This window comes from Ornithodoros turicata, chromosome 5 (assembly GCF_037126465.1).
Source record: "Ornithodoros turicata isolate Travis chromosome 5, ASM3712646v1, whole genome shotgun sequence".
Taxonomy (NCBI): Eukaryota; Metazoa; Arthropoda; class Arachnida; order Ixodida; family Argasidae; genus Ornithodoros; species Ornithodoros turicata.
Window position 1 is genome coordinate 6,839,244 of NC_088205.1, and position 552,600 is coordinate 7,391,843.

Genomic DNA, 552,600 nt, shown 5'->3' on the forward strand with positions numbered 1-552,600 from the left:
CCTGGAGACGTGCACACACGTTTTCGTACGCGTCGACGCTGTCCGAAAGCCACTACAGCCCCCTTATACTGGTCCCTATCAAGTCATCAGCCGCACTTCCAAGTTCTTCTCCCTCATCATCAACGGCAAGCAAGAGCAAGTCTCCATCGACCGATTAAAGCCTGCATACATTGAGGCTCCTGCTGCTGACCTCACGGCTGCTCTGGTCTCCACCCCTCACTCCGTTTACCAGCCTGCCGTTCCCCGTTCAGCAAAATCCGTCCACTGGGCCTCTGTCCTGGTGACGCACCGCTCTTGCGTTTCACCAACGCGCTAAGGGGGGGAGCAACTGTAGCGACCCAGCTAGGCACAGCGCTCTGTCATCAGCGCACGCCGATCTTCGTCGGCCTTTGCGCACGCTCCCCGCTCGCTGCGCTCTTGCAATTAAACAGTTCTCGTTCCACCCTTCAGCTAGAAGGTTCTCTCTCTTCCTTCACCTTCATCTTTTGCACGGCATCTCTCATGCCTCGTGCTGGCTGCGCCAGCACCTCGACTCGTGGGTCTGCTCTTACTTTCCCTATCACCACCTGTCGAACCCTACCTACGTTAGAGTCCCCGATTACCACCACTCGCGGCTGCTTGTCCCTGCTACTGTCGTCCCCATCCGACTGGTCCTTTTCTTGTTCTAAAAATGGGGCAAATGGGACAAACCGCTCCAGCTGCTCGTCACTTTTCCCACTCGATGCCTTCAAAGGTGATTCTGCCAACCCCAGATCGTATTTTTTCAGACTGAGCTCCCGAGACCGCGTCCGCCCAGCTACATGTCATCTCACGGGGATTCTGTTGTTTCCTGCCTCCACCGACCGCCTCCTTCTCCAGGTCCCTAACCCTCAGTTCGGCCACTTCCGTCCTCGTTACTGCCGCTTCCAGTCTTTCCTTCCATTTCGCCTCCATCACCACCAACTCCTCTCTGCATTTCGTCAACCCTTCAACCATCATGCTCATCAATTCCTCTCTACACGCCACAATTTGGGCCCTCGTCTGTTGTTCTCCTTCCGTTCTCCCTTTCCTTTCTTTTTTCATCTCCTCCTTGAGAGTATCCTTCAAAAAGCCCACCTGTACCCATCATAGGTGGGCATTTTGGTGAAACCTCACTCGCCCTCACCCTCACGGCCCTCACGGGCACATGCCCTCACTAGCCCTCACCCTCACCGCCCTCACGAGCACATGCCCCCACTCGCCCTCGCGGCCCTCACAGACACATGCCTTCAATCGCCCTCACCCTCACCGCCCTTACAAACACATGCCCTCAATCGCCCTCACCCTCACCGCCCTCACGAGCACAGGCCCTCACTCGCCCTCACCCTCACGGCACTCACAAACGCAAGCCCTGATGGTCTTACCCTCATAACGTCTCCTGTGAGTACACTCATGATGTTGTGCCCCTCATAAGACCTCCTGTGAGTGCACTCATGAGGTCTGAGGGGCGCCAGGTCTCTGTGAGTGAAGTCACTGGTGAGGCCTGAGGTATGTGAGGTCAGTATGAGGGCATTCAGAAATGAGGTCAAATGACACATGATGTGGTTCCAGCGACACAACCACTGGCTGTGTAGACGTTAAAGGGCTGGTGTGCCCGTTTTTAGCAATTTCGTCTATGTCGCGCTGGGAACACAGCGAAGCGTCCTGAGCTGACTGATTACTTGGCGATATGGTTCCAGCGACCCAACTACAGCGAGGGTGCACTTTGAAGGGCTGGTGTACACGTTTTTACAAATTTAGTCTATGTCGCGCTGGGAACACAGGAAAGCGTCCTGAGCTGACTGATTACTTGGCGATATGGTTCCAGCGACCCAACTACAGGCAGGGTGCACTTTGAAGGGCTGGTGTGCACGTTTTTACAAATTTAGTCTATGTCGCGCTGGCTTCATAATTTGTCCACGTCTCGTAAGCGTCATTTAACCTAATTTCTGAATGCACTCATACTGACCTCACACCCCTCAGGCCTCACCAGTGACTTCACTCACACAGACCTGGCGCCCCTCAGACCTCATGAGTGCACTCACAGGAGGTCTCATGAGGGGCAAAACCTCATGAGTGCACTCACAGGAGACTTCGTGAGGGTAAGACCTCATGAGTGCACTCACAGGAGACCTTATGATGGTAAGAACCTCATGAGTGCACTCACGGATGGCCTGATCGCGGGCTTGCCCTCACTCAAAGGCGTGAGGTGAGGGGCACTCATGAGGGCCCTCATGAGTGAGTTCGCCCAGCTATGGTACCCATAGGTTGCACAGAAAAGCCTTCCCTTTCGCCTCGGATTGCTCATTAAATGGTGTTTCACATAGGTAGCACCACCTCTTACATCCCTCGCATTCCACCACGTCCTCGAAATCCTCTTTGTACACCTGTAGCCCCTTCTGTCGCGGCATCATTAGGCCTAACTCCCACGTGGTTTTCCATGTCAGCCCCAAACCACTTAGCTCTGAGCACCGCGTTGTGCACCTGTCCCGCACGCTATATTTACCTATCCACCCTCCACACTAACACCAAGTACCCCAGAAAAACTGCATGCAATACTTATCTTTTCCCACACTTCAAAACTTCCCGCGAAGAGCGTCCGGCTAGCCTCAACATAATCAACTATTCCGGTGCGGGCGCCATCTGTCGGCATTCCTCTGAAGCTTGAATATCACACAGGCTACCAGCTCGATTGGCCACACTGAGAGCTTACCGGTTTGTGATTGGCCAAGCCCCACGATCTCAGATGAATCGGAGAGCGCTGAAGGCGAGTCGCAAAGCCGGGGATCGAAGAACGATTGAGAACTCAACGACTCAACTGAATCGAAGGAGTAGGAGAACGAGGAGAACCGTTCACTCGCGAGCTGAATCGAAGAGCAACGGAATCGTTTGCTCTCAAACGGTGCACTGGTTCTTGGGGAGCACAAGGAAACGGGCTCCGTGATTGGCATGTATGTAGTTTTACCCTGTTTTGCTAGACGTAACGTATTATTTGCGTGTATTTGTACGTTCACGTTTTTGTCCATCCAGGGAGTCGGAAAAACGAACTTGAAAAGTATAGCGGTTCGTTACCATGAAAGATGCAGATAAGCTAGGGTAAGCTACCATTGTACTTTCCCGCGCATTTCTGTTCTGAATTTCATCGGGAGGGCCCGCTGTGACGATTGCTATTTTTCTCCTGTTGTTCAGGTGAATCGCTAACTGAAACTGAGGTAAGTAACGCTGCACGAAACTGTTTTCACTGTTTTGCTCGCAATTATTATAATTTGAATAGTTGCAGTTGACGCTCGGCGGAGGATAAGTTGGCTGTATACTTTCTGAAACAAATTCCCCATGATCATTGGGAACTGTTATATTTGTCTTTCGGTGCTCTGGTCGGTATTTCCAGTATCCGCCGGCAGTATATGGTGAGTTCGCATAAATAACGCTTTCTTGCAGCGGTAAGCAAGATCTGGGTAATGTTGACATTTTGCTCGTAATCATTGAAAATTTGTAGTTCGAATCTTTGCAGCACCTGCTCAGGAGAACGGTGAGTTTGCATGAGTGGGACTGATACCTTTTTGCAGTGATGATTTGATTCAGACATTGATGTGTCATGTAACTGAACGAGACTTTAATTTCAGAAGCCTTCCAACAAAGGGCTCGCAAGCGTGACATCGGAGAGCCCGTTACCAATTACGGAAACTGTTTTAAGCTTCACGACTGCCGAGTGACACCGGATGTGTTGCAGACATTGCGATGAGACCTTCAACGTGTTTGTGTTGTGTGCTCTCAGGAAACAATCTCGGACGTGCGCACGTGTGTTGTATATGTATCTGTGCATAATATTGGATACCACATCCAAGGTATGTGTTGTTCGTGTTTCCTGAATAAAACAGCATAACATTCACCATTGTTTCGTTGGGAAGAAGGTCCTCAAAAAGAGCGCAGAAGCGCATCGTGTATATTGCAACTTCCGGTTTTAGCGCACGACGTCGTGCATATGGCATTTCTCATTTTGGAGCGACAGCTGGTGCTACGACAGTCGTTCTGACGTGAAATATGCTAATTGTCTGCAAAAGCGTGGGCGAGCAACACCTGGCAAGCACGAATGCTTATCAGAATCTTGCCTGTCTGTTTTTTTTTGTTTTTTTTTAAGGCTTTCAGCATTCCGTGAGAATAGTAACGTACCAAATATGGACCACATGCCAGAAACGGTGCATTGTACCGGTTGCTGAACCAGGTTCACTATACCGGCTAAAAAAATGCGGTACTTAAAAAAAAATGTACCGCTTTCTTATTCGGTACAGAAGCGTTACCGGGTTTAAGAGAGCTAGTCCTCGTTTCAATTGGTCATCCACCTTCTTGGTCATAGCCTGTCATTTACGGGCACCCCTGACCGTACAGCACACAGGGTTCAGATCCACTCATACATCTGCGATCGGATGCTCTTACACGTACACTACTAGCGATATACTTCTTCGTAATCTGAGAATCCGCTGATTCACGTGTTCGACTAAGATTATACTTTTGTATTGTTCGAACGAACAGTAGCCATGCGACAATGAACATTCGTTGGATATATCGGTCATCAACTTGTTATTGGCAAAATTCAAAATCAAGATTTGATCTTGATCGAGATGAAGACGTTGTATATCTGAAAAGAATGATTGCAACTAGTGCATCAACATGAATTTCTAATTTACCATAACTGTAATCAGGGTCGATCCAGGACAGACACCTACAGCCTTCACCACGGTTACTTGGAAACGTACACGATGTCACGAAGAGTGGATTTAAGAAACCGAACCACACACCCTGGATGGAAGTACTTAGATCTTCAGTGAAGAAAGAACACAGCAACAGCCATGAGCCACGTGTTGACGTCACCTGCTAATGGCACTCGGGCTGTGTGTGACGTGACACCTAGTGACATCTAGTCTCTCTCACAAGCCACACAAAGGACCTAAACAGAATTTGCCGTACCTTTCCACACGAGCTGTCCTGCAGATGCTCGACAACCGACCCTTATTAAGCTTATTACGTCTTATTAAACTTATTTCAGTGACGAGTAAGCAGTTGTCCTGCCTAATAATTTTCTTCTCCGTCTCGTGTGCCACTTTTAGAGATGTTGTCGTGTTATAAATCAACTTCGCTTAAAGACTACAACATGGAAAATATAAATGCCGTCTGTGAACATTATGCGAAATTTATTAAGAAGCCGCTAAATTCGGATTTCGGAAATAGTTTCGGATTCTCCACAAGTACGTGACGTCATCGAGATTTGGTGTCTCACGCCGAGAAACAGCGTCAGCGTCTTCGGCTCTTCACGCAACGTTGGAAGTCTGCCAGCAGCTGTGGTGGGAGGTAAGGAGACAGAAATCGAGCTCCTAGGAGCAATGTTGGAAGGGTTGCCAGACGCATCGCAAATTGTGTGCCCTATGGCGTCATACTTCTCAAAAGCTAGAAATTAATTTTATGATACTTCAGCTTCGCATAGACAAAGAATATTTTGGGAGACAATACCTAATCTAAATTTCAGCAACGAACTCTCGCATGAAACCATTGCGAGAGAAACTTCTTGTCTTGATGATTCAAAAAACAAAGTATTAGAGTTGCAACATCTACGGTGGCTTACTCACCATTGAGTACGCAGAATCTTTCCTGCAAATAGGGAACGAGATCTGACAAAGCATTCTCCCTTGAAGCTTGTTTTCACTGCATTACAGCAATGCTTAACGGGGAAGCGAACGAGCAATATGTAAGCCTGGTCTTTCGGGTTTGCTTGGGTTCGCACGTCGGGAAGTCACAAGCGGCGCGTACCCAGAAAAATATTTCGGAGGGGTTCTATGGGGATCTTACATGGAGGAAGATGATTGCCCTCGTTTCCCTCTCCCAGATGCACGAGCACAGGGACGATTTCAGGGGGTTTGAATCCCCGTGGCTGCGCCAGAGAAAGTCACACACCACCGAATCATTTCATCACACGCACAGCTGACGTTCAATTTCGGGTTACACGAGTCATTTCAGCAACAAACTCTCGCGTGAAACTATCGGGAGAGAAAAAGTCTCTTGATGGTTAAAAAACAAAGTATGACAGTTGTTGCAAAATCTACAGTTGCTCGCTCAGCATTGAGTATGCAAAATGTTTCCCGTAAATTGTCAAAGATTAGACAAAGCGTTCTCCCTTCAAGCTGTTTTCACTGCATTGCCGCATTACATACGGCAGAAGCAAACGAGCAATTTGTACGCCTGGCTTGCTTAGGGCTTAGGGCCTGTAGGGCTTGCTTGGTTCACACTTCGGAAAGACTAATTAATTGCAATTCGACATGAACATAAAAGAAGTCCATTCTATGCGTCACCAGTTCAAACATCCCATAGCGCAAGTCACACACATAGAGATGCGAAGCCCTGGAAAAAAACTCATACATTAAAAAAAAAAAGTTTTTTCTCGTCTCCGGAAAAATTGCTCAAAATTTCCAGGCGACAAAATTCATATCTGTAAATTTTCGTGCCTTTGATGCGGTCCAACACGCCAACAGTGCCTGTGCCTCTAGTCCGCCAACAACCACCAACGTCGAGCTCAGTCCGGCTGCTCCAAGCGATCGCCGTCGCGTTCACATATTGTCGGAATTCTGGTCGGAGTGGACAGGTTGTTCCAATTACCTATCGCTGAGTAGGCAGCAGTCTCATAGGATGCTCTGCTCTGCGTTTATGCCTAGAGGGTGAACACTACTAAAGTTTCTAGCTCATTGTGTGCTGTGGCTTGGCCGGCAATGCTTCGACTCAGCAGTAAGCTTCGACTCAGTTTGTTTCCATTTTTTCCAATCTTTCGGAAAAAAATAGAAAAAACGTTTTTTTTTTCGACAGATTCAAAATTTCCGGAAATTTTGAATCTCTACACACACCACCAAACCAGTTCGCTAAACCACGCGTGGAAAAGTTCCCACGAGCGGACAGCAAATAATATCAATTTACGTGGATATCTATGATGTTGGATTTAGACCGTTAAGTCTTTGTACAGTTTGTCCATTTGGCCACGGTACGAAACAAAAGCCATAAGCCATAGATTGAGAAGAGTTTTACTAATGAAAACGAAACAACGACCCATAAACAGTTGGTTTCTGGTTCTGGACCATGGTTTCTAATATGTGCATTGATCACACTGGTGCGACCACCCACAATCTTTTCTGTCGGTTTCCGATGCATGCGTCTTTGCGCCACCATGAAAGAACGTCCTCATACACGTGATGGCCATGAGGTGGACGGGGAGGAGCATGAAGCATAGCACACAGGCGACACCAGAAGTAAGTGTTGATGAACTCGCCGGTGCCTTTCCAAGCAAAATATTCGTTGTACAGGTCGGTGTTTCGGTCCAGATGTTTGAGGTACTCGGCCAAGTCCTTGGGTGTCGCGAAGTCGTCCACGTGGATGTAAGAGTGAAAAGGCGCCACCTTCTGGTAGTCCGTCTTACTGGCGCCCATTACTATAGGCACCACGTTATGACTGGAGAGTGGAAGAAAAATTACCGTCCTATACCACAGCCTGAACCTGAGAATATCCCACTACCACGCCTTTTTGTCGCAATAAAAAGGAGCAGACAAAAGATCCTTTCGTTCTAACTAAAGGACTCTCTATTCCTGGACGACTGGTACAAAGCCAGGTTCTGGAGCATAATGCTATATTTTTAACGTTCATGGAGTCTCAGACGTCATCACGACCAGGGTCACCAGTATTGTCCATAGCTTGGGCTACATGGGCGTACGAGGGGGAGGTCGCTTGTGGAAATTTCCTTCTCTACATATAGGTCGCCATGATCAATACTCAGATGTCGTCATAATAATTTGAACCTTGCCAGTCAGATTCGCTGCATATCAGGTTCCGAGTGTTGTCATTCTATTATCTGTCCGTACCCCCTCCCGCCCCCAAATTGGAAAAAGTCCTGGGACCACCCATGACCTGGGAACGTGCTGAATACCATAAAGACAGCGTTACTGTCGAGTTCGATACGGCGCATTGCGCTGAAAGCAATAGGCGTGCAATGCTACGGACCCCGTAACTTATTTTCGATACCTTTCGTGAAAGCATTACGGACGCAGCCGTAGAACCTACCGCAATGCATTGTAAAACTTCTCCGTGATATAATCTCTGCAGTTGGTGTTCTCAAAAGCCAAGTAGAACTTGTAATGTTCACTCAGCATTTTCAAACACTGCTCCGACTGATTCCGTGGGCACTTGAGAGGGCCGCACGTTCCATAGATATCCACCTGAAAAAGCAGAAAGATGAGTGCACGAACTTGCTTGGCTCATGAAATGCGTGCCTGGATGTATTTTCGCAGTTCCTGAGCGTATTCCATTCTAGAGTTGGACGCGCCGCAGTTGGACACAAACCAAGCCACTGCTTTGCTCTTGTTCTGGGCGAAGTTCTTGCCATTGAGGGGCAATTTCTTCACAAATGGATCGAATAACACGAATTTTTCGTACGGTGTTACGATGTCAGAGTCTCGCCTGCAAGAAAAAAAATCAAATAAAAAGCCGATGGCGTCGAGGCTCACACAAGCACACCAACCGTTCGATTCAAGTATCACCTGTATGTGGCCGTCCAGTTGATACATGCTTTCCCGCTACCAAGTGGCGTATGATATGGATTTTCCAGCATGTACAAGATCCAGATCTGCCCGGGATCTCTCCCGTCTGACGACGTGCAGATGTAATTTTTAAAAACAATGGCGTCAGCGGTCTCGTTCAGAACATCGCTCCTGTACAATGTGCACGTGTCCACCGGGCATTTGTCGCGAACAAAAAGGCGACGACCCTCTGCAAAGTCGTCCCAAGATCCGTCCAGGACTATGGTTTTCAGCCTCGTACCTGGAAAAGCGAGGACACAAGACACTCTCAGAAGTGTTATTGCCAGATAAACAAAGAACAACTTGGAGGGTATATGTGCGGTGCATTTCTGCCTAAGAAACGAGCAGAGTATACTAGGCAACCGAGCCACTGAAGCACTGCGTGGATACTCGGTGTTATTGCTGAGAGTGTCTTTGCTCAATATCCGAGTAATTTGTTCAGCTCCTTGGCTGGGACCTGCCTCGGTGGCTCAGTTGGTAACGTGTTCATCTACTGATCCTAAAGGCCGCGGGTTCGAGTACGGCTGAGGACACCAGCGATTTGTTGGCAGGGTACAGGTTGCTTTGACAGTTTCACACTTTTGCCTCCGCGAGGGACATTAAATTGTGCTGTGTGTTAAGGCTTATTCAGCGAACGTAAAAGAACCGCCAGGTTGGCAAAATGAATCCACAGACAGACCACCAGTGGCGTCTCTCATGATCACATGGCTAGGGGCGTGCATTTACTCAGCCACTCACTTCGCCGCTATAAGCACGTCAATCCTCCCGGACACTTTCCGAAGCACTGCACAAAGGTCATCTAAGAATGCCCCCCCCCCCCCTTCTTGCCGGCGCAAACGCTTCAGGCTATGAAGCACTTTGCACCCGTTTCATGCGCGAACGTCGAGACGCCGTCATTCCGTGCCTCGAGGCACATTATTACAAGATTGTCGTGTTCAACATACATCTTGAGTGTCAGCTGGCCTACCAGCACCCCTTAGGAGAGTTGCGATGGGGGGGGGGGGGGGAGCTAAGCCCCAACGTGGTCGGCGCATAGTTGTCGACATACCTACCCGCCAGAACACAAAAAGTGCCATACCATTGCCTCTTTGACGAGTGGTGTAATAAGGTGGAAGATACATGAGTTGGTTCACGATACGGTCGTCACTGGAGTTGGAAGGCCAGATCCTCTGAGAACGGGAGACCTTGCTTGAGGGAGACGGCCTAATCACTCCGGATCGCATGAACCAGGGTAGCTTCAGAGCATGGGTATACCACGCACTATCATGTTCGTGGTCTAGGGCGGAATTGTTCCTACATAGTATAGACAGCATGTATCACGTAAGGCCGTTCAACATATCGAGGTCCCACAGTGTCCCACGAAAAGCATTACAAACGCTAAAGCACATTACTCGAAGTTACGTATTGATTACGGTCCCGCCCCACTGCCTTTCTACCAAGGGCCACACTCTAAGAAAAAAAGGAGTACTTTTACTCCTTTTGGGGACTAAATGCATTGCCACAAAAAATAGTCCCTTTCGGGAGTAAATGCATGGGAGTAAATGAATGTCACAGAGTGAAGACTGCATTTCACGCGCTTTTGTAAGAGTCTCAGGTACATAATTGGTGTGCATGCATGAAAATATTTTGAAGCAAACCGTCAACCGTGATATATCGAGTGATATAAAATCTTGCGCCATACTAGGGCACAATTTGCGAAGAAACATGCGCTAACTGTTTCTTACTCTGTGTGGCTGGAAAATTGCTACGTTGTCTGAGTTATACAGCGTTATGTCGTTCAAATTGACCACGGGCACGTATTTACGTAGACTGTTACATTCAGGAGACCATTCGCGAACTTTACTGACAATTTGCAGTCCTGGGGAGTAAATGTCTGGACTAAATGTCGGGTTAGGGGACTAAAATGGGGAGTAATTGCAGACTATGGAGAGTAGAATCTGCAATTACTCCCCGTTTTACTCCTTTTTTTCTTAGAGTGCAGGACTGCAGAAGCGCATGGGTGAAGGAGCATGCGATGTATTCTTGGGACCTCGCAGTGGACCTGTTTTCATGCGCCCTCGGGGGCATTTACACACAACTGCTACAATTGTTTCCAGTCACTTTCCTCATCATAACTGGAAGGACGTCAAATCAGACAGTCATCTCAGAAGACGCGGTACACATTTAGCCATGAGCATTGGGGTCTCACCCCTTCTTAGCTATAGAGGCAGATGTCCAGTGCAGAACTGCAGGTGTAGCGAAATGCGAGAGGACGCTGGGCTTTCGAACGAGTTTTCATTACATAAATGGTGTTTCACCTAAGAGTGACCCCTAATTATTAAAAAAAAAAAGTACTCGAGATAAAAATTAGAAACCTTCTGCGTCATACTTGTGAAGGTTTTTTCCGCAAAAAAACAGGTGGTTTCCATTACTGCACCTCATTAATTTGTCTAATTAGCTTAATTGAACTAAAAAATTCCCGAGGAAAGGTAACTTTTTTTGCGCTAATTAGAAAGCCCATTGCCACAACACCCCATTTCAGTCACAATTACAGGACCTTTCACGATCTTTCCACCAAAAATTCGACACCCGAAAACTTGCAATCTCTGCAAGCCCATTGAACTTCATTCAACTCGAACTTTATTCGGTCCTATAAATGAACCCAGAGCACTGGGAAAAAAGCTACTGACGTAGCTTGCGTAGCCAGTTTTCGGATTTCATCAGTGGCATCAAGGCCCGAAGCACGTGGTCCGAAGACACTCCCACTGCGCATGAAAACAGCATGAGAGAAAAAAAAAGAGGGCGGGTCCTGTCCAATCACGCATTTTCCCTTCGTAAGCTTATCTGTTCACAGCCACACTCTTAGAAATGAACTTCACCACATAGCACGCTCCTAGCCAACCATCATCTCGAATGACAACGTTCTCGCCCCTGATTTGCTGAAAACGGGAGGAGGAGCCTATTTTGTGCCCATTATGCACGGCACAAAATAGGCTCCTCCTCCCGTTTTCAACAAATCAGGGGCGAGAACGTTGTCATTCGGGATGATGGTTGGCTAGGAGAGTGCTATGTGGTGAAGTTCGTTTTTAAGAGTGCATCAGTTACCGATGATCACCGACATCGGATGTTCTGTGCTGTTTCCCGTGTTTATGTCTTTCCTCCTCCCCATACTTTCAGCGGGGAAACTTGAACGAGCGCACATTTATTAGCGACGGTTTTTCGGGCAGTTTTTACGTGTTTTCCGGGGTGTCAAATTTTTGTGGAATGATCGTGAAGATCCTGTAATGGTGACTGAAATGGGCTGTTGTGGCCATGGGCTTTCTATAACTAGCGGGAAAAAAACGTTACCTTTCCTTAGGGATTTTCTGAGTTCAATTCAGCTAATTAGACAAATGAATGAGGCACACTGATGGGAACCACCTGTTTGGGCGGCAAAAACCTTCACAAGTATGACGCAGAAGGTTTCTAATTGTTATCTCAAGTACACCTTTTTAAATAATTAGGGGTCACTCTTAAGTAAAACACCCTGTAAAGTTCGTTTGTGCAACGCATCAGAATTTCACCTGAAGATCTGTCTTTCCATGATGCGTCTCACTCTGTCCTGGTAGCTTAGCTCCTGGTCGTCCCATTCCGCTCTGACAATTGGTTCCGTCTGGTTCCAGCTTTCTACATTGTAGAGGTAGATTGTCTGGTCGTTCAGATTGAAGTGGATAGAAATCAGCACGACGAAGGTGAGCGATAGAACGCCGAAAATCAAGTTGCGGCACAAGTCCCTTCTGTCGCAGAAATGACAACATCTTCGCCGTAAGCGTCTGGATATCATCTGCAATAATGAAAGGCGATATATCACGGGGGAACAGGTGGTGAACAGGTATCTCGACAGGACGACGGCGTCCGTTATTATCCAATGGGTGAAGGTGGCCACCCCTCAATGGCGTTCAATAGAATAGAAAGGCACGCGCCAGATCGAACAATGCAAATGCGATATAATGTCACGCTACCAACGCTTGTGGGAGGCATAGAGCTAGTCCTCGTTTCAATTGGTCATCCAGCTTCTTGGCTGTGGCCTGTCGTGTACGGGCATCCCTGACCGTACGGCAGTACACAGGGTTCAGATCCACTCATACATCTGCACATCTGCGATCGGATGCTCTTACACGTACGCTACTTGCAATACACTTCTTCGTAATCTGAGAATCCGCTGATTCACGTGTTCGACTAAGATATTTTTGTATTGTTCGAACAGTAGCCAAGCGACAGTGAACATTCGTTGGATATCGGTCATCAACTTGATATTCGCAAAATTCAAAATCAAGATTTGATCTTGATCGAGATGAAGACGTTGTATATCCGAAAAGTATGATTGCGGTCATCAATGAGTGCATCAACATGAATTTCTAATTTACCATCACTGTAATCAGGGTCGATGCAGGACAGAGACCTAGAGGCTACACCACGGTTACTTGGAAAAGTACACGATGTCACCGAACCACACACCCTGGATGGTCTTGCGTTTGTGGCACCAAGAAGTACTTAGATCTTCAGTGAAGAAAGAACACAGCAACAGCCATGAGCCACGTGTTGACGTCACGTGCTAATGACACTCGGGCTGTGCGTGACGTGCAATTGTTGTCAGTGTAGTTTTATAAGACATAAAGTCTCTCTCACAAGCCACACAAAGGACCTAAACAGAATTTGCCGTACCTCTCCACACGAGCTGTCCTGCAGAGGCTCGACAACCGACCCTTATTAAACTTATTACGTCTTATTAAAGTTGTTTCAGTGACGAGTAAGCAGTTGTCCTGTCTAATAATTTTCTTCTTCGTCTCGTGTGGCGCTTTTAGAGATGTAGTCGTGTTATAAATCAGCATCGCTTAAAGACTACAACACGCAAAATATAAATGCCGTCTGTGAACATTATGCGAATTTTCTTAAGAAGCCGCTGAACTCCTAGTTTCGAATTCTCCACAAGTATGTGACGTCATCGAGATTTGGTGTCTCACGCCGAGAAACAGCGTCAGCGTGTTCTGATGTTCACCCAACGTTGGAAGTCTGCCAGCAGCTGTGGTGAGGAGGTGAGGAGACAGAAATCGACCTTCCAGAAGCAATGTTGCCAGGGTTGCCAGACACATCGCAGATTGTGTGCCTTATGGTGTCATACTTCTCAAAACCAGAAATTAATTTTATGATACTTCAGCTTCGCATAGACAAAGAATATTTTGGGAGAAAAGACCAAATCTAAATGTCAGCAACGAACTCTCGCATGAAACCATTGTGAGAGGAACTTACTGTCTTGATGATTCAAAAACAAAGGATTACACTTGCAAAATCTACGGTCGTTCACTCAGCATTGAGTATAGGCAGAGATCTGACGAAGCATTCTCCCTTGAAGCCTGTTTTCACTGCATCGCCGCGATGCTTAACGGGGAAGCGAACGAGCAATATGCAAGCCTGGTCCTTCGGGCTTGCTTGGATTCACACATTGGGAAGACTAATGCATTGCAATTCGTAATGAAGGCCACAAATATGCTTGTGTCCCGTACATCACAAGTCTCATTCTCTGCGTCACCAGTTCAAACATCCCCTAGCCCAAATCACCAGCGGCGCGTAGCCAGAAAAATATTTCGGAGGGGTTCTATGGGGATCTTACATGGAGGAAGATGATTGCCCTCGTTTCCCTCTCCCAGATGCACGACCAAAGGGACGATTTCAGAGGGTTTGAATCCCCGTGGCTGCGCCAGAGCAAGTCACACACCACCGAACCACGCCCACCTCCGAACACAAAACTAGTTCGCTGAACCACGCATGGAAAAGTTCCCACGAGCGGACAGCAAATACTCTTAATTCAGTTCCACGTAAATTAATATTATCTATGATATTGGATTTGCGCCATTACGTACAGTTTGTCCATTTCACAACAACGGTACGAAACAAAAGCCATAAGCCATCTTGCTGACCGAAACAAAGCCTAGCTAGGCTAGCCTTTGCCGCAAGTTGCTTCAGCGCGCCTCCAATCCAGTCACATGGTCCTTTTCCATGCGAGATCCCGAAGAAGTTCCATGTCGCTGGAGCCCGAAATTCATATTCGTGAAAGCTCAAATTTATGAAGCTTTTTTTTTTGTGTGTGTGTGAGTGTTGTGATAATGCAGCTTCCTGATACGAGGGATAGTCCAGATGCAGACCTAACTGCATTAAACCGCTGGTATCTACACTGAGTCTATTTGTTGCCACAATAGGTAATAACCTCCAGGAAGTCCGTGGGACACCTTAAACACGGTGTATGAGATATTGATTTGTAAAGCGCAGGAATCAGCAAGTGGAATAGAACATCCAATCCAGAACCTGTGTCATTGGCTATTTTCGGCTATACAGTCGGACCTCGTTTTATGAACCCTCGATATACGAATTCCCTCAACTTACGAACGGCTCCACAGGGAACCAAAACTTTTTCCGTGTATTTTGACCTCGTTTTCCGAACCCTCGATATCCGAACTATGAACGGACTATTAGGGAACGGACCCAAAGTAGCCAAGCCATTCCGACCTCGATATACGAACGGGCGTTATGAACGTTCCGAGGACAGGCCAATGGACCGGAGGATAATGAAAGTTCCTCAGTACATGCTGTCAAGGTCAAACATACAATGTCCCAACGTCGCTACGTTCCACAAACATGATTCACCATTTCCTGAAAGAATAATTCGGGCGTTTACAGCCGAACGGTTGTGAGTTTGGACCAAGTCTCCGAGATGGAAACATCTTGCAGTTCCAAGAGAAGGCGTTCAGTCATAAAAGCCGGTGACAAGCGTGATATTTACCGTTGGAAACAGTCTCATCCGCGCGCGAAATGGTACTTTGAGGACCGGGTGGATGAGTCAAGTGTCAGACTTCCTGTCATCTCTTCTAAACAGGATAGACCCTGCAAAACGTATCGTGCAAAGCACAATTACGCAGTATTTTCAAAAATAAAACTTATTCAAATCAATTTCCCGTGTTTTTGTGAGGTATTTGTGCACTGCACTCCCCGGACCTCGATTTACGAATACCTCGATTTACGAACGATTTTCTGAGAAACGAAGGGTGTTCGTAAAGCGAGGTTTGACTGTAGTTAATTAGTTGATCTAAGGAACTATGGGGTGTTAAATGTGTTTCTTCTTCCCCCCTTCGTAAAGTCAGGCACCTGTGAACTTGCCTTCGACAAATTTGTACATTGAACCTTAATATATACCGGATCATAGCGTTCCTTAAAGCAAATGGACAACTTTGTGTATAGTATAATGTGAAGGAAGTTCGTTTGGTGCAGTGCACTATCAGCATACCTGTGCATTTTATGCACATTGAGGCTTCTTGATGAATATTGTGGAGAAACCTTGCGGCTCAAATTCAATGCATTGTAGTGTCAGGGAATGCTGGCCTCTTGTGTATTGCTTTCTAAAGACATCCTTATGTTCCGTGTATGGGATGAAGGTGCAACAAATGAAGCGTTTATATTTTAATACAGTGAGCAAGAATAAATTATAGACATCAGATAAACGAGTAGTGATAGCAACAGCTGAAGATGTTCTCAGTCTCTTGACGTAGTCACCAGCCACTTTTTGCTGTGCTTTGGTGTGCGGCATGTACCATGGTGCCACCACGTTCCAACATCCTCGTAGTAGTTAGAGCTCTGTGATGGTGGCCGTGGGGCGTGGAGTAATGCGCACAGACGACACCAAAAGAAGGTGTTGATGAACTCTCCAGTACCTTTCCAGACAAAGTATTCGCTGTAGAGGGTGCTGTTGCTGTCCAGTACTTTGAGATATCGCGCTAGGTCTTTAGGAGACTCAAAGTCATCCACGTGGATGTAAGAATGGAAGGGTGCTGCCTTTCGATATTCATCGGGGCTGGCACCCATCACTATGGGCACGACATTATGCCTGGAACAGTGGTCAAGAGGGGACAATGACACGATTGTTGTAATAAAAGTAGAATGTAATAGAAAGTAATGACATTCCGTGACAAGGAAAACTACACACAATGTTACGTTATTCTGAATTTTTGCGATGTCCGTAGTGGGATAGTAAATTTGAACAAGGAGTCCATTTGCACAGTGCGTGCTGCTGGTACACCCCTCAAATTCCCCCCCATTTTCAGACAACCGACTTTGTTTAGAACGAAAGGCCCACGAACCCTCTTCGTGGGCCCCATCCACTTCTATGCCCTACTCAGTAGACTAACATAGCCAGACATTTGAGGAGATGTACTATTACGACTTTACATGGAGGCTACCCCTCGTTGCCCTCTCCCAAATGCACTACAATACAGTACACAAAAGGTAAGATTTCAGGGGGGGGGGGCGGTTTGAACACCGAAACAACTACATGCACTGTCGGCGACAGAAATTAAGGGCACGTGTCACGACGTCCGCCCACCCCTCCCCTGAATCGCCCCTGAATGCGCACAATGGGTTTCCTCTTTCGAGGTACAGAGAACTATCGTGCAGATCTCATAGCCTGACTGGACTTGCAACGTACCATAGTGCATTATAAAACTTCTCCGTGATGTAATCCTTACAGTTGGCGTTCTCGAAGGATAGATAGAACTTATAGTCCCTGTCGAGCATTTGAAGGCATCGTTCTTGATCGTGTCTGTCGCATTTCAGGGGCCCACACTGTCCATAGATATCGACCTGGAAAACAGGCCACAGCTGAGGTATATACTGTCCTAGGCCACTCACACACAAGCTGTTCACACATTTTAGTGGCCCAAATGGCTGCTAAGTGACGTACAGTTGATGACTTACTATGGCATAACGCAGCCCCAATAGAGACGGGTAACTGCTATCATCCATTTCCGTGCGACTGTCAGTCACATTGCCCGGCAACAGAAAGGTCGGTGATGAAAGCACCGATATCACCAATACCAATGCACCAGTTTTCATATACAGTCAACCCTCGATTTATGAACCTTCGATTTATGAATTCCCTCGTTTTATGAACCTCGATATCCGAATAATGAACGGAATTTCTGGGAACCAACTAGGAGTTGCCCAGCGTTTTTGCCCTCAATTTATGAACGGATTGTTCCGAGGTTAACAGAAACCTTCAAAGGGATAATTCCGTGGTCTTACGAATGACGCCTGAACGGACAAACGTTTTGCAAGTATTGCCACCCTCGGTTCTTAACCCCTCGAAATCCAAACAACAAACGGGTTTTGGAACACTTGGTCGCACCTTGTGCGACCAAGTGTTCCTGACCTCAGTTGATGAATAAGGTGGTCGCTGTCACCCGGAGATTAATAAACGGAGATTAATAAACGGAGGTTAAAAATCCCGGAGGAAATCCGAGACCGGTCCAGTGCGAATGTGGTGACATCTCTTATTTCCAAGATTGACACAGCGGAAGGCATGGTCCAAAGCAAAATTAAACAATTTAGTATTGCATAATAAACTATGTGAATGCGCTAAAGTCTGTTCTTTGTGAGATTGATACAGCAAAAGGCATGGTCAAAAGCAAAATTACACAATATATGGCATTATAAACACAATCCCAACTCGGAAATACTGTTGCATTTGCTCGATAGTACTCAGTTAACTGAATTTTCGATTTATGAATCCCTCGATTTATGAACGATTTTTCGGGGAACCGAGGGTGTTCATAAATCGAGGGTTGACTGTATTAGCCGACCCTTCACTTGGCCAAAGCCGGTGCAAACAGCCCCCCCCCCCTTACCCCTCTTCCTGAGTCTGCCTAAAGGGACGCAAAAACAACTTTCGGGGAGCAAGAATACAGAGGAGGGGGGGGGATTTTCCACTTTACCCCCGGAAGCGAAAAGTATAGACGCCGGTACTGCACTTAGCGCTCGAATATGCAACGCGATCCTACCCATGATTCTTTGTTTGGCCACCAGCCTGTCTCTAAACTACTTGCCTGTACGTATTTTCCCAATTCCTTGGCATATTCGAGCCTCCAGTTCGACGCGAAACAGTTGGAGACGAACCAGGCCACCATCTTTTTCTTGCCTTTTGCGAAGTTCCTCCCCATAAGGGGTAACTGCTTCACCAGAGGATCGAAAAGGACGAACTTCGCGAAGGGTGTCACAATGACAGAGTCACTCCTGTAAAAGTGAAGCTCGCATGGGTACCGTAAAACAAAACTAAGTAATGCTTTTTGCGTTGACATTCGAACAAATAAATAAAACAAAAAATTATATTACCGATTTGGCGGCCGTTAGGAAGAAAAGTGCTTGTGCATGCAGTGAGGAGCTAACTAACAAAGGTATTTTCATTCACTTTTAAGTAGATGCTTTCAGGGAAATGCGAGGAGCAGAATTTGAGGCAGTCATTGTACAGGGTGTCTCAGTTAAATCCCCGGGCTAAATAATTCGCGAACGGGTGCACCAATCGACGAACTTTCTTTTTTACAAGTATCTGTCCGATACCATCTACAAGATCCGCACCGTGTGAAATAAAATTGAAATAAAAATTCAAACGAGTTTCGTAAAAAAATATAACTTCTAAAGCATGGCGCTGTCGGCATTAAAATGGGTACTACCCCTTTGTTCAGTGGACCTACAGAAAAATCTGTCACCGAAGCGGGTCATTTGTTGCACTAATTATTGGTTTCGGTTTTACGTATTTTTGTCGCGGGTGGTCGCCGTGAAGCGCAAAAGGACACTCTTCCACTCCCTTATCCACCAATGGATCACGTCCTTACACCTGCTTCACCTCGACTAGCCGATAGAGACGGTAGACGTGGTAGATTATAGAGATGGTCGTGGGCGTGGTATGAACACCGCTTTCCTCAGGGCTGAGACGCGCTTTGCTTCATTTTTGCAATGGGTACCTCAACGTGCGTGCGCGTTTCAGGATTTTAAAGAAACAGCGTCGAGTTAAGTAACGAAAACACCTAATTAAAATATATACGTTAATTAGCCACCTCACTGGACGAGCAACCTTATTCCTAATGGCTGCCAAGTCGGGTGGGTAAGCTAATGACAAAATTGAAAGTGTCCTAACGCATTTTTTGTGCAGTTAAAAAAGGTATCCCGATACAAAATACATCCGTAATCAGGATTCTATTGTCTTGGGGGTGCTGGGAAAATTCCAGCGTGGCATAGTATGTAGTTGAGTCAACATGAATGGCGGATGCTTGGCATTTGGGCTCACCTGTATGTTGCGGCCCAGTTGATGACACCTGGTGGGCCAGTGATAGCAGTATGCATAGGGTTTTCTAGCAGGTGGAGAATCCAAATCTGCTTCGGATCTGTTCTGGGGATGTCCGGCATGTAGTCCTTGAATACCATGGCGTCCACGTCCTTGCCCTGCATATTTTTCAAAGTCTCCTTTCTGAATACCTGGCATCTGTCCACTGGACATTTGCTCCTGGTGAACAGCTGCCGTCCTTGCTTGAAATCGTCCCAATCTCCGTGCAGCACAATGGTCTTCAGCTTGGATTCTGCAGTGAAATCACTGCTGTCAAGTTCTTGACGCGCCTATACTTGTGGACTTGCACAGCACGGGCGGTACCTTAACCACCCCTCAAAGCTCATAAAATGCAGGTCATGGACACAAGTTCTCTGGTCTACATATGACGACACTTGATTTTGTCTGAGGATCAACAACATAAAGTCCTAGCTGCGCTAACTGTGCCTAAAAGTGAACCCTCCTGCCATCATGCGCCATCTCTCCGAAACCCCCGTCTCTTCTGTAAAAACCAGATGCTCCTGGAACCATCTGAAATCGCTCTGCCCCAGAGCACACAAAGCGACGTGCATTAACCTAACCACCTTACCATTGGTATTCGGATGGGAATAAAGTGGCGGAAGGTACATCAGCTGATCCACGATGCGGTCGTCGCTGGACTCCCTAGGCCAGATGCTACGATTCCGAGATCTCACATTCGACGGCCTCACTTCGCCTCCCATCATAAACCAAGGCAGCATCAAGCCTTTCGAAAACCACAGGCTACCGTGTTTGTGGCCCACCAACGGATGCCTAGAAAACGTTTGTCTCTGAAGGTTGTCGAAAAATGTTTATTATATGCGGATCGTTATACCTGAACGCCTGCTGCTCCATGACCCGCTTGACGCGCTCCTGGTAGCTGAGCACTTCGTCACGCGTCACCTCGCTATCATTGGGCGGTGTTACATAGAGGAAGTCCAAATCGAGGTGATGGACCGGCCGCTGGCTCAGTTTCGCCTGAAGACAGACGAGCATGACGAAGGAGAACGATAGCGCGGTTAGAAATAAGTTACGGGGTAGCATTCCTCTGTTGCAGAAAAGGAGGATCAGCTTCACAAAGAACTCGAGGCACATTATTTCACGGAGTATCACTTTGTGCTTGAGGAAGAATGTCTAGCGAATGCCTCGAAAGGGACTATCTTCTTCTTCTGCTCTAATGAGTCACGTCACGTGCGACGTGGGACGATCACGTGCGTTTTGATCCACCACCTTCTTCTTCTTCCTTACACTCAGCTTCCTTCACTGCAAGCGGCGTGCCACTGCGGACTAAAAAACTCTTTTTTATATACAGTAAACCCTCGTTATTATGACCATGGTCGTTCCCGAAAATTTTGGTCATAATGCGGAATTGTCATATTAACCGGTGGGATTTGCAGAGGTTTCACTGCATTGTTCCCCAGGAGTATGGTCGTAAAGCGCGTGTGTCAGATTATCGGGGGTCATATTAACGAGGGTTCACTGTATTCTATTTTACTTTCGTATTATAAATGGCTGGAAACGGGTATGCGAGATCCCCATCGATGGATTTACTATCTCAAGAGAGATAGAATACACCCGAAAGCCCGATGAACGTTCACGTGTTCAAGAAGTTGCGTGGACTATACACCAGCTTGGATGCTGATGATGATGATTGATGATTGGGAGTTTAAGGGCGCATTGACAACAAAGATCATAATAGCTTGGATGCCCTTTTGTGAGCTTACTTTCTGCTTTAACAGCGCCAGCTGTATGGTGGTCGTCGGCATTCGCGCATGTCCGCACAACGACGACGACAAGGGGAAGAATCACAGGAGCGGCGTGAACGAAAACGACGACGACGACGAAGAAGAAGAAGAAGACACACGAGTGTTGTTAGTTGTACAATTTTACAGCGTGTACAATTTTAGTGTCGACTTTCTCGAGATCGCGTCGGATGTCCGCACAAAACTGTGACCGCATGTGCGCTCAGCGCTGGGAGTAAGGAGGAGAATCCCGCCCGTTGACAACCGCTATCGATGGAAAGTGAGATAGCTGAGTGAGCTATGGCAATGACTTTCAACTTCTATCACGAAAAGGCGAATACCGACAGGACTTCTGCGGACGAATTTTATCGACTGCATAAGCACTGCCAACGCACCATCACTACGCAGTGCGTGGAACAACTACACAAGCCCCAACTACACTGACACTCGCAGCCCTAAATGTACGCTCCGTACAGCTGCACGCAGAAGACGTTGCATACGACTATGTCCTCCGTGTAAGACATCACTTCCGTGTCTTTCCGAGACGTGGATGGAGACGGAGCGACCGATAAGAGTCGACGGCTTCAAGTGCTGCTGCGGGGCGCGTCGCAGTGTCAAGCGCAACCGGAGTTGCCATCTACCTGCGTGCCGGAGTAGTGGCTACACCACTTGACGTCACCCTTCCTTGAGACGCCGTCGGAGAAATTTGTGCCCTGCAGCGTCCCAGAGGGCTCGTGGTCGCTGTGTGTGGTCGCGCCGGAATGTACTCGCGTGTGTGTACTTGCGGCTTACCGCACGCACAAGCTTCTCGTCGTCGGAGACATCATGGACGTTTCACTGGCCAAGAACACCACTTTCCCCAAGCGATTTTCCGAACAACTGGACCTTCCGCTCTGTACCGACATCCGTCAACCCACAACTAGACATGGTGTTCCAGAACAGCCCCCTTGTACAGGACACCACTCACCTCGGGAACCATTTCACCGACCACAAGTCAATACTCACGTTTAAAGAAATTTGTCTACACATTTTCATCCGGCTTCATTTCGGCACACTCACAGCTGACGCTGAATTTCGCGTTACACGAGTCATAACCATCCTGCAATTTTTTAAACGTTGCATCTTATTTAAGCTCTGAGTAAGCAGTTTTTTCCAAATTTCAGCAACAAACTCTTGTGCGAAACCATCGGGAGAGAAAATTCGAAAACAAATGGTTCAAACACAAATGGTTCAGAAACAAAAAGGATGACAGTTGTTGCAAAATCTACAGTTGCTTGCTCAGCATTGAGTATGCAAAATGTTTCCTGGTAGGGAACAAGATTAGACAAAGCGTTCTCCCTTCAAGCTGTTTTCACTGCATTGCCGCAATGCATAACGCAGAAGCAAACGAGCAATTTGTAAGCCTGGTCTTTCGGGCTTGCTTGGTTCACACGTCGGAAAGACTAACGAATTGCAATTAAAATGAAGTCCATTTTATGATTCACCAGTTCAAACAACCCGTAGCGCAAGTCACACCACCACCAAACCAGTTCGCTGAACCACGCATGGAAAAGCTCCCACGAGCGGACAGCAAATGTACTTCCTCGTTCAAATTCCACATTCCAAATTCAGTTCCACGTAAATTGACGATATTGGATTTACGCCGTTCGTTTTTCTACAGTTTGTCCATTGGGCTACGGCACGAAACAAAAGCCATAAGCCATAGACTGAGAACAGTTGTACTAAGCAACGACCTATAGACAGTTCACCATGGTTTCCAATATGTGCATTGATCACACTGGTTCCGTGGTTCCCTGTGGTTCCGATGCATGCGTCTTTGTTCCACCATGAAAGAACGTCCTCGTACACGTGATGGCCATGAGGTGGACGGGGAGGAGAATGAAGCATAGCACACAGGCGACACCAGAAGTAAGTGTTGATGAACTCGCCGGTGCCTTTCCAAGCAAAATATTCGTTGTACAGGTTCGTGTTTCGCTCCAGATGTTTGAGGTACTCGGCCAAGTCCTTGGGTGTCGCGAAGTCGTCCACGTGGATGTAAGAGTGAAAAGGCGCCACCTTCTGGTAGTCCGTCCGACTGGCGCCCATCACTATGGGAATCACGTTATGACTGGAGAGTGGAAGGAAAATTAGCGTCCCATACCACAGCGGGGTATCCGTGTACCACGTCTAGTGCACCAGTAGCGTAGTGTACTCAGCCTGGACCTGAGAATGTCCCACTGCACGCTTTTTTGTCGCAATAAAATGCAGGACTCTGTACTCCCGCCCGACTGGTACAAAGCCAGGTTCTGGAGCATAATGCTATATTTTTAGCGTCCATGGGGTCTCAGACGTCAACACGACCAGGGTCACCAGTATTGTCCATAGGTTGGGCCACATGGGCGTACGAGGGGGAGGTCGCTTGTGGAAATTCCCTTCTCTACGCGTAGGTCGTCATGACCAATACTCAGGTGTCGTCATAATAATTTCAACCTTGCCCGTCAGATTCGCTGCATATCAGAGGTTTCGAGTGTCGTCATCATTCCATTATCTAGCGTCGATTTGGTTGAACGCTTTGCACACTTCCCCAAGGAACACTTCGTGCCCCCCCCCCCCCAAATTGGAAGGAGTCCTGCGAACGCCCACGAGCTGGGAACGTGCTGAATACCACGAAGACAGCGCTACTGACGAGTTCGGTACGACGCTATGCGGTGAAAACATAAGGCGTGCAATGCTACGACGGACCCCGTAACTTATTTCTGATACCTTTCTTGAAAGCATTAGGGACGCAACCGTAGGACCTACCGCAATGCATTGTAAAACTTCTCCGTGATATAATCTCTGCAGTTGGCGTTCTCAAAAGCCAAGTAGAACTTGTAATGTTCACTAAGCATTTGTAAACACTGCTCCGATTCAGTCCGTGGGCACTTGAGAGGACCACACGCTCCATAAATATCCACCTGAAAAAGCAGAAGGATGAGTGCATGAACTTGCTTGGCTAATGAAATGCGTGCCTGGATGTATTTTCGCAGTTCCAGAGCGTATTCCATTCTAGAATTGAGCGCTACGCAGTTGGACACAAACCAAGCCACTGCTTTGCTCTTGTTCTGGGCGAAGTTCCTGCCATTGAGGGGCAGTTTCTTCACCAATGGGTCGAATAACACGAATTTTTCGTACGGTGTTACGATGTCGGAGTCACGTCTGAAAGAAAGAAAGAAAAAAAAAAGTCGATGCTGTCGACGGTCACACAAGCACACCAACCGTTCGGTTCAAGTATCACCTGTATGTGGCGGTCCAGTTGATACATCCTTTCCCGCTAAGAATTGTGTTATGAAAGGGACTTTCAAGCATGTACAAGATCCAGATCTGCCCGGGATCTCTCCTGTAGGACGTGTAGACGTAATCTTTAAAAACAATGGCGTCGGCGGTCTCGTTGAGAACACCGCTCCTGTACACTCTGCACGTGTCCACCGGACATTTGTCGCGAACAAACAGGTCACGACCCTCTGCAAAATCGTCCCAAGAACCGTCCAGGACTATGGTCTTCAGACTCGTACCTGGAAAAGCGAGGACAGAAGACACCCTCAGAAGTGTTATTGCCAGACAGACAGAGAAACATTTGGAGGGTATATGTGCGGTGCATTTCTGCCTAAGAAACGAGCAGACAACCAAGCCATTGAAGCACTGCGTGGATACTCTGTGTTATTGATGAGAGTGCCTGAGCTCAATATCCGAGTAACTTGTTCAGCTATTTCGATGGGACCGGCCTCGATGGCTCAATTGGGAGCGTTTTCATCTACACTGTTAGAAAAATTTATACCTTTTGGGGTATAAACGGCTTGTCCCAGGGCGCATACCTTTTGAGGTATAAACGCTATACCTTCCTCAAGGTATACTATCTTTATACCTCCCTGAAGGTATATTATTTGCACCTCAGGGTATAAAGATATACCTCCTTGAGGGTATATGCTGAAGACCTTGGGGGTATAATTGAAGAAAACGGTAATATTCGATGTGTTTCAGCGTCATATCCGAGTAGCGGCTTCCCAGCGCAGCTTTCCACAAATATTGAAAAAAAAGGACCAAAGGAACGATAACAAAAAAAAGAAAAGAAAAAGAATACCTGGAGACTCTCGCGCACAAACTCACAAAGCATGGATGTGAATCGGAGAGGAAAGAAATTAAGTAACAATTAGCATTAAATTGGAAACCAAGAAGCAACAACAACAAATATTAGGAAAATATTTCCAGGAGCAGTTAGCATTTGCTGGAGAACAGATACATATATACAACACACCGCGGCTACACATGGTGGAGACCATCCTTCGCCCGGGAAGCAACTTAAGAAGTGAGGGCGTGTAAATTTATTTATTTTGGGATCAAACAATTGGATTCCAGATGTCACTACCCAATATAATTAGAATGCTACCGTATTACTTACTATGTTTTTAAATCAACTTATTGTTTAACTGAGATGATATAGTCGCCGTCACAAATTAATGTGATCCCAGATGTTGCGGAAGAAAAGGTATACAAAACACTGAAGGTATAATCGTAACATAGAAGTACTTTTTTATACCCTTAGCTGCCGCGGAAGGTATAGAATCAGAGATCTATACCTTACACATGGTTTAAACAGGGTATAGACAGTGGTGATGAGGTATAAATGTCGTACTCTAGACCTTATTTATACATTTTTTATACCTTTTATATACCTTTTCTTCTAACAGTGTACTGATCCTATGGCTGCGGGTTCGAGAACGGCCGAGGACGCCAGCAATTTGGTGGCAGGGTACGGGTTGCTTTGACACATTCATACTTTTGCCTCCGCGAGGGACGTTAAATACGATGTGCTGTGTGAACGTTAAGGAACCCCCAGGTGGGCAGAGTTAATGCACAGCCACTGTGGCGTCTCTCAAGATAACATGGTTAGGGGCGTGCATTTACTCAACCACTCACTTTGCCACAATCACCCGGACACTTTCCGAAGCACTGTGCAAAGCTCATCTATGAATACCCCTCCCCTTCTTAGCGGAGCAAACGCTTCAGGCTATGAAGCACTTTGTCCCCGCTTCATGCACGGACGTCGAGACGCCGTCATTCCGTGCCTCGAAGCACATTATTACAAGACTGTCATGTCCGTTCGCATGTCCCGGAATCCCTGAGCGCCAGCTGGCCTGCCAGTGGAGCTTGAACTGCAACTACCCCTTAGGAGGGTTGCGGTGAGAGGATGGGGGCCGTCCTTTTTGGCGGAGCGCATAGTTGGAGAAAGGGAAAACCAGTGTATAAACTGACGTCTTGGGGCCTATCGCTCAGCCCCCCCCCCTCCTGGTTCCGCTACTGGGGGAGATCACGCTAGGAAGCCCCCATGTGATGTCAGTTGTCACTATATCATCCCGCCATAACACAAAAAGCGCCATACCATTGCCTCTTTGACGAGTGATGTAATACGGTGGAAGATACATTAGTTGGTTCACGATACGGTCGCCACTGGAGTTGGAAGGCCAGATTGTCTGAGAACGGGAGCCCTTGCTTGAGGGAGACGGCCTAATCACTCCCGATCGCATGAACCAGGGTAGCTTCAGAGCATGGGACTTCCACGCACTATCATGTTCGTGGTCTAGGGCGGAATTGTTCCTACATAGTAAAGACAGCATGTATCACGTAAGGCCGTTCAAAATATCGAGGGACTACGCTGTGTCCCACGAAAAGCATTAGAAATGTAAAAGCACATTACTCGAAGTTACGTATTGATTACGGTCCCGCCCCACTGCCTTTCTACCAATGAGCAGAACTGCAGAAGCGCATGGGTGAAGGAGCATGCGATGTATTCTTGGGGCCGCGCAGTGGATCTGTTTTCATGCGCCCTCGGGGGCATTTACACACAACCGCTAAAACTGTTTCCAGACAGTTTCCTCACAATAACTGCAAGGACGTCAGACACGTTTAGCTATGGGCATGGAAGTCTCACCCCCTCTTAGCTATAAGGCAGATGTCCATAGAGCAGAACTGCAGGTGTAGCGAAATGCGAGAGGACGCTGGATTTTCCAACGAGTCTTCATTACACATAGGTTCGTTTGTGCAACATATCAGAATTTCACCTGAAGATCTGTCTTTCCATGATGCGTCTCACTCTGTCCTGGTAGCTTAGCTTCTGGTCGTCCCATTCCGCTCTGACACTTGGTTCCGTCTGGTTCCAGCTTTCTACATTGTAGAGGTAGATTGGCTGCTCGTTGAGATTGAAGTGAATAGAAATCAGCACGACGAAGGTGAGCGATAGAAAGCCGAAAATCAAGTTGCGACACGAGACCCTCCTGTCGCAGAAATGACAACATCTTCGCCGTAAGCGCCTGGATATCATCTGCAATAATGAAAGGCGATATATCACGGGTGAACAAGTGGTGAACAGGTATCTCGATAGGATGAAGACATCCGTTATTATCCAATGGGTGAAGGTGGCCACCTCTCCTTGGTGTTCAACAGAATAGAAAGGCACGCTTCAGATCGAACAATGCAAATGGCATTTCTGACCGTACGGCAGTACACAGAGTTCAGCTGCACTCATACATCTGCGATCGGATGCTCTTACACGTACACTACTCGCAATACACTTCTTCGTAATCTGAGAATCCGCTGATTCACGTGTTCGACTAAGATGATATTTTTGGCAATGTTCGAACAGTAGCCAAGCGGCAGTGAACAGAAGTCAGATATATCGGTCATCAACTGGCTATTGGCCAAATTCCAAATCAAGATTTGATCTTGGTCGAGATGAAGACGCCGTATATCCGAAAAGTATGGTTGCAACTAGTGTATCAACATGAGTTTCTAATTTACCATCACTGTAATCAGGGTCGATCTAGGAGGCTTCACCACGGTTACTTGGAAAAGTACACGATGTCACGAACACAGGATTAAGAAACCGATCCACACACCCTGGATGGTCTTGCGTTTGTGATGCCAAGAAGTATTTAGATCTTCAGTGAAGAAAGAACACAGCAACAGCCGTAAGCCACGTGTTGACTTCACGTGCAATTCTATCCTAATGGCACTTGGGCTGTGTGTGACCTGCAATTGTTGCCAGTGCACAAAGGACCTAAACAGATTTTGCGGTATCTGTCCACAGGAGCTGCCCTGCAGAGACTCGACAACCGACCCTTATTGAACTTATTACGTCTTATTAAACTAGTTTCAGTGGCGAGTAAGCAGTTGTCCTGTCTAATACTTCTCGTTTCCGTCTAGTGGGCCGCTTTTAGATATGTTGCCGTGTTATAAATCAACTTCCCTTAAAGACTGCAACACGCAAAATATAAATGGCGTCTGTGAACATCATGCGAAACTTCTCAAGAAGCCGCAAAGCTCCTATAGTTTCGGATTCTCCAAAAGTGCGTGACGTCTTCGAGAATTGGTGTCTCACCCCAATCAACAGCGTCAACGTCTTCCCCTCTTCACCCAACAGTAGAAATCTGCCAGCAGCCGTGGTGAGGTGGTGAGGAGATTGAAACCGACAATCGACGAGCAATGTTGCCAGACTGTGTGCTCCATGACGTCATACTTCTCAAAACTAGAACTTTTAGAACTTTAGAATTTTATGATACTTCGGCTTCTTTTGGAAAAAAAGACCTAATCTAAATTTCAGGAACCAACTCTTGCGTGAAACCATCGCCAGAGAAACTTACTGCCTTGATGATTCAAAAACTAAGGATGACAGTTGGAAAATCTACGGTCGCTTGCTCAGCATGGAGTACGCAGAATGTTTCCTGCAAATAGGGAGAGAGATCTGACAAAGCATTCCCCCTTGAAGCTTGTTTTCACTGCATCGCCGCAATGCATAACGCAGAAGCGAACGAGCAGTATTTAAGCCTGGTCTTTTGGGCTTACTTGGATTCACACGTGGGGAAAACTAATGCATTGCACTTCAAAATGAAGGCCACAAATATGCCCGTATCCCGTACCTGTCCATCATCTGCGTCACCAGTTTAAACATCAGACAGGGCAAGTCACAGAACACCAGACCATGCCCGCTAGAGAACACAAAACTAGTTCGCTGAACCACGCATGGAGAAGTTCCCAAAAGCGGACCGCAAATACTCGAATCTATGATATTGGGTTTTCGCAGTTACGTACCGTCCGTACGTCCGTCCGTTTGAGTATACGGTACGAAAGAAAAGCATAAGCCATCGTGCTAACCGAAACAAACTTATTTAGTATCCAACAAACACAATAGATTGAGAACAGTTGTACTAATGAAAACGTAGCAGCGACCCATAAACGGTTGACCATGCGCTCCCTTTACAGTAATAATCTCTAATATGTGCATTGGTCACAGTGGTGCGAACATCCACAGTCCCTTCTGCCGATTTCCGACGCATGCGTCTTTGTGCCACCATGAAAGAACGTCCTCGTACACGTGATGGCCATGAGGTGGACGGGGAGGAGAATGAAGCATAGCACACAGGCGACACCAGAAGTAAGTGTTGATGAACTCGCCGGTGCCTTTCCAAGCAAAATATTCGTTGTACAGGTCGATGTTTCGGTCCAGATGCTTGAGGTACTCGGCCAAGTCCTTGGGTGTCGCGAAGTCGTCCACGTGGATATAAGAGTGAAAAGGCGCCACCTTCTGGTAGTCCGTCCGACTGGCGCCCATCACTATGGGCACCACGTTGTGACTGGAGAGTGGAAGGAAAATTAGCGTCCCATACCACAGCGGGCTATCGGTGTACCACGTGTAGTGCACCAGAAGTGTAGTGCACTTAACCTGAACCTGAGAATGACCCACCGCACGCCTTTTTGTCGCAATAAAAAGCAGAAGACGAGAGATCCTTTCGTTACAACTAGGGTTCCGCGATTTCGGTTTTAATCGAAAAACACCGAAAGACATACGCCGGGTAAATTTCCTCTCATTCTGTTTTAATTGAAAAACACCGAATACACAGGGACATGACAGACACAAATTGCTGCATATGCCCCAGCAACTTGCTGAAGCCGATCTGAAAACCATACAGAAATGTGATGGTTGTGAAAAATTTTGAGTTTACTTTTTCGTTAGTCGTAAAACGCCACCGCAGCGAACAACGCCATGTTGGACGACCGTCGTCCGGAAATTACACTGCGATTTCTATTCGCCGATAACTGTCAGGTGAACCATGTACACGCCAGGAAAAACATCGAAAAACGCCGATTTCGTGAAAATCAATAAACATCGAAAAACATATACGCCGAATCCGTCCAAAAATAAAAACCAATAACGCGGAATCCTAGTTATAACTCAAGGACTCTGTACTCATGGCCCGACTGGTACAAAGCCAGGTTCTGGAGCATAAAGCACCAAGCAGACGTCACCCCGACCAGGGTCACCAGTATCGTCCACAGGTTGGGTCACGTGGACGTACGAGAGGGAGGTAACTTGGTGAGGTTGCCTTCTTTACACACAGGTCGTCATGACCTATACTCAAGTGTCGTGATACTAATAAATTGAACAGTACCCGTCAGGTTTAAAGTGTCGTCATTCTAGTGTCTATTTGGTGTTTTATTTTACAATAATGTTAGTCCTCGTCAGGACTGTCACTGGGGGAATGGGTATGCTGCGGGTTCAAGCAAAAAATAGCTTAAAGCAAACAAATACACAACGAAAGAAATATCACAGCGCCACACAAGATCATACTCGAGATAATGTGTCAAGGGCACTAGATAACAAACTGGAAAAAGCAACTTGTTAAAAGGTCATTAAGTGTCATAGCTATTTCTGTGGGTTCAGTCAGTAGCGTATCATTGGAACGTAGCTTCTCAATGGGTCTACGTACTTCTTGGAAGTGACTCCAGAACTTTCTGGGGTTTGACTTCAAAAACCCTTGCGACGTTAAGTATAATATACGTGTTTCGCCTCAGATAATTTGAACTTTCCCTTGTGGTGTTCAACTTACCTGAATTACGAGCACGCCGATAGCGATGTAACCGTACTTTCAAGTGAATGATCTCCCGGGTTACCCAGGGGTTCCGGTTATTCACGGCTTTAACTTTGTCGGGAATAAACCCATTCATGCAATAACGGACACAAGATTTAAATTTCCTCCATATGTCATTTACAGTTAAAGCATCGACACAACACAATAACTCCTTAAGAATATCATCCATGTACAAGGGGACACTTATCGTTAGCAGCATTGAAGTTTTTAACTTGAAGTTATGTTCGCGCGTTGTCGTTCTCTCAAAAGCGTTGAGATAATATTTCAGAAAAACTGCTCTGTGATCGGACAAGCGCTCTATGACAGTGACATCGCTGTCTTGCGTAGAATTCGAAATGGACACAAGGTCAAGTACCGATTTCGAGCTTCTGGTAAGTTCGTGTATACCTTCTGGAAAGCCATTTGTAACAAATATTCTGAGACCTGATGGTCGGAGCCAAACACTTGAGCTTAACCCAGTCAATATTAGGTAAATTGGAAATCCAGCACCATAACCTTGTGGTGCGGTTTCACATGCTTAGCCATGTACTCATGCACATCGAATAAGAATGAAGTGTCTGAATCTTAGGACGGTAAATTACTATAAGGGACCTTTCTTGAAAGCATTAGGGACGCAACCGTAGGACCTACCGCAATGCATTGTAAAACTTCTCCGTGATATAATCTCTGCAGTTGGCGTTCTCAAAAGCCAAGTAGAACTTGTAATGTTCACTCAGCATTTTTAAACACTGCTCCGACTGATTCCGTGGACACTTGAGAGGACCGCACGCTCCGTAAATATCCACCTGAAAAAGCAGAAGGATGAGTGCATGAACTTGCTTGGCTAATGAAATGCGTGCCTGGATGTATTTTCGCAGTTCCTGAGCGTATTCCATTCTAGAGTTGAGCGCTACGCAGTTGGACACAAACCAAGCCACTGCTTTGCTCTTGTTCTGGGCGAAGTTCCTGCCATTGAGGGGCAGTTTCTTCACGAATGGATCGAATAACACGAATTTTTCGTACGGTGTTACGATCTCCGAGTCTCGTCTGCAAGAAAAGAAGAAAAAAAAAGATGTCGTCGACGATCACACAGACACCGTTCGATTCAAGTATCACCTGTAAGTAGCGGTCCAGTTGATACAAGCTTTCCCTCTAACAGCTGGGGTATGATAGGGATTTTCCAGCATGTACAAGATCCAGATCTGTCGCGGATCTGTCCTATCTGAGGAAGCGTTGATGTAATCTTTAAAAACGATGGCGTCGACTGTCTCGTTGGGAATACCGCTCCTGTACACTCTGCACGTGTCCACCGGGCATTTGTCGCGAATAAAAAGGCGACGACCCTCTGCAAAGTCGTCCCAAGAACCGTCCAGGACTATGGTCTTCAGTCTTGTACCTGGAAAAGAGAGGATACAAGACACCCTCAGAAGTGTTATTGCTAGATAGACAAAGAACAACTTTGAGGGTATAGGTGCGGTGCATTTCTACCTAAGAAACGAGCAGAGTGTGCTAGACAACCAAGCCACTGAAGCACTGTGTGGATACTCTGTGTTATTGCTGAGTGTGCTTGACCTCAATATCGGAGTAACTTGTCCAGCTCCTTCGATGGGACCTGCCTCGGTGGCTCAGTTGGTAGCGTGTTCATCTACTGATCCTAAGGATGCGGGCCAAGACTGCGGGAAAAGACTCCCAAAGGACGCCAGCAACTTGATGCAGGGTACAAGTTGTTTTGACAGTTTCACACTTTTGCCTTCGCGAGGGACGTTAAATACGTGTGCCGTCTGTGACTTCAGCGAACGTTAAAGAACCCCCGGAGGCCAGAATTAATCCACAGACCAACCACTGTGGCGTCTCTCCATGATTACATGGTTAGGGACGTGCATTTACTCAGCCACTCTCTTTGCCGCAGTAAGCACCACAATCCTCCCGGACACTTTTCGAAGCACTGTACAAAGTTCATCTCAGAATGCCCCCCCTCCCTCTTCCTTCTTCCCGGCGAAGCACTTTATCCCCGCTTCGTGCACGGACGTCGAGACGTCGTCATTCCGTGCTTCGAATCGAAACACATTATTACAAGATTGTCATGTCCATTCGCATGAAGCATGCGATTTTTCAGAGAGTCCTTGATCCCTGAGTGCCAGCTGGCCTGCCACTGCCCCCCAGGAGAGTTACGGTAGGGGGGAGGGGGCAAGTACAGGCCCTCAGTTTGGGGGGCGTTCTTTTTTTCGGAGTGCGTAGCTGGAGAGAGGGATAACCAATGTATAAAATGACGTCTTGGGGGGATCGCTCAACCCCCCCCCCCCGGGATCCGCTATTGGGGAGGGGGGAAGGTCAGGCTACCAAGCCCCCACTTGATCGGCGTGTCAGTTGCCAATATATCGGCCCGCGAGAACACAAAAAGCGCCATACCATTGCCTCTTTGACGAGTGGTGTAATATGGTGGGAGATACATGAGTTGGTTCACGATACGGTCGTCAATGTAGCTGGAAGGCCAGATCCTCCGAGAACGGGAGCCCTTGCTTGAGGGAGACGGCCTAATCACTCCCGATCGCATGAACCAGGGCAGCTTCAGAGCATGCGACTTCCACGCACTATCATGTTCGTGGTCTAGGGCGGAATTGTTCCTACATAGTATAGACAGCATGTGTCACGTAAGGCCGTTTAGAAATATCGAGGGACGTACTCCACCGTGTCCCACGAAAAGAGTTACAAATCTTAAAGCATATTACTCGAAGTTGCGTATTTATTACGGTCCCGTCCCACTGCCTTTCTATCAGGAGCATGGGTGAAGGAGCATGCGGTGTATTCTTGGGGCCGCGCAGTGGACCTGCTTTCATGCGCCCTAGGGACATTTACACACAACCGCTAAAACTGTACCCAGCCAGTTTCCTCATAACTGGAAGGGCGTCAGATCAGAAAGTCATCTCAGAAGACGCGGTGCATATTCAGTTATGGTCTCACCCCCTCTTAGCTATAGAGCCAGCTGTCCATAGCAGAACTGCAGGTGTAGCGAAATGCGAGAGGACGCTGAGCTTTCGAACGAGTTTTCATTACATATAGGTTCGTTTGTGCAATGCATCAGAATTTCACCTGAAGATCTGTCTTTCCATGATGCGTCTCACTCTGTCCTGGTAGCTTAGCTCCTGGTCGTCCCATTCCGCTCTGACATTTGGTTCCGTCTGGTTCCAGCTTTCTACATTGTAGAGGTAGATTGGCTGGTCGTTGAGATTGAAGTGAATAGAAATCAGCACGACGAAGGTGAGCGATAGAAAGCCGAAAATCAAGTTGCGACACGAGACCCTCCTGTCGCAGAAATGACAACATCTTCGCCGTAAGCGTCTGGATATCATCTGCAATAATGAAAGGCGACACGGGTGATCAAGTATCTCGACAGGACGACGACATCCGTTATTATCTAGTGGGTGAAGGTGGCCACCTCTCCTTGCCGTTCAATAGAATAAAAAGGCACGCGCCAGATCGAACAATGCAAATGCGACATAATATCACGCTACCAACGCTTGTGGGAAGCATAGAGCTAGTCCTCGTTTCAATTGGTCATCCAGCTTCATGGCTGTGGCCTGTCGTGTACGGGCACCCCCTGACCGTACTGCAGTACACAGGGTTCAGCCCCGCTCATACATATCCGATCGGATGCTCTTACACGTACACTACTCGCAATACACTTCTTCGTAATCTGAGAATCCGCTGATTCACGTGTTCGACTAAGATGATATTTTTGCAATGTTCGAACAGTAGCCAAGCGGCAGTGAACAGAAGTCGGATATATCGGTCATCAATTGGCTATTGGCAAAATTCCAAATCAAGATTTGGTCGAGATGAAGATGCCGTATACCCGAAAGGTATGGTTGCAACTAGTGCATCAACGTGAATTTCTAATTTACCATCATTGTAATCAGGGTCGATCCAGGACAGAGACCTAGAGGATTCACCACGGTTACTTGAAAAAGTACACGATGTCACGAACAGAGGATTAAGAAACTGATCCACACACCCTGGATGGTCTTGCGTTTGTGATACCAAGAAGCGTGTGAAGTGATCTTCAGTGAAGAAAGAACACAGCAGCAGCCGTAAGCCACGTGTTGACTTCACGTGCAATTCTATCCTAATGGCACTTGGGCTGTGTGTGACGTGCAATTGTTGCCAGTGTAGTCTCTCTCACAAACCGCACAAAGAACCTAAACAGATTTTGCCGTACCTCTCCACACGAGCTGTCCTGCAGAGGCTCGACAACCGACCCTTATTAAACTTATTACGTCTTATTAAAGTTGTTTCAGTGGCGAGTAAGCAGTTGTCTTGTCAAATACTTTTCTTCTCCGTCTAGTGTGCCGGTGTTAGAGATGTTGTCGTGTTGTAAATCAACCTGGCTTAAAGACTACAACAAGCAAAATATAAATGCCATCTGTGTGTTCACAAACGGCGAATTTTCTTAAGAAGCCGGAGAGGTCTTATAGTTTTGGATTCTCCACAAGTACGTGACGTCATCTACAATTGCTGTCCCACGCCGAGAAACAGCATTCAGCGTCTTCGGCTCTTCACGCAACCTTGGAAATCTGCCAGCAGCTGTGGTGGGAGGTGAGGATACCTTCCAGGAGCAATGTTGCAAGGGTTGCCAGACGCATCGCAGATTGTGTGCCTTATGGTGGTGGTACTTCTCAAAACTAGAAATTAATTCTATGATACTTCAGCTTCGCATAGACAAAGAATATTTAGGGAGAAAAGACCTAATCTAAATTTCAGCAACGAACTCTCGCATGAAACCATTGCGAGAGAAAATTACTGTCTTGATGATTCAAAAACAAAGGATTACAATTGCAAAATCTACGGTCGCTTACTTAGCATTGAGTACGCAGAATGTTTCCTGCAAATAGGGAGAGCGATCTGACAAAGCATTCTCCCTTGAAGCTTGTTTTCACTGCATTGCCGCAATGCATAACGCAGAAGCGAACGAGCAATCTGTAAATCTGGTCTTTCGGGCTTGCTTGGATTCACTCGGATGCAAGTTTAATGCATTGCCACACATATGCTTGTGCCACGTATATCACAAGTCTCATTTCCTGCGTCACCAGTTCAAACATCCCCTAGCGCAAGTCACCAGTGGCGTAGGCAGAAAAATATTTCGGAGCGGCGTTCAAGGGGGTGGGAAGAGGATTCCCCTCGTTTCCCCCTCAGATGCACCAACAAAGGTATATATGATTTCAGGGGGGGCTGAATCCGGGGGGGGGGGGTAACTCACACACCACCAACCACGCCCACTAGAGAAGAGAAAACTGGGTCGTTGAACCACGCCTGGACCCGCGAGTGGACAGCAAATACTGGAATTCAGTTCAGTTATATCTATGATATTGGATTTTTGCAGTTACATACCGTTCGTCCGTTTGAACGAGTGACTATACGAAACAAAAGCCATAAGCCATCGTGCTGACCGAAACAAACTCATAGTATTCAATAAACACAATAGACTGAGGACAGTTGTACTAATGAAAACGAAGCAACAACCCACAAGCAGTTGACCATGCGGTCCCTGTGCGATCACAGTGGTGCGAACATCCACAGTCTTTTGTGCCGGTTTCCGACGCATGCGTCTTTGTGCCACCATGAAGAAACGTCCTCGTACACGTGATGCCCATGAGGTGGACGGGGAGGAGAATGAAGCATAGCACACAGGCGACACCAGAAGTAAGTGTTGATGAACTCGCCGGTGCCTTTCCAAGCAAAATATTCGTTGTACAGGTTTGTGTTTCGGTCCAGATGTTTGAGGTACTCGGCCAAGTCCTTGGGTGTCGCGAAGTCGTCCACGTGGATGTAAGAGTGAAAAGGCGCCACCTTCTGGTAGTCCGTCCTACTGGCGCCCATCACTATGGGCAGCACGTTATGACTGGAGAGTGGAAGAAAAATTAGCGTCCCATACCACAGCGGGGTATCGGTGTACCCCGTGTATTGCACCAGTAGTGTAGTGTACTTAGCCTGAACCTGAAGATTTCCCACTGCACGCTTTTTTGTCGCAATAAAAAGCAGGGCTCTGTACTCCTGCAGACTAGTACAATGCCAGGTTCTGGAGCATAATGCTATATTTTTAAGAGTTGAGAGAGTCTCAGAAGTCAGCACGACCAGGGTCAGCATCGTCCACAGGTTAGGTCACGTGGGCGTACGACAGCGAGGCCACTTGTGGAGAACACCTTTACACACAGGTCGTCATGATCTATGCTGAAGTGTCGTCATTCTAGCCCCCCCCCCCCCAATTCATGCCCCCTTCCGCAAGGAACTCTTCGTACCCCCGTACCCCCAATTCGAAAAAGTACCAGCAACACCCATGAGCTGACAACGTGCTGAATACCATAAAGGCAGCGTTACTGACGAGTTCGTTACGGCGCATTGCGGTGAAATCAATAGCCGGGCAATGCTACGACGGACCCCGTAACTTATTTCGGATACCTTTCTTGAAAGCATTAGGGCCGCAACCGCAGGACCTACCGCAATGCATTGTAAAACTTCTCCGTGATATAATCTCTGCAGTTGGTGTTCTCAAAAGCCAAGTAGAACTTGTAATGTTCACTGAGCATTTGTAAACACTGCTCCGACTGATTCCGTGGGCACTTGAGAGGGCCGCACCTTCCATAGATATCCACCTGAAAAAGCAGAGATATGAGTGCACGAACTTGCTTAGCTACTGAAATGCGTGCCTGGATGTATTTTCGCAGTTCCTGAGCGTATTCCAACCTCGAGTTGTCCGCTCGGCAGTTGGACACAAACCAAGCCACTGATTTGCTCTTGTTCTGGGCGAAGTTCCTGCCATTGAGGGGCAGTTTCTTCACGAATGGATCGAATAACACGAATTTTTCGTATGGTGTTACGATCTCCGAGTCTCGCCTGCAAGAAAAAAAAAAAAAAAAAAGTCGTCGACAATCAGACACACACAACAACCGTTTGATTCAATTATCACCTATAAGTAGCGGTCCAGTTGATACATCCTTCCCCTCCAACAACTGGGCTATGGTAGGGATTTTCCAGCATGTACAAGATCCAGATCTGCCGCGGATCTGTCCTGTCTGAGGAAGCGTGGATGTAATCTTTAAAAACGATGGCGTCGACGGTCTCGTTGAGAAGACCGCTCCTGTACACTCTGCACGTGTCCACTGGACATTTGTCGCGAACAAACAGGTGACGACCCTCTGCAAAGTCGTCCCAAGATCCGTGCAGGACTATGGTTTTCAGCCTTGTACCTGGAAAAGCGAGGATACAAGACACCCTCAGAAGTGTTATTGCTAGATAGACAAAGAACAACTTGGAGGGTATATAGGTGCGGTGCATTTCTGCCTAAGAAACGAGCAGAGTATGCTGGACAACCAAGCCACTGAAGCACTGTGTGGATACTGTGTGTTATTGCTGAGAGTGCTTGACCTCAATATCGGAGTAACTTGTTCAGCTCCTTCGATGGGACCGGCCTCGATGGCTCCGTTGGTAGCATGTTCACCTACTGATCCTAAGGATGAGGATTCGAGTACGGCTGAGGACGCCAGCAATTTAGTGGCAGCTGGTACAGGTTGCTTTGACACTGACACTTTCACACTTTTGCGTCCGCGAGAGACGTTAAATATAATGTGCCGTGTGTTAAGACTTCAGCGAACGTTAAAGAACCCCAAGTTGGTAAACATGAGTCTGCAGACAGACCACTGTTGACGTCGTTCATGATTACATGGTTAGGGGCGCGCATTTACTCAGCCACTCACTTTGCCGCAGTAAGCACCACAATCCTTCCGGACACTTTCCGGAGCACTGCACAAATGTCATCTAAGAATGCCACCCTCCCCCCCTTCCCGGTAGAAACGCTTCAGGCTATGAAGCACTTTGCCCCCGCTTCATGCACAGACATGAAGCCGAATTCCGTGCCCCGAGGCACATTATTACAAGATTGCGATTTTTCGGAGAGTCCCTGATGGCAACATTCACCTTGAGTGTCAGCCCCCCCTCCCCCGCCATCCCCTAGGAGAGTTGCCGTGTGTGTGGGGTGGATCCAGATATAGGTTGTCAATATATCTGCCCGCCAGAACACAAAAAGCGCCATACCGTTGCCTGTTTGATGAGTGGTGTAATACGGTGGAAGATACATGAGCTGGTTCACGATACGGTCGCCACTGGAGTTGGAAGGCCAGATTCTCTGAGAACGGGAGACCGTGCTTGAGGGAGACGGTCTAATCACTCCCGATCGCATGAACCAGGGCAGCTTCAGAGCTTGTGACTTCCACGCGCTATCATGTTCGTGGTCTAGGGCGGAATTGTTCCTACATAGTATAGACAGTATGTGTCACGTGATGCCGTTCAAACTATCGAGGGACCCACAAAAAGAGTTACAAACGTTAAAACACACTACACGAAGTTACGTATTTATTACGGTACCGCCCCACTGCCTTTCTGCCAAGGAGCAGAACTGCAGAAGCGCATGGGTGAAGGAGCATGCGATGTATTCTAGGGGCCGCGCAGTGGACCTGTTGCCATGCGCCCTCGGGACATTTACACACAACCGCTAAAATTGCTTCCAGTCACTTTCCTCATATTGACTGGAAGAACTTCAGATCAGGAAGTCATTTCAGGTATGAGGAGGTCTCTACGGAGGTTTCACCGCCTCTAAGCTATAGGCAGCAGCAGATAGCACAACTGCAGCTGTAGCGAAACGCGAGAGGACGCTGGACTTTCTAACCAGTTTACATTACACAAGTTCGTTTGTGCTATGAATCAGAATTTCACCTGAAGATCTGTCTTTCCATGATGCGTCTCACCCTGTCTTCGTAGCTTAGCTCCTGGTTCCAGCTTTCTACATTGTGGAGGTGGATTGGCTGGTCGTTGAGATTGAAGTGAATACAAATCAGCACGACGAAGGTGAGCGATAGAAAGCCGAAAATGAAGGTGCGACACAAGACCCTCCTGTCGCAGAAATGGCAACAACTTCGCTGTAAACGTCTGTATATCATCTGCAATAATGTAAGGCGATATCTCAGGGCACAACATGGTGATCAGCTCCACCCGTACATCTGCGATTGGATGTTCTTATACATACACTACTTGCAAGGTCGATCCCAGGCAGAGACCTAGACGACACACCACGCTTACTTGGAAACGTACACGATGTCACGAAGCAGCCGGGGCACACACCCTGGATGGTCTGCCTATGTGGTATCAAGTTATAGTTACGTCTTTAGTGAAATGAGAACACGGCAATAGCCACGTTCTTCTTCTTCTTCTTCTACCAATGAGATAATGGCCGTGAGCCACGTTCTGACGTTCACGTCTAGTACACGTGCTACTCTTCTTCTGCTTCCTCCTCGTCCATTGGCCCTGATCCGCAAACGGAGATCGTGACGTACACATTCCTCCAGGGCGTCAGTCTTGACGTTGCTCACCTCTGTGAGCCCTTTCACCATCACAAGCACCACCACACTACCAGCTCACCAGCTCCTGTGGCTCAGTGGTTAGCATGCTGGCCATGAGAGAACTGGTGTTCTGAGGCTGGAACAACATAGAAAGGACAAATACATACAAAGCCTCAAATTGCCGAAGAAATTAACGATGAAAGATGAAAGCCACTGAAAAGGTTAGTCAGCTGTGGGACTCGAACCCACATGAGTATGAGTATGAGCGAGCAAAAATGTAAGAGTGAAAGGAGGATGAGTGAGAGACAGTGGGTGGTTTGTCCCTTCAGATGACGCGCCCTTGGAAGTCGGTGGGGAGGTGTGTTAGCTTAGCTCAGTTGGTAGAGCCCTGGACAAGAAGACACGCGTCCAGAAGATGTCGGTTCGAGTCCTACAGCTGGCTAACCTTTTCAGTGTCTTTCATCTCTCATCGTTAATGCTGGCCGTGTCACGTCATCACTGGGAGGTACCCGGGTTCGAATTCCGGTACCGGCTGTGCTGTCTGGGGTTCTTCCTGGGTTTCCTCAGACGCTTTCAGACATATGCAGGCACAGTTCCCTTAGAAGTCGGCCCAGGACGCATATTTCCCCAGGGCGTCAGTGGTGACGTTGCCTACCTCTGTGAGGCCGACAGCGGCGAGCCCTTTCATCAGCACTACCACCAGTAGTTAGCCACCAGTTAGCGCGCTGGCCATATGCCACGTCGCACTGGGACGTACCAGGGTTCCAATCCCGGTGCCGGCTGTGCTGTCTGGGGTTTTTCCTAGGTTTCCCTCAGACGGGCTGTCAGACATATGTCGGCACACGGTGCCCTTAGAACTCTCTTAGAGCTCTTTCAGAAGCACCACCATGCACCACCACAAAAACAAAAACAAAAAGTATATAAGAAAACGCACACTTGTTCTCTATGGACAAAGCTTTGGACGAGCTATTCTACTATGCATGGCATGCGATTGTCGTGTAATGCGTAGTTCTGCATGTAAGTCATACAATAAGTCTCTCTCACAAACCACACGAAGGACCTGAACATCCCTGCAGAGGCCCGTCAACCGACGCTCCGAGGGTTGGTAGACGGTTGAGTCGGCGCAAATCCTGCTCAACCACAAAACGTCTTCTGGAGAAGGATGCGCACATGATGATTCGTCTCTGTCAAAGCAACCCGAACTAGCTGGTGTCTCGAATAATGGGATAGGAAGTGTATCTCCCCAACTAATTCGAATGGGCCATGCAGCAACCATTACCCGCGAAAAAATGTCGACACGAACAGCGCTCGCGTCGACGCTCATTTTTAACGATATGAATCCTTGCACACAGTGGCGTAGGCTAAGGGGAGGGGGGGGGGGGCGCAACCCACGAAACCCTATACCTTGGGTAGAGCAATTGGGAGAGGGAAACCAGGATGAAGACCGCCACCCCCATGTAAGGTCCCCTCACGAAATATTTTTCTGGCCACGCCTATACTACTTGGACATACAGGAATACACGCGTGCAGCACATGTGCTGACGTATGTGTCTATACGACGGGCTTCCTCCGGAACGTCAGTCGTACCTTCCAACTACCTATGCAAACACCCACACGTTCTACGTGCAGAAAGTTGTTTTTAAACTGCTTTGCGGTGCACCATAGTGCAGTTGGATGGGGGGGGGGGGTCTACTTTGCTATGAAATTATCGATATATTTGCGAATGGAAAGACCCGTAGTTTTGATTGAATTTCACTGCACGACCTGACCTATATGTATGAGCTCTTTGACCCTGTGCACGGCCCATGGGTGAAACTCCGGTAAGGAGCAAGCTCGCAGCCCACCGGTCGGAGGAAATCTGTAAGCACTATTTACGCCCCTGGGCAGGGTGGGTAGCGCAGTCTCCCCTTTTGATTTTCCTAGTCGACACCCTACAGATGAGGTTATGCCGCTACTCCGTAGCTTCTACTCATCTATCGCTAAATCAGCTGACCACTTGACAACTAAATGAGGTAATAATCTCCATATTTATATCGCCTCTTATCAAAGTTCATTTTACAGCGGACTACACTTTGAAACGGGATTCATCCGGGACCCGTCACGACAATTATAAGCTACAGCGAACTCTGGCATGTTCTGCAAAGGTATGACGCACCGCTGCAGAGGAGACAGAACGTCGCTCGTCTCGCCGGAAACACAGCCAAGAAGGCAGTACCGCTCGAAGAATAGCTGCTGTATCCGTGGCCAGAACACCTCAAACTCTCGGGGAGACATGTTACTCTGACTATACTTTCTCAGCGTTTCGTACGCCGTTCGAACGGCTGCTGTCCAGAGAAACACACTGTTCCCCAGATATCTTGGAAGCTTCCACCGCACAAAGGTGCCTTGAAACTGGTTCCTGTAGCATTCAGACGCTGAAGCTAGAGCGTAGAGGCCCTCAGAAGGCCCCGCAGATGAGGCCGCTGCGCTTAGAAGAGTAACAGCGATCGTAATGCCCACCGTCGCGAAGTTATGAAATTGCTCTCCGCCGATTGCGTAGAAAAGTGGCTTGGACGCGTAGGCAGTAGGTAGTAGGAGTTTGGAACCGGAATCGTCGAAATAAACGGTTCCCAAGAGCTGCAAGCGACTTAACATCCTTGCAGTGCTCGTGCTCGTTACCGAAAGCTTTAGAACCTGCGCTTCGTACGCCAGAGCGGATAAATATGCCGACACGAAGTCACTTCCTTCGAGGTTCAAGCCGGTGTAGTCCACGGCATCTGGAAATCTGTCCGCTTCGGAGAATGTGTAGAAGACCGACTTAATTATCTTTTGACGCAGCTTCGCGCGCATTTCACCGTCCATCCAGTTGGACAAATTGATCCTGTCTACGACAGAAACGTGTATTTGATGGAACAGATCTCGAAGGTAGAGTGCGTGGTAGCCATATCCCGAGATCATGGAAACAATCTTGGGCCACGTTTGAGTCAGAGTCCTTTGTGCTGCTCGGAGGCAAACGTAGGACGGATGAGTGGGCTTCGCTGATATACTTCCGAGAAAATCGTATTGAAGAACCTCCGCCGCGACCAGCAAGTTAAAATATGGATTCGAGACGGACGACGGTGCCGACTCAAGCTCCATCAACACCAATCTTATAATATCTAGTCCTGACGCAAGAATTGTTACCGTCGGCCCGAGCGCCTTGGCTGGTGGTAAATATTTGTTGACCGCGGTTATCCAGAAGTGAGCGGATAGGTTTCTGGACAGCCGCTCGAAGGCTTCGGAAGAACGATAGCTTTTCCGCTCGGTCGACCCGGACGCTACGATTTCAACGATTCTTTCCTCCAACGTCATCACAGCACCCAAAACCGCTTCAGTTTTGTTTTCGGCAAGCACGTGGAAGAGTTGAGCGATGTATTTCTTGTAGCGGTCAACGTGCGCAGTCGCCTGCAGCTTCTCCAGAAGCGAATTTTCAGAAGACAGGTGGAGTCTGTGTCCAATTTCCTCCCATCCGATATCTATCACTGTGGCAATTCCGTGTTCAAGGACAAGCTGCACAGCGAACGCCACAAGGTCTCCCCACGATGTGTGTGGCTCCGGTAGAGTCAGGTGTTTCCTGATTACGGTCACAACACGCGTGATATTTTGCTCGGTGCTGACGAATTCTGAACAGCTCTTGAGGAGTGCCACAAAGATGTGGCTTCCATCCCGATCAGCTTTCACCCTATTCAGACTGGAGACATGGTGGACAGTGGACTCGTAAAAGGACGCGACCGCGTCGTCAACGAAGCCAACGCCTTCTTTGAGGTTGGACCAGCGGTAGCATACGCGGTGGTAGAAGTCATCGCAGGCGTCGATAGACTTGTTGATGACGCTGGTGAGATAAGAGGTCGCTCTGTGGCATTCGTCTTCGGTGCAGAATTCGCGGAGAGGCTTTGGTTTCTTATTCGTAGCCTTGTAGTAGATGGAGAGAAAGAGCAACAAGAGAGTGAGACATAAGAATACCGCCAGGGCCAAGCAGCACCCGACGCGACTGCAAAGTGGTTTCTTCAGCGTCATCTCACCGTCGTCTGCAAGAAAAACGTATACTGTCAGACTCTTGTACAGGATTCTGTTCTGTCAACAAGTAAAACAAGCACGGGTTCATGCCCCCATGGGGCACAATGATGTACGTATTATGTAGGGGTGCATAGTCCTCGGGGATACAGACAGCACTATGGGACAGGAAAATAAATGACGAAATAAAAATCTCAATAAAATGAGCGGGCCTTTAGCTATTTATGAATTCGCCATGGATTACCTTTTATTACCATCACTTACAGCTCACTTTATCAACAAACCTCCTTTTAGCCTCAAACGAACAAACATATCCTACGCGGAACAATATATATTTTTAAAACAGTCATCAAGTTTTTAGATGTTGCGGCCAAGTACCTAGGTGTCAAGAACTCCACTACAACCAGACTTGGCATAACATGCAACGTTCGTGTGCACCGCTATCAGTTTGGGGAAGTGGCTGGCGCCGATGCACTAGCATTACAAGTGGCACGTAACTTCTTTACGTAAACGGAAGTTATACATAAGCTATAAATTAACGAAGCACAACAAACTTCTATTTCGTACCCATTCCTTTTGGAAACGTTGGGCGGTCCTCGCTATTCTCGATCGAAGATGACAGGTCATGTACTTGCGAAGCGGACGCACCGGAATGCAGTCTTAAAGCGTCTTCAGGAAGAACAACCAAAGTACTGGTCCCGAACGCGTTGGGCGTACTCGTAGGAATTGATAAATCCCAGGTGATACTCGCAGCTGGAGTGGTGGACGTCAACCGTTGCGAAGGCAGCTTGCAATGTCTGGAATACCGTTTCGAGTCCTCTTCAGTCCTTTCAGCCTGAAGACAACTGTGGTTCAAATGCCTTGTGTCTGACCGGCTGCTGGCCAGTTTGCTTTCCAGGAATGGTCCCTCCCTCGTACTGCCAATTACTGCGCGGTCCAACGAAGGCTCCTCCGGAATGTACGTGGAAAAATCAGGGTACCTTCCACAACTCTTTTCAGCAAGAACAGTCGATGGACTCGTCGGGGTACCGTGGTTGTTCGTCTCGTGTCTTCTGCGCGACGTTTCCTGCAACCCGTTGCTTTCGGCGTCCGTCAAGTCCGTAGCCTCGTCCAGAGTTATATTTTCCCTTCTAGGTCGTTCTGTGACTTTCGATGAGTTGTCGCAGGTCTCCTGGAAAGAGCCTATCAGGACCGCATCAGAGTTGGTGGTGCATTTCAGGCGGCCTTCGTTGTCAGTCCTGGTCTGTCTTCCTTTAGTAACGTCAATCCTAGCACGAGAAGACATGCCTGAACTACGTGGACGCAGTTTGTTATACGTCGTCAAAATCCTTCCTTCCAAATGACTTGCTGCTAGTTCTTTTCGCCACCTCGGACGACGTGTCAAGTGGTCGCAATGCAGGACGAAATATCCTGTCGATCTGCGTAACGAACCAGGGTAATGTCACGCGGCGAAGTCCGCGTGACGATTATGCACGCGATATTGTCACTATATGACAACACGCATTAAAGCAGGGCAAAGTAAATAAATTTATCCTAATTGATCCGCACCCATTTGATGACTGACGGATCCGTTTGTAGTTAACACAATTCGACAATACTCCTATATCACTGTACAGTTTTTTAATTAGACTTTTTATATAAATAAATTTCGTTTCCATAGGTGGGTTATACGGCCAGGCAGACATCCTGTAGTACAGCGTATGCAACAACTGGACAACTAATTAGCCAAAAATTCATTAATTAACTTATGAGATATTTTCTGGGAAATGCCGGCATAGCGGAATTCGAGCCAGTCATTATTTACATCCACCGTCTTTTTTTTTTAAAGGAAACCATTTTTTAAAACAGAATACGTGGGTTAATTTGTAGCATGTACTGGTTTTAACCTCATCGTTCCATTTTTAACTATGTGACACTTTTAACAACGTTTTGGCCTTCGTCGCTGTTGCGCCATAAAAATACTAATCATCATCATCATCCGCCGTTTTTATTAAACGAACGTACACCGAGGAGTTCCCGAATTCTGCTATGCAAATGAGCCAAAACCTGAACTAGGCACGGCTCGGGCGCAGAAAGAGCGACAGGCAATCCACATGAGAGGGCACGTGCCTTAGAGCTGATTGGAGTCGGCTATAATCAACAGCCATAATAATGAACAGATATGATCGATATAGATTATGTAAGATGACAGACCGATATAGACGGAACAGGTAAGGCCAACGTGGTGTCGTTTCGACGCTAGAGATGTGCATAGTTCTCGTTTCGCCTCATTTGCATATCAAAATTCGGGAATTTCTCGATGTAAGTTCGCTTCTCAGGGTGTTTAATAAGGACGATAGATGTGAATAATGGAGGGCGCCAATTCTGCCATCATAAACATTATAGTTGATAAATTTTAGCTAATCAGTCGTTAGTTGCATACGCGCTGTCCTGCAGGATGTCCGTATGGTCGTATAACCCACGGCGAAAATACTAATACAATACTAAATACATGCAGTTATGTTTTTCTTTTATTTTAAAAAATGTCGAATAAAAATAAGCATTATTACAGACGGCCAAACACAGTTCCGTCATCACCACACGGTCTACTAAAGCAGGTCTTCTGTATTCTAGCAGTGGCGTAGCCAGACCTCCAAGGTACGGGGGGCTCGATACGGAAACTCCCCCCCCCCCCCCCCCGCTGATCCTGTGTGCGACAACACACACATACTTGTGCACACTGTAAACTGAGGATGAAAAAAAAAAAAGGAATGAAAATAGTTGATTTTTATTTATTTGTTTATTTATTTATGAGAATACCTCACGTGCCCTCGGGGAGCGTTGAGTGAGGGGGGGGGGGGGTTACATCAGCAAGTCAGAACAGAACAGATCATCAGAACAGAAGCAATTGAACACTTTGCAAAAAAATAAAAATAAAAAAAACACTTATGTGAAAACGTTAAGAAAACATATGCGATGATAATGAAATTAGACACCAAAACTGGCAGCTAGCTGGCTGCGAAAAACTGAAAAGTCGGAGTTAGCTACGATAGACTGGGGAAGGCCGTTCCAAGCACTGATGGTTTTGGGGAAGAAAGAAAATTGGAAATAAGATGTACGACATGGAATGTGGTCGATTTTATGGGCATGATCGATCCTAGAGGAGATGTAGTGGGCCATAGTGATGTACCCTGGACGGATGGTTGTGGTGTAGTAGAATTTGTGGAATAAACACAGACAAAAGTATTTCCTACGGTGTGCAAGAGGAGGAAGATTGATAGAGGCCTTTAAAGATGTAATACTGGACGGAAAAGAATAGTCTGATAAAATAAAGCGAGCTGCCCGATTCTGTAAGGATTCAAGAAGGTCCACAAGTGTTGACTGGTAAGGATCCCAGATGCTACATGCATATTCCAACTTCGGCCTGACTAGTGTTTTGTATGCAAGACGTTTCACTTCAGGTGGAGCAAGTTTAAGGTGGCGACGGATGAAACCAAGTTTGCGATTTGCATCGCGAACAATGGTATGAATATGATCTGACCAAGAGAGGTTTGAGGAGAAATGAAGCCCCAAGTACTTGTAAGTATGAGACTCACGGATGACATCCTGGCCTATGTGATACTGATGTGTTAGCGGTGACCTAGACCGTGAAAAGGGAATATAACAACACTTGGAAGCATTAAGAGGAAGACCCCAAGTAACACACCAGTTAAAGAGAGCCACAAGGTCCTGCTGGAGTGCTACTTGGTCAGAGGATGACAGTATGGGGCGGTACAATAGACAGTCGTCAGCGAAGAGCCTGATAGAGGATGAGATGGAATGCGGGAGATCATTAATGAAAATAAGAAATAGCAGGGGCCCGAGGACAGATCCCTGTGGGACGCCTGAAGTAACAGGAAGGAAGTCAGAAAGGGAATCATTCACAATGGTAGCCTGTGTTCGATTAGAGAGGTAACACACAATCCAGTTGTACACGTGGGGGTCAAGGTTTAGTAACGAAAGCTTGTAGATGAGGCCAGGATGAGAAACAGAACGAAAGCCTTTTTAAAGTCAAGAAAAATGGCATCGGTTTGGACACCTCTGTCCATGTTAGAGCTAATATCAAAAGTGAATAGCGACAGTTGGGTTTCACAAGAGAAACCCTTGCGAAAACCGTGCTGTTCAGCAAAAAAGAAATTGTTCAGTTCGAGATGAGATGAGATAGCCGAGTAGATAATGTGTTCGAGGATTTTGCAGGGAATACTAGTCAGAGAGATCGGGCGATAATTAAGAGGCGATGACTTATCACCGCTCTTAAAAATTGGAACGACCTTGCCCTGTCGCCAGTCCTGAGGCACGTAGCCATATTCGAGACATTGCGTAAAAATGAACGACAAAAAAAGTGACGAAGGTTGTTTGGTGTTTTTGAGTACCTTGGAGTTAATGAAGTCTGGTCCACAGGAGTGAGATAATTTCAAGCAATCAATAAGATTAAGTACCCCGGCGCGAGATACCTCGATTTTGGGCATGGGATTTAAATATCCAGTGGATGTGGGAGTCCGGGGGAAACTTTGACGCGTATCGTGTAAGAAAACACTGACAAAAGCTTCATTTTTTGGACGTTTTTGGACTTCAGATTTGGACGTTCACAATACGATTACATGTATAGGCTGTCATGACCAATGAGGTGGTGTCACGAGGTTGGAAATATTTTGAAAAGCTCATACTTTGAAAACCATTCAACAGTGCTTCTTAGATAGACAACATGGACTGCAAGAACTTTAGCGATCGTCACACTGGTCCCCCCCCCCCCCCATATATTATGTTCTCCTCGGATTTGCACGATTGCGTGCTTCGTTTACGCCACTGGTATCTAGGTAGCGTTGACAGTGCGCGGAACCTAAGGTCAAGGCTCGCGGAACTCCTGGGTTCCTCAGAAACCCGGTACTAAAGAACTGAGCACAATAAGCATCTGGCAACATGGCGCAATTTGGCGCAAAAAGGCCCAGGAGTGGATGCAGTGGGCAAAGGGAGAAAAACAGCTTCGGAAAACGGTCGATCCGTCGCATATCAGTCCGATCCTCTTTCTCACAAATGCGGTTCAAAGCCCTATGCGATTTAGCATGCATGAAATACGTAGGGGCCAAAATAGGACCGGTTAGTAGTATGTGGTATACCGTATCTATCCCAATACAGCGAAATCCCGTTAATTCGAAATCTCTTTATTCGAACAGACGCCCAGCCAGGTTCCGACAAAGACATGTGTTTCAAATCAGGGTGTCGAACCACAAAAAAATACGGGTTCGGTTCGGGTTCGCGTTGCTTTGATTTCTTTCCGGTTCAGTTCCGGTTCGGCCACGACAAAAATCGAACCGGTTCAACGCTTCCATTTATTTGTTTCATAAAACTCCTTGCAAAAATACCCGTTAAATACGCGTAATAAAACTCATTTTATCAGGAAATGCGTGGCTAATAGCTTACTGCTATTGTCTGCATTGACGTTTTAGCGGTTAAGTACTCCCTTTAGCGAGAGAAAGGAGAATGATGGAACACTTATTGTAAATAGAATCCACGCTGATAAAGCGGTGTAGACCTGCTACTTTTTGTTCCCAAAATCTTTTTTTCACGCGCACAGTGCCAGCAAAGTTAAAGGAAGCCTAGTAAGATGGACAGCACTTTACTTCGACGACGGTGCTTGAAGGCACACTGCATTCGCAGCGTGAACCGATCTGAAACCGTACTAAAGCATGTCGAAAGTAAGTCTGTCAGCCTTCCTCTGTCCGAGCTCACAGCAGTGTACTAGTAGTTAATTCACAATTCAAAGGCAATGTGTCACGACACAACTGCACTACCAATAAGCAGAACTGCATTTACTTTTCAAACCACGACCAATCAAACAGGCACCGTTCTGCGTACGCTCCTTCTCAATGTTTCTGACTTGTTTAATTTTTACTGCTCACGTGCGAAATGTTGCGCGCTTACTTAATCACACATTCGTCCTATAGAGCTATGTAACTGGCCTACTCCATTCCTGTTTCATTCGTCCGCGTGACGCCTCGTCTCTGAAAAGTAGACTCCGCAGCGCGTGCGTGGGGCGCTAGCCGCGGCGCTCACAAGGACAACTGCGCTTCAACGTGTTAAAAAGACGCTGAAAGTATACTTACAGTACGTCCTCGTTTGACTGTTAAGTGAAAATTTCCGAAATCCATGATGATGATGATGATCGTGTTGGCCGTTCCCTTTATATCGGGCGGACAGCGTTCTGCGAGGGGCATGACATGGACGCGTGATGATGATACCAATGTGTCTTCGTTCGCGGATTGAGATGCTCTTATGCTGACTTCTTTTAAGTCCGAACCGTTTTGTTGCGAACCGGTTACCGCTATTATTTTTCACGGTTCTGCCCCGGTTCGGGTTCAACAGTGTCATGAAAATTTCGGTTCGGGTTCGGTTCCAACAAAAATAACTGTTCAGGTACCGTTTTCGGTTAGACACACTGGTTTCAGTAGCGGAAAGCGCTCGGTATTTCCAATGCGTGAATGTGCTCACCGGTTTATTCAAACAATCTGCAGGGACTACGCATCGGCTCGTAAGCGCAGGAACCGTGCCGGTGAGGGCACAGCTGGCGTGTCAGGGACACCTTTACTTATGAAACGCTTAGTTTACTTATCAGTCCATTTCTCACAAAAGCGACACTTCTGCCAGAGAAGAAAGTCTCTCCGTTGCGGTCACGGTACGGATCCAGTGCGGAGGCGGTTGTCGTAAGACACTCTGTTGAAGCACATGGTTTCTGATACGGGAAGCGCTTGTTTGAACAACCACGCCTCCGCTCCACTCCACAGACAGCCATCGACGGGCAACAGTGATGTGGGTCCGAGAATCTGAGTTGTATTGAAGCGTATCTACGGCATAAAGGCCTGTTCCGACATATAGCGATTTGATATATAGCGCTACAAAATAGGGCGATATTTTCCTCCTCGTAGTGCTCGATAACGCTAAAAATTAGTGCTTGCCAGAGTTGAGCTTCAGTCAACTTTTTCAGCGCTAATATTAGCACTACATTCGTGTTGGCCAATGAGGAGGCCCTTCAGTGGTGACGTCGCGAAAGTCGTGGAGCTGTTTTGCTTCCGCATTTCACGGCATGGCGACCGCATTGGAACCGGCGAGTGCGTCATCCCAAATGTCTGATAATTTTTCTGATTGTCCTTCTTGATAAGGTGTTCAGTCAGTTGATCGAATTTTTCCGTCGATGTCGAACTCTGGTGGCGTCATGCTGGGAGAGACCGGAAACGATAACTTCCACTAAATTATAGCGCTTGCGCCGCTTTGCAAGTGTGAACCGTCCGATAACAGTGAGCGCTGTTTTGTAGTGCTATAATAGCGCGCAGCTATATATCGGAACAGGCCTTAACAGCAATCAGAGCTCGTTTCGCCAATGTGCTTTCAACGGAGGCAGCCATGTTGGCAGAGCAACGGCTACAGCACAGCAGCGGCGCGCCTTCGCTCATTGGTCAGTTGCATAGCCGGAGGTAACCCGTACCGGCCGAGCTAAACTCTTGCGGTGCGAATGCTTTTCGGTTCACCGTGCTTCGTTGCCACGACAGCTGCGTCGCATCCGTAACGCATCAAAATGCAACAATGTGAACCAGACATAATGAACGAATCAAACTGCGTGCGCAAACAAGACCGTTTCGGAACAGTGCCGCTTACTCGCTGTTTTATGGGCATCAAGACATCCTGTTGACTACATAGCCATAGGAAAGGGTGGCAATTCCTCACGGCAAGCGGGGGTGGAGCCCTAACCCAACTGAGCCATTAATGTGCTTATTAGAAACGACTCGTCCATGCAATCGGAGGATTGTGGAGGTCGTAACGCATATGGGAAGGCCTTGATTACTTTGAGGCAAAAAAGAAATTTGCATCTGAACAGCACAATATTGTTTGCTTTTTCATCAAGCGCGATAAGACAAACGGAAGTAAGAGCGGTGGTTTCGTCCACAAACGGTGTCCTTGTTGCACTAAAAAGGCCCTGCAAGGCCCTAGTGTTTTGGCGCAGCAAATCTACACATACAGTGACACATAGGGTAATACGGTGGATAATACCTATTCCGGTGAATTTAGTCTGCTTTTTGAAAGTCTGCGGTAACTGAGCTTAAGGAGTGTCTCAGATGACGCATACAGATGAAAAATGGGGTGGCAGAGCAGAAATTCGCACAACATCGCAAATGGCTTTTATGGAGCCTCGGCTGAAGATTCTCCCAATTCGCAATGATTGCCCCCTCTGTGTGGCAAAAAGCATATACTTTTGCACATATATGCAATATACATAAATGGCTTTGCTGTATGTAGAATACAAGCAGTTAAACTTTGCACAACAGTAACACTGTACAAACAGTTTCGGTAAGCTTAACGAAGTGGACTGGACCGCAAGTTTGTAAAAAGCACATTTTGTCTCAGATTTTATTCATGTAAATGCAACAAAAAGCAACAGAAACCAAATAATGGCCGGTAACAGTTCATTCGTAAAGAGCAACATTTGCTGGCACAGGCTGAGGAATATTGACGACACTTCACTTAAAAATGCTTTCTAGAGTTACTGTTGTTTGCACTCTGCTGGAGGTTCACCTTTCTTGCCCTGAAAAAGGACAAACGCTGAAGAAACATTTCCAGACACGTCGGAACTTCGCATGCAGACATGAGGCAGTGCAAAGGACCTCTCTGATAGCTGAACTGAGAGAGTGGATTATGGCCTTTATATATGAGCGACACCTTCACCACAGTGGAGTAAGTCCTTTTCAATACATCCTTTTTGTCTAGACGTTAGAAGTGGCAAGCAACCCTGTGCAAGGTAATCCATGGTATTCTAAAAACGGCACACATAGCATGCAGCTGATTGGAAGTGGTTCAACTTATATGTGTGGACTAAACACTTTGTGGGGCAGATATATCAGACACCTACAAAAAGAAAGAAAAAGTAAAAGACCAAAGGAGTGCTTTATCCAAACACTTCACAGGAGCCTGTGAAAAGAACCTATATTCACTGCACCATCAGAGCAGGTTATCAAAAAAAAAAAAAAAAAACAGGTAATGAAAGTGGTGAATGCTGCAGGGCACTGATGCAATGCAACAGAGAGCAATTGTGAAAATATTGGGCTTGCATTCTGATGGCTGTGATACACAGGAAGACCTTGCACTAGTTGCTGCACGATGACTTTTACGACATACCGTGAAGTTCCGAGCATATGCCTGGTAAACTGCCCCTATAAATACAAAGGCTACCCCGCTCCTTAAACGGACAGTCCCATCTGGAAACGCATCTACGAAAGATACTGCTATATTCAGCACTACCCGAGAGATTGCTATTTTCGCAGCTACAGAAGCTCTACCTAAGCAGAGGAGTGAGAGGGCACAGGGAACTTACAAAAGAATTAAACCACAAAGTTCTGTACAGTAAATGTGGTGGCATTGATATAGTACCCTGCACTACAACTGTAACAACCATCTTGTCCTTGGTAGGTTTCTACCGACAAATGCAATTAGCCGCAGCTGCCATTCATCTTGTGATACAGACGCCTATGTGCAGTTAGTCTCCTAAAAGGTTCCACACTGTTCAGATTCGAAGATCAGCCTTTGTAACTACGTCACTGCTGATGTGCAGATACATTTGAGAATACATGCAGTGGGCAGTTCGTAAGAAGACCGGCATTGATGGCATCAAGACATCCTGTTGACTACATAGCCAAGGAAAGGGTGGAAATTCCTCACGGCAAGGAGGGGAAGCCCTAACCTAACTGAGCCATTAATGTGCTTATTAGAAGCGACTCGTCCATGCAAGCTAATGGTTGCATGGACAGAATATGCTGCACCCTTTTTCAATCACACTGTACAGTAACACCCCAGTAATTCTGATCTCATGAGACCCACTAAAATGTCCAAATTATTCTAGTGCCCAATCATTGAATGGGCCACATTTCCAGCTGTGTATTCATTACGAAGACACCTTACGACAAAAATGGTCAGACTAGTTTGCTTTTCAAAGCTCATTTAGACCGTCGAAGTTTTTGGAGTGCAGTTAGGTGCTCCACCGAACTTGCACCACTAGAAGCGTTGAGGATGTTGAATTTACGATCTTGGCAGTGCCAATGTTTTTCTGCCAATGTCAATGGCAGTGCCAATGTTTGCCAATGAGTTTTCTTTCCTTTGTTTACACAGCCAGAGATGGCTGTCAAAGGGAAAGGGGCTTCACGTTTACACTGCCCCATTCGTAAACTGCTCCTGACTGAATGGCTATGACCCCACTCGGAACATGACGGTATGTCGATGGCTAGAACACACCAGGCGTTATTGCAGTCACACTTGGTGAAAGGGACACACAACAAAAGGCAGATCAACCTACGTGTCAATGGGGGTGGGGTGGGGAGTCTCCCTAAATTACCTTGGGCACAAAATCGGGATCGTTCTCTTCGTCCTCATCATCATCCTCATTGTGCTCATCATCATCGTCTTCCTCCTCCTCGTCCTCATCTTCATCAAACTGGAAAAACAAAGTGTGCCTCGACATTGTATGAAGAGATGAAATAAACACCAGTAGGTTGGTCGACATTTTACTTATGCAGAAACCATTGCCATGGCAATTCACTTAAGTTTTAATTAACATTTATGGCATTAAGTGGGCAAACTGGGCTCCTTATGATTTGAGGCCTGTACTGTTTGCTGTGACTGGGACAATATAAATTGTATTGCCTTTTTTCACCCTGTAATTAACGGGTAATTAAACCTGTAATTTAAGTGACACGTGATTCCTGGCTTTCCTAGTCATAACAAGCACCAATAGTGGAAGTTGCACTATGTGTACGGTCTCGCCGTATGATTAATCAGTGTGCATCCTCACCTCATCATCCTGCACTGCCTCACCGGTGAAGTAGAGGACTGCACGGGGGATGACACGATCTTTGAGAAAATGGCCAATCTCAAAGTCCGCCGCCAACAGTGCTTCGGTGTCCCCATCGAGCTCAGTGCCATCTCCGCCCGCATTTGGGGGGTTGAAGAACAGGAAAAACGACTCGTTCTGCACAGTCTTTGTCACGGTGCGCACCGATCCTCTTGATTTGTGTTTCTGCTTCTTGCGGATTGTCTTTACAGTTACATTCTTCCCCTTTTTCCAGTCAATTGTACATCTGCGATAATGCAAAAAAGACCAGTTGAATTTATGGCCATAATGCACAGAACACTGTTAAGCAATACACACACTTGCTAGGGACTACAAAATACTTCAAAATAGAGAATGCAAGACCAAGCTAGTAATACTGGATCAAATCAGTGGCCTCTTAACATACCACGTTCCTCATACCCTACTCTGCAACTGACCACACAAGGTGTAAATGCAAGATTTCAGCACATGTTGTAAGTGCAATTACAACACAGCCAGAGCCGTAGCAACAGGGGTGTGAGAAGGAGCAGCCGCCCTCGCCTGAGAGGGGGCCGAACGGCAGGCCGTAGCAGGTTGGTTGGACAAGATAAAACGGGAACGAAGAAAATTTGAATTTACGATCTCGACAGCGCAAACAAGCGTTTCATTTCTTTGTTTATAGGGCTTCTGACGGCTGTGGGAGAGGGGGGGGGGGGGGGGCGCTTTAGATTTACCCTGCCCTGGGCGCAAACTTGCCTCTCTACGGCTCTGAACACAGCATCATTAATTTGTTTTTGTAAGCATTTGTTTTTCAAAACAGCTGTTCTGCAACAGAAGCTTTTTAGGTATAATGCTCCAAAGAACAAATGCCATTTTTTAACCGTAGTGTGCAAAAATATCTCGCACAGCAACTTGGTCACATCTATGGCTAATTTGATGTCCTGTTTGCAAACGAACTGTAATGCAGCTACTGCCAAAGACTGCTAAAAATACCAATACCAGCAGGCAGGTGAAGTGTATGCATGCTGTAATTGGTGCAGTGGTATGATCCAACAACACCAAAATGAGTGGCAGCACAAGTTCACTATAGCACTCAGAAAAATGGTGGAAAGATCAGCCGAGGATCAGCCCACGTGACGTAGTGCAGATGAAAACCGCAAAGAGCTGCCAAGGTCGCCACACTGTAAAGTACAGGTCGGGACAAAAGTTTACGGAACACTCGAGCGGTGTACTTTTTCTTCTGTGCGACACCCAAGCAGCTGGCGGGTGAGGTCACTGTTTCAGAGGGATGGAAGGGTGTGCCAGTGTCGCTTTGGAAGCTACCACTGTGTCGCTAACAGCACACCCTTCCACCCCTTGAAAATGGTGAACTCACCCACTTCTGCCAACCGCTAGTGTGTTCCACAAACTTCTCCCAACCTGTACCAGCTTTAAGGGGAGGTGACTACTGTATGATGTCTGCCCGTGAAATGCACTTAAAAGGGTTGCGACAGGTCACCCCAGGTTATCTCAGGTTAGTAAAAAACTGCTTTGCATCGATCTGAACCTCCATTGAAACTTTCGCAGCAAGGAGGGTAAGAAATGGAGAAAATGGGCACTGCAGACACCAATTATCCAATTTCCCCGCGTTCCTCAGCTTAAGACTGAGAATTATCCAAGCAGCACGAGAAAAATTTGGGAGGACCTACCCCTTGCAACCAACGATGTCTGGCCCCTCGTACGAAAATGGGTCTGCTTCGTCAACATCACACTTTATTTCGTAGGACTTTGTGAGCACCGTGTTGGTGAAGTACTCGTTGGGCTCAAAGTGGAACTCTAGCACAAACCCCTGCAAGGATAGAGAGATAAACTATAGTACTACCCAACAATAGAAAGAGTCAGTACAGTAATATATGCACATTTTTAAGGTTAAACCTGGTTAAAACGCCCTAATTCAACGGGTAATTTAAGCAGTTTAGCTGCATGTGCCATGTGAGGCCTTCACGGGACTGGATTGGTTATAAAAAGCCAACCCAGTTCGGATTGAGGCCTGCGCTTGTTTTTCCCTGGACCTTCTGTGAAAACCGGACATTGGAGTATCCGACCATCAAGTGATAACCAGGGTTAAAAATGCCGAACACCACTCGTTTTCTTCTAAATTCGTCATGCAAACTAAAATACAATGCAGCACTCTGTGAGCAAGACCGAGATAGGGAAGTAATGAGTTGCATTTTCTATGCATCAGACAGCCTCACTTTCACAGCCTGCTCTCACTTGTGCACGAGGGCCAAAATTGTGAGGTACACTAACTCCCACTAGAGCAGTGTTTCCCAAACTTTTGGCGGTGACGGACCCCCAGAAGCGATGAGAACCAATTCACGGACCCCCCCCCCCCCCACACACACACACACACACACCGTCACAGCCAGTGCATCACCAGCAAGCTCGTCAGCTGCTGCGTGCTTTCGATACAGCTTCAGAAACGATTCCGGACTAGTTTCTTCTTGTTTGTATGACGTGGACAAACGTGCATTACAGGACTTTTCTATCAGAAATTAGAAGCTAGCCGTTGAAGCATGCTTGTAGTAATTTTGGAAGTTCTGGGTGTTTGGAAATCGGGCATCATGTACGAGCACGTGTTTGTGGGGACGAAAATCCTCACTGAAATGTAAGAGACTGTCGCGGACCCCCACGGATACTCTCGCGGACCCCCAGGGGTCCGCGGACCACACTTTGGGAAACACTGCACTAGAGGCCACTGCATCTATCGTGGCATACATGGATGCCCAGCCTTCACAGTGCACCGTGCAGTGGAGTCTTTGAATTAGAGGATGCCAACAACTTAAGAAAACAGTTTCGCAGGTGCTGTCTGTGAGCATAGCAGTTCTGCAAGACGTTCTGGCCCAGAGAACACGCTCTGAATGTAGCTCCAATAAAATGTCTATCATTTTGGCTAACGTTCATGCCCTGGGTGCAGTACGCATAATCTAAACAAGCAATCCAAGATACGATTAACTGCAATGCAGATGTGTGACGTGGTCTGTGTTTCTTAGCCTTTTCCCATGAAGAATTTTGTAACTACTGGCTTTAGGCAGAGCGTGAATTCACTACAGAGTATAAGACGGCAAAGAGTAATGTAATGCATTACACGATAAGCAATTTCCCCACCTCAGAGTTAGCAACACTCACAGCAGGAACAAAATCTCAATGAATTAGGCAATGTTGGTGGTACTCACCGCTGGGTTTTTATCCAAATATTTTACTTTGATGTCTACAAGGTGCTTGAGAATGTCTTCGTCGTGCTCCTGTTTCAAAAGACAAGAGGCAATGTGACAATGTCATGCTGAAGGGGCAGAGCAAGTACCAACCTGAATCATATCTGCAAGCAAGTCTACACTCTTAAGGGTTGTTAACCAAAACTCTGGAATACCGGGAACATTTTCGTCTGGAAGCGTCGGGAATGAATTGTTAGAAAACCGGCTACATATATCATGCAGAAGAAGTTACCATTCTTTTTCTCATCCCCCTTTTCATTTATTGCTGCCTTCTTGATGCCTTCCTGCAAAAAAGTATTTACCAAAGTCAGTAACAGTTTCACCGCCTAGAACAATATAAAATACAGTTGAATACAGACGCTCAAACAAAAGCTGCAATGTTTTGAAGTAATTTGTCCAGAATTGTCTGAAAATGGACTTGCTATTTTTTTTTTTTTTGCGTTTATTTGCACACACGCTTTACCCCAAGTTACGACCCCAGCAGACTCATAAGGCACAAGTGTTGCAGCAACAGACATTGCCCTCTCCCAAGAAATTATCTGGGTGTCTGGCTGTGACAAGGTCACGAGACTTTCTCAAAAGAACATGAACACACGAAACTGCCTTCACATTCAGCACCGCCTCAGTAACGTGGCCAAACTTCAAAAGGCCATCTGGACTTTCCAGGAGAGCTTAAACATAGTTGTTGAATAAGTTAATTAACAAGCCATTAAAAAAAGTAGTTTGCATAATACATCAGAACCATCAGTTATATTTGTACATTGCTGTCGTCAGTGATGTCGACAGCAACCGCAAAAACTTGCCGTTCAGTGTGTATATCATGAGCTCTTGTGCACAGTTTCCCATTTCACCAACAATTTGACTCAGTCAACTTAGTTCGAGCACCGAGGAGGAGGAGGAGCGCGGACAACATCGTAGTCCTTGTCTTGCTTTCGGAAAAATTGACCTAGCTAGTACCGTTTGACTCTGCATTTAAGGTGGTCCTTGTGCTCCCGTAACGTGTGTAAGAATCCCGACGTAACTTGGGTAAGAATGTTGCTCCACCCTACAAGCGGAATGCTGACGTCGCAGCGATAAACTGTGCAGAACACATGGTGCCCTTTCGTGGACGCGATCACACATACAAATTCAGTTGTGAATTGCTTCAGAAACACGTGTAGATACTTGTTTCGCTTACACGGAGCCGTGATCTGCACAGCGCAAACACTGCCAAGGCACCCTCGTCACACGGAAACATGGAGGAAATGCCCGGAAACTTGAAGTGCTAGACTAGAAACTAGACAAACTAGAACTCTCCAGGAAGCACGTAGGGAAGCGGCAGCGATACCAATGGCAATAGGGCTGGTATTGGATTGACGTTTACGTCGGTGAGGACTGAGGACAGACGAAAACCAGGCGTTTGAGATAGAGGGAGATTTGCTTGTTGGTCATACAATCGTACAAAACGGTGTAAATCCGGGAGTCTCCCGGATGAATCGGGAGAGTTGGCAGGTATGCAAACATATCCTATTAAACAATCTCCAAACAAGTTTTATGAAAGATATGGGGAAATAGTGTGTCAAAGAGTCAAAGCTTTCAGACAATGTTGGCAATCGAGACGAAAATACAATCAAAATTGAAGCAAGCGTGTCCTACAGATAGAGCGGATGAATAAAAAGGAGCCAATTAACTGGTACAAACTTCTAGATTTTACAGCAAAAGAAAAATGAGGCCTCTCGCACTAACATTACATCAAGAACATTGACACCAGACGTTACAACTACCAAACAACTTCAACCATCACTGATAACACGCCCACAGGGAAGGGTATTCAAGCCGTCTAAAAACTGCTTGCGTTTCATGAAATGGCACATGAAAAGCATGCACGGAAAATATTTCCACTACGAAGCAAATTCTAAAAAGCACCACCGTCGTGGGAGGTTTCTGGACTCCATATACAGGCCACTCCCTCCAGTCCTGTCGTACAGGCAAGGCCCTCCCTTGCTGCGAAAGATGTCTGCTCTCGACAGAGCAACATGCTATACTTGTTCACCGATGGCACGCTATGGTGGTTGTTTTATGGTCCTTTTATCACTGTTGTGTGAGCCTACGAGCAGTGAGTACGTAACGTATGTACATCACCATCTCATATGTGGTTGTGTTCAATGTGGCCCTTTGCGGTTTGATGCGTTTCGTTTTAGTTCCATTTCATCGAGATAAGAGTCCGTATAATTGCCCGTACACGCGCGTTGCACAAGTGTGGGCATCATCGAGAAGGCCTACAGTGACAGTGCAGAGTTCAAGGTTGCACAATCAAATCAACAATCAAACTAACAAAGGAGCGCACGGTTTTCGCATGCATCAGGTTTTGGCAAATGAACCAGCAAGAAGTAGGCGGCTCACATTGATTCAACGTTAGGATGTTCAACCTGGTACTGAACTCTGAATGTGCAGTGTACATTTCACAGAGACTGATTATGGGTCACCAGCGAGCGTTGTGAAATCAGACTTTCGTATCTGTCTGAAGCGATGTGTTGCTCAGCCGCTAAATTTACCTGACGCAATTGAGCAATGCAAACTGCAAAGAATGAGGACCTGCACAAAAACCCGAGCTGCTGCACAAGACAGATCGACCGGTTCGGACTCCACCTGGAGAAGGGTCTTCCAGAAGAAATTGTGAGAAACTACGCAGTGTCTAACCAATCCCGGCTGATGCCACACCGCCATGCTGGTGCTTCGCTACATCATGACTCCCGTTCTCTTGGCTTGTGTGGCCTCCGCAGAAAACCGGAGAGCTTCACGCGCAAGCGGTGGAATCCAATGTCTGTCGTAGACGCAATATGTTTGCTACGAGAGTATTGTGTGAAAACAATACAGTGGCGGCACATTTGAATGCAGTCAGAACTTTTTCTCACCACTTTCCATGGTCCTGTAAACAAACCCCTATGATCGTGAACCCCCCAAGCACAGCCACTGCCACCATTTTTACTTCAGCAGGTCGCTGCCCTCTCTGTGCAGTAATAGTTTATAGCAAAAAAAAACTGTCTGGTGTCCTCCCCAGAGGAAGGGGACCGGAGCAATAGCTCTCATCCCACCCTCGCAATGGCTCTGATATCTACTAAATAGTCACAAACTGGTGCCTCACCGAAATGTCGTCCTCCTCTTTGTCTGAATCTAGAGCAAAGTCACACTCTTCATCCGTAGGTTCCACTTTCCCACCGACTATCTGCTGCCTCTGTGCAACACGGGGAAGATGAGCGTTAGTTACTGCGGCACAATCACACTGAACTTCCGAACGGCGCTGAACTACAAACAAACAAAGCAATGTAGACTTTCTTGGGACCGAACCACCGTGTCAAAGTGGAAGTCCGGTACGGAATCCAGTCCATTAATTTTCCTGCGTCTTCTTTGAGAACCGGACAGTGTTACGTCCGACCACCAAGTGTTCACAGGGTGCTGGTCAAGAGAGTTAGTACTAAGATACGAACATACCTTTTCAAACAGGGGCTGGTAGAGGTTAGCGTACATGCACTCGAGAGCATGAACCTCTTCGTGGAACTTGGCTTCAATCTTGGAGCATTCTACTTGCAATTTTTTCAAGGCCTTGATGCGCCGTTTCACGCAAGCGGGCAGACTGGAAACAAAACGTCTACGTTGCTTCCACCGACATCTGGAACAGCCACTCTGCACACAGAGAGGAAAGCTCACCTATCGATATAGCCGGATGGATTGCCCACCATGGAACCTAACTTTGACTGTAATGCTGCCAACACCTTCGGATCTTTCATCATCTCGGAGGCGAGCGTGGCTGTGGTTAGAGACAAATTTAAATTGTTGGCCAAAGCAGGGTGACATACTTTCACGAGCTAGCATCCCTACATAGCATCAGAGACAAAAGCAGGAACAAAACTACTTCACCATATTTCCACGTTAGATTTGAATAAGCTAAATAGAAGCACAGTTCACATAGCGAGCTACACCCAAGAGAAGGTAGTAATTATTGCAAAAAGAGGTCAAATCACGCAACAGTGGATAACGTACAGGGTATCTCAGCAAAGATTTCAACAACTTCATATAGAAAGAACATAGCAGGAGCAGGCAGGCTAGCTGGTGTTGAACTGATATTAATATTGCCTTGAGTTTTAATATCAGAGAAAGTCCTACGGAAAGATATGCAATCATTTATCATAGAGAATCTTTGGCACCTAGTGCAAGTAATTCAACCAAACCTTGATCAGAATAAATTCAGATTCCTGAATCCGAACTCTGGAATCTGCCCAGTCATAGTTTTTTTGGCCAGAGAGCACATGACGGATTTGCCCCCACTACTACTACTACAAAATACATTTCTACTACAATGGTAGTAGCCAATGAAGTTGAGGAAACAGTCATTTCCAGACACGCAAATTGTCAGCAGCCCCCAGTTCACGGACAAGCACATGGACCTCCCATTTCTGATTCCTTCTCAACACCACTACTGACAAAGCCAGCTATGTTAGAACACCAGTTATCTGGAAGACGGAGGGGAAACAAACAGGCTGGGCCCCTTCTTGCGTTAACTTGATGAAGAACTGAATGTGGCCAACAATTTGCATATCTCAGAAAAAAAAGGAACTTTTCCAATATATTTTCCAATGGAATGGGGTAAATCATGCAGTAAAAGAAAAACACGACCTGGCTAATTTTAGAGTTGAAATTTGATAAAATTACTTCCACCACATGACAAAAGTTCTCATAGATACATGTCAATCACATTTTCCCCTGCAGTGTGCTTCACAAGAATTTATTGAATGGTTACCGAAATATCCCGCATAAACATATTAAAGGGGTTGTGGTACTTTATCCAAGCTACACCACATTAATACAAAATAGTTTTTGTCCATGCTAACGTGCATGCCAAGTTTTGCAGCAAAAAATGTGCCACACGTAGAAAAACGGCACAGTGGATACTGAAACTCATCCTGCCCCGACACCACGGCACACATCCCCCCCCCACCCCCAAGTGAGGCACACACGGGAGATACGACACAAGTGGTTAAATTCGCGGAACGTTAAATTAGCGGTACCGCGATTTTCGACCCTGCACAAGTCGTCTTAGCTCTCCACCTCGAACTTTCAGGGAAGAAGTTAACAAAAGTTATCACAAACGGGCAGTAACTGTTCCATTTGTTTTCCCTTAGAGTCCAGACTCAGAACTGCGATTAAGGGGTCCTTCCTCGGCTGGTATCTGGTACAGGTACGGTGGTATCTGGTAGCAGGTACGATTGGCACACGACAGTCATTCTGTAACTTTTACAAAGGCCAATCTGCGTGGGCGCACATCCGCATGGGATTGATGAAAAGGCTGGACTACTGTCTCCGTGTGCAACTGAGCACTTTATGAGGCAATGCAGTGAAACGGTGCAATAAAACGCGTTATTACTTACATATTTCGTTCTCATTTTTCAGTCATTGGTTCGAATATTTCGCGGAACTTTATGTTCATGAAGAAAAGAACACTCACGAATGTCGCAAAAATTAGTACTTGTACAGTACCCCTTACTTATGAGGGCCAGCTGTATAGACTATCACTGGTGGATATTAAAGAGACACAAAGAACACATGTGGGCGGAATTTGCAACAAGTGATGGAATAACCTTCCTACTTGGAGTGGCTTATATGGCAACTGGTAACGGCACAGACTCATGGAATGCAGATATATATGACTGCATACACCGAGATATAGCAGAGAATGAACTCTGACATCCAGGAAGACTAATCATCTTAATGGGTGACTAACTGCCATTGTTTCCAACTGGAAGGACACGATACAGCCCATCGCCTAAAAACTCTCGTGGAAATAAATCACCCTACTATACTGAACCTACAACCAGGATGCTACGATAAAAAGACGCTGATCAATCCAGCTTGCCAGCCGCCAACAACCAAGATACAACTAGTAATTGACGAAGATGGAAAGTTCAACTGTGGCAGAGACCACAACCAGCTCCAGCTGCAAATGAGTGTGACACCACAACACATCAACTCCCAAACACACAAACACAGGCACCTCACAACTGCAAAGAAAGCAAGATGGAAGACTCAGGATGAGGATGCACTAAAGAAATTTGCAGAAGAAATGGAATTCAGGCTACCTGATGCTCCTGACGTAGGCTATGAGAACTTTATCAAACTGTTGGAAAGTGCAGCTATGCAAGCTGTGGGGAAAACTTCTCAAAGAAGACCGAACAGGAAAAAGAGGACGCAGCCGTGGTTTGATGATGAAACCAAAGCAGCTATCCAGAAACAGAACTCAACAGAAACTCAACAGAACCTACAGGACGGCAAGAAAGAGAAACTAAAATTACATGGAAGCCAAACAAGCTGTAATACATGACGATGAACATATCATATCGTCCCCAGCGAAACTTGAGATACATCACGCAATACTTCATAAACCAGCAACAGAACCTACTACATAGAAGAAAGACAAGTGAACCGCCAACAACACCGACATCCGAAGAAAGGTGCTCCATCCCGGAAATCGGCACGAAAGAATTAGAAGACTGCGTGAAACGACTAAGAGCGGGGAAAGCAGCAGGACGCGACCAAATACCAAACGAATTTCTGAAAACACTAGAAGCACTACGACATTGTTTCAACAGAATTGCTTCCACAGGCTGTATACCACAAGCATGGAAGGAAGCCACAGTCAGACTACTACAAAGGCAAAAAACAAACCCAAGGAGGACCTGAACTGAGGAACTGAACTGAGGACAGACCCATTGCCCTACAAAGCAACATCTATAAGCTATTCGCATCAATACTAAACCACAGATTACAAAATGAATGCGACGAACAACTTAGCCAAGCACAAAATGGTTTCCGCCCATCTAGACGAGCAAGAGACAGTAAAGGTATCTGAAGCGCTCACAATTCAGGAAATCTATAGCAAACTATATAGTGAATACTCAATCGGGCCCTTTACCTCCCATAAAATCAAACAAGAAATCTGACTACGACAAGGCTGCCCCCTCTCCCCGACCATCTTTAACATCTCCATTAACGACCTCCTAAAGGACCTAGAAAACTCTAAGAAAGGAATCCAGCTAAGTACGAAAGGGGCCGACGGCACAACTGAAGATACAACGCTGAGCTCGCTTGCCTTCGCCGACGACATAATACTAATTGCGGACGATCCAACCCACCTCCAGGACCTGCTCGACATATGCACCAGCGAGGCAAGGGAAGACCGAATGAAGTTCAGCCTCGAGAAGAGCAGCGTAATGAAGTTTGGATATCAGAGCGCGATGCCTACATTCCACCTACGGGACTATTTTTCACTACTATTTTTCACTACTTCGTACACCTATCTAGGTGCGCTAATCAAAAACACCAACGAGAAAAAAGGACATTCCCGGCACATAGCGCATCACTCCTATCAGCCTTACAGCGTCAGCAGATTGCACCGGAAAACCACAGCTGTCCCAGCAGCAACTTACGCCAATGAGGCAATCTGTTTGAGCAGACAAACAACGGAGCAACTAGATCGCCAGCAGCGCGAAATAGGAATGTGGCTCCTGGGGGGCTCTTTCGCTACACCGAACCCCGCTATTGAGGGCGAACTCGGCTGGTCAACGTTGGAACGTCGCGAGGCCAGGTCCGAGACACGATATCTCGGTAGACTGATTCACGGACCGCACCAATCCTATATGAGCCGCGTCTTTAGATATGCGTGTTATCTGGGGACACGCACAAACTGGATCGAACGAATCGTCCAATTCGACAAAATCTATAGCCGCAACACAAAGCGAAACACCGCTAAGTCGGAGCAACGCTGGAACCGCATTATAAAGAAAGAAATGGACATTATTGAAAGGGAAAAATGGAGCACATCCGTAACAAAAAAACAAAAAACAAAGTTTAACGACATATGCTGAAAACAGACGCCCCAGCACCGGAAGACGTCTACAGTGGAGACAGAGGAAGCGGGCTTCTGTTCCAGGCACGCGCTGGATCCCTCTTAACTAAGAAGCGATTACATCAAATATTCGTACAGGAAAACGCAACACTGCGAACTTTGTGATGGGGGCCAAGAGGAAGACATACGCCACATCCTCCTAACCTGTGCAGCCTTGAAAGACATAAGGGAACCACAACCCAGGACAGTGGAAACCTTGCTAGGATGCAACAGAAAATCTGAAGACTACGATATCACAAAAACAAAACTACTTCTACTGGCATGGGACAGAACGAAAACGAAACCAAAAGCACAAGAACTACAAGAGCCCACCAGGTGCCCACGAAATGTCCGCAGCCACCCTCTTCAACGAAGCCGGCACTGAATCGCGCCACCCAGCCAATGCAAGCCGACCAGAGAAAACAAAGAACTATGCCACCTAGCGAGAGTACTACACCTTACAGAGACTAACATTCCATAATCTCCCATCGGTTCCCCGCGGGACCTATTGTATATATTTTTTCCTATTATTGTTTCTCTCGCCCGAGGCACCACTTGTGGAGCCCACCCTGATGCTAAAGGGTCTAGGCGCACCTGAACCTGCACCGGAATGGCAGAGGCATTTAGTTTATGTCAGAGCTTGATGCACAAGTTTCTTGAATCAATTGCATCTCATAACACATAATATGTAGAAAACTTCTTTTCTCGACGTTCTAGCACATCGAAGCGTCACAACCCCTTTCAGTGACAACACACTTTCGCACACCCGTATCACGCCTACGGATAAACGCATTTTAAAATACGGTACATTGTGCACTGGCACTAGATAACTGCATGTACTGCAGGCCGTACAGAGCATACTGCATACAGCTGTCATGCCGCGAGGGCTAGGCACCAGCCACGACAGATTTCGCAAGATGCTTTTGCATAAGAGAGGCTTACACTTTTTGGTAAATTCTGTTTCTTCAACATCCTCCACGTCGGCGTCGCTGCCTTCTCCAGCTAACAAGTTTCTAGAAGAGGACACGGCGGGTCAGACACAAAAGCAGAGACGTCCAAGTTGTTACTAAAATTTATAATTCAGCATGTACTCACTTAGCTGATTCTGCCATTATATATTATCTGAAACGAAAGAAAGACCTCGTCACCTCACGCCAAACATGAATGGGCGCCCAATGGGGAACACGTGAATCGTAAATGGGTATGCAATGATCACGCTCGAAAGGTCTTCACTCAGATTCCAGCTATGCGAACCTCACTACGTTTTTTTTTTTTTAGATTACAGCGTATTCCGAATCGTGATCCTTTTTTATGTCTACTGTTCGTAGATGCGCACTTCCCTGTACGAAGTTTTAGAACGTTGTCTACGAAAAGTGATTTCGTGTTTCAAAGCACAACAGCAGCTAATTCTATATGAAAACCTTACGTTATGAAATTCTTTGGAATCACAAGCTTTACTGAATACTAAAGAACACGCGAGAGCAAATACGGCACATGCTTCCAACGCGCGAGTTACCGCTGTTTCGCAAAGACATGCCGGCATGCATCGTCACAATGAAAGCGTGCGACTAATAAAAGATATCAACGTCATTTTCGCGACCAACACGTATAAAGTTTTTAAAACGACACAGTATGGTGCGCATAAATTCGTATATCTACTGCGGAATAAAATCGTGGGCTTTGTTACTAAGTGGTGTACTACAACGAGTTAGGCTTCGCTGTTGGGAAATGCGTCGAACAGTGAATGAAGCGAAGTCATACTTGCCAAACCAGTTTGACGTAAGTAGAAGGAAGATTTCTAGCAAGCGAATTTAACGCTTTTCAAGTAACACTTCCCGGTCATTTAAGAAGAAAGTGTTCTTACAATTTCTCAGCAGCACCTGCCGAAGACGACGTCCCGGTCCGAGATGTAGCACACCACGAGGTGCAATGGCGGTATTTATGCACTCTGCGATTGGCTACAACACCGACTGAAGGTGATGTCACTTCCGAATAAAAATTAAGTTTATTCAAACAACAATTTTAGTAACTCAAATTGTAAAAACGACGTTCGAAAATTTCCTTTGTAGGTAGAATGATCGCTTGTCGCTAGTGTTGCGCTGCGTGTCGTCTGCTAATTACTCCCGTGCGCATGGGCGCATATCGTATTGCGTTTGACGCTCACAAGCAAAATTTACATAGGAACATGCCGGCAGGCGCGCGGAACGGGGAGGGAGGAAATCCGAATGTGGCAGCACGCTGTCCAAGGCCGGACACCCCTCCCCCCGCTCCCACAAAAAAAGCCTGCATGCAGGTAGCCCTTTGTTTCAAGGCAACTTTGGATGCCATGGTGCTTTTTAGCCTGTCGGTTCTGCTGAGCATAAATGCAATGTATCTATGCAATGTGCATAAATCAATTCGCTGTGCAATTTGTATATATATAGACCCGAGCTTTTAAATCCATACCTCCGTCTAGACTAGCTGCTTTTGTGATATTCGGTGTTCTACAGTGGTTATGTTGGGTTGTTGGTTTTTCTTCATTTGATTGTGTATTTTATTGACGATGTCTCTTATCATTAATTATTACGAAATTAAGTATGTTTTGGTTTGAGCTATGTACATTTAGCTGGTTGCTGCAACAGGAGGCTTTGGGACCGTGTCAATTGCACTGGACTTTTTGCATAAGACCCCGCAAATGTATGTAAAATAATAATGACCTTTGAAGTAGCAGCAGCAGGGGAAAGTAGCATAAGGATAGATAGTCTAGTATGTGATCTATTATAACATTATAACAGCTTTTTGTATCACTACTCACATGCGTCAGAAGCTGAAATAGCGAAGGCCTTCCTGTAGAGGGTCCATAGGGAAGAAAGGCGGGGACATGGGTGGGGGATCGAATCAAGCACTGCCCATACACATTATTCTGTAGGACAGAGCCCACAAAGCATTCACACTCCTCCTTGTTTTTCATCATACATACATACATACATGAGACATCGTCGATTCACTTTCTGTAGGAATTCCAGAATGTGAGAGTAGCCTAGAGAACTGCTCCTGATATAAGAATTAATAAATTTCCTGTTTCATCTTTACAAAACCGAGAGAAGAATACTGAACAATGCACACAGTTGTGTTGGCAGGAATTTATTTTGTAGAAAAAGGATGCAACAAGTACCAAACAAAACAAAAAAAAAACCAACACACAAAACAAGAAACTTATTTTAAGCCCTCAAAGTTTCTGACTTCTTTTACAACCCCAATGAAGCACAATGTGACATGAAGACTGTGATGCAGATGCAATTTCGGTGACTTGACTATTTTCAGCATGGCTGGCGAAAGTGCTCCTGGGAATGTTGCTTCCTCTATGATCATCACCCCACATTACCCAAGAGCCTGCAAAACAGCAAAAAGAAAACAAAGGAGTTATAATTATGCCTTCATCGTACCTTACTCACAATTGAAGTGCGCGGTCGACCCCCCGTTTATCTGGACTTCACCTGTCCAGATCTTGCACTATATGCACAAGGCACATGATAGCAGATTTCAGGCTATGCAATTTACCTTTACTGTACCCATCTGCTGCAGACTGACCAGTCTGGTGCACTACAGATGATCCACTGAGTGGTGAAAACGGGTTTAATTTCACTTCACCTGCTGGTTTATGAATCTCCCGTGTCCCTCAAACTCGAGGATGCTGCATTCGTCGATTTCACATCAGCTCACCTGGCTCCTCGTACTTTGTTAATCTATGAAAACTGTTTGTTTGCACAGCTGGGTTCTCTAATGTGGAACTAAATTTGACACCTGTGGACGACACCGCAGTTCTGGGGAACGTCAATATTGATTGGACATTGATAAGGCACGTGCACCGCGATTAAGGTTGAAGATGTCATTAACGATGTTGCTTCAACTGATGTCCAGCTCGAATCCACTGCCATTGGCGAACCCGATGTACACAAAGAGTACTGAAAATAGCTTTAGCATTTTTTTCAAGCAAAAGGATCATGTTTCTCAAGTTAACGTCACAGGTAAGAGTTTATATGAGCGAGCTGTTTGCTTGTTTATTCTAGAGTTTCATTTATCCGGATACCCCACTATCCGGACATTTTTGCTGGAAACAGCCGGTGCAGGACAAAAGGGAGTAGACTACGCTATTTTCTGAATTCCCCAGACAGCAAACTGAAAGTTCACCTTCACTTCTTTTGCGTGATGCCCGATAACAAGCGGTGGCCGGAAATGAAGGTTATGGCCCCTACTCCGGACAAGCACTTGAGCGTAGTAAACATGTTCAGGTTTACCCAGAAGCAGAAGAAAAGGCCAAAGATAGCTGAAAAGAAATATGCAGAGAAGTTTTGACACCCTTCAAGATCAAGGACTACGACCGTCATTCTGACGTGTAGTCACGTACCTGCTAGTCCGAGGTGAAACAGAACTGCGCTCAGGCTGAGCGGGAAGCCAGAAATGTTTGCTCCGAGCTTGAACCACTAATACGCAGAAAAGAGCAGGCAGATGATTAACAAGTTTGTAGGCATACACTGGCGTACACTGCCACTAACAACACCAAGAGAATCACATTGGAAGCAGTCACACTAGAAAATTATGAAGTGGACTATATAACTACAAATTACTAATTAAAAGAACGCAACCACCATAACTCATGTAAGCCGCCCAGATTCCAGTAGTCCACGAAATGCATGCACTATGATCAGGCACGGATTCAGAGCGCGGTGGGGTTGGGTGGGTCTGGATATCCACGCTTTTGTTCCGACATTTCGGTGACTTAAGCTTTAGAGCCTGACGTTTTCGGGAAATACTTTTTTCTGAACTCGGGGAGCAGAAATTGGGTAAATAAACGTGTGACCTAAATTCATGCAAATTCGTGTGGAAAAACTTCCAGTACGCTAAATTCGGGGAGAAATCAGGCTCAGTTACTCGAACTAACTGAACTGGTTCGGTACAAAATGTGATGTAACTGCGTTTGCTGCCAAACAAGTTAGTGTGCATCCCTACAGACGTCTCAGTGAGGGCAATTTGCCGGGTAAAAATTGGATTTCACCCTAAAGGGGCAACCCTTCAATTCGGGGAAGAATTGGGTTGAACCCTAAAACTTCAAGCTCTATATGGGCATTACCAATCATTGAAACCCACACTGCTTGACCACCGATTGAAACTTGCTCACAAAAATACAGTCAAACTCCTTTACAACGAAACTCAGGGGACAGCAAAAAAAATTCGCAGTAAAGGTATTTTCGTTAAAAAGGATGTCTATTATTGGACCTACAGGCTCCAGCAGACCAGCGGCTCCAGCAAAAAAATTTGCTGTAGTGGTATTTTCGTTAAAAAGGTGTTCGCTATAAAGGAGTTTGACTGTACATATGCATGACATCAGGATGGGCAATTGTGGATGCGACCTTTGCACATGACTCTCCTTGCTGCAGAATTCTTTGCGCCCTGCTGCAGAGAATATGTGAAGAGGAGGTGTGGGAAAGGATGCCGACACACCACAGCGAGGCCCCGCGAGCCGATGAGAATATTCTCCGGTTGTTCCACTTCGTAGTTGCGGCCTTTGTAATAAAAAGGTCACTGCTGTCCTGCTGTGACCTTTTTAATAAAAAGGTCACCGTTTTAATAAAAAGTTTTTATCCTTCTCAGTGAAGCATCTTTATGTTTTGTTTCGTCTTTCAGTCTAGCCTTCGGTCTCTAAAATTCTGTCAGTGAATGCTAATGAATGCCACAACCCTCAATGTTTGAGCACCAGAATATTCGGTAAATGTTGACACGTACATAATGACAGAACACAGTGATCGATTGAGAGCACACACTTATGGCTGTGGCAGCTACCTACCAATATGAGGAGGAGCAGCAATGGAGCCAACACGAGACCACAGAACAAATTGGAGAGGACTGCAGGCGGCCTCTTATCTTGCTCTCGGAAGACGTGCTGTGAAAAAGCCAGCATCAGTCACTTTCCCTTTTTTACGTAATATCGAGTTACGACTGGAAACGTCACGTACCTTGATCTCTTGCTTCGGTACATGTACGTTGACAGCATCTTCCTTTGGTGGGTTTGGGTTCTGTGGAAGGCTCAGCTCAAGTGTAGCCTGAAACATTGCGCATCTATAATTTAATCACTACGATATATTTGTGTCTGCATAATTAGTGGGATCTAAGCTGTTTGCCCTGCATCGAAAATTTAATACCTTCACCGAATATAGAGGCAAAAGTGTCAAGATTTGTAAATTGATAATGAAACACCTCTTAGCGCTATATGAACCATGCTGTACATCATGAGAACCACGGATACAGTCAACACAAATAGACATTTCAAACGGAATACTTACCAATGTCCATTGGAATGGGTTGTCAACAACGGCATCACCAACAATGAGGGACAGAGAGTATTTTCCTGACAGGTAGCCCAGGTCTTTGGCTTTCAGGTGCAGATCCTGGCCATGAGAAAAGCTGCGTGTGAATGACTGCATACTACAGTAGGCCATTTAGAGTGATCCCACATACAATAAATTTTTCCAGAGCCAACCTTCTGCAACTTTCTTTTAATATGCATTCCATCTATTTTCTACCATACCTCCTTATATATTCCATTCGGCCATTTCAGAGGTGGTAAGATGACCACTCATGCGTCATGCACACAAATGCAATGTAATTTGGAGCAATTTTTAGAGCATCAAAATATGCACTTTGGATCATCTCTGTACATTTTGGAGCACTTTGGAGCACGCAAACGCTTTGGCGGAAGTACCAGCAAGCTTTGGCCTTGCCTAACATGAAAATGCCGCCATTTCCCTTCCAGCTGGCACGTGCGCAATTGGGTAAGTGAATTTCCCGATTTTCTGGTGGAACGAAGCCATGCACACCAAACAATGGGCACCACCACTGCAAAAGGAACGCTCTATTTTGCAACGTTTTTTTTCTACTGCTCCGCAATCTGCAATTTCTACCACCTAATTTAGGAGAAGTTTGGTACATTTGTCACAAAATGGCGTAGGAGTCAAATCACTGCAAATGTCACAGATCTACGCTTCATATGGTAACCATAAGTATGATGAAAGAACTGTTTTTACCACACTTATTTGGTAAGAGCATGAAGACTTACTTTGGTGTTGTCTTACTGGTGTCCCCCCGCTTAGAGTGAATTAGTCTTAGAGAACGACAGAGAATAAAGAAAGAGTAACAACAGAGAGCTTTTTACCTCGGAGAATTATTTCCAACTGCTGCTCAACATAGAAGGATGTATGCCTGTCCTATATACATATACAAATAAGCATAACCGATCAGGGTCTCACAAGGTCAAACCGGTAGATGAGGGTGTTGTCAGGCTCAGCCAGAAAGACAATCTCCCGTTTCGTCTCCACATGGTGCAGGTGCACGAATGCTTGATGGGCCAACATGAGATCACTGTTAGCACGATCCTTGATGGAGAATTTCATCACCAATTTCTGATGGTTGTCAGCTTCGATAACATTGGCCAGCTTGCCTTGGAATTGCACCCTGCGTCGGTGCGCGTTAGAAAATCAACCATTTTTCGCTTCGACTTCACCAGGTAGACTCACTTATCCATCTTTGGCGCAGATGTCTGTTCCCGATCGCTCGTGCCAATTTCCAGGTTTACAACTTCTACCTGCGTCATTACCTTTACCTCAACCTGAAGAACAGAAAGTGTTACGTTGTATTAAACCGAGCACGGAGAGTTCAAGAAAAGGAGTTCGTGGGTGTATGTAAGTACTGACACGAACACCGTTTTACGACTGTTTAAGACTCTCGTTATCAGAGAATTTTGAGATAGCCTCAAATGTTGTCTAGAAAATGGATTCTTACGGCTAACGACAAACATACAATAATGTATTTAATACCGCCGACTAGAAGAATAAACCCTATGGCTTAAAAGAAACAACAACAGAATTCAGAAAAAGCTCAGACAAGGTTTGTCTTTATGCACGACTCAAAACGTTTCTCTTTGTACTGTATGTTGGTGCTGGTTGCTGATCGAACGAATCTTGCATGCATGAGCTAACTTTAGAAAATTTTCAGGGGTATATCACAAAAACACTACCACACTTTCAGGTTCAGAAACAGTTCACAATGCCTTAACACGACGCAATTTTCCTGAAAACTCACTTCGGCATCAGAGTTTCCAAGCAGCCTAGCATCAGTCTGGATTGGCACAGCATTCAGGTTGAGTTTGTAGAAGCCCCTCCGCGGCTTGCTCGACATGAAGTTGAACACGTACAGCGACCTTGAAAAACAGGAAGCAATAATTTACCCTCGACCCAGACGAATTCCACGCACGCAATCCTGGCCACTTACGCGTCCTCCTTGGAAGGGGCAAAAGGTTTGCGCTCCAGGACAGCCGTATCATCAACGAGTCGCACGGCTTTGCTCAATATGACGGAAAGAGGTCCAAAGGGTTGACCGAGAACGTTGGTCACCTTCACCACTACCGTCGGGGAAGCAGCCGTCAAAGCAGAAGGGCCCGAAACGGTGACAGCGACGGGGACATGGAACTGCAAAGGAAAGCTCCCGTTAGCAAAGGTTTGTGGGGTTTGTATCGTGTTTTCCTTGTACCTTGTTCTCGGTCAGGAGCTTCAGCACGTCGTACAAGAGGGCAGCTCCCTTGACGGTCTGAACGTTCTTTCGTGACAGGAAATAGTTGGTAAACTTGAGCGCTTGTTCCTGGTGAGGAATACAGAGTGGGGCATAATGAACTCTGGGAAAGAAATTCTTTATTAATGTCGTCCGTGACGAAACTTATGTTTACTCAAGGCCTGCTGTAGGCGCAGAGTAACGAATGCTCGCAGCTCATGTGGGAAAAGCAGTTGATTTTAGATAACTGTCGCTTTGGCTTTGACAGGCGGAACACTGAAGGTACTCCGACCGAACAAGGAACAAAAATACAGGACCCCTAGAAAATGTAATCACTTGTTGCACATGGGATAAAAATCGTTGTATTTGTGCATGATTAGGCATTAACCATTGTTGAATTCTCAACCTTGTACTTGATAGTAGTTTGCTTGGGACTGTATGGATATGGGGGGGGCATGGGCTCTTGAGACGAACAGTTGAACTTGCCTTTGTGACCGTAGGGGCCTGTTTGCCCACCTCGGCCAACCTGTAGACGCCGCTTATGATTGTTGCTGTGATGCTGAGGCCACCTTCAAACTGTGAATGCGCCAACAGTCACTCCCATATTCTTTACTGTCATCTTACATATGAATCGACAATGACTAACGGTAAAAACAGGCGTGTCTCACCTGGAGAATTTCTCCACCAACCTCATCCGCCTGCACAATAGCATCCTCAACACGCTCCAAGAATGGACTAACGTTGCCGCCAAGCGCTGACGCAATGTGGAAAGCGTACCCTAGACTAAGAGGTGATAATCCTTACATTAGTTTGTAAAACGAAAGAAAAGAGAAATCTTACTTCAGAACACTGTCGTCCTTCTTGAGCGCAGCCTGGAGGAGCTGAGTTACCTTAGCGGAGTCAACTGCGAGATAATCATTGCTTTTAAAACGTCCATCAGAAAAGGGATGGCTATATTATGACATAGCGGAACCATTAAAATTATTTTAGCGGCACACTACGGAACCCCAGAACGCTGGACTAACCGGGACTTCCAAGTGCTTTCAATGTTAACACGGCGTGATACAGCTGTGCAACACTTGAGTCTTCCTTAAGGGCATTTTGAAGTGTAGCCTCTGTCACGGGAACCTGTCAAAGTCACAATCAATCTTGATGTGCTATATATATTGACAACTATGACTCGTACTTTAGTTTCATACCTGGCAGTTCTCTACAAGCTTGCTTCCAGATACGGCATGAAATAACGATTCCAAGTTCTGCTGGTCAACTTTTTTGAACACATTACAGTAATCCTGTTTCAAAATATGTTGGGTTAACCCACATTTGAAGCAAGTAAGAGTCAAGAGCATAAAACTTCAAGGGAGGCAAACATACCTGAGGTTTGGGAAGCTTCTCTCCCAACAGTTTACTGCCAAATGCCGCATAATGTGCTGATGGCAAGTCAGCTAGTGCTTTTGTCGATAGGAATAGGGATTTTAAACGTGCTTTGTCTTCCGCACCAAAGAATGTCGATATTGTAAGAGCATCACAGCCCAGGTGACTGCTTAGGATGGTTGCCACGATGGCGAAAAGTAGAACTGCAAGTTGAAAGCGACGAAAACTGTTACGGAACAGAGCAAACCTCTTCACACCTACATGACTATGCAGGGAATAGGGAGATAAGAAGGGGGAAAAAAGTAGTCGGTACATGTCATTTGTCTAAGCGCCGCTCTCATACTTTGCATTTACACGTTGCTTGCGGAGAGACAGCACTACTATCGTATTCAGCGTTCGCTGATTTCGGTACCGCTCGCCGGTGCAGCAAGAGTTGGAGTTGTGACGTTCCTTTAATTAGGAAATTGTGCCAGCGGCGTAGGCTGCTTGGATGCATTGCCACAGGCGTGGAAGCAAAACTTTTAGTGGTAAGATAGGTATTAAGGTTGTTGAGGCAAGTGATAACGTCGAGCGTGAGCTACGAGCTCTAACGCCACGTGTCAATCGGCATTAATATTGTTTGAACACGTGTGGTCTTGCAGTTTTCCGATATCCCTCGTATATAACCGCACGATATTTATGCTGCTGCGTGCGAACGCGACAAAATATACCGGAACTTAAAATGCAAAGTTCGAAAAACTTGCCTTGCCGGCAAATGCTACCCATCTTCCACGGCGTCTCCATAACAGTGAGAGACATCTAACGACAAACGTACACGTCAGCTGTGTCTATTTATGAATATTTTGATATCGCAAACGTAAATTATACGCCTCCCATTTGAAATAAAGGAAAAAATAAACAAATAACACTGCACATTACAACTTGTGATAACACCGTCCCGTTCCGAAATACGTCGGTGTTGTGTTGTCGGCTTGTCGGTGTTGTGTTTTCTGGGTGGAACAACGAACAACGAAGCGAATGAAGTTTGTAGCGCGTGGTCGTGGGTAGTGGTTTTGGCGCATATTTTGGCTCGCTAAATCCACGACTGTATGTGTTACCAGTGTTACTGTGCAGTTGTTGCGCAAGCATGTCTGACGAAACATTTACTCGCGATATTTATTTGGATTCTACTGAGAACTCATTGACAATACATCAGTGGAGTGTAGGTGATGTTGGCTGTGTCGTATGGGATGGGGCGCTCGCTCTTGGTAAATACATCGACCGAAGTAACTCTGTTGGACAGTGGAAGACCAACAGCAAGATTCTAGAGCTAGGAGCAGGAACTGGCGCTGTGGGGTTGATTGCAAGTTGCTTTGGGTAAATGTGAAGTTTTGTAATCGACATACCCTCGTGCCATTCAAAGCGCCTTCCCTTATCTGACCTTTTTGTCCTTTTCTTTTTTATATGCTTTTTCAGGAATGACGTTCTTCTTACAGACTTACCAGAACTCTTGCCGCTCATTAAAATGAACGTGAACGAGAACGAACGGATATTAAAAGGAGAAGTGGACGTTCGATCATTGCAGTGGGGTTCTTGTGCCGAGAACTGTAAGGACAAGCCCGACGTCCTTTTGATGAGCGAGTGTGTTTATTACGAAGAGGTAACCCGGTTATCATCCCAGTTCCCAGCTAATGTAAAAATTGATTGCAGTCTATAGAGCCGCTGGTGCAGACCATGACTGACCTGAGCGGGCCACGCACACAAACTTTGTTGTCCTACGAAGAACGGGACAACGAAGCTAACGCCAGAACGTTAGCCAAGTTCCTAGAGGTTTGTAAAATCAATAAAGCTGGCCAACGGCTCGAGGATGACGCAGTGGCGGATCCAAAACGGATCCAAATTGGATTTCACTCCCCCCCCCCCCCCCGCAAAAAAAAAAAAATAAAGCGAAAAAAAAAGAGGGTTTGGGTCCGCCCCTGGGGTGACTGCTTTGCCTGCGCGCCATTCCCCTTGGTCTACTTCTGTGTGTTCATCCGGGTCCCCTCCACCACGAGTAATTTTTTAACTTCTTTTCACCAGCTGACGCGGAAGAACTTCCTGATTGAAGAGGTCCCGCTAGAAGACCAGCACCCGGAGTTTCGAAGCGAAGATATACATATTCTAAAGCTGTCTCGAAAACAGTCTTAGCATATATGGTAACCTGGAGCACGTGCCTGAGGTCACAACCAAGGCAGCAAACTAAGCAAATTTTTAAACAGTTGCATTGACCCTGCCTATATACCCTGCTGATAAGCGCTTGATTATCGGATATACCATAGCGGGGAACACCCGATTACGGTATTGTTCCTTGAGTACTATACTGGCACGAGCAGCGCGGCGTCGAACGATGTAGCCAACACCTGAAAATAAATACCAACATCGCCATGCATATAAAATTTATTCCTTACAAATCTCATGGAACAGAAACAATGGACGACTTGCACTTAAAAGACAGACTGTCAACAACGTCGTTATTACTACATGTTACTATATTGTCACGTCGTTACAAAAAGCAAAGCAAGAAGTAAACAAGAATAAAGAAACAGACTCCCAAGTGGAAGTTAACCTTCGTTATAGGAGTGAGCTCTAGCACTAACACAGAGCTTCATTTATATTAACATGTCACCAGGCGAGAGTATCTGAACCTCAAGTGAACTGGACGGACTGGGCGGCTGTGTTCCAATAAGGCGTGTAATAGTACGTGCCACAGTGATACGAAAATGCAGTCTTGGCATTGTCTGTCTGTTCGGGAGCCTCCGGACTCCCCGAGGGTGACGGAAGCGACGGTTCACTCTCAGTCTTGGCCTGTTGCTCGGCTTCCAGCTGCCTGAGGCTTAAGTTGCTTCGTGTCATGGCAACCCACTGCAAGTAGCCATTGAGGAATATGTCGTAAGCAGATCTCGGAATAAGGTTGGCGCCTCTCTGTTGCCATTCTTGAGCAAGGTTCTGCTGTTGATGGCGACTAAATGGTGGCAACGTGGGTCTGGATTCCTTTGGAAGGACCACTTTGGGTTTCTGGTCGGTCACGAATCTGGGTGGCGCGCAGTTTTGAAGGCTCCTGTAAAATATGACACACTACATTTCCGCAGGCAGGGTTTAAAAAGCGCAATACGGTGCCTAGGCAACCGCGCCGTGTACTGAACTTTATCAAAATTCGTTGCCCGCAATTGTTTGCCTGCTAAATCAGCTCGGAACACTCATAGCATGTTCCGCACTTCTTTCGATTGCACTCTCTCAGTAAGTTTTATCAGCAGTTACACGGGACAAACCTAGCCCCTACGCTATGGATAACTGACCGTGTCCTTTCGTGCCAGACGATGTCCATGCTGCAGCATTCTACAGTAGGATTTGTTAGCAACCACGGGCGCACCGAAAAGAGTACCAAGGTCACTTGTGGGAAATTGCCCTCTTTATACACAGTTCACGATTTTTACTCCGATGCCATATAATCCGAACCTTACACACCAGATCTGCGGCATGTTACAGGTATCAAGTGCCTATTAGTTGAAGGCCCCCTTCCCCCAGAAACGCTTTCCCTGCTCCCCTGGGAAAAGATCCTATGACCGCCCATGGTACCAACTGCCCCGTCTCGTTCCCTTACATGCGGCCTGAACGAACCTACCTAAAAAACGCAGTGAGCGCGGGCGCTTCTGTCTGTCCGTTACTGGACACAGTGCTGTGGCCGTTGGTTCCATTGGACCAGGGAGTGTGTTGCCAGATACCGGACTTGAGAGGATGGTGATTCTGAGGTGCCTTGACAATATTTGCCTGGTTCTCCTTGCAGGGTACCCTAGCTGTAGGAAAGCGCAAGGCAGTCGAATTTGGCGGCATGGCGTCGGCTTGGCGCGCCGGCTGTCGCAATTGGGGCAGGTCCGCTGGCGTAAACACGCGGCGCCGGTCGTTGCTGCAGGTAGAGTTTTGTAGGAATGGTTGCATAAATTTGGGTGAGAAGGGCGGTTCTGAACTACTGCTCGGAGGGCTGCGGCAGCATTCGGACGGACCCCTGTCAGGAGAAAACAAACGAGAGCTTTCTGACGTAACCACAGACGTACAAGACACATTTCTATTGTACATATTATATATTTCTATTGATACTGTTCACTGACTCAACATCTGCGCTGCAAGCAATTGGAATTTCTGGCATCCGAGGCTCATCCGCAATGTTGGTGACGGATGTGTTAATGGCTTACAACCTTGTCTACGAAGCAGGGCACAGGGTGGATCTTCAATGGGTTCCAGCCTATTGCGGTGTCGAAGGGAATGAACAGGGCGACAGCGCCGCAGAAGCAGCGCTCTCGTCTTGGAGACGGACGCGTATTGCGCTACTGAGAGGAGATAGTCGTTCCGTACTTCGATGCCTCGTGACTCCCCTGACTACACGCCAATGGACCACTGACATTCTCCCCCCAGCCATGCTCAGCATAGTTGATCCAGCGCTCGCTTTCCGCCTGCCTCGCCATACCTCTCGCCAAGATGCTGCATTAGTTCATCGAATGCGCCTCGATATGGCTTTTACAGCGCAATGGCGTTACCGCTTCAAGTTGACTCTCCTCAATGCAGTCACTGCGGTGCTGTAAAAGTTCTAGAGCACATTCTTCTCCATTGCCCACCCCATCAAATTCCCGAACCGTACCCTCCGGATCCCTTAACGAGCTAGATTCTCGCCCCCCCCCCCCCACCTCCCTCTCTCACAAAATTGCTTGGTCCCTGGCCACATCCAAACCACCAACGCTCTGCCCTCAAAACTCTCTTCACCTTTCTGGATACCATAGGACTTGGATCCTTATTGTGAAGGGGCTCATTATTTCATTTCCCACATCACCACCAGCAATGGGATAGAGTATCGCCATCGGGTAGAGCATCTATCATCTTGCAATAAAATTGTTGTTGTTGTATTGATACACACAAGTATCCGCTAGCCATGAGATTACCTGGTCATCTCCGATGTCCTCACCAGAAGGAACTCTCGAACAAGGTTGTTTTTGTTTTCGCGAGCCTGGAAACAAGCAGACGACGGCAAATGTGACGGACATAGGATTATCTCATTACACTTGGACCTACCTCGCAGTGCAGTGAAACGACCAGGAATGCCGTATGCTTTAGGCGGAAGCGCATTAGGGGAAGTGGGTCTATGCAGACGTCGCTACTCCATGGAATGACTCGTAACGTTGGCTCGTACTCGCAGGCCATCTTCAACGTCGCCTGTGGCAGGAGGCACGTGTCACCACGTGCAACTTTCTAATAGGTGTACAGTATTTAAATAGACACAAAAACACATTATTCTTGCAGCATCTTACGTGTAAATTGATCTACTCGAATTACCCTATTTTAAGATCTTACAGGGTGTCCAACCGTAGGCGACCACGGTACCATGCATCGGTACATGCAAAAGGCGCTTAGTATTCAGTGAACTGGAACTAAACGAGACTCCCACAGCCAGGGATTTCCCCAGCACCCCCCTAAGACACCCCCAAAAATCTTGCAGCACCCCTCCCTGTTGTCTTCCACAAAGGCCAAAAGAGCCAGAAAGCCTGTGAATATGGGTGCCACCCCACACCTTCACCCCCCGAGACGCAAATCCTGGGAATATCCCTGCCCGCAGCGATATTGTTCCCTGCTTCTCTTGTCTTCATACGAAACACGACGTTTAGTAATGTCGCCGATTTCTTGCAGTAATGAGATTTTGAAACTTTCCCGTTCACGCGATGAGGTTTTGACATTCCCGTCCACCTTATGCACATACGGGGCGTTTATTTTTATCCTTTAGAGATCTCTTACAAAAAAAAAAAAAAAAAAGCTCTAAGAACAGCATAAATGTCGTCAAGTTATACGGTAAGGTGGACATCCTCTCGAACACAGTCTGCAACTACAAGATGACTAATAACCTAAAGTTCATTAACTATAACTATTTCGGGCAAAAGCGTGATAGCAGAATGATAGACAATCCTCGTTGAAAGCCATTCCGCGTTTTAAAAAGCCTGAAACACGTACTTGCGTTAAAATATCCATCCCACAATTTTTACATGCAAATGAGCCGAAACTGAAAAAGCGCGCCCCAGGAGCACATCATCCCTCGCCAAGGGTGGTGATGGTCTGTTTTTTTTTTTTTTTTTTTTTTTTTATGGCACAAGGGCAACTGTTGGTCAAAGTGGTGGTGAGGGCTTGCCGTTGTCGGCCTCACAGAGGTGGGCAACTTCACGACTAACGCCCTGGGGGAATGTGCGTACCGTACCGACATATATCCGAAAGCGTCTGAGGAAAACCCTGAAAGAAACCCCGGACGGCACCCGGATTCCAACCCGGGTGTCTCTCAGTCTCGACGTGACATGGCGAACCACACGCTAACCACTCAGCCACGCGAGCTGGTGGCTTACTTGCCTACCCGTACTCCAATCATCTCCATCGCTCGCAATCACGTGGCCCTCTGACGTGAAAATGAGCGCCGATGAGCGCTGTGCTCCCTGCGTTCCCGGTCGCTGCGGTTCCGGTTCCGGTTCGCGCACCAAAAATTCGGAGGAGGATATTTTAATGCATGTGCGTGTTTCAGGGTTTTTAAAATGTAGAATGCCTTTCAACGAGGATAGTCTCAATCTGCTATATCTCGCTTTTGCTCGATATCTCATAATTAGAGAGTTAACGAATTTTTGGTAATTAGTCATATTGTAGATGCACGCTTTCTTCGAGAAGATGTCCGCATAACTCAACTACAAAAACGACATTTATTCTGTTCTGCGTCCTCACAGCTTAAAAAAGAATCTGTAAAGGGTAAGAATAAACACCTTACAGACTGTATGTACCTGGCACACCTCTGGACGGGCACCCTGTATGCAGTGGCGGATCCAAGGGGGGGGGCGGTCGGGCGATCGCCCCCCCCAAACGTCAGTTTATACATTGGATTTCCCTCTCCCCCCTCCCCCACTACGCGCTCTAAGAAACCGCCGAAACTAAGAAACCGCCCCCCCCCCAACCGAGGGTCTGGATCCGCCCCTGCCTGTATGTGCCTTTCGTTGCCAAAGAAAACGTTGACGCCGCTTACATAGCTTTCTTGGAGACCTCCATTCGCAATGGAGTTGAGGTTGAAGTACAAGGCATTCCCATTCCAGTGCCACCCCGCCAGGTGATTAGGACGTGGGACGAAGTACGGTTCTGCAAGGCCATGCGTTCTAGAACGGCAGAGTCTTAGTCACCAAAAATACTGACCAGTATAGTCCAACAACGCCTGTTCCCCGGGGCTGGTGTTACCGAGGAGAGTAAAGTCTAGCGCGACGAAGTAAGTCCGGTGGCTTTCCAAGTTGGTCAACCGGATGTGCAGGCACGGAAACCTGCCACGGTGCGGAAAACCAGGTATGTGGAGGGCTTTTCACAACTCTAGAAACAACTGTCTCTCTTTTTTAAAGTCTGTTATAGCGCCGCGAGGCAACTGTGGCTATGAGCGACGTACACTTTGGCGCCTCACTTCCATGGGAATTTTGGGCACCCTTCATAAATTCAGGGGGTCTATAGTAACCCATGTAACCCCCCTTCCGCCGCCCCTGCATGTATATGAAAGCACCGCGGGGTAACGCTGGCCACGAGCGATGTCTAGAGAGGGGGAAGGATTGGGGAGATAATCTTCCATCCTATAGGAACCACGGTGTCGAGCCGAAACGTTTTTCGTTCCGGTTTTCGTTTCGGTTCAAAGGAAACGGTTCAGTTCTGAAGTAAAAGAATAACGGTTCGAACCGGTTCAGTTTCATGGTGTAAGGAGAATTTACTGCGTCGAAAATAGTCACTTTTATTCCCGCCAAGATGTCAAACGGAGGGGAAAACAAAAAATAAAAATAGAAACAGTGGCGTTATAAGGTCCCACCAAGCGGCTTAGAGAAAAACGAGCCCTTCTTGCGGTCTGTGATGCGAGGTTCGCGCACAAATAACGACAATGTCGTTGACCTAAGTGACAGCAAGTCGTCGAGTTATTTCCGGGGACAGGCGAGACATTTGATCCGAGAATTAATTTCAGATTTTCCTACCTGAACACCGATGGATGTAACGTATTGCGCACTTGAGATATTGCGGCATGTGCTCTTGAGGTCCCAATAAAAACCGAATACGAATTCTTTCCGCTTCCTTCCGGAGCATACAAATAAATAAAACTACGGTTTTCATTCCGTTCCGGTTTACCCAAAATAACGTGTGTGCGTTTTTTTTGTTTGTTTGTTTTTGGTTCCTTCTCTTTTCACTCGGAGGGAACGCTTTCGAACACTTCGGACAACACTTTCGAACTCTCCAGAGGGAAATGCGCCTGCATGGAAAGGGTATCGGAAGATCACTGGAAAACCTGAGCATAACCGCGGCGTGGGCCTCGGTACCCCCCCCCCCCCCCCCCCCTTCCTATAGGCTTTAGCATTGCTTTGAAGTTGTCATCACTTCCCCGCATATTAACATTGCCAGCGTAGTAGAATTGCGAAAAGTGACAGGTTTCTCCGGGCCTTCCGACTAAGATACGAGTATTCAGGTGAGATCTTCCTAGATTGCCTTATCTTGCTGTCGCGAAATAAAAAGAGAAAGAGTAAAGTGTGCCCCGCTATACGAATTGCTCTAGTAAGCAAATAATGAGGGTCCGATGACAAGCAACGCTTCTAGACATCCGGCGTGCGCAGGACGAGGACGTTGTTGGGTTAAAAAATTTCGCCTATTTCGCAGGAACTCTGGGAGGTGTGCAATAACTTCTGAACATTCCACGAGCTTGCAAATGTCACGCAAGCCCGATTTTGAATATCCACTTACAGGGGCGCCGAAAGGTGTGTGGGGGGGGGGGGGGGGGCGCCAGGTGAGCAACCGCCCCAGTCCATCTAGTATAGTACTTTTACGAGCAAACTTTTACAGGACGCTGGCATGTTCACGTACGTGAAGTTTGCTTATCGCAGGTAACGCTTTTTTTTTTTTCAAGTACAATGTAGTGAAAATTTCGTTACTTGGCCATAAACATACCTTCTGTCAAAAAACGCACATGGAGAAAGCTTACCCATTCCCTGATTAACCGCAAGTGAAAGTTTTTTTTTTTTTACATATAGGTGCAGGCGTTCTGCACTGTTCAGCACGCTAGCTTTCTCCACACAAAGTTCTTATATAGTGCATACTAATTCTTCAAAACGCAGCTCCTATATACTCCCCCTTCCACTTACCTTCCTCCAGTATATACGCAAACGCCAGTCAAATCATCGCGGACGCAGTCACCATTCTCAAAATCTACACGGTCTTTAACGCCGCAGCAACATTGTTGGTTCATGCTGGGCGTATCACTGGTTTGATCGCAAGACGGTTCAACTTCTTTGTCCTGGAGCGCCTGGACGCCTTCTGCGAGTTCCCTCTTCTGGGTGGATTCCTTGAGGACTACCTGGTCGTCGTCATCGTCATCTTGCAGAATCTCTTTCAGAATGGAGTGACAGTGAGTGAAGTGGGAATCCTCATCGGACATGGCAAAAAGACAGATTCGATGACGGCCCGCAAGTAACAATGCCAAAATGACAGTCGGGACGTTGCGAGACGATGGACCCGGTGGTGGTTCTGCTGCGAGCTGTGGCTGAATGAAGTGTGGTGTCGATGTGCTTCGACCGCCGAGTGAAAGGTTTCGAGGAGGAGGGCTCGGGATGGTGTACAGCGTACGCGGAGCCACCAGCCGAGCAGCACAATGTGTTTCAACGCGTGTTGGGGTGGACTGATAGTTCAAGGTTGCTTTCCTGCGCGCAACATCGCGAAAGGGAGTGCTGATAAGAATCCCACACCGTTCACCTTTACTTTCGGTGCATTGCGCTGCTCTTCCGGTGTGCGATATGCTGCTCACACGACGACACAGATAAAATTCCGGGTTATGAACGGGGTGTTTCTGATCTTCCGCATTTACGCCGTATTTTTACGGAAAAGTCGGGGGCGTTTCTCGGCATCTATTTCACGTGGAAAAAAAAACGAAATTCTTTCGGCAGTAATATGAGCGCAAAAGAAAGAAGAAAAAAAAAAGCTCGGCGTGCGTATTTCGACATTTTTTCGGCAGGTGCCGAAACCGCAAGACCTACATAGAGCACGAATTTTGTTCCCATTCTTCCGACTGATGATCGGTGTTCGGCTTCTGTGTGTGGACTTCGTTGTTTTGCTAAACATTGGAAGGCCTCTCCTCTGACGCCTGAACTGGTGATTTATGGAGGAAGGGGTCAAATGTGGAAAGGGAAAAGCAGCTAGCGTTGTGACGCGGCGTTGCTTTGCGAACGACGATGTGAAACTCGATGTGATTTCCTTTCTGATCCAGCAGACAGACGCCTAGTAAGACACTGCAAAGGTCGAAACCGTTTTGGCAATAAGAAAAGGTGATGCGTGAAAATGACGAAACCAATACAAACACTCCGGCAGGTGCTACGAAGTTCATGTATTAGTCATCACACGTCATATATGTCATAAGTTACTTGGATCTGGCCTGGCCTTAGTCCCTACCATTACTGCACAGACATAGATATAGACAAACATCTTTCGCCCCTTTTGTCCTGGCTAATCTCCCTTTGTGGCTCACGGCCATCATCTCATTGGTAGAAGAAGAAGAAGAGGAGGAGGAGGAAAATAAAGGCCCATATTGCAAGCGTGGAGTGAGCAATAACAGGCCTGCACAGCATAGAGACGTCTACCTTGAGACTGGACTATATGACCTGGAGGTTATGAAGTTGTTAACGTTAATTCTATGGGTCCTCGCAATGCAGTGGACGCAGGCCCTGGGCGAGTACTCGCAAAGTGACGGTACGGAGTTGAAGAAGGCCGAGAAAGGTGATCTTTGAATACCTTGCGTGACAAAGCAGAGGATCTAGCAGGCAGTAAGAGATGTTACGCTGGCATCGGAATCTAAGAACGACAGTGTACTGAACATGCTGCGTGAGGGTGCACGGATACATGCAGGTTGTTACCTTGATGACCTATGTGTTATCGGTAACATAATGCAGGTAACAAAGTACATTCCAGGCAGACCGACGCCCTTGCACTTGCAAAAGATGGGTACATTTAGCTTCATGAGAAGTCAAAGTCTGACGCGGCTTTCAGGGAAGAGTGCGTTTCCTACGACGGTGACCTGTAGCGTCTAGAGCCGCCCCATAGCAAGGGTAAGCCACACAGTGATTTATCCAGACCCCCCTACACCCCCCAAATGTTCAGTGGCACCCCCCTAACTTTTTCACCTGTGTACCTCCTACAGGGGGTACCCTTGCGATTTCAGCTTTATACACATGTCGGTAATGATATGTTAAGCTGTAACGATGTAACTATAATAATGATCCCCCTTCCCCAACTTTTTCCGACACCCCCTCCGTGTTTGGGATTGTGGATAAACCATTGAAGCCATATCTGACTCATGACTATAATCATGATAATGCATGACTATGGAATAGCATGACGACCTTGGTCTGGCAAACCTTTCCTTTTAATAAATGTATACCCCCCCCCCATGACTATAAACACAGGCGCCGACTGCCTGAGACCCCCGGGGGGAGGGAGGGGCAGACACGGTAGCATTTGTGCCGGGAGAGGGATGTTGTGTCCCCACCCCCTCCGGCAGATTGGAAACTCACCGCCTATGACTACAAAGGTCTTTGCTGTCCCGATCATGACTGGCACTTGTGGAAGGACGCGCTCGTGTGCGTCTTGCAAATAGAGGTACGACACGGAGCTGCTCCTACGTATGTCTGTGTACTCGCCGCTCTAAGCTAGACTTTAACCTGCTGACATAGCTCTGCGCCAGGACGTTTCTATGTCTGGGAAAAATCCTTGTCAGGAGGCCTTGCACTCAGTACGAGAAAATGGTAGTGACTGGATCTGGTAGCACGCAGTTCGGTGTTCATTGAAGCAGACCAATTTTACGCGAGAGGTGGTAGTTGTATCATGTCTCTCAAGACTTGCATTTGCCTTTGCAAAAATTAACCGGAAAGCGTGGGCCATCGTTGCCTAAACCAATGAGTGCTTGGGCAACACGACGACAACTCTGACCTCTCCAAAAGAGTATAACGCATGTAACCCACATAGTATGCGTACTCTTGTTTTACGTATAGTCTAGGGTAGCTCAGAAGACGGCGTTTCTCCTTGCAGTGCCTACCATTTCAGCTGATACGAAAGAGCATGAACAGGAGTCCTCTGCACCAGCTGTCTCAACACCAGATGACCCTGAAGACCCGGATCCATCTGTTTCTGCTGCTTTTGAATCGAGCCAGCAGTCTGATGAAGCGTCCTTCTTGAACGCCATTGCGCGGTTATTGGGAGAACTGCTGAGCTGGATATACGACGTGGTCACTCACGACTTCTGCAGTGATTCAACGGCGGAAAGCCAGCAGGCCAGGCGCCTGTCTGCACATGGTAACAGGGAGAGGGTGATAGTGGTAACATGCGTAAGCTCTCTGACGTCACTAAAAAGCAAATAAACCGCTGCGGGACAGTCGTTAAGGCCTAAGGTACGTCGTTGCAAACCAAGGGCAAGGTCCAGGGGCGCGTTCTGGCAGCGCGTGAGCACCGTAGCATCATAGTGCCGCTCATTGCAAAAGCACGGGCTGCGCTACGGTGCTCACGCGCTGCCAGGAACTCGCCCCCAGGTGGAAGGGGGGTTCGACCTTGGACAACGTACTACATACAGCGGTGTTACACATGCTGATCTAGCTTGCATATTCACGTTGATGATGATGATGATGCACGTTCACGTGCACATTCACGTGCAGCCCCTTATAGAGGGAGGGGCAGTATGTTGGACACCGTCCGACACTATAGCATTCGGTCTAATTTTTTTCTGCTGAAGAGCGTTCGCTCGAAACGTCAACTGTTCTTTTTCCACACATTCTTCATGTTCCCCTTCGAGTAGACTAGCCCCGTTTTTTTTTTTTACTCCAGCATGCACTACATACACCACCTAAAGGACAATTGAAGCACTGTGTGACGACAGAAATCCAGGGGGGTCAGAACACACAGGTCCCCCTACCCTTAGGTTCGCGCCTGGTTGCTACAGGAGGAACAATCATCAGGGTACACGTCCGCTTCCAGTGATGCCAGCGATGTTCTTTGGACATCACATAGGACATAGACATTTTATCATAAATTTTTTCTACACTTCCAGTCACGACATTGAAAGAAGTATATTGCTAGAATGCGGCATATTGAAGTAAGACCTCTACCCGAGAAAGGTCATCATGACGTTGGTTGACAGACTGAAACCGAAACAAATCGGAAGGGGACGGCTGGGTTCCACGAATGAGCACTTGTTTGCTCTCTCCTACTTAAACAAAAATAGGAACGAAGGTCGCGTCCCATTCAGGGACCATCGGAATCCCCTAAAGACCGTGGCTTTCGGGCGCAAACTTTGTTCGCCCCTATAGCTTCGAGCGTAGTTCAACTCTACCAAATTGGTGGCGCTGTCGAACACTATGGCGTCATTTGTTTACAAACAGGGAGAGGTCTATTTAAGTACAACATTGTCATCATTACAGGCGACGCATTATTATGCTATCATTCTTCGCAGGCGACGAAATGGATCGTGAAACGCATGCCAGTGCCCTGGCCATGTCAGACAACGATGCGCTGAAACGGACCTCTAGGTGGAAAGTATGGAGGAAGCATAAACCGCCATGTACCGAGAAGACTGTCGTCAATCGTATCTCGTGCTTCATGGTACGTATCTATGGAACGAGGATGGAGACCACTGGATGCTTATAACGATGACTATAAAGCTTTTCGTGTTACAGCGTCGGGCGAACATGGGATCTTACTTACGGAGGGAGCACGCACCGATTCGAAGCGGCATCTGCGAGACGCTATGCGAGTCTTGCGTCTGCGATTTTGATCCAAAGTCTTCTTGTTCCATGCAACTAGAAGCTTGGAAGCAGAAAACAGCACCCATCGTCTACCAGGTCTACGCTGTACTCCATTACTCTCGTTTGCTTTGCTTCTGCGCTGCTGTGAAGACCCTGGTGTGCGATTTCCTGCGTAAACAATACATCTACAAGGTGGTCGTCTGCATGCCACTCCTGGTGCTCTTCGTTATGATGGTACGTATAGGCCATCAACTTTTCAGCAGCTCCTTCTCTGATGGAAACATGTAGTGTAGAAAGTATCTGTCCCTGTATCTGTCCCTTCTATGTTGTTCCAGCCTCAGAACATCAGTTCCCCTTGTTCTCATATAGTGTAGGGTTATACAGTCGACCCCCGTTTATCCGGACTTCATTTATCCGGATCCCGCGGTATCCGGACAAAAGGCACGGGAATGGATTTTCCTCCATGTATTTTGTTCTCGTTTATCCGGACTTCAGCTTCCGGACTCGGACAAGAATTCCAGGGAACGAAAGTCGAAAATTCTTGTAATCCAGCTTCAGTTATCCGGACTACCGTGAGTAAGAGGAGACACTGACCCCGCTTCGTCACCCTTTTCGCTGTGTCGGGGTTATTCCCGTCACACGTTAGGGACCTACGTTCCTCCGTAGGGGAGACAACCGTGCACGATGACCCCCTTTCCAATTTGTATGCGTTGGGTCACGCTGACCAGTCGAGTCATTTGGAAATATCTCGAGCAACTGTCCGGTTCTAGAGGGGAAAACTCCAACCCGAGGGCCTGCTGCTTACGGCCCGTTGGCCGATGAAGACATTCCCCTAGGTGAGCTGCGATCCCTGATGCAGAGGCTCACTGTGACTGCCATAGGTGATGCTGCGGTTTCTGACTACCTTGACGTTGATAAGGATGATGACGCGTGCGCAGCTATGACTGATGACGGTGTGATTGCTGCTGTTGCTTCCAATGATGTGCAGCAAGACGGTGCCGATGACGCCAGTGAGAAACAAGGCTCCGACATTGACACTTTGCGTCCGCACTGACATTCTTCGAGCAGCGCAACGGCGTGGCTCAACTCTATGCAATTAGCAAAAGTTTGCAGGAATCGAGTGCCTACATTACTATGTAACAGCTGTCATTGAGAAGATTTCTGTGTTTTAATTAAACCTTGCTCTGTAGGACGTTTCTATTCGGTCGTTTCATTTATCCGGATGCCCCGGTATCCGGACGATTTCGCCGGGAACGGCACCGTCCGGATAAACGGGGGTCGACTGTAGTATGCATGGTGTAGATGCGTATACGAAGAGGGGAGTCAAGTCCTGTAGATCACATAAACAAAATACAGAAGCCGACACTGAAGATTTTTGTTTAAGTTTAATTTGTACAAGCTTTCGCGTGGAGGTCCACGCTTCCTCAGGTACAAAGTGAAGTGGTGACACACATAAGTATATATAGTATAGACATATACACTGCTGTGCTCCTTTCCTCTTCCCTTTCTTTGTACAGCAGTGTATATGTCTATACTATATATACTTATGTGTGTCACCACTTCACTTTGTACCTGAGGAAGCGTGGACCTCCACGCGAAAGCTTGTACAAATTAAACTTAAACAAAAATCTTCAGTGTCGGCTTCTGTATTTTGTTTATATGCATGGTATAGAAAGAAAAGCCCTTTGGCTTGATGTCCGCTTGAGTCTCCGCACTCATCGTGTCTCTCTAATAACAGTGCAGGGTCATACTGACCATCGTGCAGTTGAGGAAGTATTTGGAGAACTCACGGACACCTGCAGCTTACGTAAGCGCGCTAATTCACGATGCGTTAACGTGCCATCTTGAAGCCCGTGACGTATACCCGTAGACCGCAGAGTGCTCGTACCACCACAGCGAAGAAGAGGACACTATGGGCCATCGTCCGTTAGAAGGTCTTCGCAGGCCTGCTGCTGCAGCAACCACAGTGCATAAGGCAGGGATTGATTACAGTATACGCACACCATTTCCTCTTTCTTTAGCCCTGTACGATTGTCAGATGGACGCTTGTGCCATTTTGTGTTTTCAGCACCATAACAATCACGCAGACATTTACATCAACAGCTTGAACCAGACGCTAGCAGCGTTAAAGACATTCAGTAGCTTCGTGGAGACGACGCGTGCCTACTACAAGACCAGGGTAAAAGACCTTCCTATCTTTATTTTTTTTTTTCAAAAAGTCATGCTGCTTATATCATGAAGTACGGCTTCCCCTGCTGTTTCAAATGCGCAGATTGACGGGGAGCTACGCTCCCTGCTAGAGGCGACGTTCAAGCTCGCTGGGACAAAGCCCTAGTGAGTATGTTGAGGCCTACAAAAGAAAGTTTCAATGACAGTCGTAGCTAACTGTGAAGTCGACGTCTTGAATTTAAGTTAAGGTGGTCTCTGTTCGCAGCATCGACAGCAGCGGCGCCTACGAGCTGTGGCACTAACGGTAAGCATATGCAAAAGCAGATGTCGTCTGCTCGATTAATGACCATCCACCGAGCGAACGACCCCTGTTTTATTTTTGTTTTTTAATTCGCATTTTGTCTTTCATGTGGTTCTCGTCCCTCGCTGACAGGTGGACAACGTTTCCAGTACATGCAAAGGGATAAGCGTAACGCGAATAAACAGGTCCGAAACCGTATAAATCACCTGCTTCCACGTCATTGTTGCACTGCATGTTAACCCACACGTAAAACAAACACGTGCCCGTTATATTTTTGTTCGTGAATTTCGCTCGCGGGCTGACAAGCCAGACTGAATAATGTAACTAACTACAAATCATGTCAGTGATCCATTATGCGACCAGCACATGCCAACAGTTTGAACTCGGTTCTTTTCTTTATTTTTCGTCAAAGTACGGTCACAAAACTCACAAGTCGAGTTTGTGCTCTTAACGTATCTGGTTGGGTTACCGGATCAGCGATGTGGCCTTGGATTTGTATGGTGCTCCTAGTCCAGTCTGTCACAGCCGAGGAAGGTAAGTTTCCATCAAAACAAGTATTTTTATAGATAATCATCAATTAAATATTTACAAGAGTAGCGAAAAGGATAAATTTTTCTGCTCTCTTGTCAAACTCTTTGAAGAAAATGGTAGTCCTTTCGGAGACTCGCATAGATGCATTGCCACAACAATTAGTGTGTATAGGCAACTAAATGACTATTAGGACTATAAGGAATATGGAGACTGATTGCAATGGTTTGTTTGCTGTGCTGCGGGGGAGTAAATCTAAGGGCGGGGGACTAAAATGGGGAGTAATTGCAATCAAAGTGTAAAAAAAACACGTGGTAAAACATTTGATTTCTTTGTTTTCGAATGTATCAGGATATTGCGTTATATAAAAAGAAATAAAAAAGGGAGATTTCATAAACTACTCTCTCTGTTCTCCGCGCAAGCGAGGCGATCTTTGTTAAATAACGGGCGAATTTTGAATTTTGCAGGGTGTCTCATCCGAGGAAAAATAGTTCTATTGGTACAATATGCGTCGCTTTATTGGCATTCTATCGCTTGTGGTGTAGTCTCCATTGCGAAAGTTGGCTTCACCTCGTCACACCAAATAGCGAACGCAGGATCTTCGTAAAGCACGCTTCACCAAACGCTCTCAAGCGTGAGGTGAAGCCAACTTGTTTAATGTTAGTTCTGTAAAGCGTACTTCTCCTAAAGATTCCATGCGCGTGGCGAAGCACACTTGCTATTTTATATTAGTCCCGTAAAGTGTACTTCGCCTAAGGACAGCGGGCGTGAGGCGAGGCCAACTTGTTGTTTGTGTATCGATCCTGTAAAGCGTACTTCTCCTTGTGATTAGAAGCACCAGGCGAAGCCAACTTGGTGTTTGAATGTCTGTCCTGAAAAGTGCGCTTCACCAAGAGCTTGCAAGTGTGAGGCGAAACCGACATACGGAGAACTGAAAAATAAAAAAAATAAAATAAAATAAAAGGAAGAAGAAGAAAAGAAAAAGACGATGAGAAAACAAAAAAGCTAATGCGTTCTCTGTTTAAACTCCGCACTTTCTATCCTCCTGAATCGAGCTGCAATCGTCCATAATTCCTGAGGAGACTGGTCCGTATTTATAAGATGCGTTCAAACGCCATGTTCCCTTGATGACACTCCTGTGACCAACAATACTCGTCGCTACTTACTATAGTCAATGCAGTACCGTTTACTATACGGCACAAACGAGCCACCTACCTATACGTTTAACGTCCTCATAGGCTGCGGAAAACTGGGTGGAGATTCCACGGAAGCCCACCCTAAGATCGTGGGCGGAAAAGACGCCAAACCCCTGGAGTTTCCATGGCAAGTTTCCTTACGAATGATGCGCAAAGGAGGTCTCAGCGGCCATTTCTGCGGTGGATCCCTGATCACGGATAAACACGTGCTCACTGCGGCCCATTGCGTACAGTAAGTGACATAGGTGCACCTAACGAGAAGCCCTTTTTTGAGTTGCCTCTTTAATTCATCTCAGGGAAGGCGATGACAACAAGTATGCGGTGATCGTAGGAGATCACCAGCGTAACGCCAACGATCCCACAGAAGAACTCATCGAAGTGCAGAAAGTAAGCATCGCTCCAATGAAAAGGAAAGACACGGAGGACAATGCAGAGATGTGCTGCCTGTTTGATCTATAATTATCGCGCGGGAAAATACTCTATCTCCTGTGGTTACCGGGGCAATATTTCTCCTCCAATGCTTGCTTTGTAGAAGCTAGAAGCTCCGGTGGCGCAGCGGTAACGCGTGCGCTTGGAGACTGGGAGGTCCGCGGTTCGAATCCGCGGGCCGTCTGTGCCGTCTGGGGTTTTTCCTGGGTTTCCCTCAGATGTGTAATAGGCGTATGCCGGCACAGTTCCCCTGAAGTCGGCCCATGGACGCAGCTATCCTCCCCCCAAGCGGATTCCGCTCGGTCTTCCACTTCACCCTTTCCTCTCCTCCTCTCCACCACCTTTCCCTTCCCGAGAAACATGCCGCCTAATCAGGCAGGCAGACTTCTCGGGTTCCTCCCAACGACACTCCTCCTCCTCCTCCAGAAGCAAGCTACAAGCTTTCATGCAGTGGACTGCTGTTACTTCTTCAAAGTGGACCTTGACCCAACCCTCTACATTCTTCAATAGAAGCTAGAAGCCAGTATACACGCCTGTACAGCGTGCTTCACCGCGTCATACGTATTAATGCGGCGAAGCAAACATCCGCAATAATAGCATTGTACAACTGAAACGATGCTCGTTGATTGTTACGCATTCTAACCTGCTTAATCCCGGCCAAAGCGTAGAGGATGCGATTTTCGCTCGAATATTTCTTTTTCTTTTTTTTTCCTTCTTTTTTCTGACTTCATCCACAAGAAGGGGTTGCGGTGCAACTGAGCAATCCCGCTCCTGATTTCTGGAAGCAGAAAATTATCGTGGCTTACCAAACCCTACACTCTCAAAATGGCCTCGGAATGACCTCTAAATGATAATCTCTAACCCCCGTGTTCTTTTCACTTAGGTGAAGGTGCATCCCAGGTGGGACTCTCGAAGAATCCGGAATGACGTCGCCGTGCTGACCCTGGCTCGTCGACTCAACTACACGGGCGCCGACAAACACCTCTCTCCCATATGCCTACCCAAGGAGAACACGACTGTCCCAGACGATGAAATCTGCACCGCCACTGGTTGGGGACGCACTGAGTACGGTGGGTACACTGTATCCGACAGGTCACCTACGTCTACGTGTCTACGTACCTGTAACCATTTGTAATCTTTGGCAGGAGGTGATCTTCCCAAAGTTCTACAAAAGGTGAACCTGCCCATTGTTTCCACCGCACGCTGCCAGTCCTATTATGACGACATTTACCCTATCACTGTGCAAGGTGATAAAATGATCTGCGCTGGATACGACGAAGGAGGGAGGTCTACGTGTCACGTGAGTAAAAGGGCCTTCACGTTTTTTCCGCGATGTCATGAAATGCTGCCCATGGTGGCTTTCTATGGTCCACTTGCTTGCCTCGTTGGAGCCCGTACGAAATACTTGGAAGGAAGAAAACATTTTTGGTTCGCCTCATGCAAGACAAAACGGCGTATGTGGCACCGTTGCAGACGACAGTCGTGTGCATAGGAATTTGTTTGCAGACGACAAGGCAAGTGAGCTACAATGGCAGGGGCAAGCGCAGCGGACGTTTAGCGGACTAATATTTGTGAGGGGAAGGGCAGAGGACTAATATTAAGAGGATATTTACGTGACACGTGATATTTGGAAGGTAAGCCTTGGAAACACGGCCTAAGAATCACGTGACAGCAATTAAAGCGGGTAAAAAGAGCAAACTCGGCAATCGGACAAGGATACTCGGGTGCCGTAAATTTTCGATACAGTTTTCTTGTCTTTTGATTCTTTCTGGACAGGGCGACTCCGGAGGGCCTCTACAGTGTCCTGGAGTAGGAGACCGCCAAGTTATCGTCGGAGTCACATCGTGGGGCGTCAGATGCGCAGGGCCCCGGAGGCCGGGTGTCTTCGCCAGGGTTACCAACTTCTTAGACTTCATTCACGAGCAGGTGCAAGAAAAGGACGAGGCGCCCTCGACAGCAACTTGTCCTCCGTGCCCTCCCTGTTTCTATCAATAAAATATTGCTTTGCAAGCAAAACCCGAATCGTCAAATGTATTCTCGGACTGTAAAAGACTCGCTGTAAAATGGCCAATGGCAGATGGGGGATTCTGGAACCCGCGAGAAGGAGTTTATGTGGCCGTTCTCCAACTCACGCACAAAGTAAGATTTCGTGTATGTAGGTGTAAGGGTTGCGGGACCATACTAGGTGATGGAGAGAGGAGAGTAGCTCTAAATAAAGAGAAGCAACAACAGGTAAAAGGAAAAATCAATAAAGGAAAGTAAAAAAAAATGTAAGAAACATGGCGGCTTGGGGCATATAGGCATGACACAAGGTACAGACCGAGAACAATGGCGAAAATGTTACGCAATGAAATTTGGCAGGGTAAGCCCAAGCCAAAATTAAAACTCGCTTCACTGGCGCTTACAAAGGAAAGAAAGACCGACCCGGCTTTGACACATTTTCACAAAGTAATTTACTTCCAAGCAGAAGCTTTTTTTTTTTAAATCGAGTGGGCCATGTAACATATTTGAGCCTCGGAGCCTACAAAGCATGGGAAATACGTTTTTAGACCCCAATACTGAACTGTGGGACAGTTGGTTATTACTATACAGAGTATTTCAGTGTGTTTCTTTTCTTTTCTTTCTTCTTTTTTGCTGGGTTTTATCATTACGAAGAATTACTCGGAAAGCCACTAGACGAATATCCCTTCTCTGGGGAAAAATTCCTTGGATGCAGTCGCACACTGATAATTGTCAGCTTGAACGTGTGCGTCGAATGTGACCACGTGCAGAAGTGCGTGCACAAACATCTCGGCAGCTTCACATCACAGCTTCGCCGCACCAATGTCTGCACCTTAAAACATTCTATAGACGATGTAGAAATTACGGTCTGCATACATCATGCTAGATCTCTTAGACGAGCATTCTCATCTGTTCCACGAATAAAAAAATTCATATGTGCTACGAAAATGTACGCCACTGTCGCTATCGTTAAATACAAATTTCTGTACGAAATATCGTTATTCTGCCTGTACTTATCTACTGTCTGTTAGCGGCGCTGCCGCTTGTTAACGTGGTATTTGCATGTACTGGACAACTGTGTGCATTATTAAAGAGGTTGAGGCTGTGACGCTTTCACATGTGTGGTTCATTGCATGCATGCCCAGAGTACTGAGGGGAAAAAGTATTATTTCTCTACGTGTCGTACTTAGAGAGATACAAACTCTTCAACAAGCTTCGGCGTCGAGCTCTGACGTCACCTGAGCGAGAAGTCCTTCCTATTGATTCTCGTAAACACGTGACCTCTCCAGTGGCCGTGACGTCGAAGCCGGATGCGTTTCAGTATTCGCCGTGGCGATATTCTACGCATTGCTATAATGTACGCATGTATTCGTCTGTTACATTTATCAGGCACAACTTGTGTCGCAACTCCTTTGACGTGCTTGGTGCCTGGTTTATAGGCTGTAGTGGTTTTCCAGTGCACCGCCACGACACCTTACGAAATTGCGAAGTAGATGTTACGAGACATACCTGTCTCACACCGGATTTTCACAACATATTGTTTCACAACCTGAGGCGGAAGTGTCACAAAATTTATTTCTGGTTTTGAGAGATATGACGTCATAAAGTGAGCAATCTGTCGTGCGTCTGGCAACACTGCTGCTCTCAGGTCGATTTCACGTCCCCCGTTCAAGGTCCTCGCCACAGTCACTGGCAGTCCTCCAACAGTTTTTTCTTCTTCTTGATTCTGTGTTAGCGCCGCGAAGCAACTGTGGCTATGAGCGACGTACAGATGTGGACAGATGGAGAGAGGACAGCAGGAAGGAGTAGGGAACAGAGGGGTTAGTATGCGTCCTGGGTCGACTTTCGGGGGAACTGTGCCGACATTCGTCTGGAAAGTCTTCGGAAAACCCAGGAAAAACGTGAGACAGCGAAGCCGGTGGTAGGATTCGAACCCACCACCTCCCAGTCTTCAGCACGACCTTGACTACCACCAACGAGCGCCTTAACCCGCTCGGCCAAGCCGCTGGTAGTCTTCCAACGTGGGGCGGAGAGCGGAGACGCGCGCTCTTACCGCGAGACGAGACACCATAACTCCCGATGACGTCACCTACTCCCGGAGAATCCGAAACTATTAAGTTTTTTGCGGGTTTGCAAGAAGACTTTCTGTTGGCCAGAACGACGGCAGGCTGATAATACCAGCTTATGATATGCCGGCGTCCCGAGTTACACATAGCGCATACAACACGCGGAAGTGAAGACAAACGGCCATACGCCAGAGGTCAACACAACATCTGAACGCTCGTGTGGATTGATATATCTCAGCAGACGGACTCGTCGCTGGGTGAACGACACAACGCGTGATGGCCCGCATCCATTAAGAAGTGAAACAATGACAAGCGAATGCGAACAGCACGCCTGTCTATAGTGCATACGTGGAAGGGACGCAGTCGCACCCCAAACATGTTGGCCTGGGCTCTGTCAGCGTTCTTTCTCATCAGCACTGCACGCGGCGAAACAGGTAAGGCTATTACAAGGACCACGAGTCAGTTGAGTGGATAGTGGTTGGTCAGTAGGTGGCATACTATTTATGCAAATATCGGCAAGCCAACTGCAAGGATTCCTTCAAGAGACTATAACATAGGTATGGCTGGATGATGACCAGAAACTAATCAGACCAATATCCGTGATGACGAAGCCCGAGTGCGGGCTACAAGAACAAGGACGAACACGAGACGTATTTGTTCTTGTATCCAACGCTCAGGCTTCTTCGTCGTGGATTTAGTCCACTAGCTTGCCTGCGTTTATGCAATTTTATCAAGTTAGTCCATCATGACTGCCTTATCCCCCCCCCCCACCCCATGGTTTTTCAGGCTAACTATTTCCACTCTTTATAGTCAATAATGTTAGGTTCCAAATTCACAGCATGCAGAAGCTTTACACCGCATCCTTGCACCACCTGAAGAGCATCAGCTCTATTAGATGTGCTCCGCATTCGCATAGTTAATATGTTAATATATATATATATATATATAGCTGAAATGAAAATTGAAACACAGACTACGAAGGTACGGGAAGTAAGAAAAAAGGGATAATTTATTTACATTTAAGATACTTGGAATGCTAAAAGGGTTGTCGACGTTTCGACAGTGGCACTGTCTTCGTCAGGACTAAAAAGGACTTTTTTTTAGTCCTGACGAAGACAGTGCCACTGTCGAAACGTCGACAACCCTTTTAGCATTCCAAGTATCTTAAATGTAAATAAATTATCCCTTTTTTCTTACTTCCCGTACCTTCGTAGTCTGTGTTTCAATTTTCATTTCAGCTACATATATTCGCGGTCGTCCGAACCCCATTCACCAAGTATATATATATATATATATATATATATATAATATATATAATTCCCGGTTAATATGACAATTCCGCATTATGACCCAATTTTTCGGGAACGACCATGGTCACAATAACGAGGGTTCACTATATACCGTCAACATGATTCGAACTGTTATAGGACACGAAAGTGCTTTGTTGTGCAGAAAGGTGTGGCATTCGTGGCCCCAGCAACACCGAAGCTGTAAGCAAGAGAAATGGCATGCACCGGATCGTTGGTGGTGACGATGCGCAACCGCTCGAGTTCCCATGGCAGGTATCGCTCAGGAGGAAGATCCCCATCGTCAACATGGACATGGGACACACATGCGGAGGCTCCATCATCAGCGACAGGCATATCTTGACCGCTGCGCATTGCGTTGATGGGTAAAAATTGCTCAAATTCTGTCGGCCGTTAATGGGTAACACATGAATTGAGTAACACAGGCCCTGCGGTGGCTCAGTTGTAAAGACTTCGGTTCAGTGATCGCTAAATCCCCGACTGACACGACGAAGAGCATCATGTGAGGGCAAAGTCACTCCTGCTGGCCGGGAAATGTGACGGAATTCAATTAAACCTCGTCTATAGGGTGGCCATGATTAAATGGATAGCGTTTAGATGTTTTCTTTTTTTTTGTATGTTGTTGTTGTAAAAACAATTCCTGGAACTGCTCTATGGAAGCAGCTGATACAACACTGCTTCCAGGCTATTCTCCTTTCCATCAAATTTCATCGTGACGGTGGGAGACCAAAATATCTACACCAAGGACGACAGCACGGAAGACGCAAGGGCGGTTCGCAAAGTGAGTAGGTCTGGCAGGGACAGCAGACACAGTCTGAACAACCGTTGCTGCGCAGTTCAAGCAACACCCTCTGTGGGACAGCGAAAACATAAACTACGACTACGCCATCCTGACCCTGCAAAGACCATTGGACTTCGATGGGAAGCATCGCAATCTGATGCCTATCTGTCTGCCCAAGAGGAACGAAAGTTTCGACGGCAAGACCTGCACTGCGAGCGGATGGGGACTCAAGGGAGTCCGTGAGTTTTACGCCTTTGAACAGGGCGGGGAGCATATGGCTTTCCCTCGACAGCAGAACACGGAAAAGTCGTGAGAAAACATATACACCTTGTGTGCTATGTAACGCAAATGAAGGGTCCCCGATGTATCTCGGGTGATGCAGGGCCACCTTAATATTTCTTCATAGTGTCTACATAAGAAGTATATATGCATGTAAAGAGGGGGCTCAACACGAAGATACGCTAAATGCCTCAGTGCAGTCTAGTATTTAGTCTTCTATGTCGCGTGGAGTTCGAGACGAGGTAACTCGCGCTTTCCTTTCTAGCAATTCGAGATTTATAACCGAGCCAGAGGTCCCAAAAGAGAAGCCACATGGACTATGCGAAGTTACGGCCCATGTTACTTCTACGGTTTTTGTCATTTTGTAGCGCCACTCTCAGCTATTGAAAAGTGTCCTTTACTACTATTAGACATAAAAAAATAAAAAAAATCGGTTGGTACGTGCTTGATCTAGCCCGTGTAATTCGTAAGAAAGTTTGGTGTCGAAGAACTCCGCAGAATTTTATATTCAGCATGGCAGTCTAGGTCAGCATACTGTCGAAGTTCGAAAGTCCACAGGAGCCTCAGTGTTCACGTGAAGCGCCATACCTGGTTTCAGGAGAACGACGACCCCCGGCTAAACTTCAGAAGGTCGACTTGCCTATTTTACCTCACGCCGTATGCCGTGACAACTACAAGGACGTCAATGACGTTCGCGAGAACACCATGATCTGTGCTGGCTACAAAGAAGGTGGAAAGTCTGTCTGCATGGTAAGCACACGTCAACTTTGCGTGAATGCTATAGGCACACGTGTTTTGTGCGTTCATTCGTGGAATCGTTCCAGGGCGACTCTGGTGGACCACTGCAATGCCAGAGGGAAGATGGCCGTTACGAACTTGCTGGCGTGACATCGTGGGGCGTGGGCTGCGCGGGACCGGAACACCCCGGAGTTTTCTCGCGCGTTTCTACTCAGCTGGACTTCATCGAAAAGGAAACAGGCCTAGCATCGAAATAAAAGAAAATATAGCAGGCCGTCGCGTACAAAGGCGATTTTCTAAGATGTAGTGCATTCGTTGCTAATGTATAACAGAGTTGCAACTCAATAGAGGTTGTGCCGGAGGGAATAATGCATTCGTATGAACAGTGACCAGGAATCACACGGAACCCTCCTTTGGTTGAAGATGATTCCAGGAAAATGTTTCATTCCATGTACCAAAACTGCGGTAAGAGTATCCTTACGTATAATTAAGTCAAATCCGTGAATTCCCGTTGTACTGTTCAATGAATACTCAATATTCAGTTAAGAGAAACGTCGTAAATGATGTCAACCAAAAGACTCGAAATCTTCGGCTGCGTTGATCGCTTGCAGCATAGTTAACAATAACGCATCTTCATGCGGCGGAACTCAAAGGAAGGCCACCCTAGCGGCGCCTGGGAAAATGAAAGGGGAGTGTGTTTCGCCGCCACGCTCAGCGCCCGTTCGCCTAGTTTCCCCAAGCATCGCAATCAGGGCCAGCGAGAGATGTGGGACGGGGAGGGGACCCCCACGAATCAATGCCCCTAGTAACCATATAAAGATGATGATGTTATCGGGACGTGAGGAGGGGACCCGGGCATGACCCATCCCCTGAGCCAGTAATTTCTCTCGCCGGCCCTGGTCGCAAAGGTGCTTCATTGTCTGCGTTAATGGATACCCGCGCGAGATACGCCACAAATGTTAACCGACATAATAAAGAAAAAAAAAAATAAAATTCACTCACGAAGGCGATGAGATAATACATGAAGACGACGACGACGACGGCGGCACCTAAGCACGGGCAACCAGCTCGAACAACTTTCAAAGAAGAGCTGTCAAACGGCATTCAGTTCGCTCGGAACAGGATCTCGTTGTGTCCAAGTGGGGTCTCCCTCACAATGGAATCGCATCCTGTAGGTTCTAAGTTGCCCTGCACTGTAGGACATGGGATTGCCTCGGAGCCATCTGCAGAGACGGGCAAGTTCACCAAGGTCCACCCCCGTGGTAGCACAGATTGCTTTCTGTGGCTGTACAAGGACCAACGAGGTTGTGCTCATGGACCTTATCCCGAGGAACGAATGGCCACTTGGTTCATTGCAGGTAACCTGAAGATGTCACTTCCCGTGAAGCGAGTTTGCGACGTGCAGTTCCAGCTCCTGGGAGACATCATCAAAACCACGGGCCGCGTCCCCTTTCAAACGCATGAACAACGTCAGGGAACGGCGCCGTCCGATCCAGGGTGTAGCCTTCCCTTGACGTCGCATGTGATCCCTGTGCGTGACGCAGATCTCATGTCCAAGTCATTTCCCTTCCCGGAAATGCAATCCCTCTACCCGCTGCCACGTCCATCCGCAGTTACCCGATTCCTTATCGGTCACGGCAGGACGTACGACAATATTATACCTTCTACAAGCTACATCCCTCTACTTGCTAAAGTGGAACCACTCTCTGACCTTCCCACACTCTCCAAAGTGCAATCCCTACCTTCGCCAGGTTCCACCAAAGGCGATGCTAAGGAACGGCGTCCAGAACCATCAGGAGCGCGAGCAGACTGCAAAGTGGGCCACCAACGCACAGCGATGGTAACTCTGGTGCAGCCTTCACCGCACAAGACTCGGTCGCAGCACAAGACCACAACGGGAAAGGCGTTAAATAAGGGCAAACCTGCCACGTCATCTGCCCCAGCTGGAACAGCGACGACTAACGCAAAAGACACCGATGAAGAGCGACGCCTAGCAGCCGACCGGTACTTTACCCGGTGGTCCTGCACGTCCCTCTCAAAATTTCCGTCCTACATCCACGTCCCGACTTTCTTCGAGCTGCTGAGAGACGTGGAGTCGAACGCTGAAATTCGAGAATACGTCCAGATGCATCTCGGGGATAGCGAAGACGTCAGGGGCTTTGCGCAAGAGTTTATCCGGAAGAGGGCTTATTGGAAGTGGGTGACTGGTAGGAAAGGACCTCTAGATGTGTCTGAAGATTCAAGTGGTCTCAAGAAAAGGGTCAGATAATTCAATCTATGTATAGGCGATAAATTATTTTCCGCAATCACAAAACTCAAATTTTGCTACTTCATTGCTGGGAGATGGACTCATGTGCAGTAAAGACACGTGCTGACAAAAAATAGCAGTGAGTCTTGACTGTCGAAGGAAGGAATTTTCTATACAAGCATGTAATACCATTGTACCTATATTTACAAAGCCTTCACAATATTTGTATTTTTGTTCAGAATGTCACCGATACAGATGTCCGCTATGAATTGTGCTTGAAGAGGACCGTATCTAGATGTGTATTTTATTGTTGATCTCTTCCAACAGACACACCCATGACTTGAAATTGTATGCTAGTTTATTCCTCCCTGGGAGCACTGGCATCAAGTTTTTTTATGGATGCCAGCACAGACTTAAACATCACCCGTTGTAAGTGTTGCAACAGAATGACAATTTCTCTGCAGGACCGCAACACAGAATCACAAAAAGTACACACTTTAAATTAGGTTCCACAGAGAATTAGAAAATTGTAATATTAGTTGGACTAAATCAGTTATGATGATGTCTTGCGAGCAAACGGAACTGCACCAGGACTATGAACATCTCAGAAGCGTACTATAAAGTAAATAATTCTGCATCCTTGTACACAAGCTTTAGAATACCCCTTTATCCAAACGATAGTGATGTATATGTCATTTGAACATAAGCTAAAAATAATCATCTGTGAGGCAGTATTTCAAGAACAGTCTCTTTGGCCACACTTTCAGCAGCAGTCTCAAAAGCAAAGTTCAAAAGCTTTGACACAAACATGTGGACGGAACTTATGGTAAAACATAACCAGCTACAAACTGAAATTGGGGAGCTTTTTTTTAATATGTAATGCACCCAGCGTGATGCAGTTAACTCAGTTAATTGAGCAGAAAATGCATCAATAGCAAAAGTGCTACGATGCAGAGACTCACGAACTGAAAAAACTTACGTACCACCTTGAAAAAGAAAACAAGATGTGCCAGAATGCGACAAATCACACGTCATGGAAGAATGAAACTCGTGATGTGTGCTGCTGTATTGCTGCTACCCCAAAAATGGCTATTCCAGCACCCCTTGATACGCACAGTGCAATTACAGAGCATCTCTACTCAATCCACACATTCAAGGCAGGCTCTTTCACTGTAAAGCTGAAGAACACTCAACCACAATACTAAGATATCAAATGCTAAACTGCTGTTGAAACTGCGTGTGACACAGAACCAAACTACTGTCTTCAGACACCTTAAGGACCATGAAATCTTGTGAGCTTCAAGTCAGAGAAAGGATGGTCGGCATGATGGCATTTCATGCCAGTCCACTATGTGAGGGCAACAGTTGTACAACACCTAGACTGAAGGGCAAGTTGACAGATGATCAATGCGACATGCATACGCTGTTTCTGTAGCTGGCATGCTCTCAACATGAAAATGAAACTAGGTCAAATTGGGAGAAACTGAGATAATAGTGCCATATTCTATCAAATGCAATGCTATATTTCTCTAAAAATTATATTACAACGTTTATTATAGGAAGAGTAGATATAAAGTGAAGGGGTTGCTAAGCTGTCAGGCTCAATGCGCAAGTTTTTCTTTGTATGTATGCATACACTTCAGCTCCTGCTGACTGGTTTTAAAAAGTACAGTCCAAAAAACTGGCCCTTGTGTCTGGCACAGAACAGAGCTCCGAGATATTTCTAAACTGAATCTGATTACTGGCTTTTTTTCAGAATAAAATCGCAACATCAGAGCGCAAGGTGTTTTCTAGGTATGCCTGTTTTCACAATCAATGCAGGCATATAAAATTTACGGTTCTCCACTCACGTGTAGTGGTGTTAGAGCTCCGACTTCGTGTAACGAAATGAGAATTTACTTTCCAAAGTCAACAAACGATCGTGAGGCAGGGTACAGTTTTGGCAGTCCAAGACGGGTGCAACCTGCTATAAGAGCCACGCGAGCAAAAAAAATTGGTACGCCCCACACGAAAAATAATGACAGTTTCGCGCTGCCCAGCCCAACGTTCCGAGCCCATGCTGTCTTCTGCTGACTGTGACGTGTTGTTCTACTGCCCTTAATGGAACACAGTTGGTGGTTTCTGTGTCCGTTAGGAAACTGAAGAGGAAAATACAGTAAATACACATAAAATAGACAGACAGCTTTAGGTCAGTCACACGATGTCACCAGGGAGATGATGCTGCCAGCACACACGCACAATCACTGTTCATGTCCACATGCACCACGCGGGAAGTGAATGGATGGGAGGAGAAAGTAGTCCGCTCTCCAAAACCTCAGGACATCATGTCATCCGGACTACTGTGGTCTGGTGCCGATGAACATCTTAACGCCGTCTCATCTGTGCTCTAAAGTCAAAGCATAACGCATTGGTATAGCGTCAACGTGTCGACAGAAGACTACCTAAGTGCATGCCACATCTACAGCCTGAAATTTTTAGGGTTTAACCCGATTCTTCCCCGAATTGAATGTTGCCTCCTCAGGGTTAAACCCGACATTTACCCGGCAAATTGCCCTCACCGAGATGTCTGCAGGAACGCACACTAACTTGCTTGGCAGAAAAATGCATTTACATCACCGTTTGTACCAAACCAGTCCAGCTAGTTTGAGTAACAGAGCCCACTTTCTCACCAAATTTAGCACACTACAAGATTTTCCACCCAAATTTGCATGAATTGAGAGCACATGTTTATACGGTCAAACTCCTTTATAGCGAACCAATTTTTAATGAAAATACCACTACAGCAAATTTTTTTGCGGTCCCGCTGGAGCCCTATAGGTCCAATAATGGACATCCTTTTTAACGAAAATACCTTCACTTCAAATTTTTTTTGCTGTCCGCTGAGTTTCGTTGTAAAGGAGTTTGACTGTATACCAGATTTTTACCCCCGAATTTAGAAAAAATATTTCCAGAAAACTTCAGGCTATAGTCACACCACAGGTGGTGTAAAGTGTGAGATATCACCAAGGATTTCACGCAACTTCATTGTCACGGCCACTCTCTTTGGGAAATTTCTTGGGAAATTTTTCAAGGAAATTCTCTTTGCGAAAACTTGAACGTGGGAAGGAAGATTTCAACCCCCATTTCCCTTTCCCAAATGCACTATCAAAGGCACGCGTTTTGGAGGGGTTACACCTTGGCTGCAGTATGCAATGCTCTCAGTTTATTTTAGGCAAGAAACTCTGTCAGACTCACAGGAAGATGCAAGCTGATAGGTGACGCAGGCTCACTATTGTGTTGTTGTAGAGGAGGTGTAGCAGGAAAACTCATAAACGGAGAACCTGCCCCATCTCCTCCTCCATTGATGTCACTCGTACCTGTCAAAAAGCATGACCACGTGCATGAGGGCAACCTCACAACTGGAAGCATCCACGCGCAAACATATATGCTCACGAGTTTGAATCTTTGTCAGTAGTATCTATGCATATGCTGAGGATCAGAAGGTTTCATTATTTTCAAAAATCTTGCAACACGATTACGGAAAAAGAGAGAGGAATCCCAACTCAATTTGTTGCAGCGGCAGCGTATTTTCCAGTGATGGCCAGTAGTTAAACTACCTGACTGAAAGTAGTTATCAACTACTTGCAGAAATGTAATGGCAACTACTAGTTAAACTACTATTTCGAGTAGTTAACTACAGTAGTTAGGTTACTGCAGGCGCCAACTACTTCCGATTTTGCCGCAAGCTTTACGGCACGACTGCGCTTCCGACTTTTACCTCGAGCTACTCGTTTGATGAGAACGGAGGTGCAGAGCAATTGTGCCGTGCATGTGTACTAAACCTTCACTTTTATCGCAGCTTGTGATTCATATTTAGGTGTCCAAGAACACTATAGAATGGGATTGGTGTTGACGGACAATGCTAAGTAGTTATAAATGTAGTTAAAATACATTGCAGTAGTTAAAGAAGTAGTTTTAACTACCTCCCCCAAAAAGTAGTTGAACTACTAGTTAAAGTACTCCATCGCGAAGTAGGTAGTTGTTATAGTTAAACTACTGTAGAAGTAGTTAGTGGCCATCACTGGTGTTTTCTCACTCGTATGAACTTTTATTTACTTTGAAAAGTTTGCACACGAGTGCTAGGACCCCCCCTCGTTTCCCTCATTTTCTCCTACACACAGATCTGTTCTGCTGCGTCAGACGTGCACTATGAAAGACTCTTCCAGATACTCTCGAAACAGGACTACATGTTGCTCACCGTGAATGAACTTGGACAGGGGACTGCCAAAAGGGTTATTTGGTAACGGAGAGGATCGAGGCGGGGAACCCAGTTGGTGAAAAGCCTCCATCTGCTGGGTGACCCCGAGGAGGCCTCCTTCTGCTACAGTTACTATAACCCAAATTACTTCTGAAAAACAGTGGTACACTCGATTCAGTTCATACAGCTTCTACTGTCCCTCCATCTACCCCCAAGAAGCAGGCCATGTGCAATGTGTGTGTGTGTTATAGTTAGGGCCTGACTTTTTAGGGTTAAACCCGTATCCGCCCGATATTTACCCCCCGAACAAAATCTGTAAAATTCGGGTTTAACCCGAATCTACCCGAAAACACATGGGTCGCGTGGCACACTCATAAGCGTGCATTAAAATAAACTTTGATGACATTGCTAAACATTAGTTCCATGTTAAGACAAATTTTTATTGAACAAAAAAAAAAAAAAACCCGAATTCCTGACGACAGAATATGCCGTAACGGGATTTAACCCGAATACACCCGAATTTTCAAATGAAAAATGTCACCAGATATTTACCCCCCGAATTTGCCCAAAAATAAAACCCGAAAAAGTCAGGCCCTAGTTATAGTGTTAGGAGGCTGCACACATACGGCTGGTACATGTGTATAGATTCAGTGGAACGTGGTATGATATCTTGATTTTACGCGTGTATCACTGAGGTTACTGCTTATCAATAGCCTAATGCACACCTTATGAATGTCTGATTTTTCTCTGTATCTCAAGAGGTCAACGCTCCAGTGCAGTTAAACCTGAGAAACTCTGCAGGGAGATGCACCGCATGAACCAGGGCAATAGCCAAGGAATTACACTGTCTGTAACATTAAGATAATGTAGGGCCCAAGTTCCGACAACTGTATTAACATATACTAATATACTGTACTAAAGATATAAAAAACTACAATACACAATAGAATACAATACAATATGCTAAAGAGCAGGGGGAAGAGTCAGGATGTCCTGACCCCCTCCTCAATTTCTATCTTCACATAAGTGTTTACTTGACCTAGATCGCGTATCTCCCATGCTGGCCAAGGCTGGACCCCCCTCTCAGAAATGTCCTGGATCTGCCCCTGCTAAAGAGCTATATCACTGAGTACTGCTTTCGCATCAAGGAGAAGCATGCCTGTCAGATTTGCATTCATGAACAACTCAGATTTGCATACGTGGATGCGGATAAATTGAAAGGAGCTGGCATCCTTAACGTATCGCAGCACTGCCATTCACTGCGGATGTCAATATTTTACACAACCGATTTTATTACAACTTTTGAGGATATTACAGGCTGTGTAACGCTACCCTATTTGTGATTCTGTGCAGCAAAGCGTATAATCTGCTGGACCAGAAATGTAGAAGCCATGTGCAGGTTTGTGTTACACAATTCCTCGTAATTCTACACACAGGGTACTCACTGCACTGCGGATAAACCAATAAATTGACAAGGACTCACCTCCAAACGCCTGACAGCCAAGAGCCGCCATTTGCCATTGCCCCTGATAGATACCAGCCTTTCCAGGACTGCCCATTTCAACAGAGACGTCCGTCGTCTCCCCAGGCCTCAACGATTCTACGGGCACACTGTCTTCGTGGGCCAGATGGTCACCTCCAACGAACTTTAGTAAACATCCAGGAGGCCATTCCGTCTCACCTATGCAGTAGTTTTCCAATGAGAAATAACCCATCCACTTACAAAGACAAAAACAAGTCTGTTACCATACAAGCCACAATGTACACAATAATACCACAAAAGTTGTCATTTGTTGTCAAGTTGTCATCTTTTTATGGAATTCTGCAAGGGCCAGTGTGTGGTAGCCAGAAAAAAAGAAAGAAAACACATACAGTATATACATTTTTTTTTTTTGGGGGGGGGGGGGGGTCCTATGGGGACTTTACATGGGGGAGGAGGATGTCCTCCTTGTTTTCTTCTCCCAAATGCACTACCAAAAGTACGATTTAGGGGGGGGGGGGGGAGGTTGAACCCCCTAAACCCTACCCTGGCTATGCCCCTGGCAAGGGCCATTAAAAGCATTTATAAGTACAGGGTGGGTGCCTTAAAAGGTCTGTCACATTTTCGTGTGTGACGCTATATCTACTTGAGAGACAGGCTTCTGCTACCACACAGTAAATAATTTGTGCAAGAGAAATGTACGAAAAAATCGTGGTTGCCGCACACAACATAATAAAACACGACCACGCAAACTTTCGCCTTCGTGCATTTCCTACGCGCTATACCGATGGATTGAGACGAAAGTTTGCGCGGTCATATTTATTTTGTTACACAGTGCTTGGTAACTACAATTTTTTCATGGGTTTCTCTGGCTTAAATTCTTTACTCCGAAGCAGCGAAAGTCTGTGGAAGTATCACGTCATGTACGAAAATGTGACTGACCTTTTAGAGCACCCACCCTGTATATCAGACTGACACTATGGCAAGGGAAGTTGAAAGACTGATTATATGTATAAAAGTTGTATACCTAACGCACTGCTTTTCACATGATCACTTATTACACTGTGGCACCAGCTTTCTAAACAACTCACCAAATGTCACTGCCACTGGGATATCACAGTTTCAGGGCGATGCAGGATTTATTGACACATTATATAATGACACATTAATGCCACAATGTTGGCGAGCAATCTCTGCTGTTTGTTTGGCATGGAACCGCAGTGGCCCAGTTTCTTTATGAGGACTTAGAACAAATTAACCAGAGAACTTTCAGAACAAAAATTACTCACAATCCTGAAACCACGATATGATCTGGAGTCAGTGACTAGCTAAGTATCCTGGTTTTCTGGTTCTTTGAAAAGAGATTACAAAGGCTCTTGTAATGATACAACAAGCATGTCCCTTTTGGGCAGCTACTGTGAGCTGAAGTGATGCTGCTGTCCATGTAATTAATGTTCGTTTTTGACTTTCTTTATCAGATAGCTGGAGGCTAGCTTTGGAGTAGCCTATTAAGTTCGCAAGATGGGTTACATCATGTCCATATCATACTTTACTCCAAAGCATACGTGTTTGAATCACTTTTCAAAGAACTGTGTGTGTTCTGAAGACGTGAAAAGTGTTCATAGCACAGAAGTGCACGATGCTGCTGCATCTTGCAGTTTCCTCACATCTACCTCGGTGATTTATATATGCATGTTTCCATTATGTTTCATATATGTTTCATTATATGTTTCATATATATGTTTCATTCATTTCATATATGTTTCCAAAGCAAGGAAGATTACAACACTGCATCACTGCCATCACGTGTAACCTCCCACCTCTATCGACACAATTCGTGCACCAGGAAACAAAGATAAGGCGCAACAAAGGTTGCTTGGAATGCATTGCTAACGGATGGTGTGTGAACCAGCTCAGGTCGATTTTCATGCCTACCTGTGTTTTGTATCCTCCACGTTTTAATAAACCTAGTGCTTGGAGGTACAGCTTCACCTTCCCCTATTGTAACATCCTTCACGAGAGTCATGCATGCACCACAATCTTTTGGAGGTTCAAAATCAAAGTATGAGCAAACAGCGGCTTGGAGGTTCCTGAAATACGAAAGACACGGATTAAATGCTTTCACAAGGGCACATTTTGGTCCATACTGCACTGTTCCGTGACAGCGTAAAAATCGTACTTTGTACGTTTTTTCGCAGTTCGCTGCAATGCTCTTTGGTATTTCCCCCCAAAGTTTTCACGTGAATGCTCTCTGAAGTGACTTGAGATTTAAAAACAAACGTGAGCTGCACTGCAGCAAGACAGTACAGCCAGAGTAGAGCCTTGAGAATAATGTAACAACGGGGCAAACAAGGCTATAACACAGAATTGCTCAATCGCTGGGACAGGCACGGGTAGATGCCTTCTGTTTTTCTCAAGAAAGTGCTCGCAAATTCTGTCTCTTCGCAACTCTTTCTGCGCAATTTTGTCGTTTATTGCTCCCGATTTGTATCACGCAAAATTGTGCAATCGACAATCTGCATACACACAGTGCATTGCTTTGCAATAGGAAACGCATCGAGCTCCTGATAAAGACACGTCATTCAGAATGTGTTAAAGAATGTAATTATACAATAACATCTACATAAACAGCAAAAGCATGGTGCAAAACAAACTTCGGTTGAGTGATCCAGTAACGGTGCAGAAATAACTAACCCTAACAGTTTTTTAGCTTTCACGTACTGTTCGTGACATAATTATAACCACGGAGAATTATGATCACGTACCAGTTGTTCATGTCCAAGAAAAACGCACATCCTGCAGGATTTAGTTGGTTCCCCAAGAGTTTCTGGAGTTGAGAAATCAAAACATCTCGATCGGTGGTTCCCAGACAGCTGAACTGCTGCAGTAAATTCAAGTCCAAATCACTGTCAACATCCATCCTCTGATGCACGGCTCCGACTATCAATGAAACTATGTCCTTCCCCGATCACATGCTGGCTACATCAGCCTTAAGAACTTTTTTAACCTCATGTTTTCCTCACATAAACAAAACCAGACGCCATTACCGCTGACTACTGCTGGTGACGTTTCCGCGCGAAGCATCAAGGGTAATATTACAATTAGCCACGTGTGATAAACAGTGACTAGCAGATTTCTATATTAAAACGAAAAGAAAAAAAAAAGCAAATGTCAACACACAATAAAAGCCAGAGCACCAGGATGAGGAGTTTATTACAGAGTTGCAAATTGATCAAGTACAAAACTCAAGTGATCATGATTCATACGTGTGAGAACACAAATTTTATGAATGGCAACAGGAAGAAAGAAATGTACAGCACATTTATAAAGAAAAGCAGGAACACCAACTGTTCCATGCCATCTCGGTAACACACGCCCCTTTATGAACGTCTTCTAACAGATAGTAACGCCATGTTTTCCCAGCCCTGGAACCAGAAAGTGGGATGCTTGCGGTGCGCATCAACTATTCTCCTTTTTCCTCTTCCTGTTCTTCCTGCGGAGGTTCGGGTTCAGCCTCAACCTCCTCCGTTACCGTCCGTTCCTTCTTTGACCTTTTGTGTTTGTGCTTGGACCTTCTCTCTTCATCATCGTCGTCGTCCCTGTGGTGCCTCCTTCGTGAGGACCGATGACGTTCCTCTTTATCTCGATAGTCCCTATGCCTGCGCTCCCTTTCGTACTTTTCTTCTTCGTACTCCTCCCGTTCTACGCCCCGCTCTGAACCCCGCTCTGCTGCTCGTTCCGCCGCACGTTCGCCTCCTCGCTCGCTCCCACGTTCGGACCCTCTCTCCGATCCCCTCTCACCACGTTCCCTGCGATCTCTGTCTCTCTCCCGATCCCTATCCCTGTCCCTGTCTCTGTCCCGATCCCGATCTCTCTCTCTGTAGTAGTCGCGGTACCTTCTCCCGCGCTCTTCGTCGTCGTATTCCCTCCTCGACGACCGGTCTCGTTCCCGATCGCGTTCCCGATCCCTGTCCCTATCCCTGTCCCGATCTCGTTCCCGTTCCCGGGGCCAGGAAGAACTGCTATCGTCGCCGTAAGTGGCACCGTAACTGGCTCCGTTGTAGAAGGAGCGTTCGTCGTAGGATGAGGACTGTCGGTCCGAGCCGCCTGGGATCGGTGGGGGCGGGTGGGTGAACCTGGGCGGGAAGTTTGTGTCGTAACTGGAAGGGATCCCCGGAGGTGGGACACCAGCTATCATGGGAGGAGGCATGCCCAAGGTGCTGGGGTCAGGTGGCAGTCCCATGTAGCCCGGAGGAGGAACGTGGGTGGGGGGAAGCGTCATGGGCATCGTTCCTGGCTCAATACCTCCGATCACCTGCGTGGCAGCACAGAAAATTTAAGGTGTAAATGTTGTAACACTGTAAAGTTGAAAAAGTTTAGTGACACAATGTCATTCTGGTCCTTCTTAAGAAATCAAAATGTAGGGATCTACGAAAAAGCTTATGTCATGCTCACTTCTTGATATTGAAATGTTTGAAGGGGAAAGGACCAGCAACATGATTTGACTATAAGTCCGGGACACATACGGAAAGAACGGTCAAAAAGAAAGAGAGCGGGTCACATAAACCCATAATGGGAAAATTTAGAAAGGCTCTCTCCGCTGGAGAGATCCACGAGGATTTAGCGTAGAATCTACTTTGGTGACTTTCGTGATATTAACTGGGTAAATGGGTTCAAGGCTTTGACTGGTAAGTTGAACCAAATTAACTAAATTAAGAACAGTCACAACACAAACTTAAAACGCTCAAATATATTAGCACGTGAAGCTACGGAAGCATCTGCAATCGTGGCATATTAAAATAAACAATGATTGCATTAACAAACACCCTGGCCCACTCCCAAATTGTTACACCCCCCTCTTCAATGAATAAGCAACGGGTGACTGTCAAGAACATCCTTCTATTGATAAGGCCCGCACGGGCTTGGAAACATTAATGATTTTACTTTTTTTGTGTCGTGTTCAGTTGTGACCTTACCAGGTAAGGTTCCCTGTCGGCCACTCGGTATGCGAATCGTTTCGTTCTATTGATTTTGTACTATGCACTGATATTTTTTGTATTTTCTTGACTTTTAGAAACAACAATCGTGTTTGTTTCACACTGTTTCAATGTACACAGAAATAAACTACGTGTTAGAAAAGCTGCCTCTCCGATATTAACCTGTATGACCCCTTCTTTTGCGCCGCCAGGACGTCTGCTGGGCAGGGACGGTGCTCCTCCTCCGATGACATCGATACTTCCTGACATCTTGCGTCCAGGTGGGGGCCCCGCCTTCTTTAGTGCTGGACTGCCTCCGAGCACCACGGCTGACGTCACCGTGTATTTGCTGTTTTCATTGATTGGTGGGATGGGCAGCTGCATTTCCTTACCAGCACCCAGTGTGTGAAGAGTTGCCTAGCGGAGGAAAATCGTGGGTAAAATAAGAGATGGAAATATATTGCCCAAACAAAGCTGCTTTCACATTTACAGGATAACGCAGCAACATGAACATCGACACTGACAAGTTCGAGCTCGAGATGCAACGCAAGGCAGCCACCTTTTACTATGAAGTGTAAGGGAAATCAGTGTTTCTATAGTTGATTTTAACCACACTTATAAGAAAGTGAAGTTGTGATCAAGCCCTTTACTGTTTTCTACCCGTTCAGACACCCTAAAAAACGCTACGGGCAAAACTTTTCTTGTTTACACTGCTAGGTAAAGATTACTATCAGTGGAACTGAATATTCTATCCTGAATTTTCATCCACCTTCAAGTTAAACTCGTGCAGCTACACAAAACTAGAGCTTTCCAATAGCCTAATACAAGGTTTCAGGGGGCTCTATCACCCTGATCCCTCTGCTTGTGTCATCAATGGTTGCTCAAGTATTGCTTCCCTGACCTGGCAAGATGTGTTTACCTTCATGGGGACATTATTTTCGGCTCTCAGCTTCCGCTGTCGTTCGCAGTATATCTTCCAGGTGTCTTCGTTGAATCCATAGTTGAAGTAGTCCGTGATATCAGCTCCAGGCTTCCGCCATGGTTTGTCTTCCAGGGACTCGATGTTAAATTCGTACACGGGAGTTCCGTTGACGGTGCCCACGGCATCGATGTCGAGGCCCTTGCTGGGCTTGCCGCCCACACCTGGCAATCCCCCCACAGTACCCACATAGCCTGCTCCTCCGCGCTTGATGTTGAGGTTCACCACCGTGTTGGCCCCTCCAGGTCCAACATATGCGGAATAGGGGGACGGCTTGATATCCCGGATGGTAACCTATCAAAGTTTGGGAAATGTCAAATGTAAAGCGTAAATATGAGCATGCTGAGCTTCCAGGTTCAGAAGAATGTGGCAGAATGTCGTAGAATTTCTAGCAATGCACAAGTGTGAGTATTGCACATTAGGTATTGCCACAGGTGCCAACTGATTCCGGCAGATCTAGAACTCTTCGCCTATGGGTATTGCACTTCACAGCGGTCGTGATGGAATCTAATATTACTCAGCCGTTCACACAGCAAGCATAGTAACAGCAATGACCCTAGTGCTGGTGCATAGAAATTGCAGACGACGTTTCCTTCAGCTTGAGAAAGCGTATGAATAAAGAGCACAGAGAGTCGAGGCTAGCTTTTCCTACGGTGTGGCCCCTAGGTCTTGACAAAAGTAATGAACTGTCTCTCATTGCTAAGCATGTTGTACCTCATATCTGTACCTCCAACACACAAGCCAATACCAATCTGCAGGGGAAGACCCAATACTAGGAACGACAAGAAAAACACGCATGAAACAAGATCCCAACTTTTGTGCTGCTTTTACATGTTTGCATTGTATTTCATGATCTGTCTTTCGTGATACACAGTTACATTACGTAGCTCCCGTTATAGCCTATTCGTATCCACTCTGAAGTATGTTACAATAAGAACGTTGCCTTGAGACTTTGTCAAGTAGTTTACTAGTAGTTTACTTAGTAGTAGACTGTGTCAAGTCGAGCCACAGTGTTAAGTTTTAGCAATTGTGGGAGGAAAAAAAAGAGTGTCTTACTTGAACGTCATCATCGTCGTCGTCATCGTCATCATCATCATCTTCCTCCCCTGCTTCTGCATTGTTGTTGTTCTCCTCGACGCCACCTTCTGCTTCCCCAGCCTTAGCTTCCGACTCACCCTCCTTGGGTTCATCTCTGACAGAGGTGTCGTGGGGTTCTTTTTCTTGGTCAATCTCCCCCGTTTCTGAACCTTTCTGCAGGTTTGAAATAGGAATAAAAAGGACAGGTTAGCTATCTAGTACTACTTGCTTAGTTCAACTTTTACAGTATGCATTTCTGCTGGATGTTGATGAACAAAGTGTTCAAGAGTGTTTCTCGTTTAAGTTCGAAGTATGCGAGTACACAACTTTCCCTGGGCGTGCAACGTGGCACAAACTGATTAATTTATATTTGAGAAACTGAAGGTGCCTGTGGAACACAGAAAATTGCGTCTGCAAAGTGTGGTACACGCAAATAGATTTGAAGCGCTAAACTTGACGACTATGAACACAATTTATCTGTTCCCTTCCCTGGTAACATATAATGACATGTGGCACACGAAAATTATTGTACCGGTACTCGTAATTATGCTGGTATTGGTCTGATGACCCAGTGCAGTATAGAACCTCATTTACGTAGATCAGGCTGACGTTAAAGGAACTGAAACCGTAGCCTTGGCTTACTGCACAACTTTTCACTCAGTTCCGCGTCCTGCAGTCCGTAATATTCGGTAATAAATTACATTTGCGGATCTGTGTTTTAAGCTGTTGTCGGGCCACGTTGCCTCGTATAATTCTCGTATTTCAATGTACCTGCTCATCTTCTTTATTGTTAGACAGTACGGGGTCATCTGCAGTTGCTGGTGCATCTTCGCTGGTTTCTACTGTACCATCTCCATCAGCTTTCTCGTTTTCTCCATACAACCAGGCATCATCATCTTCTGCAGCCGCCGCCATTTCTGTTGATTTCTGTTGTTTGCCAGCCAGCAGCCAATGGCAGGTAAGCCAAAAAAGTAGCCGGCAGCCAGGAATAGCCAAAACGAACCAATCGCGGGATTCGTGGGATGTCCTCGTGGTGCGCGGAGTTTCTATGGCAAAGTGCGTGAGTTTGAGAAACAGCAAGAAATACTTAATATGGTTTGCTCACGAACATGTGCCCTTCCGAATGCCGGTGAGAACGTTGTAATGAGATCTCAGACAAACAGTTTTTGTACATGGGTTTCCGTATTGGCAGGAGATTCATTCAATAGCTTCGATGTTTGGGCTGTCACTACAGTTCCTTGAAGCTCCCGAAGAAGAGGTAAATAATAATAATAAAAAAAAGAAATGAAAATGCTATTATTATGTCCACACTCGGGCTTGACTATCAACATGCAAATGTCTATGCAGCCCTACGCGATCGTGGAGCTGTCAGGCGATTCTGATGCAAGGAAACTTGCTTCAAGGAGTGTGCTTGTAAGGTGAGGTGTAAGCATGTTCTTTGGGTTGAACAACGTAGAATACTGTACTCTAATACAACTTTATACAAGAAACTTGCACATCTTCAAATTATACATGAATCCTAGCTTATATTTCAAGCAACAAAACAGGAGAAAAGGAATATGGAATAGGTGTCAGATTTATGCCTACATTTCTCCCCACAGATCCATAATCGAACTATGGGCGCATGGATCTAAAACACAAGATGTCCAGAACCAATTACGGCAATATCCAGCGGGATTCTGGGTTGGTAACAATATATCTGAACTTGCACGAATCAAACACTCTGTGTGTTTGCTTGTCATGGCCACTGTCTACTCAGCTGGCAGTGGCTGTAGACAAGTGGCGCCTGTATATGCCTCTACAGTCCATGTCAGAAGCTTGGACAGCACAGAAACAGAGCACGCTTGTGCTATCGTGCAGACCTGTACAAATCCCAATGCCACAAAGTACATGCAACCACTTCATTACTATAAGGATGTAGCTTCTAATATGTCTGTTCACACTCAGTTCTTCATAGTACTTATTACCACAAACTGTACCACATCAATAGCCATTAGCTCTATGAACCAACAATGTCAGCCTGCTGTATTAAATATCTGCTGATGATGCACAATGCCCTAGGTATATCATTGTGAGCTTCCTGTTACAGGATTTCTATGGTAGAGAGGACCAGTCATTCAAAATAAATGTCGATCTGTTTGGAAAACGAAAGGTACCTCGAGATGTTAAGGTTGAAAAGATTGAGGTACGTTTCTTTTTTGTTGTTGTTGTTGTTCTTGTGTTGTCCAACGTAGAAATGTACTTTCTTCTGTCAGAAAAAATAGTTCTTGTGTATATTCATGCTATTTTCAGGAGTTTGACTTCCTGCCTTTGAAAGGCCCCATAAAGATGGATAACCCTGACCATGTGTTCCACCTAATAGAATACTATGGCCTCGTTCCAAACTATATTCCGCCAAAACCACACATGGTCTTCTTCGGACGTTGGGTAAATTTGTGGACTGGTCACACATTTTTACACCTGTTCTGTATTACTTTCATCATCCCACGCAGGTTTGTGATGGGCAGAGATTCCTGAAATCTCAACTTTCCCTGAAGACGCGCAAGTTTATAGCAAACACATCTATGGATCCAACTCTCTCTATCATCATGGCCAATATGGCTAAAGTGGAACAAAATCACCTTGTCCTCGATCCTTTTGTGGGATCTGGTAAGCTTGATTCACTGCAACTTGCGCCTGTTGCTCCGCAGATGCCATTCTACAGTAATTCAGGGCTCTTCTACACATTTTCTAAATGTCGCAGTCAGGGGAGTAGCGAGAAATTTTTTCGTGGTGTGCGGAAGTGGCACTAGGAAAAAAATCTATTATCTTTGCTCCCACATGTACAAGGCAAAATGGTGACCGCCAGTTGCGACCACATTTCTTGAGCGCTTCAGCGAATCAACCTGAACAACCGTGAAGTAATGGCGCAATACATACAAAGTGGCCTACATAGCCCCCCCTTCCCCCTCAACCTTGCTATGCCTCCGATCGCAGTTGATGCTAGTCTGCAATATTGATCAATTTTTACCACCATCTATGAGGTGAAGTCAAGGATAACTCTTTCATCTTTCAAGGCATCTTTCTAGTGTAAGAGTTCATGATACAGCTGGTGCATTCCATGCCAAGTGATCCAGCAATGTTGCTCGACCATCCCCGATTGTCACGAAAAAAAATCAGTTCATTGTAGTGGTAGACATAGACCAAATCCCAAGTACTGGCCTCAAGCTGGAAATGCTGGAAATACACAAAACAAATGCTGGAGACTGTTCTCTAAGCGAATTAAGTCAACATTAAAAAGGCAATATGCGTATTGACCTTTTTCGAGTGTCTCAATGTTGAGACCAATGTAGGACCTTACGTCTAATACCACGGCACCATTATTACCATTATTATTCAATGTTGGGGCTGCAAGAGGCCCCGAGTTCGCCTGACGGCTATTTTCCCTTTTTTTTTTTTCCCTTGCCACCATACGACTATGAAGTTTTATTGTATATAGGTCTTGACCCTGCATTCCGTCATGGGTTCTGCTTCCTTCAGGTCTGATTTTTTTTCACCTTTCTTGACAATAATGGCGCATGACCAAAGAAAATGAGCTAATTCTTCAGCATAGAAAGATTCTATATTTACGGCAGTTTTAAGAGACCATGGTTTGATATCTGCTGACTCGAACTCAACTCCAAAATTTTCATGCCGCGAAAATAAACCAGTGGGTTTCTAAGATGTGGGAATAAACTTCGTGTGGCAGTTCAATGTTAGTTAGTAGACAAGAAAGAGAGATAGACATTGTACAAAAGTCCTGAGTGAACCTCCTTTGCTTTCCTGTACCACACACAACTTCATAAGAACATTTATGTAACCCATAGTGATTTGACCAGAATTGCTCTAATGACGTAGAGCCACAGTACTGCTTCTATGCTGTTCTGTGTAAGTGTGTTGGGGGTGCTTTTTTCCGAAACGCGTTGTAAAATTGTCTTTGTAACTTGGGACCGGAAAAAAACCTGTCTAGTGCTGAGATATTAGGGATTAGGGATAAATAAGGTACTCCTATTGCTGCACATATTTTGGGGTGTAAGAATTTCTCTAATTTAAGAATGTGCTTTCTTCCGTAAGGGAGCCTTCTAGTGCCTGCTGCTTACTACGGTGCATACGTTATGGGAACAGACATAGACTACATGTTACTGCACGGTAGAGGTTAGTATTAGCAGGTATAAGCCTTGTGGCAGCATTCATTCTATCTGCACTAACACTTTCCAGCAAAACCGAGTCGCTGCAACGAGAAACGGAGAGCAGCAGACGAAAGCGTCCGTGCCAACCTGCACCAGTACGGCATCGAGTCCCGATTTGGCGACGTAATCATCGCAGATTCGTCTCTTCCCCTCTGGCGGGATGGCATTCGGTTTGACGCGATCGTTACGGACCGTGAGTATCCTCATTAACATTTCTGGAGAAATACTGGTAAAAGAAAAATGTTTTTCAAAGTTTAATAAGTAGACCCTGAAGTTTTCGGGTTTTATTTTTTTTTCAAATTCGGGGGGTAAAATTCAGGTCAATGACTTGATGTCGAAAATTCATGCAAATTCGGGCGGAAAAATTACCATCAGACTGAATTTGGGGATAAATCGAGCTCTATTGTCGAACAAACGTTCGTTGTACAGCCTATCCAGAGTATCAGACGTTGAGATCAACCGTGTATTTTGTGAAAAATTAGTATGTCATTGCCGTGAGGTGCCTAGCTTAGGTGCAGTCTTGCGGGTAGAAATCGGGTTTAACCCTAAACCGGTGAACCTCGATTCGGGGTGCAAATTCGGGGAAAAATCGGGTTTAACCCTAAAACTTCAGGGTCTATTAATAAGGTGCAGATGAAACATGATGCATTCAGACGTCCACTCTTTTGTCACAGCTCCCTACGGAATTCGAGAAGCTACCGAGAGAATTGGCACCCATAAGAAGTACACAATCCCTGGTCATCTGTGAGTGGCACAACCAGCATGTGACATGTGCAGAGAGAAAGGTTCCACTTTTTTTTTCTCAACAGTGCAGAACAACACATTCCGTCCAAGGTTGCCTACAGCCTGAAGAATGTCATATGCGACCTCCTCAATTTCGCTGCACAGTACTTGTCTCTGGGCGGAAGGATAGTCTTCTGGATGCCGTTTTATAATGCAGAGTAAGCTCAATACTTTGCACATTCGAGAGGGTACTTTGTACCTTCATTTTATTCCGCGCAGCTTTTCCGAGGCCCTCCTCCCGAGCCATCCTTGTCTGGAACGAATTGCGTGCAGTGAACAGCCTCTGACAAAACATTCATCACGTTTGCTTATCACGCTGGAGAAGACACGAGAGCCAGCTGTGAGTTCCATTGTCTCTCACTGTGTATATCATCTCTAATACTACTTCACAATTGTGCGCAGGAAACCTCCCTTGCCACAATGTCGGAGACAGCTGACAGCTTTCGCGAAAAATACTTTGCACAAATGAAAACGATCAAGAACAATCACGATGACGACAGCAGATGACACGCCATATTTGTATAAGGTTGTTATAGCATCTCATATTTGTTAAAATTTGTTACATGGAATACACTCTGAACTTCTTTTGCGCAAGAAAATAATCCGCGCAATATGTACCATAATATCCACAACAGACAAACACACAGGCAATCAAGATGAAACTCCAAAATGAACTTGAGGCTGTCAGAGATACAAATTTGATGCAGGGATGTGGTCGGATCACCAACAATCTAAGATGGAGGCACTTACTCTGGGTCCTCACCATATTAACCGTCGCAAAGTTGCTTACAATTACCATGAGACTGTAATATGTTCTCAGATTTACTGAACACTTGCTTCAGCAATGTGATGGAAAAGCTGCCCACAATCCATCTGTACGAGCCACAATGTCAATGCCATTCAGTTGACCTGTAGAGAGCCTATCATTCCTTCAAGTAACTTCACTTGATCTTCACACTGATGTTCCTGGAATGAGAAAGCAAATACTGTTAAGGTAACACAAATACCTAGAACTTTGTTGTTCATATGAAGTTTTATGTTTGTATGTATATCCAGTAATCTGCAGCTTATTGGAGCATCTGGTGCACACATCCTTGCAGAAAAGAGTAAAAGGCAAGTGAACTTGTGTGACGGTGCTGAGGGTGAAATTTCCTTTAGTTCGAGGAGGTGTATAGACATGAGAGAGTGTGAGAAGTGGACAACATGAAACTTGTGACCAGCAATAATAATAACTAAAAAGAAACGAGGAGAAAAAGAAGGTCAATCGATGCGCACGCCCCTCAGAACATGTGTCCACACAACACCTTCCTCTCATAAACTTGTGACACCTAAGTATTCATACGAATCACGGTTTCTCATCAGTTTACGGGGAGAGGGAACAAGAAGCACATTCAGTTTTAGAACTGATACGTGTGAATAAACAAAATTTCATTTTTATAATGTGATTGAACTACATGTGTCACATGGTAGAAGCATGATACAGGATAAGGTTTCACGAAAACATGTGCTTATGTAAACCGGGTTGAAATCCTGGCCGGTTGGTGGTACATTGTTAAAAGCAACGAAGCCCCAGTGCCGGGATGAAAAAAAATGTGTGTGTGTCCCTTTTCTCGTCTTTCATCATTTTTTTTGGTCCCGAGGTTTTATCGCTTTTAACAAATTTATACTGTGGAAAATTAAAAACCTAGTAACTAACGATATCTATTTATTTTCTAGTGCCTACCAATATTGTAAACATATTTAGCTAGAGAACACTAACCTGGTACTTCTTCGCTATCTGTTGCGATGCCCACGTTGCGTACCGTTGGTTGTCCTTTTTCTTCTGCACCGAACACTTTGAGGATGAAGCAATGTGATTGGATGCCTGAGGTGTAAGCGAAAACTTTATCTTAACGAGGTACGCGCAAATTTTTACGCAGTTTGTGCGGTAAAAAAAAAAAAAAAAGGGTCTTCTATGCCTACCATGAAAAGGCCGTAGAGGGCCCGAATGTTGTTGGGGTTGAGTTTGACGGCCTGCGCAAAGTACGACCTAGCAAGTTCCATGGCGTCGAAGCTCCCAATTGTGTACTGGATCTGGGAAAAAGCAAGCAGGTCTGTGGTGACCCCCGCACGCTGATAGCGGAATCGTACCTCAGCGTAACGCTGATAGTAGAGGTGGTTGTGAGGGTTGCAGAGGATCAGCTCCTCCAAGCAGAAGGCAGCTTTTGGGAGATCGTACTCCTGTATGTAAAGATGGCTGAGCTGAAGCCATGCTTCTTGGTCGCCCATGAACTTTTTAAGGTAGTCGCTCAAGTCCTTAATGGCTTCTGGAATCAGGTTTTGAGCGAGAAGAACGGCAACCTTGCGCTTGTGCAATGCGGCGCTTGCTTCATCTTCGGCTAGCAGGGCGTCGTAACGCAGGCTGGCTTCTTCGTACCTTTAAGATAAAGCGTGGTGTTTCGCAGCGGCACGTGAAATTCCTGCACACCTACTTCTCGAGAGCTTCCAGCTGCATTGCCTCCAGCTTTCGTACCCGAGCACTTCCAGGAAATTCCTCATTCAGCTTTATTAGGCATTCCTAGACGAGAAACACAGTGTTGAAGGAGTAGTAAAATGACATGTAGGATTGCTCAAAAACCCACTTAACTCACCAAGCAGTTTATAGGGAGGGACACAATCAAATTTTGCTGAGTGGTGTTTTATCACAGCGCGATTCAATTTATAAAAATGTCCCAAAAGGTCTGCTTTATATGCTGTAGACAAAGATACTCTAAACGAAGGTGATACTTCATTTCCAAAATTCAGTGCAAGGCTTACAAACTTGTACAGATACAGTGGTAGCAACTGTGTTGAATAAGGTATTAAAGTTCACCCTGAGCAAGATGGTTCATGCATTTTCAAAATATTAACATTTTAGAGTTCCGTTAAGCTTTCCTCATTATAATGCTTTTCATGCCTTCCATTCGCCCAAAACCTGGACTTATTAACCACTTCCGTGAAATTTTGGCTGTTCATCAATCGAATGTTGACTCAGCTGAAAGTGCATACGTGACTGAAACACGGTCTGCCATCTTTGTGTCGTCTGCAATCTTCTTATTAGTACTGTGTACCATCTAGCATTTGCATCCTTCACATGACTAAACTCACCTTTGCCAAAAGCATGCGGTGACAGTCAAGGGCAGCTGTGCATACTTGTTCATACACAACCCACTCTAGAAGTAGATACACGAAATTTGTAAACCATTTGCAGCATATTTTTAACCCTGACAAAGGCAGGAGGCTTTTACTATGTCTCTGTATGTGAAATTGGTACTTACTTTCGTCACCCAGCCTGTCAACATTCTTGCTAATTGTATTCAGCCACAGATCAACCGTTTCTTCTGACCTTCTATCATTTTCTTCCCTCCATTGCTTTAGAGATTCTCTCGCATCTGAAACAAAAATGACTAAGATGTATTACCCTGGTAAAATACTATACATTCTTAGTATAACGGGGTAGGAACATGGTTCAATAACACCCCAAAGCAAACAATGGCACGTCTGTTTAAAATCGCAAGCTCTGGTATTCACCATAACCAGAAGACGAATATTCATTCACACCGATGCTCAGCTACCGATCCGGTAGCTGAGCGGTACGTGCTTTTACGTATTACTGAGTGGGGTTCACAAGTGTACCCCACCGAACAAATTCTCGTCCCTCCAAGTCACCTGTGTCAGTTACGGACCGGCGTTAATTTACAGATTTCACAGCTTTACCATTTCCGCTAATTTCAGTGTCGTGCTGGTGGTTCATTGATGGCGTGAGTCACATCTTGGTAATTAGGAAATGCGTTGTATGAGAATGGTGCAAGTGAGACTTTTCTGTTCTCGCAGCGGCTCATAAAACACATAAGAAAGAGCAATTAATCTAGGAAACGTACCTTCCCAACTTATTCTGGCAGCCATCTCTCTCTCTCTGCTTCGGAAGCGCTTGACCGATGGCTTGGCTTGGCTTGACTTGGCTCTCAATTGACTGGCTATGGTCGTAACCAGCCAGAGCCAGACACGTCATTCATGCCATGCGAACATTTTGGGTCAAAAATAAAAAAACCGAAGGTCTCTCTTTGCACACCAATGTGCCTGAGAATTATCGCAGCGATTCTGCAGAGGAGCTGTGTCAGCGCACTTGATGTTTGCTCTGGATTGAAAAAAATGTCACCGCTGTGCTTTAGGGAAAAAAGTCGAAGGCCCTTTTGCGAACTCGAACTGGCACGAAAATTGGAGCATATTCTGCTGAATAGACGTGGAAATAATTAAGACTGCTCGCAATCTCTGCACACCACATGTAAGCCATGCGAAGAAAGCTATATACGTGGCATGAATGTACCACCAGTATTACCACAGTCACACACAATCACCAAAAGAAAAGGCAAACATACAAACACTGCCAAGTTGTATTCATCATTACCTTTCGTTACGATGAAGCAGCATCTCGTACACATCCAGCATAGAAACTGAAAGAACATCCCTTTGCCAGACAACAGCATACCTTCCAACATCTGCACGCCATCTTACAAGTTCCGCAAACCAGTTCTCCCAGACTGCCGTGACACACACAAGAGAAAAAAATTGAACACGCACACACACTAACACTGCGCGAACTTAAGGTAAATGGGAGCAAGCCACCGTTCCCTACTTATTTCAGGCTGGTGAATGGCAGACCGTATTTTGTAGAAAGAAGAAACACAAGAGACCTTGTTACGCACAAGCTTCATACATCCTTTCTTGCTCAGTGTTTATTAGCCAAGTTAACAACAACGAAAGATTTTGACGTACCCCATGAGTAATGAGAGCAACACAGGTGTGTCTCTCCCCCCCCTCGAGCTTCCCCCCCTCCCCACCTCCATTGATGGTTGTCAATCCCCCCCCCTCTTCCAAACTTCTTCACTCCTACTGGGGTCGATCCAGTCCTCCTATGGCCAGCCAAGCACTGGAAACAACACTGTTCACGAGCAACAATTTAAAAAGTAAATACCATATTTTTTCAATTTCAAGGACTTTTTTTCCTTTCTTTTTTCATAATGGGGTCTCTTCAGAGAGGGGATCAGCAACGTTGAGGACAACTTAGGCCGGCCTGAGGGACACCACTGCTACACATGCCAAAGTCACAACTGAAGGATAAATGCCACAAGGGATACCTTGCTAGGAAGTAACCTTCACTAACATCACATCTCTCTGTCAGGCAGAGCCGCCTTCATTTATCGCGACTGCTAATGGGTTATGAATCCATGTTTAGAAAGCCATAAATACTGAGTGTTCCACTCAACATGATGTATTTTGTTTGAAACCCACACGGATGACACAATTCCATGCTTTCTAACGATCACTGTGTGACTGGAATATACGAATCTTTACGTGCTTTGCAGGTGCAGAGTGTTTTGTGACGTTGCCAAATATCAGAAAATACAAACTTGACACAAACAAGGGCTGCTAGGTAAATTGGGGAGGCCCTACGACTCGAAGGGTCCTTAAAATCGAGAAAATATGGTACTTGAAAATCCGTCTTTCGCTTCACTACATGATAGTAAGCAAGCACAAGTCCAGAAAATTCCAACAAAAACGGCTCTCTATTTTGTCTCCACCCACAATCACATTCTGAACCAAACTTTGAAACAAGATTTTTCTTCTTCTTTTTCTGCTTCTTGAGAAGACCACCTCAATAATCCTAAAAAAAGGTGGGGGAAAAAATAAAGTAAGAAAACGAGCACTTTGTTCCCCGCAAAATATGCCTGTCCTCTACAAAATGATAAGGTAATCACAGCCGTACTTGTCTCTGTGCACAATTACAACAACCGCAGATCAAAGTTCCCCAGAAACACGAGATGGGTCACCCTAAAACAGTCCCCAGAATTACGAGTCCGATTCTCCAACAAGCTAGGAGAGATCAGTCCTTTTTTTTTTTTGTCACAACAGTTGTGCGCGCCAACGCTCTCTCGCAAACGTTGTCGGCACCGTCTTTTGCAGCACTGTCTCTCCCTTAACTATTTTTTTCGTCGCCTATCCTAAACGTCCACTTTCAAACTTTTAACGTGTCACCACCATATTTCATTAAACTTTTTTAAACTGTCCCGCAAAGAAAAAAAAAAAAATCTGTTTTCAGTCCGTTTCCCTCGGAGGAGGTACAGGAGTCCGCCGAGTCTTTGTTCCAATGTTGTATTTCTTTTCAGTCCAGATTCTAGTCCGTCCGCACACACCACAGTCCCAGGAGGAAAAAAAAAAAAAAAGGAAAGAAAAACAATCATAATGACAAAACTGCATCACCAAAGCACGCTTTGCACACCCCATAGCCGAATCCGATGTCATCTGGTAGACGTCGTCACAACTCGCGAAACTTCCCCGCATGGGGGGGGGTAAAATCTGCCCCCCTTTCCCACCCCCCTACACAGCACATTCCCTGCACTACGTCGAAACAACAGAGCCTTCCAGACGCACATTCCATGGCCAGTCCGAACAAACGCAGCGCCGGCAGTCAGACCCACAGGGCAGGCGGTGGAGAGTGACAGAAGCAGTAAATTACGTGGACAAAAATAATGATCCAGGGGAAACAATCATCCTGAACACGGCAAAAGGCCAACAGTCAACTCCCGGCATGACATTGGTGCCTTTTGTCCAGCCTTGCTGACGTTTTTTTTTTTCTCTTCTTCTTCTCGTTCTCGTTATGTGATGGCAAGTTCCTGTGACGGCAAAGAAACATGCAGGGCAGCTCTGCACGACTGCTGACAGCCCAGACAAAGGAGGGGAGGAAAGAGATTGAGGAAAAAAGTTGCACGCACGCACAAAACGCACACACGATGCACACACGGCCCTCTAGTAGAAAACCAGTCCTGCCACGTGGTGGGGGAGAGGGCCACCTTTTGGGATGCCCTTACCTGGAAATAATGCGAGTGACTTACTTTACGTAATTGTGGATGATAACTAGGCTCTGAGGTTTTCGGGAAATATATATATATTTTTTTTTGCCAAATTCGGGGCGGGGGGGGGGGGGGGGGGGGGTAAAAAAATCATGTGGGAAAACATCAGCATGCAGGTGAATTCGGGTGTAAAATTTCTCGCATATGATACAGGTAAAAATTGGGTTTATCAGGCTCGTTATACATATCACAAATGTAAAAACAAAAAGGTTTTTAAACTAAGTAATCTGTGACGAAACAAGGACTGTGTTAAAAGATCTATGGCAATTCCCTTTTGTGTGAATAAACATATATAACGGTAAAACGGAATAAGGGCTTTTGTCAAGAGAAGTGGTACTAGTGCAGTATTTCCCAAGCTGTGGGTCTCTGCAGATTCAGCAGGTGGTTGCAAAGCTGCTTGAGAATGGCTCAGGCTGCAGTTTCTGTTGAAGCCACTTGCCAAATTTTGGGCGGATTTGGAGGAGAGTACAAAAGTCACAAGAGTTCTCTTTTCCGTTGCCACGATATACTGTGCAAACTTGGCTTCTCTGTGCTGGCATCAATGAAAACAAAGTGCAGGTCGCAGCTCAACATGGAGCCACAACTGAGAGCTTCTATGTCAAAACCCTGTTCTTCTTTTGAGAAACTGTAACCTCCCTCAGAAGCAATCTCACTTCAGGAATTACGAACAGTCACTCCTGTTGGCACACGTTCTTTTTTTTCCCCCTTCTGCACGATGGTTTCTAGCCCAGGTGATTCACTCGGACTATATTAACTATATAATTTCAGCGTCAATTTTGTGCGTTGGCGTACACGCACCGAAATCAAAAGGCCGTGCCAGGAAAGGGGGTGAAAGACGTAATGTTTCACACTTTTCGGTGGGTCGCTGGATGGCAGGGTTTGGGAAGCACTGCACGAGCAAATTATTGTGCATCATTAATAATTCCGCAGCATTGTTGGTACTTGCAGCTCAAGCTCAAGCTCATTCATACCCCTGTAATATGTTTTTTCTATGTTGGAAGACCAATAACAATTTTTCGACAAATACGGCATGTACCACAACGTCTTCCGCAAAATTCATTCAATTTCCGTTATATGCTGCCACATCCGTCATGACATTTCATAAAAACCTCAGGCTGCTATCACGCATTGAACATAGGACAGTCGAAAGACAGTTACCATGTCTGTTGGTGGTGGTATCTTGGCTGCATGTGGTGGTTACCGGTGGGCAGTGGCATTGGCTGAAAAAAATAAAAAATAAATAAATAAAAACGTGCGAGAACCCTTGCCCAATGACTTGACAGCTCCAACTGCCAAAGTTTCTACGGCCTCCGTAAAGAAAAGCACCCACTAATATCTCCCACCTTCACCCACCCATCACCCACCCATCAATCCCACCTTGTTTTCCTTCATGGGTTCCGGTGCTTTCAAATGATCCAAATTAGACAGTAGGCCAGGTTCCGCTGAAACAAGGAAAACAAACGGGGAAATTACCATTTATGTCGCACAGGGAATACTGTAGACCACAAAGTGCAATGTTAATGTTGGCTATGAATTACTCATAAATGGCACCCATATTTTCAGATTTCCATTAATGCAAAGTCTGACTAAGGGCAGAAGGAACATCTCGGGTGTGGCTAGCCAACTAACTACTACTACTACTACTACTATATTACCTTACGCTTAGATATGTACCAACGGGCCCAAATATTTACTTTTCTACTGTGATGATGATTGGGATGTTTCATGTTCCAGTCATAATTTGACGAGTGAAAGGCACCATACGTATCATTATGCCCCTAGGCAAGAAAGGTAAGCACTCTCTGGTTGGAAGCAATCTAAGAATTGCAAGGTGTGTACCATGCCTATGCCAACAGAGAGTGGGCAGCAGGAAGAAAATATACTGTAGTATGGCTGACACCTCCAAGCAATTAAATTTGACACGAAGCCACTCTTTGGCTTTTCAACCAATTTTTTGTTAACGCATTTTAGCAGCAGCTCTGTTCTGCATCACTAGACTGCCTGTATACACACAAGACAGAGTGCCATCTCCTATCTCTTGTTGCTCTCACTATCTCAAACTTAATGATACTGTGGTACATGTGTGTACTCACATGATACCTGCTACTTTTCCACACAGCAATGCACCGCAACTGATAGCATCGCTCACGTTAAGAACTGTGATGAAGGGAGAAGTTTTATCCCAGTTTTGTACAAGAATTTGATGCAGGACATGTTTGGTAAATAAAAGAAAATCAACAACTGCTTGTAACATGACGTACAAGCTGTTTAGTTCAGTCATGCAAGTCGGTGCTGTGAACATTACATGACGCGTTTGAGATGTTACACATGCACGTGCACTTAATCGAGGGTGCAGCATATGTCGGAACAGTCGATGTACAGGTATTCCGTTATCTTTCAGTTAGCAAGCAAATATGTTAGGAGAGTACCTTGCTTCTAATGTTACAGCATACTTTTCCCCCGAACACCAACAGATATAGAGATAAGACCCACATAGATTCTCAAAGGGTACAGAGACTAGTGGCTAGTACCAAGGACACTGAGAATGAGTCTGAGACTTGTACTTAACTTTTATGCACTATGTTTTGGGTTTTGGACACACGTTTGTTTCCCTGAATACAAACTGTTGATAGATGCGTAAGTACAGTTTGCCGCCTCTCGGCATCCCCACTTTGTTCTCACATGGACAGTTGCGGGTCTTTTCACTACCTCAAGGAAACATAATCATCTAAATGCACCTGCAAGACCTGAAACTATTTTATGTGGCCCTTGTTGTGGTCTGAAGGAAGAAACAAACTGTCATATGACTAGCAGAGCAATTCGCCGAGTCAATTCATGATCACGTGCATGACAATAACAGCCTGGACTTCAGTTTGCATGCTCCCTGGTACACTAACGATTTTTGGTTACTTTTGACTTAGCAATGCAGTAAGTTTGTGCCACAGTACATGCATGTATGCAGTCCTACTTCCAATAGACTATCTGCTGAAAACTCGCCACTCCAATGCAACACAAGTGGACTTTACAATCAGAGCAATTCTGTGGAAGTCTATGAGATGTACTACAGCCATCTGCATGTCCAAGTCAACATACTCAGGCACTTGCAGGAGAGCTCTCTGTTACTGACTGTACGTATTCCACAAGAAAGTGCTCATATACAAGCAAGTCATCATATAGTGCACATATGTGCACTATATCTCACACGTGACAACTAGCTTTATGCTACGTTACACCTGTCAATGTCTCAAATTCATATTATATTTCAGCAGCAAGAAAAAGCGTGTATCACCATTTGCTTCGGGGTACCCTTCAATCAAGAAAAAATATATCCTTGGTGATCAATATGCTCATGACCACAGGTGACAGAAATTTTTTTTCCACCGCAAAGGGAGAAAAATTTCGACAGCGGAAAGCATTCCCGCCAATGCGACACATCATCACGGTGAAGACTCGTATGTGAGCATTCTGCATTTGCCACGAGCCCACTTTTAAGAGAAGCAAACACCTGCCTGGTTGGCTCAGTGCAAACTCACGCTGCTCGTCTTCTTCCTGCCGCTTCTCGTAGTGAAGGAAGTCGTCAAAGATGGACGTCGTGTGCCGGTAGTTGTGAATAATCTTCAGCACCTGTCTCCCCTTCTCCGGGGGCACCTCCTGCGTGTCTCGAGAGTTGGTCACGGGCTTGTTCTCGTTGTTCTCCAGGCGAATGTGGCGCAGCTGAGAGTTGGGCACATCCTTCACATACACCCAGCGCACCCTAAACTGTCCCTTCCACTTGTCCTGCGCCCAGACGGACGCCGTCGCCGAATAGTCCACCGGGGAGACCATCTCTGCCATGCCGCAGAAATGGCCCGACCCATTGACACTGAAGAAGAGCAGGATGGGGCCCTGAGCGTCCCGGTACGCCCCATCCAAGCGCTTGTTGCCGTGCTCCGTCGAGCACCAGATGGAGTACTTGATGGACCGGTGGATGTCGTCCTCGGAGTAGCTCTTGATGATAAAATACCGTGCACCTTTGGGTTCCATGTCAAAGTCCTTGGGGTTGTAGTTGTTCTCGAGTCGTAGCTTTTCCAGTACGGGGTGGGTGTAGCTCTCTCCGCAGGCCACGGACGTTGGGTTGGGCTGCTGCTGTTGCACAGCCCAAGGAGTTGCGGCTTGCTGACGAGGCTTGCCACCGCCGTTCTTACCCTCCCACGTGCCTATGTCCATGGGATGCTTTCCCGGCGGTAACAAGGGGGACTTGCTCTTGAGAGCCTTCGGCTTGGCGGGTTGGCTGGCCACCGAAGCCCAAGACATCTTCTTGTCGCCGCCGGAGAATTTCTTGACGCCCACAAGCTGTGGAGGCGGGGCAGACATGTCCAGACAGCCAGGTTTTCCGTATGGGTCTTTGGGTGCAAACTCCTTTTCGGTCAGGCCTAGAGATCGGATGCCCTAAAAAATAAAAGTGCCTTTTATCGTCATAAACCATCAAATTTTTCCTAATAAGATAGACAATTTAGCTGCGTCACTTTACGTAAAAAGGAACGAGGCTCTCAATCAAGCTGTCATCAGGTAATTAGTTAATGTGGGTTTAGAACTGACAGCTAAATTGGTAGCGATAAGACAGATTAAAACTAAGGAGGCCTGTTGTAGTGGTCCACATGGTTTTGGACGTGGATTATATGTTGATGACTCTTAATTTAATTTAATTCATTAGTTCACTGTCAGTTAATTAACAAATAATTAATATTAAAATAATTTATTTAACCAAACACCAAAATGTTGCACGAAATTTCTTAAATCTCAGCCATATACATGATGGGAAAGGCATAAATTTAACATAAAAAAAGAGGCTACTCTGCTTTTGAAATGTATAGTGTCTTGATTCCATTACTTACCACTAACAACGAGACAGAGAGAGAGAGAACTGAGACAAAAAGAAGAAAACACAGTTCATCTAGAATTAAGCAGCATCCTACACTCATATACACCAATCTTTTCACCCTACAACAGAGAAAAAAGTTGCCAACACACATAAATTACATAGAACAAAGTAAAATGCAATAACAACAGTAAGATGAAAAAAAGGTACCAGCAGAATAAAGACAATGACAGAGGAGAGAACGAGACACACTACACTCATTCTCTTCTCTGTCCGCGTTTTTTATTCCGCTGGTTCCTTTATCGTCTAACAATGTACCAACAGGCCCGACAGCTCACCCTTCAACAATAGCAAAACTGCTGCTGTAACATGGCGGGACAATTTATGCAGAGTGTTGGCAATGTGCGTCCACTGCCACAGCTACTTATCCTTTCATGGTTTCTTCAAGCATACACCGAGGTGAGAAGTTGGGCTAGTTGGTACATTTGATGCATACTGCAGCCCCCCAACAAGAGACCCAAACTGTGTGGGGTTATTTCTCGCAGTGCTGTTGCACAAGAATGTTCCATAAAACGTGCTAACAAGTTTACTGAGTGCAAGAGTAATGTCGTTTACAGTATTCCGTTTACACGTGGCATGATGTACACGAGTCAAACTGGTAGATGAATTAATGTGCGCTTGAGGGAGCATCCCAACTCCCTAAAAGGTACACCCTCCGGCAACCTGGCTCTTCAATGTAGAAGATGCGGTTGCGACCCAGTTTTTCATAAGACCGAAATAAAGGGAGCGTCGAGATCAAAGATTACCCGCGAGCTGATAGAGGCTTTTGTAATGAAAAAAGCTGGTTCAGCGATGTGTGCAAGTCAACCGTCCCTGACCTTGTTTCATAATGAAAATTTGTATTTTTAGAGAAGTTTCCAATGTAAGCTACGTTTATTGTTTGTAATCTGGCTTGTAACCTGTTATCTTCATCCCTTTTGGTGCATTAAACTCTGTTGGTAGTACATGCCCATCTTGTTGGTCTTTGTCCTCGTCTTTTCAGCACGTTTTTCAGTATGGATCAAGAATACAGCTAAGCTTGCCACCTGGCCGATTATTTGTTGCTCATGCCGGCTGAAAAGCAATACCGGCAGCATTTTTGTCTATACTTTACTACACATGGTGCTTGGTGAAGAAATGGGTCCAACTACTCTGCAGTAGCGGCAGTACTACTTTACTTTGTGTCGAAGTGCCGTTTTCTATGTACATTGTAGCACGGAGAGCCCAACTGGAACAGACTACGTTTTTGTGCACACTGCTAAACGAGGGTTTTCTTGCCTGATGTGCTTCTCTTTCACCCTTTATTATTCGCTCTCTCCTATTTCTCTCACAGGTAGGACGTGTGAGATTTCCAGTAACTGCACGTACTGGCAGATATGTCATTCCGTCAGCAGTAATAAACCTGACAGAAAAGTGGACAGATCTGCTACATCACCTTCAAGGCGTCCATCAGCATGACTATATCAGACAAATGCAAACTTCTCAAGTCTTTGTATGTGACACATCATTTTGTAGGAGTGACATTCCCCACAATGCTACGGTGGAAGATGCGAAAAACATCATAGCGTTTCACTGTCATGCGATCGCGAGCGCTCAACGTTGTCTCTTCACGTGCACTGCTAACCGTGGGGAATATCCTGCTTCACGGGCGCAAGATATTCCGTAGCAGACGACAGGAAAGGACGCTGATGGTCTCACCTGCTAAGTGTCGTCTGCGAAGCGCACGGTACAATACTCCGGATATTCCGGCACCACGTGAATGCTCAACATAACACGGGACGGAACTTCGGCTCTGCGAGCAGTAGTTTCGCTTTTTCTTCCACTGGAATATTCCGCGAGCATGTCGCTCGTGTGAAGGCACGGCAAGGTACACGCAATACTCCGGGGAGAAATATCCACAATGAGGGTAAGGCAGAGCAAAAACATAATTACACTTTGCTGCCCCGATAACGCTAGAAAAATTTTTTGTGATAAGATCACAGAGCCCACGGTGCTCACTTACTTGTTCTAGGTGCTTGAGTCCTCGATCCGCGGGGTCATAGTCTCTGTATTCATAATCCGCGTAGGCCGCCTTGCTCGCCTGCTGCTGTGCCGCCGACCCCGCCGTCGGAGCACCCGCTCCCCAGGTGGAGTAGTCTCCCCCACTGCCCGGAAAGAAGCTAAATCCCTGCCCGTAACCCGGAAAGCTGTTCTGCCCAAACATGCCGTCCACATAGTGCGGAGGCTGTTCCCCAGCGGCTCCCATCTGGCTGCCGTAGCTGCCGAAGAAGTTGACCGGGTCGCCCCCGTTGCTCCACGCACCGTCCCCCAGGCCCTGGTTGAGGTACGGGAAGGACATGGAGGCGTAGTAACTGGGGATGTAGGGCTCCCCCAGCTGCGAACTGGTCGAGAGGTGCTGAGCTGCTGCGGCCGCCGCATTGTATGCTTGCTGCTGCTGTTGCTGCTGGGCAGGGGTGTGGTTGCGCCACGAATCCAATTCTTCATCCTTGACGACTTCTTTAGGCCCGTTGCTCACTGGAAATTTCGCAGAATGTTAGCGTGCTTCCTAGCGATACCTGGCTCTCCGTCTTCCACGAACCAGCATTCGCAAGTTTCGCAATCGTGTCATCGCGTGCTCGCGGGTACAGCTTGGGACAAAAGTTTACGGAACACAGCGGTGTCGCATTTCTGCTTTGGAGCGACGCGCTAGCAGCAAAAAAGAACGGACACAGATACAGGGAGATGGATAGAATAGCTCGTCACCCGTTTCTTATTCGATCTCTTCCTAGTACCTAGCAGGAGGCTAGGTACTAGATAAGTGCTTAGATGAAGAAATTTGCCAGTGCTGTGTTCCGCAAACTTTTGTCCCAAGCTGCATGTAGCAACGAGGAAAAACGGTGCATCAAAACGCAGACAGTCAGCCGTTCCAGTTTCTGAGGTAGGCAGGATGTGACAAAAGCGAGTCTGTATGTGGTTGCACAATAAACCTTGGGGTGTTCTCAGCCGGTGCTTGCATTGTATGCCTTCTTTGTCTGTGTTTTTCCTGCAGGTTCAAGGCTTCTTCAACATTTGAGATATTATAGGAACTGTGTAGTATCTGTTTATAGGCTTCTAGAGCTAATTTTTATTCCCAGCCAGAACACCTAGCTGTTACCCGTAAATGTTTAAATACCCGCAGAATCTCTCCAGCAAGTTGGAGTGTATTTTAAGCATTTTTAGATTTTGGTATGTCTGTGACAAAAACATTCAACAAGACGACACTGTTCTACACTATCACAAGCTCGTGCATGCTTGCACAGAACGTGTATATGTTCACAAGCAGGTCACACACACATAAATATTTTCCTGTTTCATCAGTGTTGATGAACTTGAAATTTAGTTGCTGGATCAGTACCCTAATTTCAGTCAGTAACTCGATGGGAAAAATGGAACTAGTATAGCATAAAATGATGAAAACATGTGGTATGCTAATGTTCATCGCGTATGCCCTTCCTCTTGTACCAGAAATTCTTACTAATTAAGAGTGATTTAGATTAGCATGCTTTTCACACCGTAAATACCGTGCACAGCTACAAGCTAATGACCTCACGTATATTGGCAACCAAGCATTACACATTGAGGCATTTCAGGAAATCATTCCGCTGCTACTTCCACGATATAGCGTGAGAGGTCGTAGCTGATAACGGTGGCCTGCAGCACTGCGAGGCTCGTTTCAGATTACACAAGCTTTATGTCGTGCATGTCCCCATTCTCGCGTGATTTCCACCCATAGCTGCAACGAGCATGAAGAGAGGAAGAACCACGCAGTGTTTGCTCTGTGCTGTCCATTCAATGCATAATGTATGCATTTCCTTACCATGGTCAACTTCATTCAACCATTAACTGCAGCCTCGTTGGAGGTTTTTCTTACTCATGGTGTGATAACATATGCTGAAACTGCAAATTCTAGTCTTTGTTTACGTGAAGCATGTGTGTGGGCGGTGCAGGGTAATTACACTTAACAAGAAGGAATACGAGGGCCGTAGACAGCCCATTCGGTATAGCGAGCCAGCCTTACACGCAGAAACAGCTGTTGGCCTGTCCGTCACCATACTGCTGCGATCCTGGCGCCTGCTCAGCAAAGTGCCGCCTTCCTTCCTTCCTTCTTTCGTCGCGTGTGTGGACCACACGATTTTCACTGGCGTACAGTGACCAGTCCCAGCTTAAACGTACACCTACTGAGCAAATACAGCGTACCAGCTGGTGCGCTGTTGAGACCAACCGCTAGGCTTTATAAGATCGCCAAATTTTTGGTCAACGTAACGCTAATTGGGGCGGTTTTGAAGCTCCATCCTATACAACGTCGAGAAAGGAATCGGCAGCACGTTTTGGGATGCCTCAGAGACCGCACTTCGAAGCATCACCTGCGAGCGAGAAAGGTCGCCGGGTGTTGAAAAAAAATGAATTCATCCGTAGTCGATTAGGCTTAGCTGGTTGAGCACTGATGTAGGGAGATGCACACGAGCACAGAGACTGCGAGCGATCACTTTGCGTGCCAGCGACAACCTAGATCGCAATTATGTGTATGTTGGCACCCGACACCTTCAAGATTCTTCACAGATCTTTCACTGACGAAGTCACACTAACGAGTCAACCTACCTGGATTTCCTTGACTTTTCATGCGTTGCATCTCCAGAAATCAATACAGTGTGAACAAAACGAGAACTTAGAAAAAACACTGCGCCGCTATGCTTCTGCAAAAGTCACCCACTGTTTGCTTCAAACTATTCCTTTTAGAAAAAACACGAACATAAGGGGGCCATCTTGAATGTGCTGTGAATACTATGGGACATCACACAAACAGGCGTTGCTGGTTCTGCGTAGCTTTCTATTCGAAGGCGTGTGTAGGTATCCAGCTCCCTGATCTTGTTGTACGTTCCGAAAAAGTTTCTGTGTCACGGATTTCACTTTTATCACAAGAAAGTTTTCTCACAGAGTAAAATCTATCACACACGAAAAAGGGGAACAATGGCGGCTCCTCATGTGCTTGACTCCCGCCTGAGACAGTCACGTGTAGCGTGACGTCACGGATTGCTTGCGATGGCGATGCACCACAAACCAGAGTAAACCGAAACCTCTACCCGGGGTGCTTCGATTTCACAATTTTCGGACATTCCTCAAGACGAAGATGTTTGCCCAAAACAAAATACTGCGTGGCTACTAGTGAAGTCAGTGATCAATGAAACGTTGCATTTATTTCAAGACTTTGTGTCAATACGGCATCAAAACTTGCTCAGACACTGAAGCAGGAGGTCCCGCAGCTCTGCCCGAACAGCATAATCGCCTTCACAGAAGACATGGGTAGAGTGTTCATCAATTTGGATGATGGTATCTTCATTAGGCTTTGACGCGATAAGAGGAAATATGAAAAAACATGAGAAATTAGCATGTGTGGCAAAAACAGAACAACGAAAAACAAAATGCATAAAATGAGACACAGGTACGGTAATGTTAATGTAGCAAGCTGGTGGCTGAAGACAATCCAAATGCTGAGAATACACATGTTTATGCAGATAAAATACAAACCAGGATCATAACAGTGGTTTGGCATTTTGGAACCCATCTCAATTTCATCACAATATACTCAGAGTGTCTAGCAGAGTCTATTTAAGCACCAAAGCGGTGGTGAAACATGTAGAAAGACATGGACAAGAACATAATAGGGAGAGAACATGAGAGAGAACATAAAAGGGATATTGAAAAAGCTGCAGAGAAGCAAAAGCCAGTCGGTGAACAGGCTGAGACAGGACACACTTCAGATTAGATAAACCAGTTATCCGAGACTGTGAAAATTGTTTAGGTGTACACAATAAATTGGGACCCTGTTTGACCAAAATGATATTGATGCAGCCAGCCCACACTCTAGCAATAGGTAATAACACAAAGACGTCTTATAAGACAGGTGCAGGTAAAGAGACTTAATGACTTAAGATGAAGATCTTGAAGGAATCATAATTTTTGTGGACTACACTAGGATAAGAAGGATATCAACTTACCAGATGAACAATGACTCCTGATGCCGTATTTTCAACTTTTATGTCGTTGTAGCCTGCCTGCAGAAGAAAAAAAAAACAGTATTCCTCAGCCAAATCCCATCTTATTGCTCTCATGTACACAAGTTAGCAGCGTTAGCACTTGTAACCATGACGATTAAGGTAGTATTGTAGGTGTTGATTGAATCAATCAATCAATCAAGGTAGTGTAGGAAAAATACTTCACCTTCTCCAATTTCCTGGTAAGCTCAGTGACATCGAGGTTTCCAAATGTGTACACTTTTGAATAAGCATGGCCATTCCACTGCTTTCCACTAGAGGTTTCCTTTGGAGGTGGCTGGAAAAGAAATTGTGCAAATATCAATAAAGTAGTCAAACAGGGTTTATCAGCCATGCCTCATACAGTAATACCCCTGCCACACGGGTAGTTTTCAATGATAATTGAATTCAATGGTCATTGAACACGCACGTGGCGCCACCAAGCGTGTAAGGTGTCTACTTCGCAAAAAGCATTGGATCCAATGCTCCCTGAAAGGTTGACATGTTACACCCTAGATAGCGCTACGTGCATGTTCAATGACGATTGTTTTCAATGATCATTGAAGAGTGCACGTGTGGCAAGGGTATAAAATGCTGGATACAGTAACTGCATTGTATTGCATTCAATGTATTTCGTTGCAGCACTTATGCAATTGAATATGTGTATGTAACGTAGATCTAGCCATCGTTACGAGCAAAATTGACCTTGCAAAAAAGTATCCTCAAAACGTACTTCGCCCGCTTTACATTACCCATGGCTAGTATATATCAACCTAAGGCCTGGGTGTATAGGAAGGTTTAAAACTCACTTGCCATCTGTAATTCTCAGAATACTGGGTATTTCACCTAAAGTGATAAAAAATTAATTATTAACTGGCATATATATTTTTTAAAAAATTGATTAAATACTCGCCGGAAGATTGTGGGACTATTACTTTCGGCAATTACCTTCTCGAAACATTTGCCGCCATTTAGGAAGGCTTTGGACAATTTTTAATTGAGGGAAATTTATTTTTTTTCAACTTAACTTTGAAAATTTCTAAATTCATATTTCTGTAAAAAAAAAGTGAGATCGGCTTGGCAAAGTCTGATTGAAAAAAATAAATTTCCTTAATTAAAAATTGTCCAGTCTTCCCAAATGGCGGCAAAAGTTTCCAGAAGGTAATTGCCGGAAGTCCCACAATCCTCCGGCGAGAGTTAGTCGCCAGTTAGAATTTTTTATCACTTTAGGCGAAACACCCTTTATTAGCCCCCGAGGATGTTCCTACTGTTCAAGACGACTCACTGTTGGTTACGGACAAGGACACTTCTGCGGCAAAGCAGGCAAACAGGTTACGCTTTACTTGACTGGCTTACTGACAACACAATTTAGTAGCCTCACAATTTCAAACGTGCTGTCATGATACAAAGGCACGCTGATACAAAGGCGCGTGATACAGATAACATTGCAAATGTCCATAACTTAAAAACCCGAGACTAAGGGACAAAAAAACGACAACACAGACTAGGTCTCAAACACAGCTGAAAGTTTACTTAACAGCACAAACATATAAGGGTTCAAGTGGGTGAGAATGAAGGGTGAGGAGAACGTAAGAACGTCCCCAAAACCAACGGGAAGGTCAGGGAAGGCTTGCTGACACAGTTCCCAGCAGAGATAATGGACAGCGTTTCCTTCATAAGCCTTTTGTTGAGGTCACTTTCACTGGACATTACACACATTACATTTTAAGTTATGGATCTATACCACCAGCTCGCTTGCTACCTCTCTATCCTCTCGTTATTGCAAATGTGTTGAGCACACATTTGGCAATAAGACGTACTAATGCTGTTGCATATACGCTCACATTTGTTGTATCTTGTTTGTTTGTTTCTACGAATGTATGATCTCTTTATTCGGTGACGTTGCTTGTGACAGAATAGTGAACAGATAAACTTTACTGTACAAAACTCAATAAACCCATTCGAGATTGCCATGAACAGTCCTCATCCTATTAGTAGAAAGTTCTTTCAGCTTACTTTCAGGATGCAACGATTATTACTGATAAAGAGGGAGCCAGTGAGTGTAGCAACGCCAAGACCTCTTTTCACTTCTATGGGAACAATGGAAGATGCCAGCTGCAAATATAAAAGCACATACATCGGCTTCCTGTCGATATTTAACTTTCCCATCTCACCTCGGAGACCATGTCTATCCTCTGATACTTCCGATGCACGGGGATGTGCACTATGCTGCCCCTCGCATAGGTTTGAACTTCGCATTCCTGTTGAAATTTGCAAAATTATGACTTCAAAACGTACTTTCACGTACGTGTGGTTAAACCTTACAGCTTCAATAACAAGGTCGTTCCGATGGGGCTGCAATAATGGCGGTTGAGTGTACTGTGCTGGCATGACAAGATTGGTAGGCTTGAGATCTCTCACAAGCTTGTTGGCTTGCGAAAAGCTAAGGCTCGTGTCAATTGGAACATAAACCGTCTGCAAGAGAGAGTGGGATATGGATGGATAGGATGGATAGGGTAACAGTCCAACATGTTTCATGGTATTGAAAAAGGAGAATCGAGAATGTATCATTGACACATACCGTACACAAATCTGTCTTATCTGGCGGCCCTTAACACTCTCTTTTCAGATTTTTTTTTAACCTACCCTCATAGCCAGTGGTTGAAAAGGTGCTAGTGCTTCAATGTGGTTGAAATCTGGTTCTGAAACAAAAAATAAAATACAACGAAAACTATTCTTCGAGTCACGCCACCACAAAACATATGCTCCGCGACAACGAATACAGACGCTAACCGGTGAATATGACGACATTGTTGGGCGACGATCCCCAGAGCTCCATAAAGTGGACGACGTCGCCAAAACGGAGGGATGGGTGGCCGGCAAACACAATGCATGGGGTATGGAAGTCGGACGTGAATCCTTCAGCTGCAACGAAACATAGACCCGAACATTTCTTGTGCAGTTCAGAATTAGCGCTTGTGAGGATGGTACAGAATGTTCTGTCCCAGAGGTGTTGATATCTGCACGTTTCCTCGATAGTTTACGCTACATATTGCTCTTAATGAGAGCAAAATATGACTGCTTTCCTGGTCCAAGTAAGTGAATGAAAACCGTCTCACCTTTAAGGCTAGTGAACGGCTTCAGACGACCTCCACGAACAAGCTGCGCATGTGGGAACGGTTCTTCAGGCAAGTACACCTTGGCTTGCTTGGCGGAAGACAACCTGAGAATTTAGGAACAAGCGTCATTGTTCAGCTGCAATCTTCTTGTGCGCACAATCACAGATTTCAATGGCATAAGCTACTATTTATGATTAGAGCCTGAAGTTTTCGGGGAATGTTTTTTTTTCTAAATTTCGGGGGGGGGGGGGGGTAAAAATCGGGTAAACAAACATGTGCTCTACATTCATGCAAATTCGGGTGAAAAAAACTTGCAATATGCTAAGTCCAGGGATAAAAGGGATAAATAGGGCTCATTTACTCAAACTAACTGTACTGGTTTGGTACAAACAATGATGTGACAGCATTTGCTGCCAAACAAGTTAGTGTGCATTCCTACAGATGCCTCAGTGAGGGCAATTTGCCAGGTAAAAATCGGGTTTCACCCTAATGAGGCAACCTTCGATTCCGGGTGCAAATTCGGGAAAGAATCATGTTAAACCCTAAAACTTCAGTCTCTATTTATGATACAAAACTGAGTTAGGGTTTCTAGAGTTACTCCGCGATTATTTACCGAGACGTTAAGAAACAGTGTTTCGATTTAGCCAACCAACCATTCTGCTAAGATGCTCGAGTAGGCAAGTGAGTTGTCTGCCACCGGAGAGAGAAAGTACATGGGCACGTTGGACTGTCCGGTCGTTTCCAGGTGTCCCGATAGACACTCAAAGAGGTCGTACGTAACGCCAGATGGGTAGCACGGGACCAGCACATTTCCACCCACCTTCACTGTCATCGCTGTTGATGCAATGCGAGGATGAGTTAAATAATAACAGTTCACCCATAAAAGACTTTATATTGCTGGAGAAAATGAGCACTTGCCAACAGTGATACAGAAATCACCAAGCATTGCATCTGGATTGGCCAGCGGTGTCTGTGTAAGACTGGTCAGTAAGAGAACGTCTGCGCCACGCAGACAGCTGTGCTCCATGGGCTTTGGATGGGTGGTTAAGGTAGATGACCCCGCCATGTACACCATCTGGTGAGAGCGTGTTGCAGTTCAAACTTGGAACCGAAATATTGGAAATTCACCGAGACATATATTGTCGCCAGCAGAAATGGACAAGGGAGAAAGTTGGAGGAAAGTTCCTGTTCTTACTTTCTCTTGATCGCCGCACGCAATCCAGTTACAACTGCCGAGGCAGTAACCCGAGCTGACAGCAGACACCTGTACCATGCCGAAGACGTCCTGTTTCCGTAACATACAAGACATCAATGTGGTGCAGTGTGTTCTGCAGACATATATTTAACACCAGACTTGTCCAAACAGAACAAGTAAGGTAACAGCATTGGAAAGAAAACTTTGAGAGGCCCCACACAACCAGCTCATCCATCCTCTCGTGTCCACGGGGAAGTGGTCGGGCTTACGGCAAGCTTCTGTTCACCGTCTCATTTCTGAGAACGGTAATCACATCGAGGTGAACACCAGCTGGTGTATAGTATACGTAACTAGTAGTACACTTTGTCACCTCTGAGGTGCAGAAAACATTTAAAAGCTGTGAAATGACAAGACTGCGTAACAATCAAGAGATGCTTGGCAAGATGTCATATACTACATAAATGACACCTGCAGCATGAAAATTGCTGACGCAGATAGAGTTCAAGCTTTCTGAAGGTCAAACAATAAGTCTACAAACTGATAGGGAGCCATGCCGTAATTTATGATCAAAGAAATTTTGCTCAAGAACATGTCAATTCAAGTTCCTCACCAGTTTTTCATTAAAGCCAACCACTTTGACCTTGGAAAGACTACTGTTAACTTCCTGCATACTGTACAGCTGTTTCCACGACCTTGGCTTTCCATGGTCCGAGGCAGGGAGTTGTAAGAATCTGAAGAATAAGTTTGGTATTCAAGAAAAGGAGCATTTCTCTTTTTGTTTTACCTCGCGAAAAATAATCGACATTTCGGATGCAACATACTTTACGGCCTGCTGTTTCCATTTTGTTGCAGTTCGAGGTTTGGGTGTACGTTCGATATAATTTACGAGTTCTTCCATGAAAAGCCTGCATGACAAACAAATCGGATGTAAATGCATTTTGCGCAAACGAAAAGAATCAGTGAGAAGATCAATGAGAATACAGTGACGTAAGTATACCGTCCAATAAGAAGGGTTGGTTCTGTCATGTAAACAGTACCCTTGAAGCCAGTGCCTTCTGTGATGAATGGGAGTGCCAACATAGATTGGTAATTAGAAACAAGTATGACATCAATATCTGCAAAGTCAACCAGGCCAGTCTGTAAACAAGAACAAACAAAACACTCATTTGTATCGCAAATCATGCCAATACAATGTGGTTATGATACGTGGTCAGTCCTCACAAATAAACAATTCAGAGGCTTACTTCTGGTGTACAGAACTCCGGTGCACTGTCCACAAACACCCTGCCATTGGCCTCCTTAAACTCCTGAAACGAGAGAAAGCAAATGGCTAACCACATGTGTACATGGTACCTAACAGCAGCAAGTCTGTGTCATACAAAAAACCATCGGTAGAAAACGTTTAGACAAGTTAGACAAAGTGCAATGCTGCAACACAACATGCCAGGTGTATGTGGCCAAGTTAAAACCACAGGAAACAAGATGGAAACACATTTTTGTAATTATAAGATCCATCCACCACCAGACAAGACAATGGGCTATATTGATCCAGATCACTGCCCGCAGCCCCTTGGCGTTTCACATAACTTTTCTCTCAGATCTACAATCCATGTTATGTTTGTCTTACTTGCTTGTTCAGCCTCCGCAATTTACATTTTTTCTACAGAGCTGAAACATATAAGAACTGTAGAGAACATCAAACACTGTACATGAACGAAAATATATTTGTCTGTTCTATCCGTACTAAATATCGTAAACTGTAGTGCATTACGCTCTGTACATTGCTACCATGTAGCACTCTATACGCAGCAAATGTAGTGAGTCTCAACTTCTGTTACTCAATAGAAGCCTAGATCTTGTTCATAGGACATTGAGGATCCTGAATGTCCAGCTGACTACCACCCTAGTTCTTAATAACATACACACTTATCTAGAAATGTACGGGGTGAGCTGCAGAATTGCAGGACAGGGTCTGTAGGGGTCAATGGCCTGCTCATGTATAGAGTAGAGTAGTTGCACCTCATCCAGTTTGACACGGGGCAGATTTCCGGGGAAAATCACAAGCGCGAAAAATAAAAATCTATCACATGGTCATCCTTGTTGGGGGACTTGAGTGTTGAGTCTTCCCCAAAAATTTCTTTAGTTGTTCTCATCCTGTGAGGCAGTATTTGCGTTAGTGGGGCGATCGGAGACGGTTTTCTGCTTTAGGTTTCGGTGTGCTGGTACAATACCCTGATGATATCCTCTGTGTTGCTCGCCACTATGTATATCCAGTGACGTCACTAGGGTGTGCAGTCCGCATCGGGTGAAGTGACGGAAGAGGGGTGACGCCCCGCACCAGTACACTGCTTCCTCCCGTTCTCTGTGGCGCAATGACGCCAAAAACAACATAAGGAACCCTATGAGAACACGTGATTACTTCCAGAGCGTGGTGTAATATGGTTATGTATTGTGTAACATCTGGCACGGAATGGGGGATGGGGTGGGGTGACGCAAGGCGTTCTTGCATCGGGTGACGCGTACCCTAGTGACGCCACTGCGTATATCTACTCAGTACCCCTCGTACCCCTTCCAACTGGGCGTCGCCGGAGTCGCGAGGTGTCCACACAGGCAGGTTTGATAGTCTGGTACTGCAGTCATGATCCAAGTGGCATGCGGGAGAATAAAATTTATCAGATAAAACTGCACCACATTCCGTGGATCGCTTATCAAACACAGTCACCTTAAAACCAAGGGTAGCGGCAAGAATGCTAACACCGATGTGGCATCTAGCCCACAATCGAACATGATTGTGGTATTCTTGAACTTCAGTACGCTGCATGGCTTGTTTGGATTGTCGCTGAGCGAGTACTGCGAGTAAGTAACAACAAACATTAAGTGGTAACTACCACGGAGCGCTACCAACAATTTGCTCGGGCTATGGAACACATACGTACGAGTTTCATGTCGATAAATTGCGAGATATGTCCTGTGCCACTCGACTTGATAGCTAACGCTCAGAATGTCAGTTAAAACCTGCTATGCATCAACCTCCACATTATTTCATTGATTAGTCCTTTGTCACGTAGCCATCGGAAAACGAAAGCGCAGACAGACCGCCAGTATTGTGCATTGATCATGCTGTTGATGGAACTGTTTCACGCTTTCGACGGTAGGCAGGATGAACGGATGAACCCAGTGGATGAACCGGACATAGAGCTAGAACGCTACGAACATGCACGTACACCTTTATCTTTTTAACTGCATCGTTTCGTGGACGTTTTTAGGCGCATATTGACTAACATAAGAGATTATTACTGATTATTACATTATCATTACAACCGGATTGGATTGGATATTGCGGCTAATTGCGGATTTCTCGTCACATGGCCAACATGGCCACAGCCACACGACTTCAACGACTTCAACTGAACGCATGAGCCATGTCCTGAGCATTGTGCTCTACATTGTGCAGCCTCTGTAATGCCTATGTACGCCTTGGCGGCATTGCTTCTCCTCGAAATGTGCGACTCCGATAGTACTATAGACTCTGATGAGCTGGAGGAGCTCGCGAGAAGAACACAGTCACCGCCGCGAAAAAGATCCGTAGGTCACAAAAGCTGCACGAGATCTCTAGCGACAGCGATGCGACTCCCGACGACCTGTTTCCTGTAGCAGATGCTGTAGCAGATGCGGTACCGCGATCAGAACAGCGAGACCGAAGTGACGCAAAAAATGCAACGTCGTCAAACAGCACTCCTAAGCAGCAGCCGACAGGAGCAGATAAACGTCCGGTGTGTCAGTACGGAAACAAGTGCTTTAGAAAAAATCCGGAACACAAACGTCAGTACAGACATGATTGTGCTCCGTGTAATCCATTTTCTGATTATGATTCGTCTCTCCTCGGACTACATTTCACTACTGTGAGAGGCATTTCTCCTAGGTACAATGATCCTTCGATTGCACACTCACTGGAAGACCTCTTGGCTCCAAAGATGGGTGAATTAGTACGTTCAGCCCAATTCAATTACTGTTTTGACATCCCCTGGTTGCTCGAGAGATATCCACCTCAATTTAGAGACCTTCCATTGCTAATTGTTCATGGTGAACAGAGGGAAGCAAAAAGGGAACTGGAAGCGTCGGCAGCCCAGTTCTCAAACGTTTCCTTCTCTCAAGCAAAACTTGAAATTCTTTATGGAACGCATCACACAAAAATGATGTTGTTGTTGTACAAAGATGGTATGCGTGTTATCATTCACACTTCAAACATGGTACAATCTGATTGGGATCAGAAAACACAAGGAATGTGGATTAGTCCAAAGTACCCAAAAATGGCAACATCCGAGTCTGCAGGAGACTCTTCCACAGGATTCCGGAAAGATCTGCTGGAGTACCTCTGGGCTTACGGAGACTCTCGCATTAGTGAATGGTGTCAGCTCATTCGTGGCCACGACTTTTCATCAACTAAAGTCTTTCTTGTTGGGTAAGTACTATAAAACCTGTTTTCAAAGATCATTCTGTAAAGATGCCTTGAGCAGCACATACCTTACAGGTCAGTTCCTGGTAGGCACACAGGGGTTCGCAAGTCATCTTTCGGCCACCTCAAGCTCCGTAGCCTCCTCCTCTCTCGTGGACCAAGTAAAGAGGTTGTGTCTGACCACTGGCCTGTCATTGGACAGTTCTCTAGCATTGGCTCCCTAGGTACAGACCCCGGTGCATGGCTGAAGGCAGAGTTCCTCTGTAGTCTTTCCGCTTTAGGTGGCAGTACACCAGCTCCACGTTCTGTGCCATTGAAGCTTGTGTTCCCGACTGTGGACAATGTCCGTTGCAGTCTCGAAGGATACCCTGCTGGTGCGTCTCTGCCTTACAGCATAAGCACTGCTCGAAAGCAGCCGTGGTTGGAGAAGTTTCTGCACCAGTGGAAGAGCAACAATTTTGGGCGAACTGAGGCATCTCCACACGTAAAAAGCTACGTAAGAATATCTCCCAGCGGCAAGCAACTCGGTTGGATGCTGATTACAAGTGCCAATCTCTCCAAGGCAGCGTGGGGAGCCTTTGAGAAGAGTGGGACGCAGCTTATGATACGATCGTATGAACTTGGAGTTCTGTTTTTGCCAAAGTTCTTTGGGGAAGCGTCAACATTCGTTCTTGGTGGAGGAAATGGTGGCAGCAGCCAAAGCCTTTCCGTACTGTTGCCATTTGACGTGCCATTGAGCCCGTACGGAGTGGATGATGAACCGTGGACATGGGACAGTGCTCACAAGGATTTGCCAGACAGGAATGGAAACATGTGGTGCCCACCTGGACGTTGAGTGATTAATGGTAAAGTACTGGTCCATGGGGCTGATCGTGGTGTGCATGGTGTGGAAAACCAGACACGTGCATTTGTATCCTGATGACTTGGATGATGATCCTTGTACGTGCTGAAAAAGGAGGCAAATAAATGGAAGCAGTTTTTCATGCATGTGGTGTACTCGGGACGGCATTCACATGCAGTTTAGTTTAGCGGTCAAGATTTTGAGACAGCGGCAGTTTTCTTCACGTATGTCGGCTACATTGGCATGGCCGCTTCCGCTTCCGTCTCGCGTCACTTTCCTCCTCCACCTCCTCCGAACGCGTTTCTCTCCCTTTCTCTCTCACTCTCCTTGTGAAATAATATTGAAGGTGAGTGTATCTGCTCTTTTCAATCCAAATTAATCTGTAATAATTCGTGAACAAATATTATTTGATCTTGGTACATGCATCCTGTAGAGGATAAAGCTTCGTTTCCGCACAAGATTGTACAATATTTAGTTTAAATACCTAAATCCGCTGTATTATACACACGATGGCACGATCCGCCGGATAACACGGCGCATTTACAACTAATGTGAACATTCTTTCGCAGCAAAGCTAACAAAAAATCTAAACTGCCTAGAACACTAATAAATGTCGACGTACGTTGCATGAAAAAGAACTTCAGATCAATGTTTTTTTCCGTTGCAGTCCTTAAACTCGAAAGAGTAATCCTTGACTCACAGCAAGATGGTCAGGGAGGATAAGACAACGTGGAAAAGCAACTACTTCGTTCGGCTGGTGCAGCTGCTGGACGAATACCCAAAATGCTTCATCGTTGGTGTAGACAATGTCGGCTCAAAGCAAATGCAGACAATTCGCGTCTCGCTTCGCAACCATGCTTGTCTGCTTATGGGAAAGAACACCATGATCCGAAAAGCCATCCGAGGACACCTCGAGAGCAACCCCGCTTTGGAAAAGTAAGTTCCTATCTGGTATCCGTCTGACGTTCATACCATCATCACACTAAAAGTCACGCACCTAAGCATCATTCTGATGAAAACGTGTTGTCCAGGCTGCTCCCACACATCAAGGGAAACGTGGGCTTCGTGTTCACTAAGGAAGACCTGACGGAAGTCCGAGAGAAGATCCTGGACAACAAAGTGAAGGCCCCAGCCCGCGCCGGAGCACTGGCTCCTCTGGACGTCATGATTCCCCCACAGAACACGGGTCTTGGCCCCGAGAAGACATCTTTCTTCCAGGCCTTGCAGATCCCCACCAAGATTGCCAAGGGTACCATCGAAATCCTCAACGAGATTCACCTCATCAAGAAGGACGACCGCGTAGGAGCATCCGAAGCCACACTTCTCAACATGTTGAACATTTCTCCATTTTCGTATGGTCTTAAGATCCTCCAGGTAATGTTTTTTTTTTTTTTTTTTTACTCTCCTGAATTTGCACATGCTTTTGAAATAAGATATGCAAACAACACATATCACATTGTCTGTAAACTTAGTTTCCGAGCTCTCACACATACACGTTTCGACAACGCACTGTAGTGAACTTCTCTCGTGCAGTTCGGTCATTGAGGTGTAGACAACACGTACCAGTCTTCATCTCCAATAATATTGCCGCTTATGGTTTTCGGCAGGTGTACGACTCCGGAACCGTCTTCTCCCCCGACGTCCTCGACATCACGCCGGAGGATTTGAGATCCGCATTTGTTGATGGAGTTCGCAACATCGCCTCGGTGTCCCTCGCCATCGGATACCCGACGGTCGCTTCGGTACCGCACTCCATCGTCAACGGCCTCAAGAACCTCATCGCTGTGGCGGTCGAGACCGACATCAGCTTCCCAGCAGCTGAAATGGTGTGTGGTCACGTCGCATAATTGCTGTTTAGCCGTCGAAATGTGCTCTGTTCACTTACGGGGGATCTTCTTTCATGATCAGGCCAAGGAGTATCTGAAGGATCCATCCAAGTTTGCAGCTGTTGCTGCAGCAGCTGCACCAGCCGGAGGTGGTGATAAGGCAGGCCAGCCGGAGGCCAAAAAGGAAGAAGCCAAGAAAGAAGAGTCGGAAGAAGAGGACGACGACATGGGCTTCGGACTTTTTGACTAGAGCTTCCATATGGCAGGCTGCCGCACGACCACGTTGTTGTGTACAGAATAAAGCCGTTCTGAGTATAATATGAGAGTGTGTGCTGTCACATAGAAAATTGACACATGGCATACTTCATGGATGTTGATGGTTCTTCCAGTGTGTATTTTGATTTCAGAACCTTAGGTCTCCAGAAATGGGAACTATTTGGAACCTATCAGGTCTCCTCTCTGGCAGGCAATTGGAGACGTCGGTTTATAGACAGTTTTGGTGGCCTGTAAGAGCACCTGCATTGTGCAGCATTGCATATGGCCAAGATTTAGAAGAAATCATGAAAATGCCAACACAAAAATGCTGCATAGTTTGAATCTGCCTTCTCATGCTTTGAATTCACATAGGGTATCCTACAGTGTCAAGGGGCTCATTTCAACACCACCAATAATGGGGTGAAGTATTTCCACTGGAGGTGAAATTCCCCATTCATAATCTCACAACAAAGTTGTTTAACAGGCACTCATGGCTTGGTGGATATGCCATACATATATCCTTTTTTTTTTCTATAACAGTCTTCCCAACAAATGTGCTTTGACAATGGGTTCACTTAAATAAGTTTGAGCTTCAGGGCCACAGTTGCCAATGCTAAAAAATGGAACCCCACCTTACAACAATCTGCTGCTTGGGTATTGACACTCAACATCCCTCAACTCTAGCTTTCATGGTCACAAAAAAAAAAAAAAAAAAATGTTTCAAAGGTATTCCAGCGGCATCCGGAGATAAATTCTTATGCCATACCTATGGTTCATCACACCTGACCACAACGAAACATGACCAGTGCTACATTTTTGTACAAAATTTATTTTCTGTAACATTGAGCTTCTGCCACAAAAATGCAAAATGGCAGAAATAAAAACCCACAAGACAAGTGATCCTTCACCCCCAGGCTGGCAGCAAGCAGGCACTATGTCCCTCTGTTGGGTAAGTCCTTCACTTTGTAGATGCGAACCAGCCAATGTTCTGTCGTGTACGCCTCTTCCAAGACGTCTAGTTCAAAGTCCTTGTTGCCAATTTCAGCATTACGCACTCTGTCGTAACCTGGAGGTTTTCCTGCACGTAAGTAATTCAGGAAATACTGAAGCAAGGTTAACCATACTGAGACAGAACACAGTCCATAAGTTACATCCGTGCCTTGTAAAATTTGGTCTTCCCCACATGTCTGGCCTGTTTTCTGCTAGTCCCCTCGACCTGTATGGTTGACGTGCCATCGACATGCTCAAACAATAAATGAACTTTAAATGAATCAATGGTAGCCGAGCGCTGTGATGCAGTCCGTGTCCTTTTCTCTGACACTTTGTGGAATGTGTAGAGGACGCTACTAGTTATCTTGTTAGAAACTATAACCGCTAGTAGGCGCCGATGTTAAGGGTGTTTAATAAAGGAACCGGCATGATCAGGGGACGTGCTTTATTCTTGTTTTCCTGCCCGCTATCAAGACTGGGTACGTCTGCAGTTACTCGTCAATCCCCAACAAAATGTTTATTGATATCACCCCCTCTACTTTCAAATGATTGCCTCCCTCACAATCCACTAAGAGTCACTTTCACCCTCGAAATTGCTGTAGTCTGTTATGTATACGGTTCCGACTTTTCGTGCTTTTTCTTTTCTTTTGGCAAAAATTAGGGGTTGTATTCAATTACCAGAAAATTCGGGGCTTTAGAGAGTTTTCAAGGAATGGGTTGCCATTCCTTGGGTTACCAGTCTGCTGGAAGCTTCCTCTTCCAAAGCACGGTGTTTCTCTATGTGCCGAGAGCAACACCAAACTGCGCGGAACTCACCATCGAAGAGAGTACCCTTATATTGTACCACATGGAACAACAGAGGTAGGCTGTATCCATGTGCGGCTTATCTGCCCGAAAATTATCAAAACGTTCCTCAAAACAGGTCCTGCGGCTTTTCTGCGGTGCGGCTTATACGTGGGAAATTACGGCACCTAAGAGGTCTACAAGATGGTGGAGTAGGTGTACGTGTGAGTTGCTTACCTGCTCGAATAACTACAGTAGCATGAACAATGTCCACCACCAAAAAACAAATCGGTAATGCAAGCACTAAACATTACTTGCTCAGCTCTATTACATGCTGGTGGAAAGAGAAGAGACTCAGCATACCAGCCTCCGTGTAGACAGAGCCAAAGCGGTGGTAGCACATCTTGTACATGAGGCAGTTAAGCAGAGTAGGAGATCCCTGCTTGTCAACACTAAACTCCCCAGATGATGAGTAGTAGTCCTGCTCCTTGATGTGCTTGCCCCGATCAGTGCTGCCTCCAATGCGAACCATCCACAGGAACTTGTTTATGTCTTTGGACAGAAGCAAAAAAAAAATAATAATAATAAACTTTCCATATCTGTATAAGTTCCATCACTGACTATGTTTAGAGTCTGAAGTTATAGGGAATTATTTTTTTCTAAATTTTGGGGGTAAAAATGGGGCAAATAAACATGTGCTCTAAATTCATGCGAATTTTGGTACAAACAGTGATATAACTGCATTTGCTGCCAAACAAGTTAGTGTGCATTCCTACAGATGTCTCAGTGAGGGCGATTTGCCGGATAAAAATGGGGTTTAACCCTAAAGAGGCAATCTGCAATTCAGGCTGCATATTCAGGGAAGAATCAGGTTAAACCTAAAAATTTTAGGCTCTAACTATGTTACAGGATTCAAGATGTTATTGCATGAGCAGCCAGTCCCCACAATAAATACAGCTAGAGACGTCAATTTTTTTTTTTTACAAGAAAAATTCCAACCACTTTGTTAACCATGTAGCGCACTCTCCTCAAATACAGCAAAACTGCCCTCTACGGCACAACACCCTGTGATTGGCGCAAATGGCACAGCACTTCCATCACTGATAAAGGCTATAAAAATTATCTGCAAGTTATTCCCTTTGATTACAAGTTGAATTTGCTCGATAATTTTGACAGAATTTATGGCTTCTACAAGTTCAAAAAATCAATCAGCGAGTGCTATTCTTCAGATACAGTTTTCAAGGTGTCAGCCCTACGTGCAAAGCCCTAAAAACTGGTGAGGCACACCAGAAAATGAAACCTAATCTCCACTGACGAATCTTTTCTGCAACATACCGTCGGAGGAATACCCAGAGAGCCCTCCGAAGATGACTAGAACATAGTTGACGTCCAGTTCCCGCATAATCTCGTAAGCCTTCTCTTCGGATGAAGCCATGGCCTGACCCACTCTAGAAATGTGCGTGTTATTCCACGTGTTGTTGTCCACAAGAATTGTACGATTGGCCATGGCAGTGATCTGGTAGCCGTAATCCCACCATGACATCACTTTTGCATCCTAAAAGCAAATTGAAAATACTTTTACGTGAACACGGACATGCCAGAACGCATTACTGAGCACGGAGCCAGATCCTTTTTTTAACGCGCATAAAAGTAGAATTTATGTCTGTCCTTCATTGTTGAAAGTGAAAACAAGGCATTAATCACAACAGCTGATTGTCACCATTCCTTGATAGCTATTTTGTTTGGCACATTTGTGGTGGTGTCACACGGCACTGTGGCATACGACGAAATCCTGATTTAGAATTTTGGACTAAAGAGTTTCCTACAGACACTAAAAGTTGTAAATTCTGCAATTACGGAATACGCTTGCTTGAGCTGAATAAGCATTCTAAAATATTCACAGACAGTCACAAGTCACTCCTCCAATTTTGTCTAAGTCAATTTTGAAATATTTAGAACAGAACTGGACGGTATGATACGCAGGCCATACAATTCTCCTGCATTTCCGCAAAAACTGCCCTGTCAGAGTCTCACTGTACTCCTGAATCACCGCAATCACCAAATGTACCGCATAATCAGCACAGATTCGGGAGTGATAACAGGTCTGAGGAACCCCTTTAGTCAATCCAAGTCTATCATTGGCAGTCAGTATTGCAGGTGCACTCCCATTGTGAAGCATCACACTTCATGCACCTACAGAAGGATTGCTCTTGCACAAAAGTCTTGGGGCAGTCTCAATAAATAATTTGGAGTGGTAGCGAACACTAGGTGGTTCCATTGGGTCATAGGTACGCTAAACCAAGTAATGCAGGTCAATTCTCACCTCTGGAGTGTTGTGGCGCAGCCAGTAGTATGCCTCTCGGAAGTCGTCAAAGATGATGCGCGATCCGTCGTGACCACGAGCGGAGAGCACAATGGAGGGAGAAGAATACGCTTCGGATGTGACCCAGGTGCAGTGGAAGGTATAAGAGAGCAGAAAGATGGCCATCATGCCCACAAAGCCCTGGGCAACCTGCAAAGAAGATGAGACAGACGTTTTGACGCCACGTCCAGACAGACGTCCTGCTGTCCAATGTAGGGTTGCCACCTTTCGGAGTGAAAAATACCGGCTGGGGGAGAGGAGGTGGAATAGATGGAAAGGAGCAAAGGCTCGTGGGTGAGAGACGTTCTAGCTGGCTCAACACAACCACCAACAGCTTTGCACAACCACTGCTCTTGTCCCCTCTGAACACAAGATGTAATGAATAACTATGAAAATAATAACAATGAATAATCATAACAATGAATAATCATAGTAATGAATATTGTTAAGAGGCGAATAAGACGGGAGAGACAGGAAGCTTAGCGTGTGGTTTTATGGCAGCCAAACGAAAGAATGCGGGGTGATATGAAAACTCGCACGAAAGGGCTGATGGCGATGAGCATGGCTATGGTTCTCCCTCACAATATCTAAGAAAATGACTGGTGACTATGGAGTTGGGGAGCTCCAGATTTATTCAAGCTGTAGTGGGATGTTGAAGGGAAATACCCCATAAAAGCCCCTATGAAAGGTCTCGAGCCACAAATACTGGCAAAAGGCTGCCGGTATCACCTTCCTACCGGCAGAGCGCGCAAATAACTGGCCGTGCCGGTATAATACCGGCCTGGTGGCAACCCTAGTCGAACGCCACAGAGGAATGCACAAGACGAAACGAGTTACCTCAGTTCGCCAGAAGTAGTTTCCCTCATGTCGTTTGCCTTTCTTGTCCTGTGGAAGTGGATCCACTTGCTTGGCGTAAGTAGTGAGCATAGCAGAAACACCGATGCCCGCCAGGATGCACATAACGGGTGCAAGAACCAACATCAGACGCACCATCACACCCTGCGAACAGAAGGACCCTCTTTCTGTCACTGCTGTGCATCAATGCAATAGGGACACCCTTGCTCACATGAACTTGGTACATAGTAATATGTATACGGGTTCGACTGTAACACCAATAGAGCCTGAAGTTTTCGGGAAATATTTTTTTCTAAATTCGGGGGTAAAAATCGGGTAAATAAACGTGTGCACTAAATTCATGCGAATTCGGGTGAAAAAAACTCCCCGTACGCTAAATTCGGGGATAAATCGGGCTCAGTTACTCAAACTAATTGTAGTGGTTTGGTACAAATGGTGATGTAACTCAAGTGTATCCATAGGTCCGTGTGTTTTCGGGTTTCATGTTTTCTGAAAATCGGGGGGGGGGGGGGGGGGGGGGGGTAAAATTGGGTTTTATTTCGGGAGCCGTAAAAGAGGGTAAGATCGCGATGTATAAAATGTTCATGTTTTCCCCTAGTCATTCTGAATTTATGGAAAATAATTGGAATAGTTCACTACGCAACATGACATCTGTTACCGCTTGCTGGTGCAGAGACGAGAACAAAACAGTGTTAGGAGTATGCATGATATCACGTTCTTCCCTACACGAGGGAATGTTCCCCATACTCACCGCAAAGTAGATGCTGGTGATGCCATAAAGGATGATGAAAATGTTAGCATCTGTCAGGCGTGAGAAGCAGAAGTAGAGTCCCACGGGGAACATGAAAACGAGAAGCTGGAGATCAAAGTAGAAAGAAGACCACGAAGTGGGCTGATGTTCAGACACAGATGCAATGATGGGAATGTTGTTTTTGGCATAAGACGGATCCAGCAGGGAGTAGAACCTCCCAGTCCACGGTGAAATTTCTGCCAGGTGCTCAGGAAAATTTTAAATCCAAATTTACTGCTAGTGAGACCTCCGGTGAAACACTCCCGTGTTTCTCAATCTCTAATTCTCCAATGCATGTCTCCATAGCAACACAATGTTGAGGGCATTTAATGATACAGTGCAATGCCATTAATTCAAACTCGAAAGGGCTCAAGATTTCTTTGAATAAAGGGGAGCGCAATCTAAAGGGTGTTGCTCCGTGTGAGGGCTTGAAAGAAGAGACGTCATCCTCATAAAACAGTGAGGCTTACTTGCTTTTCCCACCACGAGTATGCGGCATCATTCAGTGCTAGTCGCATGTGCGCACACCGTAATGAATATTCGTTCCTCGCTCCTGTTTTGCACAAGTATCACCTCTATAACTGATGGCATCATAAGTAGTAAGTAAGTCCCTGACATGATCCAGACTCGTGCTTAGGGGAACGCAATCTCGTTCAAATAAACTGTCGCGCACTTTCGTATGTTCCAATTACCAGGCATTTTCCCCCACCAAAATACATGCGTTGATTGTGACCTGAGCATCAGTTTTAATTATCTAGAAGTTTGAACTTAGAAATTTTGAATTAACGGGTTGCACTGTATGTACATCCAATTACTGAACACTCTGCAGGCAGGTGTATTCGTTACATGCTGCACCTGCGCTTCCAGATTTAACTTTTCGTCTACCTGAACTGCTTCCAGATCCAACTTTTGCCCCACCTGAACTGTACCACAGTGGAGTGTTTTCCAGAAGCGAAAAGGATACTGCCTAGAATGGTAAGCACTCCACCAACAGCCAAGACCAGTGATGCAGTGGCAAACACTACGGTTCGGAAGAGAAGTTCAAAGTGCTCCTTGGGCAATTTGGAACGCACATAGTCCACAAAGGCATGAAGCTGGCAAAGCCCAAATACTCCCAGAGCCTGCATGGAATGTGATGGGATGATTCAAGAATCGTGACAGTAGCAGCACCAAGCTTCTTTAGCAGGTGTACCCACCGCCATGTGTTCAGACGACTGCACAGGCTGGAATCCCACGAAGGAAATTTGCATCGACAGCAGGGTGCCAAGGACGTAGAGCTGTGCAGAGAAAATGACGCACGAAAACCTAGTTAGCATGCAGTTACCTGCAAATTCAACTGAAATCCTATCGCATGAATGAGTGTGCAGCACAGTTATAAAAGATAAAATAAAAATTCGCTGGCGATTTAGCGGTAAATCCGAGGGAAATTCGTTAGCATTAGCCGCCTTTCCTGGTCCATACTTGACTTCCAGTTTAAACCCAACTTCTGGTTGTCCACTTCCAGTCTAAACACGAGTTCCGGTTGTCGACCTCCAGTCAATGCTTGATTTCCGGTTTGACACTTTCAATTACCATATGTAAGTCCATTTAATTAACCTTTAACTAGTCTCAATTACTTTCAATTACCCTGTAATTACCCTTTAATTACCTTAGGTAACCGCAGGTTCCACGAGGTAATCTTTAATTCCCTTAATTACATTTAATTACGTTTACTTGCCTTAATTACTCTCAATTCCCCTTTAATTGATGTTAGTTACATTTACTAACATTTAATTACCTTCGGTATTCTTTAATTTTATTTAATCTTTCTCTTCATTACATATATCTTGTCACTTAACTCAACTTTCTTGCTTTCATTGTCTTTAATTACCTCTAATTTCCTTCAATTACTCTTACCTCTTACTCTTAATTACCTTCAACTACTTCAATCTCAAATCATTTGCATCCATTTACATTTACCCTCCCCTTTGCATGTCCACTTATACCGCTGTCTTGGTGACGCTTCACCATCTCACGCACGGACACTTACACACAGCTTTTTCCATTTTGACACTCCTAATGCTAATGCATTAAAAAATGTATTGCAAGTTCACGTCGTCTGCTACGTGCCACGTATCGATGTCAACCTACCGTGCTGTAAGCAACGTAAATGCGATGGGAAAAGCGCCCCGTGGCCATCAGCACAAGAACATGAAGGGGAATAAGGTTGATCAGGAACACATAACCTCCCCAGGAGGAAACCTGCAATGCAACAGCCATAAGACATCTTCTATCGTAACTAATTAATTTTGTGCGCTTATCGAGACAGGGTGTACATGTGCTTACCATGTAAAAGTAAGCGAGACCACAGAGAGCGGACCAAGAAACAGCTCCAGTCTTGACAGCCTTGATCCACATGTAGTATGTGAGGAGCATACAGAAGATGGCAATGCCCTCATTATCGTAGGACCCGGCCACTGACCGAGATATGTAACCAGGAACAATGGAGATCATGGCTGCTGCCACGAGTCCTGACGATGTATCCTGAGAATGCAATAGATGTAATTCTACCATAGATTTCCTCGGTATGCAAGGTGTACCCATCACCAGATATACCCAAGCCCTGCATGCCTTATGTATCAGAAAAGGGGCAGTAAGGTGCAAAAATTTCTACTCCTGGGATGAAGGACGCTGTTACCTTTACAGTAATGCAAAGGGAACAGGATATGTCCCTTACATCATTAGTGATTTACGCGCAAACGATTTTCCGCAATGATTGAGAACCCTGTCCACAGCGCCGTGCCGTGTGTCTTCGGGAGATACGAGAGAAAGGGAAAGCAAATTAATCCCTTTCCATTTTTATTGCTGTCACGCTACTGCAGGTAATAATTACTGCTCTACCCCTCAGAAGCGCTACAGCCAGACGTCTTCCTTTAGAATCAACTGTGACGTGCAAGCTGCCCTCCAAAGAAAATGACCACTGCTGAGGATGTGAATACGATTTCTCACATTTTTCACTTAGATAGCAGATAAGATAGCTTGCACATCATTTTCCGGAGCAAAATACCTGAGACACAGGTTTCATCACCTTACAAGTCTTTAAAGCCATTTAAAATGATACGGATCTTGTCATATGTGGTTTGTCTTGAGGTACTGCTCTAGGACCCACTCACCCTCAGCTCCTTGGTCAGAAGGAAAGTGACAATTGTGGTGAGACTGGAGAAGAATGGTGCTAAGAACACGCAAACATTTCGGATATCCACGGTTATGTGCAGGAACTGCAATGCATGGTAGAGGACCGCAGACGTCACCATCAAGCCTGTTTCGGGAGTAACCGGTTCATATCGTCATTATTGCGATCCGGACATGCAACACTACATCGCTGTTTCACGTACCAGGGTAGATAGTTCCACCTATAATCCTGCCAAGCGGATACCATGCCCGATCATCGAACCAGTTGTGAAAGCTATAGAAGCCCTGCTCGGCAAGGTACTTCGTGGTCCGGTAGTTGAAGTAGGGATCGAACTCGTGAATAACACTCTCAAAACGTAGCACAGAGAACAGACGACAAACGAAGGCTGTGAAAGAAGACACAAAGATAAACACTATACAGATCTGCACTTTTGAGACGGTATACATTCCAAACTTACAAAGAACTGCTGCCATTGATAGGATCGACATCTTGAGCAAAGTGTCCTGTTTGTCTGGATTCATACGAACCCACCATGACGACTTCTTATACTGTATCGTGTTGGCCGCTGTCATTTTGACGTCGTCTGCAACGGGAAACACGGGCTTCAAAACTTTGAGCTACTTTGGTATGCCGCACTGGCAACACGTCCCCTTTTCGTATTACGCTATGGTTGCTGATATTTTTCTTCAATTTAGACCAAAGCGATTCCTGTACCGTCGTATCGTCAGATACTTCATAAACAGTGTAATAAACAGAATCAAAACGAGGAACATACGTCAGCTACCGGCTTTGCCGACTTCGCGTTACCACGTCTCTATTTTGTAGAACTTGGGTGCATATATTCGAGCGCATGCTCTTCTACACACCAGTACCAGCTGTTCATTAGCAGAGTACGTACTTTATTTCTAACATTTAGGGTACGTTTTGCACTCACCTAGGCCTAAGTACTATCAATGAACCGACGACCACTGATGCCCAAATGTTGGCAAAGACAGATGACTTCTCAAACCCTATATGACTGCTCTTCAAGCGCCAGGATCATGCACTCGTTTAAGTTTGTGCGTGGGATCAAGAAGAGTTGTTTTGTCTACCACAGAGGAGGCTCCATGAAGCGCCACACAAGCACAAACCTCCCGCTATCACCGGCTATCACCCCTCCGCAACCGGTGTGATGTTTTCCACGCCGCATCTGGCAGCTACACGTGGCAAACATTGGGATACGATACTAACGGCACACGTCAAGTTTATATGTTTCAAAGACAATTATTAATTTCATTTTACTCGACATAAAAAATCATAGTTGCTGTTTCAAAGCACATCGGAAGTAACTAACACTATTATTTCGGTGTAAAATACGACACGCCCAACGAAGTAAAAGTAACAAATCACAGGAGAAAACGAAACAAATTTACAGATGTGTGCGTGGTTTCAAAATTTGGGAAGTGATTTTCCATGAGAACATGCGTGACTGGTCCTACATTACTCAGTTTTGTCAAACTTGTGATATGTTACCAATCGTAGTATATTTGTCCCAAGCTAAAAAGCCTCCACAATCCACATGCTGCAGACGTCTGCTATATCGTGTCTGCTATTCCCATGAGACCACGACAACTCTTCACGTTCCTCTTCCCTTTGCAGCGTCACGGCCGAATGGTCAACACAGATAAAAAGTAAAATCTCAACGAGCAAACGAACTGCCATTCACCCATTCACCACGCGCGCATGACAAGTTTTGGTTTTCACTTTCAAACTTCCCGTATCCCATAGCAACGGTGTAAACTGAAATGGTTGAGCACTCATGAGTTCCGTGTAATTACTACGCCAATCGCGGGAAAGCGCAGCTTTACAACGAAACAAAAAGCGAAAATTTCGTATCGATTCGTCGAGGTCGTGGTGTTTCGCACGGGTGGGCTTTTCTGAACTTTTGGCAGGGTGAGCATTTTTCGGTGGATTACGTACAGCTGCAGTCAGGTTCTCGTGGTGGTTGTGGTCGTTCATACTCTCCCTTGAAAAGTGTTTGTCAAACGTTGTGATTTTTTATTTTTATTTTTTCTCAAGAGAAGCTACAGAATGGTTGTATCATCTTATACTTACTGATTTTGCGTGCAGATGTTCGTGTTTCCCCAGTGTTTCAGCAAAAGCCCCACGCGAGATACAGTACAGTAGAGCATAAACAGAGTGACTTAACGGTCATCGGGTATCTAAAAAATCACTACATTCCTGTTCCCATTGGATACACAAGAGCGCGCACGCGGACTTTGTCGTAGGCGAAGTGACAAAAAGCTGCGCGCGCGCGACGTATTTGAGCGCATCTGAAGAGGCTACCAATTTATTCGGGTCAGGTCCTACAGAAAGCTAGGTCACCGAACCTCGGTTTTCAGGTCACATATCAGAAGCTCGCGGTTTCGCCGATACTGCGCGGTTCTGCAGTGTATTCCAGCTTCCAAATGGATCCTCACGTTCAATGGAAAGGCCTTTACTTTTCAGCTTACATGTTTTAAAAATTGGCTTAATCTCTCAGCATCTTGGAAAGGAGTATACAGACTACATCTGTGCTGCAGAACACTGAAGAGGTGAATTTTTGCTTTCCAAACAGGATGAATGAGCATACGTCGCTGTACGAGTACTGGAGAAGCCTCCTCATGGAAGAACAGCACAATGAAGAGAGAAATAACAGGTTGATGCGCAAGTTGGACGAGATAGAACAGCGCACAAGCATGCTCAACGAACGTTCCGAACGACTCAAGCAGCTAAGGGTAAGGACTCCGTTATCTGCCATTTTTGTTATTTCTTTTGGATCAGGGGTACTTCTTAGATTTAAGTACACCAGCCATAAAGGAGCATTGAAACCCCCCCCCCCCCCCCCCCCATCCAAAATGTTTTCTTTTCTGACTGCGGTATACTCCACAACAACAGCTCTCGTGCAAAAATGATATGAACCTAGCATGTGTGACACCTGTACCTGCAAAATGTCTTTGATGCGCGCACTCTCTAGAAACCCCTCTGCTAGAAGTCTCCGCCGGTCCTACTAGCGATTTCCGAATGGAACACCTTACCTTCATCTCTTGTCACAATCATCAACCCCTCTGAGCTTAAAAGAGGACTGTGCGACCTACTTATATGACACACCTTTGTCATATGTGCGTCACATTCCCACGTATTTCGAGTACTTTGTGTGCCTTTGATATGCCGTGTTGCTATCACTTGGTTTCCGCCTTATGTAATGCCCTTATGGACCTTTAAGGTATAATAAATAAATAAAGTAAATAAATAAAGTAGTGCCACCGGGTGTCTGTATAGCGGAAGAAATTTTAGTGAGAAATGAGACCTATAGCGGCCGCTCCCCACGCTGGTGTTAAGTCACGCAGATCTAATTACGTCATGGCAGGGCCGGGCCTCCAAGGTCACGCTGCACCGCTCGTGGCTGCCCTTTCATGCCTTTTTGTGAATTTAATTGTGCTGCGTAGCGACGAGCAAATGTCGTAAAAGTAAATGAGCAAATGTGACTTTCTTGCTCCAGTCTCGGGTAGTAACTACTAAGTTACAAGTACGTAATTTGTAACTGTAGCTACTTGCTTTTTGCAGTAACTAGCTACTTTTCTATAAAAGTAATGTGCAACTGTAACTAGTTACTTCTTTTAGTTAAGGTAACTAAGATGCAGTGATGGCCATTAACTACTTCTACAGTATTTTAGCTATAACTACGAACTGCGTTGCGATGGAGTAGTTTAACTAGTAGTACAACTACTTTTCAGGGGAGTAGTTAAAACTACTTCTTTAACTACTTGCGCTAACTACTTTAAGCTTGCGGCAAAACGGAAAGTAGTTGGCGCCTGCAGTAACGTAACTACTGTAGTTAACTACTCAAAATAGTAGTTTAACTAGTAGTTTCACTACTAGTCATCACTGGTAAGATGCCATCACTGGTAAGACGTAACTGTAACAATTGAAATGCGGCAGTCGTCAATATCGGCAGACAGCAGCGGGTGTTGTGTTAGTCCGTTGTGTGTTTCACCCTCAGAACCATAATATAACTGTAACTCAGTTACCCACGTATTGCAATATTTTCCACGGTCAGATCTCTAGCATCTTTTTGTCATTAAACGAGAATTCCACAAATTTTTAATCTCATATATGCAGGCCAGGATGGCCTTAGACTGGCTCATAGGAAGCACTGTATAAGTTATGCTGGGACAACGCAAGTGCTAAAACTATTTTTTTTAGAGTTACATTTATTCAGCTTTCTTTATGACTGTACAGTAACTGAGTTATTTTAATGAGGTAACTGTAGCGACTTACTCATGCCTGCCTTGCTCCTCTAATTTAATGACCAAATAAACTTATTGATGGCAAAAGTTTAGAGCAGCAATTCAGTTCTTGGGCGTCCCTTGTCATGATTGCATTTGATTGATGATTTCTTGCGTGATTGATTTCTTGCGTTCCCCTGCTGCTACAACGCTATGGCTACTCTGCCCACTCCTATATAGTGATGTGATATGATAAGAGTGTGATGTGATAGGATGTGATGTGATGTGCATCAGACCTGCCCGACACAATTATCTGCTGGCTCTTGGGGCTATTTTGGGGAGGTGTTATGGGGGTGCTAGGAAAATCCCTGGTTCGGACCACATTGTGCTGCTAGCTGAGGTGCAAACTCTCTGTATGCTATGGTTTCTCTTTTTATGTCCCAACAGGAAAACCTATCTGATTTGATAAGGCAGAGATACCTGTCAGAAGATGAAGTAGGTCCTGGTGGAAATTTTTTCTCAAAAGTAGGTGTCAACTCCAGCACACTTTTAAAGGATTTCAATAAATTCACATTAGTGCCAGCACCTGTACTGACATTGCCCGAAACATTTTTTTTTTTTTGTGTTAGCTAATCGCGCTTTTAATAACTTTCAGAGCCAAGACTACAGCCCTCCCGAATACATTCCCGACCCCATCCTCCTGGGCCTGTCCACACCCCCGTGGGTTGGGTACGACCCAACGAAACCCCTCCTTCCCCCGAAGCAAGACAGCATACCAAAATGGACCAGCCCTACGCCTCCACCTACAGTACCCACGGCTCCACCTATGGGAAGCAGTCCGGACTCGCCACCGCGTCCCACGTCGAACGACAAGGTGGTTCCTACTTTGAGGGAAGAGGAAAAAAGTGCGGCGAAACAGAAAGTGACTTGGATGAACCAGTTTCCGGGCGCGGGAGCAGATTTCTCTCTCTTTGAGCCGTCCATTTCGTGGCTTCCAGACGGCGGCGAGTTTTACCGTACCACCAGTGCACTGGAAAGCAGACAAGCGATGGCTCGACCAATGTACTGCCGCGAGGAAACAAAGTCTGTAGTTCCACCACCACCTCCCTCAGTTATGAGTCAGTACTCCTACTACGTCCCTAACAACATGGCTCTCGCAGCACAGACCCAAGAAGTCGTCTCGACTTCGACCACTATTCCCGACCTGAATACCATGCAAATCACCCACACGACCGACGTCCTCTTGAGCGACGATACGAGACAGGACGTCGGGCAAGATGCGAGCGAAAAATTAAAAGGCGGGAAGACGAAGCCGCAAGACACTACGAGAAAAGAACCGAAGAAGGTCGCTGGGGGCACGAAACAAATAGCTGGGGGCAGAGGAAAAAGTAACCAGCAGAGCTGGAGCGAGTCGTCGAAGGAAGCTAAAAAGACGGAAAGTCGAGAACCTCCCGTGAGGCCGCCAAGGAATCCTCACAGACGCAGAGCACCTACGGAACCTCTCAGACAGGAAGCGAAGAAAGCAGACCCGCGGGATACAAAGCCCAAAGCTAGTATAAAAGTGGGCACAGGACAGCAGGATTCGTCGAAGAAGGAGACCTCCGAAGAAGACAGCTCGGAACGTTCGAAAACTACTTTTAAGGAAAGTAGCTACAGGCAGGAACTTTACGAACAGAAGCAGCAGCTTGACAAGGAGGAGCGAGAAACCGAGAAAAGTGAAGCGGATAATGCTGTTCCAAAAGCCGTCACTTGGAGGAACGATGAGACGCCTCGCGAACCTCAAGGCCCCGATGTCCCGCGGAAGGATACTTCCGGCTCTACGAAAAAAGATGGGGATCGAGAAAGGGGGGACAAGACGATGGATGCAGATTCCTCGCGCTTTCAGAAGGATACCGTGCATTCCGAACGTTCGCAGGACAGTGGCGATAAGCACGGAGACCAAACATCTAGGAGTAGTAAGCCAAGAGAGATCGGTAGAACCCCCACTAAAAAGCAGCGTAGTTGCACTTCGAGCTCGTCCAGCAGTTCAACATCTAGCAGCTCTTCCTCGTCATCGTCCAGCAAAGACAGCATTCGCAGGGAAGCAGCTGGTAAGTCGGCAGCTTTTTGTGTGGAGCCCTTGAAAGTTCAGTTCAGTCCTCACGATGCAACAATGGTGAAGTCACGTGAGCACTCTTTCGTCACAAGCTCTTTCAGATACGAAGGCCAACCTGTCTGAGGACAACAGCGAAGACAGCTTTTTCGACAAAGAAGTAGCAATAAAAGGTACGTTTTGGCACATTTCAGGACAATCACAAATCTAAAGTTACCAACATGTTAGACCAAAGAAAGTACTTGTATTAAGAAAACGTGTCAGAATCAATTCTATCTGAATATACTTTTTGTTATTATCACGATTCCATTTCCCTGTTGAGGAAGGGTGGGTGACAGAGAAATCGTGCTGCTATGTATGCCATGGCTTTGCATACCTGTTAATGATTAGATGTATGTATCAGAGTGATTAGTGTATCAGTAATGATTACATGTTGCAGAGTTAAATTTGTTAGTGTTGTAGACACACTGTCACAACTTTGTTTGCTAGGAGCTTGTCAATGCATTATTCTTGACACTATGATTTGTGAAATACGTCATGTCAGGAATCACGTCCAGTGCAAGAATACAAGGCACATATTACCACTGTCGCTCACAGAGAATGTGCAAATCGATAGATGCAGTCCTTCGGAGGGAGATGCTGCATGCATGCTCTTGAATTGTCGCAGTCTTCACAGCTTATATATTTACAACATGAGTAAATTTACATGAGACTGATGTAGGTTTGAACAGTCACTTGTGGCATGTTTCTATAAACCAACAATTATTACTCATAAATGGTGGAGACTGTGTCATAACAATGTTGGGGAATTTTGCCTGCATTTCCAGACACACCAGCTTATCACATGCTCCTGGGTCAGACACCAGTGGCCACAAAAGAACAGACACCAGCGTCCGAACATCCCTCCGAGAGCAGCAACGAGATAGAAAATGAGCTGGTGGTTGCCGTCATGTCGACGCAGTCTTCTAAGCAAAAGTATGTGTGTTGTCCAAAGGAAAAGCTTATATGTCTCACACGTTTGCTTAATTCAAATGTTCCAGAGCAAAGGATCCTGACAAAACATCCGACCATGGAAGCAATGCTAGCACGCCCCCTGAATATGACGTGGCTTCTGTTAACGTGCAGTATGTAGCTTCTACCCTTGAATTATATAACTGAATACGGTGCTTTCAGTCTACTAACGTTATGCTATTGGTCGGACAGTAACATAATTTCAGCGAGGGTACGACAGAAGGTTCCGTCCCTGCTTTCACGAAAAGGTAATGTGGTGCTCTTCCAAACGTTTCATTTCGATACTGTTGGTATGCTCAGAGCAACAGGAAAAACAAATTACTGATGTGAGCAGCCTTTAGAGACAACACAAATGTTTGTGAGTGCCATGCACTGTGGCTATGACAGTGGACAGATTGAGGATGGGGACAGGGGCAGTCCAGGTGACATTTCATTCTTAATCGGGGGCTTTGTGTGTTGATGTCGTTCCGAAGTAGTGCTCACCTCAGCAATTTGGGTTCCCACATAGCTAAATTGCCGTAATTTGACGTGTATAAGCCACACCGCAGATGAGCCGCAGGGCCCATTTTAGGAATGTTTTGAAAATTTTCTGGCAGATAAGCCGTGGGCAATATGACACGACTGATTTGTGCGACAACGGAGACCATCGAGAAGGCCATAAACCCTGCGGTCCATACTCCAGAGTCGGCATGGTGCACAAGAAGGAGTTCAGTTCTAGTGTTCTACCAAAATCCCCTGTGCCCTTGTGTTTTTCATGGATCGCTGGGTCAGTGGTCTTCCAGAAGACACCAGGAAGGTCAATCTACTGGCATGTGGACGCGCTCCCGTTACGTACTATCCGTGCATCGGCAGGGCGGTGCTGTCCCAGAGGCACTGTTCGTTCTTTAGATAAAACCGGTGTATGGAGAAAATGTCAAAGAAAAATCGTGATCAGATAAGCCGCAGAGCGCCCGTTAGAAAAAAAAAATCGCGCATAAGCCGCGGCTAATAAGCGTAAAATTACGGTATGTCTGCGATGCCCTCATGTACGCATATTTGCGTGATACAAAGCACAGAAGAATTGGATACATGGGTAAAACATGCACGAGTTCTTTGTCTTAAAGGGACAGTTCGTTCTCCAAGCACCAATTTCGAGTTTTTTTGTTTTTTTTTTACATGGACAGATGGAGAGAGTGCAGCAGGAAGGAATGGGGGGATATAGTGGGAAGGGACACGCGTCCTGGGCACACTTCAGGGGGAACTGTGCCGACTTTCACTTGGAAAGCGACTCGTGAAGTTGTTTTGAAAAGGAAAATTGTGTCATAAACACCCGTAAGTGATTTCACTTGCAAACATTTTTAACCTGAGAGGCCTCAAATGTTATTGGGTCTGACTTCTCTCCCTCTGTATCTGTGAAGCACACAGCTGGAAGATTAACGCACCCATTCGGGGCACACAATCTCTGGTGGACAAAATAACAACCAACGCTTACGATCCCTTGTGTGTTAGTTTTAGGCTTGGACATGTATTCAGCACCGGCACTACCGAGAAAGAAAAGCGATGACGACGACAGCTTCTTCGACTGACCAACATTTCCGGATCAAGCGGGCCTTTGAGAATACGCATACTCAAGATGGGAAAAACTGTGTTAGAGAGCGCCTGACTTGCATGCAGCCTTGCAAGAATTTTATCAACCCTTCCACTGCTTTGTGAAACTATTTATTTATTTTCTACAAAGTGCACGTATACCACTCATACTTTTGCACCATTTCAAATCTGAAACCTGTAAATATCTTGACAATGACCTCATGTCTTTATTTTTTCTTTTTTTGTTATCTGAGGAACTTCACCTAGATTATGTAATGGAAGAATAAAAATATGCAACCCTATTTATACCAGTATGTGTGTTTCGAAAAGGCAGATAAACACAGCATTTGGCTTTAGTTGGTTTCTGTACTGTTACTGAAGATAAAGAACTTTTATTTTGTGTTAGGCTCTGGTAGATCAAGAGGTATCTGTCTGGTTGTGTGGATAAAGCATTCATGCACTGAACATGTAGTATGTGATCAAGCGAGTCATTCAAGTGAGTCTGTCGATACTATGTCCACGTCCTAGGAGAAGCTTTAGTGCTGCCGTATGCTTACTGTAACCTCTCTCACATTTTCCATGTACATCACAACCTAGGGTGCGGTGAGGTCCATGCAGGTGAATCAAAACTAGGGTCAATTGAAACACCACGTAACGACAGAAATGTGATCACAACACTGTCTCCATGATTTGATCCTGATGAGATCTGACGCATAATGAACTCTATTCCAAGATGTACAGCAAGTCCAGGCCAGAAGAGTTCTTGCACCGTTATTTTACTTGTTGCGTTAGTGTATGCTGATAGTTAAAAGATGCACTTGAGAAGGTCATGCATTACCTACCTATGATGACATTACAAATGTAGCTTATTGCCCACTGAAAGATGACTCTGCAACCGTAGTCTCGGCTCTTGAGTGTGCATGACACGAAGTGCAAAACTCGAGCCTTTTGACAATGCTAGGTTGAGTCAAGAATGGACGAAGTGTTGAAACAGCTGTACAACATATATCTTGAAGACAAAGCTCACAAATGTGGTCTAGGTTAGGAACCATGAGAACATGCTATTCAGTAGATTATGCAAATTACACAACCCACCTTTGCATATTTAGGAGCGCCTGCACACTCACAATCTATCCCCTCATTCATAATCATTCTCCTCGTGAGTAGTTTCCGATTCACTGCTGGAAGCCCTCTCAGATTCCTCAAGCAGTGGTTTTGTCTCTTCTGTGTTGGATGAAGATGGTGGTGCAGCAGTCCTTTCGCACTCCGGGACTTCGACATCAATCATGTCAGACCTTCTCATGAAGAGGTAGCCAATGGAGTATGTCACCTATACATGCATTTTGGCATTCGTTAGAGCTGGCTATAGAAAGGACAGCAGATTAATTTTAAGAATTCCCCCCCTTTCATTTTCGCTGTCGCGTCAAAACCTTTTTGCTAATGGATATTTGAACTTACCACAAAAGCTAGAACCAGAATAAGCAGTAGGCTAGCATTGCTGTTACTCAATGTTTTGAGGAAAAGCCCGCCAAACGATGACCCAAATAGAGCTCTGCAACAGACGCATGGAAACATCACGGAGAGTACGGGCACGTATTTAAAAAAGTCGGGAAGAGCCTTACGTGGAAGGAAGAATCATTGTTGGTCTCATTTGTTTCGCTTCTGTTCCCTGTTGACGCTCGGTTGATCATGCGCCACTCGTGTGATACAGTTTTGCTACGAGGCAATTATTTGAACACAAAGACACGTGAGACAACAGATGATGAGAAACCACTTATGCACCTTCATTTTCTACCGGACAGACGTGCTACATATCGCACGCTTTACTTCCAACAAGTTAACATAACTCGAGAGAGAACTTTGAGCTTACCGGCCAGAGGGAGGAGCATAGGAAGCCTTGCACGACAAACACACATTGGGAATATATCGATTTGTTGGACTGACACGACATATCTGGTTCCGTATTTAGGGACACTATGCATTGCCCTTAGTAACCGTCGGACAAACAATCAATGGAGTTCGTAATCGCGCCACTCGTGGATGTTCGCTTCGCTAGCGTGCTAGCGTGTACTCTTCTCCGGCCCGCGGCAGACGGCACGGCAGACGAATCCAAACAAATCCAAATCCGAAAGGAATCCATCGTCTTGCCAGTGAAAAACTACGCGTAAAAAATTATTATATTGAAAAATAGATGTCAAATTGTCATCAAAACTCCTCTGAAATTTCAAATACAATTATTTTGTATTGTAAAACCACATAATCGATTAATAGAAATTATGTCAACCCAGCACAAAGATGGTTGGCCACGCTGTTTGTCCTCCATCAGCTGGCAAGATGGCGGACTGGAAGGAGAAAGTTCTCCATTATGGTAAACGGCTAGAACGAAATCAAAGCGATGACAAGGCGAGTAGCACGTACTTCATTTAGGCGTGTAGGAGTTGGAGTACGTGTAAAGCGCCACATCCCACACCAAAATACGACAGCACGCATTACTTCGCGACTCATGCGTGTCGCATCGTACTTGGTGAATATAAATGTAGCACCGGCTTTTCCCACATCAATATCGCACAAAATTATGATGTATACACACCTATGCAATGATGCTAATCATTTGGAAAATAAAGATATGCAGATACGAATACATACACTTCACTCCTCCTTTTGGCTTGCTTTGCACTGCTCCTGCTCGTCTTCAACACTTCTCTGCCCAAAGCATTTACCCACTTGTAGTGCATAACCTTGAGATTGCATTGCAAAAAGACGGTGCTTAATACGTTTAAAATGTAGAATATGAAACGGCCTATACAAGGAACTCAGCTGGACAATACATCCCCGAAGTAATAATAATAGACAAGGGAAAATGGCCACTTTTCCTGATGCAACTGTGTTCGACCATTATGGTAATTCGCGCGATCCTTGTTCTTTACAGGTATTGGAGACACTGCATAAGCTCCAAAAAATACCCATGACATTATCAGTGTTACAAGTAAGACATGCTTTCTTTCTCAAGTGAGGCCAGGTTTCTCTGGCGGGATTCCACTGAAGAGCAGTCATTACACATGTTCCACCAGATAACTGACACTTCCCAGAACCTCCACTGCCCCTAATGATGTTATGCATCTTGAAATGACAGGTTTACAATCCTCCTCATTATTCATTAAACCTTGTTGATCCTCTAGGAGACAAACATTGGTAGAATAGTCAGTCAGCTCAAGAAACAGGATGGTCCCGTCGGAGAAAAAGCACGTGCCGTTGTCCGCGCCTGGAAAGAAGTTGTCACTTCAAAATCGCAGGACACTTCGGAGAGGTCATCAACCTCAAAAAGAAAAAAAGAGATAGACGACGATGACGACGACCCTCCGCCGGTTAAAAGCCATCGCTCAAGTAAGCAGTACTCCATTGAAGTCGAGAGCAGTCATCAGAACGGAAACGTGCAACACAGCGGTGTGATGCATGCTCCTCATCACCACCACCACCATCACCACCACCATCAAAACAAAGTCGAGGAGAAACCTGCTGAGAAGGCTTCTCGTGTTGACAAAAAAGAGATGAAGAAACTGTTAAAAAAGGCAGGTCACAGCGAAGGTGGCTTAGACGGATCAGTGGCGTCGTTCGAAGCCTGTCTCGGTCTTAACGACTCCGTGCAGCAGCCCAAGATTAAGAAAAAAATGGCAACCACTCCCGTCAAGAAGCCAGTCACGAAAACCGTCGCGGAGGTTCAACAGAGTTCCTCGTCTCCGACAAAGAAGGAAAGCTCGCATCACCAAAGCAGCTCCAAGAGCAAACGTTCCACTTCAAAAGAGGAAAACCACCATGCGCGCAAAATGCCAGAGGCTCTCCAGAAGGTTACCTTTTTAACCCACTTTCTTTTTGCTATTCACAGCAATGTCCTGCACGAAACACTGTTTGTATGTTTACTGGCCCTATCTGTGTCCGCAGCCCAACTTGGCACCACTAGATAGGGAAGAAGTGCTGTCAACCCTCCCGGAAATCCAACCCGTGTACAAGCCACTACCTCATCACAGGTTCATGGAAGATGGACCAGTTAAAAATAAAAGAAGTAAGTGTTCTCTAAACATGTATTGGAAGGAACACAAAACTACATTCCGTGACAACTTTATGAAGAACCAGACAAAATAAACATACCGACATAGAAGGTCACAAATACAGGAACTGCTGCGCCGTGCACACTACATGCACAAAGGAAAGGGGACGGAAAGAATGTAGCTTCGCCCTTTCCAAGTAATTTATAATGTTGTTTTAATGTGCTTTGTATCCTCACTGGCATGTGCAATTTGTGCAAAACCAAACAGACAAAAATATTTGTTACCTGTATTTATCTTTCGCCTTTTTATGTACAATCTACATATTTCCGATCATTTATGTGGATGACACTCAAGAAACTTGATATAATGTGCATTGCGGTTCGTTGTAGGGTTAAATTAAGTACGAGAGGTGACTGACGGTGATTGAGTGTGGTAAAATGCTCAACTTCAGTAAAATGTAACAAAATTTGAAAAAAGTTAAATTTCTTTGAGAAATGTAAGAGAGGCTTTAAATCGTACTTCAGAGAGGATACCTCAGACAAATTTAGACAGACCAGCCGATACTTCTCACAAGCAGACGACCGTCTGGCCTATTCAAACGTGAATGTAGAGGTTGAATAAGTCTAGTATGGTGGTATAGTATTTACGGTACATTGTATTTGGTTAAGGAAGGTTCTGTTATATTTGAACATTCATCTGTCTGACTTCAACACTTGTTTGTTCGTATTTGAACATTTGATCCAGTCTGTTACACCCATTACATTTTTCTCTGTCGCAGACTTGAGCAATGAGGAAGCAATAATTTTCACGTCGTCGAGAAAAGACAGGACGGCCGTCTATTCCGGCAGGAAAAGCTGCTACCTTCCAGGTGCGATCAGTAACGACCCTTGCGGACGGTACTGATTAATGTCCTTTTGTATTATTGTTGCAGAGGTACCCACATTATACGAGGCCTGTGTAAGAGTGCTCACAGAAAACGTTGAGGGTAAGCAACTCACGCAGCTCATGAATAGGGAGCGACTTTTTCGGGTTAAGTCCCTGTCTCAGATTCGGGGGGTAAAAATCGGGCGCTATTTTTAATTGGGGTAATTAATCGGGGTAATGAGCTATTTTTAATTGGGGTAATTAATCGGGGGTAAAAATTGGGCGGGTAATTCGGGCTATAATTGTGCCTTCGGGTGTTATGGGCTGTTTCTCCTCTTATCTACTAAGTCCTTTCCTATTTTTTTCCCCCTTTTTTGGGTGACCTACCTACAATACCCGAAGGCATAGACAGTTCTAACACACACGGGCATATTGCTGGGAACATAAGTGACCCCTTCTTTCATGTGCAGCACGTGGCGACCTCTGTTCGTCTCCAGTGGAAGTGTCACTTGAGGATTTCATAGTGACTGGAATTCGGGGAGAAATCGGGTTTAACCCGAGACAAACGTTTGCAGACACCCTTGTCCCGTCGGTTGAACTGCTATTCGTCCCGTCTGAGTGCTGCATTGTAGCGACATGAACCCGAATTGGGCGGAGGTCAGTTCGGGGGTGGGGGGAATAACCAGGCGGAATCGGGTTTAACCCGAAAAAGTCGCTCCCTACTTATGAACCAGACACGTGTTTCCAGCACACTGTTCCAACTTTACTTCATGCAACAGCACGATTAAACGTCACCTGGTCACAGAGAGCGTAATTTCTTTCCCCGCAAAGGTCTCGCATACACGGGTGGTGTTCCGTACGACATCCTTAAGCCTGTTCTCGAAAGATGCACCCCCACACAGCTGTATTCTTTGGAAGACTACAATCCTGTGAGTAGTAGCATTTGAGTGATAGCATAGCACGAATCTCAGGGATTCGGGAATCCGAATCCCAGTGCCCAATAGGGCGAATAGAATCTTTCGAATCCACCAATCACGTTTGTTTGTTTCTTTTTTGAAATGGGCGCCTCCGGAGTACGCGAAAAGCCTCATTGACAGACGGGTGTTTCCTCGTTTCTTTGTTTGTATTGCTCTGGACTGAAAGAGTTCAGGCAGAAACTGTTACATTACGAGTTTAAAAGTAATATGGTTTTGCTTTCGATTGTTGTTTAGCTTTATGGAAATAATTCAGACTCGAGAATTCACGTATTTCTTACAGTCGATGAACGATATGTTAAATAAATTACGTTAAAGAGGGACTATATATGGGTATATTTTCTTCCGAAACTGAACTATTATTTAATTTGTTTTTCATGAAACAAATGTATCGTATTTAGACCCTGAAGTTTTCGGGTGGGTAGAAATCGGGTCAATAAATTGATGTCGAAAATGCATGCAAATTCGGGCAGAAAAATTACCATCAGCCTGAGTTCGGGGAGAAATTGGGCATTATTGTAGAGTAAACGTTCACTGTACCGTTTATCCAGAGTGCCAGAAGTAAGGGGCAGTCGCATATTTTGTAAGAAACTAGTATGTCGATGCCTTGAGGTGCTAAGCCTAGGTGCAGTTTCGCAGGTAGAAATCGGGTTTAACGCTAGATAGGTGAACCTCAATTCGGGGTGCAAATTTGGGGAAAAATCAGGTTTAACCCTAATACATCAGGGTCTAATCATATTCTGCTTCGAAACACTTTTCAGGAGAACTTTTTCTCTTTTTTTTCCTTTTTCTTCTTGGCTTTTTAAACTCTCTTTGAGGGAAGGATTAGAAAGATCAGAGATTCGTGGATTCACAGAACCTTCCTTGGATTTGGATTTGGATTTGGATTTGGATAATTCTGGATTCGTCCCATCTCTAATGAAATGTCTAACAGAAACATGTTGGAAAACCCCGTATGTCGTAGTACCTCCTGGATGACTCCGATGAGCTCTGGCAAGTCCACTGCGGTAAGGATTTCAAGGGCATACAACCTGACGCCGGTGAGACGTGGCGGGAGATGTACCTTGTAAGTTATCGATCACACGTACCTTCTGACCAGTGCGCATTGCAACGGCTCATTTTCCACCTCCTGTTCTAGAAAAAGTATGACGAGCGAGAGGAGAAGTTGAAGTCTCTCACAGCAACCATTTCTGCATCTATGTCAAAGGCCACCCCTGGTAAGATATCAGTAGTGTGTGCCTCGTACTTTAGGGTTAAACCCATTTTTATCACGTGATTTAGCAAACCTTGAAGGCGAACTTCCAAAAGCACAAATTTAACCGCCAGTGCAGGCACTGCAGAACGCAATCGCTGCACATTCAGCACAGCTGGTCGGCATCTTGCGTTTATCTGTTACACGAGGCTTCTGCTTTTTTTCTCGCGTGACATCGCCCAATTTTACCGCTCCTGAAATAAAATGCATTTTTTGCCGCCCTAGTTTTCAAAAAGCATAAAACCTGAAAATATGATGGTCCAACTATAATGCCACTACATTAATATCGTTTAAATATGTTACATGCAGCTGATGCCTGCTTTCAGTTCAGAAACCGGTTATATAATTACTTTAAATATGTGCGTATATTTGATTTGAGCATAACGTGAAGGACTTCCCAAGTTTGTAAATGACCCTGCTAACTGCAGGTGGAATTCATTGATACAACAGATCAAATTATTAAAGATAACTTGATTTTAGATAAGATTGAAATATTGCTACCAGCTGCACCTCAGCTCCAACTTCTCGATGCTTCAGGAAAACGTGGCGCCTCAGCTCATTATAAATGATGCTTTGGTTACGTAGAATTTCTGATACCGTGCATCACAATAATCTCAAGTGACTTACTCCATAGAACTATAGTACATAGGTTCCTTTCATTTTGTACTGTACATACCCTGAAGGAGCAGAAAAAGTACCGATGTTGCAAACACTCTAAGGATTTATCCTCAACTTCACCTCCGTGTCTGTTCAAGGGTTCTTACATAATGACAGTGAGGCATCCGTGCACTTTGTAACGTGTCTTGTGTAACTTTGTAACCCACGCGCAGTGCGGCAAACGAAGCTGGCGTACGTTGACAGTGTTGCCAAGCCACCAAGAAACGTAGCACGCCAGCAAGCTAAGCACGGCACTGGGCTTCCCATAAGTCAACCCCTCATCAAGCCAACTGAAAGGGCAGCACTGGCTAGGTCGGGATGCAGTGGCTCTTCATCTGGAAGCAGCCGGATCCCCAATGTACCTTCTGGTCCTCCCAAAAGTGAGCATATTATCATTCCAACATCATGCCAGGTTCCCAATGCATAACTGTTTACATGCTGCGAAGGTTTAACAACCCTGATAGAGGGGTACTAAACAGGTATAAAAGGTGCCCCTTTTTTTTCTTTCTGCACCGTGCTACATTGCCAATGGTGAAAGTTCTTCAAGAACTACTGGGCCTGAAATGTACAGATTGCATGAATGCAGAATGCAGAAAAAATACTCCCTGCACTCTTTCGCTTACACTCCATATCGATGCACGTCATTTTCACATTGCGTCCCATCAACCGCACACAATACAGGACGTTTATACATTAATTTATTGCAGTACCGGAAAGTGAGGTGAATTTGAAACCTCCTTCTGCTTGCAATCTACAAGTTAGCAACTTCAAATCGTACCAAAAGTCCACCTATTTTTTTAATCTCGTGCACGCACAATATTTTTAGTGCTGCATTGCTCCACAAAGAGGGGGGGGGGCACCATTTCAAATGTGCCACATGCGTTCTGGAGAGGTCACCGCTGGAGAGGTGCTTTTTGACTAGGTCTGTCAGTAAATACGCTCTCTAGCGCTGCAGGATTCGCATATTTGAATATATCGTGAGCCGCGTTCTTTCATGGAACACGATAACTGGAAAATGTTCGGCAAGCTGCTTAGTGTGTCCCTTTAACAATTCTCAGTGCCTTCCTAATAAGATGACTGATCTTGTCGAGCTAATCGAAAACGTGTGCACCACCTTTTGCAGAGCCCAAGATTGCACCACTGATGCAGAAGACCCTCAAGTTTATGAAGCAAAGGTTCAAGCGATAATCTCAGACACATTGATTATTGTAAATAAGACAGTTAATGTATTGCACTGTAGGAAACAACTTTGAGAGAAAAGTGCTTGATCATTGTACAGACTGTATTTGATATAGCCCCTGAGCATGTTTTTAAGTCATTCGTTCTTGTCAGGCGCTTCGAGCAGCTTCATCATGTCTCGCCTACCCCTACCTACCTACCCCCCTCCCCTACCCATGACTCCCCTACCCATGCTTGCACTTTTACCTGGGATCCTGATGGCACTCATGATTTTCTTGATTTGGATGCACAGTTTATTTTTAACGCAACTCACAAGAGTACCTCGAGTGTTTTTTCCTGGTTGTGTCAGTCGGCATGCTTTCCTTTCACTGTTGCATGCTATAGGCCCTCTGGCCCCTTACAGGAAGCGTTTCCTATGTGGGCGCTACGTGCCGCAGTCAGACCTGTTGCAGCGATGATTTTTCAAATAAATTCACTCTTCAATCGTGCAATGTCTAGTATTTATCTTTCTTTATGAAATGAAATGTACAAAGCTCGTTTTGAGGGGATTTTTTTGCGCGTAGAAATGGCTTTCCAAAGTGGAGTTGAAGTGTCCTGTACACGTATCTTGTGGTCACGTCTGTGCAGCCACAGTTCCAACGAGTGTCAGTAAATTATGCGTCGCATATCGTACAAGATGTAAAGCAGATGTTGTCGATGGCAACGATGCCATGAGCTCGGGTGAATTGTGGCTGTCCGCCCTGCAACAGTGAGGAGGACCATTAAATTTTAAACATTATAAACTTATCGAAGTCGGAATGTTGAATAACCAACAGATGAGTGGCAATTACAGACATCTTGCAGGTAGGGTTGCCACCTTGCATCATGAAAAATACTGCGAGTGTCTGAGGGGGAAGAGGGATGGTTGGGTGAGCAAAATTGAGAAAGAGAGAAAAGGAGACGCTGAAAGAGAAGCGTAATGGGGGAGAGAGCACCGATTAAAGTGTTCACAAAAACATGCTGTTTGTTCTGTTTGGACTGTACATAGACCCGTTGCTCTGGGCCAGGTGGCGTGAGTGAGCAGCAACGTCAGCGCCCCAAATTGTGCAACACACTGTCGTTTAGCAGACGACGCGGCACTTTCAAATACACGGTCTCAAGTTGTTCGCACTTTTCAAGAAGCACCGCTTTTTCTGTAGATTTCCTACAGGTTTTGTAGCTTCCTTGGCACCATACCGTTTCCTACACCACCTCTCTATAGTGAAGTTAGTCAGACCTTCAGAAAAAACTGCATCGTATTCACTATATGAGTAGTTCGTGGCTGGTGGTTTCAGGACATTGGCACTGCAGGTTTACTTCACTACATCCATATCTTCACTCTTTGTAGGTTCATCATACAGGGTGTCTCAGCAAAGTCTGACAAGGGTTTAAAAAAAGAAGAAAAAAAAAAGACTATAGGCGCCCTACGCTGGTGAAACCAACTGGAAGTTGTTTACGCTCGTATTCCCCGTTCACGAGTAATTTTTTTCATTCCTGGCTCCGGTGGCATTAGTGGTTAGGGTGGCCACTCTCCACACCAAGACGTGGGGTCAAATCCCTGCACCAGCTGTGCTGTCTGGGGTTTTCCGGCAGACTTTGTCGGCACGGTTCCCCTTGAAGTCTGCCCAGGACGTATACTAACCCCCCCCTCCATCTGTCCGCATCTGTACGGCGCTCATAGCCACAGCTGCTTCGCGGCACTAACACGCAATTTTTTAAAAATTCATTGCTCCTAATTAGTCGATCCAATTTGAATAATTAATCAACTTTTAAATTATTGCTCCGAGAGGAAAGGTGTAAATTGGAAAGTTGTACAGCGTGGCGAGAACGCCAAACCCAGGTGCTCTATCTCCCTCTCTCTTGTGGTAAAATATTTGTGGCTGGTACAGTCTTTCAACCAGCAGCTGGCACGAGCAACAAACGCTTATGGAATCTGGCCACAATGGAATCTGGCCCTGGTTGTACAATCCACCTTTTGGTAAAACAATAAACCGTGCCCCATAGCCAAGCCTATAGCCACAAACCTATAGCCAACCTATAGCCAACCTATAGCCACAAACCTATAGCCACAAACCTATAGCCGGCCCTATAATGACAGCATCATTACCTACAGTAAGGACGATGTCTCAAAAGTCTGAGTACCTACAGATGAAACGACAGGTGTTACGAAGTCATATTAGACAAGAGGACATATCCTGTTAAGCCCAGGTTTCTTACTGCGGTCTATGCAGTTAATGTTCGGGTCACGAATGCGAGGCACGGCACACCTCATGCCTAAGAGATTGTTATGGCGAATTTGCATCTTCATTTCCTGGAGGATATCTTTGCCAGTCTCCGAGCACTAGCGTACGCTTCGTCAAAACGAAGCAATCTCGCGTGGCGTTCTTGAAGCGTCAGGAATCTGCCAGCTAGCACATTTTTTGGCCCTGTCCCAATCTGGTCGGGCAGTGCGTTGCCCAATTGTATCCGGTGTCATCACGTCCCCAGTGTGAGGGCCCGCACTGGCTCTGATTGGTCCGCACTACACCCACGCACCCAAGTCACCATGGGTTAGCAGACGACACAACTGGAACACTAGCGACCGTGATGCCCCTAGCATGATCAAAGCGACTAAACCCCTAGATTCCTGGCACTAGTGTTCGGGTGACAACGGGTGGCAAAATCCTTTAATACCGAGACAAATTTTTTGCAAATCGGGCCCAGGGCACATATTTGTGGCCACTAAATTTTCGCGAAATCTAGATGACGAAGTTTGTGGCTCGATTGCCTCACTTTGTAACGTGCATTACATTGGCCTTACTTTTCAATCAATTAGGCAATGAACGAATTAATAAAGGCAGCATTTCGCACGCCTGTGCTGTAAAGCAGTTCGAAAGCTTAATAGCAACAAAGTGTCAAAATAAAGTTTCCGATTATATCGCTGTTTTGGAAGTGTCGATTTTTGCTGAAAATTTTCGCGTGCCCTTAAATTCCTCGAAAGCCGCAAAAATTAGCGGCTCGCAAACACTAAGGGTTTCACAGTACCCTTCCTTCCCTCCTTCCTTTCTGTGAATGTAGAATTTTCCCTCCCCATTTTGTGGTTCATTGTACTTTCAGCTGTGCCACTTTGTGCCACCTTATCACAAAGAAACGTGAGAAATATAACACAACTGTGGACACAGTACGATGTCCTAATGTAGCGAGGCAAGTTTGGCTGTGCTGCTCGTGCGACGAATTGTGATGAAGAGATGGACATCACGTCACACTCAAACGAATAGAGTACACCATGAATGCAACGTGCTCACTTACGCTGATGCGTGACTCGCGGAAGTCTTGCGGAGATCCCAGAGCCGTACCTGCGGCTCAGCCCCTCCCGATGCGAGAACTGCACTATCGCAGCTAAATGATAAACTGTACACTGCATCCGTGTGCCCACGCAACTCCTTCAACAAAGAAGCACTCGCCAGGTCCCACACCTTGATCCTGCGATCCTCACCTGCGTGTAGCACAAAATGTTGTAAACCATATCTGCATACCCTCTAGTTTGATTCCCCTGTCAGACGGGCACATATACGGCCTTAACAGTCACGGCCGTAAATGCATACTGTCATTAACTTCCTGCCAGACGGTCAGCTATAAGGCCTTTGCGACAAAACTGAGGAAGAAGGGCAACGGCGTTCCCGCAAGACAGTCTACGGCATTCCATCGAAACTGCCCAATCCTCCTTACCAAGCACACCATAAACAGGATTTAGCACATTTAATTCAATTCCAAATAAAATGATTTTTGCCCGACGTAATATTGTCATCTTTTTTTTTTCTGGCGTTTTTCTGGCGTTTTTGCACTTTGCTTCGCTTTTTATCCCATCTGTACAAGTGCTACGTTTGTAGTTACACCCTCGAACCACTGCACGCGGCATCGCACCGTGTCGTCTGCATCCAAAAAGTCACTCAAAAAATATCCAAAGCACATAAAAGCAAATATAGTTTGCTGTTGTATTTGTAAAATACCAACAAAGCGTTGTTTTCGTGTATTTTCAGTAAGAAAAAGCGTGATTTCGCTACATTACATTCGACGTTCACAGACTCGTTTATTCGGGCAGCACCCCAGAGCTTAGGGCCGTATGTAACTTACAACTTACGGCCATTCCTTAATGCCGTAACTTCCGTATATGTGCCAGTCTGACAGAGGTATAAGCCCACCTGCCGATGCCAGGTACTGTCCGTTGGGTGAGAAAGCGAGAGCAAAGATGGCTCCCCGGTGAGCGGGCAGGCTGCGTACCAAACGGCCCTCTTGAACTGACCAGAGACGCACGCAGCGGTCACTGGACCCCGTAGCGACATAGTTGGAATTGGGATGGAACTTCACACACTGCAAAAGGTGATGACAGGGCTAGTTTACCTTTTTTATTATCGAACGATGTGGTCTCTAGCTTTCCCGAAACTTTTTAACGGGTTTTACTCGTAAAATTTAAATTACTTGACACAGCGAGAAGCAAGGACATACGTCAACATCCATGTTGTGACCAGCCAGTATCCTGAGTGGATATGTCCTTTCCAAAGTCCATATCCTGGCACTATTGTCCTTGGATGCTGTAGCAAAGTATAGTCCCATGGGCCTAGAAGAGTCACGCAGAGTAGGAACCGATATTTTAGAACTAATGTTTGTAATAAACGGTTCAATACTGAATATTTTACTGGTGTACTACACGCCACTATTCCAGAAGTCACAGTGGTCCAAAAGGAAAGCCATGATACATGCCCAGAATATACTCATTATGTGCATCAGGTTCCCTTCATGGACCCTTTACTGTACATATATATATATATATATACATTCTCTACAGCATGCAATGATACCACAAGCGTGATGCTGCACAAAGTGCAGACTTATCTGGCGCAGGACAAGGTCGAGAGTCTCCAAATGAGAATTGTTGTGCTCACCCAACATCTAAACTCCATATTGGAGCAGAATGACCTTGGTAAATAGCGACACTGGAATGGGTCTTCAGGTTCCAGGCACGAACTGCAATTAAAAAAAAAATTGATCTTAGACATATTTTTAGTGGGTGGCCCTCAAAATTTTTATGCGAAAAAATCAAACAGGCACACCTGTGGTGTCTTCAGAACATGACAAGAGGATATCCAGCTGTGGCATAAAGTCCAAACCGTAGACCGGACCTGCATGTCCCCTCAAGACCTTGTGATCCCTGACCCACAGAGAACACAGGGTTAGTGAACTGTAACAAGATCGCTCCGGCGACTAAATACCTTTCTCCGAGGAAATTCTCATTTTCCTCGTCTTTAAATCTGTCGGTATCACATGCGAGGAAAACTTTCGAGACATCAACGTTCTGGGTGTCCGAGACCAAGGGTTGCGACTGCAGGTTCCACAAACGCACCGAAGAATTCTCGAACCCGCAAGCCAGCAGGCTTCCGTTGCTTTGTTGGGCTGCTGAGCATAACCTGCATGGTATCATCATAATACATCACAAGGAGCAGTAAATGGAAAAGATACCCAAACTGGTCCATAGGACAGACTGCACAAAGTACAAGAGGGAGCTTTCAAGAGGGAGCTACAAGAGGGAGCTACAAGAGGGAGCTACAAGAGGGAGCTACAAGAGGGAGCTACAAGAGGGAGCTGCCACAGTTTTCATTTCGAGGCTGCATGTGAGATGCAGAGAGGCAAGACTTTTCAAGCTTTGCTTCTGGCACCCGCAAGTTCTGATATACTTGCACACACTCTAGCCCCTGCTTCCACAGGCGAAAGCCTTTCCTTCTTGTTTGTGGACGCTTAGAGCAGGCCTCTAAATAGTTCAGTCTTGTGCGCGTGTTTAATTGTGTCTGCTGTTGAGCACATCACATTGCTGTGCTAGAGAGCAGGCAGTTCGGAGATTACAGTCTAGGGAAATCTGCGTACCATTTTGTATCTCCTTTTCGTCCCGAACACCGCTGCCGTCCGGAGTTACTTCAATCACAGTTTTTGTAAATGGCCTTCGCATTTTAAGGCCTTAAAGGAGCACTAAGGTGACCCCTAAGTTTTTCGTTTTTTGCTGCGGTGTGCTCTGCATCGAATAAAGTGAGCTCCCGCGAAAGACCGACAAGCACAAGTGGCCTGCAGCAGATTATAAAAAATCTCCTCAACTCTCGGAAAGAGCGCATGGGGGAATTAAAGGGGTCGTGAATCAAATCCCGAATACTGCACGAAATCATGACACTTTGAATATGAGGAGATCCTTTCACTCTCGGCTGGCCTCCTCCTTACCCGATCTCAGTATGACGTAATACCGAGCACGCAACTGAAGTGCGTAGTTTCCCGTCCCCATGACGACGCCCGTAAACAGAGACACGGCCTGACGAAGTGATCGAAACGGAAGCAGAAATGAGCGGAAGCACTATGACGTAGAGCCATAGAGCAACCGGTCAAAGCGTCACTTCTCGCCTATTTCAGGAAGCTGCTCAGCACCGCTGGCCACAGTTGGCCTCAAAAAATTGAAGATTTTTAAAACTCGGTAGCATAAAAAATAATACTAGGCTGTGGGAGGCGGGACTTCGCGTACGAAGAATGTGGTGCCAGCAGCACGTGAGCTCAGATTAAATAAACACAGAAGCAGGGTGTCGAACCGAACCCGAACCCGAACCGAAAACCGTACCCGAACCGTTATTTTTGCCGGAACCGAACCCAAACCCGAACCGAAATTTTCATGACACTGTTGAACCCGAACCGGAGCAGAACCGTAAAAAATAATAGCGGTAACCGGTTCGCAATAAAACGGTTCGGACATAAAAGAAGTCAGCATAAGAGTTCCTCTCCATCCCCGAACGAAGACACATTGGTATCATCATCACGCGCCTATATCATGGATTTCCGAAATTTTCACCTAGCAGTCAGACGACGACGTATAGTAAGTGTACTTCCAGCGTCTTTTTAACATGTTGAAGCGCAGTTGTCCTTGTGAGCGCCGCGGCTAGCGCCCCGCACGCGTTGCGGCGTCTACTCTTCAGAGACGAGGTGCCACGCCTAAGAATGAAACAGGAATGGAGTAGGCCAGTTATATAGCTCTACAGGACGAATATGTGATCAAATAAGCGCCCAAGATTTCCCTTTACATGTGAGCAGTACAAATTAAACAAGTCAGAAACATAAGAAGTAGAGAAGGAGCGTACGCAGAACGGTGCCTGTTTGATTGGTCGTGGTTTGCAAAGTAAATGTGGTTCTGCTTATTGGTAGCGCAGTTCTGTCGTGACACATTGCCTTTGTGTTGTGGATTAACTAGTACACTGCTGTGAGCTCGGACAGGCAGGCTTATTTTCGACATGCTACAGTACGGTTTCAGATCGATTCACGCTGCGAAGGCAGTGTGCCGGCAAGTACTGTCGTCTATGTTACGCTGTCCATCTTATTAGGCTTCCTTTAAGTGTACCTTGCTGGCACTGTGCGTGTGAAAAAAGAGATTTTGGAAACAGAAAATAGCAGGACTACATCGCTTCAACAGCGTGGACTCTATTTGCAATAAGTGTTCATCCATTTCTCATTTCTCTCGCTAAAGGGCTACATCACCGCTAGAGACGTCAATGCAGACAACAGCAGTAAGCTATTAACCACGCATTTCCTGATAAAATCAGTTTTATGGAACATATAAAACGGAAGCGTTGAACCGGTTCGCGAACCGGTTCGGGGCTGCGAACCGGTTTGCGAACCGGTTCGAGTTTTGGCGTGGCCGAACCGGAACCGAACCGGAACGAAATCAAAACAACGCGAACCCGAACCCGAACCGAACCCGTATTTTTTGCGGTTCGACACCCTGCACAGAAGAAAGGCACTGGGACTTTTGGGACACTGGGACTGGGACCATGTCAAGCGAGGATCATGTCTGCTGTCCGCAGTTGCTCATTTCTGACATTTCTCTCATGAAGCACTTACTGGTCGACATAAACTGCTCAAAGCATACGACAACTGGGAAGAAAAATAAAGGAGGACGCGACTCTTACCCAGAGGTACCCTGCGAGACGGCATATAGGCAAACCGAGGGCAAGCAGGGTGGCCCATCTCGCACCTTTTTGATAACCTGTTTTAGTGACAACACAGTGGCCTCTTTATTCTTGTTGCTCTCCTGATTTCCAGCCAACTTCTCTACTTTGGGCAACAATCCTGGCGCTGCAGCCCCGTTAGTTCTTTCTGGATATACCTGCACTGTAACAGCAATAGAACAATCCCGTTATACAGGGTGTTTCAACTAAAGTGATAAAATAATTTTAACTGGCGACGTACTCGCCGGAGGATTGCGGGACTTTTCGGCAATTACCTTTCCATTTGGGAAGGCTTTGGACAGTTTTTAATTGAGGGAAATTAATTTTTTCAATCGAAAATTGCCGAGCCAACCTCACTTTTATTTTACAGAAATATGAAGTCCTCCATGGATAACCACAGACCCAACAAGAACTATGCACAGTATAGCAACAGAAATAGTAAAAAAAAAAAAAAAAAGTAAAAGTGCCGCTTTAACCCCGCCTGCTTTATTGTTGAAGAAAAAGTGCGCATGAAATGTGCGGCTAGAAGCAGGGATCGGAACCGAAACTGAACCTGAACCTGAACAGAAAACCGAAAAAAAAAAACGTTATTTTCTGACGAACCCGAACCGAACCCGAACGATTTTTTTGCTTGTCCTCAGCCGAACCGGAACTGAACCGAAAAAAATTGATACGGTTACCGGTTCGGGAATCGGTTCTGAGGTGAATTAATTGTACTACTGACCGACCTTTTTTTTTGCTCACCTGAACGGTTATCTCGTGCCTTTCTCTTACAATCGTGTACGGTGAGCGTAAGCTTGCTTGCATGTAGCAAAATTACTGCCCGTGGACCGGTTAAACCGAGGCCGAAAAAAGTAACTGTTCCAATCCCTGTAAATGTCCCGACCACTGACAGATTTTTTTTTGTCTGTGTATGTGCGGAGGTGGGGGTTCTCCCTGAGCCGAACCCGAACCGAACCGATATACCTGAACCGGTTCAAGCTGATAATTTCGGTTCAGTGGAACTAAACCCGAACCGAACCAACATGCCTGAACCCGAACCCGAACCGGACCGAAAAAAATACCGGTTCCGATCCCTGGCTAGAAGAGGAAGTAACCCCGCCTTCATTCATTTTGCTTTCTTTGTGATAAGACGGTCCTCACCAGCATCACGATCAAACATATTGTTGAATGGAGCAAGAAACAGATCAAGCAGGGAATCAGATCAAGCAGGGATCAAGATCAAAGCAGGGATCAAGATCAAAGCAGGGATCAAGATCAAAGCAGGGATCAAGATCAAAGCAGGGATCAAGATCAAAGCAGGGATCAAGATCAAAGCAGGGTAAAGAAAGGTAAAGCAAGAGGCGGGGTCACTTCCTCCTGTCGCCGCACCTTCTGTGCGCGCTTTCTCGCGACAAACAAGCAGGAGAGGCTAAAACAGTACATTTACTAATTTTTTTTTTTTTCAATTATTTCTGTTACGATACTGTGCATAGGTTTTGTTGGGTCTGCAGTTATCTGTGCAGGACTTCATAATTCTGTAAAAAAAAAAGTGAGGTTCGCTTGGCAATTTTCGAAGTTCGACTGAAAAAAATAAATTTCCCGCAATTAAAAAATTGTCCAGAGCCTTCCTAAATGGTGGCAAAGGTTTCCAGAAGGCAATTGCCGGAAGTCTCACAATCCTCTGCAGAGTACAGCACCAGTTAGAATTTTTTATCACTTTAATACTGTATAAATGTAGAATCTTCCAGACTTTTTGCCTCAGCTCTTTTTAACAAAATGCAATAAATACAATAATAATGAGATAAGAAAAATAAATTATGGTAAGCAGTGTGTATGTTGATGTTCATGTGTTTCACTCTCACAGTGGCATTCCTGCTTACCATCGATATCAATGTGCAGGCTGACTACTTGTAGCAGGATCATGTGATCACTGTCCTGTAAAATGAAGAAATTCAAGATTATTAACGTTCCTTATACGTGTCATGTCATTGTTTTCAAGGAATACATATTGATGAATGTGGAAGCTACCATGCTAATTTCATGGCAATGCCACATCAAATACAAGGATTTGCAACAGGAAAGTTTTTTTGTTGGTCCTTTAAACATTCTTTTTTTGAAGATTATGAGCAAGCATACGAAATTAGAAATTACCAATCCCACTAATATAACCTGTATATTTTGAGTGCATTACTGCTTTCTTTTGCCACGTCCCAAATGTTAACGTTATACAGCAAGTTATAGTCTCGACCGAAAAGCCTTGCCGAAGACACCCGGGCAACCCGTGGAGCTCTTTACCAGCTCCGCAGCACCCAGGCTGGGACTGTTAACGTTTTACCCAAATATACTTCAGCGCGATTATGGTGAATCTACTTTTGTATTTATCGGGGAACATGATACCCTTCGTATCAAGCAGAAGTGGTCACTTACCTTGAGGAACTGCAGCAAATACTCAAGACAGTCATCGGACAATCTTAACGAATATTTGTTTTCTCTGTAACAACAGTAAAAAGTCACCATAAATGGTCTGCACAATAGCCACATTAAACATTCCGCGTACTGGCCAAAACGCGCAATGTGTCATTTGAGAATCGCACCTAAACTCCTTTACTTGCGGATGAGCAGGTACATCTGAAGGGGACGTGACATTTGGCAGAGCATCCACAACACTTCGATATTGTTCCTGGGGCTGAAACATATGCCTGTATCGTGCATGAAACTTTTGAGCTGGAATTGAAGGATGTATCAATGTATCTGATGACATTGGAAGTAAAACAGCAGCAAAAAAATCTCACCTGACCCTTTATGTCCTCCATTGATGAGTTCTAAGTACAAATGTACAAATGCAGGGAACAAGATGAATGTGAGCTGGGACTTGAATGGTTCAGATGCATCTGCGATAAATGTTTTCAAGCTGAGGGAGAACACAACTGTTAGGGAATTTACACACATTGGAATAGTAAAACTAACAGCCGCACCTGCTGAACTGATGATCAATTGCAGTTGCATCTTTACTTATGCAGCCGTAGCGGACAAGGTTCCGTGTCCCTGTCTCAGATGCGATGGTTGTGTTGAGAGCCAAATCATGAAGACTCTGTTGTAGTCTCAAATCGCTCTTCTTGAAGGAGTCAGAATCCTTTAATAGATTCATTTGTCTAAGTATTACGTCGTACAAGTGTTTGCCTTTGCGGAGAACACAGGAAGTTTGCAAAAACGCGCTTCTAGACTTCGTAGTGATGCACAAAGCGATTAACTCATGTAGCTGTACTTACCATGTATTGCCTCCCTTTTAAATAACGCCCAACAGCTGATGCTACCATCTCGCTTCTGTTTTTCTTCATTTTCCTACGTGATGCTCGAGGAAGTCATGGTTATAAAGGGTCGTTTGCTTCTTGCTACTTCCAGTTCGCATGAAGAAAGTCTTGGATTGGATAGTATCTGGATTTAACCGTAGAAAGCCGAAAATTTAATTACCTCGATGCCAAAAGGGTGACATCTTTTAGCCTTAAGTGTATCGTAATTTGTCAGATATACTCTTCTTGTCTTGCATGTCCTATGACGAAGAAATGTTCCGACGAACGTCGACACGAGTGTAGTCAAATCGTAAATCGTAAATATTCTACTGTTCGCCCTCTCCCCTCTCCCCAATCATGGATTGGATTGGATTGGTCATAGTGGTGATGTCATAGCTTGAAGGTTCAAAGTTGAAGTACAAAGTACAAGTGTTTCTTCGTTTTTCTTCACTTCGTTGTTTGTGCCTTTGGGAAAATGGTTCGTGCGTGGTACATGGATGATGACACCACCACAGATCAGAGGGAAGAGCATCAGTTGAATCCGCCTGTGCCGCTGTCACTCGATGAAGTCAGTGAAAAATCTGGAGTTCTGTATTGGAAGGTAGGCTACATTCTCGTCCACTTACTACAAACGGCCTTGAAGCCTTTCTTTTTTTAGCTTTAATTGCCTCGTTGCAGTTAGATGCAGACAACTACGAACGCGATGGAGAGCTCGAAAAGATACGACGAGATAGAGGGTATTCCTACACAGATGTGATAGAAATATCGAAGGAGAAGCTAGCGAACTATGAAGACAAGGTATGTTTACACATTGCGGGAGCGACGCGTTTTGGCCTTCAATATTTAATCACGGTACCATACGCAGATCAAAATGTTCTATCAAGAGCACCTGCACTCAGACGAAGAGATCCGCTTCGTACTGGAAGGTTGTGGTTTCTTCGATGTACGAGATAAGGATGACAAGTGGATCCGGATTTATGTTACCAAAGGCGACCTACTCGTGTTGCCTGCCGGAATCTACCATCGATTCACCCTCACAACTAAGGTACTTACCAGTATTTGACAAGAGCCTCTGCTACAAAGCTGGTATTTAAAAAGTGCTCCGATGCAAAGGCCAAACCTACCCCCTAGGGAAGATCTGTGTGCCATCTTCAATGCCTCTTAAAAAACGCTGAGAAATGGCCATGTAAGCATGGTCATGTTCAGAATGCTACGGTAGGGTTTAGACCCATTCTTCCCCTACATATCTCCAACCAGAAATCGTAATAGTGCAGCAAACCAAGCTTCATCTGCACCTCTCTCACATCAAAGCGTGAAAAAACTTTATCAGAATAATACACTACGAGGTGGCACACAAGGCTCCAGAAATGTAAAGCTAAAACGTAACACCTATTAGCAACGACAAGTAAACATCCGGAAATTCGGTGTAGTTGTGCCTTTACATCCACAAACTAAGTGTTATCTTTAAATTTCAGAATTACATTAAAGCAATGAGATTATTTGTTGGAGAACCTGTCTGGACTCCCATCAACCGACCAGCGGACGACCACCCGGCGCGTGCAAAGTATGTGGAGACACTCCGCAGAGGCTTCAACGGATGAGGTACAGAAGTGACATCCCAGGTGCGGGGGCAAAGCACGATTTAATGAAACCATGGGGAACAATGATTTTTATGATTCTAAGATGCAGAGCGGCATGTTATAGAATAATATGGTGCTATTTTTATTGAGAAATAAACCTTTTAATGAAACCTTTCGACGTACTACTTTGAAATGCTTCGATACCTGAAATGTGCCGCTAAAAGGGCACGAAAATAAATTATACGGATCATATGTGACGTGCATATGGATAAGACTAGCTCGTGCAAACACTCTCTCACTGCAGCACGTTTAGTGGTCTGCTCCCTGCAATGCACAGCATCCACACCCTGGTTCGCAGAATGCAATATCGTACGCGTTAAAAAACCATTCCCACATAAAACCATGTCTGTCAAACAAGTTTCAAGAAGACAAGTTCATCACTGCATGGCAAGTCATGCTAACAATACTTAACGGCAGTTCAGCTTCCTAACAATAACAATAAAAATTCTCTGGAACAAATAGAAAGAGGGCGCGACATGTATCAAACATAAGTTTGTTAACATTGCGTTTCATAGCTTCCTGTACATTAATTATACAAACAAACCTGAACACTTGCAGTCAGTTCACAGTAGTGCAATGCTACAAAAAGGAAACATAGCGGTAAGACAAATCAATGTGTACTCACGTGTGTAAAGCACTAAAAAATGCAACGAGACAAACTGTGCCCCTACATGGGGCATCAATGATGACTTTTTCTCTTAGGTTTTTCTGCCTGATGGAAAATACTACAATATTTATGGTATTTACACGGTTACCGAATTCTCACATTACTGTATGTGCATATGCACTGTTTATTCACAGATGTTTGCAACGTGCAGATCCATTTAGTTAATCGCGTGACGGTGACCAAAGGCAGATTTGCACATGCTCGGCACCATTTGAACATCCCTGCCACTACTAAAAAAAGGAGGACACTTTCATAATTTATACAGATGTACTATCGGCAGCACCTGGTTCTTCCTATGTACAACTTTTTCCTCCTTGACTTTTTTCATGAGGAGAGATAATCCTTCTTTCCTCCCACTCTTGAGAATTACACAATGTGTACCATGAATTCATGGAAAAAGCGTAGCAAATAAGTGAGGTACATATTGCTAGTAGATGGGGTTTTCCTTTAAGCTACACATTTGTATTCCTGGTAGCTGTGCTGTCAGCCCAGTAGTTCTGGATGGTAACTGCTTCGAGGCTGTTAAGGAAGGAGTCGTTGTCGAGAGAGGTCATCTCTTCCGAGCTCTCCTGCAGCGTAGTAAATTGGAGTAAACCACGAGGACATAACACACTATTGCAGGCACAGTGATAAAGCCTATCAGTATGAAAACATAACATTTTAGACGTGGAAAGTTTTTGACAGACGGCAGCGCATGTGGCGCTCTGTCTTACAAAGAAACTAACGTAGGGACGGCAAAGTCAACTGAGCTATGTTTTAGGTACTGGATGCAAATTTTTGCACCATCACAATAACCACATGGAATTGCTCTGGGCTTACTTTATGTAGTGCATCAATCAGAAAAGATGTGAACAAGCTATGATACTGCGAAAAATATTGCTTTTCGAGAGTTTTGCGAAGAGGGCTTCAGAGGAGAACCTTCATCAATGCTAAGAGGGGAAGTGGACAAGCCACACCTTATGGAAATAAGGAAAAATGCTAACTCCTCATATACAAAACGGATCTGGATAGAAAAGCTATGGGTGAAATATTGTTTTTGAGTTTCCATCAGGTGCAGTTCACTGATCAGCTACTCTTCCAGCAGTGCTCAAGTTTTGTATAAAAAATTGTCTCTAGTCCAGTTTCGATTTATAGAATTAAGCTATAGTCACAGATTCAAAAGGATGTGCATCCTACACAGGACTGAACCCTATTATAAAGTACAGAAGAGAAACGGAAAGATACACACCTTGGGCAGTTCAACATGAGTGTTCATGTAACCACCTCTGAAAGAGTCGTCGATGTAGGCAACATTCTCCGCAGAAGACTTGTCGTTGCCATTGAGAAGCTTAACGAACGGCCTTCGCAAGATAATGTAGGTTGCCAGACCTGCAGAATTGCATACATAATCACACACTGCTTAAATTTGTTTCTGGAGAGCAGAAGAAGCTGCACTGCAACTTGGGGACAAAATACACCGCAGGAGCTGTGCACGACTCGGTGCAATGATTCACCCCTAAGCCACAACGGCTACACGGGATGATAGCAGAAACGCAAAATAATACGCGTGCAAGTACAGCTCGAAGCATACCTATAACAATAAAACAATTTCAACGGGCAGAGGCGCAGCGGAGCCACCCCAGTGGTGCTTGGGAAAGATAAAGGGAGCGAGTGTTTGGGTTAAACCACTCCTATTTGAGGAGAGTCTGTCGTGAACCAGCTGCAATGGCTTGGAATGCAGCGAACATAGACATGACAAACTCCCCTCTAGCTGGAGTGGCCTAGCCCAAACACTCCCTCCCCTGGGGTGGCTCTTCTCCGGCTACAAGAGCTGTTGTCACCGTGCACTTGAGAATAGAGGAAAGGAGTACGTGCCCGTCAGGAGAGCTACAATGGAGATGGCCCCGACGACGATTCCCGCCACTGCGCCACTCGCAAGTGCATAGTTACGCCTGCCCTTCTCCCCTCCTGGAGTGGCCACTGTCCGTACCTCGGTCGGCACAACAGCCTGCGTCGCGGTGGCATCGCCCTCCGCAGTCTCTAACAGTGCATCTTCGCGGGTCTGTTCTGTAATGCTGAGCAGACTGGAATCACTTTCACTGGCATTGTTTGTTGGGTATGCCGACGCTGGGAGCTGTGTAGCACTGTCCACAGTAACAGTCGGCTCCGTACTCGTAGCAAGATGCGTGACGTCAACCTGTCCTTTTGCAAGCTCAGTTGTCGTGGATTCGATTACCGGAGCAGACGTTGCCTGTACTGCAGAGATATTCGACACAGCACTACGTAAATTGAACGCCTCTCTCATAAACTCCTGTGGACGTGGCTCCGGGATAGAAGGTGGAGGAGCACGTTCTCGACCGTTTAGCCAGTTCTGTGGCTTCTCCAAGGGATACATTAGTGTCGACGGGCGGTACTGCGGAAGCTGTACTGGTCTCTGTACCGGCACTGCACTCGGCTGTTCCTGGCCCAAAGGTGGCGCAACCGGCACCCAACCTGTCGTCCCATAGGGTTCCGAAATCGGCAGTGGGTTGGGAAAGAAATGCTGGGGAACGGGTGGCCTGTTGGGATGCTCATAGATCTGCCTGACGAGGTACACGGTGGGAGTACGTTCCACGATGCGGATGACGTCCCCTTGAACGACCGCTCCGGGGGGAGGGATGTGCCCCCGGGGTACACCCATGATGGTGTGGCTTGTATGCAGCAGTGTAGTGCACACTACCAGGACTGCTTGGAAACATTATGACAGAATGTTAGAGAGTGGAGGAATGTACACGATCGTTGTTTAAACAGCCATAATCACCTTTTAAAATGCCCATTCCAGCTGTCAGCTAGGTCTCCTACATCGCTGGGCTTCTTCATCCTGTCTCATGTTATCAGATGTGGAGACATCCTTCCTTCCTAGTGAAGCACACAAGCATTTGGCATGAACCATCACGAAGCTGATCAACAAAGGCAGCAAATTACGTACTGCTGCAGCTCTACAGTTTACAAGCTTAGGAAGCTCGTAAAAATTAGTGCTTACTGCTATATAAAATATGGCATAAAGGAAACAGATGAAGTGATGGCTTTAAAAATCAGATAGATCATAATTAGACCCTGATGTTTTAGGGTTAAACCCGATTTTTCCCCGAATTTGCACCCCGAATTGAAGTTCACCCATCTGGGGTTAAACCCGATTTCTACCTGTAAAACTTCACCTAGGCTAGGCACCTCAAGGCATCGACATACTAGTTCCTCACAAAATATGCGACTGCCCCTTACTTCTGGCACTCTGGATAAGCGGTACAGTGAACGTTTATTCTACAATAATGCCCGATTTCTCCCCGAACTCAGTTTGATGGTAATTTTTCTGCCCGAATTTGCATGAATTTTCAACATCAATTTATTGACCCGATTTCTACCCCCCCGAATTTGGAAAAATATAAAACCCGAAAACTTCAGGGTCTAATCATAATCAGCACTCAGCAGTAATAAGAGGGGTTTACTATGTGATAGACAATGTGGATGTACTACTGGGTTGTTTAATCCAGAATCGAAAGCGTGGAGAGTGTTGCAAAAATATTGTGTGTGTGTGTGGGGGGGGGGGGGGGGGGGGGGGGGAGTTATGTTGAAGCTGTCTAGTTATGTTGAAGCTTGCTGACATATGTGTAGAGCTGAAACAACAAAGTTTCCCAACAAGCAGGTGTCGCAGAGAGAGCACAGGGGTATCTTGGGGAGGGACCTAGCTACTGCATCTGATGCAATGGCATTGCGAGAATATTTCGGTAGGGGTTCTACAGGGGCTTTAAATGGGGTAAGAGGGATTCACCCTTGTTTCCTCTCCCGAATGCACTACCGAAGCTACGATTTCGCGGGTAGGGGGGTCCAACCCCCAAACCCCTGGCTACGTCACTCATATCTGATGCAAGGGCTCTTTGCGCGCTGGAAATATGATTTCGAACAATAGTGACGGCTAAAGTAAATACGACGGCATTTACGTCATTGTTTCATATACGTATACTATGAGCTAGTTCACGGATATAAACAAATCGAAATAAACTACTGGTTAGTGTCTGATCCATGTTTTTTCACTAATGTTGCGCAGTCAGTCGCAATCGTCTATGAGTTCACGTCAGGCTGGGTGAGACTCCCAAGATATCGCGCGCGCGTACTCAACGCTACGGAGATGCTCGCAATTCCTTCCTGTCACACATGTACCGTGAGCTGGCGTGATTACTACTGACAAATTTTTGATGTGTTGCGTCTCCAGATAACGGGGGAACACTTTTCGAAGTGCCCCAACGTTTCTGCTTTTCCACGGAATATAATCCTCATCCTTGCGTTTGAAGCGCGCACAGATGACATGGACGCGTTAAACACGTTGACACATACTCATCCGCACAGAAATGTCAACGCAAAATGGAATTCATACAATAATTCTGTACTTGCACGGCTTGTGCACGCGACTCACCTACATTTCGGATGTTGACGGTCGTTTTGTCAACAAGGAGAGACCGATCGTCCCCCGGGAAACGGTCGCATGGTCAGAAAGCGATCAAAGTCTCCGCTCAAAACTTCACCATTCAAAAGGACGTCACATGCAGGTGTAATCCAGTTTTTCAGGTTAATCCTTTACGCGGCACAACCTTGGCACGAAGACAAAATAACGGCACGCACTTTGCCGTACCGCGAAAAACCAACGGTACGCGACGTTTTCCCACTGCTAGGCTAGGCGTCTTTCATCCTCTGCGAGGGTAACAGATGTAGATGGCGCTCGACCAATGACTGCGAGGCGGAGACATTGTTGTTTCGGTTTTCATTCGGCCTTCACATTAGCCTTCGCTCTCTTTGCCGCTGCGACGAAACCGTAACGTTTTCAGGCTATGAGTTGAGAAGGCATGATCGGCCTTCACTTGTGTGCCGAAGGAACTGTCTTGTCGCAGCTATTAGCACGAAGTCGCGATGATGTTTCGCTTTTTGTCATTTCGTTGACAGTTCATTGTATTTCTTTCGATGCGGATGTTGTTATGCAAAAGCCTTGTGTTTATTTTTTTTTTACAGGCGAAATTACATAAAATACCTATTTTGACGTCCATGCGGTATTATCTTATTACGATCATAAAAGTAACCGCTCATTATTGTTGGTGCTGGTTGTTTGAGAAAGAAAGATTTAAAAAAAAAAAACAATTTGTCGGCATGTTTCTTTTTTCTTTGTTTTTTTTTTTGTTTTCACTGGTGAGATTAGGTGCAAAGCTACCTCGTACTTTTTTTTTTTATTATTATGAATAAACGCTAGCATTGTGCGCCATAATCCCTCGAAATATGCTCTACTCAACCCGAAGATGAATAAAGACAAGCATGCGCTTGTGTCGGTGAGTACTGTATCAACTGCTTTTCAGCTCAGCGTACGCAAGGTGAATATGATCAGTTAATTAGAAATAACGCACGAATCCAGCCTTGACAATCAACGAACGTTTTTTTTTTTTCTTATTTTCTTTTCTTTCGCATTAGCTTTACAAGAGAATGAACGAAGTAGTAGCCCTCCTTACCCTAAACACGTAAGGAAAGGCAAAGTGAAATACCCAATCTTCTTCCTCGTTACGTGGTTGGCGACAAAAGCGAAAGAAGTAGAGCATTTCGACCACGTATCGCAGCGTGCACCAACACAAAGGAAGGCGCCTTTTTTTTTTTTGACGTAGAGCCCCATGTCTACCGAAGCCGAACTTTCTTCAAAGTCAGTCAGCTCTATAAACCTTCAGGGAGCCGCGCTTCACTTACCCAGTATTCCGTGCATGGCATTTTCGCCACTCACTGGACAAAGCGTTTGCAACGGCGGAGTTTTGAATGCAGGTTTTTTTGCTCCTCTATTGTGATTCGTGAGGCGACAGACACTTGTTACGCGCTAGGAGTATATATGACGGCATCCAGAGAATACCGAACACTCCACGCAACACGAAATGTCTCGCATTTTTTGCCGCGTGCGTACTTTTGGAATGTTGTGAAAGAACAGAGCAGACAAGTGACAATAGTGACAGACGGAGGAGGAAAAAAAAAAGAAGAAGAAAATGCTAAAGAACGTTTTGTGTTAGTGAGGGAGAAATTGTCGTTGAGCGATGCTCATGTATGTATAAGAGTTGCATTACGTTGGTACAGGTACAATGCACGTGTAGGTATTATATTGAAAGCGGTCATAGTGCAAAGCATGAATGAAAAAGTAGTAAAATGATTAACTTTTTTGTCTTTCTTGGGAGCAGAAACATCGCCACAACCAATAATCCCTTTCGGGAGTTTAGCGACTGTTTCCAGTGTTTGGGAGCAACTTTCAAGGTCGAGGAACTAAAATGGGGAGTAGGTAATTGAAATCTAGGAGGAGTAGGAGCTGTAATTACTCCCCAAATTACTCATTTTTTTTGTTATAGTGTGATTTGCAGCTACTCCCCATTTTAGTTCCCTGACCTTGAAAGTTACTCTACCGCAATGGTCCCTAAACTTGGCATAAACGTTTTAGTCCCGAAAAGGGCTCATGGCTGTGGCGACGCACCTAGTCCCTAGAACGACTAAAATTACCCCCTCTGTTTTTTTTTTCTTTTTTTTTCTTTCTTAGAGTGTCACGCCTTCGTGACGAAGACAAAGGACAGACCCTTGCACGTCGAGCACAGCGCAATTCGTTTATTGTATGTAAGCGTCTTTCACGCATATTAACCCTTTGTTGCCCAAGGTAGTACCGTCTCCGAGGTGCGGTGCCCTAATATATGTGCCTCCATCGAATGCACAATATGCTATAGCAGTCGCCTATTTAGCATATTGCATGTACGCGTAGAGCCAACGCTCTATAACTATACACACTCGGTTGACTTCCATTTTCGCGATAATTTCCGGGGCTCTCGTTTCCTCAGTTTACTCCGCGTCGCTAATAACGTGTTTTTTTTTTTCTTTTTTTTTCTTCTTTTTACCGCGGAAGTTAACAAGCAATGGAAGTAGCATGGATTACAGGGAACTCAAGCGTGAAACCTCGTGCTGCCTATATGCAATTCCTCTCTTTTTGGGCTAAGCTTGTCCTCGAGAGTTATACGGTTAACGATTGTCGTGATACGATTTTCTGTTGTCAACGCTCTCCAGAGAGGAAGAACACATCATTGCAGAGTCCATTTAACGAAGAGAGGACAAGGTTGTCATTTTTTCCCCGCCCAACAAATACGGTAAGGAAAATAAACGATGCAGGATATTCTTTGTTTTGTGTGTGTGTGTGTATGTTTTTCTTAATTTCTGTTAACACCGCAATGCAACTGTGCACGGCTATAAGCGGCGCAGAGATGTGTACAGATGGAGAGAGGACAGTAGGAAGGAGTGGGAGACAAGGGGTACGTATACGCTCTCTGGAAAAAAAAAAAAAAACGACGACGTAATTTTCGTCATTTTCAGGATCGCATGCATCGCGGTGCTAACGCGGAATAAACGAAAATTAATTGTTTCCCAACGCATTCTTTTTTTCTCCTTGAGAGTGCATGAAACGTCCCCCACCTTCAAAAAAGCATTCTTCATTATTATCGTCTTTTCCCCCGCCCTTCTGCGTAGATCTAGTACATCCACCCGTATAAAGGCGGCGTGGACGTCGTGCCAAGGTCGCGCGGAACACTAGGAGGTGGTGGGTTCGAATCCTACGACCGGCTGTCTGAGGTTTTCCATGGGTTTTCCGGTAGACTTTCCAGACAAATGTCGGCACAGTTCCCCCTGAAGTCGGCCCAGGACGCATACTAACTCTCCCAAATTTTCTCTCTCAACTCTCCAAAATTCTAGAGAAAAATTACACCCTTGACGCAAATATGAAGCATCCAAACCCGGCTTCGTTGAGGATGCACTAGCTGCCTCTATTAGTATAGCGTTGCCCTCACATCCTCTTAGAGATAAGACAACGATAGGGTGACGCATCAAGAAGTGAGCAAGAAACAGACCTGTACAGAAGGGGCAATGCCTACGGGTCACGCCTGCAATCGAATGATTAATGTCACTGGCTGCAATAACCATTACTATATAAGGCGCCAAGGAAGTGATATGTCGTGTCTCGTGTCTATACCACGAACACGGGATAAGGTTCTAATCTCCCGAGAAGTCTTTTCCGTGCTATGAGAGCTTTTTTCGAAGCTGCCGTCCTTCGCGCCATATGAAGTGACAGGAATGGAATTTTCATATTTTGAAAGCTGGCATTGAAGCATGACAGACAGGAAGGAATACAGGGTCTCTTGCGTCGTTATACGCATCTATTACTGTGCGTGTCTTTTAACAACCCAGCTGGTCTTCGCCTCACCTCAACTGTCGTCTAAGTTTAACTGTCTTTAAGTTTGTTTATTATTTGCTTTTGTTTAGAATGCTCTTCCCGTTGGAGGCCCAAATCGATGTGTTCAACATTGTACGTACAAACTTGCACATGCCCGTTGTAACAATTGAGAGAAGAAAATCGTCAGATTACGTCAAGCTCCTCAAGTTGTTGAGAAATTGAGCGCAAGTTGAATAATGCACTATTTCAGCAGGTAGGCCGTTCCACTCGAGTGCTGAACGAAAGAAGGAGTACCATTAAAAGCAATCGCTTTATGCAGGTAAATATCTATATTGGCGATGGCAGTTTGTGTCCCTAGTATAGTGATGGGTGAAACGAGACTTTTAGCTGGTTTAAAACGACGTGGCCGCACCAGCAGCATGGCCTATAGAGGTTATAGCAGGTGTCCGTTGGTGGCAGCGCCAAGGTTCGAATCCTTCCACTATATAGAATTCTGTGCTGTATCGGGATTTCCCTGGGATGTTCTGCAGACTTTCCAGCCGGACGTTGGCACAGTTCCCCTGAAGTCTCCCCTCCCCCGACCACCCCTGTCTCTTACTCCTGTCCATAGCCACGGTTTCTTCGCAGTGCTGACACGTTGTGGACGTTTGTCGCTTCGGCGCCGTTCTCTTCACACCCAGATTCCCAAGCAATACAACATCTTGGCCGAATATTGGTCCAATATTGGCCCAATCTTGGTGCAATGTTGGGCCGGTATTGCGAATATTGGCCCAATATTGGCAATAGAGGGCCAATATTGGCCCAATCTTGGTGCAATGTTGGGCCGGATTGCGAATATTGGTCCAATATTGGCAATAGAGGGCCAATATTGGCCCAATCATGGTGCAATGTTGGACCGGTATTGCGAATATTGGACCAATATTAAGCCAAGATGATGTCCTGCTTGGGAATTGACGTTTGCAGCGCGCGAATTCCACAGGAGGAGTACCAGATAATCAAGACCGCCAAGAATATTTCACGTCAGTCCATTTTCGAGCCGGCCACAATTGCCGGGTACGGCGCCGTTTATCGCGCCTCATTACAGAAAAAAAGAAGAAGAAAAAAAGAAAAGAAAAACGAAGAAGAAAGAAGGTACAAAGACACCTCGTGAACCACCTTATTCTTACTTCCACGGTTGGCAGAGTTGGCATTATATTTAGCTGCCGGCTACCGTAGTGTGTCTCTCGTATACACGAAGGCCATATACTGTCAAGGCGTGCGACGTGCCCCTTCTCGCCGCGATTCTGTTGCTGCTGGCGATCTCTTTTGTTTTCCTGCCATTTGCCACACGCAACGGAGCTGCTCCATTGTCCTTGCTCGTATTTTTGCCCTCTCGCCCGAGGAACAATGGAAACCCCATCGGCTCGTTTTCCCAAGTGGAGAAGCGTACGGATGGTTTGTCATGATGACCATCGCGCCCTATATCTTGACAGCGGGGAATATTGCGTAACTGATTTCAAAATGGGGAAGGAGGTTGTTGCGACTGAATTATGCGTAAGAGCGAGGAAAAGCGATCGTTCACGTTGACCCCCCCTGTCTGGCCCACATGCATCGTGAGAAGATTCAAAAGAGAAATCACGAAAGTGCCGGCGGTCAGTGTAACTTTCCTGCCTCCTTCTCTCTCCGCAACATGTTATGGACGGACCTACACGGCTGTCGACGTTTGTGGGCCCGGTGAGCCCTATCGCAGTAAGATAATATTTGGGAGTCGATTTCAAGTAAAGCATTCTTAATCCTCGTCTTAAACTGTTAGGCGAGGTCCAATCCTCATTTCTGGTCGTGGAGACATCGTTGTAACCCTCAGGATCATTTGATATTTGAAAGAAAGTGGATGAAATGCATTATGTCTATGGGAAAGAGGCGGGTAGGCAGATGGAGCCAACTTCAAGGCGATGTGTGGCAATGGTAAAAGACGTATCAGTTTAATATGGTTTCCGGGGGATCCTTCAGTGCAGAAACAGCACAAGAGATATGAGTGTTGGAGCATGCAGTCGGCCAAGCCCGTGAAAACGTCACTTCTGTGACACGGACACTGCACGGACTGCTGTTGAATGTGGATGGCATTACCCCGTAGACAATAGGTGCAACGTTAGGCCCGGCCATTGATCGCTGAGCTCACGTTTCAGTACGACGCTGATGTAGGAGCATCCGTGCGCTGCAGCAAAATGGCAGCGCACTCCTATTGTGACTTTCTGCCTAATCTCCATAGCTGGCTGGGTCACGAGGGCTCGACGGACGCACTCAATGCTACATAGCTTCTACAATGGCCAGTTCCGGTCACTAGCCTGCCATCCCCTACAGTTATGCCAAATAAACGTGACGTCAGATATAAAAGAAACAAGGCTGAGTGAATCCGACACACTTGTATAGGCGCAACAATTTTTCCACGTCCGTTTTAAAATGTACGCGTTCTCTAAATTCCTCTGTGTACACTATACCGACATATCCCATCTACAACGTGGTACTAATCGTCTTTTTATAAAACGGATGATGCAACTTGTGTCTTCCAGTGCATATTATTTTCGTCAACTTTCAGATTCAAAATACAACGAAGGGGGTATACCTAAGTATATCACCTTCCTCCTCCTCCAATGCGGAAAACTCGATAGAAGGCACCAGAGGTCACGCCTTAGATACGACAAAGTACGTAAAAAAAACGTGTTTGCGTTTCCATCCTGTAGACACCTTTTCCATTTTAAATAGAGGGAAACACGTAAGACTCCAAACGCCCCAGAATCAATGAAATCAAACAACTGAGGCATCCTGGCACTAGCACTTTTTCCTGAGCTGTTTGATTGTTAGATTACCTTTCACATCCGCAGCTTGAATTAGACTAAGTGAACGACAGTACAGTCTCAGTATAACAAAGTGTAAAGTACCTATATCAAACTACACTATAAGTATAACAAAGCCAACGGGACCCAGGAAAAATTCGATATAAGAGACAGTTCGATATAATCGGAGTGCCCACAAAAACAGCCTCGACTACTAGCCTCGGAAGCCTCAGCACCGTGGAAGCCTTTCAAAAATATTTAAACAACGAAAGGAATATCGGTGATGAGCACGTTGGCAGCCTCTGAATTTAGGTGACAAAAATGAAGAAGAAGAAAAAAAAAAGGAAAAAGGACATGAGCTGAGTTCGTCATACGGGCCTCTGTCGGCCCGGAATCGGTCGGCAGTATAGTTCAAATTATCGACTTCGAAACGCATACATTTCTTTTCTTTTTTTTCGTACAGATGCATTGATACAGTGGCAAGATTCAGTGATCGAGAGGAAGTGTCCTCCACTCTCCGTTATATCGCCTTCCCTAGAGACCTCGGCTCATCGCTCATCGCTTTTACTCTTTCTTAACGCATCGGAAGCTCCTTGACCGCAGGAAGTAACGTCCGAAAGCGATGCGTGATATCTAGGTGTATGCACACAGAGAGCGGCCAGTTACTATCAGTGATCCATCTCCTAGGAAGGGGGACACGTTGGGTGACCCACTAAGCAGCAGTGTTTTTTTGTGACCGTACATTACGCAACTGCCCGGGGCAGTGTCTGGTCTGCTTCCTGGAACTAACGCACATTTGCGACCACAAATCATAGGTGAAAGTAGCAACGGCACACGACGAGCCGTCAGGAGCGTTTTACTTGTTTATGCTTTGTACTTATTTTTCGCCGCGCTTTCGTAAACGATGCGAGGGGTGCCAAGAGTGTATGTTTTTCGCGCCCACGTTCTTTCATTTTTTTCTGCATACTTCTCGGCTACTTGGCATGTCCCGTTTATTTGCGTCTCATGGAAGCTGCTAATGGTTCTGCGGGAGGTAGGCGTGGGCTTTAATGCGTGGTAGCTGTTGCAAGAGAAGAAGCGGTGGGAGTGTCGTCTGCTTTGATTGTGACCGTGACGTCAGTGATGGAGTACATTAATTTGCGGAAATTTTGGGGACGTGAACCACAACCATGATGCCATTCCATAATATTGTATCTCATACTTACGACGAGATATATCGAGACTAAAAGTATTTCACAATTTATTCTCAAACAAGCTGGTATTGTACAGTCCAACTTGGATGTCATCGGCACAGACCATTCCTGAAACCTCTTTTTCCTGTCACTCCGCGCTCCAGTTAGATCAAGCTATCCCAATCCAGTGCTCAGATGCTATGTCCTCCTACCCTCTGTTCATGACGATCTTGGGTGATGCTTCCATTTTCTCCGAGTACTTTCTGGAGGCATTCTGGAACGCTGCTTCGATCAACTTATCAGTTTCCACTCGACTCGAGTCCTTTTTCCCTACGTCTTGTTCCATCCCGGTCTCCCTGCTGGTCCTGGTGCTCAACTCCGGCGGCTCTGTCACGGCTGGTGGAAACGACGCTGGTGGGGACGCCGTGTGTGGTGGTGGTGGTGGTGGTGGTGGAGGTGGGGGTTGTGGTGAAAGGGGTGGCGGAGGCAGTGGGTGAGGGGATGAATGGCGTCTCCCAGAATTTCCGACTATTATGAGAGGAGTCCAAGCTCCAGGTGTGACCACAGCAGTCTGTGGAGACCAGACGTGGTGGGGATGATCAATACTGTTCACCGCGTGAGATCTGATGGTGTAGATGCCAGGTGTGAAGTGGGGCTCAGGCTCGGGAACGTCATCTTGGATAGTTCGGATGATGATGATTTGAGTCGGATGGGACGGGTTGACAGGAGGTAGCAAGAAGATGGCTGCCCATAGCACTACAAGAAGAGGAGAAGGTTCGTTGGTCGAGATCAAGGAGAACGAAATCTGGAAGGAGTCGAATTTCGGAACAAGAATCGTTCCTTTCAAACCCCCCTGTGTAGGTCCGTCCGTGGCTTTACAGGGTCACGTGACAAAGCCATTTAAATGCGTTTGGCGCAATACCCAAACATATATGTACCTAATCTGCCCCCTGTCTTCCTTTGAAAGGAACACCACAAAGGCTGTGAGTAACTGTGGGACGCTTGTCGACCATTATCGCGTTGAAGGCCGTTTCGCATAAACAGCTTTGGCATGTCTGACGCGCAGGAATGGGGACTTCCAATTTAGACGTGTCCTCATATATCAAGGTACACGAGAAGGCTCGCGGAAATTTTTCTTTTTTGTTGTCGTGGGAAGATGACTATTAGGATGCAAACCGTACACACAAACATTGAGAACGAACACTGGCAGAGCATAAAAGCAGAATGCAAGCGAACTGGTGCAGGCTATAGTTGCTGGTCTCATATGGTCTGTATGGTTTGCCTGCCCACGTGCACTCCCAGAACTCGGGGGAATGTTAACAACAATTGAATGAGGCCAGAATACGCGAATTATGTGCGATATGCCAAGACTTCGCATCGAAAAGGAACACGAAGTGTCACGTACTCGTCGTACACCTGCACAGGGAACACTACCAGACTCTTCCCACGAAACTCCTCACAGCGCAGGGCACTATATAGTTGATGATGGAAGGATTTGGACTTACCCCCATGAAAGATGAGGGCCATAGTGCTTCCAGTCGTCCTCCAAGACTTGTGGCAACCAACTGGTCACGCGGAAACGCTCTCGCTTATATGGCTCGGTAATGGTCACACTGTTGGCTCCAGAGTGAAAAGGGATATCGCGTGATCGCCGCTACACGCAACGGCCGTCAAATGACAACTTAATCAAAGGCCCGCTGGCAACAATTTCCTCTTAGCGATTGAGTTACTTTTAGGCGTCTCTTTCTTGTCCGCGACTCAACATGTGTGACCGAGAGTCCATCGGGAATAGTGGCCAGCAAATTCAGCCGAGAAAGAGGCGTCGGGCGAGAGCGTCACAGTTTTGCGAGATCAGTGAAGTGTGTACTATATCATCAGCTCTGCCAGGAGGCATTGTTTCGTATCGTCGCAAAAATATATATGATTCCTCTCACGTGGAACATTCTCGTGGATCAAGCTCAATGGATTGGAACGTAGTAAAAACTATTTGTTCTGCCAGAACGGAAACATGTTCACAGCTTTTGAACGAAAGAGTGATGTCATGCGTCACGCAACAATGCTCAGTTCCTGAGATGACACTGCTCCAGAAAGCAGGGGTCGGTCATATCCGTGGGCAACTCCCACATAGATGAACGCTGCAATAGACCTCTACCCGAGGAACATCATCATGACGTTGGTAGACAGACTGAAACCGAAACAATTCGGAAGAGGAGGGCTGGGTTCCAGGAATGGGCACTTGGGACCGAGGGTCGCGTCCCTTTCAGGGACCATCGTAATCCCCTGAAGACCTTGGATTTCGGTCGCGGCCTTGTTCGCCCCCTAGCTTCGAGCGTAGTTCAGGTTCAGGTTCAGGTTCGCCTAGTCCCTTTTGAGATAGGGGACACCACAGGCGAGAAACGGATAATGTCTAGGCCAAAGGAAAAACAGGGAGAACAGATCCCTGGTTCGGCGTTGAGGTCGGTGCTTCTGGAGCTCCCCGCGGTGTCTCCGGCCGAGGTGGTTGGCTTGGATTGACAGCTGACTTTGCTCTCCGTTGGGACTCTTGGCTAATATTCCGGATTCGGTTTCTGAGAGTGCTTCTCACCTGTCTCTCCCAGTTCGCTAGATGTCGTTTGCACTTTTATGTCCCTAGCCTTCTGCATTTGGTAGGTTTTCTAGTCCGAGTGCTAGTGCGATACTGGAAACTTCAGGCCGTGTCATTTGGGTAGCTGGGCATCTCAGCATTACATGTTCTATATCTTCTTTCTCTGTACCACACAGGGTAATTTAGGTTTAGGATTGCCTATTCCCTCGTTCAACTCTACCAAATTGGTGCTGCTGTCGAACACTATGACGTCATTTGCTTTCAAACAGGGAGAGGTCTATAGTTCGTCGTAGTCTCTTGAAACCTTGATCTTAAAATGTCTGCAACGTTTCTTTAGCACAGCAAACACTTGCACCGTCCCGGCATGGTGTTTGTATTGGGAGGTACACAGGGTGTTTATTTTTAGTCGGTACCTACGAGAGCAGCATGGATGCCGTTTTCGCGGGTGAGTTTTCCGGCCAGGCGGACCGTCTGTCGAAGAGAGTCCACTATAGAGGCTTTCCAGGAAATGTGAGGTAGCAAAATTGGAGCCACTCATTATTTAAGACCACCTCATTTAAAAAAAAATCCTAAAACGACTAAGTACGTTGAAATATGCACTTTCGAATTTCGCTATGCAAATGAGCCGAAACCGAAGCCACGTGCTTTGAAACTATCGAACCGATTGGAGTGGGTGCTTGCAGTGTGAGGATAGTGCAGTGCAGAGGATAAGGTGAGTAATAATATACGCATCAGCTCCCGTGAGCTATAGTGGCAGACCATGCCGAGAATGGGAGGTGACCTGGGTTCGAATCCGTGCGCCGGCTGTGTTGTCTGGATGTTTTCCCTCGGACGCTTTAAGACAAATGTCGGCACAATTCCCCGTGAAGTCGACCCAGGACGCGCGATGCCCCCTTGCGTTAGTGGTGACGTTGCCACCGCCGTATATGCGCCTAGTTTCGGTTTCGGCCCTTCCGCGTAGCGTAAGCTGACTGGCAACGGATGAGGTATATCAAGGTACGTTCTTATTTCGGGACTTTGTTAAAAATTGTGTGGTTTTAAATAACGACTGATCACAGCTTCTTTTTAATGAAAGTGTCCGTGTCAAATGAAATAAAAAAAACTTGTACACTTTGTACTCGATTTTCTCGCGGAGAATCTTGAGGATTCTCGTCTGGAAACGCCGTGGAAGTGCTGCGCTATCATACTCATGCTACAGGCTGCATACACGATGCATACTCTCGTGCGTCGTACATAACATGACATATATGCTATGGGAGCAGTGTTGGGGGCTAGTCAGTGACGTAGCCGGGGGGGGGGGGGGGGTCGTGGTCAGCGGTCCAACAAGGAATAAAATGGCACTATAGTTTACAAATCGACTGCAACAGATGCGACCATCACTTTACGCAACACCACATGGGATGTCAAAATCTCACTTGTGCTGACAAGCAAATGTATAGTCACAGAGTTATCAGAGGCACCCACAGGCTAGCCCCTTTGGTTTTAGAACGCTGTTCAGGAAACATATTGAAAGACATTCCAGAGGAGCAGCCTGGAAACGGTCCAGGAAGATACCTGGAGTAAGCAGATTTTCTGGAACAGAATTGCAATCCTGCAAGCTGGATGCTGTGAATTCCACACTGTGCTATACAAACGTCCTCCACACCAGAAATGGACAATTCCACGTCTCCTATGGCTTAATCCAACACAGAAATATATTGCATTATTTATTCGTGGCCCGACCATGCATAGCACGAATTTACTGCCTAGTGCGGACTCATATGGCACCATTTGTATTGCAATATTGTTAGCAGCACTGCTACAACTTCAAATATAAACTTCCTGTAAACACAAAGTAATCATTATACACATAAAATATCAGTGTAACAAACTGCAGTAAATGAACATCTGGAGAGACGTGTGTTCAGTTAACGGGTATAGCAACAGGTCCCCAGGTACACTCCATGTAACGAACCCCTTTCACAGTTCTACATCGAGAACGGTGCACCAGTATAAAATCTACCCTTGTTTCGAGGCAGCTCCGAAATTAGACACTGACTTGCTGCATGGGCTTCAGATTGGGAGATACCTGCAATGGAGATGAAGAAAAGTTTTGTTTTTTGGCATATCAAAGCGTAGTATTGTATATTTACTTCAAATGGACACCCTGTGCTTTTCCTGATGTCGTCCACTGTGAGGCCATCAGCAATCTCTATCAGGGTAAGACCCTTCTGCTCACATACATCAAAAACACCCTGCAATAAAACGCAATTTGATGCAACATATATTGTCGGTACCACTAAAATGCGCCGTCTCACCTTCTCTGTGATGATAAGGTCGACGCAGCGCTCTCCAGTCAATGGTAGAGAACATTTAGTGAGGATCTTGGGTTTGCCCGCCTTTGAATTGTGTTCCATCGTGACCACGACTCGTGTGCCTGCTGCCTTGCTTGACACCAAATCCATGGCACCACCCATACCCTTCACAAGTTTACCCTAGGGAAGACAGCGGTGAATAAGTATGCACTTGTGTTTTAGGTGTTTTTTTTAAATAGGGCAAAAAAATTGTATCTTATTTCGGGAGCTATAGAAGAGGTAAAAAATGGGAGATTGCTGGTGAAAAAGCAGGTTTTTGAGTGAAAAAAAGACTACAAAGAGAGAGAGGCAGGAGAGAGAAAAAAAACACACTTCTCACATTTCATATGATCATGAAATGCTGTGCTGAGTGCTTAGTGTTGTCTAAAGCCTGTGTTGGTGGCTGAATTTCTGCCTCGGTAATTCCTTTTTTGTTGGGGGGCGGGGCGGGCCGGGGCTCAGGCCCCCAAGCACCCCCGCAGCCGGCGCCTATGCTGTATGCGTAACTAAGCGGAGGCCTGCCTTATTTTGTACAGCATTGAGTAATCCCAGAAATTACCGGGATCATCCAGTTGGCAAGGTCCCCATACTGCGACACCTCCATGGCTCCCAACATGGTAAGATGAATGTGGCCACTACGAAAAAGAGAGAACCTCGTTGCTTCCTTATTAACGCACTTCGCATCAACATTGATGCTTCCAGCGCATTCCTTACTATCAATATAAAATTCTACCGTGCGCCACTTACCCCCTAATTATGGCAAATGACTCGTCACTGCTAAAGTACGAACAACCAGGCAGAGCAGTCACGGTTTCTTTCCCGGCATTGATAAGATCTGGATCCACCTCTTCCTCCGTTGGATAGGGACCCTGCAAATACGGAAGGTTTGAAAATATGGCTAAAAAAGTTTTTGGAGCAGCACCTATTTCTGCAGACGCTGCACGAGCTAACCGCACGTAACAAAAACACATTTGTCGAGTACTTACAACGCCCAAGATACCGTTTTCGCTGTGCAACACAACCTGCATGCCCTTGGGAATGTAGTTGCTAGCTAGAACAGGTATGCCGATACCCAAATTGACTGCATTATCGATAAGGAAGAACAAGATTATGTCTGTACCACTGATATTCACTACGTGACCTTCTCGAGAAAAAGATACCGTACATCCCGTCCTTGAACTCGAGGGCAGCTCTCTTGATGATTCGATTTCTGGTGTCTTCGCCTGGTCCTTTTTTACTTTCAGCTGACTTGCTCCTCGTCTTCTTTTTCTGGGTCGTCAGAAAGAGACAACAATTCTTGCATTGAGAACTTAAAATCTTTGCAATGGGCACACACGTACGCATATCTACGGTTTACTGCAAGAGTTGCTTCTACCTCTATCCTCTTTTGGACACCAGGAGGCTGCTTAAAGACACACTTCACATAGATTCCTGGGATGTGAACGTGTTCTGCGGGAATGTCTCCAATCTCCACTATTTCTTCTACCTGCATCAAGGCGAGATAGAAGAATGCGCAAGCTCAGGTCAAACTTTTGCATCATTCCGATGCAATTTTATGTTATGGTTATGGTTGCATCATTAAACTTACTTCGGCGATTGTAAATTTGGCCGCTTTGCACATTGGAGGGTTGAAGTTTGATGCTGTCTTCCTGCACGAAAGAAAAATGTGCGTAGATGATGAGGCAGTTGTTACGGATATGCACTGAATATTCAGTAAGTAACTAAATAGATATATAAAAAGTTAAATGAAATATTTACTCAGGGCTATCCCAGACTTCAAACTCCCTTGAAATCTACGAGATCTGGGTCTACATGAGGGTTTAGTCTACAGTGGGTTTAGTCTACATGAACTTCTTCGACTGCAAGGCAGCAACAGCAAAGTCGGCACAGTACCACAATAAAGTTATTTAAGTGTTTCTGACGTCTAATGATCTTCTCAGTATTTCTTTTTTTTAGTTTAGTGCTAAACTTTTCTCTCACATAAAGACACACTGTCATAGACAAACTTTGGTGCTGACACCAATTCTGCTCCTGATGCTATGCGGAGCATTCAAGTACAACAACAGTCGAGCAAACATGAAGGACATAATTAGACAGTGTTATGTGAAACCAGAAATCCGCAAGTTATTTCAGATAAATTTCCTTTACAGATCCTGTGACTTCTGTACGTTAAAAACAAAAAAATCAAAGACAGGTGGGCAATGAGAAATTGTACCTGAATATCAGGTTCCCAGCCTTGTCGGCCTTCCATGCTTTGACCAGTGCAAAGTCTCCAGTAATGGCATGTTCCATGATGTAGTTCTTCCCATCAAAAACTTCATGCTAACGTTGGAGGAGAACAGTTAGGTACTCTGTGTTGATTGAATGCTGCATCATATTTACTGCACGGGGTTTACCTTTCGAGGTTCACTTTTCAGCTTCACGTTGCCATTGCTGTCATAGCATATTGGAGCACCCCCTTGGTGAATTAATGTGCCGTATGCAGTCGGTGTGAAGAACGCAGGAATGCCTGCACCACCAGCCCGCAGTCGCTCCGCAAGTGTTCCCTGCACAATATACACCAAATCATATTGTACCCTCTTTCAGCTGGTGTCACAATCCCATGATGTAAGGAATAAGGCCTTCGTACCTGAGGAACAAACTCGAGTTCCAGCTCACCGGAGAGGTACTGGCGTTCAAATTCTGCATTTTCGCCAACGTAAGATGAGATCATGCGCTTCACCTGCAAGAATAAATGTCCCTGACTGATAGCAGGTGTATGCGATGCCAAAACCTGATCACAATGACTCCGCAACATATCGGCACGTATAACACATTATATAATACTTTTATCTAGGTGTCTACTGTTCGTACAACTACTCTAATTGTCATCCTGTATTCAAAGCAGGTATTCGAAGTAATAGATTGTTGACAAATTATCAGTTGTACCTGCCTAGACCTCAGGAGGACACCCAAACCAGCATTGTCCACTCCGGCATTATTGCTGACAATTGTCAGGTTCTTTGCTCCTGTTTTTGAAAGTGCTGAGATGAGGCACTCTGGGATACCGCACAGACCAAAACCTAGAAAGGACCCTCGTGGTGGTTAGAGCTTGACTCACACACGTACCTCACATAAGGTGTCGTAATCGAGGCACTAACCTCCAACAAGTACTTTGGAACCATCCTTAATATCCTTCACAGCTTCATCAGCAGAACCTATGAAGTGTGCATTCCTGTTTGATATAGCCGGAATACAGCCTTTCTGCGGACAAGGAACATGAATGTTAGACAAGGGGGCGGCATAAGACCGAAGCGATACCGCAGAGGAAAAGAAATGAAAAGGAGTGGGCCTGCTTCAACAAGTTCAGCATCCCCTTTTGCAGTAACGCGCAGCCATGAAGAGCGGTGCAACAATAAACTCTAACGAGCATGGCTATATCAGCTCTGTCGGCATGGTACGACTCTTGTATGACATCGTTGTAAACATTCTATACGACACGCAATTATACGTTGTTTCCCACTAGTACGCGCTACAATATGCACTATTATTTGCAAATTCAAACTATTAGGGGACGTTTTTTATTTTGTTTTACCTGTATACGGAGGATTTTCGTGCTGTAGACTGCTCGGAGGCAACTATTGCGTAACAGTACAGTCGTTGCCATTATCGCTTAGCAACTTCTGCCACTTGCTTCACAATCACAAACTATCACCCGTCTGCCGTCGATTTCGTCGCACGATGTTGTTCGTATACTTTTGCCAAGGCCACGCGATGGTTGAGCGTTGAGCGCTGAGCTACAACAATCTGTCTGCCGCGACCTTGCTGAGAAGCCTATCAGTATTTAGCGTGCACTGCGCTCATTGCATGGCTATACTATAGTTAGTTAGTTCCGAGGTTTAGACTAGACTTCAGTGAAACTCAAAACTCAAAATGGACGAGTAGACAGACGAAAAAAACAATGGTGGTCGCGATAACGCTGCAGCTGTCGCCAGTCATAGTTTCGGTTTCGATTCAGGTCCGGTTTCTACGGAACCGCGCGCACGAGGTGTGCCGAAAAAAGAAGAAGCAAAAAATAAGTAAATAAGAAAAAAGTGCGAGCAGAGGAGGATTAAAAAAAAAGGGAAATCGCCCCCTCCACGCAAAAAAATAAAATAAAAATAAATATCGAGAAAGAAACTGCCCTCATCCCTGGACCACCCGCACTTGGGTGAGTCAGAAGGGCTCTTATTAGTTATATATATATATATATAAGCTGAAAGAACGAAAACCTCCCCCCTCCCCCTGCTGTAGCGGGTGCACTGGACAAGAAATGAGGGGGTTGTTGGAAGTCGGGACAAATGGGCCGAACATTTAGGAAGGAATCCTCATTGTTGAACCTCATCCCCATTTTTTGTGTCTTTCATTATAGTTGGTCCCCACGTTTTACTATTCCCAGTACCAGTTTATTATAGCGGTTCTCCGACATGTCCTACCGTGATAGCTGCCAAAGTAAAGTTGTCATAGAGCTCCTCCACAAATATTTTTCTGGCTACGCCGCTGCTTGCTATGTCAAAATTGCTTAGTCCCGGGTCAAATCCAGCCCAACAACGCTCTGCCCTAAAAACACGAAGTTTTTGGAAACCTTAACTCCCTGGGTCCTCACGGTGAGGCGACTCAGTATCCCATTTCATCACATTACCGCCAGCAATGGGGTAGAGTATCGCCCCTCGCGATGAAACTCCCCATTCATCATCATTGAAATAAAGTTGTTGTGTCAAGATGCAAAATGCAAGCTGCTGTCAGTGCTACACAAGTGGTTTCTTACAGCCTCGCCTTATTCTGTGTGCTGTGAAGACTGCAATTCCATTCACACATGCATAACGCCAGACTAAACAGCATCAGTTTTTATTGTTATTTGAAAACAACATCAGTCTGACAGCGTAACAAAATAATAAAAGTTCTTTGTAATAAAAAGTTCTTTGTAAAGCCATAATGCCAAAAAGGGGCACAACAAAGCACCTTTGCTCTCATGTGGTAGGCTTCTCAACGCCCTATAACAGGTGCATCAAAGTCACGATTGTTTACAGTAGTGTCCGTTCAAATGATAATTTGGATGTGATGATCAAGTCAATGACTTTCTGCCAAAAGCTTGGTATATCATCACATATTTAATACAGATGGCATCACCACATACGTCACTCAATAATAATATAGATAACACAAAAGTGGCAGAGATGCCCCGCACACTAGTGCAAGCTGCACCTTTCAGGTACTGCGCGTGTTCGAAAGTAACGATACTATAAAAAAAAAACATATCATCCTCCTTAAAGTTATCACCGAAGACGTCACACGATCCATCACGTCACTTCATTTGATGCAGCTGGATTTATAGCGGGTTCAGAGAAGACTGCTGTCACTCCCCATGGCTGAAGGTCGGAAGAACCAAAGATTAAGAATTCTATGCCAGTCAGTATTCCCACAGCACCACCGATGTAGAAGAATATGGCCCATTCTTGTATGGAGCTCTGAAAGTAATCCAGCACGAAACAGGTTGTTGCACTTTCTTGTCGACCAATAGCTCAGAGGGTAGGAGTAGGGTTGCCACCAGGCCGGTATTATACTGGCAGGGCCGGTTATTTGCTCGGTCTGCCGGTTGCCGGTAGGAAGGTGATACCGGCAGCCTTTTGCCGGTATTTGTGGCTCAACACCTTTCATAGGGGTTTTTACGGGGTTTTCCTTTCCACATTCCACTATAGCTTGAATAAATCTGGAGCACAGATCCAACTCCGTAGTCACCAGTCGTTTTTTTAGTTATTCATTATTATTATCATTGTTGTCTTGAGCGAGTACGCTCATTCTTTCTTTCTCTCTCTCTGTATACTCTCCACCCCTCACCCACTTTCGCTTTCCCGCGAAGATTTCCTCCTTTCTCTCTACTCCACCTCCTCTCCCTCTGCCGGTATTTTGCACTCCGTAAGGTGGCAACCCTAGGTAGGAGATAGGGATCACCTCATTTTTGACTAACCAACCGAGTAAGGATGGAATAACAAAGCCTGGTATGCTGCCACCGATATTGGAGATGCCAAGGAGGGTACCTGAAAGATTTTGATTGGATTCAGTTAAGTAAATTCTAACAATACCGACAGACAACCAATTATACTTACGGACTGAAGTTTTAGGGTTTAACCCGATTCTTCTCCGAATTTGCACCCCGAATTGAAGGCTGCCTCATTAGGGTGAAACCTGATTTTTAGCGAGACGTCTGTAGGAACGCATACTAACTTGTGCAGCAGACGCAGTTACATCACCATTTGTACCAAACCAGCACAGCTAGTTTCAGTGACTGAGCCTGATTTCGCCCCAAATTTAGTATACTGGAAGTTTTTCTCACTCGAATTTCCATGAATTTAGAGCACATGTTTATTTATGCAATTTTTAACCCCTGGAATTTAGAAAAAAAAATCCCAAAACTTCAGGCTCTAATTATATTGCTACAAAATAAAGACTTTGAGGTTGACATCACGGAAATCTGCACCATGTTGCCAAACTTTTCATCAGCTGATTCACCTTTTCGTCTTTGTACATTTGCTCCAGGAGTCTCTTGCTGACCATAACTATATGTGTGAAATATGCGTATGCTAATTTGCACTAACATAACACAGCTGACTCCATAGAGACCTATTATGTGCGAATAGCGCGTATCTGGCTAGCAGGCAGAGCTGTGTCCTCACATCCCAGGCAGTCTTGGGTGACACAGCAATGACAGCTGGTAGAGTTGCTTTATTTCTTCGGTGCACTACAGAAGGCTACTAATCGTGCTGCACTGTAGCAGACAATAATTAACAGCCCCGTAAAAACTTTTTTCTGTGATTACTCCCAGTAACTGCTTGATGAATAAGGCAGAGCTTCAAGGGATGGCAGTTTCCTTACTCTGTAAGGTAACCTAACGTGGCACTGCCAAGCACTCAGACCAATGGCAATCCCGCATGCCAGCCCAATCCTAAAGCAAGCTTCTCCGAACACTCATGTGACATAGGTGAAGACGACTTACAGGCTCCCCTACTAACAATTATTCCTGTCATACTATTTTCAGTAATAACATATTACCAAGATTACGCTCACTTTTACAGTAAATTCTAGAATGAACTTTTCCATCTGATGAAGTTTCTACTACAAGAAGTGTGCACCGTATTCAGAAAACCAGTGTGTGTAATTATTACACATCATGGAAAAACAGATTGGACACACATTAAATGTATTATTTCATTTGAAAGACTTCTCGAGTGTAGCGTCGAACAGCTTTTCTTTATAGTTTAAATCTAAATGTCCCTCCGACATAATAAACAGTCTTGTGAAGCAATGGAGCTGGCTACTTAGAAGGTTGTATTATAAACTACGTCACCTGCAAAGTCTGGTGCCATGTCGACGTATGCAGACATAAAACCACTGTGTGCTAAGCCATGCAAGCCACCAGCAATTCCTAGGAGTATCATGTTCCAATGTCTATTGCAGCCCACTGATGGCAAGATCAGCAGAAAGATGCCAGGAGCTGCAACACCTGTGAATGCAAGTATGCTTACCACAGGCATTTTATTATGACTGACACTATGAATTGGCTTTTTCTTGCTTTTCTTTCGCCTTTCTATTAGTTCGTTTAACCCTAACTCCCCTAGTGTTCTTCTCGAGCCGTCTTACCGTTGCAGCTTTGGAAGTTATTATGATCGCACATTAGCTCACTAGTAACTTTGTATTTTCTTCTCTTTTTTTTGTACGTATGTTATTTCTCTGTATGACCTGTCGTACCAGTTTGTTCTCACTCTACTGTACTTCCTGGTGGCATATATTCCTGCTGCACAAATATCTCTAAGCTGAACAAGCACAGTATCTGCATGAAAGTCTCATTATTTATTTATTTGGTTGTACGTTACAGGCCTGATTAGGGGCATTTATTAATAAACAGATGCTTCTAACCATTCTTACTTTACACTGAACATATTTTTAACTTCGGATTTATTCGACTCTAATTTAAGCGTGTTATATATAGGGCCTGACTTTTTAGGGTTAAACCCGTATCCGCCCGATATTTACCCCCCCGAAACAAAATCTGTAAAATTCGGGTTTAACCCGAATCTACCCGAAAACATCCGGGTCGCGTGGCACACTCGTAAGCGTGCATTAAAATAAAGTTTGATAACATTGCTGAACATTAGTTCCATGTTAAGACAAATTTTTATGAAACAAAAAAAAAATCACCCGAATACACCCGAATTCCTGACGACAGAATATGCCGTAACGGGATTTAACCCGAATACATCCGAATTTTCGAATGAAAAATATCACCAGATATTTACCCCCCGAATTTGGCCAAAAATAAAACCCGAAAAAGTCAGGCCCTAGTTATATAACGCATCAAATACCTAGCGTGTGTTTCGGGTTCTATACATGTAATAGCCACGTGAACCAGCTCCAGCACTGAGGGCCCCGGTACAGTAGTTTATAGAGAAGCCGCAAGCTCGGGGATGTGTTGCAAAAAAATTTGGGGGTGCAGTTAAATTGTAACAACAGTACGCAGGAAAAAAAATTTGGGGGGCGTTTCCAAACGGTTGTGGGGAGGGGGGGGGGGGGTCTTGATATAAACCACTGCCCCGGTATGTGTACTGGTTCCGGTACACAGCAGCTCTTTTGTGGACCATCCGAGTTTCATTCAAGCATGTAGAAGTATGTATGAGTACTTGTGATGCCTGAACATGGAGTTACCGCCACGTTATTTGACTTTTTCAGAAAGCATGTATTGTACAACAGTGCTTATCTCGTTTCATGCTTAAAAGTAAAAAAGTAAAAGTAAAAAACAAGTAAAAAGCGTAAAGAGCAAATAGTCAAATACACTGTTGGGAAACTTATTCTGGAACACAAACAATGTCACGTATTACTCAGGCACATCACGATGCCACAACATGGCATGTTTTGGCACAATGGCACAATTTGGTATGTGACAACATACCTAATGTGTTGAACAACTTTCTATTCTTCGTAATAGGCATGATTTTTCGTGTCCGAAGAAGATCCGACACCACACTTCCCAGACAGCTCATGATAGCTCCCAACAGATAAGGAAATGCAGATAAGATTCCATTCTAAAAATAATAATGCAATTACACAGGCACAGTGTCAAACAATGAAATAAAAACAAACCTACATTTGCTAAGCCGTAATGCAGTACAGAAGTCAGGTATGTTGGCATTTCAGATAGGTATATGTAATGAATCCAATTGAAGCCAAAGTGGGACAGGACACCAGATATCACCGCGCAGGACGTCAATAGGCTGTACCACGGGGTGGGCTGTCTCTGAAACGTGCAAACAATGTTGCTTTAACTTCCTTTGCAGTGGCACAAAACTCCCAGACGTTGTGTGTTTGTTTTGAGTAGGCACATGCACAAAGTACCCACACTAACAGTGGGCAGAATTTTATAAGATAGGGAAGTGCCTCTTATGTTAAGTACAATAAACGGCAATATATTCCAGGTCAAGTTACCACCATACGGCCACACTAGCAACAACCTGGGCTGTTGCCCTCGCTCATTTTTAGCAAACTTTTTAATTATGAAAGACGCAATGGCAATATCCGTTCCTTTCAGTCTGCCATTCATCATCTCGAAGTAAAGTTGTTGTTTCAGTCTGCTGACGATGTTGTCGTTTTCAGAGAAAAGACAGAGCCAGGAAAGGCAAGTTTGGAATTCGGAATTAAGGAAACGGCATATTTGGAATTAATTTGTGTCGCTGTTCTAGAGGAGTGCTTCCTCCTTTGCCCTTAAATATGAGGCAGAACAAGTGCTGCTGCATTTCCCCTGTATATATGTACAGGGTGTTCAAAATTAAGCTTTCACTAGCACTTTATAAATAGGGGAACAAAACAAAACTGGTGCTACTTTTTCTGTTCCTTGAGTAAGAAACAGGTGCTACATAATTAGCAGCACCTGTTTCTTACACAAGTAGCGTAAAGTTACCATCCGGTTTCCTGTCATCGCTGTGTTTGCGTAGCGCTCGTGAAAGCTTAATTTTGAACACCCTGTAGTGTGTCCCAGCTAAGATGCACCAAGATTTAGAAAAAGACTCTGAGCATTACGCAAATGAAACCAACTGAATGCTGTTAGCAGTCATGTACCCTAGAGTCTAGTGTGTCCTAATCGACCAATTTTTTTCCCCTGCTCCCAATTCATTAGTTAGGCATGAAGTAATTGGCTAACATTTAATATACTGGGACAAAGGCCAAAGCGTCAATTGGAAAGTTATCGGGTTACTTGAGAAACAGCCGACAGGGGGCATTTCCGACAATGTACGTGTTGTGTGCCTTTTCTTTTTTATCGGCCAAGAAAGAAAGGCAATGAAAAACAAAAACAGAAAAAAACATATGGCAACATGCTTGTCTGCTGCGATTGCAGGAGACTTCGTTGCAGGATTAAAAAAAAATGTCCAGGGCTTTCCTTTACAAGACTTTTACTTAAAGGTCAAGTGTACATGAAAAGTTAACGAGGAACTACTTACTAGCTGTGCCTTTTCCAGGCCCTGTCCAGCAAGGATGAAATTCAACTCCCCCTGCGAGATCCTTGGATGCGACTGCGGGGTGTCGTAGACCAGAAAACACCATGCGACAAACCACATCACTCCAATACTACCTGCACATGTACCAGCCGTTTTGTAAGTAAATCTTCAGGATTGTTTTAATGGTTTCGCTATGGGTTTCAGAGGGCAAGTTTGAAAAACCGTGGCGACGACACTTCAGTACGTGTTTTTACTGTGTGCTTTTTCTTTTTTGTAGTCTGGGTGGTTCTAATGACAGTAATCACTATAACAATATCACCGTAATAATATAGTGATCTGTCAGAATACGATACCAAAAATGATGTAAAGAGTAACAATTACATTATACTTAGTACCTTTGTACGTCCTGTTCATGCCGTTATTTACGAGCGCTGCTGCGTCTGCTTCCCCATTACCGCTGTCGCGGATAGACAGGAGTCGAAAACACTTATGAAGATGTGCACATAAACCCCACTACATCCAAGAAAGGCTACAGTATCACTATGTCTGTGGAGTTTGCCAAAAGTGTTTTGGGATTCCTCGCTAGTTAACAGTATAATTCCATTGAGAATTTGTTCATGAAGACTACACATGCCAAACTACTCACCAAACACATAAAATACAGAAGGCCAGCCCCCAAGAAAATCAGATTCAGCAAGGGCTCCCGATGCTAACAATGCCACAATGGCACCAACGTCAGCTCCTGCTTGAACTATCGCAATCACACGGCTTCGAGTTGCAATGGGAGTCCAGTGAGCAATCATGCAATGCATTGCTGGAAAGGTGACACCCTATACGAAGGAAGAAAGAAAAAATAAATAAAAACGAAAATAATAGAAGTTGTGTCCTTAACGCGAGTTCAGCGTTGCTTATCCCGCGAACGCGGTAGCGTTGAATTCCCAGTATAATCAGTGCAGATTCAACATGGAAAGTGTCGCGTCTTTACAGTCAATCATGCAGCATTTTTTCCAGTTGCTCATTTTCACCTCAGCGAGACCCTGAAGAACTCTTATTATGATGACTGCCAAGTAGTGCCACCTAGCAGCGATTGGGATGACTAGAGAAAGGGCGCTTGTGGCGAAGGTGCCAAGACCAATCAGCCATTTTGGGCCCATCTGCTCCGCCAGTACGCCACCTGGTAGCACGGTGATAATGTATCCGTAGAAGAAAGATGCCAGCACTAGACCTTGGATATGAGTATCCCATTCAAATTCTCCTTCTTTCTGCAAGAAGATGACAACAGAAGACCAAAAAAATTCATTACAGTTGAGAACAGAGACAAAACACATTTCATACAACAGAAATTAGAGGAACCCTACAGCTCTGTGGACCTCTTCTTCCTCTCCAAGTCCAAGTGGACACTGTGTGGAATATGAACTTTCGTTGGCGAGTGCTGGAGGCTGGTACTTCACCATGGCAACGATGGCTACGCTGAGATTCACTCGCAAGGTGTACGTGTTCACCAGGGCGAGAAAGCCCATAAGAACAAATATGTGTCGAGCAGGAATGCCTAAAAACATTTAAGTTTTTTTTAACAGTCTGCGATGAGAAGGAGAGTGCAAAAGCCACACCAATCCCCCCCCAATGTTTGAATGACATGACGGGAAGTGCACTTTGTCATGCGCTCAGGCTATTATGCGTCCATATCTATTGTACTGGGGAACGGAATACACCTACACAAAGCGCGTTAAAAGGTTTCACTGTGCGTATATTTACCTCTGTACTTTTGCCAACATCGTCCTCGCTGTTCCCTGCCTCCTCGAAGCATTCTTTACTACAGTTTCATTCCTGGAGAGATGCACAAGAATGCCTGTTACCTAAGACCTGAGCCAAAGGAATGTTCAGAAGAATACCAAGTGCCAGTGAGGTCTGTAGAATCTGTGGAGCTGTGGACCTTCTCATATCACCTGCCGCTAACGTTCGCAGGAGGGTTACAATGTCACAACGCATTTGTACGCAGACAAAAGGTCACAGCTGTACTGTAATTAGTGGCCACGAGAAACCTCGTGGTTCAGTTCAAATCGGAAGGTAATCGCAAGTGTTGCTCTCCTTTTGGTACTGTGCATCACGCGTATCGTTTTCAAAGCGTCTGCGAACGTGCTCTAAATAGTCCACACCAACGACAGGAATAATAAAGTGCTGCTGTTGACGCTTAGCATTCAACATCTCGGTCTACGTTTAATAACGTTAGCAAAGCGAATGTGGGAAACTAAAGACTAAAGTAGCATATGTAGTACTTTTAAATGTTCTCTGCAACAGCGCGCCAACAGCCGCCTATCGGATTGACGTAAAACTAAAACTACAGCGTGACAGCAGTCGCGTGTACTGTGTCGACAGTGGATAAAATCTATAGAACTACACGCAGGAAATATTTCTGTCCTGTGTGGCACACTTCGACATAGCCGCCTGGGCAAGGATGCGGCATATAAAGCCGTCACAAGATAATCTTCATCTCGATAAGCGCCAGCTCTTTTATGTTCCTCACCAGCATGAAGCCCTCAAGACAGCGAGTTTTACTCGAATACCTGGTCGTTGCCAGCGGCGTATTCCTGAGCGGATTTTTCGCGGGTCTTCCGTCACAGTATGCCACAGCGGGTGCTACTTTAGTCATTCTCGTGATTCTTTACGCACGTCAACACGATGAGCAGTTCAAGACCGACCAAAGGCCACATGCCGACAGTGGACTGTGGCTCGCAGTGCTACTTCCCTTTGCGCTACTCACTGGTGGCAACTGTTATTCCCACGGAGAAGCTTATATCGTCAGCGAAGTAGTGTGCAGCCAAACGTTACTTGTGTCTGTTTCACTCCTCTACGACGCTAGTTGGATCGTACCTTTTATATCGGTACTCTGGGGTGCTGGTTTACTAATTTACACCACCGAATTCGTGTACTTCGCCGTTATAATATCAGTATTCGCTGTCTTAATTTTTCAACACATATCTTCGTCCGTGAAACTGTATTCCCCGAAGTCATTCACAGTTGGCGAACTTGTACTCGTATGCCAAGGGGTGACGACATTCCTGTCATGTGCAGTGTCAGCACTTGCCTGCAAAGCCATCTACGGAGACGAGTGCTCACTCAATTCCTCCGCCTCTGCCGGATTTCTACAGGCAGGGTTGACGAGTCTCTGTCTCTTCATAGCTGCAATCCAACAATTTCCCCGACTTAGGACGCCCTTGGGCTTCTACGTTGCCCTTCTCGTTTCGGGAGCCTGCCTGGTCTACCCATTGTGCACGATGATGGTTAACCACGAACCGGTGTCGTGGCTACTCATGCACTGCTTCGACACAACCACGAGGCTGTGTCTAATGATATCGTGGTTGTTGCTGACGCTGGCCGCAATAGCCTTCGTTTCCTATTACACGACCTACTATACAAAGTCCTCCACCGTGGTGAGGAAGGTGTTCCACGTGGTGGTGGTGCTGGTCTTCATCCCCGGAGCCGTCCTGGACCCGGACCTCATGTACCTGGCCTGCGGGTCGATTCTCGGAGTCTTCATGCTGCTGGAAAGTGTCCGGACGCTTCGGATACCGCCTTTCGGTGCACGCATCCACGACGCCTTCGGCATGTTCCTCGACGAGAAGGACTGCGGGGCGTTTGTCCTGACACCGGTGTACCTGTTCATTGGCTGCGCCACCCCTCTGCTGCTATTTCCGGGGAAGTTTGAGTCCAAGGAAGTTGCCATGGTGCTCACCAGCGGAACCATCAGTCTAGGAATTGGAGACACCGTTGCCTCCGTGGTCGGTTCCAGGATCGGAAGGCACAAGTGGCCCGGAACTGTCAAGTCCATAGAGGGAACTACGGCGTCGATCCTAGCGCAGTTTCTAGTGTACTATGTATTGTTGTGGGCATTTCAAGTTGGTGTTCTCAAGATAGGAACGTTGTTGCTCTTATCTGTTCTGTGCCTCAACGCGTACCTGGAGGCACTGACGACGCAGGTGGACAATTTAGCTTTACCGGTGTTTGTGTACCCACTTATGGTGACCCTGTATGCGGGTCGCAAGCTGTGAGAAACTTACTGCAATGGACATCGAAAGCGTTAATATATGTGTACCTTTCAATACAACGAGCTAAAGAGAGAGATATAGGTTGATTAACAAGTTGCAACATTCTTTTTTATTCCGCACACATGCTGCCCAAAAAAAAGGAAATGCGTAATAAATGTGTCGACGTGGGGTGTCTGTACAAATTGAAACAAAAACAAATGAAAGGAATGTCTATTTCTTGAGTACCCAGTGTAACCGAAGTGCAAACACACAATGTTCCAACAACGTAACGGTCTTCAAACTATGTTGAGCAATTCAGCCAGTATGCTGTCGTACTGACGTCCGTCGTCGGTCTTTTCCACCTTGGTCACTATTTCGTCCAGCTCCTGGGACAAATTATTAAAGGAACTGTCCGGGAGAACGTTTTTCCGACCCTGCCTACCTGTCTTACTTTCCACCCCGTACGGAGGCTTGTTCGCCAGGACCGGGTGATAACCTGCAAAGCCACTGCCACTTTGTGTCCTCGCCCTAACCTGATCTTTGACCATACGAACAAACGTGCTGCTCGACACGTTTGCTCCGAGAGAGCTGTCGCCGAGCAGGCTGAACCGCGACCCTTGCATCCCGTCTGATCCGCTGCTCTGCTTCGAGCTTGAAGAACCGTCCTCGCTGCGGACGGGACTGCGCTGAGAAAGGGAGAGGTCGACGGAAAAGCCCGGATCCGATACTCGGTAGGCAGGAAGCTGCTGTTCTGCGTGTTTTCTCTGAGGCGCTCTTTGTTCCATCTTCCTCGCTTTCTTCTTAGGTGGCCGACTCTTCTGGGTGTGCGGCAGAGGTGCGAAGGAGCCCGGTGGTGGTTTTTTGGAATTCTGCAGCACGCTGCTGATCATGGCTAGCTTGTTGAGGACGAGAGGGGCATTTCGGGTGCTGGCAACACGTGCCTGCCGAGGTTTTGGTGGCTGTTGCGTCGGCGATTCCTCCGGAAGTTTCCGCTTCGGCGCAGTTCTACTCCCCGGGTTTGTAGAGGACTCTGCGCTGTCTTCCGCAGGCACAGCTTTGTAGTAGTGAAATCCCTCTGGAGTATGATATTCAATTATGGTTTTGGTTTGACCACTGCTCGCGGCACTTTGAAGTCGATCCACCTCTGTCTTGCTTTGGGACGGGCTCGCTCCAGTGATTCCAAGCTGGCTGGTCGGTCGAACGGATTGAGTAACGTGAGTGCGGACACCATTTTTTCCGTCGTCTGCTGGATTAGCTTGCTTAGCAGTTCGCCTCGTCCCCTTCTGCTGCCCCACTGCCGGCACAGCAGTGACAAAATTTTTGGAACCTCTTCCTTGACTGCATCTTTCAGGGAGATCAACGTCAAAGCTTTGTCCCATAGAATATGAACCTATCGTGCTTGTGGCTTCGCTGATCATAACTCTGTAAGACGTAGGAGGCTCGCTGTTTGTGCCGGTGTCCTTTAAAACCTCTATACTGGGATTCTGTGCAGGCATCAGCTCCACCGTCAAAGGTGCCTTACTCTCATAAACGGATTGATGTGTTACATCAACCGAGGCTCCTAGCTCCATTATGAAGTGATCATTCATTACAAGAGGATCTTGGGCCTCACAAGCAGATTCGAGGCTACGTACGACAGTGACAGAGCCCATGCTTTCTGCAATACGAAGACAGGAACTCACCGTGTCACCAGCACTATAGAAGCTGCCAGCATTACCGAAACCCGCACGATGCTGCGTGTCCCTCTCTCTGCTCGTTTCCCTTTCCGTAAAGTCAAAGATTATATCGTTTCTTCTGTCTTGTCTACACCGCTGTGATGATGATGATGATGGCACTGCATTCACATCCATTGGATAAAAGCCGTCACAGATGCTGGGCACACCAGAAGCGTAAATATCGGGCACAGAAACGCTTCCTTGCTCTTTCCCTTCTGAACTGGGAATCATGGGAACTTGGGGAGATGCATTAGATTCTACGGAACGAGACGTGTTCTGTGCGGATTCCAATTGAGGAGGCTTTGTGTAGCTGTGCTCTTCCAACTCTCGAGCTAATGTGTTGCACGAATTTGTGCGGACACCTCTACTAGCGTTCGTCACTCCTCGGACTGTCTCTTGAGAACCATTTAGGGGAGTTTCTTCCTTGACGTTGGAAAGCTCAGCAGAGCTTCCTTTTGCTAGAGTTGTTTTGGCTGCTTCTTTGGCAGATACAACCGGGACGCGAGTCACTTCGGAAAGTGCCGCGGTTTCCTTGTCTTCAGGCAACAACGTTGCTGGAGAAATGATCGCAGGATTATTGCAGTCTTTCGACGTATGCTGGATGGCGGGATCATCGTCAAATGATGCCAGGAACCTCTCCAAGCTGTCATCCACAGGTACTGATGAGTTGTCAGTTATCTTTGGTTTTGTGAAGGTGGTGTCCAAAGTGTTAGTTTCAGGAACAGGGATCTTTTGTCCAGGTTGTAATACGTCTCTGTGAACAATAAGGCTCTGGAAACTTTTGGCTTGCACCAGGTCCAAGCACTGCAAACAAAACAATTACAATTACAGCTGTTCATGTTAACATTCTGTCACCTTCCTGACAATCTGTCGCATGCAAACCGTTTCTTAGCTTTCATCTCAAACTCGAAATGTAGCACAGTAATTGGTATTGTTGTTTGAGGAAATTGATTAGTACTTCACTAGCAATTTGCAACAATCGAAACAGAGCCTGATATGTTTCAACGAGCAGTCAGCATTGTAGATGGACACCACCTCTGCATTAAGTTGATCGGGCTACACCTTAGACCAGAAAACAAACTGGCTCATTCCCACTTCTGTTCGAAATTTCATCATGGCGTCTAGATCAACTCATCAACCACTTCGTACTTACCTCGGGACGCTTGCACATCTGTACCGCTTCTGTAAAGTTTATCTGGAACAAGCAAACAGGGCTTCGAATTCCTTCCGCTTGGCACAGCTCGCACCACTTTACGAACGACATCTGTAAATGGAATGGATCAGTAAAACTAGGAAATCGACATATCCACCTATTCACTTCACGCACTTCACACATGTGTTCAGCTGAATTAATGCTTTAATAAGAAGCGAAGATAATCAGGCCACAAATCCTGTCGCTTACTAGCCACATTATCACTACGACAGCATCCAGGAATAGGGTCATGGAGTTTTCTTTGCTGGTTTCAATCAAGCACACGTGCATCACAACGCCGGCATGCACTTGGTACTCACCTTCAGTTTCTGATGTCCTTGATTAATTGCTTGCATTTAATGCATCTGTGCAGTTTATGACTTATTTACCACAGCAGTGGCTTGGAGGAGGATCACATAGTACGGTCAGCACGGTATCCTTTGTAGTTCAAGATAAAACACACACAGACACATGGCGTTCGATTCATTCGTAAACAGTACGTTCAGTACGTTCGCCGATCGCAGCTAATTTGACCCCGATCCGCTGAAAGAGTGAGAAATCACCTCCAATCACCTCCGCGCAAAGGAGCAACGCGCAAGGTAGAGCGTTGTGATTGGACAACTAGTATGTGTCGTCATAATCGGATACGCTAAACTCACATCTCGTGCTGATTAAGCCCTTAAGCTATCGCGGTATCGCCGTACACACAGAAACATGATATGCGCTAAATCAGGTTGAAGAAATTCCACATTCATGTAGAACAGCAGCAGAGTATTGAAACTGCCAAATTTCAGCTTCGTAGTTTTTAAAGTGAGGAAAGACGAGCCGAATGGACATCTGGTTTCGGTTTCGAAGTGACGAAGCAGTTGACTTGCCAAAAATTGGGCTGAGTCATCATTACAATTTTTATATAGTGAAACCTAAAGCCGGAAAAGTAGTGAAACCTCTATGAGGGGTGCACAAAAAAGTTGGGGGGGGGGGGGGGGGGACGAGCGATTTGTGGGGAGTGTTGGGGGAGCGGTCTGGATAAATCATTGCCAGCATGTGAATGCCACGGATGCTACAGAGTGAAATTGGAAATGATGATGTTGATGTCACAGGAGAGAAGCAAGAAATTCATTTCATAATTAGACCTCCTGATTTCAAGTTAGGGATGCTACGAGTTAGAACTACAGTAGCACTCCTCACTGGAACTACTTGAATTTCTTGTCTCATTAGGTGTGCTGAGGCTCCATATCTTTCCTTGTGTATAAAAGGTCTAGTTCGCATCACAGGGAAGTGAAAATTCCAAGAAGAGAAATTCTACAACTCAGCTGTGATGCTGCACATGCTACTGCCGTGACTTGCAACGAACCTACAGTGAACACACGATAATAGAAAACTAAACAAATTTATTTACACATATTTACAAAGTCCGCACCACACTGTGCAGAGTACTCATCTCATATCTCACTGGTGTTGAATCAAAATGTCCGTAATGCCCAATACCAAATTTTAATCTAAAAGTTATAATAGATGTACTGTGTGTACTGACACTGCTACGCAAAATAATTTCTTCCGACCTTATCAGGTGTATCCAAGGCTGATTCAAGTTCTCAAAAGGAAGCTACAGGTGGCTGCTGTGAAGTCCAGACAGAGCAACACGCATTTGCTTGGACATTCTTGCTTGGATTCTTGGTGCCGTTTGGATCCCCCACTAGTTCTGTGATTAAAGCTGTGTCTGACCGTAATGTATGTGCAGATGGTGTACACAAAATTTATTCAGCAATTTTGGTGATAGATGGGACAAACAAGCATAAGCCATTCTGGACAACACGGTGATGAGTGGCTGAAATTTAGGCAATCAATGTTTTTATTCCTTCATTTTTTGAGTTTGTGAAACATGCTTAACAATTTTGTGTGGAGCCTGTGGCTCTCAAGCCTCACAGGACAAGAATCCAAACCAGCTCACAAAAACACCAGAGAGCAGTCACCAGAGACTGGATTGCAATACAATAATATCCAATCATAAATAACTGGCTGTGAATTTTTGAACTCCAAGCATCACGGGAGATCATGCGACAACGGTTTTGTAGTTACAGTTTAGAACTCGAATGACACTTAAAATACCTATGCTGGTAAACGTTTGCTCTTATGTCATATTAAACCGATAATGCCCAGATCTTCGAAGCAATGCTTTGTACTGTATATCGAAGCCACAACATCCAACCTGTTTGCTCAAGTGCAGGTACTCGCAAATCACGGAAAGTTAATACAATATGATTTCCTAACAGTGCAGCAGTGCTACATGTCAAGACCACGATGGTAGGGTGATTACTCATGTTTTCAACAGGTATGATATATTAAATCATTGTCATGATATCAACAAGCACGTATCCCATCTCAGTGCCTGTGTGTTGTGTTGTCTTTTTTGTCCCTGTACTGGGGGGGCTTTAGCATTTTTAAGTCTGTGTGTTGCACCAACCAGCCCAAGTTTTATGTATCCCACACCTTCTGACGTCTGCCATTAACAAATGAAGTTCTTTTTTGTTGCAGCAGCAGGTGTTTAAGCTGTGATCAGAGTGCCTTCCTCCCACAGCAACTGGTTTACAGCGGGTAAATTACTGAGTGATCAGCAGTGACGATGCTTTCACTGTGAACCGAACAATCCGGCTGAGCAACACAGACCAGTTCCAATGTAGTTCTCCACCTTGTAGCGAAACTTCCTCCCTGTATCACAGCGCCGACTCACGAGCAGTCCAAGCAGCCCTCACTGTTACCAGGCTTCAGTACACCTTGACTAGTGGCATCAGGTGTAGCTAACCAAAATGAAGAATGCATTTGTTGTGAAGCAATTTGTTACCATACCATTTTATCATCTCTGCTTGAGGTGTAAGCAACAGACACATCTGTCTCCTTGTTAGTGGCTCACTGATGGCACACTGCATCCGTATGCACTTGAGAAGATCGACAAATAATTGCCCCTTAAAAGTCAATAGTGCAGATTTACACAATGTAAATGTTTACATCGTGCCCAGTTCTTCCAGATTGTTAACATTCCTTGCTGGATTCACGCCTGTTCCAGTAGATAAAATCCATTCAAAGAAGCACAGTGATGTTTTAAAAAACTGAGCAAGCATACATACTATTCAACACTTTTTTGGTACGCTATGTCCAGTGGCGTATCTAGAGCTACCTGCGCCCATGGCAACATGGTTAACATGATGTCCTTGGGGATGCGTTTTCGTGTGGTCCGCACTAGGTTTCACGCTACAACCTCTCTAATTGCGGGTGCTTTAGATCATTTATGAACGTGCCAGGTTGAGTGCCCGACCTGGCACATTCACACCCGACCACATAATGGCGCCCCTGTTCACCTGGCGCCCATGGCACCTGTCCACACCTGCCACACCCTAGATACGCCACTGGCTATGTCACCAGACTTGGCACAAGTCCAGATAGAGGGAGAGAAAAAGAAGGCACACCACATACTGTCGTTTGAAATGTACGCAACGATTGTAGTACTGTAGCTGGCCTGGCACTGTGCCACTGAACACATTGTTCCGCACATGACATTCATATACTTACATGCCTGCAGCGGCAAGGGTGCCAAGACTGTACCTCTGTGTAGCTGATGAGACAATGTGGGGATAGGAGGCCTTAGGATGGCGCATGTTGAAAAGCGTTCTCCAACTGAAATGGGCCCATCTGGAAAGCCCTTTTCCAAAAGCAGTGGGCCCCCTTGTGAGCTGAGTAGTAATCGCCTGGGGTCACACGAGGCTGGGTTGAAGTAAGGGCTTTTGAGTAACGCTGTCTCTCCTCGATTTGCATGTGTCTGTCGGAATAATGGAAAGGATGGTTTAAGAGGCGAGCACGTGCTTCAGCGAACAACGCTAGGAGAAGGTGGCAGAGTGGCACAGAAATTACTCCTGGCCGAACGCTATACATCTAAAATGACTTAAACAGGTGTGCACAACATACGGGAGATTTTGTCAAGCTGCAGATAAACTACTGCTAAAAGGAGTGCCTTATAGTCAGGATACTAGTTTCTGATACCCCCCCCCCCCCCCCCCTACATCACATTGTCTCCACTGTGCTGCATAACCTATTCGTGTTGCTACATAGCTTATTATTGCACTTATTTCTGCGGCCTTGTTTTGGCACTAGTTCCCTCGTAAGTGATAGTCACTGTGCTTACCACATGCAATGCCAGCATGTGACCTAATTTATTACGTGGTGCTACACATAGGTGTTAGGTTGCTACACATAGGGTGTTATCGGGTGTTTATGTTGCTCCTCTTGTCTATTAAGTCCTTTCCTAATCTCTTTCTTCTTCTTTATTTTTTATTTGCGGAATCGTGACCTCGCAGCGGTAATCCCCGAGGGCACAGAGTGCTGACACACATGGGTGTATTGCTGGGAACGTAAGTGGCCCATTCTTACATCTGGCACATGCGGCGACCTCTGTTCGTCTTCAGTGGAAACGTCACTTGACGATTTCATAGTGACTGGAATTCGGGCAGAAATCGGGTTTAGTCCGAATTGGTTGGAGGTCAGTTCAGGGGGGTAATAACCGGGAAGAATTGAGTTTAACCCGAAAAAGTCACTCCCTAAATATATCCACTTAATCTCTTATTATTACGTCCTTCACTAGTGTATCCATCTAAATACTTCGGGACAATTCCCTACCTGAACCAGATCTTGTGGAGATGGCAGCCTCTGCATCGTGTAGGCGTTGTCAGGCACCTTCTCGTTCCTTGTTCCATTAGTCGTTCGACAGCCCTCTTCTTTTTGGTCTTGTTTCTGTTGCACCACAGCCGTGGGTACGACATCCGGTGGCTCCTGGACCGGGTGCAGAGAAACTCTTCCGGAAGAGCGCCGCACAGCCATGCGCGTCTTCTGCTGTGCCCTCTCTCGTTCCCGGAACTCTGGATCTCTTCGTTTCAGCTGCATTCGTTGACGCTGCCGTTCCCTCTCCAATGCCCTGTGCATGTCACACGACATGTCACTATGTTGCCAGGTTTATCGTTAAGGCTGGTTTACACACACTTGCTGGTCTAGACAGAACAGGGACGGAACGGAGCACAACTACAGTGGCCGTCGTTCAGTCTATAGCTCGGCAGTATGAAGCAAAATGTGGCGGGAAAGGTGTGTGCTACTGCGCCAGCCATCGTCCAACGGTAGCATCGACTACAATGCATTGCGCTTCTCGTTCGAAGCCGGAAACGATCATCAGAATCTGCACGAAACATGTCAGGTGGATGACGGAGATAAAAGAACGGAAGAATTGCAGAAAAAAGTGCGAACTTGAGAACCGTGCACTCTGTTCTGTGCCGTGCTCTGTGCACCTTCCATTGCGTTGTAAACATGGTCATTGTCCTTCGTCACTTGAAGTAACAATGTTTTGTCTCATCATCTACGGATGCAAGAAGGATTGCAAGGCTGTTTGGCCAGGTTTGTCAAAGATTTGAAAGCGAGGGACACACTGACAAATAAAGTGGTACGGGTGCATCAAATGGTATCGTGCCGTCGCTTAGCTCTATCTCATCGGACTATGGACAAGAGACGATGGCGAACTCTGGTGGGCGGTGTGGAACGCGGCGGCGACTGATGAAACTTTGTTGCGGAGTGTAAACCAGCCTTTAGTACATCATGGATAAAGCATCCCCTTTCCGAGTAAAGTACGGTACTGCCCGTTTTCTTCCACTGACTGGAAAGTATGGTTTCAGAATACAGCATGTAAGCAGCAACATAACTAATGTGCCACATCTTAACAGATGCCGCAGATTTGCAAAGCATCTGGCATTTGCAATGAAATATATTGTAATGAAGTTTTTTGGGAGCCTTCTGACAGTACGAGTATTTGTATTATTACAGAGATAACACAGTGCAAGCAGTGCAAAGGGCTGACATGCACATGCATCGAGGAAGTGGAAATAAAGAGCTTGAAAATTGGCTGCCTGCTCTCCATGTTTAAAAGCGCTGCTGCATGACGCACCTGTTGCGAGAGCTGGATATGCTTGTTCGGGTAATTTTTTTATTATTCGTGCGAAAGTTCTTGTAAATGGCAGCTCCGTTGTAGAAGAAAGTTGGGTACAAGGAACAAACTTTAGCAGCACACCTGTAGTAGCCTGAAGTAGCACACCTGTGTAAATCATACCCTTGAGTTCTTATATTTTGCTTGTGTCTGATATGTAAAGCATACCTCATCTGTGACACAAGGGAGACAATCAATGGTGCCTCTGTACAACCAAAAGTGATCAGCTAAGGGACGATGATCAGTAAACAAGGAAAAACCTAAATGTCAGACCTGAATGTTGGATCCTGCCTCCGAAGCTGCATACGAGCACGCTGACGCTCCCTCTCAAGAGCCCTGAACTGCGGATCCTGACGCTTGAGCTGCATCAGGCTCCTTTGGCGAAGGCGTTCCATTTCCCTGTACGATGGGTTCTGCCGCAAAGCCTGGACGCGTTCCCGTTGAAGACCTCGCTTCAGTTCCATGTCTTCTCCACTGCAATAAGCAGTAATGTCTTTTAGCTTTGCGTATCACATAAATGAAATTGTCCATTTGAATATGTAACCAAATTATGTCTATTCTTTCTCTTCACTTCTATTTGGCAGGCAACGACAACCTGTCTGTGAACATAATCTAGGTTCTGCGCCATTCGCACCTGAAGATTCGGGATGCGACTAGAACTGCATACCGGGAAAGGTGTCTTACAGAATCAAAGTGACATGGGTGTACTGACCTGTTATGACTATTACTTAGGAACAGCTCTCTCGTTTCCATGTTCATCATGATGCCCTCAGGCTTTTCGCTGTTGACAGAAAGAGACACTCCTCCATCTTCCTTCAGAATCGTTTCCACGGGCACAAAGCTTGGAACATCACCTGGAAGCTACCTTCGAGTTAATGCCACAAAACGGTTAATACCATGACATGTGAATCACAAGTCTATGTAGGTCTCATCGTTTCTCGTCGTGCCAGTTGACAACCTAACTAAGAAATGCAATCATGTGCACACATTCGAAAGGTGGCATTTATCTACGTATGTTCTCTATTGAATTTGTAATTGTGTTCACTTACCATTTGTATGTCTATCCCCCTCCATTCTAGCGGTAGCGAATGCATAGGTCGACTTTTACTACCCTAGATTGAGCGCAACTTATACTTGCTGAAAGCAATACTGACAACATCAACACCACGCAACTGGAACCTAGAGTTGCGAACTTTGCTTAGTGACTGTACGACTGTACTATAACCGCTGGAACCTAAACAATTTTTCACTTCGACATACAAGAGCAAAACACGATTTTGCTCCTGCGGCATCTGGTGGCGTTTTTTTCGCTGCGGTCTTGCTATTTGCTATCGTAGTCGTGATTCGGTTTTTCTACTTATAAATAGAATGCATTATAACTATCATATCATTCAGCATCAATGTTTTGATTGTTGCTGTTTAATGGGACATTTTTTTTATACGGCGGTTGCTACGGTAACGAAGAGACGCCAACATGGCGGAAGGCGACAGTTTTTGAGTGGAGCGTGGTGGAGCGTGGAGCGTCAGGTCCCGAAATCTTTCTACTGACGTATAAAATGCCGTCAAAATGACGCAGTTTATAGTTGTTCAAGGTGTGCACGCGAAGAGCTTTACGTTGTCTGCGTACTATTGTGCATGTATATGTCATTATTATTTTCAGTCGGGCAGTGCGGGAACCAGATAGGATGCAGATTTTGGGACTATGCATTGCGGGAGCACACACTTCTGAAAGATACTGTGGTATGCACGACAGTTTTCATTGACTCATTTTAACGCTAATACGTTTGTAGCAAAAATGTCTACTTCACACGTATCTTTTAAAACACTTCTTTGGTGAATGTTCCTTCGCTACAAGCAGGGACGGATCCAGACCCTCGGTTTTGGGGGGGAGAGGGGGGCGATCCAATGTAGAATCTGACGTTTTGGGGGGTCCCCCGCCCCTTGGATCCGCCACTGGCTACAAGCGCCTAAACCGTAGAAAAATTGCACGCACACACTGTTTAGGAGGAACGCTGTGTGCGGTTTCGTTTTCTCTGCCGCTTTTAGTTTTTTTAGCAACATGTCAAATGAGTTAGCACTAAGCTGTGTGGATGATCATTGATGATCACTTGTCCTGGTCATAAAATCTATGATGATTTCATAAATAAACTTTTTGTCGCGTGAAAGTCTACGTAAGGTTAGGCAGACGTAGAAGAAGGCCTCATCACAATGTGTCATCTAAACCCTTCCATGTGACATGTTCTCAAGCTAATACATTGTTCATTGTCGTTTTGCAACTGTAATTTCTTTATCCAGGCCGAGAACTCAGCACTATGGAATTTTTTCCGCCCTGCTCACGAATCGTCTGGAAGCCTTCGAGCTCGAGTAAGATGCCCTCCCGTACCTAAGGTTGCCACCTATCCCGTCAGCCAGTACTGAACAGCAGTGGTGTGGGGTAGAGGTGGTGTGAGGAGTACATAAACATCAATACGATGTATGAAAAGCTTTTTTAAACCAAACGTTGCTTTAGTTATCACAGACTACACATAACTGGGCGTCAGGCTGAAAACCAGTCGAAGTCGACGGCAGCCCGGTCATGGTGAAATGCGAGACAATCAGGAAGGCCCTTGGTTGGCCGGCTGGAATGCATAACGTTGCATTTTTATTGGTCCTGTCAATTTCATTTGCATTGTGCCCAGTGCTGTGTGAACTTCTCAAACTATGCGTTCTATGGGGAGCTGTTACTGCCACGTCGCCCTCCATTTTTTTGCCCCGTCTTGGATTGGACGAAGTAGATTGTCAAGGACCGCGTCAAATTCTTGAGTCTTGAAAGCTGAGCACTGGGCACAGGAGGTTCTAATAATAGGTTCTCTACGGTATCTTCATGTGGATCAACGTAGCTTTGATTGCTCATTTTAGCTGTCGCTCAATCTTTGGTGACGATGACGCAAACGAAATGCTCCAAGTCCTAAGGTTTTTAATATGACTTGGCAAATTCCCGAACATTTTATGTCAGGATTACACCTTCATCCGGACACCGATTGCGAGCCTCGAATTTCTGAACTGTTTGTGTGAAATCCGGACGGGTGGCGACCCCACTTGTACCTGCGTCACATGTCTTTTCATGTCAAACTTTTTCCTCGCAGGCTGTCATGATCGACATGGAAGAAGGCGTTATCAATTCGACACTGCGCACCCCCTTAGGAAACCTATTTACCAATCATCAGATGGTTACCGATGTGTCTGGATCAGGGAATAACTGGTAGCAGACTTACTGAGATGCACATTGAAATAAGAATGCTCATTCACACTGCATGACTGCCGACAGGGCTGTGGGTTTCTACGAATACGGTTCAAAATACAGGAGCACCATAGTGGAGAAGATTCGTAAGGAGGCAGAGTTGTGTGACTGCCTTCAGGGATTTTTTCTTCTGCATTCTTTAGGTGGAGGTAATACAACGTGGCTTACAAATCGTCTGTTCTTTTAGCTTCTTCGTTGTAAGCCTCATTTTTGGAGTACTTCATCTTGCTGCACTTGCTTTTCAGGGACTGGCTCAGGTCTTGGCTCCGCCGTTCTCCAAATGTTGAAAGACGAGTTTCCGAGCGTCTTCAGGTACGTTGCCTACAAGTTGAGAACATCTGCAGTTTCAGCTAAGCCTTCGATGCCACCTCTTTGCAGGTTTGTCACATCAGTGATACCCTCTGCAACAGATGATGTGGTTACCTCCCCGTACAACACAGCTCTGGCTTTTGAAAAGATTGCAGAGTTTGCCGATTGTTCATGCCCGGTTGAGAATCAAGTGAGGTGTACTTTTTTTAGTAGAGTGTTCTCGTCGTCCCTCTACAGAACTGTCAGTGGGACAACTCGGCTTTCTGTGATGAGGGAATTGTCGTATACCAAACAGGCTCTCATCAATATTTGTGATCAACTACAAAAAGTTCAACGAAGCACAACGAAAGACACGAGTGCCTATTCCAAACTTGGTCAAAGGAAACAGGCCTTTGACCAGATCAACAGCATCGTGGCGTATCTCTTACTGAATTTAACGAGGTACGTACCCAGATTTGTACGGCTTCCATAATAAAAGTACTGCCCATAATTTTCAACCTCATTAAATTACCATTTTAATGTTTTTCAGTTCATCTAGATTTCCAGGAAGCCTTAACGTGGACCTCAATGAATTATGTACAAGCTTAGTACCATACCCAAAACTACATTTCTTGGTGTCAAGCGTCACTCCACTTCATCATATATTCGATGCATCGCTTCCTTCGCGGAGGTACATACCCAGTTCTTCTCCATGGTGGAACAATATTTTAAAAGTTTTTTTTTTTTGCTCGTAAGAGGTACAACCTAACCACGAGTGCATTTTCCTGCAGGCTGGATCAGATGTTCTCTGATGCATTCAGTGCTAACCACCAGCTTGTACAGTGTAATGTGAAAAGTGGAGCACTGCTGGCTTGCACGCTTCTGGCACGAGGCAATGTGAGCATTTCAGACATCAGAAGAAATGTGGAGAGGTGTTCTATTTATTTCCCTCCTATTACAGTATTAGGGCTTTGTGCCCAGGTGAAGGCTTTTAGCATGCAGTCGTGCTTATGACCACATTTGTACGATTCATATTTTTGTGTTACAGTGGCTCGTTGGTAATATTCATTATAGGAGTTAAGGTGGCATTACTTAAAACTGCAGATAAATGGCATTTTATCATTTCTACAGGCCCTGCTTAATTTATCCTAATCAGTCTACCAGGAAGCACTTTTATCGCTGCGCTCACGTAAATTCAATTTTGACACTATCCGCTGTTCCGCTCAGCCCCCTTAGCCATGTCTGTGACATGCAGTCCAATTGCGGATCCGCGCGGGAGCGACTGCTAAGTCACACATTAGTTGTCTCTCTCTCCTCTCCCCAGTTACCGGCTTTGACAAAGAACCCCACCCCCAAAAGGGAGGGTGTAGATCCGCCCCATGATGCAGTCACATGAAGCTCGCACATCCTCATAGGATGCCCTCCAAAACGTGGAAAGGAGCATTCAGCAAACGGCGACCAGTTGCCCCCTCTGTGTGAAACAGATTTGTAATGATCGTCAGGAGTCAAACAATGTAGAACAATCTAAAAATGTGTGAGAGGCCTTGCGCTGCTTCAGGCTGTGCAGTCCAACTGAAGACTCATGCAACGTTGTTCCTGTAATCGATTTATTCTGTTTTATGCTATGTGATGCACATCAGGAACATTAACACTTTTCACTCAAGCAACACAATATTTTTTTCTGCTCAAATCATCACAGTGATGCACGGTACACAATGATGAGTACGACATATATCATCACACTTCAACCTAGTAATTAATACGCATCTGTAGTTGAATATCGCGTCATACTAATAGCACGCGATGCCTGACCAACCTAAACCGCTTTTGCTGAAAATTTAGACAGATTTAAGTCGTGCTTGTTGAAAAAAAAAGGCCGCTACTACTGCCTCAATGATGCACGCTGAATTATTTTGTAGGATTCGCTCTGAACTACGCTTTGTGCACTGGAATCAAGACGGCTGGAAGACTGGGCTGTGTTCTGTGCCCCCTATAGGCGCACAGCCACATTCTCTCCTCATGCTGGCTAACGCCACCTGCATCCGCCACACAATGGACCGTCTGAGGACTGATGCTGCCAAACTCTACACCAGGAAGGTAAACCACCTCTCTATCCGGGTCCTACATGTCAACGGTGTCAGTGTTTGGGGGGAAACAAGAATGTATCGCACCACACTCGTTATCAACCATGGGGTATTTGAAAAGTAACGACGGAGCCGAGGCTAATACTGGCTCTCTCGTTAGCCACATCGGTAGGGACATCGATAGAAAATAGTGCGAGCAGCATTGTTTTAAAGCCCGGACCAACACAGGGCCAGTGTTTTCATGCGGGACTACTAGGAGGTTACAAGGGGAACCAAGCTTCAAACGGCGTTACAGAATACACGTTTGTTTTTGCAGGCCCATTTACACCACTTCCTCAAGGTAGCTGGCATGGAAGAAACTCATTTCGGTGATGCCCTCGCTCAACTCGGTGAAGTGTCCGCAGAATACAAAACTCTCGAGACAACAGACTACAGCAGGCTTGTCTTGCCAAGACTCGGTGTCCTTCTCTAGTGACGCGCTTGGGACACACTTTTATTTTTCGACCGACAGAGAAGTAAAACAAAAGAAAGTGAACAACACTGTTTTGCGTCTGCGAGTCTCACTGGCATACACAAAAAGACCCTTCAAGAGGTAAGGTGTCCAAAACTGGATACAGGACAAATACACCGGAAAACTGTTGAACAAACATTTTTAGTACGGCCATGTATGAGAATGAGCGTAAGGGTATCATAAAGCATTTTGATCAATTATAGTCAAAGTCGATGACACACTGTAAAAATACGTTTTACGACTCGGAAAGTGTCCCGTATTTTCCTCCGTAAATGCGTATCGTGTTGCAACATGATAAGTTTGCATAAAGTAAAGGAGATATTTCATCGATTGCTCTAGTAGTTACATAACATTCATAAATAGTGGACGCTTCATATCAATAACCTGCATAAAGGAAAGAGACTGGTTTTATGTAGTGTTGTAGAATATTATTCCTCACTGTATCGCACAGCAACAGGTGTGCCATATATGCTCAGTTTTTGTACCACAGCGCTACGAGATGAAAACAAAAAGGAACATCCACTAAAAGGTACTGGGTGATATCTCTTCTCACTTGCCACCAACTCCTACGATACAATGCCCACTATGCAAGCACCTTTCTGGGACTGAGTATTCATTATTCGTTAGTGCAATACACGACTCTCGTATCACCGCTGCTCAAAAATATGCAGCCCGCGTAATAATACAAATTGGTACACTTTTTCTAGACTACACTCATACATTGAAACCATCGACATATGGGGTCGGCAAAATTTCGAATACGTAACGAATGCATTTTCATTTCTTTCAAACACCTTTAGAATCAGTTCTACTTCCACACACGATTGACAGACTTCTCCTATTCACAAGCGCACCATATGTTTATAGTTTCGAATGCCCAAGTTCTTGACGCTCCCTCGCACCTGACAACAGATCATTCACTCATCTGAACAGGAGACGCGTGACTCAGTCCAACTGCAATCCTTTCTGCAATTTCAATCACAACCATTCCTCGACAAGGGGGGGGCCAATGACAACTGCGGAGCACCAGCCACGTGCCCGGCACTTCCGCAGTTGTTATCGGACTTCCTCGGAGCACCGAACGATAGGTGGCGCCGTCCTCCTCGAATTGAGCATAAGCAGGGTACAGCTTGGGTGAAGGGAGGGGCAACGAGTACATTGGTCGGCTTGCTACCGGCGGCGTTCTCCTTTCTGGGTACGTTTCTTCTCACGGTCCTTGCGCTCTTGTTGTTGCTGTTTCTGTTTCTCTCTGTTTACTTTATCCTGAGCCTTCTTACGCTCGTGGTCCTGCTTGTTCTTGTCTCTCTTCTCCTTTTCGGCTTGCAAAACTGTTTCGGCGTTTGTGTTGCGTTCCAGAGCTGCGGTGTCGTTGTTAAGCGCTCCAATAAAAAATGAACAGAGTAGCAACTCGTTAAAGGTGCAATGAAGGCCCACTCCATTTGTTTTTCTGTTTCTGCCCACTACTTTGTTTTTCTGTCTTACCTCAAAAACTATGATGCTCTCGTGCATGAAATTTTTCACATGCTGTCTACACGTAACTTACAGTGGAATATAACTTTATCATTAAAATCAGTCAGTGGCTCCAACATATCATATCTATATATGAAAGGATACATTTTGAGGCATGTTTATCTTTGGGGATGCTGACCCCAGTCACTGATGTTGCGGCAACAGCAACTGCTGGTTTAATATCTGGTGCAAACTCATCCCTGGAGACACAGAACAAGTACATAGGTGAGTACAGAATCTCTGAGCAAGACGAAAACAAACAAAAAAAGCAAATCTATAACACTTACTCTTCTCCGTCAGAAACCTCTGCATACTGTGCAAGAATGGCTTGTCTGAGCTTGACTTCTTCGGGACTTAGAACTTTCTCAGAAACAACTGACTTTGCCTGTTCTTCCATTATGCTCACCAACTGTGCTTCTACGCTACATTTTTCTAAATGAAGGTACGACACTATCATTAACCCTTCTGAAGAACAGGAACATGTAATGTACACATAAGGTATACAGTGTGTTCTGCCTTTCATCGCGAAACCAAGGAGTCTTACCATGTTTCTGGTCGCCGTTCGCTTCAACGTCCTTGTTCAGTGCCGACCACTTGCTGAAAATTTCTTCTCCAATTTCCCCTATGCCTTCTTCCTAGTAACAGTTTGAAGTTTCGCTTGTGTTAGTACATGAAATGCACGAATCGCTGCGAGAGTCAAAAGTATATTCTTACGCAGACTTCTGTCAGGATGCCCTGCAGTGCCTCTGATTTTTCTTCTTCCGTTTCATTTCCTTCCAAAATGCCAGTAATGTAACTTCCAAATACGTCGGGGTCTATATTTAATGCCCGTAATTTATCGGACAGCCAAAGTTCGAAATCACCACAGAAGGCCGCCATGCTTCTGCTTTCGCTTCACCAAACACTGCATTCGTACGCCGTAGTTTCGTATATTGCCTCCGTTTACTTTACAACTTTCAGAAGTTTGCAAGTTTTTGGAAGTTATTTATTATCAATACGAATTTATTTAAATAAAGGAACGTATTCTGCCTCTCTGCAATCTAGCCATTTTAGTTTCATGTTGAAAACCACCGAAGAGTCGAAAACGCCATCTAGAACTTTAAAGCAATGGCGGCAAATAGGGTGAGTTTCGTTTCGCGACTGCATTTCTTGTGACCATGTTCTTGATATATTTTCTGTTTCTACCTTGAAACGAAATCATGTCGAAATAGAAGCATGCGTGACCACTCCTGACACTACAAATGGTGCTTTACAACGTGACTAGCTAGTAGCTGTGCTCACGAATGTTGCTCGATAGACACAAATCACACGCGCAGTCAAGTTGGGACATGTTTGCCGAGTTTGCTCTTCGCGATAAGTGTATGTCTTTTTTCTCAGACCATTTTGCACACGTGTTTTCTGCGTCGTATCCTTTGTGTTTTTACAATTTCATGTTTCAGCATGAAGACCAAGTAAGTAATACGGTGGTATTTGCACATACGTGAGTTCATATGTTGCTGAGCAGTCTACCAGAGAGTAGGGAGTAGACTACAATAGACCTCTCCCTCTTTTGTAAACAAATGCCATCATAGTGTTCGACAGCGCCACCAATTTGGTAGAGCTGAACTACGCTCGGTCCTTCGGTCCTACTTTTCTTTCAATAAGAGGCATCGAACAAGTGTCCATTCGTCTACCAACGTCATGATGACGTTTCTCTGGTAGAGGTTTATTTCTACATCTACGACTGATTAGATGCAGTAGGACAGACAATAATGTTTTTGAATGTGAACAGTTATACCCATACGTATGCTGGCGACTGCTGTAAGTTTTGTCACTGACCGTGTGGTCTTTACGAGATCGTTTCGGTGTTCCTGTAAAGCACAGACCTCCTCGCACACGCAGTGTTGGAGTTTACCGTGAAATGCCAATCTCGTTATTCCAGGAAGCGGTGGCCATTGTGCTCGATGCTGGGCCTCACATGCTGGGTGACTTTGATGAAGCCAAAAGATGCGTGGAGATGATCATACAAAGGAAGGTAATTGGTCCGTCTTTACTGTCTTCTGAGGCATGCCTTTCCAACCTTAAGATGCGCATTCTTTGTAAATGTCTATATCTATCTTTCAGATATTTTCAGAATCAAAGGATGAAATAGCGCTTGTTGTGTTTGGAAGTGAAAACACCAACAACACTTTGTCGAGTGACACTGAGTACCAAAACATCGATGTCATTTCCAACCTCAAGGTGGCAAACTTTGACGTCTTAAGTAAGCTGCAGGATGTTGAAAGCAGTGACATGGCAGCAGACTGTATCCTCACTGTGAAGTTTGCTTCACAAAACTGGTTTTGAATCCCTTTGTGTCGTTGCTTTCCTTACCTAAAACGGTAGTCATTGATGCCATTGTTGTGGCACTTGATTTGTTGGAGGATCAGACCAAGAACCAGAAATTCGGAGCCAAGAGGGTCGTCCTTCTGTCCAACCTCGCTGGTGAATGCAGCGAGAGTCAACTCAAGGTTATTGCAAAGGGAATGAAAAATGCTGGGATGGAGCTCACAGTTCTGTAAGTGCTTTTAAGGTTTGAGGTGTAAACAACATTGAATGAAGCCATTGTCTATATATTTTGCAGGTGTCCTTTTCATATTGACACTGAGAACAGCTCGGAGAAGCTTACGAAAAGCCAACAGAAGGCAGCTGGAATCCTCTCGGAAATGTTGGAAGTTGTCGGAGGGGACGCGTATCCATTCAGGTAGACTTCCGAGTTTGAAAAGAGGCTACAAATAGTACTGTCTCTTAGAAAAAAAAAAGAAATTGTTACTCACAGGCATCCGAACGATGCTTTTCTTTGCTCCTTGTTACCACTGGATTAAAGAAGTCACCAGTGATGGCCACTAACTACTTCTACAGTAGTTTAACTATAACTACTAACTACTTTGTGATTGAGTAGTTTAACTAGTAGTTCAACTACTTTTCAGGGGAGTAGTTAAAACTACTTTTTTAACTACTGCAATGTCGTTTAACTACATCTATAACTACTTAACGGTGTCCACCAACACCAATCCCATGTAGTATTCTTGGACACCTAAATATGAATCACAAGCAGTAATAAACTTTGGCTCGAGCCATTGCTACGATCGTCAAATACAAAGCTTGCGGTGGGATTCTTTCTGTGCCTACGCGATAAACTAAGTTGCAGAATTATTTCGCAGCAAATGAGGCTTCACTAGACAAGCATTAAAAGTGAAGATTTAGTACGCATGCACGACACAATTGCTCTGCACCTCCGTTCTCATCAAACAAATAGCTCAAGGTAAAAGTGGGAGCACAATCGTGCCGTAAAGCTTGCGACAAAATCGGAAGTAGTTGGCGCGTTCAGTAACCTAACTACTGTAGTTAACTACTTAAAATAGTAGTTTAACTAGTAGTTGCCACTACATTTCTGCAAGTAGTTGATGACTACTTTTTAACTACAATCAGGTAGTTTAACTAGTAGTTTAACTACACGTAGTTAACTACTGGCCATCACTGGAAGTCACACGTAAATACTCAAATACTTCCACTTTGCAGCCAAGCACTTCACGCACTAATGTCTTACGAAAAGAAGAAAGTACGACCAACCCCCTGGAATGCCTCACTGGAAATTGGCCGGGAGCTGTCCATTCCTATCTCGGCATATCTGAAGGTACGTATGCACATTAATCGCCGAGAAAGGCGAACAAAAAGGAGCCATTCTTGTAATGAAATGTCAATAAATGTACTTGTCTTGATCGATCTGTGCCACTGACAGAGTTCTGAGTGGCATCCGAATGATTAAAGAGAAGGAGTCTTGGGAAGTAACTTAGTTACAAATATAACTACTTACAGTAGCTATTTACTGACAAAGTAATTTCTAACTGTAACTAATTGCTCTTCCTCAGGGAGTAACTTCTAGCGGTACCTAGTTACTGTTTCGGTAACTTGTAGTTACAATAGTTACTTATTTAACTAGGAGTATATTTTGTAACTTATTAACTGAAAAAAAAAAGATCTAGAGACACATTTTGTATTTGTATGGGGTAAATCTAACACAGAGTTTCTGCTTCTGGAAAAAAAACAAAAAACGTTAGGGGCAAATTGTGCAGTTCAGTTCAGGAAATTCAGTTTCTCTCAATCAAAATTTGAAAAAATTACTTGTAGTATGCGTCAAAAGTTCCTTTTTTGATAAATATGATGTCGATTACCTGGTTGCCAAAACAACATGTAGATCACGGAGCTAAAACCCAAGCCGTGGAAGCAGTGCGTATCTAATCGGAGAGAAGCGCTCGTCCGAGGAGATACCACGCTGCACCTGAATGACGCTGCCGAGACGGAAGTTGAGAAAGACGACACTAACCCCGGTTACCGTTACGGCACGACGCTGGTTCCGTTCACCGTCGAAGACAGGGACATCATGGAGTACGCCAAAGGGGGTCGGGGATACCAGGTCGTGGGATTCACAGCGAGCGAAAATGCAAGTATAGTCCCGAAGTAGATCGTCGTCGTGTCGAAGAACAGTGCAGTAATATGCGTTGATATCGCAGGTGAAGAGGTATTTCTACATGGGAGATAAAACTTCGTACGTTGTGGGAAGGTCTGGAGATGAAGTGAGTCATCTACGTCGAGAGCATCGCTGTCTTGTTGCAGTGAAAAGATATCTTATACTTTCAGTCTGCCGAAGCTGCGCTCGCTGCATTCGTCCACGCGCTTGAGGAGAAGAATATGGTGGCCATCGTCCGTTATGCCTATTCAGATCGCAGCGTTCCAAGGATGGGGTTCCTCAGGCCGCTGCTAAAGGAAAACTACGAGGTCATTTAAAATTTCGTGTTTTAGGGGGAACATCAGATGTGGGGAAACCTTGAGGGCTGTTTCATGGAGTACATATATGGGGACAAGAAAATTTAGGTTATATTAACTGTGTATTCACACGAGCGACAACGTCACGGAAGATTCTAGTGGGACAAAAAAGGGAGAACACTTCACAAAGAACACAGTCAGAGAGATGAAGTTCCGTCTCGTGTTATGTTGAGCATTCAAGCGGTGCGGAATAACAGGAGTGGCGTACCGCGCACTTAGCAGACGACTCCGCCAGCGTCTTTCCTGTCGTCTGCTACAGAATATCTTGCGGATGTGTCGCAGAATATTCCCCACGGGTAGTAGTGTATGTGAACACTGGACCTTGAAAGCTATGACGTTTTTTTCGTCTTCCGCTTCTGCGGGAAATGTTGTTCGTGTGAATACACCGTAAGAGGACTAAGCATGTTATGTCTTTTGCCTCTTAAAAGCTTGGCATTCTTTCGGATGTGGTATTCAAAAAAGTATGGTTGGCACAAATGTGGTGCTAAAACTGTCTCAACTCATTTCGCTCCTTGCCCTGAGACTACCCAGCCAAGTATCAAGCTATAGTCTGTAATTGATGCACTGTGGTTCCTTATGTCCTTGCAGTGCCTTGTCTTCATCCAGCTTCCTTTTATGGAAGACATGAGACGTTTCGTATTTGCACCTCTCGATGTTGACAAGAACAACATTCCAACTGGTGAGACGTGGTTTTGTGATACAGATGAAGCTACATTCAAATATTTCACAATGTGCTTCCACGGAGCAGCATTGCAGTAACAATTTTCGTGTAACCTACATGTACAAACTGAATGTGAAGTTTGTCAAAGAAACACATTACATGCAGACGACTGACATAAGATATGTGTGTATGGTGTAAAAAAACAAGCTCAAACCCAAGAACATACTTGGAAGTACGAGTCAGGTTAATCGTGTACTACAGCTCTCTTAATAAACTGACACAAATTGGATTTTACGGAATATTAAATAATGCTTCCAATTCAACATTGAACTGATGCAGTTTTTTGCAGCGTACTGGGGCAACCAGTTCGACTACATCCCCTTTTTTTTTTCTTACTTAGATCCCCTTACCCCAACAACACCGAATATCCTCTGGATGTACGAATAACGTCCTAACGGATTCGTACGTCCGACGGATATTCTGAGGATATCTCTCGGACGTACGAATTGCGTTAGGGCATGATTCGTACATCCAGAGGACATTCGGTGTTGTTGGGGTACCTACATCCCCCCCCCCTTTTTTTTTTTTACTTACATCCCCTTACCCCAACAACACCGAATATCCTCTGGATGTACGAATAATGTCCTAGCGGATTCGTATGTCCGACGGATATTCTGAGGATATCCCTCGGACGTACGAATTGCGTTAGGACATGATTCGTACATCCAGAGGACATTCGGTGTTGTTGGGGTAAGGGGATGTAAGTAAAAAAAAAAAAAGGGGGGGATGTAGGTACCCCAACAACACCGAATATCCTCTGGATGTACGAATAATGTCCTAGCGGATTCGTATGTCCGACGGATATTCTGAGGATATCCCTCGGACGTACGAATTGCGTTAGGACATGATTCGTACATCCAGAGGACATTCGGTGTTGTTGGGGTACTTACCTCCCCATTTTTTAAATCACATCGCAGTGTTTTGGATGCGGTTAATTTTTAAAGTTTGGTATTTGTATCGCAACATAATGAGTAGTTGTGATACATGGATTGACATGTATTAGTGGGTGGTTGATACAATGCATGGACGGATTTTTTTACAAATTTACTAGGTCAACAACTGTCTGCCATGGATGACCTAATTGCGACCATGGACCTTTCAACAGCTATCGTGTAAGTAAACTGGTAGAAATCCCGCACACGTTGTTGCTTGGTTTACTGAATGACTCCCGCTGACTGTGGCGCTGTATTAAGGGACGAGGATGGCGAGGCACAAGAAGCTCTCAAACCCAGTCAGACGAGCAACCCATACCTCCAGAGATTGTACCAGGTACCCCTTACAGCGACGTGGAAGAGCCGTTCTAAACACAGTACATGTTTTCTGCAGTGCCTTCATCATCGTGCTCTGCATCCCGACGCACCGCTACCCAAGGTTCTGCCACACATAGAGGCAGCGCTGAAACCTCCTAAGACGGTATGAGGATATAGTTGGATCCCCTCGTTTTTGTTGGGGATGTTGTGTCTCCCCCCAAAAATGGGGCATTATTTTTGAAACGGTGGTGCACATAATTTTCTTGCAACTACACATACATTAATCGCGCGTAGCTTCTTTCCAGCACAGAATTGGGAAATTCACATGAAATATTTCTGGACCACTGTTTATTCCTAGGTGAGCTTTCCCCCCCCCCCATTGGCAAGGTGGGCATTGTAACCAGACGTGAGCACACGCTGAGAGCAAACTGTCACGCGCAGCCCCATTCCATGAATTCATCTCGCCTCGTCACTAGATATCTACATGTGTGTTTCCATGCTGCTGCGAAGTGTCTCCACATGTAATTCCACGTAACTTTACTTGAAACAGCAATTGCCGTACAGCAGTTGCAAAGCGGGACCTATAAGCGCATGTTATGGCTGGAAGGGAACTGGCTACGTTTCAGATCACATGAAGACTGCATGGTAGTACTGGTACCAAAGTACTCCTAAAATTTATATTTGTGTGCTCAGAAGGGCTCCCAAATGCATATTTCTCTGCTCCAAAGTACTCCAAAAGTCATATTTCAGTGCTCCATAATGCATATTTTGATGTTCCAAAAGTTGCTGCAAATTATGTTTTGGGAGTAGCATCACTGCTGTAAGGAAAGCAAGAGGTGAAGACATACTCCCCCAGCCTTGCCTGGCTTTCCTTCTCACCCAGCCTCAGCAGTGCCAGGTGAGCCAGGCCAGACTGGAGGGGAAATGTCAGAAACGGGGCTAGAATGCGTCCCAAGACCGACGTTCCAATAAATGCTCGTCACAATTTTTACGGCCAATTTTCACCAATTTTAGATTCAAGAAGCCATGCTTCCAGCTTTGAAGAAGCTGCAGTCAGCTTTCCCACTGGAGAGGCTGTCCGTGGACAAGTTCAAAGAGGCTGGAGATGCAGTGTTCGATGCACGGTGGGTATCAAACGTCCAGCCGCTGCACGGTACCGCGTTGCCAATTCAGTTTGCTATAGCTGGTATTCATTAGAACAGCTGGTATACAGGTTTGAAGTAGTCTGCACCCATTGAGTGTACGTCCATCCGACACAGCAGTCTGTGCAAATCAATGCACAGTTCTTATTTTTGCGCCAAGCCTCGTTGCTGTTTCACCACTTTTGTTACATGCAGAAGCAATGGCAATGAAGCTGATGTTTCTGAACCAGCAACTAAGAAGCATAAAGGGGATACAAGTATGGCGGGACTTATGGCTACAGAAGTAATAAAGGTATGGAGAAAAAAATAGAGAAAAAGTTCACAATGCTGAGTTGAGTTGTCGAAGTAGAAGAACGGTTGTAGAAGAACTACTACATCCGTTATCTGCCGAGAAGCAGCCTTGGCGTCAGAGAACTCGCCTGAAGGTTGCTTCTAAGCCGGTAACAGATGTAATAGCTCTGTGCGCTAGATAGCTCTGAAATCACCTGGTGTCACATGGTACACTTTTGGATTTTGCGCACGTTCTTTCTTACCAGGAAAAAGCTCCATGCAAGGAGTACGCCGTAGGAAACAATTGCGATTGGTGTTTCTTGACGTGCTCTACAACTTTCCAATTCACATCTTGGCCCAAGACAAATAATTGAAAAGTTAGCTCATTAATTGCACCTAATTAACTAGTCAGCCACCATGAAAAAATACAGGCGATTAGAACACGCTCACAATATTCCGCAGCTTTCATTCGCTTATGACGCACCATGTTTTCCTTTTTTTTTTAAAACCCTGGTTAGCTTAAACACCCATTATATAAAAATATTGTGCATAGCTTCTTCAGCACATGTTGATAGTTTCAACAAAGTATGTGGGAGTATTGTGTCACTTAGGTTGTGTTACAACTCACAATGGATTAGTAGAGATTGAGCAGAGCAATAACCCATGCTGCTGCGTGCAGTGAATGGGTTGCAATCACTGATACGGCCAGCAACATGTAAACACGTCGTATTTTGGTGCATGTTCCGACAGAAACCAAGAGGGTCAGTACTTTTACTGCTGTGTCTTGCAGATTGACACTATCGACCCTGTGGGAAATTTCAAACAGCTCGTATCACAGAAGGACAGCAACTTTGAGAACGGTGAGCATATAATGCAATGGTAATTCAAGCTTGTGACTGTAGCAACGATTTTTTTCATCCCACAGTTTGCAAACAACTCCAAGAGGTGATCCTAAAACTTCTGGGAGATCCACTCGGTGGGATGTACCACACAAAAGCTTTGAACTGTGTCAAGGCGTATCGTGAAGTCTCGGTTGAAGTGAGTTCCAGCCGTGACATTTTAGTGAATTATCTCCCAATCTGACTGTAATGTCTTCTGAACCTTAGGAAAATAACCCCGCACCTTTCAACACGTTTTTGGGAGAGGTGAAGGAAAAGTACAGTACAAAGGAGAAGACCATCTGGGACATGTTCGCAAGTGGTAAATGAAGCCTTTAGAAGGAAATTCCTTCCCTACCGTAACTAAAACACACACGTCTACCAGGAGCAGCTCACTTCAACGACGTTTGTTAAGGGGGTTGAGAAACCGCATGCAACCCATGACTTCTAGAAAAGTTTGGAGATCTTTTTACAACCCCTTTAACAGGTGCTAAGGAATGACCATAGATTTGCTCCATGCTTGCTTTTTTTCGTGCTGTAAAGTAGTTGTTCCCACAGTGTGGTGGCGACACTTATCTCACGGCTTTCTGCCCATTTCAGTGTTGCCTCATGTAATGCCACTATTTTCAGCACCCATCGATTTGATTGCAAAAAAGGAATGTTCCTCAAGTACAGTCTCTGACGAGGATGTTGCAAATTTCTACAAGAGTGAACAAGTTGAAGATGACACAAAGCAAGAGGAGCCTGCCAAAGATGAGGAGGACTTGGTAAGCATGGAAACAGTGATTTTGTTTGGAAAGTTACTTGTAGTATGTGGTTCACCTTAAACATTGTCTTTTTCTAGCTTGACATGATGTGAAGCAACAATGTCTGTCAAAGAAGATGGAACACAAGTTGTTATCTGCGCAGTTTGTTTATTAAAATAAAATATAAATTATTTGGATGATACAGTGGTCAGATCTCAGCATCACGTTCCCTTTCTTGCTCTTTGGCTTCTACTTCTTTCAGAAGTTTTACGTAGTCTCTGTACTTTATTTTCTCCGGTATAATGTCTACGTTTTCAAGGGAAGGGAAGACAATTTTTACATTTGTCATTTAAGAAAATTCCTGTAACGTTACCGTGCAAGAAATGGAGCCTGTCTTGTGTGCTGATGACCTCTGCCAAGTCGGAGTACTGCACCATCGTTCGATTTTTGCTCCTCTTGAATGCTTCTCGTGCAAGGAACACCACAAATTCTTCCTGAAAGGTTCCGTGGGAAACATGACGCAAGCTTTGTGCACGCTAGATACTACAACGTACCGCGGCCCTCGATGTGATCTGAACAGAGTCTTGAGAAATGCAGGAGACACCAGGGGAACTCTTCATGATGGTACGCATTCGCGACACTGGGAATACCATTTTTCCTTTTGACCTCCCCTCCATAGCAATCTGTTCACGCAGGCTTCTGTAGCACAATACAACACAATACTGCCGATTTTAATCGGATTACAGTGCTGTCTTGGATTGGATTTTGGCAGTATGATACTGATTCATCGTGGCCGGATTTTCACGTGCACGAGGGGGCGGGTTGAATCTCCTCCCGAAATACTAGTAGTTCACTACTTTATGACTCCAACTTTTTTTATTATCCTTATTATTATTATTATGCTACGTGTCGCGGTTGGATGACCACATAATCTTTCGTCATCGAGCTCTGACGTCAGAAGAGAGAGAGCCTCGTCCACTCCCATTGGTTCTCGTAAGCACGTGAGCTCCCCCGCGGGCCGCGGCTCCCTCAGGGGTCCTGCCGTTGCGTCACAACCGGATCAATTTCGGCATTCATAGTGCCACTTTTTCCCTTTGCTGTAAAACTTGGAATGCAGGTGAAAGCAGTCAGTAGCGTAGCCTCGGGGGTTCTATAACCCCCCCTTTCCCAGAGATCGTAGAGCATTTGGGAGAGGGAAAACGATAGTGGACTCCTCTTCCCCACATTAAGCTCCCGCGCCATTCCGAATTATTTTTCTGGGTGTGCAACTGGCTGACATCCATTGTGTCCTTTACAGTTACCCAGCATAACTTGGGGTTGGTGTCACAACCCAATACATTAAGTATCCGGGATGAAAATGATATGATGAGATTTGGCAATAACAAAAAATAAGTCTCTTATAAAGTAATTCCAATGATTTGGGATTTGGAGAGGTGTATCGGTCCCAGACTCGACGTCCAGAAACGCTGTAATGGGTACAAACCTGGGCATTAATTCTGTCTTTCATGGAGAGGTTTCAGAGGTGTCGAATGATTGGCACTGTGACCTCATGCAGACACTCAATAAACGGGTCATATGGGAGCTGCGATTTATCCAGACCGCCCTCCCTACATCCCCCATTTATTTATTTATTTATTTTTCCTGCGCTCCCTTTTTATCGTTACTTCAGCTCTAGACACACGTCGGCAACGATAAATATAGCTTTTACAACGTAACCACGAAACCGTGGATAGTAACTATATACTTGTACGTACATGAGTGTTTTTGTACTCTCTACAAACTATGAACGGTTTTGTTCGATACAGAAACATTTAAGTCTCTCCAGTTTTTTTTAATTCAACATAGCAACAGGTTAAGGCAGTCGGTGAGTTGTGACGTGAATGTGTAATCACCAATACAAATACGAAATATAAGCATCTTCAATGCTCACTTGCAAAAAATAGTCGCAGCTAAATCTCCTGCCAGAGCACTTCAGCTGTCAGCAACCCGAAGGCTATCGCCTCGATGTCATAGGACTGCTTGGTTGAGGCACATAGTTATGCTTGTTAGTGACCATTATTTTCTGCATTGTGCCTTATCCAAAAGGTTTCAGTTATGCAGGCTTGGCCAGCAGTTTTCATAATTCGTATGCCTTCCTCGCTTACTATTCAGGCCTTCATGCTGGAAGTGATCCGTATTAAGCTCTTATCATGCTTGACTTTATATCTGAGCAGCTTGGCATATTTCTCCAGCAATTTTAGCCAATAGCACGTAACATCTTCCATTCTCAAATGTTTCCATATCATGTCGTATCCCCGCTCCGCAATCTCACGAGCCACCTTATCGTTTTCTTTCGCAAATTCTAACAACTCTTCCACATCTTCCAAGTCCGTCCGTACTGGTATGTAATGCACCCACGGAATTAATGCGGGATAAAAGAATTCCAGCCATTCGTCTCCCACGTGCAGCACAAGCGATTTGCACAGAAACAGGTGCTTCAGACGGAAGCTGGCGGCGACTCCTCGGAAGTTGAACAGATACTTGAACTCGCAGTGATCTTCAAATCTGATTTCTTTAGCTGCGGGTGCACCTAGAGTATCCTTGTCAGATTTCCAGGCTTGGTTTCTTGTGTATTGGGCATCCACGAACTCTGGCTTGCTGCGGGACAGTAAGATGAGCGGATCACGTTCTGCGCTAGTGCGCGAACCCCGAAAAAAACCCACGGGTTTTTTGTTGTCCCAGGGCCATTTTTTGTCGGCAGTCCTGGTGATGAGGTCCCTCTGTATGTCCCAACGTCCTATACCTGTAGGGTACAAACTAATAGCGGGTCCTCCGGCCCAGAAAGTCCAAGCAGGATACATAATGTCGGAGTAGTCCTTTGTTTTGCTGAATGAAAACACGGGCAGCGCTTCGAAATGTTTGTTTGACTGAGGCCAGTCGCGTGTGTTTAGGACGAATTCCATATCCGGTAGTCTGTCCACAATCTGAAGCAGAAAATGCTCTACGCCCGAACACCTGAAAGGAAACATGCATTCCTCGCCACGGTAGAGCTTGTGGTCAATTATTTGGTAGTGAATGCCCCGTGGTTTAGCCCGTTCAAAAATTTGAGCGGTTATTCCACTTTTCGCCCACAGAGACAAGTCGTTCTCGATCACTTTTTCGTGGCAGGCACACTGACGATCTTCTTCGTCGCACGGTTTGTATTTATGTAAACTTTCATTAACCTTGTTTAAGTATGCAGTCCAGCGTGTGTTGACAGCCTCGGCGTACTTGTTCTCACCACTGCCTGTCTGACAAATACCTTGCTCGCTGTCTTCTTGCGTACAGTGAGCCAGTACGCAAAAACTTTGGAGCTCAAGCAGTGATACAGAATAGAGAACGAGGTTGACCATAGTCTTCTTCATTTCTGATCTTTGTTTCACAGTTTCAGCCGCAAAACAACCACCGGCCCACTCAAAACAGTGAAACAAAACCGCACACTCAGTAAAGAAAAAAAAAAAAAAAAATTCTCGAAAACCAGCCGGTCTTTTCCCTCCTCCTCTCTGCCCTTTCCTCGCAATCCAAAGTTGATTTTAATTACTTTTGGTTTGGCACTCCCAATATAATATTCAATAAGCTGTATTTCACGACGAGACATTTTAGGACGAACTAATTTTTTATTTTTTATTTTTGTTATACTACCCATTTGATAACATCAGATAACATCGCTGCTCGCTGCTCCAACAAGCGGCGGTGTCACAAAGTCCTTTCAGCGGCACGTTGTCGTCTTGGCTGGATATTCACGGGTAAGCGCCCGCAAATAGTTTGATATTTTACACATCGTGCGATTTGGGTGACCCTTTTATTTGTGTTACGACGTCACATAAATATAACGAGCTGCTCTAAAAGGCCCCACTTCACCTGAAGCGTGTTGAGTTGCTGAGTGAAACAAATTTGAGAGTCAGCATAGAGTCATGCTGCCTTGATAGCATATAAGGTGCAGACCACAAATATGCCTCGACACACCCAGCAGAAAAATAAATGCCTTTTAGTGATTCATATCGTACTTTTATGAACTAATGGGCTGCCGCTGCTGTTCTAGAGCTCAAAATGGCCCATCAAGCACTGGCACTCGATTCCGTCTGGCTCGATAAGTACAAGTTTGATGATGCAGAAGAAAACTACCAGAAATACCTAAACAGAGCTCACCTGTCACAGGTACGTAATGACCATGCAATAGATTGCACTTTCAATTTTCCTTGGTGAGTTGCAGAGATGGGACTGTCCTCCTGTCTGAATACTCTCAGCAACGGCTCAGTTCAGGAGTATTTCCATTGGGGAGTTGAAGCATTATTACTGCGGGCGGCTGCAACCTAATTTAATTTTTATTGCATTTGATGCCATGCGTACCAAAATAGGTTCTGTCATGCAGTTTTGTACTGTGTTTCAAAAATGCTTGGAAAAAGGGATGCCAACATTTGAGAGTGGAACCTCGTGATCATGACAGCGAGGAAAACAACGGAATCTTTCTCCTTCCTAGGCAAAGCCGGCTCCTCAAAGTTCTCTAGTCGATAAAATAGCTCAAGCTCGGCAACAAATTAAAAACTCCCTCCAGTCAGTGAGTAGCCACATCACCTATTCCCCTGTTTGGAGCATTTCAACATTGTTGACGTGTGGAGGTAGATACACCCGTAGTCGTTCTCAGCTCTTGATGTGAAACAAACCCGAAACTTGCATACACATTTTGTGTCCCCCTCTCCCCTGTTGCACGCTGCTTGAGAAGAAAATACAAGATTCATTGCATGGCCGAAAATCTGGACCTTCTCGATCTGCAATGAGAGCTTCAAGTTTTTGTGGCTTCTTGACAATACCGAAAAGCGCAAGATTTAACTGCATACGTTCAAGTGGACAGAAAATTCGTAACACTTGCAAAGAAAAATGTTCATACTTCAGCACTCAATTGGTTAAAATTGGTACGTTATGAGGCTCTCGGTTAATTAATTAGGTGGGGTGCTTTATTATGCCAGTTCAATAATTACTCAGCTGACAGATTTGAGAAGTGCCGTATAAAATTTGAGGGAACTGTCTTTACTTTTCTCTGCACCTAATATGCGTTGTATGCGCAGACATTGCAGACACATTGCCTGGACATGCTTCCATTATTCTTCCCTCCCTGCACTTACTTATTGCGATGCTGTTTTCTTTGCTTGTTTAAGTGAACACTCCATAATAAAACTGGATAGTTATTGTAAGATCCACATTTCCTTTGCCAATTCTTTTTCTGCATCTGCCTCTCGCAACACCTGGTATTTATGAAACTGCTGTTGATATGCATGTGATAGATTATTTAACAATATGCTGTGGCTGCTACCCTTGAGATTCTGTTGTTTTGTTGTGTAGAGAAAGGCACCTGTGTAATGCTTGTAAGCGCACGCATGCACAGATGCATTGAACTAAAATATAAGACATCCAAAGGATGTCGCACTTATGTCTGTTTTGTCCCCCCCGATTAACAAGTAATCCCTCCACAGGTCAAGTACGCTTGTGCCGCAATAATCGTTAATAAACGCAAACTACGATGCTGTAACACATTTACTTCCCGTAAGAATGTCCGTTCATTGCTTAGGATGTCTTCCAGGGTGACACGTTGACTAGCTCTTCCGCCGCTGCCGCGGGAGCGGTTCAGAATAACCTGCAGAATATCCTTCGAGAGAATGTGGAACTTAAGAAAGGTTGGTTGGCTCTGTCTCATGCCACAAACACATCTGTGTATACCTACGACCAGAATTCTTGGTGAGCCAGTGCAAGAGAGCATCCATTTTTCTTTTAGCTGTACAGGATCTCACAGACGCCTTCAAGAAACTTGAGACCCGTGTAGGAGAGTTGGAAAAGAAGTGTTCAACATGCCCTCCAGCAGTAGTAAAGGCTGCACTAATCTGCCCTGCAGTATGTATCTCTGTGGTTTCTTCTTCTTTTTTTTCATCTTGTATTCAAAATGTCTTCCAATGCAAACTGAATTTCAAAGTCTCTTAACATGCTGTATGGTTGTGTGTTTTATGCAAACACAGTTTCAGTACTCTGTTTTTGTAACAGTGCAGTTTAACCTTTATCATTCTGTACAGTCTGTAAAAGTTGTCATCTGTGTCATCACACATAGCATTGTAGTTTGGTTGTGTGCACCCAGATAGAGCATCACCTTTCCATGAAATGCACAACCTTCCCATATACCTCAATTTCTTGGCATATTTCCTCTGCATGTACAGGTTTCTAGCTAAAAATCTGCTTTTGAAACACTTGCTAGTCATTGACAACAATGCAAGTGAAAGTTCAATGAGAATGTATTTTACAGAAGGAAGTCGTCAACCACAAGCCAGCGAAAGACACTGCAGCCGATGACGACGACGACGTCGACCTCTTTGGATCCGAGGAGGTTTGTTGTGACGTCCCTTGGGTGGTGTCTGTCGTTTCACATTGAATTCTTTAACCTTGGTTCAGGATGAAGAAGCCGACAAGGCGCGCGAGGAGAGACTTAAAGCGTACCACGAAAAAAAGTCGAAAAGTGAGCGGACTTTGAGGTAATGTCAGAAACCATATGCAACGGCGCGTGCTTTTGCAGAACCTCAAGTAGTGGCCAAGTCTAGCATAGTTCTCGACGTCAAGCCCTGGGACGATGAGACCAACATGAAAGCCATGGAGGAGCAAGTGCGAAACCTCGAAATGGACGGACTTTTGTGGGGAGCTTGTAAGATTGGTTACGGAAGGCTCGTAAAAGTGACGAATACTGATGCGTGTTACAAATTATTTTACAGCCAAGCTCGTACCTCTTGCGTACGGCATCAACAAGTTGCAGATTGTGTGCGTCGTTGAAGACGATAAGGTCGGCATCGACGACTTGCAGGAGCATATTGAAGGGATTGACATTGTGAGTGCTCTTTTACAGCTTACAGCATTATTCTTTTTCACGGCCTAATTTTACCATCCTCAATTTTTATAGGTTCAAAGTGTGGACATTGCAGCCTTTAACAAGATTTAAATTATGGTTTAATAAAATGAGTTTTTGACACTAATGGAGATGCCTTCAGTCTTGCTCGTCACGGCATGCGTGTGTTTCCCCCAAAAGGCTGATAGCTTGGTCTTTCATGCTGTATCGCAGAAGATTATTGTCAGGCTAACTGTAGGTGAAATATGCTTGCAAAAGCAACCCAGGATGTACTACAAAAATACACATTACTCAATGTCAATTCACTAAAGTACTACTACGGGAAGCAGCTACTTTCATGGATAAAGTTCACTACATTCGGTGTTTTACAATGTATATATGTGGGATTGCTGTAACATTTAGCTGCTCTTCTGGAACTTTCCACTTTATCGCTCTCTCCCCTAGAAGTATGTGCCGCACCACAACTTACATAGGTACATCTCTTTAATACAATGTTTGCTCGATGGGTTTTTGTTCAGCTTTCTTCCTGAGACTCGCTCGTTGTGAGTACATAGAACAAGAGATCTGTAGGTGCTCCTGACTCCTCCTCTTGTTGAAGGATTGTCCCATCATCCAACAGTATAGCCCCTGCAGTTATAATGGCAATGTTACCAAGAAATGTTTCTCCCAGAGTTAACGCTTAATTGACGTACCATACTCCACTCGAGTTATGATGTGATGTACTGAGTGACTGGTGATCGTGAAATATGATCTAACAAAAAACAGGAAAAGTGAGGTGGCCATGACTGCGGAACATTGCAGTACGGTACCCAACGTCTTTTGATATCGCTGGAAAACCCTACGATAACGAATTTTTTCGGCATGATGATGAGACGCCTGCCATGAATGCTGACCCGAATGCTCGAGAATAAAACAGGTAGTTGAATGTCGGGATAAATTTTTTTTTTCTCACGTAATTAACGCACCTCCTCTACGCGCTGGTTTTGTTTGAGAAAAAGTGTGTTAACTGCACGAGTAAACAGTGAAAGTACGTTGTATTTACTCACATATTGGACCCCCCCAACTTGAGTAGCACGGCCGGATCGTTTCGCGCAGTGAAAGGGAAATGAGCGTTTTTCGCGCCAGAGTGAACGACAAATGAGACGAACGTAGAGGAGCAGTTTGTCGACGCTTGATCGAACAGACGACTATTTGTTGCGGGAGAATCGCGCCGTTCAATTCTGGGGAGATTGCAGCGGAAATATCGGAATAAAACGACAAAACGGGAGTACAGAGGGCCTCCCAAAACATTTTCAGATTAAGACATTTGATGAAAGTGTGTGTGTAATTTTTTCCGAATGGCACTAAAGGTTTTCATGTGTGCAATTAGTTTCCCAGAAAAAAACTCGCATAAACACGGGTCCGCACCTTAACTCGCCACTTCAGGTATTACGAGGAGGAGAAGGTATCATGACATTGTACCGATGACGTTATAAGGAGAACTCGTTCTGGTTCGCCGGTCAGTGGGCTCAGCGCCTTGTCCCTTTGCCGCCGTAAACCAGTTTTGCCAGTTCTCCCGGAGAATTTGGGGATAGAAGGAGCGGCCGAATCATTACCGAGCCAGGAGAAAGGCCTTTTCAGAACCCCGAACAGCTGAGTAGCAGACGACAGAGAAGTAGCAGACAACATTTCTCTAGACCAATCAGGGAGCGTTCTCCCTATAGCGTCAGCGCGAGGTTCCAGGCAGATCACAGGCTGGTACTGCCCTTCACTGCCGTTGCGCACGGTCGCTTTTTGCGGCGTACTTAAAATTCAATTTCTGCGATAATTATGACTTTGTGGTGTGAATTACTTCGCATGGTGCATATTATTGGCCTACTTAAGTTTTATACGAAGAAAACAGGGTGTTAAAAATTACTTCTGTGCTACTTTAAGCGTACCTCAAGTGATAGGTTCCAAAGTTACCCCCCGCGTACTGCACGCACCCCTTCATTGGCGCAATGTATTTGGGTTAAAAGTGTGCGTCTTATACGCGAGCAAATATGGTAATTTTAGATGCAGAATGTAGAACAGCATACCTTGGGGCACTCTATGCTGCTCGAGATCCTCTCCGCCATAAATGATGTGTGCTCCTTCGGGCACTTCCTGCCCTGTGATCACAAACTGTTCTCCGTCACTGGCTATCGTTTGGGGACATTGGAGGGAAGCGGTTTGTTGTCGCTCACATCCACCTTCAGTGGCGTACAAGGAATGCGTCACAAACTTGGTCTCTCCTTGGAGTGTGCCCACTTCCGTTGTTGCACCTTGTGCCTACAGTACAAATGATACGCTTGCGTCATTCCTCTGTCGTTAAATATGGAAGCCCGTAAGGACTTTATAAACATTCCTCCATCCTTCTACGTATTCCCCATTGCACTGAAGGCATTATGATACTTGCTCATATTTATAGTTGTGTTCAACATAAGAAGGAAAAGAAATCTAGTATGTCAACTATACATTAAGAGCATAAGGAGCATTAAAGTGGTATCTAACATGGCCAAAAAACTGCTGTCATCTTGTAAAGCAGTATGTGAAAAGCATTCCCACGAAATATTTCTGTCCGAAGTTGTTTCACCACGGTGCAATTAATTTGGAAAATCGCTGCCGCGGTGACAGGCCGGAGCGCTCCAACTGCAGACCACACCCACTCTACTGTGACGTTGGTGGTAGAGAGCCCCTCATTCGTTCGTAGGAAAAACTGTCTGCTACGAACATTGCGAGCTGTTTCTTGTTGACTTCTACTCTGTCTTTATATTATTTATATCACGTTTTCTAAAAAAAAACAAAGCATATATGCAGCCTGAGAAAATAAGATTACGATCGCAAGTGTAATATATCCGTGGCTTCTGTGCAATCTCGGAATTCACAGTAGCAGAAAGCAAGCGATGGTGGCAGTATTGTGGCGCCACCTGTTAGCCACTGAACCAACTGCACGGTGAAAAAGGTTCGGACAGGCTGCACACTGTCGGGAAGCACGGGGTTTTCGCTGTACAAGCGCAGTTAATTTCGGGCTGCACCACTCGTTCTTCCTATGGTGTCTTGCGTCCCAAAAAATCGTGGTTGTGTCGTGGACAGCCTTCAAACCCTCCGTTTCGGACATCACGTAGCCGGAGAACGCATGGCGTCTCTGAAGCGGTAGCAGACGCTCCGGCCTGCACGATGTTGCTCACCTCGATAATGTGATCCCAGGCCCGATGAGGAGCGTCCTTACCACTTGCGTCACATAGTGATGCGCGTGGCGGCGCTCATCACGTGCCTATCGTGAAGGTGAAGGAGGGTGTTTCGTGCACGGGAGGTTCGGGGAGTTATTGCAGGTGTCCCAATCTCGCTATGGTTGCACTAATTGTGGAAAAATTGTTTTCGGCCGCCTAACATTCCGTACTGACCAAAAACAGAAACAAAATTATGGGCCTCTAGACTGCTCGTTTAAAGGTGCTACAGCTGTTGCAACATTGCATCCCATGAGCATGATGACTCCTATGTGACTAAATTGAGTTCTGCAACAAGCGATCGATGCAGGCACCACTAGCTGCACATATACCGAATGAAAAGAGCCCACTTACAATGTCGGTGCTGTTAGATACAACATAATGCTCAGCAACGGGAGATATTGCACTAATAGTGGCTCCATGATCGCCCAATATGTCTGCTACTGCCTTCGAAGAGCCATCGTTCAGCTCCGTGCTTCCACTCGCATAAGCAACCTCCTCTGATGAGACTCCATTCTCCTCGCTCTGTTCTGTATGGTATGGCATGGAGATCTCGATTGTATCTGGTGTTGGTCCTTGTTTGATCTGGGCCCGTCCGGATGCAATGGCCTCTCGTAGTTCCTCGCTGCTGAATCCTTCCACTTCAAGCAAGACCTCGGCACCTAGGAAGGTAGCAGAAAATAACTACCCAGTACCGGTGTTGAGGTTCGACTAACTAGGAAAGCAACCAATTGTCAGACTTACATCTCTACGGTATACTGGAGGCTTATGATTAGGAAGTGACTTTTTTCTGGTTAAATGCTTTCTAAGATTCAGGGGGTAAAAATCGGGCGCTATTTTTAAATCTGTTATTTGGGGAGAAATCAGGGCAATAAATGTGCCTCTGGGTGTCATCTGGTGTTTTTGTTTCTCCTCTTGTGTATCAAGTGCTTTTTTTTCTTTGGTTGGTGACCTACCAGCACTAATCCCTGAAGGAGTAGACAGTGCTGACATACATGGGTGTAGTTCTGGGAACGTAAGTGACCCATTCTTACATGTGGTACACATGGTGACCTTTGTTCGCCTTCAGTGAAAACGTCACTTGAGGATCTCAGTGACTGGAATTTGGGGAGAAACCGAGTTTAACCCGAATTGGTCGGAGGTCAGTTCCGGGGGAATAACCAGGCGGAATCGGGTTTAACCAGAAAAAGTCACTGCCTACTTATGATCACAGTAGTCTTAGGAAGGAGGACTTAGGAAGGGTCCCACCACTGCCCAAAAAAAAGGAAAAATCCTAGCTACACCCTTCCTTGTAGTCCCATTATAAACAATCCAGTGTATGTGCAGCAGTTTTGTTGTCAGGTTTAGTCACTTCCTGGACTGCAGCCTGTACGAACTTGTCTACTTATAGAAGAAATATTTCGTTAACCAGCAGATGCATTGTCGCGCATTTCTAGGGAGTACACTTGGCTTTTCCCATCACCCATGTACCCATCTTTTTATGCTGATGGAGCACAAGGTGTCCTACTGCACATCAAAGCTAGCCTAGTGTTAATATGCTACGCAAAAACAGCTACTCACCCTGATCACCGAGCATATTCGTAGTGACTAAAGACTCTTCAAGAGACTCTTGCGCAGTTTGGGTCTCGAACACCAATTGCTGCTGTTGGTCCAAGGCACTTGCGTCAATTCCTTGCGTGTATTCTTCCGAGACATCTTCCGCACCTAGTTTAGTAGCTAGCATGGCATTAAGTGCAGTAGGATTGCGCCACTGAGCCTCGTGCTCTGGGTGTTTCTTGCGTAAGTGGCGCCTGAGGGAATGGCGTAGCTTCAGGCATAACCCGCAGTACTGGCAGGAGTAAGTCTGGTTTGTGTGGAACATGCGGTGATGATTGCGAAGCTGGTGCTCCTGTAAATTGACGTTTAGTTAACCAACCCGAACTGATGAATACCACTAAGCACAACCATACGGAGATGAAACGTCAACTTTAGAAACGTGACGTGCGTCGGTACGCCATGTACCGTGTATTCACATCAGCAACCTTCCCCCTGAAGCGGAAGATGCGAAAAGCGTCATAGCTTTCTGCTGTCACATGCGCTCAACGTTGTGTCTTCACGTACACTGCTAACTGTGTGGAATATCCTGCTACACAGCCACAAGATATTCCGTAGCAGACGACACCGTCGGCGTGTTTTCCTGTCGTCTGGTAAAACGTCTGCGTTCAACATTGTGTCCTCACGTACACTGCTAACGGTGTGGAATATCCTGCTACACAGCCACAAGATATTCCGTAGCAGACGAGACTTAGCAGACAACACCGTCGGCGTGTTTTCCTGTCGTCTGCTACGGAATATCTTTCTTGTTGTTGTTTTTTAATTCCGCGTTAGCGCCACGAAGCAACTGTGACTATGAGTGACGTGCAGACGTGGACAGGTGGAGAGAGGACAGCAGGAAGGAGTGGGGGACAGGGGAGAGAAAGAGTTTTGCTCTCTCAAAATCACGTACGGAGATGTCCGCCGATGATTACGACAAGTTGCTAACCTTTACGAAGGACCGTCCGCAAGTGCCGCATGTGAATATTTTCCCCCTTGTGTGTTCCAAGGCGTGGCGGTTGAATGACTCCCGCGTGAGGAACACCTTCTGGCACAAGGAACACCGATGCCGTCTGTCGCTCAAGTGTGTTTCCTCGTGCTTTTGTAAGTTGCCCTTTTGAAAAAACTCCTGTGGACGAAAAAAAAGAATTTAACAAAATGCAGTGAGTACAACTGCTCGAAATATTTTGGAGTACTACCGACCTTGCCACAGACTGAACACTTAAAACGCTTGACCCCCTCGTGTATCATGGTGTGAACGTCCAGCGACTTCTTGGTTTTGAACAACTTGTGGCACGTAGGGCACGGAAAAGTGGGGTCCCCGTGCACTGCGTGGTGTTCCACAAGGAGATCCTTACGGTGGAACCGTTTGCCACATGTGTCACACTGGAAGCGTTTCTCACCATGAAGATTTCTGAAAAGGAAACAATACATGTTGAAATGCACTCTGACAATATTCCCCTTGGATTAAAAGGGGTTTGTTCACTGACCCCTCCTTTGCAACATTGTCACGCACAGTCCAACTGGCATCTGCTACAGCACACACACTCAGAATTAGTTGCAGTATGAATGTGGCTGTTCAGTATCAACCCAGTGACATCAAAATGCGAAGCATATTCTAGTAGATGATTATTGATGCATTTCCATTGATTATTGATGCATACTGATGCATTTCCATTGATTATTGATACACTGATTGCACGTGTGACGTATACTAGTATTGCAGAGACGGTCACGACAAAAGACAACTGCAGCAACGCCAGCACAACTGGCGGCATCAGCAGCTGCGTGACATCCTCAGTTCTGCAGGATAGGATCAGCATGGTACAGTCAAACTTCTTTAGAGCGAACGCCTTTTTAATGAAAATACCAACACGAATTTTTTTGCGCGGTCCCGTCAGAGTCCCATAGGACATGGGACATAGAACACCTCTTTAACGAAGTGACCTTTACTACGAATTTCTTTCACGGTCACCTGAGTCTCATTGTAAAGGAGTTTCAAACGGACTCTGGCCTTCTCTTTTCTCGGCATTATTCTTTTCCTCTTTTTTTTTAAATTCAGCATTACTAGTGTGGTGTCGATTGTGTGGTGTACAGATATGGACAGACATAAGGAGGACAGCAGAAACAACTGGAGCACATCCTGGGGAAACTTAAAGGTGAACTGCAATAATGTGTTTCTGGCGAGTCTGCTAAAAAGGACAGGAAAAGTCGAAGGATTCTATCCTGCCATTCTTTAGCCACCACCCTAGCAGTTGGACACCAGATGGCCATGCTGACTGCTAGACAAAACCAGGTGCGGCATTTCTGATAATGGAACACAGATTGTTCCACGTTAATACCTGTGGACGTTAAGGCTGCTGGTAGAAGCAAACGTAGATCCACACACTTCGCATACGAGGGGTAGAAGGCTCAAGTCTTTTCTACGTCCAGTATCGGTGGTGTCGATGACGTTTACACACGGGTGCTTGCTTAGGGACTCCTCCTTGAAGAACTGTTTTCCGCAAGAATCGCACTGCACAAACGAGAGTGTACACTGTTGGCAAGACAGCAGGAATCAACACCGTAGATGTTGCATACCTTGAACTGCGGTTCCCCGTGGGAAGCCCTATGCCTGTCGAGGTTGGCCACCGAGTCGAAAACTTCCCCGCAGCCCTCGCATTCGACGGGACGGCCCAGACACACGTGCGCCCCCAGTGCTGCCAGACTGCGAAAACGTCCCCCGCACATGTCGCAGCGGTGCACGTGCGTGTGCTCGTACTGGTGCCTCCGGAAATCAGCCGCGTTTGTGAACTCCTACGAAAAAAACGAAAACGGAGACGATTAACGCCGCGAATCGCGCATTCCGCGAGGATCCGTTACTTTATGGCAGTTTGAACAGGTGGCCTTTCCGCTGCGTTCAATGTCCTGCACTTGGGTGCACATACGCAGATGGTTGGTGAGAGAATCCAAGGAGCGCAGCCATTTGCCGCAGACGGGACACGAATGCTGGCCCGTGTGCATCGGCAGGTGCTTCATGAGGTAGGTATGTCGAGTAAAGGCCTTGCCGCATACGCCACAGCTGTACCTCTCCACCAGGGGATGCTTGACACAGGCGTGGTTAGCCAAAATTTCCTGAAACGGGGCGACTCGTGATAAAGCATTTTACGCGTACTGTGCTACAGAGCGTGAAACGGTTATTTTTGTACTAGGTCGAGCAAATGCCCAGCTCTAGAGGGTACAATTATAGGTAGACCCTGAAGTTTTCGGGTTTTATATTTTTCCAAATTCGGGGGGTAGAAATCGGGTCAATAAATTGATGTCGAAAATTCATGCAAATTCGGGCAGAAAAATTACCATCAGACTGAGTTCGGGGAGAAATTGGGCATTATTCTAGAATAAACGTTCACTGTACCGTTTATCCAGAGTGCCAGAAGTAAGGGGCAGTCGCATATTTTGTGAGGAACTAGTATGTCGATGCCTTGAGGTGCCTAGCCTAGGTGCAGTTTTGCAGGTAGAAATCGGGTTTAACCCTAGATAGGTGAACCTCAATTCGGGGTGCAAATTCGGGGAAAAATCGGGTTTAACCCTAAAACATCAGGGTCTAATTATAGGGAACTTTGCGAGCTGTCCCGCCCCTTATCAGGGATACGGAGGGGGATCATTGACAGTGCCGCAATCTATTGGCTCACTTTTGAAACAAGTGCTTCTCTGGAGGCCGGCGAATCGCCGGCGAATCTTCCGCCTTCGCCCCTTTCACAGAGGGCGGCGGATCGCCGTCTTTGGAAGCGAATGGGTTAATGGACCTTTATCTCTCAACTTTCCAGGTTTTCCTTGATCTTATCAAAGTGCAGATTGTGAGCTGCTAGTTACACTGCATCCCGTACGGATACCAGGATGCGTCCCCCACTAGTTCCACCCTATGTACGTACCTTAGTTGAGTAGCTCTTTCCACATTCCGTACAGGTGTACTGGCCCGTGTGTTTCGCACAGTGCCGTTTTAGGAGGCGGTCCGAAGAAAATATTTTCCCACATTCACTGCAAGGAAACTCCTCAGGTTCTGTCTGGCTGGTGCTCATCGCTTCGCATGTGTGATTCACCATGTTCTCCTTCCGAGCAAACACCTACGATCAGTTAATTTTTACCAAGTTACCCTTTAGGATCTCGTACAAGAAGGTAAAAAAATAATACACAGTCCAGCTTGATGAAACGTCGTCAACAAAAATATTAACAAAAGAATGAAGCATGAAGTCAGTAACTATTCTAAGTTACTTAGTTACTTAGTAACCTTCTTCAGACCAAGGGCTAGAAGGGCAGGCTCTGCACGAAAGCTCACGTATTAAATAGTTACTCTGACTTTGTGCTTCATTCTTTCGTTATTATTTTTCTTGACGATCTCATACAACCCAGACTGATAGCTGGCGGTAGGGCATAATTCGAGCCTGAAGTTTTCGGGAAATATTTTTTTCTGAATTCCGGGAGTGAAAATCGGGTAAATAAACATGCGCTCTAAATTCATGCAAGTTCGGGTGGAAAAACTTCCAGTACGCTAAATTCGGGGAGAAATCGGGCTCAGTTACTGAAACTACTGTAAACGTATTTTTATTCACGATGTAGTAATTTTCGCGAATTTTGCCACCGCGAAAAACTCGCGAAAAATGGACCTCCGCGAACACAGCTTGAGATTGATCCTGCAGAAGGAAACAGACCTGGAATCGCGAAATTAAATACTCGCGAATAAAAATGCGTTTACAGTAGCTGAACTGGTTCGATATAAATGGTGATGTAACTGTGTTTGCTGCCAAACAAGTTAGTGTGCATTCCTGCAGACGTCTCAGGCGATTTGCCGGGTAAAAACCGGGTTTCACGCTAAAGAGGCAACCTTCCATTCGGGGGTGCAAATTCGGGGAAGAATCGGGTTAAACCCTAAAACTTCAGGCTCCAGGCTTAATGTACGTACCTTTTGACACTTGAAGCACGTGAATTCCCCAGTGTGCTTTCGAATGTGTCTGAAGAGGTAGAGAGTTTGGTTAAAACCCTTTCCGCACAAGTCACACCGATATTTCCCCGACTTCCTAGGTCGGTCGAGCCGTGCTTGCTCAACGCTTCTGTAGTACTTTGCTGGCACCACCTGCTCAGGATCAACATCTAGACTTCAATTGAGCAACACAGAAGCAGAAAGAAATACAACACTTGCCACTGGTGATGAAAAACATGGAATGGTAACTATAATAATGGTGATGGAAATGGTACGTTATCAAAATCAGAGGTTGTGATGATAATGTAAACACTAACGAAAGTATTCCTGTTACTCTACCCCGATGATAAGCCATCATGAACATGGATTTCAGCAGTATAAATTATGACTTCATCACACAATGTCATCGCTAACCGTACTTAACCTTTGACATAAACGGCATCAGAACACACACTGAAAGGCACACTGGAGTGAAAGTTCTGATGTACAATTCTTCAGAGATCTCAACAGGAGTTATGTGCGGAAAGTCTGGGCATACAGTTCAAGAGGCATTCCTTCCACACCATCATGTGTGTGGTGTATTACAGTGAAACCCGCGTATAACGATACTGACGGTAATCGCGAATTCCATCGTTATACGGGGTACATCGTTAAACGAGGGCTGACCTAAATAGCGCATCCCCTAAAAGTCGCGCGCCACCCCGCGTATAGCAAAACAAAAAGAAACAGATTCTCAGAAAAAACGCGAAGCTGCGTGACATCGCACTGGCTTGGGAAAACAGCGACCAGAACTCGTGGAGAGAATCAGGGAACATATCGGATATCTTCTGGCAACACTACACGTCACCATTCCGCAAGTCGGCTTCACCTCGCGCCTGCGTGCGTTAGGAGAAGCTTGCTTTAGAACACTGTCGCGCGACTCGCGGGTTTAATTCTTTTGATGCGAATTTCGGATGACACGAATTCTTTCCGCTACCCCGTGACATTTGTATAATCGAGATTGTACTGTATCTTATCGCGGTGAAAATCGCCGCGAGGTTACGCGCACGAGACAGCGTACGCGGGTAGTTTCCCCATAGAAACAATGTTTATTTTGACGGTAAAATCATGAACCATCGTTTTACGAGGGATATCGTTATACGCGATATCGCTATCCACAGGTTTTTACTGTACCTTTTGCAAGTTCTCCCTGTCACCTTCGCTTCCCTGCGATGCGCCAAACGATGCAGTGGGTTCCATGGAAGAATCAGACGTGTGATGATTTGCCTGCATGCAGATGCGTTTTAAAAGAGGGTTCGTCGGGACGCCACATTTCTTCAGTTTGAGCTATACATTAAAGTTATTACCGTGCCAGTGTGTAGGGTTTCCCCTGTGCCCTCACTGATGGACAGCACAGGCATAGAGGGACCGGGTGCAGGTGGCAAATCCGCAGGCTGTGCAGCGGAGCACGGTAGACTGGTCACCATTTCAATGGCGACGTGCAACTCTTTCGGGGCTCCTCCGTGTCCTGCCAACTTCTTGTGACCCTTGTCTGCATAAGATGACCGGAGCTCAACCGCCGATAATATTTTGTGCAACTTTTCAGCGCACAAGCGTCATACTTTTCTCTGAACTAGACGACGCCTCGCCAGAAGCTGTTGTTACCGCGTAGTCGTTTTCGCAGCTGTCGTAGTCCTCGTCCATGTCCACGTCAGATTCCTGACCACATTCATCCTGGACGAATTAGAATTGCCTTTGCTCAATTTACGTTTTGCAGAAAATGCTAAAACATCAGAAATGTCTGTCTTGCATCACTCGGCTGATGTATGCGTTATATACTTCAGCATAATTTTCTAGTAGTGTACTACTAATAGCCAAAGTATATGCTAACAAACAAAAAGAACCATTGCGAATCACATTTTCTGTGTGTACATTAGGGCACACATCAGAAATGTGTGGGCTGCGTAATCAATGCAGGCAAACCAAATGTCTTAAATGGACACCTCGAGGTTGCTACACTGTACTATCCAATGTATAGAAACTAGGGCTGTGCGAGTACTCGTAATTTCGAGTTCAAGTCGAGTCGATCTCGTACTCGACTCGACAAAAGATGACTCGTCAACTTTCGAGTACTCGATATCGTTTCGAGCTCGCGTTAGATCCACATTAAAATCCATCACATGTAAGATATAACCTGTCACAACGATTCCACCGTTTGGAAACACGCGTTTTTCGCGGGTGGTACACATTTCCAAGATAGGGCACGCTCAGATCTAACCCTGGGTACGAGGCTTAGACGGAAGTGAGCACAGTCTCGAACAACTGCGGGGGGAGGGGGGGGGGCTTGTAATATGTACTGACCTAACCTAACCTCACTAAGAAATTTGCAAATTACAGCGTAATTCATTACTAGCGTACGTGCGAATTCCGGTTGGCCTTGTTCCCAGGGTCAAGATGGCGGCTTGCCCTAGCTTGAATATGTGTGATTTTCGTTTTTCGCAGCCGTGCTTATGGCGGGCTATCCCGTGATTCCTGTCACAGTTCCGCCATCTTGTTTTCACTATTAGCTTCGGCTAACCTCGACTTGGCTACAGACTGAGTACTGGCTATGAATGGCAAACCGGCTTCAACTGGCTACTGCTGGCCATGGAGGCGTTGCGCGCCCGGAAGCGTATCCGACATGGGAGGAGCGCATTTCATAGTTTCGTTTATTCGACGGCAGAGTCTGTTTCGGTTCTGCTAGTTTCTGCTGCTAGTTTCTACATTTTAGAACTTGTAGATTGATATTTTTGTTCAAGATACAGGCGTATATTCATGAGCGTTTCTGCTGTTCGCACCAATCTTTTGGTGTCCCAAAATCAATTTTGGAAATACATGGGTAGCTTTGTTTATGAAACTTACATCATTAGATAGGGCATTGATTTGGCTACATTTTCCCATATAGCAACATATTTTGAAGTGATACTGTCAGCCACAAAAAATATATTTGTAAAACCACCCAAATATGGCTATTTTTGTGGCGGTAAGGAAAGTGTTAAACCGCACGTTGTAGAAAGACCAGTTTTCCTACCCATAAGTTGTAAATGTTTTACGGTTGTAATATTCATTTAGCAATGTTGTCCTTAGGTGGTACATTTTTTTTTATAAAGCTCTTATAATCTCCATTCATTTCATTTTTTTTTGTCAACTGTAGCACAAAAGAACATTATTAAGGGGAAGGTGGCCAAAAAGCGGCACTAAAGCATCTTGAAATTTTCTATCTTCCTGCTTCTACACATTACCTATCATTTAATGGAACGACAACTACTCGAACTCGACTCTCTACTCGAAATAGTGATTTGGTATTACTCGAACTTGACTCGAACTTGAAAATTTTGCTACTCGCACAGCCCTAATAGAAACTATTGCACAATCACATGTGGCACGAGACCAAAATATGATACAGAGCAGCACGAGCTGTCATCTTGTAGCTACATTCAGTCACTACGAACTTGTCAAGAATTGTTAAATAACGTTCACTTGTTCTTTGTCAGTAGCCAGGCCCTACATATAAGTGTATGCAAAACCGTCACTCTTGTGGAGGTATTGTATTGTGTACAGTCCAACCTCCATATAACAAAAACTCTCAAGGAACACGATTTCTTTCCTTGTACCGAATATTTTGGTGTATCGAGACTGACAAAATATGGCTGCCAGTTGCGGCAAGGAACACAAATTATTTCATTGTACCGAATATTTTGTTGTACGTATAATGTTTCGTTATATCGACGTTTGACTGCATTATGTATTGCGTTATGTAACTGTGCGCAGTTGCAAATCTCGAATTGGCCTCTGCAACGCTGAAGTTTGAGGTAGCAATAAAACGTAAAGAAGCCTCACTTCTTCAATGACTAATTCTTGACGCGTGTCTTGGTGGCTGTCCTCGATTGCATTGTGGATGACACCCTCAAATTTTTTCTCGGACCTTCGAACTGCAGTATGCTTTCCTTTGTTGCCCTCCGAGCTGCTAAGGTCTGATGTACTGAGCGACAATCCACCGGTTGTGCTCGAGATAACAGGTTGCTGGCTGAGGGTAGGGTCCAAACCGGGGTTTGTGGACGAATGGTATGACTGTAACAAAGCATCTTCTGTCACGAGGCGAATGTTCTCATCTGGCGTGTTAAGTGTGCCTACCGTGATTTTATGTATGGTCCCGTCCTCCAGCTGAATTAGAAGATGTGTTGGCTCCTTCTCATTCTCGTAATGCTGAGGACTCGCACGAGAATCTTCCTTTTCGGAGCTCCGACTTCGTTGGATGACATCCTGCTTTGGTCCTCTTAAAGCTGGAACATAGAAACATGCTTGCTGTCCTCTAGTGTCACTCTACTCATTCATGTGCTGCGGAAGCTCATTCAAATATGGTGCATCAGCTATTTCAACATCATCCAAAAGGTTTGCTGCCTCAGTATGCACAATTTACGCATAAAATTATCCGATTAACGCGTAGATGACAATACCAATTGGGACCAATTCTGCGACTACTAGAAAACCATTACAACCGTAGTTGTCGACGCGCCATAAAAATCTGAACCATCATCATCATCATCATCAACTAGAAAAACTAGTCAGCGACTGCATACTTGAGTGAGCTCCAGCTTTAAAAAAAATTTATTGACACTGTAGTCCCGATAATGCATTACTAAAAACGCCGTTAATCTAAGCTGAATTATTTGCACAGGGGTACCATCTCACACTGGAAATAGGTGCACTGAAAAGCAAGCGCGCTTCACCTCGTGAATGACGCCTGCGGCTTGTAGTGACTCCGTGCCTGCGTGACAGCTCCTTCAAATAGGCGGGCCGGTAATGGTCCTGCAGGTGCCGCGCAAATGCTACGCTTTCGTAAAACGTCTTTCCGCACTGAGAGCACTTCCATGCCTCGTCATCACCAGCACTTCCAGCAACGGGTGATCCGGCCAGCTCAACGGATGAAGTCGTTTGTTCGGGCTGATCAGGCTGAAAGATATGAAGTCCCACGGGATGATAAGTCAACAAAGCTAACCCTGCAACAGGAAACAGCCGTAATTAGGTGCCCTGCGAGGAATTCTTAATCCCTTCGATTACATCTTAATTTTTCCAAGCTGCAGCTGGAATGAAGTTACGGTTTTCAGAAACCTGTAGCGAGTTGCGTCCTGCTAAGTTGACCCGTGCAGGCGGTTACATTGCTCCACTGTAGTTGCAAGAGAGATACGCGCGTGTCTTGAAAGCTCCAAACACGTTTGCCATAGCTCTTCCGTGTTGGTCTTCGTATAGCAACCTAAAATACCACAGAGTTGAAGAACCCTTCCGAGTACCAGTTTAACCTAACAGTCAATTATTAGATTAAGTACTTTTCATTTGTGTCAATTAATGCGTATAAGTTCACTAAAATGCAGTGAAGGCAGATTAATGTTGCAAACAAACAAACAAAAAAGACAGAAGCTCTGGCCAGGAGAGCGACATTCGAATACCCAAAAAAACATGTGCCAATTATTTTCATTCACTATTACACTTGTGCAGCAACCGTATCGCATTTTCATTTTGTGTTGATGTCAACCGCCAACTCAACGACAATGGCGTTGATGTACTATTTTAAAGTGACCATCTAGAGTTAACATCCCACTTCTGAAACTAGGCTGTTCAACTACCGTTTAACTGGAAATAAAACATACCACGCAACACTCCACAAAAAAAAAAAAAAATCAATATTTTAAAGAAATTCATTATCAACATTCTACTTTCTCATATTCTATTATAGACTATTAGTAGCACTTCAATTCCAATTACTTAAGATTGGTGGTTGTGAACAGCTTCAGAAATGATACGATGATGGTTTTCAAGCTGTTGTTCGAGAGATCCTCAAAACCTCTGTAGGCATGTGTTGCGCATTCCTGGCCACTAATCCGCTCACCATGCAGAGTATGAACCCAACATTGGGACCACAACCGGTGTTGAGGGTAACTCATTACAAGTAACTCGTTACTGTAACTAGGCTACTTTTTTTTTTTATCTCGACACCCTTTTTTATGTGTGAACCGCACCCACGTTGAATGCTATATGGCAAAAATTGGATATATTTCAGGTCAAAGTCCTCCTTGAGAGCCATTCTACAGTGAGAACTACAATGTTTCGGGAATGCTTTCGTGGTTCCTTTAAATGTGCCTGATCCCGTTACCCGGGTGTACAAGGTACAACTGCGTGTATATGTTAATTTGAAGAGGGTTTCAAATGAAGACCCAGCTCCGTAACTCCAATCCTGCAAGTCTCATTACTTTGTGGAACCAGGTCTACATTTTTGGTCCGAGACCAATGAACTTCAACGAAAGGCTCAACTGTCTGTTACATTGCATGTGTGAGAACTTTAATCCCAATGTGTGATTTAAACTGTGTTTGACGACGTCCTCTGCAACGTTCCAACGGTAGTCGGAAGTCCCAGCACAAACCCCTGGTTACAGTTGTGTCAACGCGGATGCAACGAGAAAAAAGTAAGAATTACCCTGAAGGCATCTACGTACGAGAAATGACACACTTGCGTCATTCACTATTCTGGTCCAGTATATAAAAGTGCAGTACCTCTACTTGCTCAATAACCGAAGGCCTCGGGAGACTGGTTGCACATGGTGGACGGCCCCTCTTTCGCTTAGGCAGGGAGCTGTCCGGAGCAGTTGGGGCGGGTGCCACATTCGCGGGTGGGGGCTCGTCCATCGGTCCGGCTGAAATTACGAGAGGATAAAAGGAGGTTGAGAAAGAACCACAACGACGTCCACCAACCACCAACAACGTTTGTGCAAAACGTGGCCTACCCATTTTGCGGCCATAAGGGGGAGCATATCCAACCAGAAGGGCGTCCCCACATTGGATTGGCTTCTGCACGCTGAAGAAGATATACTGCTGCAGTTGGTAGGCGATCAGGTTTTGAGATTCAGGGTCTGCAGCAGGCTCCACAAAGCACATCCAGTTGCACTGGTATTCGTCCGATGTATCCAGACATGTTGGGCGGCCCTTCTTCGGAAATATCTGAAAGGCGGTCCATGGTATTACCGTAAAGAGCCTAACAAGCCTGCAGTTACCGTTCCCTTTCAGGATTATGGATTGATTGGGAAAAAAAAGGTGGACTATCAATGACTACCAACTACTATGGATGCGAAGTGGGTGCAGTGCAGAGACCTGCGGACTTACTATTCAACCTCAATTTTCTTTTATATATATATATATATATATATATATCTTGAAAAGTTGGAGTTGGATCGGACGGCTACATAATTATAGTTGAAATAAGTGGGAGACAGAAGACGAAAGTAGGGGAAGTAACAAAAAAGGGGTTTATTAAAACTTAAAAATCATAAAAGTTAGGGAGGATGTCTACGTTACGGCGGAAGCTCCGCCTTCTTCGGGACAAAAGAGCTAAATGTGGCCACGAGGCTGATAAGGGGCTTGAGAATGACGTGGTCGGTTGGGGGAAATTCCCGCCACCTGGCGGTTGTCAATTGGGGAAATTCCAGAGCGTTTCTGTGTCAGGTCCAGGAGTGGGGTCATCGTCCTTGTGGATCAAGGTCCCCACTGACCCACAAGGACGATGACCCCACTCCTGGACCTGACACAGAAACGCTCTGGAATTTCCCCAATTGACAACCGCCAGGTGGCGGGAATTTCCCCCAACCGACCACGTCATTCTCAAGCCCCTTATCAGCCTCGTGGCCACATTTAGCTCTTTTGTCCCGGAGAAGGCGGAGCGTCCGCCGTAACGTAGACATCCTCCCTAACTTTTATGATTTTTAAGTTTTAATAAACCCCTTTTTTGTTACTTCCCCTACTTTCGTCTTCTGTCTCCCACTTATTTCAACTATATATATATATATATATATATATATATATATATATGTGTGTGTGTGTGTGTGTGTGTGTTCACAGGGAGTGACTTTTTCAGGTTATATGCCTTTCTCAGATTGGGGGGGGGGGGGGGGGGTAAAAATCGGGAGCTATTGTTCAATCTCTAATTCGGGGAGAAATCGGGCGATAATTGTGGCCTCAGGTGTTATCGGGTGATTTAGTTTCTCTTGTATATTAGGTCCTTTTCTAATCTTTTTTTTTGGGAGGTGGGGTTGAGGTGACCTCCCAACACTAACCCCCGAAGGCATAGACGGTGCCAACACACATGGGTGTATTACTGGGAACGTAAGTGACCCATTCTTACATGTGCTACACGTGATGACCTTTGTTCGTCTTCAGTGGAAACGTCACTTGAGAATTTCATAGTGACTGGAACTCGGGGAGAAATCGGGGTTTAACCTAAGCTATTTTTAGGAACTAAATTCCTAAAAATAGCTTTTACTTTGAAAAATTATGCAACTACTTGGAAGACACTCATACAGACATCAAGGTGAAAAACCAGGCATGTTGGTGTTCATCTTGCATGACGAACTAGCACTGGGAACTCATACAGACCTTTGCCACAGAGCAAGGCCGTTTGCATTTGTGTCACGCATTAATTAAGCTAATTTGCATAATTTCACTAAAAAAATTGCCAAGCAAAGGCAGCATTTTTCTTCCCGAATTCGGAAGCCTATGGCCATAACACACTATTCCAATTAAAGACACAGGATTTTTCATGAGACTTCAATAAAAAACAGTCGCCGGGCAAAACATGCTCGCCGATATTTACGTTTGCGGAACTGCTGGCTCCATCCAAATACCCTCCCTCCTGTGCAAGATGAAAACAAATCACACCACAAACACACCTTTCACCTTAATCAACGTGTCTGTCATCAGCCGCACGGGCGGGATGCATAAACGTGAGTTTATACATACTGCCGAGTAAAAGTATTTTCTGTGGCGACTCCTAGTGGACAGCTTGACAAACGAGGCAGGATTTCGAGTGACTTTAAAAGTCACCTCATTGACCTTTAAACTGCTACCCTGTATTGTATCGTGCAAGCCGAGTTTCTTTTACATCAATCACTTGAACTTGCATATCAGGCTTCGTAATATCCAGCTCTGTAGTATACATACGTATGGATGTGAGTGCTTTTGACAGTGGTACAAACGTTGACAGCACATGCCCACACATAGTGTTGCATCTCTACGTTTGAAAGTCTGTCAACTGATGTTGTGGCGGTATACCTTGAGCTTGAAGCGTGGTTCTCCTTTGAATGCCCTGTATCGAGGAGCCTCTACGGGCCCAAACTGAATTCCAACTGGTATGTCCTCACGAGCAACGACACGGGTTCTGCCATCTGTGGTGTCTTCTAGGGCAAGATTGCATGGAAGAGACAAGCGAGCCCGCGATGGTACGCTGTTGTCTTCCACTTTCTGTGCGCGGCCCAGAAGGGGGCACGTTGCAGTGGCATGACTCTCTCCACAAACATTACATTCTGTGTGAACAAGAAAAAAAACAAATTGTAAAACAGGACTATTTGACAAAGTCAGCAGGACAATGCCCAATGTGCTATGCGCTGTTCACTTCCATGTGTGTTCTCAAGTGAACCTTCACGTAGATACTTTTTTTTTGTATTATAGAACGTGAAATGAATTTCGTTGCATGGACTGAACAGTGGAAATGGTCCCTGTGATATGTGCAAAAGAATGGACAGCGTCAGGTACGAGCTTTCGCTCTCATACCTTCGATTCGAAACAAAATGTGAAAAGTGAAACGTTTGTCAAAAGAAAAAGGATGCTCGGCACTGTTACATACCAATAAAAACCCAAAAGATGAATTGTGAATGCGAAGAAATACAGAATGGTGCGATAAAATCCCTGTCGCCGGGAGGGGCCGGATCAAACAAGCAAATACGATGGAGATAAAACAGGATAAATACGGACTTAAAACCACATTTTCCTTTGCCAGGCGGCACAGTTAAGAGAAATGGTGCGGCGGCATTATCATCACAGACGGGGAGTAAGAGAGTAGTACTTATGCGGAAACATTGTGCTTACCATCGGCGGTTTCCCATTCAGACATCGCTTACTTTCTATATTAACAGATGCAAGTATATTACGTGTGGTGGCTTGTAATACACGGATAGGATAAATGATAAATACAACAACTGGACGTTTGTCTCCAATGTCGTCTGGTACAAGTGGCCTTCCAATTCGTATTACATAAAGGGTTATTCCATATTTGAAATAAAAAGTTGCTCGTTGTTATTGATTGCCTCGTGCACATTACATGTGTGTAATATACTATTCTTTCAATGCACCAAATGTTTGGAAATTGCACAAAACTCAGAAAACCCGAACATGGCAGCCATCTCCCTTGATCTACGCATGCGTAAGCATTATCACGTGGCCCTGCGCCCTGCTCTCTCCTGTGTCATTTGATATTTCTTGTTGCGTGCTACTTGTAATAGCGCGCGATTTAATTGATTTACGACAACACAACAACAATCGTGTGTGGCACCTCGAGCTACTACAGGAAATTTTTAACAGGAGCCCATTTGCTCGTATGAAGATAGACCAAATGCAAGGCGTGACGTAACAGGAGAAAACAAAATTTGATATGACGTTTCGATATGCCTATATGCGTGCATCACACAAAACGAATTTTGTTTGTTCTGATGATGATGCCCGAATAGGCATCGGAACGTCATATTAAATTTAGTTTTATCCTGTTACATCAAGCCTGTGGGTTGTGTGTATGTTAATTGCTGATCGTTTCCTCCCTTCTTCCCGACTGCTCCATGACACGCGTTGCTGCCCAGAGAGAAGGGAAGATAGTTTTATTCCCAGTTTAATCATGTGTGTAATGTTTATTTGCGAAACAATGTTGTAACTATCGTGTGACAAAACCGTCTCCATAATCTTCGGAGAACGCAACTCTACTTTGCCAGCGGAGCAAGTAGTCAGGGTAGCTTTTGTGGAGTTGCTTCTGTCGTCTGCTAGGACCGAGGAATTTTAGCCAATTTGCATGTTTAACGTGCGAGAACGTATATGCAATTTTATTTTAATTGTATAAAATGCTCAGTGCTGTTTGTTGCTCGCTTTTCAGTTTACAAGACAGTAACGCATATAGTCATCAAGAGATTGCGCTGATCTTGTCAAAGCACTTCATCGCGCATGCGCAGCTCCTCATCGTTACGCAAGCAGCGTGTTGAGTGGCTTTCTACAGCAGACGCCAAAGTTTGGCTTGAGGAAATCCTCAGGTAGCCACTTCATACCATTTTCCGCCTCTTCTGATCGTTTCTGCGATCGGACAGTGGCATTTTACGTTCGAACTGGGGCAGTTTCCCGTGAGTTACCAACGTCGTGTGACCCCGATTCGTTCTCACCGAGAAAATGGCGACGACGGCGGCTGCCCTGCCGACGGTCCCGTCTCGGCGCAAGAGCGGCAGCAAGCGATCTCCGGAAGACGTCGAGAAGGATGGCCTGACACCTTCGAAGCGTGTTAAGGTTAAAGCAGAACCACCAAAGGAAGATTCATATGGTAAGCTGCAAAGCTGTCAGTACCATTTTTTCCTTGAAGGCGGTGCCTTTTGTGTGCGCCCTGCTTTTCCTCTGCCTGACTGATGGGGAACGACCGAGCCAACCGAGCCGTGCCGCCAAGAGGCCGTCAATCGCGCTTGTGCCATACCACGCCGATCGTACTAGCTTACTGCAGTATCGTACTGTATCGTGTGTTGCGTTTTTACACTGTGATAGCACGGATCGTAAATCATTTCCGATTGAAATAGTGAAAACTTCATCAAAAATTCTCTGTTCACACAAAAGCCTGAAACAGACGGCAGTTAAATCGGCAGATCGCCGTCTGCGTTTTGGACGTATGCTTTCAACGCAGCAGACAAAGCGCACCCCGCATTCTGGCGCTGGCGACGACGGGGAAGCGAGCCTACGCGTACAGTGGTATACGCTTCCTGGGAGAAGGCAGGCAGGGGCCCCGTAGAGCCCGCTCGCCAGCTTGCCCGCCCGCCCGCCGGGCTCGCTCGGTGAATCGATGGCAGCTTTCCAGCATCCAAGCGGCGGCGGCGACAACCGGTTTGCTCGTCTGTTGACGGGCGCCCCTCCGGGGACTCGCTCGCTTGCTGCCAAGCGTATCCGGTCGCCCTGGTCGCCCTTCCTCGCTCGGGAGGGGAATCGTCGGGAGGGCAGCCGAGGCGAGCTCGCACGGCTGCCAGCTGGGCTCGGCCAAGCTTCTCTTGACAGCTGCTCGGGAGAAGTTATTAATGCGCACGGGGCTTGCAGCGTTTGGCTGAAACTGACTGTCTCGCGTGATTACTAAGTTTAGATATTGATTTGGTGATTGTTGTGGCGGGATATGTGAACGCGTCGGAGCTTGTCGCGCGTTTAGTCGTGTGACATTGTTGATCTTATACCGATCTCTGTCGAACGAGGTAAACAAATTTTGGGCGTTATAGAATTCGGATAAAGATATAAAAAGTGCTTTTACTTTGTTGACTTTTTTTAACTTCTCGAATACGAGAGCTTCTAAGAACAAATAATAGCTGCAAAATAAAAAAGAAAGTTTGTACTATGCAAGCGAGTGACAAGTATAGAAGTGAGTGTGGTGTTTTCTTCAGATGTCATTCCACCAGAGGTACACGAGGTACAGACCATTCCCAGTGCCAACACCGCTGCAGCATCGAAAGGTGGTGAGTCTATCAGAAGTTTATCTAACTTTAAGCGATGGATATGGGTTTGTACTGATCACAGCAAAACAGTTTCAGTCCTGGGCTGGTCCACGGAAGAACTAAACCAGCTATTGCAAAACCTCGAAAAATGTCTGCCAGCAAACGACACGGTGAAGTACACCACCATGGTGGAGAAAGTAGACTGGGAGAAGGTTCGCTTTTCCACTTACTCAGCTGCTCAGTGCAAGGAAAAGTGGTCGCAGCTCATGCAGAAGGTAGTGTCCAGTTCTCATAATATTTGTTGTCTCGTCGCGCGATGTAATATAACGTGCCCGTGATTGCACCCAGTTGCGGAGGTACCGTACCTTGACGGACCTAGTCACCGACGCCCACGCCTGGCTCCTTCAGCCCCTCGGCACTGGAGGTGGACGCCGTCAAAACAATCCCGCACTTCCAAAGAAGCCACTCACCCCCTATTTCCGATTTTTTGTCGAGAAGAGAGCCAAGTACGCTCGCGAAAACCCCGATTTGTCAATGTCGCAGCTCTCCAAACTCCTGTCATCCAAGTACCAGCAGCTTTCAGACAAGAAGAAGGTAAAGATGTCAGTGTTGTCACTTCCATACAGGGATGGACCGAAAAACCGTAGTTGTATTAAGACAGAGCAGGATACCAAAGGAAAGAATAATGATAATAAAATTAAAATAAATAAATGCTTAAATTCAAATGGGGCTGACTTATATTCTGGCTTAGACCGCAATATTGGCGCATCAAAAATTGAATTGAAAACCTGTTTGAGACAGGTTCCAATCAGTTCAGTTTTTGATGTGCTCACGTATAAATCTGAACAAGAGTTTGAGTGCAGGTTTCAATCCACCACGTTATAAACCTGTGGTAGGAAAACGGCAGTGCTCTGGGAAGGTGATGCAGAACTAAGTATATTTAATGTATTGTTCATCTTCATTGCAGCAAAAGTACAAGGACAGCTATGACAAGGAGAAAGTCCTCTATGATGCTGAAATGAAAGAATTCAAGTGAGTTACTGCAGGAATTGTTTAGGAGGGTGAAAATGTTTTAGTATATCAAGAACATATAACTCCGGTTGATTCTTCAAATAGGAAAGAACATCCTGAAGAATTTCCTGAACCTGTAGCCAAGCCTCAGAAGGTACAGCAGCCACTGAAACCACAGCCACCTTTCAAGCTCTTTGCGGCTGAACGAATGAAGCGCCCAGAATTTGAAAAGGTGAGAGAGGATTAAGATAGACCCCTTTTCTCAAGTATTATGCACGGGGATATGCTCTTAAGGTTGTCCCAAAACCAGTGTATGGAGTACCTTGCAGTAATCTCGCTAATCCTTAAAAGGTTCTTTCACGCTAATACTGATATGGACTAATACGCTTATACATACTACAGATGGAGAAGAAAGAAGTACAGGAGGAACTACGCAAGCAGTGGGCAAACCTGTCCGATGGAAAGCGTCTCAAATGGATCCGTAGAGCAGTGCAGGCTCAGAACCAGTACCAGGTATAAACCATTGTTTCTGTTCATGTAACAAACATAACAAAAAAATAAACGTAACAAACAAAACGACAACACAGACAAAGTCTCAAGAGAGGTCAAGGTCTCTCTCTCTCTTGAGGCCCTGTCTGTGTCGTCGTTTTTTGTCCCCCAGTCTCAGGTTTTTAAGTCATGAAACATTACAGGCCACTTCTGCAAGATTTGAATATATATTTTAAATGGTGTTGTTGGATTTTTTTGTGTGTGTGTGTTTTTTCTTCTAGTTTTTGCAATAACCGAAAGAAAGGTGTCAAAAAAGGAGGTGGAGTGAACCAGGAAAAAAAGTAAAAGTGCATTACACAAAAAAGTAGCTATCCAAATTGACAAAAAAGGCCTGTGAGGAGATGTAGCTATTTGGAGTTACATCGACAGTCCAGACCATTGTGAAAAAAAGAACTTGTGTACGCCTTCTATGGCATGAACTACAAACTAGTCCTTGTCAGCTAACATAGAAAATGTCAAATTTCAAATGCAAACAACAAGAACTAAGGCAAAAACAGACATCCTCAATCCATCGGAAGTAAGGAAGACTCACTTTAGTGTATCCGAAACAGAACGAGGAATAAAAAAGACAAGCATAGGGAAAGCCAATGGGGCCAGTCAATCTACCGAATGAGTTCCCGAAAATATTACAACCGAAAGCACTGGAGGCATAAAGAGCCCCGTTTTAAAAGGGATTAGGCATAAGGCATTTAAGTTTAATCTAGTATTCGTTGTATTGTGGCTTTCAGGAAGAAGTGGCTGAGTGTCCAGGCCTCAAACTGACCAACCCCAAGCCTATCCTCAGCAAAGCAGAGCAGGAGTTCAAGGATAAGTGTGAAGGAAAACCACAAAGGCCACCCAAGTAAGAAATCTGACACAGCTCGGATACTGACATGCAGCGGGCCTTTTCTCAGTTCTGCTTTCCTATTGCAACCCGCAGTTCGGGCTACAGTCTGTTTTCCCGGATTATGTTGCGCCAGTTGAAGAACGTACCGGCCAAGGAGAAGATGGCAGAGATCTCTCGATTGTGGAAGGCCCTGGCTACGGCGGAACGGGACGACTACAATAAACAGGCAGTTAAGGTAATGCCGATAGCTTTTGCCAGCACATGATGTGGCCTGGATAGCGTGTCGATACAGGCCTTAAAGGGTTGCGAAATAATTCTCCAGCGTTTGAAGGAATCATGTTGACTATGGGGTGACGTGTCTCCCGAATATGCTAAGCAAAGTCACATTTTGATCGCGGGCGATTTGGGCGATCGCCCAACCGCCCCTCCCTTGGATCCGCCACTGGGTGTACCTGTTCCCATGGTAACCCTCTGCAGGAAAGCTCCCTGTGTGGTGTCGTGCTCTGCCCATCGTGCTCTGGAAAGCACATTTGTTTGAAAACGTTATTACAAAAGCACCGTGCTCGGGAGGAACTTGTGGCTTTTTGTATTGGATATGTGGATTACAATACTGGGTTGATTGCAGGCCAATGCGAAGTACAAGGAGAAATATGCAACCTACCTCAGCAATCTTCCAGAGGAGGAACGAATCAAACTGGAGAACGAGGCCCTCGCTAAGAGCAGCGGCGGTAAGAAAACAGCATCACCTGCTCAAGAGGTGAACGGGGTGACCGTTGGGGATGAAAACCAGCCGCCGCAGAGCGAGCGGCCCAAGCCCAAGAAGCCCCTCTCCGCCATGTTCTTCTTTCAACAAGAAAAGGTGGCACCGATGCGTGAAAAGCACCCAGACATGTCCAAGCAGGAAATCATGAGATTGATCGCGAGGGAATTTTCCGAGCTCCCAGATCGCAAGAAGGTGGGTCCTGCGGAGTTGTGTAATGCGCATCTTTCGTGGTTATTTGACGCGGAGGTTTCAACAATGTTCCCAATTGTGCACAGGAAAAGTACCAGAAGATGGCGGAGGAGGCAAAGCAGAAGGCACTCGAAGAGACAAATGGCTGTAAGACGTAAGTGCTAATGGCCAAAGTTTGTGAGCGAGAATTTAACATTTGCAATAAATGTATTCTACTGAAGTGTGTATCTGGGCTCAAGTAGAAGAACATAAATATAGATGTACGGTACAACTTTAGGGTAGTTCCGCATGGCTTTGGCCTTCGTGACTGAAACAGTTTAGTAGCAGCTACTAGCAACAAAAGCTTCATATGTTTTGCTACAATCGCTGATCGTTTACTGGATGCTTCTTGCGCTGTTGCGTTGACAGGAAAGAAGAAAAGGCTGTTCCAGCACATCCCTCCAAGAGACAGAAGCTCTACAAGGGGGAGCCAAAAAAGCCCCCACAGTGAGTACCCCCCCTTCCCTGTTTTATTTTCTGCGACCTTTCATGACCTTTCGAATATTGCAGGACGTAACAAGCAGTAAGTTTACCTGGCACAAGAGCTAGCATGATTTGGTGCAGGGTCAGGGGGCAGTACACCGAAATTCGTTCTTTTTTTTATCCCCCTTTTTAGGAGCGGCTATGGTGTGTTCTCTACGGAGATGCTGAGTCAGCTGGTGGACGTAGACCCCAAGTTACGTATGGCTGAGATTGCAAAACGTTGGAATGCCATGACTGATGAGGGCAAGGAACACTACAAGAACATGGTGCAAGAACTGCAGAGGAAGTACGCCAAAGAGCTCAGGAAGTTCCTTGAGGTATGAGCAGAAGGTCCAGATTTGTTTTTCTTTCTTTCTTTCCTTTCTTCTCATCTTTTTTTTTCCTGTCACGTTGCTTTTCTGGAGAAAGTGGTCAAGTTGAATGCCTCAACTGCTCATGCATCATTCGAGCCCGAGGTTTTCGGGAAAATTTTTTTTTTTTCTCTAAATTCGGGCAGTGAAAATTGGGTAGATAAACGTGTGTCTCTAAATTCGTGCAAATTTCGGGTGGAGTAAGACTTCCAGTACGGTACATTCGGGTAGAAATCGGGCTGAGTTACAGACGTCTTAGTGAGGGCAATTTGCCGGGTAAAAATCCTGTTTCACCATAAAGAGGCAACCTTCAATTCGAGGAAGAATCGGGTTAAATCATAACACTTAAGGCTCTATGTATTGTGTGCTGAATGTTATCGTAAGAGTCAGCTTTGAGCCAGCTCATTGTAGCTGTAAGATGACAGGAATGAAATAGATTGCATGACTCCCGATGGCAGCAGCGAATTAACTGCGGGGTCTTGATGAGTAATAGTTGAAGGTATTGTGCAAAGACCTGGAAGGTGTGCTGTGTGGGTCCCTCGTGATCAGTGCTCCAAAAGCTGCTGTCATTTGGGCTATAGCGCATTTTCCTTCTGCAGAACCTGAGCCCAGAAGAAAGGCAGCAGTACGAAGAACTGCAGGCAAGGCTCAAGGACCAAAGAAAAGGAGGCACAGCAGCAACAAAAGTGGCAACGGCACCAAAGGCAAAAACAAAGGCGCAAGAGGCACCGGCACCACAGGAGGAAGCTTCGTCGTCGTCATCGTCAGAGAGCAGCTCGGAAGAGGAGTCATCTTCTGACGAAGATGACGAAGTGGAAGAGAACGAGGATGTGAGTGCAAAACAGAAGGTGCAGCAGAGGACCCAGCAGGAGTCTGAAGAAGACTCCGACTCAAGCAGTGAGGAGTCTGAATCGTCCTCGGAATCATCCTCAAGTAGTGACGAAGAAGAGGAGGAGGAGAAGTCAAAGGGAGCAACTGCAGTGATGCACAAGCAGGTAGCAGACATGAAAAAAAAAGTTCCTGAAAAGAAGGTAAGTCATTGATTCATAGAGCCTGAAGTTTTCGGGAAATATTTTTTCCTACATTCGGGGGGGTAAAAATCGGGTAAATAAACATGTGCACTAAATTCATGCAAAAATTCGGGTGAAAAAACTTCCAGTACGCTAAATTTGGGGAGAAATCGGGCTCAGTTATTCAAACTAATTGTAGCGGTTTGGTACAAATGGTGATGTAACTGCATTTTTCTGCCAAACAAGTAAGTTAGTGCATTCCTACAGACATCTCAGTGAGGGCAATTTGCTGGGTAAAAATAGGGTTTCACCCTAAAGAGGCAACCTTCAATTCGGGGTGCAAATTCGGGGAAGAATCGCCCTAAACTTAAACCCTAAAACTTCAGGCTCTATTGATTCACAGTGTACACGTGGGTAGCGAATGCAGCATCAAAATGTTACTGCAGGCCCCGCCGACCAAGCAGGCAGCTGCGGACGAGAGCAGCAGCAGCGACAGCAGTAGTGAGAGCAGCGACGACGATGACGACGACAATGACTCGAGTGGCTCCGACTCCGACAGCAAATAGCGTTCACCGGCGCACGATAGGCGACATGTCACAAAGACTCTGATCAAGAGCAGTGTCCTGCCGTGGCGGTTCTGTTCTCAGTGAGGTTGTGTTCTCATGTGACCAAGGAGTTTATCCGTATCTTTAGTGACAATGCAAGAACGCAAGTGTTGGTGTACCACACAAGTTTTGTATGTTTCGTTCCTCAAGAGGAGACTGAACATGGACATGTCCATTCACGTTGCTGTGCCATCTTGGGTTTTAGAACTTCGTTGTTCCATTTTATTCGTTATTTGCACTCTTTCTTTCTTTCTTTTTTTTTTGTATTGTCATTTCATCACATATGAGGGAAGATACCATATTTGCTCGGTTCTAACCCCCCCACCCGAATGTAACACGCAAGAAACGTAAGAAACTCCCGAAAATACAAAAACTCACTAGACGAAAGCTCTACCACGTAGATTTTGCACGCGTCTCCGGGACGCTGCTCGGGTCCACAATTGATGCAACGTTTTTCTCAGAATTTCCGTTCTCTGACACAGCTCTAATGTGCATGTGATTTTGAGTGCACATTTTGTGAAAAAAAAAAAAAAAATCTCGTTAGAACTGTGCAAAAATGGTATTCCAGTTAGCAGGCACTGTGGACTGGAATCCCACTACATAAGGATCATGTTCCTTTTTTTTTTTCTTTCTTTCTGTTACGTTACTGGTTTTGTTACTGGTGTTACATTGCAGGGTCTGCTCAGAGTGCCTACGTTTCATCATCCATGCAAAAAGCAGTCCAGAAACTCTGCGACTTAACATTAACTCATTCCTCAACACTTGCACCTGCATCATCGTAATTCTCATGCGACTCTGCCACTCTAGGTTCATGTAGCTGCTTGCACACAAAGCGGAAGTCCACAGGTAGACCCCCTTAATGTGCCTTTAAAATAAATAGTGTCTCGCTAAGTGCCACTTAACCCTAGGTACGAATTATTCGTGGATGCACAGAAAAGGGAGTCTTCAGTTTGTAGCCTTTTTCCTGCGCCTGTCCTGCATTAACATCGTGGGGGAGGTGTTTTCCTGGTGTATGCTAGTCTGTTTTTCACCACAGAATAGTCACTTTGTAATAAAAGTTTGAAAGCGAACGTGATACGTCCTTTCGTAATATAGTGCGTTTCATTTACGAGGTCACGTTCAGTCACACATTAGTTCACCTTTTGTCTTGCAAAGGACGAGGTAGCCCAACATATCTCAATGTATGGCCTCGTTGCATTCACTTTCTGCAGACGATGGAAGAGACATTTGCTATCCTGTAGTCAGACCTCCAAGGTAGGGGGGGGCTCGATAGAAAAACTCCCCCCCCCCCCCCACTGATCCTGTGCCGACAACACACACATACTTGTGCACACTGCAAACTGAGGATTAAAAAAAGGAACAAAAATAGTTGATTTAGACGTTCACAGTAAGATTACATGTATAGGCTGTCATGACAAATGAGGTGGTGTCACGGGATTGGAAGTATTTTGAAAAGCTCATACTTTGAAAACCATTCAGGTGTGCTTCTTAGATAGACACCATGAACTGCAAGAACTTTCGCGATCGTCACACTGGTCCCCCCCACCCCCACCCCACACACATATATTATGTTCTCGGATTTGCACGATTTGTGTGGGTCGGTCCGTGGCAGGTAGGGGGGGGCTCGGGCACCCCCTAGCCCCCCCGTGGCTACGCCACTGCCTGTAGTTCTGCGCAGGTAGGAGAAATTAGAGCATTTAAGAAAGGATCGAACATTGAGACGTGGCTAAGTGGAGCTGCTTCTGCAGTTTTAACTTGATAGTGTTAAACTCGCCTTGCACGATACATTTCCACTTGAGTGCGTGTCATTTTGTAACATTAGTGTGGCAGTCGACTGCTTGCAGTTGTACTAACAAAACCACAAGGTTGCACTAAGTTAGGTGTTAGTCGTACATACCAATAAAACCACGTGATATGTGTGTGTAACACCAACGCGTGACATCATGTGCGTCGAGCACCGCAATAATGCTGGCATTCAGAAACTAATGTGATCCTACTGATGGCGTGGTAGGACATTTCATTCCATCTATTTGTACGCACTCAAATATGCACCTTGCAGCAAGGTGCACACCGAGTGCATTGTATTTGAAGGCCAGTAATTTCTTTTTTTTTTTCTTCAGTCCTCTAAGGCAGAGGTTCTCAAACTCTGTGGACCCAGGGAACCCCCGTACATTTGCGGGCAAACTGGAGGAACCCCCGCACTCATGCACACATACATACACAATGAAAAAGAATACACAATGAAAAAGAACACACAATAGAATTTTTGCATTGTTAAGCAAGAAAACTTGTAAGTTTTGCAAACACAAAACTATTTTTGGGGAACCAGCGCATGCAGTGTGCCTGTAAAGTTGGTTTCCCGCAATGCACCCAGCGTTCGGCGAAGTCTGCTCTACAGGCGGAGCAACCGCAAAAGTAATTCGAAAAATTCGAAGAATTTTCGAATTTTTGTACAGGACTTGTGGTATCACCCTGCTGCCCACGGAACCCGAGGCGGGGCTTCGCGGAACCCCCGTGCTCCGCGGAACCCAGTTTGAGAACCCCTGCTCTAAGGTCCATGAGTAGCAGAGAAGCCACTCAAATCGTACCTATTCTTCTTGTCCTTAAATCCTTACTTTTCATATTTGAACAGGGTTTCATGGATAATGTACTAAATGTGTCACAGAAAGGAGTGTCCTATAGACAGCGGAAGCTGAGAGTAGGTATAAAAATAAACCATAAAAATAAAAACCATAAAATAAAAACCATATACAGTAGATTCTCATTATACAAACCCCAAGGAGCCAGAGATTTCTGTTGGAATTATTGAAAGTTTGAATTCCCAATATTTTGGCATCATCCAGGAAGTTTTTATTTCTTTAATTTTTTAATTAATTTGAATCCTTTACGGAATTTTTATAAAAAAAGCTACGAGAGCAGCATAGATGTCGTTTTTGCAGTTGAGTTATATGGCCAGGCAGACATCATCTTCAAAAGACTATGTAACTACTACGAGGTCACTAATTGGCTAAAAAAGCAGGCGGGGCTAATGCAGAGCTTCTACTAATATTTTTTGACTACTTCTGTTGCTATACTGTGCATAGTTCTTGTCGGGTCTGCGGTTATCCGTGGAGGACTTCATATTTCTGTAAAAAAAAAGTAAGGTTCGCTTGGCAATTTTTGAAGTTTGATTGAAAAAAATTAATTTCCCTCAATTAAAAATTGTCCAACGCCTTACTAAATGGTGGCAAAAGGTTCCAGAAGGTAATTGCCGAAAGTCCCACAATCCTCCGGCGAATACGTCGCCAGTTAGGAGTTTTTATCACTTTAGGTGAAACACCCTGTATATGCTGCATGACAAAATTATGGTTCCTTATGATTATTTATGTATCTGCACATATAAAGCATTTTTTAATGTTTCCTCTACTAAACACGTCTGTCGCAGTATCATCGACATCCTCACCAGAAGTTGATGACATTTCAGTATTTCCAAGACTCGGAGACACTCGTAGTCGAAGACGCGCATATTGAAAGATTGGCTTTTGCATCGAGTCTTTTGAAACTGAACACAACGTACAAAACGTACTAGTGGTATTGATAGTTCTGAATATTTGCATCCTCACTTCCCATTCTTTGACCGTATGTAAATAAGTGGCACAAGAAAAAAAAAGAAATCTTACCTTTACTACATATTTGAATTTCTTCCTACATAGTGTGCCACATGGCTTTACAGAGGGTTGCTATACAATCTTGTTACACATAAATTACAGATGAGTGGAGGAGTGAAGGTGGATCACAGCAGCATAGTATGTGGGCTCTCCAAGAGTTGCTTGAAATGCTTGAGCCACTGAGCACCGACTGCTCCGTCCACCACCCTGTGGTCACAGCTGAGGGTAACTGACATCACCTTCGCTGTTCTATACCTACACGATAAACAAATTGGGGTGTCTTAATCTGCGGTTCCTCAATGACTGCGTAGAGGTAAAGCGAGTCTACTAACCCCGATGAGGCATTTTCATCAGGGATTACTGTATCCTGGGTAGAACTGACAGCCAAGATGCATGCCTAAATAGGTACAAAGAGGGATATAGTTATAGACGCGGGTGCGGTACTGGTCATTCGAGCCGCTTATAGAATATTAAATACCTGCGGTGGGTTAATAATTGCTGAAAAACTCTTCACACCAAACATGCCAAGGTTGGAGACTGTAATCGTTCCACCCTGAAATGCCATTTAGACTGTAAATGAAAGTGTTTGCAAGGTAGACTATAAATAGAGCCTGAAGTTTTCGGGAAATTTTTTTTTTTCTAAATTCAGGGAGTAAAAATCAGATAGATAAACATGTGCTCTAACAATTGGTAGAGCCCTGGACTGGCAATCCAGAAGATGTGGGTTCGGGTCCTACAGCTGGCTAACCTTTTCAGTGACTTCCATCTTTCATCATGTGCTCTAAATTCATGCAAATTCGGGTGGAAAAACTAAATTTGCTAAATTCTGGGAGAAATCTGGTTCAGTACAAATGGTGATGTAACTGCATTTGCTGCCAAACAAGTTAATCTGCATTCCTATAGATATCTCAGTGAGGGCAATCCGCAGGGTAAAAATCGGGTTTCACCCTAAAGAGGCAACCTTCAATTCGGGGCTGCAAATTCAGGGAAGAATTGGCTTAAACCCTAAAACTTCAGGCTCTAACTATAAATAACTTTGTTGTGTGTGCATGACAAATATGATTATCTTTTTTTTCTTCTAATAGTTCACAATTCGAGTAATATCCCGACACCCTACCATGCAGCAGATAGGGATGCTATTCAATGTGACCTCATGCACGTTGCATGTCAACAACTTGCACCAATTACTTTGCGTGTCGCTTACCTGGAATTCCTGTGGCTGGAGCTTCTTTTCACGCGCTTTAGCTGCAAGGCTTTTAGTTTCTTGGCTGATCGTTGCTAGACCCTAAAAGAAATGATGCGTGCAATGTTTTTGTATGAAATTCCCTAATGTCCATTTTTCTATTAACCTTTTTCTCTGCCTCAAAGACTATGGGTGTAATGAGACCCTCGGGAGTGCTGACGGCCATGCTGACATCGACAGTCTTGTACCTAAAATGAACGTGTTCTCCGTCAGACAGTCCAACAGCCGAGCCAAATTTTACGATGAACCTCGACTGAGCGTCACAGACTCACTCCCGTATGAACGTTTCTTGCCACGATGAGTTTGCCTCGGGAACTTTCTTGCACGCCAGAGCAGTAGCTTTGATCACAAAGTCATTCACTGACAGTTTAATGTTGTCTGCCTTGAGCGTCTGGTTCAACTCTTCTCGCAGCCTGGAGTAAAGAATGTGGCAGTCACGGGCATGTCATGACCGACCCAACAGATGGGAAAGTAGCGCCTGAAGTGAACGATACTCTCTGATAAAATAAGACATACAAGACATTAGAAATGCTGTTTACAGCCAGGTTTTGGCTCACACAGAACCATGGGAAACTGCTCGATGATCAAGTGTTCACATTCCACTAACATCTACACTATGTAGACTGTGCATATACAGTGCCCTCATCAGAGGAGAGGTCTCTGCTGAGGAAGTATCTGCCAATTGGTCGACAACACAGAGTATCGTCACATCCTGGTGTGTGTCGTCTGCTCTGCTTTTGTGGTGGCTAAATCTAGCAGGGACAGTGCCTTGATCAGTGGCAGATCCGGGGGGGATCGCCTCCCCCTCCCCCCAAATAAAATGCTGGTTATACATTAGATTTCCCTCTCTCCCCCCCTCCATTACGCGATCAAACAAAGAACCCCCCCCCCCCCCCCCAAAACCAAGGTTCTGGATCCGCCCCCGGCCTTGATCTCGTAATTTTCAGCAACAACAGTTTCAATGAAGAAGGGAGTTGATGTTTCATATTCCCTCCTAGCCATCAGCTGTAAAGGGCATTTGCTTCCGTTCTTCCAATTCTCTGCCGTTGAAGTGTCGTGTTTCCGCCACTATCTCTGCAGGACTTGTACTGAGGGAGCAGACGATAAGTAGTACTCCACATGAAGCCCATGCACTCGAAACAATGCACAGTCCTCCTAATGTAGGAGTCAGTGAGTCAGAGCTATTCACACACACTCGAGCCCGGGAGCACAACCAATAGCGACGGCACAATATCATTCTATTATTTCTTAGCAGGGTTTCTTATTTATTGCCGTACCTTAACAGCTGATCCATTTGAATATCCACCGTGAGGTAGTAATGTGGAATCATTTGTTTCGACTGTAGTAGCCTCCTGGCAATAGTCTGCAAAATTTTCCAAAAACACATACATAGCCCCCCAGATGGAAGTTAGCCAGCAGCAATGTATTTACCTGCCGCATGCTGGTAAGAGAAATATCTTCGTACACGGCACCTGGATGCGCTGGAGCCCCAACATGCGGCGCTGCCGTAGGTACCGCTGTGTCCAAATCTTTAGCTACGATACGTCCACTTGGCCCACTGCCTGATGGAACTTGCTAAAAATTGGACACGGGACTTGCAACATGTCACTTAGCACAACATCAAAAGTGACTAAAATCCTGCCGCAACACCAAAAGAGCAGATCTATAGCGTAGCCAGAAAAATATTTCAGGATGGGTTCCATGGGAATTTTACATGGGGGAGAAGGATTTCACCCTCGTTTCCCTCTCCTATATGCGCTACCAAAAGGTACGTTTTTTAAAGGGAGGTGAACCCCCCCCCCAAAAAAAAAAAAAAAACTCATCTGGCTACGCCACATGAGCCTAAGCACATGCTACTACACCTACTACGCCTAAGCACATGCATACGGTTTTTTAAATGACCAGCCCACGAGTACCTTCCTAAGCTGCTCGTATTACATGCTCGAGGGACATTTGCACACATAAATAACAAATGGGTGATCAGATTAAAAGCTACAAGGAGAATGGATAAGGCAAGCCAAATCAACCATATTATTCACCTTCTACCACTAAGCGAAGAATAATTATATAAGGCTGTTTGGAGAGTTCATGGTAAATACAGTAAATATCAAGGAGACACACTTTAAAGGGACAAATCATAAAAGCAATTTCAAGTACATGAAGGCGAGTAATTTAAAAATAGAGATTAAATGGCTAAGGGCATCTGCATTTCTTTAAAGCAACCTTTCTTGCGTGAAATTGTGTTTCTTTAAGTGAACTAAGTGATACTAAATCCCCATTGCTCATTTTAGCCATGGTGGTTCTTTCTTTTCTCAAATTTGATGGGATGTGCTGTGCAATAGTTGTCATCTAGCACTGCTGGCTTTCTTCCCTTATGGTTTATACAGGCTGCGGGTGTGAGCTCTAGGCAAAAGACATTGCAAAATACCCACCCAGGATAACTTACGTGGTCAGACCATGCTAGATAATTCAGAAGAACAAAGTTATGGATGTAATTACAATAGAGAAACGATTCTAAAGGCCAGTCTTTGCAGTCTCACATTTATAAAATGTTGTCCTTTTCGAATTAGACACAAATAAAACTACTAAACCATAACTATTCATCACAGGCATCACTTACGGAGAGACTAACTCCTTTCTCAGCCGCGAGACGTTTTGCCAGTGGACTAGCGAAGAGGCGACCTGCTGCTCCCACTGCAGAGGGTGCCACAGGTGTGGGTACTGCTGCAGGAGGTGCAGGGGGACTGACTGGTGTAGGTTCACTCGCAGGTGAAGGCTGTGCACTTGCAGGGGGGCTAGGTGGAGGTGCGGCAGCTGCCCCATCGTCTCTGAAATCCGCAAACGCAGCGACGTCCTCCTGGCTGTACACGAGTACGCAGAGCAGCTACGGAAGAAGAAACAGAGACGTGTCCTTCCTCTGTGCTAATTATTACAACTCATCAGCACAATTCTGCCAGTTTTAGCTTATACCACCAAAATCTCGCTCAAACAAACCCTTCGAGATCGGCAAAAACCGTTCGTTTTGCACAGACTGCATTATCTGCATACAGTGCAGTATCAGTGATATCCTTTTGTCGAGAGACTGTGTCAGGAGCATAAAACGTAGGTGTTATCACTATGCTGTGCTACAGCACCATGATATAAACGGAGCACGCATTAGCATATATTACGGAGCATATATTAGAGTTCTTCGTTTTCAGGTTAAACCCAATTTTTCGCGATAGTTCCCCCGAACAAGTTTTCAACAATTCGGGTAAAAATCCGATATCTACCCGAAATCCTTGCGTTCCTTCAACTTGTCTTACCGTCGTAAAAGTGAATCATAATATCAGCAAAGGGAGCTATTTGTGACAACCTATTTGTCCTCCTTTTATGATCCCCTCCTGCAGGAGTCAAAAACAAACTTTTGTGGAGCTCGGGCACGTGTTTGAATACCGCACAGTCATTCATTGCCCCAGTTCCGAGCGGAGAAATAACGATTCTTGTTTCTCGCATCCCAGTGTCACAGCAGTGGCTTGTTTCATATCCATGACGAAAACCCGAGACTGGGAAAAAGACGAAAAACAGACGACACAACACAAACACTTTGTGTTGTGTCGTCTGTTTTTCGTCTTTTTCCCAGTCTCGAGTTTTCGTCATGGATCTTAGCCACCAGCTCGCTTGCTTTTTAACCATTTTATTTGTTTCATATGCCTTTCTTTTCGCCCGAAAATTCCCCGGTGCCATATCAAACAGAGGTCATAGTGCCCGATTTCACCCCGAACTCTCTTGTGTAAATAGCACCCTAAGCACCCTAAGAACCCTAAGCATACTCCGTCCGTGGCATTACACTCATCAGCATGCGACGGATTGCTAAGTTCTAGGCGAGTAATTGCTAAGCAACTGCAAAACCTTCTCGTTTTAACTTTTATTATGCCTCCAAAACGAAGTGGACCTTACCTTTCCAAGTGGCACGTCTCTGGTTCCAGCAGGGATCAATATCTTTGCCAGGTAACCTTCTTCGGGCGTCTCAAAACCCATGGTGGCCTTGTCTGTTTCTATCTCACACAGGAGGTCGCCTTCGCTTAATTTGTCACCTTCCTTCTTCTCCCAAGAGATTATGGTGCCCATCTCCATAGTAGGGGAGAGAGCTGGCAACATCACCTTCTGGTGTGGCGGGAGATCTGCAGACATGCAGTTGTAAATTTGTCAAGTGTGTCACGCCTAGAACGAGGTTCTAATCTCTCCCACCTGGACTGTACCATCTCCGAGAATGCTCACTGTGCGTGCTCACAAGTGGCAACCGCGCACTGATGTTGACACAGTGGTGAATGCCGCAACTGTAAAATATGATTATGCAGTAGCAGGACTGGTGCTTCTGACTAAGGCAGAAAATTGGCTAATTATATAAATTTGATTTTGGAGTAGGCGAACAATTTGTTGAAATATATAACTTGCTGTGAAGCATATTCTTGGCGTTCTTTCCTTCTTTCCCACAACTCCACCCATACTATATACATGCGCCTTCAAGCAATCGTCACAGTTTTACAAAAATAAATAAAATAAAATGCAGCTCCTGCAGACGTACGAACCCCGTTCCCGGCACAGGTGGATTCCGACGAATAAAGAACTAAAGTAGTGCTATAAATTGTCTTTTGTCGTATTTCATGATCATACTCAGAGGAACCGGCGACAGGGTATAGTTCTGCAAGACGAAAAACTTGTGTACTGCGGTGCTTTGTTTGGCTGCACACACGACAGTAATAGGATCCTCTGTCGTAAATAACAAATAACCAAACAGCAGGTGTAAAATATAGTGTGTAGGAAGCGATGTTACGTTGTGACCTCTCCAAAACATACAAAACCTTACCGCGACTTCAAAACTTCTGGTTGTTTCACAGTACATGGCCTAGAAAGCTTTCTGAGCACACTGGAACGATTTGTTGCACTTCCAAGTTCATTTCGTATCAAGTTCACGGTTCTTAGCATCGCGAACTTTCCAAATTCTTCGTAACGCGCCCGAGATGCAGACTACGAAAGACGACTGTAAAGGACACTGCCGATAGTTCACATGAGCTCGTCGAGGTGGCGACGCCGGGCATAGTGCTCCTTCGGTGCGTTACTTGCGAGGCGTATTGTCATCGTTTCCATTTTGGGCGGGAATTTTAATTGTTGTAATGCCCACTACCGTGGGATGGGAGTCTTCCGTTGCAGTACTGGTGTTTGGGTCAGCAGAAACTATTCAAAGCTGTTCAAAGCAGAGCACCTAAACCCATTTGATGCAGGGCATACTCAATGACCTATCAATGACGTCTTGTTCGTCCTTGTGCTTTGTGGTTGCGTTTTTATTATTCAACTTCTGTCCTGATGATCTCTTCAGTAGTGCTTTTTGTCCAATCTTTTTCGTTTCAGCCGTTGTGTCATTCTAGTACTTTCTGTTGCATTGATTCATTTTGTTGATTCAGCTAGTTTTTGGACCCGAATCCAAGTTGCTGGTGTGAATTACTCGTCCCTGGTAGCAAGTTTTCGATCTTCCATTTCGTGCCGAAAATGTCGCCATTGTATTTTATATATAGTATTGGCACATATGGGCAAGGAAAATATAAGCTTTAACATCCCAGGGAACAGAAATCAGGCGCATTACAGGCACAGTGGAGGATAGGATAGAGAAATGAAAGAAGCATGTTGATTGGTCAGAAAAGAAAAAGAATTACTGTGAGAGAGAACACACACTGTCCACGTAAGACTGGACAGCATCATTCAAAGTGGTCAGCCATTACAACATACAGTTCAATACTCTTTGTTTTGGCAAGCAGTTGTGCCATATTCCATGTGACCGCTTCCATGCGGCAAAACAAATTAACAGAGAGTCCGGGACAATGAGAATAATGTGACACAGTTTGCCAGAAATTACCATTCGACAGCACCTGAATCAATCTGCAATTACATATGGCAATCAGGAGTTGCGTTCGTGTGGTTGCCCACACAACAATGGCGTCTTTTGTTTGTAAACGGAAAGAGGCCTATACACAGTAGGAATTATAATTTCAAATTAAAAACACAACGTCTTCAACAAAAACTGTATTGCAGCGTATAAAAAATATGCTATTATAAAAATGCCGAAAGACACCTTTTAAATACGCAACAACCTTATGGTACTTATGGTAAGCGTAACAAGTCTTTCATTTTGCTGGCCACAAACGTTGACACGACACTCGTGTCCCCCAGAACAAAAGCGTGGCTCAGATTGTGCGCACACATGTGCAGGTCGGCACTGGGAAACGCTTCCTTCATGTCCATGTAAAACTGTTTCGGGCACCACATGTCGCTGGAGCCGTAGTAGAAAGTCAAACGTGGCAGGAATGTCAGTATTACTTCATTGTTGCGTTCCTGCACCTGTAAACATTACAAAATTTAATACTGGGGCCGAGTCAGCTTACGTATTGCGAGCGCTTACATTGCAGGGCTCACCTGGTCTACCTCCTGAAAAGCCATGAAGACGACCAAGCTGAAGACAGCGGGGGCGAGAAAAACCAACGTCGCCCGTTCGGCGCACGTCCTGCGTTTGCTCGGGAGGTCACAGAAATAATACTTTATGAAGAGGGCTTTCAGAAGTACCGGAATCACCATAAGCAAGTGCACTACAATCCATATCCCGATCTTCAACAGTGTGAGATGACCAAGCAATGCCTGAGCGTTCGGTGTTTTGGAAAACAGCTCAAACACAGGGAAGAGCAGAAAGGAATGTACAATCTGCAGAAAGAAAGATTACAAAAATGTAAAAGAAGCACATTGCTCGCCGTTATACATACACCCACGTGCATTTGTGGTCTTTTCTCCATGATCTGAAGTATCACATACGCTCCTACGGAATGTCCAACTAAAAGTATGGGTCGGTTCACGGGTATGTTTTCGTCGAGGAAGCTGAGCTTGTGCTGTATCTGGCCGTCTAGTCCATACAGCTCTGGATTCGCTGTAAAATGAAAAAGGATATCAGCGCATATCGCGTGATACAAGAACGAATATGGCATAGGGGCACGATATGATAAGGATGATAAGGGATACCTGAGAAATCGGGGGAAGATAATGGACGGGGCACTTGGTCGTGGCCTGCGTGCGATATTCCACACACATGGACAGCCCCGCCACATGCCTGATAAATTTCCTTGAGAAACTCTTCATAGTAGTCAATAATCCCGAGGTTCCCTATCAATCCATACAGAGATTAAAAATGATATAGCCCCCGCGGTACGATATCCCAGACTTACCAGGAATAAGGACAAGGAGTGGAGATATGCAGTCTGTGTCCAGTCTAGAAGTTCCAACCACAAGAAGCTTTGTTGGAACTCGATTCACAATTTGGTAACTGTATGCAACGGAGACGGTTTCTTCAAGAGCCGGCTCCGTCATTTGGGTACTACAATCAAAGGTTGAAGTTGTTTGGTTACATGGCAACTCTTAAATCAACACAGCTCAGAACTGAAGTTGATGCATACGGTTACGGCACGGCACGACCGTCAATGTGAACAAACGAGGAGAAATGGCAAATGAGAGGGCAATAAAATTGATAAAATCCGCGAGACACGAAGGCGATGCGGCTTTTCTGCTTCTTCTTCTTCCACCACTAAGCACAGTGCAGCTTTTCCCTTTGGAACACGCGCGCGTGAACGCAGTGAGCGCCACCTATAGGCGCGCAAGCATGGGTGCAACCATTGGTCAGATTCTTCTATATCGCTCAGCACTTTATACCACCATGCCCTGGCGTGAGTCGTGACGTTGCCCACATACGTGAGGCCGACAACGGCAAGCCCTATCACCACCACCACCACCACCTATACCACCATGCCGTGTCATGTCATGTCGAGACTGGGAGGTACCCGGGTTCGAAACCGGGTACCGGCTCTGCAGTCTGGAGTTTTTCCTGGGTTTTCCTCGGACGTTTTCAGACATATGTCGGCACAGTTCCCTTAGAAGTCGGCCCAGGACGCACATTCCCCCAGAGCGCCAGTCGTGACGTTGCCCACCTCTGTGAGGCCGACAACGGCAAGCCCTATCACCACCACCACCACAACCTATACCACCATGCCATGTCATGTCATGTCGAGACTGGGAGGTACCCGGGTTCGAATCCCGGTGCCGACTCTGCTGTCTGGGGTTTTTCCTGTGTTTTCCTCGGACGTTTTCAGACATATGTCGGCACAGTTCCCTTAGAAGTCGGCCCAGGACGCACATTCCCCCAGAGCGCCAGTCGTGACGTTGCCCACCTCTGTGAGGCCGACAACGGCAAGCCCTATCACCACCACCACCACAACCTATACCACCATGCCATGTCATGTCATGTCGAGACTGGGAGGTACCCGGGTTCGAATCCCGGTGCCGACTCTGCTGTCTGGGGTTTTTCCTGTGTTTTCCTCGGACGTTTTCAGACATATGTCGGCACAGTTCCCTTAGAAGTCGGCCCAGGACGCACATTCCCCCAGAGCGCCAGTCGTGACGTTGCCCACCTCTGTGAGGCCGACAACGGCAAGCCCTATCACCACCACCACCACAACCTATACCACCATGCCATGTCATGTCATGTCGAGACTGGGAGGTACCCGGGTTCGAATCCCGGTGCCGACTCTGCTGTCTGGGGTTTTTCCTGTGTTTTCCTCGGACGTTTTCAGACATATGTCGGCACAGTTCCCTTAGAAGTCGGCCCAGGACGCACATTCCCCCAGAGCGCCAGTCGTGACGTTGCCCACCTCTGTGAGGCCGACAACGGCAAGCCCTATCACCACCACCACCACAACCTATACCACCATGCCATGTCATGTCATGTCGAGACTGGGAGGTACCCGGGTTCGAATCCCGGTGCCGACTCTGCTGTCTGGGGTTTTTCCTGTGTTTTCCTCGGACGTTTTCAGACATATGTCGGCACAGTTCCCTTAGAAGTCGGCCCAGGACGCACATTCCCCCAGAGCGCCAGTCGTGACGTTGCCCACCTCTGTGAGGCCGACAACGGCAAGCCCTATCACCACCACCACCACAACCTATACCACCATGCCATGTCATGTCATGTCGAGACTGGGAGGTACCCGGGTTCGAATCCCGGTGCCGACTCTGCTGTCTGGGGTTTTTCCTGTGTTTTCCTCGGACGTTTTCAGACATATGTCGGCACAGTTCCCTTAAGTCGGCCCAGGACGCACATTCCCCCAGAGCGCCAGTCGTGACGTTGCCCACCTCTGTGAGGCCGACAACGGCAAGCCCTATCACCACCACCACCACAACCTATACCACCATGCCATGTCATGTCATGTCGAGACTGGGAGGTACCCGGGTTCGAATCCCGGTGCCGACTCTGCTGTCTGGGGTTTTTCCTGTGTTTTCCTCGGACGTTTTCAGACATATGTCGGCACAGTTCCCTTAGAAGTCGGCCCAGGACGCACATTCCCCCAGAGCGCCAGTCGTGACGTTGCCCACCTCTGTGAGGCCGACAACGGCAAGCCCTATCACCACCACCACCACAACCTATACCACCATGCCATGTCATGTCATGTCGAGACTGGGAGGTACCCGGGTTCGAATCCCGGTGCCGACTCTGCTGTCTGGGGTTTTTCCTGTGTTTTCCTCGGACGTTTTCAGACATATGTCGGCACAGTTCCCTTAGAAGTCGGCCCAGGACGCACATTCCCCCAGAGCGCCAGTCGTGACGTTGCCCACCTCTGTGAGGCCGACAACGGCAAGCCCTATCACCACCACAACCTATACCACCATGCCATGTCATGTCATGTCGAGACTGGGAGGTACCCGGGTTCGAATCCCGGTGCCGACTCTGCTGTCTGGGGTTTTTCCTGTGTTTTCCTCGGACGTTTTCAGACATATGTCGGCACAGTTCCCTTAGAAGTCGGCCCAGGACGCACATTCCCCCAGAGCGTCAGTCGTGACGTTGCCCACCTCTGTGAGGCCGACAACGGCGAGTCCTTTCACTATCACCACCACCACCACCACTATACCACCACATCATCGAAACAAATTGCCTCCACACTCGTACTCATGCAGCCAGCGCAACAGACAAGGAGACCATCCTGGGAACGAAGCGCCTTCTCCCGGATTTTTTTTAAAAATCCGTGTTAGCGCCGCGAAGCAACTGTGGCTATGAGCGGCGTATAGACGTGGACAGATGGAGAGAGGACAGCAGGAATGAGTGGGGGACAGGGGGCTTAGTATGCGTCCTGGGCCGACTTCAGCCTTCTCCTGGAGTGGGAAAAAGCCACCCAAGAGTGCCAGGGGCGAAAGTCAGGCCCACGCCTCTCCTTGCAACTTGCCACTAACCTTGCAACTAACTTGTCTATAAGTTAGAACAGAGTCCTAGGTTAGTTTTCAGAGGTTAGGTTAGCTTAGGCTTGTTTGTGACAGTTCACCATGCGGTTGGAGGGGGGGGCTCGCCACAGCTGGACACACGCAACGCTACGCTATAGAGCCGTTTGACTACTTTTCTTGATACTTTTCTTGCGGGGACATTTTTTTTTCGGAGACGATTTTCCCTACACCCTTTTTAAGGGGATCAAGACCCTTACTGTTGATACGCAGCCAACGAAAAGGAGTGCTTTCAATGGTGGTTGGGTTCAACATCACAAACAATGTTGATAGAGTCCCGGCTGAAGAAGCGAAGCAAGCACATATAAGAGGTTATTTGCCCCAAAGAAAGAACAAAAATCCACAGGTGGTACGAAATGCCACAGGCAGTCCTACCAGCGATTTATCCTGACTCCCCCCTAACACCGCCCCCCCCCCAAAAAAAAAAAAATCTGCAGCAGACCCCCGAAAATTTTGTGAGACTGCGCAATATTTCGTCAAAAGCATGTAAAGACACTCCCTTGAGGAGCCCAACACCCCCCCCCCAAGGTCTGTATCCACCCCTGGTCTGGATCCGCCCCTGGTCGCCATAGGCGCTGACACCACGTACAGATCCCGACAAAAGTTTACGGAACACTGGACGGCACGGTTGCTGCAATCAGGAGCAGAGAGACTTACAAACAGGTGACCGGGTACGCGACGCACCTCTCCGTAAGTGTGTCCACTCCCGTTCGCCGCTAGGGTGTCGCTGAGATCAAGAAGTACGTCGCTCTGGTGTTCCGTAAACTTTTGTCGGGATCTGTACCTTATATGGAAGTCTACTCCATTACTTAGATTATTTGCTGCCTCGAGGCTTTTTTTATGCTTGCCTGTCATTTTTTAATATTTGGAATGTGAATGCGCTGCTTATATTTCCGGCATCGCGTAACCGCTAACGTGCGGCAAGGCCTAGTGAGCCATGACATGCCCGCGTATGGTAACGCGCGTCTCCACGGCAGCTAGTGCGCGTTACCAGCGCATCAAGCCCTCGTTGAGATCGACTCACTTTACTCAAGCAAATGCTCCAACTCTGAGTTTGAATTAACGGGTTTGCACTTTACTTTCTTGCTATGGCTTAGGACAAAGTTGCAGGATATGTTAAGACCACCAATTTACCTTAGTTTTGTTTATAAGCAGGGACCAGTTATACAGTCAAACTCCTTTATAGCGAACACTTTTTTAACGAAAATACCACTACAGCAAATGTTTTTGCGGTCCCGCTGGAGCCCTATAGGTCCAATAATGGACATCCTTTTTAACGAAAATACCTTTACTGTAAATTTTTTTTGCTGTCCCCCGAGTTTCGTTGTAAAGGAGTTATCATTTGTCGACATAACCACAATGACGCCCACAGAATTTTTAAAATAAAAAAATGCCACGCTTCAGAAGTTGATATTTTTTTCGCTGCCTGAATTTGGCAAGTGTACTGAGGGTATTAGGAGAAGCTTTAACATTCCAGGGAACGGAGGTGAGGGGCACTGCAGGCACAGTGGATAATTACTGGGAGAGAGTCAGCGATTTATCCAGATCCCCCCCCCCCCCCCCCATACGCAGCCATCGCAATGCACAATTCTATACTACTTTTTTGGCAAGCAGCAGGACCATTTCATGCAACCGCCTCTTGACTTTTGTCATATTTTTCGTTGCACTTTGTGATTATATGTATGAAGCTCCTTGAATTGGAGCTTTCTGCAAGCAAAATGCGAGTATTGAACGAATTGTAATTTCAAATTAAAAAACAATATCTTGAACAAAAACTGTACTAGAGCGCATAAAAATATGCTATTAAAAATGAGCTTCGAAATATATGACAACATTATGGTAAGCGTAACACATCTTTCATTTTGCTGGCTACAAACGCTGACAACACCCTAGTCTCTCCTAGCACAAAAGCGTGCTTGAGATTATGTGTACACATATGCAGGTCGGCACTGGGAAATGCTTCCTTCATGTCCACGTAAAATTGTTTGGGGCACCACATGTCGCTGGACCCGTAGTAGAAAGTCAAACGCGGCAGGTATGTCCGTATCGCTTCATTATTGCGTTCCTGTACCTGTAACATTGCAAATTTTAATAATGAGGTACAGGAAGTGATAGAAAGCCAAGTCAGCTTATGTATGCAAGTGCTTACATTGCAATGCTCACCTGATCTATCTCTTGAAAAGCCATGAAGAAGACCAAGTTGAAGACAGCAGGAGCAAGAAAAACTAATGTCGCCTGTTCAGCACAAGTTCTGTGTTTGTTTGGGAGGTCACAAAAATAATACTTTACAAAGAGGGCTTTCAGCAGTGCCGGAATCACCATGAGCAAGTGCGCTGCCATCCATAGTCCAACCTTCAACAGTGTGGGACGACCAAACAATGACTGGGCATTCGGTGTCTTGGAAAGTCGCTCGAACACAGGGAACAGCAGAAATGAATGTACAATCTGCAGAAAGAACTCTTCACATTGTGCCAGTGTGTCAACTGGTGTCAACAATGTCAACTGCGCCCACAACTACATCGTCTTGGCTCAGAAACCCTATGTTTCTGGAAGACAGGGGGGGGGGGGGGGAACGCCCCCCCCCCCCGTGACTGTGCCTATGTCCCCCCCTCCCCCCAGAACGCGAGGGTCTAGATATACTACCAGATCTTGTACTCTAGATACAAAAATGTAAAGCAAGCCCATTCCTCGCCTTTATATATACTCACACGCATTTGTGGTCTTTTCTCCATAATCTGAAGTATCATATATGCTCCTATGGAATGTCCAGCTAAAAGTATGGGTCGGGTCACAGGTATGTTTTCGTCGAGGAAGCTGAGCTTGTGCTGTATCTGGCCGTCTAGCCCATAGAGCTCTGGATTTGCTGTAGAACGAAAGGAGACCAGCGCATATCGTGTGATACGAAGTCAAATGGCATGGGCATGATATTAATACCTGAAAAATCGGGAAAAGATAATGTACAGGGCAGTTCATTGTGGCCTGCGTGTGATATTCCGCACACATGGACAGCCCCGCCAAATGCCTGGTAAATTTCCTTGAGAAATTCTTCATAGTAGTCAATAATGCCCGGGTTTCCTAGAAATCAACAGAAATTACAAACGCTGCAGTACGGTCCCTCAGTTAAGAAGACTTACCTGGAATAAGGATAAGGATTGGAGATATGCAGTCTGTGTCGAGTCTGGAAGTTCCAACCATAAGAAGCTTTGTTGGCACGCGATTCACAGTTTGGTAACTGTATGCAACGGAGACGGTTTCTTCAAGAGCCGGCTCCGTCATTTGGGTACTACTGGTACTACAATCAAAGGTTGAAGTTGTTTGGTTACATGGCGGCAATATGCCAACTCTGAAATTAACACAGCTCAGAACTGTGGTTGGTACATACCGTTACGGTACGGCACGACCGTCAGCATGGAGAAATGACAAATGAGAGGGCAATAATGAGAATGATAAAACACGCGAGACATGAAACCGATGAATGGATGGACTGCGACCGGCGTTCCTCCTTTTCTCTTTGGACGCGTGAACGCAGTGAGCGCCACCTAGGCGCGCAAGCAATGGGTGGTTTTGTTTTCGTTCTTGAAGTCGATCTTCTTGACTTTACACCGGTAGACAACAATTAATGACGAGCGATTTATTTTTTCCTTAAAACCAACCAACCAATGACGAGCGACGACACAGTGGTTGGTCTATGGACTAACTTTGCCCACCAGAGGCAGCCGTGCGCCGAAAGCCGAAATCCCCCACACCATAGGAGGAGAGTTTTCAATCTGCCGGAGGGGTCCAGTGCACAACCCCCTTCCCCACCATTGGCGGATCCAAGGAGGGGGGGGGGGGGGGCGGTTGGGCGATCGCCCCCCAAAACGTGTTTATACATTGAATTTCCCTCCCCACTCCCCCACTACGCGCTCAGACAAAGAAACCGCCCCACCCAAACCGAGGGTCTAGATCCGCCGCTGTTCCCCCCCCCCCCCTTTTTTCGTGCACAGAGGTCGGGCAGGCTGTCGGGAATTCCATGTTGCGACATTGTGAGGCAAATTTTTACAGGATTTTCATGATCACTCGCATGAAACACGCGATTCTTAGAAACTTTCGAAACTATCCCTCGAAACTTTCATCTTGAGTGTCAGCTGGGTAGACTTCCCGAAGCGGGCCTGCCCCCACCCGGGGAGTTCCTGGGGGGCAAGTGTGCTAGCCACTACGCTACACTGGCGCCGGCAACCTGAAAAGGGGCTTCATTCAACGAAGAGGGCACACAGACTCTCTTCACATTCGTCAATCAAGTACAGCTGCACTAATGGAGTGGTAGACGCAATATAAACCTTTATTTTGCGCTCAATCTGTTGACGCATGTGTGTCCATTTAATCACAAGTAACTTATTAATGTATGACAGCAAATAAAATCTAGCAAATTATAGACCAACATAGACATAGCTGTGCATCATATTATGTGTGTCACATTCTTGAGTGCTAGTCCACCTAGGAAATCTTATGTTATCTACACAATGATCAAGTATGGCACATCACTCCTGCCATTCAAACTGATAGAGTGGGTGCAGGCAGCACACTAAAAAGGAATTGAAATCATACAAAATTTACAACTGTAGACTATTGAGAGCTTTATAAAATGGAAGGAAGTGTCACACCTTGTGGCTCATTCTGCATGGAAGTGGAAAGGGCACCGCCGTATCTTGTGTTGTCGTCGGTCCTGCTGCACTCCATTGACAGCTGATATTCCCGAGGGACACTGTTACGGCCTGGTGTCACAGACTGATAGAGCGGGGGAGCTAGCACTAGACTTTACCTTCATATTTCGCCACCGAGCGCCGCCACAAGTGGCAGAGGAGGTTATCTGCGTGCTCCCTTTCATAAAGCTCACAATAGCACTACACACACTAAGGGGTGTTCCCCAGGACTATACTTCCGCAGCTGTACCTTTGTGGCAACAACCATGAAACGAGCAGCAATCCTGGAGAACATTATGTAAGAAAAGAGATCAACACAGCTTTCCCCCCTCAGGATTCACAACGGCTGACATACCATTCTGAGGGGGGGGACCACACTTTGAAAAACTGACCATTCATTTTCTTGTCTTTCGTGCTCTAAACTGCTTGCTTCATGTCTACCACCAATGTTTCTTTATTGCTACAATTCACATTATCTTTTACTGTCAGTTTGTTCCTTACACGGCAAGAGTTGCAAATCACAAGAGCCCTTTACAGACAAGTCTTGCAGGGCACGTGAACTCTGACGGGAAAGCAGCTTTGAGAATGGAAACCTTTAAGTAGTCTGTAATAGAGTGGCCTTCTACCAAAGAAGGAAACAATCTGCACATATGTGTATATATCTGATATGACACTCCTGATAGGAAAATAGAAAGATAAAAAAGGAGAAAAAGAACTGCAACATGGTATGGGCAAGATGGGCAACAGGCACATGGTCTGCAGCATCAGTTTACGATCTGTGCTTCGGGGCTTCAAAATCAGCTACCCTGTAGCCCTCTGCAATACCCGTAGCCCAAACTCAAGCTGAAGGAAATGAGCCTTCCGAAGCACAACAATGAAAAATTGCAAAGGAGGCTTTTGAGATTGTGAAGCGTGCAACTAGTGTTACTCTGATGAACTGGTGTCCTCTTTTCTTGTCCTTGCTTGGCGGGGACCTGTGCAAAGGGGTGGGTGACGTGAGCAAAAGATGTGTCGCACCTTCGAGGTACTGTACTCACCTATGTAACTTAGCAGTACTGGTAGAAAGATTAATCCGTGCGCAGCTCCTATAAGAACTATGGACAGGTACATCCGGAAGTAGAAGATGGTGAACAGCTGTGACTTGGAGAATGCTAGGACTACTACACCACCGAACTTCGTCAGCGTTATGCCTGACAGAACCTGGGGTGAGGCATACTCATTTTCAATTCTGGGACTGGATTTTGTTTTTGTTTTTTTCCCACTTCCAGCACTCGAAAAAGTGACAATGTTTGTGCTGCAACACACTGCAACACATTCATGAAGCATCAGTTGCTGTTTAACTGTGCATAATAATTGCAAGTCATGTAAAAAAGAAAAAGAAAAACCCATTGTTCACTTATATCTATTTCTGCATATTTTAAGAACACGCAAAAAATTTCAAACAAAAATTAACACTTTGAAAGCAATGACACAATTGCAAAGTTTATGCTAAACTTTATATTCACACTTGGTTGCTAATCAGTATTTCAACTGCTGCAACACCACTTCAAATATAGTAAGGGCAATCTAAGGCATATTACAAATGAGGCTATGAAGCCACGACCTTTAGCATCTGGATTTCGTGGCCTCAAATTTGTACCCTGTACCCAACTTTCAAAAAAGTGGGCTCACCAAATTAAAAGGTTTTACTGTATGTGAAGAACAGATGACAGGGAATGGGATGCACCTAGTTGTCAAGGGAAATTTAAGAGGCCATGACAGAATATGAAAGAAAGCCTCAGTAAAATCTTGGAAACACGCAAAAGTGACAGAATAACCGTTTATTCCTACTTATTGTTGCCAGGTTAGCCTGTGTACACTTTTGAGATTGTGGTTCATATTTTTCTTTTTTCTTTAATTAAGAGGAGAGGGATAGGAATTCAGTCACAAAAAATATGTTCCCACATCCCTTGCGTATCTTCTACAACTCCTGTGTTACTCTACAATGTAATTATAAGAATGGCAAACTAGCTTGTCTACGATAGGACATATACCACAGATGCCTCTCCTTGTTCACAACCAAAATATCTATACATAATTTGAGCAAACAGAATAGACTTACAGAGCTACCCATCTTTGATAAGGCTTCACGGGAGCGCAGCACTTTGGTTGGCTGGGCACTGATGAGATACGCTCGTGTCACATGTGAGCAAAATTCGACTGAAATTCCAGTTGCCTGAAGGGAACGAAAGAGGCAAATTTACAGAATTGTAACAATGCAATGTAGACCAAATACTGTAGTGAACCTGAATGGAGTATCTGAACTATTTACTATTTTAATGTTCACAATCTGTAATTGGTTGACTAAGCAATCAGACCTCCCAACAAATTTTTTTGCAAAAGCAAAAATAAAAATAAAAAGTAAAATAATAATAAAAAATATACATATAATTGAAAAATAAGACTATTACAAATCAGGAAGCAAACAATGATGAAAAAAGATGAAAGTCACTGAAAAGGTTAGCCAACTGTACGACTCGAACCCACATCATCTGGATTTACCATCTATGTTTGTTCCGGCCTCAGAACATCAGTTTTCTCAAGGAAGCAAATCCTGTTAATGAAAACACATAGTCCGATTTTTCTCTTCAGGAGGTAAGGAAGATTTGATTGGCTTCGAAATCAGTGACGAAACCAAAATAACAAGAAAATGAGCGCGCTGTCCCAACCTGCCTTTGGTCACGCCTCAGTGCTTATCATCGTCTATTAATCTATTGCAGAATGATAGAGTCAAGTCTTGTCCTTGTTCAGAAAGATAAAAATGTGCCAGCGACCGTGCTGGAACGACTGAAAGCATTTCAATTCAGGATAAGTCCTTTCCTAGCATGTGTCCATCGCTAGGTTCCCCCCATCATTATTTCGGATGGGGCTTGTTGTAGTGGTCGTAGTGGCACTGGTGAGAGAGGAACATGCTTCAAACATCAAGCAACACTGGACGAGACATTTGAGACGAGACACTTAAATGTGTTTTAAAGGATCTGTCTTCATTTACAGTGTGCCCTTGAGCATTCTCTATGATGGATATACAGTTGAACCTCTCAATAACGAACGTTGATTTAACGAAATCCTCTGTTTAATGAAAAATTACCGTTGCACGAGCGTGTCCCCATAGACTCCAATGTATTTTTGAGCTCGATTTAATAAAATACGTTCGTTTGGTCCCTCTATTTAATAAAATCCCTGGGCTCTTCTGCGCGTGTCTTTCCCCTTCACCACGAAGAAAAAGAGGAGAAACTTCCTCTCCGTTCCCTCTCCGTTCTCTCTCCGTTGTCCTTACGCGAGTTTTCATTGATTACTTCGGTTGTCACGTGCTGGAGGCACGAACGTGCCGACATGTGCGTCGCCTCCGCCGGTAATCGGTGCGCAGACGCTGTTTCAAAACCGGCGCGAGGGTCTCTTCGCACCCATTTTCGGACAAGAAAACATGCATTGCTGACATTTTTTGCTGACATCTCACGAAGTCTAATCTGCTTGTGTTGATGACGACGATAGTACGTTGCGGTTTTGTGCCTTTTCATTACTTGTCTTTGTGCGCTCTGCTAATGCTGACGGTGGTAAAATGGGCATGATGCCGCTGCCGTTCAAGGTTCCATTGGCGCAGACGTCTACGTGACATGTACCCATTTCTCGTTCTTTTCGGCGGTGTACTATTGTTCTTTCTGGACATCAAGAGTGCGAGTGAACGAACCAAGAAACTTCGATACGCGAGCGTGTTGGAGAAAGCAGTCGAGGTTCATCCGGAGTTACGAAGGTTATGAACACTCAGAGAGACATTGTGCACAAATTACGCGTTACCTAGCATTATGTTATGAATAAAGCTTGATATTTTGTGCCCTTCTTACCTTAGTACCTGTTTCATGACAAATGACGCTTTGCGGAACGCGTGGCTCTGGTAGTGTGGCAGCCATGTTTGTTTAACTTGGCGTGTTCCGTTTAACGAATATCTCGATTTAACGAAACAAAGAGTCAGCATTTACAAATTCGAACCGAACCGGAACTGAAACCTGAACTGGACCGTAATTACAGTAAACCCCCGTCAACTCGAACTCGCTTATCTCAAAATATCGGATATCTCGAATTTGTTTTGGCGTCCTGATCCTTGTCCCAATGCTTCCTATGTATTTGGGCCCTCTTAAGTCCAAGCTCTTTTTTTTTCCCCAGTACGGATATCTCGAAATTCCATCACCGGTAGGTCACCGTACCTACGGTTGATAACGTGCATTCCTCGGTCCCCCAGGCTATGACTGTTTCATACCAGTGATTTATCCAGAACCCCCTGCACCCTCAACACCCTGCATGCTGCACTCTGCACGCCCGCATTATTAGGACAGGTTACACGAATGGATATTATGTGTTTGGTATTTCACTGTACATGCGGTACCCACCGTACTGTGGTTGTATATTGGCCAGCCCAGATGTACGAAGGGGTGCTTACCATGACCAAGTTGACGAGGGAAACTGCATTCAGTGAGATGTTCCAGAAGTACATGATGCCCATGAGATCCACCAGGATCATAATAATGGTAGCGCAGACCACAAATGCAGCATGTAGGTTCAAGTCCAAGAGGAGCAGAGTGATGGTGAAAACGCCACAGACAGAGATGAGGAGGTGAACTGCAGACTGGTGCACCATGTCCAGGTATTGCTCGTAGAACACATGGAACACGCTGCGAGCAAAATTACAGAGAATGCGTACAGTGGCTTCCTCACTGAAGCTTACACAGTGCAATCCCGTTAATTTGAAATCTCTTAATTCGAATTTGCAGATAATTTGAACTGACGCTCAGGTCCCGCCAAGGACGTGCATATTTCCATGGGGGAAAAGCACCCGGTAATTCGCCCCAGACGCACCCAGCTACGCAACATCCCGGAAACGTCCGGCTGCGTGGTCCCCTTTGCTCGTGGTCGCAAAGCAAGCAAGCAAGCCTCGCTTTTTAAGGGGATCAAGACCCTTCCTTTTTTTCAACAAAGCCACCAAAAAAGGCGTGGGTGATGGTCGATATTTCTTCGAAAATAGGTTGTCCATATTTGCTTACACGGGGCTTGCGATAGGTTTGGTTCAACATCGCAAACAATGTTGATAGTCGCGGCTTAAGAAGCGAATGCAAGCACAGATAACATATTTCTTGCCTTGGGGTTTTTTAATGCTTGCCTGTAATTTTAAATATTTTGGAATATGAATGAGCTGCTTATATTTCAGGCACCGTGAATCGTGAAGGGTAAGTGTGAATGTGCAGCAGGGCCTAGCGAGCCATGACACATCTCCATGGCAGCTAGTGTGTGCTGCCAGCGCATCAGGCCCTCAATCAGATCAACTCCTCCTCAAACAAATCCTCTGTCCCCTTAGAGTTTGAATTAATGGGACTGCACACTGTGCTTCCTTGCTATGGCTTAGTTCAAAGTTGAGGTATGCAAGACAACCAATTTACATTCATTTTGCTTATCAGCAGAGACCAGTTGTATCACCATTTGCAGACATATCCAAAGTGATGCCCACAGAATTGTCACATCTCAAAAGGGGGGAATTTAGCAAAGGTGCACTGTTGTTATGGTGCATGAAAGTAGAAATTGCAATAAGCACTTTCACAAGTACAAAGAGTTCTTAGCATAAAATGTAGGTCTGCTAGATTGGATTTAATAAAGAGAAAGAGAGAGAGAGAGAGAGAGAGAAAAAAAGAGTGAACTATGTCTTTTGTCTTCTTTTTGTGCAATCGAACAAGCAATAGAAGCAGAAAGCACTCAAGAGGAGGAGAGGAGAGGGTGTACGCCCTTTACTAACCTGTATGGAAACACGGTTGCATTGCTAGAAGGGAACGACAACCTAATCGTACGTGTAATGTTGTCTGCGACAAACCGAGCCATTCGTAGTGCCTCCGTGAAATTTTGAGAATTCTTCAGGCTGCCGTGGTAGGTCATAAACTGGGTTGCTGCATAAAAATCAACATCGGCTTAGCACAACAAATAGGGCGTGCACGGAGAAGCCCATAAGGACACCAGTGAGGATACCGTACCTCCTACAGTCCCAGTGATGTTGTTGTATAGTTGCACAGCATTAGCATACGCTGCATGGCCTCTGAAATCAGAAGGGCTCTTAATGTCATTCGTTGACGGATCCACACCTGTTCATATGTAGAGCCCAAAGTTTTACGGTTTAACCCAATTCTTCCCCGAATTTGCAACACGAATTGAAGGTTGCCTCTTTAGGGTGAAACCCAGATTTTTACCCGGCGAATTGCCCTTACTGAGACATCTGTAAGAATGCACACTAAGTTGTTTGGTAGCAAATGCAGTTATTTAACAGTTTGTACCAAAACGGAACAGTTAGTTTAAACAACTGAGCCCAATTTCTCCCAGAATGCAGCATACTGGAAGCTTTGCCACCCGAATTCACACGAATTTAGAGCGCATGTTTATTTACCAGATTTTTACCCCGCGAATTTAGGAAAAAAAATATTTCCCGAAAACGTCAGGCTCTATTCATATGTCAAGTTGTACACACCCTTTGGGACAGACAGCACTGGGAACGTCAGCCAGGAAATTAGAAAGGAATTTGTGAAAAGTCTCTCCCGTGGGTCTGTCATTGTGCACAGTTTCATTTGCCAGGCACGCAACACAGTGCTCCGAACCTGCGCAGGAACGGAAAGTGTCAGGGCTCTGCTCGAGAAGATGGCATCGGTATCTCACCTTTGGAGGATGGTGGACAAAATTCTCCAGTAGTTGCGTTCATCTTGCAACAAGTGTCTGTTCTGGCCCAAGTGAAGTAGTCATCAAGCCAAGATAATGCTGGCTGGGATATGGTTGTTCTGAAACCATTAAAAAGATGATGATGATGATGATAATTGCGGACGTTGCCTAAGAGTAACGCTGCCACACTTACATCTGCTCGTAGATGACTGCCTGTTCTACCTGGGCTGTGAGGGAATATGAGTTGCTGCCGGGAGCTCCACAGATTAAATTCTGTTCACTGTAACTCGAGTAGTTGTAACCAGGTTTCACCACAAAGTAGAGCGGGGGTCCAACATCCAACAGAGACTTTTCAGCTCTAAAGTAATCCTGAAGATAGGAGTCCTGACGAAGGAAATGGAGCAGTATCAGTAAATTTCTGTAGTCGATGCACCCTCGTTAACATGTGTTCCCTCAACATACCAAAGGCATGGAAATTTCTTGTTCGAGGCCCACTTCAATTTTGCTCAGCACAGCTCCAGACAAGCAGAGCCACCCAACAAATAAGAGCATCTGCAATTTGAGTATCACATGACATATTAAGTTATGCCACACAATCAATTGATGTAACAAGGCTAACTTACGACAGCAAGACGAACAGGCCGCTTCATCAGCGCAGGAGCATAGTGATTTTCAAACAGGGAGTAGAGAAGACCCGAAGATGTTTCTTCGAGCTTGCCAGATTTAGTCTTAACCCAGCAGCAAACATCTAACCTGCCAGCCTGAAAACACAACGAGCGCCAATTAATTCCGATATGGGTTAGTAAACAGATGAAGGCAGATGCGAGATTCATTACCTCTTGACGCTTAGCATCAAGTGTGAGCAGAGCAACAAAGCACGTGATCTGGAGCAAGAAGTCAATCAACAGTGCCACCCCAGCATAGAGAGCAAAGGTCCTCACTGCTGGCATAGTAGTCAACCCACCTGCACAAAGACACTGTGTTTATACTGGGTACACCGGAACTACAATGGTTACATTGGCACTTGGCCAGGGACCTGACTATAATTTTCTTCTCAAATGGTGTTCAAGCAAGAATGTGCATGATATACAAAGTTATACAAATATACAATGTGATACACAAATGACACACGAACAACCCCCTTCTCCTTAGTTCAGCCACACTTACCCAACAGAAAGCAAGTGGCCTCTGATATGCTAGCCAAGAGCACAGAAGGGCCAAACTTCCCCACAACTCTGGCCACTCTATCTTCAATGGTTTCATCCTCAGTTACAGGTTCTCTCTGCACAGTAGGAAGCATTTTGTAATGGCTAAGGAATGAAACAATTTCTCTTCTACCTGATATCCCTGAACCAGAATGAAGATGTTGTCTACACCAACAGCCAGGACAAGGAATGGAATCACTTCGATGATGATGAGTGTGGCAGGTGAACCGAAATAGCTGAAGATGCCGAGTGAGGCAACCACCGATGCAAGCACTATCACCACCCCACCAAGACCAAGGGTGATCCTGGAGCTTACCTGCAGAGAACGCAATACATAAAATTAATTCATGCCGGACATCGAACTTACGTGTAGGTCTATTGTCGCTCACACTCGCGGAAATTGTCAAAATTTTCTAGAGATTCCAACCTGTAGGACTGTGGTGTCTTCCAATTTGTTCACTTTTCTGCCAAGACATTGAATTCATTACCGTTTAATATCAGAAATGTACCCATGCTTACTTGCTTCGAAAGTGCCTTACTTAATTGTATCAGTTCGAAATAGTGATCACAAGTCATAATTTTTGTGCATACATGTTGAAAATTATACATACTTATGCATTTCTCTATTGTTTGTTTTCTGTTGCCTTTTTCAAAAGTTGAGTCGCCCATTTTTGTACACAATTCGAGGTCCCACCACTAGTTTTTAAACTACGGGACCTCATCCTGTATATTATCTGCCTATTGGAGACTTCTTGGAAACAAACAAACAAATTTACATAGAGAAGAGTTATGTCATATACGTGTAGGGAATGAAAGAACTGATTAACACAGCGACACGTTATCCTGAGTGGGTGAGTACATTACCCCAAGGTTTTGCTCCTCTTGGCAGTTCAAGGCATAAGTGGCTTATGCACTATCCACTGATGACACAAGTTATACAAGAACACAGACTTGGGTTAGTTCATGCACTTTTCACTTTCACGATGGAGCCATTTAACCTCTCTCTTGCATCAAATAACACAACTTTGGTAAAATAAAATACGTATCACCATGTTAGATTCCCCATGCAGCTCTCAGGTAGACCTGAGTACATCCTAGTACTATTTGGATAGTAATGTATCCTACCAAGCAAATGATTCCCACAAATTTCGTTAAATGAATAGGAACGAACACTTTGCGTCACCTTACTACAGTCGCCAACCTTTAATTTGGACCCTAATAATTCAGACCTTCCGGACAGAAAGTTTGGCTTCATCAAAGTCCCCATAGAGCCAATGCATTTTCCCTTCCAATAAGTCGGACCATTTTGGGGAGTCAGTGCTCCATAATTTGCACAGATTTTCGCCCAACCACACCAATCTTTTTGCGCAAACCTGCGCTTCGAACTCCAAAATCGTAAGATCGATACCGACGCTCCTGGCGCGTGAGCATGAGATGTGAAAGTGATAAAGTATCGGCATCTGCATCCAGTGACGATGATGGAACCACTACAAACATTATGTGTGCGGACTACAACGATCGTTCATTGTCGGATGCTCTCGGGAACGTAGAGCAGATTGCCTCAGCGAAGATGAGTGCCAAGAGAGGAGGGTATTCTGCACTAACTCTAGAGAAGAAAGTAAAGGTTATCCACATAGTTCAGAGTGTAGAGAAGCACCAGAGGGACACCTTGTTGACCGGTGCACTGAACCTTGGTGCGAATTCACGGATGAGATCGTCGCCCAGGTTCTCAACCTGTACACAGACAGATCGGATGACGACAGCGGCAGTGGCGTGGACATCGCGGATTCTCCCTCAACCCCGGCCATTGAAACGCACTGAACTGTGTATTTCGACACTGCGACCTTAGCAGAAATGCGACAAGACATTATTTCTCGTGTGCTTGCTGCTAAACAGGTGCACATTGATAGTTTTTTTTTCCCAGTGTGCATGTTTTTTGTTTGTTTTTTTCAACCCAGTTTGAATGTATCTAATAAAGGCAATTATTTGAAGCGGATTTTCGACATTGGCTACTAATCCGGACTGCTCGATAATTCGGACAAATTTTGTGGCTCCTACGAGTCCGAATTAATGGTCGGCGGTTTAATAGTTACCCTATATCCTCCGTAAGAGCAAAGTAATGATACTCACAAAGATAGATTTCCAGGAGTGAAACTGTCCTAAGGCCAGAGACACGTAAAGGAACATGATCATGTAGCTTGCCAAGACCGTGTACACATCCGACCGACTTTCACGATCGAGCTCATCTTTAATGGAGTTCTGGAATAGGGAAATATTACAAGTGCCTTATATGTGCAACGTGCAGCTGTATTGAGAGACGGAAAAGACACACACCTCGGAAAGGAAAGAAATAGAAACATTCGGATGTGAATAGTTCTTCAAAGTGTCAATGAATCTGCAAAGCAAAAGCAAAGCATCAGCATCTCAAAAAGGTGGGAAAATATTTAGAAGCGAAGCCAGATCACATACTTCCTTTCCCAGGCAATAGCAGGGCCGAGAAGACTCGGGTCAACGTGATTGTTGGCCAGGATGGTGATGACCAAAGCAGTTGCATCCTTGTAGCTGTCATTGCTGAACCCTCCCAGGGCTACGTACGGATAGTTGGGCCCACCGTAGCTTCCCAAGCACGGTATTTTATTGAAATGGCCATCACTTGGGGACAGTTCATCGCTGTGGGCATCAAACAGCTGGTGAATCAGATGAGCGTGACCGCAACTCTTAAGGAGCTGGCATGCGCCAGAGGTCAGCACATACATGTCAGCAGCAAACTGAGTGCGTGTAATGAGTTTATGGGTGCGTTAAGTAGCAGCTCTACCCAACGCGCTCTGTGTACTCTATCCCTCGCACTCCGGTGGCTCTACTAAACTGTCTTTCAGAGCCAACAGCCAGGCGTCTTTTCAAGCGTCTCATTGTTTTTTTTCCAGCCTCCCCTGCCTCCATACGTCACAGAGCCAGAGCAGCACTTACGTGCTCTGACCTGCAAGCTGGATCATGAGGGTTCATCAAGAGCGCCATTGTAAGGAGCATCTTCCCTGTGCACTGGAGCTGCCCTATGTGTGGAGCGTCTCTGCAACATGCAGATAATCCTTTCCAATGTTAATTGCAAGAAAAATGTTTGCTTATATGGTGGTGAAAGGTAGGCCCCATCGCAATGAACAAAAAACAAAAGAAACAAACAGTAAACCCTCCAAGACTAGGGACGACGAGGACAGACACATACGGTTGACGTCTCAAACTCAGCTAAAGTTTAATACAAAAGTGAACACATTTAATGAGAACAATGAGTAATTAGCTGAGGCGCTGGACAACACAAATGGACGTGGACGACACACTAAACATGGACGACACAAATACGTAAGCCTCCAAGGAGCATTTCTAGTCCCCAGCTGGCTTGCTATTGTGCAATTCTTCAAGAAAAGCTACTGCAAGTGTAATAACAACAGAGTTCAAAAAGTAATAATATAAGTTTTTTTTTTTTCATAAACAGGAGTATGGATTCCTACAGCTGCCTAAACAGAACGTGGTAACAAGTACCTTAGAGATGAGTTTCACGACTTCATGTTAACAGAACTACAACGTCATAGAAGCATTACAATGCAGGATAGCTGGTATAACAATGTTGATGGTGTAATTTCCTTGATCTTGAGATGATCCCCATGATGTGAAGCAGATGATGTGAAGCAGACAGGAGAAAAAATGGCAATGTTTGTGCGAGATAGGCCATTGAAAATGTATGGGGCAAAATTTTCCTAGATTTTTAATTTTCTTTCTACATAGCCACAGCACTTGCACAAAATTCCAATAAAACTTCAGACAAATGGCTATCAGTTTTGCAAAGTTTGGGGTGTGCTACACCCCGCCTTCTATTTTTAAGATGCAATTGAAATGTGTAACGCTTGCTAGATTAACCCCGTAGGGGTCATGATGGAGATAGGTGATTGTTAGAGGTGGAGAAACAAGCTGCTACTTACTGGAAACAGTAGTATATATGGTCCAGGTAAGTGTATCCACTAACATTCAGGTCCAGATAAGAGGCATTGTTGAGAAACCAGTTTAGTGGAGACTGTACCATGCAGACACCATTGCTCAGCGGAGAAAAGCAGATATCTTGGAGGGTGATTGTCCTGCCTTCATAATCTGCCCTCAGGTCGAGCAGGCGCTCCTGAAGATTCGCAACCTATGGCACAAAATGTACGACAATGGTGTTCCATTACCACAATTCACGAGATCGCAGTCGTCCCCGTAACGTCAGCTTCTCCAAATTCTCCAGTTTCAACCATCACAACTTGCCTCATGCAAAAAAGCTCTGTTCAGGACACCTCCAAACGCCACAGTTTCGTTGTTCTCCTTCAAAGTGTAATTAAATGGTTCGCCTCCGGTGTTAGTTATTACAACCTGCTCCACTCTGTAGAATGGCCTACGAGATATAAAGATCACGTCAGAAACGCCAGAAAGTTTCTACGCCAGAAAGTTGATGAAACTTGCCCAAAATAATCGTTGAATTGGTCACGTTCCTGCCTGGCACGGCTTCCGGGGGCAGACCACAGCTCCACGGGGTCGGTGCGTACGGTGAAAAAGAACAAGCCGCAGGAGAGGGCAACAACCACTAATATGGACACTAGGAGGACAGTATAGGGACACCGAGCACACTTGCGACCCCACCAAGTAAAGCCTAGAATGATCCCACGTTGCAGCTGGCCACTTTTTGCTTCCGCGTCGTCCAGGTCCAAAAGAGAGTCATCTGACAGCATAGGATCTTGAATGAAATCAATGATAGTTATCGGTGGATGTTGTACTCCATGAGAGTATTACAAGAATACAAAAAAAACTTGCAGCCAACTTTTCCTTTCCTGGCACGTTGCTGTGCTGTTACATGCAGACACGGACACACCATATATATGATATGCGCCTATTTTTTAATATAATAAAGGAACTATGCCCTCAGAAGAATTCCAGCCCACTACAACCAGGGCTAATCATTATTCACACACACCCACACACAAAAAAAAACTATTATTCTTATTAGACTTTAACGGTGTATGCAAATGTAATGCATCACCAGAAAAACAGCAGCTGTGGGGACACTGTGTCGTCTGTTGTGGCAACCGTAGGTATTGATCACTTCTTTATTTTGTCACATGTGAAAGTTAACGAAAGTGATTTGCTAAGCCATATATATATATTTTTAGATTAGGTGAGTTTACAGGAAGGAGATTTTTTTGCCAAATACGAGTTTTATCGTATACTCGCTCTGCCAATACTATCCATTGGAAACTGCGTAAAGCTTACCGAAGTCCTGTTGAGATTTGCGACGACGCAGCATCAAATAGCGTGCCAATACAGCAATCACAACAATCAAAAAGAAAAGCGCGTAGGTGGCAGACATGACGATGTAGAAGCCATCAATGCCCAGTAAGGTCCACGGAGCTGTTGGCAAGGGGTAGTTCTTCGGTGAACCACACGTGTAGTGGCAAGTAGAACATCCACATGGAAATCCTCCGGCAACTGCAGGCTCCCAACAGTGTGTGTATGGGGCATTCATAGGGATGTACTCATGGCCTTTTCTAACAACGGATGCATCTGTTGAGAGAACCAGAATTTCTTACTGTAACGTGTGTGTACGATTACCAGTGCATCTGAATTTTGTATGTGTGTAAAGCTACACGATTCTCGTGCGACATACTGAGGGCTCCGTAGCTTGTTTGTGTTCGCAGCTCACGCGCCGTTTATACCACGACCTACTAGAATATAACGACCATGTCAGAATCAGCAACCCCCTATGAGGAGCCCGTCCGCACAATCGGCCAGGGGCGTTACTCATCGGCACGCGAGACCTGCATCACGATTGGACGATGAAAATTTGAATTCTGAACGCGCAGAAGCTTACACGTGACTACTGTAGCAGACGACAGCAATAGCTCCTATGGAAACACGTAGAATTACGATACCGTGGAATATCCACCGCTTGTACAAAAATACTAAGGTAAGCTGAAGTACAAAGTATTGAAGAAGTTGAAGCAATAACTGGGACAATGAGTGGCGCCACCGCCAGCTTCCAAGTGCGGCGCTGGGAAGGGATGCCATGACATGGTTATGGTCTAGCAGGTTGTGGTCACGGCGTCCTCTCGTTCTGCGGTGCACTCTTTTCACGAGAAGGATTTCTCGAAGGCGTGCGGAACAAAATCTGGAGGGTAAATATCTGGCTATATTTCGCTTCAATAATTCGGGTGTAATCAGGTTGAACTGAACCCAATTCAACCTGATTCCGGTTGAATCTGGTTGGATCACACGTAAACCTTTGGTTTACTCCGCAGAATACACATGACACGCCAGTAGACACAGAGTATCAATATTTAGTACTTGCATCTAAGAGGCAGCAGGATCATTGTTTTGACAGTTTGTAGCTATCAGCATATTTATGCAGTTACAACACAGTTTCCAAAGTTGTGACGACTTCAGATTCCTCTGGTCCAGCAGTTTTCGAGGAAATACCGGGTTAAACCCTGTTTTTCCAGATTTGAATCGGGAGGTAAATATCGGTATAACCCTACCTGGTATAACCTAACCTGGTATAGCCCTAAAAGGTCAGGCCCTAGATATAAGCCACTGAACACTCGTACATATCAAGCTCTGTCCATTCCATGATAGGCAAGCCTGAGTGATGGGCAAGAACACGTAAACAAACACAAACACGAAGGCTCAAAACCAGCAAGACGTTTAATTGATAACAACGAACTTCATGAACATGTAGACGGTGCGAGGGAAGACAGAGAGGGGAATAGGGAATTGAGGACAAAAAGAGTTGAAGGAGGTCGAAGGAGGTCAAAGGAGGCGCTTGAAGGCCGGATGGATACATACAGACGGCACACTAATACAATTGCCCACACTCTGTATGGCCAACGCTTCTCTCAAAAGACGTTTTCGCCTGTCTGGGTCCCACGCCAGCACCGCCGTCTGGGACCATAGGGGTTGACAATTATTACAGAGTCTTAGATGATCCGACAAATTTGAATCTGGGCTGTTTTTATGCTGGCCCAACCTTTGGTTAACGCATTGAGATGTTTGACCTATGTATACAAAGCCACAAGCTAACGGGATTCTATATACAACATTTTTTGCACAAGGAACAAACTTGATGGTTCTGTGTTCAACATTACAGGCAGACTCTGGTTTCGAAAAAGGCGTTAAATGATCTAACCTGAAGTTGTTCCTAAAGAGGAGACTGACCCCCATCTCATTCGACATAGCCTTCAAATTATGGGAAATCTTGTGGTAGTACGGAACTACTGCAATTTTCTTGTTTTTCCCATTTTCTTCCATTAAGCGTTTCGGGCGAGCTTGAAACTGAGCAAGTAGATTGTGCTGTATTAGCTTAAACTCATATCCTGCTCTTTGCAATTTGGCGGTCTGTAGCTTGAGAGCACTGAACACAAAATGCGAGCAAGATCTGGTTAATGCACTGGTTATCAAGGAATTTATCAAACTATTTTTCACCAACTTAGAATAACAACTCCTTCTTGGCAGAAGGGGTTTATTACTTGATGCACCATATTCCCAGCATAACCCACCTTTGAAGTGTAAGGTCAAATCTAAAACCTTCAACTTCCCGTTGGTAGGATGCTCTTCCGTAAATGTTAATTCGGGGGCCGATTCACGAGCCACACGTTGCAGTTCTACCAAGCAGGAGCAGGAACGAGACATAAATATCAGATCATCAACGTATCTAGCCACCAAAACAGTGTCAGGCAAACACGAATTTACAAAAGCACTTAAATGAGAGTCGAGGCAACCTAAATAGATCTCAGATAAGAACGGTGCAACAGACGAACCTATGAAAACACCATCCTTTTGGGTGTATAAAACGCCATCTATGCAAGTTACATTAGAATCCAAATACAAATTCAGCAATTCCAAAAAATCACTTATTGCAATGCCAGCGTGAGACTGGAAACGTACCAGATTTGTCCTCTGTCCATTCCTATTGGTTGTCTTAAGCATGTGACCTCTCTCGCGCTTCCTCATTTGACGCCTGCCGTGACTTCACAGCCGCACGAGTGTCAGTATTCACAGTGATGGTTTCCTCCGCGTCCCTTTTGCTGTAAAACTTTGAATGCAGGTTCACATCGATGCAGATCGATTTATCTGGAATAACTTGAGGCGATGTGTCCCAACCTCTTTAACGTAAGTAAGGAGAACCTCGACAATGGTGTAGAGTTGATCCTCCCTCGATCCTCCTCTTCCTGCGCTGTTTTCCTCCAGTTCAAGAAGCATGGACGTGATCCAGTTTCCCATTTTCCCGCGGAGTGTTCCGCGACGAATAAAATGAGCTCGCTCAAAAGAACGATAAGCACAGGTGACCTACAGAGCATGCGCAAGGCTCTGTAAGGGATTTTAAAAAATCCTCTCCTCATGCAAAGAGCCCATCGCGGAATGAGAAGACGTATCATGGACTTCCGGCACGTGACCAGTGACGTACAGCGGCACAGCTCAAGCACGCATAAGAGACGCGCGAGCCGAGAAGAAAAAAAAAAAGGCACAGAGCCGTTTTTACGTCACGCGAGAATCGTGTCTGTCGCACGCGACTGCTTTCTCGGACAGTGTTTGGGAATTCGATGGTGCAGTCACAATACACTGGTAACTTTTGGTGGACATCTTCACAAATGAGGCAGAATTTCGTGACATGCTAAATGTCACCCCCATACTCTTAATTAAACTGTATGCACACGAGCGACATCCTTTCGGAAGATTTTGGTGGAAGAAAAAGCGAAAACACTGCTCACAAAGACAAAGTTCTGTCCCGTGTTATGTTGAGGATTCACACCGTGCGGAATATCGGGAGTGGCGTACTGCACACTTAGCAGACGACACAGTCAGCGTCTTTTCCTGTCGTCTGCTACAGAATATCTTGTGAATGTGTCGCAAGACACTCCCCACGGTTAGCAGTGTACGTGAACACCGGACGGTGAGCGTGAGCGCTCAGAAAGCTGCGACATTTTTTTGCGTCTTCCGCTTCTGCTGGGAATGTCGTTCATGTGAATACATGGTAATGGGAACCTCAGTCGTAAAAAAGTCAACTGAACAAAAACAAAAAAGGAGATGGTACTACCTGAGATGAAAAAGTCTATCAGGAATGGAGAGTGAATTGTGTCGTGACTTCCCAACGCCTTAAGTAGTGTGTACGGCGTGCAGTTATCCGCATACTCCCCACATAGGATTCTCAGCACTGGAACGCCACTGAGCTGCACGTCTCTGCAGGACTGAAAACTGTTCGTGGCATATGTGTCCGTAATGTAATATGTGGCATTGGTGACTGGTGGAGAGGAGGAGGAGATGTTTGATGTTACCTAGTAAAGATAAAACATTAAATAAAATCATTAACCCCCTCGTCGCACTCCGACGGTGTTGTGACGTTGAAAAACAACGGCTACTTTTGCTTACATCAAGGAAGTCGCTCTGCTGACGGGAGCAGGTCATGTGGCAGAAGACTCGAGCCATGTTCAAGAAGCACGATGGGCAAGGCTTGAGCAAGGCTCCCAACACGTTCAGATTTGTGACCAGTTCCGCCACTGATGTATCGTCACAGCAGAAGGCATTCTTACCTGCTAATGTGCAAAGAAAGACAATAGTACAAGTTGAAAATATGTAACAGAAACAAATATAATGCGCAGCAGCTAAATAAAATGAACTGTCATACTAAACATGTGAACAACATATTCTGTCTTGTGTTAATTTTGTTTTATGTTCTCAACTGCTTTCATCAGAATGTTAAACATCAAGTAATCCACTTGTTGGCCCTCTCGCCTGTTACTCCATAATGTTGTATTTAAAAGGCGTAAATAGAATATGGACTTCGCTCACTATATATTATAAAGATAAGAAACACCCTTCCATTTTCAAGAATGCAGAGCTTTCCTTCATGTAAACGAATGCTTGTCAACCTAGGAAGCTAAAAAAGTGCACATATTACACCTCGCATAGCTATGCTATATGAACATTGGTGGGTTATCTGAACGTTCATTTTCTAGCCTGGCCACCACATTTACTAGTCTGTCAGCAGTTCGATTCTGAGAAGGTGATTTCTTGCACCTTTGCTAAAGACGTTAGCCACTGAATCCTATAGCAGTTCTAATTCACTTAAACTAAGTCTAAATCAACAGTCTAAATCCCCGCTGAATATTACTAATGCGCTCAATGACTAATTCATTAACAGTATCAGCAGTATTATAAATAAATAAATAAATAAATATCATAAATGCATAGAAAAAAATTATTTTCCCCCATCACTGGAAATCCGAACCTGTAATGTTACAACACAACACCTAAAACTTCTCACATTGGAGGAGTCATGAAAAAAAAAAAAGCCTGCCTCATGAAATGGTTAACTGCATAAACGATTCACAAAACACACCACTAAAAATTAGATAAAACACAGTAGAAAATATGTGAACATTGCTCATTTTATCTTTGCTTACCACTTAACAGATCTGGGCACACATCGCGAAGCATAGCAAGAGATGTGGAATTGACTGGCTTGGGGGGTCCATTGTAGATGCACGGTATTGTCTTCTGAGTTAGCGGATCAGTACCGCACTGTCCTCGCATAACACACCCATCGCAGCTGATGCTCACAAACTGAAAATATCAACACCATTTTCACTAAAGAAACAAGGGACAATACCAACAACAATACCATTTTCACTGCCAACACCAACCAATCAACTTTATCTGTCAAAAGAAGACGATGTTAACTGCAAAGCAAGGACTTGAGTGCCTCGTTAATCGAGTGATATCACTGACTGAGGAATAAAAAGCTGACACGATGGTGATACACGCTCATGTATGCAGGGTCAGACTTCTTCGGGTTAAAACAGATTCCCACCGAATACTCCTCACAGAATCAGTTGTTGAGCAATTTGGGTTACACCAGATTTCTCCCCCAGTTCTAATCATGTTGTATCACGTAGCACTATTAAGTTGTTTGTTTCTTTTACATTCATACATTGCTCTCTGGACTGAAAGAGTTCCAGCAGGACCTCTTACATTACAAGTTTAAAAGTAACCTGGTTTTGCTTTTGATTGTTGTTTAGTTTTTATGGAAATAATTCACACTCAAGAATTTGTGCATTAATTTGCAGTCGATTAACAACATGCTAAATAAATTATGTTTAAGAAGAACTATGTGGGTATATTCTCTTCTGAAACTGAAGCATTATTAAACAAAGGTATCATATTCTGCTCCAAACAATTTTCACTAGAAGTGCGTTTTTTTTTTTTTTTTTTTTTTTGCTTTTTAAACACTTTTTAAGGGAATGATTCGAAAGATTTGTGGAACCCTCCTTGTATTTGGATTCGAAAAATTTTGAATTCGTCCCATCTCTACTATTTAGCTGTAGAAGTATATGTGATGTAAATATCATTTGAGTGCAACTATAAACTATGCCAAGCATATCCAATGTTACAACATGCAGTGGTTATGACTACAATTCGTGATGAATGGATGTTCCAACACACTGCCTTGCTAGACAGAACTGCCAAAAATAACTCCATAGCACCCGAATGTATCAATGGCACCTGATTTCACCTCAAATTACAGATTTAGAAATAGCACCCTATTCTTCCCACCCAAATCTGGAGGAGGTATTCAGCCCTAAAAAGTCAGACGCGACGACAGGGAATACTGAGGACATACAACGCCATGTGCCTCTGTTTACTATTCCAACATGCAAAATGCCAAGGCCGAAGGGCTGATAACAGTCTCTACAAACTTGTGCAAATAGCACCATTAAACGAGTCATAAATGCTTTAATGTTCCCTGTCCAAAATAGGCCAGAGGTTCTAGTTCAATAACTGGGGACAAGCAGCAAAACAAAAATGAGCAATAAACTGGGAGATAATCTCTGGAACATTTACTGCTAGATCCCCAATTCCTGCAATAAAGCAGGGATTAGAAGAAGATAAGGGCACCAAACCCTCAGAATTGGCAAGTCAGAAAGACATGGCAATAACTCGGACCACTCAAAAATCAGGCACTGAATACTCCTCTACAAAGGCACTGGAAGTCCATCACCACTAAGATACACTAAGAACTTCCTGTGTACAGGAAGATTGCATAATAGAGTGACACATGCTAGACACAAATGACTGATAATATATTTCCATTCACAGCATCCAGTTAATTAGGAAATGGCTAGTCTTTTTTTAATAGCATATTTTGTGTCGGAGGGTTAGTTGCGGTGCCACTGAATGTGTTTACGTGAAGTAACCGATTTTCCTCCCTGCTTAAAATAGTGCTACTTGCAGTAAGCATTCATACAGGTGAACATGCAAATTCTGAAAAACCCTTCTCGTAAAAATACTGTGTATGAATGGGGGATGAAACCCCACCAGTCATACTAGCAGGGGGGAGGCCATATTAGCAACTTTTCTGGCTTTTTTGGCCTTTTAGGGAGCCAATTTGGAGGTGGGGGCTTGGGAGAACCCCTGCCAGCACCCCTGTTCTTCGGGTTGGTCTTCATGATGGTACGGAAGTATGACCCAGAAGTACCATGTGCAACATCCATAATTAGCCCAGCAAAGTGATGATCTGCAAATTATCACCATTTTGCTTGCATCCTACACTTATGTTAAACAAGAAGTAATTGTTCCAATACCAAAAACTACCATATTTTTTACATGAATACGTACCTTATCTCTCAATTTAATTATGGATTTTTAAACATATTTTGGGTTAAACTGGTCAATCCAGAATATGACTCACACCAGAAAAAGAACACAAAAAAAAATGTATTTCACAATCCGGCAACTTTTCAACTTCAAGTATCCAGACAGACACTAACAAAATCACTGACAAAACCCATAACGTTCTGGTCGGTACAAACAGCTGGCTCTGGAGTACATTGACTCTACCCATATTAACGTTGCTAGCCAACTGTCATGTTCACAGCGAGTCGTGTTATAGTAATAACAAGTGTGCTCATGCATTCACGCAAGGAAAATGAGCCCCTGATTGTTGTCTGTGAATAACATTAACTAAATCAAATGCAAGCCATGACTACAGGTCTCACACAAGAACGACATGAGCTCATTTCATGCATATACTATTGCTCAAATATAGTTGGTGCACACAGGGAACCCAGGATTTTCATCTTGGGGGTGTGACACACACATCCACTGCTTTTTGTGGCGCTTTTGGCCGTTCTGACTGGTGTGTGCGTGCTTGCGGGGGGGAGGGGATTGAAAGATCTCTTGTTGGGGGGCATTAGGGGGTGTCGCAAAATTCCGTGTGCACACACATATCTATCATTGGCGCGCGTCACTAGTATGAGTAATAAATAGAGGAATGGGAGCTCTCGTCATTGAGTTAACGAGTTCGAGAGTCACGTTATTGAGGAACGTCATGAAAGAGAACAGTGAAACTTGGTGTTGCCTTCGACAATTCAGTGGTATCAATATGCTGCGCACCTACGGCGCGAGGAATGGAGCCCAGGAAAATGCAACATCAGCTATTTCCACACTCCACCAAGGTGACACCTAACACGGTGAATGCCAAAAAGAAAGCATCAACAAACCCTCTCGGAGACACAACTGTCACCCGAGCCCCCGAGCCTTCCAGACTGCTACCAGTGGTGGTGAACGAATGCATATGATGAACTGATAAAAGAGAACACGATCAAATTAAGGTTTTCTCACCAGAAATGGCAGCAGGAGAACCCATCCAAATCGAAAATTATTCATCAGTGATGGCGAAGATAGAACCTGCGTCACGCAGAAAAGTTTGAATGGACACCACAACCGCACACCTCCCGCACAGTCGAAATCACCCGTGAAGTGCATGTCACGTGCGCTCGCGATAAAAGTAAAAGCGAAACACGACTGCCGCGCCACCATTCAATTTGGTTCATGAAACAGGGCAAAGCGCAACACTTCCAGCACACACACACACACAACTTTACGGTGTTATTGTTATTATATAACTCATATTAACTTATTTTGCAATTCTGATGCTAATGCAAGTGCAAACCACATGTAGATAACACACGTGATGATGCACGTGACTGTCTGCCTAGCGGAGAGATGAGGAAGCTCAAATGAATCAGCGTGATTCAGATGTATGGCGTGTGGTTTTCTCTCGCAATATGTTATTCGGGAATACTATCGTGAGCATCAGTTTCAGTTAATTCAATAAAAGCAACCACCGTTATTCGCTTCTTAGATAACGCAGCACGAGAACGGTTTACTTTTGTTACTATTAGGAAGGAATGCGGTTAATTAAGTAACTTTACGATAACTAGGAATTTACGATAACTCCTATAGCCATGTCTTTTATCTACAAAGGTTATGCACGCTTATTAGCGAAACATCCTTTTAAGACTCAAGTCCTGACGACAGGTGAGCCAGAAATACTTCGCCAGAATTGGTTGTCCTTAAACGGGGACACAGCAGGTCTCATGAGCACTTTGAACTCCGTTTCAGGAACTTTAATGGGATCAAGCGACATCGTAAGCCAGACACTTATCGAGAGGAATAAAATTGACGAAGTCGACTTCCTCAGGGCCGGTCGCTTCTTTATCCTAGGATCTGGATATGTGGTACGGGACGGCTACAAAGCCATCAGATACGCCTATGAATAGTATTTTAACTTTTCACCAGGGACCATTAATTCGGTACTGGTATATTTTCTTGGACCGGAGGTTTGGTACCATATCAAAGACCGCGGGTCTCAAGAAGCTTTTCGTGGATCAGGTTAGGTCGAGGGTAATAGTAGTCGCTGTTAACCACATTAAAACTCATTTAGGGTCTATTTGCGCCTGTGTACCTGCCAAGCATACTTGTTGTATTAGGAATCCTCCAAGGTAAAGGACCAGAAGGCATTAAAACCACAATAAAGGAGGTATGTCCTGAGCTTTTTTTTAACATAGCTTCTTAACATTCTTATTTCAATGCAGGATGCTTTTACAATCCTCAAGACTGCTTACATGGTAAGCTAGACAGGGGTCCTCATTCCTGCAAATTTGACAACTTACTCCATTCACAGATCTGGCCAGCTGCACAACTGGTGAACTTCTACATAATACCTCTACACCTGAGGTATGTCCTCCAATAAAGTGAACACCACTAATGCACCCACTTTTGCAGGCTGCTGTACTCCAACAGTGTAGCAGTTATATGGAACACCTACTTATCATGGAAAGCAAACAGACTAGAAACTAAAGGACACGTGAACCCAAAAGAAATGATATATGTAGAATAGATAGGGACTATTAATAAACTATTTTTCAGCACACAAGTCTATAAATCACCCACTTCACCTACAAAGTGTGGGTGCAAGTTCCAAAACAGACAACTTGGGGGAGTCTGAGGTACAGCTTGACCTTTATTCTGTCACTTTAAAATAGAAACACCCAATGGACAACAACTTTGTTTCAACATGGGGGGGATAAGGGGCACAGCATTTTTTCCTCCTGAACTCCTTGCGATGACACTGACACAGCAACCAAATGTTGAGAAAAAGAGCAATCAAACGGAAGTGCGCCAGGAGCCCCTTTCCGGCCCCGTGGCCTGCCAAGGTGGCTGCGGCCCAGCCAAGCCATAGTTATTTCTTCTTCTGGGCCTTCTCCGCAGCCTTCGTCACCTTGCCACCAGAGAGGTCCTTGGGCTTCACAGACTTAATGACTCCTACGGCCACGGTCTGCCTCATGTCACGCACGGCAAAACGGCCAAGGGGAGGGAAGTCCGTGAACGTCTCCACACACATGGGCTTTGTGGGAACCAACTCGATGATGGCAGCATCACCGGACTTGATGGACTTGGGGTTGTCTGCGGGTTAAGAACGATAAAGAATGAGCGGGGTGAATCGCCAGACGCAATGCGAGATAGACGCACCTTCCAGCTTCTTGCCAGAACGACGGTCGCACTTCTCCTTGATCTCGCGGAACTTGCAGGCAATGTGTGCGGTGTGACAGTCCAACACGGGCGTGTAGCCGTTGGAAATCTGGCCAGGGTGGTTCAGCACAATGACCTGGGCAGTGAACTCCTCGGTTGCCTTGGGTGGGGTATCCTTGGAGTCTCCGCAGACGTAGCCACGTCTCAATTCCTAGATGGAACAAAAGTTGTCAACCGAAATGCCGCAACGACAAGCTAAAGTGTCTGCCGGCTGGCATCGGGGCTAGACATCGATCTAGACAGAGAAGCCAACCTGCATTTCGTATTTACCAATGAACAACGAAAAAAGGTCACGGGTACGACCCTCCTCGTAGAGACATTGGATGATTAAAAAACCGTGAGGGTACCTTGACGGAAACGTTCTTGACGTTGAAGCCCACGTTGTCACCGGGCACAGCCTCCGTCAGGGCCTCGTGGTGCATTTCAACAGACTTTACTTCAGTGGTCAGGTTGGCAGGGGCAAAGGTGACTACAGTGCCGGGCTTGAGGACACCGGTTTCAACACGGCCCACGGGTACTGTGCCAATACCTAGGCAACACAGGTTACGTGTTACGAACACGACTGGGGAAACAAGTCACCTGACAGGGGAAGAGCACAAACCTCCAATCTTGTAGACATCCTGCAGTGGAAGACGCAGGGGCTTGTCGGTGGGACGGGTAGGGGGCTCCATGGCATCCAAGGCCTGCAGAAGGGACTTTCCTTCAGACTTGCCAGACTTGCGCTCAATGGACCACCCCTTGTACCAGGACATGTTTGGACTGGCGTCCAACATGTTGTCTCCGTTCCAGCCAGAAATTGGCACAAAGGGGACAGTCACAGGGTTGTAGCCAATCTTCTTGATGTAGGCAGACACTTCCTTCTGAATTTCCTCAAAACGAGCTTGGGAGAATGGGGGTTCAGTTGTGTCCATCTTGTTCACGCCAACAATCATCTGCTTCACTCCCAGCGTGTACGCCAGCAGGGCATGCTCGCGGGTCTGACCGTTCTTGGAAATGCCGGCTTCAAATTCGCCAGTACCGGCGGCGACAATCAGCACTGCACAGTCAGCCTGAAAGACAAATGGATGTCAATACAAGGGTAACTGATCACTGCTGGCAGCAAAACACTCGACAAGTCGTGCTCACCTGAGATGTGCCTGTAATCATGTTCTTGATGAAATCACGGTGACCGGGAGCGTCAATGACAGTGACGTAGTACCTGGGAGTTTCGAACTTCCACAGAGTGATATCAATGGTGATACCACGTTCACGCTCTGCCTTCAGTTTGTCCAAGACCCAAGCATACTTGAAGGAACCCTTGCCCATCTGCGAGGGAAGCGAAATCAGCCTCAGTGACGGCAATATGGCGAATCTGATCGAGGCGTCGGATGCACGACAAGACTTACTTCTTGGGCCTCCTTCTCGAACTTCTCGATAGTACGCTTGTCAATACCACCGCATTTGTAGATAAGATGACCGGTAGTGGTAGACTTGCCGGAATCGACGTGGCCGATGACCACGATGTTAATGTGGGTCTTTTCCTTTCCCATTTTAGCTGTTTGCTAGCAGTCTGAAATGGATTCACACAGCCATGATTCACGCGCCTCTGAAAGGCCAAAAACGACTAGAAACTGAGCCTAAAGCCAGCGAAGCAATAACTAGCGCCCGGCAAGACAAAGCGGCGTGGAACTCCCTGGGAAGTCAAAATGGCGACCCGATAAATGTAACGCCACGAGGGCCAGCCAAATCGCAGAGAAAATACGGAGAGCACAGTTGTAGCAATCCATGCAGAGTGTATAGCAATAGTAACTTCCAACGTTAGTACACTCAGAAGTGCACAGACCATGAAAACTTGACGCTAAAAGAAGACACGAACAAGTCGTCATTCACCGCCATGATAACATCATCTGCCGGCTACCCCAAGTAACTTAGTTGACTGGCAAGCATGAAAACAGTGAAATAACTTAAAATAACACCATGGATGACAAACCAGATCTTAAAATTACACAAATAACTACTTGCTAACAGTCGATGCCAAATTTTACCTATACAAAACGCAAGATACAGATGGGTTACACCTTACCTCAACAATTGACGCAGAGCGAAGAGAGATGAACAGTGTGGTCACGTGCTATATATGTGCTCGGTGCTACGTCACATGTGTATATGTAAGGCCATAATTTCACCAACTTTGTAGAAAATAGTATGTTTTATAAATACGAAAGATAAATTTCTCTATACAAATCCCTACATCAAGAAAGTGTTGCATATTAGACGTGTTACGTTTGGTGCAGGGCAGTTGTCATGGCAGCCTCGAGATACCGTTGTTGTTGATGTAGCGGAATCAGGTTCCTTATTCGTGAAAAGGAAGGAATTTTCGTCAGAATCTTTATACATGCAGTGAGGCCACGTGAAACAAGCGCAAATAATATGAACGTTCTTCGAGGTGCGGTGCAATGCACCACAACCTTGCTAAATGCATGCAAGGCAAGTGACTTGAATTTGCAGGGACTGTCCTTCGCAATCTTAATGTATACGACAGAAATTTTGATGGGAAATTTTGAATTACAGACACAAGCTTACGTGCCCTACCGCACAATGTACACAGACTGGAGAATGGCACGTGATGCTAAACGCCGTCGAATAGTAAAGGAGTACGCCAGGCTGCGGATCAATATCAACTCTATTCGCAAAAACGATGTTCTTCCAAAGAGTTTACAGGTAATTTTGGCATTAAAATATTTTTGAAACTGACATTGTAGCTGCAGTTTACGTTGTCACCTGTGTTTAATGTCTCATGTACTTGTGAAGGAAATTTTTAATTAAAAAAATGGAAAGTTGTCTGCTATGATAGCCCTTCGTTGTGAAGGTCACATAAGATAGCTGTGCAACGAAATAATTTTCTCGTTTGCCTGAACGCGTATGATGTCTAAGCACAGAGTTGGAGGTCACCCATTGCGAAATCAGGTACGAATAATCCCAAAGGTCGATGGCCACGTGTTTCCTAGTTACGCCAACGTGGCCGTCGTGTGTTGAATATGCAAGCACGTTGTCACGTTTTTTAGAGCGTCATAAAATATATTCAAAAACAAATAATGCAGCTCAGTTCTTGGAGAGATCGTAAAAAAGGCGAATCTGTCACGCAGGTTTTTGGGTATTGCATGTACATAATGCATTGGTGCTGTTTTCAGGCCAGTATGTCATTCAACCCTAATATCTTTATTAATTGCAGGAAATAGCGGACAAAGAGATAGCCGCACTCCCAATTGACAGCTGCTTCACTCGGATCCACGGGAGGTGTGTTGTGACGTCTCGCTCTCGGGGCTGGTTTAGGCCCTGGCGTCTGTCAAGGCACATGTTTCGCCACTTGTCGGACTATAACTATCTGTCGGGGATTCAGCGTGCTATGTGGTAAAGTTGGGTGGGAAGAAGCTAGCTTATTCAATAAAAATATTGAGCCCAAACAAGTTAATTATAGTTGACGCCCTGTGTTTTTAGAGTGTGCTATCTTCTGCGAAGTAATTTAGTCTATATTACTCGGCCGAGGACAATTTTTTCTTCCACAAGGCAGGAGGTGAACTGTTCAGCAACACGCACAGTGCAGAAAATGTCAGATCCTTGGTACGAATAGCGGTGGAATTCCAATAGTTCGAAAAACTTTTTTTGTTGACCTGACATTTGCTATGCCGAGTTCACACGGTAATCTCCTATCCCGATGCATCTTCCACATCCGTCCACGTCACGTTCTCTCTCACGCGACGAGAGCATGTTGTAAAAATCTCTGCTTGGCTTAGCCACTGGATTGACCTCTGCCTTGGCTTGATTTTTATCTTACCTTCAGTTTTGGTTTCGAGCGCCTGGCGGGGTGTTCGCTTCGGGGTGTTCGGGGTGTTCGCTTCGACACCTTGCCCCAGGCCCTCTTTTCTTCTTCTTTTTTAACAATTAATTACTACTTCCCGAACACTTCGCAAAGACAATGGAATTGTATATGGGAGAGAGAATTTCACCCCCGCTTTATTTGTTTATTTATTTTTATTCAATATTTGCTGTAGCCCATAGGCGGAGAGTTTTCCATCTGCCGGAGGGGGCCGGATACAACGTCCCCCCCCCCTTTTTTTTTTTATGCACAGAGGTCGTGCAGGGTGTCGGGAATTCCGTGTTGCGACATTGTGAGGCAAATTTTCACAGAATTTTCATGATCACTCGCATGACACACGCGATTCTTAGGATATCCATCGAAACGTTCATCTTGAGTGTCAGCTGGGTAGACTTCCCCAAGGGGGCCTCCCGCCCCCTGGAAAAGTTCCGGGGGGGGGGGGGTCAGGCCCCCAAGCCCCCCGCACGTGAATACTTCCAATCTCGTGACACCACCTCATTGGTCATGAAAGCCTATACATGTAATCGTATTGTGAACGTCTAAATAAACTATTTTCGTTCCTTTTTTTTAATCCTCAGTTTGCAGTGTGCACAAGTATGTGTGTGTTGTCGACACAGGATCAGCGGGGGGGGGGGGGGGGAGTTTTCGTATCGAGCCCCCCCTACCTTGGAGGTCTGGCTACGCCACTGGCTGGATTTGGCCAGGGACCAAGGAAAGATTCTGGCGGGTGCTCCGAAATGGTACCTTAGGTAGTTCATTTGGGAGAGGGAAACGAAGGGGAAATCGTCCTCTCCCATGTAAGGTCTCCTTAGATAGAACCCCCCCCCCCCCCCCCGGAAATATTTTTCTGGTAATGCCGCTGGCTCTGATCAATGGGTTTCAGTCGATTAAACTTACACACTGACTACGATTCGGGAGATACTGTTCGTTCGTGCCGAGAACGGCGAGCACAGCGCTCGGTCTCATAGTTCGAAGTTTCGCGTGCAGGTGACGCCACTTGTCTACATTTGGCACCAGATTCCTATTATGCTCAGCACAAAGCGAAAGGAGTTACTTGATATCTACTCCCAAGCATTATTTTACAGCGATAGGGCCCACCGGGCCTACAAACGTCGACTGCCATGCAGGTCCGTCCATAACAGCTTCGGAGAGAGAAGAAGGGAGAAAAAGTTACAACATCCGAATGATCCGAAACGAGTATGGGCACACGTGGATCAGGGTTGGAAGATGACCCGAAGATGCAGCAGCTTTTAGAATGTATATCAACTAATTTTGTCTTTACGACAACCTCATCTCAGCTGATGTAACGACAGTAAGCATTCCGCAGAAAGAAATCGTAAATTTCAGTGGCACATCAGCGGGACCAAAGCTGTCCTCTCCTTGTAGTCCTTGTCCTCCTTAGAGGCGTGGGCGTACTTAGAGGGGGCAAGGAGGACGTGCCACTCTAGAGATTCAAGGACACTTGTGAGAACTGTGCACTCTGTATTCATAGGGCGTCATGTTTTTTCACAGATGCCATAATAATATGAACCTCACTCTCCCTCAACGCTTGCGCAGTCCGCACAGTCCGCAGCGTCCTTCTCCAGGAAAAGAAGTGAGACTTTGACCCCCCCCCCCCCTCCCCGTAAAAATAATGTGGACGCCAATGCTTATAGGCGAACATTTGGGAGGTCGACCACCGAACACATCCTTCCTGGAGAATCCCGCCCGGCTCGCGGAGAAGAGGACTCGCTATGTCCCCATCCAGGGGTGCATTTTGGGGATACATTTCCAGGGGAGCTGAGGTTTTCCCTGGGTTTGTTGGCACAGTTCCCCCTGAAGTCGGCCCAGGACGCGTTACTGATCCCCCTGTCCTCCGCTCCTTCCTGCTGCCCTCTCTCCATCTGTCCACGTCTGTACGCCACTCGTACAGCCACAGTCGCTTCGCGGAGCTAACATGTAATAAAAATTTCGAGGGGAGCAGGGGAATAAACAGAAGGAACCATCAGTCCAGTCACCAGAGGGTGTGGACCGTAGTGCATCAGGGACAATGTCACATGCTGTGCGCACCACGTTGTGCCGCCAGCACATATTTCCTGCACGGGATACCTAGGGTTCTGCGTGTTCGGGTTAAACCCGATTAAACGGTCTTACACTGTGCACAGCACAGTTCGCATTCCTCTATCTGTGTGTGTGTGTTTCTAAAGACATAACAGCACACTCGCGTACTCTTTTAGTAGCATCCTTTATTTCTCAAGGCTGTTTGAACTAACTACCCCGTTCCAGTGCCGGTAGGTCGACCGGGCAGATCCAGGGTCTTCTTTGTCTTCTTTCCTTCGGGGGGTCTGGCTACGGACAGCATGCTACATGCACTGTCCCATGTGAATTGAAGCACTTGGTGCCGACAGAAATTGAGGGGGGGGGGGGGTGAGGCCGGACGAATGAACCCTCCCTCCTCCAGATCCGCAGCTGTCCACTACCGTACGCGATCTCACTATCAATCAAACAGAACAAGTGTCACCTATTCGTCACCTTTCATTTCTTTTGTTTCTTAATAAACATCTTCCCCTATTCGTCAACGAGTGCACGAGCTCGCGTATAGTGCAAACGAAATGCTAAACGAGTGCTATACTCTCGTACAAACTGCGCTATTCCTGAATCGAGCAGAAAAGTGATAGACCAGTTGTCACAGGTGTTCTGAGCGACCTTGGTCTTATTATTAAACTCGAGGAGCCGTGACGTTCTTTCCTCGACAAAAGTTATTGCCAGTATGCACCACATCGATTATAAAATATAGCTGACAAGCACTGTGTGACAGATACTATACGTCGCTCGCAAGGCGTCTGCTTCACTGTACACGAAACGTTGCACGGGCGTCGGAGACGTAGCCGCGTTGCACTCCCGCCACACTTCTTCTAATCCAATTAGTCCAGTCACAGCAGTGCAAAGTTTGCACCTCCGATGAAGTGAATGTGAAAACTTCCACACTTTGCAATGGTTCACAAAGTGAAGCGCAATCGAAGACAGCTGTCACATGGCTTAGCGCGATCACTTCGTGTTCGATTGCTGCCCGCGTGCCTAGACGCACCTTTAAAACGCAGGTAGCGCTCCGTTCAAAAGACAGACACCCTGTGTAACATCCAAACCATTGCCTAAACACGACGCCAAGCCATTACATAACATTCTGCTTCGGAATTAGAAATATCCCTTTCTATTCCATCGTTTAAATTCACGCTCGTTCCCGTGTTTCGCGAGACCCACCTTCGAGATGTCCATGCGTCCCTTACAGATGCCCCACGAGATGTCCCTACTGGCTGAAGACAATTTTCCCTAGGCGACCTCATGGCTGCATCACGTGTTCGTAACTCGGAAAGGGAAATCACAGAGTCACCGTTAGGAGCAAAAACAAAGAAAACGTGCGATTTTGAACGATCCTTCTGTTCGTTGCCCGTTCTTTTGAAAGACGCCTCTTCAGTGTCCGTTGCAAGCAGCCTCAGGGATTCAATGTTCTTGATCTTGTATTAACATGTGTTGATCTCGATTCAATGCTGAAGGTGTAGCTTACATGCGTAACCACGTGCCTGTAAGAAAGCCCTGGAACCGTATGGCAGGTCCTTTGATCCTTTGATTACTCTGTGATCACGCATGAGGTTGGTTAGGTTGTCATGGATGCAGTGCCATTATGTGTGTGCTTACGGATATATACCTCTTGCACAAAGGTAAGTGACAACGTGTAAAGTCCCTCTTCTCGCTAATGGGTTAGGTGTTGGATTGGGACAGATGGGAAATTACAGTTAATTTATACAAGGTGAATTATGATACCCGTGTGGGACCTCAGGACGTTTCAGATATGGGGGTGGGGTCGGTGGGTGGGTCGGTCTTGGACAGCATGCTAGATAGACTCTCTGCCTAAGATTAATTGCAGCACTCGGTGACGACAAATGGTAACGGGTGTCAGGGTATCATGGCCTCTCCCCGTGGATCCGAACGCAGAGCCTACATATTAGATGCCTTCTACGTGCCTAAGGACGTAATGCCTTCAGCTTTTCAACTCTCGTTACATGTACTGGTCAAAGCATTGCGCTCTTGAACTGTGGCTTGGTCTTGAATTGTATCGGCTAATAAGCATTCTCAGAAACCCACAATAAAATGTACTACAGTCGAATGAATAGATCGGAATAGATCAAATAAAAGCTTCCCTTTATCTCAAAGAGTTTGTCAACTTGGAGGTCGGAGCTCGTTGTTTCTACCGCTTAGCTAACGAAAGGCGGTGAAATGGTTCCAATTAGCCATGGGCCATAACTATAGATCTGACTTAGACCAGGTATTGCATTGTACACAAGCGCTCTTCGAAATAAATTCCTTCGTGCATTGAGATACCCTGAAAAATCTAAAGCACAATAGCAAACACCACAAGTCTAAGGGACACACGGGATCTACTTTCAACTTTCTGTTAGCGTTAATATATTCACAGCGTGTTGGTTTAGAATGACACCCCTCCGTGAAGTACGAGAGCATGAAAAAAAAAGAAAAATAACCTGGAAAGCGAGGAAAATGTTAAAATATCCCACAGGCTAACTGTCTGCATCCATTCAGGGTCCTTCTGGACGCCTCTCCTGGTATGGGTATCGTCAAATTAATCGGATAGGAATAATTTAGCTTCGTCGAGTGCTGTCGTCTGATTGTCTTAGGCTTATCGAAGCGCCCGATAAATTATCGTCCGTGTGATTCATATCTCTTCTTATTTGCAAAAATATCTGTAACTGGAACTTAATTAGTCTTCCAGGCATCGAGTGAAGTAGCTCTGAATGTCTCATTTATGTCTCCAGAACACGATTTTTTTGTATTTCAAATGTATATCCAAAAAGTTGAAGCTGGGATGTCGGTGACGCTCTTCCAAGGAGCTCGCACCACCCCCAATTTTCAACTTTTCATTTCCATAAACTTTGAAATATATCATCGTTGCTGTGTTACCGCACATCCTTTCGGTGGAGAAGTGTAACAGCAACAATAATATTAACTTATAATGGTTTATATGAATTTGATGTCATGTCCGATAGGGGCGCATGGGTCAGAGGTACATAAGGAGACCTCTTGGCAGAAACCGCACTTCTGCTTTGAACCGGTGCCGAATGAGGACGCAGGCTCCGACCAGAAAACTGTGGTGTCGCGGCCCAGGTACGCATCTTTTGATATTCTGATATCTTGGTGATATTCTGATATCGTGGTTGCGACGACTGCGTGGGCAACTAGCGTGTATGTTCTTAAGGTTCGTTCGTTGATTTTTGAGCTTCTTGAAGAGTCCGTCGCGGACATCGCCATAGCTGCCCCTTGTGAACCGAAAGTGATAGACTGCTATGGTTCGGTTTCAAATTTTATTTTGAGATGACTTGTTGAGTGCTCCAGAAAAGTATTTCGTCTACTCATTTTAAAATTGTTCGTTTGAGTGCTGGGTTTTGGGAAGATTGCTTTACTGTTGTCGCCAGGCGACTTTCCGCCAAGTGATTCAGCAAAAGGCTGCTGCCCTTATACTAGTATCTGTCTGCCGAGTTAAAAGTTTCAAAAACACTTGTGGTGCGTATTGCTTGTTTTTTCGCTTCTTCCAATGGATTCCAAGGGAAATCCTCTGTTGCTATGCGCTTTTTTGGCGGGCCTGCTTTTTTTATGATTGGCTGGGACCCGGGGCGGGGGTGAGGAGGGCAAAGCGTCCTGAGAGGGGGTCCGCGCGTGCAGCATAGTAGGGTTTCTGCGCTCTGATTTTTGGATGGGCGTCCATTTTGTTTTCTTTCTCTTTTCCTTTTTGCTTATTTTGACTCGTTCAATATCTAAAATATATTGGTAGTTCAACTATTCCCGTTCTCCTTGTCTTTCCAGGTGCGAACTGGTCATTGGAAGCAGAAGACATCGATAGCATAATGGTGCACGTCTTAGGATAGGGAGAAGATGTGTTTGCGTTGTGGCGCCTCGAGCGACGCATAGAAGATTGGTAAGCGTCTTGTACATTTTATTAGCAGTAGCATTCAGTGGTGACGCAGAACCCGACAGGCCATTCTGACTGTCTCGCACCTGATAGAAGTGCATGTCAGCTTTTAGTTATGTATATATTGTGGTCGACAGTGCTAGTGGGGGAGGAGGAAGCCGTGACCATTGGGCTTTTGTATGCACACGGAGGGCTGGGTATTATCTCCGGATTGTGAGAGGCAGCTTGGAATGTCCTGTCTAGACGTAATGCACTACTCTTCTTATTAAGGTAGTTAATAAATATAGTGGGTTCTGTGGTATCTGCTGGTCAGGATTGGTTTCCGGTAAAGTGTTATGAATTCTTGTAGTGAAGGATTTTGCCTCGAGCAAGTGCTCGGAGCATGATGCCTTTGCTCACTGTGCCCGAGGTATCTTTTAGCTCTTAGCTTCAGGGCTTTCTTAAAATTGTGTTTGTGTTGTGCAGTTCAGGGTATGTAAGGCTGGCGCCTGTTGCCTGATGTAAATTAAATCCAAATTGTGAGCCAAATCAGTACATGTAGGTGCATCTCATTGTAATTGTTATGGTAACTTTCGGCATCATTAACCAGTAAATGCTACCTCTCTAAGAACGTTGACAAAAATGATAATTTTCCCAATTTTCCTGAAATGCACAACAGTTTCATAATAGTCTGTTGTCGAAGTAATGTAGTTAAACGACATCTGTCGTGATGAGTAATAGCAATCCGTGTCGCGGAGTTAGCCGGTGGAGTTGGAGGAGCTGGAGACACAAGCCGGAGTCCGGTAGCCAGGTGTATAGTGATCTGTCAGCAGCCGCGCGCGTGGTAGCTATTTTTAACTTAGTGCGCTGCTGTACGCAGTATATATTAGCACTCAGGAACGCGATCTACGAAGCTTCCAGCGCCCAGCCAAGGAACCAGCTGAAGAAGACATAGGTCTTGTAGGGCATAATTGCTAGTGTCGCAGCAGTTAGAACGTCGCGCTTCTAGGTGTTAATTTAGTGAGCTGCTGCGAACAGTAGTCAGCTGGCAGCAGCGCGATCTACGACGCCCAATCCAGTCCAGGAACCAGTGATGGAGTGGCAGTACACAGAGCTGAAGAAGACATAGCTGTTAGGCCATAATTGCTAGGGCCACAGCAGCTATAGGAACTCGCAGTGCTAGAAACAGTGCTAGAAACTCGCGCGTAGTTAGTAGTCAGTATAGGCATAGCAGTTTGAAAAGTGTTTGTGTGCATACTGTCGGTTAGGATAATCTCTCGGTGGCGGACACAACGTTCGGTAATGAGTACCGGGAAATGGCTTCGTTGAGGCGTTGTCTTGGCGGTCATTGTCCTTTTCGTGAATTTTATGGTTGTTCCTTGTGCTGTCGTAGTGATCCAGTGCATCGGTGAGCTTATATTAGCGATCGTTTTGGATAGTGTGGCTTCTCTCCAGGGGTCGAAACCGGAACTGAACCGTAACCGAAAACCGCAAAAAACCGTTATTTGTCGCCGAACCGAACCTTAACCGAACCGTAAACATTTTTTGTCTCCCCTTGAACGAACCGGAACTGAATCGAAAAAATATGATGCGGTAACCGGTTCGCCAGACGGTACAAACGCCTATACCTGCCGTCGACTGCCGCGCACCAGCTCCCTGCATCGCTCGGGATCTTGCCGAATTTATAGAGCAGACAAATTGATAAACTAAGAAGTGTCGAGTCCATGCACCTCCTACAAGCTCACCTCCAAAAGGTTCACGACATCCCTGTACATTTTTGCGATTCGAGATGTAAAAAAAAAGATGTGCTGCACGACAGCTACACTTTGCATTGTTGCCTCGGCTGCTTCCTTTCATTCAGCGTCGCATTGTGAAGTCAACTTAAATTTTAATAGTCCACAGTGATATCCACAAGCAACGCAGATCTCTAGCGACCACGGGAATGGGGTTGGCGTGTGGTCCAGAGCATGGAGGAAGAAAACACAGGAGCGGCCTCTCTCACTCTTTTCAACGAGGAGCAACGTGCCGGCCTGCGCATGGGACTCTGGGGTACTCCTATCTACCACGAGACCGCTTTCTTCCCTGTTCTCCTTGAAATTAGTGATAGCCTTTTGCAATGGAGTTCAGTGGTACGCTGTGTGCCATTTCCCAGCACTTTTCGGTACAGTAAAGGATGATCTGCTGTCGTGAACTGCATCATGGCTCTTCGTACCTATGAAGTGTAGAGGTGAGGGAGTAAGAGGATGGAAGGAGGAGCAAGCCATCGCCGGAACCTGATATTACCACTCACATCTCGTACACAGCACACGTAAACCGGTTCGAACCGATTAATATCGGTTCAAACTGTTATTTTGGTTGTTCTGAACCCAAACCCGAACCGAACCGATAACCTCGAACCGGAACTTGAACCGAACCACAAAAAATAACGGTTCCGAGCCCTGCTTCTCTCTAGCTTTGCCTGTCTGATCTCACGTCGTTTCGTGAGAGTTATTTAGCTTCTATTCCTGGTTGGCTTCTATTGGCGGCTTCTACTGAGCTGGCAACCTCTGTTCTGTCTGTTTCGTCTGTTATCGTTGTCGTCTGCTTTCAGTCAGTTTCTGCTTCATTAAATCTGCTTTGTGTTCGTTGGTACTGTAAAGTCGTGCTGGTCTTTTGGACATGTTCGTATTTGCGTGTATTGTCATCGAGTGGCCCGTAATTGCGTGTCCCGGTACTGTTGCTGAACGCTGAAAGTCGCCACTGAGAGAATTATCAGGCTGGATAGTGAGATTTAGTAGCATAAGGTTTTAGTATTGTGCATTGTATGTGACTATAATAGGAACACCTTTGGGCACAGTGTTTTAACCATGAGTCTTGCACATGCTGTCACTTAATATGGTTGGGAAATACGTACCAGTTGACTAATGAATTGTGCAAAGAATGATTTATTATAAGACCGAATTAACGCTGTAATGCACACAATAGTTAAATGCAATATCCATCTACTAACTGTACCATACCCACGAATGTCCTGTGATGTCTTCATTAATTTTTATTGTAAGTTTTCCAAAAAATTCGAATGTATAGTTCACCTACACTGATCACAAAACTCAAATAATACTTTGTCATAATTCGATTCAATTCACGACTTGTTTTTATTTCCATATTATTTCTTACAAAATCCTTCTATATATTGAAATTTTAATTTACACGGATGTTTCCTCAAAGCGCGTGCTGCAAGCCTCATGTCATGTCTCTCTTGTTCAGCGTGTCTGGCTCAGCTAAGTTCGAAATCTGCTACACATTGCAAATTGGCGCGTGCACTGGGAAAACAGGGTGGTATTAGCTGCCAACGCTGAGAGAAGTAAGGTTAGCGGTCAGCTTAGGGCTATCTCTAGCGTTAGCTTGTCTATAGAAGTGACGAAGACAGAAGACACAAATGGTCACGGCCCGCGGATAGCGGGGATACCATGTTTTGAATTGGGAATGATGTCAGTATTCTCATATAGTGTTTGTATAATGATGTTGCGGTCCCTATATTACTCCAGCTTTTAAGATAGCGTCAAACGCGTGGTACTCCAAAGCAGAACGCCTTCGCGTTCGTTCGATGGTGGTAAGTATGGTAGCCTGGGACGCGTAGGAAGCTACCGTTCGGGTGTGGAGGATCTGCCACCGCCCATATACCGGGCCCGTCCGCTGGGAAGGGTATAGCGAGGCGCGGAACCGCTGGGAGCGGGCGTTTTAGCGTTAGCCGTTTAGGGCAGAAGTCTCTGGCCGTTAGGTAGCAGCGTAGCGGACGGGCGGTGCGCCGGTTATAGCTTTTATGATTGTATAACAGTATAGCCGAGGCGGTGGTTGGTCCGGGGCGCTCTGTTTCGGAGTACCTAGGGAGTAATGAGCGCGGTGAAGGGAGTAAAGCTTCGTCCCTTTTTCTCGGAGAGAAAAACGCGCTCAATACACTAGATTGTAATGATTTTGTGCATAGGAAAATAGTGTGGTATAGGAAAAATGCCAGACCGTTCTGTGGCAGTGTGATTTATCCAGTCTCTTTGCGCCCCTCTTTACATCGACCTCCCCGCAAACGTTTGTCGACGTACAGCTTGGGACAAAAGTTTACGGAACACGGCACCTGCGTATTTCTTCATCGGATCGCTTCCCTGCTAGCTATCACGAAGCGATCGAATAGGAAACGGGTGGCGGGCTATTATATCCATCTTTCAATATGTATGCCCACTCCTTTTTGCTGCTAGGTTGTCGCTCCATTGGAGAAATGCGACACCCCGGTGTTCCGTAAACTTTTGTCCCAAGCTGTACACCCCATTCATTTCTTTCTTGTTCACCCCCTACTGCTTATTCCCGCAATGATACATATATAATACTCTTAAAACTTAGTCGTAATAACCCCCCTCCCCGTGCTTGCGATTCTGGATAAACCACGCTGCGTGTTGGTCAACTGGTGAGGAACACAAAAGTAAGTCTCAACGAAAACGTCGCTGGATGGACAGCGCCGAGGGATGGATGTCGTATAGCTACCCTTCCGCCGATGGATCGCGCCGTATGGGGTCTATAGCTCGGACTGGTCGGGCTGACGAGTGTCCGCGACGTCTCCGCACCAGCGAGCGATACCACATTCCCCCATTCCGCGATACCACATTCTTTCTTTATCGCAATTTATCGATGCTTTCAGACTGAACGAACAACAAGGGATTGCTTAAAAGGGAGCGATCACGCGGGCTTGTGACCGATATGACCATGGTATGACCGGTATGGCACATAGTAAAAGTTTTCGACGCTGGTTGCGGAGCCGTCACGGGCATTCGCGGCCGGCTGGCGGTCGGTTAGCAACGATGCTAGCCCTCTGTCATTGCGGGCCTTTGTTGCCAAACGCGTCTATACACGATCCACTCACAGGTTATACCTCTCCATTGTGTGTTAGCGGAGGGGATAACAATCTATACTGCGCACGTGTTAGGCTTAGCTCGTGCACGTTCTCTTCCAGGGCGCACGTATATATTTCGAGTGTTGGCTGTGGAAATAAAAAAAAATGAATGCTGCTTTTATGATAGGGTATAAACAAAAATGTGTGTTTCTGTCTCGTTCATTGTGCCCGTGTCTCTTTATTCGTCTTTACCTGTATTGAACACGGAGAGGTCAATACGCGTAAATATAGGTCAGTTGGGCATTATACTATAACCTCGACATTTTCTTTTCAGCATTAACGATTAACTTCCCTTTCAGCGTTTTTACCTGTATTGAACCCAGAGAGGTCAACACACGTAAATATAGGTCAGTTGGGCATTATACTATAACCTCGACATTTTCTTTTCAGCATTAACGATTAACTTCCCTTTCAGCATTTTTACCTGTATTGAACCAAAAGAGGTCAATACACGTAAATATAGGTCAGTTGGGCATTACTATAACCTCGACACTTTCTTTTGAGCATTAACGATTAACTTCCCTTTCAGCGTTTTTACCTGTATTGAACCCAGAGAGGTCAATACACGTAAATATAGGTCAGTTGGGCATTATACTATAACCTCGACGCTTTCTTTTCAGCATTAACGATTAACTTCCCTTTCAGCGTTAATGCTACTTCCTTTTCAGCACTTTGTAGTGGTTGTTGATGTGGTATGTTAATCGTTCTGCTTGTATTTTTCAGGGATATCGCTGCTGTTTTCTCTTATGCTGCGTTTTTGTTGCATAGCTGTTTTTAATTTTAGAATGAGGTCATGTAGATGCAATATGCTGGTGCATGTGTTTGTTTTTAAATGTTGTCTGTCTTTGCTTTTGCTTTACTCTTTGAGATGGATTTTCCAGCACCAGGACTGCCAACACAGCTGGTAGCTTAGGTCTTCAGCTATGCACCTTGAGCTATAGGCTGCTACAGTTATTGCAAGCAGATGCATCTGTAATGGTTTACTAGTGCAATAAGTTATAGCAGAAAGATATAATTCATTGCCCGCTTCTCTTCCAGCAGGATAGGAATTGAACAATAAGCTCCACAAAGACTCAATCTCTGCAGCTAAATTAAACTGTGTTTGTATGGCAGGGGCTGAATCGGATATAATGCAAAGGCGAATTCAAACTTTGAGTTAACTGCATGCTACGAAGACACATCCTGCACTTGGGTTCTTTATTTTTCAGGAGGATATCCTTGAATGGGATATCTGGACATGTGAAGCCAGCTGAGTTCCGGACTGCATGTTGCAGTAGTGGTGATATGGATTTCATTATTTCCTAATTCTGCAGACAGTCGTAACGTACTAGCCTTATCCTCATCTATAAGAAAGAAATTTCCAAACGTATTTGTTCGGAGCATCGATTAAGTAGAGGCGTGAAGTAATGTACCATTAACTGACCACGATCAGGAATAATACTGGCTGTGATGACAATGAGACTATGGTGACACACGCTAGATTGGCACAAATCAAAAAGAATAATGCTACACTATATTCAGTAACAATGCGTTGCAACAAATTGAGTAAATCTAATTTTGTCTGCAGGTTTCCACATAATGTATCTAATAAAATAGTGGTCAGAATATTAAAATGCCTTTTGCTGTGTGGTTTCTATCATGCCTTTCTGTTTTGGGGGAAGATCCGCAACACGTTCCATGGCATGGTTCCCTGGACAATGGACCACGGGGGTTTGGACTGCAGGTGGCTACCTTATTGGTGCACATGGGATCGTTGCTTGGTGGCATTATTCGTCATTGATGCTGTTGGAACGTTGCGCATGAAGTGAGAAACTTAAAAAAAATTATAATGTAATAGTAGCATATTGCCATTCAAGGCTCAAGTGTCTAAAGCACCAGCCTTCACCCGTATTAATGGCTCTTAATGACCTTTTATATTGCTAGTTAAGTTGTGAGCCATTTACATTTGCATCACTGCGTATGACTGACCCCTCCGCTACTGAATTAATTTCTTTTTTCTGGCTTGATTTCTAATTATGCTCAGAGGGGAAGTTCAGCATTATGAGTAATCATATTCCTCGAAGCCTATATATACACAACACACTGCCTCTAACTCATTGTTGAATGGTAGTCATTTTCGTCTCGCTGCATCCAAGTCCTCCATGCTTCCGAGTGCGACCATCCGCTAAGACGGACGAACGAAGACGAGGACAATCCAGGTCCATCGCAAGGCCAGGCCAGAAGCATACGCCGTATAGTTAGCATAATTGAGCGACATGTCCATTCCGCTGAATCATCACCTCTTCAAGGAAATCCACGTCGTGTCAACACCATAGCCACCGCAGCCTGTACACCACAGCTCTTCGAGAACTTCGTGCAGGAACCATGGACTTTGAACTCTACCGGACTGAACTGGACTAGACTGGATCGAACTCGTCATTCATCAACTATATTGTTGAACAATATTTTGTTACAATCTCCCTTCTGTGCAACAAATGTTGATGAAATTGCAATTGTACCTGTAGCCAAGCTTTGTAGATGTCGCACTGGTCTGGTCTGGTTCCAAATTTGATTCTAACCTTTATTAGGTTTATTTTTCTTCTCATTTTACATGCCCAATCCATCGACTTGCACTCCGCCCACCATGCAGGTCGCACTCTGCACTCTTGCATGCTATGCGATGTCTGTCTGTGTGTGTTAATCGGAGCCAATTATCAGCATTATCTGCACATTGCAATAACTACGCTGATCGCAAATCGGTCTTTTTTTTTTTTTTCGATGTGCATGCACAGATGTGAATGATTCTCTGTATGAATGTGTTGTGTGCATGTGCGTACGTACGCAAATGTGTCGTTCCTCTTTACTACTAACATTTCCCAGTTGAGTGCGACCTGCCAGATATGGACTGAGCGCATCACTGAAATTAGCATTAATTTATTTTCAAAATGGCTCGGCAGGATCCACTGAGCCATTTGGTCTATTATATTCTATTTTTGTTCGGTAGCTGGTCAATCCCTGCTGTGTCGAGTGTCGTTGCTGTCAGTAGCTCCATTACCACGCAATATGTTACCATAAATAGCTTGTTTGTGTTCAAATAGTGTTAAAATCTTAAAATTTTGATAAGAAATGGTTGTTTGGTTTTATTTGAAAAATTTTCATTATTATCCTGTGTGTACATATTTTTCATGTGTTCGGTAAATGTTAGTGCATGCTGTTTTGCTTTCTGCTCATGTATAATGTTTGATGTGATAAAGGAAGAAAAAAAATTGGGGGTGTAAGTGTAGTGGGAATGTTAGTATTAAAACTTGTATGCTTGTCTATTAAAATTTTGATGCATAAAAATACTTGTTGGGTTTGAAATTTTTCTCGGATAACATGTGTGTATTTTTGTATTTGCATATTATGTTTGATAAATATTTTTGTGTAAAAATGTTTTGCTTTGATTTTTCTACTCATATACATAATAAATGAATGCTTGTTTATTTGCAATGTTTATTTCAATTTTTATTGCAATGCGGACAGCAAAAAGCTGCTTGTGGTAGCTCCACAAGGTCCTAGTGATAGTGCTCATCTGACAATGTTAGGGTAAACGACTTGTTTGTGTCTACATTTCTTATATGTAACATACTTGTTGGACTTCATTTAAAAATTTATTTTCAATAAGTTTTGTGGTGCACATTTTTGTATGCGAATTTGTTGGATAAATGTTGCGTACATTATTATTATTTTATTATTTATTTATTTCCACGATAGAATTTTCCACATTAAACCATTTTACTTTGTTTCTTGCTCACGTGTAATTGTTAGCATAAATAACTTGTTTATTTGTGTTTATTAAAATCTTAGGCACCGAAAGCAATGGAGGTCGCAAAGGCGAATGCACACACACGAATATAAGCGAAAATACACTATGTACTTATGTAGGCACCGAAAATGGTGCTAAAAGCTCGTCCGCTAACGCATCCATGACGATACACGGTTGAAATCTCTATGCCCCTACGATCATAGAGTTGATATAGGTTGAAAGCATTGAAAGGTTGAAATTGCAACTTGAAGCAACCGCGCAACTCGTCACAGGTGACGTCATTGCCATTAGTGCGAAAGCGCGCTTCCGGTCGTTTCTCGGGCGTTCTGGAGAATTTGTTCCGGTTGTCTGTGTTTCCTCTGTCTCGGAGTTACTTTTTATCTGGCTTCACCAGTTAGCCTTGCAGCCTGCCTAGTCATATCGACAAGACATTCTACGTCAAAAATGACGTTCCCTAGCTTCCCTCGCACCTTGGCTTGGATCTAGGCTTCCTACTTGGATGCTAGCGTCTTCTCGGGCTCTTGCCTTGTTTACGTCTGTCATCTGTGCGTCGTAATGGGCGGACTTCTTAGCCTTTTCTCTGTTGGGTCGGTACGTAGTGGTAATCCCTTGTTTTACACATGAAGTGCGGCTTGAAACGGGAATTCGCCTTCGTCACTTTCTTTAAAAGCAGGAAGATAATTTATATTGTTGCTATGCCACGTTAGGCGTAACGGTTCAACGTTATCTCCGTTTTTGTCTGTTCATGATTGTATTGACATTGGAACATTCCTACAGTCCTGTTCCCAATTCGTGTGCTTCGAATAAACGCGAACAATAAATGCGATCTGTGAGCCAACCAGACGCTGACAGTGTGCCTGTATTAAGTCAATTATTACCCTGAGGAAATCACACGAGTAGAATGACTCACTGTTTTTGTCGTTCCTTCAGTTGGCCTGCTGTTGCGGATCTGCAGCATGCAGTCTCTGTTGCGCTGCATGTCCAACATGCCGCAATTCCACGTCCGCAAGGATCATGTACGCGGTCATGTTACTGCTGACAACGATCGTTGCCTGCATTATGCTAAGTCCCAATATAGAAGCCATGCTAGAAAAGGTGAATATGGATCGCCGATGTTAGGAACTGGCACCAGTCTGCGCTACGCAGCTCTAACTGTAGTCAAATATTGCAGATACCTCGACTGTGTGAAAGCACGGACACTTGCAAAAATGCAGTCGGTTACCTGGCTGTGTACAGACTGCTGTTTGCTCTGACACTCTTTTTCTTGGCATTCTCCATGATGATGGTTGGCGTCAAATCATCCAAAGATCCCAGAAGCGGGATACAAAACGGGTCAGTCAAAACTTGTAAAGGATGCTCTACGTTAACGTTTCCTTCTTTGAAGTTTCATGTCAAGGTTTAGAGACCTGTCATAAAAATATGTAATGATCTGTATTGGTTTTTATACGAACTTACCAATTGTACCAACTCATGGTTTCTTTAGGTTTTGGGCATTGAAGTTCCTGGTACTTATTGGTGCCATGATTGGAGCATTTTTCATACCAGATGGAAATACTTTTGGACAAGGTAGTATTGCTCACATTACAATTACGGTTCCAACTTCTCGGTTTTATCCGATAAACTCTGATAAACGATTGAACGGAAACATCTCCATGAGTATGAGGAGCAGCGAGGGGGTGGACTAGACAGGACGGACATGGGACAAGAACCGACAACGATGACTCATAAACATTGATAAACATTGTGATACACACTTTCGTGTAATTGGTTAAGCAATCTGAGTTATCTAACAATGCAAGCTTTAGTCAGCCCGAGAGTGGTAATGCAGGTTCCTCCAGTCATTAACGTTTCTGGCATGAATGCTTGACATAGCCACTTTGAAGAGCTCAGCAGGAATATGTCAAGGCATGATAGCCCCCTGCTAGGGGCATTACACTCTGATGTGAGCACAGTATTTCACATACTTGTGTTCTATGTAGTACTTTTGTCCCCTGGGGGATACTCTTAAAGGATGAAAAGCATGGTGTAGTCTCTATGGGAATTGAATCCCCAGATTTCAGCTTATGTTTTTATGAGAAAGACACCAAGCAGGATGTTACAGAAACGTACATTACCAGTGTAAATGATCAGCTTGTGAAAGATCTGATAGAGTTGACACATTCTGCATGATGGGTTTATGCAGGAGAGCACTAGAGCATCAGTACTATGAGTATCAGTTAGCTGTGCATGTCTTGCCAGTAAGTTTCTGGACATCCCATGAAACGGTCCTTGCACATGCAATCCTGGATATATTCGTTTTTCCTGTGTCAAGTGTAAGCATAGAATGAACCTTTTCCAAGTTGAGTAAGTAAGAAAATTATCTGAATACAGGTACCAATTTGCGTTACTACACATGTATTCATCACAGCAAAGTCCCAAGGACAACAAAAACAGACATACTGACAAAGTATCGGAGTCTTTGTCTGTGTTTTCGCTGTCCCTAGTCTTGGGAGGTGTTTTACTATGATGAATTCTACTCACCAGCTCACTAGGGGCTTTTTGGCAAATATTTCTCTTACGCATGTATGTATCACAATTCAATATGATAGGGTGTTTTCGTTGTTGTGCTGTCATCGTGCTCAAATAAACAGGTTGTGAGTGTGTTATCTATCACCAGTGGTGGTAACTCACAACCTCTGATAAGAAACCACCACACATAACCACATAACACATAAGAAACCACCAATGGTGGTAATCCTTCAGCCCCTTCATGTGTGTCTCTATAGCTTGCATTCGATTTCTTGGATAAACTTTGGCAGTCAACTTCGTATAGTTCCATTTATGTTTATTATATATTAGAATTACATGTATTTACGTAATAAAAACAGAATCATCTGGGCATTGAAAACCCTGATAAACGTCTTCCTATTTTTGTGAAATGAAAACTCTGAAAAGTTGGAACCGTAATTAAGGTAATTTTTTGGCTTACCATGCACCACTGCGAATTATTATAAGACTCTTTTTTTCTTTAGTGTGGATGTACTTTGGAATGGTGGGAGGATTCTTGTTCATCCTCATCCAACTAATCCTGATCATCGACTTTGCGCACAGCTGGGCCAACAGCTGGGTAGCGAAAGTGGAAGAAAGCGGTTCGAAAGGATGGTACTGCGGTATGGAGATGAGCTCAGACTTTTAGTACCCACTAGAATCGTCGTATGTGAGGAATGTAGCTTAGTCATCTTGGTTTCCTTCTAGCTCTTCTGACATTCACGATTCTTCATTTTGCCCTTGCAATTGCCGGTGTCGTTCTGTTCTACATCTTCTATGCAGGGGTGAGCCATGTCTGCAGTATTTTTTTTAGCTGTTTTATGCTCGCAAGATTAGGTATCCTAAATTAGTGTGTCGCAGCTCAAGTAGGTGCTAAGAAAGTGCTAGTAGAAATCTGTCTAGGAGAAAGTGTACCTGTGCTAAAGTGCTTTTGTGTGATCTCCGCTACTTGGTAGATAATCTTCTGACACGTCTTAAAGTTGAAAGTAAAGTTTGGCGACACTGCCTGTCATTGATAGACAGGAAAGGACTCATTAATATTATTTGTCACACACTGTTTTCTTTCACAGGGTGAGAGCTGTGCATTGCAGAAGTTCTTCATCAGCTTTAACCTGATTTTGTGCGTAATACTTTCGGTCGTATCTATCCTGCCAAAGGTACAAGACGGTGAGGAAGCAAGTTCACTCTACAATGTACCAATGCTGACTTGGGTTCCAATATGGTGGTTTAATTCGATGAGCTTCCATAAGTACCATTGAGTTTCTCTTTCAATTCTTTCTTTTTGAGTTTTCTTTTTTTCAATTTTTCTTCTTCATAGCTCGGAAAAATCTGGAAAATCTTGGACATCACCTTAGGTCTCAATGCCAAGTGCAGCTATATTTTCTTTCTGTTTAAATGAAGGGATTGGGATGCAAACATGTTTATACAAGAGAGAACTGATGTTCTGAGGCTGGAACAACATAGAAAGGACAAACACATACAAGGCCTCATATTGCCTAAGAAAAAAAAAATGCCTTCTTAGGCAGTATGAGGCCTTGTATGTGTTTGTCCTTTCTGTGTTGTTCCGGCCTGAGAACTCTCTCTTGTTCAACAGTTGCTGCTAGCGTCGATCCCGTCGTATGAATGTGTGTGTGAGTGAGCAGAAATGTAAGAGTGAAAGGAGGGTGAGTGAGAGAGAGTGGCTGGTTTGTCCCTTCAGATGACACACCCTGGAAGTCGCTGAGAAGGCGTGTTAGCTTAGCTCAATTGGTAGAGCCCTGGACCGGTAATCCAGAAGATGTGGGTTCCAGTCCTACAGCTGGCTAACCTTTTCAGCGACTTTCATCTTTCATCAACATTATTACATGATGCAGTTTTCAACAAATGCAGCGATATATTTTCCTGCACATTTTTATTTGGTTTGTCTCATTTCGTATTTGTTTGGCAAACACAAGCAAGTTTTTCTACCTACAATTCAAACATCTCGGAACCCAAACAGTGATGCAGTAAAAGTAATGTAGACACACAACTGCTTGGCTTTTGTCTCATTCTTACCATTTTTTTTTCACGACTCAGCACAACCAAGTTCTGGTCTGCTGCAGGCTTCGGCAGTGAGTCTCTACATCATGTACTTGACCTGGTCTGCCATGAACAATTCCACGAGTGAGCATTGTTTAGCATTTGCCGTAGAATTGCTCCGCGTCCAAGTCTATTTAACCTTTAGCATCTCCTATGTTTTTCAGACAAGGAGTGCAAGCCAGACTTGGGCTTGAGCCAGGGTGGTAACAAGTTTGATACGCAGAGCATTGTGGGACTGGTTGTGTGGTTTGTGTGCGTCCTCTATTCCAGCATCCGCACTTCGTCCAACTCTCAGGTCGGAAAGTTGACCATGTCTGAGAAAATTCTCGTCAAGGACACTGGAGACAGTAAGCACAGTTCCTTTTTTCTATGCGCAATGATGTAACAACAGTGGCATGACGTGGGATGTGAGACATAATTGCTGTAGTTTTGCTGTAATTAATCAATTAATTGCTGTAATTGCTGCAGCTCATGGGTAGAGGTGTGCGAGGGTGCAGGTATACCCGCAGATCCCCGTGGATTTCCGCATTTAATCTTGGTGTGCTGATAGAAATATAACTATTTGAAGCGGATTAAGCGTGGTTAAATCTGCGGATCTCTGCAGTACGCGCGGATATCCGCAGATGAGCACTAGTGTACGTCTACATCCCCTAGGTGGACCCATAATTGAGGGCATGCTGTGAACCAAAAATGGTATACATTGCCGTAACTGTACCCCCCCCCCCCCCCCCCCCCAGGGAGTTAAGACTAGGGAGTTAACAAAAAAATGGACGCACATGCACAATGATTTTACTGTCATGTATTCTGGGCAGCAGCTGTCCCAGGACTCGCTTGTTTCTTAACAATTGTTTCACTGTCCAAAATGGTGCTGAAGTGCGTCATGCTGTGCCTTCAACTGTATTTTTTTCGGTCAAGTGTGGACGACACATTAACCTGAGTGGTTTTCATGCAGAAAAGTGAAAATGTTTTGTGACATAACATTTTCGTTGTGCAGATTTTTTTCCTACAAATACAATTACCGCGGATGTGCGGATATACCGTAATTTCACGCGTATAAGCCGCAGGACGTGTTTTTAGGAAAGCTTTGAAAATTTTCTGGCAGATAAGCCGTGGGCAATACGGGACGACTGATTTGTGCGACAAAGGATACCATAGAGAAGGCCATAAATCCTGTGGTCCATGCTCCGGGGTCAGCTCTAGAGTTCTACCAATATCGGATTGTGCCCTTGTTGGGCGTTTTTCATGGATTGTTGGGTCAGTGGTCCTCCAGAAGACGTGAATCACTGTCACGACTTTCGTTAAAGCTGCTTTGGGTAATCCACCAGGCAGATTAATCTACTCGAATGTGGACCTGTCCCTGTTACGTACTGTTTGTGCATCGGCAGGGCAGTGCTGTTCCAGAGACGCTGTCGGCCCTTTCGTTAAAACCGGCGTATGGGGAAAATACCAGGAAAAAATAGTCATCAGATAAGCCGCACCAGTGGATAAGCCGCAGAGCGCCTGTGAGAGAAAAAAAGCCGCGGCTAATACGCGTGAAATTACGGTACTCAATATCCACACCGGTGCGGCTATACCTATGTCAACTAGCACGGTTTCAGATATGGTTGCTGATCTTACATGCGCGGCTACAGTGCGGATGCGGATGCTGTCAATGTTATCCCTGCACTCCTCTACTCATGGGTCCCTGATGGTAGGCAAACACTACATCTCATTAGTGAAGGACGGCAGGGAACCTGTAATGATATGTGCTCCATATGTGATGTATTCTAGCCTTGGGTTCCGATATTGGCTTAGAACACGGTGCCCGAAAAGGACAAAACCCTTCAACATGACCTTCCCAAGTGGGGTGGTTCTCCAACGCAACCCAAATCCAAGGCTGCTTTCCCATCAAGATTCCCTACAAATCAAAGTCGCTTTTAGCGTGCTTTAGCAAGTGTTCTAGCAATCAGGAGGCAGTGATGATCCTTGCTGTTATGAGCATTCTCCAAAGCAGGGCTGTGATGTGAATAATGCTCAACTCATAACGCATAGACGCGTACCAAAAAGCGAATTCACACAATTAAATGCATAATTCCCTCGTGTCCTGCATGGATGTGTCATTGGACCCAAAGCTTGTTTCTAATCCGATGTAAGAGCTGCGGCCTGAACCGAGAGTTCTGTAATGTGTATCACTACAGGCAAAGGAACGGACCAGGGCCAGTTTGCATAAAAGTTGAGCACGGGTCTCAGACTCAATCTCAATAGCCTTGTGCATTGGGCACGCGTTCGCTGCTCGTACTTAAAGCACTGCGAAAGCTATTGAGAAGGAGCCTGAGACTCTTACTCAACTTTTATGCAAACGGGCCCAGGCATCATTCACCAAATTTTGGACACCGTGCGTACCGTTACTCAAGTTTTCGTGCTTGCTTTGCCCCCTAACATGTGCCCTGCCAGTCTGTACCCTAGGTACATCTCGAACCATATCCTGTGATGTAGCACCGCAAGTTTGAGGGTACAGATGAGCTGCACATTCCAGTTCTGCTTACCTGCAGTGGTCTTGGCCCACAGTAACAGTGATTTTGGTCCGAAGGAGATTTTTTTTTTGGTCACGTCCTTTCTTGTTTTTACTCGATTATCTGGCCTTTTGTCCCAAAAATCGGTCTGTGACTGAATTCGCCAAAAAGCAAAGAGGGCATCGAAGTCTATCCCTTAGGTGTGTTGTTCCTGGACTCTCTATATAAATGTGAATCTATCTCTTTGCAGGAATCCGTAAGAATTTCTCCGAATATACTACGCATAATAGTAGCATTGCATAATCTTCACAGTTCAGTACTATAGGTATTCGTGCTGTTGTTGTTCAGGATCTGTAGTACATATCATTAATATTTGGAAAGGTTGCCACTCTACCTTCATCTTTTACCAGTCAGCGCACCTGTGGCAGGAAACTGGAGGAATCTTTGCGGGAAACATGTACGGTAAACGTGGGGGGGCTAACGAAAGCACACTTACAGGGGTGGGAGGACATAATTTTTCTGCATGACTCTTTGGGCTATTTTTGTAGTCCTGCGGTGTTGTTCCTTTCTTCTGTCCTGATCCTCACTGTGAACGTTGTTCTATTTTTCGCTTGCCCCGGGGTGCCTGCAGAGTCGGCTCGACTGGTTGAAAACGAAGGTAATGGCTCTTTTCACTTTTAGGACTAAGAAATAATCAGTTCCATTTCGCCCTATTTACGGTACTATTATTTCTTACTTGGCTACTGTAACGCGTTCTGTAGCTTGCATGATACGCAGAGAGGGAACTGATACTATTCGGGCTTAAAGTGCCACTGCGGACTTAGAAAACAGTGTTTATTTTATTTAGTCCATGAAAAGAAGGTGCCTCAAGGATTCTGTACGCGAAATTTCAATCCTGTTTACGAACGCTGTGCATTTCTGTCAATTTTTGAAGATCTGCTGAGCCTCCACAAGTTTCGATGACACAACGAACGAGTGACGTAATCATAAGCCCACAAATTGCAATGATGTCACGTTCTGGAGAGGGCGCTCGTCTAGTAACTAAGCTGGCGTCCGGGGAGGGTCACGTGGTGGAGAAGTCACGTGAGGCTGATCGAAAGAGGGGAAAATGGGAGAGATGTCTTCTCCTTCCTTTGTGTTCTCACCAAGGTTGGAGTGGTCGGATGTTATGTCACATGGGCGTCCGCTAACGAAGTGCAAAAAGCGAGCCCCCCCCCCCGGAAAAGGCGAAGGGCAACAAGGTTGCCAGATAAGAGCCGGGTGGTGCTCCGTCAGAGCACAACACGACGTTACGGTTCTCAAAAATAAAAATTTATTTTCTCTATCTTTCGTGTCCCTAGAACCAAAATATTTAGCAGGAATGTAAAGCGAGACAAGAAGATTTGAGTAACAAAACTTTGGTAGGATTCTGAAGACACGAGGTTTAGTCCGTAGTGGCACTTCAACATCAGAACACCACCAAGCACACTGTAGGAGTAGTATGTGACATTTGTTCTTAACGTGTAACACAAGCAGACAACATTTACCATATATTTTTCAACAATGAAGCAGAGTGGGTAGCAGTGCTGTTTGTAGATTGAGCACCGCTATAGTTAGGGAGTTACTTTTGCGGGTTCAACCCGATTCCGCCCGGTTATTCTCCCCCCCCGAACTGACCTCCGACCAATTCGGGTTAAACCCGATTTCTCCCCGAATTCCAGTCACTACGAAATCCTCAAGTGACGTTTTTAGTGAAGACGAACAAAGGTTGCCACGTGTAACACATGTAAGAATGGGTCACTTACGTTCCCAGCAATACACCCATGCGTGTCAACACTGTCTATGCCTTCGGGGATTACCGCTGGAAGGTCACGATCCCGCAAAAAAAAACGAGAGAGAGATTAGAAAGGGACTTAACAGACAAGAGGAGAAACAAAAGCACCCGATAACACTCGAAGGCACAATTATCGCCAGATTTCTCCCCGAATTACAGATTTAAAAATAGCGCCCGATTTTTACACCCCCCCCCCCCCCCCCGAATTTGAGAAAGGCATTTAATCCGAAAAAGTCGCTCCGTAACTATAGTTCACGTGGGGGTCGGTTGCTCTTGCTCGAGGGTGTTCCTTTTCATCTTGTTTGGTGTCGGAAACTGCTGTTTTTGCCAACACCTGTTGCATTTGTCGCAGACGTAGGCAGTGATGCGGGCAGCCCCGAAGCCAAGGTGTGGGACAACGAAGAGGAAGGGGTGGCATACAGTTGGTCGTTTTTCCACTTCATGTTTGCTCTGGCTTCTCTCTATGTCATGATGACACTCACAAACTGGTTCCAGTAAGTGACTTCACTTTTTGTAGCCGTTTGAATTGCGCTTCTGACAGAAAATGATTTTGCGAACGCATGTTGCAAAGGATGAATTTGCATCCCATCTGCCTGATGGGGGAAACACGTAGCTCGCTAACGTAACGTCTGTTCAATGCAGGCCAAGTGATGACCCAAAGAACTTGATAGAGAACAATGCATCCATGTGGATCAAGATCATCTCGAGTTGGATTTGTGCAGCCCTCTACACCTGGACCCTGGTTGCACCAATCTGCCTGCCAGACAGAGACTTCAGCTAAACGCTGCAGCAAAAGCAGGAATTCTTGCCAGCTCGAACACAATTCATGTACAGATTCTAAACTACTCGTAGAGCTTTTCTTAGGGATTTTTTTTTTTAGCTATTATGTGTGACAGTGATTTTGCAGGATGCATGATCCCCTATTTATTTATGAAAACATGCCTTCAGCCATGATGTGATTGTTCACAATGTTTTTAATTGTGCTCATTTGTTGAATAGCTTGAATCGTAAGATGTACAGTATTATTGTGAAAATAAACCCTGTAAATGACACGTTGTTGGTAGAATGTGCACGTTCCTTTTGCAGCAGAGTGAACTGACAACATTCGTCAGAATTTCTTTATGCACAATATGCTCTTCACATATACTAGTTTCACAATGAACGTACATACATACCTATACATTTAATAAAACCAGAAGGTTTGACAAGGCCCCCTGATATGCTTTTCACGTGACATTATGAGAGATGTATACTATTTACAATACATTTATTGCGGGCCTTCTGTTTCGCCGCACAGTCTTGCACGCTGCAGCACGACAGATTGAATGTAAAGAAAGGGACTGAAAAACGGAAGATGGCACACCTCACTTTGTGCATTGTGCAACATAGCGCTGATAGCAACAAAAACTGTACTACCGACTGAGTAAAAAAATCACGGAGATCAATCAATCCACGCCTCCCCATTGTGCGTGCCATAAATTCTTCATGGTGGGCATTCGCAGAATGAATAAATACTATACTATCTGTGTCCCTTTAGGAAAGTAATTACATCACCTCAATAACAAGTACTATACGGATGGACGGACTTGCTGGCTTCCCATTCGACTATGTACATAATTTCTTGTTCGACGTCCTCATGCACTGCGGACACTGGCGCTGACCTCTTGGGGTAAAACTGTACCGTTCATGATAACCCAAGAGAACGTTCGCACAATCCATGTCACTCGAGCATTCCATGATTGCACTGTGTAGTGCCACGCAGTGATGACAGTGACACTGTTTTCCCTATCACTTTTCACAGTGCCTATGAAATGTGACGACATATTCCCAGAAGCTTTCTCCAGCCCTGGATGCAGGTAGATCACAAGGCTACAGAAGAACGTACGAATAAGTCACATAAGTGAATGAGATGTTAACAAAAGTGGTGCAACAACGCAGGCCACTTATTAAAGGGTAAACGATTTAAACGAGTGCTATGGGGGATGTGGAAAGAGTGCCTCTGTGAAGAGGTGGCTCCACTTCTTTCTGGACAACGCGGAAGAAGAAAAGCTTTGAGCCTCCTGGCCTCTCATTACACATCAGCATCCTCATTAGCATTGGCCACTCCAAGTGGTAATGGAAGGTGCAAAAAAAGGTGGTTAGAAATACTAGAGCTAATCAGTTTCTCTTCTTTCTACTGCAACAAAATTTCGATTTTCTGGGCCCATGGTGCTCCCCATTCACACAAATGAGGAAATGAGGATGCTCGGTCATGAAGCATACTGTTGCGAATGCTTGGCACTACATCTGTATTCTATTCAGCTGATCAAACATTTTCCAATTGTCACGTTCGATACGAGAACGCGGCTCACAATCTGCGGCATAGGCAGAGGGGGGTTTCAAACTCCCCCCGTGTAGAGAGCCCATACCCAAAATATTTACCCAGAGGCGATGCTATTCAATAAGCATAATCCATGTGAGACTCTCTCTCTCCTTCCCTTGTCGCTCAGCCACATCACAAAATGCCCACGTATCGGAACGCCGCGTTCCAGGTACTGGAACTGGAACGTTTTGCACTTCTCGCCAGTGGGATGGCCCCACTTTGACAAGTTGTGGCACGCAGTGGTACCACAGTTGTAAACACAGGTGGTACTATGGTATTTTTGTAGAGACAGCATTAGAAATACAGTGCACGCGTGGAACGAAGAATAGGCGAACTTTTGTACGGTTCAAACTTGATCGCTTGCGGGTTCCAGGTGGAAAGAAGTTTCAAATTTACCTCCCTTTCAGATACTGAAACAAATTAGTGAATCAAGGCGTCGCACGGTGGAGCATGGGTAAGAGAATGCAGTGAATATTTTGCCAGTTTGCAGGCTTATGGTACTTCTTACCGACCATAATTTTTTTGGGAACAGTTTCACTGTCGGCAACATAGTGCAGTGTATCCCTGTTTAGTAAATAAATAATAAAAATAATATAAATAGAAATAAATTAGATAAATTAATAGATTATAGTAGAGTTTAGTCGTCTTTAGTGTATAGTAGAGATAGAGTATAGTAGTTTTTAGAGTTTTGTAGTTTAGTAGTTTAGTAGAGATTATAGTATAGATTATAGTAGATTATAAAATAATAGAATTATAAAAAAAATAGATAAATTAGAAAAGCGGCCCTGGCTATACCAGGTCCTTACCGCATCGGATGCTGCCCCCTGCTTGAGTATTCTGAAGCTGTACGTGCTCTGGAGGAAGAGTCCGATTGGAACCCTCCATGAAGGGCTGGACTCCTGGACAGAGAGACTAACTTTTCATCTATGCACAGAGTATAGTTGTATAGCTGCCAATAGGGACTTTGAATGTTACCTCTGTTGGTTGATGCTCATGCGAGTAGGCATGTGGCAAAACACCAAGACCGGGTAGAGGCACAGCGCATGACATGTGTTTTTCTAGTGGAGCACAGCTCACCATTTTGTGTGGAGCTGTCAGCCTGCACGTGACATTCACGTTAGCATCTACAGGAGCTGGATCCTCGTGATGTTACTGAATAGTACACTAACCTGAACTGTAACGTTACATACTGGCGCCGCATGTATCGTGATAGAGGGACCAAATAGCTGAACGATGGCCCCGTGCTGCGTACACACTGCAGGGTGTTGCAATATTCTTGACCTAATGTTGTATTCAGTTCGAGCAACTTGAGGCCCACGACGACTGGATGATTGTCACCTGCAGCATATCGCCACAAAATATTTCTCGTCAAGGTAGAGCATAGCCTGATTACATCTACAGGAACTGAACTACAATCGCCGACTGATTTTTCGGACCTCGATTTTTTTGCTCCTGTTGGAGCTCGATTTTCGGATGCTCGATTATGCGGACGTGTTCGCGGAACGGCCGAGTGCCCCATAGATACAACGTCCAAAATTTCGGACACCGTACAGCCCCATCGCTCGATATTTCGGATTTTTTTGCCCAGTCAGTGAGCGTCTCGAACGGTCGCCTGCTCAACACGTGTGTATGACACAATGCGAAATTCAAGGAACTGCGCATTAGTCATTCCTCCCTGTAACCCACTTCAAACGGACGTAGTAAGGAGTGAGACAGGTTAAAAGGGAACCAGGCCCCCCTTCCAACACCGCGTAACGTGCAACCGCTGCACTAGTAGCGTAGTCAGTAGAATCTCGATCCTATGAATCTCTCGGGACGCCGGAAAATATAAATATCATCCGAAATTCGCACAAAAACAATTAAGCCTAATATATAAAAATAGAGTCGGGAAAATAGACAATGCCTATTCATTTTCCGCTACTCTGAGCGAAAGGGGCCTGGGAGCCTTCGTTTTGGCCAAGGCTTCCCACGAAGGCCCAGCACGTGCTGTACAGCCGCGAGTAACGCGACAGTGCTTAAAGCGAGCTTCACCTAAAGCTCGCAGGCGCTGGGTGAAGCCGACTTGCGGAATGGTAATGATGTCTAATGTTGCCAGAAGCATGTTCCCTACACATGTTCGGGATATCGACGACTTTCCGTCTCCAGCGCAGCCGTCAAACTCTGGGAGCGGAACAACGTTACCTGGCCTTCTAGCGCTTAATAAAGTTGACTTTGGAAGTGAAATTAATTTTTTCGGACTGCTCTATTATTCAGACTCTTGCGCGACCCCCCGACGAGTCCAAAAAATCGGACGGCGACTGTTGTCATGCGTGCAGTAGCCATCTGGCATTCAGTAACACCAAAAGCTTTCTGGTAAAAGTACCTTTGGCACTATACATCTTGGACTGCCGCCTTGTGTCAGTACGTGCTGGATCTACAGCATTGCGTTGGGTGAGTTGTATCTTTCCCTCTGGACCGGCACCGACAGAAGTTGAGGAATGGGTGCTCTGTTCCAAAGGGAGGCGTGACTCCGTAGTAATTGCGCCCTTGTTCCACTGAGCACTGTTGTCCTGAACGTCCACCACGGTGCCACTTCCCGTTCCTCCCAAGTGGTCTACAGCCAGGAAGGAAGACGCATTGGAGACAGAATGATCTGTGTTCATTGCGTTACCTGAAGAAAGAGAGAAAGAAGAGGGTGGGTTCAAAGAAAAAAATCCTACTACTACCAGACCACCTCTACTTTTCCACTCGGAATAGAGGTAGCAGCCACATTCCACTTAAGAATGCAATTCAGATGCAAAACAGAAGGTAAAGAGTTCTTTCTTGTATGTGCCACATTCATCATTTGCTAAGTATGATGTGAGCGAAGCAGTCGTGTAGATTGTCGACGTCAAGCAAAATCAATTAGCCTTAGTTTGACCGAAGACCACAAAAATTGAAAGAAGGGGCCACAGTATAGTAGATAACACGTAGAATACGTAAAATAAAATAACACACACATGCAGGGTGTTTGCTCTAACGTGTCCAGATATTTTATTTAAAGCGAGCGATAAGAGAGAAATGAGCGCTACTTTTCAGCTACTTGACTAGGAAACAGGTGTTACTAGTGAAGCAGTACATGTTTCTTACTCAAGAATTGGACATGAAACTGGCTGGCATACCTGACACTCCGGTACCATCGAGCTCGATGACGGTAGGCTGTTCGTGTGTGCCCGTTGCGATGGGTGGAGGCCCAACCCTCTGATTGTTTTCCGTGTGAGGTTCAGCAGCGGGAGGGCAGCAGTGGGTGCTGCATGGTGCAAGGACACCGTCCAGACACTCTGGAGGGGTACCTACCACCTGGACAGGGGAATGACGTTACAGCGTTATACATAAGGCCCTTCTTTTTCTGCTGCGGCAAGTCCTGAATTCCGCAGCAGGGAACTATGAATTCTGCATTTTTCCGCGGTAAATGGCAAATTGCCCTAACTGCACTGCAATGCAATTGCCCTAACTTGCTAAGGGACCTCTCCGCATGTACAGAGTTTACTGTCACACAGAGGTATTTGACAGCTATGGATACCAAAGCAGGGGTCAGTGTTTGCATTCCACTCTAGAATCCCAATATGTTAAGAGGGTTGTCCCAGCACACAGATGGGGCCATATCACGGCCTTGTTGCCTCATCCGCTTGGCACATCTACGGTGTAACGCAAGCTGACCCAGTGTGAGCAGAGTCTCTTCATCTCGCGCATAAACTGAGTTAAGCGCACTGTTTCTGCAAAATTCTGCGCGCAACCTCATATTCTGCGGCAGACCCACAATTCCGCGAATTTTTGCAGACCCGCGGAATCTCGGAAAAGGAAGAGCCTTAGTTATACAGGATGGAGCCCACCTTTGGCTTGAGTATCGGCACAATAGTCGATGGGAATGTTGCCGGTGGTTGAGTAGCTTTTGTAGACACCCTCGGGACTGCTATCGAACTGTGAGTGGATGTCCAATGCGACGGTGACGAATGCTGCTCTGACCACTTTGACGTAATACTCGATGACTTTTGATCTGGGTGGTGAGCATTAGAGGTGAAATAACACTGGCAAGGGTTCAATGTCAGGAACGTATCTGTGGGGGCTGAATGAGTTCTTAACTTTACCTCCATTCCCATGCGTCTTTGACGACTCTGTAGGAACCCCGTCTTTCTGCCGTGTTGTGTTGATGATTCCATTTCGATTCCCCACATGGTAGCCGGAGATATTTGCTATATGCACTCTAGAAGGGGGAAGGAAAAATTGGTGTCTTAAAAAACAAACTTAGTGCAGCATACTACCGTATTTTCACGCGTATTAGCCGCGGCTTATGCGCGATTTTTTTTTTTCGCGGACGCTCTGCGGCTTATCTGATGGCTATTTTTCCCTGGTATTTTCCCGATACCCCGGATTAAACGAAAGGGCCGACGGTGCCTCATGTTTTTCGGAGCAGGACCGCACTGCCGACACCGGAATGTGGACCACAGGGTTTATGGCCTTCCCTACGGTCTCCTTTGTCGGCAGACCCACAGGAAGGGTTCAATACACCTGACATCGGAATAAAACGTGGTCAGCTAAGCGTCAGTTCTCATTTGACCAGAGCAGCAGCATTCGTGGAGCACGTGGAGCACGTCAGTTAGAGGTGAGGCATGGCTCCAATGCGGAGGCACAGCTACGACAGCGGCTTCAAACTAAAAGTCGTCGACGTCGCGGACCAGTATGGGAACAGGGCAGCTGGACGGGAGTACGGCGTCGACGAGCGTTGAGCGTCTCTATTGATTTCGTTTCTGCATCGCTGGTTTAGCGCACAAAGCAGTCGCGTCGTATTACCCGCGGCTTATCTGCAAAAACATTTGCAAAATGTATCTAGAAACGAGTCCTGCGGCTTATCTGCGGTGCGGCTAATACGCGTGAAAATACGGTACATGCAGGAATACACCTTTAACTTACGAGTGTCCAGCGTCTGGTGTCGCTCTCCTCTGCCACTCCAAAATGTACAATGTCGCCATAGCAACGAGACTGGAAAAGAAAAGAGACTGTAATATCTACACGAAATTTACTTTTCTTGCACCGTTGAGCACAAAGAGGGCGGCGCGTCTTACCAGAAGGCCATAACCAGGACAAGAATAATGATTGTCCCCTGCACAAATTTATTGCTGCAGAAGGGCTTGTCGGACCGTTTGCCGTGCAGCATAGGTTTTCTTCTCGACGGGAAGGAACTGCTTCGACTGTTGGACAGGAACAGGGTTATCTCCGCTCCTTCGATCATTTTCCTCTGGATGACGTACCTGAAGGCCGTGCTACTGCTTCCACTAGACTTGACACTGTCGACCCGCTTCAGCTTGGTTAGCTTCTTATTGATACGTTCCAGCTCGTCGATGCGAGTCTCCAAATTGTCGGTTACTTTGCATAGCTCTTTGACAGCACCTACGTTCTCCATGAAGATGCGTTCCTGATAAAGAAATGTTCGATATGAGATACGCGCTAGAATGCTTAAGAGATATATAGTTAACGAGTTATGCTGAACAATGTAGCGCCATATTACAGAACCGACATCTAATCTTGCACAAATAGCCAGCACACAAAAATCTTTTCACAATAGCCATAATATTTTGCCAGCTTTATGCGTGCTCCCTCCACTACTCAATCGTAGCTGATCGCAATTACAGGTCATGTAACTGATTAGCAACATGACGAGATGGATTTCAGTTTAAGTGTTCTTTTGCCATTGCAAACTCATCAAGTAAAATACTCGTTGAGTAATTGGTACCTTGTTGACCACGAGGAAGCTCTCGATGCTGTGACCGTTCGAAAGAACCACGTCGCCACCTGGCCTCACTGCATCTGGAAGGATTTCTTGTACTTCCTGAGCAAGGATTCCTGTGTCCGTGGTTTCAGACATTCCCACTTGCTCGGCAAACTCCGGAATGTAGCGGTACCGAACAATGCGCATGTTCGCAACATTCTTGAGCTGCTCTTTTGTGTCCAGCTGCACCCAAGATCACGAGGCTACGTGTCAGTTTATATTCTACTGCAGCAGATAGTAGCTTTCACGTCCACTGCTAGTGCCTGTCTTGGCTTTTAACAGTTGATTCAACGTTGCCCTCTTTTTCTTAGATAATTAATTAATATATTTATTGCATAGAGCATTCATCCTATGACTCTTGGAGGTGAATCGAAGTAAGCAAATAAATGTACCTCAACAACATCTGTCTTTGCCCTTTGATCTGATGGCTGGACAATGTGTCCCGTCAGTTTCACATTTCCGTGCACAACCAGCGACTCGTCCGGTTTTTCCGTGTTGATACCCACTCGACCCTGAACAGTAGTGTTTATCGGTTTTAATGTGCATATGCAACTGAATGAGGCTTTGAACACAGCGAAGGCATAAGACACATACGGAACAACACCTACCGAGTGAAATATCGACTCTGGTGTCTGCCCTTTCTGCCAAGAGAGCTCCATGTCGTTCTCAAACTGACCGGGATTGGAGGCCTAAAAGGCATACGTGCATTTTAGGGACCTCGCTGCTCAAAATTGGGGAAACTGAGAAAGCTCTTATCACGGTGCACTTACACGGACAATGATGCGTTCCGAGGCCTGAGAAGCAATATGGTACGTCTGGTCTCCACAGTGTGCGCTTAGACTGACTACTAAGTAGAAGTATCTCTGATCAGGATTGGGCTTCCCCTTTTTGCGCATGTTGTTGGAGGTTGTTTCACTAAAGTGTAGACGTCCTATTGTGCGTTTCACCACCTGGTCTCCGCTGAGCTCCACCCTGTGCCGTACGTTAAAAGTGTTTGAAATGCACAGGGTGAACTTAGCAATCATTACGTATCTGGATCACGTCGAAAATGGAGCCTGTCCCACCTCTAGCTTTGGAAACTGATAGCCATTTGTCTGAAATTTTTATGCACTTTGCTGTCTCGTGGAAACAAAACTAAGTCCACCGGAATGTCACCCCGTGCATATCTCACCCAAAAGCTGCCATTCTTTCCTGTGTCTGCTTCATGTCACCACACAGAGGTGGCGAAGCATACAGAAGATGGGGATTAGTGCATGATGTGAGCATGTCTCATTGTTGTAGGCAGTGTCATACCTGTGTGTGGTGATATGAACATGAAGAAGACACAGGAAAAAGTGGTGGCTTTTGGATGAGATCTTTGCTTGGTTTCTAGTTTCATTTCTACAGGATGACGTTTGCGAAAAGGAAAGGAAAGAAAAGAAAGCAATCGAACTTCAGATAAATGTCTATCACTTTGCAAGGTTCGAGATGGCATAAACCCCATTTTGTATTTTTATGATGTGATCGAAATGTGCAACGATTGTTTAATTCATCCTGTATGTCACCCAGAATAATTCAGCTGTTGAATGAAGCAAGAAGAGACGACATGCTAGCTTACAGGAGTGGGTAAAATGGCCTTTTGCTTCGATCTGACTGTGACTGTTCCACTTTGATGGTTTGGGAGGGGGATTCAACCTAGTACAGAAAGAAAAAAAAAGGAGCAATTGTGGTACCCAATAGCGAGGCAGTGTTGAGCAGGAAAACAAACCTTAACGCCGTAAAAGTGGAGGTAAAAGGCATCGATCGGTTTGAGAGTATCCGCCGTCTTGACAAAGGCGGGGTCTCCAATGGCCTGTATGTGCACTGTCACTTGAAAATGGTTCTTCTTTTGACAGACAAAAGCTTCATCTGCATTGCTGAAGTTGAAGCCCTTGTCTGCATCCACACGAAATATGGCTGGAGGACTGCAGTCAAATGAAACATTTCAGAGAGTCAAAGGATTATTTTTGCATCTCATCATATGCAACCTCACTTAAACTCGTCACAATATAAGATCCTATAAAAGCTCTTGTTGCTTTGCCTCAGAATCAAGGTATGATGGGTCGACTTTGTTGCGGGCTTTATGGTTCATCGCAATTTTCGAGTGCTTTCCTTGCATGTACCTTGTTTGGGTCAGAATTAACCAGCTGATAACCCACGTGATTTTGAAAACGTGCCTCGCTCGCATGTGGTTAGTTATGTATAGAGCCAGAAGTTTTAGGGTTTTACCCGATTGTTCCCCGAATTTGCACCCCGAATGGAAGGTTGCCTCTTTAGGGTGAAACCCGATTTTTACCCGGCAAATTGCCCTCACTAGGATGTCCGTAGGAATGCACTAACTTACTTGTTTGGCAGAAAAATTCAGTTACATCACCGTTGGTACCAAACCTGTACAGTCAGTTTGAGTAACTGAGCCCGATTTCTCCCTGAATTTAGCATACTGGAAGTTTTTTCGCCCGAATTCGCATGAATTTAGTGCACATATTTATTTACCCGATTTTTACCCCCCGAATTTAGAAAAAAATATTACCCGAAAACTTCAGGCTCTAGTTATGTAGTCATCGGACTCCTCAGCGAGTCGAAACATTTTGAGGTATGTTCTCAAGGGTTGGCCCTACAAACTTACACACAGAGCACAGCAAAAAGAAAAAATAAAAGTATTGTCAAGGTCAGTCAATTTCACACAACTCACAGTAAGTTGAGTGCCCTATCATGTAGTGCATGCCATGCATTGGGTTGGAATGGTTGAAACCGGATGCACTGGAGGCTGGAGTCGAGGAACGTTCCATCACCACTAAGATCGTAGTTGGAGTCATCCTCCCCTTGAGCGTAGACGCTTGAGGAACTGTCTAGTGAAGCTGCTGTACATAATGTGTTGTTATATAACATAAAAATATCGCATAAATGTGCCTTCTAACTAAACTGTTTCATATACTTACCCGGTTCCTGTTTGACTTGAACTTGTCCATTGGCCATGCTGGTGGGACACCCCTGCTGTGAATCACCAACTTTTCTCCTCTTCCTCGACGAACTGGTTCCCGGGCTGCCCAGCTCGTCGCACATGAAATCGTCTTGGCTGCACGAGCATTTACGTGTTACCGTTTCAGCATAATGTGTGCGTGTGGCGTGTATACTGACCTCAGCTCTTCGAGGTCCTGTAGATGGGGACCGGGAAGGTATAACTGATTGTAAAGAGGTGTCATGGTGGCTTGAGAGCCCTGTGCAGGAATGTTGAGCATGCTGGGCAGTGTGCCCAACAGTTGTTGTCTCTCTGGGGAATTCCCGGGCAACATGTGCGTAGTCATAGCTGCTGGTGTTTGGTTTGTATGCTGCGAGATAGAGATTAGCCCCGTATCAGTTCACTTTGGAACATGCGGAGTGTGTGTGTATGACTCACAGAATGCACTGGAGCAACAGCATGGTTGATGTAACCACCAAAATGGGTCACAGGTTCACCGGGGGATTGCTGCATGATAGCTTCCTTCTGTCTCGTTACTCCGCCCGTCAGCTTTGGTTCTAAGTAGCGTAATATACTTTGTCTTGGAACAGGAATTTGAAGCGGCAGTGCACCGTACATACCGTCGATTGTCGGTGAAAAAGGTGGCTCTGATCCTGAATCTGGAGGGCTTTCTGGTAGCTGGTGGTGTGTTGTTCTGTAGTTAAGAAGCAAGCAAAGTCAAGCTGCACATATCATCGCTTTTTTTTCTTCGGAATTTATTGAAGACTGACTCGTAACTACAGTCAATATAAAGGAGTTAGTTGTAAAGTCATATGTAGAAGCACCGCAAATTTGAAAGAATATGAAATGCCCTGGTACTTCTGCATCAAAATTTATGTGTGGTCCTGTAGGCTGTACAGAACTTCTGCCTAATACTTCTGCTCATCTTTCGCTTCACTTAATATATCGATCCTCAATAAATAAACTGTACAAAGAAAAATTATGCAACTTTCTATGGGATGCTTCTGCCACCTTCTAGCACTATTACTACTTGTATGTCCGCATTGACCTGATGTACAGGGTGGGTGAAGATAAAGTAGCCCCACATTCATGCATGTATATGGCGTTGTGGGCCTACTTTATCTAAATTTCAGCCGAGTCCATCTAAGATTAGTCTGGCAAAAATCTTCCTCAGCATCCCATCCCACCCCTGTTCCATTAATTCCATCTGCCTACCACCACACTGCAAAGATCAGCATGAGAATCTCACAATGATGTTGTTCCATTAAGAGAAGGCTTGGGCAGGCTGCTGAACGAGGAACGCAGGAGAGTTGCAACACTGGGAAGGGCGTCTTCTATGGTCCCATTGCTGCTGCATACCACCTGTGGAGCTGCGGACTGGTGGACATTGTTGGTGCTGGCTGTCTGTTGCTGAGGCTGAAGACGCTTGAGCAGTGTTGGAGACTCGGAGCCCACTGAACTCACTAGGTCGTCGTGAAAGTAGCTGCGAAGTGCACACCTCTTGTCATACACACTGAAATTTGTAACAGGGTAGAGCTGTAAGACTGCTAATGACTTACACATTGCTGTCATTATTGATGTAGTCCTCTAGTTGACTGAAGTCTAATGCCTCATTATCGATGCCACCGAAGTCGGCCCGGCCTGAAATCAGAGAAGAGGAGGTTGGTAGTCGTCGAGCATTATGGGTGTATATTTCTGCGAATGCATTTTTGTGTTATACTTTCGTGAATGCGGTTAATAAGCGAGAAAATGTATTAAAATCCTGCAGATTAAGTAGCGCTCAATAGACAAGGACAAACATGCACGGTCAGTGCACTAGCAACAATAACTTTCTATTAGGACTAGCACATGCTTTTATGCTGGCATAGTATTAATAGTAATGATAGCATAATAGTTTTAAACTAGCGGGTTTAGGCGTCCCGCTCGGTGGTGGTAGCCAAGGTCATGCTGAAGACTGGGACAGGTTGTGGGTTCGAATCCTATCACTGGCTGTGCTGTCTGATGTTTTCCCTGGGTTTTCCAAAGTTCCCCCTGAAGTCGGCCCAGGACGCATACTAACCCCCTGTCCCCCCACTCCATCCTGCTGTCCTCTCTCCATCTGTCCACATCTGTACGCCGCTCATAGCCACAGTTGCTTCGCGGTGCTAACACGGAATCGGGGGAAAAAAAACTTAATAAAAGGTTATTGTTGTTAGTGTGCCAACCATGCGTGCTTGTCCTTGTCTTACGCACGTTATTCCAGATAAACGTGAAAGACTGTTCCTTGCATGCATGTGAACTTGCATTGAATGGTTCACAGCGAAGAGGGTAATAGAAGCGGAGAAAATGGGCACCGCGAATCTCGAAACTCATGCAGCTCTGACGTCACAGCCCTCGCCGCCGCCAGTGAGGTAGCGCACGAGAAATCACGTGCTTACGCCTGCCAATGGGAATGGACGCAAATCTGAACTCTGTGACGTCTGCGCAGGGTTTGGGATTCAGTTCGAGGGCTTGTTTGATGTTTTAAAGATTAAAATCGTGCAAATATTGGGGCTACATGTCCAGAGCAAAAAAAGAAAAAGAAAAAAAAATAACATGGGAGAACATGCTTTGCAGCCATTAGGAAACTGTTAGAATAGCTGACACATTTATAGACTTGTATAGGACTGCAGTACCCGAAAGAAAACCGAACACGCTATTAAACAAGCGCTCTTCTCCACATTTTGTCTACGCATTGATGAAAGCTACCTTTACAGGAACAGGTGCTTTCACGAGGCTTTTTGTTATTGTACAAAAACATTGGCGTGCTGAACTTGTTTCGATGTTAGAAGAGGTACATTTCTAATCGTAATTTCGCACGAAAAATTTTACATGTATTTGTGTATTTTCTTGGAGAAGAATTGTCGTAACATTTCTCGAAGCAGCGTTGGTGAGGGCAACTTAAAAGCAACAATGCCTTGTATGAGCTACTGCACCGTCCGAAAAATATAGAAAGCCAGAAAATCCAGTCCAGAAAGAGAACAGTCTCTGTTCGAAATATCGGCGGCTCTGGCCTCGACTAAAATGTCTGACAAATAGTTCGCTTCTCGTTCAGCAAATCAACCCAAGAATTTCACTCACCGTGCAAAAAAGTCATATCAAAGAATGCATTCTGGCGAAAAATCCTCCACGAATGACACTGTTCGATCTCATCGTGATTCATCCACCTAATCCATGCTCCAATAGCAGACGACAGACGAACGCGCAAGCAGACGAAACGCACCTCCAATCTGTCGTCTGCTGCGGAATGACGCGCCAAAAGCTGTCACCCAGACTCCCAAAGCTTCCTTTCTCTTTTCTTTTTTTCACAGTATGGTTACACTTTTCGATTTCTGCTCGCACGTTTTGTTCTTTTCTGTCTGTCGATGAACCGCTGTGAACGAAGATCATTTCGAAAGTGGAACGCGTCTGTTCCAGTGTGCAGAAAAAAAGTCGCCTCGAGAACGCTTCACTGAACCGTACGACAGCGGCCGGGGATAAAGACGTTCACTCTTCACGAATCTACAAGGCTCATACAATCTTCCGCACGCATTTGTAGACCGTGAGTTTTAACAATATTGTACCGCAGCGTCCTACACGTTGAAAATCTAACTTTACCGCGTCGTACGTATAAGGCCACTCACCGACTGTACGGTGCGCGGTTATCACTTCTGATTTGTGGAGAAAGCTGGGAGTGTGCCTTCAATGTAAAGCGTCACAGAATACGTAAAAAAGCGTTCACGTCTTCCAACAAATCAATAGAGAGAGGCAGTAATGCCCCCAGAAATCAACCTCCGGGGGTGGCATATGTTTTGCAGAAGTCCCCGTCTGCCTAATTTTTGTGCGAACGGAGAACACCACAGCACGTTGATGAGATGTCAATAACGTTCTTCAGATGCGATTTTATTTTGAAGCAAATATATTATAACCACACTTTTTTTTTTCTAGATTACTTTGGCGTAAAGAAACCGAGCATTGGGAGCGGAGGAAATAATCCGGTTGCGTTGGGCCGACAGTATCGAGGCAGAGGAAGATGAAATTTGGAGAAAAGTACGTGTACAACATCAAAACACGTTTTCTGCGGTCGACCATAACTTGGCATCCGGGTGTAACCGTGTTGTGTTGGACGGACTCTTATCGACGAGGAACGATACGAATGCGCTTGGACAAAACCAGTTGCAACAGACGACAGAACTGATAGCATTGTCAGGGTGCGAGAGAATCCGGTCGTACCAGTACCCACTTTTGATACTGAGCACCGCCAAGTAGGCGGTACAGCACAGTGTTGCAGCTGCATCATTTCACTCGTACGACGTGTTGCGTAAACTGGAATTGGGCTGTTCATCATTTGACATCATTTATCGAAAGCACCGGCCCTACGCCGTTTCGGGACAATTAAAGTGACTTCACAAGTGTCACACACACACACACACAAAAAGCGTACGCCTCCAGTTTTCGAAAAAATCATGGGAGAGAACGATATGTCATACACTCCTAGAAATAAACTTTGGCACAGCACTCTCCTAGCCAACCATAATCTCGAATGATGTCGTTATCTGCCCTGATTGGTAGAAACCGGGAGGCGTACGCCTTTTTTGTGACAATTATAAACAAAGTAAGTGTCACAAAAACAAAGGCGTACGCTTCCCGTTTTCAGCAAATCAGGGCAGATAACGATACCATTCGAGATGATGGTTGGCTAGGAGCGTGCTGTGCGGTGAAGTTCATTTTTAAAAGTGCACGAGACGAATTTTGGGTTCCGCGATTTCGGCATGCATTCCTGGGGAAATTCAGTCGGGCTTTTTTCTTGGTATTTATGTTTTGTACGGCACATATACTGATATTTTTCATGTATATGTTTATACATATTCGGATACTTTCGGCATTTGAAAACGATTGTGCCCATAAGAGATACCGAAAAATCGGCACCTATAATCCCTAGGGACAAGGACTATGGAGGGAGAGACCAGCTTGGTAGGAGGACATTGAGAACGCAAAAAAGAAAAAAAGAAAAAAATCTCATGTAACGTTGTAATGGATGAGGCAATTAAACGCAGAAGGACAAACACATCACAAGTCTCACAACACCCTGACAGGCAATCAGAGGGTATGGGTTCGAATCTCACTGCTGTGGTGCCTTTTCTTCAACTGCGATCATTCAATTCAAGCAAATAATAATTTCCTTTCCTTTGTTGGAGGGTTCCACGTGTACTTGAACCCTCTTTTTTTTCCCTGAACTAGTGAACTAGGGGCTTGGCTGCACCGCAGGGCGGTATTCCCAGCATTCCACCTGGAAACGAGGTGAAGGAAAACTGATCGGGTATCGGCATTTTCGGCATGTAGCATCATATGCAAGAGTATACATTCGGAGTGAGTTTTTCGGAATATGACGAATTTTAAAAGAGAGTAATATTCGGCGGGTGTTTTTCGGCATTTTTCGGCAGATGCCGAAAACGAGGACCCCGAATGGTGTCGTTTTGTTTCCTTCAGATCATATTTGCCACTGCCAGAGACTGCACATAATTTGAATCGTTCACAGCTACCGTACCTATTTAGTAGCAATTTGTTTTGCTGTCCCAATGCCACGCGGAAGAGCGTCAGTCAAATGGTTTCTTTAGTCATTAGTGTCTGGCAATCAGAGCATGGGCTCTAAACAAGTGCAGAAAGAAATGGAGAGAATGTGGCCCATTTTGTCAAAGAGATGAAAGAAAGGAGCTTTTTACTTTTTTTTTGTCGTCGAACGTCGAGCGAAACGACTTCGTAGGCGCCCATGCGTTGCGCGCTCTGCTCGCTGGTGACGCACTATAGGTGTTCATTACGCGGGTCTTCCACGACATCCATTTCATGATGAAAATTTCAACGGGAATACCGTTCACCCACGTCTGCTTCCCTTCCGTGTAGGAACATGCACATTGTACCTTCGAAAACAGTAATTCACTACATAGCACGGGCAACTGTCATTCAGAATGATAACGTTACCTAAGTTCCGTTAACGGACTTAGGTTTGCCGTCTGACTACACTCTTAAAAATGAACTTCACCGCATAGCACGCTCCTAGCCAACCATTATCTCGAATGATATCGTTATCCGCCCTGATTTGTTGAAAACACGGGGCGTACGCCTTTTCTGTGACAATTATGAACAGCATAAGTGTCACAGAAATGGCGTACGCCCTCCGTTTTCAACAAATCAGGACAGATAACGATATCATTCGAGATAATGGTTGGCTAGGAGCGTGCTATGAGGTGAAGTTCATTTTTAAGAGTGTAGGGTATTATACCTCTGTCAGACGGAAGTTACGGCATTAAGGAATGGCCGTAAGTTACATACGGCCCTAAGCTCTGGGGCAGTGATGGCCAGTAGTTAACTACATGTATAGTTAACCTACTAGTTAAACTACCTGATTGTAGTGAAAAAGTAGTTATCAACTACTTGCAGAAATGTAGTGGCAACTACTAGTTAAACTACTATTTCGAGTAGTTAACTACAGTAGTTAGGTTACTGCAGGCGCCAATTACATCCGATTTTGCCGCAAGCTTTACGAGACGACTGTGCTTCCGACTTTTACCTTGAGTTACTTGTTGGATGAGAACGAAGGTGCAGAGCAATTGTGCCGTGCATGTGTACTAAATCTTCACTTTTATCCCTGCTTGTGATTCATATTTAGGTGTCAAAGGACACTATGGGATTGGTGTTGATGGACAACGTTAAGTAGTTATAGATGTAGTTAAAATAAATTGCAGTAGTTAAAGAGGTAGTTTTAACTCCCTCCCCTGAAAAGTAGTTGAACTACTAGTTAAACTACTCCATCACAAAGTAGTTAGTAGTTATAGTTAAACTACTGTAGAAGTAGTTAGTGGCCATCACTGCTCTGGGGAGCTGCCAGACGGTATCCGTGAAGGCATTTCGTCGATGACGTCCAAGTCGATAAACGAGTCTGTGAACGTTGAATGTAATGTAGCGAAATCACGCTTTTTCTTACTGAAAGTACACGAAAACAACGTTTTGTTGGTATTTTCAAAATACAACAGCAAACTGTATATTTGCTTTTAAGTGCTTTGGATATTTTTTTTGAGTGGCGTCTGACTTTTTGGATGCAGACGACACGATGCGATGCCGTGTGCAGTGGTTCGAGGGTGTAACTATACAAACGTAGCACTTGTACAGGTGGGATAAAAAGTGAAGCAAATTGCAAAAACGCCAGAAAAAGACGAAAAAAAAAAGATTACAACATCACGTCGGGTAAAAAGCATTTTATTTCGAATTGAATTAAATGTGCTAAATCCTGTTTATGGTATGCTTGGTGACGAGGCTTGGGCAGTTTCGATGGAATCCGTTGCCCTTCTACCTCAGTTTTGTCGCAAAGGCCTTATTGCTGACCGTCTGGCAGGAAGTTAATGACAGTATGCATTTACGGCCGTGATCGTTAAGGCCGTATATGTGCCCGTCTGACAGGGGTATAAGTCTCTCGTGATTTGTTGGAAATAGGAAGTTTACGCCTTTTTGTGACAGGCTGAAGGCCGTCCATTGCAATGATGCAGTTAACACCCCTGATTTGTGGAGAGCGCGGGGCGTACGCCCTTTTGTGACAATAATGTAACTGCACATTCTAAAAACAGAGGGGGGGGGGGGTGATGGCAGGATAGGCTCGCCGTTGTTGGCCACACAGAAGTGGGCGTCGTCACGACTATAGCCAAAAAAAGAAAAGGAAGAAACAGAACTTCACCGCATGGCACGCTGTGCGCCAATTGCCTCGCTCGTCGCTGTGCGCCAATAGGGTTATCGATTCTGATTCGCAGAGAGAGCGGGGTGTACGCCTTTTTTTGGCAATTAGCATATAACCAAATGACACTAAAAGGCGTACGCCCCCTCTTCGAATCAGACGCACTCTCAAAACAGATGGTGGTGGTGGTGGGTGGTGATAGGGCTTGCCGTTGTCGGCCTCACGTATGTGGGCAACGTCACGACTGACGCCCTGGGGGAATGTGCGTCCTGGGCCGACTTCTAAGGGAACTGTGCCGACATATGTCTGAAAGCGTCTGAGGAAAACCCAGGAAAAACCCCAGACAGCACAGCCGGCACCGGGATTCGAACCCGGGTACCTCCCGGGTTCTCAAACAGAACTTCACCGCATAGCACGCAGCTAGCCAACTATAATACTGAATGACATCGTTCTTTCCCATGACTTGTTAATTGAAAACGGGAGGCGTACGCTTTTTGTGGAGCTTGTGTAGTTCTGTTAATTGTCACAAAAGGGCGTACGCACTGCTCTTTCCACAAATCAAGGGTGATAAAGGTATCATTCTGTACAAGTGCTCTTTCAACGTTCTCTTCAGCGTGCAATGTGTTGAAGTTCCGTTTTTAGCGTGCGTAAGTGCCACAAAAAGTCGTACGCCTGTCTGTCTTCAACAAATCAAGAACGAAGCCATTGGGATGATGCTTGGCTAGGAACGTGCTACGCGGTGAAGCTCTGTTTCAAGAGTGTGTAAAGGGAGATTGCATAAGCTGCAGAAGGCTGTATAGTACGGGAGAGTATAATCAGCAAACAGAATCAGAAAAGGAAGAAAATGAGTGAGCTCTTTACGCCATTCACAGAGAGACAAATACGAGGCTCTCGTAAAAGGTAGCTTCAAAAAGAGCTGCGCATTATTTTGATTTCATCACTGATTGTCCCGAAGATGAAACATGTCCTATGGGGATTTATTCAACCATAATCCTGAGCGAAATCGTTATCAAACCCGATTCCTCGAACACGGGAGGCAGATACCTTTGTATGACACTCTCAAATTATGTCACTGGTCACAGAAAGGCGTACGCCCCACTCACTTCCAAAATCGGGAGTGATAACGCGGTGCGAGAACCACGGTGTAGAATGACACCGTGCTATCATTCCGTACCGTGGTTGTAGCCCTCTAGCGTGTCATACAGCCTGTCGCACGGGATAGAAAACCAATGGCCTTTGAACATACGCGGTAGCGCCCCCTAGCGTGTAGTGTGTCAACTTCTCAAACAGCATTGGATCCAATGCTCTCCGACAGGTTGACACGATACGCGCTTCGTGGCGCCAGTACGCACATGTTGAAAGGCCACTGGTTTCAGTCATAATTCAAGACTATACCCGTGTGACAGGCCGTATAACACGCTAAAGGGTTACAAGCACGGTGCAGAACAGTGGTTGAGATCGCACCCCCCCCCCCCCCCCCCCTGGATCTGCCACTGCACTCTTAAAAATGAACTTCACCACATAGCACGCTCCTAGCCAACCACCATCCCGAATGACAACATTCTCGCCCCTGATTTGTTGAAAACGGGAGGAGGAGCCTATTTTGTGTCCATTATGCACGGCACAAAATAGGCTCCTCCTCCCGTTTTCAACAAATCAGGGGCGAGAACGTTGTCATTCAGGATGGTGGTTGGCTAGGAGCGTGCTATGTGGTGAAGTTCATTTTTAAGAGTGTGGTGCAGAATGATACCGCGGTGACATCCGTGTGATATCCGTGTGACAGGGGTACACTCTTAAAAATGAACATCACAGCATAGCACGCTCCTAGGCAGCAATAATTTTGAATGATATCGTTATCAGCACTGATTTGGTGAAAGTGGCAGGCGTACGCCTTTTTTGTCACATTAATACTGTTCAGAATTGTCACAAAAAGGCGTACACCACTCGTTTTCACCACATCAGGGCAGACAACGATATCATTCGAGAATATGGTTGGCGAGGAGCGTGCTATGCGGTGAAGTTCATTTTTAAGGGTGTGCGGTTGATATCGTGATTTTAGGATGCTATTGCTACCGGATCCTAATGTGTACGTGTTGTCATCAAGTAGGAGAGCTATACCTATCGAGGAACCTTCCGTTCCTAACACATTACGCATGTAAATATGGCCGCGCATTTTCAGACCTCTGCTGCTCTACCCGTAGATGGAAAAAGCGCAATACGCGGCGAGCACAGGACCGGACCGTTCGCAGCTAAACGAAGCCAGAGAGAATGCACGCACCATATGTAAGAGTATCTGCACGCAACCCGGTTGGAAAGCTGTTTGTTCCGATTGGCATAACAACTTTATCGCATTTGAATTTCATGACAGCTTCGTATGCTAATCACGACGCGTAAGCAGCCACCCGGAACGACGCCAAGATTAAAAACCGAGCAAAATTCACTGCCTTCGTCTTCTGGCTGGAGCACACACCTTCTGGTCGAAAGCGCGCGATGGTATCAAAAAATCGAAACCAATTATGGTCCCAAATTCTGTATAGGGTCTCGAAAGCTTTTGTCGACAAGTGGGAGAATTAATCTACACGAAGTTGTTTCTTTTATTATTTTATATATTTATTATTACTTTTATTCTTTTTATTTATTTATTTATTTTTTAGCTCGTCGCATCGATAGAACGATAAAGATCGTCGAGCGAAATCGACAACTTCTCTCGTCGGACGACGAGTTCGCGTGTCCGATGCCTCCTTTTTCTTTTTTGTAGCGCACTTTCCGCAGGGCTCGTGTTTCGGATACGATATTAAATTCGTAAATCGAGCCGATGACATCGTGCTGTTACTATACGTAGCAACAACGGAAAGCTGGCCGAGATGGTGAGACATAATTCAACATCAAAGGGACAGCACACACACTCTAAAAACAGAGCTTCACCGCACAGCACGCTGTGCGTCAACCAGTGCAACGAATGATAAAATTATCGCTTCTGATTCGAGGAGAGATGTGGGCGTACGCCCTCCCTTTCTTCTAATAAGAAGCGATAATCTTGATAAGCGTGCTATGCAATGAAGTACTGCTTTTAGATTGCACAGAACAAACTGTCGTGTCCACGTCTTTCGTGTGTTGTGTCTGCACTCCTTTGATGTTGAATTATGCTGTTACTATACCTTCTACATCGTTCTCCCCCGTGATTGGTTGACACTGGGACGCCTTTTGGTGACACCTACACACTCTACAAATCAGAACTTCACCGCATAGCATGGTGTGCGCCAACCATTCCCACGAATGATAGGGGTTATCGCTTCTGACTAGAAGAGGAGGGGGGGGGGGGTTACGCCTTTTTGTGTTCATTATCATATATTCAAATTAGCATAAAAAGGATTACGCCATCTTCTCTCTCCGATTCAAAAGTGTTAACCCTACACTCTAAAAACAAAACTTCACCGCATAGCACGCTGTGCTCCAACCATTGCCAAGAATGATAGGGTTATCGCTTCTGATTCGAAGAGAGAGGGGGGCGTACGCCTTTTTGTGGTAATTTTCATATATCCAAATTGCCACAAAAAGGCGTACGCCCACCCCTCTCTTCGAATCAGAAGCGATGACCATATCATTCGCGGCAATGGTTGGAGCAATGCGTGCTATGCGGTGAAGTTCTGTTTTTAGAGTGTATCATTCGTGGCAATGGTTGGCGCACAGCGTGCTATGGGATGAAATTGTTTTTAGAATGCTGCAGCTACGGAAACTGTCATTACGTAATTGTCATTATGTAAAATGGAAATTGTCACAAAGAAGAGAATGTCCCGCGATTCCGCAAATCAGGAGTTATAATGAGGTCATTCGGTGTACGTGGTTCACCGTGTTTTGTGGTGAAGTTCAAAATGGCTAAAACAGAAATTCGCCACACAACACACTCAATGCCAATCACAGAAATTACCTGTTGAAAATGAGTGCCGTACGACTTTCTAAGACACTTTACATTTTGATCACACAAAGGCGTATACCTCTACACTGTTAAAACAGAGCTTCACCACATAGCACGCTCATAGCCAATCATCATTCCGAATGATGTCATTCTGTGTATTGATTTGTTGAAAATGAGAGGAGGCGCCTATTTGGGACAGATTATCTTGTCCCAGATAGGCGCCTCCCCTCTGTTTTGAACAAATCAGTACACAGAATGATATTATTCGGAATGATGGTTGGCTAGCAGCGTGCTATGAGGTGAAGTTCTGTTTTAACAGTGTATCTGTTCACAGATCAGAAGTGATAATGGCACCATGCATTCTGCTCAGCGATTGGTCTTCACCGCATAACACGTTCAGAACCAATCAGCATACGGAATGATATACATCCTTCCTGATTTGTTGGAAACGGGAGGCACACGCCTTTTTTTGTGGCAATTTTGATATACGTTAGTTTCCAGAAAAACAGCGCACGCGCACTGCCCTCTCGTCAAATCGATAGGGATTTGGCGAGCCTCAACCTGATAACGGTATCATTCGGCGCAGGTGTTGTTTGGTCAAGACGCTAAATGTCAGTTTCGTAACTGCCCTTTAGGATAAAGGACCTTTGTGTCTGCGACAGTACACCGGTTATTTCGCTTCGCGTCACAGCTGGGGAAACACGTGCAAACAATTATTTTGCGAGTAATTTTACCACAATACATACGAGGTGAGAACGAACACAAAAATGTGCGTTTACTGCTTGAAATGGTATATAAACGAATACAAAGAATCGCTTATCGAAGTATGAACCAGCTGCGCCAAACTTCCCATTTCCCACTTCCGTAAAAAAAAAAAAGAAAAAAACATATATATATAAAAGTTCATCTTCCATGTTGGTGCTGCTCCGTCACCCATACTTAGTTCTATGCGTGCAGGCATTTTATTTTATCGTCACGAAAAGCGTCCGGATACTGAATTCCTCGAATGGACAGCAACAAGGCTGTCAGTTTTCACGTTACCCTTTGGACAGAGCCAAGGCTACAACCTGTATTATCCTGCGCGTACGTATATTTCCTGCACATAATGAGCAGCTTCCCTGATGACAGCTGTGACGCCGCTCGGGATGTGATTCTCTATCCAGGAAGATGTGCCTTTCAGACTGTTTCCTCCTCCAACAGAGCAAAGATGTACGGGAATGCCACTTGTCATTATTGTCGTCCAGAACATACGCTGCATCATCCGCGGTGGGCGAGAATGTCGTCGGAGGAACAATAATGACGTCGCGTCACTTCCAATGGACATACATAACAGACAAAACGGGGGAACAGCTCCAAGATTTTCTGGCTTCACTCCAGCCACGACGACCCCATAGGTCCTTCTAGGATACTTGTCCATATAGGATGGTTCTCAAATGGAATGCAGTTCATGTTGTGCTTATCCTAACGACGTGACTCTTTCCAATATATGCGAAATGAAAATAAATTATGTTCAATCAGTGCGGGCTGCATTTCGGATAGTAAACATCAGCGAGTGAATTATCGCGAAAAGATCAATAAACAGATAACTAAGTATGTAGAAAGAGCGAAGTATCGCTTATCAGTATAAGACTGGCTTCGAAACTCCAACCGATGACTGCACTGGTGACAAATACAAATACGTGAGAGCAATATCTAACCCCGAACCACACGAAAGGAAAGTGTTTTCTTTTCTACGTTTCTGCTTTCCGGACCAATGCTTTTCATTATGTATGTGAACGTACGCACACTTGAACCCAAAACAAAAATTGACCACATAACACGTTGGAGTTCTGCCAGTGCACGGAATACTACACTCTTATACAGGGTGTTTCAGTTAAATCCCCGGGCTAAATAATTCGCGAACCGGTGCACCAATTGAATAACTTTCTTTTTTACAAGTATCTGTCCAATACCGCCTACAAGATGCGCACCGCGTGAATGAGCGGGAGGCGCTCATTATTTAAATAAAAATGCAAATGAGTTTCGTAAAAAAGCGTAACTTCTAAAGCAGGGCGCTGTCGGTATTAAAATGGGTACTACCCCTTTTGGGACCTTCAGTGGACACCTTTCAGAGAAAAATCTGCCACCGAAGCGGGTCATTTGTTGCAGTAATTAATTGGTTTCGGTTTACGTATTTTTGTCGCGGCTGGTCGCGGCGAAGCGCAAAAAGACGCTCTTTCACTCCCTTATCCATCAATGAATTACGTCCTTACACCAATGAATTACGTCCTTTTGCGCTTCGCCGCGACCAGCCGCGACAAAAATACGTAAACCGAAACCAATTAATTACTGCAACAAATGACCCGCTTCGGTGGCAGATTTTTCTCTAAAAGGTGTCCATTGAAGGTCTCAAAAGGGGTAGTACCCATTTTAATGCCGACAGCGCCCTGCTTCAGAAGTTACGCTTTTCTACGAAACTCATTTGCATTTTTATTTTAATAATGAGCGCCTCCCACTCATTCACACGGTGTGCAGCTTGTAGGTGGTATCGGACAGATACTTGTAAAAAAGAAAGTTCGTGGATTGGTGCACCCGTTCGCGAATTATTTAGCCCGGGGATTTAACTGAAACACCTGGTAGAGTGTAGTGATGAAAACCGGAGGCGTACGCCTTTTTTGTGACAATTATGCTGTTCATAATTGTCACAAAAAAGGCATACGCCTCCCGTTTTCATCAAATCGGGGCAGATAACGATATCATTCGAGATGATAGTTGGTTAGGAGCGTGCTATGCGGTGAAGTTCATTTCTAAGAGTGTACCGCTATCATTCCCGCGGTTTGAACAGACAACGGACGTAGGGAGCGGAATACGCCTTTTTGTGTCATTAACATAAATGCAAAGTGTCATAAAAAGGCGTCAAATTTTTAACAAATCCGGTGAGAGAACAATATCTTTCGAAACGATGGTTGCAAGACGGCGTTCTTAAATTAAGTTTCGTTTTGGAAACGTCAGGGTCAGGACACCGACACCAGAGTGCCTCGTGACAAAGTGCACACTGGTATAATTGCGCTATAGGACGGGATAAGACCGTTAGGACCTTAGTACAGCACAGAAACTGGAGTCTCTTCTTCTTCTTTTTTCCCGCCTCCTTTCCACGCGTCAAGTGAGTGAACGAGAAACACCTTTCTAATCTCCGTCGTGTGGCGCCTATGATGTTTCGTCACGTACGTACTTGAGGCGCATTCAGAAGGAGAGGAAATATGAGCATGTGTGATGTGTGTCGATGGACTATGGTATATGGTAATATTTTCAAATTGGTATACCCTCGTTATAGCGACGGGAGATGGAAAAATTTCGATATAAGCGGGAATAACGCTCCCCTTATTATTTATGTTCGCTACAATACGTTTAAGTTTTCAGTTGTTTGTGTATTATGTTAGCAGTTAGTTTGTATGTTAGTAGTAGTAGTAGTAGTAGCAGCAGAAGCTAGTAGTGGTATGTTAGTAGTACTTATTTGTGTGTTACATCACCCAGTTTGTATGTTAGGTTGTTGTTCCCGTGATCTGTATCTTTTATTTTCTTTAGTTATGTCAGAGGAAACTGGCAGAGAATATTGTAGTGCTGTTGTCTGCAACCTGCAAACAAGCCAATTGGCTTAAGCAGGCGTTACTGCATTGTAAACTTGTGTTGGAAAAATAAATTATTATTATTATTATTCGATGCTTTGCGGAAGCGGCGCACAAACGATGAGAGTATAGTGCATTGAAACACTGTAGGAGCATTCATTCGGAATCAAACGTTGGTAGTGATCACCCCGGTATCTTTTCAATATATGTGTCATAAAAAGAACACTCTAAACTTCACGACATACTCTCTTAAAAATTAACTTCACCGCATAGCACGCAACTATAGCAACCGTCATTTCGAATGACATCGTTCTTTTCCCTGATTTGCTGAAAACGGGGGGCGTACACCTTTTCCATGACATCTTATGCAGTTCATAATTGTCACAAAAATGGCGTACGCCTTCCGTTTCCAGCAAATCAGGGGAGAGAACGATGTCATTCAAGGTGACGGTTGGCTTGGAGCGTGTTATGCGGTGAAGTTCATTTTTAAGAGGCCCAGGACGCACATTCCCCCAGGGCGTCAGTCGTGACGTTGCCCACATCTGTGAGGCCCGCAACGGCGAACCCTTTCACCCCCCCCCCCCCCACTCATTTTTAAGAGTGTAGCACGCTCTTAGGCAACCACCATCCCGAATGACACCCATTCTGCCCCCTGATTGGTTAAAGACGGCAGGCGTACGCCTTTTTGTGACGTTTGTACAGTTACGTTAATTGTCCAAAAAGGGCGTACTCCCACGCTTTCCACAAATCGGGCGTGATAACGGCATCATTCTGCGCAATGCACTCTAAAAACTGAACTTCACCACATAGCACGCTCTGCGCCAACCATTGCCACGAATAATAGGGTTATCGCTTCCGATTCGAAGAGAGAGGGGGGCGTACGCCTTTTTGTGTCAATTTGGATACATGATAATTGACACAAAAAGGCGTACTCCTCCCTCTCTCCTCGAATCAAAAGCGATAACCCTACATCATTCGTGGCAATGGTTGGCGCAAAGCGTGCTATGAGGTGAAGTTCAGTTTTTAGAGTGTGGTTGGCCTTCACCGTGCTATATGGTGAAGTTCTGTATTTAGAGTGTTCGGTGCCCCTTTAACACCTCCCGCATGGGTTGTATAGGACGCCTCTTGGCGGCACAACTCGGACATATATCGACGCCGGAATACAGCGATGGTTGTTTTATGCATTCACAGCGGGGTATACAGCATTTCTTCCTAGCATCCATTATTTCTCGTAATAAATAAGCGTAGCGAACCACCGCTGACCCGTACTTGGGCAACTACTTCAAATTGACTGGTTCGACCAGTTTCACTGGTCCTCGTGACCACCTGTTGAAGCTGTCGTGCACGAATGGAATACACGACACATCGCCGCATTCGTATACCGAAGCTTTTTCGCAAATTCCCTCGATGGTCCACCCGTTCGCGTTTTATTCATAAGGTTGCAAACGACGCCGCGGAGCGCTGTTCTATGTGCTTATGAGAGGCTGTCCTTGGGTGAATAAATGCTCGTATGTGTACAAAGTTATCGACACGAACAATTACACAAAGGATTGATGTACTGTAATTATCGTAGGGCCTGGCAACGTACACTGTAAAACAGAAATATCAACACGTGCCAGGCTCAAGTCCAGCCAGTGCAAGTAATGATAGCGTTGTCACTGATATGATGTCGTATCATGAAATTCTGTTTTTTGGAGTGTATACGTTGGGAAAAAAAAAAAAAAAAAAAACGAAAGAGCGTGCCGCTGATGTCTGTAGAAATTTTCACCGCGGGATGTTTCTTTTCTAGCGGACAACCTGTTCATTTTACTAGGCGTATCTCAGAAATGGTTCCTTTTATCGATGTCTCCTTCGATCCCAAAATGTTACGGGCTGTGCGGAGTCTGCCGGTAACGCCTATCCCGATCGATAACCCCTTTTCATCCAATCAAATTTTACCTCTGGCACCTCCCACCAGATCGTCCGCTCGTGGATTTGCTGGGAAACGGACAAATAGCGTGAGGGTTTTGCTAGACAGCACATCCGATCAATATTCGGCACATGCTGCACGTCAAAAAGCAAAACACAGCCGCAGAAGAGAGAAGTTCGTACATCCGCCACAAATGCAATTGGCGCGCGTTAAACTTACTCGAGGTTCGAAATTGTTGCGTTGAGCAACACACGGTGCAGGCAATCTTCCCTTAAAAGAGGACTTCACCGCATGACACATTCTTAGCTACTAACCATTCATCCCGAAAGACATCGTTCTTTCTCCCGATTTGTTGAAAACGGGGGCGTACGCCTTTTTGTGACACTAATACAGTTAATTGCCACAAAAAGGCGTACGCCCCGCGCTTTTCACAAATCAGAAGGCAGAACAGGCTCTTCTGGCCAACCGTCATACCGAATGACATCGTTGACCCGTCAACGAATGACCCGTGCTTTGTTAAAAACGGGCCTTTTTTGTATCACTTATGCAGTGCGTAACTGGTACAAAAAAAGGCGTACACCTCCGGTTTTCAGCAAATCAGGGGCGAGAATGATGTCACTCGGGATGATGGTTGGCTATACCTAGGGTTACGGGTTTTCGGATTTATCCGAAAAAATCCGAAAAACGTACTCCGGTAAAATTTTAAGCAATTCGGATTAATCCGAAAAACTCCGCTTGGCAGATGTTTTCCCTGATAACCGGGTTATTGTTCTTGGCCTCCTTTTGTGTCCAGGGTTTAATTCTTCTGACCTCGGATACTGACCCCACCGCAACATAACAGTGGTTTCTGTGACCAAGCGTTTCCTTCGACGGTTATCTCGACCACTTGAGGATTCGCCGGCCGGGTTTTTCCCTAGCCTGTTTTCCGATTTCCTTGTCCTACATGTGACATAAGCACTAAAATAAGCATCGAACCGTGGTCATACAGAGTGGTCTTTTTGAAATTGCAACTAGTTCCAGTGCTGACGACAAGATGGGACGCAAGCGGAAACTGCCCTGCGACTACGTCAAGTAGTACCCTGATTTCGAGGAGTTCACATCGTCCCTCGATCGCGATGCAGAGGTTGTCCTATGTAAGTATTGCCGCGTAACAGTGGGCACACGGAAAGGGTGCTTTCGGAATTGCGGAACACCTCAGTGTGCTTCGCACGAAATGTATTGTTAAGGTTATGTCTCTTTAGTGTTGAAGCAATAAATGTGACAACTGCGTTTTCGCTGCACAACTGTGTGTGCGTTGTCAAGTGCTCTCCGAATTTCGAATATTAACTGAGCTGTAAATGATACACTCCGAAAAAATCCGTTTTTTGAAAATGGAATAAAGTCCGAAAAACATCCTCCGGTAACACCCAGAAATAAACTCCGAAATCCCGGAACCCTAGGCCTATACCGTGTATTCGCACGAAGTACATTCCCCAGAATACAACGGAAAAACGCACTCAACGTCGTGTCTTCACGCACACTGCGTGCTAACCGTGGGGAATATCCTGCGACATAGCCACAAGATATTCCGTAGCAGACGACAGGAAAGCACGCTGACGGTGTCGTCTGCCAAGTGTCGTCTGCTATGAATGGCGCCGTGTGAATGCTGGACATAACATGGGATGGGACGGAACTTCCGCTCTGTGAGCAGTGTTTTCGTTTTTCCTTCCACTAGAATCTTCCATGAGGATGTCCTCCGTGTGAATACACGGATAAGAGCGTGTTCTGCGGTGAAGCTCATTTTTAAGAGTGTATCGTTCTGTGCAATGGTTGGTCTTCACCACATAACAAGCCGAGGTCCCCCAACCACTGTGCAAAATGATACCGTTATCACTTATCATTTGCGAAAAGCGCGGATCGTACGCTTTTTTGCCTCTCACCCTCTACGCGTCTCCACTCTTCATCGTTTTTTTTTTTTTCGTTTCGTTTTTTGGCTATATGGTCGTAATGACGCCCTCTCCTGTGTGGCCAACAACGGCGAGCTGATGACGACATTACCCCTCTCCCTTTTTTGTGACAATTAACAAAAGCGCACAAGTGTCACGTGGGAGGGGATGGGGTGTAAGTGTCACAAAAAGCGTGCGTCCCCCGTTTTCAACAAATCATGGGAAAGAACGATATCAGGCCGCGCGGTCTCGATAGAGCTCAATGAAGGGACCCTTGACAGCCACCACCACCCTTCTGTTTTATAAGTGTGGCGCACACTCTTAGAAACGTGTGAGTTGGGGTGAGTGATATGAAGACGTGTGGAATGTTACACATGCACAGAGAGATGCTATACAGGGCGGAAACCAACAATGACAAAGTAAAGCATACTGTAAAAGGTAGTAATTTTCGCGAATTTCACTATTGTCGTTTTTCCTCAAATATAAAGTGCCGCGAAATATTGCTAACGATGACGAGAGAGTATAGAAAAATGGCAGTTTCCAATAAATGAGTTTCACTTAATCAAACTGACCCTCTTAGTGCAGTTTATTATAGCGCTAATTTAGTACACATTCAACGCACTTTGGCAACATTTACACTGCTGGGATCGATTCGACGCTAATAGGAACATCTCATTTCTCCCTTCAAACACCCCCGTTCTCAATTCGACAAGGTACGCTCGTCAACGTCAAGTTCAGCAAGATTCTACGTTGATGTTGCACACGCTTAGAAATGAACTTCACCGCATAGCACGCTCCTAGTCAACCATCATCTCGAATGATATCGTTGTCTGCCCTGATTTGTTGAAAACGGGAGGCGTACGCCTTTTTGTGACACCTATGCTGTTCATAATTGTCACACAAAAAAAGGCGTTACGCCTCCCGTTTTCAACAAATCAGGGCAGATAACGATATCATTCGAGATGATGGTTGGCTAGGAGCGTGCCATGCGGTGAAGTTAATTTCTAAGCGTGTGCAACATCAACGTAGAATCTTGCTGAACTTGACGTTGACGAGCGTACCTTGTCGAATTGAGAACGGGGGTGTTTGAAGGGAGAAATGAGATGTTCCTATTAGCGTCGAATCGATCCCAGCAGTGTAAATGTTGCCAAAGTGCGTTGAATGTGTACTAAATTAGCGCTATAATAAACTGCACTAAGAGGGTCAGTTTGATTAAGTGAAACTCTTTTATTGGAAACTGCCATTTTTCTATACTCTCTCGTCATCGTTAACAATATTTCGCGGCACTTTATATTTGAGGAAAAACGACAATAGTGAAATTCGCGAAAATTACTACCTTTTACAGTATGCTTTACTTTGTCATTGTTGGTTTCCGCCCTGTATAGCATCTCTCTGTGCATGTGTAACATTCCACACGTCTTCATATCACTCACCCCAACTCACACGTAACGCGGCATAGGGAACGCCCGATGGCATTGTCATCATGCAGTTGTTGTCGTCGTGCTTTGTCATGCTTTTGGAGAGAGATGTCCTTTTGACCGCGCCGCATCCCACCGCGATGATGTCACACCGCTGGCTCCGCAGACGTTGCACTGCAGTTTCTACAAAGTACCTACCCTCTCACTTGGGTGAGACGAGGTCAAGCCTTCCCTCTCTGATACCACAATCTTAAAAATGAACTTCACCGCATAGCACGCTCCAAGCCAACCATAATCCCGAATGACATCGTCCTCGCCTCTGATTTGTTGAAAACGGGAGTCGTACACCGTTTTGTGACACTTATGCAGAAATGTCAATTGTCACAAAAAGCCGTACGCCCGGCGCTGTCACGAATCAAGAGTGGTATCCCTCTGTATGGTTGACCTTCAGCCCGCAATTGTAGAATTTACCGTTTCGAACTATGTGAATGACGCGAATATGTAATATCCCTTCACTCTAAAAAATGATGGTGGTGGTGGTGGTGATGGCGAAAGGGCTTGCCGTTGTCGGCCTCACGTATGTGGGCAACGTCACGACTGACGCCCTGGGGAAATACGCGTCCTGGGCCGACTTCTAGGGGAGCTGTGCCGACATATGTCTGAAAGCGTCTGAGGAAAACCCAGGGAAAACCCCAGACAGCACAGCCGGCACCGGGATTCGAACCCGGGTACCTCCCAGGTTCGAATCTAAAAATGATGGTGGTGGTGGTGGTGATGTTGAAAGGGCTTGCCGTCTAAAAATGATGGTGGTGGTGGTGGTGATGGCGAAAGGGCTTGCCGTTGTCGGCCTCACGTATGTGGGCAACGTCACGACTGACGCCCTGGGGAAATACGCGTCCTGGGCCGACTTCTAGGGGAGCTGTGCCGACATATGTCTGAAAGCGTCTGAGGAAAACCCAGGGAAAACCCCAGACAGCACAGCCGGCACCGGGATTCGAACCCGGGTACCTCCCAGGTTCGAATCTAAAAATGATGGTGGTGGTGGTGGTGATGTTGAAAGGGCTTGCCGTCTAAAAATGATGGTGGTGGTGGTGGTGATGGCGAAAGGGCTTGCCGTTGTCGGCCTCACGTATGTGGGCAACGTCACGACTGACGCCCTGGGGAAATACGCGTCCTGGGCCGACTTCTAGGGGAGCTGTGCCGACATATGTCTGAAAGCGTCTGAGGAAAACCCAGGGAAAACCCCAGACAGCACAGCCGGCACCGGGATTCGAACCCGGGTACCTCCCAGGTTCGAATCTAAAAATGATGGTGGTGGTGGTGGTGATGTTGAAAGGGCTTGCCGTCTAAAAATGATGGTGGTGGTGGTGGTGATGGTGAAAGGGCTTGCCGTTGTCGGCCTCACGTATGTGGGCAACGTCACGACTGACGCCCTGGGGAAATGTGCGTCCTGGGCCGTCTTCTAAGGGAACTGTGCCGACATATGTCTAAAAATGAACTTCACCGCATAGCACGCTCCCAGCCAATCATCATCTCGGATGATATCGTTATCTGCCCCGACTTGTTGAAAACGGGAGGCGTACGACTTTTTTGTGACAATTATGAACAGTATATAAGTGTCGCAAAAAAAGGCGTACGCTTCCCGTTTTCAACAAATCGGGGCAGATAACGATATCATTTAGAGATGATGGTTGGCTAGGAGCGTGCTATGCGGTGAAGTTCATTTCCAAGAGTGCTTCAGGTCAAATGAGCCACGGTTTAGCTGTTGATGTATTCTTTAGTCACATCGTACACTGTTAGAACAGAACTTCACCACATAGCACGCTCCTAACCAACCATCATACCGAATGATATCATTCTGTGTCATGATTTGTTCAAAAACAGGGGGGAGCCGCCTATTTGGGACAGATTATCTTGTCCCAGATAGGCACCTCCCCCCTGTTTTGAACAAATCATGACACAGAATGATATCATTCGGTATGATGGTTGGTTAGGAGCGTGCTATGTGGTGAAGTTTTGTTTTAACAGTGTATATATCAACTTAGATGCTCACATCGGAGAGGAAACAGGCATGCAGCTACCTATTAGCCATTGCGATTTTTTGTTTGATGCCCATTGGACTTGTTGTGTTTCGCCATGCGATGTTGGAGACCGGAATGAAGTGTGGCCAAATAAAGTAGCTCTTTATCAGGCGCCGACAGTGTGTCAATCGAAATCCAGCGTACCAGTACATTCTATATCTGTCTGCCGGTACGTGCGTCACTTCACTCGTGTCTGTTTGTTGATAATACGTCGGACGACGTTATCTCTTATCTTTCACCGTGTGGCAGTTATAAACACATCTCCCATCTTAGTACGCCCGAAGGGAACCGTTGTTACGGCTAAGCAGTAGTAGTTTTAAAACCAAAGTGAACACGTAGTACGAGCGAACAGTTAAATTCCTGAAGCCACAATACGAAGCGAATAGCTATGTAACTGAAACGATTAATACAGTGGATAGTTATGTAACCAAAAGTAAATCGACGGGAGTACTTATATAGCGGACACATGTGCAGCACATGCACGAAAATACAACACATACTTTTGATAAAGGTAGTGATGGGCAAAGTACCTCAAAATTGCACTTGAAGTAAAGTGCCAAGCGCACCTGTCGTACTTTAAATACTATTTAAAGTACTGTAAGTACAATGTACCATACTGCAAATGTACTTAAAGTAAAAGTGCAAAGTCCTTTGCAAAGTATCTTAAAGTACTCACCAAGTACATTACAAATTTAGGTCCTACCGTTGGACGTTTCAACACTTGGTAGTGACAAAACGTGAGGTAATTATGTTCGACCGTTATCTTTAAAACGTTTTTAGTTAGCATTTTTGCTAAGTGCTAGCTAGAAAACATGGATTTTGCGACCAAGCTTTGTGTTTGTATTGCCGATTGGGTACCTGAGTACTTGAAAGGAAAGTACTCGGAGTACTTCAAGTAGTTCGGACCATCACTGGATATAAGGTATCTTCGTGCGAACCTTCTGACGTCATTGGGCTTACGAGTGCAACATGGGAACTATTCGAATATTATGGAAAGTAATTGTTCTGAGGCTGGAACATACAGAAGGACAAACACAACACAAGGCTCAAGTTGCCTTCGGGACAGAACAGTCGAATTGATCAGGATGTGGTGAAGCCGCTCGTATTTTTTATGCGCGCAAACATTCAACCCCTCTCAGTTGATCCGTAAATATCTCTATCGCTGCCCTAAACTTGGCCGCCATTCAAATTCCCCATTCCCATAGCCACGACGTATACTTATCAGAAAGAGAGCCCTTCCTGCAGACATTGTGAGGGTGCTTTCATCCTGTCCGGTGGGTGTGTGGATGATCGAAGGGAAATGTTTTGAAGCGAGCATAGGACGAGCCTAGATCCAAGGTTAATGGTGCGTATTGTATGAGAGAAAATGGTACTTCGTCTATTCATTGTCACACATAATGATCTTAGCGGCGCCGGCATCATGTACGGGTAATCTTCAGGCGGGCAATCCTTTGCACATTGCGGAGCACTCACGAATATTCGCTGCTCCACCGTTAGAACACAACTTCAGCAGATAACACGCTGCCTAGCCAATTATCATTCCGGATGATATCATTATCCCGCTGGGTGGTTGAAAACTGCAGGCGACACTCTAAAACAGAACTTCACCGCATAGCACGCTGAGTGCCAACCATTCCCACGAAGATAGGGCTATTGCTTCTGATTCGAGGAGAGAGGGGGCGTACGCCTTTTTGTGTCAATTTGGATATATGATAATTGACACAAAAGGGCGTCTTCTTCTGCCTTCTGTCTTCAAATCAAAAGCGATAATCCTATCATTCGTGGTAATGGTTCGCGCACAGTGTGTCTATGTGGTGAAAGTTTTGTTTTAACGGTTGATCAGTAAAATAAGACAAATAGGTTCATTAGGTTTCTGTTTTACTCTAAAAACACAACTTAACCACATCACACGCCCTATGCCCTCCACTGTTCATGATGATATCGCTCTGTCTCCTGATTTGTCGGAGGCCAAGGGGCGTATGCCACTTTTAAAGTGCCGCAGGAAGGGCGTACGCCTCCAGTCTTCGACATCCAGAAGCCATATCATTCTGAGTAGTGATTCGCTATACGAGCGCATACGCTCTCAGGGATTCTCCTGTCATCCCCCAAATCAAGCGCGCGCGCGCACGCACACACACATCACTAAGACCCAAAAGTCTTGCAACACGTATACCTCCGTAATCTTCTTATATGAATATATTTTATACATGTGTAAGGCAGAGCCAGCTGATACGGGTGTCATCCCCTCCCCTACACAGTTCCAATATCTCCCTAATGATAAAACTCGGACACAGATCCCTCACACGAAATAAAAAACGAACTTCACTGCATAGCATGCTGTGCGCCAACCACTGCCAGGAATGAAAGGGTTATCGCTTCCGATTCGAAGCGTGAGGGGCCTTTTTGTGTCAATTACCATATATTCAAACTGACACAAAAAGGCGTACGCCCCGAATTCTCTCCTCGAATCAGAAGCGATAACACCACCATTCGTGGTTGGCGCACAGCGTGCTACACTCTTAAAAATGAACTTCACCTCATAGCGCGCTCCTAGCCAACCATCATCTCGAATGATATCGTTACCTGACCTGATTTGTTGAAAACGGGAGGCGTACGCCTTTTCTGTGACAATGATGACGAGCATAAGTGTCACAAAAAAGGCGTACGCCTCCCGTTTTCAACGAATCAGGGCAGATAACGATATCATTCGAGATGATGGTTGGCTAAGAGCGTGCTATGCGGTGAAGTTCATTTTTAAGAGTGTATGCGGTGAATAGGTTCGGTTTTTAGAGTGCCGAACTGTCTCAATTTTTTTCTTTCTTTTTACTGTTTCCACATCCCGCAAATCGCGTCAAATTCTTCGAACTTTTTACGCATCGTATATTTTATAGTGCCATTGCGCCCGTGCAGTGATTATCACTAATACGGATAAGCGCGTCTTTTATACGCACGTCGCTGAAACATAACGCGACATGCCCTGCCACGCACGGGTGATGTTTAAAGCGGTATACGTCAGGAATAGCCGAGCTAACGAGTCTGTAAAAAAAAATGCAGAAAATGAAGATTTCAAAGAATCGCGTTAAAAGGCTCTCACCTTATTTGAGGGTCACCACCAAGCGCTCTCGTCTCTGGCAGGCACGTCGTAAATCAACATAATGGTCAGCCCCACTATCCACACCCACTGGCCAACCGTGTGTCCGTATAGCTCCTCCTTAGCAACAGTAAGCGAAACGGAGAAATGGCGGCACGAAAAAGAGGCTACTATATCGACTTTTCGCTTCTTTCGAAAACCTTGGTCGATTGGAAACCACTCCACTGTCGTAAAATATAGGGAAAGATATCTTCCGTCAAACGCGCGATCTTCATAATGCACAGAAATCGATATGTAAAAAAATAAAAATAAGGACAGGTTTCCTGACTAATTTTCTAGCGTGGACGCAGATTTTACTGATTTTTGGCATCGAATAGGAAGGTATCTTCAAAACATTCAGCGGAGCTTTGAAGTGTTTTGACTCGCTGAGTCTGAGTCATACGTCAGAGTTGCGTCCTGGGCGGCAATGGTCCGCAGAGGCGACCAGATTGGACGATCAAAGACATCGGCAAAAGCCATTCATTCTGCTGGAAAGCCGGCCGTGTATTGCTGGTATTGTTGCTCGCTCGTACAGATCAACGGACTTTCTCTATACTTCATCCGATCTGGGAGAGATCTCCAAGCGCAATGGTGACTTCGCTCCGTGAGAATCGTTTGCGAGAAAAATACTTCGACCATACGTTCTCCCGAAGCTGAACGGTGTCTTCACACGATTACGCACTATAGTTCAGCCGTTCTCCAACGCCTCCAGCGAATGTTCATTGCAACTGCGGAAGAATTTATCGCTCATTCTCCAAAATGCCGACGCGTTAACGTGAAAGAGCAACAAAAAGCTCAATGGAAGCCTCTGGAAAACAACACAACAGAACCAAGTCATCTTGTCACGTGAAATGTTTCAGCACGTGGGTGACGTATACGCTCCCGCGGTGCTTCTGCAAGTATAGTGACGCTTCGAGCTCTGCGGGTCCGGCCTTTGACCTCGGTATTGACGACCTGGCAAGTAGTAGAACAAGAGGGCATGGATACAGCATCCACATCTGCACGAAACGGCTATAAAGGTCATCGAGTCGTGCCGACTTGCTGGACGTATAGATAGCGATACCTACGCAATGCACCTATGCACTGCCGGATACATGCACGAAAAGCTCCAGCAGAACCCCGCGGACACTGCGGCACACTGGGCAAATGATGTGTCGGATGAGACCAGAGCGCCGCGTAAACCTCTTCGCATCCATCTTTTTCAAGAAGAGTGATAACCGTTTCACTTGATCACGAAGCAGCCCGCCGCTTTGTTTCGTCCGGTTTATTGTCCCCGAAGGAATTTGTTGGAGCTATAAAATTTCGTAATAATGACGAGGACATTCAAGCTGTGCACGGCTGGTTTGACACGGCTGATGTGACACAGTCACAATCTATGATCACTTCTCCATTGGACTGCACAATTTACGAAAGAAACGAGCGACGGGCAACGCACTGCAGACAAGCCACCGATGCTCAACGAGGCACGCGCCAAAAATCAGTTTTCCTTCCTCGCAGACCCGGTGCATACTAGACTCACTCTAGACTCTAGTGCATACTCATCAAACTTGTATACATCACGTAGTTTTTCAATTGCTTCGCGGTGGAATTTGAAAAGAAGGGAGACGTTGCCGTAATGTTGTCACTTTGTGAGCACGGAAGAAAGAAAGGGAGTGGAAAATACTCGGAGGATGAGATCGAAATTTACGGCGAATTGTTTGTTGCACGGAGCGAGGCAAAGAAAATATTTCCTGGAAGAAGCCGCCGCGTCGCGTGGCCGTCTGTCGAAGAGGAGCGCATAAATAGAGTCTAAGGTCGAGCGAATCAGCTGCCCCGAAGGCTTAAAAGGAAAACATGTAATGAAGAGTTTGCGTGAACAGAGAACCGGTTGTAACACTGCATCTTGTGGAGAGAGCCTGCTGTATACCTCGAACGTCGCACGTTGTTTAGAAAGCATGCTGAGTAAAAAAGAAGAGAGAGAAAAAAAAGCAGAAAGAATGAGGGCTCTCAACTGGCGACAACCATATCCAGGCCCATCCTCGGGGGACGCCAAGAAATGTGAACTTTTCGAGTTTGGACGAAGGATTGCGCATAAGAGAGGGAGGGGTATGCGACGGTGAACGGGGTCGTTGAAAGTAGTGATAAAAAAAAAGTTGAAGGGGTGAAGGTGAGGTATGGACAGGGTGAATTAAGCCGATGAGACCGAAGTGCACTGCAGATACGCTAGAGGGGTATACACTCTAAAAACAGAACTTCACCTCATGGCACACTGTACACCAACCGTTGCCACAAACGATAGGGTTGTCGCTTGTGATTCGAAGTGAGAGGCGGCCTACGCCTTTTTGTGGCCTTCGAAAGCGCGGTGGATATATGAAAATTGCCACAAAAAGACGTACGCCTCCCTCTGTCTTCCAATCACAAGCGATAACCATATCATTCGTGGCAATGGTTGGCGCACAGTGTGCTACGCGGTGAAGTTGTGTTTTTAGAGTGTAACTGGCAATGTGCCAGTCCTGGAATGTGCGAGATAGGTTTCTCGCACAGTGTTGTATGCGCCGCATTCTTTCAGAATATGTTCGATGGCTTCTGGCTGATGACGGCGACCGCGATGGGCATCATCCCTACACTGTTAAAACAGAACTTCACCGCATAGCACGCTCCTAGCCAACCATCATTCCCAATAATATCATTCTGTGTCATGATTTGTTCAAAACAGGGGGGAGGCGCCTATCTGGGACAAGATAATCTGTCCCAGATAGGCGCCTCCTCCCATTTTCAACAAATCAATACACAGAATGATATCATTCGGAATGATGGTTGGCTATGACCGTGCTATGTGGTGAAGTTCTGTTTTAACAGTGTACACACTCTTAAAAGAGAACTTCACCATATAGCACGTTCCTATACATAGTCACAATCCCGAGTGACATCGTGCTTTCCCCCGATTTGCTGAAAACAGGGGGTGTACGCCATTTTTGTGTCATTATGCAGTTCATAATATCACAAAACTGGCGTACGGCCCCCCCCCCCCCCACGTTTTCTCCAAATCAAGGGAGAGAACGTTGTCATTCGGTGTGATGGTTGGCTAGGAGGATGCTATGTGGTGAAGCTCTGGTCTGTTTTATGCAGGATCGGCTCTTCACTCTAAAAACCTTCCCTTTGATTGGTTAAACACGGGATGCGTACGCCTTATCGTGACGCTTATGCAGTTACGTTAATTGTCCCAAAAAGGGGTACGCCCCGCGCTTTCCACAAATCAGGGGTGATAACGGTATCATTCTGTGCAATGGTTGGCCTTCACCGTGCTATATGGGGAAGTTCGGTTTTAGGAGTGCACGAATGATAGGGTTATCTCTTCTAATTCGAAGAGAGAGAAGGCGGGACGTATTGCTTTTTGTGCCAATTCGGATATACGATAATTGACACAAAAAGGCGTACACCCACTTTCTCTTCGAATCAGAAGCGTTAACCCTATCATTCTTGGCAAAGGTTGGCTCTGCGGTGAAGTTCTGTTTATGAAGTATGTATATGACACCCACATGTGCCAGCTTTCCGAACTTTTCTGGCCTTTATGGCAGTTTCTGTTTGTTTGTTTGGGGGGCCGGGGTGTTGTAAACTATTCGGGTATGCTTTTGTATGTTGGGAACATCCTTGATGGGGACCGTACAGGTCCACACGAGGGACATATCCTCGGAATAAGCCCGCGGATGGCGTAAACGTCACAGCATACGTCATCAAAGTAACGAGATTTGGCCGAGGCAGACCACACTTAGGGACGACACAAACATGTAAGCCTCATACGCCCGGAAATCAACGAATGCAACAACTCAGCGAAAAGAGGCGCTGACGCCAGGAATCGAACCTGGGTAGCAGGTTCGATTCCTGGCGTCAGCGCCTCTCTTCCCTGAGTTGTTGCATTCGTCATCAAAATGTGCGTCTTCTCGGGGACCGGAATCCCACCGCGGAGCATTCGTCTCCGACTCAAAAACGGTCCCCGTCTTGGCGGGGGACTTGAGGACGGAGCAACGTCTTTTGAGCGCTTTTTTCTTCTTTCAATAGGATGTCTTTACAGCTCTGACCGCTGAAGCAGAGGGGATTCGAAGAACCGCGTAATAAAAAAAGAACAATCGTATACGGGTCTTCGCGAAGCAAAAATGGGGAAAGCAAGGATTTTGCTACGAGCGGGTCTCCAATTTTTTTAACTTTTTTTCTTTTACTTTCGTGTTAGCGCTGCGAAGCAACTGTGGTTATGAGCGGCGTGCAGATGGAGAGAGGACAGCAGGGAGGAGTGGGGGAAAGGGGGGTTAGTATGCGTCCTTGGCCGCCTTCACGGGGAACTAGCTGTGCCGACATTCGTGTGGAAAGTCTTCGGAAAACCCCGGGAAAACCTCAGACAGCACAGCCGGTGGAAGGATTCGAACCCACCACCTCACAGTCAGCACGACACCAATGAGCGAGACGCCTTAACCCACTCGGCCATGCCGCTGGTCCGGGCCTCCAAATATACGATACCCACTATAGCACGGCGTGGAAATGTGACCTTACTGCACGATAGAACAATAACGGATAAATTATGATTATGACAGGTTTTGCATATGCATACGTCGCTTTGTCCTGTAGATCATCAATCATCATCATCATTCACCATCTTCACCCCCTCAAGCAATGGGATAGGGTGCCGCCCCAGCGGCGAAACATCCCACTACATCGTCATCGCTTATTTGTTGTTGTCCCGTAAATAGTATTTAGTATACGTGTCCAGACTCGAGGACTGACATGTTCAGATCCAGCAGGCACGAAAACGGGATAACAAGGAATGTTGTTGGAGATGGACTTACCCAGACTTACTTCCTCACTCTAAGAAAAAAGGGGTGTGAAAAGGTAGTAACTTCAATAGTTACCACCTATAGGCCAACATAGCGTCTGATAAAGGGTGTAAAAGGGTGGTAAAAGCAATTATCATATAGTATCTAAATTACTACAAAAAAGGCGTACGCCCCCTTCGCTCACCGAATCAGAAGCGGTAACCCTATCATTCGTGGCAGAGAGTGAGGTAGCAGGTAGATCTTTGCAACCTTTTAGGCATAACATATGCGACAACTATATATTACCTCCTAGAAGGTGTAACTGCTCCACCATTTTTCCTAAGAGTGCTCGTCCCGTGTGATTGCTCGGCGGGGGACGGGGACTCCTCGGTCTACGTGTCGTCACCGCGACGAAAATTTGGGGAAGACTCGTCGAAAATGTCTGACTTATCTATTCATAATTCTGAGTACATATTTGGTGAAGGCAGGAAGAAGAAACATACGAAGATGTTGAAGTACAGTTCTTAACAAATTCAAACATCGTTCGAATTGCCTGAATTCGTTCATTTCTGCACTCTAAGAAAAAAAAAAGGAGTACGTATACTCCTTTTGGGGACTAAATGCGCTACCACAAAAAAATTAGTCCCTTTCGGGAGTAAATGCACACGAGTAAATGAATGCTAGAGAGTGGAGATTGCATTTCCCGCGCTGTTGTAAGAGTCCCAAGTACATAATTCGTGTGCATGCATGAAAATACTTTGAAGCAAACCGTGATATATATCGCATGATATAAAATCTTGCGCCATACATAGGGCACAATTTGCGGAGAAAGATGCTCTAACTGTTACTTACTCTGTGTGGCTGGAAAATTGCTACATCGTCTGCGTTATACAGTCTTATGCAGCTCAAACTGACCAAGGGCATTTATACGTAGACTGTTTCATTCAGGAGACCCATGCGCGAAGTTTAGTGGCAATTTGCAGTCCTGGGGAGTAAATGCCGGGACTAAATGCCGGGTTAGGGGACTAAAATGGGGAGTAATTGCAGACTAGGGGAGTAGAAGCTGCAATTACTCCCCGTTTTACTCCTTTTTTTCTTAGAGTGTGGGTGTTTGAGGCTTACGTGTCCCTGTCGTCCCTAATTGTCTGCCTCGGCCAATTCTCGTTGTATAACGTAAAAACCCCGAGACTAGGGAACACGAAGGGACAGACACAACACTGTCCCTTCGTGTTCCCTAGTCTCGGGGTTTTTACATTATGCATCATCTTCACCAGCTCGCTTGCTTCTTAGCCATTTTTTCATTGTCAATCCTCGTTGTTTCCTTTCTTTTCTTATTTTTCTTTTCGTCCCCTTTTCTTTCCTTCCCCTTCTTTTGCCTTTTTTGTTTGGAATAGCAAGCCGACCTTCGTCTGGCTGACCTTTCCTTTCTTTTTCTTAATAAACATATCCCCCCCCCCCCCCTCGTTGTTTAGGAAGGCAGTTATACTCTCTCGTTGAAATAATAAGGCTAGAGTAGCCAGCAGCGAGTCGCTTGAGACTAACATCTCTAAGAAAGTTCTATACGCCAGGAACGTCCGGAAGGTAACATTTGGTAACTGCACCGCGAGCACAGGTTCGGGTCGGAACAATCCTCGGATACCTTGTGAGAACGACGGACTCCAATGCAGTTTCGATCTTAGGCACGAGACTCGAGAGGACGTGTACTATATACATCTCGTGGGCGCTGCTGTGATCGTCATTGAAATCACGACAACGCTCCGATGTATTCCTGTTGCGGATCGTCTATACAGAAGCTTTGGCTTACTTATGAAAACCATTCCTGTTTCCTTAAGAAGTGCAGTTTCGTGCACGAAAGCTCGTTTTTAAACAAATTCGGGTGTACCCTCGAGTACCCGACATTGTTTTTACAATTTGTCTCGTACTAAAAAGGGAAAATCGACAAGCATTCACGCCCACCGATTCACTATAACGGCAGTGACAACGGGTATACTGGACCGTTACAACCGAGCAAAATTTTCGGGGACTTGCAACCAAGTCGGAGGAACCACCCGGACGTTCATATACGTTATCGCCATAAACAAAAAGGAATTGAAAAGCAAAAGAAAATGCGAGAGCTCCGTCAGTTGCATCCACTACGATCGGTAAAATGGATCTCACGTCGCAGGAGGACCTTCCTTCCATCCGGCTGTACGGGGGAGAAGGATATGCACTTGCAAGTGTGCAGGATGTCGCCAGACACGCACACCGAACTCGATCGGTCGATCTTTGAAGATAAGGCATAGACGCGACTGTTGCGACACGTACTTCGTGTCCTCACGCGGGGCGTGCCTGTTCTGTTGCATTATTAAAAAAAAAGAAAAAAGAAAGAAAGAAAGAAACGCTTCTTCTGCGTTATGGCACGAGCATGACGTGGCGCTGTTGTTGTTAGCTCTCACGAAAATATTTGAGCGTAGTGCTCGAAACAATCGTCAAGAATGTGTCCGTAAACTTCGCCAACGTGACACTCTAAAAACTGAACTTCACCGCACAGCACGCTGTGCGCCAACCATTGCCACGAATGATAGGGTTATCGCTTTTGATTCGAGGAGAGAGGGAGGTGTACGCCTTTTTGTGTCAATTATCATATATCCGAATCGTCACAAAAAGGCGTACGCCCTGGCTCGCTTCGAGTCAGAAGCGATAACCCTATCATTCGTGGCAATGGTTGGCGCACAGCGTGCTATGTGGTGCTGTTTAGTTTTTAGAGTGTAGGCTCTCCCTCTCGATTATTTGAAAACGAGCTACATACGCCTTTTTGTAACACGTATATAGAGTTTATGTTAGTTGTCACAAAATGGCGTACGCTGGCTGGTGATCGGCATTTTGCCTCGTAAGTGTAGGAGCAAAGATTGATTTTTGCAATTTGTACCACCTCCGTACCCCCCCCCCCCCCCCCCCGAAAAAAATTCTGGCATCGCCCCTGCTTAAGCGGGTGATGTAGTGCAGTCCTGTCTCAAGAGTGTACGCCTTTTTGCGACATTCATGCAGTTACTTTGATTGTAAAAAAAAAAAAAAAGCGTACGCCCCACTCCCTCCTCAAGTCATACAGAGGCGACAGCTGTATCATTGTCATAACTTTACACGGGGAGAAGGATTTAGCACCCGTTTCGCCTTTCCCAATGCTACGAGTGCGTGCACTCTTAAAAATGAACTTCACCACATAGCACGCTCCTAGCCAACCATCACCCCGAATGACAACGTTCTCGCCCCTGATTTGTTGAAAATGGGAGGAGGAGCCTATTTTGTGCCGTGCATAATGGCACAAAATAGGCTCCTCCTCCCAGTTTCAACAAATCAGGGGCGAAAACGTTGTCATTCGGGATGATGGTTGGCTATAGGAGCGTGCTATGTGGTGAAGTTCATTTTTAAGAGTGTGGATAACCTCCCCCCCCCCTGGTTTTGGAGTGCGTGGGCTCTTGAAACAGAACTTCACCACAATGACACGGTGAAGGGCAACCATTGCACAGAATGGTACACTGTGAAAAGGGAGCTTCACCACATAGCACGCTCCCTATATAGCAGTCAGACACCATTCCGCATGATACTGTTTCCTGACTTGTTCAAAATGTGGGGAGGCACCTATCTTGGGCACATTATGCATGTCCAAGATAGACGCCTCCTCTTATTTTCAACAAGTCAGGAAACAGAACGAATTGGCTAGGAGCGTGCTATGTGGTAAAGACCCGTTTTTAGAGTGTACACCCCTAAAATAGAACTTCACCGCATGGCACGCAATTCTACCCAACCATCGTCCCGGATGACATCGTTCTCTCCCCTGATTTGTTGAAGAAAACGGAAGGCGTACGCCTTTTTGTGACAATTAGTGACAAAAAGGCGTACGCTTTCCACAAATCAAGTGTGATAGAGATATCACTCTCCGCAATGGTTGGCCTTCAGCGTGCTATGTGGGGAAGTTCTGTTTTTAGAGTGTACCATTATCACTCCTGATTTGTGGAAAGGGCGGAGCGTACGCCCTTGTGTGACAATTATTCTCACACAAGCCACGAACGGCGTTATTGGAAGATGGTTTACTAGCAGCGTGTTATGTGTTCTGCACTCTAAAAACATAACTTCACCACATAACACGCTCCTAGCCAATCACTATCATCCCGAATGACATCGTTCTGTGCCCCCTAATTACTTAAGAATGGGAGGCGTACGCCTTTTTGGGACACTTATACAGTTCCAAAAAAGGCGTACGCCCCGCGCTTTCCGCAATTCGGGTGTGATAAATGGATTATTCTGTGCAGTGGTTGGTCTTCACCGTGTTATTCGGTGAAGTTCTGCAGAAGGCAGGTTTTGCTCAACGACCCATCTAACACTTTGCTCTCCCCGACGAACTCATGCACCCTCTACGCATCTCCACCCTTCATCCTCTATCCTCCATCCGTCTTTCTTTCTTTCTTTCTTTTTTCGGCTATAGTCGTGACGACGCCCACTTCTGTGTGGCCAACAACGGCGAGCCGATCCTGCCAATCCCCCCCCCCCTTTTTTTAGAGTGTGAGTTAAGAAAGTACCTGAACACAAGGTCGCACGAATACACCGTTCAATGAAATGCGACGACACACGTGTTTTTGTGCACAGCTACAGTACATTCAACACTTACGGAGGCGTTCGTGTATGGGAACGTTGGCTGTGTAATTCGATCATGTTTCGGAATATAAGAAGCAGCCGTACACAGAGATGCCTTCCATCGCTGTCACCCGCTGGACACCTGCCAGCGGTAGTAAACGTAAACGCGCACATTTAATTGGAATCCTCAGACGTGCCGAGGTAGGGAAATCTGTCAGGGCAGTCAAGGTGCCGGCGTGGACTTACGACTTCAATTGCGTCGCCACACATCTTCTTGCAAATCCCTCGTCTGTTACACTAAGATGACGTTGCCGGCAAAGCGTGGCAAGGAAGTGAGAAAGAAGAATTCCAATGTGAAGGATACGGAGCACGCCAATCGTATATGCAGACTGAAATTGTGTGTGTGTGTGTGTGTTTTAATTATCGCTTCATTCGAAGTCTCACGCTATTCAAGCATTACATACCCAAAGCAAATACGAGGCGAATATAGTTATATAGAACTGAACAAACACCGACGCACCGACATGTGCAGGAAATACAACACACAGTAAACCTTCGTTATAACTGGAGGTGAGCGCGCGGGTAAGTAAATCCCTATCCGCAAATGTGGCACCCGCAATCAGCGTCGTGTGATACGGGTATACCCGCAACCTCCAGCGACACGATATGTCTATCCGCAAATCGCAAAACTGTGTGCGTGACCGCGGGTACACCCGCACACGCGCCCAGACCCGACCGAAATGGATGCGTTTCGCACTCGATTATTCGAACTGCTCCGCCAGCAGACTCCGCTTACGTTTCGGAGGGCGCGCCGGCGAAATCCCGTACAGCAAACCATAAAGCTACGAGACTGCCAATGTGCCCACTAGCGAAGTTTGACTTTTTAAGGCTCCCGCAGTATTTTCGCGCACTTCCGACCAGTGGCTGATCCCGCCTCTTTCTGAGAGGGGGGGTCCAGCCTTGGCCAGCACGGTCGATACACGATCTAGGTCAATTAAAGACTATGTGAATACAGAAATTGAGGAGAGGGTACAGGACATCCTGACCATCCCCCCTCTCTAGATCCGCCCCTGCTTCCGACGCTACGGTCACAGTTTTTGTGGCTTCCTGTTATATCGAATTGAAGCTTACATCGAATTTGTCTGCTCCTGTTAACTTCGTTATAGCGAGGACTTACTGTATGCCTAGAATGCAATACGTGTTCACGTAAATGAAAATAGAGATCAAGAGGATCATACTGGAATGGGACTGGAGAGGCCACACTCTAAAAACGTCACGTGACACGTTCGAGTTCAGCCACTGCACGACATGGTACTGTTATCGCTTCAGATTCGAGGAGGAAGCTGGCCGTATACACTTTTCTGCGACTACACCCTTAAAACGAAACTGCACCAAATAACACTACCAGATAACTCTTGATATGTGAAAAGCAGGGGGAGTACGCCTTTGCGTGAAGATTAACCTGGCAACCATAGGTGTCACAAAAACGCGTATACCTCGGGGCGACGTCAGTCGGGATGACGGTTGGCTAGGATCTATGCGGTGAAGTTTTGTTTTAACGTATACAGTTATCGGCTGTGATCGAAGGAGAGAGAGCGGGACGTACGCTTTTTTGTGACAAATAACCCGTGTCCAAAATGTCACAAAAAGACGTACGTCTCCCATTTTCAACAAATCACGACAAAGAGAGCGATAATTCTGGATGATGGCTGCTGACCGCTCTGGGGTAGCCAGCATCTATGTTGATGGAACGCCAGTACACATCTGTGTTATCCTGTTTTACTATACAATACTGTTGATTGTAAGTGTGCTAGAATGACCCACCACATGTGGTGTCTTGGTGACATTATGTGTGTCTGTGTGTAAGTGTGCTGTGCGGTGAAGTACCGTTTTTAAGGTGCGGAAAGCTCTGCTGGAGAGAATGGCACACTCTTAAAAATGAACTTCACCACATAACACTTTCCCACGCAACCATCATCCCGAGTGACACCGTTCCAGTGACAAAACGGGAGGAGTACGCCCATTTGTGACACTTATGCGGTTATGTTAATTGTCACAAAAAGGCGTACATACCCGCGATTTCCACACAAAGCAGGAGTGGTAAATCTATCACTCTGTGCAATATGTTGGCCTTCACCGTGCTATGCAGGGAAGTTCCGTTTTAAGGGGGCACGTTTCGCAAAACCTCGAATGGTCAGACCCGCATTTTAAACACAGAACTTCACCGCATAGCACGCCGTGCGCCAACCATTGCCACGAATGATACGGTTATCGATTTTGATTCGAGGAAAGAGGGAGGCGTACACCTTGTTGTGACAATTACCATATATATCCAAATTGCCACAAAAAGGCGTACGCCCCCTTCTCTCCTCGAATCAGAAGCGATAACCCTATCATTCGTGGCAACGGTTGGCGCACTGCCTTGCTATGCGGCGAAGCCCTGTTTTTAGAGCGCATCACGACAAAACGAGATATCGACGAGGTTGATATAGCTCTGTTCACGTCTTGACATACGCGTGAACGATTTTACATTTATGCGGGATTATGGGCGAGTTGGCGCGCGCATCGCAATCGGAAAGTCCGAGCTTGGAGTGACCTTGCATTGCCTATGAATCACATTATTAGATTCAGCGAGGACAACGAATCGTCCATGCGGGCAGTCGCCGATAACATCGCCGACTGCGACGTCAATGCATTCTGCACACTCGCTGCCCTCCCAACAGAGAAGTCCGGGTGCTTCTTTTTTGTTTCTGTCTTTTGAATAGTCGCGTAATTAATTCCGTCGCCATCAGTGCATAGCTCGGTTAACGATGCATCAGTTAGAAGGCTGCTCTTCTGCTCCGCAAACGACACGAAATGTTTGTTACGTCGTTGCAGCAATGGTGCACTTCCCTCTATGCGCTAATTGTTGACGCGATTATTCAGTTGGTCAGGCGCGTGACGAAGATTTCATTGCCTTCAGTCAAACAGGTACATTCTTAAAAACGAACTTCACCGCATAGCACGCTCCTAGCCAACCATCATCTCGAATGTTACCTGCCCTGATTTGTTGGAAGGCGTACGCCTTTTTTGTGACACTTATGCTGTTCATAATTGTCACAAAAAAGGCGTACGCCTCCCGTTTTCAACAGATCAGGGCAGATAACGATATCATTTGGGATGATGGTTGGCTAGGAGCGTGCTATACGGCGAAGCTCATTTTTAAGAGTGTACTCACTGTTCAACTGATTTGCTGAAAATGGGATGCCTACGTCTTTTTCTGACATTTGCGAAGAAGTCACGTTAATTATCACAAAAGGGCGTACGCCCCACGCTTTTCACAAATCAGGAGTGATAAATCACGGCACCATACTGCCCAATGGTAAAATAAGGTCTTGAGTGTGTTGTATGGTGAAGTTCTATTTTTTTAAGAGAGGCTGTGCGTGTGGGGTATGCGTAGGAAGGTACTTCACTTTTTTTCTTTTTCCGTCTTGTCTATTTCGGTTCCGCTTGGCTATTTCATACAACACTAACTTCCTCAACCCCCAAACAGAGAAAAATTCGAAATAAAAGGACGGAAAAACGTTCTCATGGTAACAGAGCAGGCACGGATACAAAGTCCGAAGCGCGATACTTGGTATTACTCCACCTTCACAGAACTTCACAGCACAACGCGCTCAATGCCAACCACTGCGCAGAATGATAGTGTTATCGCTTTTGACTTCACACTGTAGAAACCGAACTACATGGCACGTTGTGCGCCAACCGTATGCCACGAACGATAGGGTTATCGCTGCCAAATCGAAGAGAGAGGGGAGGCGTACCCTTTTCTCTGTCAGTTTGGATATATGATAATAGCCACAAAAAGGCGTACGCCCCTCTCTCTTCTTCGAATCAGGAGCGATAACATTATCATTCGTGGTAACGGTTGGCGCACAGCGTGCTATGCGGTGAAGTTCTGTTTATAGAGTGCGGGAAGGACTGTGCGAACGTCTTTTTGCGGTATTACCATCTAAAATTCTTCCCGGGAATTCTTCCCTCTGGCTCCTCCCCCTGTACCTAGTACTGTATGTTATATTAATGTTCTGAAATAAACTTGAAAAAAAATTTAGAAAAAACAGAACTTCACCGCATAGCATGCTGTATGCCAAACATTGCCACGAATGATAGGGTTATCGCTTCCGATTCGAAGAGATAAGGGGGTGTACGCCTCTTACCGATTCTCATTTTTCCAAAGTGACACAAAAAGGCGTAAGGCCCCTCTTCTTTTAGAAACAGAAGCGATAACCGTATCATTCCTGGTAATGGTTTGCGCACAGTGTGTTTGTGTGGTGAAAGTTCTGTGTTTAGAGTGTACCAAAGTATCTAAAAAATGCGCACGCCTCCAATTTCAACAAATCAGGAGTATAGGACCAATGCCACCTTGCGTAAGCACTGAGAGTCCGCCATCAGCCCAATTGGCATTCATCGGAAGCCAAATACACTAAAAACAGAACTTCACCGCATAGCACACTCTGCGCCAACCATTGCTACGAATGATAGCGTTATCGCTTCTGATTCGAAGAGAGAGGAAGGCGTACGCCGCTCTGGGGGAATGTGCGTCCTGGGCCGACTTCCCACTTTGTGTGACCATGTTGGTAGGGCACGCTACAGCTTATAATTTCACGAGCGCGAATGACATAGGAGATGTCACGTAGCTCCATTTTCCATTTCATCCCTCCATATTTCCAATTCCGTTCCATCTCCATAACAGAAATATGCTTGGTCATCGTGCAGAACTGTCCGCAAATAACGGTGTTCCATTGCAGAGTAAATTACACAGGCAACCCGTCGTCAACTGACACTTCATGCCCATTGTTCTCGTGTAGCGGGGCAACAATCTTTCTATGGGTATTTCCGCAGCAGGCATCGTTTGGCAGCCAGAGGCGGAACACCCGCTTTTAACCTGACACAGGCGCACGACGGCAGGTCAACCCTTTGTAATGGCGGAAACACGGCACGCTCGAATTACGTTCGCAAAACGGGAGAATTTGAGACACTCGTCAACGGGTCGCTGCGGTCTTCAGTCCCGGGACGGATGTTAATATATGCACCGTTATGGCCACACAAAACTGCGCGAAAATCTGTGGTTCTGGTATGTTGATTTCGTATAGGAATTTCGTACAATCTCGCCCTCTCATCACGACGAAATGGCTTGGTGAATATGGTGCAATCGAGCTCACCAGCACCCTAAAAGCCCTAAAAGCATATTGATCAGTGGTTTATCCAGAATCCCAAGCACGAAGGGGTGTTGAAAAAAAAAAAGAAAAAATGGGTGGGGTGGGGGGTCATTATTATAGTTACGTCATTACAGCTTAACATATCATTACCGACATGTGTCTAAAGCTGAAATCGCAAGGGTACCCCCTGTAGGAGGTACACAGGTGAAAACGTTAGGGGGTGTCACTGAACATTTGGGGTGTTAGGGGGGTGTAGGGGGGTCTGGATAAGTCACTGATATTGATCACGGTCCTCATTGTACACTCTTAGAAATGAACTTCACCGCATAGCACGCTCCTAGCCAACCATAATCTCGAATGATATCATTGTATGCCCTGATTTGTTGAAATCGGGGGCGTACACCTTTCCTGTGACAATTATGAACAGCATAAGTGTCACAAAAAAGGCGTACGCCCCCCGTTCTCCACAAATCAGGGTAGATAACGATATCATTCGAGATGATGGTTGGCTAGGAGCCTGCTGTGCGGTGAAGTTCATTTTTAAGAGTGTAGGTCGTGCACTCTAAAGACATAGCTTCACCGCAGACCACGCTCCTAACCAACCATCATCCCGAAATGACAACGTTCTGTCTCTTGATTTGATGAAAACGGGGGGCGTACGCCATTTTTGTGGAATTATGAACTGCATAATGCCACAAAAAATGGCGCACGCGCCCCGTTTTCCGCAAATCGGGAGAAAGAACGATGTCACTCCTACATCTCTAAAAACAGAACTTCACCGCATAGCACGCTGTGCGCCAACCATTGAAACGAATGATAGTGTTATTCGAATATCTGATTCGAAGAGAGAAGCGGGCGTACGCCTTTTGTGACAATTTGGACACATGAAAATTGTCACAAAAAGGCGTACGCCCCCATCTGTCTTCCGATCACAAGCGATAGCCCTATCATTCGTGGCAATGGTTGGCGCACAGAGTGCTATGTGCTGAAGTTCTGCTTTTAGAGTGTAGCTAACCTGGCTAGCAGCGTGCTATGTGGTGAAGTCACATTTTTAAGAGTTGTGGTGGGGACCGCGCGTCTTGGGCCGACTTCACGGGGAATTGCGCCAATATTTGTGTTAAATCGCTTGAGAAAAATCCGGGGAAAACACCCAGACAGCACAGCCGGCGCCCACCGAGGGCACATCGTTATGTGGCGTAAGATCGCTCGTTGCGGTGGAACACCCATACTCATCATCATCAAAACAAAATGCGTTGTAGAGAAAAGAAAAAAAAAAAAAGAAAGAAAACATAATCGTTGCAACATGTTTGCACACGAGGCAAACGTAAACGTGATTGCGCTGAATGATGGAAAAGTGCCTATTCTTTCTCTTCGTTAAGCCGATGTCATTCCCGATCCACTTTTCTGTTATTTACTCGCGCCTCTTGTTTTGTTTTTGTCTTTCCTTGTACGTCAAGCGGGAGAAACGAATTACGACGCAGACGAAAACAGCGACGATTGAAATGTACGTACGCAGCATGGTATCGCCAATACAGTATTGCGACACCTCCATGGTATATTTGTTGCAATACGAAGGCCAAATATTGGACCAATATTGGCAATATTGGGCCGACATGTTGTGCTACTTAGGCAGTTGTTGTAGATCGTTCTGCGTAAGAACCTTCGGTGTGGGGGTTATAGCATGTTTGACAATGTGCAAGGTATAGGTTTCCCACATAGTGTTGTAGGCGCGACATTATTTCAGGACATGCTCGATGGTTTCAGGTTGATGACAGTGGCATCATAATGCCCTGGGGGAAGACTTCCTGGGCAGACTTCTAAGTGAAGTGTGCCGACATATGTCTGAAAGCCGCCTGAGGAAAACCCAGGATAAACCACGGTCAGCACAGCCGGCACTGGGATTCGAACCCTGGTATAAGACAGTCAGGACCAACCACAGCGCGGAAGGATAATGTTGTCTCTCACAATTTGTTGGATAAGTGGGCCGAACGCCTTTCTGTGACAACTTGCACAACGATAACCCAAACCACGAAAGCGTGTTTTCAGAACTAAAAAAAAGCTCGAAAGCTAAAGCTCAAAGAATGTATATGTGTGGCGAGCATGCTGACACACTCTTAAAAATGAACTTCACCGCATAGCACGCTCTTAGCCAACCGTCATCTCGAATGACATCGTTATCTGCCCTGATTTGCTGAAAACGTGAGGCGTACGTCTTTTTTGTGACAATTATGAACAGCATAAGTGTCACAAAAAAGGCGTACGCCTCTCGTTTCCAACAAATCAGGGCAGATAAGGATATCATTCGAGATGATGGTTGGCTAGGAGCGTACTATGAGGTGAAGTTCATTTTTAAGAGTGCAGGGTGAACATGGCGACAAAATATCTTGGTTTGGTGTAATGAAAATAAAATGGAGGATGTGACGCTCATGTCCTTCGAAACTCGTCAAAGGGTCGTCCGCGATATGTTATCCTGTCCATATACTGGCGGTATGAAAAAGCCATTGTTTGAAAGGACACAGTAAGTGTCACGGGCTTCAGTCACGTCAACAGGTCTTATCGTCCGCTTCGCGCAATAATCAACTCGGGAGACAAAAGGTTGCCGGATAAATAGTAACACACACAACGATGTTGATCCCGTTCAGTAAAACACAGAAGCGTAGCTTTCATGGATTACACAGAGCAACACACGGCAAACTCCAGATAAAGGAACAATATAATGATCAATGAGAACAATACTGTTTTTAGCAAACATTATGTTGGCTTTCGTCAGACGTTCTAAGCTGAAGAAAGCTAACCAACCATCGAAAGTGTGTCGTTTCGGAGTTCCATCCATTTCTGCTCCAAAAGGCCTTCGTTCGGTACACTGCGCTGTCAGCATGTTACGACTTCCTCATATCGCGCTACAATCCACTCTTATGCAATGTATACGACAGAACGACAACCCCAGGGCGGATGTTTTCTCCTTGGCCCAGTATATCTACGCTTGCTGTCAGGACGTACAGGATTACGGATTTCAACAGGAAATAAAAATAAGTCCCGGATCGATTGCATAGCAGCGCGAAAGAGACACGTTTGCCCGACCTCGCGGCACTTTGAGATAAACGCGACCTATAGATAAAGGAAACAGCAACGCAGGTTCAATATTGGGCAACTCTTTTAAACTTGAGTTTCGACAACAGCAACTGGAAGCGCCGCGTAGAAACAGGTGTTTCTGTTTCGTTTTTATCAAAGATGGAAAAAAGAAATGTCATTCAAGTTGCTTAGCCAACGAAAAACTGTACATCGGTTGTTTTCATGATGTCACAAACTGCTCTGACATTACGTGGAACGGCCCCAACAACATGACGACAGCTAGAGAGGTCAAATTCAGAAGCAACAATTGCGGTGTCCCCAACATTCCTGCAAGTAATGTAGCGAGAAAAGTACGTGTTTGCAAAGAGCGGTATCCAAACACGAACTCGGATTATACGTTCCTTCCGGCACCGAAAGTTCGAGACGCTAAGTTCGCCGAACGTTCAGGGCCAGCAAAGCCGGAATGTGAATGACCGTGAAAGTCTGCGACTGAAAGCTAGGCCTAACGTATTCCGGGCAACTTTTGGTAAACTTTTTTCCCGCTCCTCCTCTCATCGACAACCGGCAGGTTGTCGCAGAAGACAACATGCGACGGTTCAAAAGCAGGCTCAAATTTTCGAGCGAATGTGCTGTTATGAAGACTTCGAATCTCCAAAATAATGCTGTGCAGGAAAGCCGTCTTACTCCCGGAAATCAAACTGCCCTCAACCGTAAGAACAACATGCAACAGGTGAGAGAGAGAGAGAGAAAGGGAGAAGCTTACCCAAGACCGCCTGCAGCGCTTGGTCCTCCCCGACCACGTCCATGGCGTGGTTTCCTGTGTTTTTCCACCTTATATCCTTGGGTTGAGAGGCTGCTGATGCTTATGATCCCACCATGTTCGATCACACACGTACATCCATGGAAGACACCGATAAATTGTCGCTACGCCGTGAGAAAACGAGCCCAACACCACGGTGCCATGATTACTGTCACTTGCTCTCGACTAGAAATCAGAGGTCACGTGATCACTCTCGCTTCCTCTCCCTTGTAACCTCTCCATACACCTTCGCCATACCCTCCTCCTCCGGTTATTTCGCATCCTCTCCAACCGGCCCGAGTGAGAATTTCGCGGGAACAAAACTATGGTGCAAGCAGCGTGTTCATAGTGAACTTTGTGCGACGGTTCGGAAAATCATTTCATGGGTTCAGTGTAAGAGCGCAGTTGGCGAGCAGACACCGAAACTGATTTTTTTAAACATGATTTCCCTCATATTAAAGTAATACGCAGTGCACAACAAAGAATTTTGACAAATAAGTTTGCATAGATTGAAGAAGAAGAAAGCTAATCGTTTCATGCGATACTACCTTTTAACTAAAAAAACAGAGAGTTTCCCCCCTAATAATAACCATTACACTCGCAGCCGTCCAAAACTTCGGCCGCGCATAATAATGAAACCGAAACCTTGTGCTAGCCAATCAAGTTTTCCGTAGCGGTGCGTGCAAAATGTCCCCACCAATGGCAGAGCGGCACTACTTCTTCGTATTCGGGAACAAATATTGCGCAGATCCTTAGCACTACTTGAATAACGGTGACTCGTAGCCTTTTATAATGGCGGGTTCTTCTGCACCGTCAGGTTCGGGCGTTGAGAAGTACTTCGGCTTGGAGTTGTTGTTTCACTCATGCAAGGACAATTTGCGTTCCAAGAACGATGCATTAGTAGTGCTACTTCACTACCTGTTTGTGCGGAATGGAAAACGATCTGTGGGAGCAGGCGAAGAGGTAACGTTCTATCCCGAGTCGCAGTCGTGTCGGAATTTTGTCCCTGATGACCAGGCTCTCTAAAAAAAAAATTATTGGCATCGCTCTGCAATCTGGTGCTCGTATTCGTGACGGGAGCAACAAGGTCTGATTAGCACGGAAGCAGATCTTACGCGTAATTCCGTGCTGCGCAATAAATGCTATTTTTGTCTTGTTGTTCATTTTTCGCACTCCCTGTGTGAAACTGAAATAACATTGCCTTGAGGCGATGCATGACTGGGGATATATTATTGTTTGAGATGGATTTAACACCGGAATATAAAACAGATTCTACATTGTAGTGACACTTGGGAACAGTGAGTGCTTTGCAAATGTTGTGAAAAATAGAATGTTGGGCTAAACACAAATTACAACAACGTCCAAATAAGTTGCATACCTTATTGTTCTCTCAGTGGACAAAGCCTTCACAGAGCACAGAGCTATTGCCAGAGGGCTGGAACGCCGACGAAGCAATCTACTCACTACGCTATGTCTCCACCACTGGGAATGACCGGTATCTCCTGACGGTTGTCAGGGCAGATGGGTTCTTGCTGGTAAACGTGCTGGTAGGTTGGCATTTAAGCACGCTCAGTGTGCATTGCACTTGCTACAGGCCACTGCTTCCATTTCTCTAGAACATTCGCAAAGAACGAACAGCATCTACAAACTTTTCTGTTGACAAGCATGTGACCAATGACTACAAGGACTTTTCCAAGTATGTGGCACATGCCCAGTAATGTTTGCTCGAGGTAACCGCCATATATGTCTGTAATGAAGGGCATACAAGGACCTGGACGTGGCAGTTAGTAAAGTGACGGAAGATATCATATCAGTGATGGACACTATCGATAGCTCAACCGAAGCTGCGTCATCTAGGCCATCTCGAAACGTGTCGCAAGAAAGCAACCCTCTGCACATTCCAAGTCGCCAACCGGGCATTGAGTGGTGGGTGATTTGCAGCGTTTACTGCGTTTCATTATTCAGCAATTTGGTGCGTAAAATCATTGGCTATTGTGCTCATCGTGAATCTGTGCTCTTTGGTGGTCATATCTCAAATGTGAGGCCACTCGGTGCAAATCATCGAGAAATGAAAGTGGCACTTCCTACGAACACAGTGAACACGAGACTTCCCTTAAATTTTTTTTTTGCGGTACCGACTGCTCAAACCTCGACGTTTTAAAAATAAATTGTCAGGTCTGTGTTAAGAGAGTCCTGTAAATTCGAAAATGCTCGCTCCACATTAGCGGTTGATACGGGTACTGTAAGCGTGCCGAGAGCTGCAGCAGTAAGCACTGGCCGCTGTTTCCCCATGAGCCGTTCAAAAGTTAGCAACAGAGAATTCTCTCATAGGAGTTACATTTATCAAGAGATACTTTGGTACAACAGACAATACGAAGTGCTTATTCCAATGAGTGCGTAATTATCCTTACCGAGCACGTAAAAAATTTCCACACTAGCGTTCACGTTTCCACGTTCACTAGTGCTTTTCCTACCAGAACCACCAGTGATTGGGTTTGTAGCTCAGAAGTGCTTTCTTTAGGCAGTCACACCAAGATTTGGTCAGAGTTGGGCAAAGGGACTTGAACCCTTTCTATCCGCCTGGTGTTGGTGGTGGCATGCTCATGGATCCTCGTCAAATGCCACGACCCCATCATTCTGACCCCGGCGTTGGCTTTCCCGGGTTGCCAAGGTACGGTTAAATTTTAGCAATCCACCCCTTCCCAAGGTCTGGTCTTCCTCGGCTCTAACTGGTCAAGTATTTGTTGTTATATAGGGGAGCTGTACCTCCCGGTGCCAGGTTTGATCCTTTCTCCCCACCCAATCCCAACAACCCTGGTGTACCAAGAGGTATCGGGTGAGTGTGAGCTTTGAAGGATTGTTTTGCAATTTGCACGTCTTTCGCGACTCAAAAAGAAAGTAAGCTTTTATTTTTCTCTTTTGCAGTCCTAACCCCGACCACTTGCCGCCTCCTCCCGACTACGATGACATGTTCAGTTAATCTTCTACGAGGGGAGCAAGGATGTAAAATATCTCTGAACAAACATGCTCTTTTTGAAAATATGACAAGTTGCGTTGTTGTGAACTGATGTTTGCAGGTTGCTGTACTGAACAGCTTGTCTATTGGTGTATCCCTGAGCCCCGGGGAAAAGGCAAATGAAAACGGAAACAAACAGGACAAGGTTCTTGTGAATACGTTGCTAACATCAAGTATATACTCGCTTAAATGCATATTATTTTTATGTTCAATGTTTATTGGATACAAAATCTGATTGCACTACAGATGTGATTATGAAAAAGGCACAGGCTGAATATGCAGTGGACAGTGCAATGGAATGCAATGCGTAGGTGAAGATAAAAAAATACCTCGGAATGATGCCCGAAAAATACATGTTCTATGGCAGTGTAAAAGATGCTCTATAAACATTGCAACAAGCTGATTTAACTTATTTTGATTATCAGTTTCAACAGTGTGACCTCGCATAATTCATGAACAATGTACATAAAAATCACATAGTGCACAGCATAATAGCAGTGTATATGGACGGATTCAAAGACACTTGTTAGCTCTCACAGCAGCTTTCAAGACAGGGAAACAGTGCGTGTGACATGGAATGTATAGCGACATGTTTTGCCACGTCATGGAACACTTAGTATGTCAATGGAATAGATGAGAGAATTACGAGATCGAGTAATATCGTTTGGTGGGTAAAATGCGCTGAATAGCAAACAGTCATGCCAATCACAGCCTTTCACATGTTAAAGGGGTTGTGAAATTATTCTTTCACATCTGGCAGGATCCTGTTTATGATGCGGGGATATGTCTCCCGAATGTGCTAAGCAAAGTGCTATGCCAATGCGTCCCTCGGTCAGAAGCTAAAGTATGGCTTTGTGTATTAATACATGGGCTGCAACATCACAAACAATGCATTAAACGCATGTTATTAGAGATTGTTTCTCAACCCCTTTAAAAAGCAAGGAACCTGCCCTACCCTCAGTCTGAAACTCTGCAGTTTGCTTCCTTTGTACCTTCAAAATAGTATAAAAACAATGGCGAAAATGTTGCACTGGGACCAATGACTAAAACGTTCCAGTATGTGTGCCTTCTCGTAAAAAAGAGGGGCTAAGCTCAACAGAGACGGCTTTTGTGTTGCTAATTCGAGTTTCGCCCCAACTTCTCGCGCTCTGATGCGCTAAAAGTGTGGGCACTTTGTTCTGAGCCGTTACACGCTTGTGTTCTTGAGGGACTTCAGTTCTTTGGGGTCATCAGTGGCATACCTGTTTCTATACTCCACTCTTCTTAGGCTGCAAGACAAATCTTCGGTTGAGTATCAACAGGGTGTCCGTTCAAACTTGTCGTAACTCACCCACTGGGACCCTCTGTTAGGGACTGTGTGGACGCGTGAGGAATTTGGTCGTCGTCCACCAAATGTTCGCTGTTTGGAGACACACAACGCATTTGGAATGAGGCTGCTAGAGCTTAAAATCAACTGCGCTACCGCTAAGATTAAGCGTGATGACGGCAAGGCAAACGTTCATTGCTTTCTGTCTGATTACATTTTGGTTAGTAGTAAGGAGGTGTTAAGGGATCATCCATAAATTATATCCAAGATCTTGAAGTTTTCTTTTTTTTTCTTTTCGTCACCTGTCACTCAAGTTAATCTAAAACTCTGCCAATTGACAATTCAGTTCTTTAAATTTTGCAGTCGGCAAATTTTTATTCATTACCTTACCCAAAAAGCGAAACCTAAGGAGACAAAAATCTTGGACTTCATTTATGAACAAACCCTTAGGAAATGCAAAATGTTGCAGGGTTGATCATAAAAGTAAAGCTGCTGCATAGTAGTCCTGTGAACAGCGTAAAAATGCAATACTACAAAAGATGGCACTTCATATTTGATCACTGGTCGCCGCCAGACATCATCGAGGCAAGGTTCACACACACACACAAAAAAAGAAAAGGGTTCCATGCAGCACATGCATGGAATGTACAGAAACGTGAGACACACAATACATGCAGTTTAAATGTGCCATGTCAAATAACAAAAGGGCAAGACAGCACATGCACTTGACTCTCGTGCAGTATCACGTAAGCAGCAGCTTAGTACTTGTTAGCTGAATAAGCTTTGATTTACATCAGCAAGGGTAACCAAGGCTCCAACTGCAGTGCAGTTAATCTATTGCAAAGGTTTCCATACTTTTAGGACTAAAACCTCCGCCCCTCTTTCAATGACAACAAAATTTATACCACATTAGTTGATTGCCTAGGACTATATATTCTAGCTCTAGGAAACACCTGTCTTAAGATTGACAAGGTGTCTCACTGCCTTAACTGGTGAGGGTCACAGAATTCCATTAAGGGGTTATGCCTAGCAGTCTGGAAACCACTGCCATACTAAAAAAAGCACTACAACACATTGGATAACATAGTACAGGGTAAACAGTGTGTATAAGTGTTCCAGTACAAAACAGAAATAAAGGGCTGGAGGCCAAAGTTCTGAACCACACTATAATGGCTTGGGGATCTTCATGGATCCTATATGAGCCCATACTAAAATGGATTTCTGTAACAGGTTTTACTTTAAAGGGACAGTCTCGTATAGATTGGGCGATTCCGAAACTTCACCGAAATTATATTCACCAGTACTGTAGGCACACAAGCAAAAAAGTTCAATTTAGAATAAAGGAGTAGTCTTCCAGAAACTTGCAGAAATACACCGCAATAGCAAATACTGGATGTCGAGTGTGATAACACCTCACTCTCACAAAACTACAAAGAATGCAGTGGCAGCAGGTGCTGCTGTTGTCAGCAGAGATTTAGCATAGCATATGGGAAGCCAATTGTGTCTTGCTACAATAGAATGTTAGGAGTTTCAGAGAAGGTCGCGGGCTGCGAGACAGTTTGAAGTAAATAATTTTCCTAACTTAAATTACTTACTTACTTGTGCCTTAAGTTCCTTTGTTTTCTAGCTCTTTGAACCTGAATTTATTTGGAGACTTCATTTGGCCAGCTTTATTTGGAGATGATGAATGGGGAGTTTTATTGCCAGGGGCGATACTCTATTCCATTGCTGGTGGGGAATGAAATAAAGAGCTCATTCACAATAAGGATCGAAGTCCTATGGTGTCCAAAAAGGTCAAAATAGATTTCAGGCCAGAGCATTGGTGGGCAGGATGTGGCCAGGGACCAAGCAATTTTGAGGGCCATTCATCAAATTCTTTGAAGTGTAAAGTCAAATTTGTAAAGTAGGCTTCCCATCTGGCAGACCTAAACCATTCTAGTTAATTCAGAACTTTGTGCGGGCTTACAACTCCCAAATAACACATACGAACTCAAATATTTAGCACAATTAAAACCTTCAGCTTGGTGGTGCGAGGTATGCATTGTACGGTCACTGCACACATCTTAAGAAAAACGAGCACTTGTGTCAAAGTGCTCTTGCAGCTTATAGAGGGTGTCCAGACTCACGTGCACCAAGATTTAAGAACAGACTGAATGCTGTACGCAAATGAGGAGGCCAGTTGAATTCTAACGTCGTGCACCTTAGTTGCCATATTTTTTTTTTATTTCCGAGGTGCTTCTAACGAGGCGCGCGCTACTGGAGACACCTCGGTGTAGTGTTTCTCAAGGACCTCTAAAACAACTGACACCTTGGCCCTTTAAACAATATTTTAAAAGTTTGATAATTAGTCTACTTTTTCATTGTGCACAATGAAAAAGTAGTGGCAGCTACTGCACACGAGTGCTAATGATTAGTGCCTGAAGTTTTCGGGAAATATTTTTTCCTACTTTCGGGGGGTAAAAATCGGGTAAATAAACGTGTGCACTAAATTTGTGCAAATTCGGGTGAAAAAACTTCCAGCACGCTAAATTTGGGGAGAAATTGGGCTCAGTTATTCAAACTAACTGTAGTGGTTTGGTACAAACGGTGATGTAACTGCGTTTTTCTGCCAAACAAGTAAGTTAGTGCATTCCTACAGACATCCCAGTGAGGGCAATTTGCCGGGTAAAAATCGGGTTTCACCCTAAAGAGGCAACCTTCAATTCGGGGTGCAAATTGGGGGAGAATTGGGTAAAACCCTAAAACTTCAGGCTCTACTGACGATGTTGAGTTATTTTCATTCACGTAGAGCACTCCGCCATCTCTTTTTTCGAGCCTTTGTGTGTGTATGTATGTTGGACACACACACAAGCACCTCAAAGGCTCAAAATTGCAAACGCATTTGTCAAAAAATATGCAAAGAATATCGGCCTCCTCTTAATAGTGGTCATACCTCGATGCCCTACAGTAGCAGCAGAAGCCTATGATAGCGAGGAGCAGAAACAGGCAGGCGGCTCCAGTGACTGTCCACAGTGATGCGGACAGGATCCGATTCTCTTGTAATAGCGGCTCCTCCGTCGGAGGCCACGTTGGTGGCGCCCTCATTATCATGCTGGGCAAGTAGTCGTTCCAAAACTGGGCCTGTTTCTGTCGATAGTCTCGGAACATAAAACTTGACGCGTTGTACGCTTCGTAATAGGTTGCGTTAATGGACAGGTACTGCAAGTTCTTCTCTGTGGCAGGCTCCCAGCGGATAGATCCAAATAGTGGTCTGGGGCTCGTCGGATCACTGTGCGATAGATACGATATTATAGTGCATGTACAGCAGGGGGTACTACTGTAGTATTTTTACTGTAGTTTTACTGTAGTTTTACTGTAGCATTTTTACCATTATTAGAGGAATTGTACGCTCACGAAGTGGCCCAACTATGCAGTTGATGGCAGAGACAGACTATTTGTCAAACGGGTGTTGTATGTTATGCTTACCCTGTCTTTGCAAAATTAGCCCAGGCCTGCATGAAGAGCTGACTCATGTTCCGATCTCCCTCACTCCATACGATGTTGTTGAGTGCCAAGTTGTCCGCGTAAAATGCTGGATCCATGAAGGGTGCTCCCGACACCATTAAGTCTTCGATCCCGTGTGGAACAGCTTTTGGAGTTCGAAAAAGCGCACATGTACTTCCATTCTGTAACGGCGAATGAATTTTGTGGCTTACCCTCCCAGTCAGGCACTTTGTAACGGCTCTGTGGGTAGCTTTCCAAAGAATAATTCATCACGTAGGCATAGACCTTGAACTTGTTTTTCAGCATTAGCTTCAGTATCTTGTCATGAGGAGCTGCAAAGTACGAGTCTGACAGCATCTGAAGGAAAAAGCAAAAAGGGAGAGAGATAAGAAAGATGTCAGCTGGGCTTTGTACCCAGTTTATTTAATTTTTTTTTTAATTCGTAAAAGAGAATGCATTTGTAAAGCAGAATTTATCTTTCATATAAGCGTAAAACAGAAGATGTCTCTCTTACATCAACATATCCCTTGAGAAGCAAAGAACTGTTTGCCTGGTCTTCCCATGGTGTGTACATGAATGACAAAGCATTCACAATAGCCTCCTCGTTGAGGGTGTAGTTGTACATCTTTGCATACTCCCGTACGCGTGTGTCAAACATTTCTGGAGTCATGATGTATCTATTGCCTTTCAGGTCTTTATCCTCCTCTGTAACCAAGTTGTTATGAGTTAAACGAGTGGGGATACACTTTGCTGTGTAGCATGCAGTAGCATTTGCAGTAAACCAAGCTTCGAAATATAATTGCACGGAATACATGGGTAATATTATATGTGCAGTACTGATGTAAACCAAGCTCTTTTTCTAGAGCTGTTCCTAGGCAGATTTGCACAATACTGTAGCCAAGTCAAGCAATCCCTGGGCAGATTTCTCACTGTGCATCGTATTATAAATAAACAACCAGTTTTGGTGCAGTCTATTCTGTAATGTAAGGTTATACAGTTTTAAAGTGCACATTTTTACTTTGAGGTACAACAGACCCAGGTTGGTGACAATGCAGGTAGCACACAAATCTTATTACATTGTCTTGTTTTGGAAATGAGATTCACTATGCTGCAGCTTATAGCATGTGGACAAGATGCAACGACTTGGAGAGAACAAAATTCAATTAAATGCACTTGGACTGTCCAGTGAGAGATGGTAAAACCAGGCATAGGTTTTTAGATGGCTACCAGCTCTAGAAATTGCTAAAATTTAGTTTAATTATAGTCACTTCAATGTGGACAGCATTTCATTGCATAGTCTGGCCATCGTAAGGTATTTACATCAACAATGCACACAACACTGAGGTTTGTGATAACGGTAAATGCTAATTTAAATGCTGCTTACTTATCAGATAGGAAGCCTCATCACGTGTCACACCAGTCATGTAGGCAAAGTCATCCTTGTAGATATGGGCCACGTCTTGTGCCATTTTTTCTAGGAATTCTTCCGGCATGACGGACAGGGACTGGCCTAGGTGTTCACGGGTGTAACGATCTAGTACTGGACCCCAGGGCAACCATCCAACCGGAGGCTGAAACACATAAATGCTCTGGTTTAGTGATTGATTGTACTTTTAAGTACATTTCTGGTTACTTGTACGTTACTTTAAAATGTCTTCACAATGAAGTTGGTCAGACCGTTAAAAAAACTTCACTATATCAGCATCTTCGCTATACCAGTGGGGTTTCAAAATATGGGGCTGCAGATATACTTCCCCGTACCTGTATCTTCACTATATGCAGGATCACTATAGAGGGTTCAGTTGTACATTTCAAGTTGTGTACCTTACTATAAAGTGCTCAAGTACCTAGCTTGTAGGCCAAAATTTAAAAAAAAAAAAAAAAAAAAGAGAGAGAAATATTTGTCTGTCGGGGCAGACGGATAAGCCTGGAAATGCACAGCTAACTGCTGTGTAAATTATGCCATCTGTTTCAATTCACATTGATGAGTAGGCAGTGCCAATCAAGACATTACGTTCCCGCTTTTTGTCATTACCAAACAGTGAAATGTGAACCGATACAAACAAAATTTATAATACTGCATGTGCTTGACAAGTACTCTGTAGTATCCAATAGATAGTACGAATGATACCAGGTGTTTGGTACTCTACTTTAAGTACAATTTTAAGGTACTTTATCCATCACTGCCTCGCAGGTTCTAGCTAAAATTCCATTTTCTCATCCTAAATTTTCTAGCCCTGAGCTATAGTGTGGCTGTCCATTGTCATCACACACCGGTAGCGCTAGCTGAATCACACATGCAATTTCTCGAAATTGTTTGTTCAGCAGATCTTCCTAGACTTTAGTGCCAAGGACACATTCTAGATGACACTGTTATGGGGTGATATGGATTGGTTGTCACGAGTATACAACCTAGTGCAAAGGTCATGCCCTTGTAGAGAGCCACAATGAATATCATTCCAGATGTGCTTTAAAGGTGAAACCCACTAAAGAAATAGAAGATTCTGAGAAAGTTTGAGAAACAGCAAAAATATAATATCTTAAAATGGAGATAGGAAGGTTTCAGAAGAGTACAGTATTTCACATTACTAACCGCCACGGGCTTCTGGGACCTTTCGAACTAGGATGCATTCATTTCTTCTGAAAGCCATAAGCTAAAGGACACATACCTTTACATTGACGAGGCGGAATTCTTGGCTATTGTTTGCTTTGTATTGAAGGCACTGCATGAGCTGCCAGGAGCTGTGGCTGAAACATCCCACTTGTTCCCCAAAGAGCCGACTGATGTTGCGTACCAGTATGGCATCTTCCTTCACTGCCCATTCTGCTACGGCTGCTCCCCCTTGAGCTATCACACGTTTGAAGGTTACTAAAAAAATAATGGACAAAATAAGAAATCGTTTTCGCTACGTGACTGAAAGTTATGCTAGACGTACACTTCCTCTTCGCCATCTGATTTGTCATGTGTATGCCCGCACTGGCAGCCCCAGCCCCCGTTCCGAAAAGGGTGATTCTAGTGTTGTCGCCTCCAAAGGCTTCAATGTGATCGTAAACCCACTGTATAGCTGCCTCTTGGTCCATCAGCCCATAGTTGCCAGGTGATGCGTCATCTCCGGTGGCGAAGAACCCTGAAAATTGTCGCGTTCGCTATCGTCGCCGGTAAATCACGAAAGAAATAGGAAAAGTGGCAAACCTAATGGCCCGAGCCGGTAGTTGAACGTGACCACAATCACTTCTTGGGACGCCGCCAGCATGTGCCCGGGGAAAAGATTGCTTGCCCCGTGGTCAAAGTTTCCTCCGTGAATGTAGACCATTACCGCGTACATCGGCTTGTACGTGTCCGTCTGGAAATGAATTGTGAAACGGCGGTGAAGTGGGGAATGTTACACCACCGACTGTTTGCGAGGCTCACGTTTGGTGTGTAGATGTTGAGATAGAGGCAGTCCTCGGCAATATTGGGAATGCCATGACTGGCGCCGGTGTAATCGATGCTTTGTGTACAGCCTGGCTTGAATGACAGGGCTGGCCAGTTACCCAGAGGAGGATGCGCCTGTGGGGCCTGCGAGAAACCAAGTGTGGTGTAACGCAATTGTAGTGTCACACTTTGATGCGAGTGCTCCGTGGAAAACTGCGCAGAATGTAACTTTGGTTCTGAAAGCCTAGTTTGAGAGCAAGTGGGCTGGTAGCATAGATCCATGACCCAAGAGTAGATGAAAGGAGGACACACAATAACAAGCTCTTGTTTGTGCATCTTTTCTTGTTCTTAGTTTTGATGCTGAGATGTGACAATGGAAAAAGAAGGTAAAGCTAGGCATACGGGTTTGTAAAATGAAAAAGTCGTGCCATGCCTTAAGGGAACAATAGACCTTTAAATGGGGGCAAACAAGTCATTGTTCTGTGCGTTCAGTCGCAAGTGACCGCGCAATCGCCACTGTTGAAGTTCAAGGTCGGCTACCGCTCTACAAGATGATCCTTGCTCCGACAGTCACGTGCACAAGTGCCGGCACACATGACGCACGGAGATCTTTATCGCGCGGAAGATGATTAATACATCAGCTACGTCTTATCTGCGCGTGGGTGCCTTTATACCCAAGGAAGTTTGTCACGACTCTGCGTTGGGGCGTAAAATACTCAATAATAACCGACCATGAATTACAGCATGGTACATCTTAAAGTGAAACGTTCCTAATATTATATACCTTATATCTGTGTTGTCCGAGCGGTGGCAAAGCGTAAGGGATTCCGAGATAAGCAACAACACTTGCTGGATACTGCAGCCTATCATTTTTGTGGTCCGCACCACCTTGAGACACAGGTCGTTGATCACTCCGAGTAAACTCCGGAAGGTCGCACAAGTAGATTATCCGGCCCTGAAACACTCCGGTCAAAGTCTTCGTCGTCTTGTACATCGGTAGCTGCGCCGTTGATCGGATCTCACAACGACTGTCACTGTATTTGCGTAACTCATCGGACGCTCCAGAGTATACCGAACCGCCGTCGAAGCGAACATCTGATCGGTAAAGCGTCCCACGCTGTCCGTTTGAAAAGTCTGAGTGGCGCGAGTCCGGATAGCTGTTCCGCTGACTACCTGTCCACTGCCCATGACAACTGTTTATAAGACAGTGTACAGACACTGCGAACACATAATAAAGCCTCATAGTAACTAGAGAGTCACATCATACCACGTTACTAGGCACATATTCGCGTCCTCATTACTCAAGATTGATCAACCGCCACACCTTCGAAACAAAACGTTTGAACTTGTTGTGGTTATTCACCTGCTCGGGTGAGGGCGAAGATGGCGAAGTGAGGGCTGCTCAACAGGTGGTTGCGCAAAAACATGTTATCAGTCATACTGACTTAAAGTTCAATTAAAATTAAAATAAAATCGAACACTTACATTCCTTTTTAGCGCATTTAACGAATAATATTAGTCTTTGCGACCAGCTAGGTGGCGCCAAAACCAAAACAGAAACACGACGTGAGGTACGCGTGTGAGGTCCTTTTCTGTTGCGTGGCTAAATATTCCACTAATATAAACCATTTTATTGAATATTATACGAAAATGGTACGCATGAGATTATTTAAAGGACCCGTCGCGTTATTCCATGTATTCTGTGTGTTCTTTGCAAGTGTGAATGGGACCATTTCTCCATCTGACAAGAAAAAGTCTCAGGTATGTAGCGTTTTGAACACGTTACACCTTGCATATGGAGCTCATTATTACAGCGTAATTTATTATTGCCGACGTGTGTCCAAAGCTGAAATAACCGAGACCCTCCTGTAGGGCTTGCACAAGAAAATGTTTGGGGGCTGTCGCCAAACACTTCGGGGTTTAGGAGGGTCTGGATAAATCACTGATTTGCACGACCTCTGTATTTGTCCCAGGTTGTGAAACCGTTGTTACCTGGCGAGGCGACTGTATTTGACCGAGGTCTAGTAACAGATGCAGTGAAGGTTAACGACATACTCAAGCACCACAAGTCATACTGCCTGGACTCTGCGAAGACGAAACGCTTTGAAGGTTCCGTACTGTCCTACGTGACACCGGTATGTTCTGAATAATACTAGGGCGCTGCAAAGGCTGTGGGAATTAAGCGAGAAGGGGACATCTCTAACCCCAATAGCCCCATATACTTCGGTGAAAGAAAAAAAAAACAAAAAAAAAACGCATTTTGACAGCTTCCCCTACTCCATCTCTCTTTGCACCCCCGAAAAATCATTGCACCTCGTGCGGCACCCTTGGAAGAAAGCAGCCCCTTTCTAACTTACATGCAAGGGGAACCTGTTCGGTAGAACCACGTTGAACTGGAACCACATATCAGAATTTACACCTGGGTACCGTCGTTGCGATTACACCAGCTCCCCAGTGTGCTGTTACTATGTTCTACAGAATAACCCTGTTGACCTATTTCCAGTGGAATAATCACGGTTATGACGTTGCAAAGATTTTCGGCAGCAAGTTTGGGTATGTGTCACCCGTCTGGCTACAGCTTAAACTCGAAGGTGGCAAGCTTGTCATCTCTGGACAGCATGACATAGACAAAGGATGGGTGAAGGATGTTAAAAGCAATGATGGGGTGAAGATAGGTTAGTGCGGACCGCACTTTGGTGCAGCTTGCTCACGTCTTGTTTTCCTTTGCTTCAGTTCCAAGAGTTCTGTTCGAGAACTGGAATTCAAGAGACCTCAGGCAGACTGCATCATCGAAATCAAAACTGCAACAGGCAGCTGATGCGCTGAAAGAGCTGGCATTTGAGAGCGGATTTGGAGGATACGTGGTCGAGATCTGGTCACAATTTGGAGGGCAAATGTCCGAGTATGCAAATTAAGATCAGTTCCAAGATACACCTGTCTATATTGGTACTGTGCCGAAATGGAATACATAGTTAGTGAGCTTAAGTCTAATGTGCTTGTAGTGAAATGACAACAGTGGTCAAGTACCTTGCAAAGGAGCTTCGGGCTGCATCACTTGAGCTTATCCTCGTCATTCCACCACCCGTGTATCATGGGTAAGCCGACCGACACATTTTAACGCTCCACACCGCCCATTGCTAATTGCACCGTATGTGAAAGAACCTGTCTTTAACCGACTTTCAATTGCAGGGATGCCCCAGGCATGTTCACGAAAGCAAACTTCGATAAACTCTCAGACGATGTTACAGCATTCAGCCTCATGACATACGACTACTCCAGTCCACAAAGGTAAACAGCCCTGTTTGATATAGTATATACTTCATAACACGTCTCATACTCGTTATTGTAAGAATCGTTATATTGCAGACCAGGCCCATCGAGTCCAATCAGCTGGGTGCGAAAGTGCGTCGAAATGTTGTCACCAGATCAAAGTAACTCCGTTCGAAAGAAGATCTTGCTCGGGCTTAATTTTTATGGCTATGACTACACAAGTACTGGTGGGGCCCCCATTGTTGGGCACCAGTAAGTAGATTTGTTATATACAGGGTGTTTGCCCTAACGTGTTCAGAAATTATATTTAAAGTGAGCGATAAAAGAAAACCAAGTGGTAGGTACTTTTCTGCTACTTGAGTAGGAAACAGGTACTGCTTCACTAGTAGCACCCGTTTCTTAGTCAAGTAGCTGAAAAGTAGCTCTCGTTTCTCTTTTATCGCTCGCTTTAAATAAACGTTCTGGACACGTTAGAGCAATCACCCTGTATATCTTTCCGACTGAGTTTCGTACACTGCTTACAAAAATGCGAGTTGCAATCGAATTCTGTGATCCTCAGGTTCGTAAACGAGCTCTCCAAAGGGAAGCCCAAAGTTCGGTGGGATGAAGAATCAGCGGAGCACTTTTTTGAGTACAAGTACGTATATATAGTATTGCACAACAAGTGTAGGCAGAATTTCTGTGTGATTGAATATGCAAGCTTTTCCTCGCATGTGGCAAAGGCTTTGAGTAACCCCAATTGCCATTTTTTCTTGCACCGTTAAAGGAGTACAGAGAGCCATCCAAAACATTTTCAGTTTAAAACATCTGATCACCCTACATTTGTGCTTCACTACATTTATGCATGTATGGCGTTCCCTGCTTACCGCATGAACTTCCGGTGGCGCGGGATTTCACATTTATACGATGAAAATAGGGTTGCCACCTTTCGGAGTGCAAAATACCGGATGAGGGAGAAAAGGTGGAATAGAGGGAAAGGAGAAAATGTTCGCGGGAAAGGGAAAGTGGGTGAGGGGTGGAGAGTATACAGAGAGAGAGAAAGAAAGAACGAGCGTACTCGGCTCAAGACAACAATGATAATAATAATAATGACCAACTAGGAAAACGACTGGTGACTACGGAGTTGGGTCTGTGCTCCAGATTTATTCAAGCTGTAGTGGAATGTTGAAAGGAAAACCCTGTAAAAACCCCTATGAAAGGTGTTGAGCCACAAATACCGGCAAAAGGCTGCCGGCATCATCTTCCTACCGGCAACCGGCAGAGCGAGCAAATAACCGACCCTGCCGGTATAATACCGACCTGGTGGCAACCCTAGATGAAAACGAACAAAGAATCATAATGAAAAAATGGCTAGGAGGCAGGCGAGCTTGTGAAGAGGATGCATAATGTAAAACCCCCGAGACTAGGGAACACGAGACTTAGTGTTTGTGTCTGTCCTTTCGTGTTTCCTAGTCTCGGGGTTTTACATTATGCAAAGAATCATAGTTACCAAACTCCACATAACAATAAAGGTTATCCATGCAAACGTTGCTCTCCGTGCATCCCGATTTTCCTATGCAGAAGTCAATATGACCAAGGTTGTCAATACCAAGCTTGCAGGAAGGCAGAGATATCAGAAAAAAGTAAATTCAGTAAATTGTGAATGCTTGTCGACATTTCTGAAAAATGGTACAGCCACATGCTTGTTGCAGCAGCTGCCTGGTTATGTTGACCTTACTTAGTGACACTAGATGCGTTATAGGAACTCCTGAAAGATAATGAAAAAATGGCTAGGAAGCAAGAGCCCCCCCCCAAGACTAAACGTTGTTTACCAGATCCCCCTTAGCTTGTGGTTTCTGTTATATTGGCCAGACAAAACGTTGCTTAAATGATCGTTTGAGAGAGCATCCATTAAAAGTAAAAAATAAAGCTTCAAACTCTGAAATTGCAAAACATTTGGAAGAATGCTCAGATTGCTTCCCTCTATGGGATGAAACGATGGTAAAGGCATCCGAAGTGGACCCTCACAGAAGGCTTTTGAGAGAGACCCTTTTCATAACTTCTTGTGGGAACTGTGTCAGCAACCCATCCGTAATCCTCGGTCAGGCCTAGAACAGACTGCTCGTTCCCCCGAAATGACCTCCTATTTTGTCCTCAACTGGTCGTTCCCTTGCCTTCTGTTTGTATATATTTCTTGTATGTGAAGTAAAATTTTCAGCTGTGTTTGAGACTTCGTGTTCCGTAGTCTCGGGGGTTTTTACATTACGCATCCTGAAAGATGATCAAACGAACACTAACCAGGAAGTGAGGATAATGAAAGACATTACACAGAGGTATAGAATATAGAGGATATAATTTTCCTCGTACTTTATTACAGACACAGCGACGGTCGACACACCGTGTTCTACCCGACGCTTCATTCCATCCAGCGGCGTCTAGACCTCGCACGGGAACTGGGCACGGGTGTTTCAATCTGGGAAATAGGACAGGGGCTTGACTACTTTTATGATCTACTATGACAGCATCTTTGTGCTTCAGTCTCAGAAGCTGGGCCAGCATCGAATGAGGCAGATAATAAATTATTATTTTTTAAGTTAAACTCCGCATTCTTTTGCTCATTGTTACTGACTGTGTGCAACAGCACAGGTTGCTGAAGGAGTGCCGCAAGAGCAAAAAGCTATTTAGCTGCTCTAGAAGTGTGTTACTAACCTTTGTTTGATGATCCCAGTACACACACAACTTATATAACAGATATGTTGTAATACACATGGAAAGCTGCATGTGCTATAGACTACCGGGAATGATAGTTAAATAGCCGTAGGCAGCTAATTGGCTGCATGAAATTTGGGCTGCAATAGAAAGGAAATATGAGAACTGGTGTGTTTGCAAAAATTTTGGTTACCTATATAGTATCTACACATATTCTTGAAGCATAAATTACTTAGGAACACAGCGCAAATGCAATCTACCACATTTGCTCTTATGCACTTTATGGCTTCAAATAGCACATATGACATATTGTGAGGTGACTATAAATGGCTGTACAGCAGTCACTCGAGTTTCTATGTACATAATAATGTACAGTAAGCCCTCTATACAACAAGATCGCTTTAACTGAAGTCTGACATTCTCCCGCCCTAAATGCATGCATTTGGAATCCCAAGGAACTGTATGTATTATAAAGGTCCTGCCAGCCAAGTCTGCTTAGTGCAAAGCGTGAGCTGGCAGAAGACCGTACAGCAAGCATAGCTTACATTCCCCTACTCTCTTTTCCCAAATAACTTAAAAACTCCACCGCTGTTTGCTTGCTTGCTCAAATCAATAAAGTTTTTGCAAAGTTTCTGCCTTCTCTGGCTACTGCCACTGATTTTGTGGCACCTCCGCTTTTATCGAACTGCCGCATACTGTAGAATATTTTCTCACTCCCGTTGGCTTTGTTATAACGGGGGCCTACTGTACTTGATATGAGACACATACATGAAGCTGTCTTATACCAGAAAAAAATATATTGCAGCCCATGAATGAAATGAACTAGATGCTTTGATAACAGATCACTGGTCTTGGATGCTGAACATCGAGGCTTGGACATAAAATAAACTTCAGTCATGGACCACGCTAAGCGACGATTCAGAACAAAAATGCAAAAATTTGGCACTGTTTGCAATCACGCTCCGATGGTGTATCGTACTTCTGAGACACAGAATATTTGTCGCATATGAATGACATTTTACACAATGGGTATATAGGAAGTGGGGCTTTGTGTTTTAGCCATCCTCAATGTAATCTGCAAGCAATTACATATGTCAATGTCAGAGGTCACACGGTGTACAAATCTTTTGCTCGCTCTCCTGCTCTTATTGTTGCTAGGCCGACAGGGAAAGCACTGTACCAGAGGGCCGTGCTGCAAATCGTAAGGTGATTCTAGTTGTGGCTTTTTATTTCTGTAGAAGTACTTAGACACCTACAATTTTTTTGTTGACGAATGTGCAGCTGAAAGTTAGCAACAAGGCAATGTAGGTTCTCTGTAGTCAACGATGTGCTGCAGAATGATTTTTTCCCCTACCAGGTTGCTTTCATCTTTGTGACGAAGTGACTCCAAGTGGTTCTACCACACTCAGAATCTGACACATACAATGCAACGGCACTAGGTGTGGCACAACATATTTATACACCTTTCTATGCGACGACGATGCCTTTCTAACCCATCTTTTTGTGCAACTAAAAAGAACGTTGCACTGATGTTTGATATGGTGATGAACATTTTCAGGTCCCTTTTGGAGGTAGAAATTTGTATACCCGAGTCTTCGGAGCAGTTTACAGTGACGACCTGTCAACAAAATTTTAAAGAAATCGTGCTATCCTATTTTGGACCGGAAATTATCAGAATGATTATTATACTTGGTAATCAATACTCACTCAAGGAAACGGTGCTTTTATTGTTTTGATTACAATCACTATCCTATGAATTTTTTTATTTTTAAATTTTTTTTTAAGCACATGTAAATGCCTGCAAAATGCTTACGAAAGAGAACAGTTTGCGAAGGCTTACCACGGTTCCCAGACTTCAACCGTCTATTGCGTTGTTGTACTGTCACTAGTTATGTAACAGAATACATGACACGCCATTAACAGTTGACTTCTCAGCTGAGGAGTTACGGAACAAGGATGAAAGGGACGAGGAGACAGGAAAAGACCGGGACGAGACAGACTCACTTCCCCGTTTCCTCATCTCGTCTTCCTTACGGAAGTCTCAAGCTCGAGGAGACACTACTGCCATCGCAATTACACCAGCTAGTTTGCGTGCTGTTACCCTGTTCCTACATTACACGGCTTTCCCCCGAGTGGGAATCGTACCTTGCTGCACAGCAGCAAACATTTACCTGTCGGCCTGGCTTACACTACATGGGCTTGGACATGGCAGAGGGAGGCTGCACTTGTGGATGTGGGTAGCAGCGAGAGTAAGCCATGTTGGGAGTGGGCAAGAAATAACGACCTCCGACATTGACTAGGTAGCGTCAAGAAGCAGACGTAGGTGACAGGGCAACAATCAGTTCCCCTTCGTGACTCCCCGACGGGCTGCTCGCGACACTGTTACCCTGGTGGTGGTGGTGGTGGTGATGGTGGTGGTGACCGCGGTGGGGTACTGTGTGACTCCTGCCGTTGCTACTCTCCGGAGAAGTGGGAGCAACGCAGTCGTGCGTGCATACGTAGGAATGTGATCGCTGAGAGGTGACTCCGTTGTTGGTGGAGGCTGTGTGCAGGCAGCTGGGCACAGGAGATGGAGGAGGCTGCATCTTGGAAGGGGGACAGGGACACGCACTGTCTTCCGATGCGTGGCGTTTTAAGCGGCGTTCTCTCTGCCTCTCGTTCTTCCACCAGTTTTTGAGGCTGTTCAGTGTCACTTTGGGTCTGAAATGGACACACGTGACTCAGAAACGAAGCGCCTCTACACGTCCAAAAGTTGACGAAGGTCCAATGATCTAAGCCTGTAATGTACTCTTCCGCAGATTGAGTTAGAAATGAAAAATTTCATTTCTTCTCGAGCTGCTCTTACAACTAAGGCATCTCATTTTCTGTGTTTACCGAAGACTGCCGATAACCGTCCGCCGGCAACTTTTTCATTAATTCGTCGAAAATGAGTAACCACCGATAACCGCTGGAACGGAGTAAGGTTCAGTGGCCTGCATCTGGAGGCCCCTTGGAACGTCTAGTGGGCAAGCAGGGCTCAGGGGATGCCAAAAGAGACCAGTACGAGCTGAACGACGCTTTGTTGCAGGGAACCGTTTGGTTAGTCTAGACCGCGACTTACTAGATTATAACGACTGTGTCATAATTGGGGACCCGTATGAGCAGCCCGTCCGCACGATCCGCAAGCAGCCCCCGAGATCTACAATCATGATTGGACAAAAGAAATTTGAATTGTGAATGCGCGCAGATGCGGGCGTATGACTACCGTAGCAGACGACAGCAACAGCTCCTATGAAAATGCGTAGAATGATGATGATAATCAACTTTAGAAAGAAGCATTGCCTGTGGGACATCCACCACTTGTACAAGTGTAACGGGTATCAGTAGGAGTCCTTTAATCAACCAACCGACCAAATCAGTATACTAAGGTAAGCTGAAGTACAAAGTAGTGCAGAAATTGAGGAAGCAATAACCGGGCCGATGAGCAGCGCCACCACTAGCTTCCAAATGCGGCACTGGGAAGGGGTCCCTATGACATGGTCGTTATAATCTACGTAGTAGGTCGTGGTCTAGACACAACATAGATAATAGAACTGGAGGCAACAGGCACAGTTAGTGGCCTTGGTTACACTGTTTAAACACAACTTCACATAACACGCTCCTAGCCAACCGCCATTCCGAATAATATCATTCTGTCCCCGATTCGTTGAAAATTTGAGGAGACTCCCTATCTTGGACACATTATGCGTATCCAAAATAGGCCCTCCTCCTATTGAACCCCTACTTACCTGAAGAAACCCTACTTATGAATCAGAGGGGTTGGAGTGCAGGTATAAGAGAAGGACACAGCAGATGATCACGCAGCACTCTTTGTCTCAGTCAGTCACAGTCGCCTGCTGTGTCCAAGTCCTGTATCTACACTCCAAGTTCTCTGGGTTACGCCTTACCAACATGCTGAAAAGTTCATGTTAGTGCCCTTGTAAGAGGCAATTTATCTGAATACAGACCGAAGCAGGTATGCAATGTCCTAATGCTTTGCAATAGCAGCAGTAATCGAAATGGCACGCTCGGCATTTAACGAGGGTATTGCTAGTTGTCCTTCATAAGATGATAAGGCCTTACTTGTTTCGTATCCTGAGAGACCCGCAATTGAGTTGATGGACAAATTCCTGCAGTTGGACATTAGTGGGATGGGGGCACTGCCGGTACCACTCTCGCATTCGTGGAAGTTCCATTCCAGAATGAAAAGTCATGCGGCAGTCCTGAGGTGGCTTCTCGTCATCCAGAAAGGTGGACACTGCCACTGAAAATATGTTACAGAGAGTGTTCATAACAGGTATCGATGATGAACGATAGGAATGCAGGCCAAAAACAGAAGCCAAAGCATGTGCTTGGTATTATTAGTATAAAGGAACTGGAAGAGTACAGAGCCTCTCCCAAATTTTATTACAGTAGCAAGTAACCGTCATTACTCAATTTGCTCTCTGTCACCTATCTGCATTTACGTATTTTCATGCAGTCATGCATCGGTACTATGCTACTATGGTTCAGTTATAATAGAGCTCTAGTGCATCGCACGCTATTGCCTTTGCGTATGTAAGATATAGTGTTGGTGGTCCTGCGCAGAGAGCTTCGTGCATTTCACAGGACCACCACGCTATCCCTCACATATGCAAATGTGATAGTGTACGACGCACGAAAACCCTCTAATAGCTGTCTTTGTTTGTAGTTTTTTTTTTTCCCCGACAAGTCAGAACGTAAAGAAAGTGGGGATGTCTTGGAACTCTTCTGATCAGTTCTTCTTCAATGGAATGAAGTGCTTACCTGGAGATGATTGCCTGTAGTTCATGAACCATCGTCCAAATTCTTTGCACTTTTCGGATCCCAGTTTCCCATTGAACTTGTTATTTACAATGGTAGACAACAATGACTGGAAAAGTGTGGCACTCACTGTCAGTCAGTTGCAATTTCGTATTTTATTTTTCTTACGCCGTTTCACCTAACTTACGTACCTTTCGAGATTATGGCACGTGTGCATCTAGCACGAAGAACACGTGTGCAACACACACACACACACACACACACACACACATACAGAGGCATACTACAGGATACAGGAGTGAACCATTTAGATACCTGTTTGAGGGGACATATCTTAGCCAACTTTGACTGCGACATCTCCTTCAGGAGCTGGATAACTGCAGTTTTGACACTATCCATGTTCCACATGTCCGGATCACTTGGAATACTGGAAAAAAATTTAAGAATTGCGTGTTCCTTCCTGCTTGCCTATTTGGGTGGTTCTGTGCACTGAAATTCGGGACAGCCAGCCTCCAAAACAGGATAGCAGGATAGCATTCGAAAAAAATCTATTATGGGCCAGCAAGATGTGACAGTCCATATGTACACACATAATGTAAGCCCATATGCAATGCCTCTTGTAAGAATCTGTGCATTATTGTTTGTGACATTCATTTGCGAGAAGGAAAATCTTCGCAGCATTTACACGAGGAGTCGCTAAGATAACGAAACCAGAAGATCACACGTAAGTATATAAGTGTATTAAAACACTGCTTGCATAAACGGCGAGGAAATTCCGCAGCGCCATCCTTTGTAGCTTTGGCAGTGCTCTACGCACAAACAGTATTAAGGACTGTGGTGCGCGCCTGAAGCACTACTGAAGCTCCTGAGGACACCACTGAAGGAACCCTCCACCATTCGTGCAAGAGGACCTTGGCCCTTCAAAGCCTTCGGCTAATTTATGTAAAAATTATTGGAGGCCTAACTAAGCATTGTTTATCATAAGCGAAACTCGTCCAAAGGAAATTCCATCCCTAAATTTTCGTAGCCAAGTCTCTTACCTTCGCCCTTTGTAGGCCCTAATCAAGCACCGTCAGTAGTGTGTTGGGTGGGGCAAAGAGCTAGAGTAACATAGTCTTCATTTATTTGTGCTCGCTTTATAACAGGGTAACATGAAGTAGTGCTTTGCAGAGTAACTACTATAACTATAACTACTGCCATCAAGTCATCAGAATCCCTCATGACACACAAATTAAGGGTAACGCCATGTAGTGAAAGAACATCTGTTTTATTGTTGCAAACAAAACAGGAAAACAAATATGCATTCGAGACATAAAGAAAGCTTGAAACAAGAACTATGAGTATATTTTCAACATTGCACAAGCAAGTCTAGTCTCCGTGTCACTGTGTGACAGAGAGGTGTTCAAGCGCTCAGCATTTCCCGGCAGTATCACAACAGGCAGAAGAGGGAGCCTCGGAAAATCTCGGAGCACACTCTAAAAATCACCGGTATACACGCGCACACATACACACCACTAAAAGCAACTGCTATCTCCCATTAGTTCAGTGCTATTTCTCTGGCCACATTCTACCTACAAATTGAGCCCTCCTACAGTGTTTTGTGACCCAAAACTTTATTGCTTTGAATTGTTCGTGAGAAAAACGGGATGTAGGAGTGAGATTTAACATTTAAAAAAAGACAACACAACGCGTTAGTAAAAATTGGTATTGTACATCCGTCGTTAACAATTATTGTGTTGCCTTATTACTTCAAGGAGCAGATGTGTTGTAAATACTATTCTCAAAGTAAGTGGTGATTACACATAAAGATGGACGAAACAAGTGACGAAAAGTAGGACATTTTTAAATAGTGCCTCCTTGGATATTGCTTGGAAGTTCTAAGGGTGCAGGTGGGTGTAGGGATTGTCCCTCCAGTCTCGCATTGCAGTGTCCATCCATATCAAAACATTTTTATACCAGGTAACAAATAAAGCTATGTTTTTACCATATATACATATCCAACACAGGGCATTAAAAGCAGCATTGTTTTTGTTTATCTTGTGTACCTAATGACAATGTTTCACTAAAAACTCCCTCCAGTTTCCGCCGATGGGGCCATGTACTACAGTGAATTATTGTAGTACTTATTGCTACGAAGACAAACGAAACGTAAGAGTATGCAACACAAAGCTGACTAGGAAACCGACTGTGCAGTCCAGAGCTGGGAGGAGTAAACACAACGTTAATGTTGATTACAGTTGTCTGTGCTCTATAAACCCATGGACTACAATGAAGCAGTTTTTTTTATGGTTTTCGTATGCACCAAAGAAATAATCTTGTGAAGATACATTCATCACTCGGGTTATATTACATAGAATATGTCATGCTAATGCAAAATGAAGCATCTAATCGCCCAGTAGGAAACCTAAATTATTGTGAATGAAAATTATGCATTGTATTGCAGATTGTTCTAGTATTGCGAGAAAGGAAACTGTTGGAATGCACAAAATTGCACTTCTGTTGCACATTTATGATTCCTCATAATTACCTTTTAGAAAGGTACTTGAAGATACCTTTTGCACATACAGTATGCCATGTACTCAAGCATGAGCAACACATAATGTGTCATAGTACTGAACAAATATTTACATTTAAAACTAAAGCAACCAAAGCTGTTTGTGACACTGCCACATGCACCATTCCGCAGTACCGAAATCAAATTTATGCAAAACATCCAAAATTTCCAGAACTTCAAATCCTTCATCACTCCAAAATATGTGCAAGCAAATAAGAGGCAAAGCAATTGGCTGCTATGTCATTGGAAGCTATATTAAATAGCTACTAAGAAAGTGTTCGCTAAAACATAATTGCGTGTAAAAGTACAAAATTTGGATGCTCTCCAGGTGATGACCTCTGTGATAAGATACATAGTAACTATAACATAAAATGCTCATCACTGAAAACTTAATAAATAGAATCCCTTAAGAAATCAGTTTAAAGCAGTACAAGCACCTGGTAGATAACAACTGTTGAGATGGCAATCAGGGCCATTATGTTATTGCATTGTGAGCATCAGTAACATGAACCTGACCTATTATGACGATGTCTTGCTTGTTATTTGCATAGTTTGCAGGAGACTGCATGCACACAGGATTGAACCTGCACAGAAATCTGTGCACATCCTATATACTGCTCACATGTGTGCTTGTGCAGTAGCAAGAATGGCTGTGTAAGTACCATGACCTACTAGATTATGATGACCATGTCATATAGGCAACCCTTCCCAGCGCTGCATTTGGAAGCTAGCGGTGGCGCTACTTATCGACTCGGTTATTGCTTCCTCAATTTCTGCAATACTTTGTACTTCATCTTACCTTAGTATTTTTGTACAAGCGGTGGATGTCCCAAGAGAGGTGCTTCTTTCTAAAGTTTATTATCCTCATCATTCTATTCGTTTTCATAAGAGCTGTTGCTGTCATCTGCTACGGTAGTTGTGCGTCCTTGTCCAATCATGACACAGATCTCGCGGGCCGATGAGTAGCGCCCCTAGTGGATCGTGCGGAGGGGCTCGTCATAGGGGTTGCCGATTATGGCATGGTCGTTATAATCTAGCAGGCCGTGGTAAATACATAATCAACAATGGGAAGTGATTGTCCAGTCCACCATAACAACACAGGCAAAACATAAATGCAAGTCTTCAGAACGTGCCTGACCACCCAACAAAAGTTCCGGAACATAAAAACGGGAATGACCCAGTGTGTGGTGTAATGCACGATACCCCACAGAAATGCAGTGAGAACCTCAATGTTTTATGCGAGACCAACTGTTTGCGGTGGCTGCACTCATCTCGAGAATGGCAGTACATTCGAGATTTCGGTGCTCATCACTTCGGGGGCAGTTTAAATATTGAAGTTGAATCACAGAAATAAGCTAATGTACTTATGGTGTACATAGAACAGCATTAGTAAGTACTTGTTTTGTATTTTATTGTTTTTTGTTGACCTGCCCATGGCTTTCCTACGCTAAAATTAAAAACACGCAACTCACGCCGTACTTCTGTCGCCATTCGTCGAGCGAGTGCTGCGGCATCTTGTACATGAAAGCTAAAATGAAAAAAAAAAAAAGAAAGAAAAAAGTGAAATGTTGCCCATGTGAGTATGATTGAAATCTTTGTGCACATGGACAGACACACGCACACACACACATCCCTTGAAGAAATGGAGACACGGCAACCTTCAGTTTTGCGACGTTGCAAGTCGATGACTGAGAGAAAGAAAGAAAGAGAGAGAGGCTTTTTTGATTCCCTTCCGAGGAGAAGAAAGCAAAGGCAAAATATCTGAGGTAGGTCTTTGGTATCCTCAGCCTGATCCCCCGTCTGACTAGACAGCCTAGAAGCGGTCGGACCTCGCACACTCGGGGGGGGGGAAACTGTCCTCCCTGTCACTCCGACAGGGACGGAGGATTGTCCCCCTGTGCCCCTTTGGGGGATCCCCCCAGACCCCTGGTTCCCCCAGCTAGTCGTTTGCACTTAGCCCTCCTGTTCTTGAACCAGAACTGGATATTCCTTGGCTCCAACCGAGGGAACCGTCGCCGGTAAGGCAATGAGTTGAGCTCTTCCGTGTGCCGGATGATCTGCGTGTGTGATGGATGTGTATTGGTGGAAAACCACTGTTCTAGGCGCGGAACTTCAGTCACCGGGTCGATGAACGTACGATTCCTCTTCCTCCTTTCATCGGACAGAGTTCCACACCCTCCATCTTTGTCTAAAGCATCTTCGTCCCCTCCCTCTGGCCGCCCTCCACCTGCTCCCGTGCATTCTTCCTCTTCGCTCTCATTGGCTGTCTCCTCCCCATCCATCTCACTGCTGGAGTCTGGGCCCGGCGGTTCCTCCTTAACGCTGACAGAATCCCCGTTTCGTTCCCGACCTCTCACCGACAGGTCCAACGTCGCTTCGGGACTGCCCGACTCTCCGCAGGACTCCTCATCCATCCCACTTGCATCATTGTTCCCTTGCGCAAAGCCGTTCACCCGACGAAACCCGCTCCCGTCTTCCGAGTCTTGAGTGGAATCCAACATGCAGTCCCAGCCATGCGGGAGGCCACGCAAAATCCCATTGCCCGCAGCTGGTGCAGCACTGACAGTGGAAGCAGCTGCAGCAAATTTGAGCTCTGCCCTCTTGTGAGCTGCCCGGGCGTTCTTGAACCAGTACACAACGTTGTTGACGTCGAGTGGCTTGCGTCCCCTCCGCGAGTCCAGCGCATTTAGCTCGCGCACGTATTGCTGTATCATGAGCCTCGACGGGTGCTGGTTCTCAGCGAACCACCTGTGCAGCTTGGGCAGTTCTAGTTCTGGATCAAACGAGGTTCGAATTCGAGTCCGAGATGAAGAAGACGACGGTGTTGTGATTGCTGTTGTCACCGGGACCAACTGGTGAGCACTTGGGGCGTGGGAGACAGGCACGGGGGAAAGGGAGATCTGTAAGAGCCTGGGCTGTTGAGGGGAGTGTTGCTGATGCTGCTGCTGCTGCTGCTGCTGGCTGTGCAACTGTTGCTGCTGCTGTTGCAACTGGTGCTGCAGTAATGCCACCTGCCTGCAGTGTTGGAACACTTGGTGCAGGTACCACTGGTCAAACTTCTTTCGAGTCTCTTCCGAGATCTCCCACTCAGTCTTTCCCTTGCTCAGGGCTGCAAGCGTTGGCTGAAAGAAAGCGGGTCATGTCATGGGAAACCAATTCAGGATTAAACTGTGCCACCTTTTGCACTCACTCTTTTCTTTCCAGTATACTATAACACCTGTGCTACAAAAGTAATAGGCAACATCGTATATTCTAACCTGCACCATACTTGTGAAAGGATTATGCAGTCGAACCTCGATATAACGAAGCTCACAGGGAACACGATTTCTTTCGTTGTACCGAATATTTAGTTGTATCAAGCCTGACGAAATATGGCAGCCAACTGCGGAGTACCGTTAATACTGTCGTATAGTGTTTCATTGTATCGAAGTTTTACTGTATCATAATGCCTATTTCCATTTCAAGTAAATGCAACAAATCAAACAAAAAAGTGAAGGCCCCTTCACTTGACAATGCTCGAGCCCATTGGTCTGGCAGTGGTCTGAGAGACGTTGCTGGCACTGTCAAACGTGTACCTTTTGTACATACCTTTCAGAACTACATAAAGATTGCTGAATTATATTCACTAATTAATGCTGTTTTAGAGTATGGAAAACTCACTTTTAATATGTGTAATATGCTGACGGTACACACAAAATTTTCATGCCCATAAATTTCAGATGCAACTCTGTTATATAGCGGGGCATTTATAATCTGTGTGAATAAATTACTATTTTCTTCAGATCTAAATCCTCTTTCCATATAACACAAAAAGGTTAGGCTATGTTAAGCACAACTATACCACACAATGAAATGCTTCAGCATGGTTACGATAGCTTTTAGGCTGAACTGAAACTCAGAAATATTACTCTCATTACATACTACAGTGCTTTGCATACTGCATGACAAGTGACTGAGTTAAACACAGAACATTTCTTTCTTCCAAAACCATTAGCAGAGCCAAACCCAAATACACCATAACCAAACACATCATAACACTGTAAAGCATTCAGATGAATTACAAAGAAGCCACCATTTTCAATCTCGTCAAACTGTAACAAGGAGGTGTAATTAGTACGCACAGCTCCACCAATATCATTATCCACCGCTGCTGCTGCTGCTGCATGTTTAAGCCTCATTTTAAACACCGAAGCAGAAGTACATTATTATGCATGCACGCATGCATGCTAAAGATTAGAAAGATGAAAGGCCAGAAAGCTGATCTCCTTCGCTCCCGAAGAAGGTTCTTTATTAGTGAAGGATTAACATCTTTCAGCGCAGGCTGTGTTCCATCTTCACGCAAGTTACTTGTCAGCAGAAATGAGAATTGTGGATTAAATTAATTTGTAAGTATAGGCAGTGGAATGCAACACCCCTCTTGCAGATTATCCTTTCATTCATAATCTGCTCCTTTTGTTCTGATGATGGTAGATACATTGGAGCACAAAGTGCTGTTAAGCAATGCTGTATATATAATATGTAGACCTAACATTAAAATCTGACCTTCATGAAAAGCGCAAAAAAGATGAGACGTAAGAGATTAACACAGAATGAGGCGCTCTCAATATTGTTTAATTAAAATCTGAATACCAAGAAGCTTAATGTAATACTAGCATGTGTTGGGTAGTATTATAATGTAGTCACCTTGCCTTCCACAAAAAAATAAAATAAAAAAATGAACACACACACAAACTTGTAGTATAATGCAGTTCAAAGCACTATGAGATCTTCAGATCTGCCTACTGTATAGTGTATACCCACAGAAGCAGCATTATAGATATAGCAGTAACGAAATCAACTTTTTTTTTTCTCTCCCTTTATTGTAGTTGACTTAGGTTCTGACTGGACAGATAACTGAGAACAGATAAAGTGCATTCTTTTTTCTGCCACAGCCCCTAAATGTGCAGCAGTTTCCAACTTCTTTTATAGTTTTTTTTCACGGCTTTTTCACAAACGAAGTTTTCACGGCTGTCCGTATATGTTCTGCTTGACTTAAAAAGAAAGAAAACTGACTTCTTTTGCACCACTGTAATGCTACAACCTTGCCTACATATAGCGCAACTACTCTGCGTACTGTTTGGTTTTGAAAAAAAAAAGCAGTACCTACCTGGTCAATGGGACAGCCAGAGCTGACAAGCAAAGAGTGCGACTGAGCCAGCAGAACCTGGAGCAGCTTCTCTTTCACATCGTTCACCACATTGCGTTTGGGTCGACTGAAATGAGCAAAACACTTCACTTGGTTCCTTGACCATCACGCCTGGGTCACCAATCTCTCTCTCCCTCTTTGCTATGGCTACCGCAAACGGTCGCACGCATAAAGCAAAGCAACGCTTCACTGCAGCAGAAATGCCAGTCAATTGTTGGCTCTTCACGATCTACGGAACAGGGCTTTGAAGAAATCTTCCCGGGCGGACATTTCAACTTCCGTTTCCATCTTCGTGACTGTCTCTCTTGCACCTGGTGTCTCCACCACTGTGGCTTTCGGCAGACGGAGCGAGTACGAGAAAGTGATTGGGCGAGCACACTCAACGCCAATACTAGTCATCCGCGGTCAGTTGGAACGTGCAACAGACGTGCTCTCTTGCAGTTACGAGCAAGCTTCTCAGGGCCCTTGAGAAGCTTGTCGGTATTCCTTGCAGAGTGCAACGTCCCGTTAAGCACCACTGACCCGCGTCTGAGTCCTATAGCATGGAGGACACGCTGCACGACTCCCCTTTTACCTGACACACGGAGGGCACTCATTTTCACAAAATCCTAATAAGAGGCATTGCAAATGGGCTACAATACATACGGACGTGTACCACACAGACATCCTATCAAACGTGTCACACATCTCAGTTTGACGTCATGTGTGTTTTGTGTTGTTTGTGTTACGTGAACTGGAAACCAGCACCTCTAGAGGTGCTATTCATTGCACTTCTCAGCTTGTATAGAACAAAGTGCGTACCTGTACAGTCTTATCCTGAGAGTAGCTCCTTGAAGGTCCCCTAGGATGTCCCCTACAGTGGCTTCTGGGAGCTCCGTGATTTGTTCAAAGGCCAGAGGCTTCCAGTTCTTTATCTGGATCACCCCTGGGCAGGGAATAGCACAAAGACAAACTGTTAGCAGCCTCGATATGCTGCATGATGCCCATACGAAATGAGATAAATAGTGCAGGCAGTAAGAGGTATGGGCATGCTCCATAAAAGCAAGGTACTAGGCCTTCTCAAAAGTGCAGCTGTGTGTTACAACAACCGAGTGCAGAAATGCCAGCTTGCATTTCGGCTATGCAGTTTGCAATTTCCAATATATCAGCACAAAGATGGCTCTCTGTCCCACACAGTCTTGATGAGCAAAAATCCACTCTTTATAGTCTTCTTCAACTTATCATTTCACCTGTCAACCTATGCATGTGCTAAGCATATTAGTATTTAATTCATCATGTGCTATTTACACCTAGTCCCAGAAAAAACTAGCAGACGGAATGGTCCAGGAAAAGAATGTGGCTTCTTAAAGATAATCTGTCATTATATCCTACTTTTGGCCTCGTAGAGATCTTTGCGGGTACCCCTCCGTTCATACTACTGTCCTGTGCCTGGCGCCTGCTTGTGATCTTGCTCAGTGGTCACACCCTCACAGACTATGGCTGAAAGAACACTCAATACGAGTAGGCTACAATATTGGAAATATATCCAAACAGCACAATACTTGCAGGTGTCAGCTTTACTACACTACATTTCTACATTTATGCACATTGTCTTTATGCACATTTTCAGGCCTGACAATCTGTAAAATTACACAGCCTTAAAAGGTGCTGTGTATTTTCGAAACACTCCTATGTAACATTGTGAGGAGTCAAGACTGGGGGCTCCCACTCAGAACCGGTTGACGAGGCAATCTCTTTCAGACTTGCGTCGATGCCAGAGGCAGATAAATTAATTGTCCTACGATTATCAACAAATTTTTGAGTTAGATATCTAGAAACTGAAATCCAAAGTAGGTTTGGGAGTGGGGTGTATCCCGTTTGAAACCATTAAAAATAATCTTTCAAAAATAAACGCGTAAGTACCCACTATTAAAAATATATCTCTCAGAATATACGCTTAAAAATCAATGCACAAAAATATTCGCCGAAATATCCCCGTTTAAATAAAAACGCTAAGGAATCCACGGTTAAGAATATATCGTTAAAAATAAATCGTTCAGAATCCCCCAAATCCACTCTACAGTTGCTAGAGTCATGTGATATGGCCCAAATCAAGGTGAACTGCAAGCAAGGGGCTTAAACTAACCTCACAGGACCAAACTAGCCTAAACTATTCTAAACTAACCGAAACCAAACTAACCTAACCTAACATAACATGATATAACCCGGCGTAAATTGCAATCAGTCCGCCTCCGTGCTAGATGGTGAGGGGATTTTGAAACAGTTTATTTTTAATGGTGGATAATTATTAAACGGTGATCTCTAAGCGGGGACAGTACGCGGTTTATTTAGGAGATATATTTTTAACCGTGTATTTTTTAAGCGGATTGTTCTTGAATGTTTTATTCTTAAACGTTTATTCTTAATGGTGGGTTTCGGGGACCCCCTGGGAGTGCACTACTATGGGAAGAGGTCCGGGTCACAAGGCTACAGCGTGCAATAATAAAAGATGCGAAATTAATTTAAGAAAGCTCGCACACATCCGCAACATTACCGAGCTCCAAAGTTAAAAAAAAAAAAAAAGAAAGAAAGAACAGACACCAAGCTCCAGTATCTCGCTTATTATTAGGTGCCACAGAAATCGTGAGGAGCAAATTGCAAGGGAAATTTTCTCTCTCTCTTTTTTCTTCTTCACTGTTGGTGGCGCGTATTACTTCCGACCCGGAGAACACGGACGCGTGGCTCGGAAAAGATAATCTCCAGTGATACGCAGCGCCCGAGCCGATTACACATCTGTTCTCGCACATAGAGCCTCGCACGATACCGCCCAAATTTAAAGGGTCGCTCATGCATGACCAATGAGCCTCCGACACCGACTTAACTAAGCCCCGTTTCCGTCGCCAATCCTCAAATAATAACGCCAAAGCCGTCACTTACGAATGCGCGGATAAGCAGCACTAAAAGCGTGTCCTTCGGAAAAAGAGCAGAGCACAGGAACGACGCGTCGTCTGCTTGCTTGGCGCCCACGCACGCGCGAAGGGATAAAGTTCCGGCGAAAAACCCCTCCCGCTCAAGATCCGCTCACCTTCCGACACCAGCTAAAAATGTGACGGGATTAGCGGATCAATATGCGTTGCTAAGTGCGGGTCGCACGTATATATTTATCCAGAGTCGGAGCCCAATTTTTATCGCGCATCGCCGAGCACAATGCGCAGCACCATCGACTCGGGATCGGAGAATAAAACGCAAGAACGACAGAGAAAAAGCGTTTCGCGTTCGGTGTTGAAACGTGGCCGAGTTAAAATCGGCTCAGAGCTACGCGTCAGACTGACGTAAGACTCGCATGAATATTAAAAACGGTGAGATGATAGGTACGGTTTTTAAGTTCCTGCCTGCAGAGGAATAAGGTAAGACGCAAACATATATGCTTGTTCCGTTTCATTCTAACGCGGCTTAGTCCACTTGTTATTGCGTGCCATGCTTTTGGGTGTTGCTCAACACCGTTTCTGCTCGAGGAAAATGCAAAGGATGAAGAGGGGCAAAAAACGATCGTCCCTGCGAAAGAGGCCTGCCGTAATCCTCTTAGCATGGCCGTATTTCCCAATCCCTCTCGTCTCTATCCCCTTTAGCTTCTCAGTGCCTTCTAATCCGGACTTAAATAAAACATGGAGGCCTAATGTAGTCAGAGAGATTAAGGATGGCGCGAGAGGGTTATCCGCTCTCCCCCCTCACGAAAGAAGGTCTGTGCGCATAATATCGGAGCTGTAGCAGGCGAGGCTTTTCTGCTGCTATCTTCATCAGAGCCTGCCTTTAATCTTATAAAGGTGAACTTTCGCTCGGCTCCGAGGATAAGCCCCCGGGACGCAAAGGCTCTGAGCAAATCCCGTTAGCCCGGCTCTTGCGTGCGCACGATGCTAGCCAAGCATCAAAAAACGAACGGATTACACACACACACACACACACACTGTACAGCGCTCACCATCGAGCTCTGGCTTCTTCGCAGAATACGAGAACTACTCTTTACCATGAAGAATGCACAGCTTAAATTTTTCATATCGAAACCTCTAGTACTTTTTTTCTTCCCGCTTTCTTTCACCAGCAGTCGCCCTTGAATTGTAAACTCGTTATATATATATATATATTTTGAAAACCTTGCTCGAATCAACTATTCGGTGCCTCGGGGCCTTCAGAGGTAATCCGCTAATCAAACGGCTTTGTCACTATATACACCGAGAATAAAATAATGAAAAACCCAGCGATACCTTTGGCACATGTAGCCTCGCAGGGCGAATAGCCTAACTTGCTGAGCGCCGTTCGAACCAGGTCGCTGAAGAGGGCCGCGCAGGGAACGATGGCGTAGGAGTCGACTTCCACGCACGGCTGTTGGTTCTCCGTTTGTGGGCTGGGCACTCGTTCCAGGACACAATGGACAGGTAACGACTTTCCTACGAACACAAAAAGAAAATAATGCTTTATTCTGCGCAAAGAATCACCCTGTCAGTAGTCCGGGAGACCGCGGTTCGGCTCTCCCGCCGGAACATTGAGTCTGCAGTGAAGCACGCTTTCCAGGAAGCGCCGTATATTTTTGCGAGGATAAAGGCCTGTTCCGACATATAGCTGCGCGCTAATATAGCGCAACAAAACAGCACGCAAAATCAGCGCTCACGCTTATTGGACGGTTCACACTTGCAAAGTGGCGTAAGCGCTAAAATCTAGTGGTCTCTCTCATCATGATGCCTCCAACTGTTCGACAGCGTTGGACGAAAAAATTCGATCAACTGACAGAACCCCTTATCAAGAAGGACAATAAGATAAATTAGCAGAGATTTTGGATGACACTCGCCGGTTCCAATGCCGTCGTCGTGCCGTGAAATGCGGAAGCAACACAACTCCACGACTTCCGCGACGTCACCACTGAAGGGCCTTCTCATTGGCCAACACGAATATAGCGCTAATATTAGCGCTGAAAAAGTTGGCTCGCGCTCAAATCCGACAGGCGCAAATTTTTAGCGGTTTGGAGCAATGCGAGGAGGAAAATACCGCGCTATTTTCTAGCGCTATATATGAAATCGCTGTATGTCGGAACAGGCCTTAACGATGAACGGCGACTAGTCATGACGAAAAAAACAAACTCCGAGACTAGGGAACGCGAAAATACTACATACAAACAAAAATTTGCGTTTCTACGTTCCCTAGTCTGTGGGTTATTCGTCGTGAATCCTTGCCACCAGCCCGCTTGTCTTCTCACCATTATTATTATTTTGTTGTTGTTGTTGTTGAATGCGTGGTACGTTCATTCTGGGGGGTACGGATGCTGTCAGGCTGCCTCTGCAGCTTTTTTGCTGTACCTCCCTTTTCCCTTGGAAATAAATACGAAAGTAAAAAAAAAGAAGATTTAGATAGATAGCGACGAGATAACGCAACGTGTACGTCACCGCACCTACGCCCATATCTCCAACATACACTCGGTATCTGTCCGTACAGGTATACGTCGATAACCAAAATCGCTCGACTCGAACATTCATAAAGAGGACGCTGAATCGCGTCACTAGTTTATTATAAACCCATTTAGACGGCAATAATCGCCGAGCAGATCTGCAATCCGCGGCGAAAACGAAACCATCCCTTGGGAGCCAAAAGAGCAGACGACGTCGTCAACGGATTAGTTCTCCCGACTTCACCATCTCTATCAACGCAGGCCTCCCCTGCACGCTGTCACACCGTGTTGATCTGCGTCGAAAGCAAGTATAATGACATAAGGTGCGAGCCAAAAATTATCGTGGCAACAAGGCGCGAACGCAACGCCCCCGCGCGTGCGATACTTTCCGCAGGCGGATTACTCAGCACGCGCGCGGGGGCTAAGCGGGAAGAATGAAAAGAAGTTTGAAAAAAAAAAAAAAAAAAGGGGGAAAAAGCAAAATCTAAAGCCGAAAGCATGGAGGCGGCCGGGATTATGCGTCGGCACGTTGGTGTTCTCTACCCTTCCCGGGTTCAAAAGCAAAGCCAGCGGCAGAAATATCTGCGAGAGAGAAGCAAAAAGCGTGCAGAGAACTGGCAATCGTTGTAAAAAAAAAAAGAAAGTTAAGCCACGATGCGAGATAAAAGAACAAAGCCTACAAATAATCGCAGAAAACAGAAAAAATGAGGAAGGATGTGGTGCAGCGTCGTGTAAGAACAAATGCGACGGTACATGTAGCGAGCCGGCTAAGCTAGCGCGGGAACGGTGACGGAACAAATAATGCTGCTGCGCATCGGAGCAGAATTCTCAGGTCAGGAACCGTCGGTATTTTGAACAGAGACTGTTTCTCTATACTGGCAACCATCCTCATCATTGGCAGTGTATTGAAAGGGTCGGAGGATTATGGGTTAAAGATGTGTAGGGTATTTCGAATCAACTCCTCCGTTGACGAAGGGGATTTGTGTGTGAAGCCCTTCCGCGAAAGCGCACCATTATACGTTTCCTCTTCGGGACCATTGGACAGTTCTTCAACGGGTGCGCAACGTTTTGTCGCAACCAGACTTGGAGGTATCTTGAGTACCGTACTACCTTATCGTACCTTACTGAGTACGCTTCGTGAAAAGTGTTTGTACCGTAATGAAAATACTTTTTTTTTCAGTATTTTGTACTCAGTACTCTACTTACTCTTTCCTTTTTGTCGAATATTCGGATGGGCATTTCTTTTTTTTTTTTTTGCCAGGTCATTTCGAAGGAAGTTCACGCTGTTATCATGTGGCTTGTAGAGTCACTAAACAGGGAGCAGAGTAGCGACACTGAGCTACGCCGGCGAGCGAGACCACCATCTTGGGTCCGGCGCGGCTGCGTCGCCTAGCAACGGGATGCCAATCTCCCCCTTTACCGCCGGAGAACTGCGCGCAGTCGAGCCAGCTCGCACCCGACGAAATCGGTTTTGGATGGAGGGGGACTCAACATGGACGGCGCGTTCTTGGAAGGAGAAACCACGTGACATGATGGGCCCAATCGAGGACACCGAACAGCGGTTCCGGCGCGGAAAAGGAATGCGATACTCTGTACCCCTATTTAGTGACTCTAGTGGCTCGAAGCACCACGTGCAACGATTCCTCTTTCGTGCGGGTGTCTCCGATGTATTGTCCAAAACAGCTCAGCCTTTTTTTTTTCTTTTTTTTTTGTCCTCTTGCACTGCATTCCTACTTCGAGTAGCGTGTTCGCCCCTTCTGATCCCGAGATTGCGGGTTCAAATCCGGCCGAGGACGCCAGCAACTTTGTGGGCGCGGTACAAGTTGCTTAGACACGCCGTCTTCCGTGAGGGACGTTAAATACGGGGTGCCGTGTGATGAACTTTTATTGCACGTTAAAGAACCCTCTGGTGGGCAAGAGCAATCCACAGACCGACCGCTGTGGCGTCGCTCATGATCTGAGTTGCCTCGCCACGTAAACCCCCAATTACTATTATTATTATTATTATTATTGTTGTTGTTATTATTCAAGTTCTACCCTACTTTTGTGTGTGTTACGTTCAGGGAGGCCTTTCTCTACTTTGCAGGCATATTTTGACACTTCTGTGCCTGGTGAATTTTTGAGTACCTTTTATAAGTATCTTAAATACTTCTCCTGGTATTTACTACTCTACTCTAAATACTTTCATTTCTAACTACCTTTACTGTATTTTAAATACATTTTGCGCTCAGTATTTAGTAACGCATTTTAAGTACTACTTGTCGTATCTTTTACATGTTTGGTTGCAACGAAAGAAACGAAATCGAGACAACACGAAAGAACAAACGTATTAAGCCAAGTGACAAGCACTTCACATATTCATCTCACGTCTGGAGTCCCTCAGAAGGTGGCATTAGTGCTACGGTCCATACATCCTGGTAACTAGCCACTCACAATGTCCCCACGACCTTGCAACAACCCCCAATATACCTACCAAAACGCTAAAAAAAAAAAGAAAGAAAAAGAAAGCCTGAAAAACAAACAGATATGGGCGTAAAACAAGCCTACGGAATTTCAACCTCCTGCGCGAATCCCTGTGTGCAACGACTGAGATTACCGCTCGCAACTATAGGATAGAATACAGTTCAAATATGGGAAGGGAGTTGCCTCAGGACAGAAGCCGCCGATATTTCGAACAGAGACTGTTCTTCTTCTGGATATTTCGAACAGAGACTGTTCTTCTTCTGGAGAACCAGAAGAAGAACAGTCTCTGTTCGAAATATCGGCGGCTTCTGTCCTGAGGCAACTCCCTTCCTACATCTCTACCGGTTCGCTGGATTCCTACCCATCTAAGTTCAAATATGGGTGATTTAAAAGCAATAAGTAACCTTTCAAATAGAATAGCGGAAGTGATGATTCTGATCGGAATACCTCACCACGCTTATATACAGGGTGTTCAAAATTAAGCTTTCACTAGCGCTTTATAAATAGGCGAACAAAAGAAAACTGGCTGCTATTTTTCTGTTCCTTGAGTAAGAAACAGGTGCTACATAATTAGCAGCACCTGTTTCTTACACAAGTAGCGTAAAGTTATCATTCGGTTTCCCGTCATCGATGTGTTTGCGTAGCGCTCGTGAAAGCTTAATTTTGAACACCCTGAATAGCCACGGAATTGACACGCACGACGAAGGTGCAAGATTAGTGCACCTTGGATTAGTGCACTACCCGCAGAACTGTTGTGCAGGACGAGCAAAAACTGTTGGCGAAGAAAAGCGCCAAGCATTGTTGCAGACAGCGCCTACGAAACACTTTGTGACTGAACGCCGTGGCGTATACATTTACATAGGTTATTATACGCCTCGGTATTATTTAGACGCAGGGAGCGCGACAAGATATTGAATAACGTGCCCCGTTTTACGAGCACAAGTGTTACTGAGGTTGAAAAGAGACGACTCGAGTGTCGGATCTGACTGCGGAAGAAAAAAGATCGTAAAACGAGAGAGCACAAAGGATCCGCAGATGGCCACGTCTAATTGGAAGCTGCTGAGTCATTAAGCCTGTTACGAGAGGGATTTACTTTTTTGGTACTCCTTCACAAATTTCCCGTTACGACTGTGAGCCTCACGGTGCCTATAAGAATGTGAGAGATCGAAACATACGGTGTTATTTTTACTCGGCACGTAACCAAAAAGACGGTGGTCGCCTAACCTTTGTCACTGAATTATACAGTCGACCCCCGTTTATCCGGACGGTGCCGTTCCCGGCGAAATCGTCCGGATACCGGGGCATCCGGATAAATGAAACGACCGAATAGAGACGTCCTACAGAGCAAGGTTTAATTAAAACACAGAAATCTTGTCAATGACAGCTGTTACATAGTAGTGTAGGCACTCGATTCCTGCAAACTTTTGCTAATTGCATAGAGTTGAGCCACGCTGTTGCGCTGCTCGAAGAATGACAGTGCGGACGCAAAGTGTCAATGTCGGAGCCTTGTTTCTCACTGGCGTCATCGGCACCGTCTTGCTGCACATGATCGGAGGCAACAGCAGCAATCACACCGTCATCAGTCATAGCTGCACACGCGTCATCATCCTTATCAACGTCAACGTAGTCAGAAACCGCAGCATCATCTACGGCAGTCGCAGTGAGCCTCTGCATCAGGAATCGCAGCTCAACGGGCCGTAAGCAGCAGGCCCTCGGGTTGGAGTTTTCCCCTCTAGAACCGGACAGTTCCTCGAGATATTTCCAAATGACTTGACTGGTCAACGTGCCCCAACGCACACAAATAGAAAAGGGGGTCATCGTGCACGGTTGTCTCCCCTACGGAGGAATGTAGGTCCCTGACGTGTGACGGGAATAACCCCGAAACAGGGAAAAGGGTGACGAAGCGGGGTCAGCGCCTCCTCTTACTCACGGTAGTCCGGATAACTGAAGCTGGATTACAAGAATTTTCGACTTTCGTTCCCTGGAATTCTTGTCCGAGTCCGGAAGCTGAAGTCCGGATAAACGAGAACAAAATACATGGAGGAAAATCCGTTCCCGTGCCTTTTGTCCGGATACCGCGGGATCCGGATAAATGAAGTCCGGATAAACGGGGGTCGACTGTATTTATAAAAGCGTTCCGAAATACGACGTCAACGTTATTCATATTGCGGAATTTTTTGTCACGCATTACAAGTAAGGTCGTGCAAATTTAATTTATATACGTCAATAACTTTATCCCACCTAAAAAATAGCTTACTACTACTAAAATAGCCTACTACTACTACTACTACGTAGTAGTAGTAGTAGTAGTAGTAGTAGTAGTACATGCACTTCAGGTGACTTTTTTTTCGCAGTAATGCTTTGTGCTTTTGAAGTAAGTCCTACCTTATATGGTCACCTCGCTCATCTAATCCTTATTCAATTCTTTTTTTTTTTTTTTTTGAGATGCCTATAAACAACCTAAGTGGTCTAACCTTATGGTGTACACTAAAATAGATACGAAATGAAAAACAGTATAGTATATTGTATCAATGATTATAGATTTGAAAGCACGAGAAAAACATCTATACGGCTAGCAGAGATATCGATATGATGCTGACGATCGACGTGATTGAAATGAATCGTAAATCGTGTTACTGGACCGCAATCGCGACACATGAAAATTTAAAAAGTAGAAGGCGGGACATTGAAAGGATGATTGCATATCAGGACAGTCAACATGAGCGTGAACTACATTTTCCACGAACACAATGTCACGAATAATACGACGTGATTGCAAACTTTGGTGTGTCCGTTATCAACATTATCAAGTGATGTTGATGACGATGACTGAATTTTTAATGGGCACAATCAACTAAGCCTTCCTTATCCAACCTTACCGTTCTTTCATCATATACTATACGTACACACACCAACGTCCCCTCAATGTCTCGAAGCGTTTCTCTTCAGGCGGCTGTCCTTGCCATCACAGGCATATTCCGTTGCACGTTTTCAATTCGGCAACTGTCATTGAAAATTCCTTCCTTGGCACGCGCCCTTAATCCGGTTGCCGCTAATCCGAGCTGCAGCGAGCGGATTAAAATGGCCGCCAACGGATTACGGCGAGCGAGAGATTACTGGCGCAGCAACTTTTTTACCCGGCCTTCCGCCTACACGCAACGTCATGCAAATCTCTCCTTGGAATAAACAAGTGAACGTGCATTTCGATTTTGCATCGATTTGCGTCTTCGGATAGGTTTGGCTCTTATGTACTCATGTGCATGGATGGACGACCTTCGAGGTGAACGTCGGTCTCCGAAGTTAAGCTACGAGTCTATCCTTATTGGCTTTAATCGGGTTAACGGTATTATAGTTTGGAGGCAGAAGACAGAGACATCACATCAGCAGATCACTTTCTTTTGCAATTAAGGAGAATACACATTGGCTTCTTGTTGAATTATGTGAGTTCTCTTTCTTCTGTAGAGCAAACATTCGAGAAACATATGGGGGAGACACAGTTTACTGTGCCGGCGAAATGCACTTTTTATTATGTAGGCTTATATATACAGGGTGTTTCGGTTAAATCCCCGGGCTAAATAATTCGCGAACGGGTGGCACCAATCAAATGACTTTTTTTTTTTTTAACGAATGTCTGTCCGATACGACCTACAAACTGCGCACCGTGTGAACGAGTGGGAGGCGCTCATTATTTAAATAAAAATTCAAATGAGTTTCGTGAAAAAACATTACTTTTAAATCAGGGCGCAGTCGGCATTAAAATGGGTACTACCCCTTTTGACACCTTCAGTGGACTCCTTTTAGAGAAAAAATCTACCACCAAAGCGGGTCATTTGGTTTCGGTTTACATATTGTTGTCGCGGCGAAGAGCAAAAGGACGTAATTCATGAGTGGAAACAGCGTCCTCTTGCGCACCAAACGGACTGGAAAGGAGGAAAGCAAGAACCGGACGGGTTTTACCCGGAAAAGTCGCAGCCTGTCAACTCTCCGTTTTCAAGACTCGAAGCCTCCCGAATCCCCGGTACTCCGGTCAGATTAACCACGAGATTAACAGAGGGGGAAATGTTAATTATCCCCTCTGGCCGCAGAGTCGCGTGTGCACATATTCGGTATCTGTCTCAGCATTATGAGCATTTCATTTATCAATTCGCTAAGCCGGTATTTCTTTAATCGCTGCCATATATGCAGGGTGTTTCAGCAGTGAATGTTAATACGACGCTGAAGACGTGGCTTCCGAAGTACAATACCTCACCCAATCAAAGGATAAGATTTCAACTGCTAATAAAAAGAAATGTTTGTTGTTTTGTTTCCTTCTCTCTCTTTTTTTCTTTCATTTTGCTAGAAACAAAAAAAGCGCGTGTTGGATGAACCACATTCTCATTACAAAATACATACCTCGCTACAATGGTATACTAGCTGAAAAGAGTTGCGAACATCGTCGTTTTGAGGCGCGCAAATAGACATCTCCCTGTTTGTAAACAAATGACGTCATAGTGTTCGACAGCACCGCCAATTTGGTAGAGTTGAACTATACACTCGATGCGATGCGATGCGATGCGATGCGATGCGATGCGATGCGATGCGATGCGACGCGACGCGATGCGATGCGATGGGTGAACAAGGTCACGGTCTTGAGGGGATTACGGCGGTCCCTGAAAGGGACGCGACCTTCGGTCCTACTTCTCTTTCAATAAGGGGCAGCGAACAAGTGCCCATTCGTGGAACCCAGCCCTCCCCTTCCGATTTGTTTCGGTTTCAGTCTCTCTACCTACGTCATAGTGACGCTTCTCAGGTAGAGATCTACTGAATTGCGCAGGGGAGAACACGCGCGTGAGCTTCCCGCCAATTGACTGATTATCTCACGAGACACATACGAGGCTCCATAGAAGTCCACGTGAGCAAGAAGCTTCTTGGGTAGCGGTCTATTGTCAGGCGCGCTCAGTTCTTGCTGAAGTTGACACGACAAGCGGCTGAAGAAGACGGTGACACGCCTCCCCTTGTTTCCTTCCCACTGTTGTCTCAGACAACCGTGCGCTGAAGAAACCTGGCTGCAGTTACCGGGATAAGCGTGGAAAATGAATCCGAAGGGTCCGGTGCTCCTCGCCACCTTCGCGTCGCTTCTTGAAGGGGAACCGAGGGCTGCCGACAATGTGCGCGTCTCGAAACGACGATTCCCCCCCCCCTCCCCCGCTGGGGAATGTATATTGTAACATTGAATTGAGGTAAATCCAACACGTGTTTCCTGTTTCTAGCAAAAACAAACAAGCACAAAGAAAACGTTAGGTTGATTTAGAAAAATTCGGAGCTCGATTCAAGAAATTTAATTTCTATGAATCAGAGTATAACACAATTACTTATAGTACGCGGCGAAAGTTCCCTACAGACATATGCCTTTAAATCGCGTATTTTTCCGCAGCATGCTTTTTTTTGTTATTAGTTTTGTACACGGTTAGTGAGACGCTCTGCAGACAGATCCCTGACCGATCTGAAGAATCTGATGACGTCATGATACTAAGTGTGGATACGTCACGGACTGTGCCGCCCCGTTTACGAAAGGGAAGTGTACTGGTGTGGGAAGCCTCCTTTTTTTTTTTTTTTTTTTGCGGGAGATTCCAAATAAATCAATGCAATTAATCAGTCAGGTAGAACCTCATCGCTTGGCGATGAAATATGCCTAGGCATGCACTGCCGTTGGAATAACCAAGTGTCCAAACATTTTTTATGTTTTTTTCTGACAGATCAAAATGAAGAGAGAGAGAGAAAGAAAGAAGGAAAAAAAAGGAAAGGAAAAAGGCGTACCATACTGTAATTCCCGAAACTCGCTTCACGAAGCTGAAAGGTGCTGCCCTCTAAGCCGCTTTCTGGTGCGAACCAAGACAGCTAATAGAAAACAGCTAACAATTTTTCCGCAGAAAACTTTTCGCCCAAATAATTAAAGCCGCGGGACCGCGCGTGGCTAATGACGCAGTTTTTGAAAGCCGATGACCGCTTTTCAAATGCCGCTCCATTGCGCATGCGCCGGTAGGAACAGCCTAAGCTTGCCACGCATATTATATTATGCGCAGGCACAAAGACAGCGCCGTACGAGCAAGAAAAAGAAAAAGAAGAAAGAGAAAGAGAAAAGAAAAGTCTAGCAGATAAAAGCTTGCGCTCTTTCTCTTCTTGCATTTTAATCGCTTTCTTTTGCCGTCCCGTATAATCCAGCTTCCGAAAATGCTAAGCCAAATCCTTCGCAAGAAAACGAATTAAATCTGCTTTCAATCGAGGCGCGACGTTCGCTAAAACCTTCAGCTAAGCCTACAACACAATTTGGCTCGGCAGAATGTATTTGATTTTCGCGTACCACTGCACTTTATTTCATATATGCCTGTCGTGAGCATGCGAGGACAGACACTTTGGTACGTTTCAAATGCCGGCTGCTATAATCAGGCGATGTTACATCAAACGTCAAGTCAAAGTTGAAGTCCCAGTAAAAAAAAAGAAAAAAAAAAGACACAGTTGCACATCCTTGCATGTAGGTCACATTTCTAAGGAACTATGTACAAAGAGATATTTTTTTCAGTTCACTATACGGTTGATGGTTCTCGAGACTATCTCTGAAACGAGATGAAGCCGACCGCGTTCACACAAGTATAGCGGTTCCCCCCGGCGAGCCGAACGTTTATTGACATAACCACGACCTACTATATTGTAACGACCATGCCATAGGCACCCCTTCCCAGCGCCGCATTTGGAAGCTAGCGGTGGCGCTACTCATCGGCTCGGTTATTGCTTCCTCAACTTCGACAATACTTTGTACTTCAGCTTACTTTATTATTTTTGTACAAGCGGTGGACGTCACACGGATAAAGTTTCATTCTAAAGTTGATTATCATCATCATTCTACGCGTTTTCATAGGAGCGGTTGCTGTCGTCTGCTACGATAGTCGTGCGTCCGCTTCTGCGCGTTCAAAATTCAAATTTCCATTGTCCAATCATGATGTAGATCTCGCGGGCCGATGAATAGCGCCCCTAGCGGATCGTGCGGACCGGCTCCTCATAGGGGTTGCCGATTATGACATGGTCGTTATAATCTAGTAGGTCGTGAACATAACATTGTCCATATTAGGCATGTGCCAATCGAATCACCGAATCGAGATTCGGGAATCCGAATCCCAGTGCCAAAAACTGCGAATCGAATCTTTCGAATCCACCAATCGCGTTTGTTCCTTTCTTTTTCAAATTTGCGCTTCCGGAGTCCGCCGAAAGCCTCATTGACAGACGGGTGTTTTCTTATTTGTTTGTTTACACTGCTCTGGACTGAAAGAGTTCAGGCAGGAACTGCTACATTACAAGTTTAAAAGTAACACGGTTTTGTTTTTGGTAGTTGCTTAGTTTTATCGAAATAATTCAGACGCGAGAACTTGTGTATTTCTTGTAATCGCTAAACAACATGTTAAATAAATTACGTTTACGGGTATATCTTCTCCTAAGACTGCACTATTATTTAATTTGTGTTTCGTTAAACAAGTGTATCATATTCTGCTTCAAAACACATTTCAGTAGAAGTTTTTTTTTTTGGCTTTTTAAACTCTTTTTAAAGAAAGGGTTCGAAAGATTCGAGATTCGTAAGATTCGTGGATTCGCAGAACCTTCTTTGGATTCGGATTCGGATCAGGATTCGGATTTGTAAAATTCTGGATTCGTCCCATCTCTAATCTATTATATATACAGGGTGGGTGCAGATAAAGTAGCCCCACATTTTCGCGCATAGCGCGTCTCGTGCTTACCGTAAGAACTTCTGGCGGCGCACGGCGACGCATTTATGCGATGAAAACCAACAAAAAAATCGTGCTAACCAAACTGTGTGCAACAAAATCGTTCGCTCGCTGTATATCCAATCGCTCCGTGTATTTCCAATGGGAGATTGCAGGGCAGTACAGTTGCGTCGCCCTTCCGCGGGGGGGTGTCACCTATGCAGAAAGGAAACGAAATCTGGCACGCCTAGCGGTACGTAGACGCAACTGTGCCGTGACCGCCATATTGACTTCTGCACAGGAAATGCGGGATGCACGGAGAGCGACGTTGCACGTATAACGTTTTTGTTACGTGGAGTGCGGTTACTACGATTTTTTGGTTGGTTTTCATCGCATATATATAAGCATTGTGAGGTAGAGTGCCTGGATGTCACCCTTTTATAGAATATATCTACATTATTTTCAGATCGTAGTGAGAGGTGTAGAAACGTGTAAAAATTTCGTCGGACCTGCGCTCAGTATAAACTTGCATGTCGCATCTTTACGATTACCTCGACAGTAAAAGACGAAAAATGATAAATTGTCGTACGCTCCAATGCGGTTCCTGCGCGTACGTATGTATGGAACTCACCTGCCTCGGTTCAAGCACATATGAACTCAGGGAATCCTCGCGCTCCGTAATTACCATCATCTCCATTCCAAAAGAAAAGTCCAGCAGACGACAGAAGAGACAAAAAACTGCTATCCCGGCTTAAGCTACGAAATCCGTTCGGGGAGAAGCCATCGAAAGAAAATTCTTCGTTTTTTGTTCCCCGACCTCATAACAGAGGTTCGAATCGAAATAGAGGATGGCCGACAAAGGTGCAGGGGAGGGATATATCGCTGCCGCCAGGGGCTGGCGGCGAGGTAATCTCGTGGAAATGAAATCCGAGGGCCCCGGCACGTAATTGCGAGGCAGGTCCTTAATCCGCGGATCAGCAGCCCGGCCCCATGACAGCGGTGACGAAAGAATGCTTCTATCGGCCGGATTAAGGGCCTCGGATGTGGGAGTCCCCTTCAAGGGCACTCTTTCCAGGACGGATTAGGCACATCCCTTGCTCGTATATAGGTAAAAGATGTCTATCCGCACGGCAGAGACGAACATTAACGCTGCTCATCGGGGACTCGGGGCTGAAAATCATCTGCCGACCGTGCATCCCCATCGCAGCGCATCTCAGAGCAAAGCAGGGAGGACACCAAAATTTTCTACTCCAAAATATTCTTGTTCTTTTTATTTATTTGCTAAGGCTTACTGTCACTAAAACGTGTCTTAACACGAGCGGCATCCTCTGAAGATTCTAGTAAAAAAAGAAAAAAGAAAGATTCTCCGGAAGCCGATGTTCCGCCCCGCGTTCTGTTGAGCGTTCACACAGTGCCGGAATATCGCCAGCGGCGTACTGCGCAATTAGCAGACGACACTTAGCAGATGTCATCGTAAGCGTCTTTTCCTGTCGTCTGCTACGGAATATTTTGTGTCTGTGTCGCAGGACATTCCCCACGGTTAGCAGTGCGCGAGAAGACACGACGTTGGGCGCTCGCGTTCACGTGGCAGCGGAAAGCTATGGCGTTTTTTGCATCTTCCGCTGGAATATTCTGAAGAATGTCACACGTGTGAATACACGAATACCTCGTGTATTCCCAATCTTACAAAAATTTATGCCACTGCAATCTACCTGCACGTATCCACGTATCTAACATTACGTTCACCCAAAATATAGTATTTCTCCATGTGACGTGGAAATACCATGTAATTAGTTTCTAGGTTTCATAGGTATGATGTCAGAGTGCGTGCAATCTGTCACCCGTCTCGCAACCACACCTCCTCCACATGGTCGGTTTCCCTTTCCTCACCACAGCTACATGCCTGCACATGTCGCTACACTGCAGCACTCAGACAGACAAACGTATCTGCAGACTCTCAACTGACAATAATTTTATTTGCGCAGGCATATTCATACACTCACAAGAATGATAGGTGGCGCACTAGTTTTAGAAAATTTCCTTCCCTTATTGGGAACGTGGGTTCCCAATGTCAACCCCACACTCCACGCTTAGAAAATCTTTTACTAGGTCAGTCAGCGCAAGGGAAAGGGCGCTGACACAATGCATCTCCTTTATGCACTCCCCCTCTTCCTTCCGTTGATCAACTATATTTCTAGTACTAGGGGTACTCCTTACGTCACTACTCCCCCTCTTCCTCCCGTTGATCAACTGGTATATTTCCAGTACTAGGGGTACTCCTTATGTCACTATACTCCCACTCTTTCTCCCGTTGATCTACGTGCCTGCAATCTTCCATGTGGAGCGGAGAGTGGGAAGGTGCTGCGGACGCTGTTGCTAGGAGACGGATGCCGGAGCTCCTCGTGACGTCAGCTACTCTTGAAGAATTCCGAAACTATGAACTCTTGCGGATTCTTTCGAAAATTAGTGGAAGCGCGTAAAGTGCACTTACGGTATTTATATTTTATGCACTGAGTCTTTCTGTGAGGTTGATTTATAATACGGAATTATTAAAACATGAATATCATTTTTAGTTCGTTGTGCCAACTGTAATCATTTTTGGGACAGTGGGACCCACTCGGGTCGACATGCTTCAATGCGCCTTCCTCGGTTCGTGGGACAGCGGGCTCTCACGTGAATGTTCAGCGCATGACATTTTCAACTACTTTCACGTTTATATATATATATATATATATATATATATAAAATGAAAAAATAGCCGGAGCTCTTTGGCTGCACGTATAACATATGTTTGTAACTCAAACGTCGCCATGCCAGTACTGGACAGCTGTTTCGGCCTTGTTGGGCCTCATCAAATATATCAGTGAGAGGGAACTAGGATGAGTCTTAACGTCTCTGTAACGTGGGCAATATTTCTGAGTTGGAGTTGCGTTTTTTTCTCGTTACGGAAAGTTTTCACAGATATCAGGTAAGTTGCCCCTGCTGTTAATTCCGCATTCTCGTAAGGCATTCAGGTTGAAGCACATGCCGTGTCCCACTTGTAGTGGTATATCCAAAAGGCAGAGGGACAAATGTTGTGCCACCTATATCACGATGTCTTAGAAGCGAATAAGGCTGACCTTTTAGTATATGTCTGGAATTTAGTGGTCCGTTGACTGCATGAAACTGGAAGAGGTTGCGACATGTGGTCTCAAATTACTCCGGACAAATGTAAAATGCAATTATTTGATGTTGGCAACATGTCTCTGAGCTTGGGGGAAAGACAAACAGAAAACACAAAACGAAAAGCACAAGGCCCGCTTGTTGCGTCTGTTCCCCTAAACTCGAGGACATGTTGCCAACATCAAGTACACCAGCTCGCTTGCATTTTACTTCTATATTCAACGCAATTATTTGCATCGATGTGAAACTGCATTCCAAGTTTTAAAGCTAAGCGGGTAACAGACGCATAGAAAACCGGCACCGCGAATACCGAAACTCATGCGGCGGTAGGCGTCTCCGCCAATAAGGAAGCGCGAGAGAGGTCACGCGCTTATCACTACCAATGGGAATGGCAAAAGCTCTGACGTCAGGACTTCACGAATACGTGTCTTGAAGGGCTTATACCTAGAGTGCCTGTATGCCTTATACCTCGCCAAATAAGATGCGTAGAAAAACAATTCTTTTTTTTTTTTTCCTCAATCCCCTAGTGTGCAATACAATGCGTGCATGGTGTAATGAACCACATTTATCCCTTTAACCTTGCGTTTTGTCTCGCAAAGTTATCCTATACCAAACCGTCGATCTAGATCCCTGCGCTACCCGCCGAATACTTCCGGATCCGGAAAAAAATAAAAATAAAAGTCGAACAACCATTGCGGTATGCGGAACAGATACTAGCTCCCGCGCGAACGCGGATGGGATGCGGATAAACAAAACGAAAGTATAAATCCAGCCACGATCTTATTCGCACCAGGGTTGCCGGAATGGGATCACCCATTCCATTCCAATTCCATTCCGAAAAATGGAGATTTGCGATAATTCCATTCCTTTCAATTCCTCGGCATGAAAAGGTATGGCCAATTCTCACTCCTGGAATGGCTTGGCAACCCCATTCCATTCCTTTAATTACATCAATAAAAGAAAAGGGACCGGTAACCGTGCTGGGTAGCCCAGCAGTGCTATAGAGGAGATTGACATTACCAGAAAAAGCAAAAAAACAGGGTTATTTCGCCCTTGACCGTGTCGCACTCAGACCAGTCCATTCCATTCCCATTCCGCCTGCGAAAAAAAGCCTAATTCCATTCCATTCCTAGGACAGTTTCCGCCATTCCATTCCAATCCCATTCCGGGCTATCTGGAATGATTCCGGAATCATTCCAACCCCGGAGTGGCAACTCTGCAACCCTGGTTCGCAATATGCATCTAGGGTCACTAAATAAGCTTATTTGTAGTGACTCTATATACGCTACGACATTCAGTTCCTTGGAGTTGTCTGCCGGGTTCGGTCTCGCAACCTTGGCGTCCAGCTTCTGAACAGAGAGCGAAAATTGATGCGGAGAATAAACGCGTGAAGGACACGTTCCTGCAGGACATGTTTGAAATGTCCTGTTTTGTAAGCGCGGAGTAGAAAAGGCTCATCCAAGCAGAGCTTTTTTTACACCGATCCGCTGATCTAATGATTATAGCGCCCCCTGTACTCATAAAACACTGGAGCGCACAACCTGAACCTGAACCTGAACCTGGAGCGACATTACCTGAGCAGCTCTCACGAAGCTGTAACGTTCCCAAAACATTTTCCGAACGTTGCGAACTCCAAAATGTCACACGATTAAAGAGACGCTGAGCTTCAGTCTTTCTTTTGTGTGTGTGTGTGTTTTTTCTTCTTCTTCTATTTTTGTGCCGCTACTGCGGTGCTGCAGACCAGCGTCAATAACCACCCCCAAAATAATACGTTAAATATATCAAATATATCAATAAACAAACATACTACACGTTGTATTGTGAGACATGACAGCCCAGCGATGCGTACGGAAGCGTACCGCGTGCACAAATACACTGACTGTATAATCGCGCGATGGAAAATAGATTCAACGGAAAACACATCGTTGCATAAACGATCCGACGCAGATGACAGGAAAATGTTCAACTCGTGTTTGATGCGAAAAAAAAAAAAAAAAAACAGAGAGAGAGAGAAGTGATTTTCTTTTTTTCTTGCGTATGCATATAATGTGTGTATGACCACTGTACGGGCTCGGGCTTACCCGAAAACCCGAGCCCGTGAGCCGGGTAAAGTCCTCTTTTTGCTGGCCTGGGCTGGGCTCGGGTTTGGCCATTATGGACCCGGGGCGGTACCAGGGCATAGGTCGAGCTCGAGCCTGTGTTACCCCCTCTGTTAGTTGGCCACGGATAAATTTTACAGCCTGACACATTTGGCCGGGTAGCCTATGAATCTCACGGGCTCGGGCCGTGCGCAGGGGGGTAAATCAAAGGTACGGCCGGGTTCGCAACACTGGGTCACCCCGTGCAATGCTCTAATATGATATACACATGTTTATATCCGTACGTGTCACTGCATGTATCCGGTCCGGATATACAACTATTCGCTCCGTATCCGATTCAGTTTTTTAGCAATTTGTGGCGTATTTACTTGCGTATTCGGCTCCTCGCGCTTCGATTTCAAAGGAACTATTCGCACATGCCCTGTACTATCGCAACACTTGCGCATAATCACATTATTTTACGACTCGCCTGACGGATTTCGTATTCGGCGGTTGTGAGTTTTCGCAATTGTAGGGTTCTATACCCAAACACAATTTTGAGGCACACCTTCGCATGACGTGCATTGATGCTATCCGGATGCGTATTTGATGCCACGGCATAGCGCTATTTTAACTGGGCAAGATTTCTACAAAACTGTCCACTGATACTGTATCTCCCCACCGAGTATTTTATTTCAGTACGTCAAAGGACCCTGGAGAAGCATTACATGACAGAATGGAGAAAGTGGTTGTGACACTGTGATAGATGTGGTTCATTGCATGACGCAGGCCATTCCCATTGGTTCTGAAAAAAGCACGTGACCTCGCACGCGGCTGCCACATTGGCTGGGATGCCTTCAGTGACGTGTGAGCCGTATGAGTTTCGGTATTCCAGGAGCGTCTATTCTTAGCCTGTGCGTTCCTAAACCTACTCCCGAGTTGGGTAGATCACGTGACACGGTTGTGCCACGTGACCCTAGAGTAGCTAACCGGTCGCGTAGGTTTGGGAACGCACGCTACGCTCTCAGCGGCATTGAGGCGAGCGGCTTTTTTTCTTTTTGAGATTATGCGTGGGATTATGCGCGGAGATTATGCGTACGGACCTCCGACAGGTTGGCTAAATCGTTTCTAAAACTCATAAAACACGATAAAGCCAACAGCTATCAAATCCCAATCGAAAATATCCTAACGCAACGAAAAAATACGCAATCGCGATTCTTTTCCAGCGGCCTAGGAAGCTGGAAACGAGAAAAGGAACAATACAACATGACGCGAATTTTGCTTGGATGACTAAATAACTGATGCGCGTGGAATATAAAACACATACGCAAGGCACGCCTGAGCCAGAAAAAATAAAAATAAAATAATAATAATAATAATAATAATAATAAGAGTAATACTTACTTTCTTAACTGCGGAAGTGAATCTCGCTTTGTTTCACTTTCGGAAAACAAGTCACAAAACGCGCATTGAAACAACTCTGCCAGCTTGCTTGCTTGCGAATAGTGTTATGATGGGCCATCCCACGACTGAAAGGGTTAGATATTGGAAAGCTATTCCCGGTGGTACGCCGGCCCAGTTTCGTTTCCAAGTTTCCCGCGAGAAAGAGGAGACGCGGCTCGAGTGACGTCACTATTCGGTCTTACCCATCCCTGTCGACCTCGGGAAGGTGAGTTGACAGAGTTAACTGGCCGTCATCAATGACGTCATCGAGTAATTCTACCCGGTTTTGAAACCCAGCTTCCAGTAGAATGCTACTCCCGAATTAACTTGAGTGGGTTCAGGAACGGGGGATAAGTGTACATAGTGGGCCTACTTCAAAGGGAACTGCGCCACTATCAGTCTGAAAAGTCTGCTTGAACACCCAGGCCTGAGACAGCGCAGTCGGTCGCAGGATTCGAATTCATTACCTCCAAGTGTTTAGCACCGACCTTGAATTTACTACAAAGGCTCAGTTTCACAAACCCCTATGAACATTAGCACCGAGATCAGCGGTCCCACAACGGTGTAGTTATTGTCACTGAAACATTCATCACGTCACTAACTAACGTTGCTAACAAAGAGCTCAGTGTTAACGTCAACTTTTAGCGATCCTCGATCTCGGTTCAGAGCTAACCACCGTTAAGGAGCGCGTCCGTGCCTGGTGAAACCGTGCCTAAGGAGCGCGTCCAGTGCCCACTCAGTAGTGCCGCTGGTAAGGCTGTTTAATGAAAATGAATGTGTGTATGAGTGAGCAAAAATGTAAGAGTGAAAGGAGGATGAGTGAGAGAGAGTGTGGCTGGTTTGCCCCTTCCCTGGACCGGCAATCCAGAAGATGTGGGTTCGACTCCTACAGCTGGCTAACCCTTTTCAGTGACTTTCATCTTTCATCGTCAATTTCTTAGGCAAATTGAGGCTTTGTATGTATTTGTCCCTTCTATGTTGTTCCAGCCTCAGAACATCAGTTCTTTCTGGTTAATGAACATCGCAGAATAATGGAGATCTCGTCCATGAGCGCGACACTCCCTAGAATACTTCCGCGGACATATTCGATATTCCGGCACCGAGGCAAATGCTCAACATTAGGCGCGATGGAACATCCGACCCGCGACCAGCATTTTATTTGCTTTTCCTTCCACTAGAATATTCGTGGAGGTATCGGACGCGCGGATACACGGTATATGTATGCAGATCCTTCACCAGCGCAGATAATGCGGTTCCCATCGACCCCGCTTCCCTTATTACGCACATATTTGCCGAACTCCTCGAAGACAAAGCATATACGGCAGGGGAGTCGGAAAGACTAACAGAATGAAAACATCCGGTACCTCCTGAAGTTTGGAGGACTACGGGAACCTCGCGTATATACAGGAGATTCGCAGATTAACGAACAGCGCGCGCGGATTAATCCGCGCGCGGCCGTCCACGCGCTCCTAACGAACCGGGATTAGCGTTGCCCGTGTTCCACCCCCCTCCCCCCACTCCGTAAGTAAATCCTTCCGTAAAACGCGGGCTAGCCCAGGTTAGCGGAAACTTGCATTTGGAAGCTCGTCCTTTTAATCCCCTTCGATCGAAGTCCAGGCATCCAAAGTCAATCGGACTTTGCACTCCAGCGGGATGACTGATAGTTGCGCACAATTAACCGTTCCACATAGACGTCCGGGAATGTTGAGCTTTAATCACCGCCCAGAGTACACATCGCGTTTCAGTTTGTCGCGGAGAGGTTACCTGTAATAGGACGGTCTAAGACCATTCCTTCCTTCTGAGATGGATGAGGTCCTTTGGCCGCATCGCAGAGGACGTTTCTGAGAGAGATTGTCACAGATATATATATATATATATATTTTAATGCGAAAACCTGGAGTCCTGAATCTAATGGATCAAGAAATCAAACTGTGGGAGCACTGATGTGACAAAACGCGTTTACAATGTTTTTATTAGAGGTTCCAGACCCTCGGTTTGAGGGGGCGGGGGCGGTTCCTTTGTCGAAGCTCGTAGTGGGGGAGGGGAGAGAGGGAAATCCAATGTATAAACTGACGTTTGGGAGGGGCAATCGTCCCCCCCCCCTGGATCCGCCACTGTAATAGACCTCTACCCGAGTAACGTCATCATGACGTTGATAGACAGACTGAAACCGAAACAAATCGGAAGGGGAGGGCTGGGTTCCACGAATGGGCACTTGTTCGCTGCCTCCTATTGAACCAAAAGTAGGACAGAAGGTCACGTTCCTTTCCGGGACCATCGTAATCCATTCAAGACCGTGGCTCTCGGGCGCGACCTTATTGCTAGCCCCTAGCTTCGAGCGTAGTTCAACTCTACCAAATTGGTGGCGCTGACGAACACTATGACGTCACTTGTTTACAAACAGGGAGAGATCTATTTAGTGTCTGGTGGTATCACAACTGTCCTGCGAGTCGAGAATGATTTTTTTGTTCTTCTTTTTTCTCCGCGTTGTTCTGGTTTCGACACATCTGCGTATCTAAATTCCGCGATTTATATTTCAAATAGCACTCGTTTCGGAATAACTACTAAAAATGATGACGACTTAAATGATGACTGGCTACAATTCTGCTATCACGCATTTCCCCGAAAACATCTAATTGATAAGTTAACTAATGAATTTTAGGTAATTGGTCGTCCAGTAGTTACATACGCTTTCCAACAAGATGTTCGCCCGGCCGCATAACTCACCAGCGAAAACAGCATCTAGGTAGCCCTCATATTTTTATTATAAAAACTGTAAATCATTTTTTTTAAATGCCATTTATACCTCGAACTGTTCAGATCGGGTAAAACGACCAGCCTTTGTCATGTGCATTAAATGTTCATTAAATATAAAAGACTTCGGTACGAAGGTACCTTGATTTCCATCGTGTTTCACTTCCATTGGTTGTGTGACCCACAAGGGTTCCTCGTCTATACAGGGTGTTTGCTGTAACGTGTCCCTGAATTACATATAAAAAATCTAGACGTTGTACAAGGATGCCACTTGCTGCATTGGTCTTTGCGACACTTTTGCCACCAGCGAAGACTGATTTTGTCAATTTTCAACCGTAATAAATTGAATTTTTAAAATTGATTTTGATAAAAAGTAGTAAAGTACAATACCCTCCTATCTGATTTTATTAACAAAGTACCTTGTGATGTTGTCAGCATTACATATTTTATTGTCCCATCATAAAAAGCTACATAAATTAACTTCCAGCTATAAAAATACCTAAGATTAATTACAAAGTGCAGCTGAAACAATAGTTGTACTGCTTAGTCACGTACAAAGGTACTGGAAATCCAGTTAAGAAAACGTTGCATGTCACTATTTTTTCAAAAATGTCAGACACCCTTTATAATGGCTCATGTACCTCACTAAACAGTGTGTATGTGCAGGTGTGACCACAGCTTTCAAGCACTGTCAGAGTGATTCGATGGATTTCCTACCCTTCTATATTTTTACGGGCTTTGCATGCTCACCAGCATAACTTTTTATTACTGCAGGTAAAATTTTTTAAGTGAGAAGAATTTGTTACTTGGTGCAAGTATGCTTATTAGTAGTCATTTACCAAATGTCACTTTACTATGTTTTATTTGGTTTTTACTTTTATTCATTTGTTTATGGAATGTTCTTAATGCACCAATAGTCGAACTTCAGCACCCCACCCCGACTATCCTACAGTGACACCCCTGCCCCAGGATATGATGGGATGGGGTAGAAGTGGCTGATAATTGTAATTGTAATTGTTGTATTATTTCGTGTTGAAGAACAATCTTTGAACTGTCCAGAAATTTCGCACAAGTATTGAAGGAGCAAGCAAGTGACATTTCTAATTGTTCGAAACCTCGCTTCATTCACGAAGCAGTCTACAAGGAGCTGCAATATTGTTGCCGTACGGCATCTCATCACTATGCAATTTAAGTTTACAGAGAACGCCCTGGAAAAGCAGCCACGAGTGGCACAGCGTGATGTTGAAGGTGTGTAATCAGGTAACAACAGTAGTGCAATCAAGTCAAGATGTTCTCTGGCATCATCCTAGCGAGCAGCCGTGAGGTCTCATTTTCTGCTGAGTATTTGTCTCCTACGGACATGCCACTGCGCCACCAGCGTTGGACACTCCATTTCACAAAGTGATGTGAGCATCACTCACTCACTTACAAGCTCTCCGGAGGAGGGAAGGAGCCAATCACCGTATTTGCGCAAGAGCGCTCTGGACTCCAGTCGAAAAATGAAAAAAATATGGAGGGTACCTTCACTTCTCATTTAAGTACCTCACTGGCAAAAGTTTTAATGCATGATGTACCTTTGGTAAACATGAATCTGTCTATTATATTTAAAGTGACACTCTGGCCAACCTGTAAAACTGCTATCTAATGCCGCTTTGTGGTGTTTAAAGTTTCCACACAGAATTCTTCAATTAAAAATTTGCCATAAATTATGTGTGATTAAATTTTACTGCCAGCAGTCCCGATTCTGCGACATCACAGCACGCAGCTTCCCGTTTTTCGCTTGTAAAGCACCGGATCCAATTATCTCAGATTTGCGACAAAAGTTGCTAATTAAGCTTTAATTCATTTAAAAAAGTATTATGTTGCCCTTATCTCGGTTCTGCACACCAGTGGAGAAGCATGCCCGATAATTCTTATGTCATACCAAAATCACAATCGGGGTATACATGCGGTTCATCTTTTGTTTTTGTCTCAAACACTCCATGCCTTTGCTGAATGAAATTTTGCATACTGCACCTTCTCACACATCATACATAAACTGGAGGGTGCTAAACGCTGTCCCTTTAGTTTCCGAAATAAACGTATATCCCCCCCCCCCAGCTGAAAAATGATTCCGGACAGGGCAAGGCATTTCACTACAAATCAGGTTCCTATGGTCTACCCCTGGAATAAATCTGACAAATGGAATAATAAATTTCAACATTTGTAGAATGCTATCACGTTGCTGCTCACTCTGTACCCCCAACATGACCACAGCTTCCGATAACAGCTAAGCTGCACAATGGCTTCCAATCGTCGAGTAGGGTAGTGTGCAAAGCCCTCGCCATCACATAACGAGGCAAGATTCAAGAAAATTGTGCAACAGGTTCCCACTTCAACTGCCCTCCACAAATTAAGGTTTCTCATCATAGACACAGCTTATCTATGCCCTCCTCATGCCATGAGCATGGATCTCCTACGTGTCTTTGGCCACACGGCAGCTTCATCTCAGTTCAAGTGTCTCCTTAATCTCCGTGGTCTGCTGGGAGATAAGCGGCTTGCTTCGGATTTCTTTTCTGCTCCTATATGCGCCCATCAAACGCAGCGGAGCCACGGCACGCTCACTATCTGGTCTCGATTCCGTATCGGCAAACGAAAAACACGTCGCGGTTTACCAGGAAACGGTTGCAGCATTTTATGCAAGGATGTGAACACTTGTGACACTCGCAAATTTCTGGACTGCTGGTTCTACCTTTCGCCGTACTTTACTCCCTTTAAAAGCACAGTGTGATACTATGCGAAGGTAGGGATGTCGGTGTCGTGGTGGAACCAGGCTGACTGATCTAGTAATTTTCAACTGTTCCATCTTCAACTGATCTGAGTTGGTGGCACAGCCACACGTGATTAGTGAAGGTGTGAAACCCTTCACATTCCATAAGGCATTATTTTGTCTTATATCGCACATAGAAAAAGGGGGAAATTCGAAAATGACACGTCATTTCGAATAAGGCGGTATTCGGAATTTGATCCTACCAGAACGCCATAATATCCATAGCCCCGTAATGTTGTACACATTTGGCTCCTACAAACTGGTTGATGTTTTAGGACTGATCTAACCTAACCGAACAAAGTCAGGCATGACAGATGCAAGAACTGTATTGCCCGACACAAGGCACGTACATGATAGTCAAAAGTAGAGCTAACACGTCAAATGATGTTTGCTGTCAACATCCACACTACACAATTAAATCCCCGAAATTAATTGACAGCAACCATTTCGTAATCAACGTGCCCGAAAGAGACTAGTCTGTGGACACATGCTACGTACAGGAAGCTCTCTCGGAATTACTAGAGTTTGTACCCCACATTCTTGTTTACTACTGCAATTCATTATCTATTTGAGCAATCAGGAAGGAGGTTTCGGTTGTGTAGTGAAACGCGAGCAACTCACCAGCCAAGGAAGATGAAGGCCGGCTCGTGGTTGGGGCTTCGCAGCTGCTGCTGTTGCGGTCTTGGTCCTCTGCTGGGGAACCGTGGGGTGGCAGGGGGGGCGTCGCAGGACCACTGCCTGGCACCCCCCCTCCTCCACTTCCGCCCCCCGTTGTGGTACCACCTCCCCCCGTGGGAGGTGCAGTACTGTTGCCTCCAGAATTTATTGTCAGGCTCTGAAAAATATGATTACGAAAAAAGTGTAATAATATGACGTGATACGATGTAATGAAGTATGCATCACATACGGAGAGTATTGAGACATAAACTCTGTCCTAAGTAGTATCTGTAAAATAGGCATCTACTCATTTATTAATACATGCTGGATGGCATCACAGTACAGGTTCCTGTTTAGTTCAAGTACAAAACTCGTAAGTATACTTGCCCACACGTATCTTGGGGGAATCTCATGCAGATGATCTCGTGTAAACAACATACCTTGAGCCAATGGGACAACAGCTAATATCGACGCTGTAAATGATGCGTACATACAGGCCAAACTAGCAGAGCCAAATAGCAAGAGCAACGCATGGAACAACTGAGCATAGCGATTGAGCGATCAGGGATAGGCTTAGCGGATACGCTTAATCCGACGACACGGATCAAGCTATGCTGTCGCCGAAGTGCTTGTTAAACAAGCGTATGTCGGTGTTTCGGTGAAATTACGGATGTCGAAATCGGCACTGGGTTAATATCATCGTAATACGACGTCGTGAGAATTATGCAACGTTATTAATAGATTCACAAATCCACACGGAGCGCGATTGAGTCGTGGCTTCATTGAAGGTTGCGATGTATTCACGATCAAACATTTACGTCGATGTGTGATATAAACGGTATAAATACGGCAATAATCCGATCACGTTCGCGGGTACTTGATCCGATTCATCAATACGAAATGGTACAGGTCACATCGGGCTTCGCAATTCCAGCTCACTGATGTGTACGAACTTCGGTTAGTTAGTTGGGTGGTTCCTGTGTCAAAAGTTCACCTACTTCGCCGATTCCCTCTTAATATCACTTTCTTGCAGTTAGAATTTCAACATGTGTGAAGTCGATCGTGAAAGCGAGCAATGATCACGAATCTAGCGCAGGAAACAGAGATCGCAGCGTCGAAACACGACGCCTATTTAGATGTCACCAGTGACAGGCGGATGATCAAACGATGTCTAACTCTATCCTCGTGATTTGTACTACAAGCGACTAAAGTATAAAGTATTGTCAAGTAAACATGATATGAGGATGTGGTCTGCCGATGATCAGCGAATAGCGTGGGAAAATGTGGGCGAAAACGAGAGGAACAGAATATAAACAACATCGGAAGCATGGCTACCGGGTCAGGCTGCCCGTCGCGTAGGCCAGGTAACACCATATCAATGTCCTACCTGAGCTTCAGCGGCTTCGGTAAGTGGAGTTTGTGTGTTCGCAGCGACCCAGGCTTCTGCGAAAGTTTCCATGGCCGACTGGAAGTCCATTCTGAGCAAATATGAAATCCCAGAAACACCGCCACTCCCGCTTCAGGCCGACATGCTTACACGTTTGCGCAACAAAACATAATCCCAACACTTGTTTCACAAATATTGCTCCTAATGGTAAAAGAACGGTCTTATGTATTCACAAAAGTAAATGTAATTTAGTTTTTGTGAGTTTTGATTGAACAGTAATGCTTGAACAATGATGTTTCTATGGCGGAGTGATACGCGACCTTCTCTCTCGCTCACTCAGCTGTGTGGTGTGTGGTCGTCGGTGTGCGTGAGGGCGAAAATGAAAACTGGTGGATCAACTGTCCACTGCTTTGTTGTGTCATTAATTTATCTTTGTGCATCGGTACTCCGTACGAGCGCTTATACAGATGGAGACAAGGTAAGAGACTGCTAATGTCGGTTCTTATAAGCTTCGTGCTTTTGCGTTCAGTTATGTAGGCCTAATTTTGTGAGCTATCGATGCTTGTGTGGCATTTATTCGTCGATGTACACACGTGAGTGTTGCAGACGTTCGGAGGTGTGCGAAAAGAGAAGAACTTCTGCGGATTTAGTGTGCTCGTGACGAATTTTATGCAGCAGTAAACAGCCGGTGCATTACTTCATAGTTTTGTGAGATCGCTCTGTTGGTCTGAACGTGCACGATTTTCGGCATCTTCGATAGTAAAGTCACGTGAGCTAAATACGATCGAATAGAAACGATCGACCTGATGCGTTGATAATCACTGCATCGTTTGAAATATTCGTGATCATTCATGTTTTGTAAAATATTGACTTATCATATTGCACGTTGATGAAATCTGTTGACCCTTAGCAGGAGGGAAATCGTCTGCGGACTAAAATGCAGTAATTTAAAAATTTGAACAGTATACATATACAAAACCACGAAAACGTAAATGGGCAAATATGTACAAAAACACATTTTAAAACGCCAGGAAAAGAGGTGCTCGCACTACCTTCCAGAAAAACGCCTGTCACTTTTCCTATGGGTGGACATCATAGTGGGACTGCAAGGAGAGCGCATGTAAAGTTTCTAAGTAATAACAATGTCATTATATCTTTCTCGATGTTTCTGGGAGCAAGCGAACAATTTAGTAAAGCACAGCAGTATTTAAAGAAATGAGGATGAGCACACAAGGCACAATTGATGAAGATCGCGCTCATTCTGGATTATGTTGGGATAACCAAGTGGCAGGGAAATTTTAAGATAAATTAATTTTTAAATTTAAATAAAATAAATTTAATTTTTAGTAAGATATAGGTGGAGAGGTATAGCTTCCAGTGGGTGAGTGACACTCTCAGTTTTATTTATTAACTATTTAATAATACATTTTAATTGAATACGAATTTTAAGTCGTTTATCCAGTTAGGTCTGCAAATATTATAAATTGTTAGAAATATATTTTGTAAAAATATAATGTATCTCTGCCTCAACAAACAAATACGTCCTGACAATGAAAAAATGGCTAGGAAGCAAGCGAGCTGGTGAAGATGATGCACAATGTAAAACCCCGAGACTAGGGATTGAGACTTCGTGTTGTGTCTGTCCTTTCGTGTTCCCTAGTCTCGGGGGTTTTACATTATGCAAATAAGTCCTTGCGCATGTTTTGAAACACATTGTTCTGAATGCTTCTCTGTCGAAAAAAAGAAAAGAAGAAGAAACGCTGTTCGAATTTGTAAGAAGTAAACTGTACATAAAAACATATTCTTGCTGAAATGCGACAAAAGTTTTTATTCTATACTTTTTGGTTCGAATAGTGCTTCAGCAACGGCATACCCTGCCTACCGTGCCCTTTAATAGCTAATAGCAGGTGGTGCTTCCTCTAATATTATTTATAATACTGTCACCTAGTGAACTGTCTCCTGACAAGGAGGTCTGAAGCATTTCGAATTGATACAACTGCACAAATCTTTTTTTTTTTTTTTTTGCTGAAGGTTGCATCCGCAGCGGTTTACGTTCACGTCATGTACAATAGCGGGTTTGATTGCCAATATTCATGCGAGCAAAAGCTGCGAAGGTCATAAAACGTAGTTTATTATACAGCTTAAAGCGGTTTACCGCACGAAGGAAGAAACATTTGGGGCCGTCTTAATTTCGCGGAGCCACGCTTCTGGTCGTCACTCGCAGTGACATGCCAAAAGCAGGCGCTTAAAATGCTGTACTCTCATTTTAACTTGTCACCGAGAATTCTGAGAAGTTACCAATTTCCCCTTATTGGCGAAGATGGCACTCGATGTGCTTAGAAGATTTAGTAGGCGGCTGTATTTATGACGCTCTCGGTGTGCCACCGGATGACATTAAAAAGCGCCAATAGTTCTTAACCGACATATTAAAAAATGTGCACTATGCATTTTGCTCACCTCAGATTTTGTCATAGCGCGTGTAAGTGATGGTTTGTGCGGCTGTTTATAAAGTTTCCTATCGAACATCTTGTCAGTGGTCTCATTAATCAATCGGACCTTTTAATAATTTATTTCCTGATCTTTCGGTGACACTTTCTGCGAAAATTTCATTGATATCCTCCTCTGTGTGTGACACCTTCTGAAGTCTGGATGTTGTTGTTTCGTGTTTGATGGGCCCGATGCATATGTAATAATGTTTCCATGTGGTGTCCTTTACAGGGTGTTTCAGTTAAATCCCCGGCCTAAATAATTCGCGAACGGGTGCACCAATCTAAGAACTTTCTTTTTTTTACGAGTATCTGTCCGATACCACCTACAAGCTGCGCACCGTGTGAGTGAGTGGGAGGCGCTCCTTATTTAAATAAAAATTCAAATCAATTTCGTAAAAAAAGAAAACTTCTAAAACGGTGCGCCGTCGACATTAAAATGTGTGCTACCCCGTTTGTGACCTTCAGTGGACACCTTTTAGAGAAAAATCTGCCACCGAAGCGGGTCATTTCTTGCAGTAAGTAATTGGTTTCGGTTTGCATATTTTTGTCGCGGCTGCTCGCGGTGAAGCGCAAGAGGACGTAATTCATTTGGTGGATAAGGGAGTGGAAGAGCGCCCTTTTGCGCTTCACAGCGAACAACCGCGACAAAAAGATGTAAACCGAAACCAATTACTTACTGCAAGAAATGACCCGCTTCGGTGGAAGATTTTTCTCTAAAAGGTGTCCACTGAAGGTCACAAAGGGGGTAGTACCTATTTTAATGCCGACCGCGCCCTGCTTTAGACGTTAGATGTTTAGATGTTTTTTTCACGAAACTCATTTGAATTTTTATTTGAATAATGAGCGCCTCCCACTCATTCACAAGGTGCGCAGCTTGTAAGTGGTATCGCACAAACACTTGTAAAAAAAAGTTATTTGATTGGTGCACCCGTTCGGGAATAATTTAGCCCAGGGATTTAACTGAAACATCCTGCATATGCACCTCAAACGCAGCAGCGGATAAATATAATGCTGATTTCAAAACGCATGTAAACATGAGCTATGAAAGATCCATGTTTTTTACGTTCACCTATACAGGGTGTCCCGGAAAACGTTTCATTGTATTTTAATAAAAAAAAAAAACTACGCCACATAGAATCATGTGGGTCAATGGCATTTGTTCTCACTAGGTTTTTGTCACCTTCTGATGTGCATGTCGTGTAACCTAAGCTTAATTGTGCAAATTTTTGCGAACTGAACTCGGAAATTTGCCAAGTAAAGGTCACTTTTTTTTATCCCACCAACGTGCAGAGCGTGCCGAATTTACTCGGATTAATGGTAATTGACAGGAATATTGTGGAGCTATCGCATCGAAAAAAATAGCCGAAAATCATGCTCTACGGAGGTCGCAGAGGATAGCGCGCGACGAAATTTTCAGGGAAATCATTGTCAGTCCGTCGAAAGGAGGTTGGAAACCTGGCCCACACCGACATGGTAGAAAGAGATAACACAGACATAGCTTATGGTAATGACAGGTAACAAACCGTGTTTGTGTTTGTCTGTTATCGCCCTCCACCTCGTCTCGGGTTTTCAAGTCATGGATAGCTTATGGGTCCGGCTTCGGCTGGGACAATACCTTCCCCCTCTCAATTTCAGGAACTGTCACTTTTTCCACTATCACCCTGTGGGCTGGGTTTCCAGCCACTTTTCGTCGAACTGACAACGATTGCGCTCAAAAAGTCCTCGCGCGTTATACTCAAGTGCCCCGAGAAGCTTGATGTTCGGCTATTTTTTCCGATAGGATAGATCCTGAATATCACTGTCAATTATCGTGAATTTGAGTAAATTGGGCACGCTCTTCATGTTGGTGGGGCAAAAAAGTGACCTTTACTTAGAAAATTTCCGAGTTCACGTCGCAAAAATTTACATTAATAAACTTAGGTTACGTGACATGCACATCAGGAGGTGGCAAAAAACTAGTAAAAAGAAATGCCGTTGACCGCATGATTTTAAGTAACGTCGTTTTTTTATTAGAATTGAGTGACACGTTTTCTGGGACACCCTGTATACAGTGTGCTTTCTTTTTTTTTTTCTCGACAGTTTTTATTTTAAAAAAAAGCTGTGAGAGCAGCGCTGATGTCATCTTGGCAGGCGGGTTATGCGGCCAGCGGACATCCTGTACGACAGTGTATGCAACCAGTGGACGACTAATGAGCTAAGATTAATTAATTGACTTATTAGTTATGTGTTTTCAGTCATTATACAGATCCATCGTCCTTATTAGACACTCCGAGAAGCGGACGTACATTGAGATATAAATTCCCAAATTTCGCTATGCAAATGAACCGCACTAACTAATCTAATTACTAACTTAATTAATGAAATTTAGCTAATTAGTCGTCCAGTAGTTGCATACACTGTCCTAAAGAATGTCCGGCTGGCCGCATAACCCGCCTGCCAAGGTGGCAACAGCGCTGCTCTAGGAGCTTTTTTTTTGCAAAAAATGTATGTCGAATAATAATTTTAAAAAAAAATCCTCCGTGCATATCAGGTTTCACGATAGTCCCCGGCTGAATAGTTCGTGAACAAGCGGTGCTTTCGAAAAGCCTTCTTTTCAAGCTTCCCTTGTGACATCGACCACGAACTGGGGAGTGCGCGGCTTTTTTGCATACGCTTATTTATTAAATAAAACTCCCAGAACTTTTAAATTTTACTTCGGACGATTTCGGAGCCTCTGTTTTACCGATCGAGACATTCCGCGAAAACTATTCCAGAAAAAAAAAAAAAAGAAAAAAAAAGAAGAGAGAGAGAGAGAGAAACCCGTCGACACTCGGTGATTTTTTCGAGTAATTAATTGGTTTCGGTTTTCATATTTCTTGCTCGGAGCAGCGTACCAATGCGTTCTTTCACTCAGCTGTCCGGCTGCCAATACACCTCTACCGAAGAAACATCATCGTGACGTAATCATGACGTAATCATGACGTTGGTAGACATAACGAAACCGAAACAGCGCGGACGGAGAGCACCGCCCGTTTTTTAATCATTATTTTTTTAAAATTCCGCGTTAGCGCCGCGAAGCAACTGTGGCTATGAGCGGCGTACAGACGTGGACAGATGGAGAGAGGACAGCGGGAAGGAGTGGGGGACAGGGGGGGTTAGTGTGCTTCCTGGGCCGACTTCAGAGGGAACTGTGCCGACATTCGTCTGGAAAGTCTTCGGGAAAACCCAGGGAAACCCTCAGACAGCACAGCCGGTGACAGGGTTCGAACCCGTGTCACCTCCCACTGTTTCACAAACCCGTATTCCTTCACGAAGGTCGAGGATCCCTCCTTTGTATCAATGGTACACACAAAAAGAGGTGCGTTTTTAGCCGCTTTGGTGTCTTTATTCGCGTTCCCGAGTCCACCGCGAAAAGGAAAGAAGGATCCACCGAAAATCAGTGTCGTAAAACCTGTGCGGAGTGTGGTTTGTTATTACGACTTAGTTCGCGCTTGCTTTGTATAGAGACAGAGACATCATGAATACGTCACGGTTACGTTTCTTCGGTAGAGGTCTATTACGTGTTCATACGCCAGGTTCACGCGCGGGGGTGACGGAAGGTAAGGAACGGACAGAAGAGACGCTTCGGTCGGTGCCCTCGTCGTCATCACGGTAAAGGCACGTTCTGCGGCGGTTCCTTTATCTTCCGTCACCCCCGTGCGTGAACCTGGCGGAGGAACACGTAATCCGCCTCTTTCCGCACTGTCGTCTATTTTCCAACCAGCTAGGAAGCACGTGGGAGGCGGGAGAGGAGGAGAAGTGCCCGCGCATGCGCTCTGACGAAGGAGGAAAAAAGTGGCTGCTCCGCGCAAGAAATATGTGATCGGAAACCAATTAATTTGATTTTTTTTTTCTAGAACACTATTCGCTGAACGCTGTTTGGTCGGTAAAACAGTTAAATCTGAAAGTTAGGAGTTTTATTTAATTAATGAGCGTATGGAAAATTGAAAATGAGCCGCTCACTGTTCAGTTCTTGGCCGGTGTCTCAGGGTTGCTCACTGAAATGGAAGCTTTTCAATTGCGCCACTTGTTTACACATCTTTCAGCCGGGGCACCTCCGTGAAACACCCGGTATGTATATTTCGAAATTTGACTAAAATTTACATTGTGTCTGTTCCACAGGTGGTCCTCTACGTGAACAAGGTGGGGCCGTACTTCAACCCGCATGAGACTTACCACTACTACCAACTACCTGTTTGCAGGCCAGATAAGGTAAGGGAAAAAGAACGGTTTTACTCCATGTAAAAATTTGTGCTTATGCATACTGATTGCGCACAATATCAGATTGCAGTTTCAAATGTTTATACAATCCAAATTTTTGTTATAATGCGCATGTTTTTTGGAGGTCGCTTTCTCCTATCCGACAGCAGGTTAGCGAAGAAGTTTTGCATTGACTGGGCACTTGCTACTTGGCGCTTCCTTCAGGTAGCATTGAAATCGAGTTTCAGTTGCCAGTGGAAAATATTGAGTAATAATGTGCAGTATAATGTCGACACAATTTCGGATGTCTGAGGAAATGTAACGATGAGCAGAGCTCCAGATTTTAAATTCGTAATTTATAATTACTAATTTTGTTGACGCACCAACAACTATGGAGTACATTATATGAGAAGTGATTCGGAATCAGTCCGAATCACTGTAAATCTTGTAAATCTGCATTTCCACTTGGTAATGTGGGGCTTGTTGTTCACTAAAATGTAAAGGAGTTGTTTCCATTCTGTCCCTTAATTCTGTTTGTATTTGTTCATGCATGAGGTGATCTTTCTGTCGGTGCACGCTTGAACATATAAAAGAAAGAGCGACACAGAAAACTTTTTTTTTTACGATATAGAAAGTCTACATAACAGCAAAAATAGCCAGCACATTTTTAAACAGTTGGAAGCTCTCTAAAGCTTTACTAAGTGTGCTTGTATTCTCGTTGTCTATAAATATTCTTCATATCTTGGAAAGCTTTGGTGCCGTTGTGTCTCAGCGGAACCTAGAAATGAACGCAGGCAATGCGCATTGCATAAAGAAACAAAAGCGACCGCGCGCTGTGTACGTAAAGTTAGCTTTCCCTCGGATACTTGTTATGCAAGGTGAAGTGCTCTTTACAGGCACGCGCGTCGCGTGACGACCATCTTTTATTTCAATTCCATCTATTCTGTTCTTTTTTCGGCATCGGATACATGTACTTTTCGGGAACTGATGTCGACTCTCTCTCGACACAGTGCTCGTGTCGAAACTTTTTAGTTGTTCTTTCAACGTTTTCCGGTTTCACAAACGCGTAAAATGTTACTGATTGAGCTCGTAATACGGAGAAAGCGCAGCTGCAGAGTAACATGTTTCATTTTGGAAAGCTGAACTGGTAACTAAGACATGGAGAGGAAAATAATGACAAACAGAGCTGCCAAACGTGTTCGCGCGTCTGAAAAGAACGGCACAGCCCCTCGTCGAGTCGGAAGTTGAGATAAAAATTCCGCTTCCAAGGCTCCCATCTTTGCGCGTTGCTTTGTAGCGCGAGTTGGCGTCGTCATCAGCGAATTGGAATTTGCAACCCCGTTTTCTGCTACTTTGATAGATTGTGCACTGACTCCTTCCCCCTCCCATATTCATGCGCTCGGGTCGTATTTGCATGCATAAAGTGGGGCACGGTGTATCCACGTGGATGATTGCTTCCACGGCACTCACAATAGGGGCGAAAGCTACAATAAGGCGTTCAAAAGCGCCGTAGCCCGAAAGTAACAACTCGCAAAAGTGTCTCGCTGGCGGCGAAAGGTGATAGTAGGGATAGGGCGATAGCGAGTGTATGATCTATTTTAATACGCGGCAGAATGGAGAGTGGCGCCCTCGCGCGGCGCACGAATGAAGTTGTAGTCTGTTGCCGCGGAATGACCCACGTATCGGAGGTGTATCGTGCGGTAATAAAGTGATAGAACGTGGTGTGATGACGTTGTTGGCTTTCGAAGGGATTGAATGGGAACGCGGTGGCGCTTGTGGGGGAAAATAGGAGGTTTCTGTAGATGACTATCGGTGCGGCGTTCGCGCTGAAGTGAGAATACGTGGGAGGGTTGGCCTTGTTTGTGCAGGATGTACATGATGTAGGTTGTTTTTGCATGCGGATTACGTTGGTTATTTTAGTGGCATGGATTGGGGTGGGGGCTTTCCCTGCATGCAACGCTGTATCGGTAAATGTTTCTGTCATTATTTTGTTCCTCTGACTTATTAGCCTGTATTTAAGCAGCATAAGCTAACATAGTATTTGAGAAGCAGGTCCTCAACCAGAGATTTTTTTTTTTTTTTCGTGCGCTCGGGTCGTATTTGCATGCATAAAGTGGCACGGTGTATCCACGTGGATGATTGCTTCCACGGCACTCACAGTAGGGACACCGGTACAGTGTTTCACCCAATTACAGATTGCAACTGGAAGAAGAAAAAGAAGAAGAAAAATGTGCGCAAGGCGTTGTCATTGGGCGCGTTACGTTCGTGCTCCGGGAACATTCCCTCTTTCAGGGGATCACTTAACACCTCCAAAGTGACTTCCGGTGCACGTTCCCGGGTGCACCCTGCGCACCCCTTCTTCGGTGCTGGGGAGCCAGGGAACGCTGGGGAAGAGCTGGGCCAGTTCCGGAACGTGACGCATGTTCCGGTGTACTGCCTTTCGAAATGGCGCAACCGTTGCAACACGTTGCAACCGCCCATGCTCTTTGTGTTTCCGGAATCATCGGATGTCGGCGGTAAATAGTTATAATATTATAGAGAACTGCTATGGTGTACTGCTATGTTTACCTAAAAGCAGACGACAGAAGAAAGCTCGATAGGTAGCGCGCGCTCAGCGTCTCTGGCGCTCGGCTTCCGGATAGTCTCACAAACACCATTAAGTGCAGACGCCAAGGGTACGTTCCCCTAAGAACCCGGGATATGGCGCTGGGGAGTCTGCTTAACGCGCCCATTTGTAGTTTATTTCAGCTTGGAAATTAGCTGTGCCGTTGTTGTTGATTTGCTGTTCAGCCAAGCAGGCTCTACCACAATGTCATCAACTCCCGTGTTTATTCGAATATAGGGCGACATTTTCTTTCAGAAATATATTCTCTATACTCTCGGCAATTCTCATATAGTCTCATATAGTATATTGGAGTAAATACGGTACACGGTGGAAGACAAGCCCATCACTCCCGGGCACGTCAGATATATCTGGTGATAAAACCATAGCGCTCGTCAGAACTCAAACTCGTTTCTTTTTCTTTTTTTTTTTTTTGTTACTTACTCGGATGTATTTCCTCCCTAGCTTAGCCAATTTTCAACTGTGCAATACATCGATGACTTCTCTCTTAAAAAAAAAAAAAAAATGAAACATGATCTTGCAAAGATAGCTAGCGAACGATTGCTCTGGAACGACTTCCGAGGGCCCTCGAGGTGAAATGGAAATAGTAGGCGTTGTTCTTTGCTAAGCTTCAACTGCGGTCTAATCAAGCGAAGTGCGAGCTCATAATCGATCGTTGGCGAGAAAACTTCGCCAGGTAAATTCGCAGCCCTCAAACTTGGACGCATTATCGCGGGCGTATTGCATCACTTCTGTTGAGCATTTCTGAACTTCATCCGCTGGGGGGAAAAAAAAAAAAAGAAAAAAAGAATGAAATGAAATAAGTTCAAAACGTGCTATCTCAATCGGTACAGCGCATCCCGCGATGTGCAACTTTGTGCTGCAGACCACACTCCGACGATACATACGTATTTATACGCATCGGAAAGAACCATTGACGCCGAACAGAGTCATTTAAAGCGAGATTACGACCGAACCGAACAACGCGGAGCGTCGAATTTCGGGCTTCGGAAGAGGATAACAAAGAGTAACGCGCAGTTCGACGCCGATACGTGCGAGGATGGGTTGAATATTGGCCCCAAGATATGCAAAAAGGATTCCTTCTGGGCAAAAATGAAGCAGTCATACCGTGTTCTTATCTCTCTACATTTTTCTTTTTTTGGAATCCCCTCGTTTCGTTTCTCGCGCAAAAATGCCACAGATCACTCGAAAAAAAAAAAAAAAAAAAAAAACGTACGCCAATCCATAGAAGAAAAAAAGTAAAGCCAGAAAGTGGCGCTAGTGCCCCTTAATATTCGGAATAGGCAGGTTATTTTGCGAAGGAATCGCAGCTATCTTTCCATTTTCTTCAGTTTACGGAGCAACTTTCGCGAAGGAAAAACTGGCTGCTGTTCGTTAGTAGCGCAGCCCCCCTCCTCAAAATCTGCATACGGAGAAGAAAGCAGACGACACTTTTTTTGCCCGCGAGCCGTGAGCGCGCTCGCCGCCGCTCTCGAGCAAAATGGCTCCGATAGCGGCGCGAATATGTTGCCAAACGGTGGGGGGGAGCGAGTAGTAATAACAATAATAATAACCCAGCGACAAGAAAATCGCCCTTTATCTTCTAAAGAGTGCCGCCGCCGCGACGACGGGTTATTATTGCGTGTCGCCCCCACCGTTTGAGTTTCCTGAAACTAAACTAGGTGGCGCGCGGGTGGGATAAGGTGCATGGGCGCGGAAAAAGGTGCAAATGGGGCCCGACCGTGTTATACGGGCTAAGTTAAAAAAGGAGAAAGGAGAACACCGAAACGAGCGGCGAGAAGGAGGTAATTTATATAGGCAACTTTTATCGGGGACGGCCAAACGGGTGTGGTTAGTGTGTGTGGATTTCTTCACTCCTTATGCTGTTCTGTTGCCGTTTGTTGTTGCATGAGAAAGGGGGGGAAGAGTTTTCTCTCCTTTTTTTTTTTTCCACGAACGCCGAGATGATGTACCTTGCGGTCGGAGCTTGCGTGTGTTTAAATTTGTGCTTGGGCAAAAAGGGAAGTGGGTGAGGAAGCAAATAAAGACGATATGGGGCGTTTATAATAAATTTTAATAGCTCGCCTGTGAAATTGGCGGTACCGCTTTCGCGAGAGGAACGAACATATTGTCGACGAGATAAGTCCCTTAGTTTGACGGGGAAAAAAAAAAATGAAGTAAGAATGAGCTTGTAGGAGAGAGGGAAATTTGGGGTTACATCGAGAAAGCTCTTGCGAGGGAGGAAAAAAAAAGTTTCCTATTTCGAGGTGTTAGTAGTATCATTTTTCTTGTTCTTGCGCGTGCAGGCTGTTCCTATATGTTCGCTTTCTTTTTTTTTTTTTTTTTTACTTCTCCGTAACTATAGTGTGTTGCGAGAATGGTTTTGCACTATCTCTCCTGAGAAGGCAATTAGCCTTCCGCGTTACACCGCCCTTACCGTGGTGGTGTGAGCGGACAAGATTTGAGGCAAACGAAATGGCATTTTGCGGGAAGGGGGCTTTCTTAATTTCCTTTCACATGTTTTTTTTATTTGTGGCTGCTTGTAAGGTTTTCTTACGCTTATGTGGTGAAGGGTAGTCGAGGGGATGTGTTATGCGTACCAACTTTTTCCTCGTTCTGGCTCTGCGACGGTTATGGGTCGAACTTACGTGTAATGTCGTGGCCTGTGCCAGCTGCTTGTAGGCTGACATTGGTAAGTGTATAGTGCAACGAATGACTACTGCTTTCTCAGTCGTGGAGGGATGTGGCGCAAAATTTGTTGGCGCTTAGGAATGAAGGCGGTCGTATGTTCTTGAGTTCAGGTTGTGTGTATTTGTGTTGGTACACTTTTCCGTATTTCAGTATCAGGGTTTCGTGCATGTCTGTAAAGTTTTATGTGTTCATAGCAAAAAAGTCGATGAAAAGGTTAACCATTCTGAAGAATAAAATTTTCCCGTCGCATGATTGCCAAGCGAACCTAACTTTTTTTTTTTTTTTACAGAAATATGAAGTCCTCCACGAATAAGCACAGGCCCAACAAAAACTATGGACAGTATCGCAACAGAAATAGCCGAAAAAAAAAGTGAAATTTCCGCTTTAGCCCCGCCTGCTTAATTGTCGCAAAGAAGAGCGCATGGATGATGCGGGGAGAGGAGGAAGTGTTCCCGCGTCTTGTTTTACCTTTCTTTTCCCTGCTTTGACCTTGATGCTGGTGACAACCACCTTATCACAAAAAAAAAACAAAAAAAGAACAACCGTCTTATCACAACGAAAACAAAACAAATGAAGGCGGGGACACTTCCTCCTCTAGACGCACATTTCGCGCGCGCTTCTTTGCGAAAATTAAGCAGGCGGGGCTTATGCGTAGTTTTTACAATTTTTTTTTCGACTATTTCTGTTGCGATACTATGCATAGTTTTTGTTGGGTCTGCGGTTATCTGTGGAGGACTTAAAATAGGGGTAAAGAGGAGGTAAAAAATAGTGAGGTTCGCTTGGCAATTTTCAAAGTTAAATTGACAAAAATAAATTTCCCGCAAGTAAAAATTGTCCAAAGCCTTCCTCAATGGTGGCGAAAGTTTCCAGAAGGTAGTTACCGAAGGTCCCACAGTCCTCCGCCGAGTACGTCGCCAGTTAGAATTTTTTATCACTTTAGGTGAAACACCCGGCGTATACCAAAATAACAGATACGAAATGGTGCAGAAGGACTAGGCGTTTGTCTGCTGAGTATTTAACCTGGGATAAGGAAAGCAAGAAGAAAAGTATAAAGACTATGGCAAGACAGTCGAGAACTAGACAGTGGGTAAAAAGAGATGCGGACGAAACCGTCACTCGGAATGTACGTGGAACATAAACAGGAAATACGATCGGAGGGAATTTTCGACAATTCTAGAAGGAGCGCGTTGCTGTTTGAGGCAAGGACAGGGATGCTAAGAACATAAAACACACGTAACTAAATACTCGAAAATCACGGACAAAATGTATATGTGGGCAGGAAGAAAAGACCGCGGATCATGTCGGGTTGAAATATAAGGGTATTCAGCCGGCGTAAGGGGACATGGCCATATCGGAAGCGAAACGACAGAGACGAAGTTAACTTTTTTGGCAACACAAAACACGAGGGAACACCTAAACGATTGGTGGGCTAGAAATAATACTCTAATACTGAAACTACAATACTACTTAACTACTATACCACTACCATTCCTCCTCCTCCTCCTCCTCCTCCTCCTCCTCCTCCTCCTCTAAACTATAATACTCCAATTCTAGGCTAGGTAGCGATAACCCTGGCTGCATTCAGCTTCATTCGTTGTTTGGAGACCTTTCCTGCGAAGTAAATATTGGTACTGTATGAGCAAAGACTGCATGCGAGCAAGATGTTAACCGTTAAAAAAACATGGCCAATGTGAGATTTCGAATTGCTCCAAACACTGCTTCATTCATCAAGAAATGATGCACAATATTCTCCTTCTGCCGTGTCTTTACGGTGTGTTAAAAAAAAAAAAAAATAGAGAGAGAGAGAAAATAAACAACGAAACAAAAACAAAGCGCTCTGAAAAAGCAGCAATGAGTAACTGTACGTGACGTAATTAGATCCGTGTGACGTGGCATCAGCGTAGCGAGCAGCCGCGAGGCGTCATTTCCCACTGGGCGGCGCAACGTGCGGTATACTTACCACGTCACGGAGTGGCGTCAGCGTCGTCCCTCATTCATTTACTGACTCTCCGAAGGATGAGAGGGGTACACTGTGGAGAGGGTGTTTCTAGAGGGTGTACCTCTCTCTATCGCTAGAGGCCACCTACAATCAGTGGCGTAGCCAGAAAAATACTTCAGGTGGGGTTCTATGGGGACTTTCACAGGGGAGGAGGATTTCACCATCGTTTCCCTCTCCCAAATGCACTACCAAAGGCGCCTGCCTTGCTGCACAATACATCGCAAGAAAAAAAAAAAAAAATGTCGAGGTGCTTTCACTGCTTCTTGAATTTCCTCTGCTACAGTGCATCTCTCATCACGGAAAGGGGAATAAAAAATAACTACTGCGACGCAAAGGGGAAAAAACTCTACTAATGAACTGCACATTATTATTATTAATTAATGGAATTAATTGCACATCATCACTATCATGTTAGACCAGCAAACTGAAACCTTACATGCCAGCGTCTTTTACGGTGGATTGAGGTAGGTTCTAACTGAGGTTGCTAACGTTAAAATTACGAGTCTGGCTTTTTAGTTGAAACACGACCGGTGCCTCGACCAAGTGCCTATACGAGAAGTGACAGCTTATATAATCCACGACGCGGATATTCTTGGCGACAACAAATGGCGTCGGAAGTCTGCCTCGGAAATTCGAGTCCAACCCCCGCGTCTCGGGCAAATCGAAACTCCAATCTTATACTCTCCGGGCAGGGTAATCCCATTCGGCCTCGCCTTTATCTTCGAAACTCCAATTCGAGTCCAGAATCCCTCTTCAAAGCGCTCGAGCCAATTCTGGATTTTCTGCTGCTTCCTTTCCGGGTTGCTTCCGGTTGTATAGTCCTACAGCAGCGTCAGTAGGTGAACTATTTGTTGGTACTGTGCGAATACACTGATTTTGAGGTGTGTGACACGTGTTTCGTCCTCGACGGCCCATGTAAAAAAAATAAAAATAGTGTCCGAAAGTTTTAAAAAAATCCCGAAAAGAAAGCGGATAGAGGTGTCATGCTCTCCCCACAGAACTCCAACGCAGGTATTGCATTCGTGCAGTATCTTGATATCAGATGGATTATGAGGTTCCGTAGCGGGTGATGAGGGGTGACACCTTGCCGTGTCTGCCTGCTTTTTTGGCAGGTGGGGTTGCTTCGAGAATCCCTGCGCTGAAAATTTGCGCAAATCCTCGCTTTTGCTTCGCACGTGGTTCCCATCTGAGGCAACAGTTTCTCGGGGAAAGGCCACGGAATCCTATGGCCTTCCTATGGCCTTCCTATGGCTACACTCGCGATGTGGGGTAGTTGGTAGCGGTGCATCATAAAAGCGGCACAAGAAACGAAAAAACGAGAGAGCTTCACGGGACAACTGCTTACCTGCAGCTAAAGACTTTTACTACGACGCGAGGCTTTAAAAAGAAAGGGAAGTTCACTGGAATGTGTTACGTCGTACACAAGCATCCGAGCTGTAGCTGTCAGGCAGCTTCTTACTCACATGGACTTCTATAATGGAGCCTCGTAGATGTCTCTTGAACTATAAGTCAATTGATGGGGAGCTCACGCGCGTGTTCTCCCCTGCGCATTCAACAGACCTCTATACGAAAAACCTCATCATGGCGTTGGTAGACAGACTGAAACCGAAACAAATCGGAAGGGGAGGGCTGGGTTCCACGAATGAGCACGACCTTATTCGCCCCCTAGCTTCGAGCGTAGTTAAGCACTATGACGTCATTTGTTTACAAACAGGGAGAAGTTTATTATATATGCTTCCTGTATTTCTCTGCACAACTGATCTTTATAGGTCGCTTTTGTCGACGTATTTTCCAACAAGGGGATGCATTTGCATTGCCTACACGGGCTCTATGGCTTGCGCTCTTTCTACAGCGTAGGCTAGTATTCAGACATCTCCCAGCATGGCCTATGTAAGTCTTGTTTCCTGACAGTGGTATGGAATACACCGACCTTATTCGAAGTCGCTGGCCAAAGACGGGAGAACGCGTGCAACATGATTTTGTTTGAGAACACAATACGCATTGTGTATTGCTTGGATATGCACTGTATAGGAACGGTGCACACGCGTTGTTTAGCGTAATTTTTGTTTGGTTTTAGATTGTTCATCGCAGCCTCTCTCTGGGCGAAGTGCTCGATGGCGATCGGATGGCGGAGTCTCTGTACGACATCAAATTCAAAGGTACGTGTGAACTCTGGTAGCATGCCTTTCGCACGCTTAGGACTCAGCCTTGGTTGGCACTCAAGTTTCACTCGCGGGAGCTCGACAGTATCGTTTTCGCAGAATCCTGCTTGAGAACCACCCGTAATACTTTGGTGTCCTGTGCTCTCTAGCCGTGTGCTCGTAAGGTGTCAAAAAATGAAGTCACATGCTCAATGGTGCAGGCACCATTTCTGTAGGCTCCTACATGAAAGTTGTTGGATATTAAACGGAGCTTCGTCGTTTTTTTTTTTTATTTATGGATGACTACAAATTCAACAAAAAACTCGTGGTAACCAAACTCTGCGCAAAGAAAAAGTCAGCCACACAAACATTGCTCTTGGTTCATTTCTAATGGGACGTAGTTGTCTCGGCACAGTTGGGTCGCACTATACCGCTAGGGGCGCCACGGGGGAAACAACGTGCCATAATTATCACCAGTGAGACGGAAAGTCAGCAAATTAAACGAAATTGCACTTCGTTAGGCGTGAATCTCAAAGGTTCACGCGTTTGCGAACTCCCGTAAGTGCATTAACATTCACACGAAGTTTCGTTTTGATTTCTGCACCGGTGGCATCCCTCGCGGTAGCTGGGCGCTACTGTGCAGAAATCGACATGTTGGCATCGATATATGTGCGGAAAACGAAGTTTGCGTGAACTTTTTGTTGCGCAGAGTTTGGTTTCCAGCATTTTTTGCTTAGTTTTCATCGCACAAACGCGTCGTTGTGTGCCACTGGGAGTTCGTACGGTAAGCAGGGAACGCGCTAGCAGATATGCCGCCATAATGTAGGTCCTCTCCTCTCACTGTCCAGGCCTTCACCCACATCGCGTTCACCGTAGTTTTGTTGTTTCAAAATTATTGCACTGTGTGAATATTATTTGTACTGCGAACCAAGTAATTTTAATGTTTTCAACGTTAATAACCTTCCAAATATCATATATGGCAGCGAAACAAAACCGGAACTACACTTCGAGGGACATTATGGCGGCGATTTCACCTTTTCGAAGCTAGTGCCCTCTGGAACCCCTGTAAAGCGTGCTCTGCCGTGAATCACAAGAGTTGTGCTGTGAAGCCCGCTTTAGGGTTCTGGCAGTCCCCGCCCCCCACTGTTCTGGTAGTCGTTTTTCATTTGATAAGTTCGGTTCTACATTCTTAGCCCGCATAAAAGCGGTACCATTAGGAAGGCAACAGGTTAGTGCATGCCTGAGATTTTTTAAGTTAAGATTGGATGTGGTGTTTTTGAAGAATAGGGTTACGAATATGCTCATTTTCCCAAAGCACTGTCTATTCTAACGCATATTACACCTCTCCAGTAGCTTTAAGAAGTGAACAAAATACATCGCTAAAAGGAGCAAAAAAGAAGCTTCCTTTTGATGTAAAATTTGTTTGTTTGGAGTTTGTTGAGGAGAGACTTTGCAGAGGACTTGTTGCTATGATACAAGGTGTTTGGGAGTTAACGTAAAAGTACAGCTCTGAGATACCTCTCCCATCGCTGGATGGCGCCATGTAGGTGTAGTGGAAGCGCTGACAGTTCTATGTCCTCTGCAAAGCCTCAGACCTCTAGCAGTCTGATCAAGGTTAGCTCCATGACACAGCTTCAAGGCATACTTAATGACAACACAGTTTCATTGACTGGAGCAGAACCCCCCCCCCCCCCTAGCGGGAACAGTGAAGAGAGAAGGGCTGGGATACACCACTCGTGGTACAGCGCAGATCATGGTCCACATACAAAGAACAATTGCCTACGAACGAGTTTTGCCTTTCATTGCTTTCGTAAGTGTTTGTGGTGCATATGGAAGCGGCACGGTTTTGATGACATGGGGAGCTGGTGGTTGCCCTATGAAATTTTGAATATTCATCTTGTTGAAGTGTCTGAATAATGTCCTCAGTCCCTGTTGCATTACACAAGCAATATGAGAAACTTAGAGCACTCTGTCCTGTCAAAGCTGTTGTTGTGGAGTGTCTGTCTTGTTGAGGTGATTCGGCCGAAGTGCTGCAGGTGTGAGGCAGGTAACTGTTATGACAAGCTCTCCCACGATGAAATGACACCACACAGTGCTCCGTATGAGGATTGCACACTGCTGCAGGAGCTGTCATGCAAAGATGCATGCAATGCGAATAATTATTTCATAGTAGTACCAGTGATGGCCAGTAGTTAACTACATGTAGTTAAACTACCTGGTTGTAGTTAAAAAGTAGTTACCAACTACTTGCAGAAATGTAGTGGCAGCTACTAGTTAAACTACTATTTCGAGTAGTTAACTACGGTAGTTAGGTTACTGCAGGTGCAACTACTTCCACAGTATTTCCACAAATATTTCCACAGTGGCGCAATCGGCACCCACTACAATATTTGTGCGTGGAACATTGATCTGTGACGAAGGAGCCTGAGTGTAAATCTCATACATGGTCGTATGTTGTACATAACTTTATAGCGAAGCTCTCACTCAATATCATTATCACTGCTTGTGATTCATATTTAGGTGTCCAAGAACACTACAAGAGATTGGTGTTGATGGACAACGTTAAGTAGTTGACGTAGTTAAAATACATTGCAGTAGTTACAGAAGTAGTTTTAACTACTCCCCTGAAAAGTAGTAGAACTACTAGTTAAACTATAACATCGCAAAGTAGTAAGCAGCAATTTCTCTCTCGTGCCCTGGAATGTCCCTATGTATTCGATGTTTTTTGATTAAAACTAAATTAGAGAAAATTTACCCAGCGTATGTTTTTCTGTGTTTTTCGATTAAGACCGAAAGTGCGGAACCCTGGTTATACTCCAGTGCTCCGAGAAGCATGATGTTTGGCTATTTTTTCCCGATAAAATGGATCCTGAATATCACCCGTAAGGTAATTATCATGAATTTGAGTAAAATCGACATGGTCTTTATATTGGTAGGGTAAAAAAAATGACCTTTGCTTGGCAAATTTCCGACTTCACTTCTAAAAAATTTAGATAATTAAACTTAGGTTACATGACGTGCACATCAGGAGGTGGCAAAAACCTAGTAAGAAAAAGTGCCATTGACCGCATGATTCTTGGTGGCGTAGTTTTTTTTCTATTAGAGCTCAGTGACATGTTTTCTGGGACACCCTGTATAGTATGTTGTTGCCCACTAAACTTGTTTATTTTATTTTTATTTTTTAATTTAATTTTATTTATTTATGAAATACTGCAGACTCCGTTGGAGTCCGAGCAGGAGTAGTGTCTGACACTACACAGACAGGAATGCAAACAAGTATCTATCAGAACAAGCAATTCCGAAGTTATCACATAATGCAAAAATAGAATAGCAGCGCTTTGCACTTCACGAGATCACAAGTGTTTGACAAGACAAGTGCTACATACGATCGAGACAGGAAAGAAAACTTTCTAGTGATGTAAATGCAAGCTGAGGGATATTATTCCAATCTTCTATAGTGCGGACAAAAAAATGAATTTTTAAATCTACTTGTACGAGCATACATTGGCATTAAACTGTATTCATGACGGTGTTGGGTACTTCTAGACTGTATGCTAGATACATACTGGTCAGTGTGTGCTTGTGCTACTTGTGTGTACTTGTGCTGTGTATTGATAATTTTGTGTGTGTTGTCTCGGGTACCGTGCTTTTTGTAGTCGTGCACCAGCTTGTCAGTGCCCTGCTGCTCCTGTGGTTTATTGTTAGCAATTATTGGGTCCCTAACATAAGCAGAACATTTTACCCCCTCTCAAAATTGATGTATCGCAGAGAAATACTAACTTGTTCCTAAAGCATTTATATGTTGTAGGTTTGCGCTTCAGTTTTAGCTCCGTCAGTTTCTTACAAAAATGGCTCCAACATGTAACGCAGACTGAAAATATACATTCCTCGATGCCCATCAGCTAAGCAAAAAATCAAGTGCGCACAAAGTCAATATTCCGACATATCTTGGCAGCTTCTTCCCACAAGACCTTGTGCGAGGAAAAATATGAAACACTCACAATACAAGATGTACCGTGATGAAGGACTGGAATACCCTCTTAGAAATGCGAGCCTCCGCATGCAGAAAACATTGTGCTCTCATCCGATCACGTATCTCCTTGCAGTTCCGATTGAAAAACAGCAGTTGTGCACGGTTCACCTTTCCGTTGCCGATTTCAACCAGCTGAAAGCAGCTATCGAAGATCTCTATTACTTCGAATTTGTCATTGGTGAGTGTCGCTACTGCCTCTACATTCTCTACTGTCTCACCTTCAACAATATTGACAAATGTTACACCATATGACATTCACTCAGACAGTCTTCGACTATGGGGCTTCATCGGCCATTTGGAAGAGGGCTCGTTCATTCCACACAAGCACAAAGTGTATCTGTGGACGCATCTCACTTTCAACATCGAGTACAATGGCGAGAAGGTAATGTACTGTCTTACGGGTAACAGGAGCAAGAAATTATGCACCTCGAAAAATTGAATATCTAGAGCAGGGGCCTCATTGGACAGCACAAAAAAGAAAAAGAAAAGAAAAAAAGACCATAATAACAGGAGCAGTATAGTTTTTTGGTAGCTATACGATTCATAACAATTCATTGCCGAAAAGGTCCGCTTGACACACACCAAAAGAAATAAATAAGCTGCCTTTCCAAATGGGGTACTCAAAATATAAAAAAAGATTCGAGAAAAATGTGTTCTTTAGGAGCATTGAAATTATCTCGACTATACTTGCATTTGCTGACCAAGAGTGAGGGAGGCGGTTACCATTGTTTCGCGAGTTGCAAGGCTTCTGCCATGGCATGCGAATCTAACAAACTCACTCCTGTCTAAGCCTCGTTCAGCAGTTGCTTAGATTGGTGCGCCATGGCAGAAGCCTTGCCACGCTGCGCCATCTCTTAAGCGAGCGGAGAGGCTTGGGAAGCGCCTGGTCTCCGCATCCTCCTATTGGCCGGCATCTAGGAGGCGGAGTCTTCCTCGCACTTGGTCAGCAAACGCAAGGATAGTCACAAAGAATGCAAATCAGCACCTGCATCAGTTCTTGTTGGCGATAGTGAAGGCTCTGTTTGAAAGCCAAGAATGCATCATTACAATGTTTAAGCGCCTTTTACAAGCTTTGACGCTGGCTTTTACGAGCTGGAAAGCTCGTCCTCTATGAAGGTATCAAATTGGAAAATAAGGATCTAACAGTATAGAGGCATTACAAAGCCACAATCTTTTGTTAGGGAACTTAAGCATGTCTGTCATGCCTGTCACACTTCAGATATTAATCGGTTCCCTCATCGCCATAAAATGCACAGAGATGGAATGTGCAAAGTGTTACACCTACCCACAGTAGTACATCTGCACTCTTATCGACTTTCTTGCGGCTTACTCACAGTTGCTTCATTGAATTATTTTAGGTAATCTCTGCAAATGTCACAGTGAGGGAGAAGCCTCCCCTGAACCTCGATGACCTTACGGCTCCACTGGACATCAGTCACACTTACTCAGTGCGATGGCTGCCTACAAATGCCACAGAGAGAGATCAAGAGAACTTTGCCAAAGGCCACCCTTTCTTTCCTCAAACCCTGGAGGTGAGGATGACGACCTCTTCAAAAACTGCTCTGTGGTTTGGCTACCACACTTTTTAAACCCGTGCCGCTTGTACGAGGCGTATCCAGAAAATAAGTTCCAACTGCAGTCACCATTGTGTGGGTGCTCACGTATTGATTTGTCCGCTGGCGAGTCACGGATGCCACTTCGAGTCAACAACAACAACAACTTTATTGTGAGATGATGAATGGGGAGTTTCATCGCCAGGGGGCGATACTCAACCCTGGTGGTGGTGCTGGTGGTGGTGTGGGGAATGAAATCATGAGCCCCTTCACAATAAGCATGGAAGTCCTAAGAAGAGTCAAGAAGATAGTGTTGAAGCATCTTTCTTCGTATTTGAAATGTTTAAGGCAAGAAAGCGGTCCATTACCTGTAAAATGATGCCTTGCATCAGCGCGAGTAATGTGAGACTAGCAGATATCCTACATCATCCGCCATACTGAAACACTGCTGTGAGTAATTCCGTGCAATGATCTGGATTTGGAACATTAACCAGGGCTATGAAAATCGGCACAACAAGGAGCGTAACGAGCAGCTGTCTTTGTTCAAGGATTATTTTCTGTGTGTGGTCAATGAAAACATTGTTGAAAAAATGAAAACAAATTTTGACAGTATGAAAACATTTTTGTCATAGCTGGCATTTTCTTGAAGATTAAAACGAAGAAGAAAACGATGAGTTTCAAGTTTGAGTTTGATAACAGGCAGTGTCGTTCTATAACGCCGGGAATTCAAGAACTTTATGCCACGCTATGAGAAGTGCTAGTACTGTACTGTAGTACCACCATTATTGAGTAGTACTCAACGTAAGCAGAACATAAGCAGAAAGTTGTTTTGCAGTTCCGGGGGAGCGCTGTAGACTGCCTTGCGGGAACTCCGTTGTGCTTACATCTCAGTTTTGTCTCAAAGGCCGTATGGTTAACCGTCTGGTGAGAATTTAATGACAGTATGCACTTAAGGCCGTAACTGTAAAGGCCGTAAGTGCGCCTGTCTCGCAGTCTTTAACACTTTCTCTGGTGATGTGACTTAAGACGTTTGTCCTTTTTGATTTTCAGTCATTGCTGGGTATGTTTCTGCTCGAATGTACAGGCAGTGAAATGTTTGGATAAGTTAATTGTGTAGTACTACTCAATAATGGTGGAAACTACATAGAAATATAGTTGAAAGTATGTGGAACACAGTCAAAATAAAACTGCCATCTTTTTTTTTTAACAGCCAAACGGAACTTACTTTCTGGATACCCCCTTGTACGTCTGTATGCCATCTGGCTTCATGCATTGTTTTTAATCTCAGATTCATTGGCTTTCTGTGATCAACTCTGCCGTGCTCATTGTTCTCCTGCTGGGCTTCATTGTGGTCATCCTGGTACGATCCCATTTTATAATCTTCTTTCCCTCCCGAGCTTAGAGCAGAGCTCTTCACTGATGCCCTTACCACTACACAGGCTAGGGTTTTGAAGAACGACTTTGCCCGCTACAGTGCATCTGAAGGCAAGTCCGAGCTGGACATTGAAGAATACGGCTGGAAGATAATTCATGCTGACGTGTTCCGGATTCCTCCTTACAAGAACATTCTCTGCGCCATCTTGGGTAAACGTCACCTCTTTGCTGAATGAGTCTGACACCGCACGTGCTAAACAAAGACAAACACGTCTTCACGATACACTCCTCAGACGTATGATAAAAGCACTTATTTTACAGGTGTTGGGACCCAGTTTCTTTGCATCGTTGCGGGCATCCTCCTGATGGCACTACTGAGCATATTTAATGTGCACAACCACGGCTCAATGAACACAGCAATCTGTGTCCTTTATGCTCTCACCTCATGTGAGTATCAGGCCAGGAGTGCACTTTGCAGTTAGCTTTGCAAGAACGCATGCACATGGCCTTGTTTTCCTTTTTGCCAAAAGGGAGAGGGTTAGATTCTTTTATGCCAACTGTACTGAAATTAAAGCTGTACGGTCTCCAGGAGACACTGGAACATCCAAATGACCCTTGTACTTTGACTGAACATGTCAAACACTCCTGGTACGGGCATTTGTTTTTGGAGACTGTTCTTTCTTTACTCCAGCACAAGAGAGTGTGCTACAGGAAAGCTTGTACCTTTTCTCTTCTTCTTTCTTTACTTCTTCTGATGTGTGGTAGAACTTTCACATCCGGCACTCCCAGGGTTGTTAGGTAATTGAATACGTCTATTTAGATACTTTTGGTGTATCAGGAGTGAAATATCAGATACACTCTCATGGAGGTACTTTTATCTGTACCTCAGTTACTTTTTTCAGTAACTTTTTAGTCTTTTTGAGAGTATTTTTTTTTTAATAACATGAGCGACAACCGCCATCAGTGGGTAGCACGATTCAGCTGGGCAACCTGATCTGAGTGCTTTGCAATCATTGCCAGTACTGAAGCGGTGGAGCGGTTATTTAGCTTGGGGGGTCTCGTCAGCACAAATCTTTGAATCTGCATGATGGAGAATAATTTTTGAAATGAGTATGCTCCTTCGTGTAAGCAGAAGGTATGCAAGTGAACAGATAAGTTGCTGGTTTGTTAATGTGTGCTATCTGGTTAGTGTCCAGTCTATTTTCTTGGATTAAAGATATCTAGTGGTTCATATCTGGGGTGTGAAGAATCCATAGGGAGGAAAGGAAAGAATGAAAACCATTATGTGTTATTACATCACGTAATCACAAGGTAATCTGCTTTATTAATCATAATGCAACTAGTAACTCAAATGAAACCAATCAATTTAATGAAAAAAGTAACTGTAAAAGTACCGAGTACATTTTTGCAAGTATGTGTAACAATGTATCAGTGTGTTTTCTCCCACGGGGTATCTCGAACTCAGTTTCTTAGTTACTTAGTTAGCCTTTATTTAACTTTAACAACCCTGGGCACTCCATAATTTCATGCACACTGTACGATTGAACTGAGACACGAAAAGTCATTTGTACGCTCTTCAAACTGAATGCATTAAGACATTCCTCTTTTTACAACACTTGCAACAAATATCAACGGTTCTCTTGCTGAACTGATACGATTTGCCCATGTGGGACGTCGATTATAGAGAATACATATAGTATCCTAGTAACCCCTGCGTTGTGAGTAGAGCTTACTTGCATTTCAGACTGTGTGGGAGGATGAAGAGTTTGATTTCTTGGGGATCACAAAGACCTTGGTTAAATAAGTTTATACTTCATAGCTATGAAATTTGGGTACTCCATGTAAGTCCACTTAGCTAGGTGTTGGGCTGGAAGCCCTCATAATCTGACTGGTATGCTACTGTTGGAGTCATGCATGCATCGAAATTGCTTGACCTGTATCCAACCCATACACTTAGGTAGATCTGCTTTTCCCCTCCATACAAGTCGATTTTACCCCGTTGAAGAGTTCCGGAAGTAAACAGCAGAAGTGCAAGTGTCTACACTCTATGCCTTGGGTTTTTACTGTTGTAATTCTGAAATAAAGCCAGATTTTTGCCCCCAATTCTTATAAAGCATGAAACCCAAAAACACAAGGGGTCTAAGGATGTTGGGCATGAGGATGTCCTGTTATAACCACTTAAGACGTTTGTTCTTTTTGATTTTCAGTCATTGCTGGATATGTTTCTGCTCGAATGTACAGGCAGATGGGAGGTGTCCACTGGGTCACAAATGTGAATCTTGTGTCTTGTCTGTTCTTTGGTAAGACCCTGCTTCCTTCTATTGCTTCTATTCAGTTCGTATTTAGTATTCAGAGAATACCTAGTAGTAGAGTAAATGGGTGGTGGTGACTCAAACGTGATTTGAATCCAACTTCTGGTCTTGATGGGATGCATGAGTGCAGATGGCTACATATTTGAGGATTGCCTTTGTTGCTGCCCCTATTGTAGAGCCCTGCGCGGATGAGGTTTTTGGCCTCCGCATCGGACCCGCATCCGCGCACACGTTATCCGCATCCGACCCGCATCCGCATCATACACAACAGTTTACATCCGCATCCGATCTGCTGAGCAAAACGCACCATCCGCATCCGATCCGCAAAAATCCACACGTTTCGAAAGACGTGTAAAGACCGCCGGAAGCATGTTGGTATAATTTCGGATGCCTCCATGCTGTCACGGAAGGACTCAGTCATGACGACAAGCAAAGGTAAACCTTTCAACAAACGCGATATGGAGAGACTTCTGGAACGCGTGGAACGCTACCTCGTCGGTGCTCGCGCGGTTCGGGACGCCTGGATGCCACCTCTCCTGTCTTGGCGCTGTGCATGGTCAAAGATGAACCAGAGCATGCGCTCGCTGTCGGCTGTCGGCGCGCAATACAAATATATTGCGGGTGGAAATGACAGCACGCGGTATATCCGCATCCGATCCGCTACCTTCGTATCCGCATCCGATCCGCATCCGACCTCGAGCCATCCGAATCCGATCCGCACACCGCAGGAAGTGCTAAATTTTCATCCGAATCCGCAAGTATATTGCGGATATCCGCGGATATCCGCTTCCATCCGCTGATGGTGCAGGGCTCTACCCTATTGAATATATGCCTTTATGTTAAAGGGTAACAAAGTGAAAAAATTGCTCCTCACGAAATTCAGGGTGCTGTTACCTTGATGCCAACACAAGGGGAACGGCATTCATCGGCTGTGTCGTTCGTAATCGATGAGCGAAAGAGACAGCAGTTTCCGCTTTCCCTCTCCCCCTTTTTCCTAAGAAGGTCAACAATGTGGAACGGCCTCGGATTGGTCTCCTCAGACGAATGACCCACTATGATTGGACAATCAGTTTGAGGAGACCAGCTGCTGCGCATTGTCTGCCTTGCCCTGAGAAGAAGAGGGAAAGCATAAATTGCGGTTTCTTTCACTCGTTTTCTTGGTCTGTTTCACTGTGTTTTTTTTTTTTTTTTTTTTCCATAAATGAGGCAGTGGATGAATCCTGTTACTTTTGCGTTGGTGTCAAGGCAACATCATCTCTTATATTCCACAAGGAGAAATTTATGCACTTTAGTGCCCCTTTAAAGGGGCTGCATCACTTTATATATATATATATATGTCTTTCATTACATCAGGCGCTCACTGTACTGTAAGCCAGAGTGTTGAGGAAATAATTATTTTTCAACATGAAGTAGCTATTAGAGGTGGCTGGTTGGTACATACTATTGCACTGCGGCGAAGGAACTGGATAAGATGAGATAATTGATGAGTGGCTACGAGAGCATATGGGTGAGCTCTGACAAGCGAGAGCTATGGCCATTCCCACTGGCAGTTACAAATACATAACCTCTCACATGCTGCCTTACCGGCGGAGACGCCTGCAGCGATGTTTGGGCTGGATGAGTTCAATATTCACAATGCTAGTTTTCTAGAGGTGTGCGACTAGTGGTTTTCAGGGCCGAATCGAATACAAATGGAATAGTGCCACTGTCGAATCGAATCGATCGAATTGGAATATTTTTCGAATAATTAATGAATTGATAAATTTGTCTGCATCTACAGGTCCACAAATGTAGTACCACAGCAACCTTATGGTGCTTCTTACATTCGAATCTTAAATGAGATGCAACAAGAACTGGTTAGGCGTAGGCTTTATTACTTCAGGTTTTCGTGCAGGAACACCAACTTTTCAACATGTTCAGGCAACGAAGATTGCCGCCTTGTGGATACAGTAAGGCCGCGAATAGAAAAGTCTTTCACTTGGCATCTGAGTTTGCAGGAATGGACAAGTATGGCTGTGCTACTTTACCCTTTGTGAGAAACTTTACTTTTCCGTGATACTGCCACCAGTATACCAGGTTTTCTGAGTTTGGTGAGACAGGACAATGAAGGTACTCCTGCACTTGCAGTGTTGGTAGCCTTTAGGTCGCTTAAGGGAAACACGTGAGGCAGATGCCAGTTCTCCAAAGATACTCCACACAGCAGATGATGGTAGAGGGCACTGATGCAAGTTCCTCATATGACTCTGTGGTATCACAGTGAAGGCCAGTTGAAGCATGCTTCTCTACTGCTGCTTCCAAGGGTTTCAGAGTCCACTGTTTCTCTGTCTGAGTTATGTGGCAGGCATTCTTGAATCTTGGGTCTGTCATTGTTGCAAGTGGAAAAGTGCCATTCATTTTTATGTCTATAAACCTTGTTTTCATGCCATGAAGAAGGTTTGAAGCTCCGCACTCCACATGACCCTAAGAAGACATGCGACTGGTGGCCATGCTGAGATTATAGGGCACTCAACCTTGCCATAGTACCAAACCGGTGTTCCTTACCTAATATTCGGGACTTTTCTGGTAACCTCTCCAATGTCACCCATATCAGCAAGATTGACCTTACTAACCAGGCTATCACCGGATACCTGTGGCACCAGAAGATGTGCCTAAAACAGCAGTTACTATCTCATTGTGTCTTTTTAAATTTACCCGGATGCCCTTTGGTTTACGTAATGGGGCTCAAACATTTCAAAGATTCGTCGACTGTGTTCTCCGTGACTCACCCTTTGTCCTTGCCTGTGTCGATGATACTTTAGTTGCAAGCTCTTCCGAAGCAGAGCATGCCACCCATCATTGTACTGTCTTCTCTGGTCTTGCTGACCACAGATTCATCAGCAACTTGGCCAAGTGAGAGTTCGGTATGTTGTCCCTCGAATTCCTGGGCCACCAAGTCACCTCCAAGGGCATATCACCTCTCCCTGCCAAGACTAAAGCCATCGAAGACTTTCCCGTCCCTGACCCTGTTCATCCTTAAGTCTTGTAAATTTTTTTTTTGTCATTTCCTCCCCAAATGCACCCAACTCTTACGGCCTCTCGAAGATCTTCTCAAGACCCACTGTACCCCTTGCACCATCCTCACTTGGACTGCTGGTGTCAAGCATCCTTTAAGGAGGGCAAGCAATGTGTTGCTTCCGCCACGCTCCTCTTGCATCCTCGCCACAATGCGCCCACTTGTCTGATAGTTGATGTGTCCAACAACGCTGTAGGTGCCGTCCTCCACCACCGCATAGATGGCATACTGAAGCCTTTAACATTCTTCTCCAAGAAATTAACTCAGTCCCATCCTAGGTACAGCGTCTTAGACAAGGAGCTTCTCGCTGCCTACTTGTCCTTCCGTCACTTTCGACACTTCTTTGAGGCCCTTCACATTGCTGACCGGTTGCAAAGCCTTGACGTCAGACATTACCTCTGGCAGCCATTGCTATTCTCAGCGAACGATCCTGCCACGCAATGTCTTTGCACAACTCCATCATCCTTGTCTCTTGGAGATTTCTCTCTTCCCCTGGCTGCGACACGTCTACCAGCATTCCTCGACCCGTTGTTCCCGAAGACCTGCGAAAAGCCATCTTAGATGCGTTCCACTCCTTCTCCCACCTCTGCATACTCTCCACTCTCATCGCTGCCTGGTATGCTTGGCCAGGCTTCCAGAAGGACACACAGAACTGGACACTTGCCTGTATCGCTTGCGAACGTTCAGAGGTCACCCGTCACACCGTTGCCCCGCCTTCAAATTTCCTGCCCCCAATCTCCAGTTCGAAAAGGTTCATGTCGATATCATCAGCCCCCTACTGCCATTCCATATATGGATACCGCTACATCTTTACTCGTGTGGACAGATAAACCTGTTTGACCGAAGCCATTCTGATCTCGTGCATCGACAGTGCGACCATCGCCTCTACCTTTGTCTCCTCATGGGTCACTCAATTCGGCGTTCTGTCCTAATTTGAAGCTCGACTTTTCTTCAGCTTCATCCACTTGCACACGACGGCCTCCAATCCGGCCTCCAATGGCTTTGTGGAACGTGTTCATCGCAATCTCACGTCTGCACACCCATGGCTCACCGACCAGACCCAGTGGACCGATGTGCTACCTCTGGCACTTCTCAGAATATGCGCCGCTCTCAAAAAAATGATTTCGGATGTTCTTCAGTGAACCTAGTCTACGGTGTTTCCCTCCACCTTCCCGCTGATCTTCTTTCCTCTTCCCCCCGACTCTCCCACTCCCAGTCCTCAGCACGATTGCATCGGCTGTCTCTCCCACTCCCTGTCCTCAGCACGATTGCATCAGCTGTCTCTCTCCCGCACCATGACCACACTCCGACCTGTTGCCCCTAGACACCCATCGACTCGCCCATTTTTCACTCCCCCCCCACGACCTCATTACGTCATCACGTTTTTGTTTGCACTGACGCTACTGGCTGGTCCCTCAAAGCCCCCGTCAGCAGTCCTCATCCTGTCCTTAGGCACTCCCTGAAGCACTTTACCGTCCTCCGCAACGCTAAAGAAGATACCACCAGCATGTGTTTCACATGTTTTTTATGTACCTCATCGCACCAGCATCGCTCGTTTGAAGCCTACCTTCATTGAGGACTTCACCCTCCTCCCGTTCCCTTTGCTGGCTGCTACTGCGCTTCCTGTTGCCCTAATACCGTTCGCTGATCCCTGTTACTGTTTACGTGTTTCTCACCCTCTTCCTCCCTTTATAGACTGGGGGAACTGTAGCGTAACCTGTTGAGTGACGACGACAACAACTGGTGTACACACACACAAACTTGCGCCTGTTTTGAATAAACCAGTTCTGCACGAGGCTCTGGCTCGACTGGTTCTGGTCCCCAAGGTGGCCTCATGAAAAAGGATCCCAGACACCCTGCTCGGCCTTTATGCGTGAAGGACGGGGCAGAGTACCCCGTAGCCTGAACATTTCCCCTGGAAGCCCCCCCTTCCCCACAATTGTGCCCCGGTCGTTAGTAACAAAACTTGTGGTTATGAGTAGGGTTCTGCATTTTAGGATTTATCCGAAAAACTCCGCATTCATGGGTTCCAGTAGTCGGGAACTGAGCAAGAAAAGCCAGGCCTTGACGACTGGTTGTCTGGTCAGATTGTTTCCTTCGGTGTCGAGATTGCCTCGCGTCATGGGTTACCAATCCTGCGATTGGGAAGGGTGGCTCAGTCCGCCGTGCAGCTGTCTTTCACGAAGCGTCCGTGTAATGCAGTGAAGTCTGCCCTTGCCACACACACACACACACACACATGGCACAGAGATTTTCTTTATGAAGGGCAGCTTAATATTGCAACACTGACAGCATGATTGGACGCAAACGAAAGCTGCCTAACGATTGGAATATCAGGATTTCGAGGTCTTCACATCGCAAGGTGATCGTGGCATAGATGTCGTCGTGTGCGAATTCCACAGAATGACAGTCAGTGTTTTGGGGGAGGGAGCGTCTCATTCTTTTTGTGAATATGTAGTCTCACAGCTGTAGCGTTTTCTAAGAACTTCAGATATTAACGAAAAAACTATGAATCCTTTGACAACGATAAACTCTGAAAAACGTCCTCCAAATATGCCAAAGAATAAACTGTGAAAACACGAAATCCTAGTTATGACGATTGGTGAATGTATCGGATTGTGTATGGAAAGTTATACCAATTCTACTTTGCTACACATGCACACTGTTTCATGCAGAGAGCGGGGGTTACACCTATTTTATGTGTGTTGTTTCTTGTGCAGTTCCCTTGTTTGTGGTGTGGAGCGTGCAAAACTCCACTGCGTGGATTTATCAATCGACCCAGGCTCTTCCTGCGACAACAGTGTTGATCCTCCTCACCATATGGATGTGCTGTAAGCTGCTAGTCTTTGCTAGGCACATTATGTATCACTCCACGGGCCCTCTCACGATGCGTTGCATTCTGTGCAGGCGGCTACCCACTGACTGTTGTCGGTGGTATTTTGGGCAAGAACTGGGCAGGCCATTTTGATGCCCCATGTAGGCCCAAGCTAATCGCAAGAGGGGTTCCTCCAGTTCCGTGGTATCATTCATCAGCTCTGCACTGCTTTATCGGGGGGTTCCTACCCTTTAGGTAAGCATTGCTCACTCGCATTATATACAGGGTTGAAAAAAAATCCGGATATTTTTAAAAAGATCCTCTCCAGTGGGCTTTTTTGGATAAAACCCGGATGTTTTTGGATATTTTTGCAGAATATAGACCAGCCTAGAAATGTGACGCGGAGTAAAAACAAATGTGTTTTGCTGTTCTTCCTGATTTCAGGTGACCTCTCATAGTTTTGGTTTATGAAACTGCCTGTCCCAGTAACATTGAATGAGTTTCCATTGTTTTCCGAAAGGTAGAGGTCCCATGCACGCGTGAGTGAATGGGTAGACGCTACATGCCTGGATTCAGTTAACATGCCTTCAGGAAGCAGAAGAAAGCCTCTCCCTGAATGGGCAGAAGTAAAAGAAAACGGGGAAAAGTTAAATCTGAAAAGCTCAAAAAGTCAAGTTAAAAAGTTACAAAGTTAACAAAAAGTTTGTAAATGCAAGTTTGCAAGAAGTTAATGTAATTAACCTGGGCTTTTGTTAATAGCCAACGCTACAATAAAGTTTGAAACAATAAAGCGGGAGTTTTCCATGTGACATTGCATTAAGATTGTCTTTCACGTCGCATCTGGACAAAATCTCTAAAAAATCCGGATTCAGTTGTGTGGATAAAATTTTTAAAAAATCTACCGGATAAAATCCATGTGGATTAAATGCAAACAACCCTGATTATATAGTGCAATCCTGTTAATTCGAACCCTAAGGTGACCAAAGAATTTGTTCGAATAAGGCGGAGTTTGAACTAAAGGGAGCCACTCTGAATGAGGTGTTGATGCGTTGGCAGCGTATGCTAGCTGCATCAGGGATGTGTCGTGGCTCACTAGGCCTTGTTGCACGTTTGCGCTCACGCAGTGCTGGTAATGCAGTGCACTCCCGTTAATTTGAGCTTCCGGGTAATTCGAACTGGTGCTCTGGTCCCATCAAAGTCAAGTGTATTTGAATGGGAGAAAACACCCACTACTTAGAACACACGGACGTGCACAACAGCTCATTCGAAGGAGATTGCCCGTCTGCATCCGACTCCCGATTACGTATCCTCCCGGAAGCATCCGGGGCGATACTGCTTACTCGTTTTTTTTTGGCAGTGCAAGAAGCTTCGCTGTTTTAAAGGAGCATTAAAGTGGTATCTAACATGGCCCAAAACTGCTGTCCTCTTGTAAAGCAGTATGTGAAAAGCATTCCCACAAAATATTTCTGTCCAAAGTTGTATCACCACGGTGCAATTAATTTGGAAAATCGCTGCCGCGGTGACAGGCCGGAGCGCTCCAACTGCAGACCACACCCACTCTACTGTGACGTTTGTGGTAGAGAGCCCCTCATTCGTTCATAGGAAAAACCGTCTGCTACGAACATTGCGAGCTGTTTCTTGTTGACTTCTATTCTTTATATGATTTATATCACATTTTCTAACAGAAAACAAAGCATATACGCAGCCTGAGAAAATAAGATTACGATCACAAGAGTAATATATCCGTGGCTTCTGTGCAATCTCAGAATTCACAGCAGCAGAAAGCTAGCGATGGCGGCGGTATTGTGGCGCCACCTGTTAGCCACTGAACGAACACTGGTGAAAACTGTCGGACAGGCTGCACACTGTCAAGAAGCACGAGGTTTTTGCTGTACAAACGCAGTTAATTTCGGGCTGCACCACTCGTTCTTCCCGTGGTGCCTGCGGTCCCAAAAAATCGTGGTTGTGTCGTAGACAGCCTTCAAACCCTCCGTTTCGGACATCACGAAGCCGGAGAACGCTAGGCGTCTCCGAAGCGGTAGCAGACGCTCCGGCCTGGGCGATGTTGCTCACCTCGATCATGTGATCCCAAGTCCAATGAGGAGCGTCCTCACCACTTGCGTCACTTAGTGACGTGTGTGGTGGCGCTCATCACGTGCCTATCGTGAAGGCGAAGGAGGGTGTTTCGCGCGCGGGAGGTTAGGGGAGCTATTGCAGGCGTCCCAATTTAGCTACGGTTGCACTAATTGTGGGAAAACTGTTTTCGGCTGCCTAACATTCCATACTGACCAAAAACAGAAACAAAGTTGTGGGCCTCTAGACTGCTCCTTTAAGGGGATCAAGACCTTTACTGTTGATAATGCAGCCAGCAGAAAGGTGCTGATGACAGCCGATATTTTATCGAATTGAGTCGGTGATATTTGCGTTTGGGTTGGGCTCAACATTGCAAACAATGTTGATTGATTGAGTCGTGGCTCGAGAAAGGAACGCAAGTGCAAAAAACAGATTTTCTACAGATGTTTCGATGCTTGCCTGTAAATTACTATTTTGGAATGAATGACCCTCTTATAATAGTGGCATGGCGTGACTCAGAAAATCCGACAAGGCCTAGTTAGCCACAATGCATCTCGAATATGCAGCTAATATCCGCTGCCAACGCATAAAGTACTCATTCAGCGCAGCTCCCTTTAGTTCAAACTCTGCTTTGGTGTCTCTGCAGGATGGTCTCTCAAAGCTGGTATCCCTGTCACACAGACTAATTTAGTGTCACTTTCAGTGGGTGACGCTCACACTTAGTGTCATGCATGTGGTGTCACACGACATCTTTGAGTGACACTTGGTGGAAAGTGCACTGACGATTTAGTGAGTTCCCCAAACTCACTTCACTTCTCTGCTGCATGTCTAGAGCGTAGGCTCGTACGAGTTAAGATATTAAAGAAAAGTGAAAGTCAACCACAATATTTTTAAACAAGTATTTTTCAATAGCGCGTTTATTTTCTTTAAGTACAGGTAATGTTCTGCCAAATGAACGTGCAATTACTCTCTTTAGCAGCGTGTGAAAAGCTATGCAGTGTGGCGATCTGTCCGGGGCATAGAGTTAATAAGACCATATTAGTTGTTGTCATGCGGAGTACCACAAACGGAGCAACGTTGATATGCAATATGCATTTGTGTCATGTCTGAATCTAAAGGCAGAGAGTCAGATTTCTAAATCAAAGAAAAAACATTCTCACGACGGGTTTGTGGCTAATGCCTAAAGGTTTTGCCACCGTTGATTCTCACCTATCGTCATCAGCATCTTAGTTTAGTGACACTTACTTAACCCGTGTAGCAAGAACGTAGTAAAAGTGACATTCACTTCGGAAGAGTGCACTGTACGAAAATGTCATTAAATTTGCCCGTGTGATGAGGGGATAACAGTTATTAATTTTGTGCGTCATCTTTATTTTTGAACATCTTTATTCAGGTTATACATAGTCATCCTTTCTGTGACACTCATGTGGATGGCTATGAACTGTTGCTGCTGTATAAGTAAACACACTTTAGGCTGAACATAACAGAAGGAGGCAGGCGAGCTGGTGTGCAGATGTAGAAGGTAACATTTTCCCTGAGCTCGAGGAAGGACGAGGACGAACAGCAGCAAGACAGGACGAGACTCAGACCAGCAGTAACAATTTTTAATGATCCAAGAACTAGGCGGGAAGAAGTAGGTCACAAAGCGAAGGGGCCAAAGTCACTGAAGGCTGACTAATACAACAGGAAGTGTGGGCGATAGTGGAAGCATCTTGCATATGGCAAATAGGAAAAGCACATATTGTACTGTTTCTTCTAATGCACTGTAATGAACGCTGTCTCTTGCAGCGCTATTTCCGTTGAGCTCTACTACATCTTCTCTACTGTGTGGGGTCGTGAGCAATACACCCTGTATGGGATTTTGCTTCTTGTGGCCCTCATCCTGTTGAGTGTCACAGCCAGCATTTCTGTGGCTCTCACCTACTTCCAGCTGGCTTCAGAGGATTACAATTGGTGGTGGAGGTCCATCTTTATTGGAGGGTGAGAATAACTTCCTTCACCAACTTTTTGCTTTACATTAAGGGTAGGTGCAGGATCTAGTTGTTTATGCATGCACTTTGATGCAAGGAAGAACGTTGAGTGCTTTGTTGCTCTTGAAGCCCTTGTGATACATAAAACTTCCACGCCCTCCCATGCTTTGTGTAGTACATCCTCCTGTGTGTTGGGTGTAGCGTTTCCTTGATAATGCTTCTGCTTTAGGTAAAGTACCATATTTGCACTGTTGTATTGTAACACACATCCCTATTGTAGTGCACGTGCATACTTAAAGTCACTCTCCAAGCATCCATTCGTAGATATCCGTTTCCACGGGAAGTATATTCCCTCATGTACCAAATCCCTGCTTCTCTTTTTGCCGACTTAAGCTCTGTAGTTTATTTTCAGCGTTATAGATAATTGGAATTCACATTGTTTAAAATTGACGAGCAGGAAGACGTATGTACGATGTCAGGTTGAGAAACGTATTCGCGGCCTTGGCGCGACTGCCTTCTCTCCCGCTGCTGCAGAATTGTTTGCATCCTGCTGCGGAGAGTACAAGGAGGTGTGGAAGATGACGTTGACACTTCATGAGCCGATGAGCAGATTCACTGGTTGCTGCTCCCTGTAGTTGAGAGTCTGCTGCCGACTGTCGGGTTAAAATGCGGATGACTCTTAAATACGTTGATTTTGAGCAAACTGGCTCGCAAGAGAGTTGTTTGGAGTCAAATGCTCTGTCAGGGACGAGCAAAATTCAAAAGGTGACTACGTAGATGCCAGTTCTGCAGCGGTTTAAAAATAATTGAAGGCTGAACACCGCATACCTCATAAAACACGTTTATGGAATGCGGATGTGCATATCTGTGGGAAATAAATTCTTATAGTCACGTCCAAGGTAGGAACGGCATTGCCGGTGCTTCGTTTTCTTCCTGTATTCAACCACCGGAAGCCAACACAGTGTTTGAAACATTGTATGTTGAATTTCTTCAGGTCATATGTATCTACTTTTGACAAAGACTGTTATTATCAAATTAAATATAATGTAATGTACTACTTCAGTGCCAGAGGTGACGCGCTTAGGTTGAGCACGACTATAATTCGGTGTCGAAGTCCGATGAAGGTTATTTCTCGCTGTCCATTGAGCACAATCATTTTCGCTTTCATCCAGATCATTTGAAATGTTACTTTTCAACGAGTGCACGACAGTTGCCTTCAGGGGACTCCCTTCCAATCCCCATGAATGTTCCTCAAAGCCTTGTGGGTGAAATCTCCATCTCTTTTTTTTTTTTTTTCTTACAGTTAAATACGCACATCTCCAAGGTTCCCAAAGCATTTGCCACCACTCAGTTTTTCTCTTCCCCCCAACACAATCATTTTCCTTTGCAGTACATTATGAAACTGCTGCAGAAGCTAGTGTTGAAAGAACCTGAAAGAAAACCTCTTGCTAAGAGTCTGTCCGAAACTCTCGACAGCAACAATCGAAAACATATCACATGATGATCACTGCAAGCGTACTTTGTCGGTGGCGATATGTCTATCCACTTTACTCTGTGCTTTTTTATCTTCTTGTCTGAATTTCGGCTCGTATATCCGATTCTAACTAGAACCTGAAGTTTTAGGGTTTAACCCGTTTCTTACCCAAATTTGCACGCCGAATTGAAGGTTGCCTCTTTAGGGTGAACCCTGATTTTTACCTGGCCACATTGCCCTCACTGTAATATCTGTAGGAATGCACAATAGGTTGTTTGGCAGCAAACACAATTTCATCACCGTTAGTATCACGCCAGTACAGTTCGTTTAAGTAATAGGGCCCAATTTCTCCCCAAATTTAGCATACTGGAAGTTTTTCCACCCGAATGCGCATGAATTTAGAGCACTTGTTGATTTCCCCAACTTTTACCCCCCCCCCGAACTGGGAAAAAAATATTTCCCGAAAACTTCAAGCTCTAATTATAACATGCGTGCAATTTTGAGTGCATATTTCCAGGGGGAAAAGTGCGCACTACTATCGTGCAAATATGGTACGGACATAATTGTGGGAAAGCTCAGGGGGAACGCGCAATTTTAGTCTCTGCTTCTCCCTGCTCCTCCGGGAATATTGCCCTTCGTGCTTTACTTTAGCAGAAGGCAAAAGAAATCTGCAATGCTTAACATTTCACAATGTTGATGTCCTCCTACAGATCGACAGGAGCCTTTGTGCTCTGCTATGCAGTTTTCTTCTACTTCTTCCGTTCCAACATGGGAGGCACCCTGCAGACAGTGGAGTTCTTTGGCTACACGCTTCTAACCTGTTACGTGTTCTTCCTCACCCTGGGCACCGTCAGCTTCTTTGCCTCCTGTAGGTTTGTCAAGTACCTGTACAGCAGCATCAAGATGGATTAAGTGATCCAGCTAGGTTTGGTGTTGTTGTCCTCATGCGATGTTGTGGGATGCATGGCTGATGTGGACTTTGTTGCATTTTGAAAGAGTTTGGTAGAGGTGCATCTGGTGATCAAATATATGAAGATGTGCTTTCGGAAAGTTCTGTCGCTTATTATTCTCAGTGTGCTGTGTTTGCGCTTCATTTTGTTTTGTTGTGGGCACCTTGCAAGCTGTCACTCACGTGTGTAGTTTTTCGAGGACGTCTGGATGACGCCACTTTGTTATCTTGGAGGGTACTGCCATTAATCATCCTCGAGGTCATATCATTGTTGCGGTATTTATTGTGCTCGTTACGTGTTTTAAGTTTGAAAGTTTTATTTGCAAACGTTTGTGCCTGATTGGGCTACTTGTAAAATATAGGTGTGCACACCACACCGTGACAGAGTTGCCAATTATGTACAGTGTTGTGGAACAACAAAGAGACAAAGCTAGGCTTATGTGTCATTAAGTACAAAGTACGTACCTACTTTAGTCACGCCTGTAATATTATCGAACGGCCAAGTGGCAGGAAAAGTAGAATTTTGCAAAATGTAGCATACAAGCCCTGAGTCAAGATGGCTATTTAGTATTTAGATGCACGACAAGTAGTTTCCTGAGGGGAAATTGGCGCATTACTGATAATCATGCTGGTAAATAGTAATCGGTATGATAATGGACATGCATAAGATTTTCTCTTGCTTGCTTACAAAATTTATTTGGGAAAAACCAGGATGTCCCCAGTTTCTTTCTGCATTAGGTGCACTCGTTCTCAGTGGTGAGACCCTATGCCTGGTGCTTTCCGTGTACGTGTGCAGTTGTGCATTAAGGTTGCTTGATCGTGATACTCTTCATATGCAGGTAATGGTATATAACCAAACATTCCTTTTACGTAGCTTGTTTCCTTTCTGTTCGTAACTATACAGGGTGCTTCTTTTTTTTATCTGCAACGTTCTTCTTTCTTTCTTTCTTTTTTCTTTTTCTTATTATAGCTGTGAGAGCAGCATGGATGCCATTTTTGCAGTTGAGTTATCCGACCGGGCGGACATCCAATCAAAGAGAGTATGTAAATAGTAGATGACTAAATGCCTAGAATTCATGAATTAACTGATTTGGGGTTTTCGGGCAGAAGTGAGTTAACGGAATGAGAATTGCGTAGATAAGGAGCACAGGGAGCACTGTGCTCATTCCATGTTGGAGTAGGTGGGTGCTGATCCGCTGGCCAGATCAACTGCTTTGCGGAACACACAGGCCTTCGACGGTGACAGTGATGCGCTCCTGAGGTGCATAGTTTTGGTTTCAGACATTTGCGTAGCGGAATTCAGCGTATTTCAGTGAAAGTGGTCTTTCCGAATTCTTGCAAAATTAGTGGGTTAACGAATTTTTGGGAACTTAGTCATAATCCTGGCGATATAACACCAACTACAAAAATGGCATCTATGTGTTGCGGATAAGAAAAAAACACTCTGTATAACTGCCACTTGTGCAGTCACAGCAGGGTGCTAGCATCTGGCATGGTTTGCGTATGACTGTTCTAAGTCAGCTACCTTTATATGGAAATGCTTGTTCACTGTGTACGGAGACTAGAAATGCCATTCATTCCATGAGCTATTTAAAACATGCTGCATTTTGTATCATCTCACCACGGCCCATCAGTTTGACTATGACCAGATGGGTTTTCGAAGTCGATGAGACGTGATTACAACTCGCAGAGTCGTATTTCTGTGATGATTTCGATTACTCACTACCAGTGTATAGACGGCATGTCGGACATTTTTCACTAGTCAGTTACTGCATCACCTGAAATGCAATAAAACCGGTTGATTATCACTCATTGCCTTGTGTTGATGTATCTAACATTTACAGAACCCTGTTAATTGTTGCCTGCTGCTCGGATCTAGTCTAGACAAGACAGATCATAAACCAACGAACAATTTATGCTTGTTTGCATGCTCTGTGCAGTGAACTGTAATGTGGAATGCATTAGATGCCGTATAGATTTTCTTTTCTTGTTCAGCTGTACCCACGGAAGTAATATACTACAGCTTGTACGATAAGTTTATAAGAATAACGTACGCGAAGATAAAATTTCCCAAGAGAGATCAAATAACATTAGATAAAACACCGCCTGCTATGTTCGCGTTCTTATTCTATTTTTGTTTTCACACAGTTCAAATTCGCGCCTGCAAAATGCATGCTACAATGCCGTCACAAAACCGAAACCGAAACTTCAGGGTAGGACAAAATGGCATCTTTCGTCGGTAGCATCATCCCTTCGTGCTGTCTCAGTTTTTCTCCTGATATTGAAGAAAAATATTAGCTTCTACAAGTCCATTACAGCATCTGGCTTGCCTCCCACTCATTTGTTCAGTCTTTCTATAACCAATGACACTCCGCATCCTCGTCATCAGGCAACGGAAGATCCGGTGGGGCGCTTCGGGAACAATCACGTGACACGCAGCTGTAGCGTGCAGATGAGCATGCACAGTAGTGGGCAGCGGCATGTCGGACGGTGTTGTACAGCAGAAAGATACTACCTTCACGAAAATTTTTGTGGGCGGCCTTCCGTACCACACAACGGACAAATCTTTGCGACAGTTTTTCGAGTCTTTTGGTGAAATCGAAGAAGCTGTTGTTATTACAGATCGCCAAACTGGAAAGAGCAGAGGATATGGTTTCGTAAGTAGTGCGTCTCTTGTTACTATTCCTCCCTTTGTGGCACAAAGAAGTGCGAATGGTGTCGTAGCCTCAGCACGAATCTCTAACGTGATGTGCGCTTTAACTGACGCACATGCGATTTGACTGTTTAGGCGTTCGCAAGCCGTACGTGAGCAAGAGCGTTGTCTTCCAAACCGGCGTGTCACCAAATGGAGCTGTTGCTGCGCTGTGATGAATCATTCCCGGCGATGTGCGATTCGAAGATACGGCTCGCTGTGGACTTTCGGGCCTGTTTTGTGGCCCTTAACATTTGGATTTCAAAAAGATAATGCCGTTTAGCTCCGCCAAGGACGGTTCACTTGTTGAGCTTGGAATTTGTGTAATCGATCGGCCTTGCTAAAAGCAATTTCACTATGTTCCTTCGAGGCGCTTGGTTCGAGCAAGTATCGTGTAGCCTGTAGGACACATCTTATATTCAAATATAGCATTCCAATTGTTACAGACTATAAAGGTCTGTGTTGCAGCGAAGAACGACGAAGTCGTTCGAGTAAGCTACGAACGCAGAAAATGATGGTAGCTCGTGCTGCAGTCGTTTCACCTTTTTTTTTTTCTTTTTCGGCGCGTTTGATCGAGTGTCACTATCTGTTGCTCATGCCGTGGGTCGCGCCACATCAATGGTGTTTTCATGAACTATACCAGGACGTTACCACAGCCGTAGTGCTACCTGCGGCGGCACTGTAGTTTTTGTTGGAAAGAGAAAATAGGCTAGTCCTCTGCTGACGCAGTTAGGTTCTGAGCAAGTCAGGCGTTTTTGGCAAAGTTTCACAGCGACGTGCGACTTCTGACAAAATGAGGTACTTTTAAAAGGACCGGGCATGCAGCTTAGGATGTGGCAACCAAAGCGTTGTTGAACGTTGTGCAGATCGCAGTCGGACCGTCGGTGTTTTACTTTTTTAGGGCGCCTGAAAGTGAGCGGAAGCAACAGGTAGATACGAGCATAGTCAGTAATGAACGATGTTTCCCGACACAAAATCTACATCTCTTTTGTTTTTCTTTTTTATCAACTGAAAATCGCGCCTCCCTCTTTCTCTCCGCAAATAAAAAAAATCAGTATAAACGTTCCGATGCTCAAACCAATCACATGCACAACCATTTTTACTTTTTTTCTGTTATTTTTTTCCACGGGAGGCCAGAAACACTGTTCATAGGGTGTAACAGAGCCCCTTCGTTATATGTCTCAGCCAGAATCTTGAAGTTCCATTCGTTTGCGTATGGCTGCGCAGTTTTCCGGGTACAGCTCTTTCGTGAGGAATTCGTAAATCTCCCCTTTTCGAACTGTTTTTCTGAGCGTTCTGCGTGAACCACAGTGTGAGGGCCTTTCGTATACCTGCGGTCGGGATTTGAAGCTGACTGGTCAACCCCGCAGCCCTTTCCTCGTTTTCGTGGCAGACTGACAGGTTTTCACTTTCAAGCCGCCGTGGGAATTTCCAATGTGTCAACCCGAAAGCCCCCGTCGTCCCTTGTTTTTTTTTTTTTTCTGCATGTGTGTGTTGCGAGAGAAAGGGAGAGAAGGGGTACTGACACTGGGTCGATCAGCCCCCCCCTCCCCCCAAATGTCGTTTGCTGTTGCAGCGAGGAATTATGAGGCAGTGAACGTTGTGACAGCTGCGACATACGGAGAGGGCACATGATATGGTAGGCTTGTAATGGTTGAAGGCGAGAGGGCCAGGTTGCAGTTTGTTTTTGGATTTCGAACTTCGCACTTCGACCCGGTTGTCTTGCGTGGCGCACGTCGTGTTCGATTAGAGGCTCGCTTCGAAGGAACAAGTGGTGGTTGCAGACGGCTGCTCCTCTCGCTCGACCTCGCGCCGGTGTGTTTACGTTTTTGACGCACGCGAAAGAAAAGTATCGCAGACGAAAGCTGGCGTCGAGATCGTCTGCCTCTCTCTTTCTTTAATTTGTGTCGTATCGGAAATGCGCTCGACGCTTGGATACAGATGCTCGATAAGGTTATGTTGTGCCAGTATATTCGAGAGAACAGCGTTGTCAAGGGTCTGCTTCCTTCCATCTCTATTCCGCGCTTTCAATGTCGTCAAGAAAACTGACAATAGCAGACAAGCAACACTGGGGTCTCTAGTTGTGTTTTTGTCGCGAGCCCCCGTAAGTTACGTAGAGCCTCGACTCGCTGCTTATCACTGCGAACGTGTCTGCCTTTTTTTCAGTTGTGCTGTTTTCTTATCAAGGTGCAGGGATTGGGGACCTCTATACTGGAATGTGACTTTTTTTTTTTTTTTTGTTATCATTGTTTCAGGGATAGACGATTGAAACATATGTAACATGAAAGGGTGTAAGCGACATTCCCATTTAGGAGACTAATATGTAATGAAGCTGTGAAACAGTGCTACCAGATGCGGGTGAGAGTGACTGTGATCTCTTTCTTCACCGGTCAGGTTTCTCGTCCATATGAACTTTTTGTTTGATTTCAACTTTTGGTCCATATAAACTTTTTTGTTTGTTTTCAACTGGTGGCGGTCTGCTTCAGTTGTTTGTAACTCGTCTTATCTTCCCATGGATGTGCAAGAGCTGGCTTGCACTGCAAACGTAGCAATCTCGTAGGTGTGCAGTATTCACGTGATAACCCCAATGAAATTTTCCACTGTGACGAATCAATCAGACGACATTATCGTGTTTGTAAAACCTCACTAGGAAAGCCTGTCCGAGAATAGCATGAACGCGTACATGCTGGAGGACAAGGATCGGGAAAGTGGGCAACGTAACCTAGAACTTGAGTACTCATGACAAGAAGTTTGCGGATTATGCTCAGTCTGTCTACTACTTGTTGCGTTGTTGTCAGTCTGTCAGCTCAAGCCAGTGAATGGGATTTACTATACAAAGAGCAGATAAAAGCGGGCTCTCGGCCTCAAGGATAAGCACATGTCATAAGGATTCATAAGGATATGGAACGGAAAAGTTGTACACAATCATGTGGAAAGCAGGTCATCTGAAGCAGTCGCTTCAAAGACGGGCGAATTGTCAAGTCTGATATCATGCTTCCCGGATACAGCCCTATGATGTGAGACACTATGCTAAATGGCTAAGTTTAGATCTCATTCCGTTTTTAAGGTCCCGGTTGTAATGCGGAAAAAAAAAAAGGAAAAAGAAAACACACCGTTAGTCCCCTGTGCAAGAATTGTAGCATAGTGTATATTTGGGGCCCTGTGTTTTCGGGTTTTAATTCAATAGGGCCAGCCGCCTAGTCAGGGACCTTTCCCTTTTGCGGCTGGTCCACATTTCTACTCGAAATGGAAATAAATGAAATTAAAAAGCCGTAAAACAGGGCGGAAAATAATAAAAAAAAAACAGTGCTCCTCGCATTTTAGATTGACGTAAGATGCGGAGCAGCTGTCCTTAATGTTTTAGCGTTCTCCAGTGCCCATATTGGTGGCGGAATTGGTACATTGCAAAGTTCGTTTTCGGGTTTTTTCGGCTTTTACCCTAAGTCATAATGATGATGATGCGAATCGGAGGGGATAAAAACGGGTTTTACCCTAAAACACAGGGTTGGTGCGGGCTCATTTATACATTGGTCGAACCTCACTATGTTCAAGTGAAAGATAAGGACAGCATAGAAAGAATCCCTAACCAACATACAGCAACGTATTTCGAGGTGTGTCCCTTTGGCGGCAAAAGTCATTTTCGGTGAGCCGCTTATCGAGGGAGGCATTGGCTGTTCCGTTCTCTGGGCATTGTATATTGCCTCCAGTAACAGTTCACCCGAACCAAAGCGGTTTCTCATCCCGCTATAAAAGCAACTGTTTCCACAACCTGTTGTTGTACTTAGTCACTAAAGTAACTTTTTAGTGACTCTAGTTGTATTCCATGAGGGCACGTATCTCCTGTGTGTGTGGTTTCTCAGAGCATGAGTTCGAGAAAACGGGAAATACACCCGTGAACAATTTTGTATCAATGGATCCACGCGTGTCGAACACGAAAACGAGAAAGAAAAAAAAAAAGAAAAGCACACGAAGTTTTTTTTACTTTTTTTTTTTTTTCTTTCTTCGAGAGATCCGGGATGTTTTGGGCGTAAAATTTACTTCAGTGGCTTTTAACTTACTTTCATATTTTGCTACCTTAATTAACAACCAAATTTAATTTGCTGGATCGGTTAATTTAATTAATTTAACGCCGCACCAATCCAGATTTGGCAAAAAAAAAAAAAATAGAAAAAATGGTATTCGGTATTGCGTTCGAACAGAGTATGGCCGTATTTATAGCCTATTGTTCACGACCCAGGTGGGCAGGAAATGCATGATGCGGGCTTCGCATCAGAAAGGCAGTTTTTTTTTCTTTCTTTTTTTTTTTTTTTTGCGTGTTTGGTTGCACTGGTTACGCCGTCGCTGTAATATGTTGTCTTCGGAGCCCTAGCTATTAATTTCTTTCGTGAGCTGATCTGGCCGCTCAGTAAATATGACACACTTTTGAACGTCGAGGATTAATGGTCCGTAGAACGTGGAAATGGCACATCATCATTTCTACTACAAAGCAATCGGGACGCAGTGACCACAAAAAACACTCTCTGATGGTTGTCTCCCTCAATCGGTCGGTTCTCAATCGTGTCGTCGTATTTACAATGGCGGCGAGGTATGGATGCTCTTACCGTGTGACACCTCTCTCTATTTTTTTTTTAAATTAAAGGGCCGTGACACTCGGATATAAATGGTTCATTACGTCACGCGCGCATTGTATTTCATGGCCAGAGTACTGAAGCAAAAAGAATTATCTGCGTGTCCTACTTGCCGAGACACATACTTAACCGTCCCGTCAAGCTCGTGCGGTCACATGGGAGTGAGCTAGGGCCATTCCCATTGGTACCTCCCTTGCGCTGCGTCACCGGCGGAGACGCCCGTATATAGTGACGTCACAGCCAGATGAGTTTCGATAATTGTCTCAACCCCCCTTTTGCGATCGGCAGCTCTGTCCCGCTTGTGGTTCAGTTTAGTAGTGGATTGAAAGAAATGAAAAAAAATATAAATCGTCGGTCCGGTAAAAACCGTGCTCGGCCTCCTCCTTCGTAATTTTCCCACTGTGACGATACCCACTGGAAAACGAGTGCAAGCTGCTTTCGTTGGGGGAGTTTATATGACACTCTGCACCAGTGATGGCCACTAACTACTCCTGCAGTAGTTTAACTATAACTACTAACTACTTTGCGGTTGAGTAGTTTAACTAGTAGTTCAACTACTTTTCAGGGGAGTAGTTAAAACTACTTCTTTAACTACTGCAATGTAGTTTAACTACATCTATAACTACTTAACGTTGTCCATCAACATCAATCCCTTGTAGTGCTCTTGGGCACCCAAATATGAATCACAAGCAATGATAAACTTATGCTCAAGCAATTGCTAAGATTGTCAAATTGAAAGCTCGCGGCGGGATTCTTTCTGTGCGTACGCGATAAACTAAGTTACAGAATTATTTCACAGTAAATGAGGCTTCACTAGACAAGCATTAAAAGTGAAGATTTAGTACACATGTACGACACAATTGCTCTGCACCTCCGTTCTCATCAAACAAGTAGCTCAAGGTAAAAGTCGGAAGCACAATCGTGCCGTAAAGCTTGCCGCAAATTCGGAAGTAGTTCGCGCCTTCAGTAACCTAACTACTCTAGTTAACTACTTAAAATTGCAGTTTAACTAGTAGTTGCCACTACATTTCTGCAAGTAGTTGATAACTACTTTTTAACTACAATCAGGTAGTTTAACTAGTAGTTTAACTACGTGTAGTTAACTACTGGCCATCACTGCTCTGCACAGGGTGGAAGCGCAGCAACACGACATATCGTTAGGACAGTCAAAGCACTGCAGAGTTCCCATTATTTTTTTAAAATTTTTTTACGGCATGCACGATAAAATCCAACTACATACAGTGGTCTGTGTATACCAACGTGAAAAACTGGGAATTGACAGGGAATTTTGATGCGACTAGAAAAGTCGGGGAATTTGCCAAAAAGCAGCTCGAGTCAGGGAAAAATCCCAAACAAGTGCTGTGGGGATGTGCAGCGAATCTCGAGTAGCAGTTCGTCAGTACTGACAAGCTCAGAGGCAGAAAAGCAGGGCAACCTTACTTAATACTCAGTGAGAGATATCTGTCTAAACGTAGTAGCGGGCATACCAAGGGAATTCGCTCGCAGTCATCAGTGAAAACCGGGAATAGCCAGGAAGTTTCGAGGCTGCGATTCAATAGACACCCTGCACATATTACCTCGTACGTTCTTAGCGCCGTGCGTTCGTTAAGATGTGCACGTCACTCGTTTCTGACTCTACCATAGAAGGGCGATTCCATTTCGGGCAAGGTCGTCGGGACATCCTGGCCCATTATTATGATTTTTATTTTTTGTCTGAAAAACGAAGGCAGAAACAAATACATATTTTATAGCCCGAAATGAAATGAGAAGGGAAAGCAGATATTTTGCGTATGCATGTTTTAATGGCCGAAGTTAAAAAAATAAAGAAATAAATCGGAGGGAGAACGGCCCCCGGTCGTCGGGGCGATGAATTGAATTTTGAATTTGAATTTTTGAATTTGAATTTTTTTGTGTTTTACCTATCTGAATCCCCCCAGGTGTGTCATGTTGGATTCTAGAGTAGACTCATAGGAGCATGTTGTGTTTTTGCTTTGTATATATTTAAAAATTCGCAAACATTGCGTCGACGGTTGAACTCGCTGTCCGTCGTTACGCTTGTATAAAAGCTGGGAAAGACCGTGTGGGGGAAGGGAGTAAGTAAATTGGAAAAATCGTATTTTCCGACTGAATCAAAAGTACACGGTCTGTGTAACTGCAATGCATTTGACGAGAATAGCACGTGTCCCGCTGTGTTGACGGAGCCAGCCAATGGGCGGCCTTCGGCGGTTCGAGCGCCGGTTCCTATACAACGACGCCTCAGTTGGGGTTTGGGAATGCGTCGCGGCTATTTTTTGCGCGGCTGTCACTTCCCTTGTTCTCAAACGCCACGCGTACGTCATGCAGGTATAAAAAAGAAGGTCTCGCGACATCCTGTCTCTGTTATCCTAGCGCCAGTAAAGTCAAGTCAAATCAAATCGCGTCATCCTGTTCGGGACAGGATATCGCGATTTGATTTGACTTTTACTCCGGGCGCTTTTGTGATAGGGTGTCCCAAAAGCGCCTGGAACACAAATGTCGTGTGACTTGGCATTGTTTTTTTGTGTCGTGCTTCGGGATAATTATGCTACTGCTGAGCATAACATTTAATAAATGGTATGCTCAGCAGTAACGTAATTGTAGTAACAGTGTAGCGGTAACATAATTGTGCAGTAACATAAGAGATGAGACGAATCCATCATTTTACTAATCCGAATCCAAGGAAGGTTCTGCGAATCCACGGATCTTACGAATCATTTTTTTATAAAAATTTCAAAAAGCTAAAGAAAAAAGAAACTTCTACTGAAAAGTATTTTGAAGCAGAATATGATACATTTGTTTAATTAAAAACGAAGAAAAACAGAATAGTTCAGTTTCGGGAGATAATATAGCTATGTAGTTCATTTATTTAACGCATTGTTCATCGACTATACAAGAAATGCATAAATTCTCGAGCCTGAATTATTTCCATAAAGCTAAAGCAACAATCAAAAACAAAACGACGTTGCTTTTAGACTCGTAATGTGACAGTTCCTGCCTGAACTACTATTTCAGTCCAGAGCAATGTAAATAAAACAAACAAGAAAACACCCGTCGATCAATGAGGCTTACCGCGGACGTTAATGTTGTAACCGGTTTATGTATCATTTGTCGACATGTGTGGAAAACTGAAATAACAAAGTCCTCGCCCTTTCTTTCTTTCTTTCTTTCATTCTTTCTTTCTTCTTCTTTTTTTTTGGGGGGGGGGGGTCACGGGGAGGGAACGAAAGGGAGTGTCACCCAAGGTTTGAGGGAGGGTATTGGAGGTCGTGTTCTGGATAAATCACTGGCCATCACGCTTCGCACGTTCTCAAGCCGAAGAGCCTCTCCGCAGTTTTCACACATCGTTAAAGGATGTACGACAATTGCTCAGAAAAAAAGGTCCAAAATCCGATTCCGACTTGTCCATCCAGGAGCCGCGGTTGTTTATTTTGGCTTCTCCCCGCACCTTTATTTCCGCCCTTGTTCTCGTCGCGTACCTACGCTTCGCAAAAGTTATAGTACCTGCTGCGTAGGAACACCGCTTGTCTTGTTTTCTTTTTCGCTACAGAACCGAGAGGAGAGAGTGAAGCACAAAGAGAAAGCTTACTATAGATATCGTTGGAAGGGATTCCTGTCCTCTCCCTTTCGGGTATTTGAGGAAAGAAGCGAGAAACCTTCGGCACGTTGTAGGCAGACTTGGAGTGAGCCCAGGCTTTTTAACACTCACGCCCCCCCCCCCCCCCCCATTCCTCGTCTTCGTGTACGAGACTAATGCAGCAACAGAGTCGTTGATGACGAACCGTGACAGTGACGTCATCTCGGTGCATCTTTTGCACGTGTAGCTTCTCTGGCCGTTCCTCTTCGATGGATAGCAGAGGAAGGACACTGGAATGCACATTCGTGGTGCGAGATTCACGCGATACACAGAAGACCCTTCTCAATGATGTGTTCTACAAAGAGCGGCTTTTTGAGAGGACGTACTCTACAGAGAAGCACCATTAGGGGGTATATTCAATTTAAAACACTGTTGTAGATGGGTGTTTTACAAACACCTTTTTCAACGCACTTATTACAGCTTTCAGTCGAGCCTGCGGAATAAAAGCGTGTCTGTTTACAAAAGCACCTCTCTTGCACGCCGGAAGACGTAAAATAAAAAAATAAAAAATGCCGTGTATGTATACCGACATCAGTGCATCTGCAGCTAATGTTATGGTTATGAATCAGTGTACCAGCTTCGTTTACGGCGGTTTTACTCTCATTCTTTACGAGTCGTACTTTGAAAGCATGAAAGAGACCTTGTCAGGCTCATCATATAATATATATATATATATATATATATATATATTTTCCTCCCTTTGTTGACTTATATATATATATTATATATAGAGAGATGATATATATATATAGGTTGAGGTAAAATGATTATCAAACGGCCACGAAGTTTTACAGAAGTTGGAACAAATGATACGGAAACAGATTTTAGGGAAGTTACAAACACTAGTTTATTACATAGGGAGACGTTAAGAAGCCAATTTTACTATTTAACGTGTCCCTATGTAATGAACTAGTGTTTGTAACTTCCCTAAAATCTGTTTCCGCGTCTTTTTTTGAACTTCTGTAAAACTTCGTGGCCGTTTGATAATCCTTTCTCCTCATATATATATATATATATATATATATATATATATATATATATATATATATATATATATATATATATATAGATAGGGGAGAAAAGACACCAGAGACTGAAGTAGGGAGTAGGGGAAGTTATTTATTAAGCTGGCATTTAAACTAAGGGTCTGGGGAAGTCTACGTTTCGGCGGAAGCTCCGCCTTCTTCGGGACTGAGACGAAAATCTATGTACAAGGTCTTTTAAAAGGTTACAAAAGTGTCGTCACAGTTGGTACAATTCCACTCTCTCATTCTTTGCAATTGTCTTGCGTCACCATAATATCCCATTCCTGTCGAAGACAGCGCTGCTGTCGAAACGTCGAATACTCCCTCTTAGTTTTTAATAAAGTTCCCCTTTTATTCCTTGTCCTGTAGAAGCACCGTCTCCACTTCTGATCTTTATTGAATACATATATATATATATATATATATATATAGATACTCATTGAACGATGCGACAGCACCAGAGGACACGTGTTTCGCCGTGTTTGCGGCTCGTCGGCCCTGGGTAGCTGCGCATCGTTCGGGATTGGCAAACCAGGGGTCACTCAGCGAGCGATACCCCCTGGTGACCCCTGGTTTGCCAATCCCGAACGATGCGCAGCTACCCAGGGCCGACGAGCCGCAAACACGGCGAAACACGTGTCCTCTGGTGCTGTCGCATCGTTCAATGAGTATCTGTTTCTCTACGTGCAGCCATAGAAGCAATTTTAATCTATAAGTTTGAATTTCAAACACGTCTAGCACCATTTAATTATTTTTTTAATGGCTTTTCCCCCCTCTTTATATATATATATATACATACATGATTATTTTTCTACCGAAACAGCTCCCGTTTCGAGTATTGTTCATCATTTTCCGATGCCAGGATCAATGGGCGAGGAGGTTTGAAGGTAGTGAGTACTGCACAGAGGCACCCAAACGATGGTTAAAGTACGAGGGCCCGTGGCAGAGTGGTTAAGGTTGATCACCACTTTCCACACCGAGACTGGGAGGTGACACGGGTTCGAATCCTGTCACCGGCTGTGCTGTCTGAGGCTTTCCCTGGGTTTTCCCAAGACTTTCCAGACGAATGTCGGCACAGTTCCCCCTGAAGTCGGCCCAGGACGCATTACCAACCCTCCCCCTGTCCCCCACTCCTTCCTGCTGTCCTCTCTCCATCTGTCCACGCCAGTACGTCGCTCATAGCCACAGTTGCTTCGCGGCACTAACGCGGAATTAAAAAAATAAAAATAAAAGTACGAGGGGCCATATAGAAGAACGCATTTATTGAGAAAATGTATTCTAATGGTGTTTGTCTTTAATTTTGGCATCGCATTTTAAAATCTCGCGTTTCCTGGTGCGTTGTTCTTGGATCTCCTGGTGTTTCCCCCGACTTCCCTGTCGCATTTTTACGGAAGGGGTTCAGTTGTCTCCGGCTTTAGAACGAAGGGAACAGGTTCTATAGCGCAACACAGAGAGGAAGAACTTGGAACGTATTGCTCGGCGATTATCTCTGCAGGGCCTCGACCACGACGTGAAGCCGATCCGGTCGGTCTTGTCGGCGTGAATTTGAGTTGAAACGTTGGGGCCATGGGCGACTGGAAAAAAAAGGGGGGTTTACTGTAGATACCCTGAATTTTTGAAGGCGGCGCAAAAATCCCTTGGGGGTGAGGTGCCAATGTGTTATCTCAAGTGCCGCGTGCGAAAAAAAGAAAAAGAAAAAAACGCCATAAACCTCTTTCTGAATCGATCAGATTGCCAGCATAGTCGAGGCTTTGTCGATTGATGCGGTAGAACTCACGACGACATCACCTGAAAGTGTTCTCGGGTTCTAGGATGTTTTACACAACTCTCTGTCTCATGTGTGTCATGAGCTGTAGAATCGAAAGCTGGACCCCGCGCACCCAGGGCATGAATTGGTGATGGGGGCGCCGGTTGGGGGGATCTGGGGTCCCCCTGAATTCAGGACGGTGCGCCGCCCCTGGTTGAGAGGGTCTATGACTGCGCTTGATGGCTGTGCGCACGCCAGTTTCCTCGTCCCTAAAGAAATCCCGCACTTCCTGAACGTCAGACATGGCACGTTCACAACTATAGGCACAAGGTGTGGCCATGGTTGGCACTGGGAATCGTCTCCTGGCTTCTCCCCGGGGTCCCTACAGGAACTCGTAGCCCAATTGTTCCGCAATACGTATTCATCTATAAAGGCAGAAACCAGGCATGTGTTAGAGCGCCAAAAGAGACTCGGATAGGAACGTTCTGTCATACCTTCGAAGACGAACCGACCGCGGGCCATCGGAAGACATCGGCTGGTGTCCATTTGCCATCCATTAATAAAGATATCTGGAGTGTGGCCATTTTCTCCCCGTAAAAGGGCAAAGGATAAATTGCGGAAGATGACAAACCTAAGTGATCATCTCTTCGGCATGTTGAATCTTCCGTTGTCGGAACTTCCGGTTTCGCTGTTGACTGGTTGCAAGACGGACGTGGAAGTCGTACGGAAATACCGTTATGGCATCAGCTACCGTTAAAAAAAAACGAATACATTTGTTATCGCTAATGGAGCCATATTTCCCCCACATCCTCCCTAAGCAAACTTGGCCTGCGTAGCTTTGCCAGCTGTTTACCCCAATTCCTGTAGCACGCAGTATCTCCATCAGGTGCCGCCCATTCTCACTCGTGCAATATAAATGGCCTCCTACTTCATGCTTTGTGCATTCTTCATCTCTTTGTTCAGCCTGGCTTTTTGCGGAGATGACTCTTGACGTTGTACGTGGTCGTAGCTCATCTCTTATATTAAGGCGAATAGAGGGGATGAGTGGAGTATTTATCTGGGGGGTAACATTTATAATCTGCGTACCTACCACGACCTACGAGATTATAACTATCATGTCATGGCACCCCGCACCCCTTCCCAGCGCCGCAGTTTTAGATGGTAGCGGTGGCGCTTCTGATCGTCCCAGTTATTGCTTCCTCAACTTCTACAATACTTTGTACTTCAGCTTACCTTAGTATTTCTGTACAAGTGGTGGATATTCCACGGAAGATGTTTCATCCTGAGGTTGATCACCATCATCATTGTACGCGTTTTCGTAGGAGCTATTGCTGTCGTCTGCTACAGTAGTCGTACGTACGCTTCTGCGCGTTCAGAATTCAAATTTCCATCGTCCAATCGTGATGCAGATTTCGCGTGCCGATGAGTAGCGCCCCTAGCGGATCGTGCGGACGGGCTCCTCATAGGGGTTGCCGATTATGACATGGTCGTTATAATATAGTAGGTCGTGGTGCGTACAGTAGCTAGGCTACTCGAGTATCCTGTTTGCCTGTACACACGGAAGGTGTTGGGACTCTTAAATGAGTTCTTCGTTGTCCTGGTGACAATAAATTTCAAATTAATCAATATCACAGGGGATGTGGCACTTTAAAAGCCCTTCATTACATCATGCACGCACTGCAGTAGTGTTGGTGAGACATGAACCCTCGAACACGTGACCTGTTTCGCTGCCTCACTGGCGGAGGCTGTGACGGCCGATGATATTCGCGGTGCCGATTTTCTATTCTATTCGCCCTTTGCTGTAAAACATGGAACTCAGGTTCATATTTATTCCACTCGAAATTTCATTTATTCATTTTCGGTGAAGTGTCGGAACTACTTTTAAAACGGAGTAATGTGTGCCACGTTCAATGATCCGTTAAACGCATTCAGTCAAATACGCTACGACTGTTTGTATCTATGCACGGGGAGAAAAAAAGCTTGGAGACACCACGTGACGAAGTGTCTGTCCAATCACAAGGCAGCAATAAGGGGTATCCGTGGACCGGCAGGGGTCCACAGAAGGAACCACGTGCAACTCACCCTCGAAATGTTGTCCCCTTATTCGTGAGGGACCAAAGAGGTCACCCCACGTCCAGTGGGGGACAACGGAAACTGGAGAGCTGCGCAGAGCTGAACTGGTTGCAAGTTACACATACACCAAAGCGAAGGTGCATGTTGTAACGACATCGTGTAGTTGGGCGCGAATTGACTCCTTTTATGGTGCATGTTGGGGTCAGTGAGACATCGGGGCTTCCGGCACATACGGGTGATTGGGGAAAACACTCGGAAGTTGAGAACAAGGTCTTATAAAATAATAAAGAGCGCGCAGTTGCGAACGCGTTTCCTGTCTGGGCTCAATATCGATCTTCCGTTTCAAAGCAGCGAATGACAAAGCGAGGTGGTGTCTCTTCGTGAGTGGTACGATCTCTGCCGCTCACGGGTAGCGGGAACATACATATTCGAAATGCGGTACGACAGCGGCTGGGCTGGTCTTCTTTAAGAATGATTGATTCAAGAGCGCAAACAACGGGTGCCGTCATTCCGTATCACAGATAACTTTGAAAAAGAAAAAAAGTGTTTGTCAATCGAAGGCACGGAATAACTGCGAAGATTTCTGAAAGTGTCGTCTGCATTCCACAAGTCGCAGAAGCAGACGACCGATAGTCAAGGCTTGAACCAGAGCGTCGAACCGAACCGAAAGGTAATTTTTAGCTGAAACTGAACCGTAATTACTAACGCCATCTTGGAGCTGAACCGAACCGATATAAAAACTTCGGTTACAGGTTCGATTCGGGTAGGTGTGTGGTGGTGGTGCTGGTGGTGGTGGTGGTGCTGGTGGGATTCCAACGTTCTGCCTGCCTAGATTTGCAGCATGTTGCTCGGGGAAGGGATGAAAGGGGGTCCTGTTGGTCGAAAAACAAACAAATGCATAAAAAAACGTAACTAAGAGACATTGTATCATTTTTAGTGGCATCCTATAATTTTGTAGCATATTAGAACCTGGAACCGGTTTAAAGCCTCTGGAGCGGTTCATCGAACCGATATATGTGAACTCCGTTGCCGAACCGGAACCGAACCCGAAACAAACCGAAAAACGTTTCGGTTCGACGCTCTGGTTTGAACCACGGCATCTTACCTCTGGTGTGGTAACACGTGATGGATAATGTCATTTTGGAAAACATTTTGTCACTAACAGAACCAGTCTCGTCTCTCTCCCTTTCTCTCTCTCCGCTTTTCTTTTTGTTTTTTATTCATGTGCTGTAAATAGACGCGTCATTAGCTCCGCAAGCGTGTCGTCACGCGACTCTGGCACTGCACCGGTGGATACAGATGAGCTTTCCCGGGTGCACTGCCCGGCCCGCCGCCGGCTAAATTTTCAGGTGTTGCGTCTGCCTATACGAGACTGGCACCGCGCGCGTGGGGCGCATGGACGCGTTTCTTTGCGCCTGTCATGGCCAGACCTGCAAAGTAACAAGTAACCCAATTAGCGTTATTAATTACGCTCTCGCGCGGTAATGAAATCCTTCCAAGGTTATACTTTCGATGCTACGGAATTGTAACTGTACCCTAATAACTTTTGCGAGTAATTTCCGCGTTGAGTTACTTTTGGAATTGGTACATTGTATGCGAAAAGGCCTTTTTCGGCCGTTTTACTGTGGCGTTTTGGGGATCTCAGTTCGGGCATTTTCTTGTGTTTCGGTTTAGCATAGATTTCTGGTCAATCGTATTCTGCTGGTCATTTCATTTGTACTTTGATCTCGGATATCTTTGCGCCAGAAAATTGCAAATCAAACTCACTCAATTTCATTTGTACTTTCAGTAAATATCTTCATCTCCGTTTCTCTGGGAGGAATAAAAAAATAATCAAAGTTGTATATTGAAATGAATGTAACTCAAGTTCTTCCCAGTGTGACTGTAATTGTAATCAAATTAGACTCGTGATTTTGTAATTGTATCTGTAATGTCATTCCCTTGACGAGGCGTAATCGCAGACTTCTGAAAGGTAGCTTTTTACAGGGCTGATCATAACATGAAACGACTGCGCTTCAAATGCTGGATTCCAATAACTAGCTGTAGTGTGCGCGTTATTGCATGACATAGACAAAGGCAGTCAGATGGAAGGAGGTCGGTTGTCCCCCCCACGAGTCCCGAAGGGAGGGTTGAAACAAAATAGTACCCAGTCTCCTCCTCTGTACCGTGAAATAAGATTTGTCATCACGGAACTCGGGGTGGTCAGTTCGAAATACGTGTATATCATACTTAGACCCTTCTGTTTTCGGGTTTTGTTTTTGAAAACCGGGATGAAAAGATCCGGTTTTATTTCAGGAGCTGTAAAGTCGAGCATTATCACGTGGAAAAGCAGATTTCCGAGAGGCACATTTAAAAAAAAAGATGCTTCTCGCATTTGAGAACTTTTTAGAGATATCGGCTGTTTAAATGTTTTATAAGCGAATGACTTTCCTTTTATATCTCAAATTCTGAGATAATTTGGTTTTAATTGAACAGTTAGTTTTACCTTGCCACACACATCACTGTTTTGGCGTCATAAAAACTGCAATCATCATCATCATCATCAGTATTTGAGATGATGAACATGAGATGCCGAGCGGATGTGCTTAGCGTTCTCTAGCGTCTGCATTGGTGGCTGAATTTGTAGTTTCGTTTTCGATGTTTTTAAGGTTTCTCCATAAGCGGCGATTATGCAAGTTAAACCCTAAACTACGAGGCTGTAATCGTATTACACAAAAAAAAGTTACATACGACCCCTTACAAGTCTCTCTCCTTCGATACTTCTTTTTCATACGGAGAGTCCTGTCCAATCCTATCCAATTGGGCTATAAACCCTGCGTGAAAACGCAATAAATACCACGCAATCGCATAAGCGACGCTCAACTGTTGAGACGCAGCGCGGAAAGATGTGTTGCGCTTCAGTGTGATGGAGAGACTCTTATCGAGCACACTCGCCAGGGATTCAACTGTGTGGCTTTGGGTCCACAGACCGACTTTTGTGGCCTCGCTGAAATCTTGTAGTTGACACAGAAACACGTATTATTTAAAGATTCGCTCATTTATACCGTTGCCGCACCACGCGTAAGAAGAGATTTGCCTCTGGATGGTCCAGGAATACCAACTGGAACCGAGCCACTGTTTTCGAGGAAGAAGGCGAGGAGAACACAGGAATCATAGTTCCCTCTCAATTTTTTTTTTTTAATTTCACGTTAGCGCCGCGAAGCAACTGTGGCTATGAGCGGTGTACAGACGTGGACAGCTGGAGAGAGGGCATCAGAAAGGAGTGGGGGACAGGGGGATTAGTATGCGTCCCGGGCCTGCTTCAGGGGGAACTGTGCCGACATTCGTCTGTAAAGTCTTCGGAAAACCCAGGGAAAACCTCAGACAGCACAGACGGTGACAGGATTCGAACCCGTGTCAGCTCCCAGTATCGGCGTGGAAAGCGGTCTCCCTCTCAACTGTTTATATGTGACATGGATGCTTAATTCATTACTGCCGTCCTCTGAGACAGCGTTATTGCGAACTGCTGTCTTTTTGTTCTGTTTTTTCTCAACACGTGAGACCATTGGACCATCGTTGCTATTCGCTCCGAGATCGAACGGTGTCGCCGCGCTGCGGAGAACAGAGAACTATCGCAGTGTGGACGCGTCGTCTGCTTTTACACGTTTATTCCGCGTTCAGTGCCGTACGGGGGAACCGAATAGTGTCGTACCACCGCGGCACAAGTGATCTTCCGGTGAATATACACAAGAATTACGAAAAAGAACCATGAAATCCGAACATCGGCCCACGTGTTATCCACGCTAGAATGGTGACACTGTCGCCCCCTATAGGTCGATCTCGCAGCGAATACACTCTAAAAAGAAAAGTGTAGAGGAACCCTTTTTGGGGAGTACACCCTTGCCTCATATATCACTTCCTTTGGAGTGTACAATTACTCTCAAGTAGGGAGTTAAAGGGTCTCCTCACTTCCTGAAGGAAGTGAGGAGACTCCTTCTTGAGAGTAATTGTACTCTCCAAAAAGGAGTGATATATGTGACAAGGAGTTAAAGTACTTTTTTTAAGAGTGTACAATAAGTACGGTTATGTTCTGTCATCTTGGTCAAAGACAGGTGTCGTGAAGCAGCTGTGAGCTGTGTACAGAGACGTGGACAGATGGAGAGAGGACAGCACGAAGGAGTGGGGGGGGGCAAGGGGTTAGTATGCGTCGTGGGCACACTTCAGGGAGAACTGTGCCCACATTGATCTGGAGCTTGGACTTAGACTTGAAACAAGGAAGGTGTAGTATACGGATGTCGTCCTCACATCGAGTGCAGCGTCGATATTACTAGGTTTTGAACCTAGGTTATACTTCGTATAATCTGTCACCTGTCGGTCACGCCTGTCACCGTCCGTTTTCAGCTGGAACGCAGAGTTCGAAGGCAATATAGGTACGTCATCAAGTCGGCAAACTTGCGCCTTCCGTGCCATTGTCCTCCGCTTTTGTCGGTGGCGATAGCCACGCGCACTGTGTAAATATAGCGGCTCCCTGCGCTTATCGCCCCTTTTTTTCCCTTTGTCTTGCCCAGTCACTAAGGCGCAACACGTTCCGCTCAAATACAACAACGAGCCACGCTTTCGAGCTCTGGTTGGACGTGGAGAATTCAAATACTATAGGGCACTTGGGGGCAGTTCTTACGTTGTACAAGGTCTCCCGGTAAGAGAAAAAGATTAGATGTGATTGTCCCTGGTAAAGTTAGGTATAGCAGACACGAAGAAATACACGGAGCCAAAACAGAGAGCACAGCCAGCTCTAAGTCCTCCGGTTTCTGGGAAACTTGTTTCGTGGCAGGCGGAATCAAGGGGGGCCATCTTTGAATGCAGCAGAAGGTTTGGTAGCGAGTTTGGCTGATCTGGAGCTGTTTTTTTTTTTTTTTTCTGGTGCCACTTTAACAGATCGAGAGAGGTCAGCAGGAAGTAGTAGTAGGAGATAGGGGGTTACTATGCTTCCTTGGCCGCCTTCATGGGGTACTGTGCCAAAATTCGTTGGGAAAGTCTACCGGAAAACACAGGGAAAACCCTCAGGCAGTACAGCCGGTGGTAGGGATCGAACCCACCACCTCCCAGTCACCAGCACGACCTTGGCTAACCAGCTCCCGTGGCAGTGTGGTTAGGATGATCGCTTTCCACGGCGAGACAAGGAGGTGACACGGGTTCGAATCCTGTCACCGGCTGTGCTGTCTGAGGTTTTCCCTGGGTTTTCCGAAGACTTCCCCCTTGAAGTCGGCCCAGGACGCATACTAACCCCCCCCCTGTCCCCCACTCCTTCCATCTGTCCCCGTCTGTACGCCGCTCATAGCAATAGTTGCTTCGCGGCGCTAACACGAAATTAAATAAATAAACCTTGGCTACCACGAACGAGCGTACGCTTTTGCCCACTCGGTCATGCCGCTGGTATATGTTGATGTATTATTGTGAGCTGTGAACCATACGAAGCTGATTTCGAGGCAGAATTGTTGTAGGAATGGGAACATCGTCTGCTTGTTTATTTATTTGGCCGTTTACCGATAACTATACAAAAATATATATATAAAGTCCTACATGTATGCGCACGCACATTCTGTGCAACTTCGAAGTGGGAGGTATTCGCTTTGTCGTCCTTGTGTTGGCAAAAGAACGGCCGAGTTACACCCCGATGAGTCGGAATTACGCTTGGAAACCGCGTTTTCTGGGTCGCCCACGCAACGTTGACAGCAGCTGTCACCCTCCCTGTATCCGACGGGCGTTCCCTTACGGTAGAGAATTATTTTGATCTAAAATATTCGTACATTAAAAGTCGTCCGTTGGAAGGCACAAAATTGATACTTATTACTAAGTGTGATGGGTATTATTAGGAAAGAGGTTACAACTCACTCGCCGGGAGTACGCCTGGGATCCCCCGCTTTGGGTATAGAGGACCCCGTGATCCCCTGGCCAGGTGTACCTCGGAAGTTTCACAATATGAAACAGGGAGGGGATATTGGCGACTCCCTCGGCTGGAGGTGTCCGAAGTTACACCCCTCAATAACAGCGACATTCTTTGCCTGAGGCAAAAATTGCTGCTGACAGTGACTTGAAGGTTGATCATACGTTGCTCACTATAGAGCAGTGGTTCTCAACTTCTGTTAACTATAACCTGTTCAATTGTTTAACTATATAACCTATTTAATTGTTTAACTGTAATGTATTTAATTATTTGTTTGTCACAAGATGCCACTTCCGGTCGATGAAGCTTGTAAATCCAAAGTCCATGTAGGCAGGAGAGTAGCTCCGAAGTTTCTCCGAAGTAGCTCCGACTTTCCAAGTGCTCGAGATGCCTTCGAAACACGAAAGAAAAGCAAAAAAGCGTGGCGCGGAGAACCTGTTGGGTTGAGTTACGAGTTTTGTCATGCGATGAGGACGACAGCTGCTGGCTCTACTCTTTGCAACGAGCATCAGCCGCGGCAACCTGGTGCTGCGATCTCGACGTCAATTCCAATGCCAACGATAAAATGTCGAGCATTGTTCGATATAACGAGAAGACTTTCCGAGAGCGAGCCTCGGTAGGCAGACAAGTTAACGCTCGCGGGTGCTGAACAGAATCCTGTTCGCGGAATCCGGGTTGAGAAACACCGCTATGGAGCGCTACCAGACGGGAGGACACACAACGTTATATGGACAACGAATCAATCAAACTGACTTTAGGCAACTAAGCAACGTGCATGGTTCGATATCCTTGCGCCAGAAAGTCCCGAATCAGATCAAACCAGCTCCTATACTGTCTGGCTCACGGGATTGTGTACTCGCTGATTCATCAGAGCCTTATGGCATCTTCGACTGGCAGCCACCGAACGCTTTAGAGCGCTCTATCTTCCACTGGTCAAAACTGAGCGCAGCCTCGGCAGTTGTTTCTTTCTTCCGTCTTCTTTCTTCCTCCAGTTCGGAACGCTCTGTCTAAGAGCATAGGTACCGCCAGTCGAAGATGTCATTAGAAATGGGTACCCAAGCAGCACAATGTACTGAAAGTCGAGTGCAATAGGGGTGGACGGTATGTGTCTTATCAATGTTCTTTAGTTACACGAGGCTGTTCAAGGCCTTCCACCTACCCGTCCACCCCTATTGCACTCGACTCTCAGTACATTGTGCTGCTTGGGATAGGATCTTGAATGTTTTGAAGTTGCGACTGAAATGTTTATCAGCGATGATTCTTCACACCTGTTCGGTGCTATAGTACCGCTCTGCGGTGATACGCGGCTGCGTGGGATAAGAACGCGAATGGCGTCACTATCTCCGTCGTCGTATCACGTTTAAAGGGATAGTTTGCGCTTTGTGTCACGGCGAAAAAAAAAGAGCACGGAAAATTGTCAGATGGCGACCGGTTTATTTCGATTCTCGCAGGTACAGCGTCCCATGGAGGAGAATTGCTAACGTAACATATACGACCTGCTTGCCGTCTTTCAGTTCAATTAAATTCAATTTAAGTTCTTCTGCGGAGAGAAAAATACTTCGCGTTGTGACGGCTTTTCTGAGGTAACGAAGGAAAATAGTCTGGAAAGGGTTGATTGCACAGGGGATAAAAATGAGCATTGTTACGGAAATTTCACAGTCACATTTTTCTGTGAGGCGATCGTCTGCATCGCTCGAGGCGTATATCGACGTCGTCCACTGACACGCTAAAGGATCCCTTATATAATGAATTTCTTATTCCTGAGCCGTACCTGGCTTTTCCTGAGAGACACGCGCGGCTAATGAATGATGAAGTAACTGAGAAGGTTTGCCAGGCTGTAGGACTCGAACCCACATCTTCTGGATTGTCATTTCTGGTGCGTCATTTGAAGGGACAAGCACACTCACTCACTCACTCACTCACTCACCATGCATGCTGCATGGTGAGTGAGTTCGTGAGTTTCACTCTTGCATGTTTTCTCACACACATCACGACGGGTTGACGCAAGCGGCTCTTGAGGCTCCTGTATGTATTTGTCCTTTGTGATCCAGCCTCAGATCGTCAATTCCCATTACGCGTGGCTAAGTTGACGTGATCAGCAACAACCACTGATGGTCCCAGGATGAGCAAAACGCAAACTTCAACTTGGGTTCTAAACAAGCTGAAAGCGAAGGGATGTTTTTAAGTCATTGCCCTCCAACTCTGCGGCGCGAGGATGCGTTAATAAAGTGTCATTTGGATGATTAGCAAAGACAATTTTGGAGAGTTTTCGGGGGTATCCATTTGAATTGAGTGTAATTGAATTGAATTGGATATAAATTCGAAAGTATAAAATGCGAGCGCACTGAGTGAGGCCCGTCCAGGTGCGATTTGGAGCACTTTTATAGGCTCGAGTTCCGCCGTGTCTCGGAACATGTTGAACAAGAGAGAAACTGAAGTTCTGAGGCTGGAACACACAGAAGGGGTAGATACAAACAAAGCCTCAAATTGCCTAAGAAGTGGCTGGTGGCTAAGTGAGTGGCTGGTTTGTCGTCCCTTCAGATGACGCACCCCGAAAGTCGCTGGAGAGGCGTGTTAGCTTAGCTCAATTGGTAGAGCCCTGGACCGGTAATCCAGAAGATGTGGGTTCGATCCCTACAGCTGGCTAACCTTTTCAGTGACTTTCATCTTTCATCGGAACATGTGTTTACACAATCAGTATAGCGAAAGCGCGGGCGTCAGAGGCTGGCCATAACGGGATAAGAATCGTTCGTTGGCGTCCGACACAGACAAAGCTCTCTTCCGCCAACACGAGCAAAATAGACGTGCCTTACGACTTCATTTCGCCGCGAAAACAAGCGCGGGGAAGGGGGAGCGGAGATACGGCGTAAAAGAAACATGCCGGGCTCCCCAGTGTCGCCGTGCATGACGCACATTGGCATGGTGATCACCGGTTCCGTTATTACTGGTGCTCGCGCTACCACAGGAAGCAGCGGACGGAAGTACATGTGGCGTATAGCACCACGTCTCCCCACGTGATTTAGAGGTGTGCGCGGGTGCGGTGACATATACCCCACGGATATACGCTTAGAAAGCGACAAAAATTCGATAAATTATATTGGCTGTAGCGTTCGCTTTTCTGTATTTGTATCGACTTGCGAGTACACTAGTTTCGAATGGTATGGAGTTGGGCCTGTTGGTACTACATACCGATAAATAAAATTTAAAAAAAATCAGCGTCCCATATTACCTCGGTTGCGCTTCAAAGTGTTGTGCCAGTATTGTATTTGAAGGTGGACCACGTGCAGCGCGTGTTTATTACTCGAAAGAAATTGTCTCGCAAGACCTGGGATATTTGAGATGCGATTAACCATGGAGTGCTGATTTTACGCAACCAGCTCCCGTGGCATAGTGGTTGTAGGATGATCGCTTTTCCACGCCGAGACTGGGAGGTGGCACGGGTTCGAATCCTGTCACCGGCTATGCTGTCTCAGGTTTTCCCTGGGTTTTCCGAAGACTTTCCAGACGAATGTCGACACAGTTCCCCCTGAAGTCGGCCCAGGACGCATACTAACCCCCCCCCCTGTCCCCCACTCCTTCCTGCTGTCCTCTCTCCATCTGTCCACGTCTGTACGCCGCTCATAGCCACAAGTTGCTTCGCGGTGCTAACACGGAATCGGGAAAATCAGGCGGGATTTTAGACAACCGTGTCCCCTATACAGTTACGTGGTCTTTCTCACCCGCTGTCCGTATATCTTTACCGATGGCGTTTGGTTTATTTAACGCTACTTTCGACGAAGATGGAAAAAATTTCGTAAGCTTTGACAAAAAGGCCCCATGATGTCCGGGCTTTTCGCGAGCTTTTCCCTTCGGGCCAGTATTGAGTTCAACAGCCTGCTTCGTTGCACCATAACCATAGCGTGGCAGAACGCGTAAGGGAACGCGGAGAAAGTGACGAAGCATCCCTCAGCGCGCTCCGGGGTGACATTCGAACCCGTAGAGGAAGACGGACGACCTCCCACCATCCCCGGATGACATTGTTCCCCTCGAAAAAGGAGGAGCTCTTCCTAACTGTAGTGTAGTCTCTTTTTAAAGACTCCGCTCCCCCTGCTGCTCTGGGACCTCAGCTGTCTGTCGCCGTCGTCGAGGTTCAAGGCTTCTTTAAGGGTTCTCTCTCTCAAATGGATTGCCCGAGTTCTTATAGCCTTCCTCCCGAGTTATTACCGTAAAAAAAAAAAAAAAAAAAACGCGCACGTCAAAAAGAGAGAGAGGGGGTGTCGTCGAGGTGTTGCACCACGTGCGATGAATGAAAGGGGGCGGGTGACCCTGGTCGTCGCAAGGTGAATGTTCGGGCGGCACGCGACGGCCAAGGACTGGAATGCTGCGATTTACAAAAATAAAAAATAAAAATGAAAATAAAATTTGAGAAAAATTGAGAGAACAAAATTTGCCCCATGACGGGAATGCGTACCCGCGGCGGTGCCGTACGGGATCGCGTCCCCAATAGGGATGACATCTGCCCTCTGCGGAAGCGTTGCGCTTCGGGATACCTCGGTCACATGACCTAAAAGCAATTTCCTAGTCAGCAATTACCTAGACGTAGTAAATTGCAGCGCTCATTTGTTTGTCGCATACTGGTTATACCCCGTCCCCTTTCAGCTCGTTTTGCTCATTGTGTGCGAGTTTGCGGATCAAAAAGTTTTGCCTTCTGGAGCAAATGTTTTACCTCGCTTCCCCCAATGAAACGTTCTTCCACGCCTGACCTACCACTGCATTTGGAACATTTGTTATTTTTTTCTCTTTTTTTTTTTTTTGCACTTTTCCGGTGCGAAACCTTGATCTAGCTCTACCAGTTGAATTCGTCATTGGTGTATTACAGGTAACGAACCAGTCTTTTCGATAATACGTCACAACTCGTTCGCTCAACGTGGTTACTCGAAAGGGTTGAACCACCGTGGTTGAACGTTTCGAGGGATGACCTGCTCCATACGAGTGAACGTCTCAATCATGTAAAAATCAGATTTCAGAAATCAGAAAGAAAAGACACCCTTTTCATCTCTGTGCATGAAAGGGGTGTGAGTCCACCACGCCCCCCCCCCCCCCCCCCCCCCACACACACACACACTTTCCGACACCCCTGACTGTACATATTTAGCTTTGGCGCTGCGAAGAGGGCTGCTTAGAGCCGTCTCTGGGGCTGTTGTGCCCCCGGCAAATCGAACTCTCCGCGTAATACTACGTCAATTTCAAGCAATTGCGTCGAAGGGCTACAAGTACATAAATGTTACCGGGAGCCGCCGAGATATTAAAAGAAGGAAATGAGGTTATTAAATAAAAGTGAATGCAATAAAAGTGTCATGACGTACTGTAGCCTTTTTTTTTTCCGTTTTGTGTGTGTGTCTTTTACAGTTTCACTTCTCGTTTATTTTTATTTTTTTTATTTTTGCGGTTGTAGCACACGACGGAGGAGGGAAAAAAAACATCTCTCGACATGGTGGAAGCTTTCTTGGTCGATTTATTGCTCGTCTTTTTTCTACGTGATCCCTCGTATCCGTTTACCAATTACTGCACAGCTCGCTCAGTACGGGGGTTAGTATACTAAAATAAAGTGACGTCTCGAAAAAGGATGGGATGCCACGTCGAGATTCCATTGCAGGGCACCCACGTGCCCGTTCCGGGATGAATTTTTTATTTTTAATTTTTTTTTTTGCGTTTTTACCGCGGGAGGGGGAGAGAGGGCTCACCGAAAAGCAAATATGTTCGGTAATCAGTCACAACTCGTTTAGGCCAGAAAAAAAGGGGCATAGCTGTGCTATGTGATTACTTGCAGTCGTACCTGGAACTCACAAAAGGACATACGTCGGTAAAGAGCTGTCGGTATCGTATCCACAGTCACCGACCCTTAGATTGACCCCGTCCACGTGAGGGTTCCTCTGTGTCCACCGAGACGTCCTTGCGCACGGTTTGTATCCCTAGATTAAACGTATTTTCCGAGTGCATCGCAATAAAGTTTCACCTCACTCCACATCTCTAATGTGTGCGAGTCCCACGGATCAGTTCGTTGTGTTTCCACGCTATCACGCTTTAATAAGGCTGCGAACAGTTTTTCACGCGGATGATTGAAGACAGAGTATCCCATGCTGCTTTACTTGAGCGCTGGGCACCTGCTCTCAGTCGGAAGTGCTAAGCACGCGCTGTGTACCGAAATATGCGTTTAAAAAAATGGGGGGAAAAAAAAAACTCAGGTGGGCAAATGAAATCCGCGGGCTGTCGTTAAACAATAGTCGCAGTTGTGACCTCGTCAGTGAAGCATCCCTATACGTTTCCGAGACCGTGCACTGACAGCGTGCCTCAGACTCCGCAGCGGCAATAGCCCGATTGCGTTGAAGGCACGCGTTTAGGTTGGCCACTCGGTTCCGTCAACAGTCGCTGTTTGTATACGTTCCATTTCAATCGGCGGCCTCGTTGAGCAAGACACCCCCTCTCTCTCACTCTCATGGAGGTCGATAAAAACAACTTGACGAGGATAGCGGATGAACAACATCGTTCTTTCGGAAACAGTCACTGGGCGTCACGGTTGCCGTGGAAACCACGGTTGAGCAACACATGAAGGGATTGGGACGGGCTGAACTTCTGTCGTTTCCTTATCATTCCAGTGTTGCGTGGAGGGAAGGGAGCGACTTGATGTTTTCTCCCGCGCCCAACTCAATTCGTTTATTGACGTGTAAGTGGCCGGATCAATGCGAGGCGCTTTAAATTTGTACTCGAGCGGCTTTGCATAAATCGCTCTTGTTCTTCTTTTTCGCGCTCGCCATTGAAACAGGATGCGTAGATGAGCCGACGCTTCCTAGCGTCTCACACTATATAGAGGGCCTGACTTTTTCGGTTTTTATTTTGGGGTAAATATCGGGTGATATTTTTCATTTGAAAATTCGGGTTAAATCCCGTTACGGCATATTCTGTCGTCAGAAATTCGGGTGATTTTTTTTTGTTTAATAAAAATTTGTCTTATCATGGAACTAATGTTTAGCAATGTTATCAAACTTTATTTTAATGCACGCTTACGAGTGTGCCACGCGACCCGGATGTTTTCGGGTAGATTCGGGTTAAACCCGAATTTTACAGATTTCGTTCGGGGGGTAAATATCGGGCGGATACGGGTTTAACCCTAAAAAGTCAGGCCCTATATATAGTCTGCCTGCCTTCAGTGATATTGAGCACCAGTGGGTTGCGGAGTTGCCACTCTGGAGTTGGAACGATTCCGGAATCATTCCAGATTTAGGGGAGTCCACAATGGAATTGGAATGGAATGGTTGAAATTGCCCTAGGAATGGAATGGACTGGGTGCCCCGGTGTCAGTTTTGGTTTCAACGTGCTGGGGGCTTCTGCCCTCGCACCCCTTTGCACCGCACTTGCACACGGTCGAGAGTGAAATAACATTGTCTTTATGCTTTTTCCGTGCTTGGTAATGTCAACCTCTTCCAGGACTGCTGGACTCGCCACTATGGTTACCGGTCCTTTTTCTCATTGAGGGAATTATCGGAATGGAATAAACGAGTCCGGAAAATCCCAAAGTGCTTGGCGCCGCTTTGAACTGTGGGAGTTTACTAATCCGAAATAAATGGGTGGTGCCTCCAAACTGTTCCGATTTCTCCTCTACCGGTCCATTATTGTCCACGACGTGTCAAGGTCAGCGAAAGCGAAATGTGAAAGATTACTCTTCGTTCCCCCGCTCAGCAAGCGCCCAGGATGCAATGCGCGCGCAAAGAGCACTGGCATTTTCTGAACTCTTCTATTGGGTTGCCAAGCCATTCCAGAAGTGGGAACTGGCCATACCTTTTCATTCCGAGGAATTGAAAGGAATGAAATTATCGCAAATTTCCATTCCTCGGAATACCATTCAGCAACCCTGTTGCGCATCATGTACAGCTTGGGACAAAAGTTCACGGAACGCGGCACGGTCATGCTCCTTTATCGGAGCGGGCCCCAGCTACTTATCAGAAAGAGATGTGTGTGAAGACTGACCAAACGCCGGGAACACACGTGTTTATAAAAGCGATAAAAATACACACGACGTACACAACGAATTAAATTTTTGTGTTGTTGACGAATTAAAAATGTCTGTTGTTAAAATTTTAATTCGTTGTGTACGTCGTGTGTATTTTTATCGCTTTTATAAAGAGATGTGTGTCCGCTCCTATGTCGCTATCGCGCTACGGTATCGCTCCAATGGAGAAATGCAACGCCATGATGTTCCGAAACCTTTGTCCCAAGCTGTACGAGCGAGTAGTGATTTTACAGTTGAAGTAAATAGTTTTGTAACTGAACGGAACACACATAGAGTACATACACGGTTACATGTATACTGCGTATGTGCGTGATATTAGCGGACGTACAGCTTCGGTCAACCTTAATAATAACGCTGGAAAAAAAATTCGATCACATTTCCCAGCGCGATAATTAACAGCCACCCTTTTGGTACTGGGGGAATGTTAGATGAATGAAATCCTCGCGTTAAACTAACAGAATAATTTTGTTCGATTAAGATATCCTCGTGGGCCCAAGGGTTGCTGTAATCGCGTTCGGGAACGAGACCATATTTTTTTTTCTGGTTATTAAGGTTGATCGGAGCTGTACCTTCGTTTGAAGCAACACTCACCTTGTTGTACGGCGTTCCTCTCGGCGGTTACGAGTGCAGCTTGGAATAGTATTCGAATATTGTCGACTTGGAAGAGAGATCGCTTCGATTCGGAATTCGAATCGAGGATATTGATCGAGTTATAATCGAGTATAATATAATCGAGCACGGTGTCTCAACGTGCCTCGGTATGCGTAAAGTTCTAATAAGTTGTAATTTGTACTTCGGGGCATTTATCTTTGCGGTCATCCAGCGGGTGCTTGTCTGCATCTTCATTGCATGCAGAGAAATATATATATATATATATATATATATATATATATATATATATATATATATTTTAATATTTCGACTATAAAATAAATTACCGAATATGCTATGGGAGAAAGTCACGTATTGACCTTTTGTAGGTAAACAACAGTAGACAAACAAACAAAATACCGTAGTATTTTGTTTGTTTGAAGGGACTTTGGGAAGGGACTTTGAAATGTGTGAGTCGTTAAAAAAAGCTAGAGAGGGACGGGGTTTGAACCACAAGGCGCGCTCGACCGGTAATCTGAAGATGCGTATTACAAATCCTACCGTTGTCTGGCTTTTTCGACGACAGCCATATTTCACGTTTAACGCTGTTATGTATGCAGAATGGGACCATATTCCTCCAATCCAAGACAGGACACTGGGGGAGGGGGGCTGTCAGCAAATCAAATACACGTACTTCACCTCTCCGATTCCCAGTGCTGTTGTTTCCCTGTATTTTAATTATTTATTCTGGGTTTATTTATTGTTTGTATAGTAACTTTTGAAGTGTGTTTAGCTGAACACTGACGAGGCTAACACTAGCGAGGTGTGCGAAAGTCTCGGGAACGAGTCTGTATTCAAGAGCCAGATTGTATTGTGTCGTTTGTATTTCGTTTGCGGCATTGAAGTTTGCAATTTTGGTACTGCCGAGCACGCCTATCAAAAACTTTGGCCAGAATGTATTCAGTTTACCGTGTCCTCATACTTGTACGGATACGAACGGAGAATCTCGCCCCGGACTCGCTGAATGGCTAAACTTACATCTTGTCGCGATCGTCGTCGGCGCGATTGTTGATCACTATATCAAGACCAGCACCTTGATGAGCAAAGTGTGAGCGGGCGATTTTATTAATTAATTATTTTTACTATTTATTTACAACGTATACAGCCATAAGGCGGGGTACTGTGGTATACGGAAGCATAGCAATGAAGACCGCTGAGTTCCACGGGGCCATGCGAAATCCAGAGCGATCCCCTTTCACGCTTCCCCTTTTTCCCTTTCTCCTTTGGGCCGCACTATCCCCAAACAGTCCCTCCCCAATTCCGGTAACGTTCACATTGAGTCTTGTAGTTGTAACTTGTTTCGAATAACTTGCACGGTGATTCTGGTCCGACATTCGATGTATGAGCCAACCTACTTAACTATCTCACCAACTGTTTATAATTAGCCCCGCTCGTGCGTCGCGGCTCGCTTTCTGCACGTACTGGAAGCAACCGTCCGCATTGAAAGGGCCCCGGAAAATATCAGCACGCAGTCGGACTTGGCCGCCTTCCCTTCCTTCGTTTTCTTCTTCCGTTACTTTCTTTTTTGTCGTCTGCAGGAGGAATGTTAGCCTCGGCGACAAGATTCTTCTCCTCCCAGCGTGGTAGCCACTAAATAAAGCAGGAACCTTAGAAATTCCGCTGCTAGGAATCCGCCGCTGTTGCTGTACGCGCAGCACCACCGGGCGGCGGCAGTCGGAAAAGAGAAAATCCCCTTTCATCCATTTCCTCGTCTTCTTACGCTGTAGAGGTATCTGTCGTGTGCAGTCATTAATAGACGCTGCGTAGTTTTGATAAGTGCTGTACGCGCGCTTTTAAGCTCATTGGCCCCGTCCCTCGCGGGAAAGAAAGACCTGAATTGTGCACGTTCAGTTTCGGATAAATTTCCCTTGACGACAGATTGCGCTCTCTCACGGCGATATGGACACGTATGGAACACCTGTGCCACACGTCTTCCAGTCTCGTCCATCATTCGCAGTCGTTCGTCCCGTGACAGACGTCAGCTCGTCTCCACACTCAAACAGGGAAATCTAAAATGCTCTTGTCGGCAATAACTCACTTTTCGCTTACTAACTACTCTCACTGCATCCAACACATCGAGTTTCACGAACACCACCTAGACACAGGAGTGGCCTTGGACATGGCATGGGTGTCGTCTGCTTCAGCAGCCAGTCATGTCATGGGTGGTCAGACGATTTCAAACACCGGCTTGCTATGGCTACCGGTGGCTACCCGTGCGGCTCATGACGGCCCGTCTCCATAGCTACGGCAGCCGAAAGCACCGTCATGATTGGCCGGCACTTAACGACTACGTTCACTTCGTTTAGGGCTTTGGGTCTCTTCTGTTTTTTTCTGCACCACCGGCAATAGATCAGGGGAGTGCCGATATGGTGCAAGAGCGTGCACCGCCGACTGAGACAATGCATGTGTAGGTTCAACGCTAGCGCTTCCAAAACTAACAAATGAGTGCAGGCCCAGGCTACTCGATGGCTCTGTACCTGTAAGCAGCTTCGGAGCTGCTAGATTACGGCAGCAACGAGTCCACGGCGTATTGTACTTGCTTACGCGAAAGGAAAGGAACATTGCCGCCTTGTTCCTGGCTATCACGGGAACATTGTAGGAAGATGCTTCGAATACGAATTTTGTTTTCTTCCTGGTCCTTTTGGTCCTTCATCTCTGTATATTTTTATGAAAGAAAGAAAGAAAATCCGCCGCTCCAAAGCTTGCGCCTTTCCAGCGCAATAAAGACATTCCCTCGCAGGCAAAAGTTCGAATCCTCCGTTCGGATAGTTCTCAAATATAACCACATTATGGCTACTCGCGACAATGCAACTGATTACATCGCACACATGTCAAGGAACCGTCAGCGTCACAGGCGCGTCGTCTGCTCCGCATGCACCAGTGCTACCCGAGAAACGTCATTATGACGTTAGTAAACGGACTGAAACCGAAACAAATCGGAAAGGGAGGGCTGGGCTCCACGAATGGGCACTTGTTGCCTCCTATTGGAAGAAAAGTAGGACCGAAGATAGCCCCTTTGAGGGACCATCGTAATCCCCTCAAGATAGTTGCTATCTAGCTGCGAACGTAGTTCAACTCTACCAAATTGGTGGCGCTGTCAAACACTATGGCGTCATTTGTTTACAAACAGGGTTAGGTCTGCACTGCCTGAACTAGTTCAGGGATTGCATACAAATCGAAGAGACTTTTTGTTTGTCTAAGTGGCGTTGGCTATCATTCAGGCACACGCTGCTTTGGTCATGTTTACACTCTCCGTATTGCATTCCATCATTTTCGTGACGTGACGTTTGCGCAGAAACGTTCCCAATGTAATATGCGGCTCATTAGAGAGCTTTAGCGTATCGTACGTAAGGAATACTGTGCACTCTCAAAACGTAGAGTGTTTCGTGCAGGACCACCACGCTATTGCTTACGTACGCAAACATGATAGCGTAAGATGCAGTACAACTCTCCATCCGCCGGTATTGAAGGACAACACGGAAGATGGACTCATTAACTGTAGAAGGGATATACATCGATTTCGTAGCACTGTCAAAACAACGCTTCATAAGGGGGTTTACTTTGAACGAAAGGTTGCCGTGTCAGGACAGATAAATTTTATGATTAATATTTTCCCAGTGAGCTGGCTTCGGACAGATAGGTGTGTGCTGAACAAATTAATAGTTCCCCAGTATCTACTTACGTTTCGTAGCAGTATCTATAGTAGACATCGAAATAGTACCTAGTTGCGTGAATTGCCCGTAAATGATTAAAAAAAAAACGGTGCCACAGTTGTATACTGTCTTTCAACCCCGTTGAACAAGTATCGGTTTAATTTAGTAACTTACTGTAATAAAGTTTGGAACAGCCTTCCCTATGAAATAGTATCTTGATGACTTTGAATCTGCTTTTGTATATCTTGTAGGGATATTTATATTTATATCTTAACACTACCATTATCAACACATCCTACACTGTTAGAAAAAAAAAAAAAAAAAAAAAATATATATATATATATATATATATATATATATATATATAGTAGTTCAAAAAAAGACGCGGAAACAGATTTTAGGGAAGTTAAAAAGACTAGTTTATTACATGGGGTAGTCTTTTTAACTTCCCTAAAATCTGTTTCCGCGTCTTTTTTTGAACTTCTGTAAAACTTCGTGGCCGTTTGATAATCCTTTTACCTCACCCTATATATATATATATATATATATATATATATATATATATACACCTCATGTAAACCTATGTCAAGGTATGTTTTTGGCCCCTAGTAATATACGTCTGTACCTTAGAAGAGGGATATTTTCATACAAGTTCTTCATAAGCACCCTCTGCAAGGACTATTTAATATACCTTGCAGGTATATGCCCATACCTATGCCTAGGTGTGATTTAGTACCTTGAATGGTATTCGTGCAGGCCGTCACAGGCGTATAGAGCTGTACCCCTAAGGGTATGTCATATAGCCCTTTGTTAAGGACTATTTTTTTATACCTGTAAGCGGGGTATAAAATAATACCCAAGAAGGGCTACGTTATTGAGCAGGCCATCTATACCTCTAAAGGTATAGATTTTTCTCTGAGTGTATTGTCTTCTATGCACCTCCCTGACGTAATGCTCCGCAGCGCTATTTCGGGTGAAATAAATGAAATTAATAAGGTGTCCACTATGCTTGGATTTCAAGATTTGTGAGCTGTGAGTGCAACTTGCCAGCGAGAGCTCGAAAAATCAAAATAAAATTTGGGGGAAATGCGCGAACACTTTTTACGTCGCCATCCGAGCCGAGGACGACAGCGATGTGGAGGAGGTAAACGTCACTTCCAGCACGGTGTGTGGATTTCTTCAGCACGCTAAAGAACCTCCAGGTTGTCGGAATTTTTTTTAGGTGGTGCATGCAGCGTGTAAATCTACTCCCAATTTTATATAATGGTCATCTTATATCCGCGCTTGATTACCATCGGGACAGAATCGCCGTATAACGGAATAAATACGATGGAAGATGGAAGTCACTGGAAAGGTTAGCCAGGCTGTAGGACTCGAACCCACATCTTCCGGAATACCGGTCCAGGGCTCTACCAATTGAGCTAAGCTAACACACCTCCCCAGCGACTTCCAAGGGCGCGTCATCTGAAGGGACAATTCAACCACTCTCTCTCACTCATCCCCCTTTCACTCTTACATTTTTGCTCACTCATACACACATTCATACGACGGGATCGCCGCGAGCGGCAACTGTTGAACATGAGAGAACTGATGTTCTGAGGCTGGAACAACGTACAAGGGACAAGTACGTACAAAGCCTCAAATTGCCTAGAGCTGTGGGTTCGAGTCCTACAGCTGGCTAACCTTTTCAGTGACTTCCATCTTCCATCGTTAATTTCTTAGACAATTTGAGGCTTTGTATGTATTTGTCCCTTGTATGTTGTTCCAGCCTCCGAACATCGGTTCTTTCATGAAATAAATAAATTCCAAAAATACGACGAAGTCTTGTATCCTCGAGTTTGAGGAGGTGAACACGGATAAGTAGACAGGACGGGGCGCAGTGTTTCGGTACGGTTGCGGTCAGTGGGACGGGGACGGCGACGCTGGACGGTCCCCTCCAAACACCTTCGGTTTAACGCGCGTGTTCAAAGTGGGACGTGATTTACGAGCAGCGAGGGTACATTTCTACTGGAAGACTCCCTCTTTTTTGTCGTGTTGGGAGGACACTCTTGGAAGAGAAGCTCCGGTAGCTGTAGAGACAAATATAGCGAATCCTGTGTACGCGCGGAGAGCATTTGTCGCAGACCCTTCTTCCAAAGGGGGAGCAACGACCCTCCCTTCTCGTAACTGTGTTGCACGCGCAGCTCTTTTCGTCTCCGTGCCTTCTTTCTATTTGCCAGCTAAGCCTCGCGAAGTTCTCAATTGGAGCTTTTTGTATATTATCGGCGCGACGCAACTGTGGCTATCCGCGGCGCTATGACGTGGACAGGTGGAGAGAGGGGACTTAGGACTGCGTCGTGGGCCGACTTCTCTATAATGTCTGCTGGAAAGTCTGAAATAGCACCGTCGGTGGTGGGGTTCGGACCCAGTACCTAGCACTGTTCATCATAACGGTTACAACTTCCACCAACCACGATTCACACGAGCGACTGTCTCCAGAATACTCCAGCGGAAGACTCGCAACACGTCATAGCCTCATGATGCTTGGTGCCACGTGAGAGCATCGTGCTGCTCAGCCACAAGGTATTCTGTCTGTAGCAGACGACAGGGCCGATGGTGTCGTCTGCTATGTGCACGGTACACCATTCCCGATATTCCGGCGCCGTGCGTTCTTCGGCGTGGATCTACTTCTCTCGGTCACGTGACGAAGTGGGTCTACTTTATGGTTAGATTATCATTCTCGTGTGATCGACTTTTCTTCTTTCGCGCGTTGGATCTTCCACAAGCGTTATCAATAGGGATCCGTGTGTCCGTTCCGTGGAACCCAGTGCACGGACGTAAAATGTATGCAACATATGGACGGACGACGCAAACCGTCCATTGTAGCTGTGATACGGACGAGAGGGGACCTGCTTTGTTCTTTACCCGGTGATCTACACAGCAGAAGCAGTGGTTTACCCAGAATCCCAAGCACGGAGGGGTGTCGGAAAAAATGGGGCGGGGGGAGGTGATTAGTGTAGTTTGGTCATTACAGCTTAACATATCATTACATACATGTGTCTAAAGCTGAAATCGCAAGGGCACCCCCTGTATGGGGTACACTGGTGAAAAAGTTATGAACATTTCGTATAGGGGGGGGGGGGGGTCTGGATAAATCGCTGAGCATAAGTATTTCACAACGCAGACAACCGACAGAACCATCGTGATTTTTTTTTTTTTCTACCTGGTCGGATAAACCAGTTGAGGAGGCTCTCTGGAGCGATCTCTATGAGCTTGAACACAACCACAAGAAAGGTTTTCTGTCCGCAGCTGCGTAGCCTTTTGCGCAATGTTGGCATACGAAGAAAACGCGGGTCTCTCTCCTCGTGCACAGGCTAGAATCGGCCGACGCTCTCCCGAAACACCTGTAAATTTTCATCTTACCAGCGATGCGTGCTTCGCGTCAGACACATGCGTTAAGACATTTTCCATCGAGCACTGACGTTTTTCGGAAACAATCGCGGCGCCCCGGTGTGACGTTAGATATCTTCGAGAGCCTTGTGTTTCCATTCGTGAACTCCGATTCGTCATGTGAAGCAAGACCGGCTTCGCAGTGCTCTCAAGGAGTACGAGAGTCGCCGTTAAAAAGGCATTCCCTTCCAATCTACGCTAATTCTGGTCGGCGTAATACGTTATAAGAATGGGTCTATGGAAGAGTACCTCGCTTGAATCGCCCGTAACTTTTTCCCCGAGCCTCGTTATACTTGACAGTAGCCATAGCTTTGAGGCAACGGTAACCCGTGCATCCATTGAGAACCGCAGGTGTTTTCAGTGCGGGTCCAACGCACCTGTGTCCGTTTCTTCCCCGCTCTATTTCTACTGTTGCACTTTTTGCGCTATTCCAATATATATCGTAGCTGTCTCTGCGGATTTACTGGGTTGCCAGTTTCTCCATTACCGTCCGGTGCATTGCTTTCCTTTCTCTATTTTGCTCGCAGCAAATAAGATAGCGTTTATTGATCCTTCGAGTTGCCCATTCTTGAAGACATGGACGGGCGCTCATTTTGTAGTTAGGCGACCATTTATCTTTCGTTCGGCGTAACACCTCTCGCGTACGTTGTGTTATAGGGGCAGGCTTCACCGCGTGTCACGACTGCCGACGTTGTAGTCAACTTGCGGAACTTTGATCAAAGTGCGAAAGCCCCTGTCTGCGATGGTCATAAAATGCCGGTCGCAGATCGTTTTCTCTCTTTTACTTCGGTGTTTGCGAGCGATTAGATCGTAGGGCAGATTGTGTTCTTTACTGTATCAGATAAAAGAGTGTTCTTTCTTTCTTTCTAAGTTGGGGAATCATTCTGAGCGCTGAAAGCGGGGAGAAGGCGAGGAAGGAAACAAGGGGTGCGACGCTTAAAGGACACGAGTCAGCAACAGGAGGGGGAACCGGAGCTATTTAAAGATCACAAAAGAAAACTTGGGTGACGTTCAGGTTCGGTACGGATCGAACCACCGCGTCGTTTTTGACGGTCACTGGCTGTACCTCTTCGGTCCCGGATCTATTCTCGCTGTTATCTGCGCCGTTATCTGCTCTGCTCGCTCGTTCATAGTTCGGGCAGAGGCTGGTAACGTAATGGGACTGTTATCAAGCTGATATCACCTCAGCCATTTTGAGCAGATAAGAAATGTTCCCCTCTACCCCAAGCAGCACAACGTACTGAAAGTCGAGTGCAATGGGGGTAGCCGGTGTGTGTCTTATCAGTGTTCTTCAGTTCTACGAGTCTGTTCAAGGCCTTCCACCTACCGGTCCACCCCCTATTGCACTCGACTTTCAGTACATTGTCGCGCTTGAGACTGGAGAGGTTTAGCAGACCGTCGATAACGTGGCTTGCGTCGAACCATATCAACCGGAACCAATCGCACGCGACTGAGATTGGCTCCGATAAGCAATATATCCTTGCCAACGGTTTGCTAAAACTGTCGAAGAGGCCTTTTTGTACCCCAAAAAATAAGTTCCCGAGTGTCCGAGAAGTTCCTGTATTCTTAGGCAGTTTTAGCAAACCGTGGGTAAGGCTACGATGCGGTGCGTATCTGAACCAATGGCAGTCGCGTGTGACTCAGCACCTTATCCACTGATTGGTTCTGGTTGGTACGACTCGACACAAGCCACATTATCGGCGGTTTGCTAAAACTCTCTACTGCCTACTGTTGCTAGACCATTGATTCGTTACCATGCTGACCCAGAATGTTGCATGCATGACCCAGAATGTTTGGTGTGATAGGAAGCCACGTTGTCGTGGTCTTGTGTGTGAGCAGGACATTTTCACCACTTCCTTGCATTGGGTAGGCTTCTTCTGAACATCCACTCTTGGAGGGTGTTGGGAACAATGTTTATAGTTTTGACGCGTGTGTTATTTCAACGCGTAACCAATATGATCTGTTCATTTTTATTTTAGTCCTGTGTGCTCAACCTGGTGCAGCTTGCATCACTATTAAACATACTATGGGAGAGTGTTGAAACTGTGCATTCATGCCATCTGGAAGGCATAAATATGCGTATGCAACACTCCCACAATATGTCAAGTCAGTCAAGTTGCATGAAGTGTATGTAAATACCAAGTTTGGTAATGTGAGATCATTGTATTCTTAAAATCACAGTAACTACAGCAGGTACAATGCGTCAAAGGGTGCAAAAGTGAGTGCATCAGCTGCTCACAAATACACAATATGGCACTCTGGTTCACGCTTCCATATGAATTAAACGGTTAAGTCTGAGACCTTTTCTAGTGTGAATGACAAAATTCACTGATTATGTTGCGAAGAGACGGCTGTATCAGACTCTGCACTTTGGTGGATTAAACTCATTGCAGACACACTTCGAATCTACGTACAATTCCTCTGTGTTTCAAAGGATGCATTTTCCAGGAATCTACTTCTCACTAAAACACTATTTCAACACTGTATCTGTCAATATCTTTGGGCAAGTGTGCGCGCATGGGTGCACTGTAGGAGAGGGGATGGTGGGAAACAATAGGGGTGTCAAACAGTAAGGGTGTAATACCATCTTTTTTAAAAAGCTGTGTCTGCAGATACTGAGATATGATGGTGATATGTGTATCTGTATAATTGTGTCTGTTTCATTTTTCATTAGCTTCTGTCCGACAACAGCAATGCTTCACACTTATAGCTTGATACAAAAGTTTACGGAACACCGGGATGTCGCATTTTTTCGTTGGAGCGATGCCCTAGAAGCAAACAGGAGTTGCCACACCTACTAAGAGACGGACTGAATTGCCGGTAACCCGTTTCGTATTCGGTCTCTTCCTCACAGATGCCAGGAGGCTGCCGTGTTCCGTAAACTCTTGTCCCAAGCTGCGTTGTTCAGTCTCCCATTCTAGTCGTGCCGTAGAACAGTTGCGCAATCTTCCGCAGCCGACGATTTGCAGTGGTTGCGAGTAGTAACGTAATCTACTGTCCCACGCAGGTAACGATGGTGGACCGCGACGCGGCGGAGCGTGCGGTGAAGGACGCAAACCCTATAATTGACGGTCGGAAAGCGAATGTCAACCTGGCCTACTTGGGGGCCAAGCCCCGCGCCAACGCTCAAAACGGTAAGCTCCTCCGGCGCCGGGTCGCTGCTGCCCCATACCTCCTCTGCTACCATCTGCCCCGTAAGTATATAGTGAGCCCCCCCCAAAACCTCCCACTGCATGAGACTGCATGCGCCGGAACACATCTCATTCTGCTGCGGGGCGGTAGCACTGTGCCTTACTATTTTGTGCTGTTGTGCTGCGGAGGTCAGGTTTGGCCAAGCATGATGTTGGTTCCAACTTTTCTTGTTTATCGTTTCCTAAAGTTCACTTCCATATTGGTACCAACCCACGGAGCTGTGAACAGAATTGAGTACAAAGCATGCGCTAAAATACGTTAACTATGTGATTAACAAATTGTCTTAGTAACACTGTTTGTACATCAACTTCTCGCTCCGAAGATAAGTTCCCACAGCCAGTATTTGGCACTGGCAGCCACATTAAGTATCAGAGCGCAGGATAATTAAGGTTATGTAGGGTATTAGGAGGAAAGTTCGCGTCCCAACGTAATTGAAAGGCATCATATTTTCCAGTGTATAATGCTCACCAATGTATATCCCACCCCTAAAAATAAAGCGGGATTTGGAAAATGTGTAACTCGCATCGATGCATGACGTGCACCAGGGGGTTGGAAAGTGCCTGCAAACTTTAAACTCTATATCACTGTTAGTGGCCGCTGAAATCAAAGCCCGTGAGTCGAGTGAGAGTAATTTTTGTGAGATCTATCGCTGATGCAGTATTTATCGGGGATCAGAACCTGAACCGAAAACTGCTAAACACAGTTTCATTTTGCTGCACCGGGACTGAACCAAACCGCCGAACCGAGCAAGAACTGAACCCAAATAAATACTGTAAAACCCTTTATTTTTGCGGCCGGCAAATTTCGCGAATTGGGCATTCGGGATTTGTTCGCGGCCCCTAAATTTCGCGAGTTGCGACTGGAAGTCAAAAATCAGATTCCCGAAGGACCCCATTGTTGAAGCTGACACTGCGGCGAGAAGGAACTGCCTTCAAAACGCCCGATAGCGCCCAGACTGCATTTGAGCAATGTGGCATGGCGCATGCTTGTGCTGCGAACTAGCCTGTGTATGTTAGAGGCAAGCCACTGTGTAAATAAAATTTGTTTGGGTCGTACTTAGTGTTCACGCCTCGAGCTGCGCCCGAAATTTTCGCGTGCCCCTTAAATTCGCGAAGGCTCTATGCGCGAAAATCGCGAAAATTATGGGCTTGCGAAAATAAAGGGTTTTACAGTAAATTGGAAGCAGTTGCCAGTTTGCGAAAAGGTTCACATCAGATGTTTGCTTCAGCAAGTCAGCCCCCCAGTGTTTCCATAGCAAACCATGTAGTGGAGCTTAAACAGTTACGCTGCTAAACAGTTAAACAAATCAAATGCTTTCATGAAGCCATGAGCCAAAACGTACAATGTGGTTCTAACTTTCGTACAGCATACTATGTTTCCTGGCGCCGGGGGCTTGCTTGAAGCGGCAGGTCAGAGATGGCAGTTCGTCGTCGTTTTTGGCTCGCTGAGACACCTTGAGCAAAAGGTTTTGCTCCAATAAATAGCATCCATTGTTCATCATATGTTGTCGTAGTGCTACGGGCAATCATGAAATCCGCTTCTGGGCTCTCTTCCAAGCAGAATACAACGTACCATTTCTGCCAGCTATTACAGTCTGCCCTTTCACTTTTGTCCTGTCACGTACATGCCCGAAGCTACCTACAACACGCTGACCACTTTGCCGCTGTACTACACTCGGTCGTCAGAGTCCCGAGCACAGGGGGGTACTGCAAAAACTTAGGGGGGTCGTTGTTACAATTGCAGCATAACAGCTTATCGTATCACCAGGTAAAAAAGTTAGGAGAGTGTTGTCAAACATTTGGGGGGTCCAGGGGTTCACTAACTAGACTTGTTAGCTGAATTTCTTCTTGCAGAGTATTACAAAATAACATTTCAGTGAGAGAAAGTTCTGATTTGTGTACTTAACCTGGCAAAAATCACGTGTGAATGCAATATCGGTGTATTAAAATTTTCAACTTTAGCGAACCATTTTGAAACGGTTCAAACCATTGATTTCTGTGCTATAAACTCGAACTGAACTCCCAAAATAACTGTCCCGATTCCTGCTATTTATCCAAGATTTCCAAGTCCGCTCCAACAGATTGGGTGCGTAGTAGATTTTGGGGACACTACACAGTGGAAAATACGCTATGTCTGGCAGAATCATTTGACTCCAAAGCAACTCTTTCGTGCACCTTTTGCTTGGAAAAATATGTATTTTGTCGTGAGAGCCGACAGCAGTTCTAAAACCGGTCAAAACTTTGTGGATTCCAATGATTCCAAAGTTCAACAGCAGTTTCATAAACTACGCACTACTCTTGGAAACAAAAATTTCAGGAATTGACGCTTGAGAAGCGAGCGATCCCTTCAAGCGAAAAGCTGGAACCACAAGTATAATGCATGTGCCAGACTTGCACCCATAGCACTTCATGTACTGGGTTGGCCATTTCTATGCTTTTCTACCTTTATAAGAT

General features: G+C 45.4%; 56 protein-coding genes and 3 long non-coding RNA genes across 96 annotated transcripts in view; 25 read left to right on the forward strand and 34 right to left on the reverse strand.

The window, feature by feature from the left end:
* The first annotated feature begins 2,764 nt into the window (after positions 1-2,764).
* On the forward strand, positions 2,765-4,819 carry LOC135395278 (uncharacterized). 4 transcript variants are annotated; one of them, XR_010423011.1, is made up of 4 exons: positions 2,765-2,948; positions 3,028-3,093; positions 3,187-3,842; positions 4,698-4,819. It is a non-coding gene; the product is annotated as an uncharacterized LOC135395278 (long non-coding RNA). The 4 variants fall into 4 exon arrangements; XR_010423012.1 differs by lacking the exon at positions 4,698-4,819 and having other exon boundaries at positions 3,187-3,209; positions 3,272-3,889; XR_010423013.1 differs by lacking the exon at positions 4,698-4,819 and having other exon boundaries at positions 3,187-3,209; positions 3,278-3,889.
* Positions 4,820-7,040: 2,221 nt separating this feature from the next.
* Positions 7,041-13,265, reverse strand: LOC135393839 (glycoprotein 3-alpha-L-fucosyltransferase A-like). Of its 2 annotated transcripts, none has more exons than XM_064624147.1 (7): positions 13,080-13,265; positions 12,146-12,405; positions 9,682-9,896; positions 8,565-8,844; positions 8,298-8,484; positions 8,089-8,243; positions 7,041-7,482 (listed from the first exon to the last, which is right to left on the reverse strand). In XM_064624147.1, the coding sequence occupies exons 2-7, from the start codon at positions 12,403-12,405 to the stop codon at positions 7,137-7,139; spliced, it is 1,443 nt and encodes a 480-aa protein (XP_064480217.1). In that variant the 5' UTR covers positions 13,080-13,265; the 3' UTR covers positions 7,041-7,136. The 2 variants fall into 2 exon arrangements, with proteins under 2 accessions (XP_064480217.1, XP_064480216.1); XM_064624146.1 differs by having other exon boundaries at positions 12,989-13,264.
* A 2,793-nt stretch (positions 13,266-16,058) lies between these two features.
* Positions 16,059-21,038, reverse strand: LOC135393845 (glycoprotein 3-alpha-L-fucosyltransferase A-like). Of its 2 annotated transcripts, XM_064624154.1 has the most exons (7): positions 20,876-21,037; positions 20,618-20,760; positions 20,354-20,556; positions 19,729-20,017; positions 18,491-18,677; positions 17,095-17,249; positions 16,059-16,497 (listed from the first exon to the last, which is right to left on the reverse strand). In XM_064624154.1, exons 2-7 carry the CDS (start codon positions 20,635-20,637, stop codon positions 16,146-16,148), a joined length of 1,206 nt encoding a protein of 401 aa, XP_064480224.1. In that variant the 5' UTR covers positions 20,638-20,760; positions 20,876-21,037; the 3' UTR covers positions 16,059-16,145. The 2 variants fall into 2 exon arrangements, with proteins under 2 accessions (XP_064480224.1, XP_064480223.1); XM_064624153.1 differs by having other exon boundaries at positions 20,618-21,038.
* Positions 21,039-22,980: 1,942 nt separating this feature from the next.
* Positions 22,981-35,571, reverse strand: LOC135393841 (glycoprotein 3-alpha-L-fucosyltransferase A-like). Of its 2 annotated transcripts, none has more exons than XM_064624149.1 (7): positions 35,347-35,571; positions 27,602-27,861; positions 26,923-27,137; positions 24,781-25,057; positions 24,515-24,701; positions 24,306-24,460; positions 22,981-23,631 (listed from the first exon to the last, which is right to left on the reverse strand). In XM_064624149.1, exons 1-7 carry the CDS (start codon positions 35,350-35,352, stop codon positions 23,112-23,114), a joined length of 1,620 nt encoding a protein of 539 aa, XP_064480219.1. In that variant the 5' UTR covers positions 35,353-35,571; the 3' UTR covers positions 22,981-23,111. The 2 variants fall into 2 exon arrangements, with proteins under 2 accessions (XP_064480219.1, XP_064480220.1); XM_064624150.1 differs by lacking the exon at positions 35,347-35,571 and adding an exon at positions 28,436-28,553.
* LOC135393844 (glycoprotein 3-alpha-L-fucosyltransferase A-like) lies at positions 29,681-40,686 on the reverse strand. Of its 2 annotated transcripts, none has more exons than XM_064624151.1 (7): positions 36,966-37,159; positions 34,535-34,794; positions 33,854-34,068; positions 32,561-32,840; positions 32,305-32,491; positions 32,096-32,250; positions 29,681-30,169 (listed from the first exon to the last, which is right to left on the reverse strand). In XM_064624151.1, the coding sequence occupies exons 1-7, from the start codon at positions 37,059-37,061 to the stop codon at positions 29,824-29,826; spliced, it is 1,539 nt and encodes a 512-aa protein (XP_064480221.1). In that variant the 5' UTR covers positions 37,062-37,159; the 3' UTR covers positions 29,681-29,823. The 2 variants fall into 2 exon arrangements, with proteins under 2 accessions (XP_064480221.1, XP_064480222.1); XM_064624152.1 differs by lacking the exons at positions 29,681-30,169; positions 32,096-32,250; positions 32,305-32,491; ... (1 more) ...; positions 33,854-34,068; positions 34,535-34,794 and adding exons at positions 37,937-38,091; positions 38,146-38,332; positions 38,406-38,685; ... (1 more) ...; positions 40,208-40,431; positions 40,518-40,686 and having other exon boundaries at positions 36,885-37,340.
* Positions 40,687-42,838: 2,152 nt separating this feature from the next.
* On the reverse strand, positions 42,839-46,279 carry LOC135395279 (uncharacterized). Its single transcript, XM_064626513.1, has 2 exons — positions 45,430-46,279; positions 42,839-44,876 (listed from the first exon to the last, which is right to left on the reverse strand). The coding sequence occupies exons 1-2, from the start codon at positions 46,145-46,147 to the stop codon at positions 42,886-42,888; spliced, it is 2,709 nt and encodes a 902-aa protein (XP_064482583.1). The 5' UTR covers positions 46,148-46,279; the 3' UTR covers positions 42,839-42,885.
* A 6,972-nt stretch (positions 46,280-53,251) lies between these two features.
* LOC135393846 (nucleosome assembly protein 1-like 1-B) lies at positions 53,252-68,847 on the reverse strand. 2 transcript variants are annotated; one of them, XM_064624156.1, is made up of 13 exons: positions 68,766-68,847; positions 67,997-68,023; positions 67,844-67,914; positions 62,671-62,770; positions 62,455-62,596; positions 62,108-62,197; positions 59,216-59,267; positions 59,077-59,153; positions 58,945-59,013; positions 57,418-57,557; positions 55,712-55,997; positions 55,256-55,354; positions 53,252-53,455 (listed from the first exon to the last, which is right to left on the reverse strand). In XM_064624156.1, the coding sequence occupies exons 2-13, from the start codon at positions 68,011-68,013 to the stop codon at positions 53,414-53,416; spliced, it is 1,185 nt and encodes a 394-aa protein (XP_064480226.1). In that variant the 5' UTR covers positions 68,014-68,023; positions 68,766-68,847; the 3' UTR covers positions 53,252-53,413. The 2 variants fall into 2 exon arrangements, with proteins under 2 accessions (XP_064480226.1, XP_064480227.1); XM_064624157.1 differs by having other exon boundaries at positions 55,217-55,354.
* Positions 68,848-70,008: 1,161 nt separating this feature from the next.
* On the reverse strand, positions 70,009-77,703 carry LOC135393847 (dolichyl-diphosphooligosaccharide--protein glycosyltransferase subunit 2-like). The gene is made up of 18 exons (XM_064624158.1): positions 77,599-77,703; positions 76,856-77,058; positions 76,681-76,773; positions 76,507-76,609; positions 76,322-76,385; positions 76,150-76,264; positions 75,968-76,057; positions 75,464-75,571; positions 75,206-75,402; positions 75,017-75,134; positions 74,452-74,543; positions 74,185-74,389; positions 73,222-73,326; positions 72,895-72,981; positions 72,726-72,821; positions 71,289-71,364; positions 71,072-71,207; positions 70,009-70,273 (listed from the first exon to the last, which is right to left on the reverse strand). Exons 1-17 carry the CDS (start codon positions 77,651-77,653, stop codon positions 71,074-71,076), a joined length of 1,941 nt encoding a protein of 646 aa, XP_064480228.1. The 5' UTR covers positions 77,654-77,703; the 3' UTR covers positions 70,009-70,273; positions 71,072-71,073.
* Positions 77,704-77,822: 119 nt separating this feature from the next.
* LOC135393849 (protein N-lysine methyltransferase METTL21D-like) lies at positions 77,823-79,258 on the forward strand. The gene is made up of 4 exons (XM_064624162.1): positions 77,823-78,211; positions 78,311-78,494; positions 78,545-78,664; positions 78,914-79,258. The coding sequence occupies exons 1-4, from the start codon at positions 77,982-77,984 to the stop codon at positions 79,019-79,021; spliced, it is 642 nt and encodes a 213-aa protein (XP_064480232.1). The 5' UTR covers positions 77,823-77,981; the 3' UTR covers positions 79,022-79,258.
* On the reverse strand, positions 79,255-86,583 carry LOC135393848 (uncharacterized). Of its 3 annotated transcripts, none has more exons than XM_064624160.1 (7): positions 86,038-86,582; positions 84,074-84,195; positions 83,910-84,019; positions 81,935-82,075; positions 81,805-81,869; positions 80,496-80,876; positions 79,255-79,931 (listed from the first exon to the last, which is right to left on the reverse strand). In XM_064624160.1, exons 1-7 carry the CDS (start codon positions 86,328-86,330, stop codon positions 79,520-79,522), a joined length of 1,524 nt encoding a protein of 507 aa, XP_064480230.1. In that variant the 5' UTR covers positions 86,331-86,582; the 3' UTR covers positions 79,255-79,519. The 3 variants fall into 3 exon arrangements, with proteins under 3 accessions (XP_064480230.1, XP_064480229.1, XP_064480231.1); XM_064624159.1 differs by having other exon boundaries at positions 81,935-82,111; XM_064624161.1 differs by lacking the exon at positions 84,074-84,195 and having other exon boundaries at positions 81,935-82,111; positions 83,910-84,036; positions 86,038-86,583.
* An 879-nt stretch (positions 86,584-87,462) lies between these two features.
* LOC135395281 (uncharacterized) lies at positions 87,463-93,459 on the forward strand. Of its 4 annotated transcripts, none has more exons than XR_010423014.1 (10): positions 87,463-87,661; positions 88,970-89,233; positions 90,384-90,532; positions 90,607-90,909; positions 92,414-92,482; positions 92,546-92,650; positions 92,744-92,854; positions 92,948-93,009; positions 93,088-93,148; positions 93,278-93,459. XR_010423014.1 is itself a non-coding variant. In XM_064626515.1 (10 exons), exons 1-8 carry the CDS (start codon positions 87,556-87,558, stop codon positions 93,008-93,010), a joined length of 1,170 nt encoding a protein of 389 aa, XP_064482585.1. In that variant the 5' UTR covers positions 87,463-87,555; the 3' UTR covers positions 93,011-93,013; positions 93,110-93,148; positions 93,278-93,459. The 4 variants fall into 4 exon arrangements, 2 of the variants coding, with proteins under 2 accessions (XP_064482585.1, XP_064482584.1); XR_010423015.1 differs by having other exon boundaries at positions 93,093-93,148; positions 93,278-93,458; XM_064626515.1 differs by having other exon boundaries at positions 92,948-93,013; positions 93,110-93,148.
* Positions 93,460-94,847: 1,388 nt separating this feature from the next.
* On the forward strand, positions 94,848-102,727 carry LOC135395181 (transmembrane protease serine 9-like). The gene is made up of 11 exons (XM_064626421.1): positions 94,848-95,101; positions 95,166-95,256; positions 96,182-96,368; positions 96,444-96,598; positions 97,075-97,279; positions 99,692-99,799; positions 100,818-101,037; positions 101,357-101,453; positions 101,509-101,692; positions 102,331-102,482; positions 102,557-102,727. The coding sequence occupies exons 1-11, from the start codon at positions 94,848-94,850 to the stop codon at positions 102,725-102,727; spliced, it is 1,824 nt and encodes a 607-aa protein (XP_064482491.1).
* A 791-nt stretch (positions 102,728-103,518) lies between these two features.
* LOC135393850 (uncharacterized) lies at positions 103,519-104,852 on the forward strand. The gene has a single exon (XM_064624163.1). It carries the CDS (start codon positions 103,627-103,629, stop codon positions 104,737-104,739), a length of 1,113 nt encoding a protein of 370 aa, XP_064480233.1. The 5' UTR covers positions 103,519-103,626; the 3' UTR covers positions 104,740-104,852.
* Positions 104,853-105,058: 206 nt separating this feature from the next.
* LOC135393851 (protein ILRUN-like) lies at positions 105,059-113,505 on the reverse strand. Its single transcript, XM_064624164.1, has 6 exons — positions 113,201-113,505; positions 112,371-112,525; positions 110,439-110,636; positions 108,956-109,105; positions 107,953-108,074; positions 105,059-107,104 (listed from the first exon to the last, which is right to left on the reverse strand). Exons 1-6 carry the CDS (start codon positions 113,353-113,355, stop codon positions 107,033-107,035), a joined length of 852 nt encoding a protein of 283 aa, XP_064480234.1. The 5' UTR covers positions 113,356-113,505; the 3' UTR covers positions 105,059-107,032.
* Positions 113,506-113,629: 124 nt separating this feature from the next.
* LOC135393852 (pre-mRNA 3'-end-processing factor FIP1-like) lies at positions 113,630-118,414 on the reverse strand. The gene is made up of 5 exons (XM_064624165.1): positions 118,239-118,414; positions 117,447-117,641; positions 116,331-116,684; positions 115,595-115,828; positions 113,630-114,750 (listed from the first exon to the last, which is right to left on the reverse strand). The coding sequence occupies exons 1-5, from the start codon at positions 118,380-118,382 to the stop codon at positions 113,899-113,901; spliced, it is 1,779 nt and encodes a 592-aa protein (XP_064480235.1). The 5' UTR covers positions 118,383-118,414; the 3' UTR covers positions 113,630-113,898.
* Positions 118,415-118,450: 36 nt separating this feature from the next.
* LOC135393854 (tRNA (guanine(10)-N2)-methyltransferase homolog) lies at positions 118,451-123,060 on the forward strand. Its single transcript, XM_064624167.1, has 13 exons — positions 118,451-118,596; positions 118,660-118,725; positions 118,815-118,885; positions 119,069-119,150; positions 119,557-119,652; positions 119,760-119,894; positions 119,960-120,116; positions 121,560-121,640; positions 121,704-121,868; positions 122,350-122,419; positions 122,485-122,616; positions 122,678-122,798; positions 122,861-123,060. The coding sequence occupies exons 1-13, from the start codon at positions 118,516-118,518 to the stop codon at positions 122,963-122,965; spliced, it is 1,362 nt and encodes a 453-aa protein (XP_064480237.1). The 5' UTR covers positions 118,451-118,515; the 3' UTR covers positions 122,966-123,060.
* On the reverse strand, positions 122,648-126,933 carry LOC135393855 (ER membrane protein complex subunit 2-like). 2 transcript variants are annotated; one of them, XM_064624168.1, is made up of 8 exons: positions 126,885-126,933; positions 125,755-125,868; positions 125,585-125,649; positions 124,930-125,015; positions 124,589-124,874; positions 124,421-124,531; positions 124,218-124,322; positions 122,648-123,424 (listed from the first exon to the last, which is right to left on the reverse strand). In XM_064624168.1, the coding sequence occupies exons 1-8, from the start codon at positions 126,916-126,918 to the stop codon at positions 123,359-123,361; spliced, it is 867 nt and encodes a 288-aa protein (XP_064480238.1). In that variant the 5' UTR covers positions 126,919-126,933; the 3' UTR covers positions 122,648-123,358. The 2 variants fall into 2 exon arrangements, with proteins under 2 accessions (XP_064480238.1, XP_064480239.1); XM_064624169.1 differs by lacking the exon at positions 126,885-126,933 and adding an exon at positions 126,358-126,444.
* A 1,091-nt stretch (positions 126,934-128,024) lies between these two features.
* On the reverse strand, positions 128,025-139,308 carry LOC135393853 (YTH domain-containing family protein 3-like). Its single transcript, XM_064624166.1, has 6 exons — positions 138,902-139,308; positions 136,287-136,798; positions 132,921-133,815; positions 130,765-130,829; positions 130,546-130,607; positions 128,025-129,345 (listed from the first exon to the last, which is right to left on the reverse strand). The coding sequence occupies exons 1-6, from the start codon at positions 138,930-138,932 to the stop codon at positions 129,342-129,344; spliced, it is 1,569 nt and encodes a 522-aa protein (XP_064480236.1). The 5' UTR covers positions 138,933-139,308; the 3' UTR covers positions 128,025-129,341.
* A 163-nt stretch (positions 139,309-139,471) lies between these two features.
* Positions 139,472-147,798, reverse strand: LOC135393856 (integrator complex subunit 9-like). The gene is made up of 19 exons (XM_064624170.1): positions 147,585-147,798; positions 147,371-147,498; positions 147,215-147,278; positions 145,893-145,955; positions 145,646-145,785; positions 145,470-145,553; positions 145,259-145,379; positions 144,649-144,738; positions 144,372-144,528; positions 144,107-144,287; positions 143,454-143,557; positions 143,128-143,259; positions 142,981-143,036; positions 142,660-142,809; positions 142,509-142,595; positions 142,351-142,449; positions 140,522-140,632; positions 140,299-140,355; positions 139,472-139,644 (listed from the first exon to the last, which is right to left on the reverse strand). The coding sequence occupies exons 1-19, from the start codon at positions 147,591-147,593 to the stop codon at positions 139,525-139,527; spliced, it is 1,953 nt and encodes a 650-aa protein (XP_064480240.1). The 5' UTR covers positions 147,594-147,798; the 3' UTR covers positions 139,472-139,524.
* LOC135395182 (tyrosyl-DNA phosphodiesterase 1-like) lies at positions 147,766-150,091 on the forward strand. Its single transcript, XM_064626422.1, has 3 exons — positions 147,766-147,868; positions 148,192-149,110; positions 149,180-150,091. The coding sequence occupies exons 1-3, from the start codon at positions 147,766-147,768 to the stop codon at positions 149,937-149,939; spliced, it is 1,782 nt and encodes a 593-aa protein (XP_064482492.1). The 3' UTR covers positions 149,940-150,091.
* A 95-nt stretch (positions 150,092-150,186) lies between these two features.
* LOC135393857 (large ribosomal subunit protein uL10-like) lies at positions 150,187-152,094 on the forward strand. The gene is made up of 5 exons (XM_064624171.1): positions 150,187-150,291; positions 150,613-150,881; positions 150,977-151,319; positions 151,553-151,771; positions 151,854-152,094. Exons 2-5 carry the CDS (start codon positions 150,652-150,654, stop codon positions 152,019-152,021), a joined length of 960 nt encoding a protein of 319 aa, XP_064480241.1. The 5' UTR covers positions 150,187-150,291; positions 150,613-150,651; the 3' UTR covers positions 152,022-152,094.
* Positions 152,095-152,835: 741 nt separating this feature from the next.
* Positions 152,836-162,179, reverse strand: LOC135393859 (dolichyl-diphosphooligosaccharide--protein glycosyltransferase subunit STT3A-like). The gene is made up of 14 exons (XM_064624176.1): positions 161,913-162,179; positions 161,436-161,561; positions 161,181-161,363; positions 160,959-161,104; positions 160,132-160,329; positions 159,937-160,047; positions 159,003-159,083; positions 158,771-158,927; positions 157,768-158,003; positions 156,999-157,160; positions 156,123-156,311; positions 155,135-155,354; positions 154,163-154,351; positions 152,836-153,104 (listed from the first exon to the last, which is right to left on the reverse strand). The coding sequence occupies exons 2-14, from the start codon at positions 161,548-161,550 to the stop codon at positions 152,959-152,961; spliced, it is 2,133 nt and encodes a 710-aa protein (XP_064480246.1). The 5' UTR covers positions 161,551-161,561; positions 161,913-162,179; the 3' UTR covers positions 152,836-152,958.
* A 230-nt stretch (positions 162,180-162,409) lies between these two features.
* On the forward strand, positions 162,410-170,194 carry LOC135393858 (uncharacterized protein DDB_G0286299-like). Of its 4 annotated transcripts, none has more exons than XM_064624172.1 (9): positions 162,410-162,648; positions 163,575-163,734; positions 165,673-165,750; positions 165,881-167,315; positions 167,413-167,490; positions 168,145-168,292; positions 168,358-168,441; positions 168,521-168,576; positions 169,817-170,194. In XM_064624172.1, the coding sequence occupies exons 1-9, from the start codon at positions 162,575-162,577 to the stop codon at positions 169,891-169,893; spliced, it is 2,190 nt and encodes a 729-aa protein (XP_064480242.1). In that variant the 5' UTR covers positions 162,410-162,574; the 3' UTR covers positions 169,894-170,194. The 4 variants fall into 4 exon arrangements, with proteins under 4 accessions (XP_064480242.1, XP_064480243.1, XP_064480244.1 ...); XM_064624173.1 differs by having other exon boundaries at positions 169,823-170,194; XM_064624174.1 differs by lacking the exon at positions 162,410-162,648 and adding an exon at positions 162,669-162,910.
* LOC135393860 (uncharacterized) lies at positions 170,011-172,005 on the reverse strand. Its single transcript, XM_064624177.1, has 4 exons — positions 171,765-172,005; positions 171,517-171,610; positions 171,353-171,446; positions 170,011-171,224 (listed from the first exon to the last, which is right to left on the reverse strand). Exons 2-4 carry the CDS (start codon positions 171,543-171,545, stop codon positions 171,033-171,035), a joined length of 315 nt encoding a protein of 104 aa, XP_064480247.1. The 5' UTR covers positions 171,546-171,610; positions 171,765-172,005; the 3' UTR covers positions 170,011-171,032.
* Positions 172,006-172,204: 199 nt separating this feature from the next.
* Positions 172,205-179,357, forward strand: LOC135393862 (transcription elongation factor B polypeptide 3-like). Its single transcript, XM_064624179.1, has 11 exons — positions 172,205-172,297; positions 172,824-172,880; positions 173,074-173,739; positions 173,834-173,954; positions 174,719-174,808; positions 174,872-174,925; positions 175,636-175,733; positions 176,743-176,844; positions 176,917-176,995; positions 177,861-178,067; positions 178,811-179,357. The coding sequence occupies exons 1-11, from the start codon at positions 172,229-172,231 to the stop codon at positions 178,873-178,875; spliced, it is 1,608 nt and encodes a 535-aa protein (XP_064480249.1). The 5' UTR covers positions 172,205-172,228; the 3' UTR covers positions 178,876-179,357.
* Positions 179,355-190,482, reverse strand: LOC135393861 (TAF5-like RNA polymerase II p300/CBP-associated factor-associated factor 65 kDa subunit 5L). The gene is made up of 14 exons (XM_064624178.1): positions 190,145-190,482; positions 189,851-190,008; positions 189,668-189,786; positions 189,470-189,599; positions 189,303-189,366; positions 188,756-188,810; positions 186,855-187,056; positions 184,134-184,328; positions 183,975-184,072; positions 183,807-183,888; positions 183,370-183,481; positions 183,066-183,234; positions 182,173-182,359; positions 179,355-179,606 (listed from the first exon to the last, which is right to left on the reverse strand). Exons 1-14 carry the CDS (start codon positions 190,211-190,213, stop codon positions 179,480-179,482), a joined length of 1,767 nt encoding a protein of 588 aa, XP_064480248.1. The 5' UTR covers positions 190,214-190,482; the 3' UTR covers positions 179,355-179,479.
* A 76-nt stretch (positions 190,483-190,558) lies between these two features.
* LOC135393864 (acireductone dioxygenase-like) lies at positions 190,559-191,920 on the forward strand. Its single transcript, XM_064624183.1, has 4 exons — positions 190,559-190,766; positions 190,844-190,963; positions 191,031-191,210; positions 191,641-191,920. Exons 1-4 carry the CDS (start codon positions 190,641-190,643, stop codon positions 191,764-191,766), a joined length of 552 nt encoding a protein of 183 aa, XP_064480253.1. The 5' UTR covers positions 190,559-190,640; the 3' UTR covers positions 191,767-191,920.
* Positions 191,864-197,186, reverse strand: LOC135393863 (uncharacterized). Of its 3 annotated transcripts, none has more exons than XM_064624181.1 (5): positions 196,906-197,186; positions 195,252-195,349; positions 194,327-195,178; positions 193,701-193,840; positions 191,864-193,041 (listed from the first exon to the last, which is right to left on the reverse strand). In XM_064624181.1, the coding sequence occupies exons 2-5, from the start codon at positions 195,265-195,267 to the stop codon at positions 192,925-192,927; spliced, it is 1,125 nt and encodes a 374-aa protein (XP_064480251.1). In that variant the 5' UTR covers positions 195,268-195,349; positions 196,906-197,186; the 3' UTR covers positions 191,864-192,924. The 3 variants fall into 3 exon arrangements, with proteins under 3 accessions (XP_064480251.1, XP_064480252.1, XP_064480250.1); XM_064624182.1 differs by having other exon boundaries at positions 194,327-195,175; positions 196,902-197,186; XM_064624180.1 differs by having other exon boundaries at positions 196,902-197,186.
* A 7,555-nt stretch (positions 197,187-204,741) lies between these two features.
* Positions 204,742-213,541, reverse strand: LOC135393865 (succinyl-CoA:3-ketoacid coenzyme A transferase 1, mitochondrial-like). Its single transcript, XM_064624184.1, has 16 exons — positions 213,182-213,541; positions 212,748-212,850; positions 212,536-212,669; positions 212,237-212,329; positions 212,004-212,153; positions 211,823-211,929; positions 211,196-211,256; positions 210,983-211,093; positions 210,768-210,876; positions 210,594-210,688; positions 210,355-210,476; positions 210,167-210,242; positions 209,572-209,748; positions 209,407-209,508; positions 206,196-209,342; positions 204,742-205,446 (listed from the first exon to the last, which is right to left on the reverse strand). Exons 1-15 carry the CDS (start codon positions 213,251-213,253, stop codon positions 209,301-209,303), a joined length of 1,554 nt encoding a protein of 517 aa, XP_064480254.1. The 5' UTR covers positions 213,254-213,541; the 3' UTR covers positions 204,742-205,446; positions 206,196-209,300.
* On the reverse strand, positions 204,899-206,217 carry LOC135395183 (uncharacterized). The gene is made up of 2 exons (XM_064626423.1): positions 206,196-206,217; positions 204,899-205,446 (listed from the first exon to the last, which is right to left on the reverse strand). The coding sequence occupies exons 1-2, from the start codon at positions 206,215-206,217 to the stop codon at positions 204,899-204,901; spliced, it is 570 nt and encodes a 189-aa protein (XP_064482493.1).
* A 916-nt stretch (positions 213,542-214,457) lies between the features above and the next one.
* On the reverse strand, positions 214,458-222,419 carry LOC135393869 (putative inorganic phosphate cotransporter). The gene is made up of 11 exons (XM_064624187.1): positions 222,002-222,419; positions 221,865-221,936; positions 221,468-221,658; positions 221,135-221,371; positions 220,756-220,939; positions 220,113-220,243; positions 218,765-218,914; positions 218,570-218,702; positions 216,971-217,126; positions 215,578-215,663; positions 214,458-215,093 (listed from the first exon to the last, which is right to left on the reverse strand). Exons 2-11 carry the CDS (start codon positions 221,914-221,916, stop codon positions 214,926-214,928), a joined length of 1,488 nt encoding a protein of 495 aa, XP_064480257.1. The 5' UTR covers positions 221,917-221,936; positions 222,002-222,419; the 3' UTR covers positions 214,458-214,925.
* On the forward strand, positions 218,717-229,403 carry LOC135393871 (uncharacterized). The gene is made up of 3 exons (XR_010422725.1): positions 218,717-218,797; positions 220,131-220,265; positions 228,612-229,403. It is a non-coding gene; the product is annotated as an uncharacterized LOC135393871 (long non-coding RNA).
* On the forward strand, positions 222,375-224,324 carry LOC135393868 (dolichol kinase-like). The gene has a single exon (XM_064624186.1). The coding sequence runs from the start codon at positions 222,623-222,625 to the stop codon at positions 224,156-224,158; it is 1,536 nt and encodes a 511-aa protein (XP_064480256.1). The 5' UTR covers positions 222,375-222,622; the 3' UTR covers positions 224,159-224,324.
* Positions 224,242-227,635, reverse strand: LOC135393866 (uncharacterized). The gene is made up of 3 exons (XM_064624185.1): positions 227,362-227,635; positions 227,003-227,113; positions 224,242-226,653 (listed from the first exon to the last, which is right to left on the reverse strand). Exons 1-3 carry the CDS (start codon positions 227,395-227,397, stop codon positions 224,431-224,433), a joined length of 2,370 nt encoding a protein of 789 aa, XP_064480255.1. The 5' UTR covers positions 227,398-227,635; the 3' UTR covers positions 224,242-224,430.
* LOC135393870 (zinc finger CCCH domain-containing protein 13-like) lies at positions 228,416-234,355 on the reverse strand. 2 transcript variants are annotated; one of them, XM_064624191.1, is made up of 6 exons: positions 234,107-234,355; positions 233,770-233,911; positions 233,331-233,531; positions 231,710-232,004; positions 230,609-230,855; positions 228,416-229,839 (listed from the first exon to the last, which is right to left on the reverse strand). In XM_064624191.1, exons 1-6 carry the CDS (start codon positions 234,129-234,131, stop codon positions 229,769-229,771), a joined length of 981 nt encoding a protein of 326 aa, XP_064480261.1. In that variant the 5' UTR covers positions 234,132-234,355; the 3' UTR covers positions 228,416-229,768. The 2 variants fall into 2 exon arrangements, with proteins under 2 accessions (XP_064480261.1, XP_064480258.1); XM_064624188.1 differs by having other exon boundaries at positions 233,770-233,918.
* A 161-nt stretch (positions 234,356-234,516) lies between these two features.
* Positions 234,517-239,249, forward strand: LOC135393872 (tubulin epsilon chain-like). Of its 2 annotated transcripts, XM_064624192.1 has the most exons (12): positions 234,517-234,649; positions 234,718-234,797; positions 235,353-235,421; positions 236,183-236,298; positions 236,365-236,486; positions 236,583-236,649; positions 236,716-236,836; positions 236,942-237,087; positions 237,176-237,316; positions 237,417-237,557; positions 238,545-238,722; positions 239,026-239,249. In XM_064624192.1, exons 1-12 carry the CDS (start codon positions 234,625-234,627, stop codon positions 239,179-239,181), a joined length of 1,362 nt encoding a protein of 453 aa, XP_064480262.1. In that variant the 5' UTR covers positions 234,517-234,624; the 3' UTR covers positions 239,182-239,249. The 2 variants fall into 2 exon arrangements, with proteins under 2 accessions (XP_064480262.1, XP_064480263.1); XM_064624193.1 differs by lacking the exon at positions 235,353-235,421.
* Positions 238,216-241,626, reverse strand: LOC135393873 (coiled-coil domain-containing protein 43-like). The gene is made up of 5 exons (XM_064624194.1): positions 241,444-241,626; positions 241,274-241,364; positions 241,017-241,161; positions 240,835-240,929; positions 238,216-240,578 (listed from the first exon to the last, which is right to left on the reverse strand). Exons 1-5 carry the CDS (start codon positions 241,606-241,608, stop codon positions 240,391-240,393), a joined length of 684 nt encoding a protein of 227 aa, XP_064480264.1. The 5' UTR covers positions 241,609-241,626; the 3' UTR covers positions 238,216-240,390.
* A 189-nt stretch (positions 241,627-241,815) lies between these two features.
* On the forward strand, positions 241,816-250,781 carry LOC135393874 (X-ray repair cross-complementing protein 5-like). 4 transcript variants are annotated; one of them, XM_064624196.1, is made up of 20 exons: positions 241,816-241,851; positions 242,651-242,743; positions 242,833-243,013; positions 243,094-243,265; positions 243,332-243,451; positions 244,270-244,384; positions 244,946-245,191; positions 245,262-245,324; positions 245,389-245,526; positions 246,163-246,253; positions 247,347-247,407; positions 247,489-247,564; positions 247,622-247,708; positions 248,560-248,669; positions 248,883-248,979; positions 249,748-249,817; positions 249,883-249,995; positions 250,064-250,157; positions 250,466-250,602; positions 250,680-250,781. In XM_064624196.1, exons 1-20 carry the CDS (start codon positions 241,837-241,839, stop codon positions 250,692-250,694), a joined length of 2,094 nt encoding a protein of 697 aa, XP_064480266.1. In that variant the 5' UTR covers positions 241,816-241,836; the 3' UTR covers positions 250,695-250,781. The 4 variants fall into 4 exon arrangements, with proteins under 4 accessions (XP_064480266.1, XP_064480268.1, XP_064480265.1 ...); XM_064624198.1 differs by lacking the exon at positions 241,816-241,851 and adding an exon at positions 241,881-242,088; XM_064624195.1 differs by lacking the exon at positions 241,816-241,851 and adding an exon at positions 242,120-242,180.
* LOC135393876 (chromatin accessibility complex protein 1-like) lies at positions 250,730-251,349 on the reverse strand. Its single transcript, XM_064624199.1, has 3 exons — positions 251,136-251,349; positions 250,955-251,075; positions 250,730-250,887 (listed from the first exon to the last, which is right to left on the reverse strand). The coding sequence occupies exons 1-3, from the start codon at positions 251,256-251,258 to the stop codon at positions 250,790-250,792; spliced, it is 342 nt and encodes a 113-aa protein (XP_064480269.1). The 5' UTR covers positions 251,259-251,349; the 3' UTR covers positions 250,730-250,789.
* Positions 251,350-252,399: 1,050 nt separating this feature from the next.
* LOC135395282 (O-glucosyltransferase rumi homolog) lies at positions 252,400-254,074 on the reverse strand. The gene has a single exon (XM_064626516.1). The coding sequence runs from the start codon at positions 253,962-253,964 to the stop codon at positions 252,729-252,731; it is 1,236 nt and encodes a 411-aa protein (XP_064482586.1). The 5' UTR covers positions 253,965-254,074; the 3' UTR covers positions 252,400-252,728.
* Positions 254,075-254,264: 190 nt separating this feature from the next.
* On the forward strand, positions 254,265-257,606 carry LOC135393877 (elongation factor 1-delta-like). Its single transcript, XM_064624200.1, has 10 exons — positions 254,265-254,345; positions 254,642-254,757; positions 255,080-255,157; positions 256,178-256,271; positions 256,370-256,485; positions 256,889-256,969; positions 257,035-257,098; positions 257,156-257,281; positions 257,349-257,461; positions 257,534-257,606. The coding sequence occupies exons 2-10, from the start codon at positions 254,650-254,652 to the stop codon at positions 257,570-257,572; spliced, it is 819 nt and encodes a 272-aa protein (XP_064480270.1). The 5' UTR covers positions 254,265-254,345; positions 254,642-254,649; the 3' UTR covers positions 257,573-257,606.
* Positions 257,607-257,944: 338 nt separating this feature from the next.
* On the reverse strand, positions 257,945-277,500 carry LOC135393878 (PR domain zinc finger protein 15-like). The gene is made up of 21 exons (XM_064624201.1): positions 277,163-277,500; positions 276,350-276,600; positions 274,033-274,246; positions 273,803-273,942; positions 271,984-272,206; positions 271,388-271,536; positions 271,094-271,324; positions 268,837-268,948; positions 268,582-268,766; positions 268,409-268,501; positions 267,218-267,388; positions 266,190-266,381; positions 265,141-265,392; positions 264,859-265,074; positions 264,621-264,793; positions 263,482-263,692; positions 263,228-263,407; positions 262,267-262,594; positions 261,061-261,368; positions 259,537-259,768; positions 257,945-258,106 (listed from the first exon to the last, which is right to left on the reverse strand). The coding sequence occupies exons 1-21, from the start codon at positions 277,185-277,187 to the stop codon at positions 257,994-257,996; spliced, it is 3,999 nt and encodes a 1,332-aa protein (XP_064480271.1). The 5' UTR covers positions 277,188-277,500; the 3' UTR covers positions 257,945-257,993.
* Positions 277,501-278,277: 777 nt separating this feature from the next.
* On the forward strand, positions 278,278-286,684 carry LOC135393879 (nucleolar transcription factor 1-A-like). Its single transcript, XM_064624203.1, has 15 exons — positions 278,278-278,648; positions 279,739-279,810; positions 279,880-280,064; positions 280,138-280,383; positions 280,757-280,821; positions 280,906-281,032; positions 281,203-281,313; positions 282,078-282,190; positions 282,269-282,410; positions 282,801-283,130; positions 283,214-283,281; positions 283,536-283,613; positions 283,783-283,966; positions 284,599-285,030; positions 285,456-286,684. Exons 1-15 carry the CDS (start codon positions 278,501-278,503, stop codon positions 285,573-285,575), a joined length of 2,421 nt encoding a protein of 806 aa, XP_064480273.1. The 5' UTR covers positions 278,278-278,500; the 3' UTR covers positions 285,576-286,684.
* A 2,571-nt stretch (positions 286,685-289,255) lies between these two features.
* LOC135393880 (dihydrolipoyllysine-residue acetyltransferase component of pyruvate dehydrogenase complex, mitochondrial-like) lies at positions 289,256-295,553 on the reverse strand. The gene is made up of 12 exons (XM_064624204.1): positions 295,354-295,553; positions 294,735-294,823; positions 294,444-294,667; positions 293,125-293,388; positions 291,936-292,079; positions 291,782-291,867; positions 290,777-290,917; positions 290,611-290,692; positions 290,466-290,546; positions 289,740-289,814; positions 289,594-289,658; positions 289,256-289,516 (listed from the first exon to the last, which is right to left on the reverse strand). Exons 1-12 carry the CDS (start codon positions 295,470-295,472, stop codon positions 289,387-289,389), a joined length of 1,500 nt encoding a protein of 499 aa, XP_064480274.1. The 5' UTR covers positions 295,473-295,553; the 3' UTR covers positions 289,256-289,386.
* A 998-nt stretch (positions 295,554-296,551) lies between these two features.
* Positions 296,552-298,109, reverse strand: LOC135393881 (lipid droplet-associated hydrolase-like). Of its 4 annotated transcripts, XM_064624206.1 has the most exons (6): positions 297,980-298,109; positions 297,752-297,900; positions 297,549-297,689; positions 297,296-297,456; positions 296,955-297,236; positions 296,552-296,879 (listed from the first exon to the last, which is right to left on the reverse strand). In XM_064624206.1, exons 2-6 carry the CDS (start codon positions 297,891-297,893, stop codon positions 296,643-296,645), a joined length of 963 nt encoding a protein of 320 aa, XP_064480276.1. In that variant the 5' UTR covers positions 297,894-297,900; positions 297,980-298,109; the 3' UTR covers positions 296,552-296,642. The 4 variants fall into 4 exon arrangements, with proteins under 4 accessions (XP_064480276.1, XP_064480277.1, XP_064480275.1 ...); XM_064624207.1 differs by having other exon boundaries at positions 297,302-297,456; positions 297,752-298,109; XM_064624205.1 differs by having other exon boundaries at positions 297,752-298,109.
* Positions 298,110-302,427: 4,318 nt separating this feature from the next.
* On the reverse strand, positions 302,428-304,392 carry LOC135393883 (lipid droplet-associated hydrolase-like). 4 transcript variants are annotated; one of them, XM_064624213.1, is made up of 6 exons: positions 304,225-304,392; positions 303,977-304,134; positions 303,777-303,917; positions 303,551-303,705; positions 303,006-303,194; positions 302,428-302,913 (listed from the first exon to the last, which is right to left on the reverse strand). In XM_064624213.1, exons 2-6 carry the CDS (start codon positions 304,116-304,118, stop codon positions 302,677-302,679), a joined length of 864 nt encoding a protein of 287 aa, XP_064480283.1. In that variant the 5' UTR covers positions 304,119-304,134; positions 304,225-304,392; the 3' UTR covers positions 302,428-302,676. The 4 variants fall into 4 exon arrangements, with proteins under 4 accessions (XP_064480283.1, XP_064480282.1, XP_064480281.1 ...); XM_064624212.1 differs by having other exon boundaries at positions 303,006-303,287; positions 303,977-304,074; positions 304,225-304,386; XM_064624211.1 differs by having other exon boundaries at positions 303,006-303,287; positions 303,977-304,125; positions 304,225-304,386.
* Positions 304,393-305,142: 750 nt separating this feature from the next.
* Positions 305,143-327,300, reverse strand: LOC135393882 (NPC intracellular cholesterol transporter 1-like). The gene is made up of 25 exons (XM_064624209.1): positions 327,142-327,300; positions 323,925-324,084; positions 322,891-323,054; positions 322,559-322,796; positions 318,742-319,032; positions 317,938-318,208; positions 317,743-317,869; positions 317,424-317,629; positions 315,922-316,122; positions 315,787-315,847; positions 315,583-315,711; positions 313,586-313,768; positions 313,415-313,529; positions 313,084-313,211; positions 312,871-313,008; positions 312,710-312,799; positions 312,441-312,631; positions 312,248-312,366; positions 312,063-312,189; positions 311,575-311,636; positions 311,343-311,490; positions 309,999-310,230; positions 307,626-307,739; positions 306,562-306,724; positions 305,143-306,498 (listed from the first exon to the last, which is right to left on the reverse strand). The coding sequence occupies exons 1-25, from the start codon at positions 327,283-327,285 to the stop codon at positions 306,449-306,451; spliced, it is 3,852 nt and encodes a 1,283-aa protein (XP_064480279.1). The 5' UTR covers positions 327,286-327,300; the 3' UTR covers positions 305,143-306,448.
* A 229-nt stretch (positions 327,301-327,529) lies between these two features.
* On the forward strand, positions 327,530-328,730 carry LOC135393885 (protein Mpv17-like). The gene is made up of 8 exons (XM_064624215.1): positions 327,530-327,608; positions 327,787-327,840; positions 327,925-328,040; positions 328,102-328,194; positions 328,247-328,342; positions 328,398-328,430; positions 328,487-328,539; positions 328,588-328,730. The coding sequence occupies exons 1-8, from the start codon at positions 327,563-327,565 to the stop codon at positions 328,700-328,702; spliced, it is 606 nt and encodes a 201-aa protein (XP_064480285.1). The 5' UTR covers positions 327,530-327,562; the 3' UTR covers positions 328,703-328,730.
* Positions 328,731-328,805: 75 nt separating this feature from the next.
* LOC135393884 (elongation factor 1-alpha) lies at positions 328,806-331,503 on the reverse strand. The gene is made up of 7 exons (XM_064624214.1): positions 331,457-331,503; positions 330,780-330,943; positions 330,520-330,699; positions 329,996-330,443; positions 329,742-329,923; positions 329,335-329,545; positions 328,806-329,268 (listed from the first exon to the last, which is right to left on the reverse strand). The coding sequence occupies exons 2-7, from the start codon at positions 330,921-330,923 to the stop codon at positions 329,045-329,047; spliced, it is 1,389 nt and encodes a 462-aa protein (XP_064480284.1). The 5' UTR covers positions 330,924-330,943; positions 331,457-331,503; the 3' UTR covers positions 328,806-329,044.
* Positions 331,504-331,662: 159 nt separating this feature from the next.
* Positions 331,663-332,845, forward strand: LOC135393886 (small ribosomal subunit protein uS14m-like). The gene is made up of 3 exons (XM_064624216.1): positions 331,663-331,860; positions 331,945-332,094; positions 332,606-332,845. The coding sequence occupies exons 1-3, from the start codon at positions 331,804-331,806 to the stop codon at positions 332,786-332,788; spliced, it is 390 nt and encodes a 129-aa protein (XP_064480286.1). The 5' UTR covers positions 331,663-331,803; the 3' UTR covers positions 332,789-332,845.
* A 12,867-nt stretch (positions 332,846-345,712) lies between these two features.
* On the forward strand, positions 345,713-346,603 carry LOC135395283 (uncharacterized). Its single transcript, XR_010423016.1, has 2 exons — positions 345,713-345,910; positions 346,242-346,603. It is a non-coding gene; the product is annotated as an uncharacterized LOC135395283 (long non-coding RNA).
* Positions 346,604-348,371: 1,768 nt separating this feature from the next.
* On the forward strand, positions 348,372-357,831 carry LOC135393890 (probable serine incorporator). Of its 2 annotated transcripts, XM_064624223.1 has the most exons (12): positions 348,372-348,481; positions 348,821-348,985; positions 349,062-349,222; positions 349,374-349,456; positions 350,902-351,039; positions 351,125-351,201; positions 351,487-351,583; positions 352,472-352,558; positions 352,639-352,821; positions 355,598-355,624; positions 357,132-357,273; positions 357,422-357,831. In XM_064624223.1, the coding sequence occupies exons 1-12, from the start codon at positions 348,446-348,448 to the stop codon at positions 357,558-357,560; spliced, it is 1,335 nt and encodes a 444-aa protein (XP_064480293.1). In that variant the 5' UTR covers positions 348,372-348,445; the 3' UTR covers positions 357,561-357,831. The 2 variants fall into 2 exon arrangements, with proteins under 2 accessions (XP_064480293.1, XP_064480294.1); XM_064624224.1 differs by lacking the exon at positions 355,598-355,624 and having other exon boundaries at positions 348,373-348,481.
* On the reverse strand, positions 357,734-412,271 carry LOC135393887 (myelin regulatory factor-like protein). Of its 5 annotated transcripts, none has more exons than XM_064624221.1 (25): positions 412,036-412,270; positions 369,463-369,544; positions 369,153-369,386; positions 368,524-368,597; positions 368,342-368,460; positions 368,083-368,273; positions 367,884-368,020; positions 367,637-367,802; positions 366,674-366,869; positions 366,524-366,600; positions 365,697-365,898; positions 365,535-365,615; positions 365,319-365,438; positions 364,891-365,109; positions 364,409-364,572; positions 364,223-364,348; positions 364,071-364,139; positions 363,248-363,363; positions 362,993-363,156; positions 362,282-362,459; positions 361,504-361,791; positions 360,311-360,479; positions 360,117-360,240; positions 359,948-360,040; positions 357,734-358,648 (listed from the first exon to the last, which is right to left on the reverse strand). In XM_064624221.1, the coding sequence occupies exons 1-25, from the start codon at positions 412,076-412,078 to the stop codon at positions 358,568-358,570; spliced, it is 3,513 nt and encodes a 1,170-aa protein (XP_064480291.1). In that variant the 5' UTR covers positions 412,079-412,270; the 3' UTR covers positions 357,734-358,567. The 5 variants fall into 5 exon arrangements, with proteins under 5 accessions (XP_064480291.1, XP_064480290.1, XP_064480288.1 ...); XM_064624220.1 differs by having other exon boundaries at positions 367,637-367,805; XM_064624218.1 differs by having other exon boundaries at positions 364,223-364,572; positions 412,036-412,271.
* A 569-nt stretch (positions 412,272-412,840) lies between these two features.
* On the forward strand, positions 412,841-415,119 carry LOC135393891 (proteasome inhibitor PI31 subunit-like). The gene is made up of 7 exons (XM_064624225.1): positions 412,841-413,034; positions 413,466-413,618; positions 413,688-413,767; positions 413,830-413,997; positions 414,593-414,742; positions 414,827-414,907; positions 414,997-415,119. The coding sequence occupies exons 1-7, from the start codon at positions 412,864-412,866 to the stop codon at positions 415,049-415,051; spliced, it is 858 nt and encodes a 285-aa protein (XP_064480295.1). The 5' UTR covers positions 412,841-412,863; the 3' UTR covers positions 415,052-415,119.
* A 164-nt stretch (positions 415,120-415,283) lies between these two features.
* Positions 415,284-424,668, reverse strand: LOC135393888 (acetylcholinesterase-like). The gene is made up of 12 exons (XM_064624222.1): positions 424,076-424,668; positions 423,289-423,435; positions 423,070-423,220; positions 422,813-423,004; positions 422,546-422,745; positions 421,261-421,447; positions 420,391-420,581; positions 420,089-420,233; positions 419,859-420,021; positions 419,326-419,661; positions 416,418-416,486; positions 415,284-416,355 (listed from the first exon to the last, which is right to left on the reverse strand). Exons 1-12 carry the CDS (start codon positions 424,532-424,534, stop codon positions 416,274-416,276), a joined length of 2,322 nt encoding a protein of 773 aa, XP_064480292.1. The 5' UTR covers positions 424,535-424,668; the 3' UTR covers positions 415,284-416,273.
* Positions 424,669-424,816: 148 nt separating this feature from the next.
* On the forward strand, positions 424,817-429,139 carry LOC135393893 (chitinase domain-containing protein 1-like). The gene is made up of 9 exons (XM_064624228.1): positions 424,817-425,052; positions 425,265-425,426; positions 425,795-425,966; positions 426,025-426,193; positions 426,294-426,386; positions 426,481-426,579; positions 426,658-426,813; positions 427,121-427,198; positions 428,918-429,139. Exons 1-9 carry the CDS (start codon positions 424,942-424,944, stop codon positions 429,057-429,059), a joined length of 1,182 nt encoding a protein of 393 aa, XP_064480298.1. The 5' UTR covers positions 424,817-424,941; the 3' UTR covers positions 429,060-429,139.
* Positions 429,140-435,297: 6,158 nt separating this feature from the next.
* On the reverse strand, positions 435,298-471,826 carry LOC135393892 (homeobox protein dve-1-like). The gene is made up of 6 exons (XM_064624227.1): positions 471,691-471,826; positions 470,268-470,481; positions 446,030-446,212; positions 442,590-442,713; positions 441,750-441,855; positions 435,298-439,725 (listed from the first exon to the last, which is right to left on the reverse strand). Exons 1-6 carry the CDS (start codon positions 471,778-471,780, stop codon positions 438,469-438,471), a joined length of 1,974 nt encoding a protein of 657 aa, XP_064480297.1. The 5' UTR covers positions 471,781-471,826; the 3' UTR covers positions 435,298-438,468.
* A 185-nt stretch (positions 471,827-472,011) lies between these two features.
* LOC135393894 (transmembrane 9 superfamily member 1-like) lies at positions 472,012-511,243 on the forward strand. Its single transcript, XM_064624229.1, has 14 exons — positions 472,012-472,168; positions 478,320-478,409; positions 487,767-487,848; positions 491,937-492,041; positions 492,127-492,245; positions 493,222-493,395; positions 494,705-494,776; positions 494,856-495,000; positions 495,112-495,237; positions 496,998-497,090; positions 502,875-502,985; positions 503,062-503,224; positions 506,831-507,022; positions 509,197-511,243. The coding sequence occupies exons 1-14, from the start codon at positions 472,070-472,072 to the stop codon at positions 509,396-509,398; spliced, it is 1,773 nt and encodes a 590-aa protein (XP_064480299.1). The 5' UTR covers positions 472,012-472,069; the 3' UTR covers positions 509,399-511,243.
* Positions 511,244-511,855: 612 nt separating this feature from the next.
* The window catches only part of LOC135393895 (RNA-binding protein 24-A-like), a 46,352-nt gene continuing 5,607 nt past the window's right edge, over positions 511,856-552,600 (forward strand). The window contains exons 1-2 of one of the 3 annotated variants that reach the window (XM_064624230.1): positions 511,856-512,092; positions 549,963-550,149. In XM_064624230.1, the coding sequence (XP_064480300.1) occupies positions 511,916-512,092; positions 549,963-550,149 (364 nt within the window). In that variant the 5' untranslated portion in view covers positions 511,856-511,915. Of the gene's footprint in view, positions 512,093-548,695; positions 548,822-549,962; positions 550,150-552,600 lie in introns of those variants that run through there. The other 2 variants (XM_064624231.1, XM_064624232.1) reach the window with 2 other exon arrangements.

Coding starts and splice junctions, on each gene's coding strand:
- LOC135393839 (XM_064624146.1), bottom strand. Junction 9,897..12,145: donor ATGGAAAGACAGATCTTCAG/GTGAAATTCTGA, acceptor TATACTATGTAG/GAACAATTCCGCCCTAGACC. Junction 7,483..8,088: donor AAGTTTTACAATGCATTGCG/GTAGGTTCTACG, acceptor TCCACTCTCCAG/TCATAACGTGGTGCCTATAG.
- LOC135393845 (XM_064624153.1), bottom strand. CDS start 20,877: ATGTGCCTCGAGTTCTTTGTGAAGCTGATCCTCCTTTTCTGCAACAGA. Junction 20,018..20,353: donor TTCCCATCCGAATACCAATG/GTAAGGTGGTTA, acceptor ATTTCACTGCAG/AATCCAAGCTGAAGACCATT. Junction 18,678..19,728: donor AACTGGGCCGCAACATACAG/GTGAGCCCAAAT, acceptor TCACTTTTACAG/GAGTGACTCTGTCATTGTGA.
- LOC135393841 (XM_064624149.1), bottom strand. Junction 25,058..26,922: donor CACTCGTCAAAGAGGCAATG/GTATGGCGCTTT, acceptor TCGCTTTTCCAG/GTACGAGTCTGAAGACCATA. Junction 24,702..24,780: donor AACTGGACCGCCACATACAG/GTGATACTTGAA, acceptor TCTTTCTTTCAG/ACGTGACTCCGACATCGTAA.
- LOC135393844 (XM_064624151.1), bottom strand. CDS start 37,061: ATGGTGGCACAAAGACGCATGCGTCGGAAACCGGCACAAAAGACTGTG. Junction 34,069..34,534: donor ATGGAAAGACAGATCTTCAG/GTGAAATTCTGA, acceptor TATACTATGTAG/GAACAATTCCGCCCTAGACC. Junction 30,170..32,095: donor AAGTTTTACAATGCATTGCG/GTAGGTCCTACG, acceptor TCCACTCTCCAG/TCACAACGTGGTGCCCATAG.
- LOC135395279 (XM_064626513.1), bottom strand. CDS start 46,147: ATGTCTTCTCGTGCTAGGATTGACGTTACTAAAGGAAGACAGACCAGG. Junction 44,877..45,429: donor AACGTTTCCAAAAGGAATGG/GTACGAAATAGA, acceptor TTTTTCTTGCAG/ACGACGGTGAGATGACGCTG.
- LOC135393846 (XM_064624156.1), bottom strand. Junction 62,771..67,843: donor AACAGAATTTACCAAAAAGT/GTAAGCCTCTCT, acceptor CTCTAACCACAG/CCACGCTCGCCTCCGAGATG. Junction 62,597..62,670: donor CCATCCGGCTATATCGATAG/GTGAGCTTTCCT, acceptor TTTTGTTTCCAG/TCTGCCCGCTTGCGTGAAAC.
- LOC135393847 (XM_064624158.1), bottom strand. CDS start 77,653: ATGTCTCTCACTGTTATGGAGACGCCGTGGAAGATGGGTAGCATTTGC. Junction 76,265..76,321: donor AAGGACGACAGTGTTCTGAA/GTAAGATTTCTC, acceptor ATCACCTCTTAG/TCTAGGGTACGCTTTCCACA. Junction 74,390..74,451: donor TCTGCGCCAAAGATGGATAA/GTGAGTCTACCT, acceptor GCACCGACGCAG/GGTGCAATTCCAAGGCAAGC.
- LOC135393849 (XM_064624162.1), top strand. CDS start 77,982: ATGTCTGACGAAACATTTACTCGCGATATTTATTTGGATTCTACTGAG. Junction 78,212..78,310: donor TTGATTGCAAGTTGCTTTGG/GTAAATGTGAAG, acceptor ATGCTTTTTCAG/GAATGACGTTCTTCTTACAG. Junction 78,495..78,544: donor AGTGTGTTTATTACGAAGAG/GTAACCCGGTTA, acceptor AATTGATTGCAG/TCTATAGAGCCGCTGGTGCA.
- LOC135393848 (XM_064624159.1), bottom strand. CDS start 86,330: ATGTCCGATGAGGATTCCCACTTCACTCACTGTCACTCCATTCTGAAA. Junction 80,877..81,804: donor AGGACATCGGAGATGACCAG/GTAATCTCATGG, acceptor TTCTCCTGACAG/GGGTCCGTCCGAATGCTGCC. Junction 79,932..80,495: donor GCGCTCACTGCGTTTTTTAG/GTAGGTTCGTTC, acceptor CATATTTTACAG/GAGCCTTCAAAACTGCGCGC.
- LOC135395281 (XM_064626514.1), top strand. CDS start 87,556: ATGAAGTTGTTAACGTTAATTCTATGGGTCCTCGCAATGCAGTGGACG. Junction 90,910..92,413: donor TGGTGCTCTTCGTTATGATG/GTACGTATAGGC, acceptor CTCTAATAACAG/TGCAGGGTCATACTGACCAT. Junction 92,651..92,743: donor CAGCAACCACAGTGCATAAG/GCAGGGATTGAT, acceptor TTGTGTTTTCAG/CACCATAACAATCACGCAGA.
- LOC135395181 (XM_064626421.1), top strand. CDS start 94,848: ATGCAGTACCGTTTACTATACGGCACAAACGAGCCACCTACCTATACG. Junction 97,280..99,691: donor TTGTCCTCCGTGCCCTCCCT/GTTTCTATCAAT, acceptor GAATGCGAACAG/CACGCCTGTCTATAGTGCAT. Junction 99,800..100,817: donor CACTGCACGCGGCGAAACAG/GTAAGGCTATTA, acceptor TTTGTTGTGCAG/AAAGGTGTGGCATTCGTGGC.
- LOC135393850 (XM_064624163.1), top strand. CDS start 103,627: ATGGAATCGCATCCTGTAGGTTCTAAGTTGCCCTGCACTGTAGGACAT.
- LOC135393851 (XM_064624164.1), bottom strand. CDS start 113,355: ATGGATGTTGACAGTGATTTGGACTTGAATTTACTGCAGCAGTTCAGC. Junction 112,526..113,200: donor TTCTTGGACATGAACAACTG/GTACGTGATCAT, acceptor TTCGTATTTCAG/GAACCTCCAAGCCGCTGTTT. Junction 110,637..112,370: donor GTGGAGGATACAAAACACAG/GTAGGCATGAAA, acceptor ACTACTGCATAG/GTGAGACGGAATGGCCTCCT.
- LOC135393852 (XM_064624165.1), bottom strand. CDS start 118,382: ATGGCGGCGGCTGCAGAAGATGATGATGCCTGGTTGTATGGAGAAAAC. Junction 116,685..117,446: donor ACGACGATGATGACGTTCAA/GTAAGACACTCT, acceptor AAACTTTGATAG/GTTACCATCCGGGATATCAA. Junction 114,751..115,594: donor CAAAAGAAGGGGTCATACAG/GTTAATATCGGA, acceptor GCTGCCACGCAG/GTGATCGGAGGTATTGAGCC.
- LOC135393854 (XM_064624167.1), top strand. CDS start 118,516: ATGGCAAAGTGCGTGAGTTTGAGAAACAGCAAGAAATACTTAATATGG. Junction 119,151..119,556: donor AATATCCAGCGGGATTCTGG/GTTGGTAACAAT, acceptor TTCCTGTTACAG/GATTTCTATGGTAGAGAGGA. Junction 122,799..122,860: donor AGAAGACACGAGAGCCAGCT/GTGAGTTCCATT, acceptor AATTGTGCGCAG/GAAACCTCCCTTGCCACAAT.
- LOC135393855 (XM_064624168.1), bottom strand. CDS start 126,918: ATGTGTACGAGATGCTGCTTCATCGTAACGAAAG. Junction 124,875..124,929: donor CAGCTGGAAGCTCTCGAGAA/GTAGGTGTGCAG, acceptor TTTATCTTAAAG/GTACGAAGAAGCCAGCCTGC. Junction 124,323..124,420: donor CCCTCTACGGCCTTTTCATG/GTAGGCATAGAA, acceptor CTTACACCTCAG/GCATCCAATCACATTGCTTC.
- LOC135393853 (XM_064624166.1), bottom strand. CDS start 138,932: ATGCAACGCATGAAAAGTCAAGGAAATCCAG. Junction 136,799..138,901: donor GAAAAGTCAAGGAAATCCAG/GTAGGTTGACTC, acceptor CGAAATTTCCAG/TGAGCAACGGGCCTAAAGAA. Junction 130,608..130,764: donor AACCCATGAAGGAAAACAAG/GTGGGATTGATG, acceptor TATTTTTTTCAG/CCAATGCCACTGCCCACCGG.
- LOC135393856 (XM_064624170.1), bottom strand. Junction 144,529..144,648: donor CGTGCGGCGATCAAGAGAAA/GTAAGAACAGGA, acceptor CGCTCTCACCAG/ATGGTGTACATGGCGGGGTC. Junction 143,558..144,106: donor TCGAGCATCTTAGCAGAATG/GTTGGTTGGCTA, acceptor CTAAATTCTCAG/GTTGTCTTCCGCCAAGCAAG.
- LOC135395182 (XM_064626422.1), top strand. CDS start 147,766: ATGCTGTTGATGGAACTGTTTCACGCTTTCGACGGTAGGCAGGATGAA. Junction 147,869..148,191: donor AGAACGCTACGAACATGCAC/GTACACCTTTAT, acceptor GATGAGCTGGAG/GAGCTCGCGAGAAGAACACA. Junction 149,111..149,179: donor ACTAAAGTCTTTCTTGTTGG/GTAAGTACTATA, acceptor CATACCTTACAG/GTCAGTTCCTGGTAGGCACA.
- LOC135393857 (XM_064624171.1), top strand. CDS start 150,652: ATGGTCAGGGAGGATAAGACAACGTGGAAAAGCAACTACTTCGTTCGG. Junction 151,320..151,552: donor ATGGTCTTAAGATCCTCCAG/GTAATGTTTTTT, acceptor GGTTTTCGGCAG/GTGTACGACTCCGGAACCGT. Junction 151,772..151,853: donor GCTTCCCAGCAGCTGAAATG/GTGTGTGGTCAC, acceptor TTTCATGATCAG/GCCAAGGAGTATCTGAAGGA.
- LOC135393859 (XM_064624176.1), bottom strand. CDS start 161,550: ATGACAGCGGCCAACACGATACAGTATAAGAAGTCGTCATGGTGGGTT. Junction 160,048..160,131: donor GTCTCGCTTACTTTTACATG/GTAAGCACATGT, acceptor GTTGCATTGCAG/GTTTCCTCCTGGGGAGGTTA. Junction 158,928..159,002: donor AGTCGTCTGAACACATGGCG/GTGGGTACACCT, acceptor CATTCCATGCAG/GCTCTGGGAGTATTTGGGCT.
- LOC135393858 (XM_064624172.1), top strand. CDS start 162,575: ATGAGACCACGACAACTCTTCACGTTCCTCTTCCCTTTGCAGCGTCAC. Junction 162,649..163,574: donor ATGGTCAACACAGATAAAAA/GTAAAATCTCAA, acceptor CTTTCCAAACAG/GATGAATGAGCATACGTCGC. Junction 167,316..167,412: donor CATTCGCAGGGAAGCAGCTG/GTAAGTCGGCAG, acceptor TTTCGTCACAAG/CTCTTTCAGATACGAAGGCC.
- LOC135393860 (XM_064624177.1), bottom strand. CDS start 171,545: ATGAGACCAACAATGATTCTTCCTTCCAC. Junction 171,447..171,516: donor ACAATGATTCTTCCTTCCAC/GTAAGGCTCTTC, acceptor CGTCTGTTGCAG/AGCTCTATTTGGGTCATCGT. Junction 171,225..171,352: donor TTCTGGTTCTAGCTTTTGTG/GTAAGTTCAAAT, acceptor ATGCATGTATAG/GTGACATACTCCATTGGCTA.
- LOC135393862 (XM_064624179.1), top strand. CDS start 172,229: ATGGCGGACTGGAAGGAGAAAGTTCTCCATTATGGTAAACGGCTAGAA. Junction 174,809..174,871: donor GAAAAGCTGCTACCTTCCAG/GTGCGATCAGTA, acceptor TTATTGTTGCAG/AGGTACCCACATTATACGAG. Junction 175,734..176,742: donor CTTTGGAAGACTACAATCCT/GTGAGTAGTAGC, acceptor CGTATGTCGTAG/TACCTCCTGGATGACTCCGA.
- LOC135393861 (XM_064624178.1), bottom strand. CDS start 190,213: ATGAAGAAAAACAGAAGCGAGATGGTAGCATCAGCTGTTGGGCGTTAT. Junction 183,235..183,369: donor GTCACAACATGGATGTTGAC/GTATGTCCTTGC, acceptor CACCTTTTGCAG/TGTGTGAAGTTCCATCCCAA. Junction 182,360..183,065: donor ACAGTACCTGGCATCGGCAG/GTGGGCTTATAC, acceptor TGCTACACGCAG/GTGAGGATCGCAGGATCAAG.
- LOC135393864 (XM_064624183.1), top strand. CDS start 190,641: ATGGTTCGTGCGTGGTACATGGATGATGACACCACCACAGATCAGAGG. Junction 190,964..191,030: donor TAGCGAACTATGAAGACAAG/GTATGTTTACAC, acceptor TACCATACGCAG/ATCAAAATGTTCTATCAAGA. Junction 191,211..191,640: donor GATTCACCCTCACAACTAAG/GTACTTACCAGT, acceptor TTTAAATTTCAG/AATTACATTAAAGCAATGAG.
- LOC135393863 (XM_064624181.1), bottom strand. Junction 193,841..194,326: donor CATTGTAGCTCTCCTGACGG/GCACGTACTCCT, acceptor GCAATTCTGCAG/GTCTGGCAACCTACATTATC. Junction 193,042..193,700: donor CTCATGTTGAACTGCCCAAG/GTGTGTATCTTT, acceptor ACTACGCTGCAG/GAGAGCTCGGAAGAGATGAC.
- LOC135395183 (XM_064626423.1), bottom strand. CDS start 206,217: ATGGCCCTCATCTTTCATGGGG. Junction 205,447..206,195: donor GGCCCTCATCTTTCATGGGG/GTAAGTCCAAAT, acceptor CTCTTCTTGTAG/TGCTATGGGCAGCCATCTTC.
- LOC135393865 (XM_064624184.1), bottom strand. CDS start 213,253: ATGGCAACGACTGTACTGTTACGCAATAGTTGCCTCCGAGCAGTCTAC. Junction 212,851..213,181: donor CGAAAATCCTCCGTATACAG/GTAAAACAAAAT, acceptor CCTTGTCCGCAG/AAAGGCTGTATTCCGGCTAT. Junction 210,477..210,593: donor AAAACGGTATCTTGGGCGTT/GTAAGTACTCGA, acceptor CCGTATTTGCAG/GGTCCCTATCCAACGGAGGA.
- LOC135393869 (XM_064624187.1), bottom strand. CDS start 221,916: ATGCTTCGAGGAGGCAGGGAACAGCGAGGACGATGTTGGCAAAAGTAC. Junction 217,127..218,569: donor AAAGTTGTTCAACACATTAG/GTATGTTGTCAC, acceptor TTGCATTCACAG/GTGTTGCAGCTCCTGGCATC. Junction 215,664..216,970: donor CATGGCACCAGACTTTGCAG/GTGACGTAGTTT, acceptor AAAATCTTTCAG/GTACCCTCCTTGGCATCTCC.
- LOC135393868 (XM_064624186.1), top strand. CDS start 222,623: ATGTTCCTCACCAGCATGAAGCCCTCAAGACAGCGAGTTTTACTCGAA.
- LOC135393866 (XM_064624185.1), bottom strand. CDS start 227,397: ATGCAAGCAATTAATCAAGGACATCAGAAACTGAAG. Junction 227,114..227,361: donor AAGGACATCAGAAACTGAAG/GTGAGTACCAAG, acceptor TTCCATTTACAG/ATGTCGTTCGTAAAGTGGTG. Junction 226,654..227,002: donor AGATGTGCAAGCGTCCCGAG/GTAAGTACGAAG, acceptor TTTTGTTTGCAG/TGCTTGGACCTGGTGCAAGC.
- LOC135393870 (XM_064624188.1), bottom strand. CDS start 234,151: ATGCATTCGCTACCGCTAGAATGGAGGGGGATAGACATACAAATG. Junction 230,856..231,709: donor CTCCACAAGATCTGGTTCAG/GTAGGGAATTGT, acceptor TTATTCCGACAG/ACACATGCAAATCGAGGAGA. Junction 229,840..230,608: donor ACCCTTGCCGCTGCAGGCAT/GTAAGTATATGA, acceptor CATTTTGGTTAG/CTACACCTGATGCCACTAGT.
- LOC135393872 (XM_064624192.1), top strand. CDS start 234,625: ATGACGCAGTTTATAGTTGTTCAAG. Junction 237,088..237,175: donor CTCTTACTGAATTTAACGAG/GTACGTACCCAG, acceptor AATGTTTTTCAG/TTCATCTAGATTTCCAGGAA. Junction 237,317..237,416: donor GCATCGCTTCCTTCGCGGAG/GTACATACCCAG, acceptor ATTTTCCTGCAG/GCTGGATCAGATGTTCTCTG.
- LOC135393873 (XM_064624194.1), bottom strand. CDS start 241,608: ATGGCGGCCTTCTGTGGTGATTTCGAACTTTGGCTGTCCGATAAATTA. Junction 240,930..241,016: donor GAGGTTTCTGACGGAGAAGA/GTAAGTGTTATA, acceptor CTGTGTCTCCAG/GGATGAGTTTGCACCAGATA. Junction 240,579..240,834: donor AGATAAACATGCCTCAAAAT/GTATCCTTTCAT, acceptor ACGACACCGCAG/CTCTGGAACGCAACACAAAC.
- LOC135393874 (XM_064624195.1), top strand. CDS start 242,160: ATGTTTCAGCATGAAGACCAA. Junction 242,744..242,832: donor AGATGATCATACAAAGGAAG/GTAATTGGTCCG, acceptor TCTATCTTTCAG/ATATTTTCAGAATCAAAGGA. Junction 243,014..243,093: donor CAGTGACATGGCAGCAGACT/GTATCCTCACTG, acceptor CTAAAACGGTAG/TCATTGATGCCATTGTTGTG.
- LOC135393876 (XM_064624199.1), bottom strand. CDS start 251,258: ATGGAGGGGAGGTCAAAAGGAAAAATGGTATTCCCAGTGTCGCGAATG. Junction 251,076..251,135: donor AGATCACATCGAGGGCCGCG/GTACGTTGTAGT, acceptor GGAACCTTTCAG/GAAGAATTTGTGGTGTTCCT. Junction 250,888..250,954: donor CAGGCTCCATTTCTTGCACG/GTAACGTTACAG, acceptor TTGAAAACGTAG/ACATTATACCGGAGAAAATA.
- LOC135395282 (XM_064626516.1), bottom strand. CDS start 253,964: ATGAAGAAGACTATGGTCAACCTCGTTCTCTATTCTGTATCACTGCTT.
- LOC135393877 (XM_064624200.1), top strand. CDS start 254,650: ATGGCCCATCAAGCACTGGCACTCGATTCCGTCTGGCTCGATAAGTAC. Junction 255,158..256,177: donor TTAAAAACTCCCTCCAGTCA/GTGAGTAGCCAC, acceptor GATGTCTTCCAG/GGTGACACGTTGACTAGCTC. Junction 257,462..257,533: donor ATATTGAAGGGATTGACATT/GTGAGTGCTCTT, acceptor CAATTTTTATAG/GTTCAAAGTGTGGACATTGC.
- LOC135393878 (XM_064624201.1), bottom strand. CDS start 277,187: ATGTCTGAATGGGAAACCGCCGATG. Junction 272,207..273,802: donor CGGTTATTGAGCAAGTAGAG/GTACTGCACTTT, acceptor CATATCTTTCAG/CCTGATCAGCCCGAACAAAC. Junction 271,537..271,983: donor CCGCAGGCGTCATTCACGAG/GTGAAGCGCGCT, acceptor TCTATGTTCCAG/CTTTAAGAGGACCAAAGCAG.
- LOC135393879 (XM_064624203.1), top strand. CDS start 278,501: ATGGCGACGACGGCGGCTGCCCTGCCGACGGTCCCGTCTCGGCGCAAG. Junction 280,822..280,905: donor GCTGAAATGAAAGAATTCAA/GTGAGTTACTGC, acceptor TTCTTCAAATAG/GAAAGAACATCCTGAAGAAT. Junction 281,033..281,202: donor AGCGCCCAGAATTTGAAAAG/GTGAGAGAGGAT, acceptor TACATACTACAG/ATGGAGAAGAAAGAAGTACA.
- LOC135393880 (XM_064624204.1), bottom strand. CDS start 295,472: ATGCTAAGAACCGTGAACTTGATACGAAATGAACTTGGAAGTGCAACA. Junction 290,693..290,776: donor CAAGAAACGTTCATACGGGA/GTGAGTCTGTGA, acceptor CGTTCATTTTAG/GTACAAGACTGTCGATGTCA. Junction 289,517..289,593: donor GATGAAAATGCCTCATCGGG/GTTAGTAGACTC, acceptor TTTATCGTGTAG/GTATAGAACAGCGAAGGTGA.
- LOC135393881 (XM_064624206.1), bottom strand. CDS start 297,893: ATGACGGAGCCGGCTCTTGAAGAAACCGTCTCCGTTGCATACAGTTAC. Junction 297,237..297,295: donor GACCACAAATGCACGTGGGT/GTATGTATAACG, acceptor TTCTTTCTGCAG/ATTGTACATTCCTTTCTGCT. Junction 296,880..296,954: donor CTTTTCAGGAGGTAGACCAG/GTGAGCCCTGCA, acceptor TAATGTTTACAG/GTGCAGGAACGCAACAATGA.
- LOC135393883 (XM_064624211.1), bottom strand. CDS start 304,118: ATGACGGAGCCGGCTCTTGAAGAAACCGTCTCCGTTGCATACAGTTAC. Junction 303,918..303,976: donor AATCCTTATCCTTATTCCAG/GTAAGTCTTCTT, acceptor GTTGATTTCTAG/GAAACCCGGGCATTATTGAC. Junction 303,288..303,550: donor AGAAAAGACCACAAATGCGT/GTGAGTATATAT, acceptor TTCTTTCTGCAG/ATTGTACATTCATTTCTGCT.
- LOC135393882 (XM_064624209.1), bottom strand. CDS start 327,285: ATGCACTTCACGGGTGATTTCGACTGTGCGGGAGGTGTGCGGTTGTGG. Junction 313,009..313,083: donor TTGATGCTAAGCGTCAAGAG/GTAATGAATCTC, acceptor TTGTGTTTTCAG/GCTGGCAGGTTAGATGTTTG. Junction 312,800..312,870: donor GGCCTGTTCGTCTTGCTGTC/GTAAGTTAGCCT, acceptor CTCAAATTGCAG/ATGCTCTTATTTGTTGGGTG.
- LOC135393885 (XM_064624215.1), top strand. CDS start 327,563: ATGGCGTGTGGTTTTCTCTCGCAATATGTTATTCGGGAATACTATC. Junction 328,041..328,101: donor TCCTAGGATCTGGATATGTG/GTACGGGACGGC, acceptor ACTTTTCACCAG/GGACCATTAATTCGGTACTG. Junction 328,195..328,246: donor AGAAGCTTTTCGTGGATCAG/GTTAGGTCGAGG, acceptor AAACTCATTTAG/GGTCTATTTGCGCCTGTGTA.
- LOC135393884 (XM_064624214.1), bottom strand. CDS start 330,923: ATGGGAAAGGAAAAGACCCACATTAACATCGTGGTCATCGGCCACGTC. Junction 329,924..329,995: donor GGATGTCTACAAGATTGGAG/GTTTGTGCTCTT, acceptor TGTGTTGCCTAG/GTATTGGCACAGTACCCGTG. Junction 329,269..329,334: donor TTCTGGCAAGAAGCTGGAAG/GTGCGTCTATCT, acceptor CTTAACCCGCAG/ACAACCCCAAGTCCATCAAG.
- LOC135393886 (XM_064624216.1), top strand. CDS start 331,804: ATGAACGTTCTTCGAGGTGCGGTGCAATGCACCACAACCTTGCTAAAT. Junction 331,861..331,944: donor CCTTGCTAAATGCATGCAAG/GCAAGTGACTTG, acceptor TTTGAATTACAG/ACACAAGCTTACGTGCCCTA. Junction 332,095..332,605: donor TTCTTCCAAAGAGTTTACAG/GTAATTTTGGCA, acceptor TATTAATTGCAG/GAAATAGCGGACAAAGAGAT.
- LOC135393890 (XM_064624223.1), top strand. CDS start 348,446: ATGGGCGGACTTCTTAGCCTTTTCTCTGTTGGGTCG. Junction 351,040..351,124: donor TTCGAAAGGATGGTACTGCG/GTATGGAGATGA, acceptor GTTTCCTTCTAG/CTCTTCTGACATTCACGATT. Junction 352,822..355,597: donor CGTCAAGGACACTGGAGACA/GTAAGCACAGTT, acceptor GGGTGCCTGCAG/AGTCGGCTCGACTGGTTGAA.
- LOC135393887 (XM_064624217.1), bottom strand. CDS start 412,078: ATGGACGTGGTCGGGGAGGACCAAGCGCTGCAGGCGGTCTTGG. Junction 368,274..368,341: donor CTGTTGCTCCAGTGCATTCT/GTGAGTCATACA, acceptor TCTATCTCGCAG/CATACAAACCAAACACCAGC. Junction 360,241..360,310: donor TATGTAACGTTACAGTTCAG/GTTAGTGTACTA, acceptor TGTCACGTGCAG/GCTGACAGCTCCACACAAAA.
- LOC135393891 (XM_064624225.1), top strand. CDS start 412,864: ATGGCGGGTTCTTCTGCACCGTCAGGTTCGGGCGTTGAGAAGTACTTC. Junction 413,035..413,465: donor CTGTGGGAGCAGGCGAAGAG/GTAACGTTCTAT, acceptor TTGTTCTCTCAG/TGGACAAAGCCTTCACAGAG. Junction 413,619..413,687: donor TCTTGCTGGTAAACGTGCTG/GTAGGTTGGCAT, acceptor CCATTTCTCTAG/AACATTCGCAAAGAACGAAC.
- LOC135393888 (XM_064624222.1), bottom strand. CDS start 424,534: ATGAGGCTTTATTATGTGTTCGCAGTGTCTGTACACTGTCTTATAAAC. Junction 420,234..420,390: donor TTCTCAAGGGATATGTTGAT/GTAAGAGAGACA, acceptor TTTTTCCTTCAG/ATGCTGTCAGACTCGTACTT. Junction 419,662..419,858: donor GCTAATTTTGCAAAGACAGG/GTAAGCATAACA, acceptor TCTATCGCACAG/TGATCCGACGAGCCCCAGAC.
- LOC135393893 (XM_064624228.1), top strand. CDS start 424,942: ATGGTACGCATGAGATTATTTAAAGGACCCGTCGCGTTATTCCATGTA. Junction 426,194..426,293: donor TTTGGAGGGCAAATGTCCGA/GTATGCAAATTA, acceptor ATGTGCTTGTAG/TGAAATGACAACAGTGGTCA. Junction 426,814..427,120: donor GCCCCCATTGTTGGGCACCA/GTAAGTAGATTT, acceptor TGTGATCCTCAG/GTTCGTAAACGAGCTCTCCA.
- LOC135393892 (XM_064624227.1), bottom strand. CDS start 471,780: ATGGACTTCCAGTCGGCCATGGAAACTTTCGCAGAAGCCTGGGTCGCT. Junction 442,714..446,029: donor CGAGGCTACATGTGCCAAAG/GTATCGCTGGGT, acceptor TTCCCTGCCCAG/GGGTGATCCAGATAAAGAAC. Junction 439,726..441,749: donor CTGGCTGTCCCATTGACCAG/GTAGGTACTGCT, acceptor GCTTTCTTTCAG/CCAACGCTTGCAGCCCTGAG.
- LOC135393894 (XM_064624229.1), top strand. CDS start 472,070: ATGAAAACTGGTGGATCAACTGTCCACTGCTTTGTTGTGTCATTAATT. Junction 472,169..478,319: donor CTTATACAGATGGAGACAAG/GTAAGAGACTGC, acceptor TCTGTTCCACAG/GTGGTCCTCTACGTGAACAA. Junction 495,238..496,997: donor CCTTTATGCTCTCACCTCAT/GTGAGTATCAGG, acceptor TTTGATTTTCAG/TCATTGCTGGATATGTTTCT.